Genomic DNA, 443,997 nt, shown 5'->3' with positions numbered 1-443,997 from the left:
GGAAGGAAGGGAAGAAAGAAAGAAAGAAGAAAGAAAGAAAGAAAGAAAGAAAGAAAGAAAGAAAGAAAGAAAGAAAGAAAGAAAGAAAGAAAGAAAGAAAGAAAGAAAGAAAGAAGAAAGGAAGAAAGAAAGGAAGAAAGAAAGAAAGAAAGAAAGAAAGAAAGAAAGAAAGAAAGAAAGAAAGAAGAAAGAAAGAAAGAAAGAAAGAAAGAAAGAAAGAAAGAAAGAAAGAAAGAAAGAAAGAAAGAAAGAAAGAAAGAAAGAAAGAAAGAAAGAAAGAAAGAAAGAAAGAAAGAAAGAAAGAAAGAAAGTTTGAGTTCAGTCTGGAAGGAAGCCTGAGAAGCCAGAAAGTGAAGGGGAGAGCATTCTAGGTTTAGAACCAAGATTGCAATCCAGAACCTTTGACTATAAATCTAGCGCTCTTTCTTTTCTATATATTGTAATAGAAACTCTTTTCACTATGTCAATTCTTTTTTCACATCTTCTGTTTGCCTACATAGTCATAATATTGTCTTAAATTTAAGAACCATGTTTTCTAATTTCTTCTGTTAATTAAATTAACTTCCGGTTTAATCTATGAGCAATGTGTCTTGTTTAAACGTAATACAATTTGCATGCTGTCACCCCCATTAGAATGTAATTTCCTTAAGAGCAGGGACTGTCTTCACCCTTTGGGGGGGGGGGTATCCTGAGCTAACTGCTGGGAAGTTTTCCCTGATTTTGAGCTTGGATTTTTCCTCTTTGTAACTTTTACCCATAGATCCTGGCTCTTATTTTTCCTCCATATATTGTCATTTAGTTGTTTTTAGTCATATATGACTCTTCATGACCCCATTTTTATGAAAAAAATACTGGAGTGGTTTTGATGTGGGCTGAAATGCCCACAACCCCTGCCAAGTAGCTGTAGACAATCAAAAAATATGGAAACAATAACTAGTTTATTACTATGGAGCCACCTTTCAGATAAGACATATGGGTTGCTTAGATTACAATTATGAGAATATTCCTCACATACATGGCCTAAGTCCTTGATTGGGGATCCCTATAGTTTCCAAGTCACATAGGGCTAGGTTCAACAATGCTCAACTTCTACAATCCCTGTCTTCCTTAGAGTCTATGCAGAAAGGACAAAAATTGACCCAAAGTTGCCCTGGAGTATTTAACATCTCATTGACATTGTGGTTTGCTCCCCCAGTGGGCAGAGTGAATCATGGGTAAAGCCATTCAGACCAAAGTGGACCATGGGTAAAGTGACATCAGTTCCTTGGAAATAGCAGGGCAACAACCACCCAAACTACAGACTCCTTCTGTAGTAACTAATCAAGATAAAAGACAGTCTTACCCACCTTCTTACCTTATCTCACCTTACTTAACTCCCTTACTTATTTCTTCTTTTATTAGTTACAGTATTATATACTGTATATACTATATTCTCTTATAATAAAGCTTTTTCCCTCAGCATTGAGTCAGTCTGAGCAGCCATTTCTTTGGACAAAACCCTGATTTCACCTTGCCTACATCATGAGTTTGCCATTTCCTTCGCCAGCTCATTTGACAGATGAGGAAACTGAGGCAAACAGGGTAACGTGACTTGCCCAAGGCCAGACAGCTTATAAAGTGTCTGCGGTTAGATTTGAACTCATGAAGATGAGTTTTCCTGATTCCAAAGCCAGGGCTCTATTCACTATATCAACTAGCTGCTCCTTATATGCTTCTCCATATAACATTCCCTTAGAATACTTGAACACAACACCCAGATTGTCTTGAGTCTTTTTTCTTCTCTAAGCATGAAATTCCCAATTCCTTGAATCATTCTTCATATGGGATAGACTCAAGGCCCTTCCTCATCCTGTTTGCTCTCCTTTGGACACTTTCCTATAAATTTTCTTCCTGAAATGTGACATTTATACCTAGCTCAATACTTCAAATATGCTGTGACCAGGGATGTACAACAGGATGTTGCTTCCATGTTCTAGATGCTACAGAGTTGCAGGAGAAAGTTGTATTGATAAATTTTGTTCCTAAATCACATTCATTTCTTTATGTGAGATATCCCAAAATTTTTCGTACCAATTTGAGCTTTAATTATTTCAAAGGGCACTGAGTTGTTAAGACTTTGGGGATACACTGCATACTCCCACCACTACCACCCGAGTTAGCAAACCAGTCACTATGACAAAGCTTCTTTTTTAATTTCAGAAAAGCATCAATCTCATGTTACAACATATATGTGATTCCATGTCCAGAAGCCCCTCTCTTCCCAATAAAAGGTGTATTTCCTTATCTTCCCCACCCCAGCACCATTGAATTTACATAGTTTCATTACATTCATTTCAAAATGAAACTATATGGTATCTGTTGGTGATGGAATACTATTATGCTGAAAGGAATAATAAACTGGAGGGATTCCATGTGAACTGGAATGACCTCCAGGAATGGATGCAGAGTGAAAGGAGCAGAACCAGAAGAACGTTATACACAGAGACTGATACATTGTGGCACAATCGAATGTAATAGACTCCTCTACTAGCAGCAATGCAATGACCCAGGACAATTCTGAGGGACTTATGAGAAAGATGCTATCCACATCCAGAGGAAGAACTGTGGGAGCGGAAACACAGAAGAAAAACAACTGCTTGATCACATGGGTCAATGGGGATATGATTGGAGATGTAGACCCTAAACGATAACCCTAGTGCAATTATCAATAATATGGAAATAGGTCTTGATCAATGACACACATAAAACCCAGTGGAATTGCACATTAGCTAGGATGGAGAGGGGAGGGAAAGAACATGAATCATGTAACCATGGAAACTATTCTAAATTAATTAAGTAAAAATTTTCAATTAAAAAATGTAGTGTCTCCCCATTTGCACTGTTGTGGTCAGAGTAGACTGTCTGGTTCTGCTTCCTTCTTTCTGAATTGGTTGAGAGCAGTCTTCCTATGCCTCTCGGAATTCCTCACATTTGTCATTTCTCCCAGTGCAGTATTATCCCATTATTTTCATATACCACTTTCGATCTTCTAGCCATTCTCCAAGTCAAAGATGTCTGCCTTGTTCCTGGCTGCTACATCAAAAAATTCCATTGGAAGTGAGGGAAACCAAAGCCTAGAGGGATTGAGAGCCTTGCTCTGCACCACAGGCACACAAATAGTTAGCAGTAAAGCTGGCATTTGAACCAAGGTCTATTGACTCCTCGTCTAGGCTGAGACTTCACCATAACATGCCCGTCTCATTACTATGGCACTTCCCTTTCTCTCCCACGTTGCCACTTTCTAACTCGGGCTTCTAAAAACTCCTTTCTGGGGAACCTATTTCTGTCTTCCTGGCCCTAAGAGAATATTCTCTTTTCCCTTCTCTCAGTGGTTTCCACCACAAAGCTCTTTTCATTAAAAGGCACCAGGGCAAATACTTTGAAAAAGAGAATCTCCCCTTCTGCTTCCACCATTTCACCATTGGTTTCTAAGGAATGTTCCACTAATACTCATCTTCACAAGTTCAAATCCTGCCTTAGACATGTATCAGCTGTGGGATCTTGGGCAAGTCACTTAACCCTTCTGTTGCCTGCTATTCCAGTCCTACATTTCCCTCTTCATTTCTCTGGGGGCTAGAGTCCCCTTGTGGGGTCCAATAGCAAAAGTTTCATTGCTTCTAAATGCATGATATTTCCATACCTGCACATATATACACAAACACACATGTGACACATGCATACAAATATTTGTGTCATTCTTCAATCAGTCATTCTAGGTGAGGAACAAATTAAGGTAAAAGACAATTTTTCCAAGTGTATAGTTGGAAATTCTTAAACCTCTAAAAAATGACATTACCCATAATTCCTTTCTGTATTACCTAGAATCCTTTTCCCTTTTCCTTCATCCTCAAGTTTACCTGATTGTATTTAAGTTTTCTGTGACTCCTCCCTCACACTCTCTTCTTCCTCTCTGTGGAGTTAGGCAGGTCTTACTCTACTTTTTTTTATTTTAATAAATCTTATAAATATAATACTTGAGTTATTATATGTTAATTTTAAAACCCACACAAGTCAGATGGTGAAACTTTTAGAGAAACCGATGTGGGGCTATACACCTCAGCCAGAGTCAACTTCATACAAGAAGATTAGCTCTGGGCAAATTGAGACTGGTGAAACCCAGCCCTGCCAAGGGCTGTGATGGAAGACCATGAGAAAATGGCGGCATGGACTCAGTCTCCTAAGGGTTAATGTTCTGGTCTCAGCATTTCAATCTGAGCTGATAAATCTTCTTCTGGTACCCAAAGAGCAACACGAGTTCCCACCTTCCTACCGTGCACAACAGAAGGAAAGAGGTACCTTGAGTTGTGCTTCAGACATCTCAGCTCAGAATGGGACCTTCCTTTGACTTGTCCAGGTTGAATGGCAAGACCTGACCCCGTGGATGATTTGGTCTTTTTAATAATAGACTGAAAATTGCTAACAAGATGGCATCACAGATGGAAAAATGACTTTGGAACTAGGAAGATCTGAGTTCAAGTCTCTTGTCTCACACCTACTGCATGTACAACCCCAGATGAGTCATTTAACCTATTAGTGTTCCCAAGCAACTCTCTAAGACTTTCAGAGGTGTTGTGAGGATTAAGTGAGAACATGTATGTAAATCTTTGCACTCTGAATGGGCTATATAAACTGAGGCAAAAAAAAAAAATCACCTTCTCTTGGTTGCCATTCCAGTTCTACATTTTCCCTTTCATGGGGTCCAGTGGCAGGAGTTTCCCTATTTCCAAATGCATCGTATATCCACACGTGCATATATACATGCAAACACACATGCACACATGAGGTTGGAAGTTGCCATTGATTTTTGTTAGTAGAGAGATTTTGCTTAACCTATGCTAATGAAATCACAAACCTAATCCCCATGCCCATGTTGGTGAACCTCTGGGACGTGTACCGGAGTGGGTGGCTCTGTTCCCCCTCTCCACTGCACCTGGATACTTCTCACATCACCTGCTCCTCTGCCTAGCAGCCCAATGGGAGAACTTCCTCCCTCCCCAGTTTGGGGCAAGGGGATGGCTCACAAGGGGCATGAGGATGCAGTGTGGGTGCCATCTCTGCCATATGCCATTTCCATCCTCCTATCTGAAATACACATACACAGCCCCCTTCAAAGTCGGAAGAAACATTGGAAACCATCAAAAACCGCCCATATCTGAGCAAGAACCCCCTCTATATCTATAAGCCACTCAATGGGTAGACATTCAACTTCTGCTTGATGTCCTCTAAGGTGGGGAAGGCCAGGATCTCCCAGAGCAACTCCACATTATGATTGCATTCAGTGTCTCACCATTCGGTCAAGCTTCATTCATACATTCAACAAGCATTTATTGATTTCTTCCCATGGAGACTGGGAACTCGAATACAAGTCTGCCTTCCACCCCTACTGCCCCAATGTGGTTCTAATTCGAGTTCAATGGATCACTCAGAGCCAAAGGGTTCAAAACATATTCTGATGCTCCCAGAAGTTAAAAGAAAGGAGCAAAGAAGTTCCCTGGTATCTCAAGGCCTCCCTGCCATAGTCTTGGAACTGGCACTAGATCCTCCTTGCCCAAAAGGACCACAGCTTGGCCCCAGATCAATCCATCTGGAGCAAGGTTGCCCAGACTGCTGAGGTCTATTGTTCCATAACTTCTGCACTCACAATTGTCCTGGCTGTTGCTATGGGATTGTTGAGGGGTTTTCTGTTAGGTCCAAGTGACTGGCATAATAATTCTCATGGCTATGGAGTCCTATCTTGATGGTCCGTTGTGATCTGGATCTCCAAGAGACTGTCGTGGTGCCCAATTCTGAAACTGGCTTCATGATGGAAAATACAGAGAAAAGGAATTGTCTTGGCCCATAACACCTCCATTTCAAAGGTATTGCTGCGGCTTGATTTATAACTTAATGGCATATTTTCCTCTATTTATGAAGGTGAGGCAAAATTCCGATGTTCTAAAACTCCATTGAACCCGTGATCTCATCAGTATAAGTCAGCAGTTCCCAATGCTTTTTCTTCTTTCACAAACTCCTTTTAACAACTACAACAAAATTGTTACAAAACTCCAACATAATTTAACATCCTATTTATACAATTCTTTTAGATTTATTCATTAAGTGCTTACGATAACTACAATATTTTCATCCCCCAAAGTTCCAAATGAACATTTGCTTTACATAATTAAAAACTATAAAATTTTATTCTATCTAAAATTATGAGAATTCTAAATATAGATTTATGAAATTAATTCTAAACAAATTCCAAACCTTTTATGTGGGATATTCTCTAAGGATTAAAAATGTCCAGTAAGACTTCATATGCTTATGATTATCCGTAAGGCTTCATATTAAATTTATTTTATAAATTTTGTTGAATATAAATAGCATTTTAATGAAATAAATTAGAACTTGGAAGATGTTGACCATAATATAATAATCATGTACAATCAATTGCAGAATTGGGCTTTTTAGTTAAACAAAGGTTTATAATATTTGGATCAGAACCAGACAAATGCAGTCTTAACATATGGTTCCACATCAAATTTCTTTCTTAATTTCTACTTAAAACAAGAATAAAGTAAAAATACTTGCTCACCCAAATCTGAGAGGGAAAATGAATAGTAGGAGAATTTTACAAGCACTCTTGTTTAGAGGTAGAAATTGATTTCTATTTTTAGCCACCTAACCATTAGTGATTAGTGATGGCATTTCATTTTCTATTGGCTAATGACAAACACTACATCAATGATAAATTTACTTTAAGTTCAATTACATTTGCTTTATTTTTTAGCAATGCTTATATTTAAAATAGCTTTTCTAAAGAAACATTCTCTCCACATGTGCCTTTATTCTCTTCTTTCTTCATCACACTGGCTAAACTCAGAAATTCTATTAAATGGCTGACCAATATTGCTTTTGGAAAATCTTTTTTACATTGAAATTTTTTATTTAATTAATTAATTAATTTAGAATAATTTTCCATGGTTACATGATTCATGTTCTTTCCCTCCCCTCCTCTCACCCACCCCCGCTGTAGCCAACAAGCAGTTCACTGGGTTTTACAAGTATCATTGATCAAGACCTATTTCCATATTATTAATATTTGCACTAGGATGATTGTTTAGAGTCTACATCCCCAATCAAATCCCCATAAAACTACATGATTAAGCAGTTCTTTTTCTTCTGTGTTTCTGCTCCCACAGTTCTTTCTCATAAATCCCTCAGAACTGTCCTGGATCATTGCATTGCTACTAGTAGAGAAGTCCATTACATTTGACTGTGCCACAGTGTATCCATCTCTGTGTACAATGTTCTCCTGGTTCTGCTCCTTTCACTCTGCATCAATTCCTGGAGGTCGTTCCAGTTCATGTGGAGTCCCTCCAGTTCATCATTCCTTTGAGCACAATAGTATTCCATCACCATTAGACACCACAATTTGTTCAGCCATTCCCCAAATGAAGGGCATCCCCTCATTTTCCAATTTTTGGCCACCATAAAGAGTGTGGCTATGAATATTTTTGTACAAGTCTTTTTCCTTATTATCTCTTTGGGGTATAAACCCAGCAGTGCTATGGCTAGATCAAAAGACATGCAGTCTTTTAAAGCCCTTTGGGCATAGTTCCAAATTACCATCCAGAATGGTTAGACCAATTCACAACTCCACCAGTAATGCATTAATGTCCCAACTTTGTCACATCCCCTCCAGCATTCATTACTTTCCTTTGCTGTCATGTTAGCCAATCTGCTAGGTGTGAAATGGTACCTCAGAGTTGTTTTGATTTGCATTTCTCTGATTATAAGAGATTTAGAACACTTTTTCATGTGCTTATTGATAGTTTCTTTTGAATAAATTGATTGGGCAAAAGAACAGTAAATTAAGTGGGATAAATTTAAATCAGAAAATAACCTTAATATTGCAACGAGAAGCAATAGAAGGTTGCAGAACATTTGTGATGATCTGTAATGTTCTCAAGATGGCTTCTAATGCACATGCCCAGTGATCATGATGAAGAGCCTTACATTTGTGTTGCAAAAATGAAAAATGTTGTACCAACTTGATTCCATAATTTCACAGCTAATAAAATACAATTATAGAGAAGCAGAGGGACTGAGAGAGCCATTCTGGTGCAGTGTACTAAACAGAAATGAAACAATGAGCACGTATCTGATCATCCATTAGGAATTGGTTTATGCTTAAATTTAAAACCCTTATGACAGTTTGAAAATAATTTGATGACAGGTTGATAAACCACAAGAACATGCATTTAGAAGTAGAGTTTGATGTAAATCATTGTGCAAACACAGAAAATCTCTGTGTGATCATAATGATTTCAAATTACTTCAGAAGCAAATTACTACTAATAATAATAGTTAACATTTCTATAGCACTAGTGCCAGGCATTTTGACAAATATTATTTCTTTTGAACCTCACAAAAAACCTGGGAGGTAGGAGCTATTATCATCCCCACTTTATAGATTAGGAAACGAAGGCAAACAGAGGTGAAGTGACTTGCCCAGGATCAAACTACTAGCACGTATCATAAGCTTGATTTTCACTCAGGTCTCTCTGACTGTAAATCTGGTGCTCTATCCATTGTACCAACTAACTGCCCTTATAATAATCCTCCTTCAAATTCTAGCCCTTCTGCTTTTGATTATCTCCATTTTATCCTGTCTGTAGCTTGTTTGTATAGTTTCCCTCATGAGACTGTGAACAGTGACCATATTTTGCCTTTCATCATATACACTTAGCAGAATGCCTAGAATATAGTAGGTGCTTAATAAGTGTTCATTGACTTGATTGATTTGCTTTTAGAGGAAATTATTTCACAGAGGAAAAATATATTTATAATGCAATTAGGCTATTTTTTACTACTTAAGGTGCCTTTAAAGAATTTTTAGAATTAACCTCTCAGACCATCATCGTGAATTCATGAATTCCCAAATGCAGTCTCATAAACAATGATTGGGATCACAAGGACAAGAAAGGGGGAAAATCAAGTTCCCAAAGTTCTTATAAGAAAAGGGGGCAGAAGCCGTTTACCCATACTACTGCCCAGTGCAAAAACTCCCAAACTTGTCACAGATGGCATTCCTGGAATTTGCTGCTGAGGAGATCACTTGCATTCCTTGCTGTGGCTTTTTCCAAATGTTCCATCCCATAGAGATTTAATGAAACTTCTGAATAAAAAGGCCTCAGTTTGGTGTCCCATTGGCTAATCTTAGGGGGCATCATGCCAGCCAGCCTCTTCGAGTCATGGGGAGGATGAGAAAAGTGGCAAAGGCCCAGTTAAGCAATTAGATGCCACCACAAAACACATTAGTGCCGTGAAAGGTTCAGCCTGGGCAAGAGAAGGACTGGGGGAAAACAGATGAAAAACTCTCCTGGACCCTACAAAGAATTTCTCATTTCCCCAAGTATCAAATAACCCCAGACATCTTACATAGGCATCATTTGCTGAATTGCTATAGATCAAATTCTGGTGTACCAGACTAAAATACTCTTTAAAATGTTTTTGTCGAAAAGAGGTGATCCACTGGTAAGAGCTTGGAAGTCGTGTTGGACAAAAATTCCGTCCAATAAACCTTTATTAACTCTACTACCTAGGGGCAGTTCGGCAGCAATAGAGTGCAAAGAATCTCTGGTCTGGAGTCAAGAAGACTCCTCTTGCTGAGTTCAAATCTGGTCTTAGACACTTATGAGCTGCATGACCGTGGGTGAGGCATTTCACCCTGTTTGCCTCAGTTTCTCCATATGATAAATGAGCTAGAGAAGGAAATGGCAAACTAGTTTTGTGACCCTGGGCAAGTCACTTTACCCTGTTTATCTCAGTTTCCTCATCTGTCACATGAGTTGGAGAAGGAAATAGCCAACCTGGGCGACTCACTTCACCCTGTTTGCCTCAGTTTCCTCATCTGTCAAATAAGCTGAAGAAGGATATGGCAAACCACTCTAATATCTTTGCCAAAAAACCCTAAAAGGGGGCCACAAAGAGTCAGATACAACTGAAATAACTGAACAACAGTAAGAAGATGGTTCAGGGAATAGAAAGTACTGACCATGAAATCAGGAAGCCTTGAATTCAAATTCAGCGTCAGATCCTTGCTAGCTGATTGGGATGTCCTTTAAGGGCTACCTGCCTCGGTTTCTTCATCTATAAAATGGGGGTGATAATAACATCTGCTTCTTAAGATTGTTGTGAGGGTAAAATAAGTTGTTTGGATTTTGAAACCATTAAAGCAATAGCCTTCCCCTTCCCTTGCTCCCTCTTTCCTCCCCTTCCTCCTCCTCCCCACTGACTTTTCTCCTCTCCCCACCCTGCTGCTCCCCAGGCAGGGCCAGGTAAGGATTTCCATGCAAGCTCTAAGGCCACCTTTCAAACTCTGTGGAAGAAGGAAACTGCAGGTCGGAGGCAGTGGGAGCTCAGAGCACAGCTGGATCACTGTCCATCAATCAGTCATCAAGCATCGATTCTTTGCTATCTATAATTGGCTGATCCTGTAACAGACCCGGAAAGCTCCCCACTGAAGTTGCTGGAAGGTGGAGTCCCTCCCAGGCTCTATCTATCCCTGGAGGGACAATGTGGGAGATTAGCAGTGGGCAAAGGTCCAAGGGGAACAGTCAGATATTGACAGTCTGGGATCCCTGGTGCTTTAAGAGCTAACCAGGTGATCCTTGGAGTGTGCTGGGGGAATGGACAGCTCCCTCTTGCCCGAAGGGCTGTGGGAGCTTCCACAAAAGACTCATTGTGGGAACTCAGGAAGTCTTTCTGGAGGCATCAATCACGCCTTACCTGGAGCTGTTTACCCCTAACACAATGTCATATAAGGGAAAGGAGTGGGGAGGGGAGCAGAGGACCTTGATAAAATGAGTCTCCCTCCTGGACCCAGCCTATTGGGGAAGAGTGCCTGGTGAGGCTTCCCCCAAAGCCATTGGAGGAAAGGAACTCTTATGCAAGGATCATCAGTTGAGGATGTCTCAGCAAGAAAAAAAAAATGTTGAGGGAAAAGAGGAAAATCTAAGGAGAATTCTCAGCAGTTTCAGAAGGTAGGAGGAAATCTTAATAACAACTGATGATATGTGGTACACTGGGAAAGAGGCTTGCACCTCAGTTTCCATCTCTGTCAAAAAGGAAGCGGTCAAACAAAAAAGCCCTCTAAGATTTCTCCCAGCTTAAGATCTTATGAAAGAGATGGATTTGTACCACTGCTGGGCTTGTACCCCAAAGAGATAATAAGGAAAAACATCTGTACAAAAATATTTTAGCTGCATTTTTTTATGGTGGCAAAAAATTGGAAAATGAGGGGATGCCCTTCAATTGGGAATGGCTGAACAAATTATGGCATCTGTTGGTGACGGAATACTATTGTGCTCAAAGGAATAATAAACTGGAGGGATTCCATGTGAACTGGAAAGACCTCCAGGAATTGATGCAGTGAGAGGAGCAGAACCAGGAGAACATTGTATACAGAGACTGATACATTGTGGCACAATCAAATGTAATGGACTTCTCTACTAGCAGCAATGCAATGACCCAGGACAATTCTGAGGGACTGATGAAAAAGATGCTATCCACAACCTGAGAAAGAACTGTGGTATCAGAAACACAGAAAAAAAAATTGCTTGTGATGGGATCATGATAGGAGATGTAGACCCTAAATGATAACCCTAGTGCAAACATCAATAATATGGAAATAGGTCATGATCAATGACATGCATAAAACCCAGTGGAATTGCGCATGAGCTCTGAGGGGAGGGGAGGGAAAGAACATGAATCATGTAACCATGGAAAAAACATTCTAAATTAATTAAATAAAAATTTTCAATTAAAAAAAGTTTTTAAGTAAATTGAATCATTTAAAAGAAAGAAAGAAAGAAAGAAAGAAAGAAAGAAAGAAAGAAAGAAAGAAAGAAAGAAAGAAAGAAAGAAAGAAAGAAAGAAAGAAAGAAAGAAAGAAAGAAAGAAAGAAAGAAAGAAAGAAAGATGAATTTGAAGTAAAAAAACTTCAGGTCGATCCCTACTTGGCCATCAATTATCTGTGAGACCTTATAAATGTCACCTAACTTCTCTGGAACTCATTTCCTCATCTGTAGCAGGAGGAAACTGGAGTAGATGGACTCAGATCCCTTCTAGCCCTAGCGCTATGAGCTCCTATGAGCCTATAACATTAGGTTAGCACTTAAAAGTTGGTAACGCATTTTATTTTTTTTCTTTCTTTTTTTTTATTGTCATGAAAAGCAGATTTCCACATTAGGCATTGTTATAAGAGCACACTCATACAAATCCAAAAGCCTGTAATAAAACCATGAATACACTGATGTGAAAGAGGACTCCATCAGTTCTCTCTCTGGAGGGGGAGAGCATTCCCCATCATAAGCCTTTCAGGATTGTCCCAGATCATTGCACTGCTGAGAGTAGCCAAGTTTTCACAGATAATCATTGGCCAAAATTGCTGTTGCTGTGAACAAAAATCTCCCAGTTCTGCTTATTGCCCTCTGCATGAGTTCTTGCAGATCTTTCCAGGTAAAGAACTTTATATGAACAATCCTTCTTTGAGGATACCACTGCAGTTATTATAGAGAGGAAAGAAAAAACTCTCAGAGAGTAAATGATTGTCCCAGAGTCATAGAGATAACAAGTGTCAGAGGCTGAACGCAAGCTGAATTCTTAGGGACTCTAAATCAGCAGGAAAGATCTGGTTGTTAAATGTTCATCTTGGCCTTTGAAATTAACAAATTCTACCAGTGGGGCTTAAGTTATTGTTTTGTTGATTGTCTGGACTTGAGAAAGTGATGGAGAAAAATGTTAATAATGCAGATTGATCTTCAAAGTATGGCAAATTGTAATCTAGCAAGAAAAATTTAAGAAATAGAACTAAAAAAAATTAAAAGTGTGTCAAGAATGTATAATTGATATAGATTATCAGTTACCTTCTCAATCACTGGAGGGAGAGAATTGGGAACTCAAAAGATTTTTAAATGAATGTTAAAATAAAGTCTAATTTTATTTTTATTAATTAACTAAAAACAATTTTAATTTTAAAACCATGTGGGTATATGATTGGGGATGTTGACTTTAAATGATCCCTCTATTGCAAATATAAATAATATGGAAATAGGTTTTGAACAATGATACATGCATAAGCCAGTGGAATTGTGCATCAGCTCAGGGAGGGAAGAGGGAAGGGAAAGAATATGAATCATATAGCCATGGGGAAATATTCTTAATTAATTAATTAATTAATTTAAAAACATTTTAAATCACGGTTGGAAAAGAAGTGTCAGGGTTATTTATTACTGGAGAGAGAGAGAGAGATTAAATATTTACCAGCATGCCCTTGTCCACTCTAACAAGTTTCACTCTCTACCTCCTTTAATCCATTGACTTTTTCTTACCTCACCTGGCAGGAAGAGTCTTGAAAATGAGGATGGAAAGGGAATTAAAGCCCTTCAAAATGCCCTTCATATAGTTGGATCCAGATGAGTTAACCAGAATGGGTTGAGAATAAATAGTTTCCATGTCCACCCCTTGCAGAGACTTTATATGTATTCCTTAAGGCGTTCAAGACTCTCAGTTCCTAGCAATAGATGTGGCCTGTTGGTCAGATGAGTCTAGCTTTCTCTCTGCCTCAGTGAGATAAGGCTGTCATTTCAGTGGTGTGGGTCTGCCCTCTTCCACTAAAGCACAAAGCAAACACCCCCTCTACAACTTGGTCATAAAGATATGTTCCTATATTGCCTGAACATCTGCAAAGCCCTTTCTTCATCACCACTCTGTGAAGCTGACAGTGGGGGCATTTTTATCCCCAGTTTACAGATGAGAAAATGGAGGCTTGGAAAGATTGATTCCTTCTCTGATGCCCACAAACCTATCCAGGTCTTTTGTTGTTCAGTCATTTTTCAGTTGTGCCCAATTCTTTATGGCCCCATTTGGGGTTTTCTTGGCAAAGATCCTACAGTGGTTCAACATTTCCTTCTGTAGCTCATTTGACAGATGAGGAAACTGAGGGTCGTGTTAAGTGACTTGCCTAGGGTCTCATGGCTAGTGTCTGAGAATTGCCACATCTATAGAATCCATCCCCCTGCCACTTCTAAAAGCTTCGCTAGCTTATTAGGATGGTCCTCCAACCGCAGAGATGGAATCTGCTCCTAGACCTGCTGTCTATCTTCAGAGCTGGATAGGACCAAGGAGAGGGCTCATATTCTTGTATTTGGTTATTCAGGGTTACCAGCCCACCACGGTGAATTATTGGAGGAGGACTCTGGTGGAGACCAATAACCCACAATTCCCTGAGTTCACTCATTTCTAAACTACTGATGGTGGCAAATCATTAAAAGCCTTCCATCTGATAAATGCCATCAGATGATGGCAATAAGAGAAGTCAAGAAAATGCCTAAAGCCTAGATCTGACCGATCACATCTCACCCACTACTTAATAAACTTCAGTGGCTCCCTATTACCTCCACTGTCAACTATAAAATCCTCTGTTGGCTTTCAAAGCCCTTTATAATCTGACCCCTTCCTTCCCACCTTTGCGATCTCCTTACACCTTTCTCCATCCCCCCACTCCCACCCCACAGGCACACATATTCTTCAATCCAGGGACACTAGCCTCTTTGCGAGTCCCGGAACAAGACCCTGCACCTCCCACCTCTGAGTGCTTCCCACTCCCAGGCACTATTCTCCACTTTCTGTTTTTCTATCTCCTGTGTTTAACACAGTGCTCGCCATCTAGAAGGTACTTGATAAATGCCCATTTCATTGATAGATTGACTGATGTATGCCCAGATTCCTTGACTCCAAATCTGTCATCACTAGAAAGATGGATCCTCCGAAATACATACATTCTACTCCAAATTATCTCGTTTGCTCTATATGTATCTTGCATTTAGTTCTATGTGCATTGTTGTTCATTTGCTTCTCTTTCTCTGCCTTCCTGTCTCTGCCTCTCTGATTCTCCCTATCTCTCTCCGTCTCAGTCTCTGCCTCTTTGTTTTTCCATATATTTTTGTCTCTGTCTCTCTATCTCTCTGTTTCTCCCTAGCTCACTGTCTCTGTCTCTTTCTCTGACTCTATTTCTTCCTCTCTGCCTTTGTCTCTTGTTTTTCCCTATGTCTCTGTTTCTCATCTGTTTCTCATCTCTCTCTCTCTCTCTCTCTCTCTCTCTCTCTCTCTCTCTCTCTCTCTCTCTCTCTCTCTCTGCCTGTCTCTCTCTCTGCCTGTCTCTGCCTCTGTCTCTCTGTTTCTCTCTACCTCTGTCTCTCTCCCCTCTCTCTCTCTGCCTCTCTCTGCCTGTCTCTGCCTCTGTCTCTCTGTTTCTCTCTGCCTCTGTCTCTCTCCCCTCTCTCTCTCTGCCTCTCTCTGCCTCTGTCACTCTGTCTCTGTCTCTGTCTCTCTTTCTCTCTCTCCCTCCCCCCCTCTCTCTCTTCCCCCCTCTCTGCCTCTGTCACTCTGTCTCTGTCTGTCTCTCTTTCTCTCTCTCCCTCCCCCCCTCTCTCTCTCTTCTCCCCTCTCTGCCTCTGTCACTCTGTCTCTGTCTCTCTTTCTCTCCCTCCTTCCCTCCCTCCCTCCTTCTCTCTCTCTTTCTCTCCCTCCCTCTCTCCCTCCCTCTCTCTCTCTCTCTGCCTCTCTCTGCCTCTGTCTCTCTGTCTCTCTCTGTCTGTCTGTCTCTCTCTCACACACACTTCTTTGAGAAGAGTCTACCCTCAGTGAGCCTCAGGGTCTTCATCTGTAAAAAGGAATAATGGCATCATAGGGCTGAGGTAAGGATTTAAGAAAAAACTATGGAGGGAAGCTAGGTGGCTCAGTGGATTGAGAGTCAGACCTAGAGATGGGAGGTCCTGGGTTCAAATCTGGCCTCAGACACTTCCCAACTGGGTGACCCTGGGCAAGTCACTCGACCCCCATTGCGTAGCCCTTACTGCTCTTCTGCCTTGGAGCCAATATTAGTATTAAGTAATACTAAGAAAGAAGGTTTTCATTTGTTTGTTTTTTGTTTTTTAAATCCTCACCTTCTGTCTTAGAATCAAGACTGTGTATTGGTACTAGAAAACTAGAAAAGACTAAAATAGGACATCTTTCTTCTACTTTGGAAAACTGTGGATGGAATATCACTGTTAAACAACACATTGGGGGCAGCTAGATGACACAGCAAGCAGACAGAGCTGCAGACTTTGTATTAGGAGGACCTGGGTTCAAATCCGACCTCAGATACTTCCTAGCTGTGTGACCCTAGGCAGGTCACTTAGACTCCCATTTACCTAGCCCTTACCCTTCTGTCTTAGAGCTGCTACTAGGATAGAAAGTAGGGATTTAAAAAGAGAGAGAGAAACAACACACTGTGATGACTGAGTTGTTGCTCCCTAGGAAGGTTGGACTGGATCATTATCAACCGAGAAAATATTTGCAAAGCTCTTGGCACAGTACCTGACACACAGTAGGTGCTCTAGAAATGCCCTAGAAGGGCCCTTGTAAATCTGAGCCTATAAAAAGGAATGTATCGGCCAAAAGCCAGAGCTGAGACAATTAAGAGGGACTAATTCCAGATCACAGTCTTAGGTTCTAAAGAGGGAAAATAAAGTCTGTCCATCCATACTGAACCCCAGGGTTAGGGTTAGGGTTAGTCTGTCAGTCCCAGAGATGGCAGCAAAGGAGTTTATATTCTATTCTAGAGGCAATAGGGAGCCACTGAAGCTTCTTGAGGAGTGGAGAGTTCTCCATGATTAGTCCTGTGCTTTAGGGATATCAATTTAGCAGATGTGGGAAAGACAGATGGGAGAGGGTGGAAGCTGGAGACAGGCCATCAACTAGAAGTCATTCAACTGGACTGAGGATACCCAACCCTACGTGTTGACTCCAAATCCAGCACTTGCAAATGGAGGAATCGGGCGGAGTGTTCGAAAAGGACATTGGTGGGGAAAAGGCAGTCAATCAAGATGGTGAAGGATCTTGAGGGAAATATTAGGAGGGATACTGAGGATCAGAGAAACCAAATGACTTGCTCAGAGTCAAATGATTAATTGTCAGGAAGGAGCAATCACAGTGCTGGGGCCTCTTGGTCCCAAAGGTGGTAGCCAGGCCCAGGCTATGGTGGAACCTCTCAACCGAAGAGATGGGGCAGTGCTGGATGAATGAGAATTCTTGGATCAAGGCTCCCGAGGAAAGGGCAAGAGATTTCCTGAACAACAATGAGTAGTTCTTAGTGACCAGTAACACAGTAGATAGAGCACTAGCCTAGAGTCAAGAAGACCCAAGTTCAAATCCAGCCTCAGACATTTATTAGCTGTATTGTTGTTTAATTGAGTCCAATTCTTTGTGACCCCACTTTAGGGTTTTTTCTTGGCAAAGATAATAGAGTGGCTTACCATTTCTTTATCCAGCTCATTTTAAAGATGAGAAAAATGAAGCAGAGTTAAATGACTTGCCCAGGGTCACACAGCTAGAAAGTATCTGAGGTCAGATTTGAACTCAGGTCCTCCTGACTCCAGGTCTGGCACTCTATCCATTGTACCACCTAATTACCCAGGATCATACTAGCTGTGTACCCCTAAGAAGGTCATTTCACTTCTGCCTGTCTCAACCATAAAATTGGCATAATTGTTGTATCGAATGAGATCATATTTGTGAAGAAGCAAACTTGATCCCCTTCTCTTCCCTTTCTTTCCTTTCCTTCCCTGGACTTCTAAAGAGAAAAAAGGGTTCCACTTGAATTCCTGAACCCAAGCTTCTAGAAAGAAAGAGAATAAGCATGTGAAGGGAGCCACGAGGAGAGCTTGTCTTTGTCCTCCACCATCCCGTTGTGATCCTAAAGGAAAAAGAATGGGCTTTCCAGGCAAAATTAACTTTCTACGTGGCCTCCAGCCTAGAAGACTGAAGGTCCCTAAAGAGAAGGGATTATAGATTTTGACCTAGAAGGGTCTTTAGAAACCATTGAGTTCAACTATCCCATTTTACAGAGGAGGAACCTGAGGCCCAGAAGTAACTTGCCCAGGATTGCATAGCCAATAGGTATCTTGGGTGAAATTTGAACCTAGGTCCTCCTCGCTCCAAAGGTGGCCCATCATCCACTTTCCTGTGCCATGGAGGCCTCAAGCACTGGTCTGTCTCTTCTTGGGGAGTTTCACCCATAGGCTGGCATTTAGGAGTCAAGAGGACTGTGTGGATAGATAGTACTTATGATAGAGATAAAGAGCTGTCCAGCCATTTCCTTTTGGTATTCCTCCTGTGAGGTGAAATCAAGGCCAGTCTTAAAGCGCCATATTTGTAGGTCTCTGTGCTTTCTTTGTCTTCTTTTTTTTATTTAGAATATTTTTCCATGGTTCCATGATTCATGATCCTGATCCCCCCCCTTAGCCTCGGTGCTTTCAAGGGAGCTAGTGGTCCCTTTGCCCCAACCTGGAGAGATCCAGATGCTCCCAGGAGACACCCAGGTTGGGGGCAGATTTGTCTTGATCGATGGATGTGTACTAACAACCCACGTGGAAGTTGAGTCTGCATTGACATTCTCTCCATCACTTTCTTAAGTCAGGGCAAGCAACAAAATCAGAAAGCAAGCCCTGATTTGTAAGCATTTGTGATTCCACTGAAAATCCAACCATCTGGCTGGAAAGCCTGGATGAGCTGATTCCAACATACCCCAGAGGCAAAACAAGTCATATTCCAGGCAGTTGGGGAGGAACGGGGAAGGTGAGTGAAATAACGAATTTGTGAGATGCTCTCAACATTGAACCGGCTCATGGAATTATAGAATTTTTTGTTCATCAGTTGTATCTGGCATTCTGGAACCCTCTCTGGGGTTCCCTTGGTAAAGATCCTGCAGCAACTCGCCATTTCCTTCTCCAACTCATTTGACAGTTGAGGAAACTGAGGCAAACAGCATTAAGGGACTTGCACAGGGTCACATAGCTAGTGATATATCTGAGGCAAAATCTGAACTCAGGTCTTCTTGGCTCCAGGTCCACCTAGCTGAATATAGGTTATCTATAATAGAGCAGGCACAGCCATCCTAAACTATCCCTTGTAGGAGAAGATTGGTTTTTTTTTTAATGTTTTTACTTTAACCTATTGAAGAAAAAAGCAGAGAGACAGAGACAAAGCTAGAGGGAGGAGGGGGAGAGAGGGAGAGGAAGAGAAAGAAAGAGAGAGACAGAGAGAGACAGAAACAGAGAAAGAAGAGATAGACAGACAGAAAGAGAGAGAGGAGAGACAGAGAAAAAGCAAGTAGGAGAGAGAGAAGAGAGAGGGGGGGAGAGAGAGGGAGAGAGAGAAAGAGAGAGAGACAGAGAGACAGAGAGACACAGTGAGAAAGAGAGACAAAGAGAGAGAGGAGAGACAGAGAGACAGAGAGAGAGAGAGACAGACTGACAGAGAAGAGATAGAGAAAGAGAGAGGCAGAGAGGAAAGACAGAGAGAGGAGAGATAGAGAAACAGAAAGAGACACAGAGAGAGACAGAGAGAAGAGATAAAGAGAGGGGGGAGAGAGAAAGGAGAGAGAGAAAGAGAGAGAGAGACAGAGAGAGGAGCGACAGAGAGAGAGAGAGAGAGAGAGAGAGAGAGAGAGAGAGAGAGAAAGAAAGAGAGAGAGAGAGAGAAAGGGAGGGAGGGAGGGAGAGAAAGAGACAGAGAAAGAGAGAGAGAGGGAGAGAGAGACAGAGACAGAGACAGAGTGACAGAGGCAGAGAGAGGCAGAGAGAGGGGAGGGAGAGAGAGAGAGAGGGAGGGAGAGAAAGAGAGAGAGAGGGAAAGAGAGAGAGGGAGGGAGGGAGGGAGGGAGGGAGAGACAGAGACAGAGACAGAGTGACAGAGGCAGAGAGAGGCAGAGGGGGGGGAGAGAGAGACAGAGAGACAGAGAGACAGAGAGACAGAGAGAGAGAGAGAGAGAGAGAGAGAGAGAGAGAGAGAGAGAGAGAGAGAGGAGAGAGAGGAGAAATAGAGAAAGAGAGAGGAAAGAGAGAGAAGAGACAGAGACAGAGAGGAGAGAGAGGCAAAGAGAGAAGAGAGAGAGAGAGAGGAGAAATAGAGAAAGAGAGAGGAAAGAGAGAGAAGAGACAGAGAGGAGAGACAGGCAGAGAGAGAAGAGAGAGAAAGAAGAGAGAGAGAGAGAGAAGAGAGAGAGAGAGAGAGAGAGAGAGAGAGAGAGAGAGAGAGAGAGAAGCTTCTCTAATAACTCATATAGAACACTTTTCAGCCAGAGACAAGCTAACAGGCACTTCCAGTTTTTGAGGGCTGGGTTTTTCCATTTGGAGGCACCCAGGTTTATTTAGAAAGAGCAGATTTTCAGCTCACTTTCAACCATCCTCATTTTACCTCTCTGGACCCAAATACTATATTGTTTCAGTTTAACAGCTATTCTCTCCCAAACAGAGAAAGACCTGAATTGCCACCACAAAGCAGGAAAGGAGGAGGGAAGGGGGGAAAAAAAGATAGAGAAACAGGCAAACTATTTCCTGCAATGAAACTCAATCCAATTTGACTTAAAAATAGCCAGGAAATCCACACCTAAGAGACCAACTAAAAAAAGATCCCTGCGACGGGCCCCCAAAATGCCAAGATCTCGTCTGTCCACGTGGTTGGCCACAGGCCAACGGGACACAAATGGAAAGATTTAAACCACAGGCCTCAATTGGTGTCAAGAGAGAAAAGTTTGGGTTTGAATGGTGAATACAGAAAAAAATGTGGCTGAAGGTTCCAATCATCCTATCATCTTTCTCGAAGAAAGGAAGAAAGTAAAAGATTTTTGGCAGTGAAGAAAGTTGGGGCAAGTTAATGATCGCCTCCATCCTCCCCGATGTAGAAGGATGATTTAGAGAAGTTCTGCCCAGATGTAGAAGGATGGAGCAAATGACTTCTCAAGGGACCAGCCAGTTCTGGGTTTCAATTATTTAATCTATTGATTCGATCATAGAGAACCAAGCCTAGAAACAGGAGGTCCTGGGTTCCAATATAACCATGGACAAGTCACTTAAACCCTCATTGCTTAGCCCTTCCCACTTTCTGCCTTGGGACCAGTTATTGGAATGATTATTTATGGGTTTGTTGCGAGTGACCTTGTTTGGAATCCATTCCATTTATGGACATAATGGGTCATTCTTGGGTAGAATATAAGCTTCTGAGGGCAGGAACTATTTTTGCAGCCCTAATGCCCAGCCCAGTGACTGGCACATAATAGATAATCAATAAAAGTTTATTGATTGACTAATTAAAGTAAATATAAGGGACATTGAGAAGGAAGACAATATTAATAACAAAGGTATGAGCAGGACTCTCCATGGAAGATGGTCCCTGACCTGAATCCTAAAGGAAGAGACAGAGGGAAAGAGGAATCTATATTCCAACTGGTGTTGCCAAGGAAACCTGGATGCTGGAGGTGGAGGCAGGAGTTGTCTGAGGCAGAAACCACCGGCTGTTCCTCTCCTCCTTGGCAATGCCAAGGCAGCCCTGCACAGCCACGAGGAACAGCCTGTGGGAAAGCATGCTGATTGAAGACTGACTGTCCTGTACAATGAACAGAAATCAGGAGGAGATGGGATGGGAAATTTTGAGAACAGCTAGGAAGCCAATTTAGCTGAAACACAGGGAGCATTACAGGGAGTCGTATAGAGTAGGTCTGAAAAGTTAGGCTGAGGCAAGACACATTAAGAAGTTTATAGTTGGCATAGAGGCAATAGGGAGCCACTGAAAATACTTGAGCTGGAGAATTGCATCATCAGGTCCATTCTTTAGGAAGATTAGTTTGGTAGCTATGGGGACGAAAGGAGGAACTGGAAGCAGGGAAACTAGTTTGAAGGCTATGATGAGAGTCCAGGCAAGAGGTGATCATTCATTAATAAGTGAGTGAATGAATACACTAAAAGTGTTTATCATATACTCACAAGGTACCAAGCACTGTGCTAAGGGTCTGAATTTGGTGTTATTGTTGTTGTTCAGTCATTTCATTAGTGCCAAACTCTTGGTAACTCCATTTGGGATTTTCTCTGCAGAGATCCTGAAGGGGTTTGCTATTTCCTTCTCCAACTTATTGTATAGAGAAGGAAACTGAGGCAAATAGGGTGAAGTGACTTGCCAAGGTCATAGAGCTAATAAGTATCTGAGGCCAGATTTGAACTCAGATTCTCCCAACTCCAGGGCTAACCCCCTATTCACTGTGCCACCTAGCTGAATTAGGATAGTAGCCAAGTCAAGAGAAGGAGACCAATTTACTTGAAAACCATAGTTACCAAAAATGGTGGGTCTTCTAGGTAGTCCAGTGGGTAAAGAACCCCATCTAGAGATGGCCTCAGGCACATCCTAGCTGTGTGACCCTGGGCAAGTCACTTAACCCCCATGGTCTAACTTTTACCTCTCTTCTGCCTTGAAACCAATACTTAGTATTATGTCTAAGACAGAAAGTAAAGGCTTTAATAATAATGATGATGATGATGATGATGGTGATGATGATGATGATGATGATGATGATGATGATGATGATGATGATGGGGTTCACATCAAACTTCAGGATCCTATTGAAAGTGTTTTGATTCAGTGATCCATTGTTCCTGGCCCAATTAGAATTGGGGGGACGGGGTAAGAGCCTCCCTCCGTATGTTACATGGACCTGTGTGGGAATTCTTGGGTACAAAACCTTCCATGTGCAAAGCGTCCCATCCTTGGAACTGGACCGCAAAGGCCCAAGCTCCTTTGCTAATATAAATCTTCCAGAATTTTTCTTTATCTCCTCTGGAGTTGGCCCACCATGAAAAGCTCCCTTGACATATTTTTGGTAAAGTCTTTCTCATTTTCTTTGCCTGCATTTTGCCTCTTTAATGAGAGTAAAAGGCCAAAAGGAGAGGATTTTTCTTTCAAGAATGCCTTGCTCCAGATAGGATTAAAGAAACGCTTTTAAGCTGTAAAACAAGGACTTAATGTAGAATAAAGGGGGTAAAATGTAAAGCATTCGCTAGGATTCTAGATGGGCTGTTTATTTTGTCCTTGGCCAAAGCCAGGAGGAGATGGGAAGCTTTTTAGGGTTCAGACATCCACATTCTGCTCAGGGGTACCAGGTGTGTGTATGGCGGAGAGCCTGGCTTGCAAAGAGGAGGATGGAAACAGAGCTAGATAAATGCAGCCCTCCAGCTACTCTAAGCCAGCACAGGTGGGTCCCAGGCTTCTGCAGCCAAGAGCTTGGAAATCCATTTGAATTTGAAGTGGAAAGAAAACAAAGACTTCCATAGGATCAGAGACATACAGAGCTGTAGAGGGCCTCCAAGGCATTCTAGTCTAACCAGCTCATTTTACAGTTGGGGAAACTGAGGCAGAGAGGGGAATTGACTTGGCCGCTGTCTTATAGAGACAAGCCTTCTGAAGTCAAATGCAGGGCTCTTTCCCACTCTAACACAGGTCAATTTTTATTATTTAGATTTTTTTTCCCCAGTTCCTTCTGTTATCTAATTGTCCAGGGGGGTATCTTGCCCAAGGTTATACATTGTAGTAAACACATTAGAAGCAGAATTTGAACCCAGGTCCTCTGACTCTAAATCCAGTTGTTATTGTTGTGGATATTCCAAAATCCTTTGAAGGTCTGCCCTGTAGAAAAGGAATTAGATAGTCTGTTTAATTCAAAAATTTTTCCACTCTTTCTTTCTTAGTGGCATATTAGAAGGGCAAAGGCAAATAGGGTTAAGTGACTTTCTCAGGGTCACACAGCTAGGAAGTGTCTGAGGCCAGGCCTGGCTCTCTATCCACTGAGCTTCCCAGCTGCCCTTAAGGAACAAAAAGATTTCAATTGTATAAATGGAGATTTTGAGCCTTTGAACTTCATCCCCCAGAATTCCCTTAGTATTTCCCAAAATTCCCTTTTCCTGTGTCCCCACATTTTGCATGATTGTATTTCAGTAGCTGTGACTCCTCCCTCTTCCCCTCTTGGACCTTCAACCTGGCTGAAGTCAGGCAGTTCTTTTGTTTTAGTTATTTATTAATAAAACTTTATAAAATATAATATTTAGCTATTATATATTAATTTTAATCTTTACACAGTGATTGCAAGCGGGAAATCTCCTTGCTCTTTTCCCCTTTCTTGTACTTGTCAGAACTCTCTACCTCCCCCAAACAATCTTGACTTACTTGACCCACAAGTACAATGCGACTTCAGAGCACGGATTGCTCTAAAATTGGAGCATGGGTGGGGTTTTTTTATTTTTGTCTTAGTGATCCAAGAATCTGCGGGTTGTGCTCGAGAAATGCTTGTTGGATTGGACCGGACTCTGGGCGTTATTATCTCCACTTTACAGATGAAAGCTGGGAACTAGAGCTTAGGTGTCTGGCACTAGACCACACAGACTAGATCACGCAGATAATATCAGGCAAGAATTTGAACCCACGTGGGGGCAACTCGGTGGCTCAGTGGATAGAAAGCCAGACCTAGAGATGGGAGGTCCTGTGTTCAAATCTGGCCTCAGACACTTCCCAGCTGTGTGACCCTGGGCAAGTCACTTAACCCCCATTGCCAAGCCCTTACCCCTCTTCTGCTTTGGAACCAATACACAGTACTGAGTCTAAGACTGAAGGTGAGGGTTTAAAAAAAAGGCCAAGTCCCAGGGTCCTCTTCTAGAAGTCCAAAAAGAGTCCTGGTCTATCTCCTCACTGGTGGAGGGGTGGGACTGGGGGAAATTTTTTCTCTTCTCTGTCTCTGTCCCTTGGAATCCAGAGGGGGAAGGGGGGAAAAGGTGACTTTAGCTAGCATTGAGTTTGTTTTCTGCAGGGAAGGGGCAGAGGGGAATGAGAAGAGAGGGAATACCAGCCCAGATCATCCTCCCAAACATACTTGTTTTATTTGCCCTAAGAGGGCATTTTGTGTGATTTCATATGTACAGTTGATATCATATTGTTTGCCTTTTCAGTGGATGGGGGAGTGGTTGGAGGGAGGGAGAAAACTGGGAATTTGAAATGTTTTAAGTATTCAAAAAGAAATAAATAAGAATTAAAAATATATACGAAAAGATCTTCGTACTTTCTCTCCCACTAAATTCTTGTCTCTTCTAGGTCTCACCTCATTCTCTAGTCTCTTTCCTCTTATTCTCTCCCTCTCTCCCACCGCCTATTCTATAGCCCATTCAGATCCCTGTGCCTTGGGACCATTATTCAGCTGTCAAATATATGCTGTTGCCACCTACACCCCATCCCTTCTGCCTCTCTCACACTGTCTCTGGCTCTCTATCTCTCTCTGTCCCTGTATCTCCTCCACATCTATTCAAACCCAGCACCCTTTCCCTCTCTGTACAGTGCTCTGTCTGTCTTTCCATCTCTGCCTCTCTGGCTCTGTCTGTCCATCTGTCTCTGTCTCCTTCTGCACCCTTTCCCTCTCTGTACAGTAAGGAAGGAATTAGGCAGACAGGTAAAAGGATTAGGTGAATCTAGAAAGCTAGAGGGGACCTCAGAGGCAATTGAGTCCAGACCCGTCATTTTAAAGAGGAGGAAATCATAGTTAGGTGACTTATCCAAGGTCACATAGAATAAGTAGCAGAAATGAGATATGAAGTCGGATGCCCTAAAGACCATCTTGGGGGCATTTTTGGAAGAGCCATCTGTCAGGAGGCTTTTTTTTTTCAGTTTGGGCAGGATGATAGTGGCCTACTAGCTCAAAATATAGACTATAATTTGCTATGTAGGTTGCGCTGACTTCTCCTGAAAGTTTGTCTTTCTCTGGAATTTGTGTCCATTTATTCTAGCATTCGAGGCCTTTCAAAGAGGGCCCATTTTATTTATCTAGCTTTCAGCCTTGAGAGAATCTGCTCACAGCTGTACAGTTTTAAGTGGAGCAGAGATGGCCAGGGGTACCGCTGATGAATTTAACAAACACATCTGCTCCCCCTCCATACGCATGATGGTGCAAAAGGGCAGATCTCCCGTGGAGCTAGAAATATGGTGTAGTCACTTGCTGAGAAGACAAGGACTTTCACTGATTGGCCCCTAGTGCCTGGGACTGACTCCTGAGGACAGGCTGATTGAGGCCCAGCAGCATGGAACCTGCTCCTGTGCCCTCTAAGAGGGAGTTGTGAAACAGCTGCCCTCCTCCCTCTTTCACCCTTTCTCTTCCTTGAACTTGGGGGTGGGGAAAAGGTTTTCTCTCCTCTCACCCCAGCTGCAAAAAATGATGGAAAATAGGACCTATGCTCACCAAAGGGAAACTGAGGCTAGGGTTCTGAGCACATCCTTCTTTCTTTCCATTTCCTTTTCTGAAAACAGAAAACACTCCACTGGTGGTTCCCCTCTTCCCCCCAGAAATGGGCTGTTGGCATTTCTTGCCAGGCCACAGGCTTTCACATCATTCCTCCAACTTCTTGGCATGCCTACGTCCACCTGACTGGAAAGTCGGATTCCACCCCTCAGACGGTCTCCCCCAGGGGCTCCTTCTTTCCTTTCCTGCTTTCCAGTACTCCCTGGAAACTACTGTGCTCCTCCATTTGAATATGAGCTCCTCAAAATAATTTTTAAAAGAGTAAGTTCCCTGAAGGTGGGAATTTGATTCCCCAGCACTTAGCGAGGCATAAAACAAGCACTCGATAAATGCCTTTTCTACCTATCTGTCCAAATCAAAGAATGTCCTGAGGATGGAACCTCTCCAGCCTTGGAGTTATGTGGTGGACAAGCCTGAGCTGGAGAACTCCTGAAGTGGAGTCAGAGACTGGCCAGAGCTGGATTTCCTCCTCCCCATCTAACTTCCTAGACCAGAAGAGGACTTCCGCCAGGAGGATCCACATGCTGGAGGACTTAAGTCATACTCTGAGCGTGCAGGATATCTGAGCTTCACCATCCTTCTATAACAGAACCAAGTTGCTTAGACAGCAAAGTTCCAACATGAGAAGGGAAGAGTTCTTTCAGGAAAAGTGTCAAATAATCATAGACTTAGCGGCCATAAGTCCAAACTCCTCATTTTGCAGATGAGGAAACTGAGGCCCAACAGAGGTAAAGTGACTTGCCCAAGAAACATACATTTTCAGAGAAGTCTATGTACAATGGGCTATTTGAGTCTTTCATTGAATTCATGTGCCCATAAGACCTTTTGATCTAAAGTATTTTTTGAACCCTTACTTTCTGTCCTAAAATTGACAAAAGTATCATGTCCAAGGCAGAGGAGTGATAATGGATGAACGAGGGGGGTCAAGTGATTTGCCCAGGGTCACACAGGTAGGAAGTGTCTGAGACCAGATTTGAACCCAAGCCCTCCCAACTCCAGGCCTGGTACTCTATCCACAGAGTCACCCAGCTGCCCCATAATGTATTTTTTTATGTCAGTATCTTACTGACTTTTGTCATCTTGACTTTTGTTCTGACATTGGGCATTGATGACTGGAAGAGGGAGGCTGATGATTTTGTGCAGCTGCTTCACTTAAAGCCAATGTGTGCACAAGTCAAGAGATCACCCCATGATATCACTGGTTCTCCCCAAAAGGAAAAACAATCTTACTGACCCTTTTAGAATTGAACCTGTTTGATACAAGCCCAGAGGCCTTCGAGATGAAGGGGAAGAGATGGGAAAGGTCCCATGGATCACTTTGAAATAACTTCCAAGAAAGAGATAATGTTGGAAGAACTTTGGAAAGATGGGCAAAGCGGTAAACTGCTTACTGGTGGAACTATGAATTCATACAACTAGTATAGAAACCAATTTGGGACTGCAAGAAAAAAGTCATTTTGCCATTTCCTTCTCTAGCTCATTTTACATATGAGGAAACTGAGACAAACAGGATTAAGTGACTTGCCCATGGTCACACAGGTAGGAAGTGTATGACACTTTATGACCCCCATTTGGGCTTTCTGGCAAAAATCCTGGAGTGGTTGGCCATTTCCTTCTCCAGTTCATTTTACAGATGAGGAAATTGAGGCAAACAGGTTTGGAACCTAGATCTCATCACAACCTAGCCCTATCTTATTTTTGTGACCTTTTTACACATTATTCAATTCCATACACTATGGTTGAGCTTGCCTTACCTTCTCCCTGTTGCTCCCACATAGTATTCTATGTCCCACCATGATGCCTTTGCATTGACTGTCCTTTCCTGCTCAGTTCCACCTCTTAGAATCTCTGGTTTCCTCCCAGATGCAGCCCTAGAACCACATTTTGCATGAGACCTTCCTAATGTCCCCAGCAGCTAGTGCCTTTCTTCTTGAAGTTACTTCATCATCTGTTTTGTATATCCTTATATATACATACGCAGGTGCTCTCCCACTCCCCATCAGTAGGTAAGCTCCTTAAAGTCAGGAAATATTTCACTCTTGTCTTGTCTACCACAGAGCCTAGCACACAGTTGGTGTTTAATAAATTCCTGATTGGGGCACCAATAAGCTAGGTGGCTTAGTGGATAGACAATCAGGCTCAAAGATGAGATGTCTGGGGTTCAAATCTGGCCTCAGATACTTCCTAGCTATGAGACCCTGGACAAGTCACTTAACCCCATTGCCTAGCCCTTATCACGCTTCTGCCTTGGAACCAATACTTAGTATTGATTCCAAAATGAAGGAAAGGGTTTGTTTGTTGGTTTCTTTAATGCCTGATTGATTCTGATAAAATTCACTTGTAAATTACTCACTTTTCACATCCTGGGTTACAGATAGACAGATTTGGGGCAACCCAAGCAGCTTGTCTTCTGTTAGTCATCATGTGGCTCTTTCCCCTATCCTCTACCCTGGCTTGCCTTCTTTGAAATAAGTATCACAGAGAGAAATTTTCAGCCAAGGCAACCATTCTATTATCCCAGCCCAAAAAACCTGCTGGGCTTGTTTTCAGACCATTGAACACAGTCCCTTTAGCAGCCCTGGTTTCCTTCCTCTTCACATTTTCTGTTCAGAAAGAGAACAAAACCAACCTAGCCCCTCTAGGAACCTGCTATTCTATGGAGGTGGGGCTAGGGAAGCCTAGAAAAACAGACATCCCTTCTGCCCTCTTCTTCCATTGCATTTCCTTTTTTTTTAACTCTTCCATCACAAAATAAGAAGGACCCCCTTTGAGTTTGCTTTTTTAAAATTGACTTTGATGTGACTATTTTGACTTACTACGAGAGGTTGAGAAAGTCTCAGGGTCCATTAGGGTGATAGTAATAGTTCATATTCCCATTCTTTTTTCTTTTAAACTCTTATCTTCTGTCTTAGAATCAATGCTGTATATTGTTCCAAGGTAGAAGAATGGCAAGGGGTAGGCAAGGGAGGTTAAGTGACTTGCCCAGAGTCATACAGCTGAGAAGTGTCTGAGGCCAAATTTGAACACAAGAACTCCCATCTCTAGGCCTGGCTCTCAATCCACTGAGCCAACCAGCTGTCTCCCATATTCTCATTCTTAAGAAAACTTTTTTTTAATAATTTTAACCAGGAAAGATATTTAAATATACAAAATAAGGGGGGGAAGCTGGGTAGCTCAGTGGATTAAGAGCCAGTCCTAGAGACGGGAGGTCCTAGGTTCAAATCTGGCCTCAGCCACTTCCCAGCTGTGTGACCCTGGGCAAGTCACTTGACCCCCATTGCCTAGCCCTTACCACTCTTCTGCCTTGGAGCCCCAATACACAGTATTGACTCCAAGACGGAAGGTAAGGGTTTAATAAATAAATAAATAAATAAATAAATAAATAAAATAAATATTCAAAATAAGCAATAAATCTCACCTAGAATCATAGAATTCTACAAAGATCCAGGATTAACAATTAACAAATTTTAATTACTATTTTTATATTGCATTAAAGGCAAGGTATACCTAGTTCTTACATCTCTTCATGAAATAACCCTTCACATTTTGCCATACTTTTATGCTTTATTTTATATAAATGTGTATTATAAAGGATTATTTAATTACATGAATATACCATGACTTATTGTCATTCTTTGTTAGATATTTTTTTAGTTTGGGCCTAATACAAATAAAGCAACTATTGATATTTTTACTAAAAAAAAATCTTAGAATCAATACTGTATATTGGTTTGAAGGCAGAAAGAGAAGTAAGGGCTAGGCAATGGGGTTGAAGTGACTTACCCAGGGTCATAGAGCAAAGAAATCTGAGGTCAAATTTGAAGCCAGGACCTCCTGTCTCCAGCCCTGACTATCCACTGAGCCGCCTACCTGCCCCCCTTTTAATTCCTTTTTTAAAATCCTTACTTTCTATGTTAGTACTAATTCTACGACAGAAGAGTGGCAAGGGCTAGGTAACTGGGGTTAAGTGATCTGCCCAGGGTTACACAGATAGGAAGTATCTGAGACCAGATTTGAACCCATCATCTCCTGCTCCAGGCCTGGTTCTCTCTCTACGGAGCCATCTAGCTGACCCAACTATAATGTTTTCAAAGCACTTTCCACATATGGTATTATTTCACTTAAGATCTCACAGCAATTTGGGGAGATGGGTGCTATTATTATACCCATTTTACAAATAAGGTACCTGAAGTTAGCTTCAGGTCACACAGCTAGTAAGTACCCTGTTATTGTTGTTTAGTCTATTAATCCAACTCTGGGGATTTCTTGGCGGATACTAGAGTGGTTGCCATTTCCTTCTCGGTCTTATTGTACAGATGGGGAAACTAAGGCAAACAGGATTAAGCAACTTGCCTACGATCACACAACTAGTCAGGATCTGGGGTTGGATTTGAACTCAGGTCCTCTGACTCTGGGGTCATACCAGCAAGTCTTGAAATCAAGTTTTCTAAAAATAAAAAATAAATTTAAAAAATTTTCAATCCAATCTTCCTGACTTTACCTGTAGGGTCCTATCTGTTATCACCACCTAACTAGTTCTCTACCAGATCAGCTGCAAATAAGTTCAGAATTTTGAAGAATGATTCATTCATTCCATAAACATTTCTCTTGCACCTCCTATGAGCCAGGCACTATGCTAAACCCTGGGGATAAAAAGAGGCAAAAGACAGTCCCTGTCCTCGGGGAGCTTACGATCGAAGGGGTGCAACAACGTGCTGACAAATAAATCCCCAACAAGCTATAATATCGAATAGATAGGAAATAATTAACAGAGGGAAGGCACTGGGGTTAAGAGGGGTCGAGGAAGGTTTCCTCCCAGTCATCCACGGAGGCTCTCACCATACTCCATGCCAGTGGCGTGTTCATACTTCCTCTTGCCAATTCCTACTTGCTAGTCTAATCAAAAAGATGTCACAAGAAGACGGAGCTGACGTGGCCTGAAAACTTCAAGACATGATTTCTGCTCCCAAAGGGCTTGGAGTGAAGGGCAAAAGGGAAACAAGTGTTTTTGTAGCTCATTCCAAAGAAAATAAGTTCCTTTTCTCCTTAACTACCCAGAAAATTCAATTATGGTTATAGCACAGGCTATAATGGGCTCCGGATTACTTGGGTAACCCCTTCAAATGACTTGGATTTGGGAGGGATCCTCAGATTTCATTGGTTTCAGGAACTTCCTTCATGAAAATTCCCTCCTCTGATCCATAGTGTGAGGTCACTGAAAGTTGAAATGATTTTCTCCCATGACTATGTAGCTAGCATATGTCAGAGGCAAGATTTGAACCCTTGGCTTTCCTGTCTCCAAAGCCAGTTCTCTACTCACTATACTATGCTGCCACTCTTTTTTTTAACCCTTATCTGTTGTCTTGGAATTGATTAGAAATATCAGGGTTTTGTTTTTTTTTTTAAACCCTCACCTTCTGTCTTAGAATCAATACTGTGCATTGGTTCCAAGGGCTAGGCAATGGGGGTTAAGTGACTTCGTGCCCAGGGTCACATAGCTAGGAAGTATCTGAGGCCACATTTGAACCCAGGACCTCCCATCTCTAGACCTGGTTCATAATCTACTGAGCCACCCAGCTGCCCCCAGAAATATCAGTTATAAGGCAGAAGAGCAGTAAGGGTTAGACAATCAGGGTTAAGTGACTTACCCAGGGTCACACAGCTAGGAAGTATTTTAGGTCAGATTTGAACTCAGGTCCAGCCAATTCCATTCCAAGGCTGTCTATGCACTGAGCCATCTAACTATCCCTGTGCTGGGCATTCATTAGGGTATGATTTACAATCTTTTACAATTTTGCAAAGATTTTACACATTTTACAATTTATAAGCTTGCCCTCAATTATCCAAGGTCAGAGAAGCAAGGGAAGAAATCTCAAAGGAAATCCACTGATAACCCAGAAAGTTTTGTTTCCATTTCTAGTTTCATTGCATAAGCATTTACCGTGTGCCTGGCTTTTGTTCTAGGTCCCAAAGATATCGAGGCAGAAATAAAATTGTCCCTATGCTAAGGGAGCTATCAGAACTGTTGCTCAGAAGCAAAGAGGACCCAGCTGAGTTGTTTCTTCTCTTCCCCATCATTCTCTTGGAGGTGAGTTGAGGGGGAGGTCCATGACCGGCGATAAAGGGGGAGGAGGAAGCATATTGTTTGGGTACATATTGGATAATCAGCCTCTAATTAAGGTATCTAAAATTGAATAATTTAGAGCTGGAAGGAATCTCATCTAGGTCAACTCTCCCATTTTACAGAGGAGAACACTGAGGACTAAAGGGTTAAGTGTCTTGTCCCAAGATATGTAGCTAGGGAGATTGAAATCCAGCCTCACATACTACTTAGCTCTAGGAATCTGTGTAAGACCTCTCTGCCTCAGTTTCCTTAACTGCAGGAAATAATCATATATAATATAATAATAGCACCTAACTTTCTGAGATTTATGTGAGGATCAAATGAGTTTAGTATCTATAAAGCACTTGGAAAATCATAATCTCAGTTTCTCAGTTGTGTCCCACTCTCTATGACCCTATTTCAGGATTTCTTGACAGAGATACTAGTGTACTTTGCCATTTTCCAGGAAACTGAGGCAAAAAGGGTAAAGTGATTTTCCCAGGGTCACACAGCAGTAAGGATCTGAGACCTGATTTGAACTCAAGTCTTTCTGAGTCTAGGCCCTGGTGCTCTATCCACTATACCACCTAGCTGCCCATATAATAATAATAAGCATATAAAAGCTCAGCTAGTTATTAGTCCACTAAGATCCTCAGATCTTTTTTTTTTTTTGGATAAAATATCATTTTCTACATACACTCCCATCTTAGAATTATGAAGTTGATTTTTGAACCCACATGTGATCTCCCTATAATCCAGGACCCCATCCTTCAAATCCTGAGTCCTTTCCACTCTATCCTTCTTGTAATCCCCTGGAAAACTTCAGAAAAATGAATAGCTTTTGAAACTAAAGATCTTGATTTTTCATTAGCAGAGTTCTTTCTGCTGGGTTGCATGTTGATGGCTTCCACTGGTTTGAATTAGAATCTATCTCCACAAAATGCTGGGAGGAGCAGCTTTTTTGTATTTATTCTGGACCCACAGCCAGTGGAAAAATATCTTCCAAAGCATTTTTCTTGGCTCAGGGACCTATTTTATTTGGAGAACAATTGAAGATGATGAACAGCCTTAGATCCAAATTCTACTTGACAACTTCTTGACTCAGAAATGAGGCCGAATACAAAATTCCATATGGACTCGCATGTGCCTGGAGAGAGGGTTGCATTCAGAGCTGAGGCTCAAGGGGAATGGGAATCATCACTCGTTCTGAGAGTGCTACTAGATTTATCAATTGCTCCCCCCCCCCAAAAAAAAATCAGCATCCTCTGAATGCACAAGGAGAGCTCCAAAGGGCTCTGGGACTGGCATCCGGCATCTGTGGGACACTGCACTACGGCCTCGCCCCATTCTTTTCAAGTTCTTGAAGAGGAAGGCAAAACTTTTCAATGCTCTCAGCAGAAATTAGCTTTATTTGTCTTAAAATAACACAGACGATAGCAACTCAGAGGCTCCAGTAAGTGGTGATACCCTGATCATAAATCCCGTTCATTTTCAATTTTTCTAATTAAACTCCAAAAAGAAGTCAATTTCATTGCCAGAAGAAGGACACTAGACAGACAGCCAACAGCTACAAACTCCATTGGCTCAGGATCATAGAAATAAAGTGTAGATGGAAGCCTTGATTTTTTTATCAATAAAATGGAGGTGATAATATTCTGACTACCTACAACCCCACGAGGTTATTGGAAGAAAAGTTCAGTGTTCTGTAATTAAAGTAAGAACCAACCAGATGCATCACATACTGGGGGAAAAAAGCCTTTGACAGCTCTGAATTTTCCCTGAAATGTTCCCAGCTGTGACCTCTGAACTGAGAGACAGGAGACGGAACAAAGCCTGAATTTATTTATCACTGCTGTTTCGAGGGTTAGAAGTCCTCCAAAGAGGCATCCTCTAAAGAAAACTAGCATCTCCCAGGATCTCTGCTATTGGCTTTGTATTCCCTAGCTTCATGCAAAACACATCTCAGGGGCCACTTCTACCAAGAAGCCTTCCCTGATGCTCTCTCTGATTAGGGCTCTGCCTCTTGCAATCACTCTTTACCCCTTTGCATTTCCTTGTATATAAGTTGTTCCCCCAGAAGAGTCTGCTATTTGACGGCAAGAATTATTATATTTTTATCTTTGTCTCCTTAGTACCAAATTCAGTCCTGATGAGTTAATTGAGGCCCAAACCTGGACGTTGCCTCCTTAAGTTCATTGGACCATGACAGTCCATTGGGAAAAGGGTTGATTTTCTAGCAATCCCAAGTTCAAGATTTCCTTTGGGATCTCTACCTTAAGAGTGTTCTATAAGGCTAGAGAAGACTAGAAGTCCCTCAGAGAGGCTGCTCTAACAACCCCCAAGTGCAAAATTCTTTTAGGGGGAAGTCCCAAAACCTTAGAAAACTACAGGACCCTAGGGATGGTAGAAGGGGCAAATAGGTGGCACAGTGAGTTTTACACAAGGCACTAAGCCAATTATAATATGTCATATGGATTTTGGTGTTTGTTGATCTCATTAATGGCAATTCCATTTAAGAAAACTCAAGTCTTCAAGCCACAGGACCACATCAAAATATCAGTGAAATCGGCAATTAATATACTTCCTTATTTCCTCTCTCCTTTCTTAATCGCTAATGTAATCACACAGTAGTCTTCAAACCACTGAACAAATACCTGAGACACCCTTACTATATATTACTTATAATATCCCAAGAATCTGTGGTTTTGCTTGAACAGATTGCAATCCAATTTAGTTCAATTAGATAAGTATCTAAACATCTAAATCTGGGATTTAAAGCTAGAAAGGAGCAGTAGCAATACAATGATCCAGAACCATTCGGGGGGATCTATGAGAAAGAACACTATCCACATTCAGAGGAAACACTGTGGGAGCAGAAACACAGAAGAAAAACAACTGCGTGATCACATGGTTCGATGGGGATATGATCGGGGATGTAGACTCTAAATGATCACCCTAGTGCAAATATCAATAATATGGAAATAGGTCTTGATCAATGACACATGTAAAACCCATTGGAATTGTGCGTCAGCTACAGAAGTGGGGTTGGGGGAAGGGAGCAAAAGAATATGATTCTTGAAATTATGGAAAAATATTTTAAATTAACTAAGTTAAAATTTCCAAAGAAAATAAAACTAGAGGGGTTCTAGAGGCTATCAAGTTCAACTTCCTCCCATTTTACAAATGAGAAACTGAGGCCCAGGGAGGTCAAGTGACTTGCCCAGGGTCACACAGCTAGTAAATATCTGAGGCAATATTTGAACTCAGGTCTTCCTGATTTATTAAATGCCCATTATATGCAAGGAATTGTGCTAGGAACTGGAAGTTCAATCTGGGAGAGATGCAAATATCACTCCAACCTTGGGAATATGCCCAGTACTTGACCCAAGAGTCATGCAAACTCTCGGTATGGTAAACACTAAGTGGAATGGAGTAAGCTCACCTGTCCTTTGCTATAAAACCTATTTAAATCTCAAACTACCACCACACATCCCAACCTCAAGAATAATTTTCTTAGCTCTCTGTCTATAGACAGCAAAACCCCATGACCTACTGAAGCATTTCTAGAAGTCAAGATATTCCTAGAGCCAGGGGAACTATTCAAAATATCTCTGACTACTTCAAATCCTCCAAAGGATTCTTAACTTTTTGTATCTGTATAATGGGCCCATTTCCCCATCGGATAAAATCTATGGATCCCCTCTTGGAATGATGTATTTAAATGCATAAAATAAACTACATCAGGATCACAAAGGAAATTAATTATATTGAAATACAGTTATACAAATGTTTCAAAAAACAAGTGTGCAGACCCCAGGTTAAGAACACCTACTCTAGAGATTATTGTCTTCTATTTCCATGTGTCCTTCAAAAAAAAAAAAACCTACACAAACAAACCAATCAATCAACAAATGTTTATGATGTAATTACTGATTAGTATGCACCAGGCACCCTGCTGGAATCCAAAACCAAAAATGAATCAGCCTCTGCCCTCAAGGAGCTACATTCTAGTTGACTTCGTATATGTTGCATTGTATCAGTCACAGGTTTGAAACTTTAACCTCCATCCCAAAATGGCTAAAACTGAGTAACAGTTGCTGCCTACTGGGGAATCCATGATATACTCATATAAGATTTGTTGTGGTTTCATCGCATAGGGAGCCTCCCTGGTGAAAAAAATGCCTTCTCTCTGTAGAGTTCTACAATCTCTCTAAATTTTGCTAGACCTAGAGAGTTGCCTGGGGTGCTGAAAGGTAAATGACTCGCTCAGGATCACACAGCCAGCATATGTGGTCAGAGATGGGACTTATACCTCATTTGCCCTGACTGAGACTAACTTTCCATCTATTATGCCCTGCCACCTTTATGTAGAAAGTCTTTACTACATGCTAAGTAATTTAAGCTGGGAAGATCACTAACCGGTAACCAGGGAAATCACAAAAGACTTTGGTGGGAGATGCACCGGATGCATGCTTTGAACAAAGATAAGAATTCTAAGAGATGGAGATGGAGTAGGGGACATGAGTTCTGGAAAGATATGGGAGCCAGAGATGAAATGTCATGCCTAGGAAAAAGCAAATAGGCCAGTTTAATGGGTACATAAAGTTTCCATTACAGGGAAGAATGGGAAAGTTGTTTGTTTGTTTTTTTAATATGCCCACAGCTAAGGGGCAGGATATGGATCTCAGTCCAGTGAAGGAGGCTGGGAAGAAGTGATCAGCCAGCCAGGTGGAAGGGGAGCCTGGAAGGAACAATATCAGGAAAACCCGGCAAGGAAATTATATCAAGGAGATAAGGGAAGTTAACGGGGTCAGATGCTTCAGAGAAGTCAAGAAAAATTGAGGAATAGTTACAGCTAGAATTTTAATAGAATTTTAAGATTTACAAAGTATATTATAGATTTAAATAATATTTATATATTATATATATTTATTTATATTATATATATATATATATATTCTATCTCATTTGATCTCACCTAATAATCTAGGGATGTAGGTGTCTCATTTTACAGATGAGAAAACTGAGCCTGATAGTGGTTAAGTGATTTGCCCAGAATCACACAATTAAATTAAAACTAGGGCTTCCTGAACCCCCAAATCCTACACTCTCTCCACCCTATATGCCTAAAACCAGAGTCAGATCATGAAAGGCTTTAAATGATGGTGGAGTGTGTTTTATCCCAAAGACAAAAGAGAACCACTGAAAACAACTTAAGGAGGGGAGTGCTTAGGCAAGTCTTGAAATTGAAGAATTTCCATTTGTCATCTGAGTAGAGGAGGGATTGGAGAGAGGAGGACCTGGGAGCAGGGAGACCAGTTAGGAGACTATTTCAATAAAATCAAAAGGCTGAAGGTTGGACCTAGGGTAGTGGCTGCATGAGAGAAGAAGAAGGGAGAAAGGTAAGAGATGGTATGACAGAAGAGTCAACAAGACACAGCAACTGATGGGCAGGGAGGATGAGAGGGAGAGAAAAGTTGGGACCAAGGTATTGAATCTGAGTGATTGGAATGAGAGGGTCAATTCCCTGGGCCAAGCTCCTTAGACTTTTTCATGCCAGGGATCCCTTTGGCAATCTTGTGAAGTCTAGGGGCCTCTTCTTAGAAGAATGGATTGTTGAGAATGTTGAGGGTATCGAAAAGAAAGCTGTTATTTTTTGCCCATCCAAGTTCACAAAACCCTTGAAATCTCTCCTGGCTCCCTTGGGGGAGGCTGTAGACCCAGGTTTAAGAGCTTATTTACCAGCACACCCATTAGAGGAACCAGTTAGCAAGCATTTGTCAATATTTGCTATATGCCAAGCACTGTGCCAGGTACTGAGGATACAGTCAAATGAGCTGGAGAAGGGAATGGCAAACTGCCAAGAAAACCCCAAATAGAGTCACGAAGAGTCAGACACAACTAAAAAGCCACTTCCCAACAATCAAGGTTTTAAGATCACAGAGTCTCAGGGATAAGTGCTATCTGGAATGGAGAGTAAAGCTGTAGATGAAGATGGTAAGAAACAATGGGGGTGGGAGGGAGGAGATGCCAAGCTTCCATGAGAAGCCATTGGTTTTCTCCTAATTACGTCTCGCCTCACTCCACGTGCCTACAGGCTCTCACCAGGGTCATATTTTAGAAAGCAGAGGAGAGCAATCCATCAGCCCCAAATAACTCACAAAGACAGAGGGAATGGTAGAACACCAGGCTTCTTAATGAGACCAAGCAATAGAGAACACAGGTGTGCATCCCCTCCTGTTTCTATTGGCCGCAGTATTTTCCCAAGAGGACCACCAGACACTTCAATGGACTGCGGGTCAATAAGAGTAATGAATGAGCTACAGATGCCTCTGTGGGCGACCAAGTGGGATCTTGCCGAGGGCTGACAGTTAGACCTTCCCTGACTATAATGGATGGAGAGCACAGCCTGGCAGGCCAGAGCTGAAACTCCCAGGATGGCTTTAAAATAAGGATTCATCCCTTCCAGCTCCTTGAGTTTCAGCGTAACTCAATTCTCATAAATCTTAGTTCTCCCCAGGCTTGTTCTCTTCTTTTCCTTTTCCCTCCTCCCTCATTTTAGCCCCTAGATGCTATTCTATTGAGAATGACCATGCCTTCCAGGAGGAAGCACGTTACCTTACACAGAGACAAAGCTAGGAATTGTTGTCAGCTTGGGCAAAAGATTTGACTGGTGTCATGGGATAACAGAGGAGTATGGAAGCAGAAAGGCAGTATGAGGTGGGATGGATAAGGTGACAGTCTTGGAGTCTGGAAGATTTGGGTTCAAATTCCATCTACTAGCTGTGGGATGGGCAGTTAGATGGCCCAGGGGATAGAACACCAAGTCTGAAGTCAGGAAGACTTGTCTTCCTAGCTTTGTCTCCAGTTCAAGTAGAATTTCATTCAAGCTTAAGAATACACTAAGTCACATTGTATATATTCTATGCCTATTGTGTGTGAGGGACAGTGACGTGGCACAATGGACAGAGCACCAGGCCCAGAGTCAGAAAGGCACAGGTTCAAATCTGGCCTCAGGCACTTACTAGCTGTGTGACCCCCTGGCACATCATTTAACCCTGTTTGCCTCAGTTTCCTCATCTATAAAATGAGCTGGAGAAGAAAATGGCACTCCAAATGGGGTCATGGAGAGTCAGACACAACTGAATAAGAATAAGGACCTGCTATAATCAAAAGAAGTGTGGGATTGTAGAATGTAAATGACTTGAGGGCCGGGATTATTGTTATTATTTTTTTTTACATCATTACTGCCCGGAATGGTGTGTGTCTATGTGAGTGTTTTCAGTTGCTTTAGTCTTGTCTGACTCTTCTTGACCCAATCTGATGTTTTCTTGGCAAAGATACTGGAGTGGCTTTCCATTTCCTTCTCCAGCTCATTTTTCAAATGAGGAAACTGAGGCAAACAGGGTAAAGTGACTGGCCAAGGTCACCCAACTAATAAGTGTCTGAGGCTAGATTTGAACTTAGGTCTCCCTGACTCTAGACTCTGTTCTTCTATTGTTCCACCTAGCAGATCTTCTGATTCCTAAGTCCTATCAAAAGCCTGTTTTCAAATTTTTGGTTTTCAAGATCCTCCATTAAAATAAACAAAGAATCCGTGTTCTAATTCCAGCAGAATATAAGCTGGTAAGCTACATGATGGCAACAACAGGTTGCTTTGTTGTTATTTATCAATCCAGGAGAAGGGGATGAGAGTTTCCAAACAGATATAATAGCACTTGCTTTATAGAGAGAGCTAAGAATAACTAGCATTTGTAGAGTACTTTCCAATTTGCGAAACAATTTACAACTAGGATTTCATTCTATCTTCAAAACAGTCCTGGTATATAGGTGATGTTGTGATCCCCTTTTATAGATGAGGAACTGAGGTACCAGGAGGTTAAGGCACATAACTAGCAAGTAAGTGTCTGAGGCAGAATTTGAATCCAGATCCTCCTGATTCTTAGTTCAGTCATATATACTATACTACTTAGCTGCCTCAAGATCCAAGTTTCAAGCTGCCAAAAGAAATTTAGTCTTGATATAAGGAAAAATTTCCTAGTAATTTGAGTTGCCCCAAATAAAAATGAGTTAACCTAGGAAGTACTGAGTTTTCATCAGAGGTCTTCAAGGCAAGGCAAGAGTACCACATGGGTAGGTTGTTTTTTAGCTATGGGGTAGGTATCTGGGTGTCAAGGTCCTTTCCAAGTCTACCACTATAGGATTCTGTAACTAAGGGTGGCTGGATTTGAACTCCAAGCCGAGCACTATGTCCACTGTACCACCTGGCTGCCCCAAAGTTGGATACAGACAGGCAAACTGAATCTTAGGCAGTGAAGTTTTCTCCCAGGAGTCCCAGGAAAAAGTCCTCAACAAGCAGAACTGTCCCAAAGCATAATGCATTAACTCAGGGGATAGTAGATCCCTCCTCCCTGGGGACATTCGAACAAGGATTAAATGACCAACCATCTATTGGAGATATATAATTAGAGGAGATCCTGGCTCAAATTGGTTTATATAGACAATGAGATCCTTTCCAACTCTGAGATTCTGTATAAAACAAATAGAGAAAGCATTAGCTTTGGAGTTAAAGTCCTGAGTTCCAATCTTGGTTTTGCCATCTCTACCTATGTGACCTTGGGAAAGTCACTTCACTTCTATGGGCCTCAGTTTTCTCATCTATAAAATGGGAGTTTGGGGCTAAAAGACCTCCAAGGTCCATCTCTCTATCCATGATCCTATGACCTCTATCAGCCTCAGCTTCCTCACCTGTGAAATGTAGAAGCTAAACTCAAAGGCTCTCCCAGCTCCAAATGTCTGATCCCAAGACTCTGGGACTCTATCTGCAAATGGCCTCAGAAGGCCAAGGGAAGGAGAATTCTCGATAGTGTGGCTAGGAGGAACTCTCCTGCAGAAGGCTGGACAATTAAGAAAGCTCAGGAAGGCAATTCCAAAGCAGATGGTGAGGAATTTCCCCCTGGGTCAGTGTTTCCTGAAAGGAAAAACAGATGTCAGGAGTCTGACTTTAGAGAATCCCCCTCCCACTCATAAGATGGAGAGAGGCATTCTGTACCATGCTCCTCTTTCCCGTCCCCCTCCACTACCTCCTCTAATTGGCTTGTTATCTATTAAGTACCTGATATTGGAAGAGATTCTGCTGTGTTCAGAACAGAGGTCAAATCCAGTCCACTTCTTCAATTGGTTGGAAGTCAGGGAGGAAAAGAAGACAAAGAGAAAAGACATTAAATGATAGAAGGTCCTCGCACCATGGACACTTGGGGGGCTTGTTCAGAAACCTTTAGAGTAGACTTCCAGGCTCTAAGTGCCAAGAGTGATGAGTGAGGGCATCTACTGCTGGACTTTTTTGGTGGGAAGTGGGTTTTTTTTTTTCAGTACCAGCCTTCACGAAATCACAGAATTTAGGGGTTGGAAGGGGCCCAAGTGACCAAGTAAGCACAATTTGAACCAGGACTCCTGAGCAGAAGGCTTCCCTGCCCACCAACAAACCCATTCAGAATTCACGGACAAGCATTGATTAAACTGGAGAAAGAAATGACAAGTCACTCCAGTACCTTTGCCAAGAAGACCCCAGATGGGGTCTCTAAAAGTTGGGCAGGACTGAAAAAGACTGAACATTGATTGAGCATCAATTATATGTTCAAAGCTATGCTTGCATTGCAGGATTCAAAAGTATCCTTAATATATCTTTAACATCTTAGCATAACTAAGAATTCTGTGCTTGGGGCAAGTTGGGGTTGGAACATTTAAAGACCTGGACATACACAAAGCAGGAGGAAGAAAATCCCCAAGTCTTACCATACCAACTCAGATTGAGCTTGCAGTTTATGGGAACACCCAGATTATTTTTTTAAAATTCCTATCATACCAATCAATCCCCATCTTATACTTGTCAAATTGATTTTTTGGGCCTAAGTGTATGACTTTACATTTATTTTCTTTGAACTTCCTCTTTTATTTTCTTTTTTTAAAACTATTATTCAATTTTAAAAATATTTTATCTTCCCAATTACATGTAATAACAACTATCAACGTATGTTTTCTGAAGTTATAAATTCTAAATTATCTCTCCCTCCCTGCCCTTTCCCCTCCCAGAGATGGTAAGAAATTTGATCTACATTATACATGTATTATCATGCAAGACATACTTCCATATTAGTCATTGTTGTAAGAGAATACCTATATAAAAATAAAAATGCCAAAATCAAAACACAAACTAAAGTGAAAAACCATATATATATGCTTTTATCTGCATTGTGACTCCAACAGTTCTTTCTCTGGAGATAAATAGCATTCTTTGTCATACGTAAGTCCTTCAGAACTGTCCCAGATCATTGCATTGTGAAGTGTAGCTAAATTTTTCACAGCTCATCATCATATAATATTGCCGTTACTGTGTACAATGTTCCCCTGGTTCTGCTTATTTCACTTTGCATTAATTCATGTAGATATTTCCAGGTTTTTCTGAAATCATCCTGCTCATCATTTCTTATAGCACAATAGTTTTCCAATAGCAACATATACCACACTTTGTTCAGCCATTCCCCAATTGATGGACATTCCCTCACTTTCTAATTCTTTGCCTCCACAAAAGACCTGCTATATTTTTGTACAATTAGGTCCTTTCCTCCTTTTTATGATCTTTGGGATAAAGACCTATCAATGGTATTAAAGGATCAAAGGGTATGCACAGTTTTATAGCCCTTTGGGTAAACTTCCTTTTAATAGATTCAATTCAACACTCTAGTGCCTGTCAAGGTCCTTTTGGATCTTGACTCTGGCTTCCACCATATTTGCACTCTCACTCCTCTCTCTCTCTCTCTCTCTCTTTCTCTCTTTCTCTCTCTCTCTCTTTCTCTCACTCTCTCTCTCTTTCTCTCACTCTCTCTCTCTCTCTCTCTCTCTCTCTCTCTCTCTCTCTCTCTCCTTGGTGTCATCTATCATTTGAATTAACATACATATCACCTTTATCTTAGATATTGATAAAAATGGCAAATGCAAATCCCTGAAGTGTTCCTCTAGACACCTTTTGCCATGTTGATATTGAGTCTTTAACAATTACTCTTTAAGACCAGCTTTATAACCAGTTCTAAATTCAACTGATTGGATCATTCCCAAATCATATGTCTCTGTCTTCACCAGAGTAGCATGAAGTGCTTTATCAAAAGCTTGGCTAAAATGTAGATGAACTCCATCCATAGAATTCCCTTCATGTACTAGTTTAATAACCCTGTCAAAAAAAGAATTGGGGTTAGTGTGGCATGACCTATTCTTGATGGAACCATGATGGTTCTTTGTAATCATTACTCCCCTTTCTAGACATTTGTAACTAACTGTAATGATCCATTCTGAAGTCAAAATCATTGGCTTTTAGATTGTAGCTTCTATTCTCTTTTTTTAAAATAGGACCACATTTCTCTTTCTCCAATCTTGTGGCCCCTCTTATGTTTTTCCCTGAACCTTCAGGGCTCCAGGTGGCTTCAGTCCCTCCTTTCCCTACCCCCACTCCCATTTACTTCACTGAAATAAGCAACACCCTCTCAGAAGCACTTAAAGTGAGTAGGAAAACATGCACCTTGAAATAATCAACAAAGTCAAGAAAGATGACATCCCTTCTGGAGGGACATATTCCAACAAAAGCTCCCTATTTCAACACAGCAATTAGAGCCAGTGCCAATTTGACCATTTGAGTTTCTCTTTTGGAAAAAGAAACCCACACCCTCTCTCCTGATCTTGAATAGCTCCTACTCTACAAAGAAAACCTCACCCTAAATTAGATATGGATGCATGTCCACCTTCTTTCCCAGCCAATTTCAATTATCTCTATCTCTCTAACTATTCCATATCTGTTGAATACCAAATTTGTGCATGGGACTTGGAGCTGGGCAGACCTAAATGCTCCAATAATCTCCTTTTATATCAAGAGAGCAATGGTCCAGAGAGGGGAGGTAGACTGAGATGATAAAGAGTTTTAAGTACCAAACAGTGACATCTAAAGGCAGTAGGGAGCCTCTGAGATTTCTGGATCAGGGGAGTGACCACAGTCAGACAAAAACAAAAAGGTCCTTGCCCTCAAGGAGCATGCATTGTACTGGTCAAGCATATTAGATACACAAGTAGGAGACCTGGTACATTGAGGTACACTGGCAGGGTTCAATCCTCCCCTCTCATGTTTGTTACTTGTGTGAATCATTTAAGTCACTCATTTCTCTGGGCTGCAGATCCTTCATCTGCTAAATTAAAGAATTTGACCTAGATGATCTCTGAGGCCCCTCCCAGGACATAAAATAGATGATTCTATTAAGTAAATAGACAGCTAGGGGGAACAGTGGATAGAGCACTTGGTCTGGAGTCAGAAGACTTGAATTCAAATCTGGCCTCAGACACTCCCTAGCTGTAAGACCCTGAGCAAGTCGTTTAATCCTGTTGGCCTCAGTTTCCTCATCTGTAATATGAGCTGGAGAAGGAAATAGCAAATCATTCCAGTATCTCTGCCAAGAAAACCCCAGATGAGCATACCATTCTTTGCTTTATGTCCTTCATAAATTTCTCTCTAGTATAAGCAATATGTATCTTCTTTCACAATATGATGAATGTGGAAATATGTATTGCATGTACAATCTCAAGGAAGGGGGATAGTTGGGAGCAGAGAAGGAACAGGGACTGCAAAATATCAGAAATGATTATTAAAACTGAATCTACGTGTAATCTGGAAAAAATATTTAAAACTTTTAAAATGGGATCACGAAGTGTTAGACATGATTAAATAAACAGCAACAAAATAAATTGAATACAAAGTAATTTCAAGAAATACAAGGTGGCAATAACAAGGGGCATCATGAAAGGCTTCCTGGAGGAGCTGGGCTTTGAAAGAAGCTGGAGAGTGGACCAGGCAGAAGTGAGGGGGCAATCCATTCGGACAGAGAGACCAGCTGGCACAAAGGCTAACAGATGGCATTTTCTCCTGTAGGCACACTACCCACTCTCTTAGCCCCTTCTTCAATGCGTCAGGACTGCCTGGCCTCCCCCACAAACCTGCAAAAGCTGTCCAGTGCCCAGATGCCTCAAGACAGATCGAGACTATTGCCTTTATCCCAGCCTACCATCTTTGATCCCCTCCTCTCTGCCTCCTTCTCAGTAAAATTAAACCAAGTGAAATGAGTACAAGGGTCCCCTTCATGCCGAGCTCTAACCAGCAGCACCTGGGAGTTCTTTGTTCCAGAAACCCTTGAGAGCAGTGAAAACTAGGGGGGAAACAGAACCAAACCAAGCCAAACAGGCAGCCTCCTCTCCAGCCCACTCCTGATCCTGGCTGGCAATCATGCAGTCGTCACGGTGGCCCAAGTATTCTGACAATAACCTTGGGAAGTCATTTTTATCAGCTCCCTTTTTCAGATGAAGGACCTGACACTCAGAAGGGTTAAATGACTTGTCCACAGTCACCCAGCTAGTGCCAGAAGTGGGCTTTAAACTAAGTGTCCCTCCTAACTCAGTATCTTTGCTTGCCTACTGCACTACATTGTCTGAGTCTTCCTAGAAAAATCTAACATGGGCGCATTGGACAGCAAACATTTTCATACTGTATAAAGATCAGTTTGAAAGAACTAAGGATGGAGTTAGCTGGGTAGCACAGTGGATAGAATGCCAGGCTTGGAGGACCTGGGTTCAAATTTAGTCTTGGGTACTTCCTAGCTGAATGACCCTGGGCAAGTCACTTCACCCTATTTGCCTCAGTTTCCTTCTCTGTCTACTATACAGCTGTCCTAAATCCCAAGAAGATCATCACCGAATCCAAACGGATTCTTAGGACACTGTAGTAAGACATAAACCAAAAATACACAATGGCCCTCAGTCCTAGGTGGAGCCCTTGCTGCTACTTAAACATGGTACAATGAAAAGAGGACTAGCTCTGAAGTTGGTTGACCCGAGTTCAAATCTTGCTTCAGGCATTAATTACTCGTGTGGCCTTTGGCAAATCATTTGTGATTTGACTGCTCACATTTATTCTTGTGATCAGCAATTTTAAATTTGTACACAACAAAAATTCAACCCCTTATCTTCATTTTTTATTTATTTTATTTTATTTATTTATCCCTCGTTTTACTCAATCATACATTGAGTAAAACAGGGATGGAAAGGTCATGCTACAGTGGAAAGAACCCTGAGTCAAGGACTTGTATTCAAATCCTGATTTTTCTTTTTGAAAATTATAGATCCTTGGATGGGTCATTTCTCCAAGGAGAGCCCAGGCTTTAAGAAGAGCCAAGCAGAAATGCTGCCCCATATCCAAGGGAAGAAAGACCTTTTAGAAGCCAGAAACTACAGCTATTTCTTGGGGATATACACGTTCTCTAAGCCTGAGCCCAGTCTCCTCAGGACTCTGCATAGGTTTACTCTCAGGACAGCGTAGCACAGGCTTTGGGGGGAAATGTTTTGTACCCACTCTTTTTACTCTATTATGATATATATATAGAGAGAGAGAGATAAAAAACACACTCCTAAAAGTTGTCTGGTTCACTAATTAATAATCATCATTATAATCATTAGCATCTACCTACAGCCTGTTTGCAAAGCATTTTTCTATACATTATTCAGCTTTTTAATTATAAAGATATTTTATTTTAGCAATTATATGTGATAACAAATTTCCACGTAGGTTTCCAAAGTTATATGATCCAAATTGTCCCCCTCGCTCCCTTCCCTCCTTCCTCCCAGAGTTGGCAAGCAATTCAAATGGTCATACATGTACGTTGTCTACTTGATCTGTGCAATAACTCTGGGAGAAAAATGTTATTTTCATCCCTACTTTAGGGCAAAGAGAGATTAAGCAATATACTAAGTTTCTCATGCTGGACTTGAATTCAGATCTTCTTGACTATACTTGTCCCATACTCTGTACACTATACCGCCCTTGTTGTTTGGTCATGTTTCAGTCGGATCTATCTCTTCATGATCTCATTTGGGTTTTTTTGGCAAAGATCCTAGAGTGGTTTGCCATTTCCTTCTCCAGCTCATTTGACCAATGAAGAAACTGAGTCAAATAGGGTGAAGTGACTTGCCCAGGGTCACACAGTAAGTGTCTGAAAAGAATTTAGACTCAGGAAGAGGAGTCTCCCTGACTCCACATCTGGCACTCTAACCACTGTACCACCTTGCTGCCCCTACTATACCACCTCGCTTACCTCTAACCATGGACTCGAGCTACGTAGCATTGTCAGACCACCCATCAGCCCCTTGAAGGGCTGTACTAGCTGTGCTCTGGAGAACTGACTCCTCAGTGTGAGGGAGACTTGGGACAGGAGCTCCAGAATATCTGGTCTACTTGCGTGCCATCTTCCCTCATTAGAACAGAAGGTCCCTGAGGACAGGAGCCAGGCTTTGGCTCTGTGTTCCTCTGGCCTAGAATGCCATTGCTCAGATGGCCCCATGGACCTGGGCTTCTCTTGGCAAAGACATTGGAATGGTTTGCCACTTCCTTCTCCAGTGGATGAAGGCAAACTGAGGTAAAGTGAGCTGTCCAAGGTCACACAGCTACTAAGTGTCTGAGGTTGGAGCTGAACTCTATCCACTGAGCCACCCAGCCATCCCATGCCATCAAATGTTTGTTGGTTGACTGGCTTCTATCACCTCTCAGAACCTCGGTTTCCACTTCTGTAATATGATGAGCTTGAACTACATGGTCTCTCTGGCCCCTTCCAGCTCTAATGAGAGACCCTGAGGACAATGGCCTTGGCTCAGGGAAGCCCACAGAATTGCAAAGAAGACAAGGTCAATGGCTTGAGGAAGAAATCGATGCCACTTCTGGCAGGTTTCTGAAGCTGGTTGGAGCTTCCTCTCAGGTCTGCTGGGTTTGGCTGCCCCCTGGCTGCCCCCCGGCTTACATTCAGCCCGCATGAGCCGTCCATCAGCCAATCCATCAGGGAATACTTTGGAATCACAAAATACTGTGCCCTGTGCAAGGTGATGGGAACAGAAAGGCAAAAGCAGAGCCTGTCTGCCCCACCCCCACCCCGCCCTGCCCGGGACCTTCCACTGGGACAATGACCAGAAGGAACCCAGGTCAGACTGCCTCAGCCTTTGTTATCTTCCTCTGTGTGTGTGTGTGTGAGAGAGACAGACAGACAGACAGACAGACAGACAGACAGACAGACAGAGACAGACAGAGACAGAGGGAGAGAGACACAAAGAGAGAGAGTAAGAGAGGGAGAGAGACACAAAGAGAGAGAGTAAGAGAGGGAGAGTAAGAGAGACACACAGGGACAAGAGAAGGAGAGAGACAGAGAGTAAGAGAGTAAGAGAGACACAGAGAGATACAGAGGCACCAAGAGAGACAGAGAGGGGGAGAAAGAGGGGGAGGGGGAGGGGGAGAGAGAGAGAGAGAGAGAGAGAGAGAGAGAGAGAGAGAGAGAGAGAGAGAGAGAGAGAGAGAGAGAGAGAGAGAGAGAGGAGAGAGAAAGAGAGGGAGAGGCAGAGAGAGAGAGGGAAAGAGAGAGAGAGAGAGAGAGAGAGAGAGAGAGAGAGAGAGAGAGAGAGAGAGAGAGAGGGAGGGAGGGAGGGAAGGAGGGAGATAGGGAGAGAGAGAGAAAGAGAGAGGGGGGGAGGGAGGGAGAGAGAGGAGAGCACACTTGGCCTTATCCTTTGTCAATTTACTATGTGTGGATAGAGAGAGAGAATGTCAACACTGGAGGGGAGATCTTCCCAGGAAATGGCTATGGCACTTGTCTGCACAGGAAATGTCTAGGGAGGGTAGGGAAGAAGAGGAAGAGCTGAACTGACCTATTTTTTTCTCAGTAAATATCTCATGTGGGCTATTTTTAATTACATTTCCTGATTGAGTTTTGAATTTCTTTTTTTCCATTCCCTTTCCCATTCCTCCCTTCCTTTCCTTTTGCTATTCTCTTATATCAGTCAAGCAAGAGAACTCCATCTTTCTTTGTTGGTCCGTGACCAGAAGTATTTTAGTATACACTGTAACAACCAGAGATAAATGAAAACAAAAACCTGTGCCCGTTTAGGTTTAATTTAAGGGGGTTTCTAGATGGTTGAGAGCTTGGTCTAGAGTCAGGAGGTCCTAAGTTCAAATTTGACCTCAGACACTTCCCAGCTGTGTGACCCTGGGCAAGTCAATTATCCCCCATTGCCTAGCCCTTACCACTCTTGTGCCTTGGAACCAACACACAGTATGGCTTCTCAGACATAAGGTAAGGGATTTCTTTTTAATTTAAATTTTAAATTAAATCTAGACATTAAACAAAACAATAAAGCAAGCCCTGATTTGTAGTATTTGCAGATTTCTGAGGTGTAAATGCTCCCACTGAAAATGTAACAATTGGCTCTCCAAAGCTGTCAGTGCTGACTCCTGTACAGCCTTGCTTGTAACCCTCCCATTGCTCCCTTTGCCCAGACTCCCACAATTATATTCACTTCTGCTCTCCTCTGCTAACACCCCTCATTGTTGTTGTTCAATCATGTCTCCATTTGGAGGTTTTCTTGGCAGAGATCCTGGAGTGGTTTGTCATTTCCTTCTCAGGAATTTTACAGATGAGGAAACTGAGGCAAATAGGACAAAGCTATTCGGGCAGCTAGGAAATATCTGAGGCTGGATTTGAATTCATGAAAAGGCATCTCCCTGCTTCCAAGCCCAAAGCTCTATCCACTGCACCCCTGCCTACCCTAGTTTTCTCTCTTGGTCCTAACTGGTACCTTCTGTCTCCCCATATTTTTCAAGACCTCCACCCAAGGTGAGCTTACCACTAAGAAACCAGGCTCCAAGATCCAATCACAAATACTCCATTTAGCTGGAGACTGGGGGGACTAAGATCTGAGTTTGAAAGGTCAATATTTACCTTAGCAAGTAGAACCTCAGAGGGCTGGGAGAGCTCTTGAAAAAACACAACTAACATATGTGAACTGCTTGGCAAGCCTTAAAACACTATTCACATGTGATTGTTGTTATTATTATTAAAGGAATGGAGGGAAAGTGGATGTCAGAGTAGCTAGATAGCCTAGTAGATAGATCATCATGTCTGGAGTGGAGAGGATCTGAGTTCAAATCTGACCTCAGACACTTCTTAGCTATGTGCGATTTAACTCTGATTATTTTTTTAAACCCTCACCTTCCGTCTTAAACTCAATACTGTGTATTGATTCCAAGGCAGAAGAGTGGTAAGGGTTAGTCAATGGGGGCCAAGTGACTTGCCCAGGGTCACACAGCTAGGAAATGTTTGAGGCCACATTTGAACCCAGGACCTCCCATCTCTGAGCCTGACTCTCAATCCACTGAGCCACCCAACTGTGCCCTACTATTTTTTAAATGAAAAAGAAAAATATATGCAGATACTAAAGGCCTAAACGAGAGGATTGGACATCAGAGATCATCACTTAATATAATCCAGTGCAACAAGAATTTAAATGTCTGCTGTGTAAAAAACACTGGACTGAGAACTAGGAAGACAAAGATAACAGTTACTATTATTCTTAAGTGTTATTATTATTACTAGCATTTATATAGAACTTTAAAGTTTGCAAAGTATTTTATAAATATGATTTCATCTGATCTTCATAACAACCCTAAGACATAACTGTATTATCATTCCCATTTATAGATGAGAAAACTAAGATAAATGTGTAACTTACCCAAAGTCACACAGCTACTTGCAGTGCCTGAGGCAGGATTTGAACCCAAGTCTTCCTGCTTCCTGGCTTGGTGCTGTAAATCTTGAAATTTCTCAAACTTGTGAATGTTAAAAATTTCCCCATCGGGGAATTCTCAATTGGAACAATTCCCTACTGGGAACATTCCCCATTTTGACTGTGAGAACTCACCAGGATCAGAAATGGGAGAACCTCTACTCCACCCATACTTAAGACTGCTTTAGGGGAGAAAACTCCTTGCTAAACAATGAAAGTACTTAGACACATACTTATAATAAGGCAAGGAGTTCTTTGAGCCATGCCTGTTTTTAAAATTGATACAATAGGATGCTAGGTACCTATAAAGGCCGGGCAACTTGTAAACCTGCCAGGAGCAAAGAGGTGAAAACTTATTCAGAGGTTTTCTCTTGAGGGGATTAGTCGACTCAGCTGTGTTTTCTCTGGTTCAGACTTACTCAGAGGTTTTCTCCTAAAGGGATTAGTCGACCCAGCAGTGTTTTTAGAATGGGTTGTCCTTTGGAAAATGTCTACTGTGATTGGTAGATGTAAGGACTTAGGGGAGGTGACATAGGAGAAAACCCCCTATATAAGAAAAAGCAGAATCTCTTGAAGGAGGATCCTTTTGGAGAAATCTCTTATGAGGCTCACTTGGGAAGAATCTCTTGAGAGAGGCTCTGGAGAAGGGAAGCTCTTGGAGGACAATCTCTAAGGAGGTCTCGCTGGAGCTCCTCTGAGGGGACCCTGTCCCTCTGGAGGCTCTGGAGAGAGGCCCTTTGAAACAGTCTCTGGCTGGATCTCTCTTTGAGAAGGACTCTGGCTGGAACTCTCTCTGGTGAAGTCAGCTGAGATGGAGCTGGCCTGGTGTCACTAGAATCCTTGCTTAGACAGACCTTGTGGTGAGTGATAAAAGACTGACTGACTGATTTCTCTCTCTTAAGACTCAGGTCTAGGTCATGTTGGCTTAAAGCCCTTCATACTTATTTCCTTTTTCTCTCTTTCTCTCTTTTCTTTAATTCCTCATTGTATTATAAATTAAATTCTCTATAAAACCCAGTTGACTTGGGTATATTAATAATTGGGAATATTTCCCTGGCGACCACCTTATATTTGATTTAAAACCCAAGACACTGTAGTGAAACATATTTTCTGCGGTCAAATCTACTCACCCACTCTTATATCTACAACAATTTATATCTTCAACCATTTTAACTGCCACAATTTATGCCATACACTATTTTAATTACAACAGTGCTCTATTCACAGAACTACCTAGCTTCCCCTCCTCCTCTAAGAGGAGAATCCCTGTGGACAGTACTGTGGATACCCCTGTTTGTAGATGGCATTGTGTTGATTGCCTCAAGATACAACATTGCAGAAGCCCCTGAAAGAGATCTATAATCACTCAAAGGAGGTCAGCTTGACCATTCACACAGGAAAGATCAAGTGGATGTACAATGTCTACTGCCCAGATTTCCGCATGCAATTGAATGAACAACCTTAGGTGCTCAGCTATCAGAATATTTTCGTTTGTCATTTCTGGGGGGGGAGGGAGGGAGGGAAAGAGAGGGGGGGGGGGGAGAGAGCACACATGACCTTATCTTTTGTCAATTTACTATGTGTGGACAGAGAGAGAGAATGTCAACACTGGAGGGGAGATCTTCCCTGGAAATGAGAACTAGGATAAATAGTGCAGGTGGTCAGGAGGAGGAGAACTAGTTGGGTTGCCTCCAGGAAATAGCAAAACTCCTTTACCAAACTGGTCAAACCTCCCATGTAGGTGAAGACCCATCATTATAAATCCAACCTTCACTAACACATTGTTGTCAGAGTTGTGAACTGGTCCAACCATTCTGGAAAGCAATTGGGAACTATGCCCAAAGGGCTATAAAACTGCCTCCCCTTTGATCCGGTATTACCACTACTGGATCTATATCCTAAAGAGAACATAAAAAAGGAGAGAGGACCTACTTGTACAAAAATATTTCTAGCTGCGCTCTGTGGTGGCAAGAAAGAGAGGGGAAAGAGAGGGGATGTTCATTGATTGGGGAATGGTGGAACAATGGAATGATGAGCAGGAGGATTTCAGAAAAAGCTGGAAAGACCTCCAGGAACTGATGCAGAGTGAAACAAGCAGAACCAGGAAAACATGGTACCCAGGAACAGCCATGTTGTACGATGATCAACTGTGAAGGCTTAGCTACTCTCAGCAATATAAAGATCTGGGACAGTTCTGAAGGATTTAGGACAAAGAATGCTCTCCACCACCAGAGAAAGAACTGTTAGAATCAGATGCTGATCAAAGCAGACTATTTTCCACTTTAGTTTATTTATGATTTTTATTTTGAGGTTTGGGTTTTATTTGAGTATCCTCTCATAATGATGACCAACATGGAAGTATGTTTTGCATTATAATATAAGTATAACCCAGATCATATTGGGGGAAAATATGTTGAAAATTGTTATTAACATGTAATTGGGAAAAGAAAAAATCTTTGAATAATTTTAACTCCAACCTTTTAAAATGGAGTGTCATGAGACACCAGATATGACAATTTCTGAAGAATGAAAAAAAGAATATCACACTGAGGGCAACAAAAAGGTGTCTGGTGGGTGGGAGCTGCAGCATCTGATTAGTAGGGAACTCTGAAGAAGAGGAGTCAAAAAAATCATTAAAGGAAAAGTAGAAGAGAAGAGAAGCAAGAGGGAGAGGAAGGATAGGCAGACAGAGAAAACAGAGTATTTATAATATTATAAATATATGTAAAATTGGAAGTCTGGAACCCTGGCAAGTGGGAGAAAAATGAAAAGGGCCTCCAGCATATCGGATGAACTCCCTCTGAGAAATTTGTAGAAGGCCATGGACAAAAGAGTCCCCCAGGAGAGTCAGGTAGGGTTCTGCCATATTGAAACTTTCAAAATCAATGATCACAAATTTCATTTGAGTATTTCAGTATCCCTGCCACCTAGCTCAGGTCCTTAAATAAATGTATTTTGTGGGGGGTTTTAACCCTCATCTTCCATCTTAGAACAAATACTGTGTTCCAAGGCAGGAGAATGGTAAGGGAATTAGAGTTAAGTGACTTGCCCAAGGTCACACAGCTAGGAAGTGTCTGAGGTCATATTTGAACCCAGGATCTCCTGTCTCTAGGCCTGGCTCTCTATCTATGGAGCCACCTTTCTGCCCCTTAAATAAATGTTAGACAGATGACTCTAAAATCTTCTCCATCTCTAGAGCTAGAAGTCCACAGATTCCTAATAAAGGTATCTGCTGCTCAAATCCCCAGTGTTTTCTGAAAACAAAACCGCCATATCCTGCCTGCTTTAGGAGGCAAGAAGAGAAAAGCTATTCCTGTTTAAAAGAAGTTTGCAAACAAACATGCTTAAACTCAGTATGGCTTACCTTAGGATAATTGTTCATAAGACCAAGATCTAAAAAAGACTTTAGAGAGTGTGTCAGTGCAACCTCCCGCCACCATTGCACAGATGAGTAAACTGAGGGGGGTAATGGGACTTATCCAAGGTCACATGGGGAGTAAATGTAGCAGAACCAGGATTTGAACCTCCACCTTCTTACTACAGCTCCAGCATTCTTCTCACAGTACCACATTGCCCCTTCCACCAGACTCCTCTTTCTACTTCTTTGACCTAAACTTTCCAAGGTCTCTTGTGCCAACTCTCTCTGAAGACTACAACAAAGAACTTTCTCATCTATTCCAAATGCCTGTCACTCCTTGAAAGTGGACAGGTTTCTCACAGTGAGCTTTCTATGGAGAGAGGGTGGGGAGGGGTGAGGAGAGAAACAAAGAGAGGGAGGAGAGAGAGAAAAGGAGAAACAAAAAGAAAGAAGGAAAGAAGGAAAAGAAAAGAAAGAAGGAAAAAGAGAGAGAAAAGAAAGAGAGAAAGGAAAGAGAGAAGGAAGGAAGGAAGGAAGGAACGAAGGAACGAAGGAACGAAGGAACGAAGGAGCGAAGGAAGGAACGAAGGAAGGAAGGAAGGAACGGAAGGAAGGAACGGAAGGAAGGAAGGAAGGAAGGAAGGAAGGAAGGAAGGAAGGAAGGAAGGAAGGAAGGAAGGAAGGAAGGAGAAAAGAAAGAAAGAAAGGAAGAAATGAAGAAAAAGAAGGAAAGAAAGAGAAAGTCATTAACTTTCTCTAGATGTGAACCACAAATTATTGCATTCTAATGTCTTGATTTAAGGCAACCATCTGGATCAAAGATGAGCTGGGGGGAGGCCTCTCCTTGGAGAAGCAGGACAGCTTTCCATATCCCAGAAGGCCCTCAGAGACAGACCCAGACTTCCTCCAGGCAAGGTCATGCTGCCAAGATTCCTATCGGATGCCCAAGAGGAAAAAATTAACAGGAAAAAAAACACAAAGAAGTGAGCCCCCAGAAAACCACTGGTGAATCCAGAGAATGACTGGGTAAATAGTGTCTTTTCCTACATTTTTCTGAGGTCTCCAAGAACTCATTTTTGGATTTTCTTGTATTAGTGAAGACTTCCTTTTAAGAGAAAAAAAATCAAATAAAGTTCAATTCAGTTGGACCCTTTAATGAATATGCTTGACTTGAAACCCCACCTGTTAAGGGTTAGAATTGTTTGCCCAAGTAAAGAAGAGCAAGAAAATTGCATTTGGGGAAACTAAGGCACAGGAAGAAAGGGTCAGATTTAAGGAAAGGCCCATTTCCCCTGATCTGTCTAATTATCTCTCCTTCTTAGAATTACCTTGTATTGATGTGTGTTTGATTCTTGTATCCTCTAGTAGAATACAAATTTCTTGAGGGCAGGGACTATTTTTCGTTGTATCCTCAGTGCCTCACAATAAGGCATGGCACATAGTAGGAAGTTAATTTTTTAGGATTCAAAGTGAATTAAATTTGGAAACTCACTTCTTGCCTCTCCATTCTGACTTTCTAAGACAAGTATTTTTATCCTGGTTGATCAGCTAGTCATCTAAACTAGGGCTTCCCACTTTTGCCTGTAAGACCCTCTGGATCTGTCAGTCTAAACCAAAGCCCCAACCAGTATGACTAGTCCTACTAGTCAGCCAGAAGACACCAGTAGTTCAGAGCACAAGTACTTAACAAATTAGCATCATTTTTAAAACTTTTTGAAAGTAGTAATTAAACACTCCTCCTCCCAGTAAACCTGGGACACATTCTACTGCAAATTCATGTACTATTGATGGAGAGGGCAGACATTAGAACACATGTGTGAAGGAGGGGCATAAATGTGGCCAAGACTCAGATGCAGAAGGACATATACATAAGGAATGTGTGTGTAGACAAAAGAATGGTTGGCAGAATTTAAGAATAAGAAAATCTAGGAGGCTTTTGTGTGGATCTCAGGTCCTTTGTTCTGAATTCCAACCTTTTCCAAACACATGAGGCCAACAATAAAACTTCCAGGCTCTGGGCTGTCCTAGACAACTCCAATATTCTAGACAGAAACAAATATTATAGAAATGTGAGAAAAGATAAGGCAGCCAGCTGTTGTGCAGCTCCCAAATCAGGAGGAGCTAAATCCAACCTCAGGCACTTATAATTGTGTGACCTTGTGCAGGTCACTTAACCTTTGTTTGCCTCAGTTTCCTCAACTACTAAATGGGGTTAATAGCAACCATTTATATTCTTTATGTCTTTATATTCTGCCAGCTTATGTGACAGGAAGAGAAAAGCTGGCAGAATATGCCAGTTTAGGATCATTGCTCTTAAGACAGAGAACTAGAAGGGACCTTAGAGGATTGTTGTGAAGATCATGAGACAACATTTATAAAATGTTTTAGCACATAGTTGACCCTTAATAAATGCATACTTCCTTCCTTCCTCAGTTTCCCTTCCTATTGCAAAAGCTAAAATTAAATATCAATAATAATATTATATTTTAAGAGATTTATTAATGATCATTAGAAATCAAGGAATAAAGAAGATACAAAATAAAGACCCCTAAATTTACCCCTTACACTGTAAAATGCCTGAAGTAGACCAGATGATCTAGAACGTCTCTTCCAGCTCTAAGTCCTATGATCTTAGTAAAGTCTATTCATACATCCAACTGAATCCTTGCACATGAAGGAAGAGGAACAGAGTCAAGTTCAAGGCCAAGTGCCCTTGGGCTCAGTGAAGCTGTTATTGCTCTCATCCACCCTGGGAAAGTAGGAGCAGTGGAAGTTCCCAGCCAGGCTCCGCTCAAAAACAAGCCCCACAGCCTGGGCGGGGGAACTGGATTTAGAAGACAGCCTAGGTTTCCTTCTGTCTTACCCAGAGTGTCCACTTCCTCAGTGGAAGGCCCAAGGTTAAAATGGAAGGAGAACTGGACCTCAGGTAACCCAGAAAAGCGGAATTAAGATCCTACCTCTTGTGCTTGCTTTCTGCCTAATACTGGGCAAGTGACTTCTCTATGAGCCTTCCAACCCTTTTCTGTAAAATACCGAGTTGGGGAACAGCTAAGTGGCATAGTGGATAGAGCGCCAGGTCTAAAGTCAAGAAGACCTAGGTTCGAATCTGATCTCAGACACACTTCCTTAGCTGTGTGACCCTGGGCAAGTTGCTTAACCCCAATTGACTAACCCTGACCCTCTTGATGAAAGAAAGAAAGAGAAAGAAAGAAAGAAAGGAAGAAAGGAAGAAAGGAAGAGAAAGGAAGAGAAAGGAAGAGAAAGGAAGAAAGGAAGAGAAAGGAAGAAAGGAAGAAAGGAAGAAAGAAAGAAAGAAAGGAAAAAGAAAGAAAGAAAGAAAGAAAGAGAAAGAAAGAAAGAAAGAAAGAAAGAAAGAAAGAAAGAAAGAAAGAAAGAAAGAAAGAAAGAAAGAAAGAAAGAAAGAAAGAAAGAAAGAAAGAAAGAAAGAAAGAAAGAAAGAAAGAAAGAAAGAAAGAAAGAAAGAAAGAAAGAAAGAAAGAAAGAAAGAAAGAAAGAAAGGGAAAAAAGCCAAAAAAGAGTTGGGTAGTTAAGTGGTGCAGTGGATAGTGAGCTGGGCCTGAAATCAGGAAGATTCATTCCCCTTCCTGAGTTCAAATCCAGCCTCAGACACATGCTAACTATGTGCCCCTGGGCAAATCACTTCACTGCTTGCCTCAGTTTCCTAATCTGTCAAATAAGCTAGAGAAAAAAATGGTAAACTACTCCAGTATTTCTGCCAAATAGGGGCACAAAGTATCAGATACAATAGAAAGAAAAAAAAAACATGAATCAACATTTTGTCAGGCATTACACTAGGCAAGGGAGACACAAAGAGTAAAACGAAACAGCCCTTACCCTAGGGGAGCTCCCCATTGCTTCTTGGGATTTCTGGCTCTCTTCCAGACTCAACTAGAATCCTATCTCCTACTTGAACCCTATTCTACACTCCCCATCAGCACACATACACAGTTGTTAGTGTTACACGCACACACACACACACACACATTCACTTTCTACTTTCTTTGTCTATATCCTATATTGGATGCTTGAGTACTGACCTTAGAGTCAAGATGTCCTGGGTTCAAAATCTGCTTCTAATATATCCTGGCCAGGTGAGTTTGGGCACTTCTCAGTGTTCTAGACGTGTGGTGTCACACACAAATAATAATACATCAGCATCCCTGTATACAATACCTATTGTATTGTCTTAGAAAATCACATCTTTGCATCATCTCTGTTGTACTGTATTTCTCTGCATTTTGTTAAATATTTCCCAATTCCACTTTAATCGGTGTTGCCAGCCAGAGCCAGGGTTTGAAGAGGGTCGAGGGAGTCTCCTCTCCTGGGAGTTCCCTCTCTCCTAGGTCCAGGCTCTACTTTGGTCCCACGGTTTTTACTTGTCTATGTATCTGTCTTCCCAATTAGAGCAGACACTTCTTAAGCACAGGCTTTTTTGTATTCCCTGTACATCAAAACCCAATAAAAGTGCCTTGATGATGCCGAGGGACCAGCAAGTGAACCCAGCTAATGGGCACCATGTGTCAGTGGCACAGGACTGTGAGCTGGCCCAGCCAATTCATTCTCTCCCTCCCCGGGTTTTCAAATTCCCCTTTTTCTGAGCAATAGGACCAACTCTCCCCGTCCAGTCTCTCCCAGGATAAGAGGCAGAGGCTGGCCCTGAGGATCAAAGGGATGAAAAGTCATGGGAAAGCACAGAAGGCCCAGGAATAACAGAAAAAGCCTGAGCCACAAAGCCTGGGCAAATCCTGGAAAGGAGAGTGGAAATTTGGCCCTGTTGACATGTGAACTTTTGAAACAAAAAAGACAGAGAAGCCCGGATCTTAAAAGAAAGATGAGGCTGAGGGGTGGGGAACACCAGGGAAAGAAAGCTTTGCTCTGGGGCAGCTGGCGACCAGGACCCACTGGCAACTGGAACAGATGAAAGTCTGTGCTCAACAAGGCTGCACATTCCCACAGTTGCTCACGCAAAGGAAGGGGGAATCTGTTGCCAGTGGGAAATAAAGAGACAAAAGAAGCCTTCTTCTCTGCCTGCTGATGCCCTTATAGGGGCCCAGCAGGTCCAAAAACCATTTCTGCTACAGAAACACATCAATATAAACTTTTGGTGTTTACTCAGCCCCCCCCCCAAAACCCTCAACTTGGGTGATGGGGGTTGGGGGAGCCAATAACAACAACAACGATAACAATAAACAGCTTTGTTTGTATAACACTTTACATTTTGCCCAGTCCTTTCTACATATTAACTCATAGAGCAGCAAGGTGGATGGTATATTGGACTTAGAATCAAGAAGAGGACAGGAATAGGGACCAGAGCTGTGATTTAATATAGGAGACTCTTTCTATTACTCCAAGTCAACATTTTATCAACTTACCGAGTTACCTAGAACTTTGAGAGATCAAGTGACTTGTCCAGAGTCACACAAATGGGGTATGTCAGAAATAGAACTTTAACTCTAGATAGATAGATAGATAGATAGATAGATAGATAGATAGATAGATGGATGGATAGATGGATGGATGGATGGATGGATGGATGGATGGATGGATAGACAGATAGATATACATGATGATATAGATATATAGATAGATATAGCTGATGATATAGATATAGACATAGATATAGATATAGATGAAATAGATGTAGACATAGATGACACAGAGAGAGAGAGAGAGAGAGAGAGAGAGAGATAGGAAGAGCCAGGCCAAGAGACAGGAGACCCTAGGTTCAAATCTGGCCATATAGACATATATATAAAATACATACATACTTAGCTAGACTAATTTATTCAAAAAAGATCTGAAAGTTTTAGTGGGCTAGAAGTATGATATGAGTCAACAGGATGATATAGCAGCCAAGAAAGCAAATGTAGTCTTCAGCTTCATTAAAAGGCATAATGTCTGGGGATGGCTACCAAGGAGGTAACAGCTCTGCTGGACCCTGGAAAGAACAAACCTGGAATATTGTGTTCAGTTCCAGGAACATTTTAGGAATAACACTGAAAAGCTAGAGCCTCCAGAGAAGAATAAACCAATACAATAAAGAGTAATGAAATCATGTCATAAAAAACAATGAAGTAGGTATTTCTGTCTTGGAATCGATACTAACTATTGGTTCCAAGGCAGAAGAGCAGTAAGGGCTAGGCAATGGGGGTTAAGTGACTTGCCCAAGATCACATAGCTAGGAAATATCTGAGACCAGATTTGAACCCAGGACCTCCCCTCTCTTAACCTGGTTCTCAATCCACTGAGCCACCTTGCTGCCCTTGGTCAAGAGACTCTTAGTACTAAAAATAGGAAGAAGGCACAGGGGGTGATAGCACTGGGTCAGAAGTCAGGAAGACCTGATTCAAATCTAACTCTCACTAGTCACATAACTTCTGTCTGCCTCTACTATAAAAGGAACCTTAGGGGTTAGTCCTACTCCATTTTATAGATTAGGAAACTGAGGTATAGGGAAGTGGAGTGATGTCCCATGGTCATATAGTAAGAAGCTGACTTGGGATTTGAATCCATATCTGCTGATTCCAAATTCAGAGTTCTTTCTAATAACACACACTGCCTCTCAAGTAGCCCTGCTCTAATAGTCTTGGGTATTCCTCCCCTAAGCTACACCTAGAACATCTAAAAGCTTCTCACTGGACTTGGTGTAAAAACAGCACCCTTCAATTTGGAACTATACTCAAAGGGCGCTAAAAGACTGTCTGCCCTTTGATCCAGCCATAGCACTGCTGGGTTTGTACCCCAAAGAGATAATAAGGAAAAAGACTTGTACAAGAATATTCATAGCTGCGCTCTTTGTGGTGGCCAAAAATTGGAAAATGAGGGGATGTCCTCCAATTGGGGAATGGCTGAACAAATTGTGGTATATGTTGGTGATGGAATACTATCGTGCTATAAGGAATGACGAACTGGAAGAATTTCATGTGAACTGGAACAACCTCCAGGAACTGATGCAGAGTGAGAGGAACAGAAACAGGAGAACATTGTACACAGAAACTGATACACTGTGGCACAATCAAATGTAATAGACTTCTCCTTTAGTGGCAATGCAGTGATCCTGAACAATTTGGAGGGATTTACGAGAAAGAACACAATTCACATCCAGAGGAAAAACTGTGGGAGTAGAAACACAGAAGAAAAACAACTGCTTGATCACATGAGTGGCGGGGGATATGATTAGGGATGTAGGTTCTAAATGATCATCCTAGTGCAAACAACAACATGGAAATAGTTTCTGACCAAGGACACATGTAATACCCAGTGAAATTGTGCATTGACTACAGGAAGGGCAGGGGGAGGGAGGAAAAGAATATGATTCTTGTAACCAAGGAATAATGTTCTAAATTGACTAAATAAAATTTTCCAAAAAAATGTTAATTTCAGAAAACTTTAAAAAATAAAATAAAATAAAAACAGTGCCCTTCTCTTTAACCATTCTAGCAGGGATCATATCTGAGCTGGTGCTTTCCCTTGGTTGCTTAGCTTGATTAGTCCAGTCTGTATTTTGTGTGTACCTAGCTCTTTACATGTTGTCTCTACCACACCATAAGTTCTTTGAGGGCAAGGACTGTCTTTTTGCCTTCTTCACGTCCCTGGTGCTTAGCACTATGCCTGGCATATAGTATTTTTAATAAATAAATATTATTTAATAGTATTTCTTAATATTATTAATTAATAATTGATAATTTATTGTATATTAATATAATTTATTGATTATTTATTGATTACATTTATTAACTTAACAAATGCTTGCTGACTTTAACTGCCCTTTCCCTTCCCTGACCAAGAGAACATAGCTTATTGCTAGTTCCCGGAAGAGAAGGATAAAGAGATAAATTAAAGCATGTCAAACACTGCCCTCCAACTACTGGCTTTCAGCATCTTAAACACTGAGTCATTTTTGACAGGAACTTGGGCCTCCTTCTGGCTCATGCATTCCCAGAAAGATGAATCTACTTGTGTTTTATTTGGAAATTGGAGGCTACTACTTATCCAGAGGTTTGACTCACCTCTCCATTCAAGCCTTCTGCCATCTTGGCATAAAGAATCCAGAGACCAGAAGTGCTTATAACCCTTCACCCACTAAGCCTCAACTCACAAATCTGCTGAATCCAAATTCAGAGTTCTTTCCATTAAAACACATTCATTCCCTTTTCTTGGTGTCTGGGTTCTCTAAGAGCCAAAACCTATCTGCAATTCTATACATTTCTCCTTTTGTATAGTGTGGTACAGGAATGGCTAGGTGCCATAGTGGATACAGCACCAGGCTTAGAGTCAGGCAGTCCTGAGTTCAAATGTGACCTTAGACACTTACTAGCTGTGTGTCCTTGGACAAGTCTTTAACCCTGTTCACTTCAGTTTCCTCATCTGTAAAAATGAGCTAGAGAAGGAAATGGCAAATCACTCCATTATCTTTGCTAAGAAAACCCAAAATGGGACCGGGAAGAACTGGACACAACTACTGAACAACAATAACATGGTGCCATCTACAACTTAACAAGCATACTATCTATCCCTTTATTCAAGTCACTGTGGGGAAGAAATGCTAAGTCAACAAAGGGCCAAGCAGAGTCAGTAGAGTATAGTGGGACGCCGCCCCTATGGGTTCCACTAACAAGAATAAGAACAAAGTGACATCATCAAGCCGCCTTCCTTCTTGATGCTGCCTCTAAAGGACATGCTGGCCCATCCTGTGATCAAGTCAGGATAGGGAAGTATCATGGCAGCTTTATCCTGTGCCTCTCTTCCCCGCTACCTGCTCTAGTTGCTACTGATTGTTCCTGCAGTGAACTATCTAAGTTAGGGAGCAGGAGCCTCACTGTGACAGTTTACCATTCAATTTTTTAAAAATAGTTTTTATAAATGCACTTTTAAATATAATTATATACATGTAAAACATATTCATAAGTATATAAATATGTTTTAAAATGTAAGTATATAAAATATATTCATAAGTGTATACTACATATTAAAATATAATAAACCTATACAATATATTCATAAGTATATAAATGTATTTAAAATATAAGTATATAAATGTTTTAAAATATGAGTATATAAAATATATGTATAAGTATATAAATAGGTTTTAAAATATGAGTATGTAAGACATATCCATAAATGTATATATTTAAATATAAGTATTTAAAATATATTCATAGATATATAACTATATTTTAAAGTATAAGTATATAAATATATAGATTTATAAATATATAGTATATATAAATATATACGTATATAAATATATGGATATATCAATATATTTTAAAAGATAATTATACATATATAAAATATATTTATAAATGCATTAGTACATCTTGATATATATTTATAAGCATGTAAATATATTTTATATAGTTTTTATTGGGGTCAGAGGATCTGGCTTCTAATTCTGCTTATGATGCTTTATTCTCTGGGGAATGGCTTTTAATTTCCACTGGACTCAGCTTCATCTTCTCTAAAATGAGAGGGTTGGACTAAATGTGCCTTGAGATCCCTTCCAGTCTACCCTCTATGATCCCTGGTACACTCCAATAGAGACTTCCTTTTAAGCCTTATTCTTATTAAATTAAGTCTTATTAGGCTCTATCCATTGTTGACTGATAGACAAAGATACATGGATTTGAAACCGGTTGAATGATCCAATCCAAAGAGGAGTGACTGGCATATAGTAGGTATTCAATAAATGTTTGATTGATTAATCATTTCAGCACAACTTAGGGCTGGGAAGAAATAAGCATGCATAATGCTCTATCTGTTGCACTGACTGGTAGACCCAGAGTCAGGAAGGCTTGAGTTCAAATCCAACTTTAAATACTAGCACTATGACCCTGAGAAAATCACTACACCTCTGTGTACCTCAATTTCCTCAACTGGAAACTGGAGATAATGATAACACCTATCTTGCAGGATTGTCATGAGGATCAAATGATATAGTTGTAAAATACACTTATCACATTGCCTGGTACATAGTAGGTTCTATATTCATGCTTATTCCCTCCTCTAAGTTAACATCAAATGAATCAAGTATTTAGTAAGCACCTACTCTGTGCCAATCATTATTCTTTGGGTTCTATCATTCAAGCAGGCCTAAATCCACTTATCTATATCAATCAATCAACAAGTTTTTTATTTCTTTTTAAATACTTACTTTCTGTCTTAGTAACAACTCTAACACAAGGTAAGATCTAGGCAAACAGCGTCAAGTGACTCACCCAGGGTCACATAGCTAGGAGACCTCAGAGTCCTCCTGACTCTGGGTCTGGCACTCTATCCACTGTGCCACCTGGTGCCCCTCAACAAGCTTTTGTTAAACTCTGACACATAGGGATGGGGGGGCGGGACCCAGTCTCTGCTATCAAGGACCTTACATTCTACTAGGGAAAACAACATGTCTATCACGTGCCATCTGGTCTAACTGGATGATTTTGGCCACAAGAACAACTTGGTCAAATACTTTGCTCAAATCTGGGAAAGCATACCGGGGTATGCTGGCACCAGTTCATACTTGGTCATAAAAGCAGATTATTAAATTTTCAGTATGAACATTTACACATCAGAAATCAGCAAATGCTACAAACCAGAACTTCATTTACTGTTTCGTTTTGTGAATTTTCTAATATTGTTTTGTTTTGTGAATAAGAAGTGATGGAGAAAATGTTAATAATAGAGATTAAACTCAAAGTGTATTCTGCCTACTTTTTTTAAAAGAGAGCTGCTTATTAAGTATTTCACAGTCCACCCCTGGAAAATAATTTCCATAGCATTTCTTCTGTTCTATCCTAACTCAAAATAGCTCTACTGCCAGGCTCCAAGGTAGATGGTCATAAGAATTTTTTCCTTTCCTTTCATGTCTGATTTTCCATGGGGGATGTGAAATTCCCACTGAGAAAGTGGGATTCATCCACAACAGTGAATCTGATTGGCTTTTTTCCAAGTCAGTAATTTAATCAGCCACGTTTTCTTGTTAATTCCACAGGGAAACCAAAGCCTAAAGCATCTTGGTAATCTATTTTGTTGGTTCCAGTTTGGGCTGTGATCAAAAGTTGGTGGTTAAACAATGGAGAAACCCGGTTCCTGGAAAAATGGACACAGTGGAAGCGTATGCAAAGGTCTGTTTCAAACACATCATTCACAGACAGTCAACCAATGAATATAATTCCTTCCTATTCCACCTTACCTGCTACTACTTTCCTCCCCACTCCCAAAAAAATTGCCTTGCAATTCTTTTATATGTATTTTGTGTATAAAATGTAACCCTGGCTCAAAGGTCAACCCCTCCATATGGCAATCCTTTAAATGATGAAAACAGATATCCTATCTGCACTCCTTTGAGTCTTATCCAGGTTAAGAGTGCCCAGGGCATCCAATTGATAAGACACTGAGGAATAAAAACACATCCCAACACAACAGAAGACAAAAACAATACAAATCTGACTAGAACAGGTCATGGAAGACAATATATGGGGAAATGAATGACGGAATTCGAAATGGTATAAATTGAAATTAGATACCAAGTATCTAAAATTCACATATTTAAAAGTAATTTAGTTTTTTAATACATAAAGTTCATTGTCTTTATTTTCTTTTTCTTTAAATTAACACTAATGAGTAAATATGGAAGAACCAACAACAAAAAAAAGTAGTAGATTTCCTATGAAGGATTTGCAGGAAAACAGGTACAAGAATCATCAAGGGGCAGTTGAGTGGTACAATAGTTAGAGCACCCAGCCTGGAGTCAGGAAGATGAGTCTTCCTGAATTCAAATCCTGCTAGCTGTCCCTGGGCAAGTCACCTGTTTGCCTCAGTTTCCTCATCTGTAAAACAAACTGAAGAAGGAAATGGCCAAGGCATTTCAGTATCTTTGCCAAGAAAATCTCAAATGAGGTCACAGAGAGTTAGGCATGACTGAAAAACAAATGGAAAAGAATCACACAGCCATGGGTAGGTGGGTGGCTCAGTGGATAGAGAGCCAGGCCTAGAGATGGAAGATCCTGGGTTCAAATCTGACCTCAGACACTGTCTATCTATGTGGCCCTGGGAAAGTCACTTAACCCCTACTGACTAGCCCTTAGGGCTCTTCTGCCTTGGAACCCAAAGTTAGTATCAATTCTAGGTTAGAAGGTAAAGGTAAAAACCAAAACAAGAATCCCACAGGCTAAGGAGATATGGTCAACATCAGTGATAGGAGTAACCATGCCAATGAAATCACAGATCTCATCAAAGCACCAAAACAAAGAATTCGTTTTATTTTTATATTCAGAGGAATCTGCTTTAATTTCATTTTGTCAGTATGGATGCTGGCCAAGCATTATATCAACACATTATTGGAATGGAAATCTCTTGGAGATATAGTAAGCATCCTGAATTCTTTCTAACATGTGATAAATCTCCAGTTCTCAGAGATGTATTGTTTTTGACTCCTATCACTAAGAACTCCAACTGTCAAGTTGATTCCTCCTGCCGGGAGATAATGTAGTCTCCAGCCAAAGAGAACTCTCAGGTTAAATGATGCTAAAACTTTGATTGTGATCATTTCCTTCCCTCTCTATACCAGAAGCCAATGGCTAACTTCTTCCATGGTTTTCCCTTTTCATTCTTTCAAAAAGCCCTCACTCCCTTGACAAACCATCCTCTAGGTGAGGACATTTTCCTTCCAAAGGGAAAGGCTCTTCGATTCTGTTCCAGCATTCACCCAGGAATCCACCAAAGCTTCCACGAATTTAGCATCCTAAGTAAGGGAGGATTTCTTTTCTCTTTTTGACCTTTGGAGACTGAATCTAGCAGTCTGTCCTGTTCCTGCCTTGATTTCCTGATTCTTAAATACAACTAAATTGACTTCAGTCCCACTTCTGGCCTTAGAACTCTTAATCCAGCTAAGAAACATCGCTGTCTCTTTTCAGAGATCTCTAGTGAAGATAAATTCAGGCTCCATTGGTGGCTGAGGTATTTCAGTGTCTTGCAATACTATAGATAGGAAGTTTCTCCAAATTTCTATTCTCAAGTCCTCATATGGACCGTGGGCAAGTCATTCATTTTTCTGAGTCTTAGTGTCTTCAGCAGTAAAATGGGGGGAGTGGAGGAAATACGGATGGTACTCACCTCAAGAGATTATTGTGATCAGTGAAGACAATGCCTAGCATTTACGGAGCACTTTAAGGTTTATGAAGAACTTTTATTTGGTTCCCACACAGCAATCTTGTGAGGTAAGTACTATGATTATACACGTCTTCTAGATGAAAGAACTGAGATAGACAGTGCCTATTTTTTAAAGGATTTTAATCTATTATTTATTTATTTTAAAGATTCTTTTCATTTTTTTTCACTTTAAACATTATTTTATTTGGTCATTTCCAAACATTATTCATTGGAAACAAAGATAATTTTCTTTTCCTCCCCCCGACCCCCTTCCCACCACCTCTCCCATAGCCGATGCACGATTCCACTGGGTATCACATGTGTTCTTGGTTCGAACCCATTTCCATGTTGTTGGTATTTTCTTTTCATTTTAAATGTTGAGTTTCGAATTCTTTCTCTCCCTCCCACCCCTTCCCACATTCATTGTGAAGATGAGCAATATGATATCAATTTTATGTGTAAAGTCATGTATAACGTATTTCCATATTAGCCATATTTCCAAGAAAAAGAAAGAAAATGACAAAATTATGCTTTAATTTATACTCAGGGCAGCTGGGTAACTCAGTAGATTGAGAGACAGGAGGTCCTGGGTTCAAATCTGGCTCTCAGATACTTCTCAGATGTGTGACCCTGGATAAGTCACTTGACCCCCATTGCCTAGCCCTTACCACTCTTCAGCTTTGGAACCAATACACAGTATTGATTTCAAGACAGAGGTAAGGGTTTTTAAAAAATTATACTCAGAGTTCTTCAGTTCTCTCTCTGGGGGTGGATAACATTTTTCACTGTGGAATTTGGAATTGCTTTGGATCATTGTACTTTTCCCAGCAGATCATCATTATATTATCACTGTTGTTGTATACAATGATCTGGCTCTTCTCACTTCACTTTGCATCAGTTCACAAAGGTCTTCCCAGATTTTTCTGAAACCACCCTTCCTCATTTCTTACAGTATAGTAGCACTTCATCACAATCACCTGCCTCAATCTGTTCCATCATTCCCCCACTGAAGAACATCCCCTTGATCTCCAATTCTCTGCCACCACAAAACAAGTGATTAGAAATATTTTTGTGCATCTAGGTTCCTTTCCTTTTTCTTTGATCTCTTTGACTTTCAGATCTAGAAGTAGTTAATAATATTCCTGGGTCAAAGAGCAGGCACATTTTTATAGTGCTTTCAGGGTAGTTCCAAATTATTCTCCCAAATGGTTGGCCCAGTTTATACCCCACCAACAATTCATTAGTGTACCCACCCTCATTCCCTCCAGCATTTGTCATTTCTAATGTGTGAGGCAGTACCTCCTAGCTGTTTGAATTTGCCTTTTACTAATTGATAGTAATTTAAAGCATTTTTTCATATGAATATAGTTAGCTTTGCTTTCTTCTGAAAACTTCCTACTCATATCCTTTGACCAATATGTCCCCAACTGATGAGTGGCTCTGGTTTTTATAAATCTAATCCATTTTTATACTCAATATATATTAGAGAAATGAGACCTTTATCTGAGAAACTTGCTGTAATTTTTTTTATATTAATTCACTTATTGTGGTATCTTTTAGCAAAATGTAGTTGTCCTGATTGATGAATGTTGCCCATTCCACTGAACTTCTGAAGTCTTTTGTTTCATCACATAAATAATTTCCAGGTCTCTTGTTTTATAATAAATGGATATCTAGTGTCTGAAATCCAATTACTCTGCACCAATATGAACATTTCCAAATTTTAAAATGTATAAATGGGTGGGGGCAGCTGGGTAGCTCAGTGGATTGAGAGCCAGGCCTAGAGATGGGAGGTCCTAGGTTCAAATGTGACCTCAGACACTTCCCAGCTGTGTGACCCTGGGCAAGTCACTTGACCCCCATTGCCTAGCCCTTACCACTCTTCTGCCTTGGAGCCAATACACAGTATTGACTCCAAGATGGAAGTTAAGGGTTTTAAAAAAAATGTATAAATGGGAAAAAATACATAGACAGAGGCTAAGTGACTTTCGCAGGGTCACATAGCTAGTAAGTATCTGAGTCAAGATTTGAACTCAGGTCTTCCTGACTCCAGGTCCATTACTCTATCCCTGGAGTCACCTAGTTTGCCAACTGATACATGTCATATCTTTTAGTAAAGCATAAAGTGCTACCATTCCTCTTTTCAGAAGTGGGGGGCTATGGGTGGGGAATATTCAAAGGAGGCCAAAATGACTGAGATGTTTGCTGGTGAGGCTTGCTGGACTTCTTGTTTTTGTATCTCTTTTTAAAACCTTTGTTACTAGGAATGGCTTACTAGATGTGGAAGGGAGAAAGAATGTGTTCAGAAGTAAAGGTAATATGAAAACAAATTATGAATAAAAGCTCATAATGAAAATTAAATGTTATGGAAATATTGTGTTATCTGTCTCTTATCTTGGTGGCATCTTGCTTGGGAAAGATCACCCACTGACCTCTTGGGTCTCTGAGAGTGGGTATAGCAATGCCTTGCTTTAAGGAAATGCAACATTTATGAAAAGTCGGACTTACCAAACGCCTAAGTTAAGAGGTATGTCCTTGCCAAAAGGACCATGGGCTTTGTGGAAAAATCATCACAGGATTCTTTTAAATAGTGAGCTCTTCTGGCTCCAATTTGGAAATATTTGCAAAGCCAACAAGTGCCTCCTTGTGGATATAAGCTGGCAATACATGAGTATTATCAGTGAAACTGAGGGAGGTTAGGAATTTTCTTGGTTATTATTATTAGAAATAATTCATTTGAGCCTATTATTCTAGAACTGTAATAAAGCCTTCCCCATGCCTTGCATAATGACAATAGCAAAAACTATTTTATACTTGGGATTACTTATTTCCCAACCCCTGCACCCCTCCATTCTCAAATATACTTACTGATTGGGGAAGAAAAAGAACTATGCCGTCTCTCCCCTGAAATCCAGAGAGTCCCCTGCTGAACGCATACCCCAAAATAGAAAGGGCTCATAAATACCAAAATGTTCAAAGCAGTGATTTTTGTGTTAGAAAATCTCTGAAAAGAAAGTAGATAGCAATTAGCTGAGATGTGGCTGAACAAGTTGGGGTGCCAGAATATAATGAAATATTATTTTATGATAAGAAACAAGGAATGGAAAAACATTCAGAGAATCATGGAAAAGCCTGCATAGATTGATGCAAAGTGCTTACCATTCCTCACATAAGACTCCTCATCCTCCATCTGTGGCTTTGCACTAGTTGTCCCTCAAACCTAGAAAGACTCCTTCCTTACCTCCACCTCTAAGAATCCTTAGCTTTCTTCAAGGTACAGCTCAGGTGCCATCTTCTGCATAAGGCCCTGCTTGGTTCTTCCAGTGACTATTGCCTCCTACCTTATGCATATTTTAGACATACACACATGATATGTATTCTATTACCAGCATAGTAGTATTATTTTTTTTCTTTTTTTTTTAAAATATATTTTATTTGATCATTTCCAAGCATTATTCGTTAAAGATCATTTTCTTTTCCTCCCCCCCACCCCCCATAGCCGACGCGTAAGTCCACTGGGCATTAGATGTTTTCTTGATTTGAACCCATTGCTTTGTTGATAGTATTTGCACTAGAGTGTTCATTTAGAGTCTGTCCTCTGTCATGTCCCCTCAACCTCTGTATTCAGGCAGTTGCTTTTCCTCAGTGTTTCCACTCCCATAGTTTATCCTTTGCTTATGAATGGTGTTTTTTTCTCCTGGATCCCTGCAAGTTGTTCAGGGACATTACACCGCCCCTAATGGAGAAGTCCATTACGTTCGATTGTACCACAGTGTGTTTGTCTCTGTGTACAATGTTCTCCTGGTTCTGCTCCTCTCGCTCTGCATCACTTCCTGGAGGTTGTTCCAGTCTCCATGGAACTTCTCCACTTTATTATTCCTTTTAGCACAATAGTATTCCATCACCAACATATACCACAATTTGTTCAGCCATTCCCCAATTGATGGGCATCCCCTCGTTTTCCAGTTTTGGGCCACCACAAAGAGCGCAGCTATGAATATTTTTGTACAAGTCTTTTTGTCCATTATCTCTTTGGGGTACAGACCCAGCAGCAGCATAGTAGTATTATGCCCTATGCCAAGAACTGTACAAAGTATTAATGACTCAAAGGCAAAGAATCAAAGAATCAATCTCTGTTCTCAGAGAGTTTATATTCCAACAGGAAATCTATGCCTATGCCAAAGTTTAAATTTATGTCTACACCTATACCTCTATGTCTACACCTCTATCTATGTTTATGCCTATGTCTCCATCTATGTCTGTCTGTCTATATCTATGCCTATGTCAATGTCTATGTCTATATCTATCTATCTATAGCTATGTCTATGTTTATAGCTATGCCTATGCCTAGGTCTATATCTATGTTTATTCCTATATCTATGTCTATGTCTACATCTGTCTATATCTATTCCTATATCTAGGTATATATCCATGTCTGTCTATATCTATGCCTATGCCTATGTCAATGTCTATGTCTATGCCTATATCTATGTCTATCTTTCTATATCTACATCTGTCTATATCTATATCTATGCCTATGTTTATGTCAATGTCTATGCCTATTTCTATGTCTGGTTGTCTGATTCTATGTCTATGCCTATGTCTATGTCTGTTCCTATATCTATGTCTGTTTGTCTATCTGTGTCTATGTCTATGTCTATGCCTACACCTGTGTTTATGTCTATCCCTGCATCTATGCCTCTGCTTCTGCCTATGTCTTTGTCTATGCCTATTCCTACATCTATACCTCCATCTAAGCATATACCTATATTTAGGTCTACATCCATGTCTATCTCTACTACATGTTGTCTTCCCTATTAGAATATAGGTTTCTAAAAGGCAAGGGATTTTTTTTTAATTTTTGTGTTTCTGTGCTCAAAGCATAGTAACTAGTACATAGTAAGTATTTAACAAATGTTTGTTGATTTAAAATTTAATATTGATTAAGTTGAGTCAAGAGAAAAATTTAAATGATCACAATAATATTATAAACAAAGGGAATACTGAAATGAAGGACTGAACTGAATATTTATATTGATAAGTGATGAGGAAGTACCGCCCACCTTTTGGTCCAGAGGTGGGGGATTATGAGTGCAGAATATTGCTTACATTGTCCAATGTAGTTGCTTTGTTCATCAATTTTGCCTAACTGGTTTGCTTTGGCTCTATTCTAAGCTTCATATTCTTCTTTCTCTACTTTTTTCTTTCACAGTGACCTCATCAATTCCTTAGTATTTGTCATTTCTATGCTGATGATTCAAAGATCTATATATTTAGCCCTAATATTTCCCCTGAGTTTCAGTTCCATAACACTAACTGCCTGTGTGACATGCCAAACTAAATGTCATGGAGATGTTTCAAACTCAATCAAAAAGAGAAGTCATTATCTTTTCCCTAAAACACACTCCTCTTTCAAACTTTCCTGTTTCTGCCACCATGTTTCCAGCCTCTTGAGCTCATAACCTTGGCATTATTCTCAGTTTGTCACTTTCCTGCATATCTCACCAGTTGCCAAACCTTGCTTTTTCTATCTCCACAACTCTCTGCTTAGATTTGAAAGCCCTACTCCTCCTGACTCCAACCTTCCTTTCCATCTTTATTGGACATGAATCTTCTTCCTCAATTCAGAAATATAGCCCAACTAATCTTTTCTCTGTTCCTCACTGTAATAATTAAAATAAATATTATTTCTACCCATATATATTTTATAAAGTTTATTGGAAGATAGATAGACAATGTTCCTATAAGTAACCAGCTTCCTAACTCCTACTGGGGAGAAGGGGAGGGGAGCAGCCCAGCTGCACCTCATTCAGGCCTTTTAGTTAGAAACTCTGGTGAAACTCTGTGCTGCAGGGAAGGGGGTACTGGGTCCTTGGCATGTGTGCCCACAGAGAGGCCTATGCATGCCATCTCTGGCACATGTGTCATAGTTCACCATCATGGGATTTTAATGTCTCAAAACTGTTACAAATATTTTTCTTTTTAATTCTAAACTTAATCTCTTTATAATTATTTGCAATATCTCTGTGCAGGGTGTGCTTTTGTAAAAGTTCCATTGTACTAAGAAATACACATTCTTTTGCTGTATTATTTAGGAGATGCCATAAGTTTTTTAACTCTAGTTTCTCCAGCAATTTTGTTCAGTTCCACATTTTCCTTTTTGTTTGTCTTAGAAACAAGTATTTGTATTCCAAAAGGACTTTTTAACCTCATAAAAAGATCCATAGGACAATAGCTTTCTTTTAGACTTTTCCTATTCCACCTAAAATAAGATCATTTTTTTTTAGTTTTTAAAACATTATTTTATTTGGTTAAGATCATTTTCTAAAAATTTATATATAACCATTCCACAGAGCTAAACTATGATTTCTTCAGTGTAGGAAATTCCCAGTGTGGAAACTCCTTCCTCTGCTAGGGGCATGGAATTTAAGTGATTTGCCCAGGATCACAGCCAGTATGTATCAGAGGCATAATTTGAACCCATCTCTTCTCAACTCCAAGGTCAGCCTTCTACCCCAAAATCAAACTGCTTCCTGTAACTCTGTAACGAGATTAACCCCTATCATATCCCTACTTTGGTATAGGACATATATGTTACTACGTTACAGAATGCTCAAATGTAAGGATCTTGGATGGACCTTTTTTTTTCCTATTAAAAATGAGGCAAGACACTTATTCAAAAGCTTTTACTAAAGGATCCAAAATGTAAACTTGTAACAGTGAGAGAGACAAGATTCCCTCAAAGATTCTAAGTCCATCTTACTTTGATTGAGTCTCGTGCCATATGAAAAAACTGGAGATGTTTTGGGTGGAAAAGAGAAGAGTCGAGAGTGAGAGAGCCAAAGGAATGTCATATGGAGAAATTAACCAGGTTCTATATAGAGCTCTGGACTTGGAGTTAAGAAGATCTGGATTCAAATCCCATCTCAGACACTGAACAACTATGTGACTCGAGGCAAGAATCTTCTCTGGCTCCCAATTTCCACCTCTGGAAAATGAAGGGTTTGGGTTCTATAGAGTCCAAGGTCACTTCCAGCTCTAAATCAATGTCTGTAAGGTCTAGGGATGGCAGACACCACTGGGTTGGAAGACCAACTCCCTTCTCAGATATTTGTAGCTATGACCCTGACGGCCTCTGAGGTCCTTTCCAGCTTCAAGATTGTGTGAACCATTCACCCTATCAGCCAGAAAGCTTTAGAACTGGGAACTTTGCCCAACTCTCTACCTATCTTTAGTTACAGATCTGAATGCCACGATCCAAATTCCTTAAATCCTTTTCAACTCTACCCAAGGAGAAAAAAAATCTCAATAGCGCTTAAAATAAATTGCCTGCTACAGCATCATTTGACAGAGCTAGATTCTAGCCAGCAAACTACATTCCTTGGGGAAAGAAATCATGAGTAGACTCTACTCTGAGAAGACCTGTAAATGAATGGTCTTAGGTGTCTTATTTCACTGTAATCCCAATATTATTAATAAATTAAGAATAACTTAATAATAAAATAATCTGCCATCTGGAAAATAATCTCAAGGCATCTTGGTAAAGTGGGGAAAGCTTTAGATCAGAAGTCAGAGGACCCAGGTTCAAATCCTGACTTTATCAATTACTATCTATGTAATCTTGCATATACATTTCTCTCTGGGCCTCAGCTTCCCCTCCCCACTAGTAAAATAAGGAGATGGTACTGATCTCTAAGTTCTCTTCTAGCTCAAAATCGATGATCCCATGGCTTATTTACATTAAATCTGGAATCAGGTGTTGGCTTTTGTTTTCAAAAAAAAGAGAGGTAGTGAAGAATAATCAGAAACATCAGGTTTCGAGTTCTGCCTGGGAGACATATGGTCTTTGGGATCTCCCCCTCCTCCTCCTCCAACTGAGCAACTCTCTAAGACTAGATTAAAGATGAGTGATTTCTTTGCATTGGTGGTGGGAATTTCCACACTGGAAGGTGATAAAAATCACAAATTTGGATAAAGAAAGTCAGATAAAAGACATTTAAAAAGATATTTTATGTCCAAAAATTTTTTCCTCCTAAAATTCAAATGCACAATTTGAAAGGAAGCCAGAAACACCACACAGTGATATTCCAGTTGAACCAGTAAGGAAATTTCCAAGGCTAAGGAAGACAGCAAAATCTTCCATAATTGCCTATTTGGAGTCAAGAGGCAGACTGGGATTCCTAAAGGGTTTGCCAGAAGAACTCAAGCCTGGAAAAATTCTGCCAAATCTCAAAAGGCTTTGAATACAGCCCAGTGGCCCAGATTATATGTCTTTCATCCAGAGACTAGACTGGCTAAGTCTGGAAAAGGACATCAGTAAAACATAAGGTACCTCTGTCATAGTGCAGGGAAAACTTCAGATTTAGGGTCAAAGGACTTGAGTATGAATCCGGGTTCTACTCTTCATGATGTGTGATCTTGGGCAAGTCACTGAGTCTCTTGGGGATTCCGTTTCTTATTCAGTAAAATGAGGACACTGGACTAGATGACCTACACAAGTCCTTTCAAGTTCCAAATCATTGAACCTGAATGAAAAAGGTTTTCAATGCATTAAGCCCTTGCTGTATGACCTCAGATTAATCATTTACCTTTTCTGAGTTTCATGTAGAGGAGAAGGATTTGGTCTTCCCTAAGGAGACCTACTCAATATGCTGCAGACTTTTCCAACTTTCTTTTTTTTAACCCTTACCTTCCTTCTTAAAATCAATACTAAGTGGGGGCAGCTGGATGGCTCAGTGGCTTGAGAGCCAGGCCTAGAGATGAGAGGTCCTGGGTTCAAATCTGGCCTCAGACATTTCTTAGCTGTGCATTGCCCTTTGGCCATAATTCTAAATTGCCCTCCAGAATGGCTGATTCACTCCACCAGCAATGTATTAGTATCATTTGGGGTTTTCCTGTCAGAAATACTGAAGTGGTTTGCCATTTCCTTCTCCAGCTCATTTGACAGATGAGGAAACTGAGGCAAATTAGGATAAGTGACTTACCCAGGGTCACCAATACCAAGCTAGTAAGTACCTGAGGCTGGATTGGAACTGACTCCAAGCCCAGCACTCTCTACACTATGACACCCCCTAGCCACCTAGAGGACAGCTGAGAGGCAGAACAGGGGAGTGAAAAGAAGCCTGGGCTCAGAGTCAGTGACGGGACGGACCCCCATTTGAATCTCAGGTCCCTGGTCTGCTACTTACTAGCTGGGTGACCTGGAGCGAGCCACATGATCCTTCCCTCCCCCGACCCTATCTGTAAAATGAGGGAGGGGGACAAGACAGCCTTTGGTTCTAAATCTTTTGTCCTGAAAAACAAACCATAGAAAGGCTTAAAAGCATCCAGCAGCAGCCCCTTCCCCACCAAGGCAGGGTTAGGGTTTTCTCCACACCTTTGTATCCCGTCCCTGGCCCAGTGCCCGACACACGCTTAATAAACGTTTGTTGATTGAAGAAAGAAAGAAGAAGAAAGCATCAGAAGATAAATCTTGGCTCCAGGTGGAAGGGGAGGAGGAAGCTCTTACAGATATAAATTAGAAAAAAAGCCTGGGGAGGCAGAGGATGGGCAGAAACCGTGCTCACCAGAGCCTCATCTCCAGCCCTCAAACCCCCACCAGCAGGAGCACAAGGGACAAATCCATTGATTTTAAGACATGCCCATCCTTTTCTGAAGTCAGCAAGTCTGTTCTCTTGGCAAAGTGGCGTAATCCCGCCCTGCCAGGTCAGGAAGGATAAGACACTGAGCCTTGATTTCCAGCCTCTGTGGGCATGTGAAGCACAACTGTCAGCCTGCATTGGGGTACGTTTCTGAATGCTGACAAACTCCATGACTTTCCTGCACAGAAAATTGCTTCCACATCCTATTCTGCCTTCCAGCTGCAGTGAAAAAGAGACTCCCTTATTTTCTATTGCTGTTTCTCTGGAGACATTAACTCTGATAAAGGCAAAGGGCTCTGTCTTAAGAATGGGAGCCACAATTTAAGGACAATCAATCAGTCGAAAGTGTATATTAAGGGGGCAGCTGGGTGGCTCAGTGGATGGAGAGCCAAGCCTAGAGACGGGAGGTCCTAGGTTCAAATCTGACCTCAGATACTTCCTAGCTGTGTGACCCTGGGCAAGTCACTTGACCCTCATTCCCTAGCCTTTACCACTCTTCTGCCTTGGAACCAATAAACAGTATTCATTCTAGGGTGGAAACTGAGGGCTTTTTTTTTAAGTGTTTATTAAGTGCCTACTGTGTGTCAGGCAAAGACAAGATGAAAAACAGACCCTGCCTTTAAGGTGCATCACGTCTACTTCAGTCAACAGCCCTTGTTAAGGACCAATTCTGGGATCATCAAGGATGGACAGAGACTGGAGCAAGGATTCTAGTGGGTACGAGAGACTCCAAGAAGAAGGAACTCCTTTGCCCAGTCACATAAGGATTAAGTGTCAGAACCAGAACTTGAACTCTGATCACTGACTCCAAATCCAAGACTTTTCCTATCATGCTATAACACTGCCTCAACTACATTTGAAGGGGGTCAGAGATAAGGGAAGGAGTAGTTTAAGTAAGGAGGAAAGCCCATGATTCAATTTTGCTTTACTACCATATGTCTTTTCAAAGAGAAAAGTCCCAAAATGGATTTTCTTCCCAAACCTAAAGCCACTCGTTATGAATTTTATTCCCTTATTCTGCAAAAGCTGTAGCTAGAACAAAGAGATATCACTTATGAGAAAAACTGGTGGGATATACACATACATAAATGTACATGCGTGTATATACCATGATGTCCCACCCAGATTTATATGTGTATATACATTTGGGTATGTATGTGTGTAAATATATGTATATGTGTATATATATCACATCACTCTATGCATACTGATAGGATATATAGGTATACACACAGATGGATGTAGCCATGCATGAATATATACATACATAAATTCTGGAGGGATATTTTATATACCCATGAATAAATATAAGCATCTATGTATATATAAATAAGGACATGCTAGTAAAAGCTTAATAACTAGTGACATGACACACTTTTAAGTTTAATTCGCATTCATAATATTTTCTCCAATACTTTCTAAAGTCAAGATCGAAAATGAAATAACAAATGGAGCCCTGATTTGTAGCATTTGATCATTTCTGGGGTTTAAATGCCCCCACTGACAATTTAACAATCAGCTATATTGTTTGACACTAAAGCATCCAGCATGCTACTGAACATACACATACATATACACATATACATGTACAGAAAGAGAAAAAGAAAAAAGGGAAAGGAAGAAAAAGAAAGGAGGGGAGGAAGGAGGAAGGAAGGAAGGAAGGAAGGAAGGAAGGAAGGAAGGAAGGAAGGAAGGAAGGAAGAAAGAAAGAAAGAAAGAAAGAAAGAAAGAAAGAAAGAAAGAAAGAAAGAAAGAAAGAAAGAAAGAAAGAAAGAAAGAAAGAAAGAAAGAAAGAAAGAAAGAAAGAAAGAAAGAAAGAAAGAAAGAAAGAAAGAGAAAGAAAGAAGAAAGAAAGAAAGAAAGAAAGAAAGAAAGAAAGAAAGAAGAAAGAGAGAGAGAGAGAGAGAGAGAGAAAGAAAGAAAGAGAGAGAGAAAGAAAGAAAGAAGAGAGAAAGAAAGAAAGAAAGAAAGAGAGAAAGAGAGAAAGAAAGAGAGAAAGAGAGAAAGAAAGAGAGAGAAGAGAAAGAGAGAGAGAAAGAAAGAAAGATAGAAAGAAAGAAAGAAAAAGAAAGAAAGAGAGAAAGAGAGAAAAGAAAGAAAGAAAGAAAGAAAGAAAGAAAGAAAGAAAGAAAGAAAGAAAGAAAGAAAGAAAGAAAGAAAGAAAGAAAGAAGAAAGAAAGAAAGAAAGAAAGAAAGAAAGAAAGAAAGAAAGAAAGAAAGAAAGAAAGAAAGAAAGAAAGAAAGAAAGAAAGAAAGAAAGAAAGAAAGGAAGGAAGAAGAAGGAAGAAGGAAGGAAGGAAGGAAGGAAGGGAAGGAGGAAGGAAGGAAGGAAGGAAGGAAGGAAGGAAGGAAGGAAATTTTGATGATTAATGACCTAGTCCATAACAATGCTAAAGTAACAACACATTTTCAATGTCTGTGGATTGGGCTATGTCAGTCACTTGTCACTTCAGGCTGCTTCATTTGAATGCTGTGCATTATGTTGCTTAGCAACTACATTTAAAATGTACATGTGGTGCCCAGTTGACTTGGCTCTTGACAGAACAATGCAGATGTGCCCTAGTTTTTAAAAACCCAACATACAGAAATCCAGACTTACAAAACAGAAATTAGAAAGTGGTTTATTCACGATTAAACAGAGACGGAGAAGGGAATCTTTTCTCCACCAGAGATTCTGTACTAAAGTCCTTTAAACTGACTCTTGCCCCACCTCCACAGTGCACTAAGGCCTCGGGATGGAAGGGCAGAAGGAGAAGGGCAGTGGTTAAGTGTCCCCTGTTTGCTGGAAGCTGTGCGAATGCAAATACAAGCAGAAAGAAATCGAGTCCCTGCTCTACAGGAGAGGATAATTCTCAGGAAGGAGCCAGGGGCTGAGGAAGGGAGGGAGGGGGCAAAGTTGGGAATAAGGCCAGAGGGAGAACGTGCCATCAGTCCTGGGCCTTTCCAACCAATGGAGGCTATAGGAGGAATTCACCAATGGGAGAAGGTAGAAAGGGCTTGGCAGAGGGACATACCAGGATGAGGAGGCCAAGGTGGAGAAGGCTGTCCCAGGGTGAAAAGACACCAAGGACGGAGGAAAGTTCCATGTTGAACTAGTAGCAGAAGGGGAGATTTTGAAGTATAGAGAAACTCAGGAGCAGGGCTTAGAGTCCGCTTGTGCTAGTCATTCTATGCCGTTTTTCAGGGTCTCGACACCTAGAGAAACAAGGTGACATAGTGTGGGGTTGGAGTCAGAAAGACCCGAGTTGGAATCCTGCCCAGAGCTAGATGAGTCACTTAGCCTCTCTGAGACTCAGTTTCCTCAACTGTCAAGTGAGGGTAGTAGACATAGTAGCCTCCTCACGCATTTTTTTCCAGCTCTAAATCTATGATCCTGCAGCCACCTGGGATGCTACCATTTCACAGAATTCCATTGCTAGAAGGACCCTCAAAAGCCATCAAGAGCAACCAACCCATATCTGGTGAAGAATCCCTCCTACAATGAGAGGAAGAACAGGATAGTTCAATGGTCCTGGGTTCAAATCTGACCTCAGACCCTTCCTAGCTGTGTGACCCTGGGCAAATCACTTCACCCCCATTGCAGAAGTCTTCTGTCTTCAAATTGATATTAAGACAGAAGATAAGACTTTTTGTTTAGTTTGTTAGCTAACTGAACTTCTTAGAATCAATTCTGTGTATTGGTTCCAAGGCAGAAGAGAGATATGGGCTAGGCAATGGGGGTTAAGTGACTTGCCCAGGGTCACACAGCTAGGAAGTGTCTGAGATCAGTTTTGATCCCATGAGCTCCCATTTCTAGGCCTGGCTCTCAATCTACTGAGTCACCCAGCTGCCCACAAAGATAAAAGTTATTGTTTTTTTTTTTTAAGGGGGAGGGCAACTGGATAGCACAGTGGATAAAGCACCAGGCCTAGAGTCAGGAGGACCTGGGTTCAAATATGACCTCTAGCTGTGACCCTGAGCAAGTTACTCAACCCCAACCACCTATCCCTTACTGCTCTTCTGCCTTAGAATCAATGTTTAGTATCAATTCTAAAACAGAATATAAGGGGTTAAAAAATTTTTTTTCCAAATGCATTCCTAACACTAATCCATCATAGACAGCACATTCTTTAGCCAAGAACCTGGGGCACAGAAATGAAAGAGCTTCATTTGTGAAATATAGACTTGGAGCCAGGAGGGACTTCAGAGATCCCCTACACAAGAGATTCTTAACCTTTTCTGTGTCCTTAGGCCCCTTGGGAAGCTGGGAAGCCCATGGACCCCTACTTAGAATCCCATTGGTAACTGCATAAAATAAAATTCAGATTTACAATGGAAATCAATCATGTTGAAATGCAATTATTTTATTTATTTTATCTTTATTTTATTCCAATAACAAATATACACAAAAAGTTTTCCAAAGTTAAATAATTCATATTGTCTCCCTCCCCCTCCCGGAGTTGACAAGCAATTTCACTGGCATATACATGTGTTATCACTCAAAACCTATTTCCATATTATTCATTTTGGTAAGAGAATAATCTTATAAAACCAAAACCCCAAATCATAAACCCAATTAAACAAGTGAAAAATCATATGCTTTCAGGGTAAGCCCCCCAGGAGACTAATCCACTCATTTTACAAAGGAAGAAACTGAGCCCCAGACTGAGTGACTCACCCAGTGTATCTCACAGGTAGAAAAAGACAGAGGTGAGATTCAAACCCAGGTCATCTTAACGCCAACACTTCCCCAGCCCTAGTAGACATCTAATGATTTGACTATTACCTCACCAGTGGATAATAGGAAGGACGAAGAAACTGTGAAGGTGGTTTTCAAGGGATTGAACTCATCAAGAAGGTCAAAGATTAGTTTGGGGATGGAGAAATTTGGTAGGATTTAGAGTCAGTCTCAAGTCTGTCCAGGACGTAGAGAGACTAGGCTGAGATCAGGTACTTAGGCAGGTATGTCTAATGGGATAAGCAAAGGGGCCCCAAAAGTGGCAGCACCCCTTAGGCCACCATTTTTCCTTCCAGGCAAGCCCTCACAGTCATCATACAAAGAAGTAGCTCTTGAGGAGAAGGGGCTAGCCATCCCCACTAATAACTAACAGTCACCCTCAGCACAGGCAGGTAAACTAGCTGAAACAGCAAAGCCCCCAGAGGAGGCAGTGTGTCCCAACAAGTAGAACCATCGCCGCCACCTGGATTATCAGGTCTCCTAAGATCCTAATGGAGATAACTGAGTAGCAAGGGTTCAAGACTCAAAAATAGCAATGCATCCAGCCCAGTACCTGCTGCCATCATCCTGGGAAGCAGCTCCTTTGAAGATGTAGATGGGCAACTGCTCTTTCAGGTACCACATCTATTGAAGACACAGAAAAGAGAGTTCTTCTCACCAAAATCCTTGGCTCCTGTCAAATGGGTCAACATCAGGAAATAAAGATTTTCTATAAGTGAATACAGCATTAAAGAATAGGCAGGGCCATCTGCTTTTCCCCTGTACCCCAAGGATTATGGAACCTTTCCATCTAACTTACCGCTAAAACCTCCTCTATGTCATCTTCGCCTTCAGAGTATAAGCTCCTTGAAAGATTTTTCTATTTCTATCCCTATTGCTTCCAGGGCTTTTGGCTAAGATCAAGTGTAATATGTATGTCTATCCCTAAAACTTGGCACACTGCTTTGCATATAATATTTTTAATTGAAAATTTTTATTTAATTAATTAATTAATTTAGAATATTTTCCATGGTTACATGATTCCTGTTCTTTCCCCCCTCCCATAGACAATGTGCAATTCCATGTGTTTTACATGTGTCATTGATCAATTATTGATATTTGCATGAGGGTGATCATTTAGAGTCTACATCCCCAATCATATCCCCATTGACCCATGTGATCAAGCAGTTGTCTTTCTTCTTCGTTTCTACTCCCACAATTCTTCCTCTGGATGTGGATAGCATCTTTCTCATAAGTCCCTCAGAATTGTCCTGGATCGTTGCATTGTTGCTAGTAGAGGAGTCTATTACATTCAATTGTGCCACAGCGTATCAGTCTCTGTATAAGGTTCTTCTTGTTCTGCTCCTTTCACTCTGCATCAGTTCCTAGAGGTTGTTCCAGTTTACATGGAATAATAAACATTTAATAAATGTTTTATTCATTCTGATCCATTATCTACAAAGTTCAGCCCAGGGGCAACTAGATGGCTTAGGGGATAGAGTGCCAAGCCTGGTGATGGGAGATCCTGGATTCAAATATGGCCTCACATCCTTCCTGGCTAGGTAACCGGACAAGTCACTTAACCTCCATTGCCTAGCCCTTATCACTCCTCTGTTTTGGAAACTAAGACAGAAGGTAAAGGTTAAAAAAAAAAAAGCTACCTGCCCATGTCATCCCCATTACTCAGCAGAGTCCAGGTGCTCCCTAATGCTTCTAAAATCAAATATCAGCTCCTCTCTTGGCCAGTGAGAGCTCTTCACAGTTTGCCCCAAACCACGTCTCCAGCTCGTTTGGACATTACTTCCCTTCCTGCACTCTCTGGTCCAGCCAAGCTGATTTCCTTTCTGACCCTCCCAAGGGTTCTGAGGTCCTTCTCTGTAGCACATTTCCCTACGAGACCTGCACTTTTTAAAGACAGACATTTAGTGAGCACTTAGTGGTGAATGATGGTTGTTACTCAGTCACTGGAGGCTTCAGGACCCCATGGACTGTCGATCGCCAGACCCTTCTGTCCTGCACTCCCTCTCCAAGGCTGTCCCAAGCTCCTAAGTCACTGTTTCCATGACACGCTCCTCTCCACTCAGTCTTCACCCTCTGCCGAGCATCTTTCCCAACATCAGGATCTTTGTCTTCTCCAAGAATGCTAGAAGGATGCTATTTTGATTCACAAAACTAAAAATAAGAAAGTTGACCAAATCCTCCTTTTAATGGACAAGTAGACTTGGCTTGGCAAATACAAAGGTCAGCCGTGAGCCACAGGGCATGCTGGGTACCCAGGGTCGGGCGTCTCGTCGATCCTTCACAGTTACGGGTTGGTTGGCCTGAATGGACTCCGTCACCCTTTTTAGCCCAGAGAGGATGAACGGGTGGTCTCTAGGTCCCTTCCGAGCAGCAGGGCCAGTGAAGAGAGCCCGGACCCGGGTTCCAGCCCTTCCTCTGACCTCCCTGTGTGCCCTTGTGCATCATCTAGCTGTTTTCATCCTGAGTTTCCGCAAATGAACAGAGCGGCCTCGATGGCCCAGGAAGTCCCTTGCAGCCCTACATCTCCCACTCCAGAAGCCCAGCACTTGCCATCCCTGGAGCCCACGTGCACGCCTCTGGCGCTCCCTCAGAAGCTTGTTGTACATACCAAACGGCAGGTGGCGCCCGAGTCACGCCACACTTTTTAAGAGGCTTCTCAACTTGGTGGAAAGGGGCGGGGGGAGGGGGGTGTTCATTTCAGCCAGTTTTTCCCGCCATTCAACACGGCCCCCAGCACTCACACGCAAGTAAGGCATCTCCCTTTCTTCTCCCCCTGGGGGCAGACGCTCTGCAAGGAGACTCGCTGCTGCCCCCAAAGAGCCTGCATTCCGCTAGGTGCGCCGATCCCGAGGGGATGAAGATGATCCAGAAGGGCGCGGGGTTCGGGAGCGGCCCATTGAGGCGGGGAAGGAGCGAGCCGAGTCTAAGCAAAGTTACCCGGCAGAAAGTGAGGGTGGGGAGAGGGCCTTCGGGGCCACAAAGGCGCAGGGGTGCGGGGAGGAGACTGTAAAGCATTTCGCCCGGGCCTGGCACAGAGCAGGTACTCTAAAGGCTCGTTTCCTTCCCTTCTTCCCCACCTGGCTGCCTTGTGCCCAAACTCAGCGAATCAGACAGCACAGGAGCTGCCATCCTAACGGGGAAGAACAGGGCCATCAGTCAGTCACTCAGTTTCATTTCTTTGGGCAAAAAGGGACAGAAGAGAACTCGTGCGTGCCCAGAGCCTACCATCTAACTGGAGATGCACAAACCAGCTTTGGGCAAGATACATGGGAAACCGTTAGCCCAGGGAAGGCACTAGAATTAAGGGGAGTTGGGGAGGGCTTCCTGGAGAAGGTGGCATTTGATCAGAGTCTTGGGAGAAAGAAATCCCGATGGAGGTTCTCAGGGGCCCCCAAAGTTTCCAGAGGGGGAGAAGGGGAACCCTCCTATGTCTAGGCTTTCTTCTCAGCCGTAATGCTGTCTCTTGAGCCCCCGCCTGTCCCTCGGAGATAAGCTCATTCATTTTTCATCTCTCTGCAGGTTCATAAAATAATCATATTGTTTTTGCTTTCCCACGTCCCGTGCTCATGTTACGGGCTTTGGGATGTAGTTCTCGTGGCAGTCTCAGTCCTGGGAAAGGAACAGCAGGAGAAAGGAGTCGGGCTTCACTGCAAAGGCTTCCAATTCCACTACTAAGGCTTCTGAAGGAATTCTCCCAAGGATGGGGAAACCCAGAAGTCATTCTCTTAATCCCTCCTTTGAAGGAGATCCTACTGAACCTGTGCATTCATTCAGCAAGCATTCATTAAGTAACTGCTGTATGCTGGGCCCTGGACTAGTGCTAAGGAGGGTACTATATGGAGAGAGAAGGGGACAGAGGTCCCACGTTCAAATCCTGACTCTCTCAACCTCCATCTTCTAATAGACCTTCAACAACAAGGAGAACACTTTGGAGCCAGAAGTCCTGAGTTCAAATTCTATCTCTTACACATACTGCCAGTATCACCTAGGACAAGTCATCTGCCTCTCAGACGTAGCTTCCTTCTCTGTAGAAGAAGGAAGTTCAGCTAGACAGACAGCCACTGAAGACTCTACTAGCTCTAATCTTATGATCACTAGGTCCTGTCAGGGGTTCAGCTTCCTCCCTAAGCCTATGATCTTGTACTACAGAGACCAAAACAGGGTCTGTCCTCAGGGAGCTTACATTTTACTAGGAGAAACAACACCTAGACAAGAGAAGTCATGTGTGGGAAGCAGTTACCTAGAGGGCTGGGGAAGGGCCTCCTGGAAGTACCTGAGCTGGGGTTTGAAGGAAGCTAGGAATTCTAAGGAAGAGCAACAGAAAGTGTATTCCTGGCCCAGAGAACAGCATCTGCAAAGGATGCCTGGAGATAGAAGTCCCTCAGCCTTGGGAAGGGTCTTCAGATGTGCAGCACAGACTCATGGTGGGGGACAACCCTAGTCCCATTTGGGGTGTTGGATTTAACATGTACCATAGGTTTGAGGTGCCCAGCTCTAGCTACAAAACTTAATTAATCTTATTTCTCAGTCTTTTACCTGTCAAGAGCATTTCCTTCGAGAAAGGAGTTGCCACCATATTAAAGACTAGAGAAAAATTAGACCAGCGGTCTCCTTAACATAGAGCTCTCTCAATGCCAATGTAGGTCAGCAGCTTCTCTGCCATTTATAGCCCTAGAGAGCTGCCTAGACAAAAGATTAGGTGGCTTGTCCAGGATCACTCAGCCACCTGTGTCAGTGGCCTCACTCGAATCCAGGTCCTTGTGGCTTCCCAGGCCAGTCATCTCTCCACTAGGCCACATTGCCTCTCTGGTACCGAGGGACTTCTAATATATCCTGAAGCTTATAACCAAGACCCAAAGCTTCCACAAAGCAGGCTATGCAAACAGGCATCACACCAGGTCACTAGTCAGTCTCTAGAGGTGATAAAATAATCATAATAACTGACATTTGTACAGCGCTTTGGAGGCAGCTTGGTAAAGTAGATAGAATGCTAAACTTTGAGCCAAAGAACCTGAATTCAAATCTTGACTGACACCAGCTACTGGACCATAGATAAGACACTTAAGCACTTGAGCCCTGGGCAATTCTCTAAAAAAGGAAATTCCAGATGGCTTGGCAACCTGCGTAAATGGAGAGGAATTTTCTTACTGAGGGTTCTCAATATGGATGTAATCAAAGGTTCAGAATTATTCCTTTAGCATAGCTCTGCAACTTCTTTCATGCCCTAAAGTTTATGGATATCCCTGAATTTTGGAGATCCAGTAGCAGAGACGTTGGGAAACTTCTCCAGTATCGCAGAGGCTTTGTTAGAGATGTTTCCAGGTTCATGAAATCTTTGGACAACTTTCCTGGGAGGGCAAGAGAAAGCGTGGACTCGGCTGTCTGGAGACCTTTGGAAGAGCTGTTGGTTATAAAGTCCCAGTGACTTGCAGGAAGTGGCTTCTGCCCAACTCCAACCCATGTGGAGAGGCAAGAATAAGATGAATAGATGAACACACAAGCCATACAGGAGGAGGAGGAGGAGGAGGAAAGAAGAGGAGGAGGAAAGAAGAGGAGGAGGAAGAGGAGGAGGAGGAGGAGGAAGAGAAGGAGGAGGAGGAGGAGGAAGAGGAGGAAGAGGAAAGAGGAGGAGGAAGAGGAGGAGGAGGAGGGTACAGGGCAGGATCACAGCTGAAATCAGACACAACCAGTGGTTATGGCAACTGCACCAGTTGGCTAGAGTCAACAGCTCCCCTCTTTGTCTGTGCCTTAGTATTTATATGACTTCCTTCTAAATAATTTAATGCTGCCAATAAGTCACATGGCAATGAACAGTGATTTTTTTGTAAACCCTATATTAGTGATTTGAGATTAAGAGAAGTTATATTCCACAAAAGAAAAAATTACTCTGGTTTTATTCTGGAATGGAGTCTGAACCGGTTAGAGAAAGTTTCTGAAATATTAGTAATTTCTGATATAATTACAGCTTGTACCCACTAGATGGCCTTTAAAGCCAGAAAGAAAATGAATAAGGAAACAAGCCAGTAGAGATGGATGAGGCTGATGTATTTATTACTGAGCGTAGCCTGCATCACACAATCACATTCCATTCCATTTATATATATAATGTATATATTATATATGTATATTTAATATCTATAATGTATAGAAGAATACTCTGTGTGTGTGTGTGTGTGTGTGTGTGTGTGTGTGTGTGTGTGTGATTTAAATATGCAGTGAGTATGTACTGGCTCATTCTCCCGAGGGCCAGACCCCATGGTCTAAGAGTTTGGGAGCCAGCAGCACAAGCCTCAATCAGTTATGGGCCTCCTACTGTTAGGTGCCAGTGGACGACTAGTATATTGGCCCATGTAAATACTGATCATTGATTAGCTTTTATAAAGGAAGAGCTGCATTGAAGATGTGGCAGAAACAAATGTAGAAACATTTTTCCTAACAGTGTTATCTATCTGTCTGTCTAGTTATCTATCTTTCTGTCTGTCTCGCTAAACAATTATATGCAGGGGAAACAAAGGCAAAAATATGCTCTCAAAGAGCTCATATTCTAATGGCATAGTACAGTACCTGGCACATAGTCATGTGTTTAATAAAAGTGTGTGGTCTGATTAATGATTAGCTCTGAGACTGGATCTCTTCCCCCACTATCTCTAGCATATGCACACAAAGAGAGAGACAGAGAGACAGACAGATAGATAAATGTGTAGATACCTAGATGGATGGAGAGAGAGACAAAGAAAGAGAGACAGAGAGACAGAGAGAGAGAGAGAGAGAGAGAGAGAGAGAGAGAGAGAGAGAGAGAGAGAGAGAGAGAGAAATAATAAAACAGATATACAGATATAATGATGGACTGGGGTCAGGAAGACCTGAGGTTCAAATCCCATCTCAGATACTAGCTGTGTGACCCTAGGCAAGTCACTTAATCGCTACTTGCCTCAGTTTCTTTAACTGTAAAATGAAAATAATAATAGTACCTATCTTCCAGAGTTGTGAAGGTCAAATGAGATAATTGGAAAATGCCTGACACATAGTAAGCATTATATAAATGTCAGCTGTTATTAATATTATTTTGATAGACAGCTAGAGACAGAAAGACAAAGATGATGATGATAGATAATAAGACAAACAGATATAGATATAAATATAGATATAGATAGGATCAAAGATATAGAGCCAGAAGGAACCTTAGAGGCAATCTAGACCAATTTCCTCATTGGCCAAAAGAAATTAAGTCACTTGTCCCCGGTTATTTGAAAGCCAGAATACGTCCTTCACATACAGCCTGTATTATTATTATTATCCTCAATTTATAGAAGAGAAAATAGGCTCAGCATGGCTAAGTGAGATTAAGTGACTTGGTCATGTTTCAGAAAGCTAGTTACTGTACTGCTATAACAGGGAGATAAACCCAGGTTGTCCTCCCCTCTCATCTCTCTGTCTCTGTCTATTCTCTCTGGCTCACATACTGTATTTTTTAATTTTATTTGGTCAATTTCAAACATTATTCCTTGGTTACAAAGATCATATTCTATCCCTCCCTCCCCTCCCTCCACCCTTTTTCCGTAGCCAACGCACAATTTCACTCGGTCCTTGATCAGAACCTATTTCCATGCTGTTGATGTTTGCACTAGGATGTTCCTTTAGGGTCTACATCCCCAGTCATATCCCCCTTGACCCATGGAATCAAGCAGTTGTTTTTCTTCCGTGTTTCTGTTCCCACAGTTCTCCCTCTGAATCACATACTGAATTTTTAAAGGAATATCTCTGCTTTCAGCCTCTAAGAAATCATTCCTGAGGACCCTTTGGTAATTATTGTGACCCTACTAGCTGTCCTTGGGGGACTGCCTTTCCATCTCTACCCACAGGTGCTTCCTCCACTGTTGGCCATTACTGCTTTGATAGACTCTCCAGCAATGCTAGCTGCCAATGAGACTTCTCTAATGTACCTCCTATGCTCATTAGTTACCTGGGTGTTCCCATTTCAGGATACTCATTCAACCAAGATTGGGAAACAATAAACATGAAAGAAACGAGGACTCTATTAGCCAGGTCCACAGAGAGTGGCCTGTTCCCTTCTTCTCAGGAGCGCAAAACAATCCTCTTTACTTAAAAACCAGCAGGGAAGAAAATAGCAAAAAAGAACGAGGGAGGAACTTAGCACTTCATGGCACCAGCTTACTGTCACTCATGGTGCGAAAGAAGCTTCCACAAGTGGGTGGACTGGAAGTAGGCTAGGAAATGTCTGTATAATCCACTAGCAAGGGCATATCTGAGGAAGTTCTAAGGACAGGGCTGTCATTGATTTCACTAGGAAGCAAAATCAAGCTCCACAGACTATCCCTGGCGCATTCTATTATCTTCAGTTTTATAATAATCAAGACAGCATTTATTCTTTTCCCATCCTAAGGATCCTCTCCTGTTCTCCAGAGTCTTTTCTGGAGTGACTCCAATAGTTTTCCTAGCAGCGACTGTAGTAATCATATCCGCCAGGGCTTTCAGGATGCTGGGAAGTAGTGTTTGAATCTGGTGATTTGATCCATCAATTACCAGACTGTAGATTGTTTGAGAGGAAAGGAAAAGATGTTTTAAGTTTCAAGTTAGTTGTGGAGATTATCTCTAAGGTTACCTTCGTCTCTCAGACTCTGGGTACATAAAGAAAGTGGGATCCTTTTTCTTCAAGGGGAACAAAAATAACGATGAAAGTTAAATTCCAATTTTTTTCATTACAGTATAAAATAAGAAAAAGAATACAGAAAATGTAATAACACAACCTGAAAAACAGAATCACAAAATCTCAGGAAGGGGCATCAGAGGCCATGTAGTCTAACTTAGGCCTGAACAAATACATTAATAAATCATTGCCTTCTGAGGCTTCATATTCCCCTTATTAAATAACTAACTGTTAAGGAGTTTTTCTTTAAAGACAAAATTTGCCTTTTTGCAACTTCTCACCATTGTCCCTACCTCCATCATCTTACACTAAACAAAACATGTTTAATTCTGTTCCTTATAAACAGCCTTTGATATACATGATACTGCTCCCTTGAGCTCCTAACCACTTCTCTTCTCCAGGCTACACATCCCCAGTTTCTTCATTGGATTCTCATGCAGCATGATCATATGGGCTCTTCTGAATTACGCCCATCTTTCTTTGGGCATTCCCCAGCCTATCAATGTCCTTCTCAAAATGCAGTGTCCAAAAATGAAAGCAATATTCCAGATGTGGTCTGATCAAAACAGAATACAACAGACCAATCAATCACCAGGGATGGGTCAGAGTCAGCTCAAACCAGCTCAAGAGCCCAGTGCTGCATTTTCAGTGTGAGCATTTACACCTTGAAAATAAGCAAATACTACAAATCAGGGTTTGATTTATTGCTTTGTTCCTTATCCAGATTTGAGAAAGTGATGGAGAAAATGTTCGCAAAAGTGGATCGTGCACACCTCTCCCAACTGCCCTAGAAAGTGTGTTGTTAAACATGTATCAGCACACCCGTGCCAATTGTCTCCCCAAATCTGGACACTTTGCTTCTCAGTGTAGTAGCCCACGATCAGAGTAGCTTCTTTGACTACCAAATCACACTACTGACTTGTATCAATCTTGCAGTACACGAAACCCCCAGGATCTGTTTTTAGACAAATTCCAAACTATGTCTCTCATACTTGTAAAGGAGATTTTAAGAAAATAAACCTATATATGTCATATCTATGTGCAAGCTACACAGAGGCACATAAAAGCTATAGGTTGTACTAGAATGCCATTGAGGAAAATAGCATTTTTGTAATTATACTTGGATTCCTTTTGGCAGAGAGAAAGAGCACTAACTGAAATTCAGGATAACTGAATTCCTCCATTACTACGATATCATGCCTCTCTGCCAGTCTCTGTTTACCAAATTTCCTCCTTTGTTTCATTTTTCTATCCAGGTGAACTGTAGTAAACCTCACTAATAAAAAATCACTTTTGTTTCTGCCTCTATCATTAATCACTGAAATGTCTTTCAGCATGCTTTCTGCCTTGAGGTCTTAGATTTCCTCAAATAAGTATGCCTTTTTTAAAAAACAAAATCCTTACCTTCTGTCTTAGAATCAATACTGTGTATTGGTTTCAAGGCAAAAGAGCAATAAGGGCTGGAAAATGGGGGTTAAGTGACTTACCCAGGGTCACACAGCTGGGAAGTGTCTGAAGTGACATTTGAACCCAGGACCTCCCATCTTTAAGCTTGGCTTTCAATCCACTGACCCTGCTGTGTTCCTTCTTAGTATACACACTATATCACCCATTTTTCTCATTCTGTTTTTTTTTTTTTAATTAAAAAAAATACCCATTCCAGAGCTATCTTTTAGGCATGAGTTTTATCCTACCAAACCTCAGTGATAACTATGAGGTCAAATTTGCCTTTCATTAGGCCAAACTTTGTGCATTATATATAGATATTTGAGGTGATGAGTTTTATTCCTGTCTCCTTTCTTGAATTTTGTCTTCTAGGAACCTCTGGACATGCCAACACATATTCTTTTTCTTTTATTATAACTATTCTCCATAGTTTGTGGCTTGGTGGATATACACAGGCAGTTTTCTCCTACTTTCATGCTTTTAATTTTAAATCTTTTTTTTAATTCCCAAGAAATATATTTTTCACATAATCCATCCCTGATCAGCATTCTGTCATTCCTATATTCTAAACTATAGTTCGTAAATCCAAATAGCATTCTCAATATCATATCCTTAGCCAGCTCTTCACTTCCCAAATCAAATATTCTTTTTTGCATCCCTTACCTGCAAATGGACAACAGAGAAGAAAACACCTCCTGCATCTTAATGGCCTTCAGTTTCTATCCCAAGTCTTCATAATCTTTGGCGACATTTTCTAGGTTCCTTCTGGCAATACCCTTTGTGCTCAAATGAATCATCAGAATTCCATAGTAGTCATCCTTTGGGGCCAAGTCTTACAGTATTTTTCCATTATCTTTTGTGTATAAGCTCCAGAAAGACAGATCTTTCTCCTATTGTTCCTGGACCAACAAATATTTACTTTGGTCCCCCTGGCCAGGAAGTCTACCACCTACCACTGATCTCTTTTTTCCTTTTGTTCTTACTGTATGATAAGTAAGGTCTTACCTGTTCTTTGGTTGTGGATTAAATCCAAAAAAACTGCACATTCAATCCAAGTTTCTGCAATATATACCAGGTCCTCTATTGAGATGCTCAACAACATTTTTTTAACTACTTGTGGGTGTTTACACCTTACCAACTATGGACTTTTATAATCCTTTAGGGCCTCTTAATGATTATAAATGCAGTTCATATTCTTTACTTTGTTTCCATTTTTTCTCCCTAATATTTTCTTTGTTTCTTTTTTAACTTAATAATATACTTTACCCATGAACTCTTACTTAATCTTGCCAACTACTTTCTCCTTGTCCTTGAGTCTTTCTCGGGTCTTTAATCCTTAATCTCTTTCTTCCTACAGAATAAGCCCCTTCCTTCCTTCAGTTTACATTCTTTCCTTTCATTTTTAACTTCAAGTTTTCCCAAATCTCTTGCTATGTATTTAAGCCCTGACTTTCTTCACAAGTCAAAACCCCTCAAAATCACCGTTGCTAGTCTATCTAATTTAGCTAATAAGGTTGCTCCTTTAATTGAGGAGAGATCACTGGCTCTGGAATCAGATGATCTGACTACAGAATCTTCCTTCAGATAGTTACTGCCTATCCCTTCAGCACCCGGGACAGAGTGCCAGACCTGGAGTTAGGAAGACCTGAGTTCCAATGTGACCTTAGATTCTTGCTAGTAGCGTGACTATGGGCAAGTCACCTCGTCCCTTCCTGCCTCTGTTTCCCTATTTGTAAAATAAGGATAATAACAGCCCTGACCTCCCAGGATTGTTGTGAGGATCAAATGCGATCATATTTGTAAACTGTAAATTGCCAAGCGCACTCTAAATGCTGGGGATTTGGGTGAAAAGACAGGGAACTCTGTTTCAGACCCACAGATGTAAGCTCATTCAAGTCTCCGCAATATCATACCCAACCAGAAGGTGCCAATTTAAGCCTCTGCTTGAAGACCTCAAGTGAGGGCAGAAACGTAAGGGCTGCTCCAGGCATCCCACTCTATCTGGGGAGAGTTTCTAGTAAATCTCTCCTGAACAGCCTCCTTGCAGCCTCCCATTGTTCTGCCTCCCCTCCCCTCCCCCCCCCCCCAGTCCAGCAGAACCTAACGAGACCCTCCCAGGCTGGCGGCCTTTCAGATCCAGCGTGGCGGTCTCATTCTCTCTCGCAGATTCTTCGCCTTAGCCTCCTGCGGGTGCTGGGAAAGGCCTTCCTCCCCCCACACTCTCTGGACATTTGACAGCCTGTGTCTTTCCTAAAATTGGGGGCCCGGAGCAGAGCAGAGAACGCCACAGGCCTTTCCTAAGGCAGCCTTTGTTACATCCCCTTTCTAGCTGCCAGAGGAGCCTCTGTCTGAGCACGGAGGCTCCTCTCCCGAGGAGGGCCCTGGCTGCTTCCCTGCAGGGGCCTCACAGGTGTCGCACAGGTTTCCCCTCCAGGGAGCTGAGCCCGAGTTCGAGTTTCTAGAGGCGCTCTCCTCCCGGAGTCTCTGGGCCGGCCTCTATCTAGTCAGCCAAGGGCAGAGCGCTGGCCTGAGCCTGGGCTCGGGATAGGAGGTAAAGAGGAGCTCGCGCCCGCCATGGCAGAGCAAAGTCATCCTCCTGCAGCCTCGCTCACCTGGTGAACAAGGAGTTAACCTGGAGCAGCCTCCTCGGAGGCTGCCTCCCTCTATTAGTCTGGCCTGCGGAGGGAAGGCACTAAAAAGAAGGCATACCGAGAGGCATCTTAAAAGCCCCACAAAGCTCCCGGATCATGTAGCACTGACGATCACCGCCATCTCCTGGGAGCCCTCTGGAAGGCACCCAAGGAACCGTTTCCTAGGTCTAAAAAGCTCCTCCGCCAGCCCTCCTCCTCCACCTTCTCCTCTGGTTCCACAATAGAGCTCGCTCTCTAATGACGCGGCTTCTCCGCTTCCATAGGTGCTCTCTTGAGCCGTGCAAACACACTCGCCTCCCCCAGGCCCACAGCCACTGCGGCCATTCGTCAGCAGCAATAATAGAACACAAGCACTCCCCAACCCCCTCCCATATCAATATTTCATGTGGAAGAGTTCCAAATGGAAAACAGAGGCCCAGGAGGCGGCTAGACTCTCCCCTGCTCAGCTCTCCGAGGCCTGCAGGGAGACGGCCTGTCTGGCGACTGCTCGGCCTCCTCTTCTTTATTCCTGATTCTCCAGGTGATGGGAGAAGTAATAACAACAACAACAACTATTATTGTTAATGGCTAGCATGTAGAGAGGTCTTTACGGCAGATATTATCCCATTAGATCCTCACAGTTCTGGAATTGGCTCCTATTATTATCCCCATTTTACATATGAAGAAATACAGACTGAGTGGTTAAATGATCAATAGGGCCATACGGTGTTTGAGGCAGGATCCAAATTCAGTCCTCCTGACTCCCAAGCCGATAGCCTCTCCTCTGCCCCATCTAGGGAGCAGGGACAACACTGGGGGCAAAGAGCACTCGGAGGGACAGGCACCGTGCTCAAAAGGGAAGCCTGAGTCCCCAGAGGGCAGTGGTAGGGAAGGAGCATCCCAGGGCAATGGCAATGACTGGAGTAGAAAGAACAGTGTCTAAAGGGGCAGAGACAGCATTCAAGAAGCCAGGGCAGCACTCCATGGGGCAGGAACAACAGACAGAGAGCAAAGGCTAGTCATGGTCGGTGATAGAGCCTAGAGACAGAAGGGCAAGTGCAGTGGACTACAGAGGCAAGAACTTTTGCCACAGGCTAAGAACAAGCACCCAAAGTGTCAGTGCCTTCTTGAACATCAATTGGTGGGGAGGTTCCTGGAGAATTCTACAGTGGAAGTCTATCCATGAGGGATGGGAGGCTCTGAAGACCCAAAGAAAAAGACACCCAATGAGAAGAGAAAGAAATGGAAGGCAAGGCAAGGAAATAAACATTGATAGAGTTCCTACTCCGTGCCAGACACTATACTAAGTATTTTCTACAAATATTGTCTCATTTGATTCTCCCAACACTCCTGGGAAGTAGGAGCTATTATCATCTCCATTTTATAGTTGAGGAAAGTGAGATAATGACTTGCCCAGGGCCACACAACCAGTAAAAGTGTGGAGCTGGATTTGAGTCTTCTTGACTTCAGGTCAATGGTAACCAGCAACAATGATCAGGCAGAACTACTCACTACTTAGGAAAGAGTAGAACAAAAATGACTATGAAAGAGGGAGCCTGAGAAGAAAGCTGTTAAGTGAAGATTTCAGATGAACACTAGGCAAAGTCCTAATGTGGTCCCAACCTGAACTGAGAGGCATCATATTGTTCAGGATTTGGGAAGTGATTGTTCTAATCTATATAGATATAGATATAGATATAGATATAGATATAGATATAGATATAGATATAGATATAGACATAGACATAGACATAGACATAGACATAGACATAGACATAGACATAGACATAGATATAGATATAGATATAGATATAGATATAGATATAGATATAGATATAGATATAGGAGGTGTAATGGCCAGAGTGTGAGGGGTTATTATAAAAGGTTGGACTGGATTATTCAAGAGTGGGGTCACCAAGAATTTTAATCCATTCCACAATTTTTTTTAGCAATTTATTTATAAAATATAGAAAGAGTGAAAGTAAGAAAATCAGAGAGAGGATAGGGTAAGATATCTAGCCTACATACTAAGTATTTTGCTCCGACCCCTGGTTCAACGCAGGCAGGGATACTTAGTCCTCTGTCCAGTCCGAGGGGCCTCAGCCTTGAGCAGAGGATCTGGAGATTCTGGAAGCTCTCTCAAGAGGGTAGTTCTCTCCTAAGGCTAGTCCCTTCAGAAAATCCAGGAAAGGAGTCCACCTTTTTTCACTCACCCCCCCCCCCCACCCCACCCCCAGTTCTAAAGAAGACAGAAGTATTCCAAGGTCCTCAGCCAGAGTTCCTCCAAGGTCAAGTTGAAGACAAAGACCTAAAGACCTCTTTACAGGAAGTTCTTGGCCTTTTTAAAGATCCTTCCTTTTCATCACTTCCTGTGATTTCCTTCCATTTTATGTGGACCAATTATAGCTAAAGCCTTGCTTAGGACTGCCCAGGGGGCAGTCACTCTATTGGGATTGATACCCACTATCTCACATGGGTGGGGCACAGACCTCCCCCACTCAAGTGTAAGTGGGGTGTATAAACTTCTGGTGATTAAATCTAAAAATGGGCAGGTAGAGTTAATTTAATCCTCACAGAGGGTATAAATAGGATGGTGAAAGGTCAAGGAATATGGGAACTGCCTGAAAGACTTGGGATATTTCAATATGGGATGCCACATTGAAAGGGTTCTCCCCTAGAAGAAGGACTACATTCCTTCTGCTTAGCCCCAGACAACAGAACTGGGGGCAATGAGTTAAATTCATTGTTAACACTGTGAGCTCCTTTGAGGACAGAGACTGACTTTTGACTCTTTTTCTAACTCCAGTTAGAACTGCACAGTGCTTGGCAACATAGAAGGTGCTTAAAAAATGTTTATTGACTGACTCAATGAATGAATGAGAATTATAATACTACTAACTAAAATTTATGTAGAGCTTTAAGGTTTGTAAAAGTTTCACATGTTATCTCTCTAGATCATTACAACGTCGGGGAAATGGGTCCTACTATTATCCCCATTTTACAGATCAGGAAACTGGGCAGAGTGAGGTCCAGTACTATTTATTATCCCATTTCACAGTTGAGGAAACTGAAGCTGGGAACATTTAAGTGAGGCAAGATTGGACACCCCAGCTATATGTAATGCCATTGTAGCTTTGCTGACAGAGATGCCTGAGCGCTGGGGGACTGCCGGGGGAGGTGGTGGGTCCACCTTCCCCAGAGGTCTCTCAGATTACAATCACTCTGATTGGCCCAGAGGCCCCTGGGGTGTCCTCCTTCCCCAAACATTCTGAGATTCTGGAACTAAGGTTGCGCTCTGGCGTTTTAAAGGTTTTAAGGATTAAACAGGGATTTTAAAGGATTTTTCTTTTGAATGGGACGTTCTGCTTCAGGAAAAAACAAAATATAAAACGAGCACCCATTTGGATGAAGAATCATTTCGAAAACCACGCAGGCAACCTCAGGCTGGAGGGCACGAGACGCTAGGGAGAAGGTTCTCGGTATCCCCAACGCTTAGGGCAAAGCCCAACATACAGTGGGTGCTTACTAATTCCTGGTCGGTTTAACTTTGTTTTTTCCGGTCAGGAATTAATGAAAGGGCGAAACACCACCAACCACCTCCCTCATAACATCTGTGGGAATGAAGTACTGCCAGTGCGCTGTGCGCACGCGCGGTCGCCCGCAGCAGGTGCTCGCGCCCAGGGCTTCCGGCGCGTGCTTGGGGCTTCTACCTGGAGCTGGGAAGAGGGCGCACGCGTACGCGCACGCGCACGCGCGCTCTGCTCCCTACCTTCTTGCCCCGCCTCTCTCCGCCCTCCGCTCTTCACCCGGACTCTGCGCGCTCCCCCGCTCCTCGCTCCGCCCCGGAGGCGGAGGCGCGCACAAATACTGCGAGCTACTTACGTACCGGCACGCGACCCTACCACCAGCGTGCGCTCCTTCAAGTACCCCTCTCGCGCCGGCTCAAGCTGCGTTGCCCGGGCAACCGCAGTGCGGTCTCACCTGAGCTCTGCGCCTGCGTCCCACCGGCCAGCCCTCCCCCCTCCTCCCCTCCCCCTCCCCTTCCCCTCAAAGCGGGGAGCTCCGCCGCCCCCTACTGAGTGAGTATGGGCGCTGAGCCCCGGGAGGGCGCCGGGGAGCCGGGGGAGGGGCCAGGAGGGGGGGACGGGGGAGGGAAGACCATCACCGCGAGGGAGACCCCGACCTACCAGCTCCAGCCTGCCCCGCCCAGGCAGCGCCCATCAGCAGCATTGGATTCCTTCCCCCCCCTTTCTTCTGATCCTCTCCCCCTCTTCTATTATCTCCTCCCCTCTTCAGCCCCTTCACCCTCCTCTATTGCCCCCTCCTTCTCCCTCTATTCCTCCTGCCTTCCCCCGCTTCTGCTGCTCCCTCATACCGCCTCCTCCCCTCCCCTCCTTGATCATCTCTTCTCTATCCCTCTTCCTCCCTTCTTGCTTTCTCCCCACCTCTATCCCTCCTTCCATCTCCTCTCCTCTTTTCTATCCCTCTTACCATATTCTTCTTTACTCTCCCCTTCCTCCATATACCTCCCCATCCTTCTTCCACCCCATCCTCTCTGCTCTCCCATATCCTTCTCCTCTCCTATATCCTTCCTTCTCCTTTCTTTCACCCTCCTCCCCTGTATCCCTTCCTCCTTCTTTCCTCGATCCCTCCTTCCCTATCTTTCCATCTCCCTTTCTCTTTCTCTTCTCTCTGCTTCCTTTCTATCCCCTCCTTTTTCCTTTTACCCTCTCTTTCCATCTATGCCCTCTTCTTTCTCCTCCCTGTCTTCCTTCCTATCTTAGTTTCTTCTTGTTATTGCCCTGTCTGTGCTGTACTTCACCCACCTTTTATTCTTCCCCACTCTCTACTTGTACCTTGCCCCCCCCCCAAATATGTGGCAATCCACTCTCGAAGAAAAGGGAAGCATGACAGACTTTTAAATTTTAATCTACATTATTACCATTTTCTTCATCACTGTCTTAGGTCTAGACAGTAAACAAAACAATAAATCATCCTCTGATTTGCAGAGTTCCCAGTTTCTGAGGTATAAGTGTCCACACTGAAAATTATATTCAGGCTAACTCCAGCACATCCCTGCCTTTCTCCAATTTCACCTTAGGTCTTCTAGGGCAGCTATGTGGCACCATGGATAGAGCATTGGGCCTAGAGTCAGAAAGACCTAATTCAAATTCAAATTCAAATGCAGTCTCAGACACTAGCTGTGAGACCTTAGGAAAGTCCCTTAATCTCACCCAGCCTCACTTCCCTCATCTGTAAAGTGAGAATAAAAAGAGTTGCTGTGAAGGCCAAATAAGATAATAATTGTGAAGTGGTTAGCCCATAATTGTAAAGCTGGCAAAATAATTATAAATATAGTAGGTGTTATATAAATGTCAGCATTATTCTTATTTGTAACCTCCTATTCCCACTCTTCCTTGCCTTTCCTTCATTCATGACTGCAAAATGGTGGGGTTTGAGCAAATGGCCTTTCCAGCTCTAAATCTATGATCTTATGATGTATGTTCTCCTCTTCCTCCCACTCATCATCTCTTCTCCCTGTCTCCCTCTTCCCCACTCTTTTTTTCTTCCATCCATTGCCTAACACTGTACAATTCCTATAAATTTCTTAACAAAGAATCATTGAAGGTCCCTTCCACAGATGTGTAAGTGATCCTTTGGGGAGGGCACCTAGGTAGCTTCTTTTACAATTCTGGAGTATCTGGAGGCACAGGAGGTAGCAACTCATTAGTGGTGAGGGGATTCATGCCCAGTTCCTCTAACTTCCAAGCCAGACCCTTTTCCATTGCATCTTACATTCTCTGTCCCTCTTCTGTTGTACCCTTCATCCCATCTGACTTGTTCCTCCTCCCCCTCATCTTCTTTCATATACATGCTCTCCATCCCATCACTTTGTCTCACTCTTCCCACCCACCTAATCTTCTCACCTTCCATCTGTTATTTCCTCTGCCCCTCCTTCCCATCTCCCTCCTTTTCCCACTCTCAGCCCAGCCCATTTTTGTTCTCTCCACTCACCCATGCCCTTCTTTTCCTGTCCTGCCTTTCTCTCCTGCCTGTCCTGACCACTGTGTTTTTGTTGGCCTCTACCATCTTTGCTCATACCCTGATATCTCTTCCTCTCCCAGCTGTCTTGTCTCATGTCTTGTCCCCAACTGTCTCCATCTTCCTCCCTCCCACTCCTTTACTTCTCTATCCTTCTCTCTTTATCTCTAATCTCCCAAACACTTGAAGGGGGCATTGGAGAAGACAGGCATGCTTCCAGAAGGGGATGAGCTGGATAACCCCTACAATATTTTTCAGTTCCAATGCCAGGATTCCTCTCATCTTCTAGTCTTTCTCCTTATCTTTCCTCATCTCTACTCCATTTTTCTACTTTCCTTTTCCATTGCTCTCATTCTGTTTCCTCCCCCCTCATCTGGCTCCTGCCTTCTTAGTCCTTGGCCAAGCTTTCTCTGCTGCCTTCCCCACCCTTTGGGCCCTCCTCTTCCCTTGTCTTCACCCATCTTCTCTGCCACCTCCTCTTCCCCTCTCATCTCCACCCCTTTTCTGGGTTCCACCTCCTCAGCCCTGCTTCATCTCCCTTCTATCTTTCTTCTCTGCTCATCTGTCCCTCCCCTCTTCTCCCCAAGTTCCCCACCCCCCATCATCTTCCCACTCCCAGGGTGCATTGCTTTATTTGGGCTGGTAGCTCTGGGAGATGAGCTCTGGCTGCACAGACTGACCTCTGAGGACCAGAGAAAGGGGAGGGGGAGAAGGGAGAGCCCAACCCAGCCTTCCCCTCCCCTCCCCTCCTCTCCTCTCCTCTTTCCTCCTCTCCCTTCCCCTGCCCTGCCCATGGGCCACCTGCCCCAGCAGCTGCAGGAGAGGAGGAGGAGGAGGAGTGAGAGAAGGGGGGGATACGCCTAAAGGACAAAGGACATCTCCACCCTCAGGTGAGCTGTGATGGGGAGGGCAAAGTTGTTAGCAAATAAAATCGGAAAGGACCGCTTTTGCTCTCCCATAAAGCCCTCTCACCTGGACACTATTTACCATTCCCCTTTTCTTCTTTCAGAATATGCGTGAGTGTTGTAGGGCATTTAGGTACCAGGAGCCAGGGCAATTGCCACTCCCCCTCCCCCAACACATGCCTGCTGTGATGGAGTTTGAGATGGAGTTTAGAAGGCAAGAGATGATTCAGTTCTCTCCTCCCCAGCCTCATCTAGAAGGAGCTAAGGAAAGAAGGGCAAAAATCCTGAGCCCCAAACTAATGTCTGCTTCAGGGTGCTTGGCTTACTCTCGGAGTCCCAAGAAGATGTACCACCGCCCCCGCGGGTGGGGGCCATTTGGGGCCGAGGTTTGCCAGTGTGGGAGGAATGGTGGCATTTAAAGAGCCCGCTTGCTTTGGCGAGTACACGAGCGTCTGCTAGAGAGGACCAGAACACGGGTCTGGGCTCAGTTGTTGTTCTCCTGGGCTGATGCTGAGAGCCTCCCTCAGGTGTGGCCTGAACTGTCCCATTGAGCCTCCCCAGCTCGGGGTGGGACTGGATTGTGAGGAGGGCTGCCATCCGCATTGCAGGTGCAGGAGAAGCTGCCAACAGTCTGGCTCTCTTTGTCTCGGAGAGAAAATATTTGTGGCAAAATGTGCCTGCGAGGGTGCTTGTTACTGCAGGGAGGAGTCCCCATTCCGCTTCATCTTTTTAGTGCGTCTGAACAGCCCTGTGGAGACTAGAGTCCTCCTTGGCAAGTTCAGGGTGAGTATCGCACCGCACAGCGCCGCGCCGCGCCGCGCTGTGCCTGGGAGCCGTGGGGCGGGCTAGCATTTCCTTTGCTTTGGAACCCGAGCTGCAGGCTGGCCCGGGAACGACCCCCAGGGAGCCGTCTGCCCCGGAATTAGGAGACTGGGCCGCTAAAGGCCATCGAACTTGGCCTCTTTGTCTGGCCGAAGTATTTTGTCCGGCCATGATAGCATCTAAGTTTAACGGCTTCGATTCGGTGGGTAGGTAGCCCAGCTGACAAGCAGCATTGTTTCCCCCGGAAAAAAGACGGGAAAGCGCAGAGCGCTGCTCGTGCACTCCGGTCCTCTCGGTATTCGCTGTGGGAGATGCAGCTTTCCTAGCACAGACGAAGCTGGAGTACTTCGCCCGCATCCAAAAGCTGGAGCCAGGCAGCCGCTCGTTGTGCTCCTTCCTTGTTTTGAGCATTTCTTGATGATGAAAGCTGTTCCCTGGTTACCTCGCTAGTTCTTCGGCTCGATAGAAAGTCCCTTTTCCTCGGCGTTGCTTTTTCAAACAGGAGAATGCTGTTGACGTGTTAGCTTCTGCTAGTCCCAAGCATTGGGGGACTTGCAGGTTTGCCCTCTAAACTTTTCTTTTATCTGACCGACCCCTTTGTGGAAGACAGGCTTGTCTGTCTAGCATTGTTTGAAATGGGCTTTTTATACTTTACGTAGTCCCTTATCAGTCCACAAACCTCATGTAGGTATTAGCAGGGGCACTGAGAAAACCCATGTTGTATCTATGGAGAGTCCTAGTCATAGGATGCAGCATATTTCAGCCTAGGAGCCTTAGATTGTGATGTGCGAGAAACCAGAACACAGGACACCTCCTGGGAGGGCACCCTGAGCTTCTGCACGCACCCACGGAGGTATAGAGCAGTTTGAGTGACAGATCTGTCCCTTGGAAATTCTTGGGGGGGGGGGGGAAACTTGATGCACTATAAAAGAATTCCTCATCTACATTCATTTCGAGTTTGCCATCATCCATTATCAAATCATACTAGGTTCATTAGCAGCAAATTGAGTAGAACTTTTTAGGAGTCTTTAAAGTCATTCCTTTGCTATAACAAAGCATTTTCTTGGGGGTTTTCCATGAACTGAAATTTCCTTAATTTGCAAGAAGGTCATTTACAAATGGGTGATGTCTACTTGCAGTTGAAATTTTGGACTGGTTTTAGTGAATCTATTTTCTCCATCTCTAGCACCAGAGGGTGCCACCATGTCCCCTGCATTCATTCATGTGCTGCTTGCTGTAGGGAGAATTTGATGGTCCCATACCCACAGGAAATCCTCGAGGACCAAAACCAAAAAAACAAAATCCCAGTCCCCAAGGCTGTATACTTGTTAAGTAAGGATGCAGAGAGGAGGTAAAAATGATATACAAACCCAAGATTTTTTTCTTAAATGAAATTTGTGGTCCATTCTTTTTGAGTCAACAGATAGTAGTAAAGTGAGGAGTTTAGTTTTCTTAACTAAAGATTCCTTCCAAGAGCTTGAGAAGGGGTTTCTTTCATTTGGGGCTCTCCCCTCCCCCAGTTGTAATAGCTGATTATTCCAGGACTCTGATGTGGCTCCCTATGTCTGGATTCTTATTGTGAGATCCATCATTCCTGTGATAGATTCCCTCTTCTAGAAAACATGGACATTTTATAACATAACAACTTGGTTTTTATCAATACAGTAGAAATGTCGGGTAAAATAAACAGCTCCTCCTTGATAGCACTGAGTATGCATGAAAGGTGAAGGAAGCCTGTTGTGGGGATGAGACCAAAGAGGAAGTCAGGAGGCTTCACCCTACTGTCCACTCAGACCCTCACTCCCTCTTTGATCCAGAGCACATCACTTCTCTCAGAGGTTCAGTTCTCTCATCTGCCAAATGGGGTTAACAGACAGTACTTATAGGGGTGTTCTGGGGGTAATTCTATAAATTCTACAAGCTCATTCTGTATCAGGTTTTACAAAACTGAAAGCTGCCTATGTAAATGGCAGGGTGTTTTAATGACTAAAAAGGTTAAGTTTAATTAAAGCTTTCTGTTTGTAGGAGAAACTGTATCATCTGTGGAATATATTTAATACTCATAGAAAAGATGACTGGAAAATAACAGTAATTCTCTGATAGAATGCAAGCTTCTTGACAGTAGGGATACCTAGCACAATGGCTGGCACATGCAGGGCAGGCCCTTAATAAGTGCCTGATGGACAAAACACTGTCCTGCATGGCAAAGATGAAGTTCGTACTCACCATTCCTAACGTGAGTACTTTGGGTTGCTTTTCCATCCTATCAGTCTTTCTTATTCCAGCACCTTCCTGTGGTGCAGTGGTGGCTGGGCTCTGTAGGACTCTGCCAGCATCCCTCTTAACTCTTGAAACAACTGCCAAGCCAAAAGGTTTTCCCCTTATATTTCTAGCAATGAACATGTCTGTTGTCTGAGAACTCATCTCACTGAGTCCAAAGAAGCTCGCCATTGCATCACCCATCATGGACTGGAGGGTGATGAATTTTTCAGTCCCAGGAACTCGCGGAGACTGTTCATGAGATGGAGAAGGTTCTCAGTCTTCTGAGGGACAGGAATATGCTCTGACAAAAATCATGAGGCCTCAAAGCAGCACATGAGAGAAGGCTCTTCATCTTTTGAAGACAACAGGGCATTTGTGAAACGCATTGTGCAATAAGAGCTCGTTAAATGCTGGCTAGGAGACCCTTGGGCTCATTGGCACCGTGCTCTAACCCAAACGATGGTGAACATCTCTCCTTTTAAGGGGCACTCGGGAAAGAAGCTTGCAGCTACCTGAACCTAACCATGGCATACAGGTTTTGGTGTCTTGTTTTGGTTTGGTTTGTTTTGAACTAAAATTATTCCTTAATTTTGTTGTTCAAGTTTGTGGCTGGAGACCCCCAGAACTTTATGTGGGTGCAGAATTGGTGATTGGTGCTTTACTTTGAGCTAAACATAAGCTTCAACCTTTGTTATATTTTTTTGATTCCTTTGAGCTAATGAATATGTTAACTGTAAGCAAAGTGTGTAAAGCCCTTTCCAGCCTGCACATTGTGGCCAGATCAGTATTTCCTCCACCCTGCTCTCAATACAAGACCCTCTTGCCTTCCTTTTCCTTAACCACGTCAACTCTAAAAGCTTCCACAACCTCTGTAATTTGGCCCTACTCTACTCTTATTCTCTACTCCTCAAGTCACATCCCTACCTCAGCATAGTACTTGTCCCTGCTTCCTGTCATAGTTTGAATCCTTCTCTCACCTCGAAGGCCACCCCTTTACATACCAATTCACCTCTTATCCATCCACCAAGCCCAGCTTTAGTGGCACAAGAGGTAGAATGCTGGACTCATAGCCTTTCTCCAGCCCTTCCTCCAACACCTGCTAGCTGTGTGGCCATGGGGGAATTACTCCCCCTCTCCGAATCTCACTTTCCTGAACTGAAAAATGGAGACAATAATTTCATAGTACCAAGCCTCACCAGATGATTGTGAATCCCCACTAGAGCATACCCAACCACTGGTATCCAGAATCTACCACTTTGTAAAGCAAATCATACCACTTTGGGCCAGCTTGGATCATTGGAAATTTTCCCACATATCAAGCATAAATTTACTTCTTCCACCTGTTGTTCCAGGTTCTGCCCTACCCGACCAAACAAAACAAGTTTGATCCCTCATCCATTAGGAGGCTACTAGATGGTAAAGAAAGTAGAGTTGCATTTGCAGTTTGGGGGACCCAAATTCAAATGTTCCTTTAGATACCTCCCAGCTATGCAACCTTGGAAAAGCCATTTAACTTGTCTGCATCAATTTTCTCATTTATAAAATGGGGATAATTTAAAGCATCAAACTTCCCAAGGTAATTGTGAAATTAAATAAAATATTTATAATGTGCTTTGCAAATCTTAAAGTCCTATGGAAATGTTAGCTATTATTTTTATTATCAGAGCCCTTCAAAGGCAGTTATTATGTCTCCTTCAAGACTTCTTTTATCCTGTATAAATATGCCTAGTTCCTTTAACTGATTCTCTGTGCCACGAACTCTACATTCTTTGCCATCCTGTTTGCGTTCTAGATGCTCTCTGGTTTATCAGTGTGCTTTTCAAACCACAGCTTCCAGACCTCTGACAGGAGTAGAAAGCAGTGACTTCTTCCTAAGCAGTTGCAGATTGGATCTCTGAGACTGCTAAATTAGATAGGACTTAGAGATCACTAAACCCCCAGATCCTTTTCTGATTCCTGCCTCTCCCATCTTATACACATACAGTTTACTTTGCATACAAGTGCAAGATCTTTACACTGATCCCCATAGAATTTCATCCTTTTTTTAGGTTCATCCCAGTGCTCAAGCCTGTCAGGAGGCTTTTGGGAACCTGATTCTGTTTGCATCCATTGTGTTAACTTTCCCTGGTTTGGTGGTATGCTGTCATTTTGAAAAATAGAGCATCTGTGCCTTTATCCAAGTCACTGGTAAAATTGTGAAACAGTATATAGCTAAGGAGATTCCTCAGAGATCTCCTGGCAAGAGGCAATCTGTCATGTTGACATGGAACTATTAACAATTATTCTTTGTGCCCAACCATCCTCCCACTTCTGTGTTACCATCTAATCCATCTCTCAAAGAAGGTATGAGATACTTAAAAAAAAAAAAAAACTCTGTTCAAATCTAGGTAGACTTTATCCACAGCATCCCCCCTCATCTACTGGTCAAATAACAATCCTGTCAAAAAAGGAATTGATTTGACTGGGTCACAACCTGATCTTGATGGAACCATGTCACCACTTCCCTTTCCAGAGATTTGCCAGCCATCTCTTTAATAATCCTTTTGAAAATTTTCCCCAAGAATCAAAATCAAGTTCACTCTGTTCTCTTGTAAAGCATTTGGCAAACTTTACAGGAATTTATGTAATATCTCTATTGTTATTGGCCTTCATTGACTTTCTTCCCCTCTAATCCACACTTTACAGTCTGTACCACTCAGTTTAGCACCAACTTATTAGTTGTTTTGTGTAAGCTACTAATGTTTCATGTATAGTAATCATCCCTCCAAAGCGCTGACAAAACCCATAGGGCATTATTTCCTTCTATATTCTCCAAGATCAAGAAAGCTCAGAATTAGAGGGCAGTGGACTGAGAGCCAGGCCTAGAGACGGGAGGTCCTAGGTTCAAATCTGGCTACAGATACTTTCTCCATTGCCTAGCCCTTACCACTCTTCTGCCTTATACCAATACATAGTATACATAGAAGACAGAATTAAAAGGACATGAGCTATACCTGAACAATTGTCCCTGCCATATATCCACCCAAAGGAACATCCAGCCTTTGCTTAAGGGCCTCCATTGAAGGTGAACCCAGTTCCGTCTGAGGCAATCCACTTTGGTGTAACTAATTGGTAGGAAGTTTTTTCTGAGATCAACCCAAAATTTGCCTATTTACAACTTTAACTTATATATATATATATATATATTTTACTATCAAAGGGATCATTAGCCATTCTCCCAATTACGCAGGCTCCCAACCTAGGGAGCATCCTGGCCTCATCAGTCTCTTAACCTCTCATAACCAATCTGTTGCCAAGTCCTATTGATTCTATTTTCTAACATATCTCCCTGACACTGCCACCTGGTGTAAGCCTTCATCACCTTAAGCCTAGACTATCGTATAACCTGCTGGTTGGTCTTTTCCCCTCAAATCTCTCGCCTCACCAGTGTATCTTTCAAATTGACCTTCCCAAAGAACAGTCTTTGAGCATGTTACCGTTCCTCCAAGCAGTAAACTCCTTTGGCTCCCAGTTGCCGCTGGGACCAAATATGAAATCCTTCATTTGACTATTAAAGGTCTTTGTAACCTGGCCCCTTACCTTTCTAGTCGGCTCCGATCTGACCAGGTACTCAGTGATCCAGGGACACCTCACACATGATAGTCCATTGCCCAACTCCTTGATTTTTTTCTGGCTGTTCCCCATGCCTGGAATTCTTTCTGTCTTCATCTCTGCTTCCTGGTTTCCCTGACTTGAAATCCCAGGTAAAATCCCATCTTCTATAGGAAGCCTTTCCCCATCTCCCTTGATGCTGGTGCTCCCCTCTGTTAATTGTCTCCAACCTATCCTGGCTACATCTGATTTGTTCAGAGGTGTTTGTGTGCTCTCTATAAAGAGAGATCATGGACAGGTTTTTGGTTTTGTTTTTTGTCTCTCTTTATATCCCTAGAACAGTGGTTGACCCATAGTAAGGATTTTTTTTTAACCCTTACCTTCTGTCTTAGAAGCAATACTGTGTGTTGGTTCCAAGGCAGAAGAGTGGTAAGGGCTAGACAGTTAGGATTAAGTGACTTGCCCAGAGTCATATAGCTAGGAAGTGTCTGAGTCAAGATTTGAACCCAGGTCCTCCTTTCTCCAGACCTGGCTCTCTGTACACTGAGCCAGCTAATTACCACTATTCCCCCAATAGTGAGATTTTAATGAATGCTTTGTGACTTGACATTGCACTTAATTCTGACCTCTAAGACCAGATGGAACAAACAACTTCTTGGCAGAATAATACTTTAAATACTTGAAGATGATATCTTGTCCACCTAGATCTTCTCCAGGATAAAAATCGCCAGTTCTCACAGCTTGTCAGAAGGGAATAAGCCCAAGGCCATCCAAATTCTGTTTATTTGGATGCGTTTCCAGGCAGCTTAGGGTCTTATTAGCTCTTTATATTGCCATATCACAGTGCCTCTTAGTGAGCTTGCAAACCACTAAAAACCTCAGATCGTTTTCAGAGAGATTGCTATCTCATCCCTTCTTGTACTTATGAAATTGATTTTTTAAAAACTGAAACTAAGACTTTCCATTTGTCTCTATTAGCTCAATAGTCTTTCTCATCTTTTTTTTAAACCCTTACCTTCCATCTTAGAATTAATACTGTGTATTGGTTCCAAAGCAAGAAGAGTGGTAAAGGCAAGGCAATAGGGGTCAAGTGACTTGTCCAGGATTACACAGCTAGAAAGTGTCTAAGGCTGGATTGGAACCCAAGACCTCCCATCTCTGATCCTGGCTCTCAATCCACTGAGCCATTTAACTGACCCCTCTACCCCATATCAACATCTTTTTTGCATCCTAACTCCTTCATCGTATGTGTTAACTAACTATCCCTCTCCACTTAATATGATCTGCAATTTGGAGAAGGATGCTATTCACCAATGTGTTTATCCAAAAAACATTCTACTTGAGCTGACTCCAAGGTGATATTGATAGCTGCTTTGGAGTCTGGCCTTTCCCTTAATTCAGAATTTACTCAATTATACTCATGTAATCCACAGCACACCACCTTGTACATAATATCATTCCAGAAGTTATCAATGTGTTATTGTTGTTGTTGGCAGCTAAATGGTGCAATGGATAGAGCTGTGGGCCTAGAGACAGGAAGTTCAAATATGTTCAAATATGACCTCAGAAACTTACTAGCTAGGTGACCCTGGGCAAGTCACTTCTCTGTTTTTCTCAGTTCTCTATCTGTCAAATGATCTAGAGAAAGAAATGACAAACTGCTCCAAGATCTTTGCCAAGAAAAACTCAGCTGGGGTCATGGAGAGCCAGACACAACTGAAATGATTGAACATCAACAGATTGATTTCCTCAATCTGTTAGTCTTATATAACCCTGTCAAAAAAATTAGCAATAAGGTTAGTCTGGTGTGTCCTGTTCTGAATGAAGGCCATTGTATTTTTCTCAGAGTTACTAATCATCTCTTTAATAATAGATTCTAGAATATTGCCAGGAATTGAAGTCATGGGGCAGTTGCTCCATGAGTTGCTAGAATTTAAACTTTTTAGTCCAGATTTTAGCACCGGAGCTAAGCTACCATCTCCATACATTGCAAAGTAATCAAGATAAATTTAAAGTCAATAAAAATGTATTTTGGTATCAAACTTTCAATATGAACTACAAAGGAAATAAAACATATTTAGATTCTATAATTCTAATGCTTTCCCAAAACGCATGTGTTTTTTTCTTTTTTATTGGACCTTTTTTTCCACTTTGCCTGGTTCTTTACCTGCACAATAAAGGACAAAAACTGCCCCCAGATTGCCAGGTAGTGATCACAGGGTCCATTGTCATCGTCAGTTCAAATGTTTCCATTCACCTCCTCATGAGCTTTCTGATATCTTGGCATTCATTTTTTAGGTGAGCACATTATCCTTGTACAATATATGGAGTCTGTCTAGCCCTGCATTGCAGGGACAGTTTAACAACACAAAAATGCAAATGAAGGTGTTTCCTTTTCCAGGCACTTGGTCTTAAAGGGGATTTGTAGTTCCTTTTTCATCCCTTCCTATCACATTCGGCTCTCTCCTGAGCTCCAGCCCACATTACCAGCTGCCTACGGGGATATTTCAACTGGATGTCCCATAGACATCTCAGACTCAACATGTCGGGAACAACCGCTTGTTATCTCCACCGCCCCCCTTCCACACTCCTTCCGAACCAACCATTTGTGCCAAGGACACCATCATACTTCCGGGCCCCAAAGCTTGGAACCTCCAAGTCATCTTTGACTCTCACTCCCCGCCACCCTCTATGAATGGAAATATTTGTGAAACGGTAGCTGTATGCCAAGCTCTGGACTAAGCACCCAGAGAACAGCTACAAAGGGGGGACAGTTCCTTCCCCCTCACATTCTCCTGTATAGGGGAGGGGTGGCCAACAAAGGCACACAGCTGGTGAAAGGCTGTGCTAGTAGTGACTGATTAGTTCTCAGAAGGAGAATGAACAGCAGAGAGCAGTGCCCTGAACTGTGCCAGGATGGAGTGTTGAGCTGAGAGCCTTAGCTCTTCCCAGGCGTGGGCTCTTGAGGTCTGATCCAGTACGAAAACATCCCTCAAATCCATCCCTTTCTTTCCCCTCACATGACCACCACCCTCGTTTGGGCCCTCATCATTGCTGGAATAGTCTCTTAATTGGGAGCAGCTGGGTGGCGCAGTGGATAGAAAGCCAGGCCTAGAGATGGGAGTCCTGGGTTCCACTGTGACCTCAGTCACTTCCCAGCTGTGTGACCTTGACCCCCATTGCCTAGCCCTTACGTTCTTCTGCCTTGGAACCAATAGCAAGCATCAACTCTAAGAGAGAGGGCAGAGAGGTGGCACAGAAGGGCCTGAAATGAGGACAACTATTCTTCCTGAGTTCAAATCTGGGTGACCTTTGGCAGGTCACTTCATCCTGTTTGCCTCGGTTTCCTCATCTATAAAATGAGCTGGAGAAGGAAAGAGCAAACTAAGTGTGTGACCGGAGAAGGAAATGGCAAACCACTGCAGTATCTCTGCCAAGAAAACTCCAAATGGGGTCATGAAGAATCAGACACTGCTGAAAAGAATGGAACAAAAGGGGTTCCAACTTACCTTTACAGGTGATCTATGTATGACTCTGCTAACATGCAGCCAAACTGGTCACTGGGTTGTTCTTCTATCTCCCATCGCTGTGCCCTTGTACAGGCCATCCCCCATGCTTCGAGCGCATCCCTCCACCCTTCTACCTCTTAGAACCCCTGGTCTCCCCAAAGCTTTCCTCCAGTGGCACCTCTGACGTGAGGCCTTTCCTATGCCCCTCACTGCAAAAAATCCTTTTGTGTATGATTAAAATACACTTACATGTGTGCACACTGCCTGCCGTGATGGAATGGCGCATCGGCCAGCTTTTTAAAGGCAAGGAAGGACGGCTTCATTTCTATGTCCCCAGTGCTTAGCATGGTGCCTAGAACAGAGTGAGCCTTCAATGTGCTGGTTGACTTCCCAGTCTGATTCCAACCTACCTCTCCAGGTACCACACACTTTCCCATCCTCCCAAACTGGCTCTGACGCTCTTGCTCACACGCCCCCCGCCATCTCTCATCACCATTCCTTGACACTGGCTATTGGCTCATGAAGTCCAGAAATGTACTCTGTCTTTACCTCTTAAAATCCCGGATTTCCTTCAAAGCTTAACTTTCCCAATCTTCCCCTTCTAGTGTCCCCGAATTACCTGTCACACTCATCTGTGCATGTGCTGCTTCCTTGAATGCTCTCTGCCATCAGGCCCGTTTCATTTTTGTATCCCCTTTCTGTCCCCTGGCAGAGAGCCTGCCATAGAATAAGCACTTCATAGAAAAAGAAAAGATTTATCGATCGAAAATGTAGCTGATTTCCTTCCCTCGTTCTGAGCCCCATATCGTTGGGAGATTGCTTGCTAAACCCCATTTCTACTCAAACAAGTCCAGTATTTGAAGGGGGAAGGAGCAGGGGAAGAATGTGTAAAATTTCATAATCTAACAGTTTTTAAGCTACATTGAGGAAAAGAAGAGAAACATTAAGGTCGATAGAAGCCTGATAGCTGTCCACAGGAAGAAGAGAGAGCTATTCAGCTGTTCTTAGTTCTGTTTTCTCTCTCAATGACCTTTGCATTTGGAAGTAGTACAGGAAGAAATGGATAGTAGAGAGGTGATGCACCCAGAGTAATCAAGGAGAGGATCTAAGAGCATCCATCTGTACTGATGAGTTCAAGTCCCTGGGCCCGGATGAATGCTGAAAGAATGAGTATTATTGAGTCATGACCAATGATATCTGAGGGATCATATAGTTCACTGGATAAGAAGGAGAAAGGCATATATTAAAGAACCAAGACTTCAATAAAAATGAATATATTTGCATCTGTACATACTTTTAAAAAAGAAAGACCATGTTATATGTTATTCTTTTATACCGTGGCTAATATGAAAGTGTTTGCATGACTTTACATTTATAATCTATATCAAATTACCTCCTTACAATGAGGAGGAGAGGGCAGAAGGGAAAGAATTTGGAACTTAAAATGTTTTAAAATAAATGTTAAAATGTTGTATTTCTTTTTTTTTTAAACCCTTACCTTCCGTCTTGGAGTCAATACTGTGTATTGGCTCCAAGGCAGAAGAGTGGTAAGGGCTAGGCAATGGGGGTCAAGTGACTTGCCCAGGGTCACACAGCTGGGAAGTGTCTGAGGCCAGATTTGAACCCAGGACCTCCTGTCTCTAGGCCTAGCTCTCAATCCACTAAGCTACCCAGCTGCCCTCAAAATGTTTTATTTCTAAGAGAGAAAAATTAAAATTAAAAAAGAAACATTAAAAATCAGGAGGAAAAGATAAAGACCGTGAAAGACCAAGAATCTGAGGAATAAGAGGAATGTCACCAGACTGGAAAAAGCCTAATGCCCCAAATTTCAAAAGAAAAAAGGAAAAGAATGAGATCTGCAAACTATAGGCCAGTACACTTGTCTTCCACTCTTGGCAAAATTCTAGACTGTATTCTTAAAGAGATGTTTAATGAATGTCTAGAAAAGGAAATGGTGATCTCAGGGAGCCAACAAGGAGTTAATAGGTCAAGGGAGTGCTTTATGGTTTACTGGGATTTCAGCAAGGCATTTGATGAAGTTTCTCATACTGTTCTCTTGGGAAAGATGGAGTGGTGCACTCCAACCTGGTAGAATGCCTAGACACAAGGCTCATTCGTTCATGTCTACTTCAAGGAGTATCATGAGTGATGGTGCCCAGGGATCTGGGTGTGGCCCCGGCCTGTTTCACAGTGTTGGGAATGATTGGATAAAGGCATAAATGGTCTTCTTATCAAATCAGCAGATCATACAAAGCTGGAAAGAGTAGCTAACACAATGGGTGACTCTTGTTGTTCAGTCGTTTTTAGTCATCTCTGACTTTTTGTGATCCCATTTGGGGTTTTCTTGGCAGAGATCCTAGAGTGGTTTGCAATTTCCTTCTCCAGCTCATTCTTACAGATGAGGCAACTGAGGTAAACATAGTTAAGTGACTTGCCCAGGATCACACAGCTAGGCAGCATCCGAAGCCAGATTTGAACTCAGGAAGACTAGTCTTTCTGATTCTAGGCCTGGCATTCTATCCACTAATCACCTAACTGTCCTATTGTGTGACCCCAAAAGATCCCAAAATGAGCTTATAAGCTAGAACATTGGGCCAAATCGTTTTTAAAATCGTTTGTTTTATTTTTCAGTTTACAAGCATTGTCTAGATTAACCTGCCCCTTTCACAACTCCCCATTAAGCAAATACAAAAAACCTGAAAATAGCTTTAGCCACATCCAAAAATATGCACCTCTTTCTGCATTTTAAATTCATCTCCTTTCTGCAAGGAGGCAAATGGCATGCTTCATCTTTATTCTTTTGGCCTTGTGGTTTCTCGTCATATAGATCCAAGTTTGAAAGTCCTTCAGGGTTGCTTATAATGCCCCTATATTCATTGTTCTCCTGGTACTGCTCACTTCATTCTGACTCAGTTCATAGAAGTACTCCCAGTTTCCTCTGATGTTGCTCATTTCTTCATTTCTTATGGCCCAGTAGTTTTCTGTTACATTCGTGTGCCACAATTTGTTTAGCCATTTCCCATTAGGAAGAAATAGCAGTAATAAATAACTAGCACAAATATTATATCATTTTATCCTCACAATCACCCTAGGAGGTAGGTTCTGTTATCTCCCCCATTTTACAGATGAGAAAATTGAGGCAGACAGAGGTTAAGTGATTTGCCCAGAGTTACACAGATAATGAGAGTTGGAAACCAGGCTTGAACTCAGGTCTTCCTGACTCCAGGCCCAGGGCTCTGTGCACTAAGGTGCTCCCTCACTGTCTTAAAGAAGCACTCCTATGGGGAGTGGGGCCTTAGCTGTGCTTCTTCCACTAAATCAATGCTTGAATTCTGGCCAGCTGACGATTTGAAGGAAGCTTAGTTCAACAAGAAGCTTATTTACCCAGCCTGGAAACACTGATATTTTCAAATGGAAAATCAATCCATTCCAATCCAAGCCATCATATCCCAGAAAAGAGCAGAACAAATGAAAAAGAACTGACTACACCAACATTATTGGTTATCAGCTTGCCCAAATAGTGTCAGTAATTATAGTATCTAGTGTTAATATAGCACTTTAAGGTTTGCAAAATGCTTCTTGCATGTAATCTCATTTGGTCCTCACAAGAACCCTGTGAGGCACATGTTATCCTCATTTTACAAATGAGGAAACTGAGGCTGAGAGAGTTTAAGTGACTTACCTCAATAGTTACACAAGTGTCTCAAAGCAGGAGTAGGGACAGTTAAGTAGCACAGTGGATAGTGTCTGTGTGGCTGAAGTGGAGAGGTCCTGGATTCAGATCTGGCCTCAGATATTACCTAATTATATGACCCTGGGCAAGTCACTTAACCCCCATTGCCTAGCCCTTACTGCTCTTCTTCCTTAGAACCAATACTTGGTCTTTATTCTAAGACAGAAGATAAGGAATTTTTTTAAAAATCAGGATTAGAACTCAAGTCATCCTGACTCAAAGGCCAGTTCTTTAACTGTTCTATCAGCTAGCTGCCTTATTACTGTGTAGTAAGTACAGCTCTGAGCTCTCTCTTCCAAACCCCCATTCACATTGGCAGACTGCATCCCTAGATGGTGGCTGCTAATCTCCTCTCAGGTTTCTAGGGGACCCTCAGGGCCCAGGAGGCTGATTTTCTAATTCTCATGAGCCCCTACTGGTAGGCTTCCCTCTTTCCCCACTGATTATCATTTAGTTTCAGCTACCTAGACTTTGCCATTAGGAATAAGTATTTACTAAGGTGGTTTAATCAGCCAGTCAATAAACATTTTTTAAATGAAACCCTTATCTTCTATCTCATAATCATACTGTGTATTGGTTCCAAGGCAGAAGACTGGTAAGGGCTAGGCAATGGAGGTTAAGTGACTTGGCCAGGGTCACACAGCTGGGAAGTATCTGAGGCCAGATTTGAACCCAGGACCCCCAGTCTCTAAGGCCTGGCTCTATCCACTGAGCAACCTAGCTACCTCCTCAATAAACATTTATTAAGCACCTACTATCTACTGGGCATGGTAATTGGGATTCAGAGAGGCAACAAGAGCCCCTTTCCATTACTGTACTCACAAGACAACAAGCAAACCAATATGTACAAACTATTTCTTGATGAACTTTGAGGAACCAGTAGCAATGCAAAAGTCTCTTCAGTCCCCTCCATCTTTAGCTCAATACTGACATACTTTTCTAAATTGCAAATACATGTAAAATAATTTTTAACATCTCAGTTTTTAAAAATTTAAGTTCCAAATTCTCTCCCTCCTCTCCATCCCCTCCCCCTCATTGAAAAGGCAAGCAGTTTAATATGTTATATATGTGCATTTATGCAAAACATTTCTGTATTAGTCATGTTATAAAACAGATCAAAAACCACCAAAAAAAGTAAAAAATAGTATACTGAAACACGTATTCAGATTCTATCAATTCTTTCTCTAGGGTGGATAGCATTTTCTATCCTGAGTCCTTCAGAATTTTCTTGGATCTTTGTGTTGCTGAGGATAGCTAAGTAATTCAGTTGATCAAGATGCAATATTGCTGTTACAGTGGTCTCCTGGTTCTGCTCACTTCACTTTGTATCAGTTCATATAAGTCTTCCTAGGTTTTGCTGAAACAATCCTGCTCTTCCTTTCATATAGCACAATAGAATTCCATCACCATCATCCCATACCATTACTTGTCCAGCCATTCCCCAATTGATGGGCATCTCCTCAATTTCTCACTTTTTGCCACCACAAAAAGAGCCACTACAAATATTTTGGTAAGTTCTGGCTTTCTGCTGAGCTCCTTGAGAGCCCCGAAGCTGCCTTTTCCTCGATGGGGCTAGTTTGTCCTCAGCTCTAGGATGCTGATGAGAAGTCCAGAATCTTCTAGACCTCTCCACGTTTGTGATGGTCTTCCTCTGCTCAGGGGTTTGGGAGTCGGGAGTAACGTTCTTTCTCCCAAGGCATCTCCTCTCAGGAGGAGCTACTTTCTCTTTTATGCCGACCAGAATGGATACAGACCCCTAGAGTGGGGCAAGCTTTGTCCGCCAGACCCAATAGCTTGCCATGGTCAGGCCTTCTTTAATTATTGAAGGAAAGGCACGGAGCACCGCCCTCCCTGCCCCCTTCTTACAAACGCATCATTATTTTAGCACATTTATAAGTGAGGAACAGGGAGATGTTGAGGGAGGGAAATCTTCGAGGAGAAGACTTCTGCAGGGCCTGCTTTGAAAAATCCAAATATATAGGCTTCACAACAAAACGCAAGTTACGTATGTTTTGGTTCTCCCTCTCCTCCTGCACTTCCCATACCGAGTGAGTTGTGAGATGATTTCGTGGTGCCCATCCTACACATGGTCATTTTGCCTTTTACTCCCTTCTTCAGTTTTCCTGATTAATGCTAATTTAGACCATACCCTTATCAAGACCCAAGCCCAACGGGATTGCCAAGACGCTCAGTAAGACAGTGTAGTGTAGGGATGGTGTAAGCAGCATAGCCACTGTGCCACCCACCTTGCAACCCTCCCATTCCCTTCCTTTAGGTTCTGTGAATGTTCTAGTTCTGACAGATGGACTCTCTCCCCGGGGCAGTGTTGGGCAGGGGATGCTTTTGCTCTTCTATGGGCTCTAATGAACCACCGAGTTGAAGAACCAGGATATTATGGTTCTGAGAGTTCTCTTGTTCTTTGACACAATAAAGAATCATTGTGAGTGAAAAGAATTTAGGGACATCAAACAATCTGAAATGCTCTCAATAAATGTGCCTTGTTTGGTCCTCTCAGCACACAAAATTCACAGAAAGGAACTATTAAAGAAGCAAATGATCTATGTTGGGACTGTCATAGCATTAGGCAGAAAGGGCCAAGCATCTCTAGATGGATACCAAGGAGCTGTCCAAAAGTAATTCCTGAAAATGAAGCTCTAGAGACATGGTAAATGACACTTTCAACGTTTCTGGGATGAAATTCTTTTGGAACTGTTGGGAGTGGGGAGAGTGACCCCTTAACGATATTGTTCCTATACTAAATGTTCGGTTATCACTTTAATCCTGCCTGGCAGATGCTGTTGTGAGACTGCCCTAGAACTTTAAAGATGCCAGATCCGTTCACACAGAGAAAGCGTTCTTTTATTTTGCAGCTCTAAAAAGCAAAGACCTTTAATGGCACCTTTGACTACAAAGTCAGTTTCCAAGCTTCCTCTCCATTGTGAGAGAATACTACAGCAACTCGATGGGGTTTTTTGCCTTTCAGAACAATCACTTGGCCTTCAGATCCCTAGAGGCCTTTAGCCGTGCTACCTTACAGTAAAGCTGATGGACAAAAATGTGAGATTTTACTGTGTGAGTCAAAAGAACCTAAAGGACAAATGTGCCCCAAGAAGCGCATGTGTGGTGTCCAGGAGTACATACTCTTCTTGCTCTTCGAGCTTCGTGCCCTTGATTGGCTCAAAGTGCATGCAAGAGACCCCAGCACCATTAGTATCAGCAGAATGCTACCAATCTCTTTAAAGCATGTGTGACTGTCCATATCAAAATCCAGTTTAGCTTTACTCAGAAGTCTGTGCCTTCCATTTCTCAATGGGAAGTAAGTATAGAAATTTGGAATTAAATGGGGAATTTCAGGCTTGTGTTTTTAAGTCTTTTCAGTTTTTTGCCATTCCCTTTGTTTAGAAGAAATGTTTATTCAATACGGCTATTTGTGTCTATGGGGGTTGAGAGTCTAAGTAAATATTGAACTTATTATTAATATATGAATGATTCTTAGGGGCATTTTAAATGTTTTGACTTCTATGGTTCAGTGTAGTGCAAGTCATTTAACTTCTGTTTGTCTCAGTTTCTGCATGTGAACATTGGTAACATTTGGTTAACAAACTATTGTTTAAATAGACTAAAGGACTCCTTGGACCCCCCTCCAAAAATTTCCATAGCACCTACTTCTCAGGGTTGTGAGGATCAAGTGAGAACATTTTGCAAATCTTTGAAGCGCTCCATAAATACTTTGCTTTTCAATCATTTTTTTGTTGTGTCTGACTCTTCCTGACTGCATTTGGAGTTTGCTTGGCAAAGATCCTGGAGTGGTTTGCAATTTCCTTCTCCAGATCATTTTACATTTGAGGAAACAGAGTCAAACAGATTAAAGTGACTTGTCCAAGGTTGCAAAGCTAATAAGTGGCTGAGGCTGAATTTGAATCCAGTTCTTCCTGATTCCCAGCCCAGCCTGGCATTGTATCCATTGAATGATTCTTAGGGGCATTTTAAATGTTTTGACTTCTATGGTTCAGTGTAGTGCAAGTCATTTAACTCCCCTAATATAAATACTAGTTATTATTATTAATAGTAGTAGTAATAATAAGGCAAATATAAAAGGACCTGCTAGCCATACTGGATAATCCTAGAGATTTAAATAGGAAGAAGGGGAGATTATTTCCCTGGGTCCTGCTCCAAAGGGGGTTATCTCCATAGGCCTATGTGCCTTCCCCTTTCTTCTCCCCGAGCCTGTCCCAACTCAGACACTTCCCCTATCCTCAATTTAAACAAGTGGTAATACATAGTCATTATGATAGAAACATGTCATCAAAGCAGATCATGGTGATCCTCAGCAGTACCAATTTCTCATATTCTGTGTCCAAGCCTGCTATTAGGACAAGAAGTGCTTCTTGTTCCTCCTAATAAGACAGGCAGATTGATTATTCAACTCCTCCCCCCATGGCACCATCAGGGGTTTTCACTTGATTGCCAAAACATGCTTGTTTTCATTAAACTGTCTGCTTTCTGTTTCGTACATTTGGAGACCTTGACCTGGAAGCACTGAAGGCTGTGCTCATCTCCATTCTTCACAGAGCCTGTTAGTCCATAAAAGCAGGCTTTTTGTTCAAAATTCTTAGCGCATCCCTGGCTGTACAAAGAGCCTGCCCTTCTTGAGGGGCCTCGCTGTGCTCTGGGACAAAAAAAGCCAGAGAGAGTTCTAGAAGGAAGAAGGAAAGTGTCCGTCCTGGTTCTGAATTTTTATCACATAGTATTCAAGTTCCTGCATGGAGAGGCCTAAAGGATGAAGGGTTTGATGGATGGACAGATTGCTTCCTCTCCCCTCTATTTTGTCCAGGCACTTCTATGGCAACTGTAGGACTGCTCCAAATGGCAGCTCTCTTGAGATTATACGCCCTCCAAGAACAGGAGGAAATGACTCTAATGTAGTCTGAATCATCACTGACAGCTTTCATGATTATTGTAACAGATGAGGTCAGAGAATTACAGGAAGGGGTCTACGGGGAGTAACCTAGAATTTTTACTTTATACATCAGGCCTATTTTCTACTTTTCTTAGCATTAAATATATAGATACTACCTTCCTCTTCGTTGTTGTCATTATAGTGGCATGGCCTTGCAATAAATAATGACCAAGGAATAATAGTAAAACTTATATGACAGGGAAGGAATTTCCAACCTTTTCCAGAGTGACTTAATCACCTTTTAACAGAACAGCATTTTGTGAGACCCCCCCCACCTGACCACCATACACAATAGAAAAGGGTATCAATTCAATAATATATTTTAAATATTTTAATTTATTTTTAATCAGTAATACTTTTAAATTAATTTGTATTTTCATCACAGAAGCATCTGCATACACTCAAAGACTAGTGTAACGTCATTCAGTACGTAAAAAAGTTTTTTATTTATATATTCCCGTCTGGATTCTCAGACCTCTTACAAAAATTTGCAAAAAAGAAGAAAAAGCCTGAAGCTGGCCTCTGCTGCCCCAGGATATGCTTTGGCATGGTATTTGCATTTCTGGAGGGGAACTTATTGAAAGCATAGCCCTTTTCTTCTGTCAGAGCTTTGCCACCTTATTAATAACTCCATCTGATGAAGAACTGAGGCCAAACCCTACAAATGCACCCTTGATCTCATTCTCTCCCCCCTCACCTTCCTTGATGCCTGTAACCACGTGGATCTCTCCCAAAAGCAAATACCCTCATTAGACCCTGTCACCCCATCATACAGTCATCATATAGCTATCCTCCCTTGCCTCCACTTTCCCTCATTTCCCAGCCCTTTATCATCTAGCTTCCAAGCTCACGTGGGCATGCATGATCTGGCATGCACTCTAGATTTTAGGAAAGCAAACTTCAAAAGGTTCAGACGAAGGACATCCCAGATTAAAATTCTATAGGGAAGTCAACCTAGAATTGATGTGCAGTCATTTTCCAGTTGCAGCTGACTCTTCATGATCCCATTTGGGGTTTTCGTATCAAATATATATGAGTGGTTTGCTTTTTCCATCTCTAGTGGAGAGTTTTCCTTCTCCAGAGGAAGAAGCTAGAGCAACTAGAATCGAGTGATGTGCCCAGAGTCACAAGCTAGCCTGTGGCCAGATTTGAACTGAAGAAAAGGAACCCTGTCTCCATGCCCGGTGCTCTAGCCAAAAATGAAATTCTGAAGGCACAAAGGAAACTTTTCTATACAGAGGTAAAATGAGAGCTGGCTGAAGAATGGAATGCCTCGTACAGGAAACTAATCAACCAATTTAAATTTTGGAAAGGAATGTACAAAAGATGAAAGCAAGACGTGACATCAGAAAGTGAAGAGAAGAATGATCATGAACCTGTAAAAATGTCAGCAGGCCTAAAATGCAGAATGAGCCGAGACTGGCAAAGAGAGTTTGGTTGGGGGGGTATTTTTAAAGCTATAGTCAAAGAAAAGGGAGGATAAAAAAGGGATGATATCTGGCCTTGGAGTGGAAGGGACAAAGATAACTGACAACAGGGAGGAGAGATATGTTTGTTGTGGCTTCTATTTTCTCTGCTGAAGAGAATGACCTTTGTATTGAAAATCACTGGTGGGGAAAATGGTGAACAGGCAGTTGATATTCAAAATAACAGTGAACTGGGGGCGGTTAGATGGCTCAGTGGACAGAGCGCCAACCCCGGGAGGTCCTGGGTTCAAATTTGGCCTCAGATACTTCCTAGCTCTGTGACCCCTGGCAAATCCCTTAACCCCAACTGCCTAGCCTTTACTGCTCTTCTGTCTCAGAACTGATACTTAGTATTGAGTCCAAGACAGAAGGTTAGGGTTATTTTTTTTAATGGATAACAACAGCTAACGAGAACTAGCATTTATATAACATTTTAAGGTTTGCAAAAAGCTTTACAAATATCATCCATCTGATCCCCACATCAACCCCATGCGGTATCCCTCTTTTACAAATGAGTAAACTGAGGCAAAGGGCGGTTAAATGATCCACTACACTAACTAGCCAGTTTAAGTAAGGAGATAGTAAGAGAGCAGCTAATTGCCCTTGGTGAATTCCCAGATGAGTGACGACAGCTGAGCCATTAGTGTTCAGTAATATTTCACAGAACATTAAACAAATAAAAGGTGCCACAAGATTGGAAAAAGGCAAATGTTCTCATTTTTAAATAAGGAAGAGAACAGGACCTGAAAACTATAGGCCAGTATGTTTGACTTCAATCCTTGGGGGAAATCTAGAGGAACTCTTTAAGAAATAGTTGTGAACATCTCAAAAAAGAAGAGGTGGTTAAAGAGAGCCACATGACCTTGTCCAGAAAAGATCATGCCAGATTAGTCTCATTTCCTCTTTTGACAGGATAACTAAACTGGAAGTTTATAGAAATGCTGTGGATAAATTGACTCCATCCTAGATTTTAACAAAACTTTTGATAATGTGCCTCATCCTATTCTTGTGGAGAAGATAAAAATTAAACAACAATTAAACCATTTGATGGATTCAGAATAGGTTGGATGGCCAGACTCAAAGGGAATTTGTTGGTGGTTCCTTGCCAGTGTAGTAAGATGTCTTCAGTAGTAACCCAACCAATTCTCTGTGCTTGGCCCTGTGCTGTTGTTATAAATTACTTGGATAAAACCATTGATGGCAGGCTTATCACCTTTGCAAATGACACAAGTTTGAAAGAGATAGCTAATGTACTAGATAACAGTTAAGATCTAAAAAGATGGAGGAAAGCCATTGGGCTGAATACAATAAGATGGACTTCATTAGAAATGCATGTAAAAATCTTATACTTGGGTACAAAAAAAATCAAATTCACAAACACAAGAGAGGTAAGACTAAGTTAGATAGCAGTTCTGAAAAACATAAGAGAGTTTTAGAGTACAGGATGAATCAGTGCCAACAAAATTAACAAGCCTGCATTGAAAGCATAGCCTGAAATGCCCTTTTTTCTTTTTCTTTTCTTTCATAAGTGATGGCTCTCTGCTTAAGAAATTTAGGGATTATAAAAAATAAAAGTTCTCAATAGAATGTTAAAATAGGGGGCAGCTGGGTAGCTCAGTGGATTGAGAGCCAAGCCTAGAGACCGGAGGTCCTAGGTTCAAATTTGGCCTCAGACACTTCCCAGCTGTGTGACCCTGGGCAAGTCACTTGACCCCCATTGCCTAGCCCTTACCACTCTTCTGCCTTGGAGCCAATACACAGTATTGACTCTAAGACAGAAGGTAAGGGTTTAAAAAAAAAAAAAGAATGTTAAAATAGCTTTTACTGATATCTTTTGGTTTTACATTGCCTAGATTTCCCTCCCTTCCCTGAGAATTATTCCAATAATAAATAATTTTAAGAGAAAAAATCAGTAAAACTGATCAATAAGTTACAAAAATTATTTGTAATTATGTGCAGTGTCTCAAGTCTGTGGTCTCTTCATTCTTTAAAAGAGTGGGAGGAGATATTTTCTTACATTTCTTCTTTGGGACCAAGCTTTTTTTTTGTTTTTATTGTTTTGTGGTTCTTTTTATTTGCATTGTTTAACTCAATTAAAAAAAAACAAAAATTTAAAGGAACAAAGTGAAAGCAGTAAGGAGGAATGAGATGGTCCCACTGTATATTTTGCCTTTGTTATATTTCATATGAAGTATTGACTTCAGTGCTATGTTCCAAATTGATCAGCCAGAAAATATGTATGAAGTGACAATGATGAGATGGAGAGGGTCCAGAGGTCATCTAGCCTGCTGAAAGGCTTTAAGTTCACCTCCTTCCCTTGTTGTCATCATTTTACAGATGAGGAAACTGAGTCTCGGAAAGAAGTGATATATTTTCATTGTCCCCCAGGTAGTTAGTGGCAGACTTGAAATTTGAACCCAGGTCCCTCTGACTTCAAACCCAGTTCTCTTTCTTTTTTCCCACAGCACCTCCTTCTCTTGTCTTGGGTTGAGAAGGAAAAATCAGAAGCACTAAGTGGAAGGTACAAAGTGGTACATTCAGCCTTTGTGTCAGAACAAACATCTAAATAATTAAAGTCATTCAAAAGTGGAGTGAGTGAGAGATCTCTTCTAGCTCCAGGTCTTAAAGCCCCACAGTCAGAGGATGGATGACCACTTGTTGGGTCTGTCAGGATGGAGTTTCCTTTTGAGATTGGGGGGGGGGTGGATTGAGGAGGCCACTGAGGACCCTTCTATTTCTCAAATTTTGTGATTCATCACTCAATTGAAATTATTTCCAGTGAGCAATGATCTCCTTATTGCCCAATCTGATAGCCTTTTCTCCATCCACATCATTCTTTATCTTTGACACTGCTCTCTGTCAGCCCTGAACCCAAATAATCTCTCTTTTCTGGGTGGTTCTCTTTTGTTTTCTTCTACTCATTTGACCATTCCTTCTCAGTGTCCCCTTTGTTGTATAATAGGATTACAAATTTAGATATGACTCAAGTAAATTTAGATATGACTCATAGTCATCCAGTTCAATCCTCTTATTTTACAGATAAGGAAACAGAAACTGAGAGATTTTAAATGACTCATTCAGGATTGTACAAATAGACTCAGAATTTGAATTCATGTCCTCTGACTGCAGAGCTAAGTGCTCTTTCCAGTGTATGACATAGCTATCACACCCCTTTTTTGCCAGGCATTGCAGTAAGTGAAATAGGTAATATTATTATTGTCCTCATTTTTCAGTTGAGGAAACTGAGGAAGAGAGTAGGTGACTTGCCCAAGATCACCTAGCTAGTAAGTTTCTGAGACTGGATTTGAACTCAGGTCTTCCTGACTCCAGCCCAAGTCCTCTATCCACTGTGCCACCTCTCTGCCTCTCACCAATTAGCTTCCTCAAGAAGAAAGCTCACATTGTAATGTGAGAGAAGACATACAAACAACTCTGTGCACCCTTAACTGTGTGTGTATTCCAAGACTCGATCATAGGCCCATTTACTTTCTCTCTTGCCTCTATCTCCCTGATTTTGTCTTCTATGAGTTCAATTATGATCTCTACAGATTTTGCCTAGAGGGGTGTGTATGTGTGTGTGTGTGCGTGTGTGCGTGTGTGCGTGTGTGTATCCAGCCCTACTCTCTCTCTCTCTCTCTCTCTCTCTCTCTCTCATGTTCCAGTCCTACATCACCAGTTGCCTATTAGACATTTCAAACTGGATCATAAATTGAGAACTAGGGTCTTTGGAGTCCTTCGAATCGAAGCCTGTTGTTATACAGATAAGGAAATTGAGACCAAAAGCATTTGAAGGACTTGCCCAGGGACACACACAGATAGTGAGCCTCAAAGGCAGAATTTGAACTCACTTCTCTCTGCTTCCAAGTCCTGTCCTCTAACCATTATGCCGTGCTTCCTGTCAGTGGCTCACCAGGATCTCAAAATCAGCATCTCCAAAAAAGCATTCCTTAGCTTTCCTCAGGAATCTGTCACTCCTCTGAACCGCAGTGTTTCTTTCAATGGCAAAAGCATCTTCTTAGACACGTGGCGTCCTCAGCTCCGCACTCTCCCCATCATCCCACATATCCACTCAGTTGCCAAGTCTTGTCAGTCATCTCAGCATCTCCTGCATCCATCCCCTTCTCTACCCACAAAGCCATCCTCCCAGTTTAGGCCCTTAGCTTTTCTAGCCTCAACTAAGTCTCTGCCTTCTCCATTCCATCTCATAAAGAACTGCCAAGATGATAAACTCCAGGGGCTCCTGTTACTTCCAGGATCAAATCTACAGTTCCCTGTTTGGCTCTTCAAGCCCTCTCTGTCCCCCATTCCTCCTTCCTTCTCTTCTGCCACCCTTCCAAACTCTGTGATCCAGTAACACTGGCCTCGGCAATGCCTTGCCCAAGATGACTCCATCTCCCAGCTCCAGGCATTTTTCCTGGCTCTTTGCCATGTCTGAAATTCTCTCCTTCTTCATTGCCTCCTCTCGGCTTCCCTGGCTTTCTTCAAGTTCTAGCTAAAACCCCACTTTCTACACACAGCCTTTCCTCCTTAATGCTAATCCCTTCCTTCAGCGATTATCTACAATTGATCCTGCATGAACCTTGTCTGTTCCTAGTAGTTTTCATGTTGTCCCACTCATTTAGGCTGAATGAACAGGGTTTGTCTCTTGCCTTTCTTTGGCAACTGGTGGCACAATCAAGAAAGCCTGGGCCTGGAGTCAGAAAGACTTGTGTTCAAATGCAGTCTCAAGCTGTTGACCCAGGGCAACTCTTCACCTCTCTTGGCCTTAATTTTTTCAGCTGTAAAATGGGGTTAGGATGAGCACTGTAAAAATGGAGATTTGAACCCAGGACTTCAATTCCCAGAACTCCCAGAAGGTAGTTCCCAGAATTCCCTAAAAATCTCCATTTTTACAGCACTCACCTCTCAGAGTTGTCATGAGGTTGAGAGTATCTCTCAAATGAGATAATATAGTGCCTGGCAAATAATAGGTGCTTAATAATTGCTTGTTGACTGATTGACTGATTTTGTTCCCTATACAAAGCCTAGATTGAAGAGTAACCACTGAGGGGGAACTACTACACAGAATTTCTTATGCAATAAAATGTCAGGTCTGGGCCAGAAAATACATGTGCTGTGTGTGTGTGTGTGTGTACACAGAGATAATTATTATTGTTAAAGTGGTGTTTGATACTTAAGAATTTGTGCCCAATAAAAAATACATCTGTCTTGCCTCTCAGCCTCACATACACTTCCCTTGACAAATGGATTTTTTAAACCCTTTCCTTCTTTCTTGGTATCCATTTCAAGAAAGAAAAGTGGCAGAAGCTAGGCAATCAGGGTTAAGTGACTTGCTCAGTCAAACATAAATTATTAAAGCAACTTCCATCCAACTTTATTGGCAGCCCTTCCTCTTCTTTCCTCAAGTTTCTTCAAATGTAAAACAGAAATAACAATGTGGTCCTTTCTGAGGGTGGCAGTAGCAAAAAAAACCCTTCCTACCACAAGGTCATTCAGTGCTCTGAAAGCCTAGAATGCCAAAATCAGCCTGGATAGCTACTATGGAAACAGATGAGAAAAGTCAGCAAGATCTCGCTCAGCCTCCTTCCTGCAACAGTTAAAACCAAGACTTTGCATGTTTCTTTTCTTGTCTTTTTTTAAGTTTCAGCTTCGGATCTTAAAATAACTGCCCCAAGCCCTCAAAAGAAAAATCGACCCAAATAAATCAAGCACAGCCCCACTGAGAGCTGGACGTGCCCCAAAGACACTGGGAAAGTCCTAGGGGTGGTCCCACTTTAGGTCAACCCCATCCAATGACATTACCCCCGAGTAGACCTCCATGGGGAAGTTGAGCTTCTTGGCTAAATCTATAATTTGCTAGTCTTACCAGAATGACTTTGAGTTCAAAGGAGCAATGTTTAAGAATTATTTTTCTACAAAATATCTTTCACACACTTCAATCAAAGAAGAAAGTGTTCAGTGAAAAATCCTCCATGTATTAATGACATGTAGAGGGGAGGCCAGCTCTTTTTGGACAGGGAGAGGTGATGGCCTAATTAGCCTCAAACCTTTTTTTCCTGCTATTTATTCGCAGGTGTTAAAGATGCTTTCGAAGTCCAAGTTGGGCACTAATCCCCCTTGGGATACTGTCGGAGTAACTTTGTTCCAAGTCCTCTCTTAATTTAGTACTAAGTCAAGGCCAGGCTGATTAACAAGAAGCCAATGAACAAATAATTGTATTTAACATGGCATTTCTTCTCTAAAAGGATGCTAGCAAACTAAGGGCCTCATTTAGTGATCTCTCTGAGAGACTTTGAGCCAGTTTGATTTCATTTTCACAACCAAATAGTTTGGATGAACTGAAATATTATGGCAGTAATAAAAATAGCAATTTTGCTAACCTTTAGCGGAGCAAAGTAATACCTTTCATCCATTTATTTCCCCAACTCTGAAAGAATTTATATTAACTTTCGATCTGACTTTGCCAAAGCATAGCCTAACTTGTTTCATTAATTGGGTGGATCTGCCAATTCTATCCTTATAATCCAGGACTTATCTCTAACTCTGCTGCAACCATCCAGTGGCTGGTCACAGCCTAGACCTCCGCACCCCTAAAACTATACCACCTGTGTGGTCCTGAACTCTGAAATCCTTCTTTCTGACCATCTTCCACTATGCTTCCTTCTCATTCCTATTGAACGTAGTCTGTATTCTCATCAAAACTTCCATTTTGTTACTCTTCTGCCAGATCCCGTTACTCCCTCTGTTTGCTGCTGCTCTGCTAAAATTGCTGCCTCTAAAGTCAGAAAGGAACCTGGTGACCCTGGCACCCACGGCCTTTTCTCAGCTGTCATTCTTCATGGTCATCAGGCCATAGTTTGGCACTAATAACCTTTCTGTCCTTCTTGATGTTCTTGGCTCTCTGGTTGCTTATTTTCGGGCTCCTCCTCTTCCTTCTCCTCAGTGGAGGCATTACCCCAAGACTCCATGTTGGAGCCTCTTCTCCTCTTTCCTCTCTGCTTTCTTAGTTGCCTCATGTAAGCCTAGTACTTTCGCTGTTTGGCATAGAATGGACCCCAAGAAGCGTTTCTTATTAGTGAATGTTAAAAGTGATTTTCTTAATAGAGCAAGCAAATGTCTGCTGAATTTTTTGAATGCAAATTTCATTAAAGGATGATTTGTCAGAAATGAAGGCTCAACTTATTCCAGGAGTATGCTTCTCAGAATAAAACCAATGTAATACCTTGGTTAAAAGGGCCCTAAATATTTGGAAATGAGAAGTTGTATTTTCAGGCAATCAAAAGTAGGTCTAACCTTTAGTTCAACATAAAACCTGCAGAGAGGGAAAGAAGTAATTTTAGAATCTAAAAAGTAGCATCACCTTTTCACATGGTAGCTGTGAATTAATTATAAAGAAGATGTTTTAGATTCCTATTTAATGAATAAATTCCAGTGTATTTAAATATTATTGACTCATGCTATAAGTTTCCAACACTTGGGATTTTCTACCTCTTCTTGCAAATAGGTCATGGATAGAAATATGTTGCAACCTACTTATGTCTATCTCCCTGATTAACATTTCTGAAGAGAGTAAGCAGAAACAAGGGAAATTGATGTAAACTCCAATCCATCCATTTTGCTATTTGTAGGCAACTTGAATAAATAGATTTAGTGGAAAATCATAACTATCACTGGAGATAACAATTATCTCTATATCATTCTTTCTGGGCATTCTCTGAAGCTTCCCTATATACAACACTCAGTCGACAACAGTGATTCATTCAACAAATCTTTGACTACCTACCATGTGCCCAGCATTGTTCTGTGTGGCCCATAAGGGAAGCTGAAAATGTTGCGATTTAGTTGAGGGCCGAAATAAATTATTTCATAAAATAATGAGGATATGTGAATAAAGTACTAAATGGTTGGGTCCACTCTCTCAGGTGAATGGGAATTTGACCCCAACAAAGGGAATCAGCTTGGAATGGAAGTAGAGTAAGCGATGAAGGAAGCATCCCAGGCCCAATCAGTCAATCAAACATTTATCAAGCACCTACTATGTGCCAGGTACTGTGCTAAGGACTAGGGATAGAAAGGCAACAGTCCCTGCCCTCAGTAGGGCTTCTAATGAGGGAAAACAACAAGCAAATAATAGCTATGTATAGAACGCATACAAAGCTCATCAAGAGAAGATCCAAGTAATGGAGATGTAGAAGCCAGGAAATGAGACCAAAGACCCCAAGAGGCTGAGGTGAGAAGAGAGCCTGCCAGGCCTGGGGAATGGGGGAGCAGCCGATACTCTTGAGTAAGGAACAAAAGGCCAGGATGACTGGGTGGTGTTCAGCTTTCATTTCCAAGAAGACCAGTGATCTCGCAGCTAATGCCTTGGCTTGTGCTTGAATTGGACTTAAATGCGCACCATCGTCACTCTCTTTTCCAGAGTTTTCCAAGTCTAGTGACAAGATGGAAGTCATGACAACGGTGATGGCCTGGACTTCAGGGGGTCTAAGCACTCCACAATGCCTGCTCCAGCTGACTTCATGGAAGCTGGAGCAGGTTGTTCTCATGGGGAAAATCTCCCCAGACTTGGGGGGGATATCCTTCCAACTCACCGATGAGGTGAGGGCTGTCAGTTACCTTTAACCTGGTTTAGCCATGACAGTCCTACCAGAGTGTGGCTTCTTGGAGAGAACTGGGCGAGAGGGGAGTAACTAAAGGGGGGGGGGGTGAGCAGCCCTGAAAAGGGCTCAGCAAGGCCTCACACCAGAGTTGGAAGAGGGGAGGTAATGTGTACTAAGGCTAGAAAGGAAGGATGGGGCTGGCATGTGAAGAACTTCTGATGCCAAAAAAAGGAGTTTGAATTTCAACCTAGGAAGTGCTCAGTCATCCTGGGCTATAGGAAAGTTACTTTGCCTCACGGAGTGTGCGTTAGAAAGAGGGAGGCCATTCAGTCATCCAGGCAAAAAGTGATAATGACCTTAACTAGGGGAGTCTCAAGGAGTGGAGAGGAGAGTATGTAAAAAATGATGTGAATAGAGAAACAAGTTTTGTTGATGGATTCGAAGGAAGAGTAATAGTAAAGAGAGATAACACCAGAGGTTACAAACCAGGGCAGCTGGACAGATGGTTGTACCCTTGACAAGAGAAGTTTTGAAGGGGAAGGGAAGAGGGAGGGAAAGAAAATGAATCGTGGAAACATGGAAAAATATTTAAAAAAAAATAAAGGGAAAAAATGTCCAGTAGTCCGTTGATGATCCTGTAATCATAGGGTCCTGGATTTAGGTCTGGAAGGAGCCATAGAGGTCATCGAGGCCAATTCTCTTATACAGATGAAGAAACTGAGGCCTAGAGTAGTTCAGTCACTGAGGCAGTAAGTAGCAGAGCTAACTCAAACCCCAAGCCTGACTCCAACTCCAGTGGTCTTCCTAGCACACCATGCCACCTCTTAAGACTTGTGGAGAAAGTTCATTTGGAGCAGAACCTTGAAGAGGGTTGGTTGAGGGTTAACTGAGGTGTTACTAAAAGAAAACACCATTAAGAGGAGCCAGTGTATAGTAGGCCGCACAACCAAAAATGCCCAGTGTCAATTCCTGAATGAGGAAAAAGTGAGAAATATCACTTGATAAGGTGATGGTTCTGAGTTAGTTGGACAGCGACTCCTCCCACTTGAGAATTGTCTGATTTCCAAATTCTGATATCAGACCTGTTTCCAGCTGTGGCTCAGGGCTGAGCTGAGCTGATGATCTTTTCCCCAGGAATCATCTTGCAGCTGACTCAGCTTCCCAGACAGCTCCTGAGAAATGCTCTTTATTAGCTCACTAAGCATTTGCAAAGACCAGAATAGTTGCATCAATAGCTGTGTCCGAGCCAGCCTGTAAGCAGGTGCTATGATCAGGAAAATGTGTTTGCTGGAAGAGTTTTGTTCTTTCTGCTACTTTGTAGGAATTCAGAGCATAAACCCCTGAGTGAAGAGAGCTTCCTCCCCCTTCCCTACTTCCCTTACAAAGAGATCTAGTGAGAGCAGCCTAGTTCAAAGGAAAGAATACTTAAAAAGAGCCACACAGGAGAGAGACCAAGGCTTAAATCCTGCCTCCAACCCCTGCTGGCTCTTGTGTCCAGAGACAAGCTTCTGATTTCCTTATTATAAAATGGGCATATTAATACCTAGAGGATTTGTTTTCTGAGCCTCCCCATTCTGTATGAAGAACTGAGGCTATCATCGTTCATGGAATTGTCTTTAGGCATATAATCTTATAGTGCAGGAGATGATGGTTGGGCATCTTCACCTTGTCCCTCCAGGGCTCAAATCATAATGTACCTATAAAATATCCATTTAGGATGCATATGAATATGTTAGTTAAGCAGCCCCGAAGATTAGGAGAAGCCAGAAGTCATAAACTAAGCATTTCTGAAGCCTCTGCTTAAGTATATGTTCCATTTTTCCTGGCACCTTGATGTAGTCTTCTTTAGAAGAATGATGGAGAGCCTCACTAGAGAGGCAACAGTCAGCTCTTTGAATTTTACAGATGAAAAACTAAATACAAGTTCTTGGATCACTATTTGGGCCTTGTCGTTGATTGTTGTCCTTTGTACTCAGAAAAGCTCAGAGTATCCAATTATGGCCAGTCAGACCAATACAGGCTGGGAAGGTCCTACCAGAGATTGAGGACAAGTAGCTTGTAAACATTTGGGATGGAGATCAGGGCTGCTTGGATCTCTCCAAGGAGGAGTCTTGGATTTTGTTCCTGGTCCTACCCCAATTTTCACTATGACTTTGGACAAGTCATATCCCCACATCCCCCGGTCCCAAGGAGACTAGAAAGCAGCTGGCCAGACACAAGCATCATAGAGGACGGTTCAAGTCTTGTTCATTTAGCCCTGAGAGATCCAAGTCATTCTGTCATCAGAGAGCCTTGTCAGTAATTTCCCAACAACGATGGAGCCTTTTAAGCCTGATGCTCTATGGAACCTGCTTCTGTAGGAGGGCCACAGAGAGAAAGAAGCTCTGGAAGCCACCCCTTCATGATGTGGGCCCTCCAGTGAGTGTAAGGTGATTTGCAAAACCTCCTACCAAATGAAGCTCTGTTGACCTGGAAGTGATTGGTGAGAAACACAGAAAGCAGATTTAGACTTGATATTAGGGGAGCGTTCCTAACAAATTAGAGCTGTCCCCAAAGGGGAATGAGTGGGCTGCTGTGGAACTTGGTCTCCGAGGTACCTTCCAACTCCGAGGTCTGATGAGCAGACCTCAGAGGTCATTGAGTCCAGCAGACGTCTGACTTGTTCCCGTCTTCTAGATGAGGATTCAGGAAGAAAAATTAGCTAAGAGTAGTTCTTTCAACCAATTTTTAAAATTCCTAATGTCTGTTTTATGTGTTAAGACTTTTTAAAATGTAATTTTCTCTGGTCTACATTCACTCAGAGTTATCTTTATGTGGTGACTGCTGGGACAGTGACCATTGGAGAGCCATTGGCCTCAGGATAACTACTTAGTAGGGAGATGGAGGTGGGAGGAAGCTAAGAGAAGTCATGTAGTCCTGTTGCCTGGAAGGTGTTCTTTGAGGTTTTTTTTTTTTAATTTTCAGTTCCGAATTCTCTTCTTTCCTCTACTCCCTCTACCATACATTGAGAAGGCAAGAAATGCTATTCCTGCACTGGCCTTGTTTTTAAAAAAGTAAAACAAGGAACAAGAAGGAAAGAGAAAATATATGCTTCAATCTGTTCTCTTAGTTGTGTTCACTTCACTTTGCATTGGTTCATACAGGATTTCCCAGGTTTTTCAGAAACTATCTCCATATTTTTTAAGGCATGCTATACTTTCTTAGGCCATTCCCCAACTGATGGGCATCCTCAGTTTCCAATTCTTGGCCACCACAAAAAAAGTCGCTATAAATATTTTTGTACATAAGAGACATTTTCTTTTTTTTTATTTCTTTGGGGTATAGAGCTAGTAATGGTATCACTGGGTCAGAGGGCATGCAGGGTTTTATAGCACTTTGGGCCGAGTTCCAAGTTGCTCTCCAGATTAGTTGGATCAGTTCACAACTCCACTAACAATGTTCATGATCTCATTTTCCCATATCAACTCCAGCATTTGTCATTTTCCTTTCTTGTCAATTTTGCCAATCTGATGGAAGTGAGATGGTACTTCAGAGTTGCTTTAATTTACATTTCTATAATTACTAATGGTTTGGAGCATTTTATATGGTTATTGGTAGCTTAGATTTCTTCCTCTGAAAACTCCCCATTCATATCCTTCAACCATTGATCAGTTGGGGAATGATTCTTATTCTTACAAGTCTGGCTCCATTCCCTACATATCTTGAAATGAGACTTGTATTAAAAAAGCTTGCTACAAATATTTTCCCCAATTTCCCACTTCTCTTCTCATTTTAGTCACATTAAGTTTTGTTTGTGCAAAGCCTTTTTAATTTGATATAATAAAAATTATCCATTTTACCTCCCATGAGCCTCTCTTTCTCTCGTTTGTTCATAAATTCTTTTCTATCCATAGAAAATCTGAGAGGTAATTTCTTCCACGTTCCACTAATTTTTTCATGATATCACTCTTTATGTTTAAAATATGTACCTATTTTGAGCTTATCGGAGTATACAGTGTGAGATGTTGGTCTATGCTTAGTTTTTACCAGTTCTCAGTTTTTCAGTTTTTTTTTCTTTTCAGTTTTCCTGGTAACTTTATCAAATAGTGAGTTTTTGCCCCAGTAGCTGGGATCAGAGCATGCAATTTGGAACGGCATGGCATAATCTTTGTGAATTTGCCTGGCCTTGTGCTTGGCACTGGATAAAGAACTACATAACCACTACATGTCTTGTCTAAGTCTAAAACAGAAGTTCTGCAAGTTTTGTCTTGGGATTATGGATTCATAAGACACCTTTGAGGGCCTGCAAAAACAAACTATTTTCATAATAATACTAAGATGTTTTCATTTCTAATACGGTAAATATCAATAGATAAAACCCAAATAATAACTACCTTTGGGGTGAGTCCTCAGTGATTTTTAGGCGTATAAAGGGGTCCTGTGACCAAAGAGTTTGAAAATTTCTGTTCTAATATATGATGCTAAAATAGAAGTATCTGTAAAGGACATACAAAGAAATGTGGAATGGATTTATATGGAAGTCCCATGTAGGTATGACCTGTGCTATCAACAGAGCCAAAGGAGAAGGAAAATGTTTAGCAGACTCTGTTAAGAGCACAATATTCCTTGATTTTGTGACAAACTCATCACAGCCAAGTCCCTCTGAAGCTCTTCCTATTAGGGAATTGGACAGTTTGGAAGCCAGAGGTGGCATACAAAGATCCCTTTTCTCCTCGCAGCAGAGACTCACAGACAGAACAGAAAAAGACATCATCCAACCCCTGTAAGATGCTGGGGAAGAGCTGTCTTAGCTCCAGGGCTGGCCTCGTGGCCTACGATGCCATCTGCTGAGTAGCTGAAGGGAAGGATGCCATCTGCTGGGCAGCTGTCGACAAAGCCATGTTGAGGAGCACAGGAGGAGAGGACAGGGCACACATCCTGCCAAATACGCATGGACAGGAACCCAAGGAGAACTGGGAAGCTCAGCAGGAGACACCCTGGAGGCACCCTAGACACAACTGAGCCCCTAGAGGCCCCTACCCGGCACTCACACATTTCACTGTGTGTGCTTATCCTGCAGCTGAGAGAGAGCTCCCTCAGGAAGTCAGTCACTCAGAATTTCTGGCCTAGCTCCTCACCCACTGCATTCCGAGGCTGTTTCATGTCCTTCCTTCTGAAAATGGCACAAATATCTCATTAAGCTACCTGGGTGCTCCTCGGCCATTGGTCCTCCAGTTAGACACTGTATGCTTATGATGCATTGACTAATGCCAAATCTGGCCAGATAACTCAAGCATTGTATTTATCACTTGATAAGAACCGAAGTGGAAAACGTTTTCTCCACCTTGAACTGTAGCTGTCTCACCTACTTATTTTTTAGCCTTTACCTTCTATCTTAGAATAAATACCACGTATCAGTACAAAGGCAGAACAACAGTTAAATGACTTGCCCAAGGTCACACAGCTAAGAAGTGTCTGAAGCCACATTTGAACCCAGGACCTCCCAACTCCAGGCCTGGCTCTCTATCCACTGTGCTACCTAGCTGCCCCTTCACCTACTCTTGAAGTCATTGGTGTCTTGAAGTCCAGGAATACGGCTATTCCTGGAAGTCAAATGAAGAATGCATTCCAAATGGAAATTTTTGCTCTTCATTAGGCTCAGAAGAAACACCCCTAGTGTTGCAACTCCCTGTTAATAGAGATCTTCATCTCCTCTGCAACTTAATAGTCTTAGAGTTGTCTGATGTCAATTTGCTCATCATTACCCAGCTAATGTGGGTGAGAAGCAAGACTTGAATCAGGGCTTCTTCATTCCAAGGCCGAGCTCTCCATCCACTCACCATGATGCCTGCCCCGGGTGGTTGGCATTTGGGCATGTGAAGTTTCCTGCTCTTAGGTGACTACAGCTTACTCCATGTGTCCCCATACCAGCTACCAAGAGCTAGGCAACAGGCTACATTTAAACACTTACACCTTGAAATAGAGTAGGTGACATCAAAAAGAGAGGGATGGGGATGGATGGGGATGCTTCTCATAGATCAGAGAACAATCATAAGAAATGGAAAATGCCTCTCTCAACCTCTGCATGTCAGTGATCATCATTGGAGAGAGAGAGATTCTTTGTGCCAGGCACTGCGCTAACTGCTTTACATTATTAGCTCATTTGATCCTCACAACCACCCTAAGAGGCTGGTGCTGTTATTATACCATTTTACAGATGAAGAAACTGAGGCAGTTTGTGGTTACATGATCTGCCCAGTGTCACATAACCAGGAAGTATCTGAAACTGATTTGAATTCGTCTTCCTGACTCCAGACCAGTGTTCTATCGACTGTGCCACCTAACTTTGCACACTGTATAATCATTTTCTTTGGGTTTCTCTTGATTTCTTTTCTTTAGAGTTATACTCAATTTTGTTGGGGTACATTATTATGAGCCTTAGCTAAACCATTTCAAGGGTATATGTTCATTGCTTTATTTCCCAAGAATGACTACAATAGGATGTAGATGCTGCTTCTGGACAGTCCGCATGTAAACAAATGCATAGTATATCTATTTTAAATCTAAATTATATTTCAGTTTATGTCCCAGAAGGGATGAGATGGGTACGGGGGTCCTAAAGGATTTTTTCCTTTAGTCTATGCATATGTGTTTGCAGCTCACCTTCTTGTCTAACATCAGCAAATTGTAGAAGAAAGGGTTTGTTTTCAACTTTAGTCATGCCTGACAACGTAATCGATATATTCCTGAAATGTCCTGGGTGGCCTTTTCCCCCCTTTTTGGTCTAGACAAGTTTTTATTGGTGTGAATTCACAGTGTTAAATTTCTTGCCAGGAATGCTAGTCATAGATAGATGGATAAGATCATGGATTAAGAAATAGAAGGGGCCTTGGAGGTCATCTAGGCCAGCCTCCTCGGTTTAGCGGGGAGGAAATTCATGGAATATCACAGTTTCTAAAGAATCCAAACTTCAGGCTGCCCAAAAGGCAATGGAGAGACCATGTTGAGCAAAAATTATCTACAGCTCCACCTACAAGGAGTTTCCAGAAAAAATGGAGAACCAGTCAGGATGGAAGGTCAGACACAGATGGGTAGTCTGAAGGTGCCCCATGAAATGTTAAGACCTCAAAGAAAATCTCCAGGACATTGGCTACATTATCCATAAAGGTTTCATGGGAGATTGAAGACAAGAATCTCATTGGATAAGAAGGTACAGGCAGATATGCAGTTAGGTGGCCCAACTCTGGAGATGGAGCATCCTGGGTTCAGATCTGGCCTCAGACATTTCCCAGCTGTGTGTCCCTGGACAAGTCACTTAACCTTCATTGCCCAGTCATTCACACTCTTCTACCTTGGAACCGATTCTAAGACAGAAGGTAAGGGTTTAAAAAAAAAAAAAGGTGGCAGCACGGCAGGCCACATTGGTACCATTTGAAGAACTGAGCACAAGGATGACTATGGATCTTCTGCATTGGTGCCCTATACTGCCTCAGTTGGGCCCCCTAAAAATCAGCTTCGCTGGATGAGAGGACCCAGGCCTATGGCAGGGTGTCCTTGGTGGGCTGCTTGGAGAGGTGGTGTTTGTGGCATTCCAGTGTTGTGGTCTCACATCGCTGTGGACACAGCATCAAAAGCTTCATTTTTTAAGGCCCTTTGAGGTAACTGTTTTGAACAAGCCCCTTTCAGAAGGGCTCTCTTTAGCTAACCTGCAACAGCCATCACATCCATTCTTGCAATAGGCCTTGCAATAGGAAACAATTGGTTTTTCGAAGGCCTGGGCCCAAGGAGCAGGAAGTTCGATATTAGGCCCACATCCATTTCGCAGGAACTTGATTCTATTGTCTGTTGTGAGCAGGGCTGAGAAACACGCTCATTCAATTGTCCTGGAAAACGAGGCCCTGACATCTTTTTTCCCCCTTTTAAACCAATAAAGGTCTTCGTAAACGTATTAAGCTTAGATCGTGCTTCCCATTCCGCTGACAGTCTGAGATCTCAGGGTCTGGTAATGGAGGGTCTGTTTGCAGGCTGTAAAAACTGTAACAAAAGGCCTGAGTACTTGGGTAGGGGTCTCTTATCTCAGGTGGTCACTTTGTCAATCAATACATGAGCACTTAGGAAGGCAGATGATGAAGTAAAGCTCTTATCTGCCAGAATCCAGGCCTTCAGCCCCGGGAGCATGATAGGGTGATGGCTGAGGAGAGGCGCCCCCGCCCCCACGGTGATGAGCGGCTGCCTTACAAGTCAGCCTTGGCCCAGGAGCTGCTCTAGTTCACCTCAAGTTAACTCCTGGGAAAAATGAATTCTTCCCTAGCTGGAAGGCAGCATCCCAGGTGGCTTATGGGGGAAACTGCAATGCCAGCATCACACCTGTGCAACGGGGACTTCAGGAGGCCTTTGGTTGGCATTCAGCCGTTGGTGGCATCTTCTGTCTGTGGACTGGCTGCGAGGGAAGGCTTCTACTGGCTGCTGGCGCTAGTTGTTCCCCCATCGCTGCCACAGCATTCGTTTCCTGGGATGGGAACACAATATCAACTGTGATTCTTTGAGTGGACTCCCTCGGTCTGAATGTTGCCGTTCCCATGGCGACGAGTGTCCAACAATCAGAAAGCCTCACGCCCTGTTCCATAGCAACAGGCACAGAAGTGATGGCCTTGAGCTGACTTGTTAACCCCCCCAGGCTGGAGATGCATCGGAGATGTGTTCTTCAGGCCTCACTAGCGGACACTTGGGGTCCCCTGCAGCCTCCTGCAGGGCTTCAGCAGCAGACGAGCCATCGGATACAGGGTGATTCCTCTCTAGTCTCTTTTCAGAGGGGGAACAGGTTCAAAATGGCTTGGGGAAGCCTTTGGAAAGAGTAGTTACTTAAGGCCGGATCGCAAGTGATCACTGTAAAACCATTTACACAGGTCTCTTAAAGCCACTTAATTCATTCTTCCAGTGTTCTCTGGGAGGGAGGTTGTTTATCCCTATTTTACCAAAACACACAGTTCTAGAACTTGACTTTCTTGACTCTTGGAAAGAGGGACTCCTGCCTAAGTTCACTGGTTCATTGGCATTCGATGCTTCTCACCGTACTAGCTGTGCATGCAGAATCCAGGCTTCCAGGTAATTGTCCCTTAAACTTCCAGGCCTTCCCCCGTGACCTTCCTCCAGCAAGGAGCATTTTCCTGCCCGAAGTCCAGCATAGGGGTCCTCGTGGAGCTTCGGCTGTATTTGTTTTGTCCCACCTACCTCTAACCCTAGAATGTGTTCACTCGTAGGTCATCTGGATGTCAGCATGGCAGCCTCAAACCTGGAGAACCAGTTGCACAGTGCCCAGAAGAACCTGTTGTTCCTTCAACGGGAACACGCCAACACCCTGAAGGGCCTGCACGCTGAGATAAGACGACTGCAGCAACACTGCACAGGTAGCCCTACCTGGGGCCTTGGGGGGCCTTGGCCCAGCGCCATCCCGAGGCTCCTGGGCCTGGGGAGATCGGGGGAATGGATTTGGCCAAGCTTCCCTGGCTCACACTGCCTCTTCGGCGGGTGCCACACGCAGCCCAAGCTGTGCTTGGCCCAAGGGACTCTGGTGGAGGCAGGAAAGGAAAAGCATTTGTCAAGTGCTTATTTTGGGCCACCAGATCAGGGAAATCGGGTTGCTGTCCCTTTCTAGTTAATTTTGCTGTTTAGCAGTATGGGCTACCCTCCTACAATGATAAACAGGGCAAGGTGTAAAGGATTCCGTACATTTATTATCCTTTTTTATCTTTTTATTTTTAAAACCTTCACTCCCCCTCCCATCTTAAAATCAATACTAAGTACAGGTTCTAAGGCAGAAGGGTGTAAGGGCGAGGCAACTGTAGTTAAGTGACTTGCCCAGGGTCACACCGCTAGAAAATGTATGAGAAAAGATTTGAACCCAGACCTCCTGTCACCAGGCCTGGCTCTCTATCCACCCAGCCTGCATAGCTGGCCTGCCCCCAGTACAGTTAAAGAGATGATAAATCCAGTTGTGCAGCTTAGAGTGCATTTGGGGCTATATGAACCCACTGCAATCTGCCTGATGCCCACAATGGGTCTGCTGTTCTGTACTGTTCCATTTGGGGTGGGGAAGGGCGGGGGAGGGGCTTCTTTTCAAACCTGCGTTTTAAGCACTGCACAGCACACACTCCTGAATTAGCTACTCTTTGTGGATGCTCAGCTGTGTCTGACTCCGTGGGACCCCATACTGGGTTTTCTTGGCAAGGATAAGGGAGTGGTTTGCCATTTCCTCCTCCGGTAGATCAAGGCAAACAGGCAAAGTGACTTGCCCAGGGTCCTATGGCTAGTGAGTGAGTGAGTGAGGCTGGATTTGAACTCGGGTGCTCGACTCCAGGCCCAGCACTATGCACTGAGCCACTTAGTTGCCTCAGATCCGTGATCAATATTCATGAGAGAACTATCCGTCCTGCATTCCCAGCTGTGTATCTGGTAAGAACTGGCTCATGAGGGTATTTCCCAAGTTGTCACACCTAGAATAGATGGTGGCACCTTCCATGCATGACAACCCAGAAATAACGTGCAGCACTTTGGGCTTTTCTTTTAGATTTAACATATGAGCTGACACTGAAGAGTTCGGAACAGGCAGGTAAGAAGCCTGAACGATGGTACTGTTCTTAGTATGATAGCAACCCCCCGTCTGTGTCTAACTTCCTTCTCTCCCCGCTTCCACTTGTCCTGGGCTTAGAGGGCCCACTTCTCCCCGACCCCATCCCCCCCTCCAAAGAGGGCTGGGATTTCAGCTGGAGGGCTCTGGGACATCGGAGACTCCAGCCCCACAGCCCAGGAACCCGAGGCACCCAAAGCCATGGAGGGAGCCACCGAGCTGGGTTTCAGACTCGGCCTCTGGGACGCCAAGTCCCTGCTTTTCTGCCCTCTTATGCTCACTGCTGCCCACGTCTGCAGTATCTTCATCCCAGGGGGCTCCCGGCAGTCTAGGGATGCCATCCAGAGATGCCCAGATAGGTTAGCTTTTCCCAGCCCCCATGGCTGCCCCAGCTACCCCCAAGCCCAGAGCAGGCTGTCCCTAAAAGCACTGCCCACCCACCCCAGGTAGTCCTTGTTTGGTTGTTGCCGGTTTCATGGTGCCCAGCACCATCTTTAGCCAAGCCTGGAGAAGCTCACATGCCCCCTAACCAAATGGATCAGGTCCTCCAGGGGCCAGAATCAATTGTTCCAAACAGTCCATCCTCCAAAGCTTCATGGTTTGAGGCAAAAACAACCAGAAAATGGATTCTGCTCAAGATCAGTTTTGTAAGCTTCTCAGTGACCTCATTCAGAAGCCCATGTGATGGCTCTAAAGCGCAGCTCATTCCCATTCACTTTGAGTGCATCACCAAGGACTCACTTTTCCACTTAATCACATTACAGCCTCCCCAGCCAAGAGCCAAGGAACCTTTTGTTCCCTGGGCACGCAGAGACGTGAATTGACCTTCAGGGAGGCCCGATCTCAGGACAGTCACCAGAGAAAGCTCTTTGGTGCTTCTCGCACGTCCCCCATTGTCACACTGAGCCCCGCTCCATCCCAGGAACCCTGAAGACCAGAGATTCCACTCAGAGATTAGAAATGGGTCCTGACAATTCAGCCACAAATAATTTTCCGGGTGGGGGTGAAGGGGAGAAACCTCCAGGTTTTCTTAGCTCCAGCTGATCAGATAGAAAGAGCCCTAGATGAGCCCCAGACCATGCCTTCCTCATGGTGATATAAGGTACTTGGAGGGGACGGGGAGAAGTAGTGGGTTGGGGGAGGGGTAAAGAAATCCTTACCCTATGTCCTGGACTCAATGGCAGAAATGTAGTCATGGCTAGGCAGTTGAGATTAAGTGACTTGCCCAGGGTCAGCTAGAAAGTGTCATATTTGAACCCAGAACCTTCGGTCTCCAGGCCTGGCCTCTCCACTGAGCCACCCAGCTGCCCCTCTGTGGTCTTCTAAAGATGCTTTGAATAACACAGTGTTGCTTACTTACGTGCCTCTTCTCAAGGGCTCCAAGACCAATAAGGACAGACAGTTTCGATTAGGGCATTGTAGGGCCTAAGCAGAGGACGTGACCCCCAATACTTCATCCGAGGAGATGTCTCCCTGGGTTTACTTTTGGGGCCCCATTTTCTAAACCACTTTTAGAGGATTAACTACTAGAAAGAAGAGGCATCAGTTGGTGCTAATGAGCGGCCCCACGGATCAACTCTGTACAGAATATTCTACCAGCCCCTTCCGTCAGCAGCCCCCCCCCCCAAAGCAAACATCACCAAGGCTGGCTTTTCAAGGAACAAATAGGAAGCGGCAGTGCAAACATCATTTTCTAAACCTGTGCCTTGTCTTAAAACAGAATAGTAAAGGTTAGGAAGTGTCTGGGGTCACATTTGAACCCAGGTTCTCCCAACTCCAGGCCTGGTGCTCTATCCACTGTGCTATCTAGCTGAGCCTCGTTTCTAAGCCTGGTGATGATTCTGGAGGTGTAACCAGGCACCCTCAGGTGCCTTGCAGAAGCCTGTCTATGTTCCTGGACTTCCTCCTTCATCTGTCTGTTACACTGGGGGAGGCAGAGCCAAGGAAAGCATGGAGCGGCCCTAGAGAGGGAAATGAGACCATGCCCAAAGCAGAGACCTCCTGGTTTGGTCGGTGCCTCGATTAGCAGGATTTGGGAACTTCCTTTCCAGCACAGGAAGGAAAGGGAAGCCGAGGCAGCGGCATAGATGTGTTAAGCTTCCATTTGCTCTCTGAAAGGGTTGTTTCCCAACAGGCCCTTGTGGAAAGAAGAATGAGGACAGAAATCTGACTAGTGGAGTTTCAGGGCCTCCAAACTGCAGAGAACTCAGAACTCCTGGGGTGATTTGAGGCAGTTGGGGAACCCCAGCTCAAGCTAAGCTCCAGGCTCATGGAGGGAGCCCCATAGCAGTATCTCTCTCTGTCCTGGCAATTCAGTTATTGCAGGTAGGAGGGCAATCGTATGGCAGCTCGGAAACCTCTGCAAATCTGAGTGTAGAAGGGAAGGAAGGCTCTCGAGGGAGGGAATGAGCGAGCGAAAGGCCAGGAAGAGACGAGGGGATGGATAATGGATGGGGGTGGGAGGGAGACCCGAGCTCTTCTGAGCTAAGAGAAGACGAGGAAGGAGCCAGTTGGATGGAGCAAGGCCTAGGAGGGAGCCCACAGATCATTGCTCACCCTTGTGTCTGAGGACCCCAACATAGTTGGGGGGGGACCACTAAGGCCCGTTTGCTTATCATTAAAAGCAGACTAGCTTTCAAAAGAGCGCCTTGCGGGCAATCCAGTGATGATTTAATTCAGAAGAAAAGTAGATGAATGTGGTAGCAGTTCCAAAGTAATTGGTGTGACCGGATGCAACTTGGTGTCTCCATGTAGATAGGGGTCTGTCTCTGGCTTAGCACTTCCTGTACCAGGTTCTGGTGACGAATGCCTCCAGGGGCCCTGGATCCTAGGGTGCCTTCTGCCGGCACCAGTTATCTCCTTTGATCTTCACAACCACTCTGGGAGGCAGGTGCCCATTTTACAGATGAGGAAACTGAGGCGCTCCGGGTCACATTTGAGGCCAGATATGAACTCCGGTGACCTGGAAGAGGCATCAGAGGTCGGCTCCGCTCCATTTTTACAGATGAAGGAGCCGGAAGCTGGGCACAGAGCTCCCCTTCCCTAATTCCCACTAGTGGGGGTGCCCAGCCTCTTGGCGCCAGCTCCCCATTCCTTAGCTCTTAGAGTACCTACTTCAGGTTTATTGTCCCGAGTGCCAGAGATTAAGGTACAAAAGGAACTGGGGGGGGGGGGGGGAAGCTGGGGGAGAAGATGGTTCTGGCAGAGACGGAGACTGGAAGACTGGAGGGAGAGGAAGAAGGAGGGAGCGAAACTGAGGCAGAAAGATAGAGGAAGGGCCGGAGAGGAGGAGAAAAGAGGGATGAGGCTGAGGAGAGGCAGGCAGGCAGGCAGGCAGGCCCACGGTGGGGGTCGGGGGGGGGGGCAGGGGAGGGGCCCGGTGGTCACGCCGAGGCTTCCGTGCTTGTGATTCCAGGAGATGGAACTTCCCGAAGCAACGAACTGAAGCGAAAATGCGAAGACCTGGAGGCCGAGCTCAAGGCGAAGGAGGCGGAGAAGCAAGAGCTGCTCCAGGAGCTGGAGCAGAAGAATGCGCTCATCGCCGTGCTGGAGACCACGGTGAAGGAGCGGGAGAAGAAGTACCTGGAGGAGCTGAAGCTCAAGAGCCACAAGCTGAGCGTGCTGTCAGGCGAGCTGGAGCAGCGCGCCGGCACCATCGCCTACCTCACGTCGCAGCTGCACGCCACCAAGAAGAAGCTGCTCCTGAGCCCCGCCGACGCCGCCAGCGCGCCCACCTCCGGCTCGGCCGCAGGCGCCTCGGCCGCCGCCGCCGCGGCCGGCTATAAGCCGGCGCCCCCCAAAGAGAAGCTCCCCGAGACCCCGCGGCGCCGGATGAAGAAGAGCCTGTCGGCCCCGCTGAACCCCGACTTCGAGGAGGTCTACCGGCTGGGCTCGGACCGGAAGCTGCTCTTCCGCGAGCCCGTGGACGCCATGCCGGACCCCACTCCGTTCCTGCTGGCCAGGGAGGCCGCCGAGGTGCACCTCATCAAGGAGAGGCCGCTCGTCATCCCTCCCATCGCCTCGGAGCGCACGTCGGGGGACCCGCACAGCCCCGCCCGGGACAAGGCGCACAAGGCGCACGTGGGCGTGGCCCACCGCATCCATCACGTGCCCCAGCCGCAAGCGCAGCCCGAGGTGGAGACGCTGGCGGTGGACCAGGTCAACGGAAGCAAAGTCGTTCGGAAGCACTCAGGGACCGATAGAACTGTGTAGGCCGCGGCCGAGGAGGCTCTTTCCGCACTGTGATCACTACTAGCAAACGAACCCGCCCGTCCACCACTTTTTTTAAGTCCCATGCATGCCAAATTTTTTCAGATCTGTCAGAGTATCCTCCTCCTCCTCCCCGCCCCCACCCCCGCCCCTACCCCCACCCCCAATCCGAAACACCACCGCCTTCCTAATGCAGGATCTGTATCTACCGAATGCTGTGGCCAAACCCTGCGTATCCATCCGCTGCTTGCTTCTACCCTGCCCCATCTAGCCGTGGGAGTGAGTGTGCACGTGGACAAAAGCCCAGGCCGCAGCCTGCATTCTTCCTGACTAGTAATGAACCCAGATAGCGACACACCTAAGGATAACGTTGGAACACCTCGTAGAAACTGACTTCCGCTATCCCTCTGGAGCCGTCCGTGGCTCCCGTACGTATGTAGCACTTCAGACATACCCCTGGAGACGAGTGTAATTTCATGACAATCCGCTCACGGGCAGCATTGACAACAATGCACATCTATGTATATGTCAAAAGGAACTAAAGATTGGCATTACTCTTCATGTCACCTTGACCCTAATGTGTGTTCATATTTTTTGTTATATTTTATTCCAAATTTTGGAGATCCCAACAAACTTTATTTTCTAAACCTGCTATCGTTTTGTTTCGTGTCGTTTATTAACCACCCGAGGGCGGGACAAGAGGGAGGGAGGAAGGGGAGGAGCTGCAGTGGGACACATGAAGCTTCCGGATAGTTAGACGCTCCCCAAGCCCACTCCTCCATCCACCAACCGCCCCCCCCCCCACCCCACCATCCCCCCACACTTCATGGTGAACTTTCTAAGATTCCTCCAGTTAGGCTTAAGGAGTTCTTTATAAATTCTAACCATCTGAAGAGCTTTTTTCTGGGGGCTCTGCGCAGTGTCCCCCGATACCCTCTTGCCTCCTTTGGGGAGCCATCCCAGTGAGGAGCCTCCCACCATGAATCACATTCAACTTAGATGCCATCCCCACTGACAGGATACCGCTGTGTTCATTGGGAAGCCCATCATCAGCCTCAACGTCTGCTATAGGAAGAGCCCAAAGCCTAGTTTTCTGGATAATCCAGCCTATAGATTTAGGCTGGAGATAATACGAAATTTAGGATCTGGGGGATGAGAGGTTAAAGCTACTGCTCGGAGAATCCTCCTCCCTCCACCCCAAAAGAGAATAGATTAAAGGCAAATGGTTGGGAGGTAGATGTCAAAGCAGGGAGTGGCGCGCGGAGTAGTGCAGAAAAGTCCTGGATTTGAATCTCTGGGCCTCAGTTTCCTGCCACTGTACTGGTCCCCTCTAAAGTCCCTCTAGCTCTAATTCCTGTCAGACTTCAGGCCTTCACAGACGTTTGCAGAATGGGGAAAGCAAGGCCTCACCAGCTGTCACCCTCTTAGCTTTAGTCTTCCTTCTGCACAGAACTTGGTTCTGGGCTGAGCCAAAAATTGTGGTCCAAAGAATTTTTTTCTTTTTTTTTTTTGCAAAGAGACATTATTGAGGCATAGTCTAAAACAGACAAATGGAGATCTCTGAGAAGAAAAAAACAAAACTTCCAGCATGTTAGAAATCCTTTGATCGTGTTTATTTCCCAAACACAACAAATCATAAAAAAGAAAATCTAGATTAAGTTAAACCACCTCACCTTGATTTGTATTAGTGAATTACTCCTTGGTGGCTCTCTTGGGGGGAGGGAACCATTATTTTCAGATTACAAAACTGTCAATGAATCATCTATTGTAATAGAAAAAAATGTACATCTGAGCCTTGATGCTTAAGAAATGATTCTAAGTTTCCTGGTTCTTCATGAGTTCCCAAAATATCCATCGCCATCATTTAAACTTAGAAATGGAAATTCAGTTTCTCCTAGTCAAGAGTTAATCGGAATTCAAGGTGAGGCATACTCCCTGTAGCACCCAGTGTGAAATGTGCCTCGTGGTGAAAAGATCGGCCTCAAAAACTAAGCCAATCCCCATTGCATTTCTTCTCATAGAGGTGGTGTAGACAGGGGTCCGGAAGGTATTCTACAGGCCAAGGAAAGGAGAGTACAATGAGACAGCCGTCTGTGGAATACAAAGTCGCCCCTATGGTGCTGCCACGTTTTAAAGGGACGGCCGTTTGATTGAGTGGCAGAGAGTTAAGCCTCAATCACAGCGAGAGGATGGCAAGACGGGCAAAGGAAGGGGACGGCTGGTCCAACGCTCACCCACTCAATCCCCTTACCGGAGGCCCTATCTACATGGCGCCTCCGTGGCCATTCAAGGAGCAACAAGGGGACTTTCCATCTCACTACCCAAACTCTCCCACCAGAGACCAGACTATCCTCTAGGGGTAGCCTATTCCCTTAAAAGCATTTAGTGTACCAGGAGAAACCCCGGAGGGGGGAAGAGGAGGGGCTGCGCCTAACCTGCAGTTTGAGACGATGGGCTTCGATGGGGATTATCTTCAGGACGGGCAAGTCCACCACCAGGACCTTGGGCTGGCTCTTGATAAGGCAGCCCTTCTCTAGGTCCCAGTCAGCACCCTCCAGATAGAGGCCGGACACAAAGCATCCTGTCGATCACAGGAGAAAGAGCTGGAGTTTAAGCCGTGATAACAGAGGATCCATCTTTCATGACAAAGTACAGCCAGCCCAGTTCTGCAGGTCGTGCAGCATCCATTCCTGCCTGACCCCTGGGCCTTACATCATGTAAATGAACTCGATCTCTCCCTCCATTCTGGGAGCCCTGAGGACGTCGCCTACTGGGTGTGGGGAAGCAGCTCAGCCTTTTCCTTCCCAAATCCTCATGAACTATGTATGCGCTTCCTAAATGACCAATCATTAAATCAGATTGCAGCAGGGCAACCTCCGGGGTGCTGCACCACCCAGGCTCTTCTGCCTCTGGCCGCTCAGGGCCTGAACCATGTCTTCCTGCCATCGGCCCTATCTCCCTACAATGCCAGCAGCGCAAGCCGCCATCCTCACTCACAGGAACAAGTGACCCCTTTAGCAGCCTTTCGATTGCTCCTTCTGCTTTGAACTGGCTTGGAGACACTTGAGACCTTCCTCAAAAGCGCAGCTTTAAGCATGGTGCTGCCGCTGCTGCAGGGTGCCTTTACCCCGAGATCATTCAGGGCTGGTGGGGGGCTCCCCTGGGGCCTGGGACCCTCATTCTGACTCGGAATGAGCCAGACCCAGCAGGGCAGTTCAGGCAGGCCAGGGGCCTACAAGGGATTCCCATCCTGGAGCTGACCATACCTTGCCCTGCTCGGTCAGTCACCTCGTCTGCATCTTGGAACTTTGTCACTTGGGTAAACAAGGTGGAGCGGTCCAAGGGCCACCCATTCTTCCGACAGGTGGCCTGCACCAGTGCTGTGAGGTAGGACTCGGGGATGTGCAGCCCCGACAGCCACATCACATTGGGGTCACTCTCTAAAATCTGGAGAGAAAGAGAAGATGGGGTCCCTGCCACCTCGATCCCGCCTCACCATGTCCAGCATCAGGATGAAGCCTGTGATACTTCTCTGCTGCCTCCAGGGGATGGACCTCTAGGTGGCACCACAAGTAAGCTTCAACCAAAGGAGGACTATTCTATTTTTTTTTTTTAACCCTCACCCTCTGTCCTGGAATCAGAAGAGCGGTAAGGGCTAGGCAATAGGGGTCAAGTGACTTGCCCATGGTCACCCAGCTGGGAAGTGTCTGAGGCCATATTTGAACCCAGACCTCCTGTCTCTAGGCCTGGCTCTCCACTCACTGTGTTCACCTAGCTGTCCCCAGGAGGGCTATTCTTGAAGGACCTGCTTCTGTTTCAGAGGAAAACCTGAAGCCGGTGAAAACTTACCCAAGTTGTGTACTGAGCAAACCTCCGCAAGAAGTACAGCATCCAGTTTCCCAGGGTCTTCAAGGTGTCCGGGGCAAGTTTCCTCCAGATGCCAGGGATGTTCCCAATAAAAAGGGCCCGGGCCACGTCGTCCAGCTCGTTGCTCATCCCAACCTCCCCAGCCAAGGCCTGTTGGCAGAATTGGAAGAGATCACACACGGGCAGCTCAGAAAGCAACCAACACAGCAGCATCCAGCTCATGGCCCAGACCTTGCGGGCATCCTCCTGCCCTCCTGCCTCACGTACCCTCTGGAGTTCGGCCAAAGATTTCATCATCCGGATGGTCAGTTTGTTAAAGCGCTCCAGCTCTTGCAGCAAGACCACGGTTGTGGGGGAGATGCCCAGGCCCAGGTGTTTGCGGATACTGTCCAAGTCAAACACTTTGGGCATTTTGTTTTCGATGTCCTGGGCCACCTGGGCAATGTAATCTTCCCGGCTGATGCCGGAGCCGGATTCCCCTGAAACAAGAAGCCTCCTGAGCAAGGCTCAGATTCCTCAGAGCCTCCTCCTGGAGGCCGCCCGGGGATGCCCCTTCTTCTTGGAGGGCATGGGAAGGGGACGGAGAGAAGACTACCTGTCTGTGGCTGTAGCTCCAACAGGTGGGACCACATGTCTCGAGCAGCCTGGGTGTAATATCCGATCTCAGCGTTGGAATGGAGCCCGAACACCTCTGGCGTGTTGGCGAGTGGAAGCGCCTCTATTGCTTCTGTAACCGAAAGAGCCGAATCACAGACCAGGAGCCCCACAGAGACCCCCAGCCCCATCTGGAGCACGAAGCTCCTGCCAGGGACTCCAGAGAAAACCATAGCACAAGCAGCCATGAAACCACCATCTAGAAAAGACATTAAGCTCGCCAAGTGCCTTGTTATATGTAATATCTCATCAGATCTTTGATGGAATGACTTTTTGGGCAAGAAGGGAGAAGTCTTCCCCACCCCCATCTCACTCAGGCTAGAAATACACCAGACCCTTCCAAATCCAACCCCAACGATGTCTATATACAAACTCTGACCTGCCCCATTTTCTTTTTTTTTTTAAACCTGTACCTTCTGTCTTAGAATTAATATTATGTATTAGTTCTAAGACCAAAGAGTGATAATGGCTAGTCAAAAGGGGTTAAGTGACTTGCCCAGGATCACACAGCTAGGCTATATCTGAGGCCAAATTTAAACCCATCTCTGGACCTGGCTCTTAATCCACTGAGCCAGGCACCAGGGTCACATTCTTAGAAGAAGCCATTTAGGGGTAGCTAGGAGCCAGGGGCCACCTACCTGCCCCCAACCTGCTCCATTTTTGATCTGGCTAGGTTGTTGCCTACTTAGACAACCTGGTGGTCCTCAAAGCTCATTCTACTGGTGCATTCCACTTGGAATGGGCTCTCAGGCAGCTTTAGCCCTACTGAAACTCAGAACTCCCCAACTGGAATGTTCCGCCAGCCTCAGGAGCTACAGGCCCACAGACACCATCACAGCCAGGTATGGTCCTTTTAAACAAGGATATCCCTGCATTCCAATGGGCTATTTCCTGGGGATGCTGATGGAAGACAGTCAACAGGATACTGCTCTTTGTGAAGATTGGATTTGGCTCTCCCCTGATTGTAACAATGAAGGTACTTAGCTCTTCCTTTATTATGAAGATTGAATTGTAATCCCCTGCTTATTTTTAGGTTTTAATCCCCAAAGTATTAACTCATATTTAAAGTAGATCTACCTATTTTAACTCCAAAAAGCTGTTAACTAACCAAAAAATGTGTTAACTAACCACAAAAGATGTGAACACCCAATTCATACATTGAGTGGGCAGTCCTAGAGAGGGTGTCCGCTGTGATTGACAGATGTAAAATTTAGGAGAGGTAACACAAGAGAAAAAGGTCTTTAAATAGAGGAAACAGATGCACACAAGGGTGGAGGATTCAGTCACTCAGAGGAGAGACTGGAAGACAGACACTTAAGGTGAAACTGGAAGACAGACACACAGATTTGGAGTGAAGACACTTGACTGTGGAACTGGACCCCTGGAGGAGCTGGTACAGGAGACCTCAGACTGCTTTTCTTTTAGACGGTCATCGTGGTGAGTGTAAAGGCTGAATTAGTTCCTTGCCCTTTCTAGAGGTGTGAACCTCCAAGAAAGACCCATCGTCTTGAGACTCCTTTCCCCTGGCTGGGGCTTAGAATTTCTACCTGGCTCTGAGGAAGCCAGAGTTTGTTTGTTTGTTTTGTTTTTTGCTCTCTCTCTCTCTCTCTCTCTCTCTCTCTCTCTCTCTCTCTCTCTCTCTCTCTCTCTCTCTCTCTCTCTCTCTCTCTCTCTCCCCTTTTCTCTCTTCCTTAATATCTTCCCTCTATTGTAAAATAAACTACCATAAATTCCATTTTACTTTAGTTATTCATTTTGGGGTTTATAAATTAAATCCCTGGCAACCATCAATTAAATATTCAGCCCAATTTAAATTTAACATCCTCTCACAGAAAGCTGCTTTTCTGCCTCATCACAAGAGGATGCCAAATGTCCACCACAGGCTACAGCTTGGAAGGGTCAGTCTGGTCTTTGAAAGGAAAGTGACTGACTAAACAACACATCCAAGAAACCTAAGTTGAAGAAACGACCTGAGAATTGCCGCAGAAATAGACGTCACCAAAACCTGTTTTCTTGAAAGAATTAGTTATACTTAGCTGTGTGACCCTAGGCAAGTCACTTCACCCCCATGGCCTAGCCCTTACCACTCTACTTCATTGGAACCAATACACAGTATTGATTCTAAGGTGGAAGGTGATGGTTAAAAAAAAAAAGTTACATTTTCCAGTATCTGAGCACTCACCTACAAAACTATCCTTGTTGTCACCCACTGGGATTTTGTAATCTACATCCTTATTTTTGAAGAAGTGGAATGGCTGGAAGGTATCAAAGATGAAATCCCCCAGATACTCATCCATGTAGATGGTCAGGATGCGCCGGTCAAAGCTATCGATAGCCCGGCCCCCATACATGACCTAGACACAAGGCAGAATCCACCTGAATGCCCAGCCAGGGACGTCTGGCTGGACTAGTATAATAAGTGGGAGTGGGACAGGGACAGGCCTGGGATTTCACTCACACAAGGAGTTCCAGATTAAAAAAACAACAGAACAAAACAAAAACCACCCGCTACCAAGGCAGAGTTTCTTGGGGACATTGTGAAGTGGCTTGTTTATGTGATTTGTACACAGCCGGCAGGGGATAGAGGTGAGCCTTGCACCTCATAGGTCTTGGGCAGCCCATACATAACAGGTCATCCTAGGTATCAGCACTGTGTAATAGGAGGAATTCACTGACTCAGAATGAGAATCCATGGGATGAAGGAGAGCCAGGCTGTAGCTTGGAAAAATCCTGCAGACTTGGCTCAGGCACTTCTTTAGCATTTGGCCCCACTTAGGAGTCTTTCTTGCCTTTCCCTCTCTGACCCTACAAGGCAGGAGTCCAAGGGGCTTACCTCTCCAATGAGATACTTGAGACTCCCCCACGGGATCTTGTTGTCATTTTGCTGGAAGGCTTTTGTCAAATATGTGTTCAAGATTTCCATGCAGACCTAGAGTTAGAGGTCAAGAGGTAAAGAGCAACGGAGTTCTTGCTTCCCCAGAAACCCAGCCTCCCATGGGCCCTAGAAACACAGACTCCCATCCAATCTACTCTTGAAATACAAAGGTCAAAAGGAATCACACTGTTGAAGCTACTCATTTAGGGGTAGGAATAGGTGGCTCAGTGGATTAATAGCTAAGTCTAGAGATGGGAGGTCCTGGGTTCAAATTTGATCTCAGATACTTCCTGGTTGTGTGACCCTGGGTAAGTCACTTAACCCCCCTTGCCTAGATTCTAAGACAAGGAAGGAAGGGAGGAAGGGAGGAAGGGAGGAAGGGAGGAAGGAAGGAAGGAAGGAAGGAAGGAAGGAAGGAAGGAAGGAAGGAAGGAAGGAAGGAAGGAAGGAAGGAAGGAAGGAAGGAAGGAAAGAAGGAAGGAAGGAAGGAAGGAAGGAAGGAAGGAAGGAAGGAAGGAAGGAAGGAAGGAAGAAAGGAAGGAAGGAAGGAAGGAAGGAAGGAAGGAAGGAAGGAAGGAAGGAAGGAAGGAAGGAAGGAAGGAAGGAAGGAAGGAAGGAAGGAAGGAAGGAAGGAAGGAAGGAAGGAGGGAGGGAGGGAGGGAGGGAGGGAGGGAGGGAGGGAAGGAAGGAAGGAGGGAGGGAGGGAGGGAGGGAGGGAAGGAAGGAAGGAAGGAAGGAAGGAAGGAAGGAAGGAAGGAAGGAAGGAAGGAAGGAAGGAAGGAAGGAAGGAAGGAAGGAAGGAAGGAAGGAAGGAAGGAAGGAAGGAAGGAAGGAAGGAAGGAAGGAAGGAGGGAAGAAAGGAGGGAGAGAGGAAGAAGGATTAATGAGGAGAAGGAGAAGAAGAAGGGAGGATATGGTGGCATTAGAAACCTGGAAATCTGACTCATTGAAGTCATAGGGCACATTCCATCCAATCTTGCCAAACTTTCTTCTCTCCTGCACAACTGCATGGAAAAAGGCCAGCACATAGACCAGAGGCTTGAAGGCGGGATGAGGGCACTGCTCCAGCATATCATGACTGATCTTGAAGTATGTTGCCCGCATGTTCAACTTCAGGCCATTGGGTGGCTCAGTGACTACCTTCAGAGGGGAAGAAAGAAAAGGGGAAATGGGCTGAGAGGGGACCAGCAGCACATCTCTGGGGATGGGACACGCATATGACTGTGGGATGTGTGGCCTCTCCCTTGGGTGGGAAGAGCCACGTCTCGTGTTCTCAGCAGAGCTAAATCGAAGTTTCCATCCTGACTTTTCCATTGACTCAGTGTGGTGCCTGAAGATTCTCTCTCCTTGTTGGGTTCCTCACCTATTGAGTGGAGGTGATTAAAACCTTCTCTCCACCCGCTCATCTGGAGATGTATTAGTGAGTGCATTTAAAAAATAGCAAACACCTTTTCCAAAATAATGCCGGTAACATGAATGAAGCACCATGGGTAGAGCACTGTGAGCTGATGGGAGTTGGGGCGGGATGGAGGAGCATTGAAAGGATGGTTATGATGCCGTCTCAGGGCCCACTCTGGGACCGCAGGCAGGGGTGGTGAGGAGAGACTCTGGCCCGTTGCTAACGGACACACGAAGGCCAGTTGTGCAAGGGGCCAGCGCACAGGTCCCCCACTCGCCTCCAGCCACATACATGCTCCACAGAGGGCTGGCCTTTTAAAACAGGGGGGGAAACACAATTTCTCATCTGGATAGCCACAGGCAATATAAGGGTTTCATTCTGATAAAAGTATTGGGCCATCCAAAGAGACATCTCCCAAGGTCCAGTTTAAATGTCCTCATGCTACAGAGGACTGGAAAAGATGCCTCAGAAGGATCTCCATTTTAGAGAAGAAAACCCCAACCCGGAGAGAGGTAGATCACTGCCCCCAGGTCACAGGCTGAACCAATAGAAAGACTCAGAATGAAAGCCCCTTCTCGTCCTTTCCAGGAGTCTCCATTCTCCCTGCTGAGCCATCTGTCCTGGTGGTCTCCTACCAGATGCTGCTGAGCTGAGTGGACACTCAGTTGCAGACAGCAACAAGGATGGAATGGATGGAAGGATGGGCAGAGGACAGCCAGGTCTGTGTTGCCCAGCCCTGTACCTTTAAGGATTTCTGCAGGATTCCAATCGGGAAACCTTTAGTAGGGTCAGTGGTGAGCCACAGGCGGAAGTCTGGGTGGGGCTTCGTGATTCTCTCCAGAGACTTCTCCAGGTCCTTTAGCCATTTGACAAGAAGATGGCAGTTCTGTAGCATCAGCCACTGCCCCCGGGCCACAGCGGTCTCCAGCAGCTGCAATGCCACCTGCACCGATCACACATCAAAAGGGTTATGAGCCAGCGGCCTCAGAGAGGGATAAGTCCAGCCCTCTCCTTTCACAGAGGAGCAGAGAGATGAAATGACTTACCCAAGGTCACACAGCTAGTAAGGGACAGAGGAAGGAGTGGAAAATCATAACTCTAAGAATTGTGGGAGAGGCAGCCTGGCAGCTAGATTCAAGTCCTGCCCCTATCATATCCCAGTGGGATAACCAAGGTAAGTCACCAAAGCTGGCCATCCCTCCCCTCCCCAGCTCTCTAAGACTACTCCCTGAAATGCTGGAGGGTTCCTCCACACCAGAAGTTCTTTACACTTCTCAAATCATCAGTTCTGTTAGACCAAAACCCAACACCCCACCTTGAATCTCTCAGACCCAGCACTTGAACCAGCATAAAAAATCCAGATGATACTTGTTGGGGGCACTGGTTCCAACCTCAGCACGTGACCACAGGGAGGATTCCCTTTTCTACATGGAATTGGGATAGGCCAACAGCAGCTTGCAGTCCTACAGGGGCTCCCAATAGCAGCCACACAACTACGCCCAGGGTAAACCCAAGCACATTATCCCCATAAGGGCAAAAATCTGCTCCATGGTGACCAGGCTGAGGGTGCAGAGCCTGTACCCCATTTCAGAAGGCCCGGAATGCACATTCCACTCATCATAGGGATCTTTCTCAGCAGCCAAAAAAGGGAATCCCAATGAACAATGGTCCCTTCTTTCTCACAGTGGTTTCAGAAGACCGGCTGATGGAATTGGGCTGGGCTTTGACTCTCTGGGGTTCTGTTTTCTTGGTCAGAATTTGGCTCTCAATGTAGCTGAATCTATGGAATAGGCAGACGGAAACGGGGCCTCATGGAAAATGCTGGAATATTGAGGCGTCATTCCCTAGAGACCAAAATGTAACTCATTTTCATGGGACCATCTGCAGGGAAAACTGTCCTTGGGTTAAGGTCTGATGGTAAATACCAACACATAGAAGCGACGCCAACTTCCCAGATACCAAGACCGCTCCTGCACAGACAGACAGACACAGACACAGACACACACACACACACAGACACAGACACACACACAGACACACACACACACACACACACAGACACACACACACACACACACACACACACGAGTTTAGTTTAGGAGCTAAACTTCCCAGAATCAATTACCCTTTCTTGCCCTTGACCCATTGCAAGGAATTTGAGGCGATTTCCTCCAAAGCCACATCTGTCAGCTAATTTCATAAGATCACTAGCAGGGTCAGAGCCGGGACTCAGAATGAAAACAATAGGTGAGTTTGGAGTGCTCTGTTCAAAAATAGCTTCAAAGCTGATCATTGGAGGTTGGACGTACCTAGGCAGGAGAAAGAGTGCAAGTAAGGCTCTCCATTTCCTCACAGAATTGTTGCCTTCCACTCATGGAGGCAATTTAATTAGCTGATGTTCCTTTTTTTTTTTCTTAATCTTTACCTTCTGTCTTAGAATCCATATAAGTATTGATTCCAAGGCAGAAAAATGATAAGAGCTGGGCAGTTGGGGTTAAGGGACTTGCCCAGGGTCACAGAGCCAGGAAATGTTTGAGGCCATATTTAAACTTAAGGTCCCTCCATCCCCTGGACTAGCTCTCAATCCACAGAACTGCCTAGCTAGCCTCTAACTGATGATCCCCAAAATTAGGAACATGAATTCAATGAGAGATCTCCAGATTCAAAGTATACTGTCCATGATCTGTCAAGCCAACAGATTAAATAGGGAGGAAAATATAAGAGTGAAGGAAGACACTAACTGAAACCAGGGAAGGCTCTGGGACAGTCACAATTATGAGGTTTCATCATTTCAGAGAACGTTATTTTCCCTTCCTATGAGACATGCATAGACCAGTATGTGCACAGAAAGCCTTTAACAAATGCTCCTCTGATGCCCATCCTGGTGGGACATGACCCTGGTGGCTGCTGGAAGTTCTAACTGAGCAACACTAGTCCCAGAAGGTGCAGATCGTATTTCTGTGATCCAGGGTCCACACTGACCAACTGGATGGCCACCGGGTGGTCAATTTTCATTATCTTGGAAATTCATAAAAATCTTCTATGAAGTCATGGAGGGGCTGCAGAGGGCCCTGGTGAAATAGGCATCCACACACATTCTAACTGACCTCACACCTCTCCCCTCTCCAGGCCATCCACCATGAAGCCACCTGTGGGGTGGCTGGATGGCTCAGTGGATTGAAAGCCAGGCCTAGAGACAGAAGGTCCTGGATTCAAATCTGGCCTCAGATTCTTCCTAGCTGGGTGACCCTGGACAAGTCACTCAACCCCCATTGCCTAGCCCTTACCACTCTTCTGTCTTGGAACCAATACACAGTACTGATTCTAAGAAGGAAAGGAAGAGTTGTTTTTATAAAAGCTGCAGAGAAGTCAAGAATGATTATTGAGAAAAGGCCATCAGACTCGGAGATGAAGGAAACAACAATCTCAGTTGAATGATGGAGTCGATGCAAGAAGACAGAGTCAAGAGAGAAAGGAGAAGAAATGGAGGCACTGACTGCAAGTGGCCTCCTTAAGGCATTTAGCCCCCAAAAGGGAGAAACATGCAACAATAGCTAGCAGGGATGCATGGATCAATGAGGATTTTTTGAGGATGAAGGAGACATGGACATGTTTGTTGGCAGCAGGGGAAAAGCCAGGAGAGAGGGAATGATTGAAAACAAGGACAGGTAAGTGGTGTGGTGCATTTGACAATGGACCTGGAGTCAGGAAGATCTGAGTTCAAATCCATTCCTCAGACATTTACTAGCTATATAACCCTGGGCAAGCCACGTAACCTCTGCCTGCCTCCATTTCTTCATTTAAAATGGGTTTGGGGGTTCCTCCCAGCTGCTAGTGCCCACCTTCCCAAAACTACCTTGTATCTGTTTTGTGGATGTTATGTCCATATTGTTTTGCCCAACAGATTGTAACCTCCTGGAGGATAGACTTTTGTCTCTTTCCCCCCAGTGGCTAGCACAGTGCCTGACATATAGGTGATGCCTAATGAATGCTGGTTGATGAACTGATAGAGTCAGAATTGTCACTTTCGCCATGCTGTGGAGATGGATTGGAAGAGCTGGCGAATGGAGGGAGATGGATGATGTCAGGCTAGTTGAGGCTAGAGGTGGGATCGTCAGTTAGCTCTTTTCCTGTTACTGATGTTCATAGGCCTTCAGACTAGGTTCTCATCTGTCTCACGGCCAATTCAAACCTAACCTCCTGACGATCCCATCCTCTGTTCTGAGGTGGCCAGGGCACGTGCGACGGACATGTCTTTTTTAGTCCTGCCACTCTCTCCAGCTTTGCCAAACACTTGCTCTGACTCACAAGGAAGACAACTTAGCCACAGTGAGATCCTCTCACTCACTTCTCCCCCATGGTCACAGTCACGTAGTCAGTCACTGCCCGATAGACTCGGTCCACTCGGAAACATCGCAGAATAAGCAGCTTCTGGAAATTGGTCACACGAGTATCATAGCCCAGGGGGAATGGAAACTGTTCCAGTGAATCCAGGTCATACCACTGGGGGGGAAATCGCAGAAATGATCAGCTCAGAAAGGATATGAACCGAGCTGTGATGGGATGGTCTCTGCTTTCCATCCCATCACCTGCCACACAGTTAAAGTTTAGCTCAAGAAGAGGAATGCAATTTAGCAAAGCTCAAGGATTTCTAGATTATAAGGAGACATTAATAGGGTGACAGGGATGAGCTGCAGATATTAGAGCCGTTCATTTACCTAAAAGCCCAGAAAAGTATGCTGACCCAGAAAGGTCTAAACCTTTAAGGTTTAGGTTCTTTTTTGTTTTAAAGCCATTACTTTCTGTCTTAGAATAGTTCTAAGTAGTATCAGTTCCAAGGCAGAAGAGTAGTAAAGGTTAGGCAACTGGGGTAAAGAGATCACACAGCTAGAAAGTGTCTGATGCCAGATTAGAATCCTGGACTCTAGGTCTCCAGGTCTGGCTCTCTATCCACTGGGGCCACCTAGCTGCTTCTTAAGGTTTAGGTTCTTAACCTTTTTTTTTTATGCCATGGACCTCTTGTGCAGTCTAGGGAAGCCTAAGGACCTCTTCCATGTGTCATGGACCCCTTGGGCAGTCTAGGGAAGCCTAAGGACCTCTTCATGTCTCATGGACCCCTTGGGCAGTCTAGAGAAACCTATGGACCTCTTCCATGTCTCATGGACCCCTTGGGCAGTCTAGAGAAACCTATGGACCTCTTCCATGTCTCATGGACTTCTTGGGCAATCTAGGGAAGCCTAAGGACCTCTTCATGTCTCATGGACCCCTTGGGCAGTCTAGAGAAACCTATGGACCTCTTCCATGTCTCATGGACCCCTTGGGCAGTCTAGGGAAGCCTAAGGACCTCTTCATGTCTCATGGACCCCTTGGGCAGTCTAGAGAAACCTATGGACCTCTTCCATGTCTCATGGACTTCTTGGGCAATCTAGGGAAGCCTAAGGACCTCTTCATGTCTCATGGACCCCTTGGGCAGTCTAGAGAAACCTATGGACCTCTTCCATGTCTCATGGACCCCTTGGGCAGTCTAGGGAAGCCTAAGGACCTCTTCATGTCTCATGGACCCCTTGGGCAGTCTAGAGAAACCTATGGACCTCTTCCATGTCTCATGGACTTCTTGGGCAATCTAGGGAAGCCTAAGGACCTCTTCATGTCTCATGGACCCCTTGGGCAGTCTAGAGAAACCTATGGACCTCTTCCATGTCTCATGGACTTCTTGGGCAATCTAGGGAAGCCTAAGGACCTCTTCATGTCTCATGGACCCCTTGGGCAGTCTAGAGAAACCTATGGACCTCTTCCATGTCTCATGGACTTCTTGGGCAATCTAGGGAAGCCTAAGGACCTCTTCATGTCTCATGGACCCCTTGGGCAGTCTAGAGAAACCTATGGACCTCTTCATGTCTCATGGACCCCTTGGGCAGTCTAGAGAAACCTATGGACCTCTTCCATGTCTCATGGACCTCTTGTGCAGTCTAGGGAAGCCTATGGACCTCTTCCATGTGTCATGGACCCCTTGGGCAGTCTAGGAAAGCCTAAGGACCTCTTCATGTCTCATGGACCCCTTGGGCAGTCTAGGGAAGCCTATGGACCTCTTCCATGTGTCATGGACCCCTTGGGCAGTCTAGGGAAGCCTAAGGACCTCTTCCATGTCTCATGGACCCCTTGGGCAGTCTAGGGAAGCCTATGGACCTCTTCATGTCTCATGGACCCCTTAGGCAGTCTAGGGAAGCCTATGGACCTCTTCCATGTCTCATGGACCTCTTGTGCAGTCTAGGGAAGTCTATGGACCTCTTCCATGTGTCATGGACCCCTTGGGCAGTCTAGGGAAGCCTAAGGAACTCTTCATGTCTCATGGACCCCTTGGGCAGTCTAGGGAAGCCTATGGACCTCTTCCATGTCTCATGGACCTCTTGTGCAGTCTAGGGAAGCCTATGGACCTCTTCCATGTGTCATGGACCCCTTGGGCAGTCTAGGGAAGCCTATGGACCTCTTCATGTCTCATGGACCCCTTGGGCAGTCTAGGGAAGTCTATGGACCTCTTCCATGTGTCATGGACCCCTTGGGCAGTCTAGGGAAGCCTAAGGACCTCTTCATGTCTCATGGACCCCTTGGGCAGTCTAGGGAAGCCTATGGACCTCTTCCATGTCTCATGGACCCCTTGGGCAGTCTAGAGAAACCTATGGACCTCTTCCATGTCTCATGGACCTCTTGTGCAGTCTAGGGAAGCCTATGGACCTCTTCCATGTGTCATGGACCCCTTGGGCAGTCTAGGAAAGCCTAAGGACCTCTTCATGTCTCATGGACCCCTTGGGCAGTCTAGGGAAGCCTATGGACCTCTTCCATGTGTCATGGACCCCTTGGGCAGTCTAGGGAAGCCTAAGGACCTCTTCCATGTCTCATGGACCCCTTGGGCAGTCTAGGGAAGCCTATGGACCTCTTCATGTCTCATGGACCCCTTAGGCAGTCTAGGGAAGCCTATGGACCTCTTCCATGTCTCATGGACCTCTTGTGCAGTCTAGGGAAGTCTATGGACATCTTCCATGTGTCATGGACCCCTTGGGCAGTCTAGGGAAGCCTATGGACCTCTTCATGTCTCATGGACCCCTTGGGCAGTCTAGGGAAGTCTATGGACCTCTTCCATGTGTCATGGACCCCTTGGGCAGTCTAGGGAAGCCTATGGACCTCTTCATGTCTCATGGACCCCTTGGGCAGTCTAGGGAAGTCTATGGACCTCTTCCATGTGTCATGGACCCCTTGGGCAGTCTAGGGAAGCCTAAGGACCTCTTCATGTCTCATGGACCCCTTGGGCAGTCTAGGGAAGCCTATGGACCTCTTCCATGTCTCATGGACCTCTTGTGCAGTCTAGGGAAGCCTATGGACCTCTTCCATGTGTCATGGACCCCTTGGGCAGTCTAGGGAAGCCTAAGGACCTCTTCATGTCTCATGGACCCCTTGGGCAGTCTAGGGAAGCCTATGGACCTCTTCCATGTCTCATGGACCTCTTGTGCAGTCTAGGGAAGTCTATGGACCTCTTCCATGTGTCATGGACCCCTTGGGCAGTCTAGGGAAGCCTATGGACCTCTTCATGTCTCATGGACCCCTTAGGCAGTCTAGGGAAGCCTATGGACCTCTTCCATGTCTCATGGACCTCTTGTGCAGTCTAGGGAAGTCTATGGACCTCTTCCAGGTGTCATGGACCCCTTGGGCAGTCTAGGGAAGCCTAAGGACCTCTTCATGTTTCATGGACCCCTTGGGCAGTCTAGGGAAGCCTATGGACCTCTTCAATGTGTCATGGACCCCTTGGGCAGTCTAGAGAAACCTATGGACCTCTTCCATGTCTCATGGACCCCTTGGGCAGTCTGGGGAAACCTATGGACCTCTTCCATGTCTCATGGATCCCTTGGGCAGTCTGGGGAAACCTATGGACCTCTTCCATGTCTCATGGACCCCTTGGACAGTCTAGGCAAGCCTGTGGACCTCTTCTCAGAATCATGTTTTTAAATGCATAAAACTAATAATACTAAAATACAGCTGTGAACATTTAAAACAAAACAAAATCAATTCTGTGGGCCCCAGGTTAAGAATCCCTGCCTTCAGCCAAAGTTATAGTTTGGGACTGGAAGGCAATTAGGGGAAGACAGCAAGAGTGTGCAGACACACTCAGCTCTCACCGCTTTCCACACATCATCCTGTTGCTCTAGGTCATCAGGAAGTTTCCCAAAGTCATCTGGAAACTGCTCAGATAAAAGAATAATGTCTTCCCAGCCCTGGTCAGCCAGCCAAGAGGAAGGCTTCTTTCGCTTGCTCTTCTCCAGGGAAATGTTTCCTGTTCACAACAAGAGAAGACAAGGGAACTTTCAATCTTCCAATGGAAAACAAGACCCTAAGAAGGACACACAACTCAGGTGGGTAACTCCACTTTCTCTTGTAAGTGGAGGATACACACGGGAATTGAAAGAGAGAATTGCTATTGCTATCAGTTGAGTCCAAAAATCAGTCAAACAGTTCGATTTTTGTCCCTGACATGATCAAACAACAGCAAAAGCCTCAATTTCTTAGCTACATTCTCTTCAAAACTACCAAGTGAAAAGCCAAGTTGTAAACTGAGTCCAGTTCAATTAGATTTAAGTTTTCAGTAGATTTTATAATGTCGTCAAGAGAGATTTGGAAAGTGGGGAGAAAAATGTGAAATTGAGCAAACTTGTTACCTTTCAAAAAGAAGTCAAGCTCTTCCTGAGGGACCCTGCCATCTGCTTGCTCTATCTTGATCGTCATGTTAAAAGAAAAGAGCAGCTTGTGTCTTTCAAACAGCCCTGTTGTGAAAAGACCAGGAAAGATTGAGGAGTGTGAAGACTGGATTTTGCTCTCTCCTGATTGTAACAATTAAGGTATTTAGCTCTTCCTTGATTGTGATCCCCTGTCTATTTTTAGATTTTAACCCCAAAGCACAGTACTTAAAGTTGAGTATGGAGATCTACCCATTTTGGATTTTAACCACAAAAAGGTGTGAACACCCATTTTATACATTGAGTGGGAGGTCTATGACCCACGTGTGAAAGAGTGGGCAGTCCTGGAGTGGAGCATTGGCTATGATTGGTAGATGTAAAAATTTAGAGGAAGTGACATAAGAGGAAAAGGTCATTAAAAGTGAAAACAGAGACACACAGAGGCACTTGGAGTGAAGGGATACTTGAAGGGAGTCACTTGGAGTGAAGACACTTGAAGTGAAGAGAGACACTTGGAGCTTGAAAGAGACACACTTGGAGTGGAGCCTGCTGGAATTGAGGCTGATAAAAGAATCTGCTGATTAAACTGACAACATGGTGAGTGTAAAGGTTGACTTCCTTCCTTGCCCATTCTAGAGGCGTGCCAGGAAAGGCCCATTGTCTTGAGACTCCTTTCCCCTGGCTGGGGCCTTAGAGGAAACCAGAGCGCTCGCTCTCTCTCTCTCTCTCTCTCTCTCTCTCTCTCTCTCTCTCTCTCTCTCTCTCTCTCCCCACCTCCTTTTCTCTCTTCATTAATATCTTCCCTCTACTGTAAAATAAACTACCATAAATTCTATTTTACTTTAGTAATTTTTGGGATTTAGAAATTAAATCCCTGGTGACCAATTAAATCCATTCTGTCCAACCATAAATTTAACAGGAGGCAGCCAATGCAAGTAAGTCAGGTAGCTAGTCCCTGACTTTTAAAAGCTCCTCACAAAATGGCCCCTCCACACTCTCTGCCATCTAGCTCCCCTGGCCTGTTTGTTCTTCCAACAGGACATACCCTCTCTCCTGTCTCCCAGATCTGGACCATTCTTTTCTCTTCACTTCCCTCTTCCTGGCTTGCCTGGCTCCCATCTTCCCAGGTCCCCCTCTCTGGTGGTGCCTTCCTCTTCATATCACCTGCCATCTATTCTGTATATAACTTACGTTTATCTAGTTGTTTACATTAAAATGGGAGCTCCTTGAAGATGAGCACCATTTCTTTTATTATTATTATTTTTATTTATTTAGAATATTTTTCCATGGTTACACGATTCATGTTCTTTCTCTCCCCTCTTTCCTCCCCCCTCCCGGAACTGACAAGCAACTCCACTGGGTTATACATGCATCACTGTTCAAAACCTATTTCCGTATTATTCATATTTGCAACAGAGTGATCTTTTAAAGTAAAAATCCCCAATCATATACCCAATGAACCATGTGTCTAGCACCATTTCTTTTTTGTCTTTATTTGTGTCCCTAGCTTGGTACAGTCACTTAGCACTCTTTTAAATTGGATGGGGAAAGGGAAGAGGGGTAGGAGGAAATAAATGCTTGTTCATTGAAAAATGATTTTTTAAAGGAAGAAAAGGTAATTTTAGTTAAGCCACCCTTCCCTTTTTTAATCAGGTTTCTAGACTGGGGAAAGAAGAGAGAAATATATAATAATATGTTTGTAGATAAAATAGGAAGATGTGAGTTAGATGTTTAAAAGGATTTGAAACAGACAGAATGACCCAACGCCACTTAGTGGATTGCTATCCTTTAGAAGAGAATTTTGAAAGGGAATGCTCCAGGGATCTGTCCTTGTCCCTGGGCTGCTAAACCTTTTTATAAGTTACTTGCATGTATATAAATGGTTTTCTTATCAAATTGGCAGCTAACATAAAGCTGAGAGGCACGACTAATACATTGAATGGCAAAATAAAGACAGAAGAAAATGGGCTGAAATGACAAAGAAAACCAGAACTAAATACTATGTAATCATAACAAACAAATCTGGTCCTGAAGAGACAGATTATGAAAATGCACTTCCCTTCTTTGCAGAAGTGGGCGATTACAGGTTTGGAATATTGTATATGCTATCAGGTTTGGTTGAGGTATTTATTGTTTAGTTTTGCTAAACTGTCTTCCCTCACCCCATTCTTTACTGGAAGGGATAGCCTTCTGGGTAGGGGTAGAAGGAAGGATATATTGGGAAATCAAAATCAATAAAAATATTTAAAAGAAAAAATTGTACTGTATCTAGTGAAATGGAATTTAATGGAAGAAATGCAAAGTCCCACACTTGGATTCCAGAAATCAATTACACAAAGATAGAATGAAGGAAGTATGTCTAGATAACAGTTCTTGTGAAAAAGAACTGAGAACTGCAACCTGTTGGATGAAGCAACAGTGTAACGTGGCAATCAAAATAATAATAATAATAATATGGATTTAGATTGCATTATGGGAAGAAACATCCAGAACAAGGGAAATGATGGCACTAATTAATTTACCTTATTTGGGGAGAGCGCTGGTATATATTCAGAAGACAGTGACAGACGTGGATCGGTATACCAAGATACCATTCAATAATAGAATGAATTAAAGAAACTTGGGATTAGAGTCTGGAGAAGAGATTTAAGGGAGAATGGGATAGTAAAAAGAGTGCTAAAACTTGGAATCATTTGACAGCAGTTCAAAGTACATTCTGACCCTGGAGAAATCTTTACCAATCTTCAGCTTCAGTTTCCTCCACTGTAAAATGGTGGTAATAATAGCTACACCACTTCCTCCATAGGATTCTTGAGGAAAATACTGTGTAAACCTTAAGGCACCACAGAAAAATGAATGATTACTAAGCTAGCTGACTTTAAGGTCAGACAGACAGACAGACAGACAGAGACAGGACAGAGAGATTTCTACTTGAAATGAGAATCAATTTGCTACAATTAGAGCTTTATGAAATTACAGTTCTCTGCCTCAGTTCCTCTTCCTGTAGGACACCTGAGGAATAGGGCATAGTAGGTATTCTTTTTCAGGTAAGGAATGGACTAGATGGCCTCTGAGGTCGCTCCCAACTCTGGAAATCCAGAATTCTGTCATTTTAATGAAGCTTTTCTCCTTTTAACCTGCATTATCAACCATAATCTCTCTGTTTTATAAAGCCAGGGATGTGATAGTCTGCTGTGCATTATATCTCGATTATTACAATCTGTGTGACTCCGACAAGCGCCTTATATTCAACAATCATTATTGAGGACCTACGATGCCCACAAAACTGAGGATACATATTCATCTTATTATAGTCTCATGCCCACCTGTGCAGCCATAGTTGTAGACATTGAAAGTGAGGGTGTCCATGATGTGTTTTAATCTCCTTGGAAGGAAAGAATCGGGCACTGATTTCTTAAGTGAGAAAACAAAGACATCTAAGAAGGCAGACAGTGAATACTGATACATGGTGTTAACAAGCGCCATTTCTGATAAAACAAAGAACAAGATGGCACCCCTCTTGGCAGCAGGCCGGTAACCATCACGCAGTCGGTCAATGTCTACTGCTGTCTTTTCAGCCAGTTTGAGTTTCTCTGACACCTAGAGGAAAGGTCTGCATTAGAACATGGTTTGGGGGTTGTTTTTCAAATAAAGGAAACCTATCAAATCATGATAGTGCAATTTTGTGATGAGCTGAAAAATTGGATGGGAAAGAAAAACAAGGCATCAGTGTGATGCTTGCAAATAATTGAAAGAAATATGGTGGGCCAGTGAGATTCAGAAGGCTGGGTTACCCTTCTGCAAAGGCTCCAGGATACAGGTCCATCATTTGTCTGCAATTTTGGACTCTGGGCATAGATCTGAGGGCAATGGCTCTCCCATTTTAGCTCCCTCTTCCTCCTCCCTGTCTCTCATTCTCTTCCCTTCAAGAAGATCACCTTTCCCTTACCTCGGTAGCTTTCATCTTTGTCTCCTCAAGGGTTTGTACCAAGTCCACATTATCCAACATGTTGCCTGTGGAGGTTGCCAGTTCTCGGAGGAGGGAATCTTCCAAATCTTTGAGCAAGTTTTTGTTTTCACTCGTTTCCTGGATGAGGTGCTCTCTTTGTTCCTCAAGTTCTCTTCTCTCATAGGCCACAATGACACTGAGTAGCTGATCCTCGAGGCCTTTCAATGTGACTATGGAAAGGAAATGACTTTACTTTCAGGAATTTTCTAATATACTGTAGATTATTTTCTTTCTCTCTTTCTCTTTCTTTCTTTCTTTCTTTCTCTTTTTCTTTTTTTCTTTGTGTCATCACATAGTACAAACTGGGCAAGTTGCTTAACCCCAATTGACTAACCCTGACCCTCTTGATGAAAGAAAGAAAGAGAGAAAGAGAGTGAGAAAGAGAGAAAGAAAGAGAGAAAAAAGAAAGAGAGAGAGAAAAAAGAAAGAGAGAGAGAGGAAGGAAGGAAGGAAGGAAGGAAGGAAGGAAGGAAGGAAGGAAGGAAGGAAGGAAGGAAGGAAGGAAGGAAGGAAGGAAGGAAGGAAGGAAGGAAGGAAGGAAGGAAGGAAGGAAGGAAGGAAGGAAGGAAGGAAGGAAGGAAGGAAGGAAGGTTATTTGCAAAAGTTCAAGTCTAGAAGTTCTGGGCTAGTCCATATTTTTCATTTTATGGATGAGGAAATCAAGGCCCCAGGAGAGAAAGCTACTTGGCCGAGATCTCGAAATAAGCACTAGGACACATATTCACTGACTCCCAGTCAAAACCTCTTTCCCCTCCCTTCAAATACCTTTGGAACGAAGGAGAAATCACACTTCATACTCTGTGTAACAGTTCTGCACATCGACTATAATCTTGAATAGCTCCAGAGCTAACTGCTAGCTCCCACATGCCCAAGAGAACTCAGCCAACCAAATTGACCCAAAGGCAAGAATAAGGCTGGCTTTCACTACCCCTAATTTACAAGCTTTGAAAACCATGTGGGCTTTGTTCCATTGTTGTAACCTGGTAGGCAGACAGTGGGTGCAGTGATTAGAGCACCAGACCAGGAATCAGGAAGACCTGAGTGCAAATGTGACTTCAGATACTAGCTGTGTGACCATTGACAAAGCACTTCAATCTCTGGGTGCCTCAGTTTCCTCTTATGTAAAGTAGAACTCATAATAGCACCCACTCAGAGTTGTTGTAAGCATCAAACAATATAACATTTGAAAAGTGTTTAGCACAGTTCTTGACACATAGTAGGAGTTATATAAATGTTCATCATCATTATTATTATTATCTATAACCATAATAGAGAGAATTTGGCCTTTGTTCTAATGTTACTCTGAGGACTTCATAATCACAGTTCCTCAAGTAGATAGAGTGCTGGGCTTGGAGTAAGAAAGATCTGAATTCAAAATCTGTCTCTGATACTAACGAGGGGAGTCCCTGAAAGACAGTTCACCTCTAAAATCAAGGGGCTGGACTAGATGGCCTCTGAGACCCCTTATGGCTTTGAGTCTCGGACCCTATGATTCAAAACAAGGATTCTGTCCATCCTCACCAGTGTAGTTGATCACCATGGCTTTCCCAAATACAGATGGAGAATATCTGGGATTGGCCAGCTTGGTATTCAGATAGAGTTTGAAATTTGAATCATAATCAACTTCCTTGTCTCCCAATATGATAAACTGCCGTCCTTGAACGTTTTTGATATTTTTTTCTAATACATTATCAATCACTGGGTCAATATATTCATCCACATCTTGGAACAAGAAAGGGGTACCATACTTTATGGACATTTCCAGCTGTTTGAGGAAATCAGGGTCATTAAAAGAAGCAACCTGAAAAAAAGACCAGAGCAAATGGAAAGTGAATATTCCCACACCCAAACTGGGGAAACTGAGGTTCTTATACTTTTTTGTGGCCTGGATCAATGGGTGGAAGCTGCCAAGGCAGGAGTCTGATAAAGCCTGGGGAGCTTTCTCTCTCAGGATAATGTTTTCAAATGGATAAAACAACATATACAGGACTGCTAAAGAAACTAATTGGACTGAAACATGGTCGCCAAAATATTCTTGTTACCAAGGTCTTAGACCCCAGATTAGATACTGCTGGGTAAGAGAACTGGGATGCCAGTAATGGAGATGGAAGTGCCTGAAGCCAAAAGTGGTCAGAGATTGGAACAAGGAAGTATGTAGAGGAGAAGCAAGTGTGTGTGTCGGTATATCTGTGTGCGTCTGTATCGATGTGAGTCTGTGTGTTCCATGTGTCTGTGACTCTTTCTGTGTATGTATCTTTGTGTGTATATGTGTGCCTATGTGAGTATCTGTATGTGCCTGTGTCATGTGTCCGTGTATTTGTATGCATGCCCATATGTGCTCGTATGTCTATGTGTATGTCTGAGTTCATGTGTTTATGTTTATCTCTGTGTGTGTATCTGTGTGTACTACATCTCTGTGTCTGTGTGTCTGTGTATCCATGTGTGTGTCTGTATGTCCACACGTGTGTCTATATTCATGTGTTTGTGTTTATCTGTGTATGCATGTCTGTACGTGTGCATGCCTGTGTGTGTCTATGTGTGGGTCGCCACACAGGTGTGAAGTCAGGGGGAAGGGTTATCTGGGAAAGGAAGAACTGTGGCCACTCTGCATTTTGGTCCACATTTGTTCTTTGAGAGGTGAGTTGATTTGGCAACCCAGCATCAGAACTAGAAGAGTCCTCAGAGGTCACCTCGTCCACTGGGTGCCTGCCAAAGAATCCTCTCTCCTGCACCCCCAACAACGGTTCAAGCAGCCTTTCCTTGAAGACCTTCCCTAATGGGGAACACCTTGTACTTTGGGGTAGCTCTCACAATCAGCCATTTTTGGTTCCCCACAACTACTTTGGTAGCTTCCACCCATTGATCCAACCCAACATTTTGCCCTTGAGGCCAAGAAGATCAACTTTAATCCCTCTTCCGTTTTTGAAGATAGCTCTGATATCCCCCATGAATCTTTTATTCTTCAAACAAAAAATGACTTGCTCATTCACTCTATCTTCATATTGTATGAGCTCAATGCCCTGATTCATCCTGGTCACCTTCCTCCTTCCTAATAAACGGTATCCATGATTCTCCTGACCAGAAGTGAGGACAATGGAAGCAAGACTTCTCCCATTGGTTTTTAGACTGCAATGTCACCCTATTGACTCCTCCTGAGCTTTTCTTCCCTTTTCTTCCTCTTTTTTTTTATTTTTTGGCAGGAAGGAGAGAAGGGGAAGGAGAATCGAGCAATCTGTATTTCCTAATTTGGAGAAATTCCTTAATGTGAAAATCCCTCCACCAATACAAGTTGGCAGCTATTCTGTAAGTTAGTCTTAGGGAGTCCCAAGTTAGCTTCCTTGCCCAGGGTCAGGGAGTCAGGATGCATCAAGGTGCAGAAAGTACACGAAAATCCCCACATCTTTCACAAAAACTGAGTCATCTTCTTCTTCATCTTGCTCTTGTGAAATTGATCTTTTGAACCAAGGGATAGAACTTTACATTTATTCCCATTCAAATCCAGCCTCAGACACTTATGAGCTGTGTGAACCCAGGCAAACTCATCTGCTCCCCATTTGCCTCAATACCTGCCTTCCAGGTTGTACCCTTTCATTTGAGGATCAAATAAGATAATATTTGTAAAGTGCTTTGCAAACTTTAAAGCGCTGTATAAATGCCAGCTATTATTATTGTTGGCCCAATGGTCTGTGGAGGTTTCTGGATCGTGATTTAGTCATCTAACTCACTAGCTTTTTCCTTTCATCTCTGTATTCTCTGCAACTGAAAAGCAGGTCATTTATCTAAGCTGTGGTTTGGTTTGGTTTGGTTTTTATTTTAAGACTATAGGGCCAGGTGAATTGAGAGTCAGGCCTAGAAACGGGAGGTTCAAATGTGATCTCAGATACTTCCTAGCTGGGTGACCCTGGGCAAGTCACTTAACTCCCATTGCCTAGCCCACTCTTCTTCCCTGGAATTGATACTTATTGTCAACTTTAAGGCAGAAGATAGGGGTGAGAGAGAGAGAGAGAGAGAGAATATGAGGGAGGGGCCAGAAAGAGAATAAGGTATAAGAAGGCTGAAAACAACCTTCCCATCCTTGACTAAGGACTAACTCCTGGTCGAGAAGATTTCAAATTTAAAACCATTGCATGCTGGGTATGGTCCAAGCCAATAAAACAGAAGAGCTTGTGATAACTTGAGCCCTACCCGGAGGTTGTTTTTTTCTTCCTTTCTCTTTATCCAGTTTAGGGCTTGTTGCTGGGGATCAATACACAAAGGGAAACGACTGGCTCGAGTGGTGAGAATACCATTCTGAACAGAGAGCTCATCAGGAGGCAGGCCCTGAGAGCCCCACCTGGGAATCAAAACAACAGCAACTTAATGCCACATCCAAGGCTCCCCTTATCATTGTAGTTGTATTGCTACATGTCTAAACGCCAAAGGCAGAGAGAAGGAATGACACTGGTTCTTGGGGCATGGAAGAAACCAAGAGATTTTGTTCCAAGTGTCTGAAGGAAATATCTGCTTGCTCTCTCCCTGCTTTAGGCCTCTGTTGCCATACTAAATTCAGTCCGCTGCCCAAGCCTTCCTTCTGACCACACCTCCAAACCAGAGGGCCATCCCCACTGCTGTCCTCTCCCAGGCCTCATGCCACTAAGTAATAGCACTGCCCAGTTGGCTTTCGAGTATCACTTACTTACCTACTAATCTCCACGTCATCTGTGAGCAGGCTTTCTAATCGGAAGGGCTGGCTCAGGGGAATTTCCCGTTCCAGTAAGTCTCCTTGCCACACAGTATTCACCATCTCGTCTCGGAACTCCCAGGTGAAAGCCCCTTCATAGCTCAGGAAAGCAGAGCAAAGCAGACAGTCCCCCAACAGCTTGAATCGTCGGTGCATCAACTCTTCTAAATCAGCCAGCCATCTGATGGGGAAGAGCCAGTTAACCCGGGGCCACTTGGTAGGTTCAGTCCAAACCGGGGAGGAACTTTACATGATTCACAACCTTCTCCCAGGAGGGACAGACATCCACCTGCCAAAGCTTCCCAATTGACTATTGCTTCAGGCTAGCCGAAACATACCATCATAGGAGTAACTGGCAACCATGAGCAAAATGGCATTGCCAAAGCATGGCCGTGGGACAATCCTGTCACTACAGTTCAGAATTTACAGATTCTCGCTTTAATCACTGTCCTCTTGAGTCACAAAAATCCTCCCTTGATCACGCTGCCAGCAGTGGTTTCTGACTCCCACAACCAGCAGCAAACCCCCAAAGGTCAAAGGCGCCTTAGGGAGCTGTCATCTGCGTCTGGTCCTTCCCTAGTCCGCCATTGCATTGGGTTCTTTGTGCTTAACAGGAGAGAAAGCCTGTTTACAAAGGGCCTTTGCCGGCCTTAGAGGCATGGAAAAGAAGCCCCCTGCTCAGGATGAGAGCCTAGCTGGGAGGGCCACTTTCAATAGCCAGCACCCCAGTTCAAACCACTGGCCTTCTGCCTTCAACATAAGAAACGCTTCCTAACTTCTTTCCACAAAACTAAGCTGACCTCACGTTTTCTGAGCCCAAGCCAGAGATCAACTTGTCGGCCGCAATCAGCCGCCGTTCCATGATCTCTGCTTCTTCTTGGAGCTGTTGCTTTTCCAATATGGCTGCCTCGTATTTGGCTCCCAAAGCTTCTAGTTCAGCCTGAAGCGTGGCCAGCTCATTCTGAATTCTTTCCAGTTCTCTTTTACTGAGGAAAAAGTTCCGTTCCAGCCTTGCCACCTGTATTTTAAAGAAAGTGGACACAATGTCTGAGAAACTAAATTATGGAGTGGGAAGTGGGGACTGTTGAAGGGAGGGGATGGGAGAAGATCTGTGGGTCCCTCTCTAGATATGGGGTGGCGTTCAACCTCTCTCGCTACACACACACACACACACACACACACACACACACACACACACACGTGTGTGTGTGTGTGTGTGTGTGTATTTATGTCACATTTCCATGTGTAACCATTGGAGTTACACTGGTGACTTCAAACATTAAGATGTGACTGCATGTGAACTGACCCAACCATTCTGGAGGGCAATTTGGAACTATGCCCAAAGGGCGATAAAAGACTGTCTGCCCTTTGATCCAGCCATAGCACTGCTGGGTTTGTACCCCAAAGAGATAATAAGGAAAAATACTTGTACAAGAATATTCATAGCTGCACTCTTTGTGGTGGCAAAGAATTGGAAAACGAGGGGATGCCCTCCAATTGGGGAATGGCTGAGCAAATTGTGGTATATGTTGCTGATGGAATACTATTGTGCTAAAAGGAATAATAAAGTGGAGGAATTCCATGTGAACTGGGACGACCTCCAGGAACTGATGCAGAGTGAAAGGAGCAGAACCAGGAAAACATTGTACACAGAGACTGATACACTGTGGCACAATCAAACATCATGGACTTCTCTACTAGCAGCAATGCAATGACCCAGGACAATCCTGAGAGACATATAAGAAAGAACGCTATCCATATCCAGAGGAAGAACTGTGGGAGTAGAAATGCAGAAGAAAAACATATGATTTCTCACTTGTTTATATGGGTAAGTGATTTGGGGTTTTGATTTTAAAAAATGACTCTATTATAAAAATGAATAATATGGAAAAAGGTATTAATTTATAACCCGGTAGATTTATAACCCAGTAGAATTGCTTGTCAGCTCCAGGAGGAGGGAGAGAAGAGGGGAGGGAGACAACATGAATCATGTAACCATGGAAAAAGATTTTAAAATAAATGAATTTTTTTTAAAAAAGATGTGACTCTAGGTTAAAAGTGCAGAAGAGGGCAAGGGTGGCATCACTGAGTTGCCTGTTTGTTTTTCAATCAGTGAAGACAATTAGCAGACTCTAATGTTCTGGGGTTATAAATTAAGATAAACAATGCCTCAGAAAACATACAAGTAATCCTCTTCATTCTTGGTTTTTCCAATTAAATCTTAATAGGCCTTAATGGAGCACTCATCTCAAACCTCATTTTTTTCATTCTCTTTGTATACAGAATTTGACAAAGGCCTTTTAAGAAGTCAACTCTTCCTATCTCGAATTTATCTAAAAGGGAGTGTACTTCAGGGCCGGAATCTACAAGAAATTGCTTGGGAGGTGTTTTGTTTTGTTTTTTAACCCTTTCCTTCTGTCTTAGAATCAATATTAAGTATTCATTCTAAGGCAGAAGAGCCATAAAGGCTAAGTAATTGAGGATAAATGACTTGACCAGAGTCACACATCTAGGAAATGCATGTGGTCAAATTTGAACACAGAACTTCCCATCTTCAGGCCTAGTGCTATACCCACTGAGCCACCTATCTGCTAGTTGGTAGGAGTTTCTAATGCAGACCAACACAGAAGGGTATTGAGCACACAAGATACCAATTAGGTCCAGGCTGGACTCAGCCCAGTTTCATTCTAGGGTTCACAAATGGGCAGTACCTTGTCTCTTTTGGGTTTGATTTCTTTAAAAACATCACAGTAACCCATCACAGCTTCAACGAACTTCAGCATGCCCAATCCTGCTTTGCTTACAGCCTCCATTTCTTCAAAGGTTGTATTGAGATTCTTCAAGAGTGCTTTAAGATAAGATATGGAGATTTTCAGTCAGTGGGTCAGTCAACAAGCATCCAATAAGTGCCTCCTATGGGTCAGACACTGTGCTAAGTGCTGGGGTTACCAGAAAAGACAAGAGACAGCCCTGCTCTCAAAGAGCTCACAATCTAGTGGTGGGGAGTCAAACACAATCCAATAGGGGAAAGATTAGAGGCAAGCCGGAAAGCACCAAGATGAAGAAGGGCTGGGAAAGACTTCTTGGGGAAGCCAAGATTTAGCCAGGACTTAAAGGAAGGCAGGGCAGCCAGAAGGGGGGATGAGAAGGGAGGAGACTCAGGCATGAAGTCCGGCTGTTGCCAGTAATAGAGTCAGGGGATAGAATGTCTTGTGTGAGCAATGCCAAGGGGGCAAAGTACCTGGGGATGAGCAAGGTAAAAAAAAAAAAGACTGGAGAGGTCGGAGGGGAAGTGAGGTAAACTAAGTCATTGGCCAGAAGAATCTCTTTTTCCCCTGGGAAAGTAGAAATCAGAACTGAGCGTTCCTGTGAAGGTCAGCCAGCTCAGAATAGCTAGAATCCAGGAGAAAAGAACTCCCTTAGTGCCTGCAGCTGGGATGAGATATGATGTAGCTTCTAGCCGATAAGGCTGCTCGCGCTCGCTCCATCAAGGTTATGTCTCATAATGAACATTGCTTGCTTTGTATCTTACACCCTATAAAAACTACATTGTGGTTTCAGTCCAGTGCAACTTTCACCACGAAGGTTGCCCTGGCCAGTTAGGTATGTATTACTAATAAATAAGATTGGTTCCATTAATCGAACTTCTGGGTATCCGGACATGCTTTATGAAGTGCCCCACTTCAGAAGGAGCCAGGAGATGAAGGGCTTTGAATGCCAAACAGACTTTTGTGTTTGATTCTGGAGGTAGTAGGGAGCCCTTGGAGTTTACTGAGAAATTTAATCCCTATGGAAGGAAGGAAGGAAGGAAGGAAGGAAGGAAGGAAGGAAGGAAGGAAGGAAGGAAGGAAGGAAGGAAGGAAGGAAGGAAGGAAGGAAGGAAGGAAGGAAGGAAGGAAGGAAGGAAGGAAGACAAAGAAACAATATGGTTCAGGGCAAATGAAACACTTCAAATTCATTATCCATTCACAAATGTGTCCATAAAATACAGATCCAGCTATTTTGGATCTGAGGGCCCCAGACATCTGTTTGTGAATACCAGAGAAGCCTCTAGAAGGGTAAAGGCAAACTGACCTAAACTGTCTTGGAGTCAAAGGCTCTTCTTATTATTAGAGCTCCGAGGTCTCTGTTGAGAGGCTCTGTCTATATAAGTAGCCATGTCTTGTCACATCTGCCATTGCTGGCAGCCCTGAGACCTATGGTCCAGGTTTGGAACAGGGTCATTGGACTTTTTGCTGGGAGAGAACCCCCCCCCCCATTATCATAGTTATCCTCTGATGGATATTAAGATATTAATTAATTAATTAATCTCCTATTAAGATAGGAGAGGGTCATCAGATAAAACCATCCCAAAGTTGGGCCTTGGAGCTCCCCTACAGTGGTCCTTACACATAACTGAAAACAACCAACATTAAAACAACAGAGAATTTACTGTGAAAGGGGTAAAACCAATGCTAAGAATTGGACGAGGACGTCCTGGCACAAGGCAAGTGTACTGGAGTGGAAGTCCTAGATCAAAGGACATAGGTGCAAATTTTGGTCCTGTTGCTACTGCCCTGGTGACCCTGAATAAGTCACTGAGACCTGTCTAGGCCTTATTTCCCTCCTCTATTACATAAAGGGGCTGGACTAAGTGAACTACTGGATTCCTTCCAGTTCTAAACCTATATTGTATGATTCTATGAACTTAGAACAAAAATATCAGGATAATTATATAATTACATTTGCTTTTCTCATAAATATAGATTATGATATAGATGACATAGCTATAGATACTGAGATATAGAAATAGATATAGATCAGCATAGGTATAGATATAAATATATAGGTACAGGTATAGATGATATGGTTATAGGTATTGTGAAGATTAAATTAAATCTCTTCCCAATTGTGAAAATGAAATTAACTCCCCTGCCCATTTTTAGATTTAATCACCAGAAGTGTAAACACCTCACTTACACTTGAGTAGGGGAGGTCTGTGACCCATGTGGTATTAAGGGTAGATTTAGGGTTGTTGACTGAATATATTATTTAGTGGTTGCCAGGATTGAAATTCAATCCCAATAAAATACTCAAATCAGTTTGGGATATTTATGGTGGTTTAATTACAATAGTAGGAAGAAATTAAGAAGAAGGAGAGAAAGAGAGAGAAAGAAAGAGAGATGGAGAGAGAAAGAGAGAAAGAAAGAGAGAGAGAGAGAAAGAAAGAGAGAGAGAGAGAGAAAGAGAAAGAGAGAGAGAGAGAGAGAGAGAGAGAGAGAGAGAGAGAGAGAGAGAGAGAGAGAGAGAGAGAGAGAGAGAGAGAGAGAGAAGAGAAGAGAAGAGAAGAGAAGGGAATTGGACTGCTCCGGCCCAGTCTGAGCCAAGCAGGAGTTCAGAGGCCTTGGCCAAGGGGCCTCTCCAGAAAGCCAAGGGAAAGGGGAATCAGTCTTATCACTCACCACATGACCATATAAAAGGAAGCAGTCTGAGGAGCTCCTTCAGGCTCAAGTTCCAGGGCCAAGTCTGTCAAAGTTCCCAATGCCGTCCAGAGAGCCCATCTCCGAGTGAGAGCCAGGAGAGTGGAAGTGATGCAAAATATATAGACAGTTCTTTACATCACTTCCTGCATCTCACATGCACCAATGGTAGCTTAAGCTTGGCTTAGGACAGCCCAGGGGGTCTGTCAGTTGTTTCTGATTTGTCACTTGCTAGCACATGTTGGTCACAGGCCATCCTCCTCACAGTTAATCCTTAAGTGGGGGTGTATATATGCCTGGTTGCTAGAATTCTAAAGACTAAGCAGGGTGGAGTAAAACTGAAATTCACAGTGGGCAATAGTGGGTGACAAATCAGAATCAAGCAAAGCTTCAACAATAATTGGTAGATATAAAATTGGAGGAAGGTACAGGAAGTGGTGCAAAAGAAAGTGTCTTTAAAAGGGAGTTACAACTTCCTGTGGAGGAGACTCGTCTGAGATCTTCAGGGAGACTGCTTTTTTGGAGAGTTCTCAAGTTCTTCATGCTTGGGGCTTCTGACTGCTCACATTCTTCTGGATTTCTGAGTTTGAGTTGGAGGCTGGTGAAGGATCTGCTGACTGGGCCTGAGACACTGTACTTGGTGAGGCTGTCCTTGAATCTCTCCCCTTTGGACTGACACGTGGTGAGTGAAAAAGGCTGACTCCTTTCCTGGATTTTCTGAAGAGACTAGCCTCAAGAGACCTATCCACTTGAGAGAGGATCCCTGTATCCCCAGGTCCTTGGCTACAAGGGCTGAGGCCTCTTGGGTTAAGAACTAAACTTCCCTGCCTGTTTTGAGCCAGGGATCAGAACAAAATATTTAGGGCTTAGGCTAGATATCTTACCCTATCCTCTCTCTGATTTTCTAACTTCACTCTTTCTATATTTTGTAAATAAATTGTAAATAAATCTCTTTGGAATTAATTAAAATTCCTGGAGACCCTAATTTTGAATAATCCAGCCCAACCTTTTTATTAAAAAACTCTTTTCTCCCCCTTATAGTATCTATATAAATACAGATATAGGCATAGGTATAGATATATGGGGATACATGATATAGAGATAGATGACATAGATAGAAGCATAGGAATAGGTATAGATGATATAAATATAAAAAAAGACAGAGGAAATTTGGTCTCTAAGAGGATTCACACATTCTCCTTCAGAATTCAGGCCAGATGGGTGTTTGGGTTCTCAGGAACCAATGCACCAAAGGATTGGCTGTTCATTGGACACTTGGGACATTTACTCTCCCCATCCATTTTTTAATGTGTCAGTATTAGCTCTGTGTAGGAGGAAGACTACGGCTGGCCTACCCTTTGGCAGAAAGTACAAGCTTAGGAAAAAAGCCATATATGAAACTCTGAGTGAAAAGGCTGTATCCTGCCAGATGAAACTTGGGGTGACCTCCAGCTTTTGCAGCTGCCATTGAGAATGAGAGAATTTTGTGTTTTAACGAGCTTCCAATTCTCTTGCCAAAAGTCAAAGCCGTGGACTCTGTAAAAGTAAAATCACTTCCTCCTTCTCCCCAGGGCCCCGGCAGTATCTCTTTTCTAAGAGATCAAACCAACCTAAAATTGCATGGTTTTCTCTAGATTGAAACAAACCAAGAAAGGCCCTCACAAGCTCTAAAGAAAGCCACTTAAATGCACGTGCCACTCAAATCATCTCTGCTTACCACGTATGTTTTTGACTTGGCTCTGGGTCACGGAATCAAAATCCATCTCCATGAGAGACCTCAAGAAATTTGGGTCAGACATCATGCCTTTGGCTGTCTTCCAGTTGAGTTCTTTGTAGCCCTTCATAATCAGAATACACTCGCAAACTGTCTGCACCTGCTTAGGAGGCTTCGCAAAAGACCTAGAAAGAAAAAGATGGAAGGAATCAGTCAAGCAAGTCATAAAATAGTAATTAGCAGTGGGAAGTAGCATGCTGAGTTCAGGGGTAGCAGAGTTTTGAACTTCGGATCACAAGACCCCTAGGTTTGAATTCCAGCTTAGATGCTTTCCAGATGAGTGACTATGGCTAAGTTATGTAACCCATCTGAGCCTCAGTTTCCACATCTAAAAATGGGGATTATCATATCTGTAGTAACTACACCAGGCCTGCCCTCCCCTCAGAGTTCAACCCCTCTCATTTCAGGGATGAGTGAAGAGAGACTCAAGGCACTTAACTGAGATTAAGAGACTTGTCTAAGGTCACACTTGGTAGTAAAGCATCAAAGGCAAGATTTGAATTTAGGTCCCCCAATTCCAGAGTCTGCTTTTTCCACTTTGCCGTGGCCATCTCAAAGGTCAGGTTAAGGGGGCTACTTTATGGTGCACTGTGGATATGATGCCCTAAGATTCTAAAACATTCATTCAGAAATGAAGACAAGAGGGAGAGAAAACTTTTTTTCTCCTCAATAATCAAAATATCAGAAAGTCTAGAGTTAGAGAAGCAGGGAATCTGAGACAGCAACGGCAAAAGCAACCCCCTAGAATATCAAGGCACCAAGAGAGCCATTGCATCTGCTGCTCTACCACACCGTGGCACCTGATTCTTTGCATGGACAATATTGGGCCCCCAGATGAACCCCTGGGGAGAGGAGAAAACTGGAGAGCTGAAACCGGGCACCATTCAGGGCCAATGGCCATGAAAGTATGTCTGGCCTCCTGCTGAATTACACCAAGGACATGGAAGTGAGTGTGTGCATTGCCTCATTTCTGAGGCAAGGGGAGCAATGCATTGTTTTTTCATTTAGCAAAGGCTGAGCACAGTATTTGTTCTTTTCTAGGAAGTGTCCCAACCTCTTACCCATCCAATTACCATTTACCAGGTTAATTGAAAAGCAACGTAGATCTTTTCTTTATTTTTTAAACCCTCACCTTCCGTCTTAGAATCAATCCTGTGTATTGGTTCCAAGGCAGAAAAGTGGTAAGGGCTAGGCAATGGGGGTTAAGTGACTTGCCCAGGGTAACACAGCTTTTTTGCCATTTCCTTTTTTCTTTAACCCTTACCTTCTGTCTTAGAATCAATACTGTGTATTGGCTCCAAGGCAGAAGAGTGGTAAGGGCTAGGCAGGGGGGTTAAGGGACTTGCCCAGGGTCACACAACTGGGAAGTGTCTGAGACTAGATTTGAACCCAAGACTTCCCCTCTCTAGGCCTTGCTCTCAATCCACTGAGCCATCTAGTTGCCCCCAAGCATGTTTCCACTGAGAAACAACATAGATAGGATCCATTCTTAACCTTGCCCTCTCAGCCCAGCAGTGAGGACATTTTCCTTTGCCCCTGGGGAAAGGAATAACTCCCCTAGGAAAAGCCACTTTCTGCTACCAATAACAACATCTCTAGAGAAGAGCTTTGCTTTCCGGACAAGAAACTGCACTCTTAAATCAAATACTTCATTAATATTTGCCTTCAAGGAAGAATCAGGCAACATCCAAAAAATAAGACAAACGACATCATTTTCCTCTGAAATCATTTCCAATGAGAACACAGGAAAAATCACAGTGTTGCATATAACATAAGTATTAGAATCAGGCTGAACAAAGCCAACTTGGCTAATGAGTACATGAAAGGAGGCAGTGTGGTGCAATGGAAAGAGCATGGCCCTGGAGTCAGAGGCCCTGATTTCACATCCTAACTCTGGGGCTCACTCTCTGGGGGACATTGGCTGAGTCACTTACATAGACCTTAGTTTTCTCATCTGAAAAACAAAGGGATTGAGTGAGATGCCCTCTGAGGCCCCTTCCATCTTCCACCTCCATGACTATGGAAGAATATTGCTACCTTTGTCCAGGCTGTGCCTGAAATGTTCCTCTTCCTCATTTCCATGCCTTGGACTTCTTAGCTTCCTTCAGGGCACTGCTTGAGCGCCATCTTGTATTGGAGGCTTTTCTTGACCCCCACAGATGTTCAAACTCTCGCTCCCGACATTACTTTGTACTATTCCATCTGTACTCTGAGTTTAGTCATCTCTATGTGTACACGCTCTACAGTGTCCTCAGCCTCTACGACAGATGAGCACGAGCTTCTTGGGGCCATGGCCTGGTTTGCTTTTGTCTTGGTAGACCCCAGGCCTTCAATGGTGCTCCCATTAGAGAAGATGCCCAATTCATGCCTGATGCTGGGATTAAAGTCCTACAAATGAGAACAGCCTGGGAAGGCTTCTAGGTGCATGAGTCGAAAGGGAGAGAGGCATCAGCAGGAAGTGAGAGCAGAAAGAAGCTCAGAGACACTGGGGCCATGTTCTTCATTTGGATTTCACGAATGATGGGAGATGCATCTTCCAAAGCCCACTGATGAATGATTTTGTGGGGAGGACGGGACAGACATTGCAGAGGAAGAGCTCTGTAGCCTGCCCTTCTTCCTCTCCGGATGGGCTCCTTTTACTCACCAATTTTACCTTCCATCTTAGAATCAGTACTTGGTGTATTGGTTCCAAGGCAGAAAAAGCAGTAAGGGCTGGGCAACTGGGATAAATGACTTATCCAGGATCACACAGCTAGGAAGTATCTGAGGCTAGATTTGAACCCAAGTCCTCCCAGCTCTAGGTCTATCTCTCAATAGGCCTATCTTCCCCCTAACCCGATGATTTTTTATAACCGCAAGCTTCATCAGGTAATCTCCCTTAGGAATTACTGACAGACCACCTACTAGTCTGATCTTTCTCAGTGCCTCATTTACCACAGAGAGGGAAAAAAAGCATAGAGGGGGAGCCCATCCTACCTAATGATGAATCATTTTTGTTGTTGTTCTCGACCTTTGTGTAGAATTTGCAGCAACTAATCAATCAAGAGCCTTTATTAAGCACCAATACGTGTTATCTCCCCTAATTAGAGTATGAGCTCCCTGAGAGCAGGAACTCTCTCTCTTTTTCTGTCTGCATCCCCAGCCCTTAATATAATGCTTGGCACACGGCAAGTACTTTGAAATGCTTTTCATTCATTCATTCATTCAGTTACTGTGCCATTTGCTTGGGAGGCAATGACAGAAGTCTCCACCTTCAGGGAGTTGGCAGGGAGTGGAGTACTGGGCCTGGAGTCAGGAAGACCTGAGCTCACCCAACAGCACCTCATTCAGGATTCTGGGGAAAATGAAGAGTGGCTGGATGCTCCAAAAATCCATCCCCATCCTCTAAAGGGAAAGCCTTCATGCATACCAATGGCTCCCACAGGAGAGGAACAAGATGACTTCAGGAAGAGGGCACAAGCGGCTGAGGGGCACCAGGAAAGGCCTCGTGGAAAAGCTGGCCCTCACCTGAGGAGGTCCAGGATTCTCATGGCGGGGAAGCTCCTTCTACCTAACCAGCTCCGCGCCTTCTCTGTAACATGGGGAGTCTGTAAGAGGCTCGGCCTCTGCCTGGCCTTGAGCAGCTGATGCTCATCTCATCTGGAGGCGGCTCTCAATCACTGTCAATGTGAACAGCCTGTGCAGGGATCTTTAGAGGCCATTCTTTGACAAAAGGGCCTTTTGTTTGCTGCCAGCAACAGCGGCCCTCCTGAGCTCGCTGTGTTCTCGCTTACCTTTCCTCTCATTCTTCTTATGGATCTCCAGACAGGTTGGTCCCTGTCAGGAATCTAAGGGACTTGCCTATGGTCTACCCAGCCAGTATGGGCAGAGACAGACCTTCCCGACTCCTGAGCTGCCCCCTTGTCAACCACTGCTGTGGATGAAAGTGTTACCTGATCTCTGTGACGTCTGACTTGTCCAGCTTCTGCAGCTCCAGCTTGGCTGCCTCTAAGATGGGCATGGCTTCCTCCAGGGCTGTTTCGGCCTCTGATTTCTCCACAGCAATGATCTTATTTTGTTCCTCTATCTCTATGGCTTTTTCTTCAGCAAGCTTTTTCTTCTCCTCCGCTGCAAGGTGAGGTGGGAAAATGGAATGTTACACCTGGTGCAAATGGGGCAGCATTGATTTGGTTTTATTGGAGAAACAAAAGGAGAAATGTCTAGGTTCCATGTGGATGGCTCTGATGGCCTCTCCTCCTTCCTTTGGCCCCTTCACTATCTGATACGCTCTGTCTCTGTCTCTGTCTCTGTCTCTGTCTCTGTCTCTGTCTCTGTCTCTGTCTCTGTCTCTGTCTCTGTCTCTGTCTCTGTCTCTGTCTCTGTCTCCCCCCCCTCTCTCTGTCTCTCTCTCTCTAACTCATTCTCTCTCTCTGTCTCTCTATCTCTGTCTCTTGTCTCTCTCTCTGTCTCTTGTCTCTCTCTCTGTCTCTTGTCTCTCTCTCTGTCTCTCTATCTCTGTCTCTTGTCTCTCTATCTCTCTCTGTCTCTTGTCTCTCTCTCTCTCTGTCTCTCTCTGTCTCTCTCTCTGTCTCTCTGTCTCTCTGTCTCTCTCTGTCTCTCTCTGTCTCTCTCTGTCTCTCTCTCTGTCTCTCTCTCTGTCTCTCTCTCTGTCTCTCTCTCTGTCTCTCTCTCTGTCTCTCTCTCTGTCTCTCTCTGTCTCTCTCTGTCTCTCTCTGTCTCTGTCTCTGTCTCTGTCTCTGTCTCTGTCTCTCTCTCACACACACACACACACACACACACACAGCTCTGAAGCAACTCATTTCTAATTAGAAACTTTCTTTTACAGTGGGTTATGCTGAAGCCATCCCAGAGAAACTCTTTCTTCTACTTGCTAATTCCTCATTCTCCCATCAGTCACTTTTCATCCCCTTTCCCTACAGCCACCTTCCCTACTGCTGCTTTCACCTTCAAATTTAGCTTTATCCACACTATTAAGCATATATATGGTACTGGGCTTGGAGTCAGACCTAAATTTGAATCCCACCTCAGATCTTCTAGCTATGTGACCCTGGCAAGTCATTTAAATTTCCTGGGCCTCAGATTTTTCATCTGTGAGATAACGGGTGGGCTCCATGGGCCTCTAAGCTCCCTTTCCAGCTCTAAATCTATCATCCTATGATCATAAGGGAGAAACATGGCTGAAACCATTAGAGTAGAGATGAATGGAGAAAATAGAAAGTATTTTGGAGCTTTGGGCAAACCAAATACTGCCTAAGCAGAAAGAGAAAATGCATATGGATTTTAAAAAATAAAACATAAGGGGTCAGCTAGGTGGCTCAATGAGAGCCAGGCCTTAAATCAGAAATGTCCTAGTTGTGTGACCCTGGATAAGTCACTTCACCCCCATTGCCTAGCCCTTCTGCCTTGGAACCAATAGTATTATTCTAAGACAGGGCAGGAAAGGAAGGAAGGAAATAGAGAATATAAGCCTGGCACAGTCCATGATATAGCTGTGAGGGGAATTTCAGATACCAGACATGTGCTAGTGCCCTCCAAGTGACAAAAGAAGAGCAGAGAAACATCTCTTAACTCTTAACTTGCTCGGAGAAGGGCACGATAATTGTGCCCAGTAGCAGCAATACTGTTTGATCATCAACTGTGAATTGAGCTTTTCTCAGCAATACAGTGATCTAAGACGAATCTGAAGAATTATGACAAAAAAGGCCAGCTGCCTCCAGGGTCAGAACTGATGGAGTCTGAATGCTGATCGAAGCATACTTTTATTTTTAACTTCCTCTTTTGTCGGTATTTTCTTTCACAACATGACTAATATGGAAATATGTTTTGCATGACTGCACATGTTTAACTTGCATCAAATTGTTTACCATCTCAGGGATGTGGGAGGTGAGGGCAGGAGGGAGAGAATTTGGAACTCAAAATTAAGACATATGTTAACAAATGTCTTTACATGTAAATGGGGAAAAAAAACTTTTTTAAAGAAAGAGAAAGACATGGCAAGCTGGAGACCAGTGAGAGGAGGCAACCAGGACAGAAAAGGGTCTGGAGTATGGAGAACCATGTAGGAAACCTCTAAGGACCTGGACCTGCTTAGCCTGGAGAACAGAATGGTCCGGGGTAAAGGGCATCTGTCTTTCAAAAATGAGAAGGGAAGGCATGGGGGAGATGAATTAGACTTTCCCTCAGAGGACAGAATCAGGAACAATGGGGGAAACGACAAAGAGGTCATTCAGACTCTTCAGGAGGAGAGCTATTCAAAAGCAAAATGGCACCTTGGGATGGATTCGATTCTTGCTTTGAGCAGAGAGTGAATTACTATTTATCCGGGAGACTATTTAAGAAATTGTTTACCACATATAGACTGAAGCAGAAGACCTCTAAGGTCTCCACCAACCAGGGGATCCTGTTACCCCATGAGGTGACTGGTATAAGTGTTATTACTGCCAATTTACAGAAAAGGAAACTGAGGGCTCAAAGAGGTCACATAGCTAGTAAAGATCAGAGCTTGGATTTTAACAACTTTAACAAAAATTTTAGCAACAATCAGGTAAGAGGTTGGGGCACAAACCAGAGATCTGGGAATCATTGGCATACAGAGGCAAACCACGAGCTGACACTTGGCCAACTCATGAGTCCTCTCGGCAAGGAAGAGAACAAGGAGATGAAGAGGACTGAGCAAAGGAGACAGAGTAAGTGCTCAGACAAGAAGGGAACCCATATCCCAGAATCAAGTGAAAAGAGTTCTTCCGAAACAAATCCACTGAGAGCAGAAAGTAGAACTGAGGTCAAATCCCCACAGCTAGTTCAGTCTTTGGTAGAGTCTCCATTAAAATTCTCTTGATCAACCATGGCCAGTAGAAAGCAGGGTGTGAAGGTTCATGTTCCAGCTCTGCCACCTTTTACTAACCTCTGATCTCTTGAGCAAGTCTCTTGATCCCTTTGAGCCTCAGTTTCCTCCTCTGTAAAGGAGGAAAGCTCTCTTTTTGCCCTTTATCAGTGGTTTTATTTGACCACCATGACCCAATATTTATTCATTTACTTGGAAAACAGAGCAGAGAACCCACCAGAGACTTCCCTGAAGTTCTCCCTAACCTGCATAATGGTATTATGGAGAGAGGTCCACTTGCTTGGCCTGCCTGCCCTAGGATGCCTTCGCCTGTTACTTGCCTATTGCTGTGTTGGTCGAGATCTCCTCCAGCAAAGCCTCACAGGCAGCCGACTTCTCCGCTAGCACGATCTTCTGTTCTGCGAGCTTCACATTCAACTCATCTAGCTGAATGGTGGCTTCTTTCAGCTTATCCAGTCCTCCTTCCAGACGTTTGCACTGTGCTGATTGGAACACAATTCAAATGTTCAGTAAAAGAAAAATTTGCCCAGTTCCAAGCATTCCATTTAAGCCACCTTACGCTGATTTTTCTAATCACACCGGAGGGGATGGGGGGCATTGTCCACTAGCTAATAATTCGGGGTCTCGTGGAAACACAAAACACATCACACTCACATCAGCAACTCGGAGGCCCAACCAACACCGTTAACCAATCTGATCATTCCGGATTAAAAGTGTCAAAGGCCAACAACCACTATTTAGAAAGCCAGAGACTTCCGGTTAAGATGGCGGCTTAGAGAAAGCTAAAGTTCAGATCTCCAGAAAACCCTTCCCGACCAATCTCAAACTATAAGCTCCTAAGGCGCCGAAATTCAAAACGATCAACAGCACAGACCCTGGGAACCCTCCTCCTGGACCTGGACCCGGATCAAAAGGTACGGCTCCCCTCAAAAGCCAGAACCCGAGATCACTCGGACCTAAGGGGTAGGAGCGCAGAGTCCAAGGCTCCGGGAAGCCGCAGCCTGGCCCGGCTCAGAGAGCAGGGTCGTCTGAAACAACAACAACCCTCAGGGCCTTCTATCCGAGTCCCAGTGAAAGTCACTGCCCTCGGAGCTCCCCCGGCAGAGAGCAGGGTCGAAACAACAGCAACCCTCAGGGCGGGCAAGACAGCCTCACGGGCTGGATCCTGCTATCCAAGTCTCAGTGAAAGTCCCTGCCCTCGGAGCTTGGGGAAGCTGCAGCCCATCCCCCCGCAGGCCAACGAAACAGCCTCACAGCCAGCTATTCTGAAGGCAACTTCCGGAAAGCAACCCGACCCAGAGAGCCTGGGGGAGAGTGTGGCCTCGTGGTCCGACCCTTCCATTCCAGTTCCAGTGAGGCATATTCAGTTTAACCCAGGGAAAGCTCATAGAACCGACAATCTGCCCAGGACTAAAGCCTCTGAACACCAGACAAAGATAAGAAAAGCTAATCCTCCACATTCAGAGATGGCAAACTCCACAGAAGCACAGAAGCCCCAAAATAACCAAGAAAAATAAGAAGAAAGGGGCAACTTTGGACACATTCTATGGAGCCAAAATACAAAATACAGAGCAGATAGAAGAAGATATACAAGAAAATGCTCCAAAATCTTCCAAAGGAAATGGAAACTCTCCACAAACCCATGAAGAATTTGAATCAGAAATGACCAAAAAGATGGAAGCCTTCTGGGAGGAAAAGTGGGAAATAATGCAAAAGAAATTCACGCATCTACAAAACCAGTTTGACCAAACTGTAAAAGAAAACCAGGCTTTAAAGCAAGAACTAATAAAGCAAAGCCAAAACACCAAGAAATTAGAAGAGAACATAAAATATCTCACCGACAAGGTGATAGATCTGGAAAATAGAGGGAGAAGAGATAATTTAAGAATAATTGGACTCCCAGAAAAGCCAGAAATAAACACCAAACTGGACATGGTGATACAAGATATAATCAAAGAAAATTGCCCAGAGATTCTAGAACAAGGGGGCAATACAGCCACTGACAGAGCTCACAGAACACCTTCTACACTAAATCCCCAAAAGACAACTCCCAGGAATGTAACTGCCAAATTCCAAAGCTCTCAAACAAAAGAAAAAATCCTACAGGAAGCCAGAAAAAGACAATTTAGATATAAAGGAATGCCAATCAGGGTCACACAAGACCTTGCAAGTTCTACTCTGAATGATCGTAAGGCATGGAACATGATCTTCAGAAAGGCAAGAGAGCTGGGTCTCCAACCAAGAATCAGCTACCCAGCAAAACTGATTATATACTTCCAAGGGAAAGTATGGGCATTCAACAAAATAGAAGACTTCCAACTTTTTGCAAAGAAAAGACCAGAGCTCTGTGGAAAGTTTGATACCGAAAATCAAAGAGCAAGGAATACCTGAAAAGGTAAATATTAAGGAAAGGGGAAAAATGTTATCTTCTTCTTTTACTCAAACTCTCTTCTATAAGGACTACATTTATATCAATCTATGTATACTAATATGTGGGGAAAATGTAATGTATAAATAGGGGGTAAAGAAAGACCAAATAGAATAATCTTTCTCACACAAAGATTCACATGGGAAGGGGAGGGGAAGAAAACTCCTATAAGAAGGAGAGGAAGAGGGGGGGGGGTTACTTAAACCTCAATCTCAGGGAAATCAACTCTGAGAGGGAAAAACATCCAGATCCATTGGGATCTTGAATTCTATCTTACCCAACAAGGGTAGGGAGAAGGGAAAACCAAGGGGGGGAGGGGGAGAGGGAGAACAAAAAGGGAAGGAAAGAGAGGGGGGAGGGGGAAACAAAAAGGGAGGGACTAAAAAGGGAAACATCAAGGGAGGGGACAAGGGGGACTGATTCAAAGTAAATCACTGGACTAAAAGGTAGAGCCGAAGAAGAAAAGGTTAGAATTAGGGAAGGCTATCAAAATGCCAGGGAGTCCACCAATGACAATCATAACTTTGAACGTGAATGGGATGAACTCACCCATAAAACGTAGACGAATAGCAGAATGGATAAGAATCCAAAACCCTACCATATGTTGTCTTCAAGAAACACACATGAGGCGGGTTGACACCCACAAGGTCAGAATTAAAGGATGGAGTAAGACCTTCTGGGCCTCAACTGATAGAAAGAAGGCAGGAGTGGTAATCATGATATCTGATAAAGCCAATGCAAAAATAGACCTGATCAAAAGGGATAGGGAAGGTAATTATATTTTGTTAAAAGGGACTCTAGACAATGAGGAAATATCATTAATCAACATGTATGCACCAAATAATATAGCACCCAAATTTCTAATGGAGAAACTAGGAGAATTGAAGGAAGAAATAGACAATAAAACCATACTAGTGGGAGACTTAAACCAACCATTATCAAATTTAGATAAATCAAATCAAAAAATAAATAAGAAAGAGGTAAAAGAAGTGAATAAAATCTTAGAAAAATTAGGATTAATAGACATATGGAGAAAAATAAATAGGGATAAAAAGGAATACACCTTCTTCTCAGCACCACATGGCATATTCACAAAAATTGACCATACATTAGGTCACAGAAACATAGCACACAAATGCAAAAAAGCAGAAATAATGAATGCAGCCTTCTCAGATCACAAGGCAATAAAAATAATGATTAGTAATGGTACATGGAAAACCAAATCTAAAACCAATTGGAAATTCAACAATATGATACTCCAAAACCGTTTAGTTAAAGAAGAAATCATAGAAACAATAATTTCATCGAGGAAAATGACAATGGCGAAACATCCTTTCAAACCTTTTGGGATGCAGCCAAAGCGGTAATCAGAGGTAAATTCATATCCCTGAATGTTTATATTAACAAACAAGGGAGAGCAGAGATCAATCAATTGGAAATGCAAATGAAAAAACTCAAAAGTGATCAAATTAAAACCCCCCAGCAGAAAACCAAATTAGAAATCCTAAAAATTAAGGGAGAAATTAATAAAATCGAAAGTGATAGAACTATTGATTTAATAAATAAGACAAGAAGCTGGTACTTTGAAAAAACAAACAAAATAGACAAAGTACTGGTCAATCTAATTAAAAAAAGGAAGGAAGAAAAGCAAATTCACAGCATTAAAGATGAAAAGGGGGACAGCACCTCCGATGAAGATGAAATTAAGGCAATCATTAGAAATTACTTTGCCGAGACTTCCGGGTAATCATGGCTGCAATTTAGACGCTGCACGCTTTCTCTCCCCAGCACCGAACGAAATAGACTACATCAAAGGAGCATAAAATCACCTTTGGAGGAACAGAAGGACTCCCCAGTACCCCACAGAAGCAAAGGTACGTGGGGCTTGAACATTTCCACACTAAAATAAGAAGGAAAAGCTTGCACAGAAAAGTGAACTGAGCCGCCCTTTCCCCACCCCACCTCCCCCACTAAACCAGAGTGAGCTACCTGAGCGCTCACCGGGACAGCGAGTGAGTGGGGAGCGTCTCTGTCTGGGGGGGCACTCCAGGGTCCTTGGGATCTGGGGACTGCCAGGAAAAAACGTCTCAGGGCGCTTTCACGGGAGAAGCCAGCGGACCTGGACTTGGGGCGGGCTGCGCTGAACAACGCGCACTGATTATCTGGGCGGAGCTGAATACCTGGGCTCGGAGGCTGGGAAGAACTAGTCTGAAGCAACCTAAATTCACAGAAAAACCGCTCTTATAACCCAGACCCCAGACCAAAAAGGAAAGGGAAATAAAACCACCAAAGGGATGGCTCACATGGCCCAAAATCAAGCCTCCAGGAAGAAAGGGAAAAAAGTGACTATTGAAAACTTTTATGGTGGAAGTACCCAAGGAAAAGAGGAGAATGAGGAGGAAATCCAAAAAAATTCAGAACACGCCTCCCAAAATGGAAACTATCAACAAGCTCTGGAAGATCTCAAACTGGAACTTATCCAAAAGATGGAAACCTTCTGGAAAGAAAAATGGGAGAAAGAGATCAGCTGTCTGACAGATAAGAATGCTCAATTGGAAAAAGAACTCGAAGCATCCAATAGAAGGGCAGACAAGGCTGAAAAGCAAATCCAGTCCCTAATGACCAGAATTAAGCACCTCGAAGAAAGTGAGATGATAAAACAGCAAGAATCAATAAAGCAAACCCAAACAATTAATGAATTGGAAGAAAACATAAAATATCTCACTGAGAAGGTCACGGACCTGGAGAACAGAGGAAGACGAGAAAATCTCCGTATCATCGGTCTCCCAGAAAAACCAGAGGTAAACAACAAATTGGATTTTATTCTAGAGGAGATTATAAAAGAAAATTGCCCCCACGTTCTGGAGCAAGGGGGCAAAATAGAAATAGAAAGGATTCATAGAACACCTTCTATACTAAATCCCCAAAAGACAACGCCTAGGAATGTAATTGCCAAATTCAAGAGCTTCCAAGTAAAGGAGAAAATCCTACAAGAAGCCAAGAAGAAGAGCTTCAGATATAAGGGGGCTCCCATAAGGATCACACATGACTTAGCGGCTAACACACTAAGAGACCGCAAAGCATGGAACACGATATTTAGAAAGGCAAGAGAGCTGGGTCTCCAACCAAGAATCAACTACCCAGCAAAACTGACTATATACTTCCAGGGGAAAGTATGGGCATTCAACAAAATAGAAGATTTCCAAGCATTTGCTAAGAAAAGACCAGAGCTCTGTGGAAAGTTCGATATCCAAGCACAGAAAGCAAGAGAAACATGAAAAGGTAAATATGAAAGAAAGGGAAAAGGAGATAAATCTTATCTTTCTCTTTAAGTCAAACTCTCTTCTATAAGGACTACATTTACATCTAATTATATATATTAATATGTGGGGAAAATGTTTTGTGTAACTCTCATAAATTGTATCATCATAAGAGTAGTTAGAAGAAACATGCATAGGGAAAGATTGGGGAATCAAGAAGATTTGGGGAAAGTTGGGGCAAAAAAAGGAAAAGGGAGGGGGGAACCGTGATAATACTAAGATTAACTTCAAGAAATAGGGGGGGAATCAATAGAATAAACTTTCCCATATAAAGATACACATGGGAAGGGGAGGGGAAGAACTCTCATATGAGAAGGAGAGGAAGAGAGCGTGAAGTGGAATTACTTAAACCTTACTCTCAGTGAAATCAAATCTGAGAGGGAAGAACATCTAGATCCAGTGGGATCCTGAATTCTATCTTATCCATTAGGGCAAGAAAGAAAGGAAAATTAAGGAGGGGGAGGGGGGAGGGAGTACAAAAAGGGAGGGAAGGAGAGGGGGGAGGGGAAGGGAGCATAAAAAGGGAGGGGCTAGAAAGGGAAGCATCTCAAGGGAGGGGACTAGGGGGACTGACCTAAAGTAAATCACTGGTTCAAAAGGAGAAAGCTAAAGAAGAAAGGTCAGAACTAGGGGAAGACATCAAAATGCCAGCGAATCCACAAATAACAATCATAACTTTGAACGTGAATGGGATGAACTCACCCATAAAACGCAGACAAATAGCAGATTGGATTAGAACACAAAACCCTACCATATGTTGTCTTCAAGAAACACATATGAGACGGGTTGACACTCACAAGGTTAGAATTAAAGGTTGGAGTAAGACCTTTTGGGCCTCAACCGATAGAAAGAAGGCAGGAGTTGCAATCATGATATCTGACAAAGCCAAAGTACAAATAGACCTGATCAAAAGGGACAGGGAAGGTAAATATATTCTGCTAAAAGGAAGTATAGACAATGAGGAAATATCACTAATCAACATGTATGCACCAAATGGTATAGCATCCAAATTTTTAATAGAGAAACTAGGAGAATTGAAGGAGGAATTAGACAGTAAAACCATATTAGTGGGAGACTTGAACCAACCACTATCAAATTTAGATAAATCAAATCAAAAAATAAATAAGAAAGAGGTAAAAGAGGTGAATGAAATCTTAGAAAAATTAGAATTAATAGACATATGGAGAAAAATAAATAGGGACAAAAATGAATACACCTTCTTTTCAGCACCACATGGCACATTCACAAAAATAGATCATACACTAGGTCATAGAAACATGGCACTTAAATGCAGAAAAGCAGAAATATTAACTGCAGCCTTTTCAGATCACAAGGCAATTAAAATATTGATCGGCAAGGGTACATGGAGACCCAAATCAAAAATTAATTGGAAATTAAATAACATGATACTCCAAAATCGGATAGTTAGAGAAGAAATCATAGAAACAATTAACAATTTCGTTGAAGAAAATGACAACGGCGAAACATCCTTTCAAACCTTATGGGATGCAGCCAAGGCAGTACTTAGAGGAAAATTCATATCCCTGAGTGCATATATTAACAAATTAGGGAGGACAGAGACCAAGGAATTGGAAATGCAAATCAAAAAACTTGAGAATGAACAAATTAAAAACCCCCAGAAGAAAACCATACTAGAGATCCTAAAAATTAAGAGAGAAATTAATAAAATAGAAAGTGACAGAACTATTGAGCTAATAAACAAGACTAGAAGCTGGTACTTTGAAAAAACAGACAAAATAGACAAAGTACTGGTTAATTTAATTAAAAAAAGGAAAGAAGAAAGGCAAATTAATAGCATCAAGGATGAAAAGGGGGATCTCACCTCAAATGAAGAGGAAATTAAGGCAATCATTAAAAACTACTTTGCCCAACTATATGGCAATAAATATACCAATCTAGATGATATGGATGAATATTTACAAAAATATAAATTGCCTAGACTAACAGAAGAAGAAATAGTTTTCTTAAATAATCCCATATCAGAAATTGAAATCCATCAAGCCATCAAAGAACTGCCTAAGAAAAAATCCCCAGGGCCTGATGGATTCACCAGTGAATTCTATCAAACATTCAGAGAACAGTTAACCCCAATATTATACAAACTATTCGACATAATAAGCAAAGAGGGAGTCCTACCAAACTCCTTTTATGACACAAGCATGGTACTAATTCCAAAGCCAGGCAGGCCAAAAACAGAGAAAGAAAACTATAGGCCAATCTCCCTAATGAATATAGATGCAAAAATCTTAAATAGGATACTAGCAAAAAGACTCCAGCAAGTGATTAGAAGGGTCATCCACCATGATCAAGTAGGATTCATACCAGGGATGCAGGGCTGGTTCAACATTAGGAAAACTATCCACATAATTGACCACATCAACAAGCAAACCAACAAGAATCACATGATTATCTCAATAGATGCAGAAAAAGCCTTTGATAAAATACAACACCCATTCCTACTAAAAACACTAGAAAGCATAGGAATAGAAGGGTCATTCCTAAAAATAATAAACAGTATATATCTAAAACCATCAGCTAATATCATCTGCAATGGGGATAAACTAAATCCATTCCCATTAAGATCAAGAGTGAAACAAGGATGCCCATTATCACCTCTATTATTTGACATTGTATTAGAAACACTAGCAGTAGCAATTAGAGAAGAAAAAGAAATTGAAGGCATCAAAATAGGCAAGGAGGAGACCAAATTATCACTCTTTGCAGATGACATGATGGTCTACTTAAAGAATCCTAGAGACTCAACCAAAAAGCTAATTGAAATAATCAACAACTTTAGCAAAGTTGCAGGATACAAAATAAACCCACATAAGTCATCAGCATTTCTATATAATTCCAACACAGCTCAGCAGCAAGAACTAGAAAGAGAAATCCCATTCAAAATTACCCAAGACAAAATAAAATACTTAGGAATCTATCTCCCGAGACAAACACAGGATCTATATGAACACAACTACAAAACACTTTCCACACAACTAAAACTAGACTTGAACAAATGGAAGAACATTAACTGCTCATGGGTAGGACGAGCCAATATAATAAAAATGACCATCCTACCCAAACTCATCTATCTATTTAGTGCCATACCCATGGAACTTCCAAAAATTTTTTTTACTGATTTAGAAAAAAACATAACAAAGTTCATTTGGAAGAACAAAAGATCAAGGATACCCAGGGAATTAATGAAAAAAAATACAAAGGAAGGGGGTCTTGCAGTCCCAGATCTCAGACTATATTATAAAGCAGCGGTCATCAAAACAATTTGGTACTGGCTAAGAGACAGAAAGGAGGATCAGTGGAATAGACTGGGGGCAAGCAACCTCAGCAAGACAGTATATGACAAACCCAAAGATCCCAGCTTTTGGGACAAAAATCCACTATTTCATAAAAACTGTTGGGAAAATTGGAGGACAGTGTGGGAAAGATTAGGCTTAGATCAACACCTCACACCCTACACCAAGATAAATTCAAAATGGATGAATGACTTGAACATAAAGAAGGAAACTATAAGAAAATTAGGCGAACACATAATAGTTTACATGTCAGACCTTTGGGAAGGGAAATACTTCAAAACCAAGCAAGAATTAGAAAGAATTACAAAATGCAAAATAAATAATCTGGATTACATCAAATTGAAAAGTTTTTGTACAAACAAAACCAATGTAACCAAAATCAGAAGGGTAGCAACAAATTGGGAAACAATCTTCATAAAAACCTCTGACAAGGGTTTAATTACTAAAATTTATAAAGAACTAAATCAATTGTACAAAAAATCAAGCCATTCTCCAATTGACAAATGGGCAAGGGACATGAACAGGCAATTCTCAGCCAAAGAAATCAAAACTATTAATAAGCACATGAAAAAGTGTTCTACATCTCTTATAATCAGAGAGATGCAAATCAAAACAACTCTGAGGTATCATCTCACACCTAGCAGATTGGCTAACATGACAGCTATGCAAAGTAATGAATGCTGGAGGGGATGTGGCAAAGTGGGGACATTAATTCATTGCTGGTGGAGTTGTGAATTGATCCAACCATTCTGGAGGGCAATTTGGAACTATGTCCAAAGGGCGATAAAAGACTGTCTGCCCTTTGATCCAGCCATAGCACTGCTGGGCTTGTACCCCAAAGAGATAATGGACAAAAAGACTTGTACAAAAATATTCATAGCTGCGCTCTTTGTGGTGGCCAAAAATTGGAAAATGAGGGGATGCCCCTCAATTGGGGAATGGCTGAACAAATTGTGGTATATGTTGGTGATGGAATACTATTGTGCTAAAAGGAATAATAAAGTGGAGAAGTTCCATGGAGACTGGAACAACCTCCAGGAAGTAATGCAGAGCGAGAGGAGCAGAACCAGGAAAACATTGTACACAGAGACTGATACATTGTGGTACAATCGAAGGTGATGGACTTCTCCATTAGTATCAATGCAATCCCTGAACAATCTGCAGGGATCTAAAAAAAAAATACTACCCACAAGCAGAGGATAAACTGTGGGAATAAAAACATCGCTGAAAAGCAACTGCTTGACTACAGGGTTGGAGGAGATAAGACTGAGGAGAGACTCTAAATGAACACTATAATGCAAACTCCAACAACAGGGAAATGGGTTCGAGTCAAGAACACATGTGATAACCAGTGGAATCATGCGTCGGCTATGGGAGAGGGAAAGGCGGGGGGGGGGAGGGGAGGGGAGGAAAAGAAAACGATCTTTGTTTCCAGTGAATAATGTATGAAAACGACCAAATAAAATAATATTAAAATTAAAAAAAAAAAGAAATTACTTTGCCCAATTATATGGCAATAAATACACCAATTTAGGAGAAATGGATGAATATATACAAAAATACAAACTGCCTAGACTAACAGAAGAGGAAATAGAATTCTTAAATAATCCCATATCAGAAATTGAAATCCAACAAGCCATCAAAGAACTTCCTAAGAAAAAATCCCCAGGGCCTGATGGATTCACCTGTGAATTCTATCAAACATTCAGAGAACAGTTAATCCCAATACTATACAAACTATTTGACATAATAAGCAAAGAGGGAGTTCTACCAAACTCCTTTTACGACACAAACATGGTACTGATTCCAAAACCAGGCAGGTCAAAAACAGAGAAAGAAAACTATAGGCCAATCTCCCTAATGAATATAGATGCAAAAATCTTAAATAGGATACTAGCAAAAAGACTCCAGCAAGTGATCAGAAGGATCATTCACCATGATCAAGTAGGATTCATACCAGGGATGCAGGGCTGGTTCAACATTAGGAAAACCATCCACATAATTGACCACATCAACAAGCAAACTAGCAAGAACCACATGATTATCTCAAAAGATGCAGAAAAAGCCTTTGATAAAATACAACACCCATTCCTATTAAAAACACTAGAAAGCATAGGAATAGAAGGGTCATTCCTAAAAATAATAAACAGTATATATCTAAAACCAACAGCTAATATCATCTGCAATGGGGATAAACTAGATGCATTCCCAATAAGATCAGGAGTGAAACAAGGATGCCCATTATCACCTCTACTATTTGACATTGTACTAGAAACACTAGCAGTAGCAATTAGAGAAGATAAAGGAATTGAAGGCATCAAAATAGGCAAGGAGGAGACCAAGTTATCACTCTTTGCGGATGACATGATGGTCTACTTAAAGAATCCTAGAGATTCAACCAAAAAGCTAATTGAAATAATCAACAACTTTAGCAAAGTTGCAGGATACAAAATAAACCCACATAAATCATCAACTTTTCTATATATCTCCAACACAGCTCAGCAGCAAGAACTAGAAAGAGAAATCCCATTCAAAATCATCTTAGACAAAATAAAATACCTAGGAATCTACCTCCCAAGACAAACACAGGAACTATATGAACACAACTACAAAACACTTGCCACACAACTAAAACTAGACTTGAACAAATGGAAAAACATTAACTGCTCATGGATAGGACAAGCCAATATAATAAAAATGACCATCCTACCCAAACTTATTTATCTATTTAGTGCCATACCCATTGAACTACCAAAATACTTCTTCACTGATTTAGAAAAAACCATAACAAAGTTCATTTGGAAGAACAAAAGATCAAGGATATCCAGGGAAATAATGAAAAAAAAAACACATATGATGGGGGCCTTGCAGTCCCTGACCTAAAACTATATTACAAAGCAGCAGTCATCAAAACAATTTGGTACTGGCTAAGAAACAGAAAGGAAGATCAGTGGAATAGACTGGGGGAAAATGACCTCAGCAAGACAGTATACGATAAACCCAAAGATCCCAGCCTTTGGGACAAAAATCCACTATTTGATAAAAACTGTTGGGAAAATTGGAAGACAGTGTGGGAGAGACTAGGAATAGATCAACACCTCACACCCTACACCAAGATAAATTCAAAATGGGTGAGTGACTTAAACATAAAGAAGGAAACCATAAGTAAATTGGGTAAACACAGAATAGTATACATGTCAGACCTTTGGGAGGGGAAAGGCTTTAAAACCAAGCAAGATATAGAATCACAAAATGTAAAATAAATAATTTTGACTACATCAAACTAAAAAGCTTTTGTACAAACAAAACCAATATAACTAAAATCAGAAGGGAAACAACAAATTGGGAAAAAATCTTCATAGAAACCTCTGACAAAGGTTTAATTACTCATATTTATAATGAGCTAAATCAATTGTACAAAAAATCAAGCCATTCTCCAATTGATAAATGGGCAAGGGAAATGGATAGGCAGTTCTCAGATAAAGAAATCAAAACTATTAACAAGCACATGAAGAAGTGTTCTACATCTCTTATAATCAGAGAGATGCAAATCAAAACAACTCTGAGGTATCACCTCACACCTAGCAGATTGGCTAACATAACAGCAAAGGAAAGTAATGAATGCTGGAGGGGATGTGGCAAAGTAGGGACATTAATTCATTGCTGGTGGAGCTGTGAACTGATCCAACCATTCTGGAGGGCAATTTGGAACTATGCCCAAAGGGCGACAAAAGAATATCTACCCTTTGACCCAGCCATAGCACTGCTGGGTCTGTACCCCAAAGAGATAATGGACACAAAGACTTGTACAAAAATATTCATAGCTGCGCTCTTTGTGGTGGCCAAAAACTGGAAAACAAGGGGATGTCCATCAATTGGGGAATGGCTGAACAAACTGTGGTATATGTTGGTGATGGAATACTATTGTGCTCAAAGGAATAATAAAGTGGAGGAGTTCCATGGAGACTGGAACAACCTCCAGGAAGTGATGCAGAGTGAGAGGAGCAGAACCAGGAGAACATTGTACACAGAGACTAATACACTGTGGTATAATCAAACATAATGGACTTCTCCATTAATGGTGGTGTAATGTCCCTGAACAACTTGCAGGGATCCAGGAGAAAAAAACACCATTCATAAGCAAAGGATAAACTATGGGAGTGGAAACACTGAGAAAAAGCAACTGCCTGAATACAGAGGTTGAGGGGACATGACAGAGGATAGACTCTAAATGAACACTCTAATGCAAATACTATCAACAAAGCAATGGGTTCAAATCAAGAAAACATCTAATGCCCAGTGGACTTACGCGTCGGCTATGGGGGGGAGGGGGGGGAGGAAAAGAAAATGATCTATGTCTTTAACGAATAATGCTTGGAAATGATCAAATAAAATATATTTTTAAAAAAAAGAAAGCCAGATACTAGCTGTGGCTGGCAATATTTCCAACACCATAATTTCTATAGCATAACATAAATAGGAAGTCACAGAGTACCCCAACAGCTTTACCCAGGAACCAAAATTGAAAATGAGAATCTGCCAGTATTCTTCAAGCATAGCAGGAAATGAGACATTCTCCTGAAAACATCTTTGGTAGTCTACCTGTTCTGGAAAGTTCCATAATATTTCTAAGAAACATCTAAACTTATGGTAAAACAAGCTTTTCAGTACCTTTTAAAAAAGTAAATTGTTGGGGCAGCTAGGTGACTCAGTGACAGGAGGTCCTGGCCTCATCCATGTCCTAGCTGTGTGACCCTGGGCAAGTCACTTAACCCCTATCACCTAGCCCTTACCACTCTTCTGTCTTGGAACCAATACACAGTATAGATTCTAAGGAGGAAGATAAAGGTTTAAAAATAAAAAGTAAATTGGCTTCTGTTCTTGTTCATTACTAGGGAGGGTTCAATGTGGGCCTAGGGTAGGGGGTGAAATGACTGTGCCATGAAGACAAAATAGAGACATCCATAAAATGTATTTTCCAAGGCGATTCATCAGCATATAAATCTTCAATCATCCATACATAAAGCTTACCTATGTTGAATTGAGTTTTCTCATCCAGTAACTTGGAATAGGTGTTGATAAAATCGAGGTAGTTCTTGGGAGTGACATAGTTGCTTCGCCTCAGTTTTTGAAGGAATTTTTTACTGAAATGACCAACAGACTCATGGACCATAACAATGTGTTTTACCACATCTTCCATGTAATCTAATGGGACCATTGGATTTTCTCCTAAAGGAAAAGGGCAGAAATGTGAGCATAATCTCTGGTAGGAAACTATGAACAGTATTCTCTTTCTGATAAGGCTGGGCTACAAGGCTAAAGGAAGCTGGATGGTACTGTAAACCTTAAAATTTCTTAGACTTAATGAATGTTGGAAATTTCCCCATTGGGAAATTTCATACTTGAAAAATTTCCTACTGATAGTAAGAACTCTATTGGAATGTGAAAACCCTTGGCATGGGAGGGTCCTTCTCCTCCCTACTTAAGACTACTTTAGGACAGAAACCTTTTGCTAAACAATGGAAAGGGCTTTGACCTATGCTTAAGCATAGAACAGGAAGTTCTTTGAGTCATGATTGATTTTAGAATTGATACAATAGAGATACTTGGAATGACAGAACCAGGTCTTAGAAACTACAATCTCCACCCTACTCAGAGTAACAGGATTTAGGAAGGGCTGCAGCAAAGATCAAGATTTAATTATTTGAGAATATGACCTTCAACAGACATGTGCAAAGGGGGCAGACCTCTGGGAGGTCCTGGGTTAAGCGAGAGCCACCATTGGCACAGGGGAGAGATTGACAGTGATTGATAGATGTGAGAACTGAGGGGAGGGAACTTAGATGGTGTCCTTAAAGATAGCAAGGTCTGAGGAGGGGAAGAGTTTTTTGCTCTGAGAGGTTTTGCTCTGAAGGAGTCTGAGAGGAGAGAGGTCCTGGAGAGGTCTGAGAGGAGGGTTTGCTCTGAAGGAGGCTGGAGGTGGAGGCCCCTGAGACTGTTTCTCCATTTTGGTCACGTGAGTGATAGGGACTGATCTCTTTGAAGGGCTTGGGCCTTTGGCCCAGCCTATGCAGAGGGGGTATTTAAGCCCTATTCCCTTCTCTCCCCTTTCTCTCTCTCTCTCTCTCTCTCTCTCTCTCTCTCTCTCTCTCTCTCTCTCTCTCTCTCTCTCTCTCTCTCTCTCTAATACCTTTCTTCCTCCTGTTTGTAATTAAAAACTCCATAAAAGGTTGACTGCTGACTTGAGTTTTCATTTAGGAATTACATAGCTGAATTCCTTGGTGACCTTAAATTAATATATATCAGTCTTTTAAAGTGATTTCCTTATCACAGAACAGAGGATAGAGGAAGACATCTTCCTGAGTTCAAATCCAGCCTCAGATACTTACTGACAGTGTGACCCTAAGCAAGACACTTAAACCTATCTGCCTCAGTTTCCTCATCTGTCAAGTGAGCTAGAGAAGGAAACGGCAAACCACTCCAGTATCTCTGCCAAGAAAACCTCAGTTAGTGTTGGATGTGACCAAACAACAAGATTGATTCTTGAGCCAGAGTGTAATAATGGTGTTTCCTTACAGTAAGGGAGATCTATTCTCCCATGCAGGTAAAAATTTCCTTGACATGATAAGAGTCTGAATACCATCAAGTATAATTCAAACTGTGTGTGCCAAGGCCCTGGCAATATAGAATAGCATTCATTAATTAAGTTACATTTTAAAGGGCATCAGATAATTTCCTGAAATCCGGATAGTTCTAAATCCTTTCAGTGTTGAGTCTTAGGTCTAAGGAGAAACTTTCTAACTGTGAGGGATATCCCAACATGAATGGGATGCCTAGGAAGAGTCAGCAGGGTCCCTCTCCCGGGGGGCTTCCAAGCAAAGACTAGAATACCATTTGAGGACTAGGTTGTGGATGGCCTCTAGTATCCCTTCCAGCTCAGATACTATGTAGGTTCCCTCTACAAAGAATTCCCTAGGAGACTCATGTTGCCTTGTCAGTTATGTCCAACTCTTCATGAGCCCATTTGGGGTTTTCTTGGTCAAGATCCTGGAGTGGTTTGTCATTTCCTTTACCAGCAGGACAACCTTTCTAGAAAACAATTTGGAATTATGCAAATTGGTGACTAAAATGTCTCTGTCCTTTGACCTAGAGATTGGGTTTACTAGGCTTGTGCTCCAAGAAGTCCACTGATAACAAGAAAGTCCTTTTATGCACCGAAATATTTATAGCAGAACTATTGGTGAAACAAAGAATTGGAAACCAAATACGTGCCCATCTACTTTGGGAATGGGCATCTCCTTGGAGATGGGGAGTGGAGTCAGATAAACAAATTGTGGCATATGATTCTGTAATTATAATTAATGAACTGATGCAGAGGTAAAAAAAAAATCGACATTGTAACTACAATCGTGTACATGGAAAAAACAACCAGAAGTTAATGCTGCAAAAGTACCCGAAACAAGCATGCCTCCAAAGAAGAAATATGAAGATACCCTCATCACACTCCTTTGCAGAGGTAGGAGTTCCATGGCTGTGATACTGTGTACATTTTCAGAATTGTTTAATGTATTGATCAGTTTTCCTGATTTTGTCCTCTGCTTTTTTCTTTTTTTTCTCCTTTAAAAATATTATTTGTTATATGGGATATTATATGGGAAGGGAAGGAGGAGGAATATTGGGGGAAATTTTGGTAATGTTAAAAAGAACAAAAGATATTGAGAAATTTATTTTTAATAATATATTTGTCTAATGTCTAACAAATCTAATCCAATAAGCTTCCAAACAAAAAGGACAGAGAGGGAAAGCTGCCTTATTATTTATTAAACTCATCAACAAAAATATACATGGATGAACACAAGCTCAATAAATAAATGTAAACCTGTTATTTGAAGTTTCTGTAATCAGCTTCTGTAGATTTGGATTAGCATTGGAATGGCCTCTCCTGTCCAGTCATGCAAATTGCCACCCCAAACCTGCCTTCTCATATGGTACCGTTCTTTGGTCATGATTCCTCCTCCCTAATGAGTCTGGCCCCTATGCAGGACTCGAGGAAGCCCCAAGCTCCTTTTCCAGGCAGGAGTTTGCCAGATTCTTGAGTTTAAATTTCATACACTTCTTGGGTGTAAAGTATCAAACCCCACCTACACCAAGCAATGTTGGCACCGTAAGGACTGTGATGTTCCAGAACTGCGAGTAATGGGCTCACATTTTGAAGTGTAAGCCTTCATCAAAGTTTGCATGTTTTACTGAGAATCAGTTTAATAAATAAAGTGAAGTTACCAAAATAAACTGAAATCAACTTAGATCATGTGATCTTTTAAGGTATCTCGGCCATGAAGAGAGTCCTAACCAAACGCAATCTCCAACTTGGGTCTGGTGGCATTTACTCCCTCTTTACTTCTTTCAGGGACCTTCCGCTCACTTGATGTCCCTAATTTTTGTCCTCTTCTGCAGTAAGTTTGACTTGGGAACTGCTTTAAACTGTCCTGGAGAAGGGCTGAGTCTACACCATTCATACTCAAGGCCGCCAGCAGAGTAGACAGAGTACTGGCCGCAGGGCCAGAGAACCTTCCACTCAGCCCCCAATTTTGACACTTTTCAGCAGTGGGACCACAGACGAGTCATTCAATCACCATGATCTTCTGCTGTGTTGTTGTTATTTTTTAAACCCCTGCCTTCTGTCTTAGAATCAATTCTAAGTACCTGTTCCAAGGCAGAAGAGTGGGAAGTGCTAGGCAATGGGGGTTAAGTGACGTGCCCAGGCACACAGCTGGGAAGTGTCTACGGCCAGATTTGAACCCAGATCCTCCCATTTGCAGGTCTGGTTCTCTATCCCTGGCATCACCTCACTGCCCCTCTTCCTGATATAGTAACTACAGTCTATACCTACAAAGGCTGCTGTAAGACTCAAAGTAGATATTGATTGTAAGGTACTTTATAAACTCTGGCGTATTCTAGAATAAACATTTATCAGTCAATAAACATTTCTTAAGTTCCTATTGTGTGCCAGGCAATGTGCTAAGAGCTATTATATAGGTGTTCATTATAATTATGGTCGTTAAATAAATCTTAGCTCCTTGTTAAAAAAAAAAACATTGGCTAGGAATTCAAAGCTAGACTAAATAACAAATTAGTTTATGGTAAGCTAAAAGATTGATTTCAATGCAACACTAACCTAAAAATGACTCAGCAACAGCTTGTAAGGCTTGGGGAGGCCACGGCAAGTACCAGTCAATGCCTGTATTATTTACCAGACCTAAAAGAAAAAGGAGACATTGTCAGGATCATTGTGCTTCAATAGTATTCACATCTCCATCACCTTTACTGACTAATGAGTTCATCATCAATGGAAACGTACCAAGGGAAAGTCCCATCATTCCTGTTAGAAGTGCTCTCAAGGTAACATGAGCACCAGCAACATCGCCTCCTCTTCAGAACTTGGCCAAGTCAATGGAGTAAAAAAGGCCAGGAGAAGGGAGGAAGGAAGAGAGAAAGGAGGGAAGGGAGGAAGTGAGAGAGGGAGGAAGAGAGGAGAAGGAAGGGAGGGAGGGAAGAAGGAAGGAGGGAAGGAAGGGAAGGGAGGGAAGGAAGGGAGGGAGGATGAAAGGAAAGAGAAAGGCAGAATTCTGAGGTATTCCTATTATTCAGAGGAAAGTTAGTATTTAAGGCTTACATTATCTGAATAATTTCCTGAATTTTTCTGATGTCATTCTGCAAATAGTAACCTGGCATCAGACCTAGAAAGTGGGAGTCACACCTAGATGCCAATGTTTCTTCCCTGGCAAAAAAGAAACCTAATTGGTTTGACAAAGTGAAGTGTACCTGGAAAATTTCGGCATCGTGTTCTCAATGTATCACCAACTGGGGACATGCCAAGGACAATGTGAAGGTTATTTGCACTCTTGTTGACAAAATATTGCCAGACACTTTCTTTAGCCAATCCTGCCCCTGCTTTAGCAGCTTCTTGTCCAATCTGACCTAGAATACTGTCTTTTTCATCATCCGCAAAAAGCGCTGGCACAATTCCTAGAAAACAATGGCAACATTTTTTAGAAAAGGCTACGGTATGGAGTTGTCCAATTCAACACTGTATAGGATATGCTGTGGTCCCTTAAAAAAAAAAAAAATATATATATATAGTACCTAAAAGATAATCAGAGTAAATGAAAGTAAAAGTGAGCCATCCTCTGTCACATGCCAACTCCCACCTCCATACCATCATCACCTATAAGATTCCCTCCATTTTGAAATGGCTTTTTCTCTTCTTCCTACTCTCCTCCATTAAAATATAATCTCCCTGAGAGTAGGGATTGTCCATTCTCTGTATTTGCATCCCTATCAACTAGCATAGTGCCTGGAACATAGTAGGCACTTAATAAATTCTTATTGATTGCTTGATTGAATCCTCTCCTGTGATAAAAATCCTACCTACCTTTTGAGATTTCACTAAAATCTCACCCTTTTATTAAGTCTTTCTTTTAATTTTTTTCATTGATTCTCTAAGATTCCCTAAGTAAAACATCATATTGTCTACAAGAAGTAACGCCTTCTTGGGGGGGCTATGAACTGTGGCATTCTGGTGATCATCAGATCATGTCTAGAGCTAAAAGGGACTTGCTACACCCCCTCGTAGAGCTCCCTAATTTAGCAGGGAGATGAAGTAAAGAGAAGGTGAAGCGGTGAAATCTCTCTCCACAGAGACCTCCATTCTCAGAGGAGTTGTATCCCTAGAGATTGTTAGGGCCTTGGAGAATCCTTCCCATGAGCCACATCCCAGAAGGATAGAAGTAATGCTAGAAAGAACAATCAAATTTGCTTCTGCATGCCTGAGATAACTTCTCCACAAGCCTCCTACACTCAGCAGGGAGAATTTTACAGACTATTCAAATTAGTTCAATCCAGCAAGCACTTCTGAAGTACCTACTATGGGTGAAAGGCATGAGTCTCTACTCTGGAGGAGCTTCTACTTGGGAGGATGGAAAGAACAGAGATGGGGATAACAAGTAAATAAATGAGAATTGCAGAGAAGAGAGAAACAATAATGTCCAGGCACCTGGATTTCAGAATTAAAGTTATAAACTAGATCACCAAGGTCAATTTCTTCTCTAATAGTAGTAATTCATACTTGAGTGGCATAGATAGATTGCCCTTGTGGGTTGATAGAGAATACACAAAAATCTGCCTCTGGTTCCCATCCAAACAACCTCTTGGATTTCCACAAGTAGAAGCTTTGGGTTGCTATGTTCTGTCATCCAAGACTGATGGGATTATACAGTATGGTGATATCTTCTAATTGGCTGGAGAACCAAAAGTCAGGAAGGGGCTCCTTAACCATATCTCTCTGTCTTTCTGTCTCTCTCTGTGGGTCTCTCTCCCTCCCCTCCCTTTCCCTTCCCTCCTTTCTTCCTTCCCTCTATTTCTGTCTTTCTCTCCCCCCTTCCTTTCTTTTATTTTTTTAAATTTTCTTTATTTAGCATATTTTTCCATGATTCCATGATTCAGAATCCACACACATACACCCTCTCTTTCCTCCCCCCTCCAAGAGCGGACAAGCAGTTCCACTTAGTTATACATGTATCATTTTTCAAAACCCACTTCCATGTTATTTATATTTGCAGTAGAGCCATCCTTTAACATCAAAACCCTAATCACATTCATATCACACTACATAATCAATCATGTATTTTTCTAGTGCATTTCTACTCCCACAGTTCTTCCTCTGGATGTGGATAGCATCTTTCTCATAAGTCCCTCAGAATCGTCAATCATTGCCTTGTTTCTAGTAGAGAAGTCTGTTACATTCGATTGTACCACAGCGTATCAGTCTCTGTGTACAGTGTTCTCCTGGTTCTGCTCCTCTCACTCTGCATCACTTCCTGAAGGTCATTCCAGTTCACATGGAGTCTCTCCACTTTATTATTTCTTTGAGCACAATAGTATTCCATCACCAACTGATACCACAATTTGTTCAGCCATTCCCCAATTGAAGGGCATCCCCTCATTTTCCAATTTTTTGACACCACAAAGAGTGAGGCTATAAATATTTTTGTACAAGTCTTTTTCCTTATTATCTCTTTGTACAAACCCAGCAGTGGTATGGCTGGATCAAACGGCAGATAGTCTTTTAAAGCCCTTTGCACATAGTTTCAAATTGCCCTCCAGAACAGTTGGACAAATTCACAACTTCACCAGCGATGCATTAGTGTCCCAATTTTGCCACATCCCCTCCAACATTTATCACTTTCCTGTACTGCCTTATTGGTCAATCTGCTAAGTGTAAGGTGGTACCTCAGAGTTGTTTTGATTTGCATTTCTCTAATCAGGAGATATTTAGAACTTCCTCTCTTTTCTTTGTTCCTTCATTTTTTCCTTCTCACCTTCCTTCCTTCCTTCCTTCTATTTCTTTCTAACCCTCCATCTCCTCTCTTTCTTTCTCTCTCTGTCTCTCTTCCTCTCCCACCCTGTCCTCTGTCTCTCTTCTCTCTCCCTCCCTCTCTTCTCACCTTCCTTCCTTCCTTCCTTTCTTTCTCTCTCCCTCTCTCCTGCCTTCTCTTCCTCTATTTCTTTCTCACTCTTCTTCTCTTTCTCTCTTCTCATCTTTTCTCTTCTGTGTCTCTCTGCTCTACTAGATCATAGGATCATGTGTGTATGAGAGAGAGAGAGAGAGAGAGAGAGAGAGAGAGAGAGAGAGAGAGAGAGAGAGAGAGAGAGAGAGATTTGTAGAGGGAGGGAGGGAGAGAAAAGAAGTGGGAGGGAGTACCCACTGGCAACTCCAACTTGTGGATACAAAATTGAGTAAGGGAATCAGACCAGAGCAAGTGCTGTATTTGCACACTTTCTCACAGTTACCAACCCCATTTCTCAGAGAAATCTGCAAGGTTGATCGCGAAGACAGTTACAAAGCCAGGGTAAGCATTAATGGACCTTGTTTTCCCAATGATCTTTCTGCAACAACTATATAGTTCAGAAGTAGTGGAGTTGGGATTAGAACTCATGTCTTCTGACACCAACATCAAACTACAAAAATTCCTGAATTGAAAGTTCTATAGGCAACCACGGAAACATTTATCATTAGGAGGGGAAAAGGGCTCCTCTGAGTCTTATTTGCTACCCATAAGCCAGGTTTCTGGAAAAGCAGAGATTACTAGAATGGTTGCCAGATACAGCAATAAATCAGTGCATCACTCAGAAAGCTGCCTAGCAGGGGACCAATGAATCAAGACTTAGCAGCCAATCAACTAATAAGCATTGAATTTTTTAAAAAACCTATGATGTGCTGGACACTCTCTGCTGCTGGGGACTTAAAATCCAAAGTAAAACTTGCATTCTAATGGAGGAGAGACAACATCCCTCCACATTACCTGATGTTAACATATTGTTGATGAGCTCTAAGAAACCTTCTTCTGCCACATGGCCATCTGTGAATAAGAAAATCATTAACTTGTTCTCAATTCCAAGTTTTGTATAGAGGTTCTTGAGATCATCTCGGAAATTAGATTCAGAATAGCCTCGACTCAGAACAATTTCAAATACCTGGTGACATAAAATACAACATATCAGACACTAGAAAATAGAGGCTAATGTGATTGAAGTCCCTATGAAATGCAGTCAAACAGAAGCATGCGTATATGTTCAATGTTTCCATGGGTTCTTTGGAGTGAAAGGGAAAATTGCCACAGAGTAAATCCCAATTTATCTGATTCAGTTAAATTCAATAAGCAGGAATTGAGGGCACAAAAACAAAAATGAAGCTGGTCGCTGTCTTCCAGGAACCTGCTTGGAAATCTCCGATACAGAGAAGGGGTAAAAAAGCAAAAACTCATGGTGGTGTCAATGATTATGAGATTTTTCCAAAGGACCAAAGTGTAGGGCCTATAGTCTGTTTTTAGATAAGATCTTAAGCTATTCCTGCAGACACTGTTAAAGTGTCAATTGTAAAAAAAATTAAAATAAGCACAAACTCGATTTCATAATCCATGGAAGCCTTTGTTTGCAATGACCAACACTGGAATCAAATGAACTGAACCCATGGCAAGGCACCCAAACATTAGTGGGGAAGAGCTCTACGCACCTCACAGCCAGCGGTAAAGGCTGCCAGCCTTGCCAAGGACTGCTTTCCAGAGCCCCCCACCCCAACTAGGAGCGCATGTCCTCCATTCATTCGAATAATTCGATGGACTCGAATCAGGTGTTCCAAAGCGTCATCAAAAAGAACTAAATTCATCTTGGTATTACTTTCATTATATTCTTCAAGAATCTCCTAGAAAAAGAAGATTAGTATTATAGTACAGAGGTAGCAAGGTAGTGCAGTGGATAGCATTCCAGGCCTGCAGTCAGGAAGATCTGAATTCAATTCTGGCTTCAAACACTTCCTAGCTTGTAGTCCCTTAACCCTGTTTGCCTCTGTTTCCTCATTTGTCAAATGAGATGAAGAAGAAAATAGCAAATCACTTCAGTGGCCAGAAAACCCCAAATAAGGTCATGAATCATTGAATGCAATTGAAAATGAATAACAAAAATTCACAAGACTGATGTTTTTCCTTAATGGAGATCATAAAGATAACAAAAAGAAATTCAAACATTTATATGACTGCAAAATCACTTGGTTATCCTGAACATTCAGGCCTTGAACCTAATATGTAGGAGGGGAGAAAATGTCCATATCTGTCATTTCATCCCTTTAGGGAATTTCTCCATGAGAAAATTCCTACTTTCTACTGCAGATCAGCATGTCCTCCACAAATTATATTCTTAGGGAAGAGGTTTTCTTTGTGTCAACATGGACCCCTTTGGCAGCCTGAAAAAATGCAAGGGTCCTTATCTCATTTGTTCTTCCAGATGAATTCTAAACTATTTCTAGCTCTATGAAATAATTTCTGGTAGTCTCATTGGTTTAGTACTAAATAAGTAAATTGATTTAGGTGGAATTTTCATTTTTATTATATTGGCTCAGACTACTCATGAACAATTAGTGTTTTTCTAACTGTTCAGATCTGACTTTATTAGTGTGAAGAATTTTGTAATTGTATTCATTTGAGTCCTGGGTTTGTCTTCGTATTTTATATCATCAATAATTATTTTAAATGGAGTTTCTCTTTTTATCTCCTGCTGCTGGAATTTGTTGGGAATATATAGAAATCTTGATGATTTTTGTGGGTTTATAGCTCCTGAAACTTTGCTGTAGTTAATTATTTCAACTGATTGTTTTAGTCTAGTTTAGTTTCCTCATTGCCTCTTCTAATTCCTTTAACTTTTTCCCTCATTGCTATAGTTAGCATTTCTAGCACAATATTGAATAATAGTGGTGATCCTTACTTCATCCCTGATCTTATGGGAAGACTTCTAGCCTATCCTCATTACACATAATGCTTGTTGATGATTTTAAATAGAAACTTCTTATCATTTTAAAGTGTGATGATTAAAAATGCCAAAAGGCTGTAATTCCAGGTGTTAATTATTAATTGACCAATCAAAACAAATTAACCAATCAAATGATTCTCTTGATAGCAAAAAAAATTGGTTCCCGCATGTGGATCCCCAAAAATAGTTTGGGAGTTCACCCTTTGACACTTCCCTAGATATCCAAGACATCTCTAATTGGCGAGTAGCCAATGGAGTCCATTAAAACTCTGAACACCTCCCCATTCTCTGGGTAATTGTTGGAGAAATCAAGTTCTGCCTGGTCAAAACTGACCTTCTGTAATGTTACTTAATGAGAAATTGAAGGACTAGATTTTGTTACATGCAGGCATACCTGGCCCAACCTGGTTCTTATTTACAGAGTAGGACAGATCTTATAATCTCCCTTTATATCTACCAAGCTTTACAGTAGGGCATTCCTTAAAGTTCCTAGGAATGAAGGAATGAGAACAGAGGTCAAGCAAATGTTTTGAGCCTCTAACTCAAAACCCAAATATAGAAATAATTCAATATTTTAAAAATAAATCCTCTCAAAGGAAAGCTCCATTTATTCCTACACTCCCTAGTGTTTTTAGTAGGAATGAACGTTTTATTTTGTCAAAAACTTTTTCTGCATCTATATTGAGATATTTACATGATTTCTGTTGGTTTTATTATTGATAATGGTAAATTATGCTGATTGTTTTCCAAATATTTAAATAGCCCCAGATTCCTGGTCTAAATCCCACCCAGTCATATTGTAGGCTCCTTATGATATTTTTTTACATGTGGTTACAATTTTTAATATCATTTTCTGACATTTTGCAATCCACATTCTCACCTTCCCTCCCAGCTCTCCTCCCTCCCTGAGCCAGTAGACAATATGATGTAGGTTATTGATGTACCATCATGCAATATATATTTCCATGTTCATCCTATTGTGAAAGAAGAAACATATCACTTATACTAGGAAAAAACTCATGAAGGAAATGAAAATGAAAATGTTATGCTTTAACCTACATTCAGATTTCATTAATTCCTTCTATAGCAGTGGGTAGCCTTTTTTTTAGGAGCCCCTTGGAGTTGTCCTGGATTCTTGTACTGCTGATAATATTTAAGTCATTCACAGTTGATCATTGTACATTGTTGCTGTTACTGTGTACAATGTTCTCCTCATTCTGCTCACTTCATTGTGCAAGATTTCATAAAATCCTTTCCAGGTTTTTTGTGATCATCCTGTTTGGCATTTCTTAAGGCATGATGGTATTCCATTACAATCATATACCACGACTTTTTTAGCCATTCCCCAAATGATGAATATTCCTTCCGTTTTTCTTTGCCACCACAAAAAAGAGCCGCTATAGATATTTTTGTACAAGTTGATGCTGATACTTGTGATATATTGCTGTAATCTTGTTTTATTTAAATTTTTCATATCATTACTCACTAGGGAAATTGGTCTAAGTTTTTCTTTCTCTGTTTTTGCTCTTCGTGATTTAGGTATCAGCACTATTTGTGTTGTAAAAAATTTGGTAGGACTCCTTTGCCTAATTATCCAAATAGTTTACATAGTATCATAACTAATTATTCTTTAAATGTTTGCTAGAATTCATTTGTGAATCCATCTGGCCCTGGGGATCTTTTCTTAAGTAGTTCATTGATGGCTTGTTCGATTTCCTTTTCTAAGATGAGGTTATTTAAGTATTCTCTTTTCTCTTTTGTTAATTTGGGTAGTTTATATTGTTATAAATATTCTTCCATTTCATTCTGCTTAGATTGTCAGATTTATCAGCATATAATTGGGTAAAATAGCTTCTAATACTTGTTTTCATTTCTTTTCATTGATAGTGAATTCATCCTTTTATTTTTGATACTAATAACTTAGTTTCCTTCTTTCTTTTTTTAAATTAAATTAACCAATGACTTATCTACTTTATTGGGAATCACACACACACACACACAAAACCAGCTCCTACTCTTATATATTAGTTCAATGATTTTCTTACTTGCAATTTTATTAATCTCTTGATTTTCAGGATTTCCAATTTAGTGATTAATTAGAGCTTTTTAATTTATTCTTTTTCCATTTTTTTAGTTGCATCCCCAATTCATTGATTTGCTCTTTCTCTCTTTTATTGCTGTAATTGTTTAAAGATAAACATTTTCATCTAAGTACTGTTTTGACTAACTTTTTGGTAGGTTGTCTCATTGTTGTCCTCTTTAATAAAATTATTTTTTCTCCAATTTGTTCTTTGACTTATGTATTCTTTAGGAGTAGATATGTTTTCTAATTAATTTTAATTGATCTTTTCACAGCCCTTTATTGAATGTAACTTTGTTGCATTATGGTCTAAAAAGGATGCATTTAATATTTCTGCTTATCTGCATTTATTTTAAGGTTTTTATGCCCTAATACATGGTCAATTTTTGTGTGGGTGCCATGTACCACTAAGAAAAAGATATATTCCTTTTCATTTTCATTCTATTTTCTACAGAGATCTATCATATATAACTTTTCTAAAATCCCTTAACTTCTTTCTTATTTTTTGGTTAGATTTATCTAATTCTGAAAGGGGAAAGTTGAAGTCCTCCATTAGAATAGTTTTACTGCTGATTTCCTTCTATAACTCATAACTTATGCTTTAGGCATTTGGATGCTATACCATTTAGTACATATATGTTTATTATTGATATTCATTGTCTATGGTGCCTTTTATCAAGATGTAGTTTCCTTCCTTATTTCTTTTAATTAGATCTATTTTTGCTTTTTTTTTTTTACTTCAGCTGAAGCATAATAGATTCTACTCCAACCCCCCTTATCTTTACTCTGTGTCTTCCCTATTTCAAATCTGTAAATAAATTATTGTAGGATTCTGGTTTTTAAGTCATTCTACTATCCACTTCTGCTTTGTGGATGAGTTCATCCCATTCCCAGTTATGATTTCTATGTATGTCCCTCAATCCTATTTTCCCTTGTTTATCCTTCTCTCTCTCTCTCTCTCTCTCTCTCTCTCTCTCTCTCTCTCTCTCTCTCTCTCTCTCTCTCTCTCTCTCTCTCTCTTTCATTCTTTCATTTCACTCTTTCCCTCCTCACAAATGTTTTGGTTTTGATGCCTGCCACCTCCAATTTGACTTGCCTATCTATCTTCTCATCTCATTTCCCTGCCCCCCCCTCCCCTCTTACTTCCCCTAGAGGGAAAGATAAATTTTTATAACTGAGTTTGAATGTTATTGCCTTTTTGAGCCAATTCCAATTAGAGTAAGTTTCAGGTTTTGCCTGCCACTTTTTTTCCTTTATCTTCCTCTCCACTGTAATACTCTTTCACATCTCCTCATGTGAGATAATTTATCCATTCTACCTCACCTTCCCTTTTCTCCCAGTGTATTCCTCCTTCTTACCTATTAATTCTGTTTTTTATATGATCTCATCATCTATGTATACTACTTATTAAATTCATTGAGTTCTTTCTTTTCTGTTTACCTTTTTGTGCTGTTCTCACATCTTGTTTTTTTAATATCAAATTTTCTGTTCAGTTCTGGTCATTTCATCAGGAATACTTGAAAGTCCTTTATTTCATTAAATATCCATTTTTCTGCTCAAGGATTATACTTTGTTTTGCTGAGTATGTACTTTTTGGTTATAATCCTAGCTTCTTTGACTTCTGGGATATCATATTCCAAGCCTTCTAATCCTTTAATATAGAAACTTCTAAATCCTATGTAATTCTGACTGTGGCTCAATGATACTTGAATTGTTTCCTTCTGGCTATTTGCAGTATTTTCTCTTTATAGCATGAAAGCATTGGAATTTAGCTATAATATTCCAGAGAGTTTTTATTTGGGGATCTCTTTCAAGAGGTGATTGGAGGATTCTTTCAACTTCTATTTCCCCTTCATTTGAGAATATCAAGGTAGTTTTTCTTGATAATGCCTTGTAACATGCTCTCCAGGCCCTTTTTTATTTTTGTCATGGCTTTTAGGTCAACTAATAATTCTTAAATTATCTCTCCAGGAATTATTTTTAAGTAAGTTGTTTTGCCGATAAGACATTTCAAATTTTTCATTCTTTTGATTTTGTTTTACCAACTCTAATTTTTATAATGTTATTTTTTTCATTGAGCTTTTGTACCTCTTTTTCCATTTGGCCAATTCTACTTTTGAAAAGTTGTTTTCTTTAGTAAATTCTTGCATATCTTTTCCCATTTTTTTTGTATTTCCTTTGCCAAGCTGTTGACTCTTTTTTCATGACTCTCTTACATCACTCTCATTTCTTTGCCTAATTTTTCTTCTCTCTTTCTTATTTTATTTTTTAAATCCTTTTTAAGCTTCTCCAGGAGTTCTTTTTGGCCCTGATACCATTTCACATTTTCCTTTGAGACTTCACATGTAATGGTTTTGACGTAGTTGTCGTCCTTTGGGTTTGTGTTTTGGTCTTCCCTGTCACCATAGTAACTTTATATGGTTTTTCTTTTCTCTTGCTAATTTTTCCAGCCTATTTTTGTGACTCATAGGCTTTGCTCCTATGGCAAAGGAAGCACTATCCCAAGCTTCTTGTGCTGGGCCTGCTCTAGTATAGGAGTGGCTGGCCTGGCTGACTTGGGGTTGCTTGGAAGAGGCCTGGCGACCTTGTGTGCCTGTTCTCATGGGGGTACAGGGACAGCCTGGTTGTCTTGCTGCCAGGAGGCCTGCTCCTGACTTTCTTGGATGCTTTCTGTTATGGATTGTGTTCCCCTCTTATCCCTATAAGACAGAATTTTCCTGTCAATCTTCTTTGTTGTGTTGGACTGGAAAACTGTTCCTTTCAACTTGTCTTTTTATTAGTTCTGCTGTTCCATAATTCATTTTGAGGCCTTTTTTTTTTTGATAGTTGTTTGAGGGTGAATTTGAGACAACTCAAAGAGTTCCTTCTTATTCCATAATCTTGATTCCACCCTCCAATCCTCTCTCATATCAGAGATATTTTAGATACATAAAATACATAGAAGTACAAAATAAATCAATTATATTGAAGTACAATTATCAAAATGTAAAAACAAATAAACAAAAAAGTTCATGATCCCACATGTCTTAGGGTTGCCTGGGGTAAGTTATTTGTCCAGGATCACACATAAGACTTCAGCCTAGGCCTTCTTCAAAGCCAGTCTTTTTATCTTCTACACTAAATTGAATTTGTTGAATTGAATTATTGGTGCACAATTATAATAAACCACATTTCACTTAAGCATAAGGCCATTGGGACTTCTCTACTAACAGCAATACAATGCTCCAGGACAAACCAGAGGGACCTATGAAAAAGAACTCTATCCACATCCAGAGAAAGAACTGTGGGAGCAGAAATGCAGAAGAAAAACATATGATTAATCACATGGTTTGATGGGTATATGATTGGGGATGTTGACTTTAAATGATCACTATTGTAAATATAATACTATGGAAGCAGGTTTTGAACAATGATACATGTATAACCCAGTGGAATTGCTTGTTAGCTCAGGGAGGGGGGAGGAAAGAGGGGAAGGAAAGAACATGAATCATGTAACCATGGAAAAATATTGTTAATAAATTTAAAAAAAAAAAGAAGGCCAATGGAAACATCGCTTCATCAGTCTACAGAGGGCTTCAACTGAAATTTTTCTCTAATGACACACTTTTTCTTATACCTATTAGTACAAAATTCCCCTATACAGCCCTTGGAATTCAGCTCACGAAAGGAAAATGATAATAAAGTAAGCAGAAAAACTGTGACCCAATTTTATGAACCCTCATCACCACTTTCAAACTGAAGATGCTTCAGATCAGGTCTACTGAGAAAAAGCAATCTCAAAGATGAATACAACACACCTGGAAAAGAGCTTTTGCAGCTTCATAGTCCTGGATGTCTTCATAAATCCGAGGCTCTCCTTCATTCAAAGCCATTCTAAAATCTCCAAAGAGTATAGGATTTCTCATGACAAAGTCCAAATCTGCCTCAAAATTGTCCTTAATCAAGGTCTGAAGGTGTTCTTGTACCTTACAAAAGATGATGAATTAAGAAACAAAGAAAGAGGACTAACTCCTGTCCAAAAAAGGAATTTTTACTGGTAGATCAGCTAAAGTAATTCAAGGGGTATTTCTGTGTAATTAATAGTAATAAGAGTAACAATGATTAGCATTTATATAGCGCTTTAAGGTTTGCAAAGCAATTTCCATATGTTAATTCATTTGGTCCTTACCACAATTCTAGAAGTCATAGGGGTTACACAGCTATTCAATGTTTTGAGATAAGATTCAAAATCAGATTCTCATAACTCCAATTCCATTTCTCTCAAACTTTCCCCATCCTTGTTGCTGCCTAGCTATCATTTTGAGCAAAATTTAGAAGAATGTTTTGTCCATAGTTTCATTTTTTCCATAAAAAGGCATTAAATAACATAGCCTTCTTGGGTGTTTTTGCTTATTTTTATCACATGATTCTGGGTGGGTTGGTTTGTTTTTCAGGAAAAAAGAAAAGCACCCTTATATGTCTAGATTTGCACTGTGTCCTTTTGCAATAATCCAACTATACATTGAATGAATAAACTGGCACAGTTATAGTTTTACATTCATAATTGTATTTAGAGATACTAACCAAGGACTTGTCAAATTCATTAATTAATCTGTCGTGAAAAACTCTCAAACACTCATTTCTCCAGACTCTCACCATCTGTGCTTCTGTCTGAAACCTGAATAATTAAAAGAAGAGAAACAACTTGGATACAGAATAGGGGAGCAGAGCTCCAAAACAGTCACTTTTGCTAAAATACTAAATGCTAAAATACTCAAATTGAAAAAAAAATCACTATTGGGAAGAAAACCATCATCTAATTCAAGGTTTTTAAGCTTGTCTGTGTCGTGGATCTTTTTGGCAGTCTACCAAAACCTCAAAAACATGTTTTAAATGCAGATTTAAATATGAATGATTCCAAAGTAACCAATTATATGAGAATATAGTTATTATAATATTAAAAAAAGTTCCCAGGCCCCAGATTAAGAACCTCTGCTCTAAGATCTACTATAAAGATAACAATGCTCAGAAACACATTAATATTTTTCTGGAACAAAAAGTAACAAAAACTCTTCTGTTTTCCTTTGTGGTCTGACAAATGAAATCCAACTCAACACATTGATAGAATCTAGAATATTAACGCTGTAACCGAGCCTCAAGGATTATTGGCATGGGACTTTCTTTCTCCTCATGGATGGATAATGATTACTCAAAGTCCCCATGCCTGGGCGATAGGCAGGCCAGAGTTGACAAGAAAGAGACAAGAGTTCTTCTCCCTTCCTGTTCCTTTGAGCTTCCAGATTCTTTGGGCTTCCAGCTATGAGAGAGAAGATCTATGATCCAACCTCTCTTCAGGTAGCTAAAGGGAGAGAAAGATTCTGGAAGATGGCACGAGAACAGCTAGAAATCTCCATCATGTTGCTAACTAAAGCTTGCTTCACTAGAGACTCTGGGGAATTTCTCCTTTGGGTATGATCCTGGACTGTCTCTAAATTAAGCTGTTACCTCATTCCCAGTGGAAGAGCTCCTTCGATCTGTATTGTCTGATATAGATATATATTTCTCATATGTCATTTTTTCTAGTTTCTGTTTTGCTGTCACCTTAGCTGCATTTCTTTGCTATTTGTTACGTGTGTTCATTGTGTAACTGGTATTTGGTAGATAGTGAGTGAAGTCTTACATACGAAGCTTGGGATGCCCCCTTTGCCACTTGTGAATAGAAACGAGGAGTTTAGCTTGAACCTTTAGACCAACAATATTTCGTGAAACAGAGAGATATCCTTCTAGTCTGGTAACCCACCCCTCTGTTTGAGGAAAGCAGAGTAGTCAGCCTCTGGTACTTCCCCTCCAGACAGGAATCAAAGATTCCCTCAGAGAAGGGTTGAAGGAAACACTGGAGACACACCAGTCTATTCCTTTCTCCCTAAGAACCACATCAAGATAGCCCTTGTTAGAACAGAAAAACCATAATAAAATGTATCTGCCATAATCTACTCTGCTTGAATTTAAAACGTGTGTCCAAGCTTCCTCCATCACGATGAGAAAGTATCCCTGGAATCCTAGAGGACATGCCAAATGGGATGCAACATGGCCCACCAGCAGAGCTCCTATCAAGACAGCCCCGAAAACAGTCTAGAATCTGAGGATGTCTCTAGTTCAGGGGGAGTAACGTATTGTCTGGTTAATGGCTGCAAAGAAATGAGTTATTAGCTCACAAAGACCATACATCCACCAAGATGCAATGACTTGGGTCGATGGAGAAGAGTAGATGAAATCATTGCCCTTGAAGTGTTGAAATGGATTGAGAAGCACAATAAGGCGAATGGGCATCTCTGTTTTCCAGGAATGGTACCCAGTGCTTTCCCATCTGCACCCCACTTCTAGAATTACCTCCAGGGTATTCTCTCTGTGCGTGTTTCTCTGCCTCAGCCTGTGTGTGTCTCCCTCCACTCTCTCTCTTCTCTTTCTCCTTTGTCTCCCTCTGTCTCTGTATCTCTCTCCTCTCCTCTCTTCTATCTCTCTCCCCTCTCTTTTCTCTTCCTCTGTCTCTTATATCTCTCTCTCTCTCCCCTCTGTCTCTCTCTTCTATCTCTTCCCTCTCTTCTCTCTTCCTCCTCTCTATCTCTCTCTGCCTCCGTCTTGCTGTCTGTCTCTCTCTGTCCCTGTCTGTCTGTCTCTCCTTACCCCATTTCTGTGTACGAATTAAGCCTTTTTGCTTAAGAACTCTTAACTTCAACCCCTACTGTGATTTCTTTCTTGGAGATTGCCCTTTTGACCATGATCTCTCCCTCTAGTTCTTTTCTAGTCTCTTTCTTTCTATCAGCTCCTTCCCCATCACCTAAAAGCAAGCTCAAGTTGTCCCTTATTCTTAAAAAATAAAACTTCCTTGAATTAGCTATGGCACACAGGTATCTTCTGCTCTCTCTCCTCCTTCATTGCCAAGCTCCTATGAGGGGAGCTTCACTACCTTTCTCACCCCTTCATTCTTTTCCTGTCCCTTTAGATCAAGTTTCTGACCTCCAAGTCAACTGAAACTTTTCTTTCAAAGTTTGCCAACAGTCTGGCTCTACTGTAAGAAGCAAGGAAAGGGTCTGAGGAATAAATTAAGGGACTCCTAACCAACCCCTCCCCCCCCCCCACAAACACACACACCCTAGGTACCAGGAACTGTTCCTAAAAAAAAAAAACTGAAAGAATAGTTTGTTTTTCTAAACCCTCACCTTCTGTCCTGGGATCAGTACTGTGTGTTGGTTCCAAGGCAGAAGAGTGGTAAGGGCTAGGCAATGGGGGTCAAGTGACTGCTCAGGGTCACACAGCTGGGAAGTGTCTGAGGCCAAATTTGAACCCAGGACCTCCTGTCTCTAGGCCTGACTCTCTCAATCCAAAGCCACCCAGCTGCCCCCTCATGACTTGTTCTTAATGAAGCCATGCTGGTTCTTTGTGATCCTTTTCCAGATTCCTTTCTTTCTGGATCATCCCTTTAGTGATATGGTCAAGAGGTTTTGCCACATAAGAAAGCTCACTAGTAAAAGCAGTGAGGAAGGGGCATCCACCCACATGTGACTGGGACATAAAACCAAAAGGCATCAACTCATCTTTCCCCCTCAAACTTTCTTCTCTTCCTGATTTTCCTATCACACTCCAGGGCACCACCATCTTCTCAGACACAAATACAGGTGTGTTCAACAGCTCCTCATTCTCTCTCACCTCCACGTCCTATCAATTGAGGCAGCTAGGTGACTCAGTAGATAGAGTGCCAGGACCTAGAGTCAGGAAGGCCTGAATTCAAATCTGGCCTCAGACACTGACTCTCTGTTTGAACCTGGACAAGTCATTTCACCCTTTTTGCCTCAGTTTCCTCCTCTGCAAAATGAGGATAATAATAGCACCTCCCTCCCAGGGTTGATGTGAGTATAAATGAAGTAATTATTAGAAATCACTTGGTGCCTTGCACAGAGTAGGCACTATATAAATATTAGTTACTATTATTATGTCAATTGTCAGTTCTACCTCTAGATGTGCCTTCTCTCCTCCAACATTACCACTACCCTGGTACGGGGCCTCATTACTCCTGGCCTGTGTTACTACAATAGCTCTCTGGTTGGTCGCTCTGACTCAAATCTCTCCCCATTCCATTCCCTCCTCCACTGAGCTGCCAAACTGATCTTCCCAGAGCATAGACTTGATGTCACCCTCCCCCAGTCAAGAAGCTTCAGTGGTTTCCTATCACCTCAAGGAACAATTATCAAATATCGAAACCTCTAGAGGTGTTCAACCCAAGGCTGTGCCAGGCCTGGAGTCAGGAAGATTCCTCTTCCTGAGTTCAAATCTAGCCTCAGATACTTACTAGCTGTGTGACCCTGGGTAAGTCACTTAAACTCTGCTTTAGTTTCCTCACCTGTAAAATGAGCTGGAGAAGGAAATGGCAAAATATCCCAGTTTCTTTGCCACAAAAACTCCAAATGGAGCTACAAAGAGTTGGATATCACTGAAATAATTCAATAACATCCTCCCCGACTTCTAGCTTCCAATCTTCAACCCCATTTACTCTGTAATGATATGACATCAGCCTCTTTGCTGTTCCTTTTCTCCCAACTCTGTCCTCTGGGCCTGGAATGGTTTTCCTCCTCATCTCTGTCTCCTGGCTTACACGATTTCCCTCAAATTCCAATTCAAATCCCAGCTTCTACAGGAAGTCTCTAATAACAGGAATGCATTCCTCCTTTTTATTGTCTCCAATTTATCCCATTTATATTTTGTTTATGCATAGTTGTTTGAGTGTTTTCAGTTCTTTTAGACAGAGAGAATCCTGTGAACTAAGACTGTTTTTTATCTTTATATCCTCAGCATTTAGCACAGTGCCTGGAATGTAGTAGGCACTTAAAATGCATATTGACTGACTGACTGCCAATAAAATAGACCATGTCAGGCCATTTCCTTTTTTTGAAAGAGTTATTGGACTGGTAACAGAGAAATGCTGTGGGTATAGATTACCTAGATTTTAACAAAGCATTTGATAAAATCTTTCATGCTATTATGGTAGAAAATGGAATAGTTTTGAATTAGAAGCCAATACCATTTGGAGTTGTGATCTGATCTAACCCTTCTGACGAACAATTTGGATCTAAAACTGCATATACCCTTTGATCCAGCAATTCCACTACTAGGTCTATATTCCAAAGAGAGTCAGAAAAGGGGGAGAGACCTATTTGTTCAAAAATATTTATAGCTGCTCTTTTGTGGTGGCAAAGAACTGGAAATTGAGGGGATTTCCTTCAATTGGGGAATGCTGAACAAGTTGTGGTGATGATGATGATGATGATGATGATGATGATGAGCCAGGATGATTTTGGAAAAACCTGAACTGATGTAAAGTGAAATTTCAAAAATTTGTGCTTAGCCCTTTGCTATTTGCTATTTGACATGATTTAAGAATGATCTGAATAAAAACAACTGCTTGATCACAAGGGTCAATGGGGATATGATTGGGGATGTAGACTCTAAATGATCAACCCAGTGCAAATACCAATGGTATGGAAATGGATCTTGATCAATGACACATGTAAAACCCAGTGGAGTTGTGCATCAGCTATGGAAGGGGGTAAGGGGAGGGGACGGAAAGAACATGAATCTTGTAACCATAGAAAAATATTCTAAATTAATTAATAAAATAAATTTTTCAAAAAAAAGAATGATCTGAATAAAGGCATACTATGGTATGCTTGTAAAATTTGTAGATCACATAAAGCTTCTATCTAAAAAAAGCTTACATGTGAGGTAACAAGAGTCAGGATCCAAAACAATCATTGAAGTCTAAAACATTGGGTCAAATCTAGTAAGATCAGGTTTAATTGGAATAAATGTAAAAATCTCATGTGTGGGTTCAAAAAATCAATTTCACAAGTATAAAATGGGAGAGATTCTAGACAGCAAGACAATTCTGGGTATGACATATTAGGATAGACACTGATAAATTAGAGAACATCCACCAAAGAAGGAGAAGGACCTTGAGGGCATACCATATGAGGAACCAGCTGTGAAGGAACTGAAGATGAATGGAGAAGAACAGACCAAAGGAACAGGATCACTGCCTTAAACTATGTGAAGAATTGTCACTTGAAAGGGGGGTTGGACTTGTTCTACTTCATCCCAGAGCACAGAATGTGAAACAATAGATATAATTCACCAAGAAGCAATGTGAGCTAGCCATAGGTAGAATGGACTTCCTTAGGAGGTGGTGGGTTCTTCCTCTGTGAATGTCTTTAAGCAAAAGCCACTTGTCAAACATGCTGTAGAGGGAATCCTCTACAGCTCGGTGTCATCATCAAAGGAACTGGAATCAACAAAACTTGAGTTCAAATTTGACTTCACACTTTTTACTAGCTGTGAGATTCTAGACAAGTCACTTAACCTCATCTGCCTTAATTTTCTCATTGTAAAATGGGGATGCTAATAGTACCTACCTCCCAAACTTCTTGTGAGGATCAAATGAGATATTTGTAAAGTGTGTTTCTAACCTTAAAACACTTTATCAATGTTAACTATGATGCTGATGGTTGTTGAGATGAGGGTTGAATCTCTAGCTAAGGTTCTGTTCTCCTGAGAAGACCTAAACATGCCTGCCACCTTGGCAACCCATGTGCCTATCTCCAGTCTGTCCACACGTTAGAAAGACACTCATTGGATTCTGAAAAAAGAAGTATGTCTACATCCCCTTAACAAGGACACAGAGTCACTTATGGTTCTCTTTGTGACTCCGTCCCTCTAAGAGGATCTGCTGAAACCACGGGTGCACACGAGGGCACCAGATCCAGACCAGACAGGCTTACCGCTCGGGGTTGGTGAGGACAAGACCATTAAATACTCTTGAGAGATCTCGAAGGTTAAAGATGTAATGGAACTTGGAAGGCGTGGGAGGCAGATCCTGGACAATCAGTTGGTAAAGCATCAGTGTGCAGGTAGTCAATAAGTCACTTATCCAAGCAATCTGTTCCGTAAACACCTACAAAGTGAAACCAAACTGCAAGTAACCGAGTGGCCTGAGGGAGAAAGACAGAGTCAAAAAAGAAATGCCAGCTGCGTGGAGTTGGGTAGTGAGAGAAGGGGCAGCTCATGAAAGAGCCCTTTGAATGTTGTCATTTTTTAAGTTGAAATTACCTTGGTATGGCCTTTCAAGATGGAGGAATAAATTAGATGCAAAGACTCCTCAGAAGGAAATGGTACATTGAAAACGTTGAAGAGAGAAATAAATCTTGGGTCAACTTCATTACGGCCTCCTCCAGCCTTTCCCATTGCAGCAATGAAACCAAGGTCTTTAAGGGTTTTACAATTCATCTCCTTCCCGCGGTCATAAAGGTAACTCTTCTCCAAAAGGAGCTTCAGCAAAGCTATGGGTTGCTGAGTGCCATACTCATCAACCTTATTTTTTGGAAGAAAAGAGTCAATCAATGGGCCAATCAACAAACATTTAGGTTCCTAAATATGTGCCATACACTGTGCTGGGCAAAGAAAACCAAAAATGAAACAGTCCTTGCCCTCAAGGAGCTTACATTCTTTTTTTCCCCAACAATCACTTTCTCTCTTAGTAATAGCTCTAAGACAGAAGGGCAAAGGCTACACAAATGGAGTTAAGTGACTTGCCCAGGGTCACACAGCTAAGAAGCTAAGAAGTGTCTGAGGCCACATTTGAACCCAGGTCCTCCCAACTCCAGGCCTAGCATTCTATCCACAGCGCCACCCAATTGCCCCAAGGAGCTTACATCCCATCATGGAAGATACATTGTCAGATTTAGCTGCTCATTAGCTGTGCACTTACCCTACCAGAGAAATACTATTTTTCCAAAATGACTGCTCCCTAGCATCCCATCATCCCTTATCCCAACACTAACATATAATGTTAAATGCTAGACAGAACAGGGGTGCACTGGTGTTTAACAACCAACTCTCCCAAAAAAACAATGTACTTGGGGGCAGCTGGGTAGCTCAGTGGATTGAGAGTCAGGCCTACAGATGAGAGGTTCTAGGTTCAAATTTGACCTCAGACACTTCACAGCTGTGTGATCCTGGGCAAGTCACTTAACCCTCATTGTCTACCCCTTTCCAATCTTCTGCCTTAAAACCAATACATAGTATTGGTTCTAAGACAGAAGGTAAGGGTTTAAAAAATAATAATAAGTTTAACTTGTATTGTTAATATTTTCTCAATCATTTTATAACATCCATGAAATCAAGAAATCAAGTCCTGATTTGTAGCATTTGCTAATTTCCAAGACATAAATGATCACACTGAAAACTTAATCGAATGTCAGCATTTCTGAGTCTGTTTGAGCTAGCTCCAGCACATACCAGACCCCTATGCAAACTTTGCCAAGGGAGCCTCTGTACCCAGAAATATCCTCACAGTGTATAGTGATGGTCTCCCTCCTTAAATGGGGAAAATCAGAACCTAGTAGGTCTAAGTGGGTGGGAACTATGCCTATTTCCAGGAAGTAAGAAAGGACGGGCAATGAATTATTATTTCAAGTGGCAGAAAAGCCTAAATTCACTAATTAACATGTTATTGAATTCAACCACTGTTCTTCTTTTAAAAAACTAAATGGAGGGGGCAGCTGGGTAGGTCAGTGGATTGAGAGCCAAGTCTAGAGACGGAAGGTCCTGGGTTCAAATCTGGCCTCAGACACTTCCCAGTTGTGTGACCCTGGGTGAGTCACTTGACCCCCATTGCCTAGCCCTTACCACTCTTCTGCCTTGGAGCCAATACACAGTACTGGTTCCAAGATGGAAGGTGAGGGTTTAAAAAAAATTTTAAATGGAGCCCATAGGCAGAGAGAGAAAAAGAAACCCCATAACCACTCTGGAGCCTCCAAATAAGAATACAGACTTCTCCCCTTTCTCTACCTGTTCTCAATGAAATCTTTAATTTACCTTTGGCATATTCATATCATCCATGAACACCAGGAGACGTTTCCCCATTGGCGGTCCATAAGTGTCTTTGGTTCTCTTCTCAACATTCGCCTCCAAGTTCCTTTGGATATCCATGGAGGTGGTACGAGAAGAGAAATTAACGATGAGTACAATCTAAATTAGAAAGAGATAGTGATGGAGATAGGAAGCAAATTATTTGGAATAGTGTAATTCTATCTTATTACAGTCAATCACAAAAGTGTGAATAAGTTTCAAACTATTTGATTAATTTAACCCTTTTCATCTCACTGAAATGATTTATTAAATCAACTTCTTCGTGCTTTAAGCCATAAATTGAACCTTTTCTCTGAAAGAGGCCAATCCTGTCTGCCAATGTGCAAATTTGCCAGTTTCTATATATGGGCCTTGGAAGCAAAAAAGGATGAGAAAAGCACACATTGAAAGGGTGAAGAGGTAAAGATGAATAAAAGATGAATAAAAAGAGTATTTTGAGTATCTTATTTTACTTGCTTATTTTTAAACTCTTACCTTCTGTCTCAGAATCAATACTAAGTATTGGGTATAAGACAGAAGAGCAATAAGGACTGGGTAGTGGGGGTTAAGTGACTTATCCAAGGTCACACAGCTAGGCATTATTGAGATCACATTTGAACACAGGACCTCCAGTCTCCAGGCCTGGCTCTCTATTCACTAAGTCACCTAGCCATTCCAGTTTGAGTCCTTTATATGGAAGTAAAATGCAAAATGTGTAAAAGAATTAGAAATAATAGATTTAATCAGCTAATATGTGATCCAATTAGTTAACTAAGTTGCAAAGGTTTTTTTGCAGATGTTAAAGAGCTAGAAAAATATGGGTTATTATTCATTAAGAACAAGAACTTACATAGAGGTCTTGGTTCAAATTCTTTAAGAAGTTCTGGGTAGTAGCTGTCTTAGAGGTACCAGATTCACCCACAAAAATAACAGGGTGCTTAATTTTAACCATTTGCTCCAGCAACCAGGTTGTACGGGTGGTATCCACTGTGTGAACTGTGAAACATTTAAGAATTCATTTAAAATGCAATTGATTGGACATCTGGCAGTCTAGAGTTGATTTATTGGGGACAAAAGACCTTGGCAATCTCCTCTAAATCCGATACATAGCTCAGGCTCTTGGCCCTTCTAAAGTCTAGAACTGGTACAGCTGATTATTTTCAGTGGCATTGGTCCCTAAGATTTTTAGTGCTGATATTTTCAAATGCACAACATCCCAAAATTCAAATTTATAAGGCAGAACAATTTGAGGAATGATTATTTGCTCCACAAAAGTACTCACTACCTCATTTTCCTCCAAATAAGTAGTAATAGAGCCCTGAAGTTGAACTGTTATCCACTTCCTCCCATTAATACGAACCCAACATGCCAGAGGGCTTTCTCAGTGTCTCCAGACATCCTAAAGGTGCCAGCATGGCTTTCTGGCTGTCCACAAGTCATCCCTTCCCCTCGTCATGTGACTAGTTTATTGTCTCTTCCTATCATACATCTCCCAGTCATATCCTTTACTCCTGCCTTTCTTCAGAGTGCATATATGTTGTGGCTCACGCCATTGCTCTCAGAGCAACATTTCATTTCAGTTCTGTGAAGACGCTGGTATTCCGTGCCTTGCTTCCACTAGTCTAATGTTATTATTAAAAAGAATGTCTGTTCACAAGTAATACCCAATGAAATTGTGCGTTAGTTGTGGAAAGGGTGGGTGGAGGGGAGGGAGGGAAATAACGTGATTATTGTAACCAAGGAATAATGTTATAAAATGACTAAATAAACTTATTCCAATGGGAAAAAATTAAAAAATAAAATAAAATAAATAAATAAATAAAAATAATGTCTATTAAAATGATTTTTACATTTAATTAAGGAAAAATAAAATATCAAATTTTAAAAAAGAATATCTAGTTCAGTCTTAAAATTTGACTTGCACAGATCTAAGGAAAAGAATAATTATTTAAAAAGTCACACTGAGCAGTCTCACACTTAAAAACCAATTCTAGAGACTTCCAGTCTCTATTTCCTGCCTCCCCTGCTTTTTGCCTATTAGCACTGGACAGCACGGTGGAGCCAACAATGTGGCATCTGCTGCACTTGTCAAAATGGCAGAAACCATGGGATACAAGTAAGGCCGGCCACGGAGGTGCCCAATGGGAACCATGTTAGAGCACACTGACCCCACCACCATCACCAACTGCTCCTTCTATAATGCTGAAGGTTAGAGTTCAAGATGGACAAAGAGAGAGCACAAAAACATCATTACCCAAAAGAACCTGTCCTTTATTAAAAAGTGATCACCACTTGAGAAGTCAATACTCAAACATACTGACCTCAATCGCTGTTGGCCAAGCCTCTAGAATGAATTCACAAGGATGCTTTTCTCTCCCCCATATTCGGCAGAAATAATTATTCTCGTGCTAATTTTATTGTCACTTACCCAGGATGTCAATAAATTTCTGTTCTCGGTCATGAATGTACTCAGGAACCAGTCTGCTCCATGGGAGCCACCTCTTCTTTTTGTAATCAAAATGGAAGTCATACAGTGTTGGAAGCTGACCTAAAGCAAACAGTCAACACTTCAGCTCTAGAACACTGGAAATTAAGTCAGACTTAGAGACTTCAGCTTGTGAATTGTTTTTATTAAAACAGCAAAATTGTATATTCTCGTGAATCACATCGAGATTATCTTTAAATCATTTTATACTTTAAAATGTTAGAGACAAGCTGCTGATCTTCATCAGTAAAGGGAGTTTCTGCAAGTTCCCTAACAAGGAAATCACCAGGTAAAGAGAGAGCTATGCCAAGACCCCTTTCTAACTAGATACTCAAGTTCAAATCTTCCAGGAAAAAAAAAAACAAACCTTTTAATAAATAGCAGTCTTGAGGCAGCTAAGTGATTGAATGGATGAAGTGCCAGGCCTGGAAATAGGAGATTGCAAGTTCAAAATCTGGTCTCAGACACCTCCTAGCTGTGTGACCCTGGGCAAGTCACTTACTCCCAATTGCCTTGCCCTTACCAGTCTTCTGCCCTGGAACTGATACTTAGTATCTATTCTAAGATAGAAGGGAAGGGTGTGGGGTTTTCTAAAATTAGAAATAATAATAAACAGCAGTCTTCAGATAAAGACATCTTTTCTTCCCCCAGAGAAGAAAAAAAATCTTAATATGATTTCGTGCAGGTTTTTTCTTCAAAGCCCTGCTTTGTATTTTTCTATGAAAATGCTATGTAAAGAGATATATGCTAGGAAATTATGGTGCAATAAAAACAAAAGTTTGTCAATAAAAATGGATTTATAAAAAAAGAAAAAACCATATCTAACTATGCAACGGGGCAGAAGGATGTTCCTTTGTAACTCAAAGACCTAGCTTGGTAAGGATAGAGAAGAAATATTACAAAGTTGGCAGGAATATGAAAAATTCAAATAACTGCTCAGACCCAGATCAATGCCTTAGCTAAAATCAAATCAGTTCACAAGCCCTTATTAAGCAATCTACTATGAGTCAGACACCATGCCAGGTGTTGGGGATACAAGGACAAAAATGAAATAATCTCTGCCCAAACTCTAGCTAAGAGGGGAGATGGCCAGTACAGAGATCAAAATCGGGGATGAAGTATCTTGTATATAGAGAATGGCTTTTAAATGACAGTCCAGCTGGACCTTTGAATTAGGGGAGTGAAGGAGGAAGGGGGGACACTACATGGCTTAGAATCTTCAAGACATATAAAATGAGGGATTCTGATTTCAGCAGGAACTTACTACCATCGCCTAATCCACAACCAAACTCCTTTTTAAGGGGTCCAGATCTATGATTTCATCAGGGTGAGGAATTTACCCTGATGAGGATTACCAACTGCTCTGTGGCTTGGTCTTCAAACAGAGCCTCAGGCACTGAAAGGTTAAGTGTTGTGCCTCAGTTTCCTCCTCTATTAGTAGCAAGGGTCCCCATTACTCTGAGACCCCAGACCTCTATCCACCATTCCACAATATCTCTCAAACGTGGTCCCAAATAATACCAGTATCACTTTCTGAATGTAGAAGTTGGGAGAATGGGTCATCATGGGCAGCACCAACCTGGCAATGAACCAGGCTTGGCCCAGTCTTCATCTTCAGCTACTGTTGACATGGAGGAAATTCTTTTAACACATTCATCAAATTTTAGTCTCCCATCATCAAGGAGGGAGGCCCCCAAGGAGCAGTAAAGGGCCTCCAAGAAGAAACATTCCAAGATTTCCGTTTCTTCTATTTCTGCTTCAAGCAAGGAATCCAACATCCTGGTTAACTGAGTCACCTAATATATGGGGGGGAAAGGGGGAAAACATGAAGTTCAGAATTCTAGACCCACTTGATGAGCTTCTGTTACACAGCAATCAATCAATCAGTCATTAAGCATCTAAGGGAAGTCATCTCGGGATGCTGGGGATAAAAAGACAGAAGAAAAACCACCTCTGACCTCAAGGAGCTCACATTCTCTCGAGGGAAATAGCACATACACATATAAATAGATAAAAATACATCCAAGGCAAATGAGTTGGGGAAGCATGAGCAGGTGGAGGATCAGGAAGGGCCTCATGGAAGAGGTGGAGTTTGAGCTGAGTTCTGAAGGAAGCAAGAGATGAAGGTGAGGAAGGAGGACCCTCTGGCAAGGGGAGACAGCCAGTGCAGAGATAAACATGGGAGATGATGTATCATGGGCATGGAGGATGGCTTTTGAATGACAGTTTGGCTGGGCCTCCCTCTCTCTCTCTCTCTCTCTCTCTCTCTCTCTCTCTCTCTCTCTCTCTATATATATATATATATATATATATATATATATATATATATATCTGTCTCTCTCTTTCTCTCTTGTGTGTGTCTCTCTCTGTCTCTCTGTCTCTCTCTCTCACACACAGACACACAAATAAATAATTAGAAGTTTAATATGTCTCCAAGGTTCATTTTTGAATACCAAACAGAATAGCTCATCATTGAGCAACTTGAGGTTGAGGGGTAAGGGAGTAACATGGTCAGACCTTCTGGTTCAGAATGAGCACTTTGGCAACTGTGTGGAATATGGACTGGAGATGGAAAGATCGAAACAGAGAGACAATTGGGAAGCTTTCATGATAAGCAGGTGATAAAGGCCTGGACATTTTGGCCAACCATGGATTGGTTATCAATTTCTCTAAATAACTGTAGCCCTTGACATTGTCTATCACCCTCTCCTCCCAGAAATTCTCTCTTCTCTAGGTTTGCATGACACTGTTCGTTCCTGGATCTCCTCCTCTCTGTCCACTGACCACTACTCAGCTTGCTTGCTTTGTTCTTTGTTCAGGTCACATCCATAACGTATGGGTATCTATCTGTCCCCCTAGGCTCTATCTTGGCCCTTCTTCTCTCTTCTCTCTATACCAACTTGCTTAGTGATTCCATCAGCTTCCATGAGTTCAACTATGATCTCTGTGTAGATGTTCTCAGATGTATCTTACAGCCCTAGAATCACTCTAAAACTCAGGTCCTATGCTACCAATTGCCTCTTGGACATCTCAAATTGGCTGTCCTGTAGGAATCTCAAATTAAACATGACCAAAACAGAACTTAGAATCAAATCATCCCCCATTCCCAATTTCTCTACTACTGTTGAGAGTACCATGATCTTCCCAGTCATATAGGCTCACAAACTCAGTATTATTCAAGCTAGGCAGCTATTCCAGGTAGAGGCAGGTGGGTGAAGCAATGGATAGTGCTGGGCCTGGAATCAGGAAGACTTGCATTCAAATCTGACCTCAGACACTCAGTCTATGACCGTGGGCAAGTCATTGAACCCTGTTTGTCTGTTTCCTCATCTGTCAAATGACCTTGAGAAGGAAATGGCAAGTCACTCCAGCATCTTTGCCAAGAAAATCTCAAATAGGGTCAAGAAGATCTGGACACGACAGAAAAAAGATGACCGCCTCCCTTCCCACCAAGTAATATCAACCTCCTCTGTCTGGCATTTAAAATCCCTCCAAAAACCTACTAGCACTCTGACAGCAAGCATTTATTAAGCACTCAAGGTGGGTCAGGCACTGTGCTAAACATTGGGCATATGAAGAAAAATAGTCACAGTCCTCAAGGAGCTCACATTCTAATGGAAGACACACGTATGACATATGTGCCAAGTGATCATCTGAAAGGGGAAGACATTAGCAGCTGGCAGGGAGGGGAGAGTGGAGAGAGACAAGGAAAGGCCTCCTGTGGAAGGCAGGATTTAAGCTAAGCCTTGAAGAAAGCCAAGAACAAACACTAAGAATCAGACATGAGAAGAGACCACTCCAGCCATGGAAGTCACCAGTACAAAGGGATGGAGGATAGAGATGAAACGTCTTGTGCAATTCACAGCAAGGAGCTTCATGGAGCCCAAGGATAGGAGTCAAGTATGCAAATCCTGGAGAAGTGGAAGGTTCCAGGTTATGAAAGGCTTTCAAAGCTAACAGAGGAGCTGACATTTGATCCTAGACCCTCTAGATCCTAGACTCTTAGATCCTAGATCCAATAGTGATATCAGAGCCTTGACTGATATCACTCCACCCAACCTAGACAGCCATTGGTCCCCCAGTTATATTCTGTATCCTCCATGGCTTTGCTTGGGCTGCTCCCTGTGTCTAGAGGATCATTCCCCATCCCCCTCTTCGTCTATTTGCCTCATATAGTTGTTATTCAGTCGGTTTTCAGTTATATCTAACTCTTTGTAACACTATTTGGTTTTTGGTTTTTTAATTAATTAATTTTAGAATATTTTTCCAAGGCTACATGATTCATGTTCTCAGAGTTGACAAGCAATTCCTCTGGGTTATACTCGATACCTATTTCCATATTATTCATTTTTGTAATAATCTTTTAAAACCAAAACCTATTTGGGGTTTTCTTGACAGAAATACTGGAGTGGTTTGCCATTTCCTTCTCCAGCTCACTTGACAGATGAAGAAACTGAGGCAAACTGGGTTCAGTGACTTGCCCAAGGGTCACCAGCTAGGAAGTGTCCAAAGTCAGATGTGAACTCAGGAAGTAGCCCAGTGCTCTGTGCACTATGGCACCACCTACCTGCCCTTGGTTTGCCTCCTTTCCATCTTTTAAAGATCAGCTAAAAGTCTAAATTTCCTAGGGAACTTCCCCTGATCCCTCTGCTTGGTAATGATCTCACAGAGCACTTTGTTTTAGAGGCTGTTAATTGCAAATATTATTTAACGGTGTGTAATTTATCCTCTACCAGACTGTAAGCATCTAGAGGGCATTCCCTGAATCTTAGTCTATTACATTTTTTATTTCTACCAACTCTATACATGGGAAGTTTATTGTTGTCAATGAGGAGGAGGAGAAAAAGAGGAGAAGGAGGAAGAGCAATACTTTACCATATTTAGATCTGTCTGAGGAACTATAGTCTTAAGCTTCTCTCCTTGCCTGCCATCTACTATTCCTTCCACAATCACGTCAAGAAGGTAGGGGCAATACTTCTTGAAGAGTTGGTCCAAAACTTTTTGCTCTTGCTGTAAAAGAACACCATTCAAATATGTTACCAAGGGCTGTTGACTTATTAGAATGGTAGGTTTTATTGTTATTTTCAAAAGGCAGGAGGAAGCTGCTCTCCTGGATCTGATGAAACCTAGTCAGTGGGCAAGTGATAAGGATGAAGGGGCAGGACCCTCTTCCAATAATGGATGGCACTAGTGTCCACTACTGAGATATAGATATAGATATATCATATATATTATCAAATATATATATTTGGAGAGACATAGATATGGATATGGATATAGATATAGATATAGATATAGAGATTAGATATAGATATAGATATAGATCCAAAAATGGTCCTATTTTTGGTAAGTTGGTTATGGTAGGAATCTCATTCTGATTTCAACTGATTGCAAATAATTTGAAAATATTTTTCTTTAGTAGCTATACTTATATTACTTCTGGTATATAAACAAACCTGTCAGTCAGGGGCTTTTCACCTCAGCCCTGTGAATTTGTTTTATAATATTTGATAACTATTTCAATATAATTGTCTGTCTTTGTGAGCCCATGTATTTTATTTTATGCATTTCAATTTGTCATTCTGGGGAGGAGTCCATAGACTTCACAAGGCTGCCTAAGAGGTCCATGGTGCAAAAAAGGTTAAGAACTCCTGCTCTGGTTATAACAAAGAAACAAGATGATTTCATTGAAAAAACAACAACAAAATTGGGAACAGAAACCCCTCACTCATTTTAAGTGGCTTTGCCAATTAGTACTTTGGAGATCCAGGACCAGTCCACTTAATTATTATCATCCTCAGCTTCTTCATCAATAAAACGGGGATAATAATATCTGCCCTACTTATCAGACTCAGTCTGAGACATTCTACTCCATAGTAATCATTTGTCACCACTTTTTGGATATGAATTCAATCAGCTATGAGTTCTGCTCACTTGTTTCATTCTCACTTTAGAAAAAATCATTTACCTTGTTGGTGATTTGATTAACCCACATGTTCCAGTAAGGCTCATATTTCAAGTTTTTAGGATCAACATAAACCATCCCACATCGGGAGACAGTGGCGGGCGACGCATATTGTAAGTCCCCAACCTGTAGAAACAAAACAAAGCTATTAAACAAATATCAAAAAAGTCACATAAAATTAAGCTATTTTCTGAGTGCTCGTGAAACAATCAAGGTGGATACTGCCTGAGGTAGAGCTGGTGAACCAGAAATCTGACCACCATCTTTTCACGGGCACACATTTTTCAATTTTAAATGAACTCATTTACCATTTGATGAAATTCAATAGACACTGATTCAGCATGGGCGTTGCCATCATGCCAAGCTATAGGATGGACCTTCCTTCTACATTTTGCATCTCCCTAACTCCCAGAGCTCCAGGGACCTTCTCTGAAGGCCACACAACTTTGGTTTCAGGCAGGCGTCAAAGACAGAGATATACAAACAAGGAGGTATGTATGATCCAATATTTAAGACCCCAATCCATCCAACCCTATCCTACATGCCCTGGTGAAATAAGTGTTTCCTGTGTGCAGGATATTGTGGTAGAGGTACAAAGACAAAGTAAAAAGTCTTCCTGGCTTTCAAGGATCTTAATTCTATTGGACTGGCATATCTTTGGAAAAATGACTGAGATTTGTGGTCAAAAGGTCAAGAGCTTTTGATTTTGATGGGGAAATGTTCTCAAAAGTTGAACTACACCAATAAAATTAATTCATGATATATATATTTTTAACACAACAAGTAATGTGGCTTACTGGTTAGAGAGCCAGCCTTGGAGTCAGAAAGACCTGAGTTCAAGTCCTGCCTCTAGCACATAACAACTTTCTAACCTGGGGCAAGTCACTTTAAACTCTCAGTACCCCATGCAACTCTAAGCTGCAGAGAAGCCTGACCTACCTTAGGTAGAGGGAGTTTCCTATACCCGGGCTCCCTAATCTGAACTTGGGTTTTTTTTTTTTTAAACCCTTACCTTCCGTCTTGGAGTCAATACTGTGTATTGGCTCCAAGGCAGAAGAGTGGTAAGGGCTAGGCAATGGGGGTCAAGTGACTTGCCCAGGGTCACACAGCTGGGAAGTGTCTGAGGCCAGATCCGAACCCAGGACCTCCCGTCTCTAGGGCTAGCTCTCAATCCACTGAGCTACCCAGCTGCACCCAGAACTTGGGGTTTTTTAAATCATTTTGGTAACTGAATTTCAATGAAATAGACTTTCCTCATGATCCTTTTTTTAAAGCATTATTCTGAGAAAGATGTGTTGGACTTCACCACACTGCCAAAAGGCACCCCAAAAATGATAAGAACCCCTCTGTCCTAGACCAGTGAAACCGCAGATATTGTCCCCCAAAATCTATTTACACCATGCAAGCAGAAAAACAAATCACCATATGCAAAAGTCCCTTTGATGAACAGCCAACATGAACAAACCATGGGTGTCCGATTAGTGATGTCATTAACATTTAGCTCAGAATGGTTTCCTCACCACTTACCTCAAACAACAGAGAACAATGAGCCTGAAGCCGGATGCGTTCTCCATTTGCCAAGGTCAGTAGCTTGTTGTCATCCATCACCGAATTCATATTTTCTACCCAGAGTGCATCCACATCACCATCAAATAAAATGTATCTGGAGAAAAGTGGTCAAAGTGAAAAGTGGCTCATAAGCGTCACCTGCCTCTCGGTGGTAACCCCCATGAGGAGCAAGGGCCCTGGTTTAGGGGAGCTGCTGGAGGGACAAGAGAAAGAATTCCAAGTCCACACAGCACAAACATTTCCTAATGAGGAGAGCTGTCCCAAGCTAGAATGGACAGCCTCAGAAGGGACGAGGGAATCCATTGTCTGGGGGGGAGAGGAGGGAAGGGGAGCCTTTGAGCAGATGCTGGATGCCTGTTTGCCAAGTCTGCTGTAGAGAAGGATTTCTTTTAAGTTATGGATGGGGCCAGATGGTCTCTGAGGTCTCTCCCAACTCTGAAATTCTAGGATTTTGTCCTACCCCATATCCTAGGGTCATAGACTTTAGAGTTAAAAGGAGCCTTGGAGTCCCTCTAATCCAACCCCCTCATGTCACTGACTGGAACTGCGGTCCAGAGAGGATCACACAGCAAGTAAGTAGTAAATGCAGGCATCAAACAGCGGTCCTCTGAGTCTAAAGCCAGCAACCTCTCCTGATGTCTTCAAGTATCTTTTGGCATTAAAGCATCACAAGACAAATTGTACATTGGCTATTTCAACAGGTAAGATGGAATCACACGCCGGTTATGTCCCACTGAGGCCAGCCCACAGGAGCTGTCCAAATTACTCTGGCATGCTGGAATCTTGTACTCCCAAATATCATTTGAAATAATCATGAAAAGGCTGGCCCTCAGAGTGAGGGACCTGGGACTCTGCAGCTTTGGAATTATTCAGTGTATTTGCCAAACAGATTTTGAGCTAAAATAGAAAATCAGAATCTTCCTATCCTTCATTAGATCTCATTTTACCATAAAGTAATTCTTAAAAAACAAAACAAAACCCACACATTTTCCATCTTAGAATCAGTACTATATATTGGTTCAAAGGAAGAAGAGTGATAAGAGCTAAGCAATGGGGGTTAAGTGACTTGCCCAGGGTCACACAGCTAGGAAATGTCTGAGGCCAGATTTGAACCCAGGACCTCCTGTCTCTTGGCCTGGATCTCAATCCACTAAGCCACCTAGCTGCTCCCCACAAAATAATTCTTAATGATATCTTTGACCTATAGATGTCCAAATGATTTTTGATTATTTCATATTGCCTAAACTCTTCCGAAAACACTTACTTTCTCTCTTTCTTGTCAGTTGGCTTATTGGTTTCCCTGAAGATGTTTGACAGAACTCCATCCGTCCAGTCTCGAGTAGTAGGATCCAAAATGCCGTATAATTCGATCACGCTCATAGCCTTGGGGTTTAGTATGTAGAGCTTCGTCACTAAGCCAAGCCTAATTTAAAGACACGAATGTGTTAAGGTACAAGAGATGCAAACCTGAACAGGACGTTTCGAATGAGAGCCGCAGACCAAGGTTGAAAGCACACCACCGGCTAAGGAGAAACTGACTTCAGATCTCTCTGTGCCTTATCCGACCCTTTGTAAGGCTCTCAGGACATCAGCATACCTACTTTCAGGATCAGGTTCTTTGAATTAGAAGAGGAATGACAGTATTGTTTGGGAGATGATCTGGAAGCAGATTTTGCCTTGGAGAGCAATAGAAACATCAATGATTACCCTTCCTGAAGCTTTTATTTATTGATGGTACACAGGAGAAAATTCTAAGCCTGTTGAGGACAAACAAGTCAGATTCATAATAACTGATGTATAGAGACCCATTCTCGACTTTCAAAGCCATAAAAGATAGTCAAGTATTTTTTCCCAATAATACCTGCAGCTGATCTAAGAATCAGAAGGAGGAATTCATCTAAAAAATAATATAAAAGGGGGCAGCTGGGTAGCTCAGTGGATTGAGAGCCAGGCCTAGAGACAGGAGGTCCTAGGTTCAAATCTGGCCTCAGATACTTCCCAGCTGTGTGACCCTGGGCAAGTCACTTGACCCCCATTGCCTAGCCCTTACCACTCTTCTGCCTTGGAGCCAATATGCAGAATTGACTCCAAGACAGAAGGTAAGGGTTTAAAATTTTTTTTTCAATAAAAATAAAAAATAATATAAAATAACTCTTCCATGGCCAATAATTTTAAAAGAATCCTTAGCCAATTACATAAAATAATCTAATAATGCTAAATAATTAATGGAAAAGCTTACATTTTTAAAGTCATCTTAAGTCAATGAAACATTGTATCCTGTTTTTCTTTTAATGAGACATTCCAATAGGTCAAATGAATGAACACGCATACACATACATACACACACATACATACCACACACTAATGCACATCAAGTTGGGTACAAAAATAACATATCATTCAATAAGACAAACAGGAGGGAAAGAGGGAAGGGAAAGGAGGAAAAATTGGTCCTAAGCAATATAAGGAGGGGATAAGAAATGAAGAAAAGGAAAAGTATAAGAGAATAAAGAATTAACATTAGCAACCATAATTGTTAGTGTGAATGGGATAAATTCACTCATAAAATGGAAGGGGATGGCAGAATAATTAGAAAGCAGAATCTAACAATAGGTTGCTTACAAGAAATACTTGAAACAGGAAGATGCCCACAGTTAAAAATAAAGAACTAGAGTAATAATTCAGCTTACATTTTTAAATTTTAGTAATCATTCATTACCTCAGATAAAGCAATAGCAAAAATATATCTAATTAAAAGATATAAACAGAGAAACTATATATTGTTGAAACATACCATAGATAATAAATGAATATCAATGATAAATATATATGTAATGTCAGATGAGTTTTCCTATTAATTCAACTAGCTAAAGCCAGTAAGTCAGAATAAATCAGGAAATAGGTTTTATTACATTCAGGGTGACATTCTCTATCAGCAGTTGATGATGTGAATGATGATCATTCACAATTTAGCAAGCAATATTTACACATTATATGAAACAAAGAAAGAGAAAGATGACAATATAGGTAATTATATAAAAATAACATACTTAAAAGTATATTTCATTTCCTGCAGGATATGAAAAAAAGAAATTATTTTCTTAGTATAGCCAATTTCACTCTGTCAAAGTGTCCATCAGACCAGACAAGGGAGGAGGACATCCCTAGGACTCTGAAATCCTCCACCTTTAGGAATTAAGTCTTCTGAAACCAATAAGAGAAAGAAAGAAGATACTTAAGCACATCGTCTGCCATAACTGATATTATACTTCATATATAAAATATACAGCAAAATGGCTGATGCTAAACAAGTTGGAGTCAGTTATGTTTTCTCAAACAATTCCATTTCAGCAGGAACAAATGTCACAACATCTAAATTCTTAAAGGAAAAGTTAAATGAATTACAGGAAATAATAGACAACAAAACTATAATAGTGAGAGACCTCAATTTATCTCTCTGAGACTTAGAGAAATATAACTTAAAAAATAAACAAAAAAGAAATGAAGTACCTGAATAGAATTTTAGAAAAGTAACAGAGGGTCTTTAGAGAATACTGAATGAGAGAAAAGAATATACATATATCTCATTTGTGCATGGCCCCTTCACAAAACATGGTCATGTATTAGGGCATAAAAACATCATGAAGAGATGTGGAAAAGCATATATATATATATATATATATATATATATATATCACTTTTTTGCAGATGATATGATGGTTTCTTTAAAGAACCTTAGAGAATGAATTAAAAAACTAACTGAAACAACGATCAAATTCAGCAAATTTGAAGAATGTAAAATAAACCCATGTAATTCATCAGTATTTCTGTATACTGCCAACAAAATCCAGAAAGAAGAAATAAAAAGAAAGTTTCTATTTAAAATAGCCATCCATTGACACATGTAAAACCCAGTGGAATTGTGCTTCGGCTATGGGAGGGGATGGAGGGGAGGGGAGGGAAAGAACATGACTTGTAACCAAGGCAAAATATTCTAAATTAATTAATTTAAAATTAATTAATTAAATAAAATAACCTTTCATAGTTAATGTAGTTATTTTCCACAAAAAAAAAGACCATAAAAAAATATTTGGGAGTCTACCTGCCAAAACACACTCAGCAACTATACAAACACAATTACAAAATGTTCTCTGCACAAATATATATGGAAAAAATTGAAGAAGTATGAATTGCTCCTAGGTAGATATTACCTGTCAGATTTATGGATAGGGAAAGAATTTGTCACCAAAATAGAAAGAAATAAAAAAGTAAAATGTACAATTTTTATTACATAACATTTAAAAGGTTTTGCAGAAACAAAATTAATATAGCTAAAATTAGAATAGAAGGAAATATGTGCAGGTGGGGAAATCTTTGCAGCAAATTTATCTGATAGAGATCTTATTCTAAAATATATAGAGAACTGATTCAAATTGATATGAAAAGAGCTATTGTCCCAGTTGATAAATGGTCAAAATATATGAATGGGAAATTTTCACAGGAAGAAATCCAAACTATCAATAGCTACAAGGGGGGAAATGCTCTAAATTACTGTTAGAGAAAAACACATTCAAATAACTTTGAATTTCATTATCACACCCAAAAGATTGGAAAGTTGACAAAAGGGGAAATTGCAAGTGCCTGGAGGGACTGTGGGAAAGTACTGATGTAAATTGAGACATTTTTTGCTCAGGACCAATGTGGTCATTTATTTTGCTTCATTACGTATGAGTTTAATTTTTCTTTTTTTTCTCAGTGGATGCGGGAGAGATGGGAGAGAGAGACTGCAAACCTAAAAAATTAAATTAAATTAAATTTTAAAATAAAAATGTTCAAATATATGGTTTATCTATCTGCCTTAATTCCTATGCCTACTAAGAACTACTTACTAGGGATGGTGATCGCAAAGAATAAGATCATAGAGTATTAAAGAGCTTGAGGGGATTTTAGAGACCTCTGAGTCTAACCCTTTTATTTATTTTTCAGATCAGGAAACTGAGGCCTAGACAGGTTAAATGACTTAGTACTCAGGATCACATAGCTGATAAATTTCTTGAGGCAAAATTTGAATTCAGATCTGCCTGACTCCAAGCCTAGTGTTCTATCCACTCCCTTTTTTGTGGCATGTACTTGTTCTGCCATAATTTTAGCATTAGTATGCATATAATGTACAATGTATATGTATATGGTATATATGTGAAGATTAATTCTATTAGCAATTCACTTATGAGTGAAATAAAATGCCAAAAAATAAAACTCCCATCCCTAATAGAAATTACAATAATAGTAACTTGGATTTATAATTTCAAGATCACTATTTTACATCCTAAAATGTGTTGACTAAGTTATTTTGTCAAAGAACTCCAAAAAAAAAAATCTATATGCTAAAAGGGATTCGCTTTATGATTCTAGGAAAATAAAAACTGAGGCGAAGCATGATGACAGTCCTACAGTGGTGCTATACTCACTTTGTCTGGGCCTGGCATAAAGTGTTAATGACGACTGTCTTGCCACCTCTGGTAGGTCCAACCACCATAGTAGTATGGCGAGTCAACATGGTCTCATACATTTGAACCACTTTATCTACCTGTAAGATACACATTGGCACCCAGTTAAAGTGCATCTCTCAAGCTCATCATAATAAACTTAATTTTAAGGAAATGAGGCTCTTTATCATAAATCAGCCTTTAAAAAGAGAATCTTCTATCTACTATTTTTTTAAAGAAAAGCTAATGAGAAAGAAGCCCAGGAGAAATTTCCATTGGTTTCCCATCTGACTCTTACCTGAATTGGTAAAACGATGTAACCATTTTCCTCTAATACTTGTTCTACTGCATCATTGAAGCTGGGGTAGCGAACTCGAGGGCAATCGAGTCCAGGAAACAAGTCAGAAATCAAGCCAAGGAAAAGAGGAACATCTTCAAACACAAACTTGGGAAGATTCATGTCTCTGAGAGCCCTCATCAAGACCACATCCTGGTCAATGTGAAATAAGAAGATGTATTTCTTTTTAATGTTACTTATGGGGTAGCTAGGTGACTCAGCAGAAAGAGAGCCAGATCTAGAGATGGGAAGTTGTGGGTTCAAATCTTAACTAACTGTGTGACCCTAGGCAAGTCATTTAAGCTCCATTGCCTTACTGCCCTTCTGCCTTGGAACCAAAACTTGGTGCAGAGTCTAAAACAGAAAGTAAGAGTTATTTTTTTAATACATGAATTATCTATTTCTTATTACATTCATCCTGCATTTTTATTTGTCTTACAGGAATTTTCCACATCTTCCTTCTTCAAAGGTTCTCCCTTATCTATGATTTTTTTTTTATTCTCAAGCTTCTACAGTAGCTTATGATTGATCTTGAATTATTTAGTTTGTTCTTTGCACTACCTTGACTCCTTGTATGACCTTAATCTTGGGACATTTGTAACTTTTATTTTTTATTGCTAGCATTCATTATTAACAATAATAGCTATATTTTGCATAGAGCTTTAAGGGTTGCAAAGAACTTCATGGTTATCTCACTTTATCTCACAACATGGCTTAGGAATTAGAGGAATTAGACATTATTATTATACCCATTTTACAGATGAAGAAACTGACTTGCCTAGGGCCTCATGCCTAGAAATTGCCTGATACTCAATTTGAGCTCAGGTCTTCCTGCTTTCTGGTCTACTACTGTAGCTGCTGAGCAATCTAGTTGCCTTTTTGTTATTATTATCCTGAGTTATGAAATGAAGAAGGAGGGAATGACACTGGATATGACATTTACCTCTTTAAGTTCAGCAGATCCTCTCTTTAGTTCACCAGCCATCACTAACACTGATTTAAGAGCCCTCAGTCCAAAGTCATAATGGTGTTGTTTGGACAGCTGTTCCCGGGACAGTTTGTACAGCACAGTCATCTTTTTGGCCAGCGTCTGTTTGGCAACAACAACAACAAAAAAAAATCAGTGAAAGATGAGAACCAAGGAGAGCGACTGAGCCCCTACCTGACATAAACGAAAAAACAAAGCTCCACACAATTTCTCTTTAGACATACAAATATGATTGTCTTTCAAAAGCACAGTTGTTTGGTTTTTTAAATCTATTTCAAAATTTAAAGGAAGTGGAAAAAATAAACATCTTACAAAGTTTTGATGAATATGGCAAAAATCAAAATGGAGAGGAAGGAAATTTCCTGAAAGCCTTCTTATAAATGCTTATATAACTTCTATGCCTTGAAGAATAAAGTTGGAAATAGGTCAAAAACTTGCTTTGGTTCACTTTATTGTAAAAAAAGTCAATCATTTCAATCTGTACAAAAAATTCTAAATTTATCTTCCACCATTCCCACCTCCCCAGTGTCTGAATGGCAGATATCAAGGGCAGCTGAGAAATTTTTGTTCTTCACGTGTTTTCAGTCATGTCCAGGTGACTCTTTGGGTCCCCTTCTGGGGTTTTCTTGGCAAAGATACTGGAGTGGTTGGCCATTCCTTCTCCTGCTCATTTTACAGATGAGGAAACTGAGGCAAACAGGGTGAAGTAACTTGCCCAGGGTCACCCAGCTAGAAAGTATCTGATATTATATACCTGGGTTCTCAATAATTCAACAGGATGAATTCTGCTTTGCTTGCTTTGATCATAAAGGGATGAAAGGTCCTTGAGTCAAAAAAATCAAGGAATAATAATAATAATAACTATTTTTTTAAAAGCTAAGTTTACAGAGTACTTATATGTCCCAGGTGCTGTGCTAAGCATTTTACAAATACTATCTCATTTGATTTTCACAACAACCCTGAAGGGTAGGGACTATTATTATCTTCATTTTACAGATGAAGCAGACAACCTGGGACAGTCAGAGGTTAAATAACTTGCTCAGAGTCATGCAGCTAGTGTCTGAGGCTGGATTTGAACTCAGCTTCCCAGCTCTAGGTCATATCACTCTGATATCCATTGTGAAACTCAGCTGCTACAAATTCTTATATTCCAAGTATAGGATTCATGAACAGCATATAAAAACCTGGTAGATTTCCTTTTCAAGCTCCTCTGACAGTTGAAGAAACTGAGGCAAACAGGGTGAAGTGACTTACACAGGGCAAAAAAGCTAATAAATGGCTGGATCTGAACCCAGAATGAGTTCCCAGCCTGGCTCTCTATCTATTGTCACACCCAAGGGGCAGCTAAGTAGTACCATGGATAAGTGCCCAGCCTGGAGTCAAGAAGACCTGAATTCAGATCTGATCTCAGACATTTACTGGCTGTGTAATCCTGGGCAAGTCACTTCACTCTGTATGCCTCAGTTTCCACCCTATCAAATGAGATGGAGAAGGAAATGGCAAAGCACTCCAGTCTCTTTGCCAAGTGTATAATTGAAAATCTGTTACCCTAAAAAAGAACTACATTTCTCAAGAGCCCACTGACTTCCTGTCATTACATACTTCCTGTAGACAGAGGATAAGTGAGGGGGCATTGAGGCTCCGCCTCCTTTTTGGGCATGATGCAGCAATCAGCTGTGATGGTGGTGGTAAGGTGGGAATTTTGAAAATGGCTAACCAGCCATGGGCACATGTTTTTTATTTTGTATCCTCTTTATTCCTTGATTTCTAAGGATCATTTAATAAACCTCCTATAGTTTATTATTAGAGATTAATTTTCAATTTTACACACGAAAACCCCAAATAGTGTCACAAAGTGTCAAGCACAACTGAAACAACTAAACAAGTCATCTAGTCTCTCAGTGGCTGAGGGGCAGAGAAGGCTCCCACCTACACTGGTAGAGCTCCTGATACCAGTGAAATTACAGGGCCAGAACCCATCCCCCCCTATCATCATGAAGCAGTTTGGGTCTTTTGCTTATGTGGGTGGGATCCTGGGTCTGGGATTTCCTTATTCAGTCATAGACTACCAGAGAAAAATATCTTTGCCTTAATCTCTACAGACACAAAATAAATAGAAACCAGAAGGCTGGAGGTGGCTTTTTCAAGCTGTAAAGATACTAAAAGTCTAACTGTAGGAGATGGAGGAAGAGAAACCAAGATCTAGGAAGAACGTGACAGAGAATCTAGGCCTTTCACTTTGGATAAATTCCATTTCTCTTACCTTTGCCAAAAGAAATCCCTCAGAGAAGAGCATGATCTCACAGATCTGTTGAAGATCTGGCACGATCACGACCACAGGCCTGAACAAAGCCTTCACTGACTCAGGAAGTTCTGTCCGGCCAGCATAGCCCGGATTCATGGTGATAAAGATGCCCATGCGAGAATCCAGAGAAATTTCTTGGCCTTCAAACTAGAGCAAAAACAAAACAAAACAAAACAAAATGTGATGACACATCAGGCCTCCATACAACAAAGAATTCAATTTGATTCCACTAATATCATTTCTCTCATTTGTACAAATTACTGAGTGAGGGGTTGGGGATGGAAAGCCAAAAATAACCCAGGTCCTGTCCTCCCAGAGCTTAAAAAGAAAAAGCCAGGGAGCAGCTGGGTAGCTCAGTGGACTGATAGTCAGGCCTAGAGATGGGAGGTCCTAGATTCAAATTTGGCATCAGAAATTTTCCAGCTGTGTGACCCTGAGAAAGTCATTTAACCCCCATTGCCTAGCCCTTACCACTCTTCTGCCTTGGAATATTGATTCCAAGATGGAAGGTGAGAGAAAGAAAGAAAGAAAGAAAGAAAGAAAGAAAGAAAGAAAGAAAGAAAGAAAGAAAGAAAGAAAGAAAGAAAGAAAGAAAGAAAGAAAGAAAGAAAGAAAGAAAGAAAGAAAGAAAGAAAGAAAGAAAGAAAGAAAGAAAGAAAGAAAGAAAGAAAGAAAGAAAGAAAGAAAGAAAGAAAGAAAGAAAGAAAGAAAGAAAGAAAGAAAGAAAGAAAGAAAGAAAGAAAGAAAGGAAGGAAGGAAGGAAGGAAGGAAGGAAGGGAGGAAGGGAGGAAGGGAGGAAGGGAGGAAGGGAGGAAGGGAGGAAGGGAGGAAGGGAGGAAGGGAGGAAGAGAAGAAGGGAGGAAGGAAGGAAGGAAGGAAGGAAGGAAGGAAGGAAGGAAGGAAGGAAGGAAGGAAGGAAGGAAGGAAGGAAGGAAGGAAGGAAGGAAGGAAGGAAGGAAGGAAGGAAGGAAGGAAGGAAGGAAGGAAGGAAGGAAGGAAGGAAGGAGGAAAGGAAGGAAGGAGGAAAGGAGGGAGGGAACAAGGGAACGAGGGAACGAGGGAACGAAGGAAGGAAAGGGTTTAAAAAATCATCATCATCATCATCATCATCTTGGGGAAAGTAAACAACATTTGCCCAAATTGGGGCAAGGAAATGAAGAAATGTGGTTCTTTCCCTTTTTTTTTTTATCCTTACCTTCTGTCCTAGAATCAATGCTGAGCATCAGCTGCAAAGCAGAAGAGTGGCAAGGGCTAGGCAATAGGGGTTAAGTGACTTGTCTAGGGTCACACAGTTAGGAGTATCTGAGGTCACATTTGAACCCAGGACCACCCCATCTCTAAGCCTAGCTCACTATCCAAGGAGCCACCTAATTGCCTCAGAAGGTGGTTACTTCTTGAAAAGGGAAAACAATGTCCCATCCTCCTTCTTCCAGAGGAATGCTGACCCATGATACTCACCTGAAATGTTGTTAACAGATGGATCAGAGCATTGCGAATAGTCTGTATCTGGGAGGAGATGACTGAAAGCACAGAAGCATCTATACGGTTGAACTCATCAAAACAGCCCCAAGCACCACACTGGGCCAGGCCAGAGAAAATCTTTCCAACAGCCTGAAACAAGATGAACCGTCAAACCAAATGATTGCCTTCATCATGCTGGAGCAGAAGATCGAAGACTCAGAAAGAGCGTCTGAGCTCAACTCATTCATCTCTTCCATTTTACAAATATGGAAACTAAAGACACCAAGGGGAACTGAACTGCCTGGGGTCACACCTATGACTTGTAAGTGTCTGAGGCAGGATTTGAACCCAGGTCTTCCTGCCTCCATGCCCAGAGCTCTATTATCTCACTGACTTGGCTTAGGAATCTCTCCCGGCTTTCTCCTAGCTTCTTCCCATAGGGCTCATGCTTCTACTTCTTTAGGCACCTCGTGCCCCCCAGGAGAATGGAGGGCTCTCCTTTCTCCTTGCCCCTCCCCATCGGTGTTCATCCTGCTAGTGTGTTCCACAGACTTTAAATGCTGAGAAATGGCCAGGAACCAGCAGAGGACTTCCTGCCCTTGTTCTGGCTGTAGCTCAGCTGCTTCAGTCCCAAATTGGGAGAAGCACACAGACCTTGTAGAAGGAATTGCATTCAGAAAAAGAAAAACAAACATCACTGTCTATCACCTTCACTTTAGTTTAGTCAATCAATAAATACATGTTAACCATCTGCCATCGCACATTAATTAATTTAATGAATCTACCAAGCGTAGTAAATGTCTACCATAAAGGAGCTAAGTGGCTCAGTAGATGGAAGGGCAAATGTATAGTCAAGAGAACCTGGGTTCAAATGTGGCCTCAGACACTTTCTAGCTGTATGATCCTGGGCAAGTGGCTTGAACCCCATTTGCCTAGCCCTTGCCTTTCTGTCTTAGAGTTGTTACTAAGCTAGAAAGTGATTTGTTTGGGGGGTTGGATTTTTTTTTTGTAAGCTACAGAATGATGGGGATTTGAACTCAGATTTGGAAGAAACTTCAAGGATTATTGGGCCCAAAGCTGATAGAAAGCCCTTCCTAAAACATCCCATCTGAGTGAGTTTCCCTCTTTAGCCAAGCAGGCATCACAGCCACTCACACATTTCTCAAATTAAAATGCTCAGAGAGACCCTTTGATTTTGGCCAGAGTTGCTGTTGGCTGCATTTTCATGGCCACATCTTTTGGCAACGACAACTCAATCCTCTTTCAGGGTGGATCTTGACTGTCTAGTTTTGGCCAGGTTGGTGATCTCATGGGTCTGGCAGGCTCCTGTCTGCCAAGGCATGCTGACAACCTTAGGACTTTGTACCTCAGGTAGCCTTGGAGAGTCATCTGGGGCACGGAGGAGTGGAGGGACTTGGCCAGGGTCACACAGCTAATATGTTACCCTAATATGTAAGCCTTTCTGACCTCATCCACTATGCCATCCTAGCCCCTACTGAAATAAAGACAAATAATGATAGCATTTATATAGCATTTTGTGATTTGCTAGGTACTTTACAAAGGTCCCATTTTATTGTCTTCATTCTGCGTGGTAGGTACTATTATCCCCATTTTACAGATGAGAACACTGAGGCAAGTAGATATTACGTGGCTTGCCCAGGGTGGCATAGCTAGTTAGCAAGGGTCTGAATTTGATGCAGTGATGCTTCTGATTTTGTGGCAGAAAGCTGCTTCTTAAATGCATATATATGTATATATATACATATATATGTGTGTCTGTATGTTTGTGTGTGTGCGTGTGCACATATGTGATGCATTTCTTTTTCCACTCTAGTTTTCACCCTTAATTATCCAGATGGCTCATTTCGCCAGAGCAGGGCATCCAGTGCAATGCATTGTGCTTGGAAGTCACTGCTCTGTTCTTGCTGTCCATGATGGTAAAGAGAAATGATTGAAAAGTCCTTACTTTGTAATCCATGCCTTCTCCGCAGTTGGTCACTACACAAAGCAAGCCCAAGGCCTTGGCGAGGTCTTTGGTGGTCTCCGTTTTGCCTGTCCCTGCTGGGCCTGCTGGGGCCCCACCCAAGTACATGGACAACGCCTGTCAGAAACCAAGAACAAAAGAGAACCATCTTTTTAGTCACGTAAAATACAAATGGGCGTTGGCTGCGACAGAGATTTATTCTGGAAGGCTGCCATCACGTCACAGGATACAGGAAGGAAATTCATTTGAACCAACTCATAATCGTGATTGTCTGACTTAGACCTTCTAAAAACAAAAATCCTCCCATTCTCCCATTACAGAAAAGGAACAAGCATTTAAGTGCCTTCCGTGTTCCAGGCACTGTGCTAAGTGCTTTGCAAATACCATGTCTGAGGCAGTGAGGTAGCACAGTGGATAGAGGGCCAGGACTGGAGTCAGGAAGGCCTGAGTTTAAATCTGGCCTCAGACACTTCCTAGCTGTGTGATCCAGGGCTGCTCCTCTGCTTAGGACCGATACTAAGCCAGAAAGTGAGGATTTTTTAAAATAAAATAAATACTTCATTTGATCTTCACGACAACCCTAAGAAGTAGGCACTATTATTATCTTCATTTTACAGATAAAGAAACTGAGGTATGGAGCATTTAAGTGACTTTCCTAGGGTCACACAGAATTTGAACTCAGGTCTTCCTGATTAGCATTTTATTCACTGCAACTACACATACAAATGTCAAGTGATACACATGAGTTGAAGGGATTCATTTCACAAGTACAGGATAGGGGAAGCAGAATTAGATAGTATTGGTCTGGGGGAAAAAAAATTGGCATTTTAAAAGGTTGAATATTCCAATGAGTCATCACTGTGATATGCCACTCCCACCCAAAAGGGAACGTGTTCTTGGGCTGCATGAAGGGAGATATACCTGGGGGCAGCCAACAGCTCAGTGGATAGAGAGTGGGGCGTAGAGACATGATGTCCTGAGTTCAAATCCTGCCTCAGACATTTCCTACCTGTGTGACTCTGGGCAAGTCACTTAACCCCCATTGCCTATCCCTTATCTCTGCCTTGGAACCAATTGATTCTAAGACAGAAGGAGGAGGAAGGAAGGGAAGGGGAGGGAAAGAGACAGAGACAGAGCCAGAGAGATTCCAGAAATAAAAAAAGCCTAACATCATTGTATGCCTCCTTGCTCAGATCATATTGGAGCATTGTATTCAAGTCTGGATTCAAGTCACAGATTAAGAAGAATATTGGCAAACTGGAGAGTATTCAAAAGAGGGCAACCATGGTGGTGATGGAAAGTCTCTGTAAAAATAAAAAATGCCGAGTTAAAAAATAAAATATTTAATCAAAACTGTTCGGATAGAGGTTATCAAAAGTATCTTCTAGTGATGAAGTGAAGCTCAAATGTGAACTTCCCTTCAGGGTCAGGCTCAAGGACACTAAAGAGACTCTTACAAAAATAAAATACTTTTTGAAATATATAAGGATACCAAAGGATTTCTAATTCTAAGGGATTCTAAATCCATCCAAATAAACTCCCTGGTTCTGCAAGGAACCATTTCTCCTGTGTTTCACAGGCTACATTAATCCTCCCTGATCAGACTAATCCAAATTTATACTATCTAAATAAAAACTACCACTATTATCCTTATAAGTCATAACTTCACCTTCAAATTATAAAATAGCAAAGGCTGGCTGATTGAGTCTCAACAAGAATCAAGTTAGGACTCTGCACCTTAACAGACTCAGAGTCCAAACCAAAGACCAGGTTTTTCTTTGGTTTTCTCAGAGTTAAACCAATCTATAAAAACCACAATAGATAGTCAGTAGTGTTTCCCAAGATCTTTTCCTCAGACAGAGTGGCAAAGATGTAACCTCCTCCAGCCCTGAGAGTCTCTGAGTGTGTGTTTCTGCCAACTGCCAGAGAGAGTAATTGACACAGAAAAATGGTTATAACTGTCAAAAATTGAAACTAACACGCTCTCTTAGCTCGGCTTCAAACTCCAGTTCTTTTCTCAAGCCAACCATTCTACTTTTTATCCCTAAACTAATAAAACAATACTTATTTTCTAATATCATCCTTACACCTCAAACCCACAAGTTAAATCAGAAACTGGCCATGTTTAGCCTGGAGAAGAGAAGGCTCAGGGGGACCATGAAAGTTGTCATCAAGCACTTAAAAGTCTGTCCTGTGCCAGAGAGATTAGCCTTGTTCTCGGAGACTCCTCCTTGCTGAAGGTTTTCAAGCAAAAGATGGATGAGCTTTGTCAGGTCTACTTTAGTGGGGATCCTTTTGGGGGCAAGGGTTGGCCTAGGTTGAAGTTGTACCCCCTTCCAACTCTGAAATTCTGTGATTCTGTTTCTAAACTCTTCTTTTCATCCTGAGCTTATTCTTTTTCCCTCTATTTTAGTCAATGGTTCTATTGATGACTGAATTCCTCATGTCATAAGCCTTAGTTGTTACCTTCAATACTTGCTTCTACCTTCACAGTCAATTACTTACCAAGTCTTGTTCACTCCACCTCTTACCATCTCTCTTACGATCTATAATGGAAATTCTCCGACAACACCACCGTAGTCTGGCCCCTTTATTGCCCAGTTGAGTATAGTAGCCTCCCAAGAGCTCTTCTGCCTCCATTCTCTCACTCCTCAAATGCATTTTCCATAATGCTTGTTATTGGTAGAATGGAAGCTCCCAGAGGCCAAAAGTGTTGTGTATGTATCTCCAGCTTCAAGCAGTGACTTATAAATGATAAGCACTTAATAAATGTCTGTTTAAATGGATAAAAAACCTCTGCCAGAATAATCTTTCTTACAAGAAAATGTCATTACCATGAAGAACACCTCAGATACATCTTAAATTCAATATCCTCTCAAATCTCACCATCCATTGCCTGTCCCCTTCTCCTCTATGATTAGAGGGCTGGAGGACAGAAAATCAAACACCGCCCAAAGTTTTCCTTCCTAAAAGACTAACTACCTTCCAGGTAACTCCATTTTCTACTCCAAGGTCTTGAAATACTCTCTGATCCCACTGAATTATAAAGCCCTTGAGAGCAGAAACTCTCTTTTTCTTTTTCTGTATCCCCAGCACTTCCCACAGTGCCTGACACATAGGAAGCACATTTTAAGTGTTCATTAAATCAAATTAAAAGATAATAAATGTTTATTAATAGAAAATATTAAATTTTAATTTTAAAATTCTAATCTGATGACTTGGTACAGGGTGGAAATGACTATGAGTTCTCAAAGCCTTTTTTTTCTGGGACAGTATAAGCCCTGCATGGGAAAGTTTTTAAATGTGTAATAGTAATAATGGCAAGTATATGTATTCTAGAACCTATCTTGCTAAATTCAACTCAAGTGGCCAAAGAGCAAGGAATTTTTTCAACCACAGCAACCTCCAAAGACTGAATACTAAATATTGTACAAGGTATCCACAAGAAGGATCACAGGTTCTTAGTGTTCTGAAGGGCATATCATTCTGATCAAGTCACTCCTTCACACACAAATGTCCAGGGGCTCCTTATCAGATGCCATCTAATTCTACCTGTTCCTCAATGGGGATTCCTTCTATAATATCTTGTACCAATAATTCTTAAATTGTTTCTCCTGAATCTATTTTCCAGGTCAGTTGTTTTTTCAACGAGGCATTTCATATTTTCTTCTATTTTCTCATTCTTTTGATTTTATTTTATTGTTTCTTAATGTCTTGTGAAGTCATTGACTTCTAATTGCCCAGTTCTAATTTTTAAAGACTGTATTTCTTCCATGACCTTTTGATCCTCCTTTTCCAATTGATCCATTCTTCTTTTCAAGTCATTCTTTTCATCCTTTGACTTTTTGACTCACTTTCCAGTTGGTCGATGCTGGCTTTTAAGATACCATTTTCTTGTTTTAATTCATGTGTCTCCGTTTCCAGATGACCTATTTTGCTTTTTAAGCTGTTGTTTTCCTTTTCCCATTTTTCTTCAACTTGTCTTTTTTATTTTTTAATTCCTTTTTGAGCTCTTTCAGAGCCTGAATCTGATTCCCTGGATTTTTTGAGGTTTTGCTGGAAGTTTCTTGGATTCCATCAACCTCTGTTGGTTCTGTTCTTTGGTCTTTATCCCTGTAGAAGTTTTCAATCATAGCCTCCTTTTTTTCCTCATTTTTTCCTCCCCAGTGGACTATAAACTCCCTCTGTCAATTTACTGGAACAGAGCATTTGAGTTACTCTGCCCTGAAGGAAATCTTCAGTCTTCTCTCTCCTCTGCTGGTATGCTATATTAAACTGGTTGAGCCAGTCTACTGTACCCTTCCCAGAGGCCAAATCTTTGCTGTAGCCTGCTGCTGAGGAGGCTGAGAGTGCCTAACTAGATGCCCCTCCCCCAAATTCCTCCCTGCCAGCCTCTATCAGAGCCTTGGACTTCATGTAGTAGATCTGAGGTACTCCATCACAGATGCAGCTCCAGCCCAGGAATCCCACAGTTAGCCCACATCTGATCATAGGTCTCATTGCAATAGGTTGGGGAGAGTGACTGGTCTCTCCTTCATACCATGGAAATCACCTCTCTCTGCCTACCTTTCAAGTTGAGTTCAGCAGGAGAATCCTGTGACTGTCTTATTGTTGGGTTTGGATTTCTGTCTTTTTAGAAGCACTTTTTAAAGATTGGTATGGAAGGATAGTCAGAGAGGTTTCAGTTTTTGCTGCTCCTAAGCCACCATCTTAACATCCTATAATATCTTCTACCTAAAAAGCTGCCTATTGTAGCAAAAAGAGTGCTGACCCTAAAGTCACGAAGATCTGGGTTCAAATTCCATCTCAGACATTAGGCAAGTCACTTAACCTCTGTCTGCCTCAGTTTCCTCAGCTGTAAAATGAAAGGATTGGATTTGATGGCTGCTAGGGTCCTTTCCAGCTGGAGACCTATGATTTTTGGGCCTACAGTTCAATTTCTTCTCCAGGGTATTTAAGATATTCCACAATATACTCCCACCCTCCTTTTCCAGCTTTATACCTATGGTCTATTCCATCCAGTCTAGACCACCCTCTGTCTTCCAAACACATCATGCATTTCCCTTCATCTGTGCTTTTCTGGCTCACATTCTTCCCTACACCTGGAATATTGTCTCTCTCCATTTGCCTGCTGCAGTCCTACCTACTCACTAACACTTTTCTAATACTACTTCCTCCTCCCCACAGCTTCTCTGTAAGGAATAATGCTTTCTCCCCTGGCCCTCATATTTTGTTCCTCTCCAAAGCACGTATATGTGTTGCTTTTTATTATAGTTTTCTGAGTGTCTTCTCCTCCTGCCAGATGGTAACCTCCATCAGGGCATGGGACACAGATAAGTTAAACCCTACATGTCTCCCAGAGCCAAGAACAGTGGAACAGTGTTCTCTGCACCGAAAGCACTCAATAAAGGTTTGTGGAACTGAATCATATCAGAGACTATAGATCCTTTTCCAGTCATTGGCATAAAGCCATTTTTTTCACTTTGAACTCTAATTTACAAGTGGTAAAACAATTGCATTCTTTCTATTTCACTTATCATAAATCTATGGAGGAAAAATCAATCAATCAATGTTTGTTTCTAAAGCATTTACAATACAAAGAATGAAAAACAGTCCCTGCCCTCAAGGAGCTTACATTCTAATAGAGTGGACAACACGTGCATAACTAAGTACAAAGATACATAGAGAGGGGTAGCTGGGTGGCTCAATGGATAGAAGTCCAGGCCTGGAGAGAGGAAATCCTGGGTTCAAAATGTGACCTCAGACACTTCCCAGCTGTGGGACCCTGGGCAAATCACTTAACTCCAATTGCCTAGCCCTTACCACTCTTCTGCCTTGGAACTGATATTGATATATTCTAAGACAGAAGGTAACAGTTTTTGTGTTTTGTTTTGTTTTTTTAAGATATATATACAAGATAAACTTAGAGGGGAAAGTACTAGGAAGAAGTTGTGAAAATGTAACCCTATGAGCTTTCAAACTATTTAATAATCTCAATGGGGAGAGAGATCACAAGATGCCATTATTGGTCAAATAGCCAATTAAATAATTTAAAAGATTAAGAGAGTTAGATGTGTACATATCTCCAGCCGTTACCTGGGTGAGCGTCAAATAGATGCGGTCTGTAGTTGGCGTAATGACCAGACGTCCATTCAGACCCATATACTCATAACCATAGCCAAAAGTTCCAGTACATTGACGGACAATCAATTCATCCGGTTCTCGATCCCAATAAAAGCGCAACTGACTTTCCCATTCAAATTCTCTAGCTTCAAGAATACTGGAAAAGAACAAGATAGAGCAGGTGAAGAAGGAAGGTGAAGAGCCAGCTAGGTGGTTCAATAGACAGCTAGGCCTGGAGATGGAAAGTCCTGGGTTCAAATCTGGTCTCAGACACTCCCTAGCTATGTGACTCTGGACAAGTCACTTCCCCCCAGTTGCTTAACCCTTCCCACTCTTCTGCCTTGGAAGTGATACTTAATACTCAAGTCCAAGAAAGAAGGTAATGGTTTTATAGAAATTTTAAAAGGAGTGGGGGAAAAGGAAGAGAATAGACAGAAGTCATACCATTTTTCCAGAGCTCCTTACCTGCCTCTTATAAATGAATCGACTATGTCTCTGGCATGCACATCAATGATGAGAACAGTATTGTATTTTTTTCTGTCATTTCTGCTTAAGGGTTTGGTGATCTGAGTTACCAGTTCATCAATCTGACTGTGCATTTTCTGGCCATACGCTTTCATCGCCTGCTTTTCTCCTTTCTTTATTTTTCGAAAGACATCTTCCACCTCCCAAGTCCACCACACTTGGTTGGCAACCAACACCACCATGCCTTGGTAGAGCAACATCCATTCGACTCTATACAAAAGGCAAGCCTTAGGAGTCAGTGTCAGTCTTATTTAATATGCTTATATTTTATCTCGAATAGTGCTTCCCCATCTCCTTCACCCCAGTCAAGATTACCTTTTACTTACTTTGTCTGTATTTTATAAATAAATACATATATATATATATGAACATGTTATCTCTCCCAGTGGAAAACAAATTCTTTGAAGGAAGAGCCTTCCTTTTTTGCCTTTTTGTCTCTGGTACCTAGTACCATGCCAACGTGTATGGAGTGGGAACTTTTATTTATTAATTACAACATAGGAGCCATTGTAAATCTAGGATTCTTAACCTTTTTTGTATCATGGATCCCTTGATCCAACTGGGTGATGCTTATGAAACCTTTGTCAGATTGATGCCTTTACATGCATAAAATAAAATTCATAAGATTACAAAGGAAGCCAACTATATTGAGATATAGTTACCAAACTATGGAAGAAAAAACTTCATGGACCTCTGAGTAAGATTCCATGCTTCAGATATGTTTTGATGATATGAGATCAACGTATCATACTATGATGTGTGACAAACGCGGGGCACCTTCAGAAAGGCCCATCACAAGTTAAAAAGTGAGGATGCTCTTCTCCCTCAGTATGAAACTGTGGGGCGTGGACCACCCCTAGAACACCGTATGTAAAACTCAACCTTGATCATGGAGGTCAACCCAACTGGAAAAAGGTCCCAAGAAGACACCAGTGGGTGTGTGAAAGAGTTTTCATGAGGAGAAAATGGCAACTATTTTAGTGACTAAAAAAAAATGGGACTACCTCACCCCCTGAATATGTCCTGTGCTTTCCATGTAGATACGTATGCCTCTGGCTCACATTGCTTCCAAAATGTAGAAATGTCCTTCTCCTCTTGAATCCTTCTCTATCTTTCAAAACAACTCAAAAACCATCTTCTTCCCAAGCCTTTCTCTGACCCCCCCCCCCCCAAGAATAATAACTTCACCCTCCAACCTCTTTGTCAGGAAACTTTCTAATGTCTTACGGATTGTGGTGATTTTTGTTTAGGTCTTATTGCCACACCAAACCAGGAGCTTCATGAGCCCTCGCAGAGCCTCCTTGTACTCCGCACACCGCAGACACTTAGCCAGTGTGTTCATTTGAACTGAATAAGACTAGAATTCACCTTCGTAGTTAACAATTAGCCCCAATAAAAGTTTGACTTCTGTTCATTGGTAAGTTATTACCTAACAGAAAATAGGATATTACCTATACGAAACTATTCCAATGAATAAACACAATTTAGGGTTAGTTCTCGTGGTCTGTCTACAGCTTAACTCCAGATCCTTAATAGTTATTCATTACAGCTGTTAGTAAAATAGTATAACTTGTTTATGTCTTAATGCTTTCTCATCACCTGGTTTTATCTTCACAGTACCGAAAAATAGCTTCTTTGGTAATTAATCTATTCGTTCTTCTCATCTCATGCAAAACTGCCGTCATCCAGTCCTCCACACGCCCCTCCGCGCGCACTATCTTACGGAAATTCATCATTTCTCCTTCTGCGGAAACCATTGCCAATACCAGTTTTTCCCCACTGTCACCATCTTGAAATTTCAGGGATGCGATGTTGTCGTACATCTGAAATATACCGGGAGGAGAAGGCCAATTTGTAATGGGTTACGGGATCACAGGACCCAAGAGTGTTCGCCAGCTAGCCAGGATTCTCTTTGGGAAGGAGCGATCATAAGGAGATATTCAAATATTCAGTTATCTGAAGATCGTCAGGGGCTCTCGTGGAAAAGGCCTGGCACATAGAGACACAGGAAAACCTCAGGGCTGTCTGTTTCTTTGTTTGCTTTTGAGCCTGGGTCTCTGTCGTGCCCAGGCTGGAAATGCAGCTGCTACTCAAAGGTTTAATGTCATGGGGGACTGACACAGCTTTGACCTGCTCCATTTCAAATGTGGACTGGTTTGCCTGTCTTTAAGCAGCCCAATAACCCTCTGCTTACAGAGGCTCACCACACCAGTCTTAGTAGGAAAACTGATCATCAAAAACCCTACAACAAAGCCCATAAAGTAGAGGCTATGTAGTGGTGCAATGGATAAAGCACTGGTCCCAGAGTCAAAAAGACCTGAGTTCAAATACAGCCTCAGCCACTTACTAGATATATGACCTTGGGCAAATCACTTAACCCCATTTGCCTCAGTTTCTTTCATTGTAAAATGGGGACAATAATAGCTCCTATTTCCCAGGGTTGTTGTGAGGATCAAATGAGATATTTGTTTGGTTCTTAGTAAATAATTGGCGCTATATAAATGCATATTTCCTCCTGATCTCAAACAATTCATTAGCCACAGCCTTCATAGTAGAAGGGAATACAGATGTGAATCACCACCCAGCACAAAAGTTTTTTAAAATGCTAATGCTTCAGAATAAAATTAAATTTCTGCACAGAAGGATGACATCAAAACCAACCTAATTCTATTCCCCGGCAAAAAGGGTGTGCTTCAGCACTACATTCAAATTATTTTAAAATGAGGCTTTTTCCCCCTAGAAAATATCTTAAGACACTGAATTGTGATGATAGCTCAAAACGGCTTTATTTCCACTCAAAGTAAAGTTTTAATGAGAGGAAGAGCCAAACAGAATTTTGAGAAAGAAGAAAAAAGGCATTGAGGTTATCTGAAAGATGTCAGATCATAACAGCTCCAGGAATGACTCCCAAATATTTTCATAGGTGCAAATTTGTTTACTCTTTCAGTAATTCCAAAAATAGCTAGGAGGAGACTACATTAGAGGTGTTATTTTCCAAACTGGAACCTCCCCCTCAAAAGAAAGGGTCATTATAACATGTTTATAAAATGCACAGGAGCAGCCAGGTGGCTCAGTGGATAGAGTACTAAGCCTAAAGTAGGGAAAATCTGAATTCAAATCTAGCTTCAGACACTTTCTAGATACGGCCCTCACACTTATTAGCTATGTGACACAGGCAAGTCATTAACCTCTGTTTGCCTAAGAGGTAACTAAGTAGCTTAGTGGATAGAATGGCAGACCTGGAGACTGAAGGACTTGGGTTCAAATCCAGTCTTCAGTTACTTCCTAACTGTTTGACCCTGGGCAAGTCATTTCATCCTAATTACCTAGCCCTTACCACTCTTCTGCCTTGGAACTGATACTTGTATCAATTCTAAGATAGAAGGTAAAAGCTTTAGAAACAAAACACACAGAGGAGAGCAGGAAGAAAAGAGAAGCACAGAGAAGTAGGGCAATTTTGAAAGTAACATATAACATTCATTATATTTTTTTAAAACAAGCAATATTAATTGAAGATTTGTGATTTCATATAGAATCCACTTTTTTTTAACCCCTTACATTCCATCTTGGAATCAATACTTTGTACTGGTTCCAAGGCAGAAGAGCAGTAAGGGCTAAGTAATGGGAGTTAAGTGACTTGTCCAGGGTCACACAGCTAGGAAGTGTTTGCAGTCAGATTTGAACCTAGGACCTCCCTCCACTCTCAATCCACTGAGCCACCTAGCTGCTCCTATAATCTACTTTTTAAATCTTTTTTTTAATTTTTACATTTTTTTCCATGAGTCCATGATTCTTATTATCTCCCCCCTTCTTCACTCCACCCTCCCAGAGCTGACAAGCAATTCCACTGGGTTATATATATATATATATATATATATATATATATATATATATATATATATATATATATATATATATATATATATATATATATATGTATGTATGTATTCATGTATTGAAATTCTTTTTTTAGTGTTTAAAGACAGAATGTTTTAAATAAGTCATTGCCGCCATACTTCACAATGCAAGAATAATTATGGATAAGAGCACCAGAGAAAGCAAATAGTAGCTTCAGCACCACTGAGACACTGTCAACTAGGTCTCACTGTATTTCTGCCACCATGGAAAACCTGCAATAACTGAGCAACCTTTCCAGGATATGAGCTTCCAAATCCACCGACCCAATTCCATTCCATTCAGAAACTTTGATGGAGTCGCTTGGTTCTAGAGCGAGGGCCCAAAAGACCGGACACTGACCTTTATCATGTGCTCCTGGACACAGAGCGGGTCGCTGCTGCCAAGGATACTGAGCAGCTCATCATCCGAGATGAAGAAGAATCGCGGGAAGGCGTTTCTCTTTGAGTCCAGATAGTCGTTGAGGCTTTTCTGGCATTTCTCAAGCCCGTCATTTATATTATGCAGATCAGTCAGTCGATTTGGCATTTCGCAGCATCTCTTGATGACGGGGTCTTTCACAGTCTCCGTCATTATCTACCCAATGCCGAAAAAAGACATTTCAGTATAGCTCAATCACAGGCATTCCATGTCATTTTTTTTAACACTACCTTTCACTTGAAAAAATGATGCAAAATAAATAAATAAAATTTAAACATGAAAATTTAAATTAAAAAAGATTAAGAGACGGATGCACTGGCACGGCCCTACGGCAGTGGAATATGGCGAGGATCGGTTAAGATTCTACGCCTGTGTCACCTTAATTTGGTCGCCTAACCTCCTGGATCTCCGTTTCTTCATCTATAAAAGGAGGGCATCGGATTAAATGTCCCTTGCAAGCTTCAGACATATACCTTAACCCACTGAGGAAGGAAATGGCAAACCGCTCCAGTATCTCTGCCAAGAAAACCCCATGGACAGTGTGTTCCAGAGTCAGAAAGAATGAGGCACAAGTGAATAACCTTCTGTTGGTCAGGTGCCCCCTTGTGGCCAAAGCAGGCATCTCCCAGACCCCTTCATCCAGGTCTAGTCAGTGACCCCAGAGAAAATAAAGCAGGAGAAAACTTAGTGATTGCCACCAAGTGCCAAACCCACAAGAACTATGCAATGACTGGCTGAGCTGAAGATTTTGTACTCAAAACCAGAGTAGTGCATGACAGCGAGATGCACAAACGCAATTCATTCAAATGCTTCAAGTTTCTGATCAATTACTGAATTCCAAATTTATTATTTTCTCATTTTTTAAACCTTTTATCTTGTGCATTAGAATACTAAATACCAGATCTAAGGCAGAAGAGTGATAAGGTCTAAGCAACTGGCCCAAGTGATTTGTCTAAGGTCATATAGCTAGAAAGTGTCTGAAGCAAGATTTGGACCAGGACTTCTTGTCTCCAAGCTTGATGCTCTATTCGCTGAGCCACCTAATTCCATTTTACTAAATACCATATAAACTCCAAAAGGCAGCCTGGTGAGTGGGCAGGCAACCTGTTTAGAACTAAAAAGACCCGCTCCAAAACCCAAGTCTGGCACTTCCTGGCTATGGAACCTGGGTATGCTCTTTCGGTCTAGAATCTGCAAAGCAATAGAAGGGTTCCCTTCATCCATGAACTCAGAAATCTGAGCTTCCCCTAAAAAAGCAGAAGAAAAAAGATCCATCCAAATGCAGAGCCAAACACACAAAAATAAAAGAAAATGTATCTCTAGACATTTTCTTTCTACTCTGATCATGACTAAAAGAGAAGCCATGGGGGCAACTGGGTGGCTCACTGAATTGAGAGCTAAGCCCAGAGATGAGAGGTCCTGGGTTCCAATCTGACCTCAGATACTTCCTAACTGTGTGACCCTGGGCAAGTCACTTAACCCTCATTGCCTAGTCCTTACTGCTCTTCTGCCTTAGAACCAATACACAGTATTCATTCTAAGACAGAAGGTAAGGGTTTTTTAAATAAATTAATTAATAAAAATACAAAATAAAAGAGAAGCCACTCACTGATTGCCCTATTCTGGATTATAAGCTATTTATTAGAAACTTAACATTAAACATAAATGCAAAAAACTAACCCTGATTCATAACTACTTGCACTTAAATTAATTAATTGCAACCCAGAGAGTATCATAATTTTATTTCAATACTCTCTTTAAGTCCCCATCAGGATTTTATTATCATTTCTTTCTTCTTGTCATTGTAGTTAGGGTGAACTCCATTCTTTCAACTCTGCCTTTTGCATTTTCCATGATTTCATTATAGTCTTTCTAGATTTCTTTGCATTCCTCACACTCCTCAATCTTAATGTCCTTATAATATTCAATTACATTAATATTCCCCAATCTAACCATTCTCCTAACACTGGACATGTAGGTTGCATCTGTTAGTTGTTTTGTTTTTTTTTTTTCTCTCTAATTACATATAATGCTGCAATGAAAAATCTTTGCCTGGACATATTTTTTTAACTTTTGCCTTTGATATACTGTAAGGTTATGCCCCTACTAATGGAATCACTGGGTCAATGATTATGATTAAATTAGTAAATCTTATCAGATCACTCTTCACCAAGTTTCTCTGATTTGACAATTCCACCGGCAATGAACAAGTGCATCTTTTTCTATCTGATCTCTCAACAACAAGTTGGTTGTTTTTCATTCTTTTTTTGCCAATTCGAATGACATGAAGTAGTATAGAAAAGTTGCTTGGATGTCATCTCTTTCATTATTAGTGAGACAACAATTAGTTATTAATTATGATTAGGTTACTTGCCCTTTTAAAGATCCGGTCAATGTTGTCAAATTTCTTTGCCTCGTCTGGTAGTTGTGAGCGTATATCACCACCAATAAATATGCTTTCCAGATACATCCATTTCCTCTGGACTATCATCCATATCTAAAAGTGCACAATATGATTATTAACACAGAACTGAATTCTTCATATTCACAAAATGTATCTAGTAAAATATATAGTAATATGATAACAACAATCAATACAATTACTATAATAATGAATGACATCATAATAACGATTGCAGACAATTATATAGTGTTTTAAGATTTATAATGCACTTTACCCAGATTATCTCACTCAAGCCTATCAACAACCCTCTGAGGTAGATGCTATGAAACAATGAGTTAATTTATTGGTACTTTGTGATGACAAAACCCCATTAGACCTTTTTATTATTAAATTGAATAAATATTTATTCAACATTTATGAGAGACAATTTATTGCTGGGTCTAGGCATAAAAAATCTGATATCAGATCTTGTCCTCAAGGGTCTCCAAATCAAATAATAATAGTTGAAAAAGGGCTAACATTAATATAGCACCTGCTATATGCCAGGCACTATGCTAAGTGCTTTACAATGATCTCTTTTGATCTTCACAGCAACACTAAGATATAGGTGCTATTATTATTCCCATTTTAGGAGATTGAAGTAAAGAGACGTTAAGTGACACACAGGATCACACAACTAATGTCAAACTTGAACTCAGGAGGATGTCTTCCTGACTCTATTCACTATGCACACCTAGCTGCCCCAAATAAAAGAGAAAAATATGTCTAACTATATATGTGTACATATATAACACATCTAACTATAATATAAGATGAATAACAATATAATAACCATAATACAAGAGGAACCCCACCCCAACCCCCATATTATGTAAACCTTAAAATTTCTTAGACTTATGAATGTTGGAAATTTCCCCATTGGGAAATTTCATACTTGAAAAATTTCCTACTGATAGTAAGAACTCTATTGGAATGTGAAACTCCTTGGCATGGGAGGATCCTTCTCCTCCCTACTTAAGACTACTTTAAGACAGAAACCTTTTGCTAAACAATGGAAAGGGCTTTGACCTATGCTTAAGCATAGAATAGGAAGTTCTTTGAGTCATGATTGATTTTAGAATTGATACAATAGAGATACTTGGAATGATAGAACCAGGTCTTGGAACTTACAATCTCCACCCTACTCAGAGTAACAGGATTTAGGAAGGGCTGCAGCAAAGATCAAGACTTAATTATTTGAGAATATGACCTTCAACAGACATGTGCAAAGGGGTCAGACCTCTGGGCGGTCCTAGGTTAAGCAAGAGCCACCATTGGCACAGGGGGACATCGACAGTGATTGGTAGATGTGAGAACTGAGGGGAGGAGACTTAGATGGTTTCCTTAAAGATAGCGGAGTCTGAGAGGAGGAGGTTTTTGCTTGGAGGAGGTTTTGCTCTGAGGAGGTTTTTTGCTCTGAGAGGTTTTGCTCTGAAGGAGTCTGAGAGGAGAGAGGTCCTGGAGGGACAGCTCCTGGAGAGGTCTGAGAGGAGGGCTTGCTCTGAAGGAGGCTGGAGGTGGAGGCCCCTGAGGCTGTTTCTCCATTTTGGTCACGTGAGTGATAGGGACTGATCTCTTTTCTTTGCCTCAGCTATCTAAGGGCTTGGGCCTTTGGCCCAGCCCTATGCAGAGGGGGTATTTAAGCCCTATTCCCTTCTCTCCCCTTTCTCTCTCTCTCTCTATCTCTCTCTCTCTCTCTCTCTCTCTCTCTCTCTCTCTCTCTCTCTCTCTATCTATCTATCTATCTCTAATACCTTTCTTCCTCCTGTTTGTAATTAAAAACTCCATAAAAGGTTGACTGCTGACTTGAGTTTTCATTACATAGCTGAATTCCTTGGCAACCTTAAATTAATATATATCAGTCTTTTAAAGTGATTTCCATGTCACAATTATAAATGTATAAAGAATGATGAGTTCAAAAGGTGATGACAAATGCAAGATGGAAGAAATTGCTGATCAGCTGGAGGAAGAGGTGATTAAAGAAGGCTTCCTAACAGAGTTGTGACCTAATTTGGATCTTGAAGGAAAAAAGGGTTTCCAGAGTTTGAGATAAAGAAAAGCACATTCCAAGAATGGGGCACAGTGTGAACAAAAGCAAAGAAGAGAGAGCGGGGCAAGAACTGGGGTAGTAATAAGTCTGGTTTGTCTGGAAGACAAAAATATATAAGATAAAGTCATATAAAACAAAGCCCTAGAGATGGGTGATAGCCAGATTGTGAAGGGTCCTGAAAGGTCTTCAGCAGTTTTCCACTGGCTATCAAATAAAGTATCAGTTCTTGGACTTCTGTAATCTACCTCCAATCTATCTTTCCAACCTTAATCTCAAACCGCTTCCCTTCAGTAATGCTAAATTGACTGACCAATTAATTACAAGATGGGGGAAGCATGGGTAAAAAGCAATTGTTTTGAAAGGGATCTGGGAGTCTTAGTGGACCACAAATCCATTATGACAGTGAGGGGGAGGAAGCATCAGTAAAGGGTTCATGTAGATTTCAGGGGAGCAAAGTTTTGAAGAAAAGAAAGGATTCTAAGAGGCCCAAGTGAGATGGAAGTGCATTCCTGGCATGAAGGACAGTCAGAACAAAGGCAGTGAGATTATATATGGAGCATAATATGAATTGTGGAAAGTCTAACTTTGACTTGACCATAGAATGGAGAAAGAAGAATATTATAGACACAACATTTTTAAAAAGTAGGTTAGGGGTAGCAGCTGGGTGGCTCAGTGGATTGAGAGTCAGGCCTAGAGATGGGAGGTCCTAGGTTCAAATCTGGCCTCAGACACTTCCCAGCTGTGTGACCCTGGGCAAGTCACTTGACCCCCACTGCCTAGCCCTTACCACTCTTCTGCCTTGGAGCCAATACACAATATTGTCTCCAAGATGGAAGGTAAGGGCTTAAAAAAAAAAAAAGTAGGTTAGGGACAAATTATGGAAGGCTTTAAATGTTCCACACAAGAGTATGTGATGTTTTATCCCAATGGATGTCCTTGGGAGCCACAGAAGTTTATAGGGTAGAGGAAGGACATGATCAGACCTGCACATTGGGAAAATAATTTTGGCAGTTGTATGAAGAGAGGTAGTTTGTAGAAAGAAACCAATTAAGAGTCTACAATAGTAGTCTAGGCAAGAGCTGACGCAACTCTTACAAGTGGGTCCAAAAAAATTACCTTCAAAAGTACAAGATCAGGAGCAGAGGGAGGATTGGCTAGACAGGAGTCTTTCTTAAAAATATCTGGAGGGGGGGGTAGCAGACTGTTAGTGTTCAACAAGAGTAGACATTGTCACATGTTAACCAACAGCTAATGATCTCTTGGGCTGCTTTATTAAAGGTTTAGCTTCCTGGAATGGAGAGATAACTGTCCCTGTGGGTTCTCCACCAGAAGTCGTGGGTTGGGTTATAGAAGACATATTGTTTAGGACAACAGAAAACTAGAAAATGTCCAGAGGAGGATTACTAGGATGAAAAAGTGATCTGAGACTGTGCCTTTTGAGAGAACCAGATGGCCAGTGAGATACTTCTGAGAGTCAAGAAAAGTCAAGATGAATGAGAGATCAATAATAAATAATATAAATAGATAGATAGATAGATAGATAGATAGATAGAAAGATAGATGAATAAATAAATAAATGAATGAATGAATAAATAAATAAATCAGTGGAATTGCTTGTTGGCTACAGGAGGGATGTGGGAGAAGGGGAGAGAAAGAACATGATTCATGTAACCAGGGAAAATATTCTAAATTAATTACATAAACTTAATTTAATTTAAATAAATAAATGGGTTTTACAGGAGACAGAAAGAGAGCCATCAAGGGAACAATTGGGAGGTGAGGCTCAGCAAAGAAAGCCTTTTTATTTTTGAATCCCTGATCCTTGCCTTCCAATCAGACACTAAACCAGGAAGACGTCCGAGGCTTTCTATCAGCCTCACAAGAGAATTTTTTTATGTATGGTCCCTTTCAGCTCCTTGTTTTCTCTATTTATATTTCCATCCCTAATATTCAGCCCAGTAATAGTAATCACTTTTTAAGTGGGATTTTTTTAATTCATTCATTGAAATAAGAGAGAAGGAAGGAAAGATGAAGACAGGCAGGTTGAGAGAAGTGGAAGAAAAAAAACTCATCTCACATAATCTAGATGTTCTTAGTAAAGTAAGTGAGGTCGAGTTCAAATTTAATCATACCCAAAAGCATAACAAATACACCTAGAGAAAACTTAACCAAACAAAATAAGGAGAACCTTACTCCACCCTCAGTACTGCCACTATAAACGGATTCTTCTAAGTACAAAAATTCGAAGTTCTGGGATCAAATCTGACCTCAGGCATTTATTAGCTGTATGACCATAGGCAAGTCACTTAACCTTTATTGCTTGTTTCCTCATCTATAAATGAGAATAAATAACCGCACCTACTTCCCAGTTTGCGGGGAGGCTAAAACGAGACAATTTTTGTAAAATCCTTAGAACATTGCATAGTAAGTGCTATATAAAGAGTTATTATTATCATTATTAATATTACGCCCTTCACTGCGCATATCAAACCTTACTACATGAACCATTCCTGGATTTTTTTCTTACCTCAATAACTTCACCAATTAAGGAGAGAGTTTTTTCCCATTTGTGCACAGTTGACAGAAAGGGTCCCACAAATCTGCTTCCTGAAATGCTCTGGAGATTGACAGTGTTATCATCAAGGGATTGAATAATTTCATCTACTGATCCCAAAATGAATCCTCGCTCTTGAGTTCCTTTAAAGTATTTAATGACAGTAAATTTCATATTTTCCCATGTGTCTAATATGTCCTTGACACCCTGTTGGAGGAGACAAAAAGAATGGTCGATCAATAAGATATATGAAATGCCTACTGGGTGCTCAGTGCTAGGGATGCAAACTGTCCCCCTGAGGACCTCACATTCTCACAGGCGGGCCAACACACACATAGATACCATTATAGACAAAACCCATACCAAACAGACTTAAAGTAACCTGAGGCAGGGAGGGAGAGAGGTGACCACAAAAGGCAGCCTGCAGAAGGCCGCCCATGCTGGAGTTCAGTCTTGATGAAGGCTGAGGAATCCAAGAGGCAGAGGTGAGGGAGGAGGGCTCTGTAAGCAGAGGGGACAGATAGGCTACACCAAGACCCAGAGATGGGGAAAGGAAATGTCCTCCACGAAGAAGAGCAAGAAGGCCAGTTTGGATGGACTGTAAAGTGGAGGGGAATTACGTCCAATACAGCTGGCAAGGTAAGACCAAGCTGTGAAGAGCTTGAAAGTCTAGCTCTAGTATTTAGCAGCAATTCTCTTCAATTCTGCTATAAAGTCTAGTTCTATTATTTGGGACAATCAAAAGTAGAACTCAGTTCAATTCACCAAAGATTTCTTGAGTTGGCCTTGTGAAAATCCTTATGGTAGGCACCAGGCAAAACAAAAATCAAGCAAAAATTAAAAACAAATTTTAAGCCTTTCCCTCAAAGGAGGTTGCTTTCTACTGGAGAAATGCAATGTGTACAAAAGTAAATTTTCAGATCAAGAAATTGTGTTTTCTTAATGAGTTATTAGAAATAAAGGCTGATATATGGTACAAGAGATAACCAGGAAGGGAGTCAGGAAGATCCCTCTTTCTGGGTTCAGATCCAGCCACTTATTAGCTGTGTGACCCTGGGTAAGTCACTTAATCCTGTTTTCCTCAGTTTCTTCATCTGTAAAACGAACTGGAGAAGGAACTGGTACACTCCTCCAATTTCTTTGCCAAGAAAACCCCAAATGCCCTATACCAAGATACAGTCAAAACATATGATTTAGATATAAAGAGTGATACCATAACTAAAATGGGGGAACACAGAATAGTTTACCTGGCATATCTTTGGAGAAGGGAAGAACTTATGACCAAACAAGAGAGAGAGAGAGAGTATTATATTAAATTAAAAGGCTTTTGTACAAACAAAACTAATATAATTAAAATTAGAAGGGAAATAACAAACTGGGGGGGAAATTTTATAACAAATATCTCTGATAAAGTCTAATTTCTCAAATTTATGGAGAACTAAGTCAACTTTATAAGAATACAAGTCATTCTCCAACTAATAAGTGGTCAAAGGATATGAACAAGCAATTTTCAGATGGAGAAATCAAAGCCATCAATACTCATGAAAAAAATGTTCTAAACAACTCTTGATTAGAGAAATTAGAGATATCAGCTCATACCTATCAGATTGGCCAATACGGTAGTAAAGGAAAATGGTGAATGTAGCAACATTGGGCCACTAATGCATTGTTGGTGGAGTTGTGAACTGTCCAACCCTTCTGGAGGGCAATTTGGAACCAAAGGGCTGTAAAACTATGAATACCCTTTGATCCAGTTATACCACTACTGGGTCTGTATGCCAAAGAGATAATTTTTTTAAAAAGAGAAAGGATCTACTTGCACAAAAAAAAAAATTCTAGCAGTTCTTTTTGTGGTGGCAAAGAATTGGAAAGTGAGGGGATGTCCATCAATTGGGGAATGGCCATACAAATTGTGGTACATGTTAGTGATGAAATACTATTGTGTTATAAGAAATGATAAACAAGATGATTTGAGAAATGACTAGAAAGATCTGCAGGAACTGATGCAAAGCGAAATAAGCAGAATTGGGAGAACGTTGTCCACAATAACAGCAATATTGGACAATGATTATCTGTGAAAACGTAGCTACTCTCAGCAATACAATGATCTGGAACAATCCTGAAAAACATAACAGGGAATGCTCTCCCCCTCCAGAGAAAGAACTGATGGAGTTGTCTTTCACATCAGTGTATTTATGGGTTTGTTTTGGTTATTTGGGGTATGATCTTATGACAATGCCAATATGATAATGAAAATAAAATTTTAAAAAACAGAGTCATGAAGAGTTTAATATGACTGAATCAACTTGACAAGGACCAAAAGTAGGAATAATGAATCTAATGACTTCTCTTGGAGGAGAAATATGTTTTTGTGGGCTTTTATATTTTAAATCAGCACTCTTACCTTCTCAATAGTGATTTCCTTGACTGCAGAGACTACAATCTCCTGGATAACATCTGTATGTTTGTGAAGTTCCATGGCAAACATATTTTCCAGAGTAAATGTATCTGTCATCTCGAAAAATATGCCCGTTTTTTCCATAAGTTCTTTCCAGTGTCTGAAAATGAACCAATATAGGCACAGTTAAGTCTTACTCAATTTATCACAGTGCCAGTCATTCATTTACATAATTAATGAGTGTCCACTATTTGCCAGGCACCAGGTGGAGGTAGATGGGAATTGGGAAGAGGAAATGTTAGATTTAAATTAATATCTTCAAGTTCTTATTTTCCATAAAGTTTATTAATAATCACTTTAAATAGAAAAGGTAGATAAGCATAGATTTAAAGTCTCTTTCTTACTCTAAGTCTGACCACATGTAGCTCATCCTGCAGGATCCTTCCTCCCTCTCTCCTGCCTGCTATGGGAAGTAGTCCCTTCCTGGTCGCCACCCACATCCTTTTAGTTATATTCATGGCATGTGAAAAATGGGATGAGCCAGATCGGCAATCCAGGAGGGGGAGGGGATAAAATTCCCTCTACACAGAAGGAATAAAGATTTTTTTAAATGAAATAAAATTGTTGCTCTCAAGGGGTTTTCTAATCTAGTAGGTAAGGGAGAATACAAGGAATATACAAATAATTTACAATTCAATCCAAGAAGCATTTCTACTGTGCCAATGCATACAGATGGTGCTTAAAAAACGTTTGCTGGGGGCAGCTGGGTAGCTCAGTGGATTGAGAGCCAGGCCTAGAGACGGGAGGTCCTGGTTCAAATCTGGCCTCAGACACTTCCCAGTTGTGTGACCCTGGGCAAGTCACTTGACTCCCATTGCCTAGCCCTTACCACTCTTCTGCCTTGGAACCAATACATAGTATTGACTTTAAGACGGAAGGTAAGGGTTTAAAAAAAATGTTTGCTGCCTGACCTCTAGGCACTAGCGATACAAGGACTTAAAAAAATAGTCCCTGCCTTTCAGGGGCATACATTCTATTTAAGAGAAAACAACATACGGACATGAGTATATCCATAACTAGAGGAGAGAGGACTCTAACAAGGGAAATCAGGCAAGACTTTCCAAAAGAGGTGCCACATGAGTTGAACCCTGAAGGAAGCTGGGGCCTCTATGAGATGAAGGTCTAGGCAGGTGAACTGACTGCCTGGGGTAAGGCAGGGAGGCTGCTTAGTTTGGGCAACAACAAGCAAGACAGATGGGCTGAAACATTGGCTACACAAAAGGGACCCACAGGAAAAAGAAACCTCCAGAAGGGAGGCTGGAGCAGGACTGTGAAGGGCTTTCAATGTATATCCAGTGAGGAGTTTTGCATTTTATCCCAGAAGCAGTAGGAAGCCCCTGAAGCTTCCTGCCCAGGGAAGTGGGTGGTAGATCTGGACTTCAGTAAGGTTGGTGTGGCAGCTGTGTGGAAGATGGACCAGACAGGGAGGAGGCTGGAGGTAGAATGGAAGGATCATGTCATTGGAACTCTTCCTTGGCCTCTCTCCTGCTCCCTACTTCCACTCAATGTCCCATCTCCCTGAACCAACGCCATAGCTTTCCATTATCATCAGGCTAGGATTGGGATCAAGCCCCTGAACCTATACTGAGTCCAGTCCAGAAGAACCCCTCACCCTAGGATTTATGCCACCAGGCCCCAGTCTAAGAGCAAACACCCAAATATCAGACCTCTTGCTGTCAGGACCTCATCTACAAGAAAAGGTTGACACGAGACTCAATCTCTCTTCTTTACTTGTGCTTGTATAAGGGTGGGCTCAAAGACTACCAGGGTTCTACTAGCCAAAAAATCTAAAGGCAAAGATAGCATTAGGTAAGGAAGAGAAAGACCTCACCCCTCTGGGAACGAGTTTGGTACCCTTCTTTTGCCTCCCATTCAAGCGCATGGGAGAGAAAAGAGTTTTTGGAATTGAAAATCTGGTGGATTCCAAATCAGAGAGGCCTGGCACGCTGCTAAGTGGGCAACCTTCACATGAATTATAGATAGAGAAACTTTAACTCCTAGAAATGAAACAGGCAGCTACATAGATTTTCTTTCTTTAAACCTCTACCTTCCATCTTAAAACCAATCATGTATATTGGTTCCAAGGCAGAAGAGCAGTAAGGGCTAAGTAATGGGAGTTAAGTGACTTGCCCAGGGTCACACAGCTAGGAAGGGTCAGAGGTCACATTTGAACCCAGAACCTCCCATCTCTAGGCCTGGCTCTCAATCCACTGAGCCCCCAAGCAATCTCCATCTACACAGACTTCCTGCCTTCCTGCCTGCCTACTTTCTCTTTCATTTCTTCCCTCTTGATTTTCCATCCCTTCCTCCCTCTTTTCCTCCTACCCTCCCTTCCTTCCTTCCTTCTCTCTCTGAGATGAAGCTTCTCCTTCAGGAAAGGAAAGGAGAGTCCCTGCCAGCTAAGGTTCTGAAAGAAACAGATGGACTGTTTCTGGGGAAAAGAGCATTTGGGTGCTTTGGTTTTTGCCTACTATCAATGTGTTAGAGTTTCTGCCTTTTCTTTAAAACAGCATCACAAAGAAAGCCCCCAGGCTTTACCTAAAAGAGCATGGCTGAGCCCACTCATCTTCCTATGAGAGCAGACTCTAACCGAAGCCAGAAGCTCAAAGGGAGCAGCTCCCCTAACCTTGTGTCCACTGAAGTTTCCCCTGTAAGGGACCAGGGACCAGCAGCAAGACCCATAGGACCATCAGATTAAGACATGCACGACTAACTCAGGGCAAGTCTAGCAAAAAACATGAGCTAGTATCTGGGACTGAATTTGAACTCAGTTCATTGGACCTGGTTCCAAGTCCAAGTACTCTAGCCCCTTGCACTCCCTTGTTGCCACATTAACTGGTTGTGTGACTGCAGGCTGGACACTTCCCCTATGTAGGCCTCAATTACTTCCTCTGAAAAAGGAGGACTAGATCATGTCTAAGGTCCCTTTCAGCTCTGTGAATCTGCAAAGATACACTAGCTAGCTATGTGGACACACTGGGGAGGTGTCTGTATCAGAGGCAGAGTGGACCTGAGTTCCAAACATGGCTTTGGGTGAGACATGTCTTGAGCCTGATTCTTCAGCTGTGATGAGAGGAAAGTTATACTAGTTATTCTCAGTCTCTTTTTGGTCCTAAAATTCTATCTAACCAAAACTGGGGAGGAAGAGGCACACACAGGGATGGCTGGACAGTGATTGTTTCTCTTTTTCTCCACCTCAAGGACAGAAGCACATTGAAATCATCTATTAAGACCTTCAGAAAATGTTGGTCCCCAGTTTCCTTTCATTTGTTCCAGTGTTTAAGAATCCTTATAGTTAAGAGCTTTGGTCCTTATTTTTAAGGAGCAGTAGTTAAGAAATAATAGTTAAGAAACTTGAGGCCTAGAGACAAGAGGTCCAAGGCTCAAATCTAGCTTCAGAATCCTAGCTATGTGGCCCTGGGTTTGGATTCCTGTATTTTTGAAACGCTTTTTAAAGATTGGTATGGAAGGATAGTCAGAGTGGGTTGGGCTTTGGCTGCCACAGAGCTGCCATCTTGAGTCTGCCCCCCCAACCCCCCCTCCCATGGACAAGTCACTTAACCCCAATGCATAACCCTAGAAAGAAAGAAAGAAAGAAAGGAGAGAGAGAGAGAGAGAGAGAGAGAGAGAGAGAGAGAGAGAGAGGGTGGGAGGGAGGAAGGAAGGAAGGAAGGAAGGAAGGAAGGAAGGAAGGAAGGAAGGAAGGAAGGAAGGGAGGGAGGGAGGGAGGGAGGGAGGGAGGGAGGGAGGAAGGAAGGAAGGAAGGAAGGAAGGAAGGAAGGAAGGAAGGAAGGAAGGAAGGAAGGAAGGAAGGAAGGAAGGAAGGAAGGAAGGAAGGAAGGAAGGAAGGAAGGAAGGAAGGGAGGGAGGGAGGGAGGGAGGGAGGGAGGGAGGGAGGGAGGGAGGGAGGGAGGGAGGGAGGGAGGGAGGGAGGAAGGGAGGGAGGGAAGGAGGGAGGGAGGGAGGGAGGAAGGAAGGAAGGAAGGAAGGAAGGAAGGAAGGAAGGAAGGAAGGAAGGAAGGAAGGAAGGAAGGAAGGAAGGAAGGAAGGAAGGAAGGAAGGAAGGAAGGAAGGAAGGAAGGAAGGAAGGAAGGAAGGAAGGAAGGAAGGAAGGAAGGAAGGAAGGAAGGAAGGAAGGAAGGAAGGAAGGAAGGAAGGAAGGAAGGAAGGAAGGAAGGAAGGAAGGAAGGAAGGAAAACTTGGTCCTTATTTTGAAAAGCATTTCCTCTTAAAGAAAGAGACAGAGAAGTGAGCTGGTTGTCTATAAAGCTAAAATAATCACGGGGCAATGAGGTGGCTGGGTGGATAGAGGTCAAGGCCTAGAGACAGGAGGTCCTGGATTCAAGTCTGACCTCAGACACTTCCTAGCTATATAACCCTGGGCAAATCACTTAACCTCCATTGCCTAATCTATTGATTCTAAGATAGAAGGTTAAGAACTCAGAAAATAAATAAATAATCTCTCATATTTCCACAACAACCAACAATGGAATAGAACAGACCTCTCTCTCAGAGCTTCATTCTTCAAGTCGAGAAGCAAAGGTATGGAATCTTTAAAGGCCTTCATTCTAGATTCCAAATAAAAGGCAACAGATAGGCTTCGCACATTCCTGGGAAGTTTTCTAATTGCTTTGAGGAAGTTTTCAATTCCTTCCTGGAGAAACTGAACATTCAGATTAACCCACAATGTCTGAGACCATTCTTCTTTGGCAGCCTGGGAAAACACAGTAGGTTCGGTCAACAAGATATCCCTCAGACAACCAATGTGAACATAATAGAAAAGTCTAATTTTCACTATCTTTTTTTTCACTTTTAAAAATTAAAAAATAATAATTTTTAACATTTTAAATTTAATTAACTTAATTAAAACAATAATTTTTTTAATTTTTAAAAATTAAAAAAATTCTGATTTGAGGCTTCATGAGTGCATGCCTATTGTATGGAAGGGCAATAAGAAATGTCTAAAAAACAAATTTTTGAGCTTCTAGAGTGACAAAAAAAGAACTGTTTGTTTTTTTTTAAAGAAACACCATAACCTATGTGTACTTTGCAAACCCTAAAGCACTATGTAAATGTTAGCTATGTTCATCGAAAAAGTAAATCTTAGGAAAACTAGTCTGTGAGCTCCATTAGCTTAGAGACCCTTCCTTATTTAAAACGAGGCTTCTCCTATAACCTTGCACTCAGCAGCCACTCTTGCTATTTGATTTGAATTAAGAGTAATTGAGTGTGTGCAGCTAGGTGGCTTGGCACATAGAGAACCAAGCCTAGAGACAGGAGGACCTGAGATCAAATCTGACCTCAGGTACTTTCCTGACTGTATGATCCTGGGCAAGTCACTTAACCCCAGGTGCCTAGTACTCATTCTAAGACAGAAGATAGGGGTTTAAAAAAAAAAGTAATTGAAGTTAACATTTGCCTTCCAGGATTGACAGGCTATAAGGGAAAGAGGTAATGCCTTGTTCTGCTTGGGCCCAGGAGGTAGAACGAGGCAGAGGTTATAAAGACCTGGATTTAGGCTGGATATCAGGACAAACTTCCTAACAATTAGAAGGCTCCCGAGTGGAACAGGCTGCCTAGGGAGATGGCCTGCCCTTCAGCCCTGCAGGAGGTCTATAGGCAAAGGCTGGTGGTTGGCCCTGTCCGTGGTACTGATTGGACTAGTGGCTGCCATTTCCCAGCTCTCCTAACTGCATGATTGTGTGCCGTGGGCTAAAGACCCATGACCGAATCATTTAAAATTGAAGATTTCCACATGCATTTTATAATCCACATAATGGCTGACTATATTTTTTACATTCAATTATTTGGGAAAGAGTATAGACGAGCAGTGTCAGACTCAAATTGGCAAGGATTCCTGGAGGATGGGGGGGGAGGACCAGCATATAGTGACTTGGAAAACCACAAATTCACATTATCTATTTTGGGTTGTAGTTTTGTCCATTTTGTTAACCATTTCTAATTACATTTTTTAACTGTTACTGTCCATCTTAGAATCGATATGGTATTGGTTCCAAGGCAGGGGAGCAGTAAAGGGCTAGGCAATGGGGGTTAAGTGACTTGCCCAGGGTCACACAGCTAGGAAGTGTCTGAGGCCACAGGTGAACCCAGGACCTCCTGTCTCTAGACCTGGCTCTCCATCCACTGAGCCACCCAGCTGCCCCCACTCATTACATTTTAATTTAACAAAGGCAGTTTCTTCACAGTTTGGGGGAGATTAGCCTCTCCGGTGGAGACAACAGCCTGAATCCTCCTGATGAGTGTTCACATGAAGCATCAAGATGACCGCTGGCTTACTTCCTTAGTCTCTGAGTTCTTGGCCTGCAGGCCGAGGACTGGTTTGCTATCACCCTCTCCTCCCCACCCTCCATTATAACCAAAGGTAGAAAGTCTTAAAAAAACAAAAATTGGGAAGGTGAGTCCACTGAGCCCAAATATTTCCAGCGTTTCTCACCCAGCCTGCCCACTGGGTCACTAACCTTCAGGGCTGTATAAATGTCATAGATTTGCCTCAGCCCAGCCATTTCCCTCTGTACTTGCAGCATTTCTGGATACATGGTGATTGGAAGATCAAAGAGCTTTTCAGCATTAGCCAGCTCCTGGCGGTTTTTTTCATGTACATGTAGCTCCTTCTCAAAAACAGATAAGAGTTCCACTCCTGGAAAAAGATTCATAAAGTTTCAGTCACAAATAGGATGACTCCTTATAGAAAATACTCCATTTACCCACTCGGGAAATTTTCATTCTTTTTTTAAAAATTTTTAAACCCCTTATCTCCATAGAATTGATACTGTATATTGGTTCTAAAGCAGAAGAGCAGTAAGGGTTACGCAATGGGGGTCAAGTGACTTGCCCAGGGCCACCCAGCTAGGAAGTGTCTGAGGCCAGATTTGAACCTAAGACTTCCCATCTCCAACCCAGCTCTCTACCCACTGAGCCACCCAGCTGCACCTGACTAGGAATTTTCCCTGACTGTCTCCCATACCTAGAATTCACTCCATCCTCATCTTTACTTCCTGGTCTCTGTGGCTTCCTTCAAATCTCAACTAAAATCTCCCTTTCTGTAAGAAGGTAATGTCACCCTCTCTTAAAACTAGGATTCTTCTTTTGATTATCTCTATTATCTCCTATACAATCTTGTTTTTAGATAGTGTAAGAGAAGGTTTGACACTTTGGAGAGAAATGGACTGGAAAAAAAGCTGCAGAATTCCACAGCAGTGGGGGACAGGTAAAAAGGAACTCAGAACTTTGGAGAGAGAGGAGAGCGGAGCTGATCCAGTAGTTGGGACTTCTGACTTCTGTCTGGTATCACACACTAGCAAGGTTAGCTCCAGCTAGCTCCTTGATCCAGTGATCTCTTGCTCTGTGATTCCTGACCCAGATCTCTCCAGAAGACAAGCTAATTGGACAGGACTTTGAAAAATAAGCTGTCCAACAAGGAAGATTTCCATCTACCTCCTTGAATCTGAACTTGGGACACTCACTGTGCAGCCAAGAACCAGAGTCCTCTTTATTCTGACCCCAAGAGGTCAGGTGAACCAAACCTGATCTGTCCTGACTTTGAGGGGAAGGATATTAGTTAGTTAGGGATCCTTTCTCCCTCCTTCCCTCCTGAACATTAATTCCTTACCCTCCACCTGCCCTGTTCCCTTTTCTGTTTCCCTTCAATAAATTTAGTTAAGAAAATTCAATAACTGACTCAACTAGGCAAGTCATTTAGTTCCAATTGCCTAGCCCTCAGCACTCTTCTGCCTTGGAACTGATACTTAGTGTCCAGTCTAAGACAGAAGATTAAAGTTGTGGATGAGAAAGATATATGATATCTTTATGATATGATATGATACAGCAAAGTGTATTTTACAATGAAATTTCATGCAAGAAGGAAATAGAACTTTGGCTGCCAACAGGGGATAGGACTGGAATTTCCAGCTAAGAAAAGCAGTTGAACAATTGGGAATATACTACTTCTTCTTATCCTTCTGAACTGAGAGGGAAAGGAGAAAATCTCAGTGATCTTATCTGGCTACAATCCTTCATTGATTTGAAGAGACCAGATTAACCATCTTTCTTTATAAGTGGTGGATAGAGACTTTTTTCCCTTTGTGGAAGGCAAAAGACTATCCACCCTGAAGATTTCCTTCAAAAGCTGTAGATCTGTCTCAGGAAATTACATCAACCTGACTCCACAAAGATCCTAAGGTCTTCTGGGACTTAGGTCCCTAGACCTGAGATTCAACCCCTTGAAGAAACTTTAGGTGGAAAATAGATTAGGAACTTCCTGTTTCCCTCTTCCCTAACCTACCATACCAGACCTATCAACTAATAAATAGATCTTATAATTTACCGAAGAATTAGACATCTTTTCTTCAATGTACTAAGGGGATCACAGATATCAATCATCCAAAGAAGAGAACAGAAACCAGAGATTGAAAGGGACATCCTCTTACCTTTCAACTCTGGACATTGATTAACTTCAATTTCTCTGGGACAGTTCTGCCTGGGAAGGAAGTGGTGTCTCTTTGTGTTCCCTCCCTCTCAGTTACCTGTCAAACTTTGGTTCCTGATCCCTCACTAGTACAAGGTTTTAAAAAATAAAAATAAATGCCTGTTGACAACTTGAGTCTTGGATTCCATATTTGCATCATTATAAATATCTCAGAAAATGATATTAGAAAAATACTTTTATGCCTGGGAAACTATATGGTGATTTCATGACCATTCTTGAAACAAAATTCCTACCGATAATCTGCCAGAGTATTTCAAGTACATCCAGCCATTTTCTCACCTTTATCAAGATCTTCGCCAACAGAACCAGGGCCTTCCTTATTAAAACGTTTTGCAAAGTCCTGTATTTCATGCTTATAGTCTGAAATTTGAGTGCGAGTGATCTGAGAAAAACAATTTGGATCATTAGTTCTTATAGAAATGATAAGAATAACTCACTTTTGTATAAGATCTTATAGTTCTTAAAGTTGCTTTTATTTCCATACATCACTATTGAGGAATATAGGGCACACATTATGAGTCCCATTTTACAGATGTTGAGACTAAGGCCCAGAAGGATTAAATGGTAATATCTATAGCTTTGAGATTCAAAAGCACTTATATAACATCACTTGATCCTCCCAACATTCCCACTTTATATTCTATCTCTATTTTATAGATAAAGAAATTGAAACCCAAAAAGGTCAGGTGATATATTTTTTTAAACCCTTATATTCTGTCTTAGAATCAATGCTAAGCATTTATTCTAAGGCAGAACAGTAAGGGGCTAGGCAATGGGAGTTAAGTGACTTGCCCAGGGTCACACAGCTAGGAAGTGTCTGAGGCCAGATCAAAATCCAGACTATCCCATCTCTGGGTCTCCCTCTCTATCCACTATGCTTACCTACCTAGCTGCCCCATCAGGTGCTTTTTCCCAAGATAAGCAGTTCATGCCTTGAATCCCAAGTCTCCCTGACTGCACATAGCAGTCCATCCCCGACCATGCTGCCCCATACCACACCCCTTCACTTCTCCTTCATTGGCTTTTGGATTTATAGCATCAAAACCAAAGAAGTACCTCTGTGAATGTCTTCTTTATGCCCCCAAGAGAGTGTTCCACTTCCAATGATTCTGTAAACAGACTTTTCCACACCTCCTCGATTTGTGAAGCCATTTCCCCCTCCGCTTCAGTAGGCTGATGAAACACATGGCATAGAGTGAGTTGCAAAGTCTTCCAAGGAATGCCTGTCTCCAATGGAAGCTTACTCCCTGAACCTCTCTTTCTTCAATCAGGGCTTATTTTCCAGCCCCAGTTGCAATGATTTCCATTGCATGCCTTCCAGAGATCTATTCCAACCAAGGTTTGAGCTCTGACAACCTGAAGAGCTTCAAGATTGCCATTTTACTTATTTCTCCTATATGCTTGGCCATTGGAGTCCCAGCTAAGGGACTCCCAGAAGAGAATTCTGTGTATCTAATCTTTACCATGATATAAAACATGTAAACTCTTCCTATGGCATTCCAATCCTTTTACTATCTGGGTTCAGGCCACCTTCTTTACAGCCTTATCACACATAACTGTCCTTCCTGCACTCTACATTCTGAACCAACTGGCCTATTTGCCTTTCCTCACACACCTCCCTCCATCTCCCATCTCCCAGCCTTTGCACTAGATGTCCCCCCATGCCTAGAATGCCCTCCTTCCTTGATTCTGCCTCTTGAAGGCCTTCAAGATTCATCTCAAGCACCAAAAGAAGTCTTTCCGCATAAGCCTCCCCCAGCAGAAATTCCCTTGCATATATTTTGTATTTACTTAGATACATAGATTATTGTGCCACCACTCTGCCCCAGTTAAATGGAAATCTCTTGAGAACAAAGATTTTTGTTTTTATCTTGGTATCCCCATTATCCAGCACATAGTAGGCATTTAATAAATGTCTGTTGATTGATGAATAAGAAATGAAGAACAGCCAAACGATTGTTGAATCTCTATGTTCACTTAAAGAACATAATATGCATTTCACCCTAATTGGGGCTTAAACTCTCCAAATAAAGACATAGGCCTCATTGTCTACTAACTCTTGTGAAAAAAAAAAGAACTCAGGTATCCAAATTTTATAGCAAACTTATAAATTAAAGCATTCCCTAATCTAAAAAGTCATTATCCGTAATGAATGCTGGAGGGGATGTGGCAAAGTAGGGACACTAATGCATTGCTGGTGGAGTTGTGAATTGATGCAACCATTCTGGAGGGTAATTTGGAACTATGCCCAAAGGGCGATAAAAGACTGTCTGCCCTTTGACCCAGCCATAGTACTGCTTTGTACCCCAAAGAGATAATAAGGAAAAAGACTTATATAAGAATATTCATAGCTGCACTCTTTGTGGTGGCCAAAAATTGGAAAATGAGGGGATGCCCTTCAATTGGGGAATGGCTGAACAAATTGTGGTATATGTTGGTGATGGAATACTATTGTGCTTAATGGAATAATGAACTGGAGGAATTCCATGGGAACAGAACAACCTCCTGGAAGTGATGCAGAGTGAGAGGAGCAGAACCAGGAGAACATTGTACACAGAGACTGATACACTGTGGTACAATCAAATGTAATGGACTTCTCTATTAGTGTCAATGCAATGTCCCTGAACAATCTGCAGGGATCTAGGAGAAAAAACACTATCCACAAGCAGAGGATAAACTGTGGGAGTAAAAACACTGATGAAAAGCAACCGCTTGACTACAGGGGTTGAGGGGATATGACTGAGGAGAGACTCTAAATGAACACTCTAATGCAAATACCAACAGCATGAAAATGGGTTCGAATCAAGGACACATGTGATACCCAGTGGAATCGTGCGTCGGCTATGAGAGATGTGGTGGGAAGGGGGAAGGGGGTGGGGGGGGAGGAAAAGAAAATGATCTTTGTTTCCAATGAATAATGTTTGGAAATGACCAAATGAAATAATGTTTAAAAGTAAAATAAAATAAAATAATAAAAAATAAAAATAAATAAATAAATTTAAAAAGTCATTTCCCCCCAAATTTGTCACTGTCCATTCAGAGCTATAATTCAGTCCAATCCTTCTGTTTCCTGATGTACACTCCAAACCAGAGTTTTTAGCATTAATATTGTTCAACATCTGTTACCATGAATGAAAATAGTCTATAACAGGGTTTTCAGGTCTATAAAGTGGTTTCCTTACAAGAACTCTGGGAGAAAGATACTAACAGTACCATTATTTCCATTTTATGGCAGAGCAGATGGAGTCTCAAAAAGCATAAGAGGCCTTGATATATCCCTGAGGCACACAGCTAGGATGGGGAAGGGGAGCTCCAACCAGGAACCTCTAAGGCCTCTAAGTTAACATTGTGTTGGTAGTAAGGCCAACAGATAAACATAATCAATTAATATGTTACTGATTACCTTCTATATACTATATCCAGGCCAATGTAGCTACTGAAGAGAACACAAAAGAGGCATATTCTCTGTACATGAGTGTAGAAAACACCCTTTGCAATCTTCCTTCTATACTTTATTTTGTGTCTCCCTCTCTCCTTTCTCTGTCTCTCTCTTCTTTTTCCTCCCCCCACTTTTTCTTCCTTTCCTCACCCTTTCTTTTTCTTTCTCCCTTTCCCTATATCTCCTCCTCTTTTCTCCATACTTCCTTTCTTCTTTCTCATTCTCTCTCGTCTTCCTCCTTCTCCTCCTTTCTCTCTCCCTCTTCTCTTTTCCTCTCCCTTCTTCTCCTTCTCCTTCCCTCTACTCCTCTCCCTCCCCCCTTCTCTCTCCTTTTCCTTCTCCTCCCCACTCCCTCTCCTCTCTCTCCTTTTCATCTTCTTCCTTCTCTCTCTCCCTCCCTCTCCCTCCCTTTCTCCTTCCCTCTCCCATTCTTTCCTTATCCTTGTCCTTTTCCTTCTCTCTTCATCTCCCTTCTTTTTCTCTCTGCCTTTTCCTCCCTCTTCCTCTCCTCTTTCTTCCCCCCATCTTCCTCCCTTTCTTTCTCCCCTTTTCCCTCTCTCTCTTATTTTCCTCCTTCTCCCCCTTTCCCTGTCCTCTCTTTTCCTTTTCTTGTTCCTCTTCCTTTTCCCTTGTATCCCCTTCCTCTCTCTTCTTCCTCTTCTCCTTCACCTTCCATCTCTCTCTTCTCTTTCTTTCTCTTCCTCCTTTCCCTTCTTTCTCTTCTCTTCCTCCTTCCCTCTTCCTCCTCTACTTCTCCTTTTCCCTCCCCTCCTCACTTTCTCTCTCCATATCTTATAAGCCTTCAAACTATTTAATAATGGCAAGGAAGGAAAAGAGAAGCGAGACAGAGACAGAGAAAAGGGATAGGGGTAGAAGGAAAGGAAGAATATGGAAAGGGGGGGAGGGGAAGGAGGGAGACAACATCCAAACAAGTCATAGACAGAATAGATTGGAACTAATCGGCAAAGACTAAAACAACCAAAAAACCCTACCCAAAATGTGAAACCGGGAGCATGAGAGCCGCGTGCCATCTTCCATATTTCTGGAAACACTCTTGGTCATATGGCCCAATCATAAAATATTTTAAGAAATACAGAATTACTTACATAGAGGTCATATAGTGCCATCGTCCGGTATCTCTCTTGAATATCCTTATATCTCACTTCCACTGCAAACGAGATGCTTCTAATTTCAGCAATTGTTGCAAGGACAAATTTAAGGTCTTCAAGACTAGTGGGAGGCCGCTGGAGATTTTTTCTTAAAGTCTATTTAAAAAGAAAAGGTTGATAGACCTTATGGGTATCTTGACAGGGGAAAGAAATAGTAAAATGAAGATCAAATTTTAAGAAATGCTTTTCATCAGTACAAGCAGAGCAACCATTTATACCTCAAGCTCCTCATGGAGAAGAATCAGCTCTTCCTTTGCTGACTCACTAAGGAGTCTCCCCAGAGAAACCACCCAGGACCTGGCACTCTCCTGAACGGTATAGGCCAATGGCCCCAGCTGAAGGCGAATGCACTGGTCATCCCTGATCAGTGGCTGCCGTGTCACTTCATAAGCGATCTTGGAGTAGAACTGTAGCTTGTCATCATAGGCCACACACGGGGGCTTCTTGGCAGCAAACTTCTCCATGACGATGGCCTTATCCAGCTTCCAAAGGGGCCGGTAGCGCTTCCACTTATTCAGGTACTTCATGAGACTGATCAGGACCCGGTGCACATTCTGGGGGATCATGATGGCCTGCTCCATGATATGGGGGTTCAGGAATATATCATCATAAAAACTTATTACAACAAGCTCTTCTTCCTCGCCTTTCTGGGGGGGACACTCAATGCAGGAGCCATGCATCCAGCGGATAAAATGCTGGAGATTTAAAAGAGAGAGAGAGAGAGAGAGAGAGAGAGAGAGAGAGAGAGAGAGAGAGAGAGAGAGAGAGAGAGAGAGAGAGAGAGAGAGAGAGAATATTTTGAACAAATGCTTTAAGGTTTCAATTGCTTAAAAAAAAACTGTGTGACCCTGGGCAAGTCACTTGATCCCCATTGCCTAGCCCTTACCACTCTTCTGCCTTTGAGCCAATACACAGTATTGACTCCAAGACGGAAGGTAAAGGTTTAAAAAAAAAAAAAAAGCCCTTACCTTCTGTCTTAGAATCAATACTGTGTATTGGTTCCAAGGCTGAAGAATCATAAGAGCTAGGCAATAGGACTTGCCCAAGGTCACACAGTTAGGAAGTATCTGAGGCCAAATTGGAACCCAGGACCTCCCCTCCCCAGGCCTGGCTTTCTATTCACTGAGCCACCCAGATGCCCCCCTTCCATTGCTTTTAATATTGGCAAATGACTTTTATTGATTCTTCCTTGCTAAAAAGAGATAAGAATAAGGATTCTTGAAGGGGTGCAGGGGGAGAGTGATCCATGAACTTGGATAGGAAAGAAAATGACATCTTTATTTTTATTAACTAAAATTCAATACATTCCTTCAATTATTTAAAAAGTAAATTCTGAGAAGGGGTCCACAGCCTTCACCAAACTAACTGCCCAAGAGGTCCAGGAGACACAGAAAAAAGCTAAGAATTCCTATGTGCAAGTGGAAAATTTGCCACACCTGAGCTACATTCCCAGCATCCTTTTAAGTTACGTCTCATTTTACGTAAGGATGCTTAGGAGATAAATTTGGCGGAGATCCACACCGCAGGGCTCTTTCTTTGAAGCTGGTGCTTTTGGTAAAGTGCTGCAGGTGTGAGTCTCTGGCTCTCTTTGCTCTGCTCACTTGACTGAAAGAATCCTTTTTCTTTTCCCTCTCTTTTGATTTATTATTAAAATCCTATATATTTTAAATGCTAGGAGTATTTATTCATTTTTACTCCTACACCTGAAAGAGAATGCTGTCACCTGGGGTACCACAGGGCTGCACCCACCTTCCACCAAGATCACTACCAAGTATATCTGCTTGACTTATGAGGCCACTGTGACATACCTCACCCAATGCTACCTAGGAATTCAGACTTGGTTCACCAGGTTGGCCTCTGGTTTCCCATTGCCCTTCTGTGTTCCATGAGGGCAGGAGACCCTATAACATATCCTAGCAGTAGAAGGCAAATTCAATTGATAATAATTTGCTCTATTTTTTTAGTAAAAGAATTAGTCCTCAATGTTTAATATGAATTAAACCTTGGATAAAAAATTTTATAGCATTATATAAGACAAATTAAAAGGAAAGTACTAGCAAACCCTCGCTCTGAGGGGTGCTGCAAAGATTGAATGAGATAATGCAAGTAAAGCCCTCTGCAAACCTTGGGTCAGGGATTACTGGACCTGGGAAACTCTCTACCAATGCAGCCTGGTATCAGACTCACAGTGTATTCTAGAGGGGAGTTAGAGGCAGTTAGGTGGTGCCATAGTGCACAGAGCTCTGGGCCTGGAAGTCAGGAAGGCCTGAGTTCAAATACATCTTCAGACACTTTAACTGTGCCTGAGTTTTCTTATCTGTAAAATGGGGATAATGGCACCTACCTTGCAGGGTTGTTATAAGGATCAACTGAGTTAACATATATAAAGCACTTTACAAATATTGAAGTGAACAGAAGTCTGGGGCAGCTAAGTGGTGCAGTAAATAGAATATTAAGCCGGGAGTCAGGAAGACCTGAGTTCAAATCCAACCTCAGTCACTTCCTAGCTATGGGACCATTGGGCAAATCACTTAGAACTGTTTGTCTCAATTTCCTCATCTATAAAATGAGCAGGCAGTCTCACTAGCTATGTGACCATGGACAAGTCATTTAACCCTGTTTGCCTCAGTTTTCTCATCTGTAAAATGAGCTAGAGAAGGAAACAGCAAACTACTCCTGTATCTTTGCTAAGAAAACCCCAAATGGGGGTCACGACAACTAAAGTGACAGGACAACAATATAAATTATTATTCCTTGCTTCAAAATTGGCTGGCTATTTATCATGCCACGCAAAGTATATATAAAGTGTAATGTGGGCTATCCAATGAAGGCCCAGCCCTGGGTTTGTGCTCAGGAGATCTATGTAAATCTTTGGGGAGTCTCTTGTGAATGTGTAATGAGAGGAAGGGAAGGACTTAACTCTCCTTTTCAGAAAATGCCCAGCTATTCTATGAGTGTTTGCTGTCCACTTACCTGCTGGAGAAAAGCTTTTTAATTGGCGGGTGCACCAGAATTGAGTGTACATAAAAAAGGCATTCACTGGAAACAATCCCCTCTAACTCTGGCAATTTCAGTGAAAGGGAAGAAATGCTCCATGTTGGGAAGCCCCTTGCCTACCCGGCCACTACGCAGCTTAGGGTGCCTTTGTTAGATTGTTGCCTGTGTCAATGCCATCACTCTTGTGACTATAAAGAACTGGCATTTTTTGGTTGAGGAGTATTGGAAGAGAGAATGACCTGGGGAGGATTCAGAAGAGAGGAGCCATCAGAGATTCAGTGATGGGACTTCATGGATGGATGGCAGAGACTGCCATAACTTAGCCAGATGTGACACCAGCCCACCCCAAAGAGAACAAGGAGAATCCCTCCAAGCAATGAGTCAGTTTGGTCATGAGACTCCACAGGAGCAACTTGTTCATTGGCTCAGCCATGTCTAGCAGGGAACTTGATGGGACAAATGCTTTGTATAGCAACTGACTTGAGTTTGATCCCTTTGTCCATGGAACATGATGGTGGAGGGTGTGGAGAAGAGAGAAATTACAAGACATGCAGCAAGATAAGAAGCTGGAGATTGATCAATCAAAGGAAAATTCCATTTGGAATGTTACCAGGAAAAGCAGTTTGGAGCCAAGCCAATGGTGACTGGTTTTCTGGAACTTGGCTGATGGCTTTTGGGCTGATGGTGGTGACTCTGAAGGAAGAAGCTGGGTTTATCTCTGGGACTTGAGATAATCAAGCTGGAGGTGGCCTGGCTGAATTGAAGGCAGAAGAAGAAGGACAATAGTCCATATATCTCTCTCTGACTTGCTCTGTTTCATGCTAGTGACTGAATTGCCATTTCTCTCAATATCCTCTAACCTAAGGTTCCCTGTAGATAATAGGGGAAACCCCAACCCTCTTACCTTCATTATCTTTCCTGTTTTCCCCAATAAACCCTTACTTGAGATAAAGAAGAGAAAAAAGTATTTCCTCTGAAACATCATAGTTCACCCTGAGTGACTTAGAAGGAGGCTGAAGAAGAAGGGGGAAGGGGAAACTGAAGAGAAAAAGAAGGGAGGAAGGGAAATTGGAAGAGGAAGGAAGGGAGGTATAGAGGGAGGAGGATAGGCAGAAGAAGATAACTACCTGATCCATTAGTTATCTAGTATCCATCAAATATGCCATCTCCAATATTATCTACTATAATTTTGGCACCTCAGGCTGACTGGACTTTACAATCCTAAAAAGAAACAGCAAGATGTTCTCTGTGGGGTAGTTGTGCTGGCAGCTATTACTGGTTACAGGATCTATAATATCCTATATAGTAAAATGACCACCATGATTGTAGATTTGGTGGAATACCTTGCTAACACCACGATGCTCATAGTACAAAGGCCATTCCAACAAGAAACTGTCCTTTGGCACATTGTGACTCAAGTTTATATTATCTCCATGGCTGCTATACAGACACTGACCTATATGAAGAACATCTATAGATTTGTAATTCCCCAAAAGGCAGCAAAGATAATGGTGGTGGATGCTAACTTGGAAAATGTTATTAAGAACATGTTTGAGGAATTTATCAAGGCAAAACGGCTAGACCAGATTAAGGACAAGAACAATGGCCAGACAGATAGTGCACCCAAATAGAAAAAGAAAGGCAAAGAAATCAAAGGTTAATACACAGGGAAATGACAGTGACAAGGACACTAAGTCTGATAGTGAACCTGAAAAAATTTTCCTCTAAAAGGTGTCACTAAATTACCAAGTACAGCTGGTGTGTTACATTCAAAAGTGCATAGACAGTTTACAACCCAGGAGCTTGATTCCCTGAAGAAACGGGCTCCAAAATTTATCAATCAGCCCTATAAGATGCAGAAAGAACTCAAATGTGCTTTCCGGATCTTTGATCCAGATTTCCAAGATGTGGAATTTCTCTTGTCTGAACTGTTTAGTCCCCATGAGCATTGCTAATTCATTGAAAAGACCAGGTCAGAAAACAATCTGACTAGTTGGCCCACAGAGGAGCAAAGGGAAGACCTTGATTTTGCAAATCCCACAAGCATGACCTACTTAAGGAAATGTAGGGAAGACTTGCTCCAAGCTATTAAGCTCTGTTGTTCAAAGCCTAATGCATGGGCAAGATTTGACAAATTCATGCAAAATACAGAGGAACATCCAGCTTCATTTATAGATCGTCTCTCTGAAATGGCAGAGTCAATTATGGGTTTAGAGGCAAATATTGATGAGTCTACGAATCACGTGAGGAGACAGTTTTTGAAAGGGTGCACACCTCACTTGAAGAATGTTTTTACATATCACTTCCCAAAGTATGATACTGTGAGTCTGATCAAATTACATGAAACCTCGAGTTACCTTCCTGAAAATCATTCAGAACAAAGTAAACAAATGCAAGATTTAAAAGAAAGATCAGAGGTGACAGAAAATTTGAAGAGCAAGGAGATTGAGGAAATCAAGAAGTTAGAACTTACACAAAACCTACTTATAATCCAAAAACAGTGCAGAGAGAAACTAGACAATGCTTTTTCTGCCATAAGAAAGGACACCTGATTAAATACTGTTTTCTGAAAAAGAAATATGAAGTAAATAACAACAAAGCCACCCAAGCTAGATACAGAAAGCAAAATTCCACTTGCTGTTCTCATTGTAAGCTAAAATCCACATAAAAGGCAACTGATTTATAGGAAATGCAACAGGCTATTAAATCAGGAGCCAAACCTAAATATTCAGAGATGGTTAGGAGAGAATTATGAAGCCGGGAGATAGAAGAAATGGTGTAAAAGAGACTCGTGTTAAAAGAAATGGTGAAAATTCAATACAAGAAATAAAATCTGTGAGTGATAGCAAATCAATAAAGCAAGAGACAGGCAGAGAAGAGTAAAACAGCTAGATAAGAGTTGTTAAAGAAAGACATCATGTCTCAAATAGCAACAGAGATAAGAGACTTCGAGAAAGGCTGTATAGTAACCACACAGGAAAAAAAGTGCAAATCAAATCAAATCATTCTTGGAGAACTTTTTCAGTGCAGAGTGGGCACGGGGATTGAATTGTGTAAAAGGGAAAGACAAAGTCACAAAAACTGGAGCAGGAGTTAGTGAGAGATACAGAGAAACAAAATTTCAATTCCCTACAGGTTACTGTTGCTAGAGATGTGAATACTTTGAAATCCTTCACAGACTTGCATGGCATCCGACCCAACTCAGTTCATTCTTTAAATAGCTATGTGGCACAGATACCCTTAGAAAAAGCATCTACTTTGAATCCTGATGCTGGAACTTTCCACCCAGCAATGACTGATTTAGAGAATATCAAATTTACTGAAAATGAAGCTGATGTTACATTTGAAAACTATAATCATATTCAATGTAATCGAAGTGACACGACAGTTGAATTTGAAAAGAGGAATGAATGGGAAGTCTTAGTAACTGAAAGAACAACCAAGGATTCAAATGGCAGACTTGAAGCCAATATTCTAAGTGGCAGAGGGGAGTTTGGCCAAATAAACAAAGGGAAGGTCTAAGGGAACATTTTTGTATTTTTGTCCTTGCTATATCATCTTATTAAATATGCTCTTATAAAAGCTAATGAATGTCATGTGCTTATCAAATGATGTTGCAGAGATATAAACTGATCAAACAGAGAGTGGGGCACTAATCACTGCATCAATTAATGTAGAAGAAATACTAACTGTAACTGGTGGCTGATTTTAAGGAAAGCATATACTGGAATGGAATTTGGAGCTGAGAGCATTAGAAAGATGCTCCAACTAGTCAGGATTGGGACTTTTAAGGGAAGCTTTGCTGCCTTCTAGGGATTTAAAATTCTAGTCTAAGTGGGAGTTGAGATAAGGAATCCCAGAGTTGAATCCCTACCAAAGTAATCTTAGGGGGAGAAGAACACATAACTGAGGGGATCAGAACAAAAAAAGTTTAGCGTGAACTAAACGTGGAAGGAAGCTAGAGATTCTACAAGGCAGAATTAAGGATGGAGAGCATTTCAAGAACAAGGGGGTGCCCTAATGAATATAGATGCAAAAATTTTAAATAGGATACTAGCAAAAAGACTCCAGCAAGTGATCAGAAGGATCATTCACCATGATCAAGTAGGATTCATACCAGGGATGCAGGGCTGGTTCAACATTAGGAAAACCATCCACATAATTGACCACATCAACAAGCAAACTAGCAAGAACCACATGATTATTTCAATAGATGCAGAAAAAGCCTTTGATAAAATACAACACCCATTCCTATTAAAAACACTAGAAAGCATAGGAATAGAAGGGTCATTCCTAAAAATAATAAACAGTATATATCTAAAACCAACAGCTAATATCATCTGCAATGGGGATAAACTAGATGCATTCCCAATAAGATCAGGAGTGAAACAAGGATGCCCATTATCACCTCTACTATTTGACATTGTACTAGAAACACTAGCAGTAGCAATTAGAGAAGATAAAGAAATTGAAGGCATCAAAATAGGCAAGGAGGAGACCAAGTTATCACTCTTTGCGGATGACATGATGGTCTACTTAAAGAATCCTAGAGATTCAACCAAAAAGCTAATTGAAATAATCAACAACTTTAGCAAAGTTGCAGGATACAAAATAAACCTACATAAATCATCAGCTTTTCTATATATCTCCAACACAGCTCAGCAGCAAGAACTAGAAAGAGAAATCCCATTCAAAATCACCTTAGACAAAATAAAATACCTAGGAATCTATCTCCCAAGACAAACACAGGAACTATATGAACACAACTACAAAACACTCGCCACACAACTAAAACTAGACTTGAACAATTGGAAAAACATTAACTGCTCATGGATAGGACGAGCCAATATAATAAAAATGACCATCCTACCCAAACTTATTTATCTATTTAGTGCCATACCCATTGAACTACCAAAATACTTCTTCACTGATTTAGAAAAAACCATAACAAAGTTCATTTGGAAGAACAAAAGATCAAGGATATCCAGGGAAATAATGAAAAAAAACACATATGATGGGGGCCTTGCAGTCCCAGACCTCAAACTATATTACAAAGCAGCAGTCATCAAAACAATTTGGTACTGGCTAAGAAACAGAAAGGAAGATCAGTGGAATAGACTGGGGGAAATCGACCTCAGCAAGACAGTATACGATAAACCCAAAGATCCCAGCTTTTGGGACAAAAATCCACTATTCGATAAAAACTGCTGGGAAAATTGGAAGACAGTATGGGAGAGACTAGGAATAGATCAACACCTCACACCCTACACCAAGATAAATTCAAAATGGGTGAGTGACTTAAACATAAAGAAGGAAACCATAAGTAAATTGGGTAAACACAGAATAGTATACATGTCAGACCTTTGGGAGGGGAAAGGCTTTAAAACCAAGCAAGATATAGAAAGAATCACAAAATGTAAAATAAATAATTTTGACTACATCAAACTAAAAAGCTTTTGTACAAACAAAACCAATATAACTAAAATCAGAAGGGAAACAACAAATTGGGAAAAAATCTTCATAGAAACCTCTGACAAAGGTTTAATTACTCATATTTATAATGAGCTAAATCAATTGTACAAAAAATCAAGCCATTCTCCAATTGATAAATGGGCAAGGGAAATGGATAGGCAGTTCTCAGATAAAGAAATCAAAACTATTAACAAGCACATGAAGAAGTGTTCTACATCTCTTATAATCAGAGAGATGCAAATCAAAACAACTCTGAGGTATCACCTCACACCTAGCAGATTGGCTAACATAACAGCAAAGGAAAGTAATGAATGCTGGAGGGGATGTGGCAAAGTAGGGACATTAATTCATTGCTGGTGGAGTTGTGAACTGATCCAACCATTCTGGAGGGCAATTTGGAACTATGCCCAAAGGGCGACAAAAGAATATCTACCCTTTGACCCAGCCATAGCACTGCTGGGTCTGTATCCCAAAGAGATAATGGACACAAAGACTTGTACAAAAATATTCATAGCTGCGCTCTTTGTGGTGGCCCAAAACTGGAAAACGAGGGGATGCCCATCAATTGGGGAATGGCTGAACAAACTGTGGTATATGTTGGTGATGGAATACTATTGTGCTCAAAGGAATAATAAAGTGGAGAAGTTCCATGGAGACTGGAACAACCTCCAGGAAGTGATGCAGAGCGAGAGGAGCAGAACCAGGAGAACATTGTACACAGAGACTAATACACTGTGGTATAATCGAACGTAATGGACTTCTCCATTAGTGGCGGTGTAATGTCCCTGAACAACTTTCAGGGATCCAGGAGAAAAAAAACACCATTCATAAGCAAAGGATAAACTATGGGAGTGGAAACACCGAGAAAAAGCAACTGCCTGAATACAGAGGTTGAGGGGACATGACAGAGGATAGACTTTAAATGAACACTCTAATGCAAATACTATCAACAAAGCAATGGGTTCAAATCAAGAAAACATCTAATGCCCAGTGGACTTACGCGTCGGCTATGGGGGGTGGGGGGGAGGAAAAGAAAATGATCTATGTCTTTAACGAATAATGCTTGGAAATGATCAAATAAAATATATTTAAAAAAAAAAAAAAAAAAAAGAACAAGGGGGTGGCCTGTGAAAAGGTACAAAGAAAAAAGCTAGAATGTCAAATATAGGGAAATGGAAAGACCCTACATGAACTGATGCAGAGTGAAATAAGCAGAACCAGAAGAACAGTATTCACAGGAACTGAAATACTGTGGAACAATCAAATGTAATAGACTTTGCTACTAACAGCAATACAATGACCCAGGACAATTCTGAGGGACTTATAAAAAAGAATGTGAAAGAACTGTTGGAGTTGGAATATAGATGAGAACATATAATTTGTCATTTCTTTATTTGGGCATATATTTGGGGGTTTTGGTTTTATAAGATTATTCAACTTATAAAAATTAATAATAATGAAATGTGTTTGGGGTTATAATACAAGTATAACCCAGATTGAATGGCTTGTCAGCTCTGGGAGGGAGTAGGGAAGAATGGAGGGAGACAAGATGAATCATATAACTTTGGAAAACTTATGTGGAAACTTGTTATGAAAATAAAATGAAGATAAAACATTTTAAAAATAAACAATTTACATCTAAAACAAATAAGCAAGCCAGACTGGCTAGAATGCAGGATGTGTAAAAGGGAAAAATATTCAATAAGCCTGGAAAGGTATATTGGAGTCAGATATTTTGATGCCTAACAAAGGTGTTTGTATTTTAAACTGGAGGCAAGAGGAAACCGTGAGGTTTCCTTGAATAAGAAAATAACACAGTTAAACAGGTGCTTTAGGAAAACTGGCAGTTGTGTAATGGATGGATTAAGGATGGGAGACACTTAAGGAAGGTAGAGACTAATTAAGAAGCAATTGTAATAGTCCATTTGAATGATGAGAAAGGCTGTGGCCATCCTATTGAGATGACCATCTATGTTAATAGAGAAAAGATAGACATAAGATATGAAATAGATAGAAACAACTAGACTTGCAAATGATTGGATTGGGGGTGATATGAGGGAAGAGAGAACCATTAAGCAATGACTCCAAAGAGGGTAGCTAGATGGCTCAATGGATTGAGAACCAGACCTAAAGATGGAAGGTCTTGGAGTCAAGTCTGACCTCACACACTTACTAGCTGTGTGACCCTGGGCAAGTCACTTCATCCCCATTGCCTAGCCCTTACTGCTCTTTTGCCTTGGAACCAATACACAGTACTGATTCTAAGATGGAAGGTAAGAATTTTAAAAAGAAGAGTGACACCAAGATCATTTTTAATGCTTCCCTCTCCCCTCACATCACCCCCCAATTTAATCATTTGCAAGTCTGGTTGTTTATACCCATCTCATATCTTACATCCATCTTTTCTCTATTAACACAGCTGGCCACCTCGATAGAGTGACCACAGCCTTTATCATCAGACAAATGGATTATTACAATGGCTTCTAAAACCATATAAGGTTTTTCCCAATCTTTTAGGGTGTATTTTCCTTTTTAAAATATTTTGATACTCTTCACTTAATGAACTGTCAGTAAGGATTATACTTGGAATTATCTTTCCAACGTTGCCAAAGAGTTGGCCGTGTTCATGCTTACAAGTCTTCTGGGAAAGGAATTTAAAAAAAACTAACAGCACACAAGGGGCTCAAGCTGTAGCCTTGGCTAAACAGTATTACCAACTATAAGATTTCTAAAGGGAAGAAGCATGGAGATCATAATCCATTTTTATGTATGAGAAAACTAAGACCCAAAGAGACCTACCTAAAGTAATGCAGAGAGGAAGGAGCAGAGGCGGGATATGAACACAGGGAGTCTGACTCCAAAGCCAGTTCTCATTCCACTAGAGATGTCTGTAAAGTCCTTATGGCAGTGTTTGGTATTCAAAAGGTACTTAACAGGCATTTGTTCCAGCTTTCATGATGCTTCAAATCTACTGACCAATTGTGTGTCTCCGACAATTCTCCCAGGTGCCACACTTATCCCCCAAATTTCAAGGGCAGGATGTTTATGTGATTATCCTGACTACCTCTCTTTGATGCATCTCTTGCTATTCAGTAGAGGAGGGGAAAGGAGAGAATGAGGCAAAAGACAGGTTTTTAATAGCTTCAGTTTAAACAATCCAAGTGGCTTAGGTACCGGATCTCAAACTGTCTGATAAAGCAGTAACCAATGGATCAGTGGGATATATTAAGCACTCAACACACAGTAATAAATGACCACAGTAACCTAGTGTTTGACAAACCCAAAGATCCAAGCTTTTGGAAGAAAAACTTATTATTCAACGAAAATTGCTGGGAAAACTGGAAAAGAGTATGGCAGAAAGTAGGCATAGTCCAACACCTCACATCATTTATATACCTAGGTAAAGTCAAAATAGATTTGTGATTTAGAAATAAAGGGAGATGCCATAAACAATTTAGAGGAGCATGGAATAGTTTACCTTTCGGTTCTATAGATAATGGAAGAATTTATGTCTAAATAAGACATAAAGAACATTGTGAGATATAAAATAGATAACTTTGACAACATTAAATTAAAAAGGGGTTTCACAAGCAAAACCAATATAATCAAGATTAGAGGGAAACAACAAACTGGGGGTAGAATTTTATAGCACATGTCTTTGAAAAAGGCCTAATTTCTCAAATCTATAGAGAACGGAGTCAAATTTATAAGAATACAAAGCATTTCCCAATTGACAAATGGTCAAAAGATATGGAGAGGCAAATCAAAGATGAAGAAATTACAAGTATTGTTAGTCATATGAAAAAATGCTCCAAATCATAATTAATTTAAAAATGTAAATTAAAATAACTCTGAGGTATCACCTCAAATCTATCAGGTTGACTAAGATGACAAAAAAGGAAAATTATAAATGTTGGAGGGGGTGTGGTAAAACTGGGATACTAATACACTGTTGGTGGAGCTGTGAATTGGTATAACCATTCTGGAGAGGAATCTAGAACCATGCCCCTAGGGTCATAAATCTATGCACATATGCATATATTCATCCAGCAATACCACTGTTGAGTCTGCATCCCAAAGAGAACAGAGATAAGGGAGAAGGACTCACTTGTATAAAAATATTTATAGCAGTTCTCTTTGTGGTGGCAAAGAACTGGAAACTGAAGGAATGTCCAGCATTTGGGGAATAGCTGAACAAGTTGTAGCATGTGATTGTAATACAATACTATGTTGTGCCATAAGAAATGATGAAATGATGATCAGGATGATCACAAAAAAGAAACCTGGAAAGAGTTGTATGAAATGATGCAAAGCGAAGTGAGCAGAACTAGGAGAATACCATACACAGTAACAGCAATAATGTATGAGGCTCGACTGCAAATAAATTAACTATTATCAGAAATTCAAGGATCCAGGACAACTCCAAAAGATTCATGATGAAAAAGGTTATCCATTGCCATAGAAGGAACTGATGGAGTCTGAATACCAAGGAAGCATGCCATTCTTCACTGTATTTCCTCCATGAATTTTTCTCTAGTGTTAACTGATATTTGTCTTGTTTTACAATATGACAAACATGTAAATATATATTGTATGATATAACACATGTATAATCTATATCATATTACCTGCTTTCTTGGGGAGAGGGGAGGCTGGAAGGAGAAAGGGGGAGGGAGGGAAAGAACATGGATCACAAAATGTCAGAAAACCATTATTGAAAATTCTATCAATATGTAAAAAAATAATAACAAAAATAAATGTATGTTCCCTTCCTTTTGCATTGTACTCATGGCTGTCCCCACTGCCTGAAATATCCTGCCTCCTCATATGTCTCTTAGTTTCTTGGTGGATTGAAAGCCAGCCCTAGAAATGGGAGGACCTGGGTTCAAATCTGACCTCAGACACTTCCTATCTGTGTGACCCTGGGCAAGTCACTTCACCCCCATTACCTAGTTCTTACCACTCTTCTGCCTTGGAATTGATACATAGTATTGATTCTAAGATGGAAAGTGAGGGTTTAAATACATATATATATATATATATATATATATATATATATCAGTTTAAGTCCTACCTTCTACAGGAGACCATTATTCCTGGTCAGACAGATAGGCAGACAGACAGAGGTAGATATGTGTAAACAGTATCATTTATCTAATTATTTATGTATTGTCTCCCTGACGGTGCCTGATACATAATAAGTGATAAGTACATACTTGTTGACTGAGATCATACTGCCTTCACAGATTAAAGAAGTGACCCAAAGAGAAATGTTACATATATTTGAAGAACATACTTGGTCAATAGAAGAATTTACGTGAGATTTAGGGCTAGAAGGGAGCTTTGAGATCCTCGAACCCAACCCTCTCACAGTACTCACCTTAGTGACTTCGACACAGTCTCTGACACAATGGACACACAATTTGTCTATCTCAGTTGCGGTGGGATGAAGAATTATCTCAGGAGCGCTTAAAATCGTTTCAGTTTGAAATAAAGGGACATTCCCAAGAATTAAAGCATTGAATGACTGCAAATTCCTGGTGGGGGGGAGAAAGAATCTTAGTTGTGCTCCTAACACTAAGTTTTACAGTTAATATTCCATGGAGCAAAGTTAGCATGGAACAAGTAAACCCAAGAGCTGAGCAAGTCAACCACAATCATGCGAGTCTAACCCTTGGAGGGAGGCATGAAATGACTATTAAATTAGTGTATTGTAGTTTGTATTGGTGGGTGGGTTTATTTTTTTGCAAAGTCCAGAGTGTCTGGACCCATGATTTCAAGCTAGGGAGACAAGTGCCCCCTCAAGGTTCATCTAATCAATCATACTAGTAGTGCAGGAGCATTCTGATAGGTCCAAACGTGGAAGCAAAGGTTTACAAATAATATAAAGTAAATAAACTAGACGTGTTTTTTCGAAGATTAACTTACTTTAGGACTAATCTTGTCAAGGCCTCGTAAATTTTATTTTCCCAGTACAAATAGTAAGGAGCCAGCTTGGATGACCTGCCTGTGTTTGTATGTATCACGAGACCCTCTACTTTTGTGAGCAGCGGCCCAATGGCAAGATATTTCCTGACCATGTGGTCCAAATCTCTTGCTCTTTTCAGTTCAATACCTTCAAAGAATTCCTTCACACCTGTAAAAGAGTCCATAAGTTTACTATTATGTATTAACTGTGTACAACTTCAACAGCCACTTGTTTTTTTGCTATAAATTTGATTATATTCATTAATGCCTTTTCAAAGAAAATGCTATGATTATTTTTTAAGACTCCTCCATTCATTGAAGCAGAATTCTAGAAGAAACCTGATATCTTATAACCAAAAAATGATTTATGTGAAAGTAATTCCTCTGAAAGCCGTGGAAAAAAATAGCATCTTTTTCTCTAAAAAAAAAATACATCTTAAACAGTGTCTCTACTGGAGAGCTTTCTTAGAGTCTCCTCTGTGACCTTGCTGCCAGGCTTCTGCTTCAGGATCCGTTTCCTATCTGTTACCTCCTGGGTAACTTGAATCTCTGCCAACCATCTCCCAGCTAAGCGCAAGTTCACCATCCCCCTACCTTCATTCAGGCATTCACTTAAAATTCCAATTAATGTTTGTGAAACTATTTAAGGTTTGCAAAGCTTTTTTACATATGTTATCTCATTTGATATTCATGGTAGCTCTTGTTCCCTTAGTCATACATTTTCTATTCCTACATTGTGCTATTTTCTTTGCATTTATTGATCTTAGAACATTAGGTATCCATCCCTACTTCCCCCAGCAGAATCAAAGCTTGACTCTTATGTATGTGTAAGGAAGAGGTTCCACTGTCACCTCCAATTAATCAACCAACAGAGAAAAATAAATTTTTTTGTTTTCTTTTTTAAAAACCCTTACCTTCCATCTTAGAGTGTATTGGTTCTAAGGCAGAAGAGCGGTAAGGGCTGGGCAATAGGAGTTAAGTGACTTGCCCAGGGTCATACAGCTGGGAAGTATCTGAGGCCACATTTGAACCCAGGATCTCCCGTCTCTGGGCCTGGCTCTTTATCCACTGAGCCAGTTTCCCCTCATAAAATAAGTTTTGAGAACTATTATAACCTCATCAGGATGTATGGACAATCATTTTGATTAATTATTAATTATTATATATAATTAATTAATCATTAATCATTTTGAAAGAACAAGCTTCTGGGCCACAGAATGAAAGCAAGATGAACACCCATAAGAAATAGCTTCTGATTCCTTGGAAAATCAAGTCAGCCCTCAGACTGTGTATAAAAAGAGCAAGCCAGCTGCTCTGTGAGTCAGGCCAGGTCTGGGCCAGTCAGGTCGGAGCCCCTAGCCCTTGAGAGGAACCCCTATTTGAGAGGGAGGGAAGTCACCAAAGGGATTGGGAGCTGTAGAGGAATCCTCAGAGGAGATGGCATCATAGCTCAGGTTTCTCTGAGCGTGTCTATTTTAACAAAGAGCCAGCCTTGAGGGGCCTTTGAACACATATCCAGTCTGTCTAATGTGGAGCCCCCTGCATTTGCCATGTGGGTGGGGGTAGCCTTCTTTGATTGGCTGTCTGCATCTTTGAAACAGGTGAATCTGAACTGACAACTTTTTTCAGTGACTCCTCTCTGCTGTACCCAGCAATGACAGTACCATAATCATGAAGAGGCTTGGAGACAACCTCACATTGTATCAGACAGTACAGGAGAAGAAAGTGATGCTGTGGGAGGTACAGAAAATTACAATTCCTACAGGGTGTTATTTTCCTTTCTCTCAAGAAACTTTACACATTCTCTATTTCTTGCAGGTCCACTTGGACTTCCTATAGCAAAAAGAACTCATCCAAGAGGAAGCTAGGTGGCAAGTGGATTGAGAGCCAGGCCTAGAGATGAGAGATCTTGGGTTCAAATATGGCCTCAGACACTTCCTAGCTGGGCGACCCTGGGCAAGTCACTTAACCCCACTTGTCTAATCCTTGCCCTTCTATCTTAGAGTTGTTACTACGACAGAAAAGGTAAAAAAAAAGATCCTTTTGACCAAGTTCAGATTCCTGGGGTACTCCACCGGTGACCTTCTGCCATGTTGACATTGAACCATTGACGGTCATTCTTCTTTTAGTTTAGTCATTCAACCAGTTCTAAATCCATGTGATCATGTTTTTGTCCAATCCATACCTCTCCATCTTCTCCACAAGAATAACATAAGATTCTTTATCTTATACTTTGGGGGGAGGAGAGTTCCCCCAAATTTAAGAAGTCTAAAAGATGGCTTGTTCACAATGGCATTTATGACACAAATAGAAACTAATCAAATAAATTATCAAGGGTCTAGGATAGTTTGGGGGGGTTAAAAGGGCATAGTTCTATCAAGAGATTATTTCATTCAGAAAATAGAGAAACAAAATGTCCAACCTACCGGGAAGTTCACTATCACTTTTAGGACCTGGGTATTTAAAGAGATTTATTGCTTCTATATATCCAATCCTGCTCTGGATGTCTTCAGAATTTTTATGAACCTGGTGTACAAGAGACTCAAATTTCCCCGTGGCTTCCTTACAGCGAAAGAGGTAGTCGGCAATACCTTTATTTTTAAAAAAAGATATTTATGTTTCCTATTCATTTCAGACATTTCTTACCATCTTAGATATAACCCAATTTGTGCCTGTTAGTATTTCTTAACGGAGAAAGATGCAGAACTAATAAATTCAGAGAAAGTGATCTTCTTCCCAGTAATAAATTATTACTATATGAAGACACAAAACTAAAAGCTGTTAAGTAGAGGGACTCTATGGAAACAAAGATAATCATGGCACCACTCTTGGAGAATAGGGATAATGACAGATTCACAGTATCCAAAGCATAGAGCTAGAAAAACCTGTAGAAGTCAAAAACTGAGGCTCACAGAGGTTCAGTGTCAAAGTTAATAAGTATCTGAGGCAAGATTTGGATAAATAAGCAGATATTTTAACCTTTTTTTTCCCTGTTTGTTTTTTAAAAACCTAGCTGAGATATAGATCAGTATAAATTGTATATATACCAAAGAAAAGTTCCAAATGGGTATATGATTTAGATAAAGGTTGATATCATAAGCAAATTGGTGTAGCATGAAAGAATTACCTGTCAGATTTATGGTTAGGGAAGAGTTTGTTATCAAACAACAACTTTTGATTATATAATTTTTTTTTAATTTTGTACCCACAAAATTAAAGTGACTAAAATGAGAAGAAAAATGGGAAGTTGGGGGAAACAATTGTTGCAAGTTTCCATAAAGGTTTCATTTCAAAGATAAATTGAGAATTAAATGGAATTTATAAGGTTAAGAGCCATTCCCCCAAAAGTTGACCAAAAAGGAAAATGGCAAGTACTGAAAAAAAGGGGGGCATCTTAATGAATTGTTGGTGGAACTGTGAACTGATCTAGTCAATCTGGAAAGCAATTTGGAACTATGCCCAAAACAGTTGGATCTAGCAATACCCCAAAGAGAAAAAATAAATAAATAAATAAATGGGGCCCGTATACACAAAAATATTTTTCATAGTGGCAAAGAATTAGAAAACAAAGGAGTGTCCATCAAATAGGAAATAGCTGAGCAAGTTATAGGATACGCACATGATGGAATGCTATGAGGCCATGAGAAATGAAAGGGATAGATTTTTAGGAAAACCTGGAAAGACTTTGTTGTATGAACAGATGTGAAGTGAAATGAGAAGAACAATTTGTACGATAACAAAAAAGGTCTAAAATATCTGCTTATTTACCCAAATCTTGCCTCAGATACTTATTAACCTTGATAATGAATCTCTACAACATTAATACAATATATTATATAGCATTCTACAGTATTGTTATACTATAAAGACAAATTACCTTAAAAGATTTAAGAATTCTCATCAACAAAATGGAACCAACCACAGTTCCAGAAGACTCATAATGCAATATGCTACCCATCTCTAGATAGGAATTTGCTATATTCAGAGTACAGCAAGAATGAAGCATTTTTATTTATAAGACTAATGCAAGAACTTCTTTTGCTTCTTCATACTAAATTAGAGCACATTTTACTTTACTTTTTTTTTTAAACCCTTACCTTCTGTCATGGAGTCAATACTGTATATTGGCTCCAAGGCAGAAGAGTGGTAAGGGCTAGGCAATGGGGGTCAAGTGACTTGCCCAGGGTCACATAGCTGGGAAGTGTCTGAGGTCAGATTTGAACCTAGGACCTCCCGTCTCTAGGCCTGGCTCTCAGTCCACTGAGCTACCCAGCTGCCCCCCATTTTGCTTTTCTTGCTTTCTCAGTGGGTGAGGAAGAGGAGGTAGAAGGGCAAGAATTTGAAACTGAAAATTAAATTAAATTAAAAGAAGACCCTAGCTGTCTTATCCTTTGTCCCTTTAAGACAATCATTGGGGCAGTGGGGACAGTGGGGGCATGGGGTTGGAAAACACCCAGCAAGAAAAACTGAAATTCGTTATTCTAAACTGCTAGAAACTGACAGTGATGCAACTTGTAAAAGCTGAAGTTAGACAAATACGTTTCCTGCAAACGACAGTGAACGCTTACATGTTATATTCAGTGTGTGCAATTTTCTGTATGATATTGGTTAGCAAACAATTTGTATTAGAACGCAAAAGCATTCATTGTCCTCTGCATCAGCTATGATGCTCTAGAAGTCTTTTGTTCGTTATGGCTTTGCATTCCTGACATTAGTCTCCACAAGACTTATGAAATCCTAGACAGGATACGAATCTGGAAGAGCTTCCTGCTTTCTGGGCCAAAGGGTCGATGAGAACGTCTTTAAGGAATAGTTGGATGGCCACTTGTGAGGTGTACTGTAATGGGATTCTTCAGGTAGAGGTTCAACACTGGAAAAAGCTATTGGGAATATCATTGTCCACGAAGAGAGCCAATTTTTCTCCTATACAGAGATGAGTACCAGGACCATCTATCTAACTCTGGGTTAGTGCTTTCTTCATGGACCTACATCCCAACCTTGTCATCCATACTGGTGGAAACAACAGCCAGCCGCAAAGCTAGAGACCCCCAAAAGAACACACCTCTAATTGGTAGTGCCCAGGGGCTCATTTCAGTTGTCACGTTCATATATCTTGCCATAAGAACAAGAACCAGATGGCTGCACCCTAGAATTAAATCCCAACAAATTTGCTTTCAAATACATTTTGCACATATTTTCTTTTTATGGTGTGACCAATGGCTTACATAAAAAAAAAAAATCACCCATTTAGAAAGCATTTCCTGCTAAATGATGAGGAAAATGAGGAAGCAAAGATCATATCTCTTGGCTCCAGTAAGGCCCCTGAATCTGAACTGTGGCTCTAAAAAATGGCTCTCCATAAATCAACTTTGAGTTTTTATCCCATATTCAATGGAACCCATTCCACTAGCACTCAAAAATTCCTAAATAATAATAGTTACATAGCCTTACAAAAAAACTAATTATATTAAAACATCACCGGTGGTTAGTTATTAGAAAATTCTCTCTAACAGTAAGTACATGAATTTTATTACCCAGTGAATTCCAGTTCAATCTCTTATATCCAGCCTTGAACACTCTCAATAAATCCAAGGCTTGATCATCAAGAAGCTGAGCTTCTGCTTCATTTAATGTCCCCAAAAGCTTATAATAATGATCCAACATAAGTCTTATTCCTTCTGTGTACCTAATGAATGACAGACAGGATAGGGTGTAATTAAAGTTCATGAAGATACAAAACCATGTGACAGATGGCTCCAAAAGAGTCCATTAGCTAGTTAAATATTTCACCCCAGGAAACATTTTCATTCCTTCTTCCCTCCTTTCAACAATGATCTCATGCTGACTTCGTCAAGTGATTTGAGAGATTAAGAAAAATTATGGTCCTTTATGCAGTCTTCACTGTCAACTCTCTTTTTACTGTGACCCCTTTTAACATAATTTTATCTGCTCCCTAAAATCACACATCTATAGCTCAAGTGGATTTCGGCTGCTCCAACCCACCCATTTTGCAGAAGAAGACCCTGAGGTCTAGCCCAGCATGATAGAGGTAATAAGTAACAGAAAAAGGATTCAAAACCAAGTCCCGTGACCCCAGATCTAGCATTCTTCCCATTGTACCATACTGGCCCTCATCCACACTCCCTAGACATCGACCCTTACTCATTAACTACCTTGAACTGTTCTTTAATAATCCCATGTGTTACAAAGTCATCATTTCCCCAACCTGATTTTAAGTGGGACTGTCTCTGTGCAATGACTTTTCCACTTAAATCTCCTTCATGCACAAGTGTCTTTGTGCACACTCATCTGTACACCATAGATGAAAACACACAAAGACAATCGTTATCCTTGATTACCGAGAGACTACTACTACTACTACTAAGGCAAGAACCATACACTACAGTTTTTGTGCCAGATACAAGGCAATAACTTTGAAAATTAACTGAAGCCAGGGACAATGAGGTAGCACAGTAGATAGAGTGCCAGGTTAGGGTCAGGAGAGCCTGAGTTCAAATCGGACCTCAGACACTTCTTATCTGTGTGATCCTGGGCAAGTCACTTGACCCCCATTGCTTGGTCCTTGCCACTCTTCTCAGAATTGATACCAAGACAGAAGGTAAGGGTTTGATTTTTTTTAATTAACTGAAGCCATAATTATCGTATACATTCTTCAACTTAACTCACAGGTCAGCTAAACAAAGCTAGCATTGTTAAGAAGAAAAAATTCCCTTGGGGAAAAAATAAGGTTGTACATTTTAAACTTTACAAAGTTTTCTTCCCCAAAGAATATTCTTACCTAAGAAATTTGTCCTCCTGAAGTGCAACATTTCTCGCTAATTCAGGTACAACAAACCCCAGCTGTTCCATGTATTTGGTTTCATTAATTGTCTCTTTAAGAGCAGGAGAAAAATTGATGACAAAGTAAGTCCCCTTTTCTGGAGTAGGCTCAGTGTCATCATTGATCAAAATTGTCTACGGAAGAGAATTTATAATGGAATGAGTAGAAATGAAAAGGCAATAGGACATATATAATGTTTTAAGCAAATTTGACAAGGCTCTATGTACATCATCTGACTCCCTAAAAACTTGGTACATTTTAAAATTTCAAAGACACAAGGGGTTCCATTGTTAGCACAAATGGCCTCCTTCCCTCCTCTCTCTCTTCCTTACTCTAACTTCCTCATTTCCTAGTTTCAGGCATTTAATTTTTTTTAATCCTTATCTTCCTTATCTTATAATCAAAGGCAAAGGAGTGGTAAGGGCTAGGCAATCAGAGGTAAGTGACTTGTACAGGGTCACAAAGCTAGGAACTGTGTGGGGTCATATTTGAACCCAGGACCTCATTGTTTTTTTTTTAAATATGTATCAGATTCACTAAAGAAACAAAAAGAGGGCAGTCAGGTGGCTCACTATAATCAGATTGAGGCCTGGATATGGGAAATTCTGGGTTGTAATCTGGCCTTAGATACTTCCCAGCTGTGGAACCCTAGGCAAGTCACTTAAACCCCAATTACCTAGTCCTTACAACAGTTATTCTGCATTGGAACCAATACTTAATATCAATTCTAAAACCCAAGGTAAAGGAGGAGGAGGAGGAGGAGGAGGAGGAGGGAAGAAGAAGAGGAGGAGGAAGGAAGAAGAAGAGGAGGAGGAAGGAAAAAGAAGAGGAGGAGGAAGGGAGGAGGAAGAGGAGGAGGAAGAAGGAAGAAGGAAGAAGAAGAGGAAGGAAAAAGGAAGAAGACCAAAACTCTATCTTCATGGCACATGGGCAATGGTTGGAGACTCTTACCAGTCCACCATAATCTAGAACTGTTTGTCCAGTCGAACGGGCTTTAGCAAGCAGGCTTTTTTTCAGAAGGTTTGGTAGATTCTGCTCCGTCCAGTCTTTCCACTGCTCATATTTCCTGTCTTCATAGTCCTTCATTCTCCTACCCACCTCCAGGTATTTTTGTTTTACCTATTAAAGGATTTCAGTCATAGTTACTGGAATAGAAATGTCCCAGGATTGGCAATCCATTGGAAATGGAATCTACATTTTATCTGAAATAAAAATAAATATGCAGAAAGGATGCAAAAGCAACCTACTTCCCGTCCTCTGTCACTATCCAACATCTCCTCCACTTCCTGAAATCGAAGGATGGTATGCTTAATCCGATAGAAGAGAGAGCGTTCCCAATAGATGGCACCAGCTACTGGTGGGTGATTCTTGTAGAGAGGTGGACTATCAAGATTCAGAATAAATATGCGATTAATTATGTCAATCTACAAAGACAAAATCAAGAAGGATTTGGTGATTGATAAACATCAATGGTTCTGCACATAATGTATCCAAGGCCCTTTCTCTATTTGTAAATTTTAAGCAAATTATAGATTTTTAAATTCTATTTTTAAAGAAATATTCAATGTATAAAGTAGCCTTTTTTGTTAGCTTCTTTCCTACTAATAGACTTTTCTGTTTACTCTCTTCAATGTGATTATTTATCTGATAATTGAACCCCATACACATTCTAACAAGTGTGTAGATGGCCTTCACTAGGACTTGTAATATTTTTTATCAGTAGTGTGATCTAATTTTTAATCCCATTCCTGTCTCTAGTAATGATAAAGTCTCTGTGGTCAAAAAGGATCATCTTTCACAATTCTCCAGATAATTAGGGCAAAGTTCAATTTCTTAAGACTGCTATGTTCTAGACTACATAGGATGACTCTTCATTTCGTATATCAAGGGATATATGTAGAACAGATCCATGGGGATAAGGCCCCAGAATCTTGGATTGCCCTCTTCCTAAGGATCATCAGGACTGGGATATTTTTGGCTGGCTTTAGTACCAGCCTGGCCCCAGGCACACTAACACCTGAACCAACCAGAAATGTCCCAGTACTGCCAATCCCTGAGTCTCTGGGTTTGCGTCCTACTAGGTAAACCCCCTAAATATATTTCAATTAATCTTTTTTCTAAGAAAGATTGAAAGGCCCTTTACACCAACGATCTCTATTGCGGCCAAAGGGATAAACTCATGACCAAGGTCAGTCTTTCTGAGATTCAGATCAGATCCAAGGACAAAAACTTGCAAGGCACCATTTGGCTTAGGAGAAACTGAGGACTCCTTTACTATCCCCTCCCTAACCCTTATTTATTGTACAACAGGATTATGGGTCTCAAACTAAAAAAGACCTTAGAGGTCATCTAGTCATTTTACAGATAAGGAAACTGAGGCCAAGAGGGGAATGTGGCCTCCTCCGGGTCATACAAGTAATTAAGGATTTAGACCCAGAATCAGACAACAACAGCTAAAAAAGTCCTCCATGTCACAGGACCATGTTACATCTTCCTTTTATTTATGCCAATACTAGTACACTGTTCAGACCATAGGAGGAACCCAATAAATAAATGTAGAATTTCTTGCCTCTATGAACAAATCCATTTTGTTTTGACTATATAACTTGAGTTACTAAATGACATACTTATCTGGGAAAATTCCACAGGTTTCTTGGATTTGGATTTCTCCTCATGAAAAACAAAAAGAGACTATTCAACTAGCCTCGTCTAGCCCTCTGGATTCTTTGGGTTGCTTGATACACTAAGCTAGCTAGCAGAGTATATTAGCTTTCGCACTGCTCAAAATTACCTCTTTACAATACTGGTTCAAAATGTCATTGAACTTCATCATCATCTGCTTATTTATAGCCTCCCGGGAGCGTATGTGCTTAAACTTTAAAAGCATGTCAAAAGCGGCTTCAGCTGAGCGAAGAGTCTTAAAGGATTCATCAATAAAGTTCTTGGCTTCTTTCTCAATGACCTGTCAGGAAGGTAAGCCAGAGAGTGATCCACGTGTGCGGGACAAGAACACTGGAGACCAGAGAAGAACAGCGGGATGGATTTCAGTAGTTTTGTGGCTGAGGGTCTTGTTTCTGCTCCTGAAAGCTACAGGAAGCCACTGGAGGAGAGTTCATTAAATAGTTGGGGGAAGTGACCAGACTGGGTCAAACCTGTGCTGTTTGATCACTTTGGACTCGAGTGCAGGCTTGTGACGGGGAGACCAAGCAGGAGCCTATTTCAGCCGTCCACGTGTGAGATGGTGAGGGCTTGCATCAGAGTGGACAGTGTCAGAGGAGGGAAGGGGGCATCTAAGAAAGGTATCGCAAGGATAAAATCAATAGCACTGGTCAACAGACTGGCTATGGGAGATGAGGGAGCATAAGGAGTTGAAGGTGACACTTAGATTGTGAGCCTGGGTGACTAGGAGGAATACAGTCCACTCTAATAGTAACAGGGTAAAATCTTAGAGGAATAACCCTTCCCTTAGCATTCCTAATTCCCTAATGATTAGGGAGGTAGAAGAGCTCAGTGGATGGGGAGGCAGACCTGGAGATGGGAGGTCCTGGGTTCAATTCTGGCCTCAAACACTTCCTTGCTGTGTGACCCTGGGCTAGTCATTTTTTTAAACCCTTACCTTCCATCTTGGAGTCAATACTGTGTATTGGTTCCAAGGCAGAAGAGTGGTAAGGGCTATGCAATGGGGGTTAAGTGACTTGTCCAGGGTCACACAGCTGGGAAATATCTGAGGCCAGATTTGAACCTAGGACCTCCCATCTCTAGACCTGGTTCTCAAACCACTGAGTTACCCAGCTGCCCCCTGGGCAAGTCATTTAATCCTCATTGCCTAGCCCTTGCCACTCTTCTGCCTTGGAACCAATACATGTTTTTTAAGACATAGGGTAAAGGCTTAGAAAGGAAAAAAATAAGAAAAAGATAGCTATGGGACAGCTAGGTAGCTCAGTAAATACAGCCAAGCCTAAAGATGGGATGTCCAGGGTTCAAATATGGCCTTCCTGGCTGTGTAACCCTGGGTAAGTCACTTAATACCCACTACCTAGCCCTTACTGCTCTTCTGCCTTGGCACCAATATTTAATGTTGATTCTAAGACAGAAAATAAGGCTTTAAAAAAAAGCAAAACAAAATAGTATTAGAAAGGTTTGGAAGGGAAGAAGACTTGGGGGAAAAGATAATGAGTTCAATTTTGAACATGCTGGATTGATGTGTGCAGGACACTCAATTCAAGATGTTCAACAGGCAGTAAAAGATGCAAGATGGGAAGTCAGCAGAGAAATTAAGTCTGGATAAATGGATTTGAGAATCATCAGCGCAATTTTGATTGGATGATAGATAGGTACTGAGTGAACCTCAAAGGAGTAGAGTTACAGAGTGATGATGGTAAGTAGTGGAAGAACCTGGAAGAGGCAATGGTGGACCAAGAATATTCCAATTCCCCCACCTGGACCAATGAGTCAAGGGTAATGCGTGAAAATTGGAGCTGCGAAGGGTAGCCAGGGAAGCCATCATCAGGAAGGAATCAGACCTGAATGGGAACCCAAAGATGGGAAGAATGGGAGAGGAAAAGATTTGAGCTGAAATTAGTTTGTTCCCTCTGGAGCAGACATTCCAGAGAGCAGAGCAGAAAGACTAGATAGTTTTAGAGTGGGCCATTGAGAGGGTGAGGTTGAGGGGAATGGGAATAGTCAACTGGGCAGTGGGGATCTGGGAATAAGGTTTGAATGGAGATGGTCAGGGGTTCCACATTGAAATTCTGACAACAAAAGGAAAATGTCAAATGTCAGAGGAGTGTGGGAAAATTGGCGTATTAACGCCTGTGGCCCTGTGAATGGAAAGCTACATATTGGATAAATATGGCATAAAACTATAATGGAATACTATTGTAAGCGTGATAAGAAATAATGAAAGAGATGGTTTCAGAAAAAAAAACCTGAGATTTGCATAACCTGATGCAGAGTGAAACGAGCAGAACCAGGAGAACAATTTAGACACTAACAACCGTATAGTTAAAACAACTTTGAAAGCCTCAAGAACGCAGATGAATCCAATGACCAACCACAATTCCTGTGGACTCATCATGAAACATGCTACCTAACCTAATGCCAAGGAGGTAGGAACTCAGGACAAGGATTGAGAATAAGAGTTTTAGATGTGGCCAATGAGGAATTTGTTTTGCTTTACTCTCCATGTTTTTACAAGTGTTTTTCTTCTTTTTCTCTTTTTTTTTTCCAAAGGAACAGAAGGGAAGGGAGAGATTGTCTATTTTTGTTCATTGCAAAGGCTCTGTTTTTTGGTTACGCTTCCTGGAAAAATCACATGCTGTATGTACCGTGACTACATCTTTATCTCAGGCAACTGGAAGGATAATGGCAGTAATTCCATTGTGTGATCCATTGCATTATATTGCTGTGAATAATACCTTCTTTTACAGTAATAATAAGGTAAAAAGCCCAAATTTAAATCTACTACTATACTCTGGCTATGTCAGAATTCATTTTTCATCTACTGTATTAATTCCTATTCATTAGGGAGAATTACTGTGCATTTCTGTATCTGGGATCTATTCAGTGGCTGCTTTTTGTATTTTCTTTGTCTTTGGGAATTCCAAGAAATGTCGTGCTTTGTAACAGAATTTGGTTAAGAAATGAAGGGGAGAAAGGTTCTTTTCCTGAGTACCAGACCTACCCACCTGATAGGAAAGGGAGGATAGGTTGATGGACCACCTCTTACATAGATATTACCAATTAGAGATGTCTTGGGATAGTCACGGGAGGGGCTGAAAAATGAGCTCTTAAAAATCTATTTATTAGGGGGCAGCTAGGTGACTTAGTGGATTGAGAGCCAGGGCTAGGGATGAGAGGACCTGGATTCAAATTTGGCCTCAGATCTGTGTGGCCCTGAATGGGTCACTTAAACCCCGTTGCCTAGCCCTTACCACTCTTCTGCCTTGGAAGAAATACACAGTATTGATTCCAAGATGGAAGGTAAGGGTTAAAAAAAGAAATCTATTTATTAAACTTAGGTCATCCCTGGTCACAAGAGAGCCATAGAGACCTTTATCACTTTATCAGTTCAGATGTTTGTTTTACTAACAAACTTGATATAATCAATAAACTCATATTCTTATCCCAAAATCAGTCTCTTGAGATAATTTTAACTGTAAACAATTTTATGGCTCTATGTGCACTTCCATTCATATGGAATCAAATTCTGAACTTATCATGAGAAAAGATTTTTAAAGCTAGAATATATTTTAATAAAATAAAATCCTGAAGTTGGCTATTTACCAGGACTTCAATCTTGAAATCTTCTATAACATACTTCCAGAACTGGGAACACTTGATGCTAAAGGGGTCAAAGGTTAGCACTTCCATGGGACTCACAAGACCATCCACCCTACAAAGGACATCATCAATGCGCTTCGGATCGCCGGTCACAGCTTTCAGTTCTGGACCAAATATGTTGTAAAATTCCTCAATAACCTGTAAAATCCAACAACATAAGAAAGTTACATTTTAGTCATTCTGCTGTTTTTCACATGTATGCCATCTCTAGATTGTGTTTAGTTCTTTTTTTTAAAACCCTTACCTTCCATTTCAGAGTAATTCTAAATATTGGTTCCAAGGCAGAAGAATGTGAAAGGCTAGGCAACTAAGATTAAGTGACTTGTCCAGGGCCACACAGCTAGGAAGCATCTGAGGCCAGATCTGAATCCAAGACCTCCTGTCTCTAGACCTAGCTCTCTATCCACTAAGCAACTTAGCTGCCTGCCCCCTACATCCGCCTCTTAGTTCTTTATAGGAACACAATATTCATCCAGAATTGGTCTTATCTCCTCAGTAAAGCAGGCCAAGGATGTTTTCTTACAATATTTTATTGGCAGGTAGTCCAACCAAGTATTTTAAAATGAATTTAAAATGTTACTAGATCAATTTTATTAGTAAATAAGTTGTTCTCTCAAATTCTGAATTACTGATATTTTTCTGTTAAAGCAAAATCTAATTGATGAGCCCATTTCTCTTCTCCCCCCCCCCCCCAACCACAAGAATCAAAACCATACACTTACACTTCATTATATCATTCATTTGGATACAGAGGAACCTTATAGAGATGGAGGCTAACTCCCTCATTTAACAGATGAGGAAACTGAGGCTCAGTGAAACTGAGTTATCTGTCATGGCTCAGTAAGGATCTCAGGTAAGATTCAAACTCAGGTCTTCCTGACTCCATGTCCAGTATTCTCACTACCATGCAGCTTCACTACCTCATTCTAATACAACTTGCTTCTAATTAGGAAATGATTGTAGACTAAACTATTTCTTGAAAGATTCTATATTGACCTTTTTCTTTTCTTTTAATTTTCCTTTTTTCTCTTTTAAATTTTATTATATACTTAGTAACATCAACAACAACAAAATTAAAACACTTAAACATGAAAAATATTATATCCGAAACCACAAATTCCGCATTGTTTACAATTTATTTAAAGATGTGTGAATTGTGTTGACCTTTTTCAAAAGTCCTTCCTTACCCCATCATTGCCTCCCATGGATCCCAAATGTAGATAATGGAGCAGGTTCAGAGGATGTGAAATCTAGAGTTGGAAGGGAACCTAATGGCTATCAGATCCAAATTGTCCATTTTACAGAGGAAGAAACTGAAACCCATAAAGGTTCACATAGCTGGTAAGTGTCTAGGGTAGGATATGAACTCAGGTCTTCTTATATCTACATCCAGTGCCCTATCCACTACTAAGAAAACCTAATTTCCACACTCTCATACCTTCTCCATTTTTTTCTTCTAAGGACAGCTTGGAAAGAACTAAGCAGAAAGTAATTTGATAATGGCAAAATTCAGTCCAATCTGGCACATGTTTATTAAATACCTACAGTGTGTGAGACATTATGCCAAGTTCTGGGGACCAAAAGCAGAACGTAGAGCAGTCCTGGTCCTTGAGGAGTTTATAGTCTACTGAAAGGATGCACCATGTGAATAGCTAGAAATGGAGAGAGAACTTAAGAAAGGAGCAAGAAAGGATCCACAGCTAAGAGAAATCAAAGGTGATTCCCATATTACAGAGAATTTATGTACTCTCTTAGACTATACTTGGTCATCCCTGCTCTAAATCTAGATGTAAAGAGGAAAGTCAGGGAGTCACTAAGGCCATAATGTATTTTTAGAAGGCAGCAAGACAGTTCTGTGGATAGAGAACCAGGGCTAGAGAAAGAATGTCCCAAGTTCAAACATTACCTCAGGCACACCCTAACTGAGTGACCCTGGGCAAGTCACTTAATCCCCATTGTGTAACCCTTATTGCTCTTTTGCCTTAGAACCAATTTTTAGCATCAATTCTAAGACAAAAAGTAAGGGTTATTGGGGGGTTTATTGTTTTAAATAAATGAATGAATGAATAAAAAATAAATAAATGAACAAATAAATGAGTGAATGAATGAATGGATAGATAAATAAGTAGATAGATAGATGATAGATAGATAGATAGATAGATAGATAGATAGATAGATAGATAGATAGATAGATAGATAGAAAAAAATAACTATTCTTTACCAAGCCAGTAACTGGATTTAAATCCCACCTCTGAATCTTAATAGCTCCGTGATCAAGTCACTTAACTTGCCCTGGCCTCAAATTTCCTTTATCTGTTAAATAAGGCCAGGTGTAAGATTTAAATTAATGTCAGTAACTCCAAGTATTATATTTACAAAGTTTTTTAATAATCACTTGAAACAGAAGGAATAAAAAGGAATTGAAGTTCAAACCTAATTATCTGACAAAAACCCACATGAGTAAGTTCTCCTGCCTCTCTAAAAAGCCTGTTTTCAGCAGCCAGTGATCACAGGAAGAAAAAGGGAGGCAGGGTCACACAAAACTTATATCCTCCCTATATCAGCAGTAACATGCGACGGAAAGTGGGATGCTGGGAATTGAAGTCCTAGGGAGCCAATTCTAATTACAAAGGGGGAGGGGGTCATTTTCAGATTTGGTAATCAATGGTTTTATGAGCATGTAATATAGACAATGACTAGAATGACATAACCCAAAAAAAGAAGAAAAAAGGTCACTGAAATTGGAATCATAATAATAATTAATCTTGGCCTTCCCTAGAGAAGAAATCATGAAATGCACCTCCCTTCTCTCAGGCTACAGGTGGAGGACTATAGGTACAGAAAATTGCATACACTATCAGACAATGTCTCTGGGTCAATTAGCTTTTCTTTTTCTTTTTCTTTCTTTTTTTAACCCTTACCTTCTATCTTAGTAACAGACAGAAGGGTGGGGGTTAGGCAAACAGAGTTAAGTGGCTTGCCCAGGGTCACATGACTAGAAGTGTCTGAGATCAAATTTGAACTCAGATCCTCCCAACTCCTGGCCTAGTGAGGCCCTTAGCTATGTCTTCAATTGTTTTGAAGCTTTTCTTTAATATAGAAGAGGAAAGGAAAGTCGGCGTATATACACAGAAATAACTGTGATATAATAAATGAAAGGCACCAACCTACAAAATATTTTCCTTGCTCTGAAAAGAATTTGATCAGTCGGTTTTCCCTTTTAGCCCTATATACATACATTAAAGAAATGAAACCGAGGCTTCTTTACCTGTAAAACATCATACAGATCTTGACAGATTGTGGCCATGTAGTCCGTTCTTTCGAATAAGCGTTTCCTATCAAATTCCCATCGGGCTTCTCTTCCAGAGGCTTCAATTTTGGCTCGGACATCAAAATAAGATTTTTTCCACAGCAGAAGAGTGCTCTTGGCCTCAGCTACCTTGGTTTGTGCGGCTGATCGACTCTCTCTGTTACGTTTTTTTTAAAAAATCATGTTATTATTAACAATATTTCCCAATGACTTGAGATAAGGATGATGATTATCAAATTTGTAGTTAGTTAATTAGTGCATTTTAGAGAGGAATCTTAGAAGGCAACTAGTCCAAACCCTCTTTTTACAGTAGAAGAATCAACCCCGGATTTCAATCCTGCTTTTGACAATTACTAATTATTTGGTCTGGGTAAATCACTTAACTTCTATGAAATTCATTTTCCTCATCTGCAAAACAGGGATAATAATTCTCCTATCCTTGCTCACATCTACCCTACAGGGTAGGTTATGGGAAGAAAAGTGGTTTGTAAACCTTAAAGTTGGGGCATCTAAATGGCTCAGTGGATAATGTCCTGGGTCTAGAATCAAGAAGACCTAAGATCCAATCTGGCTAACTAGTTGTTATCAAACACTAACTAGCTTATCAAACACAAACAATCAAACACTAACTAGTTGTGTGACTCTGGACAAGTCACTTACCCTCTGTCTCTAAAAAAGGAAAATGACAAACCATCTCCAGTTTCTTTACCCAGAAGACCCCATGGACAATATAGTCCATCACAGGTCAGAAAGAGTCAGACATGACAAATAACAACAAGCCCTTAAAGTGCCATCAGACAATGTTATCAAAATGTTTGGTCCCATTTTCTGGGTGTCTAGCTACATTATGAAATTTGGGGAGCACTACAAAGTGGAGGAGAAAGGTCCTACTTTCAAAGGGTTGGGAGGCTGCATTTGGTACAATTTTATATTATTTGTTGTTCATTCATTTCAGTCATGTCTGACTCTTCCTGACCTCATTTGGGGTTATTGTGGGAGAAATATTGGAGTGCTTTGCTATTTTCTACTCCAGCTCATTGTACAGATGAGGAAACAGAGGCAAACAGGGCAAAATAAATTGTTCAGTCATACAGATAGTTTGCCATTTCCTTCTATAACTCATTGTATAGATTAAGAAACTGACTAAGAGCAAAATGACTTATGCAGGGTCACAGAGTTAGTTTGCCATTTCCTTCTCCAGATCATTTTACAGATGAGGAAACTGAGACTAACAGTTTAATGACTTGCCCCGAGTCACATAGCTTGTAAGTGTCTGAGGCAAGATTTGAACTCAGGTCTTCCTGACTGAGCACTCTATCCACCGAACCATCTAAGTGCCCCAAATTACATATTATCAACACCCAAAAGCTACTGTTTTTGGTAGAAAATTTTTTGATTGACCTGAGATGAGAGACAGAATGCAAAGGTAGCAAATTGGACATAAATAGTTCCAAATAGTTGCCCAGTGCTGGGTTTGGTTGGGAGGGGGTGCTAATCGACTTAATAAATCCCCCCCACAAAATCATTTATATTACATTCCATTGGCCTTTGATGACATCTAAGAAGAATGTTTCCATGGAATATGGGCATGCTCATGGCGCCTTCTCGAGATGCCCCAGGGAACTCAAGCTGATTGATGGAAATTCTCATCAAGGAAGTTGCCTCTCACTGTAACTTCAATCAATAAGCTATGAGGTTATTTTTACTCTCTCATCCTTCAGCTCACCTTCTTTACTTTTCCCCTTAAAACTTCTTCCCAAGCACAGCAACACAAGGGAAGGTATTTCCCCCACCCCTAGAGCAACCAAGATGGCATTTGTAATGGAAGACAAGATAAGCAAATATGTCTGCAGTTGGCTAAGGGGAACCCTGTGGTCATATAGTTCCCTCCTCCCAGGAGTAAGTAATGGAGATTATTGGCAGAAGCACATGGAGGGCTGCATAGATGATAGATAGATAGATAGATAGATAGATAGATAGATAGATAGATAGATAGATAGATAGATAGATAGATAGATATAGATATAGATATAGATATATAGATATAGATATAGATACAGATACAGATACAGATGATATAGATATAGATATAAATATAGATATAGATATAGATATAAATATAGATATAGATATAGATATAGATATAGATATAGATATAGATATAGATATAGATATAGATATAGATATAGATATAGATATAGATATAGATATAGATATAGATATAGATATAGATATAGATATAGATATAGATAGATATCCTGATGACTTACAAAGGGAAATTTAATGGGCAGTCATGGGGAATTCCAAACTGGAAAGTTTGGGGAAGGGACACTCTAGAGAAAAGTGGATTTCTTGATGCAATGTGTTCCCTAGAGAAAGAAAAGAATAATCCACATAGTTCCAACTGGAAGAACAAAGCCAATGGAGAGCTTAAATGGTATACGCACAAGGTAGACTGCTTCTTTAGGAACCCAGAAGGTGCGTTATCTTTCTAGGAGAATTCCAAATCAATGGGTGTACAACGAATCTTTGAGGGACTATAGATGATTGATCATATGGGAAAGAAAGAGTTTCCTTGAATGTCAGGGCGTTGCATCACTGACAACTCCAACTGTGTTCCCCTTTCAGAGGAAGCTAATGAGTTATTTACACATTTCTACATCTGTTCATAGCTCCTGTGATTCATTTGCATCCTTTGCATTTTCTATGGAGTACATTAAAATTTGTCCTATACCTGATATGCATTAGGTACCTGAGTGCTTATATAGGAGCTTGGGATCCTAGTTAATCAACATTTGGAGGAATTCAGACACAAACTATACCTATATTGGAAGATTTCTTGAAATAACTCCAGGTGGAGGCAATTAGCCAAAGAAAGACCCCTTTGGGGGTGAACCCCCAAGATCCATTTGAACCTAGAGCTTTTAAAGAGGTCTTGGGCCACAATAACTGAGACAAGTACCAAGAAGCCTACATAGCAGAAGGTATCAATGAGAGAGAAGATGTTGAAAATAAGGGGCATATGTTCAAATTCTTTGTGTCACATTCTTATTTCTACCTGAGCAAAATTAATTGTCTTAGATGTGATGTTTTTAAAACAGGCTTAAGACTATTTTTGTAAAAAAAAAATGCTATCTTGGGATACTCATTCCTAAACATGGAGCATATATTCTAGAGAATCATCCAAAAAAGATAAATACCAAATATTTTTCCCAGTGCAAAATACGTCAGCTGCTCATTTTCTTAAGAAAGCTTTCCCATTATTTGACATTAATGCATTGTTGGTGGAGTTGTGAAATGATCTAACCATTCTGGAGGGCAATTTGGAATCATGCCCAAAGGGCAATAAAACTCTGCATACCCTTTGTCCCTGTAATACTACTACTGGATCTGTATCCCAAAGAAATAATAAAAAATGGGAAAGGACCTATTTGCACAAAAATATTTATAATAGCTCTTTTTATAGTGGTAAAGAATTGGAAGTTGAGGGGATATCCATCAATTGGGGAATGACAACAAATTATGGTCCATGTTAGTGATGGAATACTATTGTGCTATCAGAAACAATAAGCAAGATGATTTCAGAAAAGGCTAGAAAGATCTACATGAACTGATGCAGAGTGAAATGAACAGAACCAGGAGAACAGTGTACACAGTAACAGCAATACAGCAATATTGTACAATGATCAACTGTAAAAACTTGGCTGTTCTCAGCAATGCAATGATCTGGGACAATCCTGAAAGATTTATGACAGGGAATGCTGTCCACCTCCAGGGAAAGAACTGTTGGAGTTGGATGGATGTGGATCAAAGCAGACTATCTTTCATAGCCGTATATTTACAGTTTTATTTTGGGGTTTGGGTTTTGTATGAGTGTGCTCTGACAACAATGACCAATATGGAAGTGTGTTTTGCATGATAACAAAAATAAAATTTTTAAAAAGAAAGTTTTTACATTATTCAGACTTGTGAATTTTAGATTTACTCTGCCCTGCTTAGTCTAACAAAACAGGAATGTCTACACCCCTACTTAAGGATTAAGTATTGAGAAGGATGGCCTATGACAGACATGTGCTAGCAAATGACAAATCAGAAACAACTGACAGACCCCCTGGGTGATCCTAAATCAAGCTTAAGCTACCATTGGTACATGTGAGATGCAGGAATTGATGTAAAAATGGCCTATATATTTCATGTCACTTCCTCTCTCAGGGCTTTTCACGGAGAGGTGGCTCTTGCTCTGGTGGCAGAGAGGTGGCAGCATGCTGAGCATCTTGGCATCTTGGCATGGCTGCAGCTACTGTCTTTACAACACTGGGAGAAACTTAATTGCCTAGTTCAGGTGAGGCATCTTCACTGAGCTCTCTTGGAGTTTTATGCTGATTCTTTTTTTTTCTCCTTTAGTTTTCCTTAAAACCCCATCCTCCTAGGAGGCCCCTCATCTCGGAGGAGGCCTCGTGGCTGGAAGGTCTCCAAACTCCCCTTGGCTCAGGCAAGACCAGAGAAATCCTATACCATTCTCCCTCTCTCTTCTTCCTAATTTCTTCCCTCTATATTAATTAAACCACCATAAAATTTCCAAACTAACTTGAGCATTTTATTTGGGATTTGAATTAAATCCCTAGTGACCAATTAAATTTATATTCAGTCTCAACCCTAAATTTACCCTCACAGTCTCTAGTATTGAGAAAACCTTAATTGCTAATGAAGTGTTCATTTGTCTTTAATATCTTACAATGTCATTTTTAACAGATAGGTCATATTCTTGACTCAAGATATCCTACAGGCAGCACTAGTCTGTTTGAGGATAGGAATGAGGCTGGAGTGAAATCAAGGAGCAGGAAGCAAATGCCCCTTTGTCAGGGAACCTGTAAACTAACTGAAACCATAAACCCTAAATTCTTCCGTCTCCAGGGCATTCCTGAGCTTTACTATATGGCTGCCCGGAAACCACTATTGAATGGAAAGAAGGTCCTATCTTTTCTTTGTATTTCCAGAACCTAGCACAGTGTTTTGGGCACAGAAAGGGTTCCATAAATTCTTATGGAAGCAAATTAAATTTAAGCTTATTTGGGGACAGCTAAGTGACTCAGTGGTTTCAGAGCCAGGCCAAGAGACAGGAGGTCTTGGGTTCAAATGTGACTTCAGATACTTCCTGGGCAAGTCACTTAATCCCCATTGCCTAGTCCTTACCACTCTTCTGCCTTAGAACCATTAGTTCTAAGGCAGAAAGTAAGAGTTTGTTTGTTTGTTTCTTTAAATCAGTAGACTAGTGTTTAGAAAGGGGCAGCCTAGAATAGACACTCTTTGTACTAAGGAAGATGTGGTTCAAGTCCTGCCTCTGAAACATGCTAGCTGTGTAGCCTTAAACAAATCATTTAATTTCTTAATGCACCAGGAGTTAATAATTTGCCTCCCAAAAAAGAGTTTCCACAATGAAAAAAGCCTGCTCTGTTAAAAGTAATTACATTTGGATTTTTAAAAATTATCTTTAAAATGAAGTCAATATCTGGAGGGGAGAGGACAGGGAACAACATTTAAAAGAGAGAGATTAAAAAAGAGGAATCAAAGTGTTGAAAAAGAGAGAGATAGAGACGGGAGGTCCTAGGTTCAAATTTGGCCTCAGACACTTCCCAGCTGTGTGACCCTGGGCAAGTCACTTGACCCCCTTTGCCTAGCCCTTACCACACTTCTGCCTTGGAGCCAATACACAGTATTGATTCCAAGATGGAAGGTAAGGGTTATGAGAGAGAGAGAGAGAGAGAGAGAGAGAGAGAGAGAGAGAGAGAGAGAGAGAGAGAGAGAGAGAGAAAGGTTGGGGCATCTTGTTTTTTCTCCTCTGTGGACTTCTGAAATTTAATTTCTGAAAGTCACTTTGTACCACAGTTCCTTTTGGAATAAGACAAAAAGAGACAAATGGAAGAGATTCCTGAATCAAGGAAGGCAGGGCTCTTGTGCCCTTGAGGTACCATGGCAGTGACTGCTTACTTGAACAAGGTCCGTAAGTTCACAACTCGGGACACCCTCTCTGCAATTTCCCAGGCAATCCTCTCCATGAGGGGGATCATCCGCTCATCTTTATTATAGTGCCTGGAGATAATCCAGACCATCCGCAATGCACTCATCATGGAAGGAAGCGTGTCCAAAATAACATTAAATCCAGCTCCATGAGCTAAATTCTACACAGACAAATGATGAAATATTAAAACATTCTAGAGGTTTCGAGTAATGAAATCTTTCCATTTTCGAATTTAAGAAGTTCAAATGGGGCAGTAAATGTTCGATCTTATTTCTTAGTAAACAAAAAAGGTACTCACAGATCATCAGCAATTCTATACATACCCTGCCCATCTTTGAATACTCCTCAACACCTAGCATAAATCTTTGTCCCCTCTTAGACACTTAACAAATGTGCTTCACATTAAAGTTAATCATTTAGTCCAATTTCTCATTTTATATATTGGGAAACTGAGACCAAGGAAGTGGGTTAAATAAGGGTCACACAAAAACTTTATTTCTAGGAGAGTCCCCAGATCCAACCATGGCAATTATTTCTAGGGCCAGGAGCTTGGACACTAAACCTGCCCCCTTTTTAGGGTCTCCTGAGGCCAAGAAAGGGGTTACTCCATTATCTCAAGCACAAGACCTTTAGGGTAAAGTCACGTTCATCATCCCCAAATGCATAAGCAGCCAGAATCAAAAAGGGCAGTTGGCACATTACCAGAGGTTAAAAGAATTTGCCCATCCTGAGACCCCTAAGAGCCCATGTGGATCGCCTAGCCTCCTGACCCTCGTCTCTGCTCTCCTGTTCCGCCACGTTGGCTCTCTGACACCACACAGTGAAGCTGCTACCTACTCACTGAGTGACCTCAGCCAGCCTTGGCTCTCTGGGTTTCCATTTCCTTAACTGTAAAATGAGAGGATTAGCCTAGATAACTTCTAAGGTCTCTTCCAACTTTAGTTCTAGGTTCAGGCTTCTAAAGTACCTCAGAGGAAGAGGGCAAGATGCACTCATAAACAAAGGCAATAGGAAGCCAACAAAAGTATGAACAAATTTCTAAAAGCCTGGGATTAGCACGTTCTTCTGGGTGCCTTAATGGTCCTGCTTGCTATATGTCCTGTCAGTCACACACTCAGAAATGCTCCTTAATCTCATGATTTGGTTATGCCAAAAATGGGCTGGTTTTGAACCCAGGTCTTCCCAACACTAGAATCAGCCATCTATCTGCTATGCCACCCAGCTGCTGCCTCAAATGAGATAATATTCTTTATTGTTGCTATTGTTGATGTTGGGGCCCTGGTGGAAGTGGGGGGAGCCACAGTTTCCTGAAGTCCATACCTTAAAATGGCGCTCAACTGTGGAAAGAAAGCGAACGTTGTCCGAAGCTTCTATGTGATATTTGTACAAATCGTTCAAGATGGGCATCAGGTTGGTAACGAGCAGGGAGTCGGCCTCCTTGATAATCTCTATAACTTTTTTCACTGTTGGCAGCTTGGTCTGCTCATGGAGAGCACTAAAGGTTGCGGTTCTTTCCCTCCAGAATTCTATTTCTGCCAACGGGCCATTACCCTAAAGGCAAGAGCAGAGATGATGTCAAAAACCAACTCGACTTCAGCCCATCAGAAAGGGAGGTTCTAGGGAGAAGCAGAAAGGGTAAGCTCTCAGAAACAAATTCCTAAAACACAATAACAATACATTCCTCAGGGATTAAAAAAAAAGGGGAGGCAGCTATCTGGTCTGGGACTTCTACCCTGGTTAGTTCTCTGTAGACTTCTATTGGAGTCAAAGCTGGACCTGAGACCTTTCTCTGATCCTGGGGTCTGCGCCACTCCATTGGGGCTTGCTTCTGACCTTCCTGTACACCATCTGGGGCCTGTGACCACATCCTTTCCCTTTCTCAGTCTGGCCCCCATTCACTGCTCTGTCCCTCTGAAACAATATTGCTCCCAGGCTGCCTGATAGTTGCTGAGTCCAGCAGCAATCTACAGTCACCCATACCCAAACCCAGTTTAGAAACTTGAAGAGCTCAGACTTGGGTGGAGGGAGAGAAAGTAATCAGACTTCGTCCTAGATTAAACCACATTAAGAGCACTAAAGCTCAATGAGTCCCTAGCCTGGCCTGTCTCTGAGATCCTGAAATAACACAACACAAAATAGTAGAAAAAAGAAGCCACAGGACTATCCTAGACTTTCCCTCTAGGAGTGCAGAAGAGTCCAAATCTAAAGTCAGAAAGTAGGCTGAAAGAATGAGCAAACAAAAAAAGTAACCCACCATAAGGAGTTATTATGGTGGAATTTGTTGGCCAACTCAGATTTTTTAAAAGACATACAGGAGGGGTAGCTGGGTGGCTCAGTGGATTGAAAGCCAGGCCTAGAGATGGGAGGTCCTGGGTTCAAAGATAGCCTCAGACACTTCCTAGCTGTGTGACCCTGGGCAAGTCACTTAACCCCCATTGCCTAGCCCTTACTACTCTTTTGCCTTGGAGCCAATATACAGTATTGACTCCAAGACGGAAGGTAAGGGTTAAAAAAAAAAAAGACATACAGGAAAGCAGGGCCAAATAACAGAAAATAAATGTGAGCAAGAATGGCGTGTTCTTGTAGAGATAGTGACACGGAGTATTATACTAAGTGTATATTAAGGACTACCAAAAGGACTTTTTTGGAGGGCCAAGAATTGTGATTTTATTGGTAAAAACAACTTTAAGACAAAAAGACAAAGGCTAGGCAATAGGCTAAGTGATTTGCCCAGAGTCACAGTTAGGAAGTATCTAAGGCCAGATTTGAGCCCAGGTCTCTTTCTCCTGCACTTGGTCCCATAACAGCAAAAAAAAAAAAAAGGGCAGATTTTATCTGAGTCCAAGAGGCCGTGTGGTACAGTGAAGAGAGCACAAGGGTTCAGATCCCACTTTGGACACTCACTAGGATCCCTTGCAGCCTTCATCAATGAGCCCTTGTACACCCTCAGAATACCTCCAAGAGCTGCTGCTTCTTATGAACCAAGATTCTCAGAAGACATTCAGCAGTTACCTGAGGTGTCTTTTTCAACTGTTGATCTATGGCAGTGGTGATCTGACTCAGCCAGTTGATCACACATTGTTCCAGACAATCCACTGCCTCAGGCTCAGTAGCAATCTCCTTCACATCCCTGTCCAGACTAATGGCTGGCATCTGCAACTTAATTTCTCCTGTTGAGAGAAAAAAATCAACTCGCACCAGCCATACCATTAGAAAAAAAATAATAATTGAGAGTTATTTGACTTAGAATTAAGGTGCTAACCTTAGAGTTCAGAATTCCCCTGCATAAGATATTTATTAGCAATGTGACCCTGGGAAAGTCACTTAATTCTTTATGCCTCCATTTTATCATCTATAAAAGACAGTTTCTTGGGCTCCTTCCAGCTTTAAATTTGTGGCACTTCTTTATTGTTCTGGAACCAATTATTAAATGTTCAGTATGAACATTTAGATGTCAGAAAATAGATATAGACCTAGATTAGATATAGACATAAATATAAACACAATCATAGACATAGATATAGATGTAGAGATAGAAAAAATATATATAAGCATAAATATAGATATGGACATAAAAATAGATATAGACATAGACATAAACATAGATATAGACAGACACAGACATAGGCATAGATATATAGACATAGATATAGATATATAGACATAGACAAAGATATAAACATAGACATACATAGATATAGACATATAGAAATAAATATATAGATATAGACATAGATGTATATAGTCATAGACATAAAGACATAAAAACAAATATAGCTATAGATATAAACATAGATGTAGACATAAACACATACATAGGCATAGATATAGATATAGACATAGACATAGATATTGGCATTGACAAAGATATAGACATAGATATAGATATAGACATAAATATATAGGTATAGATATAGATATGGATATAGACATAGTATATATATTTGTATTGACTTATCAGTCTACAGTAGCTTTATCTTGGAACAGAAATTCCTTGAGAGCAGGACTTTTGGCCTTTGTGTCCCCAGGGCTCAGCAATGCCTTGCACATGGGAAGCATTTAATAAATGCTTACTGAATGAGTGAATGTTATATTAAGAAGAGCTAGGTCACTTGGGCAAGAACTTCTGATTCTTGATCAATAGGAAAATTGGAAAGCAGTTTGGCAGAAATTGGATTTAAATAAATATCATTTACTACCAAAAAGCCCAAAGGGATAAGCAACCTAAACATAAAAGATTACACCATGAGAATCAGAAGAGAGGATGAGATCTGATATCATTCACATCTATGGGTAAAGAAAAAATTCCTAACTAAATGAAGGACAGTCAGCGATAGAAGGACTGTTAGAACACGGACATATCGGCACAATGGATGGAGACATGAATTGATCCAGCCATTCTGAAAAGAAATGTGAAATTGTGCCTAAAAAAAGTGACTTACATACCCATTTTTTTGAAGTGAAGATCTCATTACTACGTATATTACTTTACTAAGTATATACACCAAGAAGATCAAAGATAGAAAGAAAAGGTTCCACACACTCCAAAATATTCCATGCAGCACTTTGTGTGTATGTGTGTCTGGCAGCAAACCTCTTCAAACAAAGGAGACATTCATTGGCTTGGGAGTATCAAAGCAAAATGTGATACAAGGGGACAGCTGGGTGACTTGGTGGATAGAAAGCAAGGTCTAGAGATGGGAGATCCTGGATTCAAATCTAGCTTTAGACATTTCCTAGCAGTGTGCCCCTGGGCAAGTCTCTTAAACCCAATTGCCTAGCCTTTATCACTCTTCTGCCTTGGAACCAATACGTAGTATTGAATCTAAGACAGAAGGTAAGGGTTTAAAAAAGATGTGACATGTGAATGGAATTCAGTGGAATATGACCATACCATAAGGAAGGATGAATATGAGAAATTTGTCCCAACAGGGGATCTATATGAACTGATACAAAAAAAGGCAGACAGGAAGGAGAGGCCATTATGACTACCACAATGTAAATGCAAAGAACAGAAAAAAGAAAAAGAAAAAAGAAACTCCACAATATGTAATTATAATGACCTCACTTGATCCTAGATTTGAGAATTGAGAAAATATGCCTCCTTCCTTTTGCAGCTAAAATGGAGGACTTTTTACACTTCCAGATATAGTCAATGTTTTTTTTTTGTTTTCCTCAACTATTTTATCTTTTTCTTTTTTAATCTTGGTTGCAAGGGAAGAGTACCTGGCAAAGGGAGTAGGGAAAATATGCACTAGGCCCCAGTATTTACAGAAGATATGATCCAAGCCTTACCATGGATGGCTGAAAGAAAAGGATAGAAGAGAAGACCGGATGACCCCCATATATATGTACTCTCTTCCCACTCCTGCTCCTTTCCTCCCTGCAGTCTCTCATCCCAACACACACACACACACACACACACCTAAAAAAATTAAAGTAGAAGCAGAGACTGCCTTAGGGGCAGATCACTGTGGCAGCCTGACTTCCAATACTTCTGTGGGACAATCTCCAGCACATGGGATTGACTGCCTTGAAGCAAAACTTCAAAACTTCAACCAAAAAAGAAAAAGAATCCTATTATTCTGAAATAAATATAATATAAAAACAAAAGAGACCCACAAAAATGCTTCCCCAAAAAATGGTTTAAAGGAAGAGGAATGGACCAAAAAAATGAGAAATAACACAAATGCAATGATTGGGAGGTGAATAGACTGAATAGACTGCGATACTTGAATGTATGTGATGGATTGCATTATGTGATCAGAAATGATGAATTTGGGGAATATAAAGAAAAAAGGGAACCATATGAAGAGAAGAAAAGAGAATAAGAATAATATATATTACAATTACATTTTTTAAAATAATCACAAAATCAAGAGGGGAAAAAAGGATCAAAGTAAAACAGGAACTCAAAAACAGAGGACTGATTCTGGCAAACCTAATTAGGAGTATTCCCAAGCTCATTTGTCATAGATAATTCATTTTTTACCGGTAAGGGTAGAAAGACAGAACATGAAAAAACCCTTCACCTTCAAGTTGCTGTATAGTTCTCTGAATATGGTTAGTGAATTTCTGCAGGTTCATTAGGAATTCATCCCTTATCAGCTGGACACTGTGATATTCTACTGTCTCCCCTGGCAATTTCAGGTCTTCCTCAGGAGGCGTCTCAGATCCTGAAGTGACGGTGGGTGCCCCTCCACTTTCCCCCTTATGTTGATTGAAGGAGAGAGCTGGCATAAAAACCTGAAATGTGAATTGATTAAGCAAATTACAGTGTCATTCTCAACTATTTCTGGTCTTAAATTATGGCATAAGACTTAAGTTCTGAGTTCAAGTCTCTCACAAAATATTGACTGCATGGGAGTAGGGCAGGTTACTTCTTTGCTAAGCTTCAGTTTCTTCACCTGTAAAAGGAGAAAGCTAGACCAGATTACTCTATGATCCCTTCCAAGTCTCAAACTATGATCTTACAAATATGAAGCACCAGGCACGAATGAAACAATTTAGACTAGACTTGAAACAAAAATGGATCATTCTACCCTCAGAACTACATTTCTCCACAAGCTACAGGGACCTGATAGGTCATTGAGTCTTTATTCCCTTTGTCTATTTTTAATCAATCCACTTAACCCATACTTAACCCCTATTTAACCCATGCTTAACCCCTACTTAACCCCTATTTAACATTGTTAGCCATCAAGGGAATTCACAAGTCACTTACTTAGAGAGATCCCCACTTTTAACCCAAACAATCAAAAACTTGTGAATCCTTCGATAAGAGTTGAGAGCTTCAGAGGGTGAGAAGTGGATCCCACAGACACTGCCCACTTGGGCAGAGCTAGGCAATTTGGAAGCTGTGATTGGCCCGGGTGAAGAGGGGAAGGGACAGAAGGTGACTATAAAAAGTCCTGAACTTCTGGGGCTGTAAGCCTCATCAGCCTGAATCTGGAGCTTGGAGGATCTTGGACTGGGACTGTGGCTTGGAGCTACAACTTTGGACTTGGACCTTGGCTTCAACTTGGGACCTTGGCTCATGGGTGAGTGAGCTTCTGGAGAGTAGTTCCAGAGAGGCCTTCCCCTCTTAGAGGAGGCTGTGTGGGTGAAATACTGGGTCCTCCAGTAGAGGGTTAACAAACCCTGCTGGACTGAGTCGAGCACCAGAACAATATTTAGTGTGATAGGCTAGACATCTCCTCTGCCCTCTTTTTGTATTTCATTACTTTCACTCTTTCCACCTTTTTGTAAATAAAAGCTACTAAAAGTCATTTTGACTTGGGCTATAATATTTTTGAGTCAACAACCACAATATTAATTTAGAATTCTTACATATTTAGTCCAACCCTTAACTTAATTCCTTATAAGTCCAATACCTTCATTTTACAGATGAAGAAACTGAGACATGGACAGGAAAGTTTCTCACATGGGAGTAAGTGAGATTTTAATGGAGTTCTTATGGCTGCAACACTCTTTATTCATGGAGTACCTATGTGCCTTGTGGGCAAAATGGGACACTAGGTGCTTTAGTCTTCTAGCTCATCTTTCTGCCTCAAGTCCCTTTCCACTCTAATCTATCCTCCATAAAGCAGCCAAAATTACTTTTCTAAAGCCTAGGTCTGACCATGTCACCCTCTAACTACTCTCCAATCTTTAGCAATTCCCTATAACTTTCAAATCAAGTGTAGCACCCTCTTTGGAAGCCGCAGGGTGGTATAGTGGATAGAGTGCTGGGACTGGGGTTCAGAAGAGTTCAAATCCAGCCTCAAACACTTACCATTCGTGTGACCCTGGGCAAGTCACTTAACCCTGTTTGCCTCTAACAACAATCAACAAAACAATAACACTCTTTTAAAAGTTTTAAAGCTTTTTAAGTTTAAAAAACTTAGTAATTTACATTAATAAAATAATAATGTAAATTTATTTTTAAAAGTTTAAAAAACATTGCTGGGGGGCAGCTATGGCTCTGTGGATTGAGGATCACATCTGGAGACAGGAGGACCTGGGTTCAAATCTGGTTTCATACACTTCCTAGCTGTGCGACCCTGAGCAAATCACTTAACTTCAACTGCCTAGCCCTCATTGTTCTTCTGCCTTGGAATCAAAGCACAGTATTGGTTCTAAGACAGAAAGTAAGAGTTGTTGTTGTTGTTTAATCAATAAAAAGTGAGGCAGCTAGGTCAGACAGTGGAAAGAGTGCCAGACCTGGAGCTGGAAGTACCTGGATTCAACTCTTCCTAGCTAGGTGATCCTGGGCAAGTCAAGTCATTTAAATCTGGTTGCCTAGTTCTACCACTCTTTTGCCTTAGACAGAAGGTAAGGGTTTAAAAAAGAAATTTTAAAAGAATTTCTTAAGTGTCAGGAACTTAAATGCTAGCAATCTATAAAGTCCTTGATCTCAGGGAGCTCAAAATCTAATAGAAGAGAGAACACAAAAATGGCTGTACAAACAAGCCACATACCAGATAAACTGGAGACAATCAACTGAGGGAAGGACCTGGTATTAAGGGGAATTGGGAAAGGTCTACTATAGCAGGTGGGATTTTAGCGGGATTTGGTCCCAGACTGTGGTAATGATTGGAGAGTATGGCAGAAGATTCAATACTGATGGAGCCTTCCAAAAAAAAAAATGTAGAGGGGCAGCTAGGTGGCCTGGAGATCAGAAGTCCTGGGTTTGAATTTGACCTCAGACACTTCCTGGCTGTGTGACCCTGGGCCAGTCACTTAATCCCAAATGCTGACGCACCCTTACCGCCCTTCTGCCTTGGAACCAATACTCAGTATTAATTCTAAGAGGGAAGGTAAGAGTTTTTGTTTTTGTTTTTTAATTGTATACCATTACAGTATCACTCCAGGAAAAAGTAAAATAAAAACATGGAAAGAGACAAGGAGACAATATGTATCTGTACTTACATGAAGTAAAATATTCTTAAGCATTTCTAGAACCTGCCCATTCAGTATCCCATACTCAATTTTTTCAGGCATGAGTTCCATGGCTTCGGCCATATCACTGCCTTCATTAATCGTCTCTAATGGAACAGATTAAAAAAAATTATAAACAATGAGATTGCTAAAAAAAAGGGAAGATAACTAACATTTCCACAATAATTCCCTCTCTCCTTTCTAAAGTGCTGCAAAAGGACCCTAAAGGGCAAGATTAACAAAGAATAATATGACTGTGGGCAGCAAGGTAGCTCAGTGGATAGAGAGCCACACCTGGAGTGAGAAAGACCCAAATTTAAATCTAACTTCAGACACTTCCCAGCTGCATGACCCCGGCCAAGTTACCTCACCCTGTTTGTCTCAGTTTCTTCCCTTGTCAAATGAGCTGGAGAAGGAAATGAGCAAACCACTCTTGTATCTCTACCAAGAAAATCCCAAATGAGGGGGCAGCTGGGTAGCTCAGTGGATGGAGAGTCAGGCCTAGAGATGGGAGGTCCTCGGTTCAAATCTGGCCTCAGACACTTCCCAGCTGTGTGACTCTGGGCAAGTCACTTTACCCCCATTGCCTAGCCCTTACCACTCTTCTGCCTTGGAGTCAATATTCAAAGATGGAAGGTGAGAGTTAAAAAAAAAATTCTCAAATGAGGTCACAAAGAGTCAGACACTTCTTAGCTATGTGACCCTGGACAAGTCACTTCACCATGTTTGCCTCAGTTTCCTCATCTGTCAAATGAACTGGAGAAGGACATGGCAAACCACTCCAGTATGTCTGCCAAGAAAATCTCAAATGGAGTTGCAAAGAGTCAGACAGGACTGAAGATGACTAAACAATAACATTTTCTGAGTATACTAATGACTCAGGTTCTGGGGGGGGGGAACCCTGACTGTGCTATAAGTTAGCAGATTCACACATAAGAAAAACAGGCATTATTAGTATGCATAATTATCCAACAAAAGAGTTTGGAGTGAATGCAAATAAATTTTAAAAACAGGGACAGAAATCATCTGGGGGTGTCAAGAACCATTTGATGAATTCCTAGCTTTGGGGCCAAATTCATCATTAGATTCGCATTTGACAAGGGCTCGGTGGAAAGAGAACCAGGCATGGAGTTAGAAGGTCCTGTATTCAAATCTAGCCTCACATACTTCCAAGCTATGTGACCCTGGATAAGTCACTTAACCCCAATTGCCTAGTCCTTGCAGATATTTTGCATTGGTATCAGTACTTAGTATCAATTCTAAGACAGAAGGTAAGAGTTAAACAAAAAAGTAATTATGGACTTTTATGAACTTGTAAAGCCTATGCCTATAATTTGACTTGGACTACTGGAGAAATTCTAGAACATGTTATTAAAGGGCTTATTGACAAACAGTTAACAACAAAAATAATTATCTGAAGAGGCAGAATAGCGTACTAGATAGAGGGCTGGTCTTACAACTAAAAAATCCTGAGTTTGAATCTTGCCTCTGATATACACCACTATGTGACCCTGGGCAAGTCACTCTGAGTACCCCAGGCAAGACTCACTAATACTGTAAACTAAAGATCAAAAGCCCATAGGCTTTGAGGGAGGAAGTTTCATTACTGAGAACTCCAAAGTCTGGAAAAATACCAATAATTCACATTTTAATGACACTTGGGGTTTACAAAATGTAATAACATTATGTCATTTGATAAGAAAAGGAAGCAGGTGTCCAAAAAAAGCCAGCAGTTTCATCAGCAGCAGGTCTTGTCAGACTGAGGGTGTTTCCTTTTCTTTTTAAAAAAATGCAACTAAACCATGAATGGAAAAAGGTTTTTTATCTAATTTAATTTCCTTTAAATTTTTTTGTTTTCAGTTCTAAATTATCTAAATCTCCCTATGTCTATAAATATCTAAATAAATAGATGAGGGAAATGCAGTAGATACAATATACTGATAACGCGTGTTGATATTAACTTATTTCAGTCATGGCTGACTCTTTGTGACCTCATTTGGGGTTTTCTTGGCAGAGATATTGGAGTGGTCTGCCATATCTTTCTCCAGTTCATCTTTTTTTACCTTCTGTCTTGGAATCAATATTGTGTATTGGTTATAAAGCAGAAGAGCAGTAAGGGCTAGGACAGTGATGGCGAACCTTTGAGTGACCCTGTACCATGACACACACACACACCCAAACCATGTGCTGGGTGAATCCCACCCCAACCTTACTCCACACAAGGGAGGGAGAAAACACTCCCATTGGTCTACTGGGTGGAGGGTGTAAACCTTAAAATTCCTTAGACTTATAAATGTTGGAAATTTCACCATTGGGAAATTTTATACTTGGAAAATTTCTTACTGATAGTCTATTGGAATGTGAACCCCATTGGCATGGGAGGTTCCTCCTCCTCCCTTCTTAAGATTACTTTAGGACAGAAACCTTTTGCTGAACAATGGAAAGGACTTTGACCTATGCTTAAGCATAGAACAGGAATTTCTTTGAGTCATGATTGATTTTAGAATTGATACAATGGAGATCCTTGGAATCAATCTCCACCCTACTCAGTCCTAACAGGATTGAGGAAGGGCTGCAGCATAGATCAAGATTTAATTATTCCAATCTCTACTCTACTCAGGTTAACAGGATTTAGGAAGGGCTGTAGCAAAGGATCAAAGATTTAATTATTTGAAAATATGACCTTCAACAGACATGTGCAAAGCCAGAGACCTCTGGGCAGTCCTGGGTTAAGCTAGAGCCTCCATTGGCACAGGGAAATTGATGGACAGTGATTGGTAGATGTGAGAACTGAGGGGAGGGAACTTGGATGGTTTCTTTAAAGATAGAGGGGTCTGAAGACTCAGGTGGTGATTGAGGAGTTTTTCTGAGTGGTTGGAGTGTGCTCTGAGAAGCTTGCTCTGAAGGAAGCTGAAGGTGGGGGCCTCTGAGACTGTTTCTCCATTTTGGTCACGTGAGTAATAGGGACTGATCTCTTTTCTTTGCCCCAGCTATCTAAGGGCTTGGGCCTTTTGGCCCAGCCTAAACAGAAGGGGTATTTAAGCCCTATTCCCTTCTCTCCCCTTTCTCTCTCCCTCTCTCTCTCTATCTCTAATTCCTTTCTTCCTCCTGTTTGTAATTAAACTCCATAAAAGGTTGACTGCTGACTTGAGTTTTCATTTAGGAATTACATAGCTGAATTCCTTGGCGACCTTAAATTAATATATATCAGTCTTTTAAAGTGATTTCCTTGTCACAAGGGATAAAATGAAGAGTATCTTCAACGAATGTAGAGAGGGGGAGGGGAGTAGTCTAAGGGCTCTGCTCCCCTCCAGCTCTGCCACCTGTGAGCTGCCCACCTTAACCCCTGTGCACTCCCTTTGGCTGCTGGGCAAAGGGGTGAGGGATATGAAAAAATGTCATCAGGCATGGTGGGGAGGGGAAGGGAGAAGCTCTGCCTGAGACCCTCTGCCAGATCCACTGCCTTTCTAGTGATGAATTCTGAAATGGGTGTGGAAGGGTGGCAATGTGCCCACAGAAAGTGCCCTGTGGGCCATAGTTTTGCCATCCCTGGGCTAGGCAATGGGGGTTAAGTGACTTGCCCAAGGTCACACAGCTAGGAAGTTTCTAAGACCAGATTTGAACCCAGGATTTCCCATCTCTGGGCCTGGTTCTCAATCTACTAAGCCACCTAGCTGCCCCCTTTTCAGATCATTTTACAGATGAACAAACTGAGGCAAACAGGTGACGGCCAGAGTCACCTGACTAGTAAGTGTCTGAGACCGAACTCAGCAAGATCAGTCTTCCTGACTCTACCAGGCTCAGCACTCTATCCAGTTCACCATCTAGTTCAAATGGATTACATTTAGATTTTCTAATATACTGAGATTTTAGCAAAGCTTTTTTTTTTTTAAACCCTTACCTTCTGTCTTGGAGTCAATACTGTGTATTGGCTCCAAGGCAGAAGAGTGGTAAGGGCTAGGCAATGGGGGTCAAGTGACTTGCCCAGGGTCACACAGCTAGGAAATGGCTGAGGCCAGATTTGAACCTAGGACCTCCCGTCTCTAGGCCTGACTCTCAATCCACTGAGCTACCCAGCTGCCCCCTTAGCAAAGCTTTTGACACAAAGTCTCTGGGTTTATTCTTAGGAAAAAGGTGGAGAGATAGAGACTAGACCATAGGTGGATTCAAACAAGGTTGAATGGCCAGACCCAAAGAGGATTCTCTGGTGGTTGGATGCCAACAATTTAAACGCCTCTCCAGGAGTGCTCCAAGGATCTGTGACTGATGCTATTCGGTTTAATACTTTTATCGATGACTTGGATAAAAGGTAGAAATATCAACCATATCAGATTTGCAACTGACACAAAGCTGGCCTGAGCAGCTAACACGAGACCTGAGAAAATGTCCATAGGTCTGAATCTAAGAAGGTGACATTTAAACTTGGGTTCAAAAAATTAACCTGGCAAGTAAAAGACAGGGAGGCCTGGCTAGCGAGCAGTCTTATCTCCCTGAAAGAGGCCAGATGGACTTAAAGGGCCAGAAAGGTCAGTATGAAGAAGGTAATGATACCCTCTGGAGTCTGCTATCATCAGGCCACAGCTAAGGCATTTAGTTCTGGCATCCTAGTTTTAAGGACCCTGATAATTGGAGCATGGCTGAGGGAAAAACAATCAGAATGAGAATCAGTTGGGGTTAGAGACCCAAAGGAAGAGACCCCTGCAGGGGGAAGGAGAGAGAAGTTCAAGTACCTGAAAGACTGTCATCGGGAAAACGGGTTAGATTTGTTCTGTTCAGTCCCAAAAGAAAGAGCCAGGAGTGATAGAGAAAGGTTGAACAGTCAAATCTAAAAGTAGGTCTGCACTGGCTTTCTCAGGAGGTAGTGAACTCCCCCTCACTGGAAGTATTCAAGCAAAGGCTGGCTGATCATAAGGTATTTGGTGGGGAGGAAGAGGATGGAGGGGTTAAGAATTGGACTAGATGGTTACTGAGGTTTCTGAACTTGGAAACTATGAACACAAAACTCTAAGATTCAATTACTTTGTCTCTGTCCCTTTACAGCTAAATCCCCACATCCATTGTCCCCAGTTCCTATTGTCTCCACTCTAATCCCCAACCCTTTACAATCTGGCTTCTCTCAAGGTCCCAGTGTTCTTTGAACTATCAAACTAAAGCCCTCATCCTTCTTGACTTTGGTGGAGCATTTGACACCATTAACTACCCTTTCCTCCTGGTTACTGTCTCTCTCCTCTCTGGGTTTCTTAACACTAGAGTCCTTGGCTCTCCTTCTGCCCATCTGACCATTCCTTTCCAGTCTCCTTGGGTATATCTTCCTCTAAGGCAGGTAGGTGGCACCATAGTTTAAGAAAAACTCATCTTTATGAGTTCAAATCCATCCTGATACTTCCTAGCTGGGTGACCCTGGCCAAGTCACTTAACCTGATTGGCCTCATCTGTCAAATGAGCTGGAGAAGGAAATGACAATCCACTGCAGTATCTTTGCCAAGAAAACCCCAAGTAGGGTCATGGAGAGTCAGACACTGAACAACTGAATAACAAATCCAATACAAAAAGCTAAAAAGTCTCTAACAATCAGCTGAAGCTGAAAGAGGTTTGAGTTTAATTAATATAATTTATAGAAGAGTTTAACAGTAGATCCATCACATATCAGATTTAATGACAATAAATTTATTGGGGGGAAAGTAGATTGGGAAGCAACTCCATTTGCCAAATAATGATTGAATGACAAATGTAGGTTGATTATGGCTACAAGAGTTTGGCAAAAAAATCAATCAAAGCATTCTTCAGGAATGAATTGGTCATATGGAATTTACAATAAAGAGTTTAAATATTTTATTATTATTTGTAAATTGTGTGTCATATATCCTAGTAAAATGTACAATAAAGTTATGGAGGGGCTCAGCGGATTAAGATCTAGGGCTAGAGACGGGAGTTCCTGGGTTCCAATCTGGCCGCAGACACTTCCCAGATGTGTGACCCTGGGCAAGTCACTTAGCCCCCACTGCCTAGTCCTTGCCACTCTTCTGGCTTGGAACCAACACACAGAATTGATTCCAAGATGGAAGGTGAGGGTTTTAATAATAATAATAATAAAGTTATGGATGTGTGGTTTTGTGATTATACTTTTTTTTTTTAAGAATTGCTTGTTAAAGATTTCCCAGCATATACTGTATAAGAAAGTGCACATTCAGAGAGGGCAAAGGAGGAAAGTTTCAAGGAATAAACAATCAGCTCCACATCAAAGGCTGCAGATAGGTCTAGAAGAATAGATTGGCAAAATATTATTGAATTTGAAAGTTGGGGAGGCTATGAAACAACAGATTCAGAAAAGTAGTGGGAATGAAAACCAGGCCATAATGGGTTAAGAAGGGAAGAAACACAAAGCAGCTGGGTTGCCCAGTGGATAGAGAGCCAGGCCTGGAGATGGAAGGTCCTGGGTTCAACTGTGTCCTCAGACACTTCCTAGCTATGTGACCCTAGGCAAGTCACTTCACTTTACTCTGATTGCCTAGCCCTTGGAATCAATCCTTAGTACGGAATCGAAAACAGAAAGTAAGGGTTTAAAAAAAAGAAAAGGAAGAAGAAGGGATGAGACAGGAAGTAGAGGGGAAAAGGAAGTACCTGGAGGCCTAAGGAGAGAATAAAATTAATAAAAGAACAGCTTCACATTCTCTACCACCATGGGTAAGTTTGACTGCCCAGATGGAGAAGAGGCAAAATTTCGCCTGAGAAAGCTCTGAAATAACAAAATATAATTTGTTTTCATTTTTACAAGCAGCTTTTATGTTGTGGCTACTTGGGAAATAAACTGAAATATACAAATTGAAGCATACATACCTTTTACATTTCTGAGAAAGTAAACGATATTTTGGTACAAATATTCTTCGGGAACAAAATCAGAACGCATCTGAAGATACAATCTGTCAACCATCTGCTTAATGATTTTCTGAAACAGAGAACAGATAGCTTTGACATAGATATACATATGTCTTGTATTATTCATCAAAAAAAAAAGACAACTTCAAGGTCACTAGTGTTATTTTCTGGTGCCCAAACCCCTGTGACATGACTGGCACTGTAACAAAATTCCTTAGACGAGTAAGCTATAAATTTGACTATGAATTCTATCCCTGATCTTTGTATTCATTTGCTGACTGGTATAAATGTGTCCTGGTGACCTTTTGAGACAGAAAACTCTCCTGGTCACTGGGATGGGATATATGCATATGCCAGCTTTGCCTCTTGGACTGGGGATGAGCCACTGCATCAAGGGATTACAGGTTTATAGATGAAGTTCTTAAAGGGACCTCAGAGACCATCTAGTCTCATGTTGGTGAACCTATGGCCTGTGTGCCAGGGGAAGCTGCTCCCTTCCCCCTCTGCACATGCACCTGAGGACATTTTTTTTCACATCATCCTCCCCTCTGCCCAGCAGCCCAATGGGGGAGCTTTCTCCCTCCCCTGACTAGGGTAAGGCATGAGAGTGCAATTTGGGCCCTCGGTCTCTAAAAGGTTCACCATCACTGATGTAGTCCAATCCCCAACTTTTAACTGAAACTTATTTGGGTCTAAATCAAATGTTTTAAATTAATGAATTGAAGGCAAGTAAGTGGCTCAGTGAGAGCCAAGCCACAAGATAGGAGGTCCTGGGTTCAAATCTGAGCTCAGACACTTCCTAGTTGTGTGCCCCTGGGCAAGTCACTTAAGCCCCATTGCCTAACCTTTACCACTCTTCTGCCTTGGAATTAATACACAGTACTGATTCCAAGATAGAAGGTAAAGGTTAAAAAAAATTAATGAATCCTATTTGGCCTGTTGATTTATATCCCAGTGTCTTGCCCAAAAGTCACATAGATTGTAAGGGTCAGAGGCAGGATTTGAGTCCAGGTCTTCCTGACTCCAAATTCAGCTGCCAATCAACTCTGGCTCCCTACATATTCACCACAGAGGGCACACCCAAAGGGGGCTTTCCTCAAACTCAACTGCCAAGAAAAGGCCTGCAGACTCAGAACATCCTTGGATTTCTGGTTCGGTGTGATTAGACAGCAGGTTCCATGTGACAAACATATATGTCGGTCTTAGACTCTTAGGAGCAAATGAACATATCATCAGCACTTTGCAAATTTTTTTTAAACCATTACCTTCTATCTTAGAATCAATATTATATATAGGTTCTAAGGCAGAAGAGTGATAAGGGCTAGGCAATGGGGATCAAGTGACTTGAGCAGGGTCACACAGCTCAGAAATATCTGAGCACTTTGCAAATTTAAAGCAATGTATAAATGTTCTTTTTTAACTCCTATCTGTTGTTTCCTCAGACATGTCCAACTAACTCTAGAATGATTTGCCATTTCCTTCTCCAGTGGATTAAGGCAAATAGCAGTTAAATGACTTGCCCAAGGTCATACAGCTAGTGTGTATCTGAGGTCACATTTGAACCCAGATCTTCCTAACTCCAGGTCCAGCAATCTATCTACTAAGCCATTTAGCTGCCTCTATGCCATCTGGCATATGGTAGCTGCTAAACAGATGTTTTTTGACTATTCTTATCTTTATCAGTATAATTATTGCATTTTCAATAAGTTTCATGTGAACTGGTTACATGCTGCCATCTCAGTTTCTATTTACTACACAAGTACAAGTTCACACCTAGAAATAAGCCATTTATCTCATAAGGAACAGCAGTACTAAACTCAGCCTCGTCATTAAATTAAATATAAGACAATGAATTGTTCATCAACAGCAACCTTCCGAGGCCAAGTGCTGGGGGAGCCGCCATCTATTCCCAATGGCATGAACCCCTACCCCGATGGAATCGTGGCTTTGCCAAACCGATGGGCCTTCAGGGCCTCTTGTGGCTGGGCTTGGGTGGCTCTGGAAGACAGAGTGAGCTGATGACTCTGATGACTCACTCAAATCCAATGGAGCCCAAATCAGGTCATCGATGGCCCTTTGACGTCATTGGTCCTCTAGGAAAACAAAGGATGAACAACCACCACTAAGCATGGGTCAGGCTCAAGCAGGAGAAGAAAGGAAGCACGTACCTTGACTGGGGGTTTTTCTACTACTTCTTGTTCTGTAGTTGTGTTACTCTGAATATTTGACTCACTCCGAAGAGATTGCTTAACTGGAAAAACATCAATGAAAAGAATATTGGGTCAGGAGGAGACAGCTTTCATTTTAGCTGCTAAAAGTTGTGCAGAAATCAATTTTTTTACCAATTACATAAGCTTAATAAGCTTTCCAAAGTCATCACCCAAATTGTCTCCCTTCCTCCTTCCCTCCCCCACTCCCAGAGCTGGCAAACAATTCAGTCTGGGTTATACATGCATTATCACGTGAAACATTTCCATCTTGTTCACCAAATATCAATTTTTTAAAATAAATTAATCCTACTTTTTTACTAATTTACATCATAATTGAAGCCTGATCTTTTCCCTTTTTTTTTTTAATCCTTACCTTATCCTAGTATCAACTCTAAGACAAAAGATTGGTAAGAGCTAGGTGACTGGGGTTAACAGGATCACATAGCTAGGAAGTGTCTGAGGCCATATTTGAACCCGGGTCCTCCTAGTGCTGACGCTAGTGTTCTTTCCACTGAGGCACCTTGCTGCCCCTTTTCTTCTATTTCTGATAGGTCTGGTATCTTCCACTTTGGCTTTGTGTTCTCTGTGGTTAGTCTCTTACTATTACTATTATTCTTTTCAATCACTAAAGACATTCAGATTTTTTAATTTTTTTAATTTTTATTTAATTTTTATTTATTTTTTTCATTATTCATATTTTTCATCTTCGATTACCTCATATTATGGTGGTGAATCAGAGACAGGGCCTGGCCTCGTGATTTCACTGATATAGGGAACTCCAAGATGAGAACTCATTCTGTTGATGCAAGTCCTGCACCTCTTTTCAGTTTGTGGTCTTTTGATTACAGCAGATGGAAGGTGAGAGATTTGCCCAGGGTCATCAAGCCAATACGTTTCAGAAGCAGAACTTGAACTCAGGTCTTCCCACTCCAAGCCTCATGGCCATTACCAGTAATGGACCATAGGCAGCTTTTTAAGGTTTCCAAAAGTTTTTCCTATATACTACCTCATTTTGAACCTCAAAAGGGAGACCGAGTGGTGCTGTGAACACAACACTGGATTTGTAATCATTGAATTTGGGTTCAACTCTCATTGATTTCCTGTGTGGCCTTAAGGATATTCTATTAACTTTGCTTAATCTCTCTAGGCCAGATTTTCCTCATCTGTAAAAAAGAGTTGAATGAGACAATCCCCAAAGTCCCTTCTAGCTCAAAATCTACACTCCTAGATCCTAGATGCTTGCAAGGTAGGAACACGAGATATTATTGTCCCCATTTTAAAGATGAGAAAACTGAGGCAAGTTCATAAAATTAGTATATGAACCTGGATTTGCTTGGCTCTCCTTAGTTACATCCTATTATCTATAAAATACTTACTGTACAATCAAAGAAACTTTTGGTGAATTCTCTCACAAAGAAATGTGTCCTTTTGTATTATATAGAATTGCCCTCAAATCAATCTGTTTCAAAAGCAAGATTGGTTTCCTTATATCAGTTTTTCCTAAGATAGGACCATGAGGCAATGAGGACCCCTTCTAAGGGATTCTCCCTGCTACTCTACCTCAGTGCCCTTCTCCTTCCTTTATGTTCTCTTCCCTGACAATCTCCTTGACCCCCGAAGCTTTAGTATCAGATAGATGACTTTTCCCCTTTCTGCTGAGGACAACATCATCTTCCCAGTTTTCTGGCTTCACAACATTGGAGTCATCTTGACTCTTTCCTCTGCCTTACTCTCCTTTATTAGTTGACAACGCTCATCGGCATACTGTTATTATTCATGATACGATCCTTTAGAAAAGGGTCACGTTTCCTTTAATTTCTCATCTTCCCAATCACCTGTCAGGTAAATTCATATTTTTTCCTTTGCTGAATTTATTGTTTAAATTTCACGTTCATTTTCAAAATCTTAAATTTTCCCTGTATTATTTCCTTAGACTACTGAATGATTATGACATTGTTTTTAATAATAATTGCTAGCATTCATGTAGCACTTTTTAAGATCTGCCAAGAGTTTTATATATATTATTTCATTTGATCCTGGGAAGATATCTCCAATTTATAATGTATATGATAGATAATATAATGTATATAGTAAATAATATAAAGACTAAACTGAGACAGGTGGAAGTTAAATGACTTGCCCAGGGTCACACAACCTGAAGCCAAATTCAAACACCTATCTTGGAGTCAGAAAGGTATGAGTTCAAATAGTTTTAAGTGAGGCAAGCCTAGCAAGGCATTCTTTCAAAAGGCTGGGATTTGCAGAAAGATGTCTAAATTAATTCCGAAAGGAATTCCTATAGGGAGTTGGGCAAACTAGGAACTGAGAGTCAGGCCCAGAGATGGGAGGTCCTGGCTTCAAATCGGGCCTCAGATACTTCCTAGCTGTGTGGCCCTTGACAAGTCACTTAACCTTCATTGACCAGCCCCTGGCCTTTTGTCCTACAGTGGCAGAGTTATGCAATTTCCCCCCAAATCTGCCCTTCCTTCTGTCATCCTATAATTAGTGGTTTGGCTGAAACTCTGGGTTCCGTCTCCTTTGGGTCTCCCACCCCTGCTCTATCTGCCTCCCTTGCCTTTAGTATATTCCTTTTTCATTTATTTTAGAATCCCTGATCTCCTTCAAGACCCAGCTCAAACACCACCTTCTACAGGAAGCCTTCCTTGATTCCTCCAGTCTTTCTCCAAGGCAGGTGGGTGGTGCCATTCTATGTCAGTCTCTTTTTTTTTTTTTTAATCCTTTCTTTGTCTTAGCATCAACCGTAAAACAGAAGAGTGGCAAAGGCTAGGCAATCGAGGTTAAGTGACTTGCCCAGGGTCACACAACTAAGAAGTATCTGAAGCCAGATTCAAACCCAGGCAATTCTTCCCAACTCTCCCCACTGTGCCACCTAACTGCCACTGTCATATCCTCTTAATGGACTGAAATATCCATGAAGACAGTAACACACTTTCTCTCATTTTCATATCGCCCACAGAGCCTCATATAGGGCTCTTCATCTAGGAGGAAGCAGCTTCAAAATGCTTACTGTTTGAGTTTCACTCAAATCACTCTTTGTTACAAGGAAGGATTAAATGGGAAGGGAGTGACACAGGGAAACAATTCTCATGTTTCTGAATAGGCATAAATACAAACCGAGAGGCAGCGTGGCCTAGATGAGAGAGAACTGGTCTCCTTGAGTCAGAAAAATCTGAATTCAAGTCTGCCTTCTGACCCACCTGGGCAAATCACCTATCAATGCCCCAGAGAGCTCTCTAGGATTTTGGGTAGTAGAGGAGGGGCCAACAGGCATTGGCAGAGGGAGTTTCCTCACCTGGGAGTTCCCCAGAGCAATGAAGTTCCATATCTAGTACCTACTCAAGGTTCACACCACTAGTAAGTATTTGGGGCAGGATTTGAACTCAGGTCTTCTAGGCTACAAATCTAACACTATACCCCCAACACTATATACCTCCAGGCAAAATGGTGGAGTGGGTCAAATCTCTTCAGGCTCTTCTAGAAGAAAGCTCTTAAGAATTCAAGCTTTATTGCCAAATCCAACCCATTCCTAGGAAATCCTCTTCTAGATTACTGGATGAAGCTCCAAAGACTCAGTGCCTAGGCAAAGCTCAAAGATCATATATCATGGAGAAGATGCTGACCTGAGTAGGTTGGGTTTCTTCATTCAGGAGTTCTCTACATCCCCATGCCTAAGGTTTGCAGAGTACTTTATAGGTGTTATCTCACAACAACCCTGGAAGATAGGGGCCACTATTATCCCCATTTTACAGATGAGAGGTGACTGAGGCTGAGAGGTAAAAGTAATTTTCCCCAGGGTCACACAGCTAGTAAGTGTTTGGGGCAGGATTTGAACTCAGGTCTTCTAGGCTACAAATCTAACACTATATACCTCTAGGCAAAATTTTCCCTTTCCTGTGTTTATATAAGAATGTCCATATGCCCTTTTTCTTTCTTTAGTTTTTAAACCCTTACTTTCCGTCTTTGTGGCCATTTTTTTAAACCCATGCCTTCTGTCTTAGTATCCATTCTTTATTTGTTTTTAACCCTTACCATCTATCTTAGAATCAATACTAAGTATCAATTCCAAGATAGAAGAACAGTAAGTAAGGACCAAGCAATTAAGGTTAAGTGACTTGCCCAGGGTCACACAGCTAGGAAGTGTCTGAGGCCACATTTGAACCCAGGTCTGGTGCCCTATCCACTGAGCTACTTGGCTTCCTACCTAGCATGTCCCTTTTCAACACATCTAGCATTTTCATGAGTGTTTGAGTAAGGAAAAGAAAGAAAAGCAAGGTCACCTCATATAACAACGCTTAGATTCAGAATGCTTATGAGTTCAAGTGTGAACAGAGATCCCCAGAGAACAATCTTGCTCAGGGGTCACACGCTAGTATTCTCAGGACACCGCACCTGTGCCTTTGTCCATTGCTGTCATTTGGGAAAGCTGTTCATCCTCCTCCTCTTCTTCTTCCGATGATGCAACCCCTGGAATTTCTTTGTAGCCCAAATGAAAAGAAATTAGACGATTTAAAACAATGGCACATGGCACAGAATGCCCACAATTCCTTAGAGTTAAGTTTTTTTCTCATCCCTCTTTTGTGGTCTGGACCCTTTCGGGCAGTCTACTGCAATCTACAGACATTCAGTCAGCCAACGAGGATTTATTAAGTGTTTACTATGTACCAGGCACTGAGGAGAAAAAAAGTTCCCAAGAGCACCTGCTCTTGAGAAGTCTCAAGTCTAATGGGGGGAGACGACACATCCAAACAAGATCTAGACAGGATCGATGAGTGATCGCCTCAGAGGGAAGGCACTAGAATAAAGCGGGCCCTGACAGGCATTCTTGCAGAAGGTGGGATCTGAGTTGAGCCTTGAGGGAAGACAGGAAGGAAATGGGGAAAGGGAGAACATTCCAGGCAGGTGCAAATGTACCAAGTGTGCAAGGAAAGGCGAAGAGGCCAGTGCTACCAGATCCCATCGTGCAAGAAGGGGAGTATGGAGAGGTAGGAGGGACTGAGTTCTAAGAGCTTGAAAAGCCAGAGAATTTTAGGTTTGATCCTGGAAGTAGTAACAGGGACCCACTTGGCCAGGGACACACAGCTAGGAAGTGCCTGAGGCCAGACTTGAACTCAGAAAGATCAGGCTTTCTGACTCCAATCCAGGCACTCTTTCCAATGCACCACCTGGCTGCCCTTTAACATTGGCAGAAATTTAGTAAATATTTGTTGATTTTCTGTTGCTCAGTGAGAAACTGGATTGGAGGTATGTGACTCAGTAAACGTCTCATAAATAAGTGACTGCTAAGGCCTGGGAGGCAGGGGCACGCTTGGTCAGACCTTACATGCCACTTTATTTTGCCTTTCCCATGCACTCACAAACCTATTGCAGTTATCTGCACTTGTGTCTTATCCCCCTTCCAGACTGCAAACTCCCACATGCCCAACTTCGATGGGTGCTAACTAGCTTCCATGCTTCAATGAATCCATAATCTCAGCAACCAGTCCAGATCAAGACGTGCCTATGCTTTGTCGCCCAGAGCAACTCTTATACATGTAAATCCTAAAAACCGCCTCTCCAAGGCACTATGAGTGTCTTCCTCTGAATGGCATGGCACGGATTATAATAACAGTCACCTTTTTTGTTTATTATGCTTTAAGGTTTGCAAAGCACTCTGTCTATACTAATTTGCTGAATAAAGAAATGATGCCGTAATGCAATAGTACCTCTAGGATCAAACCCAAACTCCTGTCTTTGATATATAAAACCTCTGAACCACTTGGCCCCCACCTACCTTTCCTAGGACCCATTTTGATTCCTTCCTGTACTCTACAGGATCTCCCACCTTTGCTCGATCTGCCTCCCTTGCCTTTAGCACACTCCTTTTTCATTTATTTTAGAATCCCTGATTTCCTTCAAGACCCAGATCAACACCACCTTCTACCGGAAGCCTTCCTTGATTCCCCCAGTGGCTTGTCTTCTTGCCAGTCATATTGCATCTAGTTTGCAATTTTTTGCTTCTACTTTGTTTTACTGTCGCCTTTGCAAACCCAACCCCCAGGACAGAGTGCTGCACATAATAAGCATTTAAGAAATGTTTGTTGACTAAATGATTGACACCATTGGTTACTGGAGATATAGGAAACACCAGGGGCAAACAGACTGGGCAGATTCTATGCACCTTCATAGGAGACACATAAGTAGAAAAGGGGGTTGGGGAGGCATAAGCATGGGCACGGGGAGGATGCACATACATGGAGATTCAGAAGGACAGAGTGCATGAGGGTTTGTAGGGCTTAAACTCAGTTTCTTCTGTGATAAAATTCCAAATCCTCAGCTTGGCATGTAAAGCCCCCTGCAATCTGGCCCCTACCTACATATACACGGGTCCCCCTGCATGCACTGCCCATCCTAGTCTCTCACTTCTGTCCTCCTAGCATCCTTAGTTTCCCGCAAGCCCAGCCCAGGTGTCCTGATCCCTTTAGAGTTCTTCCGCCTTGTATCGCTTGGCAGACACTTTGAAACTTCTTATCTGTACACACACAGTATCATCCCCTAGAAAGAGTATAAAGTTCCTCGCGGTCAGGCAGGGACGGCCTCTGTATCCTCTGGTACTGCCCGCTGATGCCCCCGCGGGGCAGAGGGGGGAGGGGCAGGAGCCACCGAATCAGCCCTCACCTATCTCCACGTCCACCTCCTCGGGCACCACGGTGCGGAAGAAGAAGATCGTCGCGGGGCCCTCCTCCTCAGAGCTCTGGTCCAAGAAGTGCAGAATCTCTTGCTCGGCCTCGCCGTCGTTCCGAGTCATCAGCTCCTCGAAAAAGTCCGGATTGTCGAGCTGAAAGGCTAGATACACCCGGTCCCGGATCCATTCCACTCGCAGGTCGTCCATGTCGCAGCTGTCAGCCTCCCCTCCCGGTTTTCCAGACTCTTCTCAAATCCCGAGCGCCGACTCCGGCCGAAGCGTCCCTGGCAACCGCCGCCTCCGCCCCTGGCAACCGTCTCCTGAGGCCACCGGACCTACTTCCTCAGGGGAGTCTCCCTCTCTCTGAAGCGGAAGGAAACCGCCCGAAGCGGAAGGAGACATGTCATTTCGGACCATTAGTAGAGTGCCTCCTCTTTGACGAGGCGTCGTTGCCTGGTCGTGTTTTAAAGCCTCTCGAAGTCGCCCAACTCTGGTCTTTCCATTCTGGCCCGTGAGAGACAGGTTATACCCTTTGTACCTCCCGTGAGAGACAGGTTATACCCTTTGTACCTCCCTCCAGCCCGCAGTGCTGCTGCTATCCCAATACACTAGGAGTGCAATGCCTACCACTTTGTCAGGCAACTCACACTTAAGTGCCAGAGCTGAGGGCGCGGAAACGGGCCAAAGGCAGCTCCTGCTCTCAAAGAAATGGAATGGAATGAAGTGTCCAGATTTGCTTTGTGGGTACATTTGGAGTGTCTGTGTGTCCGTATAATGTTGAACTAAGCCATCCGGAAAAGAGAACCTTAAAAAGCATATTCTCCAAAGTCTAAAGAGGGAGACAACAAGGAAATAAATAGGTTGTGCACAGGAAAACTAGGAAATGAGGCACTAGAATTGAGGGTTTGGGGAAGGCTTTCCGTAGAAAGGAAGATTTTGGCTGGAACTTAAAAGAAGCCAGAGAGGCTAGGAGGCAGAGATGAGGAGGGAGAACATTCCAGGCATGGGAGGGCCAGGATGAATGTCTGGAGAGGGCAGTGGAACTGGGCCTAAGAGTTCAGGGGGCCTGGGCTAAAATATAAGAAGACTGGAAAGATGGGGGGGGGGGGGGTCATAGGGGTAGCAATGCTTGGTTCTGAAGGGCTTTGAATGGAATGCTGGAGGATTTCTTATTTGATCCTTGGAGGTGAGAGGGCCACTGGAATGTACTGAATAGGAGGATTTCATGAGCAGGAAAGTCACTTGAGTGACTGAAATGGCAGATAGACCAGAGTGAAGAGAGACTTGCGGCAGTCCCATCAGAAACCCTTGTAATAATCCAAATGGAACTGCTGGGTTTATACCCCAGAGAGATTATTAGGAAAAAGATTTGTACAAGAATATTCATAGCTGCACTCTTTGTGGTGGCAAAAAAAATTGGAAAATAAAGGGATGCCCTTCAATTGGGGAATGACTGAACAAATTGTGGTATCTGCTGGTGATGGAATACTATTGTGCTAAAAGGAATAATGACCTGGAGGGATTCCATGTGAACTGGAACGACCTCCAGGAAGTGATGCAGAATGAGAGGAGCAGAACCAGGAGAACATTATACACAGAGACTGATACACTGTGGCACAATCAAATGTAATGGGCTTCTCTACTAGCTGCAATGCAATGATCCAGGACAATTCTGAGGGACTTGTGAGAAAGATGCTCTCCACATCCAGAGGAAAAACTGTGGGAGTGGAAACACAGAAGAAAAACAACTGCTTGATCATGTAGTTCAATGGAGATATGATTGGGGATGTAGACTCTAAGTGATCAACCTCGTGCAATTATCAATAATATGGAAATAGTTCCTGATCAATGACACATGTAAAACCCAGTGGAACTACTCATTGGCTACTGGAGGGAGGGTGAGAGGAAGGGAGAGAAAGAATATGAATCATGTAACCATGGAAAAATATTCTAAATTAATTCAATGAAATTTTTCATTTAAAAAAATTAATAATCCAGATGGGATGAGAGCCTGCAACATTGTCAGAGGAAAGAGGGGGGAGAATTTGAGAGATGTTATAATGGTAAAATTGACAGATCTTGACAATAAATTAGGTGTGAGAGGTAAGTGACAATGAGGATGGAAGATGACAACTTGGGAGCAGGAATAGGGAAATGAGGAGGAAGAACGTTTAGTGGGAAAAGATATTAAGTTCAGTTTGGAACATGTTAAGTTTAAGATGTCCATAGGACACCCAATTTGAGATGTCTAGTAGGCAGCTGGAAATGTGATGTGAGAATCATAGGAATAGAGATAATTAAATCTACAAGGGTTCATAAGATCAAGTAAAATAGTACTGAGAAAAGGACCCTGTGGGACACTCATGGTTAAGGGGCATGAGGATCCAACAAAGGAGACTGAGAGGGAGGAGTAATGTTCCAAAAATCTAGAGAAGAGTGTGTCCAGAAGATGACCAGCTGTATAAATGGCAGCATAAAGGTAGAGAATGAGGATTGAGAAAAAGTGATTGAATGACAATTAAGAGGTCATTGTGAAGCAGCTAGGTAACCCAGTGGATTGGGAGCCAGACCCAGAGATGGGAAGCCCTGGGGTCAAAACAACTCAGATAATTCCTAGCTGGGTGACCTGGGCAAGTCACTTAACCCCAGTTGCCTCACCCTTACCATTCTTCAGCCTTGGAACCAATACTTAGTATTGATTCTAAGATGGAAGAGGATTTTAAAAAGAGAGAGGTCATTGGTAATTTAGATTGTAGGAGATTGAGAGTGAGAGGAGAGCAAATGACAATCTCTGATTATAGGCAGCCTTCTCACAGTTTAGCCACAAAGGGCACAGAATAGGAGCATAATAATGTTTGCTCTTATTAACATCCCTGTAGGATTTAAGGATGGGGCCCCAGAGGTCATCTAGTCCAACCTTCTCATTAACAGGGAAGGAATCAGAGGCCTGAAGGATAGAGTGACTTAGCCCACAAGGTCACACAGGTGAGAACCAAATTTCAGACCTGTCTTCTGGCTACAAACTCATCACTTTTGATTATAACTGACAACTGCCCTCTATCCTACACTGCAGAGAATTAAATGTCTAGATTTGCTTTGTGGGTTGTAGTGACATTATCCTCTCCTGGTTTTCTCCCTACTTGTCTGACCATTCCTGTCTGCCTTTAATGTATCTTCATCCAGTTAGGTCCTGCCTAAAAACTGTGGCTTTGTTCAGACACTCCTCTTCTCCCTCTATACTACCTTGATGACCCCATCAGCTCCTATGGATTCAATTATCTCCAACAGATCATTCTCAGGTCTAATCATCCAGTTCCACATCTCACATTGTTGAAAGCACCACCATCTCCCCAGGCACCCAAGCTTTCAACATGGGTGTCATCGTTGATTCTTTTCTCAGACCTCCTCCCATCTCCCATACTCTGTTGATTCTACTTTGCAACAGCTCTCAACATTCCCTTCTGATTACTTCCACCACTGTGATGGAAGATGGAGCTCTCATCACCTCATGTCTGGACTACTGCAATAGCCTCAACTTTCTCCTCATTCAATCCATGGGGCAGTCTTTCTAAGTCACAGACCTGATCATGTTATTTCTTCTATTCAATAATAGCAGTGGCTCCCTATGGCCTCCAGGATCAAATACAAAATCTATCTTTTAAAAGCTCTTCATCATTTGGCCCTCTCCTGGCTTTCCAGTCTTCTTACACTTCCTCCACAACTCTATATTTGACTCTGTCTTTTCACTATCTGTCCCCCATTTTAGAAATGCTCTCCCTTCTCATCTTCACGTCCTGACTTTCCTGCTTCCTCCAACTCACAGCTAAAATCCCACCTTCTGCAAGAACCCTTTCCTAGGACCCCCTTCCCAGGTCTTCTCTCAGAGACTATCAGAGACTATCTTCTTCTCTGTATGGTTGCCTGCAAATTATGTCTCCCATTTGTATGCGAGCTCCTTGACAGTAAAGACTATTTTCCCTTTCTTTGCATGTAGCAGTACTTACCGTATTGTAGGTGCTTAATAAGTAATAGCATTTATTTCTACCCTAGAATCATAGAATCTTAAGAGTTGAAAAGAACTTTAGAGGTCATTTTGTCCAACCTTAACCCACCAGCATCTCAAACTCAGCCTGGCCAAAAAAGAACTCTTCCAGCCTCTCCTGAATCTCCCAATTTCTGTCTAGGACCTCAGCATCCAGATTCCCAGTCTTAGTGTAATCTTCAACTTCTCCTTTGTCTCACATGATCAGAGTTGCTAAATCTCATCATTTGTCCCTACACATAAGCCCCCTTTCTTCTCTGTGACATGGCCACCACACTCCTTCAGGCCCTCATCACCTCTCCCCAAAACTAATACAATAACTGGTTCTCAATCTCCCTGCTCCAAGCTTCCCTCTCTGCCTGTTGTCCACAGTTGCTAATGTAATTAAATAAAATGTGGCCATGTTATTACTCTACTAAAATACTCCCTATGGCCTCTAGGATGAAATTTAAACTCCTCAGTTAGGCTCCAGAGCCAGGCCCAAAAATACCTTTATAGCCAAGTTATTTATTCCTCCTCTTTCCACAGGGGAGGGTTCGGTCAAACTGAGCTTTTTGCTGTTCCTCTCAGCTTTAGGCCTTTGCGCTGGCTACTCCCTGTCTGGAATGCACTCCCTCTGCTAGAATCCCTCATGTCCTCCACCTCTTGGAATCCTTTGTTCCCTTTCAAAACCCAGCTCGAGCACCTTCTCATACATGGGCTTTCCAGATCACCCTCAGCTGCAAGCGCCCTCCACCCAAAAACATTTGGTATTTATTTCATGTTCTATAGAGAGAAAGCATTTACATGTTGTCTCACCTTGGAATGTAAGCTCCTTGAGGGTAGGAATGTTTTCACTGTCTTTGTACTCTTGGAACCTAGCAGAGATTTAATACATTTTTGAATGATGCATGAGCTATGTGTTTCTGTATAGCAAATCACTGTTCACCCACTGTGGACTAAAAATCCTTTCCCCCAAGCCCCTAAACTCGCCTCAAAAATAACCCAAAAGGCCCCCCCCTACCCTGCAGAGGGTAGCTAGGTGGCTCAGTGCATAGAGCACCAGGTCTGGAAATGTGAGGTTCTGGGTTCAAACTCAACCTCAAGACACTTTCTAGCTGTGTGACCCTGGGGAAGTCACTTAAACCCTATTGCCTAGCGTTGTCTGCTGTTCTGCTTTAGAACCAATACTTAGTATCAATTCTAAGACAGAAAGGTTAAAAACAAATCACCAAAGAAGGGCTATCTCAGCTAGGGAAGGAGTAGCAAACAGAATAAAGATCTGGCTTTTCAATCTACATTTCTGAACTCCTGGACCCAAATGAGCTCCTCCCAATCCTATCAAACCCGGCTCAATCTCCCTTCCTGTGTTTCCCAGTAGGAAGCAATCTTCCCTCTATGGACATTGCATAGTACCAAGTAACACTAATGTGTATTTATCAAGTAATACTTAGTACAATATTTTCCTGGATTGGCTTCTCATCCCAGTCAAACACCGAACTCTTTGAGACTGTGCCTTTGTCATCTTTATGTCCCACCTCCCTCACAGCCCCAGAGGCCAGCTCAGAACCTCACACACAACAGATAATTCATCTTTGTTCATGCAGCTTTAGAGCCCCCTCCATACACTCCCAAAGAGAGGCAGGAAATTCAGAGGTGATAGCTATGAGGCCCTCAAGCCTTCTCACAAATTCACCTCCAGTAAATGTTTGGTTACTTTTTTCTCTCTAAGAGGCCAAGAGTTTTTACTTTCCAATACGCCAGGATACAACAAAGTAATACACCCATATTTTAAAAAAATATTTATTTTTGTTGAATAAAATCATGTTTAACATCCAAATACTGACAAGAAGATGCAACTTTATAATTACTGCCCATATTAAGGAGTGCTCCGGCTGAATTCGCCCTCACCCAGCTTTTGTTTGAGTCACTAAGATGTCTTCCAAGAACTCTAGCCTTTTCTTTGGAGTTTACAGTCAAGATACAACTGCCCTCTACGCCTTTAAAGATTTCTAAGCACACAGTAACCTCCAATGGCCCGATGTGTCTACTGAATACCTTTGTCTTAAGTCTCGGTACCAAAAGTGTGCCTCATTCCTAGCATTAACTTCAGTGCCAACAGCTAGGCATGCAAACTAGAACAATTTATTATTTTAAAATAGACTAGAATCTGAGAAATTAGTATTTGTTTAATGCATACTTATTTAGATTCAAAACAAGTCAGGCATAATGAATAATGAAATAGTTAAACTTCATACATGAGAGGCAGCCTGGTGTAGTGGACAGAAAGCTGGCCTCAAAGCCAGGAGACCTGGGTTGAGTCCTACCTTGGATATGTACTGATATGACATCTCAGTATTTCAGGCACCTCCCTAAAATGACAAGTTGCAGAAAAGGTGCCAATCTGTATTGGTAGAGTTTCCTCACCTCAATATTCCTTAAGGACTTGCAGGTCCATTCCCTATCCCTAGGTCATGTGTGTTGTGTGTGTGAGATATGCATGTATTTATACATATAGGAGTATACATACACATGTCATTATTAACATCTTATTTTAGCCTTTGTAGCTCACTATACCTAAAGGAGAGACTGGAGTAATGTCACAAATACTCCTAGAAATTAAGACCAAATGGCATTTATTCAAACTTGAAGCGATTAGAAATATAAAATAGAGATCCAACAACTCAGTCTCTTATACCTACCTCCTTAGTCCCCTTTAACCCTCTGAATGAACCACCTGATTTTGCCAATGTAGCTGTCCAGGTCTGGCTTTCTGACTGATTGCAGTAAATTTCTATTTTCTGATTACTTTCTCTGAAGAATGTCTTAGAATTTTTAGATTAGATTCCTCAAAAATTGAGATGTTTTGTCTACATCTAAGATAACAAACTAGCAAAGCAGCCCAGTGTTGTACAAACCGGATTAACATGGAAATGGGAAGTGATTGATAAAATAAATAAAAATAAAACATAGATAACGTTTAACTATAGGTTTCCTAAGTCAATATGCATTTATGAGAGATCAGTTTCTATTTGAGTTTGACACCACTGGTCTACATGAGGCCAAACTTCCAGGTATTTAGAATCATCTAGCTGGCTCATCATTTTTCACATTCATCATCACATAGACAAAGTTTACATATTATAACTAAAATGATTATAACACTATCAAACAGCTTAAATAACAGAGAGAGAGCTACCTTTCTGGCCACATGGCAAGAACTCGTCAAATCATAAAATCTATTTCCTGGATCTTAAGACCCTAAACAATTAAGGCATCTGAAATGACAACTTTCTAGGAAGAACTTGGCTATGACCAAATCTGGAATTTGAACTGTATTCAGCATTTGCTGTTTCAGAATATTAGACAAGAAATGCTAGAAAACACATCTTTTTAGATTGGATAACTTTCCATCAGATTGTTACATCAGAATTATTTCTTACGGTTTTTAATGGGTCAAAGTTATTGGTCAAAAAATACTGCATTTTCCAATATCCACCTGTCATCCCACTACTATGGAATACTCTTTCCTGAAAACTTTTTGAGTACATAACCTTAGCCCAAGAAACTGACACTATACTGGGTAGTACATTCCAGCAGGATCACAAATCTAGAGCTTCAAGAGGTATCAATAACAAATTTGCCAATTTTGATGTTATTTATAATTATACAATTTGGCACTGGGATAATTTCAAGGACCTGCTGTTTCAGCCACACGATTATTCCCTCCACTGAAATAGATCACAACTAACTTGAAGTGGCCAAAAATATTTATCAGAAGTCTTTTTCTCTCTGTCTCTCTCTCAAACACAGTCTCTCTCTCTCTCTCTCTCTCTCTCTCTCTCTCTCTCTCTCTCTCTCTCTCTCTCTCTCTCTCTCTCTCTCTCTCTCTCTCTCTCTCTCTCCTCTCTCTCTCTCTCTCTCTCTCTCTCTCTCTCTCTCTCTCTCTCTCTCTCTCTCTCTCTCTCTCTCTCTCTCTCTCTCTCAGATGGACTGGTCTGCAAGTGACAAGCCATATTGTCTAGGACTAGGTGTTTGGAATCCAGACTCCACTTATCAAGGCCTTCAAAAACCCAAGGCCACCTACATGCCACAAGGAGGCACTGTAGTAAGACTTTAGGGATTTAATACAAAAATCAAAATTTCCTAAATTTTAAGAAAGTGTATACATTCCAGATGACTAATTTGAAAAGTCATGATCTAGAACATTCAAACAGTGTAAAAATGAAATTCAAACAAAAATCCATACAAAAAATCTGTACAGTTTTCAATGGAAAAGGGAGAAATGTTCATTCAGAGCTAAAACAATGAAGGGATGAATAAGTTGAATTCACATTAAGGATCACAAATCAAGAGCCTACTAAAGGTTAGTTTAAAATGAATCTAAACAGAATTTGAAAATCAACGTAAAATACTAAATCTAAGTGGGAATTAGATTTTTATTCAGAAGTAATCTGAAAGGAAAAAATATAATTATGATGCTTCCATGGCACAGATGTTATCTCTATTAGTGGTAAAATATTTTAATACACATTTTGTTATAAAAATATACAAAAGATTACTTTGTACCTTTACTTCACTCAATATAAACAACTTTGGTTGAGTAACATCAGACAAAAACTGGTCATTGCAGTTCAATATGCACAATAGCTTCTAATTCCATACTTGGCATTAAGGCTCAGCCCTATGGCGTAACTCTCACAGCGTGCAGTCATCATCAAGAATTTATGTAAGAAGAAAAAGATTAAAATCCTTTACCAGTTTTTAAGCAATGGAACAAACTATTTGCTGGATGCAATTTTATCCCATTTTCCCCCAATTAAAACACTGAAGAATATGTAGGGAAAAACTTGGCTTGTCAGTAATATCACAGCTATTGTGAGAGCAAACATTTTGTCACATTTAAAATGGCAAAAACCAAACACTAACATTGCTAATCATTTTGCAATCTCTATTTAAAGTTTTGGGAGTTGTTTTTTTTTAATTCTTCATTTCAGCTGTTCCAAAATTGTATAAACTGGTTAACTGTAGTAAGCGTGTGGCTTTATATTTTTCAGATGAACAGAAATAAAGACTATTAAGACAACTTCAGTCATAAGAAGTGAACCTCCCTCCAACCCAACCAAAAAGTAACAACTATTTTTCTAGAATATGCATTAACATAAACTATAACAATTAACTTATACTTTATCATCATGAAAACAGTCAACAGAAATATGAATCTCTAAGACAGAGAAGCTTTACAAAACATCATCCAACATGAGGCAGCTGTCTAAATGACAGAATTATTTGGCTGTATCATATAAGGCAATGGGGAGAGAGGGGAACATGTTTCTATCATCAATTCTACATCAGTGAAATTTAATAACATGATAATTCACCATAACGCTGAGAGCACATGGTTACAGCAACTGAATTATGCCATGTCATCTTTATTATACTGTGACGAGAGAAGTTTAAATGAGAAAGGAGCAAATTTGGTGCCTGAACCAATGTAGAACTTGTTCTGAAATTCCACCCTGCAAAGATAAAAGAAATGAGCCATTAATCCAAGAAGACAAGCTCTAATCAGGTGACAGAAGGAGGCAATCATCTGTACATAGCAAAGTCACAACTTTTAAAACAAACAACCCATAAAGCATCAAAGTTCAGACTGATATAAGAACCAGTCTTTTACCCCTGGTGGTATGAGTCAGTCAGGCCCTCATGTGCACAGGGCAGGGGGTACCCAAAAGGGCTGCCTACCCTCTGTTAGGCCAGCTCTGTGCTGCAACTAGGGAAAAGAAGGTTTTACAGGAAGGTGCTTTGGGGAGAAGAGCATTTGGGAAATAATAACAATGTTTCTTTTAAAAACTAGTAGGTCTACCCCAAAGAGATAATAAGGAAAAAGACCTGTACAAGAATATTCATATCTACGCTCTTTGTGGTGGCAAAAAATTGGAAAATGAGGGGATGCCCTTCAACTAGGGAATGGCTGAACAAACTGTGATATCTGTTGGTGATGGAATACTATTGTGCTCAAAGGAATAATGAACTGGAGGAATTCCATGTGAACTGGAAAGACCTCCAGGAAGTGATGCAGAGTGAAAGGAGCAGAACCAGAACATACACAGAGAGTGATACACTGTGGTACAGTTGAATGTAATGGACTTCTCCATTAGTGGCAATGCAATGATCCTGAACAACTCAGAGGAACCTACAAGGAAACCCACTATCCATTTCCAGAGGAAACACTGCGGGAGTAAAAACACCAAAGAAAAACAACTGCTTGAATACATAGGTCAAAGGGATATAGTTGGGGATGTAGACTCTAAATGAACATCCTAGTGCAAACATCAACAACATGGAAATAGGTTCTGATCAAGGACACAAGTAATACCCAATGAAATTGAGCATTGGCTTCAGGAAGAGTAGGTGGAGGGGAGGGAGGGAAATAATGTGATTATTGTAACCAAGGAATAATGTTCTAAATTGACTTAATAAACTTATTCAAATGGGAAAAAAATACACACACACACACATATACATATATATAATATAAAAAAAAAGATTACTACCAGTCTGCCTAATAAGTAACAGAAACTACTAGTATTTTAGTGAAGGAGCATGTTTGCATTTACATATTTATAGCACCCACCACACTGCTGAGTGCTCATGAGATATGAAATTTAAACACTCTTTATATGTGCACAGCATTGTCTCATTAATCCTCTTAAGCACTTTCACATGCCTTTAAGGCAAATCCGCTTACGAGTCACAATCAATCTCATGACTGTTTCATTTCTGACTCTATCCCTACCACCTAACCTATGTGCTCAGAAGCTCCTAAAAATGCTGGTAGAATGAAGGACTAAATGATCAAACAGAGATGAAAGAATTAAGCAACTTTTACATTTATACTATGTAATTTTTCAGAAGAGAAAAACTAGTTTTCCTCTTAGTTTAATTCCAAGTTGTAAACTTTGAGTTTAACCATAAAAACAAACTTAATTAGACTTAGGTTTGAATAACAGGATATGAAGGGGGGAAACACTAATGGTGACTAGCATAACTATTATTTTCTTTCATCATATATGCCTAAAAAAACTAATGACAAAAAACAACCAAATTTAAAGGGAAAACTTACCAATGCAGCCGTACAGCATGAAGAAATGCAGAAAGGCCTTCCATGACCAAGAGAATGAAGATTGTTAAAACAGCAAAGAATGCAACCAAAGGAATTAGCAGCAAGACTCCATAAGCTTTGTCAACACGGAGGCCCACACGCATTATCATTGCCCACAGAACCTCGGATAACTCTAAAAACAAGAAGTGATTTTTCACAATTAACTTGGGTTTTGTTCATTCAGCTAGCTAGCAGATTTGGGTTGGTTGTATAGAATCACTCAGCCACAGAGATAAATGTACCAATAGAAGATCCCAAGTAATAAAAAAAAAGCATTCAGCTTTGATTTTTCCTTCTGATTGGGACAAATCATCTTTGATGAGCAGTTATTTCTCAAGATTCAATAAAAGCAAACACAACAGTTAAAATGGGAATAAAAGGTTAAGAGCTGCTAAGGACTTACGTGCATGAGCTAAACTGAGTGCCCAAAGCCTCAGGTATGACGCAGTGTTGGAGATGCAGCCAAGGCAATATTCAATCGCATGGATTGCTTGAGCCATAAAGATCTCTCCAAAATTAAACTAGAAGAGATGGAATATAAATACAAAAAGTTCATTCATCAAAGTTTACATCAACTCATTTCACATGCCAAGAATTCATGCTAGAGATTCTTAACATGTTGTCCCTGAACTTTTTTCTTAATTTTCTTAATATTTTGATTACTATTTCAATGTAATTGGTTTCCTGTCATACTATGTATTTTTTTCCCAAAGAGTCCACAGGCTTCTCCAAACTGCCAAAAGTGTATATAACACAAAAAGTTTAAGACTTCTAGATTTATGCTATTTTCAAAATTAAGCTGAAAATATTTTACTTTTTTTTAAATAAATAGTAAAAGAGAACCTTCGGTACTCGATGAATTAGCAATTTTAAAAATAATAAATTTCAGGATAATTATTAAATGAGTTATTTGAAACATTTTTTCACCAATTATAAAATAACACATTTCTGAGAAAATCAGAGGACAGTACATCTTCTGAAAGAAACGGCTCATTACTAGATCAAGGAGCCCACTTAATATTAAAACTTTTAATAACACATTACAAAAAACACTTGAATAATTCAAGAATATATATAGATTCCAACCCCTCTACACCCTAATAGGTGATGATCTACATTAGCTGCTATAGTTGGGAAAAGTTTTCAATTAAATAAATAATTGCACCTCAGATAAACCTCACATACTGCCACTGCACAAAGCTAGCTGCTATAATTGGAAAAAAATTCACCAGCTATTGGCCAAGCCTTTCATAATGAGCCTCCACCCTTAACCAGGCTAATCCTTAGATGACAGACAGAAGAGTTCATTGCCAAGGCCATAATTCAAACTACAGGTAGAAAGGACCCATTGGGATATGCATTTGAGAGAACATACCACAAAAAAAGCATGGCTAGTACTTGGCTACAGGTTCATTATAATATTAGCAGAAAAGAAAGGTTTTAAGATCATAAAAATTCTGTAATTCTTAGAAAATTGATTTGATTACCATACATTGCTGAAAGAATACATGTTCTACTACAGAGAACTAAATAATCACTTTTATCTTCATCATTGTGAAGCTTACATAAGTAGAAAGGCAAATTATACAAACTAGCTAAAGATTACCTCTTCTTCATCCTTACGTCCTTCAACTTCCAAATGGCTAATTCCCTCTTCCACATTTTGAGATCCCAGCAAAGAAACATCTTCTTCACTGTCTTTACGAATCAGTGTGTAACCACTCTAACAAAAGAAAAAAAAACTCCATTTTTTAGTGTCAATAAGAAAAAAGGTCACGATCCTTATGATCCCCTGAAGGAACAATTCAGCACTTGGTCAGTTTAAAAGAATCATTAAAAAATATAAAAAGAAAAAGGAGAGCCAAGAATAAAGAAAAATGTCATAGAATCTCAGAATCAGAACCCCCCAGGCCCACCAGGTCTCCCCTTAGGGCCCCAGAGGGCCTCTAATCCAACCTCTTCTATACCAAAAAAGCAGTCATCTAGTCTCTTCTGTTCCACTACCACTAAAGGAAGTCAGCCCCATTTCTGGACAGCTCTAAATCACTGGGAAGTTTTGTCAGAGATATCTAGGTAGTTCATACTAAGCCTGAAGTCAGGAAGACTGAGGTTCAAATCTAACCTCAGTCACTTTAATATTGGTGCAACCCTGAGCAAGTCACTTAACCGTTGCTGCTTCAGTTCCATCACAACTATGAATAGAGAAAATAAGAGCACCAAGCTCATAGAATTGTTGTAAGATCAAGGTAGGTCTTTCCCACCAGGGGAAAGAGAAGGGTAAGATGGGGCAATGATGCCTTTCTAATCTCCCAAATTATCTGGATTTCATTAGATCTTGAAAGAACAGAAAGACTTCAAAGGAAAAACAAAGAGGCAAGGGAGAAAAAGGATCAGTGCATTTTTGAGGCTCATTCCAATCAGGTAGAGCTGAACCCTGAAGGACCACAGTGCTGCTCAGTCTGAGAAGAACCAATATCCACAAATCACAAAACCAGGGACACTGGGTTGTTACAAAATATATGTTTTATAATCTCAACTGATTGGCGTCTTTAAGGAGTTTAGCCACAAAAAGAAAAGGGCTATGAGACAACAGAGAGGAAGGGATTTTTGAGGATGAGACATGGTTGTAGGTAGGAGGGAAAGAGACAAGGAGAGATGTGGGATAGTGAATCAATTCAAGGCAACACTGACAAGCCTGAAAACTACTCCTCCCTTTTGGTGATGCCAACTAATAGACTTGAGAACAAATTATACTGCTAGAAATAATCTAGAAAGTATTTGTAGGGGTTATGAAGTCTTTAGCCAGAAATAGAACACCATGGAGACACAAGATGCATTTCTTCACTGCTATACAATGACTCCCGCCCAGTTACTTTGGAAATTTGGACAAATGACTTCACTCCTCTGGGCATGTTTCCTAATTCAGACCAGCTGATTGATAAAGTCACTGGCACAAGTCCAAAACTATGGCACTGATCATCTTCTTATTGCAAAAACCAATGTAGTTTTGTTTTTGTTTTTTTACTCCTCACACCTCATCTTTCCCAACTTCTCTGAAATTCTTGGCACTGCTACCCAGCACTCCCCTCCCAAGATGCTGTCTTCTCTGGCTCTTGCCTTCTAAACAATGCCTTTAAATGTGATTGTTCCCCACTGACTCTACCCTTTGCCTCATTATCTTGTTTCACTTTCTCCCCTGGACACCACAATTACTCTAATCTTTGACTACCACCTTTACACACATGGCTTCCAAATCTATGTCAAGGCTACAGTTTAGAGTACTCTTCTAAGCTCTGGACCATCACCAGCCTCCTTCCGGACATTTCCACCAGACTCCTAGGCAATAAAAATGACTTGAAGGTAGCAAGCACCATATATAGTGATAAAATCTAATAGCCACATACCCTGTGTATTCCAAATAATCGACCTCCGTTGTGTAGCCAAAGCAGGTAAAGAGGTTTCCCCAAGAACAGTACAGGAACAGAAACTGCTGCCACAACTAATAAAAACTTCTGGACATGACTCTGTCAAGGCAAGAGGTAAATCAAAGAAAAAAAATCAAAACAAGACGTGAATGAGTGAAAAAATATTAATGTTTTGTAAAATTCTAAAGGAAATAAACATTTTCTGCCTTTAGTCTGTTCACTTAATAGTAGCAACTTATAGTTTGCTCACTTATTCAACCAGGGTCATTAAAAAAAAAATCACTGCATTGCAAAATATATTCAAATGAGCTAGTTTTTTCTTTTCCAAAATTCATAATTATCAGATATAGTCACATCAGCAAATGAAGTCTTTCTCTTCCTGTTTTGTTATGAAGATTTGTACTAAAGACTCAATGTACATATCAAGCTTCTTCCTTTATACAATGGAATTAACCCAGGTCAAGGAAAATGTAGCAAAATCAAATATCATACTGCAATGAACTTGAGAAAAACAGAATTCTCATAAAAACTATACCTTGAAATGGTCATTTCTAGCAGGTGGTAGTGTGTAAGAGAATTCTTTATTGTCTATCTTGAGTTAACACTAACTTAAGTACCCCTACATAGTAGCACATTAGTCTAAAGACAGGATTAACTCTCCCTCGTCTAACTTTTAATTGAATCAACACAAGCTTGAACTAGGTGGAGGAGCTCACAAACCACTTAGAGAATTCACATCCTCACAGGAAACTGTGAACACTTTTGATGAGCATTCACCTCTCCAGAAGGTGAGATTTAGAAAATTCACACCCTTAAATATGAACTTAACCTTCAGAAGGTGAGAAGTTGATCCTATAAACACTTCCCCCTGTGCAGTGCTAGATAATTTGGAAACTGCGATTGGCCCCTGTGAAGAGGGACAGAGACAAGAAGTCACCATAAAAGCAAGCCCCAAACTCCCTCAGAACAGACTCTCTTTGAGAAGATAGACTGAAGAGATTGTCTTCTGGAGATAGTCTTCTGACTGGAAGGAGTCTTCAAAGGAGCTTCACTGGAGACTGCAGCTTAGATTGTGGACTTGGAGCTTGGGATCAACTTGGACTCTGACTCTTGGATTACTTTGTTGGGTGAGTGAAAGGCTGATTCCTTTCCTAGTTTCCTAAGAGACTAGCTTCTATATTGGAGGAGGCTTCATGGCTCCTCACCACCAGCCTTCCTGGTTGAGAGTTTATTAATTTGTGCCTGGATTAAGCAGACCCGGAGCAAAACATTTAGGTTGATAGGATAGATAACATCTCTAACCTCTTCACATTTCTCTACTTTATTGTTTTCTCTCCATTTTGTAAATATTTGTAAATAAATTTCTGACTCAAGATATATTAAATATTGGCGACCACATAATTTCATAAAATTAGTGTTCAACCATTCATTTTCACCTTTACAGTGGGATAAAGAGGAAGAGCTACATTACTGTTGAATCCTTAAAAAAAATAGTTTCTTAAGAATGTACAGAAATGGGGGAAGCTGGGTAGTTCAGTGGATTGAGAGCCAGGCCTAAAGGCGGGGGAGGTCCTAGGTTCAAATTAGACCTCAGACACTTCCCAGCTGTATGACCCTGGGCAAGTCACTTAACCCTCATTGCCTAGCCCTTACTACACTTCTGCCTTGGAACCAATGCACAGTATTGATTCCAAGATGGAAGGTAAGGGTTTAAAAAAAAAATGTAGAGAAACGACTTAGTATTGCCCAAGGTTGCACAGCTGGGAAGTGTCTGAGGCCACATTTGAACCTAGGACCTCCCATCTCTAGGCCTGGCTCTCAATCCACTGAGCCACCCAGATACCTCCCGTATTATTGACTTTAAAAAATATAATCACTACTTTTAAAAGATGTCAAATGCCAAATATTAATTGAATTTTACTTTATGCATTAAGAAAATGAAAAACTTTTCAAGGTTAAAAAAAGCCATAAGGATAAGGAGTTGGAATTTTATTGATGGTAAAACAATAGTATTCTGCCACTTCAAGTGTCTATCTATGATTTCAGGGTAAGTAATATTCTCCTTTGATATGGAAGGCAACTTGTCTCTCTATGATTTATCACTTCTTTACATGAATATATGATTTGGATTTTGGTTTTAAAAGATTACCCTATTACAAAACTGAACAATATGGAAAATAGGTTTTGAGTAATAACACATGTATAACTTAGTGGAATTGCTTGTCATCTCCAGGAGGGGAGAGGGAAACAACATGAATCATGTAAATAAATTTAAAAAATTATTTCAAGAAAGAAATACGTCTCTCTAGGTAACTGGGTTCTAAGTCTTTCAGTATTAGGGGACTTCAATAAATACACAATTTGTCTCCAGGCCCAGGCTTAAAGCCTTTTCATCCTAAATGGAACTAAGCTATCTGAGCCTTACACTATGCTGACAAAGCCTTAGTCAGGGGCACCCCAAGGCAGGTGAAGAGGTATTAGGGTATAATTTGGTAAAAAAACACAACAAAAAATGTTGGTGCTTATTAACTTCAATGACCTTTTTCATTTTAACTCTTACCTTATGTCTTAGTATCAATTTTAAGACAGAAGAGCAGCAAGGGTTAGGCAATTGGAGTTAAGTGATTTGCCCAGGGTTATAAGCTAAGATGTGTCTGAAGCTAGATTCAAACCTAGGACCTCCTAACTTCAGGCCCGGTTGCTTATCCACTGCCCCAGCAATGACCCTTTTAAAAACTCAAAGAATTAAAACTAATGATTCTGTTCAACAATGTCTTGTGATTATTAACACTTTTAAATTTTTTCCATGCATCTCATTGTCTGGGTTCCACAGTTATACAGAATTACTTTTTAAATGGCATACTGCAGCATTTAACACAATCCCAAACAGCCCTGTCTTCTTGGACCTTGCATGGCATTTTGTTCCTCTTTCATATCCTTATCAAATTCTATTCTGAATTAAATTCCTATAATTATGTAGGCATCTTATTTTACTGGCACATAGTGCCACTCTCCCAGATAGTGAACTATGAGGAAAAGGGCCATATCTTAATTATCTTTATCTTTGTCTCCCTTGGCACCTAAACTGGCACTTTGTACCAAACACAAGTTTTATCTTTTTCTTGAATCATGTCTGATAGTGAAACCTCAGCTGATCTCACTCTCAGCACATGAGTTTGTTAGTTCAGCTTGTAGTTGTACCTAAAACATTGGCCCGACTGTCTGAGGAGAAGAGCATTTCCTCTGATGCCCAAAAGGACTCAAAAAGTGGTGGCCCACCTGTCCTTGATAAAGTCCACTTGTTGACCCCCCAGCTGGGAATAAAAACATGTTGATAAATTCAATTAAAATGCTGGGGGCAAACTTGGAGTTTGCTGCTGAATAAGCGAGCCACTTGTAGATGATCATAAATATCAGGTATCCGAAGATGCTGAGCATGAACAGGAGTTCTGGGAGGCAGACCAAGTAAATATTGAACTTCTTCTTGAAATGCCTAAAGAAAAGGGAGCCACTGATTAGCAATATGAGCAAGATCAAACGAAAAGATAACTGAGAAAAAACCCAGTCTGTCTTTTAAATTCTTTAGAGCTACAGAGAAAAAAAAAAACCACAACTTTTTTCAGTTAATGTCATATGCCTCAGACAGTCATGCCAGTGTTTTAGGTACAACCACAAAATGAACAAACTTCATGTGCTGAAAATGAAACCAGTGAAGGTTTTCCTATCAGATATCATTCAAAAAAGATAAAACCTCTCATGTTAACTTAGCAGACCCATTATACATAGAGGTGTCAAACTCCCAGCCAGCAAGCTGCCACTGGCTACCAATCAGATCAAAATTTAACTGGGAAATGTTTAATGAAATAAATAAAATTTCAATACAAAATAGCGAATATCAATTTGAGGTTTTCTAAGTCAATATGTCTCCACCTCCATTTCTATCTGAATTTGGTACCAATGATAGAGAACGATTTCATCAAGTTGCCTTGGCTGCCATAATAATTTCTTGAAAACCAACAAAACATTTTTCGGGGGGGGGGAGGGGGGATATAAAAGAGAATCAATTTAACTTTGAAGTCACTTGTAAGTGAATCACAGAATGCTTATAATACAGCACATCTGGCTGGTTTTTTGTTCAACACACCCCTTCATAATGTACTATGTGTGTGGGGGGGGGGGGGAGGGGAAGGAATCACACTTGACTTCCAAATACAACTTTTATATTTTGTACTTACAGGTGGTTAAAGATTCCAAGAATAACTCCAAAAGTCATGTGGGTAACTCCAAAAATCACAGACATTTTCATTTTGAAAGAATTTAAAAAACTGAGACGATTGGTTGCTAAGTTCCAAATCTAAAGCCAAAACAAAAACAAACACTTAATTTCTTTACTTTGTCAATAGCACAGGTGAAACCTAGTCACACCATCTTCTCTACCCACACCCAAGAGAAGTTCTGGCTTAAAAAACAAAACAAAACTTTCTAGTTAAAAGTTTAGAGTTTATAGCTTGAAATCTATACTCTTTTCCTTGAAAATGGCTAGATTATTCACTGTAGCTCCTAAGATGCTCTCATCAAGAGCATGCTAATGTCTTAGTAAGAGAAGGAAGGAAAAAGCCTTTTCAAACTTCATCATAAGAGTTTACAATTTTTGCTAAAACACTGTTTTATTTCACATAGAATGTTCCAGACTGAGCAGAACCTGAAACCATATAAATGGAGAGCTTGGAAATTGGGATTGGGTTCTTCCCTCTCCTTGCCCCCACCCAGGAAATCTATATGGCACCCACATATTTAACCATTTGTTTCCCTCTTTTTAAAGTGCAAATGCCTCAGGGGCTAAAAATCTTAAATCCCTATGAAAACACTGGATGATAAAATAATGAGCCTTTATGCACAACAGGTACTGAATAAATATTAAGTGAATGAGCATAATTTCTACTAGGAAAGTCATGCCATTCTCTATAAGGAAAAAACCAAACCTGTAGGCATTTTATACCTATTCATTAAAACAACATTTTGAAAGTGATCCTACCTCCAATGACTATCTAAATAATCATCATCAAGGTCTCTAATGTCCCTTCCAGCTCTAAAACTCTTTCATTTCTTTCGAGATCAGGGGACAGAAGGTAATTCACATCTACAGAAGACTAGATGGCTAAAAACAACATCTATTTTACAGCTGCCAATCTGAAAGTGTTATTTTCTGACCATTAAGTCAAAAAAAGCCTGACCTCCTGCAGCTAATTTTCTCTTCTAGACCATCCCCTAGGCTCAGAAATTTAATATTCTCCAGTATTAGTATTCCATATTTGAAATGAAAAGTTTAATGACTCACACCTTAATTCATAAATCCACTTGAGTCAGTGGGTACAACAGGTACCAAAGCTCAGTAAAATGAGACAGACAGCTTTCCCCCCACTAAAATGAGTTTTCCCTATCTTGTAAGCAATTCTGAAAGTCAGATAGAAAAACATTCTAACTCTACAAGTTAGTGGCAATTCCATGAGATGAAATCAGGCCAAAAAAAAAGGGGGGGAGAAAAGGCACTAACCGGATCTATGCCAAAAGGATAAGCACCTTGGAACACACCAATAGTATTTGGATCCAACTGAAGAAAAGCATTGTCCTTTATATCACGGTCACTGTAGCAAAACAAACACAGTAATAAAGCTTAAAAATGAAAGCTCGGGGCCTCATCACCTTCTTTTCCAGTTGACACTGTTACCATAAGGCCCCAGAAGAAGATAATGAAAATAAATCTAGGCAAAATATCTTGGATCAATAAAGACAAAAGGGATCAGGGTGAAGAAGAATGGGAGAAGGAAATGGGTCTTGGTGTGCTTGGGGATGATATTTAACATTATATAGGTCCCAATAAAGAAAATCAAAATTGAGCCGGGTCTGGTGCTCTCTCTTCTATGAAGTATATATCAGGTGATGACTAAAAGTCTGCCAAAAGCTTCTATTATGAAATGTCCACATAATGCTGCAGCCCTGGGGAAGAGAGGAGACTAGAACAAGCAAGGCTGTTTTGAAGGAGTTAACTAAAATAGGTAGTCCCTATACTACTTAAAATTTAATAACCATTTGATAATAAAACTGAGACACTTACTTCCAGAAAGCTGAAGTATTACTGGCATATGGAGTAGATCTAAACATGGCTGATACATTCCATCCAGAGCCAAACATGTTAACTGATTTGGAAAAACAATCATTATAGATAAGGCCTGTGTATACTGAGAACAAGCCCATTAGCAAAATGACATAGCGACCATCAAAGAACATCTTCATAATCTGTAAATAGCAAAAAGAGAAAATTAGGTGGAGTGTATAAAGGGAAAATCAGTAGTAGTAGTACTGCAATTCATAGGAATCCTATTTTGATCAGTTTTTGAGTTTGAAGAGTACTCAGAGTGGTCCCAGATCAAGTGACCAGTCTGCTATAAGTCTTCTCTATTCCATGTTCTGCAGAAGACTTCAGAGTGGAGATCACTCACATACAAGCCACTGAAATCTTAGGACAACTCCAGGTGTAGACAAGAGAAGATTTGCTTGAAGAGGAAACTTGGGTTCTCAAAGGCTATGCCCCTAAAACATGTTGTGCTGGGTTCTACCAAGCCAGAAGAGACTCGAGTATGAATCTGGCAACAGAATATTGCCCAAGAACCAAACTAAAGTGCAGAGCTTATCACCAAAATATTCCACCAAGCGATGAATCATGGGACCATCTCATGAAATAATCTACCGAGATGTCTACATAGAGGAAGCACTCACACTGCTGAAAATACAGAAACTAAAGCATTCTAGACAGAAACATTACCAGATTTTAGCAGAAAGATAAGCGATCTGTGATTTATTGATCTGTAGTATCTAGAGAACAGCAAAGTCCACAAACAGGATTCAGCTTGTGATCCAGATAGCTAATGTGAAAATTTGTTATGAATGCTATACATATGTGTAATGGGTTTCGGAGTTTGCCTTCTCAGTGGATGGGTGAGAAGAAGGGGAAGGGAGAGTTTGGAACTAAAAATAAAATAAAATTGAATTAAAAAAATATTCATCCCCTTATACTGTAATAAGAAGAATGTAGTAACTCCTAAGTATGTACTAATGTTCTTTTTTGACTTTTTACCTCATCTTGTGAATGCTTCAGTCTGGGATTGTTTTCATTCAACACCAACAGAAGGGCAAATAAGAACATGAGAAAGCCATGCCCAAAGTCTCCGAACATCACAGCAAATAAAAAGGGAAATGTGATGATGGTGTAGAGAGCTACAAAAGAAAGGAAATATATTTGTTTGACAACACCTGCTACTAAGAGTCAAATGAACTAAAATTCCCTCTCTGATACTATATGACTTCAACATTCTTTAAAACACGTAAGAGAATTATTAAAGGTTCAAAGTCAAAAAGATCACCCAAAAGTAATGGTCTTTTTAATTTTACAAAACATGCTATGCTCTCATATTGGACAATAGCAACTATAAGGGTCAACTGACCTGGATTGACTTCTCTGTAGCTCCCAACTCCATAAGCATCCACAATGTTCTGGAATCCCTGGGTGAATTTGTTGGTACGGATTAGAGTTGGGGGAGTTTCAGCTGTTGGGATGGTGTTCATAAAAGAAGGAATTGTTGCTCCACTTCCTCTCTTTTCATATAAAGAGACAATTAAAAAAAGAATCATGTGAATATATCGTTTTTTCTAGGCTCACAAACACAGAACATAAATACAATTCCTTTTCCTGGTCAAAATCAATAGTAAAAACCACAACAGGATACCATTACAAGAAAAAATCTTGTAACACAGAATTTGAAAGCCAAATAACTAGTTTGGACTTGGGAGGACCTGGGTTCAAATCTAACATCAGACACTTGCTAGCTGTGTCTCCATGCCTCTCCATTTAATGTACCTAAAAGGAAAGGACTTAGAAGTCCTTGGGGAAATCTGACATCTACAGTTAGAGAGCACCTCAGATATCATCTAGTTCATCTCCTTCATTTGTAGGCAAGGAAACAGAGGCTTTAAGGATTCATAGTAGGGTACAGATCTTGTAACTATAAATCCCAAGCTCCTTCTACAGCATAATACCTTCATCTGACACTTCCTAGCAATGTGTCCAGTCACTACACTACACCCCTCTAACCCTCAATATTCTCCCCTAAAAAATAGGAATGACATTTTTAATATCTATTCCATAGAGGCTCTCATGAGATAAAATTTATAAAATGCTTTTCAAACTCTAAAACACTACTTATGAGTTAATTTTTATTTTCCTCACTAATTAATGTTGAGACAACCCTTGAGCATTGCTGCCCTTCCATTCTAGGTTCCCTCTCCATAGGATAGAGATATCTGAATAACTACTTGTGGAGCACCAGGCTGCTCCTGCCTAAGGTGCTCTCAGTTTGCCTTGGAAGATCTCAGCTCTCTTCTCATTGTTCTTTTCTACCTTGAAGACAGCGCAGCAGTTCTCTATATTTTAGCTGGGAAGCAACTTACGGATCCTTCCACCAGAGCCTGACGCAAGCTGTGCAGATCTGCTTCAGGACACCAGACTTCGGCAATGAGACACTTATTAGTGACGTCAAAGCTACACATGTTCAACGTGTGATAAATTGCCTTCATCTTCTGCACTTGGATAACTCGAGTACAGACAGATTCAGCAGCTTTACTTAACACCTGCCTTAAATAGTCCTCAGTTTTGTGTAGCACCTTGAGAGAAAGATTTTTTTAATGAAGCCATAAATAAAATTTGACCAGGTAAACTGGCACTTCCCTATCTCCCACCACCAGCCATTAAAAAAAAAAAGTAATGGGAATGATTTCTCCGTTAGTGATGAAAAACTGCAATCAAATTTACCAAAGATCAAGACTGAAAAAAAGGCTTTTAAGTCTTCATTTTAATACTAGTTTACCACAAAATAAACACCAATGTACCAAGTAAAGTAGAATTGTCTAGCATTAGAAATATGCTTTAGTGGGGGCAGCTATGTGGTTAAGTAGATTGAGAGCCAGGTCTAGAGACAAGCAGTCCTAGGGTCAAATCTGGCCTCAAATACTTCCCAGCTATGTGACTCCAAGCAAGTCATAATCTCCATTGTCCAGGCTTTACCACTCTTCTCCTTGGAACCAATACACAGTATTGATTCTAAGACTAGAAAGTAAGAGATTAAAAAAAAAAGAAATGGGTTTTTGTTTTGTTTTGTTTTAAATCCTTTGCACAGGGTCACACAGTTAAGAAGTGTCTGAGGCCAATTTTAACCTAAGACCTTCCGCTTCTAGGCCTGGTTCTCAATCCACTGAGCTACCCAGTCACCCCCTAAGCAAGAAAAGTTTTAAACATTATACTGTTACTTTAAAAAGTAACTTTAAAAGCATTGCTTGTTCAGATCGGCCAATATGACAGTAAAGTTTTCAGCATCAAAGTACCAAGCTGTTTGAAAAGCAAATCAGAATTCCGAGATTTCACCTGACACTCAGCAAAGAAGACAAAGGAGAGACAATGCTGGAAGGGCTATGGAAAGACAGGCACGCTAATGTATTCATAGCTGACAGTGCTATGAACTGATTCAATCATTCCAGAAATCATGTGAAATTATGAAAGTGATGCCATTGTCCATTGTCCCTCTAAGTCAGAGATTCCATTGAGTGGAATATACCCCAAGGAACTCAAAAATAAAAATGACCTTATATGCTCCATAATATTAGAAGCATCACTTTTTGTGATGGCAAAGAATTAGAAACAACACACAGGCTTATCACCTGGGGAAGTTAGACAAATTGTTGCACAAAAATTAATGAAATACATCATAAAAATCATTACTGACAACTATTGAGAAGCATGGAACAACTTATATAAATTAATGCAAAATTAAATAAACAGGACACACAATGACTACAACAAAATACATGGAAAGACAAGCAGAAAAACAAACTGAATGCTATGGAGGAAGTGATATAAAATACTTCCTACAACTGCAATGCCATAGTTCATCATGATGTGAAGTCCTTAAGGACAGGAGCTGTCTTTTGACCTTTTTTATATCCCACAGGGCTTAGCACAGGGCCTGACACATAGTAGGTGCTTAGTAAATGCTCACTGACTTGTTGCCTTGACTATGGGAATGGAAAACTAACATCAGAATTTTCTGATCTATGGCCATTATATTTGCTAGTTTTGCCAAACATGTATTTCTTCCTCTTAAAAAAAAAAAATTTGGATAAGCTAGGTAGCTCAGTGGATTGAGAGCCAGGCCTAGGGGCAGTAAGTCCTGGGTTCAAATCTGACCTTGGACATTTCCCAACTGTGTGACACTGGGCAAGTACTTAACCCCCACTGCCTAGCCCTTACCTGCCTAAGACAGAAGGTAAGGATTAAAAAAAAAAATCTAATGGGTAGGAGGGAAAATACAATGGGAAATATATATAATATAAAAACAAAAGATAACCCAAAAAGTTTCTCTTTTTTTAAACCAAGAAGAACTCTTTTATGATCTATAGCCCATGGAATACTTTTTCTTTTTGTTTTTACTCACAGTATAAAGATCCTGTATTCGTGTATTTAGCCCCTCGTGAACTTCTTTTCGCTCTTCAACAGTAGTGGGGTATGGGTAAACGTGGCAGTGATAACTAGGAAACACAATTAAAACATATTTTACACTTACTAGAAGAAGCAATATCTAAAACTATGAGTAAATATTCCTTTAACAAACAGATAAATATATAATAAGATGGCACTTGAAGGAGAAAGCAGTAAGGAGGCATTCTTTACCTCTCTGATGTCTGAATAAACAAATAGAACACTTATTAAGCACTTACTATCTGCAAGAATCTGTACTAAATGCTGGCAATAGTAATAAAAACAAAAAGGAAGACAAGTCCCTACCCTCCCTGGCTCTTAGTTAAATTCCCATTATTGATCTCAGTGGTTTCCAATTGTGTCAAATTTATCAAATTACTGCAAACTAGAGTGAGTGTCTACTACTAGACAAATTTCAAGGAGGGCAAAGACAGAAAGAAATGTTTCACATATACAAAAACATTTCAAACAGCATTTTTTGTAGTAACAAACAACTGGAAACAAAGTAGATGTTCAGCCTTAAGCATAAGGCTGATGTAAAAGTAACAGGAATATTATTACTGTACTGTAAACACACAAACGTGCACACACATAATTAGAGTATGAGTTCAGAGAAACTTGGGACGATTTGTATCAATTAATGGAAACCAGAATGAGCAAAACTAGGACAACAATGTGCACAATGACCACATTAATATAATGACTATAACATATATAATAATATTATACAATACAAAAGAAAACAAAACTGAAAAACTTCAGATCTCTAATCAGTGCAGTGATCAATGGCAGTGATTTTGAAGGATGGAGAGTGAAGTGGGTCGGCTACCTCTTGGGAGAGAGCAACAAGTGTAGAATGAGGAGTAAATGATCAGACGTCACCAAGTGATTTGTTTTGGTGAGTTAGTCATATTTATTTGTTATTTGGCAGAGAGGGAGAGAGGGCTGGAAAGTTCAATGGAAAGTAACAGTGATGTTACAGAAAGAACATTTTAACATAACATTTTAACATATTTTACATAAAAGACATTTTAACTACAGGACATGACAACAACAAAAATTACTGCCTCCAGAAGAAGCAAGATCACTAAAGAACAACAATGAACACTGTGTAATTTTAATGATCAGGGAAGAACTAAGAAATTGTAGCTCCTTCTCTCACTTCATTACAGAAATGATGGACCACACAAATGGAATGCTACATATGTTGTTCTAAATGTACAATGTGTTTAGTTTTATTGAACTGCTTTTTCTCCTCTTTTAAAATCTATGTAGGAACAGCCAAGTAACACAGTGGAGGCCTGGAGTTGGGAGGATCTCAGTTCAAAACCGGCCTTAGACACCTCTTAGCTGTGTGACCCTGAGCAAATCACTTAAATCCAATTGCTTAACCCTTGCAACTCTTTTGTCTTAGACCTGATATTAAAACAGAAGGTAAGAGTTTAAAAAAAAAATTTGTTTAAATAAAATGTAACAAGGGATAGCTCACCATGGGCAGGGAAAGGGAAAGAAATATTCTCGGAAGGGAATGTGATAAACTAGAGAGACATTACATTAAGGTTAAGAAAAGTCAAACTAATCAAAACTATTAATAAGCACATGAAAAAGTGTTCTACATCTCTTATAACCAGAGAGATGCAAATCAAAACAACTCTGAGGTATCACCTCACACCTAGCAGATTGGCTAACATGACAGCAAAGGAAAGTAATGAATGCTGGAGGGAGATGTGGCAAAGTTGGGACACTAATGCATTGCTGGTGGAGTTGTGAATTGATCCAACCATTCTGGAGGGCAATTTGGAACTATGTCCAAAGGGCGCTAAAAGACTGTCTGCCCTTTGATCCAGCCATAGCACTGCTGGGTTTGTACCCCAAAGAGATAATAAGGAAAAATACATGTACAAGAATATTCATAGCTGTGCTCTTTGTGGTGGCAAAAAAATTGGAAAATGAGGGGATGCCCTTCAATTGGGGAATAGCTGAACAAATCGAGGTATCTGTTGATGATGGAATACTATTGTGCTCAAAGGAATAATGAACTGGAGGAATTCCATGTGAACTAGAACAACCTCCAGGAACTAATGCAGAGTGAAAGGAGCAGAACCAGGAGAACATTGTACACAGAGACCGATACACTGTGGCACAATTGGATATAATGGATTTCCATTAATGGAAATGCAGTGATCCTGAACAACTCGGAGGGATCTATGAGAAAGAACACTATCCACATCCAGAGGAAGAACTGTGGGAGCGGAAACACAGAAGAAAAACAACTGCTTGATTCCATGGGTCGAAGGGATATGATTGAGAATGTAGACTCTAAATGAACATCCTAGTGCAAACATCAACAACATGGAAATAAGTTTTGATCAAGGACACATGTAATACCCAGTGGAATGGCGTGTCAGCTACGGAAAGGGTGGAGGGAGGGAAGGAATATGATTCTTATAACCAAGGAATAATGTTCTAAATTGACAAAATTTAAAAGGGAAAAAAAAAGAAAAGTCAAACTACTTGACTTTTGGCCATGATGTACTTATATTGAAGCTCTTCCTCCCTCCTATCAAAACACCATACTTCACAATCTGCCAGAGCCATACATCTAAATAGAACCCAGAATTATTACACTAAAGCCTCAGGATGTATCATTAACCAAAAAGCCCCATTTCCTAGATAAGGTTATTAATACAAATGGTATAATTGCTAATATGATTCTCAGAGAATCCTAGAACTGAATTTTGGAACTGGAATAAGGTTTGGAGATTTATGCCAACACCCTTAATTTAGAAAAGAACCAGAGAGCTGCAAATCCCTTTCCCAGTCACACAGGTATTAAATACAAGAATCAGCACATTTTAATCAAGGCTCTCCAGTTCCAAAGAGAACCTTGAGATTCAAAGAGCCTAAGTGACTTGCACATGGTGCCACAGGGCCAGGACTAGAACCTAGAACTCTCAGTCCTATGCAACATATCTAGAAATTTTCCTCAAGGTCCAGGCAGGCTGCCCAGAATCTGAAAGACTATCTCCATTTGCCCAGACTGGTCCCCTAATGACCCCTGTGAAATATGTGTACATTTTTGTACACATTTCCTGAAGATTTCCACAATGACAAAAAATAGGGCTAGAAACTGGGTTAGTTTTCCTAAGAATGCTGCTAGTTCCTCTTTATCTACAAGGCTTAATGACAAAGTTCTTGGTACAAAAAAAAAAATCTGCCTAAAAATAACAAGTAAATAGTATTTGGATAAAAGTGATACTACATCATAAAATGATATAATTTTGTAATTTGTCCTATAATTACCATCTTTATTTTTATAGAAAAAGATAAGCCTTGGTATGTAGTTGATATAGTTCCTACTTTTAATTATTCAAAATTTCATAATAAAATGGCTTACAGTAACAGTAGGACTCCACTTTACAAGAACTTAACACACATGAATTCAGACATATGTGATTGGCAATCAGAAAAAATAAAGACAGAGAAAAAAATAAAATAAGAGATTTTATTTATGTGCTAAATTCACACCATTTTCCCAACTGGCATAAAATCTTGCAGCAGCTTGCCCAATCACACTCATTCCCACTCCAAGAAGTATTAGTATGAGTAATTATATTGTTTTGTGTCAAACATTAGATCCTGCAGTCTTTGTCCAAAGTTCTCACTTGAAACAAGTTACATCCATCAGAACAGGGGTTTTTTGGTTCATTAATGGTATTTAGTTATTAATAAAGGCCCCAAAGTACAAGTGTGGCGATGCCAGCAACTCTGATAAACCTAAGAAAAGTCATAAAGTTCCTAGGCATAAGAAATGTTTATTAAATAATGGGATTCACCATCATGCATGATCTTCAATTTACACATATCAGCCATGTAAAATGGGGTCTTACTATACTGAAGAATTTGTTTTATGTCAAAATTTTGAAAAACATCATGTAGCAAAATTGTGATGACTAGTTCTATACAGGGATCCAGTACATTTCTTTAAATAAAGAGAACACTATAAAGAATTAGCAAATGTTACTAAATGTAAAATAATAAGCAATGTAAAAAAAAAGATTTTCTTACCAATCACATATCTTCTTAACTTTTTGGCCAATCTGTTCACCCCAAAAGGATATTAAAAACACATACCATTTTGTGACATCTCCCTAAAAAGAGAAAGGTAATAATTATTTCTATTTTTACTATAATTTCTAAAAGTTTCTCAGTTCAAACAGTTCATCATTCTTATAGCTATAGTCAGAAATAAAGGTTTTGGAAGAAAAGGCCTTTGAGCCTTTTGATCCAGCCATACCACTGCTGGATTTGTACCCCAAAGAGATAATAGGAAAAATACAGGTACAAAAATATTCATAGCTGTGCTCTTTGTGATGGCAAAAAGTTGGAAAATGAGGGATTGTCCATCGTGTGTCAAGGAAGCTCATCCCCTCCCCCTCCTGAGTAACTTTACCTGTCTATTAAACATTCCTGACATACCACAGTGCACCAGGATTTCGTTGGGGTACGGTCTGTACGTCAATAAAAGTTAAGGTTTGGGGGAGAATTGGTAGAACCTCAGAGGAATCAGTAGAACCACAAGAAGAAGAGACAGAACAGGCAGGTGAGGGGGAATGAAGGAAGAGACTGGCAGGCTAGGCACCACCGTCAGGTTACTTATAGGAACACTGTCTACCCTTCCAATAAACTTTATAAAATATATATATCTGGGTAGAAATATTTATTTTAATTATTACAATCGATTGGGGAATGGCTGAATAAATTGTGGAGTTTGTTGGTGATGGAATATTATTATGCTGAAAGGAATAATGAACTGAAGGAATTCCATGTGAACGGGAAAGACCTCAGGGAATTTATGCAGAGCAAAAGGAGCAGCGACTGATACACTGTGGCACAATCGAACATAATGGACTTCTCTACTAGCAGTAATGCAATGATCCAGGACAATTCTGATGGACTTATGAGAAAGAACTGTGAGAGCAGAAATGCAGAGGAAAAAAACATGATTGATCACATGGTTCAATGAGGATATGATCGGGGATGTAGACTCTAAACAATCACTCTAGTGCAAATATCAATAATATGGAAATAGTTCTTGATCAATGACACACGTAAAACCCAGTGGAATTGCATGTCGGCTACAGGGGAGGGAAAGAACATGAATCATGTAACCATGGAAAATTATTCTAAGTCAATTAATTAAATAAAATTTTTCAAATTAAAAAAATATTCTAAATTAATTGATTAATTTTTTTTAAAAGGCCTTTGAGGCTTATGATGAAAAATGTTCTCCAAGCAGAGAAAGAACTAATGGAGTCTAAATACAGATCAAAACAAACTTTTTCATTTGTGTGTGTGATTTTTGGTGGTGGTGTTTTTGTCTTCTATGAGTCTTCTTTCACAACATGTCCAATATGGAAGTATGTTTTGCAGAACCACACATATCATTTCAGGAAGCAGGGAGGGAAAGGAAGGACAGAATTTGGATCCCAAATTTTTGGAAAAACACATGTAAAAATTGTTATTACGTGTAATGGGGAGGACTGGAGAGGGGATGGATGTTTTTTTTTTAAAGAGACTATTGACCAACAAAAGAAATCTAAGAGTTTCGCCCTGCCTTTAGCTATTTGCACTTAATGTGAGGTTTCTTATGGAATATTGTTTGTGTTTAACACCAGATAATAAAAAAAGAAATTTGCTTTTGTGATCTCATCATTTCCTAAAGAGATCTCCCACAGGGTCCAGGAAGCCACCAAAACAGGAATCCCAAGATGACTAGCATTCTGTCTTAAGATACCATAAAGACTCTGAAGATCGAGTGAGCTGAACTTCAAAGATCAGGGGTACAGAAAGGAAAGAAAGACTAAATCCTGAGAGGGAGAGGTCTATGTTGTTAATTCCAACAGAAATCAAGCAGGCTCACCATTCCACCCAAAAAGTAAAGCAGGGGATGGAGACTAGCCCTGACACAGAGCCCCAGTTAAGTAACTATAGATAGAAAGATGAGTAAATCACAGAGAAGATCCACCAGTGTAAAAAATTACTGTAGAATCTAGAGGCTCTTCCAAAAGAAAGAATGAGTAATTCTGTAATTACAGGCAAAAATTCAGAGGAAAAAAATAATTTATTACAAAGACTACTTGAATGACTAGATGAAATAAGAGACAGTAAATGAAATAAAAGTTCTGGAGAAAAGAATTAGAAGGATGATAGCTTAGAAAGAAAATAGTAAACCTTAGCCAAGTAACAGACTCCCTGAAAATGGAAATAGACCAAATAGAAATCAATGACTCCACAGACAATATTAGAACAAAATCAAAAGATTTTTAAAAATAGAAGAAAATCTAAAATATATAATACCAAAAATAGCTGCCCTGGAAAACAGATCATGTAGCTATATCACTGGATTTCCTAAAGTGCAGGATAAAAAGAAAAACCTGGACACTCTATTTTAAGAAACCATGAATGAAAATTGCCTCAATCTATTAGAATAAGCCATTCTCCAACTGAAGGACATCCTCTAAGATCCTAGTTCTTTTCTTTTTTTACCTTTTAATTTGTTATTCAGGATCAATGCAATGGCCAATCATATCTCTAGAGGACGGATGATGAAATACATTATCCATCTTCTGACTGTGAACTGATGGACTCAAGTTGCAAAAAGAACCATGCATGGCCACTGTATCTCACAAATGGCTTCTAAAGCTCTCCATAAACTAGCCCCTTGCTACCTTCTAGTCTTCTTACATCTTACTTCCTTCCACTCCCTCTGTGGATCCTGTCATAAGGGTCTCCTTGTTATTCCTCCAATTCTTTCTCCTGCCCCTAAAGCATTTTCACTGGCTATACTCATGCCTAGAATTTTCTCCCTCTTCACATCTTTCTCTTGAATTTCCTAGTTTCCTTAAGTCCTAAATATCCTACCTACTAAAAGAAGTCTTTCCCAATTTTCTTTAATGTTAATGCCTCCTCTCTGTTGATTTTTTTGTTCAGTCATTTCAATCATGCCCAAATTTTCATAACCCCAATTGGGGTGTTTTGGGCAAAGATATTAGAGTGGTTTGCATTACCTTCTTCATTTTCTGTTGATTATCTCCAGTTTATTCTGTATACATCTCACTTGTGTATAGTTGTTTGAATACTGTCTCCCCATTAGACTGTCAACTCGTTGCCAGCAAAGCCTATTTTTTGCCTTTCTTTGTATCCAGCACTCAGCACAGCACCTGGCAGAGTGGGCACTAAATATATGCTTATTAATTTGACTATGTACTTATTTTGTTTAACTAAGTTTATTTGTAACAAGGATTTTTTTTCTTTTCCTTTCTCTAAGTTTTAAATTAGAGGTAGAGGGAGTTGGGATTAGCAATAATGATAACAAAAAAAGTGTCCTCGAAACATGGAGAACAAAAGGAAACAGGGAAGTTTTGAAAGTAGCACATGGAATTATATACTCTTCTTTAAAAAGCAAGCAATATGAAATGTAAACTCATGTTTTCATATGAAAACTTCTTAATGCTCTGTTGTGTATAAAAATGCTATTTTTTGGTGTTTGAGTTCTGAATAAAAGATACAGTTTTAAAAATCATAATCACATAAGAAGGTTGGACTAAATAGATCCCCAGAACCCTTCTTATGTATTCAAGTTGCAACTTAGAAAGTAAAAGGAGAGCAATGAACCAATAAAGGATAGAGAGAGATAACGGTCCAGCAAATAGAAGCAAATCCTCCTTTTATATAAAGCTCAAGTAATTTTCATCTTAAGAAATATCAGGAAAGGAAGCTGTTATTCAAAAAATAATGGTGGGAAAACTGGACAGCAGTACAGCTAGAAAAAAGGGACAGCTTGTCCATACACCAAAAAAACTGCACCTAGATCAATGATCTAAACATAAAAAAGACATTTAAAAATAAGAAAATATTAGACTATGATCTGTTACAATAGTGGAGAAGACAAAAATTCTTAGTAAGAATTAGAAGAAATTATAGAAGGCAAAAAAGATGGACTCAATTATGTACAACTAAAGAATCTAGATGTAAATCCACTTAACATCTGAAAAATATGGCATGAAACATGAGAAACAACAGCTACAATATTCACTCACTGTCTCAGGATCTTCAAGGCACTCATCCAACTCTGCATGGGTCACAATAGTATACCCTTTACAGACCCTCCACAACATTTTTTCAAATGCTTCAACTTTTGCTTGGTGAATTAAACCAGATACAAATCTAGGAAACAATATAAAATAATTACTTAAGTGAACAGTTAAAATTACTTACCAGCTGAAATTAGAAGGCATTATCTAATGGATAATGAATAATTAATGATAAGGTCCTTGAACTACAGAAGAGAACTTGGGTTCTTGTTGAGTGCTGTATGTTTGTTCATGGAGCACTGCTGGAAGGAGTGCAGGGCCCATTTTACTAGCACAGAGTCAATCATATAGGCTCATTTTTTCAAGAGAACTAAGGTTCCCCCTCTACTAACATTCTACCTCAGAACTTTGTCTTGGTCAAGACCTAGCAGTCAAGCAGGTCTGGTAACAGACCATAATAACTTTCTTCCAAGGACCAGTCTAGCTAAATTCAGAGAAACCATATGGGATACTACCATATGGGCCAAAAAGTAATGAATATTTTAGCCACGGTAGTTGTCAAAAACTAGTTACTAAGTTATAAAAGGGTTATGATTTGTGTTGGTGGAGTGAAAAGACAAAGATGAACCACAGAGTCCTGATTTAAAGTATTTATAGTTTGCAAAGAACTTTCTTCATAGCAGTCCTTGTGAAATAGGAAGGGCATGTATTTTTTTCTATATATTATAGGTGAGGAAACTGAGGCTTGAAAAGACAACCTGATCTCCCCAAAGCCACAAAATTTACATGTTAGATTATTTGAGTCAGGGTTTGACCCAAGGCCTTCTGATGATAAGCTCAAGGCTCTTTCTACAATACCATGGCTAATTCTAACAACTGAATAATAGACAGTGAGCCAAAATAAAATAAGAGAAACTTCATTCATGTTAATAACAAAATGAATCAAATACTTGTGTATTAGCCTATCAAGACATATGCAAGATCTATAAGTAAAGACAACCATAAAACAACATAAAGGAAGAATTAAATAATTGAGAGATATCATGAATATATATATTATTTATGGCTAAAACAAAGCAATATAAGAAAGATGGCAATACTACCCAAAATTAATGTATAAAGATAATATCAAATAAAATACTCATGAGATATTTCACAAAATATGAAAGTGACCAAAAAAAGTTTTTACAAGAAAGAACAAGGATTATAAGATTTGCAGGTCAAATTATGGGGGGTGGGGAGTAAAGGGGCATTTGTATTCTTAGATTCAAATTATACTACAATCATCAAAACTTATTAAATAAAAAGTAGGAAAAAAGTCAGGGGAACAAATTCTATCATCCAGAAACTAGTATTTAATGAATCCAAGATCAAGAAAGGAATATATTATCCAATATATAATGGTGGAAAAATTGAATGGCAGTATGACTAAAAATAGTTTAGAGCTGCAGCTTGTAATACACACCAAAATAAATTCCATATAGATCAATGATCTAGACATAAAAAATACATTTAAAAATAAGAGAATGTTGGAAAGTAACTATATGTTAAAACTGTGAAAAAGACAAAAATTTTCAGCAACTGCACAAAGAGAAAAAATTTCCAGAGTACAAAAACGTTGGACTCTATTATATAAAGCTAAAGAGTCCACATGTAAATATGTAAGGAAATTGATACCTTCTGATTTCATTTACTAAATGATAAAAAACAACATAGGTTACTCAATTCCAGACTTGAAATGCAATTACATAAAATACGATCAAGTTTTCTTAAATGCAACCAATTCACTTAATTAAGATTAGCCTCTACACGAAGTTTAACAGTATATGGTACCCATCTTACCTATACAAGAAACTTGATCCCAAGTGCTACCTACCCCAATTTTGCACCCAGCCTCTGCATACAGTTGTAGTCCAACAAAGAATCTTTTTCTAAAGAAGGAAATTCTTCATAACTGGGTTCAAACTACAAACAGAAAAATACAAATACCAATCTACTGACATTTTAGTGAAGACTTTGATTAGTAATAATTATGAAGGGGTAAGGACAACAGATTTCATTTCATTGGTATGACGAACTCCTAATATAAAAACTTCCTTCTACTGATGCAGGTCAGCAACACATTTGCTCACTATAGTCTTATAGAACTGCCCTTTCTCCCCAAAACTACCTTTCACGTATACTCTATATATTGTGTACATATTTACATGAGCAAATGTTATTTCCTCTGATAGAAAGTAAGCTCCTCAAGGGCAGGAACCTGTTCATCTTTTTCTCTGTATTTCCAGCACCTGCATAGCAGGCAATTAAAATAATTGTTGACTGACCCTTAAAAGGTGATGAAATTTTCCCATATTCACACAGCCAGTAAGGCCCAGACGGGACTTGAACTCAGGATTACTATAGCTGCACTTTTAAGGACTGCAAAAAAATCACACTTACATTAGATCATCTAGGCTTCGCAACAACCCTACTCAGGATTACTATAGCTGCACTTTTAAGGACTGCAAAAAAATCACACTTACATTAGATCATCTAGGCTTCGCAACAACCCTATGAAGTGGGTACTACAGGTATTATTATTATCATCACCATTTTACAGATGAGGGAACTGAAACTTGGAGCATTTGTGCACAAAGGCCAGTGCCTATCTGAGGCCTCTGGGCTCCAAGCTCAGCATCCTATCCATTACTACTCCATTGCCTCATCATGAAAACTGCCTGCTGGGCCATCAAACAAGCTTTTAAGGCTTCATAGACATTTTAGGCACAGTTACAAATGTCACAACCCAATTTTGAAGTACAACTAAGCCAACATTATTCAACCTCTTGTCAATTCCATCAGGTCAACTGTAATAAAAAAGATTTCAACTTGTCTGAACAACCTATGCTAGATTCATTTTTAATGAAAAAGAACACACTATTTTTCAATAAAAACTAAATTGTCCTAGAATATGGGAATCCCTTAATTAATTAAGATCTTTGCATTTGCTGCAAAGGACATGTAATAAGTATTATGAATATGAATAAGAGAAATGTTTTGGTATGAAAGGGGACTCAGTGTGGTATTCACCTTAGAAATGTTGAGAAGAAAAGCTTATCTACCACCTAACACTTTTTCTAATATCTAGAAATAGATTTCTTTGAATGATATTACTTTCCTCCTTTATATCTACTATGTTAGAAATATATGTTGGAAAACTGAACAAATCCCAACAGAAAAAAAATTTCAAATTTCAATTTAAATATTCATTTAGATCTCAAAAACTATCTTAGCTAGGAACTACCCATCCCATGAAAAAATGTTAACAATTTGCCTATTGGGAATTTGTCTTCTAAAAGACAACTGCTACATTCTGTACAACCTATGTCTGGTAACTGAATATAAGCTCCCAGAGGGCAGCAGGAACTGCTTCATTCTTTGTCTTTGAAATCCCAGCAACTGGCCCATCACAGGCACTTAATAAATACTTATTGAAACGAAGTGAATTCAGTACCTCTATGTTCCTTTTAACAAAGGTTTTGGTCACTCTTAACATGTGTGTATACTCAATCAGCTCAAGCAAGTTCTTCCTCAGTTTTTCTTTGTTTTTGGTGACTTCTCTCAACTCAACCTCCAGCTTCTGTAACTGTTCCTAAAAACAAAGGCAAAAATTAGATTATTTTTATTTTTTTTAATGGCACAGGAACGTCACCCCATCCCACCCTAGTCTGACTAAGCCTGGCCCATTCCTACCTTTCCAGACTTCTTATACTTTACTCTCCTCCACTCAGTGCTTAGCACAATGCCTGGTATATAGTAAGTGCTTAATAAAAAGTCAATACTTATTTCCTATTCATTGTTTGGCCTTCCTTTTCGGAAGAGGACCAATGACACATATATCTTGACTTGTACATGAATTGGATTTAAGTGAAGCAGAGTTGCACAAAATCATCAGTCTATTTTTCTTTTGCAAAGTCATAGAAGTCCAGTGACAAAAGTCAGAGTGACTCAAAATGGCTCAGGATGATCCTGATGTGTTCAATGTCTGACCAAGCTCTAAGAGCTCTGTGGCACCTGCTTCAGCCATTTTCATGGCCACTAGAAAAACTGTTCTTCTCTGCCCATTCTGCTGGGGTAAGTCCTCACATACTTGGGGCAGACTTACCCCTAAGTCACCAACAGATCTGAGGCCTATCAGTCATCTTCAATCTGATGTAGCACATCTACTGAGCCACTTTTACCAAAGTGTGGCCACTGTACATGCTTTTTGGAGCCATGGGCAAAAGCTGGGTGAAGGTAGACCCAAAAGATGGATGAGCAGCCCTGAAAACCTCACATTAGAGGTGCTAGTCCTTCCAGAACAATCTCCACACTCTATTCTCTTTATTGAAACTACTTTTTACTCCCATGAAGTCAATTCAAGCCAACTGACAGCTATTATTTTTTTTTTAAACCCTTACCTTCCATCTTGGAATCAATACTGTGTATTGGTTCCAAGGCAGAAGAGTGGTAAGGGCTAGGCAATGGGGGTCAAGTGACTTGCCCAGGGTCACACAGCTGGGAAGTGTCTGAGACTAGATTTGAACTTAGGACCTCCCGTCTCTAGGTCTGGTTCTCAATCCACTCAGCTACCCAGCTGCCCCCTGACAGCTATTCTTTAATATTCTGAATACCAGAATGACTAACTGTCCTAATCTTGAGTTCTCTAATTATTTATGTGGTTTTTTTTACCTAAAACAGCCTCCCTTCCTCTTTCAACTTTCACTTTTCCTCTTATTTCTAACACAGAAAAAAACTAAATCCATAATATTTCTATTTCTCAACCTATATAGCTCAACAATGTTTCTACACTTTTTTTTTTAATCCTTACCTTCCATCTTAGGATCAATACTGTGTATTGGTTCCAAGGCAGAAGAGTGGTAAGGGCTAGGTAATGGGGGTTAAATGACTTGCCCAGGGACACACAGCTGGGAAGTGTCTGAGGCCAGATTTGAACCTAGGACCTCCCATCTCTAGGCCTGGCTATCAATCCACTGAGCTACCCAGCTGCCCCCTCTATACTTTTTTAAACATAAAATCCTTACCTTACCTAAAATGTCAGCAAATATTTTTATTTGTCTATTTTTGTTTGAAACCAGTTGTGAAAATTTTTCTTCCTTAGAAAATTCTTAACTACCAATGGCTAGGCAATCAGGGTTAAGTGATTTGCCCAGGGTCACACAGGTAGGAAGCATAGGAGGTAAGATCTGCATGCAGGTCTTCTCAGCTCCAGATTTGATCCTTTCTGTCCACTATATTACCTTGCTGCTCCATTTCTATACTTTTGAATCCACTCTAAACTTCATTAAGGAGACTAAAAATTCTAAAAAACAATCTTATTTCTGTCAATAATCAAAAACATAGTGAAAATCCTTTGAAAATGTTTAATCTTTAAATACTGGAAGAATCCTGCAAAACAAATTCCTGAATGTATCTCAAATTCTTATAGACATGACCATTCCAAGTATGTCTCTATAAATGGTAATCAGTATTCTATTATCACTTAGACCACAGTCAACCTATCCATAACTTTTGTCAAGACACTCTATCACAATGAATTGCTTGCCAGCTTCAGGAGGAAGGAAGGAAAAAGAGAGGGAGATAATTTGGATCATATAACTTCAGGAAATTTGTATGGAAAGTTATTAAAATTCTAAAAAATAAAATAAAAAAAGATACTCTGTCACATAATTAGATAATCCATAAGTCACAGGACCACAAATCTAGAGCTATAAAGAAGCTCTAAAGCCAACCAGTTCCACTCTCTCATTTGAAAGATATGGAAACTGATATACTGGGAGAGGAAGTGACTGGCCAATTTGCCCTTGGTCAAACAGGCAGTTAGTATAAGAGGCAAGTGTTTGGCCTCAAATCAGGCCAGGTTCAGGTTCTTTCCATCCTTATCCACTCATACTGTAGGGGCTCTAATAACTCTCTGGAGCCATAATAAAATAAGAGTGATCCTGGAAAGGGTTCAAATTACAATATTGTAATCGTTTTCAAAATAGATTAAAAAACTGAAATCTACTTCCTCCCATCTAACGAATTCTAAAGTGATAAGAGAGCAAACAAAGCAGCCAACAATGTGATGATGAATACTGGCAAAAGAACCACATCACTCTTCCTCCCAAGTGAATCCTCTAGGCAGCCTAACTTGAACTGAAGGAGAGTAAATTCTCTTGAATTCCAATTTACAATCATATATTATCCTCATCCTGGGCTCTAGAAAACAACTCTGATTTCCAAACCACTTAAGAAAAGAAGAACACCAAAGAGTTAGACCCTAGGGGTTACCTAGTACCCATGCTTAGAAGATGCTCTTCTTCCTCCCCATCTCTTAAGCTCCCTGGCTCCAAGTCAGCTTAAAATGCAAACTTTCTCTGCAAGAGATCTTTACCAGGCCCTCCAACTGTTTGTGCCTCACCTCTGAGGTTGCCTGTGATCTACTTAGTCTTTATAATGGATGAACCTATTTTTGTCCATGTTTCCTCCAAGTTCCCCAAAGGTAGATAATGATTTTTCTCCTCCCTTAAAATCTCTGCTCCTGGGAAATGTAATTCTTTTTTAGGGTAACAGATTTTCAATTATACAGCACCTTTCCTGACACATAGTAAGTGCTTAATAAATGCTTATGGTTTCACTGATTGGTCTACTTCAGTTCCCTATTGTAATGGAGGAATGCTATGGATGATCAAAGATGAACTTTAGAATGTATGCAAGGGCCTAATTATCTTTGGATTATGTCAATATTAAAATCTGTGGGCACTACTTGAGTATACACCAGATGGTGAGTGGAAAAAGCAGTTAAAGTATGCTTGGTAGAAAAAGGAAAACTGGCTCATAATTAATATTTATCTTGGTTAAAGTACTAAATAATAATAAATATTATTTATTTATTTTTATATGTTATGTAGAAGTGTATAATATTAATATATTGATATTTATTAATAATAAAATAAATATAAAATAAAAATAATTAACAACATAACACAAAAAACAAATAAATAAATAAATAAATGATGGAAAATTATAATAAATAAATAAACGCATGCAAATGAGTATAAATTGACTGGAATGCAGTTTTCTTATTCATTATGGAATATGAAAAACAGAAGAAAAAAAGCATAAACTTAAAATTCATTCAATAGTCTCGTTTAGAAAACATTACCTGGGAGAGACTCTAAATGAACACTCTAATGCAAATATTATCAACATGGCAATGGGTTCAAATCAAGAAAACATGTAATGCCCAGTGGATTTGCGTCGTCGGCTACGGGGGGGGGGGTAGGGGGGAGGAAAAGAAAATGATCTATGTCTTTAATGAATAATGCTTGGAAATGATCAAATAAAATATAACTTAAAAAAAAAAGAAAACATTACCTGCATTTCCAAAACTTGTTTAAAAGGTGGGGCAGGAGGACTGGTATCTCCATCAGGAAGGGGAATATCAGCTCTTTTAATTTCTTGCACTAAATATGCTGGGAGAGTCAAAGAAATGGTATCAGACAAGTTCAATATATTTAAATTCACGAAATATAATGCATACATATTTAAATAGCCAATCAGAACAGTTTTACACACCAAGTCTTCTTCACTGAGCCAAAAAAGTCTAAATCCCCAAGATAAATATCTCTCAGGTACTGTCAGGTAGTTTGGTTCATTTTTCAAATTCAGAAAACAATCATTTAAATGAGATATCAGCATGCACTCAGAACCTGGTTCAAGTTAAATATCATGGAAGGTTCCCTATCTCCCCCCATGATCAGTGACTTCTCCCACCTCAGACAAACTGCTTTGTTATACATGTCTCATGGGATATCACACTGCCCTGCATCAGATTTCTCTTGGGTGTCTATCACAGCCCTCTACTAGATTAAGTTTCAAGAGGGTAAGCCACACTGAATCCCGTGCATCTTATCTGCTTAGCTCCTGGCACAGCAGAAGCTAAACTTTTCTGCTTATCTACATCTCCCACATTCCAATAGAATTCACCACCATACCCATCTAATATGACGGACAATGTTGGTAACCAAAATATTACAGTTAAAACACATGTCCCAGTTTCTATTAGCAGATCCTAAACACCAAAAGTGGGAGAGATATATGCTGCCATTTGCAACAACTCTTTTAAGTGGTTTGACTTAACTTTTTTTTTGGGGGGGGGGGGGATATTTGGGGGAGAGGCCTGTTCTGGGTGATTGCTGAGATTTGTCAACTGTGTCAAGAAAAAGTATAAGTTGTTACTGTGGGGTCTTTAGCTCTATGGCTAAGGAGTTGCTTCCAGCAAAACTTCTGGGAATTTCTCTGGACAAGGAAGCAAAGGGGATGAGTACTTATCCCTGTCCAGAACCCTCTCAACAATATCAAGATGATTATGATATTTTTAATTTGTTTTAAAAAAATGTCCATTACATTGGGCTCCCCAATGTACCATTCCTTCAGTCTCTCTCTCACCTCTACCTTCATAAATTTCTAAAGTCAAATGAATTACTTACCCAGTATCCGTTCTAACTCCTCACATCTCTTCACCTCCCCAACAAATTTTCTCTGGAAGGCGCTTACATTTTGGTTGAGCTGGGGAAGGAGGAAAAAAATGTCATTAAAACACTCAATAACTATTCACTGTCTAAAGTGAAAGGTGACAGAGGGACACCTCCAAATCTATGGATTCCCATCTACCCAGTGCAGTCACTCACATTAATGCAGTATTTTAGGGTATATGAAAAAATTCCTTACAACCATCTGGTAATAAAAGGGTCAAAAATGTTTAGCCATGGCCAATGTGGGAATTTGTTTAGCTTGCCTGTGCATATTTATTATGAGGTTCCCTGTCCCCACCAATCAGGAGGGAATGGGAAGAACAAAATAAGTGCCTGTTAATTGAACAAAAAATCTATTTAATTTTTTAAAAAAGGAAATGTGAAAGGTAATAGTCATAGTTAGCAGTGAAATGAATAGTGGTCTTGAAGTTCAGAGAAACCTGACTACTAAGCCCCACCCCACATTCCACAGTTTTATGGATAATTATAACTTCTCCAAGTCTCAGTTTATCATCGATAAGATGGAGATGATAATATGCAAAGAGCCTGCCTCATCGAGTCATTGTAAGAATCGATTGAAAAGAGATCATGCTAAATGCTTGGAAAACTTAATAGAACTAAAAACATTTGGGGGATAGTGATTTTCTCAGTATTGGAGGATCAAAGTCAAACCCTAACCCTGAGGACATTAGTGACTCACCTAAGGTCACACTGATAATACCTGACAGAACTAGCAGTCAGTCCTCTACCTAATATACCAGGTAGTCACCTATTATTTTTATCTCCATTTTACAAACGAGGATGCTGGAATGTAGGCACAAATTACTAATCCCTCTCTTGAGACACATCTAGACTGTTAACATTAATAATTATAGTAACAATAGCTAGCATTATTTATATAGCAGGTTTGCAAAATACTTTACAAATATTTGATCATCATAACAAGCTGGGAGGTAGAGACTATTATTAAGCCTATTTGTAGAGGAGGAAACAAAGGCAGGCAGAAGGTTAAGTGACTTTGCCCAGGGTTTACCCAGCTAGTAAATGTCTGAGTTGGGTTTGAACCCCCTACAGGTTCAGCTCTATTATCCACTGCAACACATAGCTGCCTCTCTAAAATGAACAGAGTGGACAAGTCTAAGATCATATGATCCTAAAGTATTGTTCCCAGGATCCCACCATAATTACAGTTTGGATTCAGTACTTGAAAGGCTTCAGTGCTCTTCCCATTCGATCAATCACCCTGCCCTCAAACTTAATGATGACATGCCCCAATAGAGCTGCAGTCTTAGAGCAATAAAGAAAATGCTTCACTCAAGAAACCAAAGTCCAAACAGAAAACTATCTAGCTTCAAGGTCCTGTGCTTTTTCCATTTTAAAAGTAACTTCCAATTTCACTTCTACTGTGATTCCCAGCTTCACACTTATGTTTTAATACTATACTATACTATACATATTGAGACAACTACTTCAAATCTCTAGATACCTAAGATAATTTATTCAATATTCAATATTCAAGTCAATATTGGCTGCCCAGAATACTGCTCTTCACTGAGACATTACTATATATCTTTAAATCATATCTTGAACAAGAAAGCATTGTTCATATTTTATGGAAAGTCATAAAAAGGAATAATTGTTAAAAATATTAAAACACACTCAAGTCACAGGATCACAGATCTAAGGCTGGAAGGGATCTCAGAGGTCATGAGCATCATAAAGGAATTTTAATTCTTGAAATCTAATATCTTGCATAAAAAGCAAACAGACTTTAGAAGGAGCTTTGTACAGAAAGAACTATGAGCTAATATTCTTATCACTAACCACAACTATTCTAATATTGATGTTATGTTTGTTTTTGAGAAAACACTTTTAAAAAAATAGGCCTTTTTCCAACATTTATCAATTTCCATTTAGCCTTTAAGTTCACAGACAGAAATGATCTATGACCCAAATTATATAATCTTGGGTTTGGCTCTCAAAGCTTTTTCTTTTTTTTTTTAACACTTTCCTTCCGTCTTAGGATCAATGTTGTGTATTGGTTTTAAGGCAGAAGAGTGGTAAGGACTAGACAATGTGGGTCAAGTGACTTGCCCAGGGTCACACAGCTAGGAAGTGTCTGAGGTCAAATTTGAACCCAGGACCTCCCATCCCTGGGTCAGACTCTCAATCCACTGAGCCACCCAGCTGTCTCTCAAAGCTTTTTCAAAAGCTATATCATATTACTGCCAGAATTGGAGTAAGCAGGAACAATCTTTTGATGAATAAATTCTATAGATATTTATAAAATTCAAAAACATTCAACAGTAAGTGTCATTTTATTACTAAGAAATAGTGAGTAGAAATAAGCAGCAACTAAATTAAACCATCAGCTAATATCAGAATGAGCAATTCAGCATCAACTAGACTAAAACATTCTCCAACATTTAAATTCACAATATTATAAAACTTCATATCTCTGATCAATTCATTCAATTACTTGAGTACAATCCTCAAGCTATTCATCCTGGTAGGTTCACCAGAACACAGTCCTACAAAAACATCTATTTTTCTCTAAGGTCAAAGTGGTTGACTGATAACACATGTCTAAAATGGTCCCTAACTATCAAAGTTGGAAGAGGTCTTAAGAGGTCTGCTCATCTTAGAGCTAGGAGATAAAATGAAAATAGTGGCAAAGTTTGTGTTCCAGGCTTGGTTCTGCCACTTATTCGCTATGTGGCCTTGACAAGGCAGCTGAGGCTCAGAGAAAAGTAACTTTTATCAACTGTTAAATAGCCATCCTTCATCCTGAGGGCCACTTTCCTCTCTCGAAAAATGAGGTCAACTATTTCTATCACAGAGCTATTGGGCTTTTTCTACAGCTGTTATTACAGATGAAGAAATACCCTGAGACTTGGAGAATTCTGACAGATTACTAAACATCTAGTGTGCCTTGAACATAGAAGATACTCATAACTATCTGCTGAGTGAAAAACACAGGTTCAGTGGAAAGAGCACCAGACTCTGGGCAGAAGGAAACATGGGCACCCACCCTGGAACCACAATGTACCAAAAGAGGCCTAAGGACAAGGAAAGCATGACTAATTAGATGGGTCCATAAGACACCAAACTCATAGAGAGGGCACTAGACATCAACACTTGGCAGCTAGGAAGCCTTCAGGAGCACCTCAGAGTCCAATGAACTTACCCAACTAAATCTCGGGAACCTATGTTTTGGCACTTCACCTCTGAGCATCAATTTCCCGACTTGTAAAACAAGAATACTAATATGCTAGCTCTTGGGTTTGCTGTGCGTAAAAGTGTCTATAAACACCTTCTAAATTTACTTCCTTCTCTAATTCAAAGCCCCTTCAATTTTTTTCATTCCTGTTATGTTACCTGTAAAATGGAAAGAATGATAAAAGGCAACCTTCCCTTCACAAAGGTGAAGTGAGGTAAAGGATTTGCAAGTATCTGAGCTCTCCTGACCAATGGACTCTTATCTGTCAAATGAGAAGGCTATACCAACCACTCTCCAAATGTCCTTCCAGTTGAATTGGGCATTCCCAAAGTGGGGGCTACTGAATTATCCCTGGGGACAGGATGGGGGCCCAGCCATTTAGTCACACCGAATCCCAGAATAAGAAGACCCAAAGATGATCTAGCCCCACCCACAGCTGCACAAGAATCCTTTCCACAGTAGATCCTTTTATTAACTGTACCTAGGACCCTGGCACACAGTAGGTGCTTAATAAATGTTGGCTGGATTGAGGGCACTCACTCCCTAATGAGACAGTCCTTTCCAGTTTTGGACAGCTCTAATTAGCAGGTTTTCTCTGACATCAAAACTCAAGTGGTCCATTTCCAGTTTCTCCCCTCTCAGGGACTACAAATCCAATCTCTGTTCCACACTGAGGCAGCACACACACATACTCTCTGGTGCTCCACAAGGATGAATCCAAACCTCCAGCTGCTAACTGAAGATTTTGGGGGAGGAGGGCCTAGGACCCACTCTAAGGCTCTGATGGTACCCCAATCTTCCCCCTCTAGATGCCTATCCTGAGCTGAGGGGCAGGATAGGAACAGGCAAGAGGAGAAGATCCAGGGGAGGGCAGTTCTTTAAAACTATTCTGGCAGTGTGAAAGCCAACAGCCCTTTGAGCTGTTTAGAAATACAAGGATTGGCTCGTTCTGCCTGGCCCTGGCAGCAGAAGCTCAGACTGGAGGTCAGAGGGACTTCCTAACAGCAAAGCTGCCCAAGAACAAGCCCAGTGGCTGGTCCAGGAGGCACAGGATGTGGAGCAGGAAGGGACTTCAGCTGCTCTCCAGACCTTACTTTACAAAGGACAGCAGAGGCCCAGGGAGGGCACGGTCTCATGAGCACTGGTCTAAAATGGCCCCCTCACTTCACAAAAGAGGAAACTGAGGCCCCCAGCTGGGTGGCATGATCATACACACCGATCTAGCCTAATCTTCTTTTCTTTTTTAAAACCCTAACTTTCCATCTTAGAATCAAAACTATGTATATTGATTCCATGGCAGAAGAGCAGTAAAAGTTAAGCGATTGGGGGGGTGGGGGGGAGCTTCAGTGTTCAGTGACTTGCCCAGTCACACAGCTAGGAAGAGTCTGACCGTCTCTAGGCCTGGCATCTCGCTGCTCCCAACTCCCCTCACTTTGCAGAAGAGGATACCAAGGGCCAGAAGGACCGCAGGCCCAGTCCTAGTCCAATCCCTTCATTTTACAAAGCGGACCCAGAGGGTCAAGGGCCCGCGGCCGAGGTTGTAGCCCAGCTCGGTCCTTTCACAAAAGAGTAAACCAAGGCCGCGGGCGGGGCGCGCGGCAGAAGGACCCTGTGCCCCGCCCCCACACACACCCCCACACCGGTACTCACATCTCGAAACTGGGCCAGGCCCTTCTCTCCGAGGACGCTGAGACACTCATAGGCGGTGCCGGACTGCAGGAATAGCTGCGCCAGGCACATCGCCTCGCTGCGGAACAGGGAGCCCATGGTCCGGCCGAGGCCCCGAGACTCCTGGTCCGGCAGCGCTCGCTCTCAGCCCGGCGCTCCTCCCGCAGCGGCCTTCCCGCAGTGGCCCCACACCATAGGCCCGCCCGCCTGCGGCTCTCTCTACGTCTCCTCCGCAGCCGCAGCCGCAGCCGCTCGTCCGTTCGCCTCAGACTCCGCTGCTGCTGCCGCTACTGCCGCAGTCGCTGCGGCCGCAATCGCCGCCGCCACCGCAGTCACTGCCGCCACCGCCACTACCACCGCCCCCTCAGTAGCCAGCCTAGCCCCGCCTCTCGCGGCTACCGCCGGTTCCGGTTCCGGTTCCAGGGAAGGGGTGGGAGGCCTGGACAACTTACGTCGTGCCCGGAGTTGGAGCGCCCGCCCCTTCCCTACAACAGGGCGGGGCCGGGAGAGTGGGAGGAGGGCCAGGAGGCAGCAAACCCTGAGAAAGAGCCGGTCCGCGGAGGCCACGCCCCAAAAAGGAGGGGAGACCCAGGGAGGGGAAGGGAAAGTGGGCGTGGTCTCCGGGTCCTGTGTCTGCTTCGGGTCACGCCCCCTTTCTGGGAATCTGGACCTTCCAGCCTTCGCTATGTAAAAGGAATCTGCGAGGGCGGCCTGCTGGTCTCTGCCAAAGGTTTTAAGGCCAAGGTTCCGGGCTCCGAGGGCCCCACCCAAGGTCATAGGCACCAGCTTTTTTTCACCTTCGATCAAATGATATTGCCAAAGAGCTACTTGCTTCGTCGGCTTGCTGGGTTTGAGCCCAAGGCAGCGTAGACTTATTAAGCGTCTACTTGTGCGCGGGAGAAGCGAAACAAAAATAAAACTGTGCCTGCCCTCAGGGAACGTCCCCTCTAAGCGGGACCCAGATTAATTTACTAGATTTACTAACCCGGTAACACGCGAGATGCAGGTGCCCAATAGATGTTGGTAATAAATGCCTCCCTCAGGGAGCATCCCATCTAAAGGGTACCCAGACTCCATTCCAGAAGGAAGGGTTAATTGGATTTGCAAATCCGATGCCACCAGAGCTGTGGCAGCCCAATAGATGTTAGAGGGCCAGAGGAAGGAGTAGGGCCAGCCACGCAGACACTGTGCCTCCCCTCTGGGAGCTTCCATTCCACTTGGAGGAAGGAAACCCGCGGGGCCCAGGTTCCAGGCAAGAAGCACGCGTAGGAGGCTAAATAGGTGACTGACTCAGAAAGGAATCCGGCTTAGGGAGACTTACATTCTTCTGGGAGAAAATAGCATCCCAGCATCGAGAATTTATGAAGCGTCCACTGTATGCCATACCCTATGCCAGGTATTGAGAATGTCTTTTTTTAAGGGTCCTGCCCTCAAAAAGAGCTTGCGTTCTCTCAAGGGAAAGGTACATTCATTCATCGAGCATTTATTACGCAACTACTTCGAGATGCTACAAGAGAGTGGAACACATTCCATTGGTTGTTGGTCAGTGGGTGACCTATCGGCCGATACACTGGAGTGATTTGCCATTTCCTTCTCCGGTTCATTTCACACACTGAGTAGATGAGGGAAGCCGGGCTAAGCGACTAGCCGAGGGTCCCACAGCTATTCAGTGTCTGAGGATATATTTGAACTCGGGAAGGTGAGTCCTACTAACTGCAGCTTCCGCGTTCTGTCCACCGCGCCACCTGGCTGGCGATGTAATTGGACAAGCCCGTATTAAGCACTTTAACTGTACGCGGCTTGTATTGCAAAGGCAGGAAAGGCCTTCACAGGACAGACGTTCTGCTGGCCAAGTTGAAAATAAACTTCTAAAGTTCTTTGGGCTGGGTTTTCTGTTTGTTTTTTTTTTTGCTTGTTTGTTTGTTTGTTTTTTTAAATACACACCCAAGTCATCACAGAAAAGAAAGGAGAAACCAGGGAGCGGCGCGGAGCGTGCAACCGAGGGCAGGGGAAAGACTGGCCCCCCTCCCTCAGAGGGCGGGATCTGATTGCCGGGGACGGATCCAGCCCTGCCCAGCTTGGGCCCCCAGCCCGGCCCAGCCCCCGAGCCGTGGCGCCCAATGGGCTGCGGGCTCGGCCCCGCCCGCATATTACCGAGGATGCACAGCTCAAAAGGACTTTTGCGAAGCGAGTCCCTCAGGGCCGGTTAGCTCAGTTGGTTAGAGCGTGGTGCTAATAACGCCAAGGTCGCGGGTTCGATCCCCGTACGGGCCATAAATGTTTTAGTGAAGCCTCTTCAGCATTTGTCAGCGGGAGTTTTCTGTCCTTGCTCTCGGATCCGTGGTCCCTTTCAGGAAGCCAGAAAAAAAAAGTTTGGGGAAGACCTGGGACTCAGAGCGGGGAGCGCTAAAGCTCTGGTCCCAACGCCAGGGGTGAAAGTTTTCTTTGGAAAGTAGAAAAAACTAAGTGAACTTCGTCACATGTTCTACTAACTCATTCTGTTACCCACGAATTTATTCGCTAATTAATCCAAGTGAAAATTGGTATGTGTCAGTCAGGATGGGTCGGAGCTGTGGCATGAAGTGGGGGAAGTAGGGGACGAGAGAGGACTCCGAATCCCTACTCTGCTAATTCTACCTTCACGTCCTAGACCGAAGGAACTTCCCTTCCCTGGGCCTCGGTTTCCGTCTCGGTAGGAAATGAAAGTATTGCTGCAAATGGCTAACAAAAAGACAGGAATATTCGTGCTGGAGCTGTGAATTGGCCCAAACCATTCTAGGAAGGAATGTGGAATTGTGGTAAGAAAGCGACTAAAAATGTTAGATCTGACCCAGATATCCCCACGGAAGTCAAAGGCAAGAAGATCCCACGCACACGAAAACCTTTTCACCGCCAGGATTTGGGAGATGGCAAAGAACAAAAGTAAATAAATAAATAAATAAATAAATAAGTGATAAATAAATGAATGAATGAATGAAAAAAGTAAAATAAATAAAAATAAATAAAAAGAAGCTGAATAAAGTGAAATCAAGTAGAATGACCAAATGAATTTTCATACGTGAAGGTAATTAGATACTTTGTGTTTAGAAATGATGAAAATGAATTCATTTAATTCAGAATTTGTATTTGGCAGAGAGAAGTAGGAAGAAAACAATAAAGCCAAGGACCACAACAATGTAAATGGGAAGCACCAAAAAATGAAGCTAAATTGGATAATTAAAAGGACCAAAAGCTTCAAAAGAGCTAACAAAGGAACAACAGAAGAATGAAAATTATTTATTAGGCACTTAGTATGTTACAGGCACTGGCCAAGAACTAGGATGGTTCCTGCCCTCAATGAACTTACATTCTAATAGAATATGGGAAAGTGGAGGTGAGAGAGGAGTGCCAATTGTGGTGGTTGATGGAACCTTTCCAGGAATGATCTGAACGGGCTGTCCTTTCTTTGCCTAGGGTTATGAGTGTGAAACATTGCATGTACTGTTATATGCAGTTGTGTTACTTTTGCTTTTGGTTTGGGTTCTTTTTTTGTGATTTTGTTGTTGTTGTTGTTGTTACAAAAAATCTGTAAGGATCAAGAGGAAGGGAGTATATTTGAAAATAAAAGTGGGGGCACCTAGGTGGCACAATGGATAATGTCAGGGCTGGAGACTGGGAGGATCTTGCTTCAGACACTTCCTAGCTGTGTGACTGAGTAACAATTGCCTAGCTCTTACCACTCTTCTGCCTTGGAACTGATATTTAGTATCTATCCTAAGATGGAGGATAAGGGTTTTAAAAAGGAAAGAAAGTGCTATTCATTTTTAAGGGTGGGAGGGGGCGATAATAGGGCTGGGAACTAGTTTCTATGATTCTTTGCAGATTTAACTTCTATGGTCCTATGACTTTCCCAGAAATAATAAAAGTGTTGGTGGTCTCTACAGACAGAAGTAAGGGCACAGACTGCCCAAGGAGCATTAGACATTTGATAAACCTTATTCTTATTGGCCCTCTATGCTGAATTCAAAAGTAATCTCCACCATATGATAACATTGTATGATCGATTTCTATGACAAGTGTTTTCTATGGCTAATTTCATATACAAGAACCAATTTCTCTCCATTCTCCAAACCAATGAATGAAACAGGACAATTATTTTTCTTTCTTTCTTTCTTTCTTTTTAACTCCTTTTGTCTTAGAGTCAAAAGAATGGTAAAGGCTAGGCAATAGGGGTTAAGTGACTTGCCCAGGGACACACAGCTAGGAAGTATCTGAAGCTACTTTTGAACCCAGGACCTCCCATCTCCAGGACTGACACTCTATCCAATGAGCCACTTAGCTACCTTTAGCAGTTATTTTTTAAAGAACCCTCTATGGAATTCATATTTAACATTCGAATACACTAGCACATATACCCTTATCCCCATTGCCTACCAGACTCTGACCTCTAATTCATCCATGCTACAAAAGAGCCCCAGGGGCCTGCCTAGCCCTACCATCCCTTTTAGGATATAACAAGAGTTCACATTGTTGGAGAAGACAAACTTGAAAGCAATGATTTTCAAATGATCTGCCTATAAATTTATCTGTGATTAGAATGGATAATGTTGGGTAGCCAACAAGCATTTATTGCCTTCTATGTGCCAGGTACTGGGGTGAGCACTGGGGATACAAAGTAAAGCAAATCCAAGCCTGTGGAAGGAGGGAGGGAGGGAGGAAAAGAGGGAAGGAGGGAAGAAAGGAGGGAAAGAAGGAAGGAGGAAAGGAGGGAAAGAAGGAAGGAGGAAAGGAAGGAAGGAAGGAAGGAAGGAAGGAAGGAAGGAAGGAAGGAAGGAAGGAAGGAAGGAAGGAAGGAAGGAAGGAAGGAAGGAAGGAAGGAAGGAAGGAAGGAAGGAAGGAAGGAAGGAAGGAAGGAAGGAAGGAAGGAAGGAAGGAAGGAAGGAAGGAAGGAAGGATAAATAGGAAAGAGAGCTTCCAGAAGACTTATCATTTGCCAGAGTGCATTTACATAGCATTTACTGTGTGTGCACCTACTGGAAGCACCTACTGTGTACTCTCCAGGATGATGACAGGGAGCTGGGACTTAGAAGCGCTTTTTTCCCTAAGCTTTGGGTTCAGGGTCCTGGGCTATGTCCATCAGAGTCTAAGAGGAGATGGTGATGCTTTGAGGTGTTGGGAGAGGGCGTGATATGATGCTGCCTCAGGTCTCTCCTCAGAGGGCCTACCTAGCTGCTTCAGCAAGGCTACTTTGCCTGCCTGTGAGTTCAGTCTAATGTGCCCCTCATTTTGCAAGGCAAGAGATACGTGGTACATTAGAGATGATTACTTCAAGGAACGCCCACTTATTAAGCATCTAGCATGTGCCAGGCCCAGGGCTAGATGCTGGGGCCAGCAGTACAAAGAAGGAAACCATCCCTATTGCCCAAGAGCTGAAAGTCCAATGGAGACAACAAGGACTAATAAAAATAAAGAGAATGAATGGAAATAAACACGAGGTGGATAAATACAAGGTAGCTAGAGAGGATAGATGAATAGTGAGAGAATCAGGATCAAAAATGCTGCTTGAGCTGCCTCTTAAAGGATGAAAGGGATGCCCTGAGGCAGAAATGAGGATGGGGGAGCACATTCCAGGCTTGGGGAAGAAGCCGTGAGGGACCGAAAGAAAGCCAGTTTAGCTTGACTTCAGTAAAAACAGGAGAGTAATGGACAACAGAGCTGGGGAAATGGGTTGGGACCAGGTGTGAAGGGCTTTAAAGGCTGAGTTTCTATTTTAACTTAGGGGCTGGAGTTTAGTAAGGCAGTGATGTGCTTAGGCCAGGCAGCCAAGGGCAGGGGAAGGATGGCCAGGAGTGGGGAGACACCAGGCAAAGGCTGCCACAACAGTCCACATGAGCGAGAGAGAGGGGTGATGAGGGCCTAACCTGGGAAGGCCATGCGAATGAAGAGAAGATATTAGGTAGAGATGTTGTAGAAACAGAAAAGGCAAGATTTGGCAACAGAGCAGTCAGGTAAGGGAGAGCCAGAAATCAAGGGGAAAGCCAAGGTTACAGACATGGGGGGGGGGGGGGCGGCGTGGGATTCCTTCAACCAAAATAATGGGGAAAATTTGGGTATGAAGTGGTTTGGAGGTGGAGATGCACCCACTTTAAAATATTAAACAAATCATTGACAATTTCAGACTGCAGCTTAGGGGGAGACCTGGGTAGATATATGCATCTGGGGATAACCCACATAGAGATCACCAAGAGACATAGTATGGGCTTATAGTATAGTGACATTTGGAGCTAGGAGACCTGGGATCCAATCCTGCAAAAAGCACTAGCCTTGTGATAACAGGAAAGGTACTTGACCTCTGACCTATAACATAATATGATATGACATGACATCACAAAATAACGTGGAATTCAATATAACATAAAATTGGTACTGCCGGCCTCACAAGATCAACACAAAAAAAAATCCCAGAAACCTTAAAACTGAATAAATATGAGACATTTCTGCAAGATAAACAGGACATAAAATAAGCAGAAAAGGATAATTTCTTTTAAAAAAATTTATTCAGAGTATACAAAATCTATTCAAACCAAAGGCCTAATAAAGTGATTTAAATCAAAAGGTATTTAATAAAAAAAAATCAGTTATTCCCAACTTAAAATAAGAGCTTCTCTAAGGAGACTGGTCATGAGTATAAGTTTACAGTTTATAAAAAATATTTAACTATTTAAAAACTGACACTTTTTTACATTTTATTATATAATCATAGGGGTTCTAGTCTCAAATGCTGTGAATTTTAGATTAACTCCACCCAGCTTAGTCTTTAGAATTTTAGCAACTAGGAATGCATACACCCCCCTCCCCCACATAAGGATTAAGTGTAGGGGAAAAAGGTCTATGACCTACATGTGCTAGCAACTGACAAATCAGAGACAACTGATGGACCCACTGGGCCATCCAAGGCCAAGTTTAAGCCACCAATGGTACATGTGAGACACAGGAAGTGATGTAAAGTACTGCCTTTATATTTCACGGCACTTCCTGTGAGACAGACTGGGCAATGGAGCTTGATTGTGGAGGAGCTCCAATGTGAGACCTCAGGCTGCTTCCCTTAGACTTGGTGAGTGCAAGGCTTACTTCCCTTTCCTTGGCTTTTCTGGAGGCACAAGCCTCTGAGGAGGCCCCTCATCTTGGAGGAGGTCTAATGGCTAGAAGCCTTGCTAGATTTAATCCTCTGCCTCCCCCCCCCCCACCCCTGTTTCTGAACTCCTGCCTGGTATCTCTCTCCCTTTCTCTCTTTCTTCCTTAATATCTTCACTCTGTGTAAATAAACCACCATGAAATTCCATTCTGACTTGAGTATTTCATTGGGATTTAGAATTTAAATCCTTCTTGACCAACTAAAAATATATTCAGTCCAACCATAAGTTTTACCCCTAACACTGTGCTAATGACCAGCTGTGTGGCCTTGGGTAAGTCACTTCGAGGATGCTAAAGTTTCCACCAGTGAAAGCACTATGATAATTCCATACTGATCTTGACCCCTCAAGGATCTATGATTTTCCTGATGTGAGTGGGTCCTCCAGAGGGACAGATCAAGCCCCCTCTAGAAGACAGCCCCCCTCTTTGAAGAGTCTCCAAGAGTTTCTTCAGCTGAAAAAAAATCAGCTGACTAGTGGCCAGTTTTTGACAAAGTGACATTTAGAAACACATTTTCTGATCACTGAAATACACCTTTTTACAGAAATAAATAGGAAGTATCATTTGATGAAGTTTCCCATTGCCGCCCTAAGTCCTGACCACAGGGCTGATGCTGCTCTCTGAAGATTCCCAGAAGTTAGAAGTCCAATAAGTTCCAAAACTTATAGTTTCTGCCCCATGGTCCGCTGAAAAAGAAGACCACTGTGAGGAAGAAGACCAGCATCAAGCTTTTGGCAAGGCAGGAGCTATAAGACTCTCCTAGGAAAGAAAACAGAAACACATTGAGTCTCACAGCTCTGATGGCTGGCTCTTGACTTGGAACTCAATGGAAAAAAGGCTATACATGAAGCATTTGGGGGCAAGGAGTCCCATAGAGGTTATAAGGCACATGAGCTAAGATTGCCCAGGTTCTCTCCCCCTTTAGCTAAGGTCATGGGCATCTTTTTCTGGGTAGCATGGCATGAGTTAACATAATCACAAAAAGAAATTATCATTTAAATGTTAATTAACCCTCATCATACCAGGTGAGCAGTATGGCCAGATTTTTGTTAACCTTGAAAGTTGAGGTTTTGGAGTCAGGAAGACTCATCTTCGTGAGTTCAAATCCAGCCTCAGACACTTTGCTAGCTGTGTGACCCTGGGCAACTCATCTAATCCTATTTGCCTCAATTTCCTCATCTGTCAAATGAGCTGGAGAAGGAAATGACAAACAGCTCCAGTATCTTTGCCAAGAAAAACCCAGATGATGTCACGAAGAGCCTGATGCCACGGAAATGACAAAACAAGAACAACGTCTCTCTGGAGCACTCTCCAGGCATGTTAGGCCTTTCCTCTTACTAGCAGGTTGAGTCTCCAAGGGGATAACCCTTTCTGGCGCTAGTGCTTAGGAGCCTCTCCCTCCAATGATCTCTTGACTGATGAATCCAACAGCCTCTTTTCAATCCTAATCCTTCCTGTCTTCATAGCATTCGACACTGTTGTCCGCCCCCTCCTCCTAGGGCTTCAGTGATAGTGGTCTCTCCTGACTGTCGTCCTACCTGACAGGGCATTCCCAACTCAGTCTCCTTTGCTGGGTCACTGTCCATGTTCCACATCCCATGGAATGATATGCCCATGAGCTCTATCCTGGGACTTCTATTCCCCATCTATACTCACGGTCTCGGGGAAATCATCAGCTCCCCTGAGTTCACTGATCATCTCTATGCAGACAAGCTCCACATTTACCTCTCCGGCCCTAGTCTCCCTCCTCGGTTCCAGGCCTACATCACCAAATGTCTACTGGAATTTTCAAACTGGCTGCCTTGGAGGCGTCTTGCCCTCAACATTGCCCACCTTCCCCTGAAACCCACCCCCTTCCCTAACTTCCCTCTTTCCCAGAAGGGCATCACAACCGCCCTCCAGGCATGCAGGTCCACAAGCTCCACCTGAGCCATCCCTAGTTCTTTCCTCTTTTACCCCACATATCCAACCGACTGCCAGTTTGACCTTGTGACTATAATATGCCTCCTATGTGTCCCCTCTCCAGGCACGGGACGAAATCGGTCCATCTACACAGACTCCGTATGTCAAGTTTCTTCCCTCAGCTGCTGAAGATGCCTTCCAAAAGCCTGGCTCTGACTATGCCCCTCCCTTGCCCAGAGGCTGCCGGGGCTCCCTATTACTTCTAGATTAAAACACCAACTCCTCCATTGGGCTTGTAAACCCCTTTCCAGTCTGGGCCACTTCTCCAGGTCTCCTACACAATGTCCATCCATCCCGCACAACTTCCGGGCACACGGTTTATCTCCCTTTACCCAGGCTGACCTGCAGGCCAGGAATGCCCTCCCCCCGCCCCCTGAAGACGGGGCTCAGGTGCCCTTCCTCCAGAGTCTACAGCTCTTAAAAACGACTTCATATTGTATGTAGATCATAGACGATGCTTTGAATCAAACATCTTCCTTTATGTAGGCATGTGTCACGCATACACACATAAAACTTCATTTCCGTGAGCAGGGCATCCCCACCCCCCACAGAATATCGACTCCCTGAAGGCGGGAGGCAGGTTTTTTCTTTCTTGTGTTCACGGCCTCGGCCGGCACCTGGCCCATTCCCGGCATCAAATGTCTGGACTGCAAGGGATTGGCTGAGTGTTTCTTTACTCCACCGTCTTACTGTCGTGTTGTAGTTGTTGCTGTTGTTTTGCTGTTGAGTCACATCTGACTGTGACGCCATGGAGGGAGGGGGTGAGCAAAGATACTAGAGGGGTTTGTCATTCCTTCTCCAAAATTGTCATTTGACAGAGAAGAAAATGGAGGCAATCAGGATTAGATGACTTGCCCAAGGTCACACAGCAGACAGTGTCTGAGGCCAGATTTGAACTCATGACGCTGAGTCTTCCTGACTCCAGGCCTGGCATTCTATCCACTGTAACAGCTAGCTGCCCCTTGTTATCTGTTAAATGAGAAAACTTCACATGCAAATGAAAACAAAATCCCCATCTTTTTAGTTTAACCAACTATCTGCCTTGGCCATCCTTTAAAATTAAAAGAGTCCTGTGGATCTCAAGCCATTGTGGTCTTCTGAATATCCTCGGTATTGCTGAGGACAATACTGAATACCCCGCGACAAACTGAATTGTTCAGTTCTTTTAAGACAGATGAGACTAGACAGTGGCTCCAAGCTCACCTTCATAAAACCCGGTCAATGGGTAAGCAAGCTGAAGCCAGCAGATTTCATTGTGGTTGCAGTCATAGTCGGTAAAATTTATCTGGAAACTACAAGACACTTTGGTGAGTGGCAAAGCTGAGCCTATCCCCGCAGTCAAGGACGGAGGGACCAGACAAGGTCACAGGCCCCTTGCTTTCGAAGGGAAGGGGTCTCGGGGTTTACCTAACCCTCCCTTCAGCCACCCATTTTTACAGAGAAGGAAAATGGCGTCCAAAAGAGGTGCTCCCTAGTTCCCGGGGTCACAGAGTCAGCAAGTGACAAGCAGGTTTGGAATCTGGATTTTGATGATGCCATCATCCATCCACTAGTCACTTCCTAACATTGTCAAACACTCGAGTAGCAAGTAAGCGGTTACCTTGACCGTGGAAGGGGCGGTTCAGGAGGTATTTTAATAAATTGGACGGAGGCACTGATAAGGAAAAGGCTAGGCTTATCTTCGCAGGTCATCCCACACTCAAACTGCCAGGTGACAGGAGAAAAGCTGAAGAAAAAAATTCCAGTCACCGGGCTACAATCCACTCCAGGCGAGAAGAGCTGGCGAACTTTCCCGACAGGAAAGCAAACCCTGTGACAAGGGCTGGAGCCTCTGCATTCAATTCCTTGCTTGTCTCTATCAGACCAAACCGAGCCCTTGTCTAAATAAGCATTCATCTGAATCTAGGAACCCCAGCAGAACCAGGATCCAATACTGGCCTGGAGCCAATTACACATTGATTGGTCTGCGTCCACTTGGGACGACCCATCACTGCAATCACCATGAAGTCTTTGGGTTTTGTTTTTGTTTTTTTCTAGAACTGACGCAGAAGAGCAGTAAGAGCTAGGCAATGGGGGTAAGTGATTTACCCAGGGTCACCCAGCTAGGAAGTGTCTGAGAACACTTTGAACCCAGGACCTCCCATCTCCACACCGGGCACTCTATCCACAGAGCCACCTAGTGGTCCCAAAGTTTTTGGTTTTAGAAGAAGGAACTCCTGCTAGGGGCTCTGAGGTTTCAGGAACCAGGCTTTCGTTCTTTTCATCCCATTTAACACTGCACCAAGTAGCTTACCTCACCTCTGTGCCAAGTATCATAAACTGGGAAATTCCTTCCAGATTACCACCATTAGAAATAAGGAAACGGATATTCATCAGGGCAGGCACATCAGGACAGATGCCTTTTATGTCCTCTAAATGGAGGTTATCCTTAGGAAAAGGTGGATCTCTCCCTGTAAGAACAATAACCAATTATGCTTTCTGGAAAGAAGGATCCAGAAGAGTCTTCCTACAATGCAGTTTGTATTACAGACTAAGAATCATGAAACAGCAAAATTCCCAGGAACATATGATGCCTGGAACCAAGAATGATATAGTACCAAAAAGGTCACAGCAACTAACTATCTCCAAGGCTGCCAGTATTCTCTGACACACTTCACATCCCATAGAAAAGAGTAGAAAATCAGTGGGTCACGTTTTTCTTTCCTTTTTTTTAAGGTTGGTAAGTATTTTATATACATGATTACATTTCATCCTCTCAATAGCTCTGTGAGCTATTATTATTATAATATATATATATATATATATAATTATTATTACCCCAACAACTCTCCATCCTCCCTAACCTTAAGAACACAGGAAGACTCAGTAGATTGAGGGCCAAGCCCAGAGACAGGAGGTCCTGGATTCCAATCTGGCCTCAAACACTTCCTAGCTGTGTGACCCTGGGCAGGTCCCTTGATTCCCATTGCCTAGCCCTTACCACTCTTCTGCCTTGGAACCAATACACTGACACCTTCTAAGACAGAAGGTGAGGGTTTAAAAAAAATAGAGAATACAGGGGGCAGCTGGATGGCTCAGTGGATTGAAGACCAGGCCCAGAGACAGGAGGTCCTAGGTTCAAATCTGGCCTCAGATACTTCCCAGCTGTGTGACCCTGGGCAAGTCACTTGACCCCCATTGCCTAGCCCTTACCACTCTTGAAGATCCCTTCTCTTTGAAGATCAAAGGTTCAGCTGTTCCCTCCCAAACCTCATTTGCATGGATGCCTACTTGTGTACCCTCATTATAATTTTCCCTAGGCTTCCTTTCCTTTCTCCTAACCCCAGTGTATTCCTCTCTACTCTCTTTCCATACTTATGATCAATACCTAACAGAAACACTCTCAGGTCTTGTCTAATAGGACTCCTCTATATGAACTCTGCTGATCAGAGAGCACATGTGTGTCATCTTCCCATATCTGAATGTAAGCAGTTTACTCTTGTTTAGTCCTTTTTCATTGTCCATTTGTGTTTACTTTTCTGTTTCTCTTCACTCCTGTGTTTGTAACTCAAAGTTTCTCTGCTGATCTAGTCTTTTCAAAAGGGATATTTGGAAATCTACTTCATTAAAGATCCATTTTTTTTTTAACCCTGTAGCTTTGCTGAGTAAGCTATTCTTGGCTGGAAGACCATAGCCTCATGAAATAATATATTCTAAGTTCTCTGCTTCTTTAATGTGGTAGCTGCTAAATCTTATGTGATCCTGACTGAAGCTTGATAGTTGAGATCTTTCTGTTTGCTTATGGTAGTTTTTTCTTGATCTGACAGTGCTAGATTTTGACTATGATGGTTCTGGGAGTTTTCATTTAGGAGTTTTTCAGGAGATGATGGTGGATTCTAGTTCTACTATGCCTTCTGATTCTAAAAAAATATAAACAAGTTTCTTTTTTGAAACATCATACCTAAGTTCTTTTTTGGTCATAGGATTCAGATAGTTCAGTGATTCTTAATTTTTTTTTCAATCATCTGTTTTCCATTTGGTTGGGTTTTTTTTTTCCACACTGTTTTTGCTATAAGACACCTCATATTTTCTTCTTTTTTTTTCCTTTGGCTTTTGGACTGTTTTTAATATTTTGTGTTGTCTCATGGAGTCACTGGTTTCCATTTGATCTATCTGAGTTTTCAGGATGTTGGTTGCTTGGGCAAGGTTTTGTACCCCTTGTGTCAAGCTATTAATTCCCTTTCCAATTCTTTCTTCCATAAACTCTCATTATTTTTCTTCAAGCATTCTCATTCTGTTTATTAAAAAAATTTTATAAAGATTTTTGGAAAGATTTTTAAACTCTTGCTTCATCTCTTGCAGGAATTCTAGCCAAGTTTATGCCTTGCTGTGTTTTCTCTGAAGTTTTGATTGTAGATGTTTTGAAGTCATTCTCTTCTGTATCTGTATCTTGAATATCTTTGCCACCATAATAGCTCACTATAGTGGAATTCTTTTTTGTTTGCCTTTTCTTCCAGCCTACCTCCTGCCTTCAGACTTGATGTTAGAGCAGGGTTCTATGAATTTCTGGGACAGCTGTATTGCTGTCTTCATGAGGTATTGAGCATTATGTTATTCTAGGATCTCAGGGACATCTCAAGTCAGAGATCTGCAAGCTTCCAGTGCTCTCAAAGTGATCTGATCCAGAACAAAGTCTGATTGCTGCATCTTGGTCTTCACTCTGCAAGTTCCTGACCTGGGTATAGGTCTGAGTAAAAGGAGATAATGCTGGACTATGCCCCATCAGCCACCTGGAAAGCTCTGTTGGCCCTGAGCAGCAGAATTAAAGGCCTCCCTATGGTCTAGTATTCCTGCCCTGGTTCTACTTCTATTGACTTGACAAGATGCTGAAAGTGAGACTGCTCCAAGCATAAGGGCTGAACCACAGCCCTGGAGCTGGTGGTTTCTGAACTTCCTACTTTCTCTGTACATCCCCCATGGCCTCCCTGCCTGGGAACATCACCCCTACAAGCAGTTCCCATCTCACTCTGCCCTGGGTCTGTGATCCAAGACCAACTAATAAGCAATGAAGCTGTCAGTTGATACCTGTCCCTGTCATGGTGACCAAGTAAGAGGCTGGTGGTAATTCAATAGGAGGACAGCTTCTACCTAGGTGCTAGATCATTCCACATTGCAACATTCTACTACAGGCTTATCTACACTGTCCAGTCCTCCCTATTTCCCTGTGCTAAGCTGGGATGGAGAAATCACTGTGACTTTTCTGGATTTCTCCATCAAAATTCAATCTGGTGAATTTTCTAGATTTATCCAGAGGAATTTGGTCACATTTTACTATTAGCTATAGTACAACATATAAGTACATTCAAAACTAGCTTAAAGAATGAATGTAGAAGAGAATTTTTTAAATGTCTTGGGAGATACTTGCTTGATCAAAGTGTCATCCTAGGAGTACTACGTTGACTTCCTTCTCTTTTCCCTTACCCTCTCTTGTACCAAAGTAAGGAGACAGCAGCAGGTGGTCTTCCTGCCAACTGTCCCAAGGGCTTCGCAGCTTCTGTCATAAGGATTTGTTCCTCTATGTGTCATGGGAGCGTAGGATTAGAGACTTAGAGCTTGAGATCATCTAGTGCAACGTTCTTGTTTTATAGATGCAAAAACTGAACTCAGAGAGTTAGAATGCTTTGGGATTATAGATCTAGACTATAGATCCTTAGAGGTCCCCTAGTCCAATATACTCATTTTACAGATGAGGAAACAGACAACTCTGCATCCCCAAAACCTTAGAAGTGTCGATATTGGTGCCCATCTGCAGTCACCATCAAGATCACATCTATTTTACTCTGCTTATCTGCCATCTAAATTAAGAGTTCCAAAGTCTATTCTCCACTGACCACAATGCTGGCAAACAAGACACTGGGGATAACTAAACCCCAGGTAATCTCCACACATCAAAATGACTATTAGCTATAGTTACTATTATATTAACCCCAAACTGCTAATGAATGGAAAACCAGCCAATAGGCATCAAACTCCCTTTCCCCAAAATAGAGAAATCTGTCCATCGGGAAGAAGATGCAAGGCAAATTTTACCTTGGTAGAAGGTTTTCTAACAATGAGAGCTGTCCCAAAATGGAATAGGCTGCTTCCCCAGGCGGTGGGCTCTCCCTCCCAAAAGTCTTCAAAAGCAGAGTCTGTATGAGTTCTTGTTCAGGGATGACACTGCTCAAGTCTAGGGTGCCTTACGTGCTCTCAGGGTCCTTTTCAAGCTTGGCAATTCTTTAATTCTTAGGTTCATCTGCAGCCTGGATCATCAGCCCCAAAAGAATAACTAATTGCCCATCAGTCCCATACAACTGTAATGGGCCCACGTGGGGTTTTCTTGGCAGAGATACTAGAGTGGTTTGCCATTTTCTTCTCCAATTCATTTGACAGATGGAGAAACTGAGGCAAACAGGATGAAGTAACCTGCCCAGGGCCACAAGCTAGTGAGTCTGAGGCTGGATTTGAAATCAGGTCTTCCTGACTCTAGGCTCAGTGCTCTGTCCACACTGTACCACCTAGCTGCCCAAACAAATGGGCTAAACACAGTATAAAGGAAGCCTAATTTGAAAGCTACAAACGGCAATGCACATATTTTTGCTATTTCACATAAAGCTTTAGTCAGTCTGATATGTATTTGTTAAAAACCTGCTATGTGTCAGGCACTGTGCTAAGTGCAAAAGATACAAAAGAAAAAGGTAAAAACTAATCCCTGCTCTCAGGGAGTTCTCAGTCTAATGCAAACAATAACATATTAGAGAAAGGCTGAATTGGAGATAATTAACAGAAGGATGATATCAAGGGTAATTGAGAAGTGCTTCTTGCAAAAACTGGGACTTGAAAGAGGTCAGGGAAATTGGAAGGCAGAAGTAAGAAGGAGAATATTCCAGGCATAGGAGCTGGTCAGGAAAAATGTACAGAGTTTGTGGATGGAGAGTCTTATGCTAGGAACAGCCAGGAGGCTTCAACTTACATATTATTTTCTCCCAACCATCATTAATGTTGTCATAATCTGAGTTGCCTTTCCTGGCCACATGAGTAGCTTGTATTAATAAATGAAGATTTTCAGTAACCTTTTCCCTGTAAGAGAGATTAAAGAATTTATTATCTTGGTGTTAAGGGACCTCAGCCTCTAGTTTTAAGTTGTAAGTACTAGATTTAATCAGTCCTTGCATAAGAAATATCTTGGGTATTCTTCTTGGGGAGCAGCAGGGTGGAGTGCCCAGAGGATCCCAAACTTTGTCAGTCCACATACCCTGGGGCTTTCAGTGAGCCTTTCGGCTACTACTTATTATATCAAAAGGAAATACATTTTATAGTTTACCTTGTATATGTACATAAGAAATAAAATAGATTAATTTCAAAAATATAATATTATCTACCAGATAGTAGAGTCCTGCAAAATATATTTCTATATTAGTCATGCTGTAAAAGAAAACATAGACCAAAAACAGAAATCCCCACCAAAAAAAAAAGTGAAAAAAATGTGCTTCAATCTATATTGACTCCTCCATCAGTTCTCTCTCTGGAAATGGATACCGTTTTTTATCATGAGTCCTTAAGTATTCTCATGGATCACATATTGTTGAGAATAGCTAAGTCATCTACAGTTGATCATCATATAATATTGCTGCATACAATATTCTGCTGGTTCTGCTCACTTCCCTTTGCATCAGTTTATATAAATCTTTCTAGATTTTTCTGGAAGCATCCTGCTTATCATTTTTTATGACACACATGGCACAATAGTATTCCATTATCATTATAGAGTAAAACTTGTTCAGACATTCCTCAATTGATAAACAACCTCTCAATTTCCAACTCTTTGTTCCTAGGTTCAATTTCTGCCTTGGATATTTATCAGCCATGTGATTCCAGGTCAGTCCCTCAATCTTTTTAAGACTTAGTATCTTCATCTGTCAAAAGGATACTTGTTAGGGACAGCTAGGTAGCACAATGGATAGAATGCCAGACCTAAAGTCAGGAGGACCTGAGTTCAAATCTGCCCTCAGACACTTCCTGACTGTGTGGTCCCCAACAGTCACTTAATTCTGATTGCCTAGCCCTTGCCGCTCTTCTGTCTTAGAACTGATACCTTTAGCACTTTGTCTCACAAGGCTGTTTTGAGATTCAAATGAAACAATATATGTAAAGTGAACTAGAAAATGGAAAGCACCCTATCAATGTCAGTTATCCTAATAATGAGGAGAAGGGAGAAGATGACAGCATTAGAAATTTGCTGGGTTTCTCTATTAACATACTGAGCGAAAATATCCATACATGAAAATCACTTACATTTCTATAGTGCTTTATAAAGTATTTCCCTGAAAGCAATCTGAGGAAGTAGATATTATTATTCCCACTTTATAGAAGAAAGTTAATGCAGGGAGCCATTAATTGACCTGGCCCAGAGTCACATGACAAATAAAGAATCTAAAGCAGAGTTTCAACCTGGGGCTTAGTAATCCTATGTCTCCTGCTCTTTCCCCTATATCAAGTTGCCTCTCTGAGTACCAATTGTGTACAAAGCTCCCCACTAGGACTGTAAAAATGGAGATTTGAACCCCAGACTTCAATCCCCAGAAGTCCTTGGTACTTCTCAGAATTCCCTATAATCTCACCTGAGTCCTCACCTGAGTGTGAGAACAGAATTTTTATTTAAAGGGCTCTCTGCCTCCCAAGGGTCTCTCTTCTTCCACTTCTAAGCACACGTATCTCTCTACCTGGCATGCAAAATGTAGAGTAAATGACTGTGAATGGGCTAATGTGTCCTAGGCATGTGCTTTTCTTATTTTGTATTTTCTTATTTCCTTGATTTCTAATAATCTTAATAAACCTCTAAAAAATATAATAACTTTTAGTAGAGAAACTAATTTAAATGTTACAGGACCCAGAGGTACCAATAGTCTTCCCCTAATTTAAATGAAATATAGAAAGGGAAATGAGACATACACAAACAACTGTAACATAATTCAGAATGATTGTGACATCAACAAAATGCATTTTTTTAAAAGAATATCATGAAACACAGGTAAAGTCAATAAAAGATTTATGAGGGATGGATCACTTTTAGCTGAAGCAAAGCTGAGAGTATTCAGAGAAGATATCATAAAGGAAAAAGAACTTGAATTGGACTTTGGAGAATTTCAAGGGGCAAAGACTGGGAGAAGTTGAGAAATTGGCAGGCAGCACAAGCACGTGCAGGGGCAGAAGAGGCCACATTGGAATCTCGGATCAGAGGAGGCCTGGCTTTAGCATAAGATGAATGAAAAACAGTCATGAAATACGGCTAGAAAAATAATTAAAGTCATATTGTAGAGTATCTTAAATGCTAGGCTAAGTAGTCAACATTTTATCACAGAAAGTTATGTCATGTATGAAACTTTATAAAAAGGTAAGCTGAGGCACATTTATCTGAGCAAAATAACATTTATTAATAGTGGCACTATAATAGTGACATAATAGTGACGCCCAGCTGTCAAAAAATGGGTCGATGTGATACCTATCAGATTGACCAATATGACAGGAATGAAAAATAATAAATGTTGGAAGGGATGTAGCAAATTGGAACACTAATACATTGTTGGTGGGGTTGTGAACTGATCTAACCATTCTGGAGGGCAAATTGGAATTATGCCCAAAAGGCTATAAAAGAATGTATATTCTTTGATCTAGTAATACCGACCAGATCGCAGCACCATCGATACGGTCTTCACAGTGAGGCAAATGCAGGAAAAATGCCTTGAGCAGAACCTGAGTCTCTACATTGTTTTCATAGACCTGACAAAAAGGCTTTCGACACAGTGAACAGGGACGCATTGTGGGTGATCCTCAGCAAGCTCGGTTGCCCAACAAAATTTGTCAAACTGATCCAGCTCTTTCATGTCGACATGACAGGGGAAGTCCTATCTGGTGGAGAGACTTCCGACCATTTCAACATCTCCAATGGCTTGAAACAAGGCTGTGTCCTCGCTCCGGTACTATTCAACCTATTTTTCACCCAAATATTACAACATGCTGTGATGGATCTAGACCTGGGCATCTACATCAAATACCGACTGGATGGCTCACTATTCGACCTTCGCCGCCTGACTGCAAAAACAAAGACAACAGAGAGACTCATCCTGGAAGCTCTCTTTGCAGATGACTGTGCTCTCATGGCCCACCAAGAAAATCATCTCCAAACCACTGTGGACAAGTTCTCTACTGCAACAAAACTGTTTGGCCTGACTATCAGCCTCAGCAAAACAGAGGTGCTGTTCCAACCTGCACCAGGGAGGCCAACGAACCAGCCGTGCATTACAATCGACAGCACGCAGCTTTCTAACGTCAACACTTTCAAGTACCTGGGCAGCACCATCGCCAACTACGGGTCCCTAGACCACGAGATTAATGCCAGGATCCAAAAGGCCAGCCAGGCACTTGGGCGGCTGCGCTGCAAAGTCCTCCAACACAGAAGTGTAAGCACTGCGACGAAGCTCAAAGTGTACAACGCAGGGGTCCTCAGCTCGCTCCTGTAAGGTTGTGAGACATGGACACTGTACTGGAAGCACATGAAACAGCTGGAGCAATTCCACCAACGCTCTCTCCGGTCCATCATGAGGATCCGATGGCAGGACCGAATCACCAACCAGGAAGTCCTCGACAGAGCCAACTCCACCCGCATCGAAGTCCTGGTCCTCAAAAGCCAGCTACGATGGTCTGGACACGTCATCCGCATGGGCCCACAGCGAATACCAAGACAGGTATTCTATGGTGAACTGTCAGCTGGACTCAGGAAACAAGGCCGACCAAAGAAAAGATTCAAGGATCAGCTAAAGTCCAACTTGAAGTGGGCTGGCATTACACCAAAGCAACTAGAACTCGCTGCCTCTGACAGAAGCAGCTGGCGAACCCACATTCACCATGCCGCCACCACCTTTGAAGATGAGCGACGCCGACATCTTGCCGCTGCGCGTGAACGCCGACAACAGGCCACAACCGCACCTCCCATAACAACAGGCATCCCATGCCCCATGTGCCACAAACTTTGCACCTCAGCCTTTGGACTCCAAAGCCACATGAGGGTATACCGTAGATGAAACTGTACAAAGACAACAGTCATTCTCGATCACCGAGAGACTACCACTAGGTCTATATCCCAAAGAGATTTTTTTTAGCTCTTTGTAGTGGCAAAGAATTGGAAACTAAAGGGATATGACTCAATTGGGGAACAGATGAACAAATTGTGGTATATGATGGTGATGGAATACTATCATGTTCTAAGGAATGATGAACAGGAGGATTTCAGAAAGAGCTGGAAACATCTACTGAACTAATAATGCAAAGTGAAATAAGCAGAACCAGGAAAACACTGGACACAGTAAAAGCAATATTGTGGAATGATCAAATGTGATAGGCTTTGTTACTAATAGAAATACAATGATCCACAGTGGAATAGACTTGGGGTAAGTGACCTCAGTAAGACAGTCTATGACAAACCCAAAGATCCCAGCTTTTGGGACAAAAATCCACTATTTGACAAAAACTGCTGGGAAAACTAGAAAATAGTATGGGAGAGATTAGGTTTAGATCAATATCTCACACCCTATACCAACATAAATTCAGAATGGGTGAATGACTTGAACATAAAGAAGAAAACAATAAGTAAATTAGGTGAACACAGAATAGTACACTTGTCAGATCTTTGGGAAAAGAAAGACTTTAAGACTAAGCAAGAGTTAGAAAAAATTACAAAGTGCAAAATAAATAATTTTGATTACATTAAATTAAAAAGGTTTTGTACAAACAAAACCAATGCAATCAAAATTAGAAGGGAAGCAACAAATTGGGGGGGGGAGGAAATTTATAACAAAAACCTCTGACAAAGGTCTAATCACTCAAATTTATAAGGAACTAAATCAATTGTACAAAAAATAAAACCAAACTATTAACACATGAAAAAATGTTCTAAATCTCTTATAATCAGAGAAATGCAAATCAAAACAACTCTGAGGTATCATCTCACACCTAGCAGATTGGTTAACATGATAGCAAAGGAAAGTAATGAATATTGGTGGGGATGTAGAAAAATTGGGATATTAATGCACTGTTGATAGAGTTAACTGATCCAACCATTCTGGGAAGGCAATTTGGAACTATACCCAAAGGGCACTAAAAGACTGTCTGCCCTTTGATCCAGCCATAGCACTGCTGGATAATAAGGAAAAAGACTTGTACAAAAATATTCATAGCTGTGCTCTTTGTGGTGGCAAAAATTTGGAAAATGAGGGGATGCCCTCCAATTGGGGAATGGCTGAACAAATTGTGGTATCTATTGGTGATAGAATACTATTGTGCTCAAAGGAATAATAAACTGGAGGAATTCCATGTGAACTGGAATGACCTTCAGGAATTGATGCAGAGTGAAAGGAGCAGAACCAGGAGAACATTGTACACAGAGACTGAGACACTGTGGTACAATCAAATGTAATGAACTTCTCTACTAGCAGCAATGCAAGGATCCAGAACAATTCTGAGGGACTTATGATAAAGAACACTATCCACATCCAGAGGAAGAGCTGTGGGAAAAGAAAAACAGAAGAAAAACAACTGCTTGATCACATGGGTCGATGGGGCAATGACTGGGAAAGCAGACTCTAAAAGATGACCCTAGTGCAAATATTAATAAGGAAATGGGTCTTGATCGATGGCACATGTTAAACCCAGTGGAATTGCATGTCAGATATGGGAGGGAATGGGGGAGAGGAGGGAAGGAACATGAGACTTGTAACCATGGAAAATTATTCCAAATTATCTAATTAAATAAAAAAAATTTTTAATAAAACCTTTACCTTCCGTCTTGGAGTCAATACTGTGTATTGGCTCCAAGGCAGAAGAGTGGTAAGGGCTAGGCAATGGGGGTCAAGTGACTTGCCCAGGGTCACACAGCTAGGAAGTGGCTGAGGTCAGATTTGAACCTAGGACCTCCCGTCTCTAAGACTGGCTCTTAATCCACTGAGCTACCCAGCTGCCCCCTAATTAAATAAATTTTAAAAAATAACAGTAATACAATGATCCAGAACAATTTTGAGGGACTTATGCAAATGGAAGTATATGATTTATCACTTATATATTTGGGCATATGTTTTAGGGTTTTAGTTTTATAAGATTATTCAGTTACAAAAATGAATAATATGGAAACAAAAAATAATGGGTTGATAGCTTGTCTCAGTTTATGCCAAAGACCCAGAAATGAACTTTTAAAAGCATAGAACAAAGAACAGAACAGAAATTGTATCACTGCTTATGGGTTTGGCAACATCAAGGTGTTGAGGGATCATAATTGGTTACATTAAAGAATCTGGATGAAGCCCACTTGACTTTATCTCTAAGGAATGCTTTTGTGAATTTATGGGTCCCAGCTGCAGTCCAAAATCATTGAAAGGGACCCATTGATTTAAACTCACTGGCACCAGGGGGACTAAGATCTCCTTTTTAATCGACAAAGATGAGGTTAACAGTCAGCTAATATGCTTCTCAAAGATAATGCACAAACCTTGCAGGTGATGCTGAAATAACAATTCCCATGAGGATCAATAATTAACTTTCACAACAGTGAGTTACTGATAGTGTTGAAGCTAAAAAGTAACATGACTAGATTTGGGCATCTGAAAAAGATGACCTTGGAAACAGTGTGAAGAATGGATTAATTAGAGAGTGAAGATCTGGAAGAAGGAAAACTAATTAATGAAAGCTGTTAATTTTAGCTTTACTCCACCCTGCTTAGTCTTTAGAATTTTAGCAACCAAGAATATATACATCCTCACTTAAGGGTTGAGTGTGGGGGAGGAAGGTCTATGACCCATGTGTGCTAGCAAGTGACAAATCAGAGGCAACTAACTGACCCCCTGGGTTGTCCAAAGCCAAGTTTAAGCCACCATTGGTACATGTGAGACACAGGAAGTGATGTAAAGAACTGCCTTTATATTTCATGTCACTTTCTGTGAGAGGAACTTTTTGGATTTGGCAGTGGTACTTGACTTGGAGGGCTGGAGCATGGGACCTCAGGCTGCTTCCCTGAGATGACCATGTGGTGAGTATTAAGGCTGACTCCCCTTTCCTTGACTCTTTCTGGAGGCACTAGACTCCAAGGAGGTCCCTCATCTTGGAGGAGGTCTCATGGCTGGAAACCAAGCTAGATTTAATCTTCTGGGAAGACCCCTTGGCTGAGGCCTCTGAACTCCTCTTGGCTCAGACCAGACAGGAGCAGATCTTCCCCTTTCCCTCTCTTTCCCTCATTCTTTATTTTTTCAATTAACAGTATTTATTATGTTCTTTTTTTTAATTTTTATTTAGTCAATTTAGAACATTATTCCTTGGATACAAGAATCGTATTCTATCCCTCCCTCCCCTATACCCACCCTTCCCATAGCCCACTTGCAATTCCACTGAGTATTACATGTGTCCTTGATGAGAACCTATTTCCATGTTGTTGATGTTTGCATCAGGATGTTCATTTAGAGTCTATATCCCCAACCATATCCCCTTGAACCCATGTAATCAAGCAGTTGTTTTTCTTCTGTGTTTCTACTCCCACAGTTTTCTCTCTGATTGTGGTTAGCATTTTTTCTCATAGTTCCCTCCAAGTTGTTCAGGAACACTGCATTGCTACTAATAGTCTCTCCCTCATCCTTAATTTCTTCCTTCTATTGTAAATAAACCACCATAAAATTCCATTCTGACTTGAGTATTTCATTGGGATTTAGAATTTAAATCCTTGGTGACCACTAAAAAATATATATTCAGTCTCAACCCGAAAATTTATCCTTAACAAAGCTAATGATTTCATAAGACAGCAGGATACAACAAATTCAAAAGAATGAAAAAAATAGAAATATAGAAAATAGAAGAAAATTGAGCTCTTACCAGAAAAAAACAACTGACCTGGAAAACAGATTGAAGAGAGAGAATCTAAGAATCATTGGATTGCCTGAAATCATGATTAAAAAAAGACCCTGGACACCATATTGAAAGAAATTATCAGGGAAAGCTACCCTGATGTTCTAGAACAAGAGAAGAAAATAGAAATTGAAAGAATCTACTGATCACTTCCTGAAAGAAATCCCAAATTTAAAAAGCCGAGGACTATCATAACCAAATTCTATAACTCCTAAGACAAGGAGAAAAAAAGCAAGCAGCCAGAAATAAATATTCAAATATTCAGATGATTCAAATATTGTGGAACAGCAATCAGGATTATACAGGACCTAACAGCTTCTACATTAAAGGTCCAGAAGTCATGGAATATTATATTCCATAAGGCAAAATATTAGGCCCAAACCAAAAAACACCTACCCAGAAAAACAGCATAATACTCCAGTTGAAGAAATGGACATTTAATGAAATAGAGGAAGTCCAGATATTACTGATGAAATGGCCAGAGCTTAAAAAAAATTTTGATGATCAAATGTGACACTTAAGCATAATAAAGTAAGCAGAAAAAAACTCAAGGGAATCAGTCAGTTAAATTAATCATATCCCTGCTAGAAAAGTAGTAAGTAGGACATGAAAGTACTTAACATACTTAATCAAGAGAAACAATGAGGTTAAAACAATTATATTCCTTGTAACTAGAATACTTAAGATACTTACATACAAGAGATAGTTAAGATACTTTAAAGTAATCAAGGGAAACAATGGTGTTAAATTGATTATATTACTAGTAAGGAGATAACAAAGATGCTTAAGATAGGTGATACTTGAAGTGCCTAAGACACCCAAAGTACTTAGGATACTTAAAGTACTGAAGATAGTTAAGAATTTTATCACTATTAGGGCAATGAATAAAAGCATATAAAGAGAGCAGGGAGTAAATTTAATATGATGGGACAATTTGTGGGGGTGATATTTTTTAAAAAATCAAGGGACAGAAGAGGAAGGCATTAGGAAAAAAAAAGGAGAGAAAGTTGGGGTCTCTAAGGTAGGCAATGTGTTCTTCCTTTCACAACATGACAAACAGAAATATACTGGCACAATTCAATTCATCCCCAAAACCTTTTTACAATGTACAACCTAGATCATATTACCTGCCTTCCTGGGGAGGAGCAATGGGTGGGAGAGAGAAAATGAGTATAAATTGCAACATGTCAGAAAGTGAATATTAAAAATTGTATTGACATAATCTGGAAAAAATTAAAATTTATTAAAGATGCTATTAATAAATCTTGAAAATAGACCAACAGAGATTATAAGGGACAGTAGAACCAATGGAGGACATAGCACTTGCTTCAATAGAAGAAGTCAAAGGTAAAAATGGAATTTAAAAAATGCCAGCAAAAGTGGAATATTAGGATACTGAATACTTGAGCTGGGGCGGGGGGGGGGGGGTGTTCCCTTACAACTCAGCAATTGACAAAGCCCGCTTCAGGGGCCTCAGAAGTTACCTAGTGTACTCCTCACATTTCACAAAAGAAGAAACTGAGGACGTCAACAGAAATGGAAAAACTGGGATGAGGAGCAGATATGGGGAGAAAGATGATGAATGATTTTGGACAATACAACTTTAAAAATCTCCTTATGCTTTCCAGCATTTCTAGTCAAAAGACTTGTCATTGCTGATACACTGTGGCACAATTGAATGTAATGGACTTCTCTACTAGCAGCAATGCAATGACCCAAGACAATTCTGAGGGACTTGTGAGAAAGATGCTATCCACATCCAGAGCGGAAACACAGAAGAAAAACAACTGTTTGATCACATGGGTCGATGGGGATATGATTGGGGATATTGACTTTGAATGATCACTCTATTGCAAATAGTAATAATATGTAAATAGGTTCTGAACAATGATACATGCATAACCCAGTAGAATTGCTCATTAGCTCTGGGAGAGGGGAGGGAGGAGGGGAGGGAAAGAACATGAATCATGTAACCATGGAAAAATATTCTAAATTAATTAATAAACTAAAAAAAATTTTTTAATTAAAAAAAAAGACATGTCATTGGTAAATGGGCCAGAATAAGGCAGCAGGAAGAGAAGCTAGACCATTCCAGTTCTACCTTTGAGCTTCAAAAGTAAATGGTGATAAATTGCTTTAGTCATGTCCAACTCTTCGTGACCCCATTTGGGTTTTCTTGGCACAGATACTGTAATAGTTTGCCATTTCCTTGTCCAGCTCACTTGACAGAGGAGGAAACTGAGGTAAACAGGGTCAAGTGGCTTACCCAACAACATATAGCTAGTAAATGTCTAAAGCCAGATTTTAACTCAGGTCTTCCTGGCTCCAGGCCTGGTGCTCTATCCACTGTACCAACTGGCTGCTTCAAGTGGTAAAAGACACATCTTAATGTAGGGCTCCTCCCTTCCCTCAGTACACCCAATGGTAATAGGTGGGTGGAAATCTTCCCTATTCACAGTAAAGTTACTCTGGACTCTGACACACACACACACAGCTGCCCAAGGTTGCTGTTAGCTGCTTTGCCCCAGCCCTCCTTCCATTCAAAGCCTATTTTCATTCCTCACCCTCTTGTCCTATGGTGGCGAACCTATGTCACATGTGCCAGAGGGGGCCACTCAGCCCTCCCTATGGGCACACGTGCCATCGCCCTAGCACAGAGTTTGCCAGAGTTTTATCCTTGAAAGCCAGAGAGACAGTGGGGCCGGGCAGCTCCCCTCCCCATTTCCATGCACCACTGAGGACATTTAGCACATCACCTGCCCCTCTAAAAGGTTCGCCATCACAGCTCTAATCTTTGGGCAACTCCCTGTAGCCTCAGTGGTGGCCTTTGGGAAATGTATCCATAGATATAGACAGGTGGGTATTCTCAATCAGATGTGGCATATGGTTAACAATTATCTACACAGATTCCTGGCTTCTCCAAGCTGTAAAGCTGGGGGGGGGGCAGAGGTGGGGGGGGGCAGAGGTGGGGCAGGGGGAACAACAGCACAAACCCACAAAGGGGGCTTTGTCTGAAGATGACTACAATGACTTTATTCCCCAAAACAGATCTGTCTTAGAAACCTGACTTATCAGAAGCCAGAAATACCAAGTAATTACTCTACAAATTTGTTTTTCTGCACTGTAAACCATGATTGACTCTTAGCTTGGTTAGGTTTAAGGCAGACTTTGTTCTTTGTTTTGTTTGTATAAAAACCCTTCTGTCTTACAATTGAGACTTAGTATCAATACCAAGCCAGAAGAGCAGAAAGGGTGAGGCAACTTGCCCTGGGTCACATATCGAGAAAGTGCCCGAGACCAAATTTGAACCCAGGTCCTCCCAATTGAACCTCCTGCCTCCCCCAGACTTTGGCTTTGTAATGCAGGATCTCGGACTCAGATCTGGAAGGGCCTTTGGTGGTCATCTAGTCTAACTTCTCTTTATTTCACAAACCAAGAAACTGAGGTCCAGAAAGGTCATATTCTGTAAGCTGCTCTAACTCCAAATCCAGCCTTCTTTTCACTGTGCCAAGGTGCCCCATGTGCTCTTCATGTCTCTACCACACCATCTTCCATTATGAAATATATTTCACATCGCTATCTGAATAACTCTTCAGCAAGCCAATCCAATGTATCCAATGAATAACTCTTCAGCAAATCACCCCACAATGCACTCCCTTCCCCATGGAGCCCAACTTCCACCATGATGCTCACCTGAGTTGGGTACAGTTTTCATCAATGCCAACCTCCAAGAAGCATCCAGATGTAGTGTCTTCTCCAAACAAAACTGGGGTGAAGGTGTCTACTGCCCTGCACAGACCACTGCCAACTATGAAACAAAGGCACTGGGAAGTGTCAGTTGCCAATTTTCCCCAATTCAAAGTGACTTTATTTCACACAAGTTTAGCATTTCTCTCCCTTTCTCCCTCTTTCCTCCCCTTACCCTCCATCTTAATATTAATTCTAAAACAGAAGAGAACTAAGCACTGGGTGGTCAGAGGTTAAGTGATTTGCCTGGGGTTATACAGCTAGGAAGGGTCCAAGAACAGATTTGAACCCAGGTCCTCTCAACTCCAGGCCTGGTGCTCTATCCACTATGCTACCCAGCTGCTCCCTTATTGGCATGTCGCTTAAAAGAGAAATGAGGCCCCTGAGTTTTCTGATCCTGGTGGCTTAGAAGGCCCCACAGATCCACTGAACTTTTCAGAACTGGTTATGGTCAAGGCAATCCTTGTGCCTGGAAATATTAGCTAAGACTCCATGGAGGGCCTCCTCCAAGGACAAAATACAGGCTTTGCTAGCAGAAGGCAGTGACTCAGACAAACAGAGCTCGTCTCTCCTACCAGCGAGGGATGGCACCAGGGCAGGCTGTACCCATCAGCAGCAGACATGGCATCAGAATCCAGGATTCCTCCTCCTGCCCCCTACTTGCCCAATCCCTGCTAATCAATCAGTTAGCATCTATTAGGTGCCTCTTACTCTGAGCCAAGTACTATTCTCAGTGCTGGGGATACAAAGGTAAAACGAAAATAATCCCTGCCCTCAAAGAGCTTATATTCCACTGACAGAGATGAACAAGTATATGGATAATCAGTCAATCAAGTGACAAGCATTCATTAAATACCTACTATGTACTAAGCATAGCAGATACAAATACAAAAACAAAGCAATTCCTACTCTCGAGGAATGAACACAAACCACCTTTATCTGCCTGCTTTCATTAGAATGCAGGCTCCTGGAGGACGAAGACAATCTCAATTTTGTCTCCGTACAACTCCAGTTTCAACATACTGCTTGGCACCTAGGCGGTATTTAATAAATGCTTAACAGTTGATTTACTGATTCAGCAATCCTCCTCTCCAATGAACCAACACATAAATCAAGTCTGGGAATATGTATGATGGTCCCCACCCATAGGCCCCCACTTCTACCAAGAAGGCGGGGAGATATTTTCTCCTCTCTGGGACCACCATCAATTATATTTCAAATAGTCAAAATAGAGGCTCACACCTCTCTGTCTTTTATTCCCAGAAAAGTAAATTCACGTCAACTACAAAGCAAATACCTGGAGCCCAAGAGAGGCCCAAAGAGTGGGAGAAACAACACGGGGTTTGAGCTTGATCTTCAAAAGGGTAGGTGTTCTACAAGGTAAAAGTGAGGAAAGAGCACTCCAGGGATGAGGAACCACTTTTGCAAAAGTAGGGAGGTAGGAAATGAAATCTCATGCATGCCTGGGGAACAACATCAAGCAGGCCAACTAGGGGAGGGAGAGAATCAGCATGGAGACTGTAATCATCAGCACAGAAGCAAATTAAAAGAGGTTTGGTTTAACATGGTCTGTCCAAGTCAGAGAACAAGAACCTGGAACAGAAGGAATGATAACAAACCCATCAAGATTACCTGGCTGCCAAAGGTTAATGGTGGTGATATTAGTAGCGTTCTGGAGATCGAGGGCTCTCACCGGCTTGCCAAAGTGGTAACCTAAGAAAGGATATAAACGATGAAGGAGGCTTACAGGCTTTTCTTCTACTAAGATTATTCCAGAACCAGTTAAAAGGGACTTGGGGGCATCAAGTACTGTCTCAAGCAAAGGGAATATGCAAAACCAAAGGAAAATAATGCTCAACCCAGGATGTGAAAGTGTCATCAACAGAAGAACAGGGCAGAAATAGAGGGCCCTGGCACGTTTTTAAATGGGCCCAGCAATGAATGGGCTGGACACCTGCTGGAAAGACAGCACCAGCCCAAGGGCAAAAATGGCTCAACCACAAAGACTCATGGATCTCTCTTCTAAGGTTTAGAAGGGGGCAGTCTGCATCAGAGACAGCCGTGTAGCAAGGTAGATAGACCATTGGGTTTGGGGCCAGGAAGGTATGAATTCAAATCCAGCATCAAACTCTTCCTTACTAGTTATGTGATCCTGTGCATGTCACTTAACCTCAGTTTCCTCAACTATAAAATGGAGATCATAATGGTAACTATCTCCCAAGTTGCTGTCAAGATCGAATGAGATAATGTTTGTGAAGGGTTTGGAAAAGCTTGATCAAAGCACTAAATATTTTGATTATGTGGGGATCTTTACTTTTATCAGTGCTGGTATTTCCTTCCCCTCTGAGAACATAATCACCCGGGTGCAGCTGGGTGGTTTGGAGACAGGAGGTCTTGCATTCAAATTGGGCCTCAGAAACTTACTAGCTGGGTGACCCTGGGCAAGTCACTTGACCTCCATTGCCTAGCCCTTACTGCTCTTTTGCCTTAGAACCAATTGGTTCTAAGGCAGAAAGTGAGGGTTTTTAAAAAAAAGAACATAATCCCTCTATAATTAGTAGATTCACAGCAGGATCATAAATTCAGAATTAGAAGAGACCTTAGAGTCCATTGAATCCACAAACAGATCCACAGAGATGACATGCCTTGCTCAGGAAGAATCGGATTTGTCTGCAGAGGGATTTGAACCCAGGTCTTTCTGACTTCTAGTTCTCAGCCTTTTTCACTGTGTGAGGCTTGCCAAACCTGGTGCAAGAAGAATCCATGGCTCTGATATGTTTAGCCCCTTGCCCTCCCCATCCTGGCACTCATGAGCACAGAGCCTCATCACTCTCTCAGAGAGGCTGACCCTTGGGTACCACACACACAACCCCTCCTTGGGTCTCACTTTTCCCTAGCTCAGAGTTACTTTCTGCAATAAGAAATAAATCTCTTAGTGAATTAGACAGAGGACCACAGACAGGATCAAAGATTAGAGCTAGAAATAGTCCATAGAGACACAGACAAGAACTTGAGACCCAGAGGGGTCAAGTAACTTGCCAAAGATGACACAGAACCAATAGACTTTTTCCACAGCTTTCATTAAACTCCACTCCCAGGCCTCAAAAAAAAAATCATCGTACTGAGGACTTTGGATTTGGAAGGAAGGAAGGAAGGAAGGAAGGAAGGAAGGAAGGAAGGAAGGAAGGAAGGAAGGAAGGAAGGAAGGAAGGAAGGAAGGAAGGAAGGAAGGAAGGAAGGAAGGAAGGAAGGAAGGAAGGAAATTAAAGGGTTGGCTTGGGGAGAAGAGTGATATGAATTTTTAAAAAACATTAATTCTTGACTTTTCCACAAGAAGAATCAAAATATAACCATCTTACCTGGATTTCCAGATCGTTGTTTGATGTTTTTAGTATTAAAGCTTAAAAACATGACTTTGAATCTCTGTGTCAACATTCCTAGGAATAAAATAACAACAAATTTAATAAACACTGTTAATTCCTCTGAAAGAAATGATGGATCTGTTCTGTTTCTCAGACTTCTTAAAAATGCATTTTATTTTCAAAATTTTTGCTTTTTTGCCATCTTTATTTACAAATGCATTCTGACCCTTCCCAGAGCCAGTCCTTGGACCAAAAAGAAAAAAATAAAACAAAGATGTGGGGGGAAAGGCAGTGGCAAAACTAATCGGCACAAAAACAGAGTATGGGAATATATGTGACAATCTGAACTCATAAACCCAACCTCTACAAAGAAGGCAGAAAGATAGATTTTCTCCTCTCTTCTTTGGGAACAAGGTCAATCCTTTATAATTATATTTCAAATCTCCAAAACAGATGTTCTAAATAACTAGTGATTAGAAAAAAGCAGATCAAAACAACTCAGAGAGACTACCCCAGAGATCTGATTAACTAATAAGGCAGTAAAAGAAAATAAGAAATGTTGGAGGGGGTGTGAGAAAATTGGGACACTAATCTATTGTTAGTGGAGTTATGAACCTATCCAGCCATTCTGGGGAGCAATTTGGAATTATATCCAAAGGGCTATAAAACTGCATACACACCCTTTGATTCTGTAATACCACCAGTAGGTCTGTATACCAAAGAGATTTGGGGGGAAAAAAGTGAAAGGATCCAATTGTACAAAAATATTTAAAGCGGGTCTTTTTGTGATGGCAAAGAACTGGAAACTGAAGGGATGTCCATCAAATGAGGAAGGACTGAACAAGTTGTGGTATATGGTTGTAATGGAATACTTTTGTACTATAAGAAAAGATGAACAGGATGAGTTCAGAAAAACCTGTAAAAGCTTGTATGAACTGATGAAGAATGAAGTGAGCAGAACCAGGAACACATTGTACATATTAACACCAATATTGTATGATCAATTGTGAAAGACTTCATTATTTTCATCAATACGATGGTTCAGGACAATTTTGAAGGACTTTTGATGAAAACGCCATCTGCCTCCAAAGAAAGAATTGACAAGTATCTGAATACAGATCGGAGAATATTATTTTTTACTTTATTTTGTGAGTGTGTGTATGTTTCTTTGGTTTTTGTTTTATGTATCTTCTTTCACAACATGACCAAAATGGAAATATGTTTTGTATGGATCATACATGTATAACTCATCAAATTGCTTACCATCTCAGGGAGGTGGGAGAGAAAGGAAGAACAGAATTCGGATCTCAAAATTTTAGAAAATGTATGTTAAAAATTGTCATTACATGTAATTGGAAAGAAAAATAAAAAACTATGAAAATAAAATACATATGAAATATATGCTCATACCTCTCTATCTTTAATGCGGTCATAAACATATGAAAAATCTGTTTGATCTATTTTAATTAGAGGCTTTACAAAGACAGGGGAAAAAAAGACTCCAAATAAAAAAAATCATATTATCTTTCCCTCTAGGTATTACCTTGCTGGTTGGGATGAATTTTTCCCCAAATGAATTTGGCACTGGCCTCAGTAATTGTCGTATTTTTCCACATGAAAACGTAATGCTCTTCCAAGATCACAGTGTCTGAAACTTCTTCAGGAGGAAGAATTACTTCTGAAAACAAACCCACACAGTCAGTCCTATGAGCTGCACACTCCCTTCTGAGTGAGCATAATCAGAGTTAGACCAGATCCAAGAGACACAGAAAGAGCCTCTCTCCTCAAATCCAACCATTTCACCAAAAGTCTAAGTGACTTAGTCATTACCACATTAAAGTCACTATTTTAAATGGTCAAACTTAAAAGTAAAAGGAGTCAGTGAAAAGAATTGTAGCCCCAAGGGATTGTTACCTTCTCTGGAAAGTGTTAGAGTCCATACCTTTGATTTCAAAGGAACAGAGATGTAGAGCTGGGAGGGCTCTGAATTGTCAGCTAATCAGAACTCTCCATTTTACAAATGTGGAAACTGAGGCTCCGGGAAGTCATATAATCATACATTTAGAGCTAGAAGGGCCTGCAAGGGTCATCTAGGTCAGCCCCCTTATTGTACAGACGAGGAAACAGAAAGGAAGTAATTGGCCAAAAGTCACCCAGGTAGCAGATCCAAGAGCTAGTAGTGGTCCCCAGGTCCCAGAACTCTAAATCCAGAGACTTTTTCCTTATTTGGTTTATTTAATGGGTAACTAACACCTTTGGTTTTTTCACAAATCTTTCCCAGGAAGACCTTCCTATTAAACCTTAAGCCAAAGTCAAAATATAGTGACCACATCAGAAAATGCAGCATTCCACATCCACACTCCCCCACCTCTCTCAGGGGCCAAGGATAGTTTGTAACTATTCACCAAACCAACATATTCATTGCCATCCTAAAGATTTTTATCAGTCAATCCATCAACAAACATTTATTAAACACCTACTGCATGCCAAGAGCTGGGGAGACAGACAACATGAAATCATTCCTGCCCTCTAGGAGCTTATGTTCTTATCTGGAAAAAGACATTTCTAGAAGTCTCCTCTCTAGAATCACTGTCTTCCTGGCTTCTTGCAGGATTTTCAGGTTGGTGGGGCCAACGTGTAAGTAAGGTACCTGTGTTAGAGATGTACTTGTCCAAGGCAGTTGATTGCTCTTCTGTCACCTGGATTGTGATGCTACCTAGGAAGAAGACAAAAGCGGCCTGTGTTGCACATCAGAACCACGGTTTTCTTCTTCAAAGAGACAGCCTGTTTCTATATTCCTAACTACGGTAACGGAGGCTGCTCTCCATGCCACACGCAAAGCAAGCTGACCCACCGGAGCACATCAGACATGACCACACAGGCCTGTGGGAAAAGGTCACAGCAAGAACGGTGCAGCCCAGATCAGTGGGGCTTTGGGGGAGAGCTGCAGTTGATGCCACCTGGTTGTGAAAAAGAATACAGCTCCTCCTTTACTTATTTACTCTAGGGTTATTACAGTTATTAGTTATTCTTTGGACTGGTAGCACCTTTGGCAGTGGGTGCCTCTCTTGCCCATCAATCCACTCCTTTGACACCCATCTCAGCCCTCTGAGGTCAAACATAGAAGCTCCTGTTGCTAGGGAGCACAAGGACGATGAGGATGACAAGTTTGAGAGGAATACCAGCAGCTGTCATTTACCCAGCATTTTACGTTTATTGTCTCATTTGATCCTAATTGAACATGTCAGACCTGGAGTCAAGGAGGTCTGAATCCAAATCCAGCCTCAGACACTTACTGGTTGTGTGACCCTAGGCAAGTCACTTCCCCTCTGTCTGCTTCCCTGTGATCTATAAAAAGGTGCTAATAATAGCACCTCTCTGAGAGGTGTTACGAAGATCAAAAAAGACATTTGTAAAGCACTTTGCAAATCCAAAATACTATACAAATGCTAATAAAATTTAAATTAATTAAAAGTGTTATATAGGAATGGCCCTTTTAAGTATTTCTAAAACTAAAACAGCTTCTCCAAAAGACAAATGAATATGTTTTGACTGAAATGGTCCAGTAGTAATACTTTCTAACATCACGGCTCTCAAAGGAATGAGGGCCTTTTCTTTCTTCCCCTCTAACAAGAGCAACATACCTCCCAAGGTACCCTTTTTTATAGTCCTGTTTCTAACACTTGACCGTTGGTATGTTTCCAGGTTAATAAGACACTTCACATCGAAATCCTTAAGGAAAGCCACCGGGGCATGTTGAGTACACTGCCCCACCAGAGACATCTAAGGACAAGGAAAACAAGACAAGGTTTATGACCACAACAAAAGCAATGGCCCCAGCCTGCTTCCTTGGCTAATAGAGGTTCACCAAAGGCTAGCTGCTAGACATTTCACCATAAATTACTTGCTAATCCATGTGTAGAATAGACTTATGAAGAGATTTCATTTTCAAGTCCATGATGCTCCATATAATAGCAAACCAATATTATCATAGCCCTATCAGCTCTACACTTTTACATTATTTCATGTGGAGCCATGAAAAGGCAGGTACCATTCTCACCATTTTAAAGATGAGCAAACTGAGACTCAGAGAGATTTGGTGATTTACCTGGGATCACACCAGGGTCTTTTTTATAATTGTGCCCCCTCCAAAGCAGGCATCTCACTAAACGTAAAGGAAACCACTGCCCATAAAGATCCATATACTTAGTGCATTCGCCTTCATTTGCTCTTTCCTATCACAGATAAGGTCTTAAAATTCACACAGGAAATAAGACAATGGCTTGGGTAAAAAAACTCACTGAATAATTTAAACTGTTTAAAAATTGAGATCATAAATAGAAAACTAAGTCAAATTTATAAGAATATAAGTCATTCCCCAATTGACAAATAGTTAAAGGATATGAACAAACAGTTTTCAGATGAAGAAATCAAAGTAATCAAGAATCATATGAAAAAAATGTTCTAAATCCCTCTTGATTAGAGAAACAAAAACTAAAAAAAACTCTAAAGTACCACCTCACATCTACCAGATTGGCCAATATGACAGTAAAGAAAAGTGATAAATTTGGGAGGGGGTGTGACAAAATTAGGAAACTAATGCATTACTGGTGGAGTTGTGAACTGATCCAACTATTCTAGGAGAAGGCAATTTGGGACCATGCCCAACGGACTGTAAAAGAATGCCTACCCTTTGATCCAAAAATATTACTACTAGATCTATATCTCAGAGATTTTTTAAAAGGGAAAATAACCTATTTGTATGAAAATATTTCTCACTGATCTTTTTATGGTGGCAAAGAATTGGAAACAGAGGAGATGTCCATCAATTGGGGAATGGCTGAACAAATTGTGGTATGTGATGGAATACCATTATACTGAAGATGATAAACAGGATGATTTCAGAAAGAGCTGGAAAGACCTACATGAACAGATGCAGAGTGAAATAAGCAGAACCAGGAGAACATGGTACACAGTAACAGCAATATTGTGAAATGATAAAATGTGATAGACTTTGCTACTCTCAGCAATACAATGATCCAGGACAATTCTGAAGGACTTACAACAAAGAACGCTACTTCCAGAGAAAGGCCTGTTGGAGTTGGAATGCAGATCAAAGCAGACAATTTTTCACTTTAGTTTATTTGGGTTTTTATTTGGGGGTTTTGGTTTTATATGATTATTCTCTTACAAAAATGAACAATATGGAAATAGAATTGCCTGCCAGCTAAGGGGGATGGAGGGAAGAAAGAAAGGGAGATAATTTGGATCTTATGATTTCAGAAAACATGTGTAAATGTGTTATTACATGTAATTGGTAAAATAAAATATATTCATAACAAAAAAGAATATTTGGGGAAAAAAGAATAAAGATTATATGTAACTAAAAATTATTTTATTTAAGTAACACATAGGGAATTGATTTTATTTCTCTAACTTCTACAACAGTAACTGAGCCAGTATATCGAAAGTCCACTAAAAGGCTATTCAAAAGAATTTCAGTCCAATGGTTCTTGGTCAAACTTAGAGAAAGCATGAGCTGTAACCTGGTTGGTGTGATCCTTTCAACACAGTAAGAGACATCAAGAGCTGAGCAAGTGAATAGCTTAGCAAACTGTGCACTTAAGCTCAGTTAGGAAGAGCTGGGTTCAAGGCCTGCCTCAGCTATTCAACAGCAAATCATTTGACTTTCCTGTGCCTCAGTTTTCCCATCTGTTAAACACAGTTTTTGGACTCAAAATGCCTCTACAGTCTGTCCTGTCTCTAAATCTATGCATCTAATAACTGTTCTTTTTAAAAAACAACTTACTTTTACATGGTGCTCTAAGGTGTGCAAAACACTAGTGAAAATAAATAGGGAGGTAGTAAAGTAGATAGAGAGCCAGATATGAGTTAAAATCCAGTCTCAGACACTTAACAGCTGTGTGACCCTGGGCAAGTAACTTAAGCCTGTTGCTCTATTTCCTCATCATAAAATTAGCTGGAAAAGGAAAGGCAAAGGGGCAGCTAGGAGGCTCAAAGACAGAGAGCCAGGCTTAGAGTTCATCCTGAGTTCAAATCTGGCCTCAGTCATAACCTAGCTGTGTGACTCTGGACAAGTCATTTAACCCCAATTGCCTAGCCGTTCCTATTATTCTGCCTTGGAACTGATACACAGTATTGATTCTATTATGGAAGGTAAGGCTTAGAAAAAATTTTTTAAGGGAGAACATGGCCAAAAGTCCCATAGATTGGGCAGGTAAGGATGGGCTGAAGGATATATTTATGTCTCTCAAATCACACATCCATTTCCTCGAAGGTCTGAGATAAAATAAAAACAAGAGGGAGAAATTAGGAGAATTGGAAGCATATTGTGGTCAGGGATTGGTCTGTGTTTGTGGTACCACCAGGGTCTAGTCCTGCATCTCATACCTAATGAGTTTAAAGAAGGAAACTGATAGATGATTGAGAAGAAAAAAGCTGGCCACATCTTTCAACTTAAGTCCTGACCTGGGGGATGGTGAAATACGTTTTATTCACTGTTATAAGTGGATCGCCTTGTATATAGCCAAAATCCGACGTGTCTTTCACGGGAACATATGAAGGCATTTCGAACATGGTCTTTTTATGGCGAACACTACAAGTGAAAAAGAAAGAATTATTGTTCACATTTTGAACCATTAGCTGTTCAGCCAAAGCCATTGGTTTGCCATCCTTCTTTCAAATGCACAGCACAAGAAACCCTGGGGGGGGGGGGGGATAAAAGAAGATGAATTCCAGAGAAGAATTCTGCCGAATAGGAATAGGAATCAGTCCATGACCAATCAGACGAGTAGCTCCATCAGCACCCAGGCACAAGAACTATTCATGGCAGACTTTTTCTACTTACATAGAACCATCGAAGAAAAGACCAAGGAAGGGGCTATTTTCCAGAGAGGACTGAACACACAAGAAGGGAAACCAATCTGGCCTCTCATTTGTCTCACTGTTAGAGCACAGTTGGTCGAAAGGTGGGTTTGTCTGTCCACCAAAAACTCCTGTATGGCAATGATCTTTGAACAGTTCTATTAAATTGGGCCGGCATTCCTGGGAAGAAGATATACAAAAGAGCAGTCAGCCCACGTGCCAGAGCCTACGCTGCTCCCGTCCACCAAAATCTTCCCCCCAAAAAAAGATATTTGTACACTTGATGGCACCAAAGCCAGATCTTGCTGGTGAAACCACAGAGTGGGAGAAAGGCTCCATCATCCTGCAGACCAGATGGTGCTTGTGCTAAAACAGAGCAGAAACAAGCACTATCTCTGTTGAACACTCTATGGGAGCCAAATAAAGCTAAGGCAAGAAGCCAGGAGATAGGTCCTGGGTTAAAATTTAGCCTCAGACACCTCCTAGATGTGTGATCCTGGGCAAGTCACTTAACTCCCATTCCCTATGCCTGATAGTGCTTCCACTTTAGAACTGATTCATGTCTTGATTCTAAAAGAGAAGGGTTTGGTTTTATTTTTTTTTAAGTGCAAAAGTAACTAGGAAGACCTAAAGCCCTGATGGCACTCTTGTGTGAATGACATGTGTCAAGTAAATTAGACAGAGTGCGCCTGCCATGCAACCTCAATTCAAAGAACACAGGGGCAAAGAACCCTAAAGACTGCCAGAAGCCTGAAATACATCACTATCTTCTGGCAAAGGAGAGTTACTGTTATTTGTAAGAGTTAAAATTTGGGGAAACTAAGGCAGGGTAGAAAACATTCATTATGACAACCCTGAGAAATCAAGGAAAATGAAATTGTTTCAGAGACTCTTTAGCAAGACAAAGAAATAGATAACATATTTTGTAAATGTGCTGATCAAAAGTAGTTAATTTGGGGGACAGCTGTGTAGCTCAGTGATTAGAGAGTCAGGCCTGGGGATAGGAAGACATGTCTTAGCTATGTGACCCTGGGCAAGCCACTTAATTCAGATTGCCTAGCCCTTACCACTCTCCTGCTTTGGAACCAATGCTTTAGTTTTGATTCAATGACTGAAGTTAAGGGTTTAAAAAGAAAAAAAATTCAATTCAATTCAACAAGCATTTATACAGCTCCTATTATGTGCTAAACTGGGTAAAATAGCAAATAGACAGTTGGCCTCAGAGCCCTCAGACCTGGGTTCAAATCCTACCTCTGACATACTGTATAACCCTAGGCAAGTCTTGTACAGCCCTGGGCAACTCTTTGAGACTATAAGGAGCAGGGAAGTTGCTGACTTCCCTCACATTAGTAGAGGATAATTTCCTTTCCTGGGAGGTCCCTAAACCAGGGAAGTCCCAGGTCCAGTCCCAATCCTAGGTGTAACATGCTATGCTGAGGTACCCTAAAGGCGCCTGCATTCTCCTGGAAGGAATGATCACAAAAAGAACTAGCATTCCTGGCTCCATTCTTTCCCCCAGCTCTGTTCAGCCCTCCCCTCCCCTGCCCCTGAGGTCCATGGGTTCAAGTATCATTGTCTCATTGGGTCTTCCCTATGTCCCTGTGAAGAAAGAACTCTAAGTATTATTAACCCCATTTCTGGAACTTATCCTCAGAGAAGAGATGACTTGCCCAGAGTCACACGGCTAGTTAGTGAAGGATAGAGACAGAATTTGAACTCAGGGCTTCTGACTCCAAGGCCAGAACTCTTTCCACTATAACAAATCCTCTCCTTGCATACACTAAGTGCTAAATAGATCTCTGCTGAATTGAATTGACCCAAAAGGATTTAGAAAAAGAGTAAAAACCACTGAGTCAGAAGAGGCCTTCTCACAGCCTCCGGGGGAGCTGGGGCTGGAAGAGGAAACTGGAACGACCCAGCTCAGCCCTTTGGCTACTTTCTATCCTTCAGCAAAACTAACCCGAGATCTGCAGAAGCTAAGACATTTGGGGTTGAAATAATACAGACGGTTGTTGGTAAGGAATCCCTAGAAGGTTGCCCGTAGAGTCAGGTGGGCCTGGCCCGGCAGCTGCTCTGACCACTTCTGCGTCCATATCTGACGAGGGAAGCCTCTACCTGGTCACAGCAGCAGCGGACGTCACAGGCCCCAGAGACCAAGTCACAAGGACAGGGACCGAAGGGCTTGTACTTCTGCTCAGGAACACTGGCAGCACTCTCTGAAAAGGCAAGAAGAAAAGAAGGAAGTTTTACAACACAGGCAGAGAAACAGAGGTTGGCACGTCTCTGGCGGCCCAAAGGCCAGATAGGCTGTCTCTGAGCCAAGCTCCAAGCCATCGGGCCCCAACCAACCACATAGCCTGCAGGCCCGCCATGGATCCCGCCGGCACAGTGGCCGAGAAGGCCCATTCAGCCGCCAGGAAAACCCAATTAAGGCTCTTGGGCAGAGCCCCAGCTTCCAGGTGACGAATCGATCGACCAAGGAAGACCCTGGCAGGAATTTTGCTAGCAATGATTCACACACGCCCGATGACCGTCACGGGATAGGCGGTTTCCTTTCCCTTTACAGAGAAGGGCGGTGGCGCCTTTCGAGAGCTCCTGGGGGATGACCTCCTCTTGCGTCTGACCCAGAAGACTTCATCACTGCTCTGCGAGCTCTTGGGATGGCATCAGGATCGGGGCCTTGCCCTAGAAGGAGCCCAATGGCCTTCCAAACTTCTCCAGGCGGAAGTTGGCCTAGAGAGGGACTGACTTAATGGCTTCCGCTCTAGTGATCTGTTGAGAACAATGGGGAGGTGTTTGGCCCGGGTCCAAAGACCGTGTCCTTATCACTGACCAGGGCTGAAATGCCGAGAGCACGTGGCTGCGAGGAGCCTGGACTCTGAGAGCAATCTTCGCTTTATTCAGCGGCCATGGGAAACGGCTCTAGTTTCTTGGGAAGGTGGCAACATGGTCAGTCCTCGGCTCAGAAACATCCTTTTGGCTGCAGAATAGCTTGGAGCGGGGGCAGCTTAGAGGCAAACAGACCAATTAGGAGGCTACTAAAAGAAATGGGTGAGAAGCAACGGGAGCCTGAGCAGGGTAGGTGGCTGTGTTGTGAGTGGAGAGAGAGAAAGGGACGGATGTGAGAAGAAGGATACTCTGAGCTAAATATTTGTGTTACGTGAATTACTTTTAGCACCCAAATATTTAAAATATACCATTAAAAATCACTCCATTCCTCTATAATATACATAACACAATCTAGAGAAACCCCATTATATCAATGGCCTGGAAGGGAGAGAGGGTTAACCCCTAGTTCAAACCAGTTACAGTGGGAGAGAGGCCTGAAGATCAGGATCTGGCCCAGGACACCTATTCCTTCAGCCTGACCCATCCATGGTTGAGCAGGGTCCTTGCTAATGGCATTTTACCATGTCAAAGGGCAGACAGTCTTTTATCGCCCTTTGGGCCTAGTTCCAAATTGCCCTCCAGAATGGCTGGATCAGTTCACAACTCCACCAGCGATGCATTAGTGTCCCCACTTTGCCACATCCCTTCCAGCATTCATTACTTTCCTTTGCTGCCATATTGGCCAATCTGCTAGGTGTGAGGTGATACCTCAGCGTTTTGATTTGCATCTCTCTAATCAGGAGGGATTTAGAACACTTTTTCATGTGCTTATTAATAGTTTTGATTTCTTTATCTGAAAACTGCCTATTCGTGTCCCTTGCCCATTTATCAATTGGGGATTCAATCCTTTTCTTATCTGTTCTGCCTCTCTTTCTCAATGACTGCAAAACTTTTCACACCGTCATGGGGTCAGAGTGGACAGCTCAGCTCACAATTATTACTAGGAGCACACTAAGGGGCGCTGTCTTCGTTTGGGCTTGCCCCCAAATACTTGGAAGTGCTTTGCATGGTGCACCCTACTTCTGACTTGGGATGGAGTTTGAGAACTCAATAAAAAGCTGAGATGGGGGGCATCTGGAGCCCGAAAGGGCTGGTGCTTACCCCTGAGACAGCATGAACAGCTGCCAGGGGGCAGGGGGTAGAGGTTGGGAGTTGGGGAATATGGCTGAGAGTTAGGGGTGCTTAGAAACAGATGTTTTAAATTCCACATATCAATTCAGCTCTATACATACTTGTCATGGACCCACTACATGCGAGGCACCATGCTAAGAAACATAGTATCTATGGTAATAATGTGTTTAGAACACTCGGAGCCTATAAAATGAGGAAAACACAGTCCTGTTTCTTATGTCAGTTCCAGATATCCAGATAGTTCAGTCATTTTTTAAAAAGACTGTTTTCTTATTCAGTTAAACAACAAGCATTTATTAAACACCTACTGTGTATCAGGCTCTGTGCTAAATTCTGGGGATACAAAGAAAAAGGGAAAATCAAAACCAGCCCCTGTTATTCAATATGCAATATTATTGCAATATTCAATATTGCAAGCAGGAGTGTATTCGTAAATGTTTAACAATTGGCTGTGGGGGGGAAGGTGTTCCCAGAATGTTTAAGCTTAATCTTCATTATTTTTTTAAACCCTTACCTTCTCTCTTAGAAGCAATACTCAGTGTGGGTTCCAACACAGAAGAGTGGTAAGGACTAGGCAATTTGGGGTTAAGTGACTTGCCCAGGGTCACACAGCAAGGAAGTGTCTGAGATCAGATTTTAAGCCAGGTCCTCCCATCTTCAGGCCTGGCTCTCTATCTACTGTACCACCTAGCAGTCCCTATATTATTACATTGTTTTTCTTTCATTTAGACAATCAACAAAACAATAAATCAAACCCTGATTTGAAGCACTGGCTGGTTTCCAAGGTGTGAACGTTCATACTGAAAATTTAACAATTAGCTCTTCAGTTGGTATGAGGTGGTTCAACCATGTCACTGGCTACATCTAACCTTTAAGCCAAGTTAAAGAATTTGTAAATCAATTAGTAAGCATTTGTTGAGAGCCAACTAGTGCCAGGCACATTCAGGTTGGGAAATCACAAAATCTGAAGGAGGATATCACAGTAATAAAGACTTTCTGGGAGCAGCTGGGTGCCTCAGTGGATTGAGAGCCAGGCCTAGAGACAGGTGTCCTAGGTTCAAATCTGGCCTCAGACACTTCCTAGCTGTGTGACCCTAGGCAAGTCACTTGACCCCCCCATTGCCTAGCCCTTACCACTCTTCTGCCTTGGAGCCAATACACAGTATTGACTCCAAGATGGAAGTTAAGGGTTTAATTAAAAAAAAAACAACTTTCTGGGTCCAGAACTGAGATTGCACTGATCTCTGAAGCACCTGGGGAGAGAAGCAATGCAGACTGACAACTGTTTTGAAGCTTATGGGGTTAGACAGTGATATTGCTGAGAGTCAGATGGCAAAGACAGGATTGAAACCCAGAACTTCCTGATGCCATGGTCATGTCACTCTCCCAATGCCATGCTACTTCACTGCAGTAACACGTTATGTAGGACATGATAGCGTAGTATAATCTATATCAAATTGCTTACCATCTCAAGAGAGAAGGAAAGAATTTGGAACTCAAAATGTGAGAAAAATGAATATTTTAAATGGCTTCTACATATAATAGGAAAGGAAAATAAAATGTGCCTGGAGGAAAAAAATGGAAACATATTTTTACCTCCTTCACCTAAGAAACTAAAGGTAACGATAATGTCTCTAAAATCACCCCAATTTTTTAAACCCTTACTTTCTGCTTTAGTAACAACTCTAAGGCAGAAGAGTGGCAAGGGATGGGTAAACAGGGTTAAGTAATTTGCGCAGCGTCACACAGTTAGGAAGTATCTGAGGCCAGATTTAAATTCAGGTTTTCCTGACTCCCGACCCTGACTCTATCCACTGTGCTCCCAGCTGCCATCCAATGCTTTTTAAAAAAGATCTTAGACTGGCCAATATGGCAGTAAAAGAAAATGATAAATGTTAGAGAGGATGTGGCAAATTTGGGACACTAATGCATTGCTGGTGGAGTTGTGAACTGATCCAATCATTCTGGAGGGCAATTTGGAACTATGCCCAAAGGGCGATAAAAGAATGTCTGTCCTTTGATCCAGCCATAGCACTGCTGGGTCTGTATCCCCAAGAAATCATAAAAAAGGGGAAAAAATCTGCTTGTACAAAAATATTTATGACAGCTCTTTTTGTGATGGCAAAGAATTAGAAATTGAAGGGATGTCTATCAACTGGGAAATGGCTGAACTAACTGTGGGATGGAATATTATTGTGCTATAAGAAGAGATGAGCAGAATGATTTTAGAAAAGGCTAGAAAGATCCACATGAACTGATACAAAGAGGAATAAGCAGAACCAGAAGAACATGGTACCCAGTAACAGCAATACTGTGCAATATCAACTGTGAAAGACTTAGCTCTTCTCTCAACAATACAAATGATACAGGACAACTCTGAAAGCTTTGTGATAAAGACTGCCACCCACCTCCAGAAAAAGAACTGTTGGAGACAGATGCAGATCAAAGAATATTATCTTCCACATTAATTTATTTACAGTTTTATTTTGGAGTTTGGGCTTTAAGAGTATTCTTACAATGACCAAAGTGGAAGTATGATTTGCATGATAATACATGTATAATCCAGATCAAATTGCTTATCATCTCTGAGAAGGGAGAGGCAAGGGAGACAGTTTGGATTTTATAATTTCAGAAAATGTATGTGGACAATTGTTATTGCATGTAATTGGGAAAGCAAAATATTGAATCAAATTAAAAATTAAAAAGCAGTCTTAAATCACTGCTAATTCTGACAAGTACCACTGCGCCTCATTTATAAGCTCCAAGTCTGGGCTGGATCATGATACTGACCAGTAATCCTCACATACACGTGAAAAATCAGCTGGTTTTCTAATGAGATCTTGTGTGGGTCTTGCAAGCTTGTTTTTCCCCCCCTTTCTATTCACAAAGCAAATCACCAATATAATTCTAAAATATGATGTTAAGAAAGCTTTCCTTGCAGCTTTGGGATAAATGATTCCATTATTTCCTTACCTGATACATTCTGGGCAAAGGAAATGTTAGGGTAGATTTCAACTTGAACGAGTAAGTGTGCCAAACAGGATGAGTTGTGGGATGCAGAAACCAGCAGAGTATCAGTAATACAGGGAAATTCAGAGAAGGAAAGTGTCTCAGAGAGGCAGGACTGTAAATCACTATTCAAGCTTATGGTCACTTCTGAGATCCCCTGGAAAAAAAAATACTTGCCTTAGCTCAAATCTGACTTAGAAAATCTATTTATAATCACAACCATCCCACACACCAAGAGACAACGAAGCCTCTAGCCAGCCCCTCCTGATTTTACTTTGATGTTTCATCACTGAGGGAATTCCCTCCATCAATGCAGATGACAGTCTAGGACTTAATTGCCGAGTCCTAGGGAGTTGCTAGAAGCTAAGAGACCTAAATGACTTGCCTGGACAAGACCTGCCTCTGACACTCTGAGCTTAGAATTGAGGGCCAGTGACTGCCCAAGGTCTCCCAGGCAATTATAGCTGAGGTAGACAGGGTATCTATTACTACCCCATTATTATAGATGAAGAAAGAGGCTCTGAATCATTAAGATAAGACCCAAGTTTAATCTCTGGGTAACTCTTGGGCAAGTGACTTTGCTTCCCTTAGCCTCAGTTTCTTCATCTGAAAAATGAGAGGGTGGGATTCCCTGGCCTCTGAAGACCCTTCCAGCTCTCTATCTAATGATCCACAAGACCTTATGGTCTTTCTGATTCTAAACCCAACACCTTCTCTACAGCTGGCTGAGCTGCTCTCAAAAGAGAAATCCCCAAAATGAAGTCAGGGCCAGGGAGTCACACAGACAAGGCCCAGTGGGAGGTGCCTCATGGATTCCTCCACAATTCATTCAGCCCACCCACCCACCATTTCTTCCTTCACTTGGCATCTTTCTAGGTGTCAAGTCAATACCTTCATTTGTCTAGGGCTCAGATCAGAATTGAGGTGGGAGGAACAGAGGACCTTGACATCTCTTTCAGCTTTAAAATCCTATAACTGATAGCATAGGCCTTTATCCTAAAATGGACTCTAGGGATTGACCATCTAGCCTAACCTACCCATTTTACAACTAAGGAAGCTGAGACCACAAGCAGTGATCTGATCTGCCCAAATGACCCATGGGTAATTCTGGCAAGGATGGGAAACACCAGGATTACCCCCATTTTCAAAGAGGGGAAAAAGGCTCCAAATCACCAAGAAACCCCAGAACTGAGACCTGATACCATGTTCACAGTCTCTCCACAATGACACCAAGATCTTCACAGCAAACCCTTTTGCCCCAAGATCACAGATCTAAGGCTGGAAGGGCTCTCGGAGGCCACTGATGGAGGTCAAACCCCTTACCTTACTCTAAAAGGACACTGAGGCCCAGGAAGGGGGAAAGTGACTTGTTTGAGGTTATAGAGGCAGTAACTCAAATCCAGTTCCTATGACTTCAAAGTCATTGTTCTCCCCCTTGTACCCCATTTCCCACCTGCTGTCAGATCCTGAAAGAAGATAAAATAAGATGAAACTGGAGAGTCCTGGGTTCAAGTCCTAGTTTAGATACTTGTTGGTTGTGTGACTAAAGGCCAGTCCCTTAACTTTTTTTTTTTATATTTAAACCCTTACCTTCCATCTTGGAGTCAATACTGTGTATTGGCCTCAAGGCAGAAGAGTGGTAAGGGCTAGGCAATGGGGGTCAAGTGACTTGCCCAGGGTCACACAGATGGGAAGTGTCTGAGGCCAGATTTGAACCTAGGACCTCCCGTCTCTAGGGCTAGCTCTCAATCCACTGAGCTACCCAGCTGCCCCCTCCCTTAACTTTTTTAAGCCTCAGTTGCTTTATCTGCAAAAGGGGGCTAATAATCCCTGCAGAACCTGTCTGACAGGCTCATTTGAAGAAGCTATTCTGTAAATTATAGTGAACTCTATAAAAGTTCTATCCTATATTCTTTCTTTTGACACTCATCACATTTGTGAGCCCTTTCATACAACAAGCATTTATTAGCTAACTACAAAATAGCAATCACTGAGAATGCAAAACACATTCATGCCCTTAAGGAGGGCCATGAGAACAAAAAGTATATAAGAAAGTAAAAATAAAGTATTTGTTGTTATTGATCGTCATGTCCAACTCTTCATTACCCCATGTGGGGTTTTCTTGGTAAAGATACTGAAGTGGTTGGCCATTTCCTTCTCCAGTTCATTTTATAGTTGAGGAAACTGAGGCCAACAGGGGGAAGTGATTTGCCCAGGGTCACATAGCTAGTGAGTTTCTGAGGCCAGATCTGAACTCAGGAAGAAGAGTTTTCCTGATTTCAGGCCCAGCACTCTAACCACTATGCACATAGCCCCCCAAAGCAAAGCATAGAAAAGTAGATACAGAGTAATTTGAGGAAAAGGAAGAAGACAACAGAAATGGGGAGGAGGTGGTTCTTGGGATGAGCCTTAAAGGAAGCTGAGGATTCTCAGAGATGCAGGTGAGGTAGGAAGGCTTTCCAGAGATGGGGATGCTCATAGAATAGGGGGAGAAGAGCAAGGAAGCCAGCTTGGATGGAACATAAAATGTATCAAGAAAAGTCATAGGCAATAAACTTGAAATGTAAGGATAGAGCCAGAGCAGGGAGAGCTTAAATGACTAATAGAGGAGCAACTAGTTTATCCTTGAGGTAATAGGGAACCATGGGAGCTTCTTGAGCAGGAGGTGGCACATGTCTATGAAAAATGACAAGATTGAATGTTGAACATACCACACCAGGAGTCACTGTCAGAGTCCAGTTGCTTGTTCCATTATTCTGCAATCCACAATCAGAAATTGGCAAAATTCCTAAATGAAATGAGGTAAGAACAGAGAATGTTTTCAAGGTTATTAGGCTTTTTAATCCTACCTTTGTGTCCACAGGTTTAAGGCATTTCTCCCTTTTAAAGAGCATAATCTTGTCTTGTAACTATCTCAGAAGCAAAAATCCTCCTACTTTCCTCTCTTCTCATCCCCCAAAGTGCCAAATCTGGGAGTCACACGATCAGACACCAGACAGCCAGAGGCTGGAAGATTATTTAGTCTCTTCCCCTTGTGTCCCAATTAGGCCTCCATCCCTCGGGTGTGGGGGGGTATTGGGTTTTCTCAAAATCAGCAGCTTAGATTCCTTACCCGACTTATTCAACACAGAGAGAGTAAGGCTGACGTTCTCTGTATCTCCAATCAAGGATGCACTAGCCGAAGTATCAGACATATGAATGAAAGAAGGCAGAAACACTGGGAAAGAGAAGAGTCAGAGACAGACATTAATACCTTAAAGGTAAGAACCTCAAAGAGCTTTAAAGAACGTCAGTCAAGCAATGCCTTCTTAAGTGTGTGTATGGATGGCCGAGGGTTAGAGTCAATAACAACAATAACAAACATTTATTAAGCACCTTCACTATGTGCCAGGCAGGGCCACTAGATGGTCCAGTGGATAGAGTGCTGCACCTGGAGTTCAAATCCAGCCTCAGACACTTACTAACCACGTGACGCTGGGCCAGTCCCTTAACCCTAGTGGCCTCAGCTTCCTCATCTGTCAAATGGGCTGGAGAAGGGAATGGCAAACCACGCCAGTATCTCTGCCAAGAAAATCCCAAATGGAGTCACAGAGAGTCAGACACAACTAAAATGTGCCAAGTACTGGATTAAGAGCTGGGGATAGAGAGGCAAAAGGGAGCCCCTGTCCTCAAGGAGCTCTCCATCTAATGGGAAAAACAACAAGCAAACAATTTCATACATGTAGGATACATAGTGAATAAATGGAAAGTAATTTCCCAGAGCAGCTGCATGGCTGGATAGTCAGTCAAACTTGGAGTCAGGAGGTCCTGAGTTCCAATGTGACCTCAGATACTTTCTAGCCATATGACCCTGGGTAAGTCACTTAATCCTGGTTGCCTAGACCTTACCGTTCTTCTGCCTTAGAATTGATACAAGACAAGGTATAAGGATAAAGAGAAAAAAAAAGTAAGATATGTATCTCTGATGGAAGTAACAGGAAGATGCCCTCCCCAGGGATGCTAATTGTTTTTCTTTGCTCTGGTGGGGTTGGCTCTTTTCAGTGATAAAAATGCCCTTTATATGGGAATAGAAAATAATTTTCTTGGTACAGGAAACTCCCTTTCCTTCTTTCAGTCTTAAAAAGTTGCCTAGAACTCTTGAAAGCTTAGAAGGCTCTCCTCAGGGTCCTCAAATCAGTAAACTGTCTGAAGCAATATTTGAACACAGGTTTTAAGAGAATCCTGGATTTGGAACTGGAAGGGACCTTAGAAGTTATCTAATTCAACCTCCTCAATTGCAAGTTGAGGAAACTGAGGCCCAGGGAAATGAAATATTTGTCCAAATTTAACAGAAGGAATAAGCATCAGAGGGGTCAAGTGAACCTGGGTCATGGAGAATCTAGTGCAAGAATTCTTAATCTAGGGTATATGAAGTTGCCTTTTTTAATATTTTGGTAACTATTTCAATATAATTTGTTTCCTTCGCAACCCTATGTGTCTTCTTCAGTGCATTTAAATAGCCAATATGGAGATATGTTTTGCATGAGCTATATCAATTTGCTTACTGTATCAGGGAGGGGAAAGAGAAAGAATTTGGAACTTAAAACTTTAAAAAATGAATGTTACTAATTGATTTTACATGTAATTGGGATCAAATAAAACATTATAATAAAAAAAGATAAAAAACTAAATTCTGAAGCATAATTAAATAAAAAAAAATAAAAACCTAATTCTTCCAAAGGAGTCCAGGCCACAGAAAAGATTAAACTGCTCTGCCTGGAGCCAGCATTCTTTCTACTACCCTCTGGGTGCCAAGATCAGCTCTCTCTTGGTACAGAAGGCTGTCTGGCGCTGTTTACAGAGTAGTTACCTAATAAATACCTAGTGATTGATTGCCAAGGTCACAAAGCTGACAGAAATGGCATTTGAACCAAAGAGCTCTTATTCCAGAACTCAAAAGTGCTGTTTGCTGTGGTTGCTGCTGCAGAGGTCTGGGACCCCTCAGTACCTACTGCCTGTAGGCAGGAACAACAACATAGGGTGCTGAGATTTACAAAGTACTTCCTGGGCATTAGCTCATAGGATCCTCACAATGTTAATAAAACTAGCATTTTCATAAATATATATATGAACATATATATAAGCTATAAGGTTTACAAAGTGCTTTGCAAATATCTTTCCCCTCAATGTTAATAATTATCAATGTCAGAATTAACCATTATATAGTAATTTAAGGTTTGCAAAGTGCATTATATGTTATCTCGTTTTTTTAAACCCTTACCTTCTGTCTTAAAATCAAATAGACTCCAATAGGGAATGGCTGAACAAACTGTGGCATATGATGATATAAGAAACGATGGGCAGGATGATTTAAAAAAAAATCTGGAAAGATCTAAATGAACTGATGCAGAGTAAAATAAGCAGAACCAGGAAAACATTGTATACAATAACAGTAATACTGTGGAATGATCAATTGAGATGGGTTTAACTGCTCTCAGCAATGCAATGATCAAGGACAATTCTGATGGGCCTATGAAAAAAAAATGCTATTCATAGCCAGAGAAAGAACTGTTGGAGTGGGAATGCAGATCCCAGCATATTATTTTTCACATTGGTTAATTTGTGTTTTTATTTTGGGGTTTTGATTTTATAAGAATATTCTCTTACAACGACCAATAGGCAAACGTGTATATGTATAACCCATCTTGTTATATATAATTGGGAAAATAAAGTCTTTTTTTTTTAAGCAAAAAAATCAAATGGATTCCAAGGCAGAAGGGCGATAAATTCAAAAACTAGGGTTACGGGGGCAGCTGGGTAGCTCAGTGTGTTGAGAGCCAGGCCTAGAGATGGGAGGTCCTAGGTTCAAATCTGGCCTCAGACACTTCCCAGCTGTGTGACCCTGGGCAAGTCACTTGACCCCCATTGCCCAGCCCTTACCACTCTTCTGCCTTGGAGCCAATACACAGTATTGACTCCATGACAGAAGGTAAGGGTTAAAAAAAAAAACAAACTAGGGTTAAAGGACTTACACCGGATCATACATCCAGTAAATGCCGAGGCAGGTCTTGAACCTAGGCCCGACGGACTCCAAGTGCTCCACAGTGGCTTCAGTATCTGTACGGTATCTAACAGTAGATGTTCCAGTTACTGTGGTTCCTATCTTACAGATTGGGGACCAGAGGCTTGAAGCAAATTGCTTTAGGTCTCAGAACTCAGAGGTGGTCAGAGGCAGAATTCGCACCCTACCCCGCCCTATCACAACCCCGCCCCCATGTCTAGGCCACGCCCCTACCCACCAACATCTCCCCACAGGAGCCTTGGGAAGCAGAGCAGGAACAACAGCAGCAGCAGAAGCCGAGAGGCCGACAGCGTGCGAGGCCTGGCCGGGCCCATGGCTCCGAGCTCACTTCCCCGCGTTCTCATACCGAGGCCGAGGCCCGGGCCCGGCCCTGCGACCCCCAACAAGAGACCCGAGCTAGGAGCAAAAAGGAAAAGGCATCATCAGCAGTGCCGGAATCGCCACCTCTACGGCCATCTTGTCAACGGAATGCTCTGGTCTATAGCAACCGCCAATCGGCTGCAGGCGAAGCAAAGGAGCATCTCTCAATTGGTCTAAAGCTACAGAAAGAACCCGCCTTCATAGCACGCCCCGCCTCCAGACTGATTGGCATCACTCTGTCTCCGCCTACCTCAGCGCATGGTTCCGCCCACCTCTACTGCCACGCCCTGAGTGATTGCGTGACTTGATGGACCGGGCTCTGGGCTCACCTCCGGTTTTAAGATCCTGTTGGAATGTGTGAGCCTGGACGAGTCGCCTGGCCTGCACCCCCACCATTAGATTGTAAGCCCCTGGCTAGCACGGACTGCCTCTCCCTTAGCACAGTGCTTGTAAGATCTTAATCAATATTTATTGACCGCGGAGGACCAGGAGGAGAACTGGGGAAACGACTGGGTGGCTCAGTGGATGGAGAGTCAGGCCTAGAGCCGGGAGGTCCGGGGGTCAAATCTGTGTTTTGTGTGACTTTCTAGTTGTGTGGCTCTGAGCAAGACACTTAACCCCCATTCTCGCTTACCGCTCTTCTGCTGATTCTAAGGTAAAGGTTAAAAAAAAATATATATATATATATGTATGTATGTATATATATATATATATATAGAGAGAGAGAGAGAGAGAGAGGGAGGGAGAGAGGGAGAAAGAGAAGGAGAGAGAGGGAGAGAGAGAGAGAGAGAGAGGGAGAGGGAGAGGGAAAGGGAGAGGGAGAGGGAGAGAGAGGAGGGGGGAGAGAGGAGAGGAGAGAGAGAGGGAGAGACTCAGAGACTCGGATTAATGTCTAGAGACAGAGTAACATAGCAGTCCAGCCCTCCCCAATCTATTTACCTACCCACTCCATCCACTGTAAAACAATTCCATTTAATAAACATTTATTAAGCACCTACTATGTTCCTGAAGATAGAAAAGGGGGCAAAAGATAGTCCCTGTCCTCAAGAAACTTATGCTAATGGAAAGTCAGTATGCAAACAAATATATGCAAAGCAAGCTATAAACAGGATAGAATGCCAGGCCCAGAGTCAGGAGGACCTGAGTTTAGATCCGACCTCAGAAGAGTCCTAACTGTGTGACCCTGAGCAAGTCATTTGACCTCATTTACTTAGCCCTTGATGCTCTCCTATCTTAGACTTGATAGGAAGGCAGAAGGTAAGGGTTTAAAAGAAATAAAGAAATAATATAGAGAAGGCACTGGGACTGAGGGGTTCTGCCACTGTTCCTGGATGGGATGTGTCAATCTGCTTACTCCCCTATGCCCACATTCACCATCACTGTAACTTTTTTGGGCCAAGAGCAGCTAGGTGGTTCATTAAATAAAGCACCAGGCTTGGAGCCAGAAGATCTCAGTCACTTCCTAGCTCTGTGACCCTGGGCAAGTCACTGTACAGTTTTAGTTTCCTCAGTCATAAAAAATAGAAATAACAGCACCTACTCCCAGCATTATTGAGGACCAAGTAAGATAGTATTTGTAAAAATAAGAAAAATTAAATAATATTTTTAAAGGCACTTAGCATTTTTAGGAAAGTAACAATACTATATACTTATTCCTTCCCTCCTTTCTTCTCAAAAAAAATAGTTCTTATAATACCTTGTACATGAGTCCTTTCCTGAATCTTCTCCTTCATCAATGTATTTTGTAAAGGCTTCTATAAATTGTACAAAATATATATAAATTTATAATAATAACATTGTATAAAATATATTTGATATTTTAATTTTATTAATTTAATTTAATTTATTATATATATTAAACCCTTTCCTTCAGTCTTAGAATCAATATTAAGTATTGGTTTCAAGGCAGAAGAGCTATAAGGACTAGGCAATTAGGGTCAAGTAACTTGCCCAGAGTCACAGATAGGAAGTATCTGAGGCTAAATTTGAACCCAGAACCTCCTGATCCTTTATCCACTGAGCCACCTAGCTGTCCCCTCAGTTCTATAAATATTCTCTTCCCCAGCTAGACTATAGTCTTTTTGAGGGCAGAGAGATTGTTTCTGCTTTTTGTTTCCCCAGGACTAGTACCTAGTAGGTGCTTAATAAGTGCTTGTGTTCATAATCAAGAATTCTGCTTACTTTTTATTATAATAGAGGCTAGAGAATGGACCTGTGACTTCATTGCTTTCAGGAAGTCCCAGGTGAGGGGATTCTTCTCTACCAATGAATGTCAGCCCCTTCTCCACAACATAGTCCTAAAGAGTTGTCCAGGGTGATGAGGAGTTAAATTATTTGGTCACAATCTATACAGCCTGCAGGTGTCATTGGCAGGACTTGAATCTACATCTTCCTAATGCTTAGTTCGGTTCTTTTTCCTTTATGCTACTCATTATAATAGAGAACCTAGGGGGCAGCTGGGTGGCTCAGTGGATTGAGAGCCAGGCTTAGAGACGGGAGGTCCTAGATTCAAATCTCACCTCAGACACTTCCTAGCTGTGTGACCCTGGGCAAGTCCTTTAACTCCCATTGCCTAGCTCTCACAGCTCTTCTGCCTTGGAACCAATACACAGTATTGACTCCAAGATGGAAGGGAAGGGCTAAAAAAAATAGATAATCTAATAATGCTATGAATATAATGAACATGCATTTGTTAAGCACCTACTATGTGCAAGTCATTGTGCAAACCACTGTGGATACCAAGAAGAACAAACAAAAAATGGGAAAGCTATCCTTG

General features: G+C 41.5%; 4 protein-coding genes and 1 non-coding gene across 15 annotated transcripts; 2 read left to right on the top strand and 3 right to left on the bottom strand.

Annotated features, from left to right (window-relative positions):
* Window positions 1-5,742: 5,742 nt before the first annotated feature.
* CCDC92 (coiled-coil domain containing 92) lies at window positions 5,743-145,998 on the top strand. Of its 7 annotated transcripts, XM_007489934.3 has the most exons (6): window positions 5,743-5,897; window positions 32,195-32,318; window positions 65,381-65,513; window positions 139,771-139,917; window positions 141,078-141,119; window positions 144,553-145,998. In XM_007489934.3, exons 3-6 carry the CDS (start codon window positions 65,462-65,464, stop codon window positions 145,347-145,349), a joined length of 1,038 nt encoding a protein of 345 aa, XP_007489996.1. In that variant the 5' UTR covers window positions 5,743-5,897; window positions 32,195-32,318; window positions 65,381-65,461; the 3' UTR covers window positions 145,350-145,998. The 7 variants fall into 7 exon arrangements, with proteins under 7 accessions (XP_007489996.1, XP_056677870.1, XP_007490001.1 ...); XM_056821892.1 differs by lacking the exons at window positions 5,743-5,897; window positions 32,195-32,318; window positions 65,381-65,513 and adding an exon at window positions 98,627-98,720; XM_007489939.3 differs by lacking the exons at window positions 5,743-5,897; window positions 32,195-32,318; window positions 65,381-65,513 and adding an exon at window positions 101,309-101,573.
* Window positions 145,999-146,940: 942 nt separating this feature from the next.
* DNAH10 (dynein axonemal heavy chain 10) lies at window positions 146,941-343,338 on the bottom strand. 2 transcript variants are annotated; one of them, XM_007489932.3, is made up of 79 exons: window positions 342,937-343,338; window positions 340,672-340,755; window positions 336,220-336,302; window positions 334,013-334,121; window positions 327,167-327,282; window positions 324,289-324,502; window positions 321,269-321,426; window positions 319,577-319,807; window positions 318,226-318,416; window positions 312,196-312,394; window positions 308,871-309,065; window positions 305,377-305,547; window positions 303,833-304,009; window positions 303,537-303,704; window positions 302,544-302,719; window positions 301,279-301,430; window positions 298,171-298,335; window positions 295,706-295,913; window positions 295,158-295,314; window positions 281,527-282,003; window positions 281,246-281,404; window positions 277,757-277,873; window positions 276,980-277,082; window positions 274,674-274,852; window positions 272,697-272,908; window positions 268,141-268,294; window positions 265,710-265,943; window positions 261,064-261,186; window positions 258,612-258,845; window positions 255,954-256,177; window positions 254,295-254,564; window positions 253,803-253,986; window positions 247,689-247,823; window positions 245,720-245,872; window positions 244,220-244,408; window positions 241,912-242,058; window positions 240,930-241,121; window positions 240,614-240,732; window positions 236,410-236,568; window positions 235,104-235,239; window positions 233,580-233,702; window positions 232,487-232,621; window positions 229,191-229,407; window positions 227,555-227,674; window positions 225,977-226,122; window positions 225,094-225,246; window positions 223,327-223,587; window positions 222,999-223,171; window positions 216,754-216,847; window positions 215,988-216,155; window positions 208,822-209,010; window positions 208,112-208,283; window positions 204,573-204,776; window positions 203,926-204,006; window positions 199,782-199,979; window positions 185,991-186,152; window positions 182,759-182,933; window positions 178,770-178,951; window positions 174,305-174,441; window positions 172,394-172,611; window positions 171,553-171,774; window positions 171,059-171,206; window positions 168,395-168,674; window positions 166,814-167,043; window positions 166,191-166,464; window positions 162,847-162,951; window positions 162,310-162,464; window positions 158,490-158,644; window positions 156,267-156,450; window positions 154,884-155,084; window positions 153,673-153,882; window positions 152,701-152,796; window positions 152,050-152,221; window positions 149,809-149,940; window positions 149,481-149,692; window positions 149,196-149,363; window positions 148,613-148,793; window positions 147,782-147,927; window positions 146,941-147,398 (listed from the first exon to the last, which is right to left on the bottom strand). In XM_007489932.3, exons 1-79 carry the CDS (start codon window positions 343,148-343,150, stop codon window positions 147,252-147,254), a joined length of 13,794 nt encoding a protein of 4,597 aa, XP_007489994.2. In that variant the 5' UTR covers window positions 343,151-343,338; the 3' UTR covers window positions 146,941-147,251. The 2 variants fall into 2 exon arrangements, with proteins under 2 accessions (XP_007489994.2, XP_056677869.1); XM_056821891.1 differs by lacking the exons at window positions 308,871-309,065; window positions 312,196-312,394; window positions 318,226-318,416; ... (6 more) ...; window positions 340,672-340,755; window positions 342,937-343,338 and having other exon boundaries at window positions 303,833-303,968; window positions 305,377-305,508.
* A 5,413-nt stretch (window positions 343,339-348,751) lies between these two features.
* Window positions 348,752-390,100, bottom strand: ATP6V0A2 (ATPase H+ transporting V0 subunit a2). The gene is made up of 20 exons (XM_056821890.1): window positions 389,667-390,100; window positions 384,752-384,830; window positions 383,637-383,734; window positions 379,732-379,869; window positions 378,112-378,200; window positions 376,242-376,368; window positions 372,208-372,290; window positions 368,096-368,189; window positions 366,060-366,272; window positions 365,057-365,207; window positions 364,690-364,829; window positions 363,670-363,851; window positions 363,109-363,199; window positions 361,790-361,908; window positions 360,834-361,047; window positions 357,534-357,653; window positions 355,736-355,852; window positions 354,533-354,650; window positions 354,091-354,262; window positions 348,752-352,483 (listed from the first exon to the last, which is right to left on the bottom strand). The coding sequence occupies exons 1-20, from the start codon at window positions 389,781-389,783 to the stop codon at window positions 352,381-352,383; spliced, it is 2,565 nt and encodes an 854-aa protein (XP_056677868.1). The 5' UTR covers window positions 389,784-390,100; the 3' UTR covers window positions 348,752-352,380.
* A 1,784-nt stretch (window positions 390,101-391,884) lies between these two features.
* Window positions 391,885-391,958, top strand: TRNAI-AAU (transfer RNA isoleucine (anticodon AAU)). The gene has a single exon. It is a non-coding gene; the product is annotated as a tRNA-Ile (tRNA).
* Window positions 391,959-396,201: 4,243 nt separating this feature from the next.
* Window positions 396,202-441,211, bottom strand: TCTN2 (tectonic family member 2). Of its 4 annotated transcripts, none has more exons than XM_056821883.1 (18): window positions 441,079-441,211; window positions 437,913-438,017; window positions 437,512-437,588; window positions 434,765-434,957; window positions 429,887-429,987; window positions 427,755-427,951; window positions 427,376-427,502; window positions 424,531-424,669; window positions 423,537-423,602; window positions 422,430-422,564; window positions 420,884-420,961; window positions 419,157-419,237; window positions 417,471-417,585; window positions 405,811-405,917; window positions 401,113-401,269; window positions 400,420-400,545; window positions 400,023-400,111; window positions 396,202-397,616 (listed from the first exon to the last, which is right to left on the bottom strand). In XM_056821883.1, the coding sequence occupies exons 1-18, from the start codon at window positions 441,203-441,205 to the stop codon at window positions 397,495-397,497; spliced, it is 2,142 nt and encodes a 713-aa protein (XP_056677861.1). In that variant the 5' UTR covers window positions 441,206-441,211; the 3' UTR covers window positions 396,202-397,494. The 4 variants fall into 4 exon arrangements, with proteins under 4 accessions (XP_056677861.1, XP_056677862.1, XP_056677863.1 ...); XM_056821884.1 differs by lacking the exon at window positions 441,079-441,211 and adding an exon at window positions 440,812-441,035; XM_056821885.1 differs by lacking the exons at window positions 400,023-400,111; window positions 400,420-400,545.
* Between the last annotated feature and the right edge of the window lie 2,786 nt (window positions 441,212-443,997).

This window comes from Monodelphis domestica, chromosome 3 (genome assembly GCF_027887165.1).
Source record: "Monodelphis domestica isolate mMonDom1 chromosome 3, mMonDom1.pri, whole genome shotgun sequence".
Taxonomy (NCBI): Eukaryota; Metazoa; Chordata; class Mammalia; order Didelphimorphia; family Didelphidae; genus Monodelphis; species Monodelphis domestica.
Note: the sequence above shows the minus strand (reverse complement) of the source record. Positions and strands in the feature narration are given on the sequence as shown.

Excerpts from the sequence above, each read along its gene's own strand:
- CCDC92 (XM_007489933.3), top strand. The coding sequence starts at position 139,195 with ATGCATCGGAGATGTGTTCTTCAGGCCTCACTAGCGGACACTTGGGGT. Across the intron at positions 139,295-139,770 it reads GACGAGCCATCGGATACAGG|GTCATCTGGATGTCAGCATG; the intron begins GTGATTCCTCTC and ends GTTCACTCGTAG. Across the intron at positions 141,120-144,552 it reads GAAGAGTTCGGAACAGGCAG|GAGATGGAACTTCCCGAAGC; the intron begins GTAAGAAGCCTG and ends TTGTGATTCCAG.
- DNAH10 (XM_007489932.3), bottom strand. The coding sequence starts at position 343,150 with ATGGACGACCTGCGAGTGGAATGGATCCGGGACCGGGTGTATCTAGCC. Across the intron at positions 227,675-229,190 it reads CAAGCCTGGTTCATTGCCAG|GTCAGCTTCCAACACTGTAT; the intron begins GTTGGTGCTGCC and ends TGTTTGCTTTAG. Across the intron at positions 149,941-152,049 it reads CAACAAGGATAGTTTTGTAG|AAGCAATAGAGGCGCTTCCA; the intron begins GTGAGTGCTCAG and ends TTTCGGTTACAG.
- ATP6V0A2 (XM_056821890.1), bottom strand. The coding sequence starts at position 389,783 with ATGGGCTCCCTGTTCCGCAGCGAGGCGATGTGCCTGGCGCAGCTATTC. Across the intron at positions 361,909-363,108 it reads ATCCTTTTGGCATAGATCCG|ATTTGGAACTTAGCAACCAA; the intron begins GTTAGTGCCTTT and ends TTTTGGCTTTAG. Across the intron at positions 354,263-354,532 it reads ACTCAGTTTAGCTCATGCAC|AGTTATCCGAGGTTCTGTGG; the intron begins GTAAGTCCTTAG and ends TCTTGTTTTTAG.
- TCTN2 (XM_056821883.1), bottom strand. The coding sequence starts at position 441,205 with ATGAGAACGCGGGGAAGTGAGCTCGGAGCCATGGGCCCGGCCAGGCCT. Across the intron at positions 434,958-437,511 it reads TGACAGTGACTCCTGGTGTG|GGGATCTCAGAAGTGACCAT; the intron begins GTATGTTCAACA and ends TTTTTTTTCCAG. Across the intron at positions 427,503-427,754 it reads CTTTTCTTCGATGGTTCTAT|TGTTCGCCATAAAAAGACCA; the intron begins GTAAGTAGAAAA and ends TTTCACTTGTAG.